General features: G+C 43.4%; 3 protein-coding genes across 6 annotated transcripts; all 3 read right to left on the bottom strand.

Moving 5' to 3' along the window:
* Positions 1 to 103,969: 103,969 nt before the first annotated feature.
* Positions 103,970 to 153,803, bottom strand: KCNK17 (potassium two pore domain channel subfamily K member 17). The gene is made up of 5 exons (XM_045010875.1): positions 153,569 to 153,803; positions 126,842 to 126,956; positions 110,400 to 110,566; positions 108,207 to 108,375; positions 103,970 to 105,188 (listed from the first exon to the last, which is right to left on the bottom strand). Exons 1-5 carry the CDS (start codon positions 153,797 to 153,799, stop codon positions 104,926 to 104,928), a joined length of 945 nt encoding a protein of 314 aa, XP_044866810.1. The 5' UTR covers positions 153,800 to 153,803; the 3' UTR covers positions 103,970 to 104,925.
* Positions 153,804 to 160,174: 6,371 nt separating this feature from the next.
* On the bottom strand, positions 160,175 to 171,289 carry KCNK16 (potassium two pore domain channel subfamily K member 16). Its single transcript, XM_045010876.1, has 5 exons — positions 171,077 to 171,289; positions 165,106 to 165,220; positions 164,368 to 164,534; positions 162,307 to 162,472; positions 160,175 to 160,392 (listed from the first exon to the last, which is right to left on the bottom strand). The coding sequence occupies exons 1-5, from the start codon at positions 171,287 to 171,289 to the stop codon at positions 160,175 to 160,177; spliced, it is 879 nt and encodes a 292-aa protein (XP_044866811.1).
* Positions 171,290 to 182,374: 11,085 nt separating this feature from the next.
* Positions 182,375 to 459,768, bottom strand: KIF6 (kinesin family member 6). 4 transcript variants are annotated; one of them, XM_045011991.1, is made up of 22 exons: positions 459,634 to 459,762; positions 458,257 to 458,366; positions 455,639 to 455,713; positions 424,314 to 424,461; positions 412,348 to 412,457; positions 400,434 to 400,563; positions 372,107 to 372,313; positions 364,104 to 364,247; positions 361,472 to 361,558; positions 348,570 to 348,673; positions 325,383 to 325,488; positions 324,322 to 324,463; positions 321,182 to 321,394; positions 262,135 to 262,243; positions 253,609 to 253,664; positions 225,668 to 225,718; positions 198,737 to 198,821; positions 198,045 to 198,180; positions 195,935 to 196,029; positions 188,808 to 188,897; positions 186,236 to 186,342; positions 182,376 to 183,587 (listed from the first exon to the last, which is right to left on the bottom strand). In XM_045011991.1, the coding sequence occupies exons 1-22, from the start codon at positions 459,709 to 459,711 to the stop codon at positions 183,571 to 183,573; spliced, it is 2,400 nt and encodes a 799-aa protein (XP_044867926.1). In that variant the 5' UTR covers positions 459,712 to 459,762; the 3' UTR covers positions 182,376 to 183,570. The 4 variants fall into 4 exon arrangements, with proteins under 4 accessions (XP_044867927.1, XP_044867926.1, XP_044867928.1 ...); XM_045011992.1 differs by lacking the exon at positions 188,808 to 188,897 and having other exon boundaries at positions 182,375 to 183,587; XM_045011994.1 differs by lacking the exon at positions 424,314 to 424,461 and having other exon boundaries at positions 182,377 to 183,587; positions 459,634 to 459,768.
* Positions 459,769 to 490,941: the final 31,173 nt, after the last annotated feature.

Consider the following 490,941-nt stretch of genomic DNA (forward strand, 5'->3'; position numbering starts at 1 on the left):
GGCACGGGACCTGGGTTCAGCCGCGCTTTGCCCGCCCCGCGGGGCTGCCCCCTCCCCCGGCAGACACGTGTGTGCGCTCCGCCGCGCAGCCCGCCACAGCGGCCCCACGAAGGGCGACGAGAGCCCCGGTAGAACGAGCTGGGAGGGAGCCCTGTGTGCGTGAGAGAGAGAGAGAGACACCCCCTCCGCCTGTACTATATGTGTGAGTCACCCCTCCGCCTGTACTGTGTGGAGAGTGGTGAGAGAGTCAGTCCTCTGCCTGTACTGAGGGGCGAGTGAGAGTCACCCTTTCGCCTGTACTGTGGGGGTGTGAGAGAGAGACACACCTCCACCTGTACTGTGTGGAGGGTGGTGAGAGAGTCAGTCCTCTGCCTGTACTGTGGGGGTGTGAGAGAGAGAGACACACACACACCCCTCTGCCTGTACTGTGGGGGGGTGTGAGGCACCCCACTGCCTGTACTGTGTGTGTAGGAGAGAGAGAGAGTCACCCCTTCGCCTGTACTGTGGGGGAGTGTGAGAGAGAGTGTTACCCCTCTGCCTGTACTGTGGGAGTGTGAGAGAGAGACACCCCTCCACCTGTACTGTGTTTGTGGGAGAAAGAGAGAGACATCCCTCCGCCTGTACTGTGGGGGTGTGAGAGAGAGAGAGCCACCCCTCTGCCTATACTGTGGGGGCATGAGAGTGTCACCCTTTCATCTGTACTGTGGGGGTGAGATGCCTGTATCCTGTGTGTGTGTCTGAGAGAGACCTCTGCCCTTACCCTCTCTCTGTGGGTGTGAGACACCTCTGCCTGTACTGTACATGTGTATTGTCATCTGTGACAGGGAAATGGGGATTTGAGCACAAACCTCTATTTAAAACTAGTAGTGTCGGGGTTAGAAGGGTGACCCATGTTACGGGAGATTGGGTGAATCTAGAAGATAACTGACATTTATGGTGCCTGGGGGCTCTACACACCTCCCCCATATATGTGAATGACCAGCCACATTAATGGGGTGTGAGATCTGATCCTTTTTTTTCCTGGAGCTGAGCAGGGGTAAGAGGATGCAGCTCTCATTTCTCCTGAGGAGGAATAGACTGTCACTAGACAAGTTTTTTGAATATGTCTCTAGTTTTCATCTGAGCTGGCCAAAGTGGCGAGGACCAATAACATGGGCAAGGGGCCAAAAAACAGGGAAAGGAGCCACGTGCAGCTTCCTTCACGCATTCCCTTGTCTGTTTAGATTGTAAGATCTTCAAGGAAGGAACCCTGTCCTCCTCTGTGGTGGTAAAACCCCTAGTACATTTCGTGCCTTTAATAAATAATGCATATGAGAGAGAGACCCCTGCCAGTGTTTTTCCATGACATTCAAAAACTCCCAGCTTGAGATAGTCCAGTGTGGCTTGTTCATAAAGCCTTGCCCAGGAATTGTATTGACCTTTACTTTTAAAAAAGGGGTTAAAGAGAGAGGAAAAGTTGCAGCACTGTGTTGGATGAGAGGAGTTGGAAATGTGAGACGGGGAGGGTGACATGTACTGAGAAAAAGGGTGGAGGGAGAGGAGAGAAGGGAAGCTGGAAAGAAGAGAGTGCAAGAAGGAAGAAAAACAGAGCAAAATGAGAAGAAAAAAGTGGAATAAGATAAAAATGAGAGAAATGTGAGGGAAAATCCTGCCGTAGGTATGCATGTTCATTTATTGGTGTGTAAAACACAAAGTGATGTCAAAGCAGTGCTCTTGTGAGACTGCTTATAGGAAACTAAATTGCTCCCTACATAGACAGCCTTCTCCAAAAATGTATACATTCATCACAGGCAACTATAACCTACAGTAGGTTCTTTTTTTTTCCAAGCTCAGCAGTTTAGTAGCAGGGTGAGAGAAACCACTAATGGGGAATAGGATAGAGGTCTATAATATCATTAATGCTGTGGAGAAAGTGAATAAGGAAGTGTTATTTACCCCTTCACATAACACAAGAACTAGGGGTCACACAGTGAAATTAATAGTCAGCAGGTTTAAAACAAACATAAGTACTTCTTTGCACAATGTACAGTCAGCCTGTTGAAATCGTTGCCAGGGGGTGTTGTGAAAGCCAAAAGTATAACTCATAAAAGAATTAGATAAGTTCATGGAGGATAGGTCCATCTCTGGCTATTAGGCAAGATGGTCAGGGATGCAACCCCATGCTCAGGGTGTCCCTAAATCTCTGACTGCCAGAAGCTAGGACTGGATGATGAGCAGGGCCATCCCTACCTATGGTGGTGCCCTACACAGCCTGAGCTCCTGCATCCCCCCTGCGCTTGGGGGAAGGGGTCAGGCCCACCCCCGCACTCACCAGCGGCAGTGGTGGGAAGTGGAGCAACGCGACTGGGAGCTGGCGGAGCAGAGCGGGCTGGGGCTGAGTCGCTCTGCTTCCCGCCGCTGCTGGTGAGTGCGGGGGCGGGCCCGACCTCTTCTGACAGCTCCAGTACCCCCGCTAATCCCACGGGCCGCATCGCTCAGGGGAGGGGGCTTGGGGGAAGAGGCAGGGCCACCCAGAGGATTCAGGGGGCCTGGGACAAAGCGGGGGAGCTGCGGCACTTGTACTCACCCGGCGGCGGTCTGGGTCTTCGGCAGCATTTTGGCGGCGGAGGGGCCTTCAGTCGCTCCGGGTCTTTGGCAGCACTGAATGGCCCCCCCACCGCCGAAATGCGCCAAAGACCCGGAGCGACTGAAGGGCCCCCCACCGTTGAAATGCTGCCGAAGACCCGGACCACCACCGGGCCAGGGCTTGCGGGGCATTTCGGCAGTGGGGGGCCCTTCAGTTGCTCCACGTCTTCGGCAGCACTGAAGGGCACCCCGCCACCGAAATGCCGCTGAAGACCCGGACCGCTGCCGAGCCAGGGCTCGCGGGGCTCCTGCAGGGCCGGGGCTTGGGGCAAATTGCCCCACTTGTCCCCCACTCTGGGCGGCCCTGGGAAGGGGTGGAATGGGGGCAGGGTGGGGGGGGGAGTGGTGGTGGGAAGAGGTGGGGCGGGGCAGGGATTTGGGGGAAGGGGTCGAATGGGGGCAGGGCGGGAATGGAGCAGGGAGGCTGGCCGGGGGATAGGACTGGCCATTGGAACCAGTGCCGCATATGCAGCATACAGCTGCCTAGGGCACCACAAAATTTAGTGCCCCAAATTACGTGGTGCAATAGGCAGCTGCCTATTTTGCATATGCCTAAGGATAGCCCTGATGACGAGGATGAATCACTCAATAAATTGCCCTATTTTTGTGTTCATTTCCTCTGAAGCATCTGGCACCAGCCATTGTCAGAAGACAGGATACTGGGCTAGATGGACCATAGGACTGACCCAGTATGAGAATTCTTATGTTCACTAAGAACATAAATCTGTCAATGTATTGATTGTTCAGTATCTCTGTCTTCTCTTGGGAATCTACAATTGTGTGCAGGCTTCTTCAAAAGGGGTGACAGAACCATGGAAAAACTTCCATATGAAGTGATATTAGAAATATTGTGTTTGTTTAGTTTAGAGATGAGACAAGAAGGGAGATGATAAACACAGTGGATGGGATAGAGAATGTAAATCAGGCAAGTTTATTTGTTTTCTCTCCGAAAGCTAGAACGAGAGTACATTTAATGAAATTGGAAAGCAGCAAATTTAAATCTGATAAAAGGGGGGAAAAAATTCACAATGCACATTTACCATGTGGAACTCTCTGCCATGTGTCATTTGGACCAAAAGCTTAGTATAATTTTAAAAAACACTGGATGTTGATGGATAATGAAAACATCCACTGTTACATTAAATTTGATTTTATTTTTAAATCTTATGTAAAGGAAGAATCTGGGCAAGTTACTGTATAGTTGCCTATTTGGGGAGGTTTGCAGCTTCCTCTGAATTATCTATGAGAGATTGCGCTAGATGGACCACTGCTCTGATCAGGTTATAGCAGTTTTGTGTTTATCGATTATAAAGCCAGAAGGTGATCATCTCATCTGACTTCCTGCATAAAACAGGCCATAGAACTTCCCTGAATTAATCTCTATTTGAACCTGAGCATATCTTTTAGACAAACATCCAATCTTGAGTTTAAAATTGCCAATGATTGAAAATCCACCACATGTTCCTATTTTCCTGTTCTTGTGCCTCTTTACCCTGGGGTTTTTGATATATGACTGCATTTTTGAAATTGTACCTCTTTTACTGACTACCTATAACTCTTTACATTGCTGAAACAACCATATTAAGGGAACAACATGAATATCCCAGAACATAGTGCAGATTTGCAGAACAAATAAAGCAGGAGTGAATGAAGTTTCAACACAGTTATGGAACATATGTTTAAGATTGGGTGGAATCTTTCTACTTTCCATCTCAAACTCTACCTCATCTATTCTGCTGAATCTTTCAGGAAATTGAGTCAGTTGACATTTTGAAATATTACTACACTTGTCAGACTGCCTCTTTGGATTTTAGAGAGGTAACCCACACGAGAAAACAGTTAACCACAATTCAGTGGGAAGCAAATTCTACCCTCTAGAAGCAGAAGTGATCTTATGAGTCTGTCAGTAAGTTCCTTTTGCTTGGATATTTCACTTCAATTTCTTTTGTCTGCAACAGAACAAAATACAAGGCACATTTTCATACTGCACTGAAAGTGAGTGTAGCAAGAAAGAATGTGTCTAAGTCATGGGTGGTTTTATTTGATACTTATAGTGCTGTGCTTTTTATAAGTGGTTTTCCATAGCTGGCACCTCTCTTTGTTGCTTTTCTTGCCCTCATAAAAGATCCAATCTCCTTTTATCCACAGCCCTTTTTTACTCCCTGTCTCCCTCAGATTAAATAGTGCCCCTATTGTTCACCCACAGCACCTGTCATATGGGCCCCACAGCTTCCCAGGCCAGTTGAGATAATGAAAAGGCTGGGATGGCTTACTCAAAGGCTGAAAAATTTCAGGGCTGAAACAGCAGATAGTACTATTGTGAGCAAAACCACAAGTATCAACCGTTTGCACTGTTTGCAAAAGTCATCATCATTTCAGGCTTTCCAGTCCAAAAAGGAAATCCCTTTCAGCCAAGCTGTATGTCTAAGACACATTTGCTGTACAGATGTTTCCTAGAACAACCCTGAAATGAATAAATAAATGTTAGAAAATGTTTTAGATTGAGCACATGAAAATATTTTATGGCAAAGGAAACCTGTTGCATAGTGACAAGTGCTGCAGATTTTACCGAGTATGAACTGTGAAAGGTGCAATTAGCTTCAGGCATCTGTCTTCTCATGCTGCAACACTTCTCACCTGGAAGTCCTTACTGTCCAATTGGCTCATGATCTCATTCCAGGTGATGTCCATCAACTCTGCATCTCTCACTCTTTTAACAAGCTTTGACCCATCTAGATTTGCTTCTCAGGTCTTATTACCAATCTTGTTTTACTTTTTTGTACATAGAGAGGTGGAGGGGGTTGTAATTTGTTGCTTTGCTGCCTAAACTCTCAGTTGCAGTTTCTTTTTTCAGTGGGGTAGTTTTTAATCTTCATGAGCAACTTCCTGATGAGGGAACCCAGATATATTATTTATTATCTGTGCATGTCATTGACTGTCTTACTCATCATCTATCTACAACAGAAATCTGACCTTCAACGTTGGTCAGTGTAGTCCTGTTTCTCTCAAACTATTGCATGAAGAAACTCTAAACTTCTTCCATCTCACTTCAACTCTTGCAGACAAATGTTCATAATACCAATTTCTTCTTATAACTCTTGATTTTAACATGCATATCAACCTGGAAAAATCTAAATCATCGCTATAAAAATCAGTCAGTTGCAGTATTTTCAGTCCTTGTATTCACTTTCTTTTATTAGTTCACCATCATAATACCCACAAAACTTTGGCAGTCAGGCCTCATGATCAGTTTTAGTGGGATGTTGTAGGAGAAAAATGGTGAAAATTGCCAAATATTCTGCTATTGTTTGTAATAATATAAAACATCTAACCTCCCAGTTGCAGATAAGAGCCCAGATAGGGACATGTATTCTGGAGATGAATGCATGACTGCACAGGTGGTGTCAAAAGGAGGGCTTTGGCTTCCTTGACCATAGGATGCTGTTCCAGGAAGAGATGGGGTCCACCTGACCAAGAAGTGGAAGAGCATCTTTACACACTGACTCACCAATCAGGGAGAAGAGCTTTAAACTAGGTTCACAAGGGTTAGGTGGAAAAGGCCCACAGGTAGGTATTAAAAAAAGTGACCTTAACAGAGGGCTCAGTGGGGGGAAATGGAAAATTACACTAGGATTACAGAAGCAATGAAAATGAGAACAATGGGAGAAACTGCTCAACATCTTAGATGTCACAAATGTAAGGAATCTGGGTATGGAAAATCCACAGGATAAGTTGGAAGTCTTAGTACACAAGCTAAATTATGCCTTTATCATCATCATTGAGCCTTGGTGGGATAACTCTCATGATTGAAATACAGGTGTATAGCTTGTTCAGGAAGAACAGACATGGAAAAAAGGGAGGAGGTGTTACATTGTATATCAAGAATATATACACTTGTTCAGAAGTCCAGAAGGAGGTGATAGGCAGACCAGTTGAAAGTCTGTGTGTGAAGATAAGAGGAGGAAAAATGGGCAATGTCATGGTAGGGTCTACTGCAGACCACCAAATCAGGAGGAGATGGTGAATGAGTCATTTTTAGAAAGTTGACTTTAACAAATATGGTGAATTTGTAGGTAAACTCCCAAGGGAAGAAAAGTCTAAGGGAAAAAGGAGTTCAGGAAAGCTGGCAGTTCCTCAAAGAGATAATATTAAAAGCACAACAGCAAACTATTGTGATGCAAAGGAAAGGTATGAGGAATAATAAGCTAATAATAAGTTATGGCACATAATGAGTACACTCAGCAAGGGATGTAAAAGTAATAAGATTCTGGAAATACATTGGGAGCAAGAGAAAGATGAAGGAAAAAGTGTAGGTCCTCTACTTAGCAGGGAAGAATAGCTATTAACGGGATGACATCAAGAAGGCTTAGGTGTTTAATGCCTGTTTTGCCTCAGTCTTCACTAAAAAGGATTAATGGTAATCAGATACTTAACTCAATTAATAACAACAACAAGGGGGAAGGAACACAAGCCAAAATAGGGGAAGAACAAGTTAAGGAATATTTAGATAAGTTGGATATCTTCAAGACAGCAGGGCCTGATTAAATTCACCCTAGGGTACTTAAGGAACTAGCTAAAGCAATCTTGGAACCATTAGCAATTATCCTTGAGAACTCCTGGAGGATAGGTGAGGTCCCAGAGGACTGGAGATGGGCAAATATAGTATCTATCTTCAAAAAGGGGAACAAAGAGGACCTCAGGAACTATAAACCAGTCAGCCTAACTTTGATACCTGAATGATACTGGAACAAATTATTAAACAATCAGTTCATAAGCTCCTAGAGGATAATCGAGTTATAAAGAAATAGACAACATGGATTTGTCAAGAACAAATCATGCCAGACCAACTTAATCTTCTTTCACAGGGTTGCTGGCCTAGTGGATAGAGGGGAAACTGCAGATGTGATATGTCTTGATTTTTTTATAAGGATTTTGAAACAGTTCCAAATTATATTCTCAGAAGCAAATTAGAGAAATGTCGACTAGATGAAATTACTATAAACTACATGCAAAACTGGTTGAAGACCATATGGAAAAGTAGTTATCTATGGTTTACTGTCAAACTGGGGGGACATAACTAGTGGGATCTTATAGGGATCAGTCCTGGGTCCCATACTATTCAATAATTTCATTAATGACGGAGTGTGGAATATGCTTTATAAAATTTGCAGATGGCACCAAGCTGAAAGGGGTTGCAAGCACTTTGGAGTACAGGATTAGAATTCAAAACAACTTCGACAAATTGGAGAATTGGTCTGAAATCAACAAGATGGAATTCAATAAAGATAAGTGCAAAGTGAGGAAGAAAAAAATCAAATGCTCAGATACAAAATAGGGAATAACTGGCTAGGCAGTAGTACTATAGAAAAAGGATCTGGGGGTTATAGAAAAAAGGATCTGGGGGTTATAGTGGATCACAAATTGAATATGAGTCAACAATGTGATGCAATTACAGAAAAGGTTATTAATAAATTAACTGCAGTGTAGTATGGAAGTCATGGGAGGTAATTGTTCCACTCTGCTTGCCATTTCGAGGCCTTAGCTGAAGTACTGTGTCCAGTACTGGGCACCACACTTTAAGAAAGATGTGGACAAACTGGAGAGAGTCTAGAGGAGAGTAACAAAAATGAAAAAAGATTTAGATCATGGGCGGTGGGTGAACACGCCCTGGGGGGAGGCTAGCCCTCGGCTCCTCCCCTTCCTGACTGGAGCCCAGAACACCACCAGCCCCAGTGCTGGGCAGGTGAGTGGGCAGGGTGGCCGGAGCATCCCCAGCCCCGGAGCGCTGGGCGGGCAGCGCAGTCTCAGTGCCAGACAGATGGGCAGCATGGCATGGCCCCAGCTCCAGGGTCTTGTGCGCACCACGGCCCCAGCCCACCTGCCCCAGACTCTCGGCCACACGAGGGAACAGCAGGCAGGAGGGGGTCTGGGAGTGGAGCATGGGCGGGCCACTCCAGGCTGTTTGGGGACGTACAGCCTTCCCCTGTCCATGCTACCCGCCACCCATGATTTAGAGAAACTGACCTGTGATGGAAGACTAAACAAAACTGGGCATGTTTAGACTTGTGAAAAGAAGACTGAGGGGGGACCTCATTGTAGTTTTCAAATGTGTTACGGTCTCTTATAAAAAGAGATGGTGATCAATTTGTTCTCCATGTCCACTCAGGTAGAAGAAGTAAGAAGCCTAATTTGCAGCAAAGGAGATTTAGGTTAGATATTAGGAAAATTTTTCTAATTATAAGGGGATAATTAATCTCTGGAAAGGCTTCCAAAACAAGTTGAAAATCTCCATCATTGGAGGTTTCTAAGAACAGGTTAGACAAACACCTGTCAGGAATGGTCTAGGTATATTTGGTTCTTCTTCAGTGCAGGGGGCTTGATTAGATGACCTCTCGAGGTCCCTTCCAGCCCTACATTTATATGATTCTATGATTGAGGAGTCTGTGTAATTAGTTTCCTAAGAAATTGTTAATTTCTGTTTGTTTCTAATAAACGGTATTACTGTAGTAAATATATAAATTTGCAAAAACTGTCAATAAATTCCATTGAGATTTTAATCCTCAACACTGCATAATTCTTCAGTTCGTTAACCTTATTTTACAAGCATGAAAAGGCTTGTCCAGTGGCAAAATGTCTGAGTGTTGTGTGCAGATTTTGGCTGCCCATAGGATTCCTTGCTATAGTAATAGCTCTCATTTTCCTCATAGAAGCAAATGCATCAGACTAATTCCTGCAGGAGAAAGGGAGACAAAGTTGGTAGCTTTTCCTCTTTACTGTTTCAGGTTAATTAAATCACTTTTATGTGGCCTTCTAAGGATGATCACCTTGTTGGAAAAAGAATGTTGGAGAAGAAGAACCCCCCAAAACAAACTAACAACAAAATCAGGTTTTCATCATCTCCTATTCCTTTGTCCCAAATCCTGCAGCAACATCTTGTGGAGCTGGTTCTGGTCTTATTTGAAAACAGAGTTAGCTCCATACAGTTTAGTAGGGCATAGTGTTTTACACCCTGATGATTTGTCATGATGTTGGAGATACAGTGAGATGAAGCAGCATCAAATTGTCATGATACAACACGAGTTATGATGCAAACATCAAGGAGCTGTGGCAAAATGAGGGTAGCGGGCATTGAGGATGCTTAGCACCTTGCAGAATAGAGTCCTATAATAAAGGATAGTAATTAGAAGGAGTAGGCTCTGTGACAAGTTGGAAGACCGGAAAGAACCCATAAGAACCATTGCTTCAGTTAAAGACTAGGCTTTTGCCACCACTATAAAGATCAAAGCTGCCTGGAAATGTTAATTGACCATGGGACCAAGTTTGCAGGGTGCTGAATGCTTTTGACTCCCATTGACTTTGGAAGAAGTTAAGGGGAGTCTATAAATTGCAGCATATTCAGTTGTGCAGCCTAGACCTGTTTGGAGGGGACTCTCCCTAGTGGTTTCTCCCCTTCTGCATAGAAGTTGTCAGCTGCTTCTTTAGCACCGTCTCCCACACATTCTCCAGACCTTGCAGAGGCCTGTCTGTGCCAGAGAAGGGAACAAAGACTGGGCGGGTTGGGGGTGAGTGGGTGTGGGCTGGGGCAGATATAAATAATTTATGTTCCTTCTGTGTTACTGCATAGCCCACACAAGTTCCACAGGGAATCCCTGGTTATAGAGTTGCAAGGTAGCCACAATGCCAGGGATGTGGTTGGGAAGAGGCCTGCCAGTGAGGAGCCAGAGCCAGGGCAGAGACACAGGATATCTGCATGAATAGCACTAGCCTCCCAAAAATACGTGGAGATCTGCCAGGTTTGGGATGGTCCTGGGGCTTTTTCTATGGGTGGAGAGTCCTCTCCCCAACAGGATGATGTAGCAGGAGTCTCTGTAAGGGAATTTTAACAGAGATTTCCTCCCTCAGGGTCCCCTTCCATCCAAGGTGGATGATTAGGGCCAGGATCAGGTCTGATGTATATATCATGCTAGCAATAAGGGTTATGAAAACTAATGATTAGCAGACTGTCAGCTATATCCAATAGAGATTTCACAATTTATTTCCTTAGAGCGTCAGGCTTTTCTGTTGCCAAATAGGAAAAAAAAAGAAAATAAAGCTATAAAAGGCATTTCATCTGTTTTAAGTGTCTGATCCAGTCGGGGACACCAATGAATTCAGTCTTGAAGATGGCACTGCTATTAGAACTGAAAATTAAATATTTTCTCTGAATGTGACTAAAATTCATTTGGTACAAAGATTCCCATAAAGATTATAGATCCAGTCTGCAAACTGTTGTTCGTGTCAGTAGCCTTACTCACATATGCAGGCCCATTGACTTCAGTGGGATACTTACAACAATAAAAACTCTTCATGTGAATGATGTTTTGAAGGATCTGTCTTTATGTCTTTTTTTCTGACTTTTGCAACTGGGTAACAATCAGAATTAGTAAAGGGTGTGTCTGTGGATCTGTAGTTCACTTTGCAACATCAGCCTTTGTGATGCAGTTTAAAGGCAAGGGAGGGGCTGCAAGATTTCATTTTACCCAAATGAGAGCTGCATTGGCAACATAACAAGAGCCTGAGGGCTGCACTCATCAAAGGAAACCGATTGCAGGTAGCAGCCCGTATCTGAATATGGAACTGTGTCCTGCAGATACTCCAGACCTCAGCATGCACCGTTTCATCTTGCTTCAAAGAGAGCTCTAAATTGAGAATTGCAGGCTGGGTGCTATAATCTTGCTATAATCTTGCATTGCTGCCATTGTATGTTATTTATGGGTAGCCTTGAGCTGTGTTGTAGAGCTTTCTGGGATGCATGGAGCATGCATCATCACCCACCCCTGCAACGGAGAAAATATCATCTCACTAATATGAAACGTGAAAATACTGATCTCGTTAAGCAGAAACTTGACAGGTAGTGTTACTGTGTTTTATGTTATTTGAATTTGTGCCTATATAAACAGATGACAATGAAACTTGCACTTTGAGTGAAGGTGCTGATAACTGATCTAGAGCTATAAAAACAATTAAATAAGTAATGTTTGTCAGTTCAATAAAAGAACTAAGACATGTACCTTTCACCTATTGCACTGTCTAGCTCAAGTAAAGCAACCTTTTCTTTGTAATATAAACCTAATTTCGGCTATGTTTACACTTAAAACGCTACAGCACTGCAGCTATGCCGTGATAGTACTTCAGCATAGACATTCACAACAGCAATGGGAAGGGTTCTCCCATCGCTTTAGTTGATCCACCTCCCCAGGAGATGATGTGTAGGGCAACAGAAGCATTCTTCCATCGACCTAGTGCTGTCTACACTACGGGTTAGGTCAGCATAGCTGTGTGCCCCCCAAGGGTGTGCAGAGGAACGTTCTGGGGGCTGCGCAAGCCCAGGCCAGCCACCATGGTGGGAGCGCCACCCAGCCCTGTTCCGGCCCCAGCCCCACCCCAGGCCACAGCTCTGGCTCCCGCCGCAGATCCCAACCTCAGCTCCCAGCCTGCAGATCCTGGCCCTCGGCTCCTGACTGCAGCTCCCAGGGGGGCACAAACAGATTCTATGATGGGTAGAGGGGTGGCGTGACAGAAAAGATTTGAGGACCATTGGTCTAAACAGTGTGGGAGAGCGGATATTGAAGTTTATTGACAGGGCAATGTTGGAAAACTGGCATTGGAGTCAAGTGGCTGGACAACATGAAAGAGATGGCATTAGAACCTACTGGTAGGGCTGTGTAGGCCAGTTGCAAGTCATCTGTAGCAAACTAAAGCATGTCTGATGAATAGATAAATATTGCCACTGTATTCCTTGCCAAAAAAGTTTCTTTTCTATTTGGAGTGGATTAGTGAATCTGACTTTCCTTAGTTTTATCTAAATGAAAATTCCCATCTGTCTCTGGATAGAGTCCCCAACATTTATGTATCCATTCAGATTCTAACCTGTCTTTTGCACAGTTGCCCACTGAATGGAAAACACCTGTGAATAAGTTAAGTGTGGGTGAGAGACTGTTAGCTAGGAAAAAACGAGGAGTCCTTGTGGTACCTTAGAGACTCTAAGGTGCCACAACGACTCCTCGTTGTTTTTGTTGATACAGACTAACATGGCTACCACTCTGAAACCTGTTAGCTTGGAAGTTTCTTGTGACATCTAACCAACAATTTTTCAGATCCCGGCATACTGGTGTGATCATGGCATAGACAGGCTGCCCAGAGATTTCAGGGGGCCTGGGGCAAAGCAATTTCGGGGGCCCCTTCCATAAAAAAAAGTTGCAATACTATAGAATACTATATTCTCATAGGGGCCTTTGCAGGGCCCGGGGCAAATTGCCCCACTTACACCCCCTCCCCCGGGCAGCCCTGGGCAGAGATTAGATATTTTTTAAAAAGCCATTCCTGCTTACAAAACAGAATCTAACACTTTCACACAGTAACATACTCAAAGTCCCTCCAAGCCAATGGCACATCAGGGTGATGTGGTTAAGACGTATCAGTTTCATAGCTAACAGAACACAAGGGAGTGATGTGACCAGCAACTTGTCCGACTGCCTTTGACTGTCCTAACATAACCATTATGCAGTTGTGGGTGAACTGTGGGAAATGAAGCAGTACTCCAACCCATAACCATCAGGATTGTAGTCAAGGGCCTTAACCACTCGGCCACCCTACCTCATAGTACTATACCCCTAATACACTACATAGTAGGGTAGAAAGAGAGAAAATAAAAAACACTGGACTATGTACTACATAGGGTACAGACTGTCATCGGCAGGGAGCAAGACTAGATGACCTAATAGGTCTTTTCCATTTATGACTTCTGTTCTTTCAAACCATCTTTTCATAATGGTTCAGTTTGCTAATCACAGCCATTGTGCAGGGATAAAGAATAGCTCATGGCCGATCCTTAAAATATGCCAAAGGATGCATCCCTCTGAGAGTCATTGGACTGAATTATGGTTTCACGTCTACCCAATAAAGTGAATAGCAAATAACTCCAGACTAAATAATTCCCTCCCCCCCACACACACTCCCGTCAAAAGAATATACTGTACCATGCAGTTAATGGGAGCATTTAAGTGTTTGAATAACAATGGAAACAATGATTCAGAGAATCAATCTGTGCTGAGCTAACTGCAAAGTGCATATCCAGCTCTCTGCCTTTTTTGGTTAGTATCTTTACATCATTTATCCCTATTTTTGAAATAGAGTAGATAGAACAATAGAACCCTGCACACCTGACCCAGTTTGTTTATTTTTCCACACTGAGATGCACAGAAAGAAAGACATTATGGGGTTCTTTCTATTTTCTGCTACAGCAAGGAGCTGTGGAATCTGTACTAATCTCCATGCATTTAAATTAACTCTGTCCAAATGTGATCACTGTGTGAATGCAGGTTCAAATGAAAGTGAAAGCTTAGAAATTAACTGGAGTGGAGGACACAGGGGGTCAGACCCGCCAGCTATGATATATATTGTCTTTGGACACTGGAGGCTACTTAACATTCCCCAGGCACCAAATCAGAGAACACAAATGCACTTGGAAGTGCTGTCAAAAGTACGCTGACACTGAAAGGTAAAATCCAATTCAGAATATTTGCATAAACCTGTAAAGTGCGTAATCTGTAAAGTGTAGTATCACCAGGTTTACAGATTATTACCAGGTTTATGCAAATATTCTGAAATTTAAATGCTCACATTCATATAGTGGAACTACAAAGGCCCCAGTATTATTGTTCTTTCTTGGGTGGAAATGGGGCAACATCTCACTCCCATGGAGCTCTGAAAAACTCCCATTCCCCCCATTCTCTATATAGCCAATCTTGCAGCCACTAGCTTTCCAGTTTAGTGTGCGGCTTCCATAGTGATCCCAACACTTGTTGGACCAAGTGGGGAGTTGATGCAACTGGAGATCTAGGACAGAGCATTAGCACTAGAGCGCTGGGCTGGCTGTCCCTTTTTCCATTTAACATTCTCTCTGAGTATGTTGTAGAGGGTGAAATTTACCCTATGCAGAGGGCCAGCACAAGGCCTGTGCAACACTTAAATCCTACTTAAGCCTCGAGAGGGACTTTCGAGCATAGCTCTTGTGTTGATCTTCTGCACAGGACAGGAGTGAATTTCATCCTGAAAGAAATTGCAGGTTTGTTCCTTGTGGCAGGGACTTTACTTTTGTGGCTGTAAACCACACAAGCCCTTGGGTCTGTAGAAAAATATACATAAAAAAGAATAAAGATTGCAAAAGAATAAAGCAGTGAGAACCCCTCCCACGCCATTTAGTTGATTATCTGCATGCTTTCCTAATGGTTGGAGTCCGCTTTCTATTCAGAAACGTTCCTGCTTGAGTGTCTGCGCCATAACATGCTTGATGATGATTAATAGAACATTGTGTCAGATTCTTTGCTGTGTACAGTACATTGTTTTCCCTCCGCAACCTACTATGCAAGAGCTCAGAATGCCATTAAAGACAGCGGCTGTGCTATCACAGTTCAAGGCTCCCAACTGCACTTGCCGAGGCAGGGACATGCCTGGCTTCTCCAAAAATAACGCCCCAGAATAGAACAGAAAGCCAAACGGAAAACAACAAGAGTTTCAATGTAAAAAAAACAAAATAAACTCAATGACCCAGGTTTTTCAGAAGTCTCCTCTCCTGGTAGATAGCTCCACACAAGAACCTGCTGCTTAATCCCTGAGGTTGAAATTCACTTTGTGCAGCCAATCAGCATGAGTCCTAAGTACCAATAAGCCCTGAGGGACTTCAGTGGTGGACAGGACTCCTGCTAGTCCTCTTCACAGGGGTGAATTTTACCCTTAATCCCAAACCAATTCAGCATACCCCACCCCAGGCAGTCCATGTCACTGGCCTCACAGCCACATCAATAATGCATCAGACTGAATGTTTCCCTTGTTTTTTTATGTAGGAATCTCATTTCATAACAAAAAGTCATTTCAGGCAGCATGTTTCTTGGGTATTATTTCACTTCCCAAGTGGTCAGAGTCACTTAGTTTTACAGCTTCAGGCCAAGACCCTTGGTAATCCCCCCAAAATTGTTCTGCCTTGTGTCTTATTGCTTAAATATTACTTTCTGTATGCTATGTTGGAAAAGGACCATGGGGACATGTTATCAAAATATTCGCTAAATCTCTGGTAATTTTCTTGTACAGTAGAATTCTGTTCTCATTTCCCTATGGAGTCCTATCCTGAAAACCTTTGCAAGTGCCAAGGGATAGGTATCTTTAAAAAAAACAAACAAATTAATTAATATTCTGCTGAGCAGTTCAGAGGACACACAATTTCCCTGGTTCCTGTATTCAGGGCTGACACCCTAGAAATGGTTCTAAACACTGTGTTAGATTCCTATACACAAATGAGAAGGCTTTCAGCACCGCCAGTGGCTAACCTAGAGTGAAACAGGAGTGGGAACTCTCATTGCACCAACCAAGAAGGTGGGGAAGCCGTGGGAGGAATGCTGCTTCCTTAAGTCAAGCAGAGATCCCCTCTGCTTTTAGCAGAATGAGAGAAGCTGTGCTCCTTCTTGATTCCCCCTTATTTTAATCTCTGCATGCCACAGAAAATAGGTGTCAGGGGGCCAAGGTGATGGTAGTGGAGGATTATTTATGCCACAGAACAATGGAAGGATGCCCTCGATATCTGAACCCAAAAAGAGACATTTAAAGAGATACACTTTGCAGGGTTATTGTGGACTCAAGGTGAGCTTCAAAGTCTGATTACTGGTTTGAACTTTCCCAGAGTTCAGGTGTGTTCAGAGCTGGGGGGTTGGTTCAGGTCTCTCTCTATTTTCAACCTTCTTAACCTCCATAGTCATGGAAAGTTCATTAAAGTGCAAGTTCACTGAGAGCAAGCTATCAATCAAGGTACAAATGCAGAAAAACAAGTTGTGAATTTATTAGCCATAAGTATTTCATTGTTTAAAACCCTTTATAACTCATTTGGTTTTGAAAGCCAGGGACAAATGTCAGCAAAGAGTTTTTTTTTCCATGTGGTGAACCTTAACCATTGTAAGTTTGTACAGGATGTATACACATACTCACATCACAAACACATCACACACCAAACAAATATTCCAAACCCTGCAGAAAAGTGAAAAGTTATCATATTAGAAATTCTTTAAAGCCCTTGTTCAAATTTGGCTCCAAAATGTATGTAGGTGGCGTAAAGCCAGAAGCTGATTGAACAGTCACTATATCAGTACTTTGCATTTACATAGCACCTTTCATGAAGGGTCTCAAATTGCTTTACAGACATTATTTAATCCTCACTACATCCCTGTGAGGCAGACGGGTATTTTCACAGGAGGGGAAAATGAGGTGTTGAGATGTTTAATGACAGGTTTCAGAATAGCAGCCGTCTTAGTCTGCTGGTCTGTCCTCACTTACAGCCAGCCCCCCAACCTGAACCAAATACTCACCAGCAACCACACAACAAAAACACTAACCCAGGAACCTATCCTTGCAACAAAGCCTGATGCCAACTCTGTCCACACATCTATTCAAGTGACACCATCATAGGACCTAATCACATCAGCCACACCATTGGGCTCATTCACCTGCACATCTACCAATGTGATATATGCCATCATGTGCCAGCAATGTCCCTCTACCATGTACATTGGCCAAAACAGACAGTGTCTATGCAAAAGAATAAATGGACACAAATCTGACATCAGGAATCATAACATTAAAAAACCAGTAGGAGAAGACTTCAACCTCTCTGGTCACTCAGTAACAGACTTAAAGGTGGCAATTTTGCAACAGAAAAGCTTCAAAAACAGACTCCAGCAAGAAACTGCTGAACTTGAATTAATAGGCAAACTAGGTACCATTAACTTTGGCTTGAATAGAGACTGGGAGTGGCTGGGTTATTACACACATTGAATCTATTTCCCCATGTTAAGTATCCTCACATCTTTTGTCAACTGTCTGAAATGGGCCATCTTGATTATCACTACAAAAGTTTTTTTTTCTCCTGCTGATAATTGCTCATCTTAATTAGTTAGCCTATTAGAGTTGGTATGGCAACTTCCATCTTTTCATGTTCTCTTTATGTGTATATATACCTTCTTACTATATGTTCCATTCTATGCATCTGATGAAGTGGACTGTAGCCCATGAAAGCTTATGCTCAAATAAATGTGTTAGTCTCTAAAGTGCCACAAGTACTCCTGTTCTTTTTGAGATGTTTAAGTGACTTGTCCAAGGCCACAAAGAAAATCAATGGCAGAGCCAGGAATAGAACCCAGGAATTTTGACTCCCAATACTCCTTCCAAACAAAACCATTCATATCAACCATCTCATCACCAAAATATTTGGCTATACATTATCATAAATCCTACTGGTATATGGTATTTTTGAGATGTATTCTTTTAGTTCTTGAATACGGTGGAACATATTACTTACCAGGAAAGATCAGGGTTAAATCATAGGGGGTCTAAATCTTTTCACACAGGCAGGACCACACTGTTATATATTTGTGAACCACATGTTTGTTACAGGACAATTCTTTACCATGGTTCGATATTGTAGACAAGCCCTTAGAAAAGGCTGGGTGACCATATATCTTAAGTATCCTAAGCGCTAGGCAGCTGTGTAATCTTTTAAATATATGTAACTATTGTAGCACATGGTTGAAATATAGCTGTAATACATGTTATGAGACAACTGCAGTGTAAAAGGGTGGTTTTATTTTAAATCGCTGGACTGGGGCTCAGGAAGCTGGGTTCAATTTGTGACTAGGCTGTAGATTTTGTGTGTGATCTTGAACAAGTCTCCTTCTCTCCGTGTACCTGAGTTTTCTATCTGTCTCATGGGAATGCTAATTCCCTAACTCATGTGGGTGCTGTGAAGATAAATACCTTAAAGTTTGTGGGATGCTGAGATATGATGGTGAGGGGGCCCTACAGGTAGATAGATAGTTCTATGGGAAATATATAATATAAAAATAAAAAAGAACAGCTATTTAGCAATGAGAATCTGGAGAGCTCTGCAAGTGAGAAAGGCTTTGGCCATATGAGCCAGGAAGACCTTTCTGGAGAACCAGTTCTTGTGAAAAAGCTGCTTATACAGTTTCCCCACCCAGTGTGGACTGGGCCAAAGTGTTTGCAGTTAGTTGGTAGAGAACCTATTTCTTGACATAAGCAGGCACTGATGTCAGGGTTCAGTGGCTAATGCTGATCTTGCCAGCATTTCTAGTTAATGTGTTTGTACTGCAGATACACCGATATGAACAAACTTGAGTCAATGTTTAACTCTACAGTTAAAAGCAAGGAGAATAGGAGGGGGGAGTTGATGGCTTAAAGGGGGCTTGATAGCCAAAGACTACTGTCCTTGCAAAATTGATAAATAACAGACAGTCCAAATTTTTGTAAGAGCTCCAAGGTTTCCTGCGGGATTCCTTTAGATAAGAATTTGAAGGGCGCTGGTCATTTCTGAAGGTACATTCCCCTCTCAAGGTCCAGCATACGAGAGGAAACAAAGCTCATTTAAAAAAAAAAACCAATAAAACAAACTATTTGTCCCTTGCTCTCAGAAGGATGGACTGTTTACAGGTTCTCTGCAGAAGCCTGCTGCTGATGGGTCACGCAATAGGAGAAAATTGTGGTGGGGAGTAGAAACATAAGGAGCAGCAGAACTTTAAAAACAATCCCCCCCAAAAAACCAAATAAAAAGCTAACCATATATTGCCCTTTAGATTAGCATCATGTCCTAAATATACAGTACTGCCTGAAAGAAGTGGGGCACATAACATTTATATTTCTAAATACCTGCTTAGCCCATATTTGTGAAATATTTCCCATTATGATGTAATATCCCTGTACTTGTACAGTATGTTACTTTGATGGAGAACTATGGGCCAGTCCCACAAGATACTGAGCTCATCACCTTACAGGAGGTGCCAAGATCCCACCAGGCTCAGGTCAATGAGTGCTGTAATGTTTATACTCAAATCAACCAAGTTCAGAGCAGTCTTGATGGATTATTTCATGGCTTTGTCTTCAGTCTTCGGGCTTTTCTACACTACAGCTGCACAGCTGTGGGACTGCCGCTGTGGCACTACAGTGTAGACACTTACTATAGTGATGGAAGAGTCCATCACTGTAGTTAATCCACCCCCATGAGACGTGGTAGCTAGGTTGATGGAAGAATTATTCTGTAGACTGAGTGGTGTCTATTCTGGGGTTTAGGGTGGCTTACCTATGTCTCTCATGGGTTTGAATCTTTCACATTCCTGAGCAACATAGGTAGGTCAACCTAAAATTTAGATGTAGACCAGGCTGTAGGATAATATTTTCAGTAGCATTCCTTAACTGTGCCCACACTGCCTGAAGGTGTATTTGAAAATAATCTCACACCTTATCATGCAAGTCTGGTAACTGCACTCAACTAATGCAATTTGACTGTGTAAATGAGTTTTGCATTCACAAATTGATCTAGGTATGTATTGTGGGCAATTAAGGGAGGTATCTGAAAAATCTGCTCTGTACCAAAGTGGTTCTCTCTCTCTCTCTCTCTCACACACACACACACACACACACACCTATTTGCTTTATAAAAGTTGAAATACAAGCAGTCACTTAGTTGTTCTAAATTAACTTCTGGATCTGTAATAGTACTAAAACTACACAGAACAGTACTATGGAATATTGCATTTGATATGCTGTGGTTGTCTCAGAGCTTGGGAAAATGAGGGAGAACCCAGCATTGCCAACCTATGATAGTTGTACTGGAGAGTCAAAATAGCTGATTTATCGCATTGGATGTTTGTATTTTAATTTGCACGTCACTGCAACTTTTACTAATACTTTAAATAGAAATTTTCAGTTTACATGACAAATATAAAACAATATTTAATCACTGCTGAAATTCTTTGAACACTTGAAAGGGAAATGTATTTCCTTATTAGTCCTATTCCCTCTGACCACTCGCATTTGCTGACTTGGCAGTGGAGAGTTACCCATGAGTGCTGAGTTGCTGGCACTGAATTTTTATTTTCTTTAGAAAACACAGATACAGGACTGGGATTTTATAAAAACAGATATAAGGACCTACGAAGTCTCTGTCATCTTTACTGCCAGTTTCCATAGCAGTGCTTCCCCTCCAACAGTATAGACACAGAAGCAAGTTCTTTTATACACATAGGCCAGAGAGAAAGCTGGAGGAGAGGCATCACCAGCACTTTCTTTGGACATGGAGAATTCAGCTTTCACAGGTTTCCTGGAAACTCAAGTCACCTTCTAAACCCAGAGGTAGCTCTGAGTTACAAATAGGTGCCAACTCCATGGGTGCTGTGGGGCTGGAGCACCCATGGGAAAAAAAATGGTGGGTGCTGAGCACCCACTGGCAGCCCCCCCGATTAGTGCCTCCTTCTCCCCCTAGTGCCTCCCACCCTCCAGCAGCCCCACCGATCAGCGCCTCCCCCTCCCTCCCAGTGCCTTCCGCCCATCACAATCAGCTGTTCTGTGGCATGCAGGAGGCACTGGGGGAGGGGGATGAGCGAGGGCAAGGCACGATCAGGGAAGGGATGGAATGGGGCAGGAAGAGGTGTGGCAGGGGTGCAGCGGGGCAGAGTGGGGGTGAGAAGAGGCGGGGAGGGGTCGGAAGAGGCAGGACTTTGGGGGGAAGGGGTGGAGTGGGAGCGGGGCCAGGGATAGAACAGAGGTCGAGCACCCCCTAGCACAATAGAAAGTCAGCATTTCTGGTTACAATACCCCATCACCCCACTCGCCCCCTTCAATATATGTTCTTGTTTCCAGAGCAGTTCTCCACTGTTTTGTAGCTTTTATTGAGCTAAGTGAGAATATATGACATCTCCCTGGAAAGGTCTTTCAATAGGACATCCTAAACCTGGTCTTTAAAGAGCAGACCAAAGCTCAGATAGTAGTAACAATGCCTCTGACCATCTATTCTTTTGCTAGCGGCTGCAGATTACTTTCCGGGTAGTGGCCATGAAACATACTGGGTGGGGCTGGATGCTTGTGGGTAGGGCTGGCAATATTCTACTTTTATTTTTTTATATAATTCTGATGTTTGTTTTTAAGATTTTTTTTTTAGATTTTTATTTTTACAGGTTCCAGAAATTATAGCGGAGAGGGGTGAGACAACTAAATAATGACAGTAGATGTTAAGGTTTAAAAAAATTAAAGCTTTATAAACTGTTAAAGCACAAATTGTGAACATGTCAAAATATACAAAGCAAATACCTATAGAGCAACAAATCATATCTGTTTTACTATTCATTTACTAGTCCATTTGTAACAAGCTGAATTCAAAAGTCTAAATCACTTAATTTTGATTCTAATAATTCCAAGCACAATTTTTCCTACTTTGCCCATCTGTAAATTTTGGTTATCATTGATGGAAATATTTTTTCATTGGTTTGTGTGTGTTCAGTGAAATCAGGGTTCACCGGTATTTACTGAGAAGAATCTACTTCTTCCAAGCCTACTTATGGGTAACAAGATTTGAGAACTCCCCATAAAACAGAAAAACCACCGTAAAGTGTTCTTCTTTCATATGGCTTGGGTAGGTAGCAACAACTACTAATTTATATCTAAGTTTGATAGCCAGCACATTGCCACTGCAGTGAAATGGTGAACACTTCAGGTCCCCAGCGAAAGAACGAAGGGGACATTCAGATATTATGTGCTCTATCATTTGTGTCTGGTGATCACAGTCGCATACAGGTGTTTGCCTCATTTTCCATTTAAAGAGAGTTTGTCCACATCTCCCAGGAGATGTCTTGATGTCAGTCTGCACCAGTCTCTTTCTGACATAAATCAAAACTCGATGGTTCCTCAACAGGATCAACGATGAGCTCTTTGTTTTCAGTGGTCGAAGTGCTCCATGTGACTCTTCATTGAGCCTCAGCATCAAAGTTGGGTGTAAGGATCTTGATACGGTTCCATAGAGGATTGCAGGATTTTAATCTCATCTTTGGCAGGTTCTGCAAGTCATGGTGCAGTGGGAACCTCATATTTGCATTGACTTGATTAAGAAAGTGAGATGTCTGAGCAGCTCTTCTAATCTGTGGAGGCTGGATGTGCGATAGGACTGGGAGCCAGTCAACTGGAGTAGATTTGAGCATGCCCAACACAGTGTGTATAGCATTATTGAGTTGAGTGTCAAGGAGTTTAGTGTGACTGCCATGAGACCACAGTGGTGCAAATATTCAGCTGCAGAATATACCTAAGCAATTGTTGCAGTTCATAAGGTCAGTGGACTGGAGCCCCATGATGTTCTGGCCAATTTTGTGATAAGTACGACATGAGACCTGACTTTATCGTGCTAGGAGGTCAAGTGGGAACTCCGCAGAAACCTTCAACAATGCCCAGAGGAATCCCCACTCTCTACCCCATATTCTGTCAAGGGGATCAATATTGCGCTGTTGGAAACCAAAAATCAGAAAGCTGCAGGGGCTGATGGCATTCCTCCAGAGTTTCTCAAGAATCTGGGGAGATGGGGACGGGAATGACTAGCAGTGCTTTTTACTGCCATGCATAGAACCGGAGAACTGGCCACAAGCTGGTAACAGGCAACAGGGAAACTGAAGCCTGGAAAACCCCCAGAGAATGCACCAGCTAACACCCCATTTCTCTCCTCTCAACCACCAGCAAGCTCATGGAAGGGGTGCTGCTCTATCGCCTGTCTGATATTATTGAAGACATCCTCCCAGTGGAGCAGGCAGGATTTCGCCCGAAGATGAACTGCTGTGACCAAGTAGCTTCACTCACCAGCCACATTGAGGCAGGATTACAATGTAAGTTGAAGACAGGAATCGCCCTTGTTGATCTGTCCTCGGCATGTAACACCATCTGGAGACAGGGCCTCCTCCTTAAGGTCTCCCGCATCATTCACTGCTGGTGAGTGATCTGCATCTTGGCAACAATGCCTGGGGACCGCCGTTTTAAGGTACACCTTAATGACCAGATCAGTAGATCAAGAACTCTTAACTTGGCCATCCCTCAGGGCTCTCTGTCCTGGCCCCAATACTCTTTAATCTATACACCGCGCCACACCACCGACAGAGTCAAGGAAATTCATGTATGCGGATGATATTGCCCTAGCGGTTCAGCACACAAACCTCCATAACATCAGCAACACCCTAACCCGAAATCTTAGCACAATGGCTGGTTATTTCCAATGCTGGAAACTTAGACCTAATTTAAAAAAAAAAAAAAAACCAAAACAACCAAAAAACAAACCATAGTAACTACTTTCCATCTGAACAATAAAATGGCTAATACCAAACTAGATGTGCAATTCTGCGGAGAGCGCATCGGCCATGAAGCTAATCCAAAGTATCTCGGTGTTACACTGGACTGGAGTTTGACCTTTTGACAACACCATAAAGTGTTAAGTTCATAAAAAGGTTTGTTAATAACTACTTCAAATCAGACTCAATTTTGAACTATATCTGGATTAACTAATCCTCACTTAACTCTACCCCCATTACCTGATGATCTTTCAAATGCAAATTATGATAAATTAACAAACACCTAAAAGGTGGTCTTCCTCTTTCATATCCCTCTCCCCACCCAATATTTTTGCTTTGTTTTTAAAAATTAGAAATTCAAGTTTTGTCTACACTGTTTTTCCTGAAAAATTATATTGACGAGTAAAGAACTGGCATCTGACTTTAGAGATACTCAGAAAAATGAAACTTGATTAACTGAGATGTGGAGTGATTTGCATTCACTGTTTCAAACTCTTTGCGTTTTGTTTGTTTCTGGTAATGTCTACTTACCACAAAATACCAGAGAAACACTTTAGGAGAAAATTAGTCTTTGTTAAAGATTCAACATTCTCCCTCTCATCTCTTCAATGAAAGGCTGATAAAGCTCACAATTCAAATCCAAATCCAAACCATCCAAGGAGTCTACAGCAAAACCAGAGAAGACCAGACTTGACATTCCTGATCAAAGTTAAAAAAAACAAAACAAAAACACACTCACATTTTAAAAAAACCACTGCCTTTCTGGACATCACAAAGGAGAAAGAGGGCACAAACTATTGTTTTCTCTCTGCAGATCACTTTAAGGCTGGGACAAATTCCATTGAAAGTTTCATCTTTAAATAAAGAAGATGTCAAAAATCCCATCCACTGATTATTCCAGAATACATGCTGTTATGGTACTCACTGTCCCTTTTTGTTACTTAGTTGTTGCCAGCTGCCCTTGCCTACTGTTGAAATATGGCCTTTATTTTATCATCTTACAGCGTTATACTGCAGTTTCCTACTTGTGTGCTCTTTTTTCAGCTCTTCACCTACTGCCTACAGTTTATTAGACCAGTATAGCTAAAGGAGTACAACTTGTGTGTGTAGATAAGGCCTACATGCTTCTCCTTCATGTTACCTTTTAAAAAACCTGAACGCCTTAGCTAGTGCGGAATAGAAGATATGAGCATATAGACACTTGCTCTCTGAACTAACTCTCAATTCTGAGTACAATTCACCGTATTTGTTACTACGTGTGAAGGTTTGAATGGTCTTTTCTTGATAGCTTGCCTCTGTCCTATTGTCTTGTCAATGCACTTTCGGTTTTTCTTGTCATTAGTATGATATTATTTATTATTGGTATTATCATAGTGCCTAGGTTAGTTCCTATAACATTTGGGGACAGGCCGAAGGGCACTCTTAATTAAGGGCCTTCATCCCAGCAACTAGCTCCCTCTGACTAAGCTATCCTCATGCACCAGAGGCAAGGAAAGTTAAAAAGGGAAGAATATTTTCCGACAACATTGCTTGATACATTGATCAAGAGTGGAATGAACATGGTGCTCCTATGCAGTGTTGTTGTAGCTGCATTGGTGTTAAAGACATGTTGAAGACATTTCCTCACCCTCCTTGTCACTCTAATCATGTGCCTATGACATGCAGTTTAACAAACACAACTTCCTGTCCTCTCCATCTGTTCTCTTTATATATTAATTGAATTCATTTAACAAAGGGAATTTTGTAATTTCTCCCTCCAGAGTTGGAGCCTCAATTATATCTTGTGACCCAGACTCCGATTGTGACGGTACCTCCCAGAAGGCTCTGTGGAAATATGCTTACAATGTGTTTTATGCTACATATGCCATGTAACATATCTACGTAAAGGTTATGATCTACTGAATCTATTAATCCTATTTGCATGCATGTATCATTTTTGTATTCGATGTTATGAATGTTATAAATGTTGGCTGTGTACAGGCTTGATTTCTAAATAACCTTAGTAGAGCATTTGGTCAGTTCCTGGAGAAAGGAATGTTGAAATTAAGTACCTAATCAAGAAACACTTAAAGGACAATGGATCTTGAAATGCTCCAGGCCACATAAGAAGTCTACTTGAGGACATTCAAAGTAGCATGTAAACAATGGATGCTACCTGTAAAAACTGTGAGTCATGCATGGACATGTGACTTGCCCAGGTGACTCCTAAACTCCATCTTGGAGCTGGACTTTGCATAGGAGTGAGGAGGGGGTCTCCACCCACAAGAGAAAGTCTATTTAACCCCCTGGGACACCCCTCCATTTGGTCTTCAGCTGGCTAGATAGAGGAGCCATCATGAAGAATCCCCTAGCTACCACCTGATCTGGAACAAGAGCTGTACCAGGGGAAAGAATTGTGCCCAGGCCTGGAAGGTGTCCAGTCTGAGGGTGGGGGGGAAAAACTTACTGAAGCATCTCTGAAGGTGAGATTATCTGTATTCAGTTTGATTAGACATAGATTTGCGCATTTTATTTTATTTTGCTTGATGACTTACTTTGTTCTGTCTGTTACTACTTGGAACCACTTAAATCCTATTTTCTGTATTTAATAAAATCACTTTTTGCTTATTAATTGACCCAGAGTATGTATTAATACCTGGGGGAGCAAACAACTGTGCATCTCTCTCTATCAGTGTTATAGAGGGCGAACAATTTATGAGTTTACCCTATATAAGCTTTATACAGGGTAAAATGGATTTATTTGGGTTTAGACCCCATTGGGAGTTGGGCATCTGAGTGTTAAAGACAGGAACACTTCTGTTAGCTGCTTTCAGGTAAACCTGCAGCTTTGGGGCAAGTAATTCAGACCCTGGGTCTTTGCTGTAGCAGACAGGAGTGTCTGGCTCAGCAAGACAGGGTGCTGGAGTCCCGAGCTGGCAGGGAAAGCAGGGGCAGAAGTAGTCTTGGCACATCAGGTGGCAGCTCCCAAGGGGGTTTCTGTGATCCAACCTGTCACAGTGGCACAGTCGAGCAGGATCTGTGCACAGCTGATTGCTTTGAGGTACTGATAGTGATTTTAAGTGAGTTTTAAGTGTGATAGCTGTAGAACAGACAAAGTGGTCACTGGTTCGTTATTTTCTGTTTGCTTATTTTGGGCAAGGGAAGTAGGGATAGAAAAGGAAGCAAAATAAATAAGATTGAAGATGAGAAGAAGCTAGAACTATACAAGTTGCAAAATTGCCTAGAAAGGCTGAACACTGGGCACTGGGAAAGTCTCTGTTAACTAAGAAGCCCCTGAACTGAGTGCATCTCAGTTTCAGTGAACTGCAGATGGGTGTGGCCCAACCTCTGTATTTGGCTCACCAAGACAGGATGCTGGAGTCCTGAGCTGACAGGGAAAGCAGGGGGTAGAAGTACTCTTGGCACATTGGGTGGTGGCTCCCAAGGGGGGGTTCTGTGTTTCAACCCGTCACACCGATCTGAATCTAAATCTTGAGTAAATCTATTGGAATTTAACTGGATTCACATCAGTGTGACAGTGATCAAGATGTTTGTACAGGACTTGACTCTAAAAGTTAGTAAATATTCAAACAACTGATGAATTACACATAGGGATTTATGAATTTAGATTTAGTCCTAAAAGTGGCACACAGAATCTGGTCCAAGAGGTGCATGCAGCTAAACCATATGGTAATAGTGACCATAATGTAATTCAATTGAACATCTTTGTAGGGTGGAAAATACCAAAGAAACCTACCACAACAACATTTTAACTTCCAAAAGGGAGATTTTGCAAAAATGAGGAGGCTGGTTAAATGGAAATTAAAAGGAACAGTCACAAGAGTGAAATGCCTGCAAGATGCATGAAAACTTTTCAAAACCACCGTTATAGAGGCTCAAACTATATGTATATCCCAAATTAAAAAAACAAACAACAAAACAGTAAGAGGACCAAAAAACTGCCATCACAGTTAAACATCAGAATAAAAGAGGCAGTTAGAAACAAAAAGGCAGCCTTTAAAAATTTGAAGTCAAATCCTACCAAGGAAAATTGAATGAAATATGAACTCTGGCAAGTCAAGTGTAAATATAGAATTAGGCAGGACAAAAAAAGACTTTGAAGAGCAACTGGCAGAAGACACAAAAACTAAAAACAATATTTTTTTAAGTACGTCATCAAAGCAGGAAGCCTGCCAAACAATCAGTGGAGCCAGTGGAAGATAGAAGTGCTAATGGAGCACTCAAGGAAGACAAGACCATTGTGGAGAAGCTAAATGAATTCTTTGTATCAGTCTTCACAGAAGAGTATGTGAGGGAGATTCCAACAGCCGAGCTATTCTTTTTAGGTGATAAATCTGAGGAGCTGTCCCAAATTGAAGTGTCAGTAGAAAAGGTTTTGGAACAAATTGATAAATTAACAGTAATAAGTCCCCAGGACCAGATGGTATCACCCAAGAATTCTGAAGGAACTCATATGAAATTGCAGAACTGCTAACTGTGGTATGTAACCTGTCACTTAAATCAGCCTCTGTACCAGATAACTGGTGAATAGCTAATGTGACACCAATTTTTAAAAAGGCTTCAGAGGTAATCTTGGCAATTAGAGGCCAGTAAACCCAACTTCAGTACCACACAAATTAGTTGAAACTACAGAAAAGAGCAGAATTATCAGAAATGTAGATGGACAAATTTTGTTGGGAAAGAATCAACATGGCTTTTGTAAAGAGAAATCATGCCTCATCAATCTATTAGAATTTTTTGAGGGAGTCAACAAATATGTGGACAAGGTTAATCCAGTAAATATAGTGTACTTGGACTTTCAGAAAGTCTTTGACAAGGTTCCTCATCAAAGGCTCTAAAACAAAGTAGGCAGTCATGGGATAAGAGGGAAGGTCCTTTAATGGATAAGTAACTGGTTAAAAGACAGGAAACAAAAGGGTAGTTTTCAGAGTGAAGAGAGGTAAATACCAGGATCCACCAAGGATCTGGATTGGGACCAGTGCTGTTCAACATTCATAAATGATCTGGAAAAAGAGGTAAACAGTCAGGTGGCAAAATTTGCAGATGATATAAAATTATTCCAGATAACTAAGTTCAAAGCAGACTGGAAAGAGTTACAAATGGATCTCACAAAACTGGATGACTGGGCAACAAAATGGCAGATGAAATTCAGTGTTGATAAATGCGAAGTAATGCACATTGGAAAACATAATCGTAAATACTAATACAAAATGAGGGGGTCTAAATTAGTTGGTACCACTCAAGAAACAGATCTTGGAGTCATCCTGTATAGTTCTCTGAAAACATCTGCTCAATGAGCAGTGGCAGTCAAAAAAGCAAACAGAATGTTAGGCTCCATTAGAAAAGAGATAGACGATAAGACAGAAAATATAATGCCACTGGTACGCCCATACCTTGAATACTATGTGCAGTTCTGGTGACCCCATCTCAAAAAAGATATATTAGAATTGGAAAAAAGTACAAAGAAGGGCAACAAAAATGAGTAAGAGTATGGAACAGCTTCCCTATGAGGAGAGTTTGGAAAGACTGGGACTGTTCAGTTTGGAAAAGAGATGGGGCTAATGGGAGATGTGATGAAGGTCTCTAAAATCATGAATGGTTTGGAGAAAGTCAATAAGGAAGTTTTATTTACCCCTTCACATAACACAAGAACCAGAAGTCACCCAATGAAATTAATAGACAGCGGGTTTAATAAGGAAGTACTTCTTCACACAATGCACGTTCAACCTGTGGAACTCATTGCCGGGGGATGTTGTAAAGACCAAAAGTATAACTGGGTTCAAAAAAGAATTAGATATGTTCATGGAGGATAGGTCCATCAATGGCTATTAGCCAAGAAAATCAGGGATGCAACTGCATCCTCTGGATGACCCTAAACTTCTGACTGCTAGAAGCTGAGACTGGCCAATAGGGGATGGATCACTCAAATTGTCTTGTTCTGTTCACTTCCTCTGAAGCATTTGTCACTGGCCACTGTCAGAAGACAGGATACTGGTCTAGATAGACCATTGGCCTGACCCAATATGGCCATTCTTATGTTGGGCTCCCCTGCTTGTCTCTTTCTGCATTATGAAGTCATCTTGGGTGCCAAGTGCCTGATACCAAAGAGTGGTGAGTGTTGCCAACTCTTGTAATTTTTAATATGATTCTCAGAATATTTGTCTTAAGGCGCCAACGTCCGGATTCATGTGATTACATGAGGTCAGCTGTCATTTAAAAAAAAAAGTTTCTAGTCCTCATGGTCTTTTGATGTTTGAATTCCCTTTCCCATCTCCAAATGCGTGTGACAGAGAATTAGTGTTGCCCACTGTCCCAAATGAACAGAATAACGTGATTTGTGCCAGAGCTGAGGGAGCTCTCACCAGCTGCCTAAGTGTACAGAGCTTCCAGCTTCTCCCTAAACCCCAACACTAATTAATTATGTGCCCCCCCAGCCCAGCAACTAATTATGTATGCCCAGTTCCCACATCAATTCTTAACCCCCCCCCCCTCCGCCCATCCTCACTTCTGATCCCCATGTAGCTCTAGGGGGGTTTTCATGCCCTGTCCCAGGCCTGGTGGGGGAAGCTGCAATGGGGTCCTGTGACAGGTCTGGCACCCCAGCACCCCCTTGTGGCAGGGGCGGGCTGGGGGCCTAGCGCCGCGCCACTCACTTGTCCTTCGGTCTGCCCCTGGTAGCCGGCGTATTACGGCCTAGCGGCCAGCGTCCCTAACCACCCCCTCCGGGGCGGGGTAGCACGGCCTAGCGGCCAGCGTCCCTAACCACCCCCTCCGGGGCGGGGTAGCACGGCCTAGCGGCCAGCGTCCCTAACCACCCCCTCCGGGGCGGGGTAGCACGGCCTAGCGGCCAGCGTCCCTAACCACCCCCTCCGGGGCGGGGTAGCACGGCCTAGCGGCCAGCGTCCCTAACCACCCCCTCCGGGGCGGGGTAGCACGGCCTAGCGGCCAGCGTCCCTAACCACCCCCTCCTCAGAGCGGGGTAGCACGGCCTAGCGGCCAGCGTCCCTAACCACCCCCTCCTCAGAGCGGGGTAGCACGGCCTAGCGGCCAGCGTCCCTAACCACCCCCTCCTCAGAGCGGGGTAGCACGGCCTAGCGGCCAGCGTCCCTAACCACCCCCTCCTCAGAGCGGGGTAGCACGGCCTAGCGGCCAGCGTCCCTAACCACCCCCTCCTCGGAGCGGGGTAGCACGGCCTAGCGGCCAGCGTCCCTAACCACCCCCTCCTCGGAGCGGGGTAGCACGGCCTAGCGGCCAGAGTCCATAAACACCCCCTTTGGGGCGGGGTAGCACGGCCTAGCGGCCAGAGTCCATAAACACCCCCTTTGGGGTGGGGTAGCACAGCCTAGCGGCCAGAGTCCAACAACCCCCTCCTCGGAGCGGGGTAGCACGGCCTAGTGGCCGGAGTCCATAACCACCCCCTTCGGGGCGGGGTAGCACAGCCTAGCGGCCAGAGTCCATAGACCCCCCTCCCCTCGGAGCAGGGTATTAAGGGGTGGGGTAGGGGGACTCGGGCCCGCCCTCTCCACCGAGCCCCGACCCAGGGCCCTGATTGTGGCAAGCTCTCCTTGCCGCCCGCTCGGCGGGGATCCGCCCGCAACACGCCGAGCAGTACTGCAGCTTTAAGGCTGTCAGTCTCGACAATCCCCCTGGGTCACTTCCTACCTTGTCTAGCCGGACGTCTGCGTTGTGGGAGCGGTTCCCCCGTAGGTCCCTCACGGCTGGCGTCCCTCCCCGGGGTCTCCAGGGCGGCCTCTGCTCGGCTGACGCCTCAGTCCAGGCTCACTGGCTCTCCTTCTGCAGGAGCTGACGGTCTGCGTCCTTCTCCCCCAGTGGCCAGCCCAGACTAAGCAGACCTGCAGGCTTTTATACCGGTCTGCCAGTTGGAGCATGCCCAGCAGAGCTTCCTGGGCGTGGCTTCCTCTGCTAGCAAAGAAGGGTTAACCCCTGCTGTACCAGTGCGGGGCTGTCCCGCCCCGTCACAGGTCCCCTTCTCCCCCTTCCTCAACCTGGGGGACAGCTCCAGGGGTTCTACCTCCCTCTCCCCAGGCCGGGTATTGCCAGGATTTCAGGATAGGTGGGCGCATGGTGACCCATTGTTCACAGGAGAGAGGTGGCAGAGCTGTCCTGAGGGCTGGGCTATTTCTTCTCTCATATCCTCTACCCAAAAAGTGCTCCTGGTTCTTGAGACCAGGGAAGGGTGGAGGAGGAGAGTTCTATCTGCCTCCTGCAGCAGACCTGGTTGGCTGCTCTTCCCCAAGAGGCAGACAAGTGAAGAAAGCAGCCACTCAGAGGGTGGTTTCTCCAGTGCAGAGCTGAAATTCATGAGAGGGCTGGAGCTTCTTGCATCATTGCAGGGTTGGCTCCAGCCCCTGACAAAAATCACATAACTCATGATGAAATCACAGGAGTTGGCAACGTTGGGGATGTAAAATAATAGTAATGAACATATCAAAATGCAGGAAGATCAGCGTGAGGTAGAATTTAATTTTACAAATCATCTCACTTCCCCAAATCATAATTTCTGATGTAAATTTACAAAAGTGAAACCTATCTCAGCTTTTGTTATAGGGCTCATCACCCTGATACTTAGACCAAGACACTCAAAGGTATTTAGGCACTTAGCTGCCACTGAGGATCTGGGCCTGATTACCTAGCTAATGCAAGATACCAGATGTAGGTGGAATGGAGGTAAATTTGAATCTTAAAATGAGGTGTGATGAGGGAGTGTTGATAGACACCAACATCCAGTCCTGGCCCATCTGCCAATCAGATTCTGATACCTTTAATCCTGGGGAGTGGTTGTTTATTCCAAGTAGTTGAATGGTTGTGCTCCTTTCACATCAGATCCTGTAGGAGTAACTTTCACAGCTAACTAAGGAGATGATGAGGACAAGGAATCTATTTTGAGGTAGTTTCCAGATGGATCCAGTATTTAAACTACATTCCTGAATCCACCATCAGCAGATGAAAGCCTGAAGTTTGTGACTCATGGGATGCCTGGTATTTATCCAGGTGTGATTAGTGCTGATAATAGTACAGCTCCAGTGGTAATGCCTTGTGGGCTAGCCATGCAAATCATCTACTTGCTTTGCTGATTGCTATGATTATACCCATTGATTTCTTCTTCTATTTAAAAGACAACAAAACAAAGACTCTCAAGACAATCATGATCTGACTTCCAGGAGGCCTGAGCTGGTTCAGGCAGGTTGTGGTAATTTGTTTGCTGACATTCTTCTGACAGACAAATGTGTCCATTATAAACTAGTTTATTGCCTCTTTTGCCTTAGTGGCTGCTAGCCAAGAGGGCGCACTGAGATTCTGGCTGTAAAAGTATGTGCTGCAGCTCCAGAGCTTCACTACTGCACAGAGCAGTTCCAAAAAGCTTGACAGAAAACTAATTGAACAACCAGCATATAGAATAGTACATGTTAGGAAGAGAAGTCACCAAAAGAATCCTGGGAATCAGTTGGGGAAGGGAAGGGGAGCACGGGGTGACACACCTTGGGATAAATTCACCCCTCTGTAAAAGGGCAACACAAGGTCTGTGCAGCATTTAATACCACATAAACTGAATGGGATTTATGTGGTCCGTAGGCTTTGGTGTTGATCTGCTGCAGAGGGGTGAACTTCAGCTCTAGAGCATTTTTTGAGGCCTCACCCTTATCTAATTGGAGACCAGACACTGTAAGGAGATTGTGACTACTCCTTGTCTTGGTCTGCCTGCAGCGTTAAAACTATCACACAGTTGCAGTACCCCTTTCATCTCAAAGGATCCCAAGATACAGACAGAGGAATCACGCCATCCACCACCGAGGCCTTGTTCAACTAAAATCAGTTTTTAAATCAATTTAGTTAAACCAGTTTAAGTGCCTATATGGTCACTTTTATAGCAGTTTACACCAAATTTATATCAATTTAGCTTCAACTGGTAATCAAGTTTTGTGTGCAGAGAAGGCCTCTAATGCAGCCACCAATCGTATGGAGTGCAGTAGCTGTTTAACAGCATGAAATCTTGCTATACAGTGGCTTGGGACTGGGAATGAAGAATTCCACAGCCAATTGAAACTAGCAGTGTAGTTAAGGCTGGCTGAATGTAGTCAGAGTTGGAACTGAATCAGAACATGGGAATGAACACTTAATTCTGATAAAAAGGGCCTTGGACATGGTCAGAACTTTTAGCACTTGGCTTTGCGTCTTATCCACAAGACCCCCAAAACCATGCTTGGGCTTTTAATATGTAGTAACACAAACAGAATGACGGCCTACTCACCAAAACCAGTATCTCTTCCTGCAGCATGTTGTGTTTTGTATTTTCCCTGGAGGCCTCTCATCCAAGCACTGGTCGGGTTCAACTTCATGCCTGTTTAGCTTGTGTGAGCCAACAGCATCCCAGGCTAAAAGTGGCATCTCTGAGAAAGAGTACTCTACATTATGCTATTTGGATTTTACTGACATATGCTAGACTAATATTGTATGCCTCTTGTCCCACTTCGCGAAAGGGAGATGTGACTAATGAGGCTATCCTAGTGAGCAACATTTTAAACGAATTGTTCCAAGATAGTCCATGGTTGCACTTGATGGGAATAGGACACAAGGCTGATTCTCTCACATACTAGTGTAACTCTATGTTAGTGCCACTGAAGCCAGTGGAGGTACCCTGATATAGAGTGTGCATAAATGAGATCAAAATCAGGCCCAAATTCTGAGGCATTATATCCTGTGTGATCCAGAAGTCTCACTGAGTTCAACAGGATATTTGAGTCCATAAGGAATATAATAAAGGTCCAGGATGTGTGTTTTGCTTCCGATTTTTTGCCAGTGAAATGAAGATGGTAGAAACTCTCTTAATACCAACCAAGTCTTCCCCTTTAAGTGGATGTCTCCCTGTGACTGGGTGTACCAGGCATTCACTGCCACCTGCCAGAGGCCCCACACTTTGGCACCCCATCCTTCCCAAGAAGGTGTCCTGCTGGAAGTGAAGAGACTGAGTTCAGCTCTGCAGGGGATGCCTAGAGAGGCCTCCCACAATCAGCTCTAAGTAGAACCAGTGACAACTGGTCCTCCAGCACCCTAGAAGGACTAGGAGCAGGCAGAGGCCAATCAGAGCCAAGTAGGCCAAATAAAAAAGAGCTGGCTCCTTTTACTAGGGCTGGGGTCAGTTCTGGGTGAAGCCAAGACAGAGAATGAAGGCTTTCCCTTACCTAACCCTAGTAACCTTGCCCAGTCAGGAGCCTCATGTTGCCAGCATTGGCTTTGCTTCTCCATGAAGGAATAATGTTTATTTTATAGACTTTAACACCCAGGAGGCTATTTTGAGTTGAGATTTAATTCGTCTTCTGTTAACTCTGGAAAGGAACTGGATGGAGAGCTGACCAGCTGGTGGGCTGGGCCATGGAAGTGGCAGACTGTTGTGGAACCAAGACACAAGGGGGGGGGGGCACAAAAGAGAGAGAACCCCAATGCTGGGTCTTGACATAAGGCATTGCTCTGGCAATAAGTGCATACTGTGACAGTCCTATATAAGGAATGCTTCTGCATCTCTTCCATGAAAGTAATACAATCTGCCTCTAGGCCTCTCTCACCATTACCAGGAAGCACTTGGCTCACACCCAGGATGTTATTTACTTTTTCAGTAAATAACATAACAATGAAACTTAGCACTTCAATAGCGCTTAACAAATATTAACTACTGAACCCAGTGCCCTGATGGCAGTCCAGCCAAAGCATGATGCCAGAGACTAACTAGCAGGAAAAGACAGAAAGGGTCTATAAAATTTCTCCCCGCCTTCTGGCTGAAATTTGGAAGCAGCTGCCCAGAAGAACTGGTTTTCTATCTAGGAATTTATTCACACATCAGCTTTTTAAAATCTATATTGATGACTTACAGAACTAACATTTCATTATGGTTTATGCTTGGGAAGTACCATGATGTTTGTGAATGTTCTATGTAATAATAAACAATAATTTTGTGAGAATCAGTAGTTATAACAAAGAAGGCACTTCCACATCTACAAATGTTCCCAAGGAAACAGTATACATGGGTACTTGCCCACAATGGTCATATCTACATTAATCTTTAAACCACATTAACATAGGCTGCTGTAACTTAGCCCTGGTCTACACACAGCCCCGGGGTCGAACTAGGGTACGCGAATTCAGGAGTCGACCGCGGCGCTTCCGGAGTTCGAACTATCGCGTCTAGATCAGACACGATAGTTCGAACTCCGAGAAGTCGAACTCGCCGCGTCGACCCGCGCGGTAAGTATAAACGTACCCTTAGAGAGGCCCCAGGGCTTTCTAAATTATGTGAGCGGCCTCTCAGCCCTTGAAGCAGCCCAGAATCTGTAGGAGGTAATAGTGACTTAAAACCACTTTAACCCCACCTCCCTCTGGGCTGTGAGATCTGTGTAGCTCCTCTCAGAGTTTTTCTTCACTGCAGGTATAGCTCAAGTATTGCCCCGAACCTGACTCCCAGCCGCATAAAAATCTCTAGCTCAAGTTAGGTGGTGCTGCAAACTTGAGCTAACTTGCCTGTCGGGGGCATGGGTTGAAGCTTGAGTGCTATTGACTCTTGAGTTAGTAAGTGCTGTGTGGACACCACTTAAGACCCCACTCCTATGCATGGAGTATGGCAGCTATTTTTTTTCCAATATTGCTGAAACCTGTTACACAGAAGAGACACACTGTGCTCTACCATGGAGACTTTACTTTTGTTCTTTCGTTTGTTTTCCTTAATCTAAAACAAAAGGAAATTCAGTCTGAAAGCCCACACTTTGCTCTCTGTGCATGAAGACACATATAAGGCCTTGACTTTTATTTACATTAGGTGCTTTAACAGCTACCTTTAGACTGAGTTTGAGGCACCTTTACATGGCAAGAGTCGTGTAAAGGGGTCTTAGCATAACTGAGAAGCAGGCCCATAAGAATGTATAGATTTGTCCGAATAAATGAATTCCTATGTTCGTTCTTGATTCTGGTAGCTATATGAATTAGGTATAAAACATCTTCCTGGCCCAGGAAAGACAAGAGGGAGTTCCATAATTATATGAATTGATTAGGATACCGTTAAACTGAAGGCCACAGGCAGTACTAAAAGCTTCTACATTTCAGCTGTGCAGAGCACTAAAACTGAAAGTTCTCTCCTGCCAGAAGTATGCAGGCATAGAAACTGGGAATGCACTGGTACCAGCCTCTAGAAAATGACATTTCCCACCTCCACTTCAAAGGGACATCCCTTGTCAACTAAGGGACTTGTTAAGTCAAGTTTAAATTGAAGAAATTGCACACACAAACAAATGGAGGAAACTGCTAAGACTGAGATCTCTGGGAAGGGGATCTAACAGGAAAGAGAGGAGGTTAAGATTTTGAAATACAAAGGCTACAGTTGCATAAACAAGGCAGAATAGAGAAGGCAAACTTTGTCTCATGTCTTACTACTGCCTTGTGGACCCCCTGGCAGGAGAACTCGGGGCATGTTGTCAAGACACCCAAGCATAAATAGCATAACGATCCTGAAGCCATGCCTTTGGTGCGCTGCTGCCTCATTCAGCAGACAAAAATAGACCAGACCATCACATGCATTCACGTGTAATGACGGTGATGAAAAATCCCAACACATTTTTTTTTTGTTTAAATTCAGATCCTAAACCAGTGGACCTTTCCTATTCTAAATACGCTGACATGCCACAGTCAAAGAGGGGAGGTTTCAACCATCCTCATTAGAAATAGAGGGATACCCAAAAACCTCCTTACAAACACATGCCAAAAGCTATTGTGGTCAAGCGCTTGCATGGACTCAGTGGATCCGTGATATCTTCATAAGATATTGAACGAGATGCATATTGCTTGGAAAATGGGATATCAACGGGGACCTGCCTGTCCTGGTTATACCAGTTATAGACTCACAGTGTGACGCAGTGCTGGATGTTCTGTGGTGACCACAGCTGACCAATAAATGAAATTCCCATTTTGCGAAAAATTCTGGGTTGCCCACATTTTGTTCTGGAGCAAAACGGCAACATTCTGGAACTCCTGGAGAAATGGAACAATCCATTTTGCCTACCCGTTGGGCAGCAAAGAAACCAGGCAGCCTACCTATTTGCCAGATGGGCAGCTGGCCACCTGGCTGAGCATGTCATAGAATCATAGAATAACAGGGTTGGAAGGGACCTCAGGAGGTCATCTAGTCTAACCCCCTGCTCAAAGCAGGACCAATCCCCAACTCAATCATACCAGCCAGGGCTTTGTCAAGCCTGCCTGTCTCCCTATCTAACAGGCAGCCCCTCTGCCTACTAGGTAGGCAGCTGGGGAGCTGGCAAGTTGACAAACCAGGCAGCCTGAGGTCTGCCTGGTTTCTACTGAAGGTTTGGATGGAATAGACAGCAAAAGATTTTTTTATTCTATTGAATCAGCATTTTTAAACTGTTCCATGTGAAATTTTTCGACAAGGTCTTAGGAGTGACTATCCGTGATATTTATGTCTCCTCGCTCCCACACCACCTTAGGAATTTTTGATTGTGGCTGGCTAAAAGGGTAGTACATACTGGAAATAGCATGAATTATATTCAGGGGCTAATGTGGGGGTGGGGTGAGAGAGGCAAGATGGGATACCATGCAAAAGTCTAGTCACAGATAGTAGTACTCCTAAGAGGCTTTAAACCTCTGAGGCAAGAATTTACTTTTCTGGTGAGATTCTGTAGTTTACGGGATTATGGTCCTACCTCCTCTCATCACTGCCTCCAAGTATGACGACAACAGGCAAGTAAACCTGGAGAAATTTGCATCCTCGTTTGCATTTTGGCAAATATATGGAAAAACTGGTTTTTCTGGATCTTCGTGAATAAAGCCGGGTGAAATTTTTTGAACAAATATTTTTTTTTCCACTGAAAAACACGGTTTTGGTTGACTGGAAACTATATTCTTGAATTTGACGTAAATTTGCCAAAAAGTTTAGCCAAACATTTTTTTTGTGAGGTGCTAGATTCACAAAGGAACTTTGGTGCCATTCAAAAAATGGTGGCAGTGAAAACAGAAGATGGTGGTGCCGCCCCATTCCCAGCATAACTTTTAGCCCAGTGCCTAGAGCATTCATCCAGGATGTGAGAGTCCCAGGTTCAAGTCCCCCCTCTGCCTGATGTAGACCAGGGATCAGAGTCCTACATGAGCACCCTAACCATAAGGCTCTAGGTTATCCTGAGTGGTTGTCACAATTACGCTTCAGACACTCCAAGTGGAGAAAAGGTGGTTTAAAATCCTCCAAATGAGTGGTTGAACCACCTGATTGCATACTGTTGGAAATGGGCCATCCTGATTATCACTACAAAAGTTTTTTCTCCTGCTGATAATAGCCCACCTTAATTGATTACTCTTGTTATAGTTAGTATGGCAATATCAATTTTTCATGTCCTCTGTGTATATATATCTTCCTACTGTATTTTCCACTGCATGCATCCGAAGAAGTGTGTTTTAGCCCAGGAAAGCTTATGCTCAAATAAATTTGTTAATCTCTAGGTGCCACAAGTACTCCTCATTCTTTGTATTATAAAAGTGTATTGAGTAAGGTCTTTTATAAAAGCTTTTGATGCTCTGAACTGGATGGTCATTATGAGGTACAGATTCATAATCATAACCTGAATACATGTATTTGTGTATAATAGAAAACTGTGCTCAGAATATCAACTACACCTCACAGCAAGGAGGGGCACAACCTAAGCCAGGTGTTCACACAAAACCAGCTCCAAGTATATATCCATTATGCAGCCCATGAAAAGACAATGGTGAACCATTGGAGAGACATTGAGACAACCTGAAACTGAAAAGAAAATTCCAGTCTTTGGAAACCAAGCAAGAAGGGAGTTTTCCCTACCATGAATATCGACAGCAACTGAAGTTCTCCCCCCTGCAAACTGCAAATCCTTTTATAATGGAAGGGGTTTGAAATGAAAGCCATTCAAGAAACTGAGGTCTGGCCTACACTAGAAAATTAGGTTGGCATAACTATATCGCTCAGGGGTGTGAAAAATCCACAGACCTGAGCAGAGCAGTGCAGTTAAGCTGACCTATGTCCCCATGTAGACAGTGCTAGGTCAATGGAAGAATTCTCTCCACCTACCTACCGCCAGTCAGGGAGGTGGATCTCCTATGCTGACAAGAGAATCCCTCCTGTCAGCTTAGGCAGGTAGTGTCTACATTGAAGCACTACAGCAGCACTGATTTAAATGTAGACAAGCCCTGAGGGGCACCTTCTAAGTGGGAAGATGTGAAATGCTGGATCTCTCCTAAGTGAGGGGGTACACGGGGCAACTGTTCAAATGAAATAGGTAACTCATATTAGCAAAAGAATTTTATCTAATACAGAAGTGTAACATTTGAAGTTGCGTCTTTATGTTTATTCACTGTGTAACCTGTATATGTTTGCTCATCTTTGAATCACTGGTTTTTCAATTCAATAAACCTTTATTTGTCTGCCCCCCCCCCCCCGCTCCCTCCCCTGGTCTCTGTTGTGCAAATAGTGTGGAATGTGCGTGCCAAAGAAAGCTGGTGCCTAGGGGGCTGGTTTCACACCTTTGAGGGTGGCAAACCAGAAGGGACGCATCTTCCACTGAAATTCCTTTCTTTGCCCGGAGAGAGGGAGAAAGAAGAAAGAACAAAACAGAAAACTGCCAGTTAGAATGGATAGGAAAGGTGATGTGCATTCACAGCAGCACAGAATGTCAGCATCATCCAGGGACTTGTGAACCAGGGTAGAAATCAGGCACTCGTGAATTCTAAGCCTGGCTCGGCCATGGATTCACTCTGTAGCGTTGGCCAAATTGCTTAATCTCCCTAAATCAGTCTCCACATCTGTAAAGTGGGGATAATAATACTTAGAAAACAGCCTACCTCACAGGTCTGCAGAGTCTGCAAAACACTTTGTCCTGGTCTACACTTAAAAATTAGGTCAGCCTAGCTACGTTGCTCATGGCTGTGAAAAATTTCATACCCTGAGCACCATAGTTAGCTCCATACTTCCACTCTATAATCTGGTCATAGCCACCAGTTTACTGTGACACAGCCATCCAGTCACCTGGAAGTTGCAGACACACCCATCTGTCAACTTTGGATGTTTCTGTAGATTTGGGAAGCTGGGCGGGAAATCAGATCAACATTAACAATGAAGATCATGGTCCAGATATTTCAATGGAGTTGACTTGCACCAGCTGTGGATCTGGTCCCTGTTTTGTTTTTACAGAACCTGCTTTAAAATAAAATAAAAATTCTCTTGTTTTCTTCTGTCTTTTTGGCATTAAAGATTGATTAATTCCACATTAAAATATTAGATAATTTCCCACTCTCTTTCATGTTACCTAGAAAGGAAAGGAGGGTGTCACCCAACACTGTAATTGTCTCCAGGATAATTTTGCTGTGGGCTCACTGTATAAGATAGTAATGGGGGGTAGCGAGTTTTCTGCCATGGGACTGGTATTAATATACATGTTTATAAACACCTACCTATCGAAAAGTTCAGGCACCAAGGGCCAGCAGCTAAATAGTATCTACAGTTATATATAGAATGGGATTCTGAAAATACTTGATTTGTATGTGTACTAGTGGTTAAATAATTAACTCTGATGTGAAATTGCAAAGAGCCCTTGAAACGTCGCCCTTTTGAAAAATCAGTCTCAAAAACTGGTCTCACCATGTGGCATCCCTTGCTATTCCTGTCCTGAGCCAAAGTGTGTAAGCCTTAAGTAACGTGCAAAGCACTGATTGCATAGTATATATGTACAGCAAACAGTCACCAGACTCATTTCACTTGTGACACTATTCCTTTTTCTAACACAGATCTCTTGAGCTGGCAATGTAGTTGTTTGATCTCCTGCGCCCGAGGCACCTGATACATCAGCCTGAAATTCTCTATAACTCTCTGCAGAATGGATCAGAGCTTTCAGAGGACAGTTATAACCAAAGCATTGGCCACAGCTGTCCCATCTTTCCACCAGGTTTGTATTTGGCCCTTCTCCCCAAACAGACACTTCTGATCACACCAACCCTCAGACTTCCTTCCTGTCCTGCTCAAATGCGTCCAATTAGCCTCTGGAATAATTTACCATGAGATTACCCCTGTAGAAGCAGTGCAGTTATAGCCTCACAGCACTCCTTTTCAGTGGGAAGAAACAACCAGCAGTGAGGTTATAATTATTCCGCAGAGACCCAGACTCAGGCTGGCTATCAAACACACTATATAAAGAGCCACTTTTATGATAGGGAAAGGAGACTGAGTGACTCCAAAGTGCTTCCTTTAAGAAAAGATTTTCAATCTTGTTTGGTTTTTCTAATCTGCAGCTGGCCCTCTTTCTTTCAGCTAATCCTGTCACCAGGTCCCTGGGGAATTTAGAAATAAGAAAAACCTTGATGAAAACAAACCCACTGTGTTCAGTTTCCTCTGACCAAGGGGAGCATCAACTGCTCTTTGACTTGGTGAGAGTTTTAAAGCAAATTTCCCTATGGAAAATCTCTCTACAAGGCACATCTCCATAGACAGCAGGGTTGACGCTGCACAAATAGGCCATTCCTGGTACACTGAAGTGAGAGGGTCAGCTTTATGCTATTAAACTTAGGGCACGGACTGTGTCTTCCTTCTGTTTCGTACAGCACTGAGCACAATGATGTCGGTGACATTATAAATCAGGGGCAGAAGAAATCAGCAGGGAATGAGGGCAAAATTGGCAGAGTATCCCCTGATTTGTAGGATTTCATCACGGATTTTAGCCAGGAATTTAGTTTTTTGGCTCTATTCCTCTATATTGGGGAGGGAAAACTTTTTGGCCTGAGGGCCACATCAGGTTTTGGAAATTGTATGGAGGGCCAGTTGGGGAGGCTGTGCCTCCCCAAACAAACAGCCAGGTGTGGCCTGGCCCCCGCCTTCTAGCCAACTGCTTCTTGTCCCCTGACAGCCCCCACAGGACTCCTGTCTCATCCAACCCCCCCTGCTCCCTGTCCCCTGCCCACCCCTGGAACCCCTGCCCGCCCGCCACTGCCCCATCCAACCACTCCTCTCATTCCTGACTGCCCCCCCCCAGACCTCCTGCCCCATCCAACCACCCCTTCTCCCTGTCTGCCCCCAGAACCCGTGCCCCTGACTGGCACCCACTACCCCATCCAACCCGCCCCTCCTTCCTGACTGCCCCCCAGGGACCTCTGCCCCCATTCAACACTCCTTTTCCCTGCCTTCTAACCGCCCCGACCCCTATCCACATCCTCGCCCCCTGACCACCACCCCTAACTCCCCTGCCCTCTATCCAACCTCCCCTGCTCCCTGCCCCCCTTATCGCGCTGCCTGGAGCACTGGTGGCTGGCGGCACTACAGCCTCGCCGCCCAGAGCACCAGGAGTCCAGGACAGGTGGCTTGAGCCAGCCATGCCACCACGCAGCACAGAGCACCGGGTCAGGCTGCGGCTCTGCAGCTGCGCTGCCCAGCAGGAGGTCACAGCCCCACCGCCCAGAGCATTATGTCGGCAGCGCAGTGAGCTGAGGCTGCGGGGGAGGGGGCTAGCCTCCCAGGCCAGGAGCTCAGGGGCCGGAGAGGAGGGTCCCGTGGGTCGGATGTGGCCTGCAGGCCGTAGTTTGCCCACCTCTGCTCTATATTAATTTCAGGTCTCACTGTTAAGAAACAAGGAGAGTCATCAAAAATGTTTATAAGTTATTATTATATTATTAAGTGATAAAATGTTTTAATTAGTAATATCCCCCCAAACCTGTTACTTTTGACATTCATAGCCATAAGGGAGAGTGATTTCCATATACTTACTTACTTTCTGAATGCCTCCATCAGAAGTAAATACATATACGTATCACTTCTTGTTGCAGTGAAGTAGCAGTTTTTCCTAGTGCAAACCGACTCAGATTTGATCATTCCCTTTTTAAAGTTACAAGCAGTGAGTCACTGTTCTGCTTAAGTGTGTACTGGAGAGGATGGTGAAACTACTCTCCAGCTCTAGAGAGGTAAATTGCTGCATAATTACACCACCTGGCAAGATTGTGCGTACCAGAAATATCAGCATTGAGGCCAAATTACTATGGAATCCCCTAGTTTCTATAACCCAGAAATCAAAATTTAGTAAGAGCTAGTTCCCCCCATTTTCCTCTCTGTAGAATAGGGATTATAATGTTTTTCATACCTAAAAAAGGGGAATTAATGTTTGTGATGTGCTTTGAGATCCTCATATGGAAGGACCAATAGATGGGCAAATTACTTGATGCATATTCCTGAGCTAATATTTTGAATCTTCAAAGAGCTTTACAAAAGGTAACAAACTGAGCCTTAGTCGATATCCTAAAATCCTTCTGCAACCAAAGGTCACTCTGTGGTGAGTCAACCAACCTGAATCTGGCTCCCTCAGTTCTGAGTCTTTCTTGAGCAGAGACTGTCAGGCATTCCCAATTATATCTATTTATGGACTGTTTTGAAATGTGGTTGAACCGAGACTAGGCTCTGAATAACAGATGCATGTTCACTTGCAGCCTTATCCAGCACTTGACTCCAGGTCTCCCAAAATGAAAGCTCTGGAGTAGTTTCATTACCATCAGTTATTTGTTTGGTGCCCCCAAAGTGTGATAGATGCTGCGCTGCTTCACAGAACAAATAGAAAAAAAAATTATCCTTGTCCTGAAGTACTTCCAACTTGGATGTTAGACAGGACACACTAAGCTCATCACCAGAAGCAAGCTCCCCAGAGACCAGGATGCACCAACTCAAAGCAGCACCAGACCCAGCCAGAACAATAGGCACAAAACCTGCAGACATAGCTCCACTGCTACAGTGATCAACACCCCCCACCACACACTTTTCAAAATCCCAGGGTCCTACACATGCCTATCACAATACGTGGTGTACCCCCTCCAGTGCTCTAACTGCCCCAACAACAACTCTGTGGGTGAAACCAGATAATCACTACACTCTCTAATGAACGCACACAGGAAAATCATACAGCAAAAACACCTTATCACCTGTGGGCGGACACTTTTCACAAAGTGATCACTCTATATCTGATCTATCAGTCCTCATCCTCAAAGGAAAGCTGCACACTTTCAAAAAACGAGCCTGAGAGCTTAAATTCATAACTTTGCTAGACACTAAAATCATGAACTGAATAGAGACACTGGATTTATGGCTTATTGCAACAACCCATAACTCACTAACCCCATATATATATATATATATTTGCAGTGTGCAGTGCAGCACACTTGAGAGTTTATCAGCATCTTGAAAGAGGTGTGGGCTTTAAGGACAGACTGGAAGTAAAGGGGTAAAGCACGTCATACCAGGTCAGGAAGTGAGCTGTGTGGAAGAAATCCAGAAGACAGAAATGGAAGGAGGACCTGAAGAATGGGAAGTCTAAGACTGGGCACATGTAATGCTATGAGACAGCCTGGCCTTAAAAGACAGACACAAGACATTGGATAGTTTGACTAAGCTTCAGGTGGACATGTGAGCTGGATGTTTATCTGAACTGAATCCTTGATACTCAAGGTGAGTTTTGCCTGACCTAGGGCAGATCTACACTTAAAACGCTGCATCAGCGCAACTGCACTGGTGCAACTGTGCCGCTGTAGCATGTAAGTGAAGATGCTTCTATATTGATGGGAAAGAGCTCTCCCATAAGCATAATTAATCCACCTCCACAAGAGGCAGTAGCCATGTTGACAGGAGAAGCTCTCCTGTCAACATAACGCTCTCTATAGGGGGGTTAAGATCGGTATAACTATGTTGCTCAGGGGTATGGATTTTTCAGACCCCTGAACAACATACACCACTACCCCGATATAATGTGGCCCGGTATAACATGAATTCGGATATAACGCAGTAAAGCAGCGCTCCAAGGGGGGGGAGGGTGTGGGGCTGCGCACTCTGGCAGATCAAAGCAAGTTCGTTATAACACGGTTTCACCTATAACGCAGTAAGATTTTTTGGCTCCCTGAGGACAGCGTTATATCAGGGTAGAGATGTAGTTATACCAACATAGGTCCGTAGTGTAATTCTGGCCTTAGCAACAAGTGCTCTAATCATGTAATCCACTCCCAACATGTAGACCTGAATGCCATGAGGAGCCCTACTAACTTCAGTAGAACTCTACATGGGTATAGGGGTCACCTGCATGGGTTGGATTGCTCGATTGAGTCTTTTAGCCAGTATAAAGCTGTGCCTGTTAAAATGAGGTTTAAATTTAAATCAGAGGGACCATATAATAGCTCCACATGAGACTTAGGTTCAATAAGGCTCACATATATTAAAATTAGGGTCTCAAAGAGAACAAAATACTATTGCCCAATTTTCATACCACCGAAATCATCATTATTATCTAATAACCAACAGTGTGCTCAGCCCCTTCAGGTTTGTAAGGAAGACACTAGAGCTGGGTGAATGCTCAGATAGACTGACACAATCTCAACGTATTTCAAATAAAACACTTTTTCTTTTAAAGTGAAATAAAAATAAAAATAAGAAATAAAAATATTTCTTTTCTCCATTGTACACCCTGCTCCTAAGCACATGATCGCTGTCCTGTCTACAGCAGTCTCAGACAGTACAGCTCAGACACAGATACGGTATGTTGTATTGGACAAACATTCCAGTGCTGAGAGCAGCTGGACAGAATTACTCCCATTTTTACAGATGTTAAAAATGAATCAGAAACATTCAAAATCTTGTCTGGTATCACAGCATCAAAGACTGGATTAGAACGCAGGCTAACATCATACACTTTTAATTAGCTCCACAAATCAATTCTAACCCACCTGGCTTGGGATCAGAAAGATCCCTTCATTAATATGGAAAGAGTTGACAATATGTTTAGAGAGTACAGAACCCTTTTCTCAACATTTGCCTACTTTGGACAGAACTTTAAGTTTCAGAAAAACATGATACGAAAATCACCAACATCAATATTTTTAGGTTTTTGTGACTAATTTAATAAATTACAAAATATGAAAGGGGCTAGAAAGTACCACCACTCACGACAGTCCTTGGCTGGCTTTTACTCTTTACTGAGCTGTTGCAGGCGTAGCTTTCAAACCACATGAATATTGGTTTTGGTTTTCTCTCCAGTACAATTGCATGCATTTTTAAAGTCTTGTGGGCTAAAGAAATTATAGGACAAACCAACATTTCAGGGCAATAAGTTCAGCATCTCACTCTGATGTGTTTTCCATTGCTCTCTGATTGCTGTGGGCCTCTGCCTTATGAGTCATTTGACCCAATGAATTATTTACCAGAGACCAGTTCATTTATAAGCAATGTAATGTAATTGTCTATTTGCAAAGCACCTGTATACATGATCTATAAATACCTGAGAAAACAATCATGTTTTTACTGTAACTCTGCCTATTATTTATTGTAGTAGCTGGTATTCCCCGGAAGAAAGAGAGCATCAACAGAATTCAGGCATGACTCATATTTCCATCAGCAATGTAACTAGGCAATACTGAGAAGTTTCTGCCAATTAAGTGCTTTAACTAGCATTAACATTGACTTTTCAAAGCTAAGTATATTATTTGTCAGCAATAGCTTTACCAAGCAAGAGTTATCTGTTACATTAGTACACAAGATAAAATTCAGGGGAATCGTAATTGGCTTTCCAGCTTTGTTGAATGTTTCAAGGAAAGTTAGAGGAAAACTAGGGGGGATAGGTTATAATTGCGATGCTGGCACATCAGATGCCAGCTTTTGCCAAGACTGCAGACATTAGCTGTGAACTAACAAACTCAGAGCTGGAGATCAGGCCAGTTCACCTGTGTGTTAGTTTTGCTCAAAATAGGTATTAGTCTTATAAGAATGTATTTAATGTTTAGACTCGCTGAAATGCTTATATGTTTCTGCATGCATTAAGCTCACTTGTAATGTCAGTATTCCAGGCAATCAGAAAATCTGTAATTTAACAATATTTGCTCTGAACTTGTGAACCCAGGCATGGGAATTGTCCCCCATGCCCAGCCAGGAGGACTATCAAAATTTAAGTCGGTCATTTATAAGACAAAAGCTTTGTTAATTGCCCCATTCACCCATGGAGAAGTACATGCAGATGGCTTGAGCCCATCGCTCTGAATGCTGGAAGTGGGAAATAAGAATAGCTGACATGAAGATTGTTCATCTCTTTGCTGTTTGAACTCTCACAGGGTCAGAAACACCAGACTGAAGCCAGAGATCCCCAGTGACTGTCTCCTGGGTCCCCTCTGAAAGACACTTTGAACTCACAGACACTACAACTCCGTCACTTTTAGGATTTAGATTGCAACTCATTTGTGCATATGTTTGCTTGCTTTAACCTGTAAATAACTCTCTGATTTCTCTTCCCTAGTTAATAAACTTTTAGGTAGTTTATTACAGGACCGGCTATAGGCATTGTCTTTGGTGTAAGATCAACGGTACGAGCTGATCCGGGGTAAGTGACTGGGCTCTTGAGACTAGAAGCAACCTGAACGTGATGTGACTTTTGGTGTAAGTGACCATTTATAATTAAGTCCAGTTTGTCTGGGTGGTAAGACAAAGTGGAGCGTCTAAGGGGACTGTCTGTGACTCCATGGACAGACTGGTGTAATGATACAGGAGTTCACATTTGTTACTGGCGTGGTAAAATCTAATTATAGAACATACCATCAATTTGAAACATTTGCCCTGTTTTTGACAGTCTGCCCTGAGCTAGGCACTCATGGTCGTGAGACACTCCAGATAGCGTGACAATAATATCTGAAGTGTGTATATAGTATTCAAAATGAGTTTCAGGTAGTAGGTTTGAAAAAAGGACTGGGAGTCAGAACACTTGGGTTCTACTCTCTCCTGTCACTGACTCGGTGCACCTTTGGGCATGCCACTGAAGCCCTAATGCTACAGTAAGCTCCAAGCAGGCAGATCCCTGCAACCACACAGAAGCCCAGTGACTTCAGCATGAATGCACCTGCACAATGCTCATTGCAGGACTGGGTCTTTCTATGCCTCAGGTTCTTTCCTTCCTCTGAGAAGTGAGAAAAACAACAAATTTACCTCACAGGGGAGTGTGAGGCTAGATTAATTAATCATCATAAAGCACTGTGAGATTTTCCCAAGGCTAAGGTATTATCACAATACAAATACCTGTGCAGGAAATTACCTAAAAGTCCAGTAGTTTGCTCATTCTTTCTTAACTGTGTCTACAGGCCTAAGAGGAAGAAAAAGGACCTAGCAAACAAACAGAACTTGTTAGTCACTAAAATCAGCAGATGTGCCTCTGAATACATACAGGGAGAGGATATAATAACATTTTTAAGGAGTCATCTCTCAGAGTAGAAACATACTTTAAGGCACTATTTAGGACAAAAATAAATAGCTCAGAGACCAATGATATAGCAGATGTTAGAACTGAAACTGTATTGATTATCCAACCACTGAAGATGACTATGGGCTTGATAGTCCCATGAAATCCCCAGTGAGCCCAAGACCATTGTTGACTTCCCTTTGTGAGTGCCTTGTTGTTGGAACTGGCTCTCATGGAAGCATACTCATAGGCTGGAGCTTTTATGCATGGGAAGGGGTGTGTTCTTTGATGCTGGGCCTGAGGTGTTCTGGGAAATGTAGTTTGAGTCAGGTGATCATTTTGTTTCTGATGTGTCTTTGCAGTTGATTACATATATATATTTTTTAAATGCGTTCATTCAAATGAGGTGATGAATCATTTGGCTAGTTTGCATCACACTGGAGTAGATGGGATGGGAGTGGTTTGAATGAACAGCCAGCTCTTAATGCCTTTAGGTGGGAGACTATGTGTAAGAGACTCCTATAAAGGGAGGTAACCTTCCTCACTTATTCTGGAGGGAACATGGGAGCAGGTAGAAGCCTGGCTCTGTCTTGGAGCTCTAGGCCAATGGTTCTTAACCAAGGGTATGTGTATCCCTGGGGGTATTCAGAAGTTTTCCAGGGGGTACATGAACTCATCTAGATACTTGCCTAGTTTTACAACAGGCTACATAAAAGCACTAGCAAAGTCAGTGCAAACTAAAATTTCATAGACAATGATTTATTTATACTGCTCTGTATATTATACATTGAAATGTAAGTACAATATTTATATTCTAGATTATTTTATAATAATATGGTAAAAATGAGAAAGTAAGCAATTTTTCAGTAATACTCTGCTGTGACACTTCTGTATTTTTATGTCTGATTTTGTAAGTTTTTAAGTGAGGTGAAACTTGGGGGGTACACAAGACAAATCAGACTCCTGAAAGGGATACAGTAGTCTGGAAAGGTTGAGAGCCACTGCTCTAGCTTATAAGCTTTTACATTGATTTTTATGTAACTTTGTTCTCTTCCTACTGTATTTTCCACTGGATGCCTCTGATGAAGTGAGCTATAGCCCACGAAAGCTTATGCTCAAATAAATTTGTTAGTCTCTAAGGTGCCACAAGTACTCCTGTTCTTTTTGATAGAGAACTGACATTGGGTTGGCATTGTTTGTGTTCTTTGTATTTGCCAAGTTTCTCCTTATATTCTTTATTTAAACAAAGAAATTTTACAGACGTTATCCCTGCTTCTTCATTGACAGACCTATCATAGTGCCTTAAGTTCGCTTTCAGGAAGCCTTTCCTGATACTCACTGTGGATTTCCTGTTCTTCATTTCATTCCAGGAGTCCTACTTGTACCTCCTTGCACCAACCCTAAATAATTCTCTCCTTCCTGGATTTGGACACCCTGCAGATAATTATAGATTGTCATGGTTCCAGTCCTTTTAGTTATCATTTATCCAGGATATACATGTTTAGCCTCCTAATAAATCAACCTTTCCAGCCCCCAATCACTTTCTAAAAGCCCTCCAATTTGTCAATAGTGTATCATGGTGCTTAGGACGGAACACAATATTCGGGTGTATTACTTCAGAGCCATGTAGAGGAGGATAATACAGTGAGGGGTACAGTATAACAACCTGAATAGACTAGAACAGAATGTCACCGTTCGATCTTCAGACATGGTGCCTCTGAACAAATGCTGGCCAAAGTTGCTTGGTCTTTTTTTTTTTTTTTGCAGCCACATTACATTGGAAATACCTTTCTAATTTGTGGCTTTATTATTTTCAGACCTAGACACTGTCTGGTCTGAAAGGTATAGGTGCAAAAACATTTGAGGAGGGGGAAAGCTAACTGAGCATTTCAGACCTTCCAAAAGGTTTGGGATTTGATCTGAAAATGGACAAAGTTGCAAGCTTTTTTATTTTTTCTAAACTGATCATAAAGCACGTTGAGATCTTCCCATGGAAATGGCTAGAGAAGAATAAGTACAGTCAGCCTAAGTAAAAATTACTTAGGCAAGTCTGCCATTTCTACTGTGTATATCTCTAGACATATCAATACTGCTCCAAGCATCATGGCATGCAGGAATAATTTATAGTTGTTACTGATTTGCTGGAGCGAATCAGGGACATGTGACCTGTTACAAGATGGAGAGGAATGGTTTGATTTGGTTCTGTCATCCCTCCTTCCCAACAAATATGTTGTTTACCTATTCAGTTTTGTCATTACCACATGGAGAATTATTCGCAGCCCAAACCTTCCCAGAACCTTCCACAAATGGCCTATGTGCTGGTGATCTTTGGGGGAAAAAATTAAGTTAACTATAGGCCATAATTTCTCTGTTTAGTGAGAGACACCTTAGGTCTCATTCTAAACTTGAGGGCACCTATTCTGCTGTAATTAGGCCTCAGGATTTTTAGAACTATAATGCATTGTTCCTTCATTTAGAACCCAATCCCAAGTGGCCACATGAGGCCAAACCCTGGCATAAATAATTCATTCACACTTTGGGTCTGTCCTGACTAGGATTTAAAGGTATGCTGTCAAAGTGTTAGCCACCACTTTCTACTACTTTAGTGTAGACAAGGCAGTGTGATGTAGACTAACATGCTAAATTGGTTAAGTTGAAGCCTAGGCATTTGCATGAGGTTCTATGGCCTGTATTATGTAGGACGTAAGACTAGAGGATCATAACAATCCCTTTTGGCCTTAAAATCTATTAAACCATGTTAGTTAAAATATGTTAGATGGTGTTATCCAACAACCCACCTTGAAATCCTAATCAAGACAAACTTTTGTATGAGCTGGGAAGGGTTCAGGAAGCAGAAAGGCCATGTCAGGGGACAATACTCTAGCCTGAATACTGTGGCACAGAGCTCCAGGACAGCTTTATGAACTGGAACAGAAGTTAGTAGGGACACGGAGGATGTGGCAGAGGTGCCCAGATCTATAAGGTCACAACCCCATGAATGGGAGAGGAAAGGAGAGGAGAGATGGTGTTCCCTCATATCCTGTAGTAACTGCCACAGCCTGGCTGGGTGCAGGTTACTGCACATTGGTATCAGTGACACTGTTCTGCAGCCCAAGGCCTTGTGTGCATCTCCGGTATGCACGGTTTACTTGGACTATGTGCCTGTTTCCAGGATTTGGTCCATCACATATAAAATGTTGACCCTCATAATCCTTTGGGAGGATTATCAGCCACATTTCAAGTCATATTTATTTCCCCTGGGAGGATGGGAAAAGGGACACACCTAAGAAAAATGGGTGCACACTGTAGGACTGATGCATGTTTTCAGTTACAAAAAAAGTCATTTTTGGTCAAAACTCAGAGCATTGACTTTGACCTCCATTCATTCCCCATGAATTCAAGTCCAACAGTGTCCTTCAGGAGCACTAGAAGTGTTTGCACTGCTGCCTTGGGTTCTGCAGCAGATTCTCTCTATTCCTGGCTTGATGGATCCACCAAATTTTATCTAACAAATTAATTTACCTCATTGCAGTGTATGCGGGGAGTGTCTCATGACAGCATGACAGATAACCTTCAGAGCCTGCATGTTGCAGGAGCGGGAGGTAGGCACCTACTCCTTGGATGATACTTAGCAGGCGATTGAGGGCTGTTACCTTCTAGCCTTCTGTAGATGCAAGATATGAGAATGCAGTGATCCAGCAAGCCACAGCTTGAAGGGCGGGAAGAGTAAACGGGCCAGACCTTTGTCCCTCACCAACAACAACCAAGGTACAAGCCTATAATTTGGAAAAACTGGCTGAGTGGGGGCATCATATGGATTTTCCAAATCATGAGAAAGGCTTTGTCCCTTTTCTAATACTAAAGTAGCATTAGGATGTGCCACTCTCAGTGCAGTGGCAGTACTTACAGCTAAGGGCTTGGCTACACTTGAAAGTTGCAGCGCTGGGAGTTACAGCGCTGGTCATGCAGCTGTGCAGGGCCAGCGCTGGTGTGTGGCCACACTCACAGCTACCAGCGCTGGTGTGTGGCCACATTTGCAGCATTTACAGCGCTGTTGGGAGTGCTGCATTATGGGCAGCTATCCCAGCATTCAAGTGGCAACAACGTGCTTTTCAAAACAGGGGGGTGGAGGGTGGTGTACTGTGACAGGGAGCGGGGAAGATAGAGAGAGTGGATTTTTGGAGCCAACACTGTGTGTTAGCTTCCTGGATTGAAAAATCACAAAATGTTCGCGAACCCTTAGTCTTAATTGCAAACAGCCTGCATCTAACGCTGTTTCTCTGTCAAGCAAACATTCACTCCCTGCCTCTCATTTGATCGTTCACAGCCAAGTACAGATAGCTCCTGTTTGCTGTGATCAGTGTTTGTTTTTTTAGATAAGCAGTTCAACGGAGCTCCGATCGGAGTTCACAACAAAACAAAGAGAGGCTGCATAACAAAACAAAGAGAGTAATTTAGTTAAAAGCATTCTGGGATATCTCCTTATTCCCTGGAGGCCAATAAAAGCGCTGGTGTGTGTCCACACTTGATGAGCAGCGCTGGATCACCAGCGCTGCAATCGCTACACCCCAACCTGACCAGGTGTACAGCCAGCGCTGCAGCCAGGGAGTTGCAGCGCTGGATGTGCCTTGCAGGTGTGGACGGTTACTAATTGCAGCGCTGGAAAGCCTCTACCAGCGCTGCAACTTGCAAGTGTAGCCAAGCCCTAAGACACTTGCTAACATAACAATTTGATCCCCTCACCCTAGGGGGGGTCAGAGGCCCCAGAACCACTGGGAGCCTTAGAAATGCTTCATAAATTCCCCATGCCCAGTCCTCAATGTATGTATGTTAATGAAGAGGCACTCCATCACCTGCAGTTCTTTGTGAAAGCCTGGGAGGAGGATTAATCACAGCCCTTAAAAGAATCCCAATGGCAGAGCATATGATGTTATGTTAAAAGTACTTCTGTGGATCTCAGGCTGCACTTGATACAACAGAGTTGATTCAGAATATATTGGACACCACAGAAGTTAAACAAGATGGCAGCTTTATCCTCTGGTGTGTGTTGGTGCTTGATGGAACAAAATAAAAAATAAAAGGCGGGACTCTGGTGAATATACTAAGGGACTGTCCAACAGTCAGGCAGCTGTGGAAAGAAATGGCCATAAGAGTTAAAACAGGGCTAAGCTTCAGCAGCCAAAACCTCAGCTAAAAATTATATCCTAGAGTATCTACCTGCTAAACTGGGTTTAACTCCACCACAGACTCAAGAGCTGCAGTGATCACCACATGCATGAATTTTACAAAAATGGAGGAGGACGAGGCTTCTTCCCAGAATAGAGCAGTAATATTTGGGCCTGTCTGAGTTAGCAGCCAAACAAAGATCTTATTGCCATAGGGAGTAATTATAGAAATGTGAAGAATTTTTATACCCCATTTTTAGATACATTTGGATAAAAATGTTGAGAAGACTCCAAGAATGCCAGACCTCCATTCCACCTAACTGCTCCTCTTATACCCCACCCTGCCCACCGGTCTCCTTTTCCCCCTCTCCCTATTAAAGCATGCCTTCTATTTTATCACAGTCCCCCCCCCCCCCGCCCCATGCATCCCAATATGCTGTGTCTATGTAGTGTTGTCTGATTTTCTATTGTCTGGGTTGTGCAGCTTTGACAAGTTATAAAATTGCATAATTCTATTGGAGAACCCATGAAGTGTGCAGTATTTGGAAACATATACAAGCTGTAAGTCATTTACCTTTTTGTACATTTCATTTTTTGTTTGTATCTGTATGCAAATCAATAAAAAGTAATCACAAAGACAACCAAGGTGATTGGTGGGCGAGGCTGGGGTTAAGATGCCTCCTCTGTTTAAGATGGTGTTTGTGCTGGAGGAACCTGGGGCTGTTGGAGAAGGGGAGTAACTTAGATTTTTGTACACAGAGGTCCAGTTATGGATCCCCAAATATAAATACAATCCATTCCTGAATTCTGGTATATTTCATCCATCACAGTTCCAAATCCTTGCACATTTTTTGTTTCCCTTTATTTCTGATGGGTAAGAGCAATACTTCCCCATCTTCACACCACAGACTTGTGGCTCTGACAGAGATAATGCTAGGATTTCCAGACCTACTTCACACATGTAGGATCCTGAGCCAATCAAATGTCTGGCAACAATAATTCGCTTTCATATTTCCATTTTCGTAATGCATTTCACACTGTACATTTAATTGCTTTGGTCTTCTCATTAAGTTTCTTCCAGCAAACAAAAACAAAGATATTTTCCATATGTCAAATGTCAAGTTCAAACTTTATGATTTGTTACCAGCCACATCTTGGGAATATTCAAAGAAATTTCTATTTCTTTTCCAACTAAGCTAAAATTGAAACATTCTGTTAATTATTTCAAGGATTAATTAATGTCTAATCATTCCCATCAATCTCTTTACTGAACCAATACATTATTGTAAATAACATATTTAATCATTTGTCTTTCTGTTTGAAAACTATCCATGAACAGATTGGTATTCCCATTTATTCATTATTCAAAATTTGCCAAATAATTTTGGGGAATAATTCTTGGTCTGAATCCCTTACTCCAGGTGTTTGTGGCAAGTATTTGACACTCAGTTCTCAAACTGATTTGGACTGGAGATATAGAATACCTGATATGTTTTTTCATTCCTTGACTGGAGAACCATAACTTGAGTGTGTGAGGTGGGTTTTTCATTTGCAATTTAATTTTCCCTCAATATTCTCCTATTTTTGCTGGAAATTCAACACATTTGAACGTGCTCATGAGAATATTCAAGGAAAGCAAACACCAAAAAGGTACAGAGTAAATTAGATTAAACATCCACATGAATATTTGTGGAACATTTTTTGGTTCTCTTCTTCCAGCCCTGGTCTTTGATACAAAATAGGCTATCCAGATAAAGAAACCAAATCTATTTCAGTTCTCAACAAGTGATCTAAATCTTTTTAGGACATCTTTTTAAATAATGGGAATTTTCTAATTGCAATGGTTCCTATATTAGCTAAGACACGTTAAATACTTTCCTCATATGACTTTTCAATGCAAATTATGCCACAGGGATGTTATGTGATTGCACATGGAGGAAGGTGGTCTGAGACATTCTTTCTCTGAATGTCTTGTGGACATGTCGCTCTCAATCTCTGTTAAGAAGCAGTCCACACCATGGAAAACTGGAGCCCCCCTAGATTAGATAGATAAAACTTCAATGGGAGACAAAAGTTCACAGCACCTCTTGTCCTGGTCTTCAGCTCCACAAACAGCTCTCATCACAGTACCTTATCTGGAATTGCAACTGACAACAAAAGAAACTAATCAAGCCTCCCAACCTCTCTTGGGTGTTATGAGTTAAGTTATTAGTGTTTACAAAGTGCTTTGAGAGCTGGAAATACAAAAAGGCCCCATAGAAGTGGAAAACAGAATCACACTGTAAATAAGGCCAGCCCCCTTCCTACAACCCACGGTGCCAGAATGGGAAGAGGTGCTCTGTGGGATAGCTGCCCATAATGCACCATTCCCAATGCCGCTGCAAATGTGGCCATGACAGCACTTTCCCTACTCAGCTGTACGAAGACAGGTTTAACTCCCAGCGCTGTACAGCTGCAAGTGTAGCCATACCCTCAGTGTTTGTTTCTATTGATCATTACTGGAGGAATGAGCCAGCGGCCAACAAAGTAAAAAAGATTATTCCTTAAGAAATAATGGGCTAGATCCTCAGCTCCTGTAAACTGGCAAAGTTTTATGGATTTCTAATAAGCTACACTGATCTACACCAGTGAGGATCTGGCCAAACATTCATTACAGAAATCCAAACTGCACAGTTTGGAGTTTAACAGAGTCTTCAAAGCCCAACCTTTCTAATGGCAATCTCTCGCCTCCTCTCCCAAAAACGTTGGCGAAATTTGCACCATTGTAACTGTATCAGTATACTTCTACCTGAACCAACCCCTAACTTGGATGTGCTGCATCAGTGTAAAATGGGAGTGACACCTATATGATTTACTCCGGTAATTTACTGGGTTAAATGATACTCAGTTAGGTCTATGCTAGAAAAGCTATACACTAGAAACATTGGGTAGGAGTGTGTATGATTTTTAACCAATGTAGTTATTCTGGAACAACCCCTAGTGTGGACAGTTATGCTTTATAAAGGTGCCTTATACCAATCAGTACAGCTTTGCTTCCTGAACCAGGATAAGCCTATGTGACGTTATTGATATAATCTGGCACCAAATCTGAGGGTCATATGAGGTGTCTAAAACCAGATTATGGGTGGCTGGTTAAAATTAGGGTGTCTATATGTATGTATCAATTTGTAAGCTCTATACTGTCTGTATTTTAAATTTTAAACTCGCTTCTGGGAAACATTCCAGACAAGTTGGTGTCAGCTCTGACTAGCTTGTTTGATGGCCCATTAAGGACCATCAGCGACACAATTAACCCATGGAGAGAAGGCAGATACGCCTTGTAACTCAGCAAAGTATGCAGGGAATTGCCCATGTGACTGCAGACTCCATTTTGCTGTAACTTTCCACAGTAAGGACAAAGAGGTTGTTACACCTGGAAAAGTCTATAAAAGGCTGATGCCTCATCTCCATCTTGTCTTCAATCCTGCTTCTTACCTCTGGAGGGACTTTGCTACAAGCTGAAACTCTACCCATCCCAGCTGGGGATGTACTCCAGAGACTTGATTTGAACCTGCAGTTTTCTCCATCACTGCTACAAGCCTGAACTAAGAACTTTGCCATTACTGTATGTAATTGATTCCATTTAACCAATTCTAGCTCTCATCTCTACCTTTTTCCCTTTATGAATAAACCTTTAGATTTTAGATTCTAAAGGATTGGCAACAGCGTGATTTGTGGGTAAGATCTGATGTGTATATTGACCTGGGTCTGGGGCTTGATTCTTTGGAATCGAGAGAACCGTTTTCTTTTATTGGGGGTGTTGGTTTTCATAACCATTCATCCCCAGGACAAGTGGGACTGGTGGTGATACTGGGAGACTGGAGTGCCTAAGGAAATTGCTTGTGTGACTTGTGGTTAGCCAGTGGGGTGAAACCAAAGTCCTTTTTGTCTGGCTGGTTTAGTTTGCCTTAGAGGTGGAAAAACCCCAGCCTTGGGCTGTGACTGCCCTGTTTGAGCAATTGGTCCTGAATTGGCACTCTCAGTTGGGTCCCACCAGAACTGCATCGTCACAGCCTATAAGCACTATAATAACAGTATAACTGCATCCCCTTGTCTGTTTGTGTAACTATACCAATATAACTAAAGCAGCAGAACTTTCTAGAGTAGACAAGCCCTTAGTATAAATCCTGTTTTTCATCAGTGCAGCATTTGTCCATTGAGGTAGCGCCCTTTCCCTGACCTCTGGGTGGAAGTTGCACTGCCTGCAGTTACTGACTGAGGACCACGGAAGCAGTGCCCCTACATTTTGGCCTGGTCCACACCTAAAATTTAGATAGATATAGCACCCATAGTGTAGACATGTCCTCTGATATTAACTTAATTTATTAGCAGCTAATTACAGCCATCAAAACTGGGGAAAGAAATAGATCTCTCTATCTACTAGTCAAGCAGTAACAAGCAAAGATGAGGAATGCTGTTTGTTTGGTACAATGTGAGAGAATGAAGATGACCGCCTTCCTTTATCCCTTTCTGGAATCCAGCCCATTGTTAGATAACAGAAAAATGATGCTAATAATTTTCCACTTAGGTGGGCAAGCATTTCAGTGCTACCATTCCAACTCAGGGCGAGCGGGGCAGTCAGCCAGGGTGCAAAGCTGGGGGTGGGGGGAAGGTGGAAGAAAAATGGGGGTGAAGGAAATGACAAAAAACACGGTAGGGGGCGCAAATACACTTGCTTGCGTCGAGTGTTAAAATGCTTAGTTACGTCTCTGTTGTGACTGGCTTATTTCATGCAGCCAAACTGCACGGGTGTAGGATACAGCCTGTTTAGTGATCCTAGTCTCTAGCATGACTAAGGCTATGTCTACACTAGAGAACTTCCAGCAGCACAGCTGTACCGACAGCTGTGCCACTGTAAATTCTCTCGTGTAGCTGCTCTGTGCTGACAGGAGAGAGCTTTCCTGTTGACATAATTAAATCACCCCCAATGAGCATTGGTAGCTGTCAGTGGGAGAAGCTCTCCTGCTGACATAGCGCTGTGCACTACCACCACTTATGCCAACAAAACTTACTTGGGGGTGTGTTTTTTCACACCCCTAAGCAACATAAGTGGTAGTGTAGACATGGCCTTACTTTCTGTACAAATGCCAGTGTTCCAAAGGGAATTCAGGAAGTCCTCAGAGTTAGGACAAAGATGTTCTGTTGCTGGGTCATTGTAGAGAGCTTTACACTACATATTTACACAGCAGAATGCAAAAAAAGCAGTAACCAGCCAAATGTGCTGATGAAGAATTTTCCTCTGGGTGGACAGACCCAGGAGCTAATCATGTGGGAGTGTGGTGGGCCTAGGTGAGCCCTTTAAATTTCCTGGCACCAAATCCACCTGGCCTGGCTACCAAAGTCTTTCAAAATTACTTTACATTCAAACCTTGATAACCAAAGACCTTCCTCTAGGGTTTCTTCTGAGTGGAGTGGTTTCTCACTCCTTTCCTCAGACAAAAACTTAGGCCTGGTCTACACTTAAAACATAGGTCATCATAACTACACTCCTGAGCACTGTAGCTATGTTGTCTTAACTCTCCGTATAGATGCAGCTAGGTCAATGAAAAAAAAATGCATCCATTGACCTACCATCACTCAGGAAAGTAGAGTTCTTACAGCAATAGAAAACTCCTTTCACATTGTAGTCCACGTCTACACTATGGCCAGGTCTACACTACAAAGTTAGATTGACATAAGTTGCCTTGCATTTGATTTTTCAGACCCCGCAGCAACTTAGCTGGCTTGACCAAACATTTCAGTATAGAACAGCCCAGAGTGATGTACTCTACAAGGTAATAGTGAGTGTAATGGTCTGCATTCCGGGTCTTGTTGGGGAGCTTGGCCTATTGGTCACAACCACAACCCCTGACTGCCAAAGGAGTAGTGGGGGCGGGAGCCCAAGCCCTCTCACTCCACCAGGCTCTGACCCAGGCCCCTTTGGGCTACCAGTGGTCTGGCAACCAAGGTTGCTTAAATCTGTCCTCCCAGGGTCACTTCCTATCATTCTCCTTCCCAGGTCAGCTTAGTCCAAGACTTTTCCTTGTTGGGGAAGTCCAAATCAAATAAGTAAGAGGGGGTTATTAATGTCCAGGGTCCACAGGCAGGGGAGAGGAGGATACTTCCCTCTCTGAGGTGAGTCCTCCCTTCCCTCAGGGGGACCCCTTTGGGAAGCTGTCTCAGAGCCTTTAGGCTTCCCTCTGTTCTGGGCTGCTGTGGCTGTGAGCTACAGGTCTGCTCACCTCCAGCACTGCCAACCAAATGAGCTAATTTCCAATCTTTTAATTCCTCCAACAGATGGAGCATTTGCAGCAGGTGTGGTGGGGAGGGGCTGGCTGAGCACAAAATAATCACTTAAGCTCTTGTTGCTCAGTGTGGGGTTTGTACGCCTGATCACAATGAGGATCTGCTTTCTGCAGAACAGTGATTCCCAAACCATGCTCTGTGGAGCACTTGCTGGTGGTCTGCAGGGAATTTCCTGGTCAAATGGTGCTTCTCATTTCCAGCCATTAAATCATGTTAAAAGCAGGTGAAAATACACTTTCCTAATATTACTTTTTCATTTGAACAGCTACAGTAGCGGCAAGCACAGTGACCTTCTGTGATTGTGGATGGGAGCTGGTCTGGATAAACTCAAAAAGGGGGGGAAATATCCACGAGCCAGTCTTTTATGTTGGCCACTTGATTTAAAAAAAAAAAAAGAGTCTGAAAACCCCTGCTGCAGAATAATGACTTTTTCTTTACCTGTTCAACAGTTTCTCAAATTCATTCAATTTCACTTTGTTTTGTCAGAAAAAGAAGTTAGTGCACGTTGCTGAGAGCCAGGACTCCAGGGTTCTATTACCAGCTCTGCCATTTCCTTTGTTTGACTTGGGGCAAGCAAGGGATTTAGCCGTTCTGTGTCTCAGTTTCCCCATTCTAACAAGTTCTCTTTATAAGAACATAAGAACGGCCATACTGGGTCTGACCAAAGATCCATCAAGCCCAGTATCCTCTCTTCTGACAGTGGCCAATGGCAGGTGCCCCAAAGAGAATGAACAGACAGGTTATCATCAAGTGATCCATGCCCTATCACCCAATCCCAGCTTCTGGCAAACAGAGGTTAGGGACACCATCCCTGCCCATCCTGGCTAATAGCTGTACACCATGGCTAGCCAGAACTTAATACTAATGGAACCCAGTTCCTCCTGTTCCAAAAAAAAATCATCAGTGCTAGCCAATTCTTCATTGCTGACCAGCCAGCCCTCTCCTTTGCTATGGAATGGGACATGGGGTCATCATTGCTAGATGGTTAGCTTGCTCTTGCCTTTGCTAAATAAAAGGGAAAGAGGAAGGAGGCAAGTGCTAACAATTGTCTCCAAAGCATTTAACACCTACTGAGAATAAGAGGCCAGATAAAGAGTATAGAATGAGGTGCTAAATCCTGTTAATTACTTATCCTGGCTATAATTACCTTCATTGCAATATGAGGGCTGCATCATTAAAAACAGAATGAAACCTCATTAACAGTTTGGGGATCGCATTCCACTTCATTGCAAGTGGAGTTTCACTCTGAGGCTATGTCTAAACCAACTGCCACACAGGTGTAGCATTTCAGTGTGTAGACAGATACTTATTACAGCGACGGTAAGGGTTCTTCATTGCTGTAGCAAGAATTCTTATGTCAAACTAGCTACTGCCTCTGAAGGGGACAGATTACCTACAGTGACGGGAGAACCCGTCTCGTCACTGTAGTGAGTGTCTACAATGAAGTGCTACAGCAACGCAGCTGCAGCTGTGCCGCTGTAGTGCTTTAAGTGTAGAAGCTTTGTTTCTAATATCCCAGGAACATTATTGGACAATGCAAACACCATATAATGAGACACAAACAGATCTGCTCCAGGCTTCGGAGATAGGCACTGTGAACAATCAGCACACCGGAGTATCATAGATTGAACTGAATAGCCTGTTTTGTACACTACAGGGACTATGCTGGCATGACCATGGCATTGTACTATGCCAGCATAACCCTGTAGTGTAGGCACAGACTACAACAATGGAAGGAGGTTTTCCTTCATTGAAGGAACACCATCTGGTCAAGCAACAGTAGCTAGGTTGACAGAACCATTTTTCCTTCAACCTATTTGTGTTTATACCATGAGCTAGGTCGGCAGAGCTATGGCACTCTTGGGTGTAGATTTTTTACACCCTAGGTGCAATAGCAATGCTGATCTATGTTTTAAAAGTAGATTAGTCCTAAGCTGCCTGTAGTTAGGTGGCCTGGCTCCCAGCCACCCCAGAGAGGGACGAGCCCCTCTGGATGCCAAAGTGGGCAGAGCCACTGGAGCCTGCACCTGCCCCCCAGAGGTCAAGGTGCAGGACAGGAAGTATAAAAGCCCAACCCCAGGGCTCAGAAGCTACCTGGCTGCCAGAGAGGCCTGATGCTGGTGCCCTAGCTCCTGCTGGGGAGACTCCTGCCGCCTGTGACTGCCCCGAGGACTGGCCATATCCATTGAGGCTGGATGCCGATCAGACGCCAGAGAAGCCAGTAAGCCTACCGGTGAGAAGGGAGCCAGAGGAGCTGCCCAGCTTACTGCTCGTGGAGTACCCCGAGGAGCCCATGGTGCTCGATGCCCTGGAGGATGCCGACCAGACGCAGGTACTGCTAGAGGGGGAGGTTGGAAGTAGCCCAGGGGCAGCTGACTCTAGTCTGGCTGTGGCACACCCAGAGCTGATATCAGTGTGTTGCGGCCAGGATCCCCACTGACACAGCAGCAGGTCGCCTGCCACTGTCAGGACCCTGGGCTGGGATGCAGTGGAGCGGGCAGGCCTGCGTGTCCCCCCCTGCCACCCTACTCATGGGTGGCAGCCTCCCCCTTGCCCTGACATTCAGGACTAGGAACCTGGGGTTTGCTCTTGAACTGTTTGTTTGCTGCCTCGTCCTGACCCAGGGCCTGGGCTTGTATTGAACTCTGTGCTCAGCCCCTGTCTGAGGGCCTGAGCCCTTGACTGTTTCCTGCCTCACCAAGCTAATTCCCCAACTCACCAAACTTGTGTAGTGAGGCGGCCTGGCTCCCAGCCGCCCCAGAGAGGGGCGACCCCAAGAGCACACGCCTACACTGCCCCTTCGTAATGTTGTAATGTTGAACTGATTGAGTTAAACTGGTGGAATATTGGGTGTGGACACTTACATTTGTTCAAACTGGGTTTATGATGAGTTTACACCATATAAACCAGATTTAAACTAATGTTTAGTGTCAACACATACATTTGTCCTGGTTTAACTCAGTCAGTCCAACCTCACACCTTAACTTAAAACACTACAACTTTAGATGTGGAGACAAGCTCTATTGCCAGACATATTTTGGCTTCCATCTACACTATTGGGAGCTACCATATTGTGGGATCTGGCTAGGTCTTAATGTGGTTTGGTCCTGCAGCATGGGTGAGTCGGAAGCCTGTTTGAATTGGGTCCCTACATCTTGGTACCAATCCTTGGCAAAAGCCACATCTGTAGCACAATGTAGAGACATAAAACATGGTTCAAGACCATCTATATTGCAAGTCTGAAATTGTGTTGTAATCACATTGGGTGCAATTGTGTGATAAGTGAATAATAATATATGGTAGATTTCTATGGCCTTTAATAAAACTCAAGAGAAGTGGGTGAGCAAACACTAGAAAGCATGGGAAGGAAGCAAGACGATGTTTTGCTTGGTGGTCAAATACAGACCAAAAGCCAGGGGTGAGCTGGAGCCGGTTCGCACAGGTTCGCGCAAACTCGTTGTTAAATTTAGAAGCGGTTTTAGAACCGCTTGTTAACTAGCTTCCCTGCGAGGGAAGCTTTGATGGGCTCTGCCTGGGAAGCCTGTAATTCCTCCTCCCGGCCGCCGGGGGGCGCTGCGCTGTGCTGCGAGAGCCATGTGAGCTGCCTCCTGGCCCTGTTGCTGCTCCTGCTCTTTGGACCTCTGGCCCTGGAGCTCCGGCTGCGTCCTGCTGCTCCCAGCCCCTCCCCCCCGTGTGAGTATCTGCGCCCCTCCCCCGCCTTCCCTGCCCCCAGCCAGCCCCTGCCTGCAGCCCCTGCCACAGCCACCCCCTGCCTGCAGCCAGCCTCTGCCCACAGCCACCCGCAGCCCGCCCGTCTGCATCACCTGCCCACAGCCAGCCCGTGTCACTCCCTGCCTCCAGCTAGCCCTGCCCCACGCCCCTATCTGCAGCCAGCCCCACATCCACTGGTGCCCTGCAGTTCCCAGGGCAGTAACCCTGCACACCTGCTTTAATGAGGGGGGGCAGGGAGCAGCTGGGACCCACACATGTGCACACCCTAGAGTGACCAGACAGCAAGTGTGAAAAATCGGGACGGGGGTGAGGGGTAATAGGAGCCTATATAAGAAAAAGACCCAAAAATTGAGACTGTCCCTGATCACCACCCACACATGTGAAACGGAGCTCATTTCTAGTTTAGCCCCATCTTTTTAAAAAAGAACTTTAGGTAGGGTTAAAATACATCTGTATTTTCCTGGACATGTCAGGCTTTTCGGTTCTTAATCACCTCCTGGGAAAATATGGACGTATGGTAACCCTATTGGTACAAAAAATACATGCTGTCGCACATCCCTTAAATCAGAACTTTTTATAGGGAACCCGTTGTTAAATCAGAACTTTTTATAGGGAACCCGTTGTTAAGATTTTGGCAGCTCATCACTGCCAAAAGCATTAGGCAAAATACACAGACTAAGAGTATGTCTACACTAGGGGATTATTTTGATTTTACAGAAACCGATTTTTGGAAACAGATTGTATAAAGTCGAGGGCATGCAGCCACACTAAGCACATTAATTCGGTGGTGTGCGTCCATGTACCAAGGCTAGCTTCGACTTCCGGAGCGTTGCACTGTGGGTAGCTATCCCATAGCTATCCCATAGTTCTTGCAGTCTCCCTTGCCCATTGGAATTCTGGGTTGAGATCCCAATGCCTGATGAGGCCAAAAATTTGTCGTGGATGGTTATGGGTAAATGTCGTCAGTCAATCCTCCCTCGGTGAAAGCAACGGCAGTCAATCATTTTGCGCCCTTTTCTCTGGATTGCCCGGGCAGACGCCATAGCACGGCAACCACGGAGCCTGTTCAGCCTTTTTTCACTGTCACCGTATGTCTACTGGATGCTGCTAACAGATGTAGTACTACACAGCAGCATCCCCTTGCCTTTGCAAGTTAGCAAAGACAGTTACCAGCTCTACTGTACCATCTGCTGCTTTGCAAGTTGACAAAGACAGTTACCAGTCATACTGTACCATCTGCTGCTGTCATGGGTGCTCTTGGCCGGCCTCGGTGAGGTCGGTCGGGGGCGCCTGGACAAAAATGGGAATGACTCCCCAGGTCATTCCTTCTTTAAGTTTTGTCTAATGGAGAGTCAGTCCTGCCTAGAATATCCGGCAAGCCTACTAAAGAACCAGAGAGGCAAATGGCCACTCCGGGTCAGAGCCCCAGACATCCTGCAGAAATGATGAGCTGCATGCCATTTTAGGGGGTGCCCCTGCCACAACCCCACCCGTTGCTTCCCTCTTCCCCCACCCCTCCTGGGCTACCATGGCAGTGTCCCCCCATTTGTGTGATGAAGTAATAAAGAACGCAGGAATAAGAAACACTGACTTTACTGCCTCTTGAAGCAGAGATCAAAGGGGGGAGGGGAGGGCGGTTGGCTTACAGCAAAGTAGGGTGAACCACCATTCTGCACTTGCTCAGCCTATAGCTGAAAATGGGAATCTGTGACAAGCACTAGGATAGAAGCACAGGCAGGACTGAATCTCCATTTGTGTGTGGGCCTTTGGTTGATACTGGTAAAATACAAAATGTCCCAGGATATGTATGTTGGGGGACAGTTCTAAACGGCAGCTTACATTTTTTTATTTGCAGCAAAATGTAGAGGTCTAAGTGTCTGATTGTGATCCCTGGTAGCAAGGGGTAGGCGCGACTGCATGGTGCTGCTGACTCGGAGAGCAGCCTGAGGCAGAAGCCTCCAGCTGCCATGATATTCCTGGCAGGACTGAATCTCCGTTAGACAAAACTTAAAGAAGAGAATGACCTGGAGTCATTCCCATTTTTGCCCAGGCGCCCCCAGCCGACCTCACCGAGGCCAGCCAGGAGCACCCATGGGACGATGACAACGGATACCAGTCCTACTGTACCGTCTGCCGTCTGCAAGGCAAGACGAGGATGCTGCTGTGTAGCGCTGCAGCACCACGTCTGCCAGCAGCATCCAGTAGACATACAGTGACATTGAAAAAAGGCGAAAAACAATTTTTTCCCTTTGCTTTAACTGTGGGGGACGGAGGGGGGTCTGATGACATATACCCCGAACCACCCGCGACAATGTTTTTGACCTTTCAGGCTTTGGGAGCTCAGCCAAGAATTCAAATGGTTTTTGGAGAGTGCGGGAACTGTGGAGATTTTTTCAAATGTTTTGGCATTTCGTCTATTGGAACAGAGTTCTGATAGAACAGATTCATCTCCCCATACAGAGATCAGATTCAGTATCTCCCGTATGGTCCATGCTGGAGCTCTTTTTTGATTCTGGGACTGCATGGTCACCTGTGCTGATCAGCTCTCCACACTTGGCAAACAGGAAATGAAATTCAAAAGTTCGCGAGGCTTTTCCTGTCTACCTGGCCAGTGCATCTGAGTTCAGATTGCTGTCCAGAGTGGTCACAATGGTGCACTGTGGGATAGCTCCCGGAGGCCAATACCGTCGAATTGCAGCCACACTAACCCTAATTCGAAATGGCAATACCGATTTCAGTGCTACTCCCCTTGTCGGGAAGGAGTACAGATATCGATATTAAGAGCCCTTTATATCGAAGTAAAGGGCTTCATTGTGTGGATGGTTGCAGGGTTAACTCGGTTTAACACTGCTAAATTCGAGATAAACTCGTAGTGTAGACCAGGCCTCAGCAGAAACTTCAGGCCTAATTAGGTGAAGTAATTAGGAGATGTCCAAATCTCCAGACACCTCTTGGATCCACGAGGGGTTCTGGATCCTCTGAGATAGGTTTAGTGCCAAAGAGGGTCTGTAGAAGAGAAACTCTGATACAGCACAGGTAGCAGTATGAGGAAATAGGAGAGAAAGCTGCAAAATTATTCTGCTTGGATGGTGGCCCTGAGATCAGAAAAGCTGGGTGGTCTCTGTCCACTTTACAGTCAGAGCCCAGAAAATCCTCCTCTGTATCCTGACACAGGTGGACCCAGATCAGCTGTTGGAATGCTAGAAACCCCTGAAATATGCAATATAGGAAGCTTACTTTGATTGAAAATACGTGTCAATACTTGTCAAGCATCCAGCATGTAATTGCAGTGTCTCTAGAGCTGAATTTGTTGATAGTGGAATTCACTGTAACTGGGACCCAAACCCTACTGTCTGTCTATCAAAGGCAGCCTCATGACAAGCCTTTCCTGTGATGTGGCTTTTCTCTGTGGAACTGCTGATCGTCAGCCCCTATTACATCGTCATATGGGGATAAATCAGCATCTGCTTGGAGGCAAAAGACAAGAAGCTGCCGTCAGAGCAAGAGAAGGGATTGCTTATTTAAGTGATGAAAGTGCTATTGAAGTTAATTATAATTATTTGTATTAACTATATTTATAAAGAGGTCCTTCTAGTCCCACATTCCCGGCACTGGGCAATGAAAAGTAAAATAAAATCACCATTTAAAATGTAAACAAGCAAGAGTGGTCAATGAAGAAAGGAGAAATGGGAGTATTTATGGAGCCATATTCCAACACATCTTGGGAAGCGATATTTGTAGAGGCTTTGTTTGTTAATAAAGTGGGAACAATGCCCTGAGACAAATCCCAGAGAAGAATGAGTGCTATACCCCAGGACCCACAACTTAAGATACAATAGTGTGATCCCTGCATAGCAGGTGGTGTTTGGGTGCAGATACCAGTCAGCACATGGTTCTTGGACCAGGTCTAGAACAAAACAAGGGGCTGCTTCATTAACAGAGTCAATCTGCAACTTTGTAGGGAGCCAATACAGAGATTGCAGGGCAGGTGTAAAAACTGTTGTGATCCCTCAAGCTGGTGAGCAAACATACTGCTGCATTCTGAACTTGTAGCAAGAGATGACAGTCTTTTGAAGAAGAAGTGACAATAACTCAGCCTCATGCTCACCAGCACTTCTGTTGCTCACAGATAGTTATGAGACAGAGAATGATGCAGGAGGTGCAAATTTCCAACAAGTGAGAGCTTTTTATGCAGTTACAAGTGCACCGATAATTCTTAACCTGACTCCCTCTTTCTGAAAAAATCCTCTCAACAAGTGGAGGCATGAAGGCCGAGCAACCCTGCTTGAGTCAATTATGTCTGTTCAACATTGCAAGACTTCTGTTTTCTCAGGGTTGAGGCTGGGATAGCTCCACACATCCAGCCAAGCCTTCAACCAGAGCAGAGAGCAAACCTGTAGCGTTCATAGGCAAAGAGATATACAGTGGTCTCATTCACATAGTGAATATTGTGGCAGCGAGAGCAGTGCCTTGAGGCATTCCAATTTAGATCCTGGAAGGGTGTCCCTCATAAATCCTAATGATGACACAAAATTGTCCATCAGCACTGACTAACTCATCTTTTATGTCTGACTGGAAACATAGGAGGGCAGCTCCTGGCACACTAGCAACAATTACTAAAAAACAACCACCTCTGCCTCTGCTCTGCCAATAAGGCCAGCCTGTGGCTATGTCTGCACTACAAACTAGGGTGTGATTCCACGGCTCATGTACACCTACTAGCAGCGCTAGCTCTCATTGAGCTAACACAAGTACATGTAGCAGTGTAGCCTCTGTAGCCCAGGCAGCAGCAGTGGAGGCCTGGTTGAGCCATGCTGAGCACATACCCACTGGTTTCAGGTGGAATCACACCCCTAGCTCGTAGCAATAGTCTATATTACCCAGTCATTTTCCTTCAAATAGCTTCAAATTGTTTCCCAGGGCAACCCGTATTCATGGGAGAAGCTGCCCATGCATATCTGCAAAGACACTGTGTTATTGTCTTTCTAAATGTCACCACCTTTGCAATGCTGACAAAACATCTGACTGAGGCTAAATAGTCTTGTGATGAGATGGCTGGTTATGACGACAGTCATCACTGTTTCTTTGGGCTTTCTGTTTGTTGTTTCCACCCAATGTCCAGTCAATGAAAAACCCATAGTCTGAGTTCCACTGAGCACGAGGGATTATTTTGCCATATTTAATGCTTGCTTTTATTCATACCTCTGAACGCTCAATGCTTGGTTTTTAAGTGGCGTTGTACACATGTATTTTATACTGCAGTGGTTTTCAAACTTTTTTTTCCTGGGGATCCAGTTGAAGAAAATTGTTGATGCCAGCGACCCAACGAAGCTGAGGATGAAGCATTTGGGGTGTGGAGGTGAGGACTGTGGCATGAGGCCAGGAATGTGGGGTTCAGGGTGTGGGAGGGGGCTCTGGGAGGGGGGTCAGGGCTCTGGGCAGGCTCAGGGCTGGGGCAGGGGATTGGGGCATGGGGCTGGGGCGCAGACTTACCTCCAGCGGTTCCCAGTCAGCGGCGCAGCTGGGGTGCAGAGGCAGACTTCCCGGCACCGTGGACCACGCTGTGCCTGAAGCGGCCGGCAGCAGGTCCAGCTCCTAGGCGGAGGTGCGCAAGTGGCTCCCGCCCGTGGGCACCGTTCCCCTCCCCTCCGGTGCTCAGGCAGCACACAGCGCCCTGTGGCCTAGAAGCCAGACCCGCTACTGGCCACTTCTGGGGCATAGCACGGTGTCAGAACAGGTAGGCACTAGCCTGCGTTAGCTGGGTAGCATTGCTGGTGGGACTTTTAACGTTCCGGTCGGCGGTGCTGACCAGAGTGGCCCAGTGCCTTACATGCCACAACCCAGTACTGGGTCTCGACCCGAACTTTGAAAAACACTGCTATACTGTACATGTTGATATTGTTTTAGGAATGCTGTGAAGTGGCTTGAAAGACAGATCACATGAAAGACACTGAACAAATCAACACTGTCTGCTGTTGTATTTTGTTAAAGGCCTCTGTGTTTAGATTGTTCCATGAAGTGACTTAGTCCTTGATAGAGTTGTTCATTTCTGGGAGGCCGTGCAACAAGCGAGGATGAAGGAATTTATACCAACAAAGGTCCTGATCTGCACAGGGCCGCCCAGAGGATTCCGGGGGCCCGGGGTCTTCGGCGGCGGGGGGCCCCCGCTTCGGCGGTAAGTCGGCGGCGGGGGGTCCTTCCGTTCCGGGACCCGCCGCCAAAGTGCCCCAAAGACCCACGGCGGGGACCCCCCCTCCGCCGAATTACCGCCGAAGCGGGACCCGCCCCCAAAGTGCAGCCCCCACCGCGGGTCTTCGGGGCACTTCGGCGGCGGGTCCCGGAACGGAAGGACCCCTCCCCCGGCCGCCGAATTACAGCCGAAGACCCGGCTGCACTCCGGCGGCGGGTCCCGCTCTGGCAATAATTCGGCGGCGGGGGGTCCTTCTGTCCCGGAGAGGAAGGACCGCCCCCCGCCAGCGAAGACCGTGAGCGAAGAAGCTCCGGGGGCCCGGGCCCAGCGAGAGTTTTCCGGTGCCCCCAGAGTGAGTGAAGGACACCAGTCCAGGGGCCCCGAAAAACTCTCGTGGGGGCCCCTGCTGGGCCCGGGGCCTGGGGTAAATTGCTCCACTTGCCCCCCCTCTCTGGGCAGCCCTGGATCTGCAATGTATTGTGCATGGGCTGACCTGGCTCTGCAGGGAGCCCTACTGAAACCAAGAAGGCTCCTCTGGGTGGGTGCAGGTTCCGCCTACATGAAAGGCAGTGCAGGATCTTCAGGGGCTAAATTATAAATAAGCCACTGGAGTGTGCATGACCCTGTCTTCACCTCCCAAGTAACAAAGCAGTAAGTAGCCTAGCAATGCATGCCCTGGTATGGCTTTGATGTTGGTATAGCTTTGATATTAGAGGATGGTTAGAAAACTACAAGAGAGTCTGGCGCATTAAGAATTTTTTTAGGAGGTGTGGGCAGAGTGAGGAAAATTCCCATGAAATTTTCCATGCAGCCTCAGGACAAAAGACATCGCTTCTGAAGAATGGGAACTTGTAAGACAATGTCAGTGTGCTTTCAAATAGGGGGAATCTACACCATGATCAGAGGTGCTAACAACATTACAGGTGTACTGTTAACTCTTCTTTGTGGTGCTAAGTGACACTACAGAAGGTGACCCCTGACATAGAATCATAGAATTCAAGATCAGAAGGGACCATTATGATCATCTAGTCTGACCTCCTGCAAGATGCCCCTCTCCTTCCCCCCACCTCCACTGTGACTTGGGATCTGGGTTGCTTTGTCCCTCTAAGTAGATCTGAGATCATCTTTGTACCCCTCCACCATCAATGTGACCCAGGATTTGGGAAAGCCCTGCCTCTCTGGGTGGGGAGCTTAGAACAGACTGCTAGGCGCATGCACCGAGAACACACTGCTGAGGCTATGGGCACATCGACACTTAAAACACAGCATTGGCACAACTGCAGCGATGTAGCTGCACCACTGTAGCACTTTAATAAAGACTCTCTAAGCCGATGGGAGATAGCGCTCCCTTTGGAGTAGTTAATACACCTCCCCAAGAGGCAGCAGGTATGTCAACAGGAGACCTTCTCCCACCAATATAGTGCTGTCTACACAGGGGTTTAGATTGGTATAACTATGTCACTCAGGGTATGGCTTTTTCACACCTCTGAGTGACATGGTTATACCGATATAGGTCTTAGTATAGACCAGACTTAAGTCTTCACTAGCACCATTACAGTGGCACAGTATAGTGCATCAGTGTAGACACTCACTATAGCAATGGGTGGGGTTCTCATCTTTCTGAGCCTGCAATTTTGAAGTTTGACATACACTCTTGGCAGAAACCTGAGAATGAACTGTAAACATTTGAGAAAAAAAAAAAGTCAGTCTTTGTCAAGGTGGGTTGTTGCTGATTTTGTTTTGTTTTGAAAAATGTAATCTGAGTACTGCAGAATAATCACAAGGTGCTGAAACCTTTTGAAAATAAAATAAAATTACATACGACTGCTCGTGGGAAGGGTGGGTTAGGAGCACAAGAGTAAGTGGTAATAGGGCTTTGGGTCTGCAGTGAGGGATGGGGGTATTATGGAGAGGAAGATAAATGAAGGGAAGACATGAGCGGTCTTAGGGAGAATATTAGGGGTAGCAGAGGAAGTTGTGGGTGGGGAGGGCCATCAGCTGGGATGCATGTGTATGCTAGAATCTAGGGGAGCCCTACCACTCTGCAGGGTTAGGAGCTCCAGTCCCAGCCTGCTGTGTGTTCTCAGATCTGGAGGAGCTTGCTCCTCTTGGCGTGTCTGAGCCCCTCTCCCTCCCTATCCCTTCATGTTAGCTGGGATCTGGGATGGGGGAACTGAAGGTAACATAAATTTAAACATTTGAAATCCAGAAATGAACACTTAAGATATACATCAACCTGGTTTGGAGAAGGGGGCAGACATGTTGCAGGGAATGGTGGGACAGGGATGGAAAAGGAGAGAGACCCACCACTTGTCTTTTACATACCAAAGTTACTGTAACAACCATGTAATAAAACTGCCAAGGTTTTGGGACATAGATCAAGGATGAGATTTCTCTCACCAGCCCTATTAACAGCTATACAGTGCAAACATTTCAATGCACGACCATTATCCTCATTGCATATAACAAAAAGTACAGGAGCGGGGGGGATGAGCACTGTAGAATCACATAGCAATGGTGAGGCCTAGCGTAAGTTCATTATACTGGGACTATTTCTAGCTATTTCTGCCACTAGCCAGCTGGGTGACCTTGGGCAAGTCACTTCCCTATCTGTGTCTATTTTCCCATCTGCAAAATGGGGATAATTATGTAAAGTTCTTTTTGATCTACTGATGAAACAACTATATAAAAGCTTGGACTTTTTATTCTTACCTAGCCACAGTAGCAGATTAACAGATCAAGTCTAGGGGAGACCTACACCTGCCTGAATGACCACTAACTCCTACCAGCAAACATTTCTCTCTTTAAAAACCACTTGGAAATGAAATGTCAAAAAACTTCATTAATACAGTCAAGGTTGTTTGGTGATAGCTCATGAGCTTCTACAGTGTCATGTTCAATCAGACTGAGACTTCTGAAAAACCAAGAAATACAGAGTTAAGGTAAATGCCCATACAAACTTAACTCCGCCCCCTTTGAGAGATGCCCCACTGTGCCTTTAAGACACATTTTCACTTTACCTTTTTACTTTGACTACATGCATCCGACGAAGTGGGTATTCACCCACGAAAGCTCAGTCTCCTATATGTCTGTTAGTCTAAGGTGCCACAAGACTCTCTTCTGCTTTTACCTTTTTACTGTAATGGACAGGTACTACCTGCACCTGCCCTGTGCTCAAACACTGAGACTACTTCCATGTCAGAGTATCACACTTATAAAATTTAACAACCACTTCATGCCCCTTTACAGTGTCTTCACGCTGGCACACATGATACCACCAAAACCTATACTTCCCCTACCCACCATTAAATCCAGACTTCTCTCACATCCCATTTCACTACTGACAGTACCCACAGCCAGAAGACCCCAATGCCCTGCTACTAACACAGCCTACACAATCCTGTATTGAAATGATGCAGACTGGATCCTCAAGGTACATATACACCTCTTTTCTCTGCTAACACACATGGTGGGGGGCCGGGAGGGAGAGGGAATTGAGACCCATATCTCCTCATATCACAGCCATTGCTCTTCCAAACTGCTTCAACTTACTCCTTTGCCATTCAGTACAGCTACACCTAACTCAGTGAATACAAGAGTGCATGCAGATAATTCCCAGGCTTAGTCCACATTTAAAATGTAGATCGCCTTAGCTATGTCTCTGAGGGGTGTGAAAAATTCACACAGCTAAGTAACGAAGTTAAAATGACAATCTCCTGGGGAATAATTCTTCTGTTGACCCTATCTCCTGCCTCTTGGAGAGGTGGATTAAGTGTAGTGACAGAAAAACTCCACCTGTCGCTGTAGGAAGTGTCTACAGTGACACAGCTGCTGTGTTGTCATAGCGCTGTAGACTAGACATAGCCCCAGTGGGGATAGAGTTAAGTTGTGAGGGCATTTGCCTTAACTCTATTTCTTGGTTTTCAGAAGTTTGAGATTTGCTGAATTTGACATTCTAGAAGGGCATGAGTTGTCACCAAGCAACCTTCACTCTGTGTAAATGAAGTATTTTGCCATTTAATATATCCTTTCAGTAACAAGGTCCCACCTGAGCAAGGCTTCAGTGTGGGGGGATGGAATAGAATAGATGACCTCTTGAGATCTCATCCAGCCGTACATTTTTGTGATTATGTGACAACGACCAGCCAATGAGCATAAGGACTGAACATTGTGATCTGAGATGTCACAGGTCCCGTGATTTGTATAATCCAAGCTGAGCAGCAGCCAGATGGGGAGGGAACTGGGCTCTATTCTCATACTGTGTTGCCAACTAGAGACGGACAAAGTCCTGAGCAGCTGCTGTTGTGCAAGACGTCTGTCTGGGATTCTGCAGCTTTATGTGCAGAAAATGTTTGTAGCTGTTTATGAGCCAAGCAATAAAGTGAACAACAGAACACAGGATTAACCTTTGATTAGAGAGAGAAATCATTATGAAGACAGGAGCTTGGTAGAGGGGTGTTCCTGGACCCCAACATTGCATATTATAGGGTGGAATAAGAGGTGTCATATCAGCCCCAATTCAGCTTAGCAAGAAGAAATGAGGGATGGTGTGTGCATGTGTTGCTGGGGATGGAGGAGGCCTGGTCTACACTTAAAATTTAGGTTAACATAGCTACATTAGTCATGGACGTGAAAATTCACACCCCTAACCAATGTAGCTATGCCAACCTCACCCCCCAGTGTAGCCATAGGCCACGTCTACACTACGGGGCTACAGCAGCATAGCTATAGCGCCATAGCTTTGCCGGCATAACCCTGTTGTGTAGACACAGCCTACACCACAGAATGGTTTTTCCCCATTACTGCAGGAACACCAGCTCCCTGAGCGATGGGAGCTAGGTTGACAAAAGCATTCTTCCATTGACCTAGCTGCTTCTACACTGGGGGTTAGGGCAACATAGCAATTGTTCTCCGGGCTGTGGATTTGTCAAACCCCATAGTGCCATAGCTATGTTGACCTAAGTTTTAAGTGTAACCCAGACTGCAACTACGGGGATAGAAGAATGCGCCTGTCGACCTAGCTAATGTCGTGCAGGGTGGTGGTTCTCCTTCTGTCGGCATAGGCTTCAACTGCACTTCAGGGTTATGCCAGCATAGCTGTGGTGATATAGCTATACCACTACAGTCCCTGTACTGTAGACACACTTGGAGCCTCTCGCTGGGAGTTGCATGGAGCCACATGCCCTTTAAATGACTGAGAATGTTTAAGAGTGACTTATTAACATTACAGGCAGCCCTCAGGAATTCTCATATGATGGAGAGAGGGATCTGGTGCCGGCCAGCCTGCAATGAATGCAGATTTGACCAGCCAGAAGGGTGTGAGAGATGGGAGGAGCCAAGACTAATGATGTTAGAAAGGAGCTCAGCTGGGCTGCCAGCTCTGAATACTTCGTGTGCTACAGCTCAGTGTGCCAGGGAAGGGCCTGGGTGCCCTTTGCAGAACTGATCACCTGTGAGATCTGCCTCTCCAAATAAGAGCAGCCATACTGGGTCAGAGCAAAGGTTAATCTAGCCCAGTATCCTGTCTTCTGACAGTGGCCAAGAAGCACTAGCTCATCAGTGCTCTGCAGGGTGTTGGCCAAAGGTGACCCAAGACATCTCTTTCCCCACTTCCCCTCAGATGCTGTGCATTGTCCCCCTACAGATCTCCCAGTCACTGCCGGGCTGCAGCATGAGCCCAAACTCATTAGTTAGGCAAAATCTCTCTTGCCAAGTGAAATAAGTTTTCCCCCAGTCAGATATTCAAGAGGCAATAAGGAATGGGGTTAGGCTCCAGTCACTTGGGCTGTATCTGAGACTTCGGGGACATACCCCCATTTTTGCATTAACACTGGTGCAAGCCTCAGCCTTGGACACCAGCACCCATACTTGGAAGCACATTATACTGTCACTACACAGGCTAGTCCAACCATCCTGATGGGTGAAGTTGATACTCTTACAGAAGTGCCAACATCATCCCCAATCATCCTAAGTAGAACATTTTACTCTCTGGGTTATAGATATAGGAATGAGTAGCTACAAGAATTACAGGAAGTTTCTGCTGCTCCTTGCAGAAGGGAAATTTGAAAGTGGTTTAGTTACTCTACTGTGCATGAAATTAATGGAAATATTTTACAACCAGAGTATTTTCCATAAACATTTGCAATACATTAGGATTGTTTTCACTGAATGAATATGACTGTTTTGCTGGCAAATGTCATTACCCAATTGATGCTGTAGAGTTTTTAATAAATAAAAGCAGCCTTTATTTCTTCCTCCCCACCCCCCACTCAAGCCTGTGACCACACAATCAGTCACTTTCACAGTGGAAAGATCAAAGCATCAAAGGAGGACGTCAGAAGAATCTTTTTATGTGGATTCTTGGGTTTTAGAGACACTTGCTAAGTTTTGGAGTTAAAAAAAAGAACAGCTCAACTTAATGATGCAGTGAAATGTTGGAACTGCACGATACAAGGAGCCCAGCAGAAGGCCAATGCACAGACGTGTGTCAGAGGATATTACATTCCACATATTAGAAATCATTACCTCCTCACTGGGCCAGCAGCAGCAACATTCCGGATATCCCTACATTTGGAAGCACTCAGACATACTTGGGACAAATTCAAGCCATTGGAATTATCACAGGGATAAATTTAGCCTGCTGTTAAAAAGCCACTGGATGCCTCATGGAGAACCATCTATTTTATAATGATACTTAGCACTTATATGACATTCATATTTGTAAACATCAACTAATCCTCACAACACCCCAGTGAGGGAGTTAAGAATTATTATTATTCCCATTCCATAGGTGGAGAAAGTGTCAGAGAGGTGAGGTGCCCAAGACCACATAACAAATCAATGGCAGAGTTAGGACTAGAACACAGGTGTCCCATCCCCCAGGCTTGTCTTCTAACCACTAACCAGTGCTGCCCCAGTTCAGAAACAAATGTGTTTGAATCACCATTTTGTTCTGTATTTCCCCTCAGTCACTCCTGACTGGTGAGGATATTTGTGTGGATGCAGCACTTATTCTCCCAGGAGTTCATCTTTTATTCTTGTAAGAGCTCATTTTACAGCCCTCTGCGGGCTCCCCAGGCTGTGAGTCTATGGGGCTACTCCTCCATTTAATCCCTTTCCAGAGCAGGTGGGGAATGGGTGAAGCTTAGCCCCATTCTTTACTCTCTCTGACTGGGGTAGCTGAGCCAGTGCCTGCAAGGCTGGTGAGGGGGGAGAAGAGAGAAGCAGGAGGAATTTACTGCTGGTATCAGGCAGCAGTAAATTACTACCTGCTTGGAGCAGAGAGAAAGCAGGAAGGGAAGTATCTCTCTGTTTATGTCTACACTGCAGCTGGAAGTGTCCCTCCCAGTCTGGGTAGACACACATACTAGCTCTGCTTGAGCTAGTGTGCTAAAAACAGCAGTGTGTGGATGTTGTGGCAAGGGGGTCATGCCCATGGGGCTCAGGCAGCTAGCACATGCTTCCACCTGCACTACAGTGTCCACACTGCTATTTTTAGTGTGCTCTCTTTCGCAGAGCTAGCATGTGTCTGTCTGGGATGGGTGGCATGCTCCCAGCTGCACTGTAGACATATCATCTGAGACACAATGTCTCCCAGGGTTACTCATGGGGTGGCACAGTTTATAGATCATGCCTCGCTCAAGACTGCCCCTAGTCACAATCCACTATTTCAGGGTAAGCTTAAGGTTGCTAAAATGCATCTCCCATCAATGCAATAAGTACAATCTAGGTAGAGTGACCAGATGTCCCATTTCTAAAGAGACAGTCCCATTTTTTGGGCCTTTTTCTTATATAGGTTCCTATTATCCTCCACCACCGTCCCATTTTTTTCCATAGTTGCTATCTGGTAATCCTAAATCTAGGAAACTGCTATTTCACAAGACATTAGCCTCCAACCACTCACAAGCTGCCTGTCTTCACAAGCATGCATAACTACACCCAGCCTCAGTCCTATCCCACAACAGGTTACCTCCCAGTACAGGCCTAAACCCACCCACAATGCACACATCCATGTACTCCCAAGCAAACATGTCACCTGGTGCTGCAAGGCTGGTGAAGATGTAATTGCACTGTCCTGGAAACTAAAGGGACTGGAATCCCACTTGGGGGGTGGGGGGCAGAGGGAGGGAGAGGTGGAGAGAAAGGTCAGCGCTTTTTGTGAGGGGTAAAAAAGTGAACATTAGAGTGGAATTAACCAGACGTGACCCTGGGAGGTGCTGAGCACCCTCAGCTCCCATTCACTTCAATGGAAGTTGCAGGTGCTCAGTGCGTCACAGGAGCAGACCAATAGGATACTTCTCTGACATAGCAGTTCAGAGACCCTAATAAGATTAGCTGTTGGGTTACTGGGCAATAAAATGGTTTACTCTGTGAAAATTGAGAAAATGAGCTGAAGTACAGAAATTCCAGTAATGGGCAGGACCCCGGGTGGTTTCACCTTTCCTTCATGGTTGCTTTAGTTTATCCAGGGAACCACATCACATCACAGCAATGCAATAAACAGTCTCCCTTTGAGACCAGGGAAATGGATCAGCCTTATCTCTTTAATGTGCTTTATCATGGTTTGTTCTACACATCAGCAAGGAGATATTTTCTACCCTTTTCAGGGCTACCAGCTCCACCATAGTATTTCTAGCACAGAATTTTCACTTGAGATTATTTGGGGGGGATGGAGAGAAGAAGTGGCAGGAAAACAACACAGTATATTTAGGAACTAGGAAGTATTGCACCACTGGGGACACAGCTTGCAATCAAAATGCCTGAGGTTTGCCCCTGGAAAAGGAGCAGGGGATTGAGGGTATGGCTACACTGGCGATTTGCAGCGCTGGAAAGCCTCTACCAGCGCTGCAATTAGTAAGTGGCCACACCTGCAGGGCACTTCCAGCGCTGCAACTCCCTGGCTGCAGCGCTGGCCGTATACCTCACTCAGCATGGGGAATAAGGATTCCAGCGCTGGTGCTGCAGCGCTGGTCATCAAGTGTGGCCACACACCAGCGCTGTGATTGGCCTCCAGGGTATAAGGTGTATCCCAGAATGCTTTTATAAATTACTCTCTTTGTTTTGTTATGCAGCCTCTCTTTGTTTTGTTGTGAACGAGCTCCGATCGGAGCTCCGAACAGAGCTCCTGTTTGCTGTGATCATCTGTACCTGGCTGTAAACAATCAAATGAGAGGCATGGAGAGTGAATGAAACAGAACCGATCGGAGCTCCGTTGAACTGCTAATCTAAAACAAACACTGATCACAGCAAACAGGAGCTATCTGTACCTGGCTGTGAACGATCAAATGAGAGGAAGGGGAAACAGCGTTGGATGCAGGGTTCGCAAACATTTTGTGATTTTTCCAATCTCTCTCTTCCCCGCTCCCTGTCACAGTACACCACAGGGAGTGAGTGAAACAGCGGGGAGTCCGTGTTGGAGGCAGGCTGTATGCAATTAAGAGTTAAGACTAAGGGCTCATGAACATTTTGTGATTTTTCCAATCCAGGAAGCTAACACACAACAGTGTTGGCTCCAAAAATCCACTCTATCTTCCCCGCTCCCTGTCACAGTACACCACCCTCCACCCCCCTGTTTTGAAAAGCACGTTGTTGCACTTGAATGCTGGGATAGCTGCCCATAATGCAGCACTCCCAACAGCGCTGCTAATACTGCAAATGTGGCCACACACCAGCGCTGGTAGCTGTGAGTGTGGCCACACACCAGCGCTGCTCCTACACAGCTGGATGACCAGCGCTGCAAACCGTAAGTGTAGCCATACCCTGAGAGAGATAGGGATGAATGGATTTGGTTCAACCAAAAATGAGTATTGTGTTCTAACTTACCGCTGAGAAGTTACCATGACAATGAGCATGACATTCATGCCCAGACGGACAGGTAGAAGAAAGGAGCCATTCCATAAACCACTGGGGAAGAATATTTATCTGTGAGGGGAGGGAAAATCAGCAAGGATGACTACACCTTAATCTCCATAAAGCAAGCTATGCATAGGATGCAGGCAGTGGGGGAGAGTGGTATTTAACTCACGAGGCTCAGCTGAGCTGAATGAAGATAGAACAGGTCTCCATGTGAGAATGAGAAGCAAGATCTGGAAAAAGGGGATACTCCTACCCACAAACTCTCCCCTTATCCTACAGGATCAGATATGGGGCTAGGAAGGCCTCACCTCTACCCGTAATTCTGTGCCCCTCCTGCACGGGTTGGTGAACTCTCACACCCCTCCCCAAGGAGATAGGTAGGAAAATAGCATCCCTTCCATTTTACAGAGGGGGTAACTGCATCACAGAGGCTTAGGCCCAGAACAGTAAAGATATCTAGGCATTGCTCCACTCACTGTTGCAAAGCCTAAGGGCCAGATATTGAAAGGGAGGCACTTAAAGATGCAGACAGGAGCATAAATGCTGCTTGATTTCAAATTAGGTACCTTGCCACTTTTGAAAACCCAACTAGGTACCTATCTGCATTTTTAGGTAGGTACCTACCTTAAATAATCTGGCCCTAGCTGACTTAGCTGGCTAAATCCCATTGAAAGCCAATGGGGCTGAGGCACCGAAGGGTCAGATTTTAAAAAGGTATTTAGATGCCTGAAGATGCAGACATGCACCTAACACTCATAGCCTGGGTGCTTTTGAAAACCCCCAATAAATGCCTTGGAAAAAAAAATCTGTCTTTAAGGGTCTGAAGCCCAGATAGTTAAAGGTATGTAGGCATTGCTGCACTCAGCTTATGCGTAGCTGATTTAGGAGCATAAAGTGCCTAAATCCCTTTTGAAAATGAAATTTAGTCTCCTTAGTCAGTCAGGGGTTGTGACGCTGAGCATAGCAACACCTAGATACCTTTACATAGTGGGGCCTTAAGCCTTGAAAAGCTGAGTGGAGCGCTTCCTAAATAGCGTTACACGTCTGGGCCTAACTCTCCTGCTTTGCAGAACACCCACAGCGCCCCACTGATTTCAGCTGGTGTCACAGTTGCTCAGCACTTCTGAAAAAAAATCATGTCCTAATCATGACTTACTCAAATCAAATGAGATAGGTGTGGTGGAGCTGGGAGGAGAACCCAGCCTGTTGTAACAGACTAACCCAGTGTTTCACAATTGAGGCCACCAGAAGCTTTTGTTGTGGCCACAGCCTTCTGGGCAGTGACTGGGGGAGAGGGGGAGCAGTGGACCCTCCCCTGGGGCCACAGCACAGGTTGGGCCCTGCCCCTCTCTGGAGCCACAAACACTGGAGGAGCAGGCAGCCAGTGAGTTCCCCACCTTCCCTGGGATGGTGAGGCTTGGGCTTCAGCCCTGGAGTCATGGGTGGCAGGCTCCGGTCATGAGGCTTTGAGTTCCGACCCTGGGCCCCAACCACTTGGCAGGGGGTGCCAGCCTTTGTTGGCTCACCTCCCCACATTGCCACTGGTCCCCACTGCCCCCATAAATCACCCCCATTACCCCTGCTATATCCCCATCCAGGGCTTAATTTGTCCCCTGGCTTGCCAGGGTTGAATAAAGCTTCTGTGAAAATTGATATTTGTATGTTTGATAATATCACTTTTCACAGCCTTCCAGCTTGCTAGTAAGTCTGCTGTGAAAAGTGATATTAACAAACTTATAAATATCAATTTTTGAGCAGCAGACTTATTAGCTAGCAAGTCTTTTAAAGAAAGCAACCAAAAGCAAAAGACACACCACCAACAAAAGACGAGAATGTGCAAAACACCTTATTTGTGTTTCTATTCTGTTTAGGTCCAGTAAAGAATAAAGACAGCTGTACATTATTTTAGTGATTGAGTTTGCCAAAAAAACCCAAACCCCTCTACATACATAAATTACAATGATTTGGACATGTATATGTGCATATTTGTTTTTCCTAAAGTTAATTAAGTATTTTAGGTAAAATTGTCAGAGCAGCCACCAGCAAGAGTTGGTGGCCACACTCTGAGGTCACCAAAATTTTTGTTGCAAAGCCCTGTACTAATGTCTCATCCACTAGACCACAGCTCCTCAGAAAAAGCTGCTTTGTATCTAAGAGCTTAGGGCTGGTCTACACTGGGGGTGGAGGTCGATTCAGCTACGAGAATAGCGTAGCTGAAGTCGATGTATCTTATTTCAACTTACCTCCCGTCCTCACGGCGCGGGATCGACGGCTGCGGCTCCCCCGTCGACTCCGCTTCTGCCTCTCGCCCTGGTGGAGTTCCGGAGTCAACGGGGAGCGCGGCAGGAATCGATTTATCATGTCTAGACAAGATGTGATAAATTGATCCCCAATAGATCGATCGCTACCCGCCGTGGACATACCCTTAGTTATGCTACTTGTAAAATGGGAGTCCCCAGCTCTTCCAGGCACTTTTAAGATCTAAAAGGGGTAAAAGTACCACAACAGGGTAAAATGCTATTACTAGCCCTCTTTTACAGAGCCAAAATCTTACACATAGGAGGGCTGATTAGCTAGCACTGTAGACTAGCAAGCTAAGCCTTTGCCCAGGAGCCAATAGACCTGGCTCTGACACTTTACGTTCAGGGTTTATCACATAAATCCTGTGTGCCCAGTGTATTAATCTCGTTGAAAACCCAAAGGATAAATACTTTCCAGTTGTTGAATGGAACAAGGGCACCTACAAACAGATGCTTTGTTGTATGGTAATTGCCTGTCTTTTAGAAATTGGACTACTGAGAAATAAAAGCGTTCAGCAAGGATTCCAAACTGGCATGGTTTTACTGAACAAGAAAACAGCTTGGCGCTGTTAAAATTATCTGCAGGTCGATCCTTCCTGAAGTTATTTTTAACATTTTGTTAAAAGGGGATAATGTGCAGCTAAGAATAAAGATTCTAGGGGTGGGAGCGTGTTAATTATCACCAGCCCCCTACCAGGATGGCAAGCACGTTACAAGTCTCCTTGTAATTAGCTTATAAAATTACCCAGCACTCATGAGTAACTGACTATTACAAACCAGAAGCCTTAATAGTCTCTTAACATCATTTCTTTGTATGGAAAAAAAACCACAGGTTTTGATCTGCATGTTGGTTTTCCTTATTATTTACATTACAGTAATGCCTAGGAACCCCAGTCAAGGATCAGGCCCTCGCTGTGCTATGCGGTATTGTAGACGAGTCAGAGTCATCCCTGCGGCGCCTCCTGCTGGTTATCCTGGGAATTAGCTCAATCCAGCCCGGAGTGCCCTCTGCAGGCTGGTGATCCACCTTCCAGCTACTGGCCCCCGTGTTCCTCCCCGGACCCCGGTGCACCTTTAACTGGGACTCCCCCTCCCAGAGGAACCCCCACCCCACTGTCCCCACTTTGCCTCAGTTTTGGCTACTGCCCAGTCTCCATCTAGCCCCTGTTCACTGGGGCAGACTGCAGTATCAGCCACACATCACAGGCAAAGGGGTTTGGACCTGCTGCCTTTGCCTACCCCTAGGCTGCCCCCTGCAACTCCCAGTACCTCTTGGCCTAATGTTAGGCCACAGCCTGGGGCTTTCCAGGCAGGAGCTCCTCTGCCTTTCCTCAGCCCTGCTGCACTCTAGGTACCTTGTCTAGCTCCCTGCAGCCAGGCCCTTCTTCCTCTACAGGCAGAGAGAGGCTCCTGGCTCCCAGCCTCTTTATAGGGCCAGCTGGTCTCTGATTGGGATCTGGCCACAGCTGAGCCTGCTTTCTCCCAATCAGCCCAGGCTTCTTGCCCCAGCTACAGCCCTCTCCTGGGCTGTTTTAAGCCCCAGAGGGCAGGAGCGGGTAACCACCCCGCTACAGGTATACAGACAAATAAGAATGGTGACAGAGAGTCTCTGCGCCAGATAGTTTACACTAGTCTACACTTAAAGTTTAGGTCGACTGAGCTACATCACTCAGGGTTGCGAAAAATTTCACGCCCTGAGCACCACAGTAAATTTAACCTCACCCCCAGTGTGGACGCAGAATCAGTCGACCTAGCTACTGCCCCTCGAAGAGGCAGATTATCTGTACTGACAGAAAAACCCCTTCCGCTGATGTAAGAAGCAACTACAGAAACACAGCTGCAGCGCCAAAGCTGTAGTGCAGACATATCCTTAATGTCTGATAGGATGCAAGAGGTGGAGATATTGCTTAGAGCTTTTCTGGCCTATTGGCTAATTTTATATCTAGGCGGGTACAAAAAGGGCTCTTTCAGTCTGCTAAAGTGACAATGCTTTACCTGGGTAGGTAAGGGGTTCTGTGCATACATACAGTGCAGATGCTGGACAAGATGGTTTAAATTATTGATTAACTACAAGCTATGTCTCTTCCAGTCAACTTATGCAACAGTAGGAAAGACTCATACGGCTATACAATGGTGGTTATTTTAATCCCCACTGCCATAGTCCAGGGGTTTCTCTCCTACCTAAAGAATTTGCATGACAGTCAGACATAGAAATCATTGTCTGGGAAGAGGTAGAGTTTGAACAGGGAGGAGGTGGTGGGAAGGAAATGGCAGCCCAAAACTCAAGGATCGAGGAGAACTCTGCAAACCCACCCCACTCATGTCGTCCCGTATCCTCAGAATGAGACTTGTTCATTGGATGGGGATGGAAAGCCTGCCTGCACCATGAAGAAAATCATATCCTCATACACTCCACAGACTCACTGTTTTCCTGTGACTGTGGTTTGGAGGGACTCCTAGGCCAGTGTTTCTCAAATGCAGCCACTGTGGCCGCATGAGGCCATCAGGGGCTTTTCTTGTGGCCACGGCCTCCTGGGTGGTGATCGTGGGGGCAAAGCAGCGGCCCCTCCATGGGGCTACCAGCAGTGGTAGGGCTTAAGCCTTGGGGTGGTGGGTGGCAGGCTCCACCCATGAGGCTTTGGGCTCCATCCCTGGGCCCTGTCCCCTGGGCATGGGGCTTTGGGCTCCATTCCCTGGCTGTGAGGTAACGGGCTCTGGCCCCGAACTCACCCTCCTCAATCATCCCTGGCCCCTGCTGCCTACCCCAGTGGCCAGTGCCCCATCACCCCGCTGCCTCCGTAACCACTTCCTCCTCCAGGGCTTAATTTGTCCCCAGGCTTGCTGGGACTGAGTAAATCTGCTGTGAAAAGTGATATTTGTATGTTTTTTAATATCACTTTTCACAGCAGACTTACTAGCTAGCAAGTCTTTTTTTTAAAAAGGCAAAAGAAACAGTAAGAAAAAAGACAAGAACGTACAAAGAACCTTCTTTGTGTTGCTATTCTGTTTAGGTCCAGTAAATAATAGCGACAACTGTACATTATTTTTATTACTCAGTCTGCAAAAAAGCCCTATATAAATAAATTACAGTGATTTGGACATGTGCATATTTATTTGCTTTTCCTAAAGTTAATTAAATATTTTAGGAAAAGATGAAGAAAATCGTCTAGGAAAAATTGTCAGGTTGCCACCAGCAAGAGTTGGTGGCTGCACTCTGAGGCCACCAAAAAATTCGTTGTGAGAACCCCTGTCATAGGTCCAGAGTATCAAGTGCAGCCACCTTGCCACCTCCCTGCAACTCTCATAGTCTGAGGGGATTGTCTACACTATAAGCATAGCTGCAGGCATGGCAGATGTGCTGCTGTAGGGTAGGCTCTTGCTACAGTGACAGAAGGGGATTTTCCATTGCTGTAGTAAATCCACCCCCTCAAAAGTCAGTAGCTAGGTAGAATTTTTCCGTCAACCTAGCTGCATCCCCAGTGAGGGTTAGGTCGATCTAACTACATTGAATAGAGTGCAAAATTTTTCACAGCTCTGAGAGATGGCTGGCTGTAGTGCTTCAGTGTAAACACTCACTCCAGCAACAAGAGGGGTGCTCCCATGGGTGTAGTTCATCCACCTCTCCAGGAGGTGGTAGCTAGGTAGGCAGAAGGATTCTTTCATTGACCTAGCGCTGTCTACACCAGGAGTTAGGTCGGCTTACCTGTGTCACTCAGAGGGGGTGGATTTAACTTTTGAGTGTAGACCTAGCTGTAGCTAGGTCAGTCTACGTTTTAGATGTAGACCATTCCTCATGCATTGCCACAAATTACATCCACTTGCCACAGTTTGGCAGTCTGATCAACATGCATTTCTCAGACAAAAGGGCTCCGTTTGGTGAGGGCAGTGCACAATCTAAGTCTTTGAGCTTTGCTCCTCTTATTAAAATGAGCCAACTCAGTGCATAACAAGACCCCACTTAGCCCAGGCTGTACTTTGCTTTGCTGGAAAATAATTTGTTAGTCTTGATGTTATCAGCATTTCCAGTGAAAGCTTCCTAGCTCACCTGTAATCAGGTGAAAAAATAACTGAGCTGTTCACTTCATATCAGGAAGCAGTAATCACTGTGGGCACCAGAACGTCTGACTGTGGGTTATGTAACTGATAGTTGTGAATGCAAGCAACAATCATTTGGGTTTGTTATGGGTTGTGCAGCTTCGGCAAATAACACTGCCTGATTGTGTCTTTATGATACATGAGAGCAGGTTTGTGGCACCAGAGCCCATTTTATAGAGCTCATCCTCCACCTTGGTGTTGGAACTCACCATGTTACTTACCCACGGAGGACCTTATGTGTTAACATTATCTGATAGGGACCTTCTTTCTATGCTCAATACATTACAGAGTGAGGATTGACTCCAAATGATATAATGAAGGCTGCATAACTGTTTCCAACCTAACTCCCTATTTTCAGTCACTAATAGCATTCTGAAACTTTTACCGTTCAGAATAAAATCATTCCGTTTTGATCTTTGCCCCAAAGTGACCTATTTTAATTTTTTTATTTTTTTGAAAATATGAGCAAAAAAGATAAGACGTTTTTGAGCACCGGGTGATTGGAAACCAGAAAAACTTCCTAGAATAAACAAAATCTTTAGTGGCAAACTTCTTGGGGATCAGCTCAGTAACTGAAATATTTGGGACTAGATAGTTGAAATTTAGCACGGTGCTAGCCCTCCTTGAGGTTATCTGACTTAAGAGCTTTGCAGTGTAATTTAGTTTACATTCAACCTAATTATGGCACTGTGAAAAATTTCATGCCACACGCATGCGCTTTGTATGGGGCTAAGGAAGACTGCACTGCACATGTACATGTGACCAATTTATTTGTGCAGTGGAAATATACTGATGTGTGAAGGCACAAAGGGTACAATTTTCAAAAACACCTAAGTGACTTAGGACAGTGGTTCTCAAAGTTGAGCCACCACTTTTTCAGAAAAAGCCCCTGGCGGGCTGGGCTGGTTTGTTTACCTGCCGCATCCGAACGTTCAGCAGATCGCGGCTCCCATTGGCCGTGGTTCGCCTCTCCAGGCCAATGGGGGCTGCGGGAAGCGGCGCGGGCTGAGGGATGTGCTGGACGCCGCTTCCCGCAGCCCCCATTGGCGTGGAGCGGTGAATCACGGCCAGTGGGAGCTGCAATCAGCCGAACCTGCGGACACGGCAGGTAAACAAACCATCCTGGCCAGCCAGGGGCTTTCCCTGAACAAGCAGCGGACTGGCTTTGAGAACCACTGACTTAGGAGACTGTGTCCCATAATGACTTAAGGTATTTAGGTGCCTAGCTGCCTCTAAGTTCCTAAGTCCACTATTTAGACACCTCTGACATTTTCACAACTGCCCATCTGCTGCTGCCTACTCCCATTGGTGTCGACATTTTTGCCAGCGGGCATGTGCACGGATGCTGAAGGCCACATCTATACTATGTGTGCTACAGCGCTATAGCCAAGCTGCTGTAGTGTAGATGCTTCCTACAGTGACAGAAGGGGCTTTTCTGTCACTGTGGGTAATCCACCTCTCCCAGCGGCAGTTGCTAGGTTGACAGAAGCTTTCTTCCATTGACCTAGCTGTGTCCACACCAGAGGTAAGGTCAGCTTAGCTACAAAGTAGCTATTTAAAAAAAAGTTATGTTGATCTACATTTTAAGTGTAGACCAGGCATAAATCCTGATGCCTTGCTGCAGCTAATGAGCTACTCAGAACTGTAGCTCAAGCTGTACCCAGCATGGCTCAGCTGTGCTACCTCTGCTGCTGCCCTTGCTACTGCAGCTATGCCACTATTTATACTTGAGGCAGCTCTCATCGAGTTACCATCATAGGCACTGGCTCTGTGGGTGCTCCAGGGCTGGAGCATCCACGGGAAAAAATTAGCGGATGCTTAACACCCCCCAGCAACCAAACTCCCCATGCCCCCTCCTTGCGTCCGCCTCTCCCGAGCGAACCACATCCCCGCTCCTCCCGCCTCCCTCCGGCTTCCCTCCGCCTCACCGCCTAACAGCTGTTTGGCGGCACTTTGGACTTTCTGGGAGGGAGCAGGAGCAGCAGGGATGTGGTATGCTCAAGGGAGGTGGTGGAGATGAGGCGGGGCAGGGGCGGGAACTTGGGGAAAGGGGTGGCATGGGGGCGGGGCACATGGCCGGCTCCAGGCACCAGCCAAGCAAGCTTGTGCTTGGGGCGGCAGATTCTAATGGGCGGCATTCCGCCCAATCCTAGGGTGGCACAGCCACCCTTTTTTTTTTCTTTTCTTTTTTTTTTGTTCGCTGCTCTGGCCGCCCTGTAGGGGTCGGTGGTGCGGAGGAGGGGAGCACCCTGCTGGGAGCCGGCTGCGCGCTCTGTTTGCCCCAGCTGGTGCCAGGTCTTCAGCAAGCCTGGCAGCCCGCGTCCTTCCCTCCCCACTGACCAGAGCGGCGCGGAGCCCTCCCGGCAGGCGGTGCGGGGGGAGGGGCCGAATGGTGAGCGCCCTGGCTGAAGGAAGTCCTGGCCGCCCCCCTTCTCTCTCTCCCCTCCACTCCCTCCCCCTTCCCCCCTGCTAGCCAGGGCGTGCATTCCACTGCCCAGGGCACGTATGCAGCACAGGGAGTCCCGCTAGCTGAAAGTTTGCACCCTGGCTCCGGCCGCCCCGCAGTTTTTTTGTTTGTTTGCTTCGCCGCTCCAGCTGCCCTGCTGGTTTTTTTTTTTTTTGCTTGGGGGCGGCAAAAAGGCCAGAGCTGGCCCTGCTGGGGCGAGGGTGGGGCAGGGGTGGGAAGAGGTGAGGAAAGGGTGGAGCCAGGGGCGGGTGTCGAGCACCCACTGGGCAAAGTGGAAGTGTGTGTACACAAGCCAGGAAATCACACTCCTAGCTCAGAGTATAGATGTAGCCTCAGTTACAAACCCTTTAGACCCAGACTAAGGAACTATACTCCCTTAATCAATCCTGTGGTATCTGTGGCCATGGCTGGGACATCCAGTTTCACAAGTAACGAACACAGCAGGAGAGTGCTGCCTCTTCACAGCAAGGAGTTAATTTCCTGGTTATACCAGGGAAGGTGGACCCATCTGTCAAGAACCCAACTTGTCTTTTGCAAGTGAGTCCTTTTATGCATCTTCCCTTTTTGCACAAATCTTCTATGTTTGTGACAGGTGTTAGCATCATAGAAGCTATGGGGATTGAATTCTCTGTAGAGAACACAAACAAAACCACAAAACCCACACCACCAGGGAACTTCCTGCATAACACCTGGAAAGGAATGAGGAAACATCACTTATTTTTCTTAACTCCCTGGACATCGTTTAGGTTCCTGATTCGTACTCAGGATATTGGTTAAATTATAATCCAGGGCAAATTACCTTGAAAACAATGATTGTCATACATACAGAGCTTTGATAGAGCTCTCCCTCTGGCTGGACACTCCACAGATTGTGTTTGGAGCCCACTTCTCTGGGCCCCAAGTGCTTGTTAAGCCACTGGAGCCTGAACTCCATTCCTGGCTGGGCGTTCTCTGGGCTCACTCTTGGGGTGCAGATCCTCTCTCTAGCACCCCCTTCTGAGAGCTGGGGCCTTGGGATCCTACAGTCTATCTCCTGGGACTAGTTCAGACAGCCCCAGAGCTTATAAAACACACCCTCCCCCAGAATTCCAACCACGTGGATGATTAGGAGTCATAGGTTAACTCTTCAGAGGCATATGACAGTGAATGCCAAGAGACAGACAGACTTTGCACAGGATCCCAAACACCATTACTGTTTATTTAGCAGCATGAGCGATACACAGATCTAGACAAAGTAATAAACATGCTCACCTGCTTTTTCCCTGCCTCAGGTTCCTCACTACTCTGGAGAGTTCACTGGGCTTGGACAGAGTCCTTTGAGGGGTCCAGGATCCTTCTCCTGCAGCTCATGGTTCCTCTTCCTAAACATGGAACTTCTGTAGGTCAACTAACTTTCTCTGACCTTGGCTAGTTCTGGAGTTAAATCAGGCCCCCTGGCTATACAAACCTGCCTGTCTCTTCCCCTGTCCCATCCAAAGTTTTCTGTGTGGCTCTGTGAGCTTTCCCCTGTGATTTTTCAAGGCTAGCATCAATACTTTCATTTCTTTGTGCTACTGCTAGAGATTTTCCATTCTCTGCTTTTGCAGCCCCCTGCAGAGAAACTTGGTCTAACTGGTTTCCTTAGGCCTCAGCCAGCTTATTGTCCCAAGATGCTTTCACCTGAATAGGTGACCATTTAAGGTACATCAGCTGATCTATATCTGATCTTGCAGAGATGTGCTACAGCCCTGGTCATCAAATGCTAGATTCCACATCCACAGAGAGACATGCCATGATCCAACAATTTAAGAACAACAACATAAATTGTACGTAGACAGATTCCCCAGATCATCAGTGAGTCATCCCTCCCACCCTTGTCTAAATAATAGAAATTTGTTTCCTGGGGCACAACATTACTCAGATTAATATGCAAAGTAGTTTGAATTTTTTAGGACCACATTTATGGTGCCAGGGAAACCACAATGTGTTGCCTTTAGTTAAAGGAACTTTGGCTGAGTTATGGAGAAGACAGTCCCTGAATGATTTCATCCTTCTACAATAATCTCAACACTAAACTTCCCAGAGCTTGACTCCTAACTGAGCAGCACACAGGCTTGGACCCTTCTGTGGAGTGGGGGCAGGAAGAGGTAGGGCGGGAACTTGGGAGAAGGGGTGGAGGGGGGTGGGGTAGGACCTGTGGCGGAGTGAGGATCCCTGAAGAAATTAGGAAGTCAGCACCTCTGCTGTTAACTCAGACAGATCTAAATATCACAGCTCTATGGTGCGCAGAGTTTTATAAAACCAGGCATTTGGTGATCACTGCAGCTCTCAAGATACAAAGACTTTGTGGTGGCGTTAAGCCCAGCGTAGCAGGTAACCAAGGACTTAATTTTCAGCTGAGGGTTTGGCTGCTGAAGCTGAGCCCTGTTTTAACTTTTGTGGCCACTTCTTTCCACAGCTGCCTGACTGTTGTGCATATGCACCAGGGTCCCTTTTTCTTTGTTCCATCCAGCACCAACACACACCAGAGGATAAGGCCACCATTGTGTTTAACGTCTGTGGTGTCCAACGCATTCTGAATCAACTCTGTTGGATCAAGTGCTGCCTGAGATCCACAAAAGCACTTTTAGCATAACATCATATGCTCTGCCATTGGGATTCTTTTAAGGGCTGTGCTTAATCCTCCTCCCAGGCTTTCACAAAGAACTGCAGGTGATGGAGTGCCTCTTCATTAACAAAGTATCTTTAGTGGCCACGGGCCTGGGCAGTTTAAAGCGAGAGAAAGGAAAGTGATTTTGAAAATGATGAACAACCTCTTCCAATGAACAGTGTTTTCTGTCCCTCGTTTCTCACGCTTTGGAATCCCTGGGGCCCGCAACAATAAGAAAGTGGGATAACGGCAGGCCCGGGTCTGACAGTGATGAACTAGGTGATGAGGAATGAGAGGTATGTTTATGGCATTTACTATGGGAACTGTTCAAAGGGGATCCAGGAATTTTGCTGGCTTTTGTCTTCAGCTGGACAATGTTGTCAGCCTTTTCCTTTCCCACTCAAATAACTTCTAAAGCTTTCAAGAGGTCAGAGTGAACCAGACCTAGCCAGTGCCTAATGAACTTTAATGAGCTCTGCTATAGTCCCGGCTTCACCTGCTTCCAACCTGATGGCTGTACAGCTAATGGCTTCACGCAAGGCAAAGCATCCTGCTCTTGTTCAGGAGATACGGGATGTGGAAGAACTGGATGCATCATGGCTTCAGCCAGGAAAGGGATGTTGTGGTGCTGACTCTTTGGCTGGGAGTACCCATTCTGAGGACAGAGAGGGGGTCTGCCCTTGCAAAATAGAATTTATGCTAGGGGTTGGAGGTTTTTAACAGGGATTTCCACCAACCACAGTTATAGGGAGGGGGCCAGGATCCACCAGGTAAAGGGGAAAAGGTGTCGGTAAGTTGAGCGGGAGGAGTCTAAGGTTTCAGGTGCCCCTCATCCAGTGGGTCCTTTGTATTTCTGCATATCTGTCACAGGTTCTATGGGCTTGGGTAGTCTCCAGTAAGTCAGTCACTTAAATGTAAATGCAGTGAATGTTGCGCAGCTGTCTGCATGCTCCTTGCCTCTTCCACCAGCTCAGTCATCCCCTTGCCCAGGTAGCCACCTATTCACTCAACTGGCCTCCCACCCCTCTGTTTCATCAACCTGTTCACTCACCCACCCAGTGACTTACATTAAACCAAAAAAGTCACTCTTAACCCAAAACCAGATTGTTTGCAAGGGTTTAAACACATCAGTTTAGATTCACACCTTGGGGCTGATTCTCACCTACACTAAGGCCGCTTGATGCTGCTGTGACAGTCTGAGAGAATCAGACGCTTCTAGTTAAACTGGTGCAAACCTGTGCATAGACAAATGCTTCATTAAGACTATTTTCTCCTGCACTGCCCTCCCTGGCACTTTTCACCAGCACTAGAGCTGTGTTGATAATATTGATACATTAGTCAACCAGCAAACCAAAGAGATTGGCTTATGCACTCTCCAGCCCCGCATATACTAGGGAAATGATTTGTTAATGATAGAGTTAAAAACAGTTTGGCTGCTAATAGGGGCAAAGCCATCATCATTATGGTTGACCTCTGGTAGACGGAAGTGTCCATATTCTGCATCTGAAGCTGCTATCTGAATACATTCTCTTTCCTCTATCTGCTACCATATCATGGAGTCATCATCAATGCATCCTCCTTAGCTACACAGAGAAATTCAAAGGCCCTCTTGTCCTCACTGAGGGTTTCCCTCTGTAAGATAAGCCTACATTTAAAAAAAAAAATAACAGTGGCAAAACTTTCCAGCAATTCTCACAAAGCACACACAAACCCCTTTCCACTCACAACCAATAACCAACCATCTTTTAGTTCCCAAAATCACAGCTCAGCTGTACAATAGCCTGGGTGAATGGGTATTTAGGTAATAGCATGCAAACAAGAATGCCTAAGATCTCATTTTGTTTCAAACTTCCCTTGTAACGCAGTCCAAGAAGAACCACAGCAGACAGTCACTGAACTGACAAACAGCTATGTGGTGTTTTCCCAGGAACTGTGATGATATCTAAAGCACATCTATGTACAGAAAGGCTGGGTTGAAGTTGAATGATATTGAAAATACTAGCTGAGGCTCTGGGCCACAGTAAGTGTAGGTGCAGCCTTCATCAGAGCAATTTACACCAGTTAAGGATCTGGCCTGTTCACTTCAATTGCACTACATGATTTACACAAACTGAGGATCTGGCTTGTATGTTTATCACTTTCCTATCTTAATCTATAGACCCTTTTTCCACAGTATGCAAATTCCACCTGTGAACTGCCTCACAGATAGATCTGGCTTGTTTAAGAGTTTTTAAATGGGGAAATGGTTACACTGATGTTTGACTTCCTGCTTTTTTCTTAAACTTAAGTATCAGAGGGGTAGCCGTGTTAGTCTGGTTCTGTAGAAGCAGCAAAGAATCCTGTGGCACCTTATAGACTAACAGACGTTTTGCAGCATGAGCTTTCCGAAGAAGTGGGTATTCACCCACGAAAGCTCATGCTTCTTAAACTTAGGCGTTGTTTATAGTCAATGCGGGATTTAAACTAGTCCCTGCTGATATCATCTCAAGAATGTAAGAAGCGCTTTGCCTTTAAAGTCACTTCAAAAGGACAGTGCTCCAAGTTGCAAGGCAATTGAGAGGTGTGATAACAGCATCAGACGAGCTCTATGTTGTCTGCTGATGCCTAAAGGATTGGGTTAGTGTATTTTAGTTCAAAAATTCCCAGATGAGCAGAAACCAAATAGAAAAACCATGAAAAAGTTCTGGGTTAAAAGTGGTAGGAAAGCGTTTTAATACATTAACATAGCTGAGGCCTGAAGTTTGCATTTTGGGGTGGGCCAAACAAAAGTTTTCCAACACTTATTATTAAACTATTGCTTTTGAGTGTTTAACATTTTGTAAAGAAAATAATGGGCTTGGCCTGAAGCCATCGCCTGGAGCATTTGCAAACTAAACATTGTGGCATTGGGCAAGTGCCTGAAAACCAAAACATGACACTGACCTAAAACAAAAGCGAAACTGACTGGTATATTTCCACTGATGTAGAAAGAAAAACAACATAACTGGTAAAAATAATAAGATGAAAGTGAGTTTTTTAATATTTCCAGGAACAATAAAAGCTCTGCTGATGGACAAATGTGAGCGGAAGCTGAATATGACTCTGTCTAGATCCCTGCTTGGTCACTGATAATGCTAGATGTTTATTTATGCATTATCTGCCACTGGTACTGTGTTGTTCCAATCTTTCGGACTCCCTATTTATGCATATGTAGACTAGATAGACCTTAACATGAGCTGCCTGCTGAAGTTTCAGGTGCACTCCTTTTTTTTTACAGGTTTCAGAGTGGTAGCTGTGTTAGTCTGTATCAGCAAAAACAATGAGGCGTCCTTGTGGCACCTTAGAGACTAACAAATTTATTTGGACATAAGCTTTCATGGGCCAAAACCCACGTCATCAGATGCATGGAGTGAAAAATACAGCAAGCAGTATATATATTACAGCACATGAAAAGATGGGCATTGCCTTACCAAGTGCGGGAGGTCAGTGCTAACGAAGCCAATTCAATTAAGGTGGAAGTGGCCTATTCTCAACAGTTGACAAGAAGGGGTGAGTATCAGCAGAGGGAAAAATACTTTTTGTAGCATTTACAGCATTGAAACAGGTGGAAACTAGATGATCATCTCAGACACTGACAACCGTGCAAATGTCTCTGTCTCTTCTCAGCAGCTGGTTGGCTACTGTAACAAGTAGGGGCCAATACTCCGCTTAATTGATTGTGTGGGAGTTTATGTTATGATAATACTTAGCAGCACTTAAATAGTGTTTTAGAGATTTCCCCCCTCCCACCCCAAAACTTAACTAATGAATCCCTAGAACTCCACCATTAGGTAGAGAAGTAAGAATTAACTCCATTTTACAAAATGGGAAGTTGGGACAGAGAGGTTAAGGGACTTGCCCAAGGCCATAAACTGAGGCCTGGTCTGAGGCTAGTCTTAAAAGTGTTTCAGGCAGGCATAGCTACATCAGTTAGTTCCATGAAAAAAATAATCACACCCCTAAGCAACATAGCTATGCCCACAAAACTCTCATGTAGATGTAGCATAGCTTACTTTGTTTAGCCACCTGGTACAAACTATCCTGGCAAAAGCATTCTGTTGCTGTATGAACAGTGTCTCCACTAGGAGGGTAGCTGGTATTGTATAGCAATACCTGTATTGCTAGATAGGCAAACCCTTTCTGGTGAAGATAAGCCCTGAGTCAGTGACAGAGCTGGGGTTGAAACACAGGGATTCCTAGCACATGGTCCTGAGTTCCATCTGCTGGACTTCCCTGTCTCCCTCATACATGATATGAATTGTATTTGAAATGGTGTGTAAATTTAGGTGGGATTTGCAAAGGTACTTAGGAGAAATCAATGGGTGTTAGGTGCCTACATATCTTTGTGAATCCAACCCTGTGTGTCTAATTATCATCTGTGTATAATTTCAAATAATACCCAGCATATGCCTGAAGAGAAACACTTCTCACTCACAAGAACTTCCAGAACACTACAGGGAGTAGGGTTGCTGCCTGTCCATGTTTTTGCAGGATCATCCCTTTTTCTGGGGTAGCTGTGCTCGGAAATCTGAGAGGGTGCTCAGCATGCACTGGCAGTTGGCCAGTTTTGTGGGTTCAGGATTATCCCAGATGTCCCCCTTTTTTGGTACTACAGAGGTGGCAACTCTAAAGTTTAAAAATGTGCTCTAAATAAAACAAATCTTATGTCTGGCAACGAGCGGACCTCGTGTTACTGACTTGAGGTCAGCAGGTGTGTCTGTTAGTGAGAGCAACGCAACACATCATCCCATGCTGTTCTTGTCTCAAACAGGTGTAAGGTCAGTAACCTCAGATTCTCCTGTTTAATCAGCTTGGCATTGCTGAGCATATGATAAGAGAGGGCAAGGCTATGAGACTCAGCGCCAATTGGTGCGTTCTGACAGCTCCCCTTTGACTGATGAGCAAACAATATAGAACAGGGGCAGGCAAACTTTTTGGCCTGAGGGCTGCATCGGGTTTTCGAAATTGTATGGAGGGCTGGTTAGGGGAAGGGGGGCATGGCTCGGCCCCCACCCCCTATTTGTCCCCTCTGCTTCTCGCCCCCTGATGGCCCCTCCCCGCTCCCTGTCCCCTGACCGCCCCCGGAACCCCCGCCCCTGACTGCCCCCTGCCGCCCCATCCAACCCCCCCTTCTTCCTGACTGCCCCCCCCGGGACCAGTGCCCCATCCAACCACCCCTTTTCCCTGTTCCCTGACTACCCCATGAACCCCTGCCCCTTACTGCCCCCAACCACCTATCCAACCCCCCCTCCTTCCTGAGTGCCCCCCCAGACCACTGCCCCCATTCCACCCCCGTTCCCTGCCCTTTGACCGCCCTGCTCCCTATCCACCGCCCCGCCCCCTGACCACCACCCCGAACTCCCCTGCCCTCTATCCAACTCCCCCCGCTCCCTGCCCCCTTACTGCGCTGCATGGAGCACCGGTGGCTGCCGGCGCTACAGACACGCACCATGCAGCACAGAGCACTGGGTCAAGCCGAGCTGTGCAGCGGCACTGCCCCAGGAGCTCACAGCCCTGCCGCCCAGAGAATTGCGCCAGCGGCAGGGCGAGCTGAGGCTGCGGGGCTGGGGGAACAGTGGGGAAGGGGCCAGGGGCTAGCCTCCCGGGGCAGGAGCTCAGGGGCCAAGCAGGAGGGTCCCACGGGCTGTAGTTTGCCCACCTCTGGTATAGAAGGATGCGGATAGGCAGACTTGCTTACCTAGCCACATAGTGCTCAACGTCACTACCCTCTGCTTTCCATTTGAGTCATGAGGGGCCAGCACAACTGTTTTAACTGGATGCTGGCAGTTAACTCCATTATGACTAGCCAGATTAATGTGTATTGTAACTACAGTGAGTGTACGCAGTGGAGTTACACCAAAGATGAATTTAGCCCACTGTGCCTTGGCAACAGTTCTATGTCTGTTAAAGTATTTGGGGTACTTCACTCCTAGTTCACCTGAATGACTCTTCCATCCATCCAAGGCTCTGAGATGGCCCTGTGACAGAAGGCACCCCATATTCACACCCTGTACACTGTTGTAATAATCTTTGTCCAAAATATGCCTTGTGGGGTGTCATTTGAGAACTAGTAACTTACTGGTCAAGAATCTGATGGTGAAATGTAAGTAGCACCGTTACATGCAAAGTTATGAAACCCCCCTGTATAGTATTATTAGCACATGTTCAAAACCACACAGCCCTGCCTAGGGAAAAGCTGTTAAATGGGTCTGTCCTAAACAAAGGAATGTGTGTTTACCTCAATTTACATATAAATAGTCAACAGGGTCCTTGGGACAGCAGGGGTAGGAGATAAAGCAAATGTGCATTTCAAGAAGCACAGGTGAGGAGAAAGAGCATGGAGCCTCCTTCATCACCAGACTCCATGTCTCCTACTTCAGTGTGTGAATAAACTTTGCTTTGAGGGGTAATCTTCAGAAGAATCCACTTCAAAGGTTCACTGGACTATAAAAGAAAGTTGCAGAAAACCCTAAATTCTCTGTCACCTGAGAAGACAAAGGCACCATCTCTGGGACAGATCCTGACCAAGGAAAGGGTCAGTCACCATCTTGCTGGAAGACTGGAGGTGAGAAAGTCCACCTTGAACAAAAGCCTTGAACCAGAACTTGCAAGATTAAGTTATAAACTTTTAGATGCATGTTTCCACATTTCTAACTTTATTTCTTACACTTGAATTCACTTAAAATCCTATTTTCTTTTGTAAATAAACGTCTTTTATTTTTAATCTAAACTCATCCAGTGCTGTGTTTAAACTGAACTGTATGGTAACTCCAGTTAAAGTAACAAACTGGAGACTATTGACTCCTTACAGGAGCAACAAACTGTCCAGGAGCAGGCTGGACATTGTACAACACACATTTTGGGGAACATGCAGGGTGACCCCAGGACACTCCCAGTCCTGAATGAAGTAACCAAAGCTGGTGGAAGCCAGAGTGTGACTGGAGTGTTGCTGATAGGCTGCTGAGGTCAGAGCTGCTGGACCAGGGCTGCAGCTATACCCGGACACTTGGCAGCAGGTGTGGTGATTGTTTGCCTTAGCACCACCTGACATGTAGCCAGTGTTACTACTGGAAGTGATGATGTTACCATAGCCACTTGAACTGATGAGCCATTCAGTGGTGGAAAAGACCTATTAGAGTATCAAACCTATCCCTCCCATCTGTCAGGGCAGGATGAAAGCCTTATACAGTTGTCACTTTAAGATCTTAGGACTTGAATACTCTGGGAATTTGCCTTGATTTCAGTCATCAGTACTAGAGACTGGTGTAGCTGCAGAGTGCAAACCCCTAGTGTCAACAAGGTAAACTGCAATAAGCTCTGCTTTGCATTGGTGAAGCTTACCCTGACTTGAAACCAGGATCGGGAGTCTGGCTGGAGTGCCGGAGACCCTTACTTGAAGGCAATCAGAAATGAGGTGCTGAGAAACCCTTGCTGGAGCTTCAATATACATACACAAAAATGGTGGGGGCAGATTCAATGGTACACTCACGCCATTAAACCAGGTTCAAGTCTGATTTACATCTCTGGAGCAGCACAAAGCAGTCAGCATATTGGTGAATGCGGCCCTACATATATTTGGTTGTACCCTCTCCAGACCACCTTTCATAGGTCACGCTTCTTGGATTGTGACCTTTCTGAGGAAGCGCTTGTGTTTGTACACTGCTTAGCACAGTGGGGCTCCGATCTTGATTGACATCTCTGGGCACTGATGTAGTATAACTAGTTCATTAATCACAATATAAATAATCTGGCCTTTATTTTCCCCAAAACACAGGGAGCCAGGAAAGAATAGGCTTGTGAATAACAATAGTGAAGCGCTAGGTTGAAATCACTAACGGAAACTGTACAATTATTTCGGCAAAGACTAGAATGTTAGATCCACCGGGACCTTTATGTAGAATTAAAAAAAAAAAAAAGGCAAAGAACATCTGTAATTTTCCAATGAAGATTATGGAATATCCCAAGTCAGCTGTGACAAGAGTGATGACAGCACAGTGGTTTTATTTTTTTTATTTACCCTTGAACAGATAACCTTCCAGATTTTGGTAGAGGAGTCTGTTTTCTTAGACACACTGGTGATGATGTTTTTCACTATGTTACAAAACTTTCCTCTCCCCCGCCTTCTTCTCTTCCGTCTAGGAACAAATTCATCCATGTCATTTGGCCAGAGCACAGATTCACAGCGAATCCTGCAAAGACCAAAGGCTTGGGATTTTGTAGGGGACTTTTCAGCTATGATGCTGGACTTCATCTGCATTGAAAGCTGTCTGAAGGACTGTCAACAAAGAATACTATTAAGTGACAATATGTTGAGTTGGGGGGATGAGATCTAATGGGGTGCTAAGGGGAAATCATCAGATATTATGTTGGTGGAGGGGAGCCACAGACATAGACCGTATTTGGTCCAGTGTTATTTCATATCTATATTAGTGATATTAGAAGAGCGATTCCAGGCACTTTGTCACTAGAAAGATATGGACACGTGGAGGGAGTTCAGAAAGACCAAGAAAGAGGAGCAGGAGGGGCGCATATGTGCGCGAGAGAGAATGATTTACAAAAATAAATTAAAATAGCGTTAAATATGAATAGCTTCACCTGGCTGCATGGTGAATAGGGATGTGTGTGTGCAGGGCATAATACAGTCCCAACAAGGTGGGATTTTTGAAAGTGCCTAAAGGAGTGAGGTGCCCAACTCTTATTGAAATTCAGTGAGATATGGGTGCCTAACTCTCTTAGGTGGTTTTGCAAGTATCACCCCCAGTTGGTTATTATTTGAAGGAGGGATTGGAAATATTTTGGGGTGTGTGTGTGAAGGAGGATAACTAGGAAAAATGGGATCAGACTTAGAAAAAAGGACGGTTAAAATGAATAGTAAGAAAATCCTCTTTAGACTGAGCTCTCTTAAGCTGTGGAATGGGGGTAAAGGTGGAAACCCCAGAGCCCGTGATCTTTCAAACTAGACTCAAGAAAGTGGTAGGACAGTGGTTCTTAACCTTTTCCATATGGGATCCCTCCCATTGTCTTCCACCCATCTGGCTTTAAAAACAGCAGTCAAATATATGGGGAGTTCTGCTCTTGGAAGAAGGGGAGATCACACTCTTTTACTGTTTAACATTCGGCCAATCCATTATAAACATTAATAAAAACCTCAACATCTGCCCACCAATGAAAAGATAAATAAATAAGATAAAATACATGAGCAACACAGAAAAAGTCAAACAGACAGCTTCAAAAGCCGCCAGATAATTAGCCAGTGGCCAATCAATTTGAACCCACTCACTCTACACCATATTTCCAACTATACATTGAGGTTTCTTATAGTCCCTCGTCTTGATACTCCTGCCTGTTAAAATAGTAGTCAGAGAACATTACCATGGAATCTCTGGACATCAACCTTCTGCCAAACAATCTAAGTTCAGCCTAAAAGATTCCTTTCCTGAAGTTCCTCATGACACTGGAGCCATCACATACCAGCACCTCTGACTGTCCTATTGTAATGCTGTCTATTCTGACACACAGAATAATAGAAACGTAGGGTTCGTAGGACCTTGAGATGTCATCTAGTCCATCCCGTGCTGAAGCAGGACCAAGTATAATTTAGACCATCCCTGACAGGTATTTGTCTAACCTGCTCTTAGAACCCTCCAGTGATGGGGATTCCACAACCTCCCTTGAAAGTCTATTCCAGAGCTTAATTACCTTATAGCTAAAAAGTATTTCCTAATATCTAACCTAAATCTCCCTTGCTACAGATTAAGCCCATTACTTCTTATCCTATCTTCAGTGGACACAGAGAATAATTGATCATTGTCTTCTTTATAACAGCCTTTAATAATATTTTAAGACTGTTCCCAGATCCTCCCTCAGCCTTCTTTTTTCAAGACTAAACACCCCCAGTTTTTTAATCTTTCCTCATATGTCAGGTTTTCTAAACCATTTATCATTTCTTCATTTTCTTCTGGACTCTCTCCAATTTGTTTGCATCTTTTTTAAAGTGTGGTGCCCAGAACTGGTCACACTTCTTTAGGTCAGACCTCAACAGTGCCAACTAGAGTGGTACAATTACTTCCCAGGTCTTACATAAGACACTCCCATTTACACACTCCAGTATTGGACCCAATTTATAGTAATTTCATCTAGACCACATTTCCCTAGTTTGCTTATGAGATTTTCATATGGAAGTATATCAAAAGCCTTACTAATATCAAGATATATCATATCTGCAGCTTCCCCCACATCCACTAGGCCAGTAACCTGGCCAAAAGAAGGAAATTAGGTTGGTTTGGCATGATTTGCTCTTGACAAATTGGCTATTACTTATTCTTCCAATATTCTCTAGGTGTTTACAAATTGATTGTTTAATAATTTGTTCCAGTATCTTTCCAGGTATCAAAGTTAGGCTGACTGGTCTATAATCCCTCACATCCTCTTTGTTCCCCTTTATAAAGATAAGTACTATGTTTCCTTTCTCCAGCCCTCTGGGATCTCAGCTGTCCTCCAGAAGTTCAAGGATAATCAATAACAGTTCCAAGATTGCATCAGTAATTTCCTTAAGTACCTTAGGGTGAATTTCATCAGGTATTGCTGACCTGAATATATCTAAGGTAACTTATCTAAATATTCTTTAACCTGTTCTTTCCCTATTCTAGCTTGTGTTCCTTCTCCCTTGTTAGTATTATGTTAACCATTTGGTAATAATTAACCTTTTTAGTGAAGAGTGAAGCAAAATAGGCATTAAATACTCCAGCTTGATTGCTGACATTCGTTATTAGTTCTCCTTCCACGCTAAGTAGCGAACCTACACTTTCCTTCATCTGTCTCTTGCTTCTTCAATGTATTTACAGAACCATTTCTTATAGCCTTTTATGTTCCTTTCTAGGTGTATCTCATTTTGTGCCTTAGCCTGATTTTGTCCCTGTATGCTTCTACTATTCTTTTGTAGTCATCCTTAGCAATTTGTCAGGGTTTCCACTAGGGCTGTCAATTAATGGCAGTTAACTCACGTGATTAACTCAAAAAATTAATTGTGATTAAAAAAATTACTCACAATTAATTGCCGTTTTAATCACACGGTTAAACAACAGAATACCAAATGAAATTTATTAAGCATTTTGGATGTTTTGCTACATTTTCAAATATATTGATGATGCTCATTAAAAAATATGTTAATTAAATTTGTGACTGAACTCCTTGGGTGAGAATTGTATGTCTCCTGCTCTGTGTTTTATCCACATGCTGCCATATATTTCATTTTACAGCAGTCTTGGATGATGACCCAGCATGTTGTTCGTTTTAAGAACACTTTCACTGCAGATTTGACAAAACGCAAAGAAGGTACCTATGTGAGATTTCTAAAGATAACTACAGCACTCAACCCAAGGTTTAAGAATCTGAAGTGCTTTCTAAAATCTGAGAGGGACTAGGGGTGGAGCATGCTTTCAAAAACCTTAAAAGAGCAACACACTGATGTGGAAACTACAGAACCAGAACCACCAACCTTCTGCTGGTGGCAGATGATTAAAATTAACATGCGGTGGACTGCACTGCTTTGGATTGTTATCGAGCAGAACCCATCATCAGCATGGACGCGTGTCCTCTGGAATGGTGGCTGAGGCATGAAGGGACATATGAATCTTTAGCGGATCTGGCACGTAAATACCTTGCAACACCGGCTACAACAGAGCCATGCAAATATCAGTTCTCCCTTTCAGGAGACATTGTAAACAAGAGGCGGGCAGCATTATCTCCTGCAAATATAAACAAACCTGTTTGTGTGAGCAATTGGCTGAACAAGAAGTAGGACTGAGTGGACTTGTAAGGTCTAAAGTTCTATATTGTTTTATTTTTGAATGCAGTTATTTTTTGTACATAATTCTACATTTGTAAGTTCAAATTTCATGATAAAGAGATTGCACTACAGTGCTTGTATTAGGTGAACTGAAAAATACTATTTCTTTTATTTTTACAGTTCAGATATTTATAATAAAAATAAATATAAAGTGAGCGCTGTACACTTTGTATTCTGCGTTATAACTGAAATCAATATATTTGAAAATGTGGAAAATATCCAAAAATATGTATATAAGTAGTATTCTATTATTGTTTAACAGAGCGTTAATTACGATTAATTTTTTTTAATCACGCGATTAATCACGATTAATTTTTTAAAATCGCTTGACAGCCATAGCTTCCACTTTTTGGGAACATTCCAGGACCTTTGACCCTGGGAGACTGTGAACAACTCAAATATCTGTATTGTCATGCTCCTGGCCCTCTATATTTCTAAATGCTGAACGCTCTACCGCAAAAGACTACCTTTTACATTCATCACATTGTCTTCTGCCCACTGCTTTTCTTGAACATGGGTAACATGCAGACAGTGGGTGACTCATCCAAAATCTCAAACCTGGCCTAAAAGACCAGATTTTCAAAATGCATGATTTAGGATGCTGGTAGCACAGCAGGAAAGACTGAATGAGAAGACTGGGAATGTGTATCCAAAAGGGTACCAGGCACTAGACTCCATAAGCTCTTTTTAAGCAGCACAAAGGATTTCTGGGGAGTTATTTCAACAGGAAACCCCTTGATCAGTCTCATGAGCTTGACAGAATGCCACATGAGCAGTTCTAGCATTCCATCCATCAGGAGGTACTAGTGCATATGCCAGTAGGCTAATAGGAACACACAGACCACTGTGGTCTTTATGCCATGAGAATCTCAACAATTTCTTTTTTCAGATTTTCCCATTTACAATCCAGTCTGTGTCCAGATCAAAAGCAGACTTTGTAATCATTGGGATGAAATAAGCCCTGGAGCCACTGGCACTAAAAAGTGCTTTTGGTTTTCCCTTCTCTCTCTCAAAATATGAAAATGCAACATTTTATTTCAATCACTTGATTCACAGTAGAGTCTCTCCAAACTCAATTCTGCTGTCTGGCTGAACTCTACGCCAAGCATTCTAAGCAGAACGGTGCTACAACTCCTGGCACACCAAAGAGGACTAGTCCATCAGATGTTCCTTCTGCAAAGTTCACATTGTCTCAGAGCGCTCTGTGCGTGCCATTCAGTTTGCGCCTTCAGGTTTTGTGTCCTTGCTGCTGCCATTCTCCACATCATCAGGCCTCGGGCTGCAATTTTTGTTGCAATCCATTAACTCCTGCTCCAGCCCTTTGCTCGTCTTCTTGCCGCACTGGCAGAGGTCACTAGAGTTCTCTAGCAAGGTGATGCACAGGTTGATGACCAGGGCCAGCCAGGCCATCCCAAAGAGGATCCACACAGATACCAGGTTCTTGTACCAGGAAGGGTAGGTGAGGTCTGGGTTCATCCCTGGAAGAAAAATACCCCAAACGTTTATAGCCATTGGGCCAAGAGTGCCGTAAGAGAAACTTTATGGCTAAAGCTAAAGGAGAGGTTTGGGTTGGGAAGGACTGTTGGTGTCTGCTCATCGGCAACCCTGGGCAAAGCCATGGACCCTTTACATCCCTCCAGCATGGCAAGCATAAGCGCCAACTTCATGGATGCTCCGGGCTGGAGCAACCATGGAGAAAAAAACGGTGGGTGCTGAGCACCCACTGGCAGCCCTATCATCTCCCCCCCGCAGCACCTCCTGCCCACCAGTGGGCCCCGTGGATCAGCACCTCCCCCGCCCTCCCAGTGCCTCCCGCCCACCGCAAAAGCTGTCTTGCAGCGTGTGGGAGGCTGAGGGGGAAGGGGGAGGAGAAAGGACGTGCCACACTTGAGGGAGGGGGTGGAACCGGGCAGAAAGAGGCGGGGCAGGGGTGGAGTGGGGGCAGGAAGAGACGAGGTGTGGGTGGGGCCTTCAGGGAAGGAGTGCAGTGGGGGCGGGGCCTGGGACGGAGCAGGGGGTCAAGCACCACCCGGCACTTTGAAAAGTCAGCGCCTGTGATGACAAGAGTGGTGTTCAGATACTACAGCGACAGGTGCAGTATAAAAACGTAATGGATTAGATCGAAATATGGGACAGCTATAACTCTCCATGCTGGCTGGTGTAGCCTGGTGGAAATATCACAGAATGGTACTGCTCCCTGTACAAACGTGAACATGCCAGCTATCTCACGGACAGGCAGGAACTATAAAACAGACCAATTTCATGGCTATGTCAGCAACAGCTCACAACTCACTGTGACTTGTAAATATGACTATAAAGAAGAAAAGCAAAACCAAAATTAGATCCACTTTCAAAATGAAATTGCTGACAGGCCCATGGATGTGGTTACATTTACGTAATCCCATTTGCCTCCGTTTTTTGTTAAGCACTAAAATACTGTCACAGCGTGACAACGTTTGCTTGAAATACCCTTCCCTATTAATAGGTGTTCCTGGCTGAGAGAAGGGTAAGAGGCTTCTGCTTGCTCACAGGTGCCGCGTTGAGCCACCTGGCATATGAATGAGGTGAGAGGGGGTATCTAAGGTAAGGGCTGAGCAGTCCTCTGGGAGAAACCCTAGGAGCAGACAAGCCTGGGGAGAAGGTTTGAACTGAACTTTATGTTACCTCTGGTTGATTTCTTGGTTACTTAGATTGTAAGCTCTTTGGGCAGATACCATCTGTTTGTCAAGGGCTCCTAGGTGCTATGGTAATATAATAAAGCCAAACCCCAGAAAGGGGGTGAGTTTGGTTTCTACCTCCTGCATGGACTGTGTTGAGAAAACAGTTTGGGAAAGGCATCTGCTCACAAACACAAATATACACTAGATTCAAATCACAAGGAGGAGATAAAGTGCTTGCATTCATGTTTTCTTTATCGCTGCTTGGCTCCTAGCATTCATTTTTAATGGGAAGGTTTGTCATTTTCACCACTGAAAACCCATGGGCTCTGGAAACATTACGGAAAAGGACACTAAATGGCAGAATTAAAAAAAACAAAACCATACCAGCACAACAAAGTTGCCAGGCAGCTCTCACCTGGTGCCAGGTCATTTATAATCATCTTATTTATTTAATGTTGAGTAATCTCCACTGGTTTGTAAATAGCCCAGTCCTGGTAATAAACAAGCCTGCCCCTTTGCCTACATTCTTCCCCATCTGTGCATAAAGGGCGCAATTCAGCCCTATGCAGAGATGAACACAAAACCTGTGCACCACCTGCTTCCCACTTAAGCATGGGGTTTAAGTAACCCATAGGCTTCGCACCAGCTTTCTGCACAAAGGTGAATTTCAGCCAGAGAGACTCTTGTAGGTTCCTTGGCTTCTCGATCAGGAACCTTTCACCAGTGCGAACTTCACCCTGAGGTTTAACAGCCATTAGCAAAATGGCATCTACAAAAAGAAGTGAAAATGGCAACGCGATGGACCATTCGATCCATGGGGAAAGTTTTCCCCTCCACAGGAGTTCACCTGATGGGCAAGGCATTTGGAACGATCCAATTAGACAGAGGATGTAAAGCAGGAGGGTTGACCGGGAAAGTAGAGTTATAGATTTTAAGGCCAGAAGGCACCATTATTATATAAGATAGGCCATAGAGTTTTATCAAGTTACTCCTGTATTGAGCCCAATATTCCTATCGTATTAGGCTGGTTATGGAAGGCAGCTTACAGAGCTCCTCAGCAATCAAGCCTCTGCATAAGATGAGGAGTAAAATCTGATTGCCTGTCTCTATGTCAAAGGTGCCCATCACTAAGGTAATTAAGCACCAAACAAGTGTTTTGAAGAAATGGGGTCGGAGGATGGGGGAAGAGTCTATAAAAAGGTGTTTTCCTCTCTCTCTTTCCCAGGCCTTCAGGGGTGTGTGTGTTTCTCTATATCGTGTTTTCAATGGGAAAAGCTTTATCAAAAAGGCGTGTGCTGTTTCAATCTGAACACAGTCAGGGTTGGGCTCAGTCTGTTTCCTCTGGCAAAGGGTTTTGGAAGCTGCGAACACTCTGCCACTGCTGCCTGACAGTCTAAACCTAGGCGTCCCTCTTGGATTTGACAGAGGAGAAGGTAGTGACAATCTGTTTGTAGAGTACGATCAGGACGAGACAAAATGCTCTAGGTGTTGAGGTTTTACATTGCAATACAGCACATTTTAATATCAGACCTCACGATGAAGGCTATAGTTCTCTGACTAGTTCTGATCTCACAAAGCGCAGAGTGGCTAGATGCAGAAGGACTTGAAGAGATTGCTTTCCACTTCCTGCCATACAGAGGAGTCACTATTACATGACCTGGCTATCTCAGAAACCATCTCCTCCTCTATGACCCCTCCAAGTCAGCCACCAATCAAAGTGCATTTGTCAGTCCTGGGAATCATTAAAGGGTTAAAATTGCCAAATGGGTCTCCAGTATGCCACACGCTGTTTACTGGCTTCCATTAGGTGAGAGTGATGAAATCCCAGCTACTTACCAATTACATAATCTCCAAAGCCTATTGTGCTGAGGGTAACGAAGGAATAGTAGAATCCTTCTGCATAGGTCCAGCCTTCTATCACAGAGAACAGAAATGGGGGTAGCAGGAGGAACAGCAACAAGCCAGTCACCAGCGCACAGGTCCTTGTCAGTATGGCTGCTGCCTCCTAGTCAAACAGAAAAGAAAAACCCACCAGATATAAGGCTGGAAGATTAGAGCAGACAGCAAACAGAAGGCTCAGCACGTTGCTGAAGTTGATAGAATATGTGTGTGGTCCAGACAAGATTGATGATCTAGCTCAGGCACTGCATCCAATGGCATGAGCGGAGTTGGCTGGGCCAGAACCAAACGTTTTTGTCTTGTCCAGGCCAGGCAAAGTTCACCCTGTGCAAAGGGACATCACAAACCCTTTGCCCACAAGTCTCAGTTAGAACCTCTCAGGGCAGGGGTCGGCAACCTACAGCACGCGTGCCAAAGGTGGCATGTGAGTTGATTTTTAGTGGCACTCTACTGCCAGCTGGGGTCCCGGCCGCCGGCCCCGCTCAGTCTGAGGCCTTCCTGGATGAACGGAACCCCGGGCAGGCAGCGGGCTGAGCAGGGCCGGCGGCTGGGACCCCGCCCGGCAGGAGCCAGCAGACGGAACCCCAGACACGGTAACAGGCTGAACGGCTCAGTCTGCCACCCCCACTGCCGGTCTGGGGTTCCGTCTGCCGGCCTCTGCCAGCTGGGGTCCTGGCCCCCGTAAATGTAAAATGTATGACTGGCATGCGGAACCTTAAATTACAGTAAATAAATGAAGACTTGGCACATCACTTCTCAAAGGCTGCCGACCCCTGTTTGAGTGCATTTTTCTCCTTTTATTTATAGGATGACAATGGCACCATTCACAGTGCTACAGAGCAGGGAGCTGCAAACATTCTCTCCTTGGAGACTAGTTGTTAATACAGAGATTAGCTTGTGGACACCGCCCTTCATGGTCACAGTCATGTGGACCACCTCCCACCCCATTTGTGATCAAACACGTGGGTGAAATCCTGACTCCACTGATCTCAAACCCCACATTGTCTTCAGTGGGATCAGGATTTCACCCAACATCTCTGTGGCAACTACCACTATTACATCCCATTACTATTATGGGAAATCAGAATTAGGGAAGTATTTAATGTATTACTAGCTTCTTTTATTGCAGCTGAAGACAAGGAGTGACAACCCAGGATAAACCAGTTTGCTGCGTATCACCAGATATCCCTTGATCGCCACTGGAAAACCTTTGCTGTAGAGAAGGCAGTATCAGCACTTCTGCTATCAGTCAGTTTTCAGGGTCTTGCAGCACAGCCTAAAGTTGAAATGCGTTAGTAGCATGTGCCTCCAACAGAAATTCTTTCCCACCTCCAAGAAAATACATGTTGTATATTTAATACGTCTGGATATGCAATGTATATTTCTGAGTTCCATGTCAGGGATTCAACAGGGTCCATGTCAGGGAGGAATGGCTCCTCTGAGATTAGCTAGTAAACAACAGAACAGAAACAGCAGAGGGAACTCTCTTGTGACAGAGAGAATCAGACTGTATTTGGAATTGCACATGCCGAACCCCTCCTGCACCCCAGCCTCCTGCCCTGAGCCTCCTCCGGCACTCCGCACCCCTCCCCGCACTCCAACCCCTGCCCTGAGCCCCCTCTCACACTGCCACACCCCTCCTGCACCCCAACCCCCTGCCCTGAGCCCCCTCTCCCACTGCCACACTCCTTCTGCACCTCATCCCCCTGCCCTGAGCCCCTTCCTGCACACTGCACCCCCTCTTGCACCCCAATCCCCTGCCCTGAGCCCCCAACCCCCTGCCCTGAGCCCCTTCCTGCACATCACACCACCTCCCACACCTCGCACCCCCTCCCCTCTGCCCCAGCCTTACATTCATGGCCCTGCATGCCATTTCCCCACCCAGATGTGGCCCTTGGGCTAAAAAGTATGCCCACCCCTGCTATAGGGGAAGCTGTTCATCAGAACGGTAAGTAAAGCTATCAATTAACTAACAGCTCCTTGTGATATCAGTACAGATGATTTGGCTCCTATAAACCAACGGTTAAGGCAGAGTAATCACTGCTTCCCTTATTGGGTAATTCACACCATCAACCAGACAACCCCTCCACCTTAATGTGTGGATCAGGCACTTATGGCCAGACTGCTTACCTGCCAGCGCAACTTCTCCCCCAGGCGCTTGGCACATCGCTGAACCCCAGACAGCATCAGCTGCCCAATCCGGTTCAGGAGGATGAGGTTCAAAGGAATCCCAAAGAGGGCAAAGAAGATGCAGAAGATCTGAGCACTCACAGTGCTGGGGCTCAGGTTCCCATAGCCTGGCAGGAAAGGAACAGAGCGGGGTAAATTCTGATGCACTCTCTGTCTGCCCTCCTCCCCCATAGATCTAGACCTCCATCTTCTACCCTAGGAATGGGAGGTCACTGCTCTAAAGGGACCATGCCAGCCCACTCCACCCCCATGTATAATATTTATTACTTCCCATTGTTTGTAACATCCTCTCAGAGGCTGGAAAATAAAATTTCTTTCCTTGCCAATTTTTTCCCTGTTTCCATTTGCCAGTCACTGAATTTCCTCCCCTTACCCACTGCCCACGCCAGGGATTTGACAGGAATATTTACTTCTTTGTTCTGGAGTGAGTATTACTGACGTCAGTGTGGCATTGGGAATAGGATTTCTTAGACAACTGCTGCTACATAGCCAGTATAAGACTATCTAGACCATTAAAACATTGCTTGTCTTTAGACATTACATACATTTTGGCCTCTTCTTTTGAAGCGTGACTCAGAAACAAACACAATTAGGCTTGTGCACTTTTTGCTTCATATACATTATAAGAATGAGGAATAAGAATTACACCCGATTTTTGTTTCTCTTTACAGGATGCCTTTAAGTGACGGGGTGACACAAGAGTAACATTTTCAAAAGTGCCCAAGTGGCTGATGAACCTATGTTCCATTTTCAAAAGTGGCCTCATCACTTAGAAACCTAAACTGCATTGAAAGTCTTTATCCCCCTGCAAAAGAACTAACATTCCCACCCACCCCCCCATCCCGATCTTCAGTATCTGGAGGACTTGCCCCTCTAGGGAGTAGTTTTAGGTGTGAGGATAGGTCTAGGCAGCAAATGAAGATGTGAATGTAGCACAGGTAAGCACACCCAGGCTGGCTTTAATCTAGCACCTGCAGGTAACAGCAGTAGTGAAGATATGGTGCCAACTGCTTCAGCCTGGGTTAGCAACCCAAGTCCATACCCAGGGTCCCCCACACCTTCCTTTGCTCTGTTGACCCTGAATCACTTGTCAGGACCAGCTTTTAACATACACGGCACTTAAGACCTTCTGATATTTCAGGTGAAGAACAGCTCTTCAAAGGGCTAGCTCTAAAGTTTCGGTCCCTTGAAGGAGGCAGGGGTCTTGGAGAAAAAACAGTATGTGATCATCTAATTAACAACTATCCCAATGCACACGCCCACGAGTGCTGCATTAAGGCTGCACAGGCGTTTCCTAATGTTTGGGTGCTTGACTTTGCAACCTTAATGTTCTTTTAACAGAGATTGTTTTAAATGCAATTGTCCATAGAGTCCCTTGCACAAGCTGTAGCTCTGTGCAGAGCAAAGGGAGTAAGAAGTTAAAGAGGTCCAGGCACGTGACAAAAGAGGGTGCTAGATGGTTTGGGCAGGGTAGGCTACCTATGAGGGAACATGTGGGGTGTTTCTATGGTAGGGTCTGTTCCTGGGTGTGCTGCAAATTCTGACTGTTTCCAGATTCTCTCCTGGACATTAGACCCAGGGCATTTCGCAGGTTCCTTTGGTCCTGAGGAGACAGAGCTGGGAGGTGTTTAACCAGGAAAGCTGAAACTCAAAACAGGAGTCATGCTGACCCAATGAGTATCTATATAACCAGCCAGCCCTGAGTTTCCTCTCCTACCCTGTTTAAAATTAACAAAGGTTGCATATTGGCTTGGGCGGCTCTTCCTTTTCCTCCCTGATTTCTCATTCTAGCACTAAAGCTTTCCACAGCCTTAGTGCTGTGTCGGAGGAAAAGCTAGCAAAGGTAGGAAGAAAGGACTATATTGTTAGGCTCACTTTGGGAAACAGCAACTCGAGAGGAGGCTGAACCTATCTCAGGGTAGGTCTATGGTACGAAATTAATTCGAAGTTATTTTATTCGAATTTCCTGAATCGAGTTTATACATTCGATGTTATGTGTCCCCACTAAAGTGCTTGAATTCGGTGGAGTGCATCCACAGTACCAAGGCTAGCATCGAATGGCGGAGCGTTGCACTGTGGTAGCAATCCCAGAGTTCCCGCAGCCTCTGCCGCCCATTGGAATTGTGGGTTAAGCTCCCAGTGCATGACGGGGCAAAAACATTCTCGCAGGTTTTTCTGGGTGTATGCCGTCACTCGCTCCTCCCTCTGTGAAAGTTATGGCAGACGCCATGCTTCCAGCAGATGGTGCAGCACGGTGCATCGCCTGTCTCCTGGTATGTTGAATCCACTTCGAATGTCCTCTGCTCTATCTACTCTTTCATCTAACCATTTCCCGCTGCTTCTCGGCCATCGTGAACAGAGCTTTTTCCACGTTGTCTGTCCTGGGCTCCCGTGGAAGCTACAGAAGGCAACAATTCCCTGCTATTTCTTGGCCATCATGAACAGAGCCGCACAGCTTCTGCCGCAAACTCCGCTCTCGCCGCTTTTTCCATGTTGTCGGTCCTGGGCTCCTGTTGAAACTACAGAAGGCAACAATTCCCTGCTGTTTCTCAGCCATCATGAACAGAGCCGCACAGACAATCTAGAGAAAGTGGCGAAAGCTGTCCTGGGCTCCCGTGGAAACTACAGAAGACAACCATTTACCACCTTTTATTGGCCATCTTGAACCGAACAGCTCATTTTGCACCCTTTTTCAAGGATTACCCATGCAGGCGCCATTGCACGGCAAACATGGAGCCCGCTCAGATCTCTGCTGCAGTTTTGACCATTGTAAATACCTCGCGCATTATCCAGCAGTATGTTCAGTACCTGCAAAACTGGGCAAGGAAGTGACAACAGTGCGATTACTATACTGATGAGGACATGACATGGACACAGACATTCCTAGAAGCACAGCATGTGGCGATTGGGAGATCATGGTGGCATTGGGCCAGGTTCATGCCGTGGAACGCCAATTCTGGGTCCGGGAAACAAGCACAGACTGCTGGGACCACATAGTGTTGCAGGTCTGGGATGATTCCCAGTGGCTGCGAAACTTTCATATGTGTAGGGCCACTTTCATGGAACTTTGTGACTTGCTGTCCCCTGCCCTGAAGCGCAAAGACACCAGAATGAGAGCAGCCCGCACAGTTGAGAAGCGAGTGGCCATAGCACTGTGGAAGCTTGCAACACCCGACAGCTACCGGTCAGTCAGGAATCAGTTTGGAGTGGGCAAATCTACTGTGGGGGCTGCTGTGCAGCAAGTAGCCAACACAATCATTGAACAACTGCTATCAAGAGTAGTGACTTTGGGAAATGTGCAGACCATTGTGGATGGCTTTAATGCACTGGGGTTCCCTAAGTGCGGTGGGGCGATAGACGGAACGCATATCCCCATCTTGGCCCCGGCACACCGTGGAGGCCAGTACATAAACCACAAGGGGTACTTTTCCATGGTTCTGCAAGCACTGATGGATCACAAGGGATGTTTCACTGACATCAACGTGGGATGTCCGGGAAAGGTGCATGACGCTCGCATCTTCAGGAACTCTGGTCTGTTTGAACAGCTGCAGGAAGGGACTTACTTCCCAGACCAGAAAATTACTGTTGGGGATGTTGAAATGCCTATGGTTATCCTCTGGGACCCAGCCTACCCCTTAATGCCATGGCTCACGAAGCCGTACACAGGCAGCCTGGACAGTAGTAAGGAGCAGTTCAACTACAGGCTGAGCAAGTGCAGAATGGTGGTGGAGTGTGCTTTTGGACATTTGAAAGGGCGCTGGCACAGTTTACTGACTCAGTTAGATCTCAGCACAACCAATATTCCAATTGTAATTGCTGCTTGTTGCGTGCTCCACAATATCTGTGAGAGTAAGGGGGAGACTTTTATGGCGGGGTGGGAGGTTAAGGCAACTTGCCTGGCTGCCATTTTCACACAGCCAGACAACAGGGCGATTAGAAGAGCGCAGCAGGATGCGCTGTGCATCAGAGAAGCTTTGAAAGCCAGTTTCATGATTGGCCAGGGTACGATGTGACAGTTGTGTTTGTTTCTCTTGAAGTTACCCGCACCCTGTATATATGAAAGGAAATAAAGTCAAAATTGTTTAAAAACTGTTCTTTATTATTTGTTGCACAATGCATTGAGAGCAATTATAAGGTAGACTGGGGGGGGGTGTTAGATGGGTGGAGGAGGAGGGAAGGACAAGTCCAGAAACCAAATCAAAAGTTCACATATCCCAGCTTTCTGGTGCTTGGGCGATCCTCTGGGGTTGAGTGTGTGGGTCCCCGTAGCCTCCCCACTTGTGTTCTTGGGCGTCTGGGTGAGGCGGCTATGGAACTTGGGGAGGAGGGAGGGCGGTTATACAGGGGCTGCAGCGGAAGTCTGTGGTCTTGCTGCCTTTCCCGCATTAGATCCACCATACAGTGGAGCATGTCAGTTTGCTCCCCCACGAGCTTGACCATAGCGTCCTGCCTGCTCTCATCACGCGCTTCCCTTCTCTCTTCGTGTTCCTGTAATGCTTTATGGGACTCCGCAATTGTTTGTCTCCATGCATTCAGCTGGGTCCTATCAGTGTGGGAGGACTGCATGAGCTCGGCAAACATGTCGTCCCGAGTTCGTTTTTTCTGCCTTCTAATCTGGACCAGCCCCTGGGACGGAGTAGATGGGGCCACGTTGAAACATTTGCACCTGAGGGAGGAGAAAAAGGGAGGGTAGTATTTTAAAAAGTACATTGCAGAGAACAAAGAGGGCACTTTGGTATGAGTAAGCCATCACACACGGCCGGGCAACAGAATTCATCTTGCAGGCAGCCCCTAGGGGCACGCAGGGTTCTGCTTCTTCTACATTCATTTCAATGCTTTCAAACTGCTGGGTCCCCTTTCCCACAACAAGCGATGCCTGGTGGGTTTGCTATATAAAAGGAGGGCCTGCGGGCTCTCTGGGATTATCACTGCACACAACAACCACCCCGCGTGGCTCCAATCAGGCTCAGAGCAGGGATGAGCCATTTACTGTAAACGCAAACAACCCAGTGCGGCTGGGTTCCCCACCACCTGTGTGGCTCCAATCAGGCTCTCACTCACCAGAAGTACCGTCTCCAGGGTCATGGAACAGGAGTCCGCCTTGGGAGTGAGGGGAAGCTATTGGATCCAGCATTAAGATTAGTTCCTGGCTAGGGAGGAAAATGGATTCCCCACTTGCTGCCTGTGCACTGTCCTCCTCCTCCTCCTTGTCTCTTCCTCCTCGCTCCGTGCAACTCTCCCCTTGCAGGTGTCCACAGACAGTGGTGGGGTAGTGGTGGCATCACCCCCCATAATTGCATGGAGCTCGCGGTAAAAGCAGAATGTATGGGGCTGTGACCCAGAGTGCCCATTTGCCTCCCTGGCTTTTTGGTACACTTGCCTGAGCTCCTTGATTTTTGTACGACACTGCTCTGTGTCCCTGGAGTAGCCTCTTTCCATCGTGGCCCTGGAGACTTTAGCGTAGGTATTTGCGTTCCTTTTTTTGGAACGTAGTTTTGCCATAACAGACTCATCTCCCTAGCATGCGATGAGATCCAGAACCTCCTGTTCAGACCATGCTGGGGCTCGTCTGCGAATCCGGGACTGTGTGATCTCCCGTGATGGTGGACTCTGCATGGTCGCCTGTGATGGTGGACTGTTCTGATGGTCACCTGTGCTGCTGGTGACCAAACAGGAAATGAAATTCAAAAGTTCCCGGGGCTTTTCCTGCCCACCTGGCTAGTGTATTGGAGTTGAGAGTGTTGACCAGAGCGGTCACAAGGGAGCATCCTGTGATAGCTCCAGGAGGCCAATAACGTGGATTTGCGTCCACAATACCTTTAACCTGGGATTGCAATCTCGATTTAAGCACTACTCCACTTGCCAAGGTGGAGTACAGATATCGGATTAAAGAGCCCTTTAAATCGAAAAAACTCGTTTGGTCATGTAGATGGAATCTTTTTTTTTTTTTAAATAACTTGGCTAATTCGGAAATAACAGGCTAGTGTAGACCAGGCCTCAGTGTTCGCAGAGATCAGACCCACCTTTCCCTTTGGGCTTGGCTATACTAGGCAAATTAGTACCAGTGTAAACACAGCCATGTAGTTATATGGTGAACACTGCACCAGTGCAAACTGGGACTGACACCAGTAAGTAGGCTGCATTAGTGCAAGCTCTGCCTTACACCAGAGCAGTGCATCTACATGGGGGTTGTACTGGCTCCAAAAACAGACCTAACTGCAATCTAGATAGGGCCTTTGTGCCAGCCAAACCTGATGCTGTCATCTCACTTAGGGCATGTGTTACATAATGATATTCAGGAAAGCTAAGTCGAATGAACCGAAGGTGTGCTGTGAAAGTGCCTATATTAAAACTCATTGATTTAATCCATGTGGAAGCTCTTCTTCAGAAGTGGCTTTAGCTTAACTCACTTAGTTCATTCCCTGAATTAAACTGAAGTGGTCTAAGGCCACTTCATTTCAGAGTGAGAGTGTCCACACAGAGGTTCAATGTGATCTAATCGATCTGTTTTAAATTCACATTTTCAGTTCATTCCGCTTAACTTTCCTGAGTGCCCTTCCCCCATTGACCTCAGAAATGCACGAGCACTGAGAGCTCCTTGGCAAGGGGAGACTGAAGTGTGGCCCCAGGAGCACTGCTGTGCGATCCCCTTATCTTCATTAGACAAAGCAGCTTGCCACGCCCCAGCTCAGTCAGGGTAGTGGCACCTCCACACTGAAGATGACAGGCGCTTCAGCTGGCTGTTTCTTGTAGTCTAGATGCAGCTCTCAGGCACCTAACAAGTTATCAGTGTGCCCAGTCTAGCCTGCATGCCTCCTTACAGACAATGGGGCCAATTTTCAAAGGCTCAAAGGGCAGTTAATTGTCCAACTGCCACCAAAATCCTAGGGGAGTTGGGTGCCTAACTCCCCTTTGTGCCTTTGAAATTCTGTCCCATTGTCAATCCCACTGTTTTTTCAAGCTTTCTGTGTGGCTTTTTGCCATGTGTCCATCTGTGCCAAGTCTGCAGTAACAGGAGCAGCAGTTAGCATGTAGATCTCAAAGTGTTTGCCAAAAGTGGAAAGTCAGGATTATCGCCCTTGTATAGGAATTGGTGGGGAATAAAGGCAGTGAAGTGACTTGACCAAGGTCGGCCAGGGAGCTAGTGGCAGACTGCTGATATGTACAATTAAGAAGATAGTACTGGATTTTTTAAACTCAGGGAAAGCTGACAGGTGCAAGGAGCACATGGTTTGGACAGGCACATTCCTTAGGGGAGGATTTATTAAAGGAGATACTCTATATCCTAGTAAGGAGAAGAAGAAAGAAGTTAATAAAGTCGAAGTAGGAGCTGAAGAGAAACAGTCAAATGAAACAGCCCCGTTCAGTTACATCACATGAAGGCAGACAACTAAATATTGACAAATTTTATAAGTGCTTGTATACAAATGCCAGAAGTCAAAACGAAGATGGGGGAACTTGAGTGCCTGGTATTAAATGAGCGTATTGATCTAATAGGCATCACAGAAACTTGGTGGAATGATGATAATCAATGGGAAATGGTAATTCCAGGGGACAAAGCCTACAGGAATGACAGAGTAGGCCACGCTGGTGGGAAGCAGCACTATATGTGAAAGAAAGCATAGAGTCAAATTCAGTAAAAATCTAAGTGAATCAAACAGTACCACAGAATATCTACGGACAGAAAATCCATGCTTGAATAATAAGAATATAGCAGCAGGAATATACTATTGACCACATGAGCAGGATGGTGACGGTCATTGTGAAATGCTCAGGGAGATTACAAAGGCTACTAAAACAGAAAACCTAATAATAATGGGGGATTTCAACTATTCTCATATTGACTGGGAACATGCCACCTCAGGATGGGATGCAGAGATAAAAGTTCCTAGACACCATTAATGACAGCTTCAAGGAGCAGCTAGTCCTGGAACCTCACAAGGATAGAGGCAATTCTTGATCTAGTCCCAAGTGGAGCACAGGATCTGGCCCAAGAGGTGACTATAGCTGACTCAATCAGTGTGTGTATGTGTGTGTGTGCGCGCGCGCGCCAAAGAACCCCACCACAGTAGCATTTGGCTTCAAAAAAAGGGAAACTTCACAAAAATAAGGGATCTACTTAAATGGAAAAGGAAAAGTCACAAGAGTTAAATGCCTACAAGATTCATGGAAACTTTTTAAAAATACCATAATAGAGGCTCAAACTATATGTATATCCCAAAATTTAAAAAACAACAAAAAAGACGCCATGGCCAAACAGAGTAAAAGAGGCAGTTAGAGACAAAAAGACATCTTTTAAAAATTGGAAATCAAATCCTACTGAGGAAAATAAAAAGAAGCATAAACTCTGGTAAGTCAGTATAAACGTATAATTAGGCAGGCCAAAAAAGAATTTGAAGAGCAACTAGCAAAAGACACTAAAACTAACAGCAATTTTTTTAAAGTAGATCAGAAGCAAGAAACCTGCCAAACAATCAGTAGGGTCACTGGATAATCAAGGTGTTAAAGTAGCACTCAAAGAAGTGCTGTGGTGCAGAAGCTGAATTAATTCTTTGCATCGATCTTCACAGCAGCGTATGTGGGGGAGATTCCCACACTTGAGCCATTCTTTTTGGGTGACAAATCTGAGGAACTGTCCCAGATTGAGATGTCAGTAGAGGAGCTTTTGCAACCAATTGATAAATTAAACAGTAATAAGTCACCAGAACTAGATGGTGTTCACTCAAGAGTTATGAAGGGACTCGAATATGGAATTGCAGAACTACTAACTGTGGTATGTAATCTATTGCTTAAATCACCTCTGTACCGGATGACTGGCAGATAGCTAATGTGACTCCAATTTTTAAAAATGCTCCAGACGAGATCCTGGCAATTACAGACCAGTAAGCCTAACTTCAGTACCAGGTAAATTGGTTGAAACTATAGTAAAGAACAAAATTATCAGACACACAGATGAACATGTTATATGGGGGAATAGTCAACATGGCTTTTGTAAAAGGAAATCATGCCTCAACAATCTATTAGAATTCTTTGAGGGGGTCAACAGGCATATCAACAAGGGTGATCCACTGGAAATAGTGCACTTGGACTTTCAGAAAGCCTTTGCTTAACAGCCTTGGTGAGGGACCTTGTCAAAGTAGGCACTCATTGGATAAAAGATAGGAAAAGATAGGTTACTAACCTCTCATAGGTTAAAAGATAGGGAAAAAAGGATAGGAATAAATGGTCAATTTTCACAGTGGAGAGAGGTAAATAGCGGGGCCCCCAAGGACCTGTACTGGTATCAGTGCTGTTCAACATATTAATATATGATATGGAAAAAGGAATAAACAGTGAGTATAAAGAAGGGCAACAAAAATGAGTAAGGGTATGGAACACCTTCCATATGAGGAGAGATTAAAAAGACTGGGACTGGACAGCTCAGAAAAGAGATGTCGGGGGATGGGGGTGGGTGGGGGGAGAGAGGTAAGACAGTGGTCTTTAAAATCATGAATGATGTGCAGAAAGTGAATAAGAGTGTTATTTACCCCTTCACATAATGCAAGAACCAGGGATCACTCAATTAACAGGCAGCAGGTTTAAAACAAATAAAAGGAAGTATTCTTCACACAAGGCACACTTAACCTGTGCCAGCGAATGTTGTGAAGGCCAAATGTACAACTGGGTTCAAAAAAGAATTAGATAAGCTAATGGAGGATAGGTCCATCAATGGCTATTAGCCAAGATGGTCAGGGACGTAACCTCATGCTCTGGGTGCCCCTAATCCTCTGACTGTCAGAAGCTAGGACTGGACAATAGGGGATGGATCACTTGATAAATTGCCCTGTTCTGTTCATTCCTCCTCAAGCATCTGGCACTGCCCACTCTTGGAAGATGGGATACTGGGCTAGATGGGCCATTGGTCTGACCCAGTTTGGCCATTCACATGGTCTTATGTTTCAGTTGATCCGAATCAGCCTCTTTCAGCCAAAAAATATTTTGTCCATAAAAAGGCCCAGCTCTAACTGGAATACTTCCGCTCACTGGGGAATTCCACTACCTGCTGGGAAGCCACAGGAAGACAGTCACACAGAGATAGACAAGCACAGAAAAGCACTTGCTTGGCACAGTGTTCCAGAGCTGCCAGGAATTTCATGATTCCACAGATCTGAGCTGGCCTTTGACAGTCCCACCGGGCTGTCTGTGGCAGAGCCATAAATACCATCTCTGACTGTCCTCTTCCTGCAGCCCGCTTCTTGCATCTGTGTCAATGAGCACTGGGAGGGGAGCAGGGGAGGACAGAAGGGATTTATTTTGATGTACATTTGCAGCTCTTTCCTCATGCCTGAGATGGAGGTGGGGAGAATGGACAAGGGGCACTTTCACTGCGTCCATCTTATGTTTAAAATGGTCTCACTGAAACTCCTGCATGACACAGCTTAGCTTTGTGACTAGAAAGTGTAAAGGAAGCCCTGGGTAAGTGCCTCCCTACGCTGAGTCCTAGGGCTCTGGGATCCAGAGGCACACTGCATTAAGTGAACAAGAGGTGCCACAAAGGCTGGCACCGATGCACCCCAAAATTCACTCTCTCCTCAAATCCCTTCACTGGCTTCCTTTGCTTCTTCTGCATCAAATTCAAGTTTCTCATCTTCACCTTGAACACACTTCCCCCATTCCGAACCTGCTTCAGTGTTTGTATACAGCCCATAGGTACAAGGTCCCTGCCCTGAAGAGCTGACAGTCTATACTGATCATGGCAAGAGAGGCCATGCTGGGAGCAGGTGTGGGTAACAAATGAGGGGGAGGATGCATCACACAGAGCAGGTTAGAGAGTTGTTTGGGGGATACGGTTTGCTGCATTAGTCCTTTTTGTATGATCACGTATTTATTGCTACGGTTTTTAAAGGGACCTAGAGAATTATTGTTGGAGGGCTTTGAGAAAGGGAGGGGAGGGTGTGCAAAAGGATTTGAAGGAAATGGAAGCTCTGTGGAAGATCAAGGAGGACATTCCAGATGTAAGGGACAGCAGGTGAAAAGGCCCAGAGGTACACAAAGAGAACTAAAGGATATGGGGAGAGGTGGAACTGGTAGAGTGACCAAACTCCCAACCACAAGCATTCAAAAAATCATGAGTCAGGCCCCATAAAAATAACAAGATTGGCCTAAAAACACAAGTTTCTAAACACGAAAAAATTGAGATTATTATCTCCCTTCTGGTCTTTGAGCTTTCAGGGATCATGCTTTCAAGCTTTTCTCAGCAGCTGTAAGGGCTAGAAACTTACTTTGTCTTTTTAAACAAAAGTTGAGAGCCTCATATTATCCCGTGACTCCAGGAGCTGAGACTTCAAGGAACTCACCAAATATCATAAGAACTGATAACACTGGCGTGCAGGGTCTGAACAGGAGATTGTTGGGCAACAGGGAGGAGAAGCAGAGGGTTCTGAGCTGGCAGAACTTTGAGCAAGGGGACATGGTGTTTGAAGTAGGTGCTGAAGATGATGCAGAGTCAGAGAAGGGATATGTGTGTGGGTGTGTGTGTGTGTGTGTGTGTGTGTGTGTGACAGAGAGAGAGAGAAATGAACAGAGCTGTGGGTGAGGGCAGTGGATTTGGCAGTGGCATTTTGCACAGACTGGAGGGGAGCCAGGAGCTGATGGGAAGGCCAGAAGGATTACAAGGTGGGAGACCATCAAGGCAAGGACAAGGGTGTGGGGAGCAAGGGCAGAATGTGAAGAAGCTGTGGAGGAAGAAGCAGGAGGAGTTAGCAACACCCTGAATGTGAGGGGTAAATTCCATCCAACTTCTCCTCTCACTCCATACCTAGGATTTCTTTCATACTGCCGCCTATGCTTGGGACAACCTCTCTCATCTTTCAAACCACTCCTAAACCCTTCTGCACTGATCTCCCATGACTGTGTCCCAGCATGGTCCTGCATCAGAACCATCACCCTGTACATCACATTTCTCTGAGCCAGACAGCAAGTTCTTTGAGAAGGGACCTTGTCTCTTTACATGCTTTGAAGAGTCTGTCTCATTCTTAGCTACACCTTGAGGTCTGGGACCATGCTTCCTTCCTAGTAACACCTTCTGATGTCTCCAGAACTTGCATAAACATGGACAGGGCTCTCCAACTAAAGTGACCAGATAGCAAGTGTGAAAAATCGGGATGGGATGGGGGTGGGGGGGTAATAGGAGCCTATATAAGAAAAAGACCCCAAAATCGGGACTGTCCCTATAAAATCGGGACATCTGGTCACCCTATCTCAAACATAGGGGCTCTATGACCAGCCACCTGTATTTTTCCCTTAGACACTATACTGCCATCTAGTGGGCATTACTATAATAAAATGTACAGTACCAACAGGATTCACAGAATTAAATGTCAAGAGCTTGATCCCGCAATCCCTACTTGTGTGAGTAACTTTTACAATCTTGCCATTCCTAAGCATTCAACAATCACAAGGTTGACTTAAAACTCATGAAATTTTGACTGAAAGGTCTCAAAATGTAACTAGAAATGGGGAATCGTGAAACAGGTGTGTTTCCAGTGGGACTGGTTCTTGGCCCTACACTACTTAACGTTTTTATCAGTTACCTGGAAGAAAACAGAAAATCAACACTGATAAAATTTGCAGATGACACAAAAGTTTGGGGATGGGTAAATAATGAAGAGGACAGGTCACTGTTACAGAGCAATCTGGATTGCTTGGGAAACTGGGTGCAAGCAAACAATATGAATTGTAATATGGCTAAATGTAAATGTATACATCTGGGGATAAAGAATGCAGGCCATACTAACAGGATGGGGGACTCTATTCTGGGGAGCAGTGACGCTGAAAAGGTTTTGGGAATGGTGAATAATCAGCTGAACATGAGGTGCCAGTGTGATGCTGTGGCCAAAAGAGCTCATGAAATCCTAGAACACATAAACAGGGGAATCTCAAGCAGGAATAGGGAGGTCAATTTACATCATATTGGGCACTGGTATGGGGTATTGGTATGACCACTGCTGGAATAGTGTGTCCACTTCTGGTGCCCACAAGTCAAGAAGGATGTTGATAAATTGGAAAGGGTTCAGAGAAGAGCCACGAGGATGATTGAAGGATTAGAAAACATGTCTTATGGTGACAGATTCAAATAGCTCGATCTATTTAGCTTAACAAAGGGAAGGGTAAGTGGTGACTTTTGATTACAGTCTACATGGGGAAAATATTTAATAATGGGCTCTTTAGTCAAGCAGAGAGAGGTGTAACATGATCCAATGGCTGGAAGTTGAAACTAGACAAATTCAGACTGGAAATAAGGTATAATTACTTTTCAGTGTTAACATTTTTACTATTGGACCAATTTACCAAGGGTTGTGATGGATTCTCCATCACTGGCAATTTTTTAACTCAAGACTGGATGTTTTTCTAAAAGATGGGATCTAGGAATTATTTTAGGGAAGTTCTATGACCTGTGCTATACGAGACGTCAGACTAAATGATCACAATGGTCCTTTCTGGCCTTGGAATCTACCTACACTTGCAATTAGAAATCATGGAAATCATAGAATCACAGAACTGGAAGGAACCTCGAGAAGTCATCTAGTCCAGTCCCCTGCACTCAAGGCAGGAATAAGTATTAGACACCTGCAGCTGGCCCATGCCAGGTGACTCAGGCTTGCAAGGCTCTGGCTAAGGGGTTCTTTAACTGCAGTGTAGATGTTTGGGCTCAGGGTACAGCCCGAGCTCTGGGACCCTCCTGCTTCACAGGGCCCTAGAGCCCAGGCTCTAGCCTGAGCCCAAATGTCTACACTGCATTTAAACAGCCCCTTAGCCCGAGTCCCATGAGCCTGCTGACATGGAACTTACTGAACCCTAATTCACATCCTGCCTTGCTTTCCTGCAATCATAGCTATGCCGGTAGATCGGTGCCCCCCAATTATCATAATATTGGCCATGCAAATGTACCTTTAATAAAAGGAGAAACACTCTGATACTGCTCAGTCCAAAATTCTGCATTATTAAGTCAAAAAGCTTAAAATACAGCAGAATTAGGACATTAAAGCAAAAAACCCATAGAAATAATTATAAAACCTTGCCCATGATTAATAATGACCAGCAGAACACCCCAGATTCATCCTGATTCTCCTGGGGCTTCTCCACACCATCAGGCCTCAGTCCCCAGTCAGGCTTTAGATGGGACATATCTTCTGTCATTCTACTCTCATTCATAAAAGGAGAATGGGCAGCAGATTTGGATTTGACTAGTATTTCTGTGCTTCAAACAGAATGTAATGTTACAAGACATTAGCCTCCTAAGAGGAGCCAGTTTAAACTAACTGGTTTTGGTCAGTCAGGTTAAAACAAATGTTAAAGGTTTGTTTTGGTTTTTTTAAAATTGTTAGCACATACCAAGCTCACCTGCCAAACTGCTTTGGTTTCTATTTAACAGTGGTCTACCCATGTTTTGTAAGTAGAAGAACTACACTGACGTGATCTATCTACCTACGGTACTAATATGCCTCCCCCATTGTCATAACATCTGAGCACCTCAAAATCTTTAATGCATTTACCCTCACAAGTCCCAGTGAGGTGGAGAAATGCTGTTGTCTCCATTTTACAGATGGTGAACTGAGGCAGCACGCGGCAAAGCAAGAGCTTGAAGAACCTAGACCTCCCAAGTCCTCGGGTACCACCCAAACCACCAGACCACTCTAAGCCTTGAGGAGTGTGTGTGGGGTAGGGAAAAGCCAGAGACAGACAGACACACACATGTAATAGCGTGCCCACTGCCACTGGCTTCATTGTGAAAAAAACAAAAAAGCACTCTGAAATCTGAGTCTACCCATGGGACTGCCATTATAAAAACATTCCAGCTAGCATGATTGTACCCCTCAGTGAAGCCAGGGCATAAGCCTTAAAAGCACTAGAGTCTAAAACCTTGTTTTACAAAAAAGACTTTGCTAGGAAATGACTTTTAAAAGACAAGTTAGTTTTGCCTGGAGTGTAGCTAAGCACAATGAGGCTAAAATGGCTTTGGGGGAACAGAGCCACTCCGGTTGGCTTGGAAAGGACGTATAACGAACTATGGGAGCAGGCAAATGTGCTCTGAGCAGGTAGTTTGGTTTTAAGTCAGAGTTCAGAGCACCTAAAGTGTCCAAACTTCTCTGTTCTGTTGGGATGACTGAGCACCTGTAGAATTTTCCATCTAGATTCTAGAATGAGGCTACACCGCCATCCTGTGGTTTATTCAGACACAAGTACATACAGCAGTTCTCAGCCTTCTCAGATTCAAAGCGCATGAAAAGGAAACTAGAGTGTCCAGGAAGAAGCCAGTAAAGTCATGTGGGTGTCTTTTCTCTTTCTCAGCTTGTAGAAAAGCAAACTATTATATTATTACTGCTATAATTCCTGATTTCCAGGGTCAGCATTTCTGATGGCAATGCATTTTCAGTACTAAGCAGAGCAGTAAAAACGATTCCCCGTCTGCAAGACATGTAGATAGATAAATTTGGGTCTGAAAAATGACTTGAAGATAAAAAAGGGCTGAAAGATACAATGTAAAGCTGGAAATCTAGAATGACCCCAAAGCAACTCCTTTGACATTCAGTGACTGATACTCTAAATCCCATGTCCGGGCTATTAATATATTGGCACATATACCAAGGACAAGATTTCAGAGCCACTGGCTAGACAATGGCTAGACAGGGGGCCACAGGTATTTATTAATATTATATAAATGAGCGAATCATGTAACCCCATGTGCTTTTCACTGTTGCCATTCTCTTCCTTCCATTCCCTTCATTTCTGTGGAGCATCCATTTGTTGCAGCTTGTCTTAATTAGGCTTAATTAATTCAGGATAAAGACCATCTTTTAGTAAGTATTTGTACAGCACCCAGCACAAAGGGGCCCCGGACCTCAGTGGAGCTTTTGGGCACTAACACAATATAAATAATCATTGGAATGCAGAGGAAGTCACGATAATTTTTACACACCAGCTCCAAAACGATTCGTTAAAATCTGGCTCCAAAAAAATCTCTCCCTGATTCCCTGCTACCCTAGCCCCTCATTTTTCCCCATTTCCTCATTAGTCCCACATTCACTCCATCCACAGCCCAGATACTCCACAGTATAGGGCTTAGAGATCAAACTCACTTCACCAATACCAAACCAGATGGGTCCTTGACTGCCACGCAGATGAGCAGGCCCTCCACAAAGCTCAGCTTGGGAGTCAGGCAAAAGCTCACGAGAGACAAATTGACTTGGAATCTGCATGCAGTTTGCTTCTGTTTGAACACTGGTGACTGAGAAAGCCAGTGTCTCACAGGGAGGGAGCAGGGTGTGTTCCTGTGATTATTTATTCCCATTCCATCCATGTTCCACCCAGGTTACCCACAACAAGCAGCAGAGATCTCCTACCGATGGTGGTTATCGCAGAGATGGAGAAGAAGAAAGAACCATCAAAGTCCCATCTCCCCAGACTGGTGGAGTTTCCCTGGAGGGTGAGGCCGCTCTTATAGGCCTTGATGATATCCTGCAAAGAGATGGCAGTGAATACAGGTGAGACCATCAGCCCACAAGGCGGTTCTTTGTGTAACTGGCCTTTGCAGTACTGTGTGACGAGAATTTAAATTATAACCCACACTCCTCCTGCTGCTTCTCTCTTAGGGCAGGTCTACACTAAGGGCGGGGGTCGAACTAGGATATGCAAGTTCAGCTACGTGAATAGCGTAGCTGAACTCGAAGTACCCTAGTTCGAACTACTTACCTGTCCAGATGCCGCGGGATCGAAGTCCGCGGCTCCAAGGTCGACTCCGCCACCGCCTTTTGCAGTGGTGGAGTACCGGAGTCGACCGCGGCGCTTCCGGAGTTCGAACTATCGCGTCTAGATCAGACGCGATAGTTCAAACTCCGAGAAGTCGAACTCACCGCGTCGACCCGGACGGTAAGTGTAGACTAGCCCTAAGATGTCGTCATCTGTGTGAGGTTAGGAGATCCAAGGGCTGAGAGGTCAAGGAGGCTAAGGCCATCACCTGTTTATCTTCTGGTACACCCTGACAACGGGCTCTGTGCTGTAAAAGCTGCAGGGACAGTCCCCGTCCCAAAGAGCTTGCAATCTAAGGACTGGGTTCTCCTGGTACATTGAATAGTACCGTAGGCCACGCTTATGCTTATGGGCGCGATAGCAGCATAGCTACAGCGCGGTAACCCTGCTACTGTAATCCCATGAAGTAGATGCAGACGACAGTGTTGGAAGTGGTTTTCCTGTTACTGTAGGAACTCCACCTCACTGAGTGATGGTAGCTAGGTCGACAGACACGTATATCCATAGACCTAGCTGCACTTACAGCAGGGGTTAGGTCAGCATAGCCATGCATAGCAGAGAGGTGGGTTTTTCACACCTCTGAGTCACCTAAGTTTATACTGTAGACCAGGCCTTACAGAAACTATGCTGACTGCAAGCCAAGGGAACCCAGAGAACAAAGGGTCTGGGGAAGGATTTTAGGGCCATTGGCATTCCATAAATCGGTCACAAGTTACCTAGACTGTGTGGGAGAGAAACAGGAAGATAGGAGGTTCCCAGACAAGAATCCAACAAGGGTTAACTCAAAGCAAAAGCTCCTGAAAGGGTTCTGCATATTGCAGGATCCATGAAGCAATAAGTAAGGCTTTACATGTGGATGATACATACCAGATCCCTTCCCCACACTTGGGAGGAATGCATGCAGTATAAGAAAGCTCTGTATAATTGCGAGGAGACATACTATATAGCAGGACCAGTCTAATAATACAGGGCAGTCACATCAGAAACCGAGCAATGCGCCAGATGTACAGACGCTGCCCCATCACTGTTGTTAAACTGGTCATATGCACAGAGACTTGGGGCCTGATTCTGCTCTCACTTACAACAATGTAAATCTGAAGTAACTATGCTGAAGTCAGTAGAATTACATTAAGTTGGGCCCTCGATGAGTTAACTGTGCCGACACCTGCGTGCCCTTTGTCATACCAATAAAGTTACTGATGTGGAAAAATTGATCTTAAAATAGCACTATCCCTAGTACATACATAAACCACTTTACAACCTTAACTAATCCTCCTGGCACCCCTGGGAGATGATTTATCCTGCAATGCAAAGCTGAATCAAGAGTACACTAAACCCATCACCTCTGAGCAAAGCCGAGCAGATATCTAGTAACACAAGCCCCTGCTTTGCTCATTCACTGTGCTAGTGATAATGCTCTCATCCTTCACAATAAGGGGAGTCACTTTCAGCTCGAATTTGCCCCCAAATCTGGGTTTTGTAAAGATAAGCTCTTTTAAACTAATAATCCATCGAGGTACTTCAGGGACCACCAGTACTGTAGGATCCAGGAACCTACCAACAGATTTAATGAGTGGGTGGTAAGGAAGTATTAGTGTCCCATTTTACAGATGAGGAAACGGAGGCACAGAGATGGGATATGACTTCTCCAAGGCCACAAAGGAAATCTGCAGCAGGGCTGTGACGTATACCCTGGTCTCCTGAGTCCCAGTACAGTACCTTAACCATGAGGTCTTCCTCCCTAACAACAACAGAAATGTTTATGAATTCTTTTTTAAATGACAAAAAGATTCCTTTTTCTCTCCTCCCCCCAGACAAATAAACATGGCTCCACATGATGCCATTGAACGAGCACCAAAAAGTGACATTAGGGAGAAAATAAAACATTGCAAATGACCAGCATGTGACCACTGTCATTCTAAGGAGAGAGCAATGCAAAAAAAGAAAACAAGGCAAACGGGTGGCGAACAGTAAATTCAGTGCTAAAAACTGCATTGATCTGGGAGCTGCTCTTTGTCTACAGTGTCAGAGCTAGTGTGGGTTTTTTTTCTGTCACTGTAGGACCGCCACCTCCCTGAGCAGTAGCCGCTAGGCCAACAGAAGCATTCTTCCATCCACCACGGGTTAGGTCAGCATAACTATAGCATTTTGCACAACCTTGAGTGCCACAGCTATGTCAACCTAAATTTTAAGTGTAGATTAGTCTTTACTCTGTGAGTAGTCCCATTAATTTCAATGGACAGCTCACAGAATAAAGTACTATTCAGCATGCGTAAGGTTGGTAGGCTCTGGCCTTATGAGAAGAAATGGAGAAAACAGGGCACAGTGGGGATAGGATTAACATTCCCTGTATCAATGTTGGGGTTTATCAGGCTGCAAGGGATCTAGGCTCTAATCTTTAATACGCCCAATGTACGGCCTCTTGAACTGCAGTTAAGGAAGGTGTGGACAGGGGCAGCTCCAGGCCCCAGCACACCAAGCACGAGCTTGGGGCGGCACGCCGCGGGGGGCGCTCTGCCGGTCGCCAGGAGGCTCTGGTGGACCTCCCGCAGGCGTGCCTGCGGAGGGTCCGCTGGTCCCGCGGCTCCGGTGGAGCATCCGCAGGCCCACCAGCGGGGGGGCCACCGGAGCCGCAGACCCTCCGCAGGCACGTCTGCGGGAGGTCCACCGGAGCCACGGGACCGGCGACCGGCAGAGCGCCCCCTGCGGCGTGCCGCCGTGCTTGGGGCGGCAAAATGGCTAGAGCCGCCCCTGGGTGTGGATAAGAAGCATTACTGGCAAAGGACTTGTAATGAGGTTAGCACCCACCTCTCATGAGTGTCCCCTTCTGATTGGGCATGTCTGTATTCTGTAGACCCCTTTCAGTGGTTCTCAGGCGGGTTTTCAGTGACTCAGCCATCCGGCTGAGTCACACTGTTTGCACATTAGCCAGAACAAACCCCTTCCGGGGTATATAGTCCACAGGAGCCTATCGCGGTACCCCTTTGGTGGTGTGTCTCTCTCTAGCCCTCCTTGGGCTTTAGTCTTTAAGTATTCCAGCCCTGGTATGGGGCTGTATCCCCAAGGCTTCCTCCCTGGAGACACTATCTTTCTGTAGCCCTCCACAGGCTCAGTCCTTACTCAGTCCCTAGCAGCCAGCCAGGAGCTTCTCATTCCCCAGGTCCCTGCCAGCAGGCTTAGCTCTCTATAGTCCTGCTACTCTTCCAGGCAGAAACACATGCCATTCTTCTTCTGCTCCATGCAACAACTAACTACTGCTCTGTTCTGCAGCTCCTTTTATAAGGCCCTCCTGGGTCCTGATTGGCCTCTTCCCCTGCAGCCGCTCTAGCCTGCTTGGAGGACCTCTCCACTGCTCCTTTCCTGGGATGGGTGTGGCAGAACCCTGAGGCCTCCAGCAGGGAGCCTTTGCGTCTAGTCCACCCCATTACCGGCCTACTAAAGAACCACAACCACCAAAGCAAATATTCTCTCTCCCCTGCCCCATGATCTGTTAGCTATGAGTTCTAAGTGGCTGATGTTTCTGTAACAATGGAGAAGTCTCTGAGTCGCTGTGCCACGAGGCCCATTCGTGCCAGCTGGCCAAAGGGTCACTACTCTGTGTCAGCAATTCCTGACAGGTCTGACAAACTCACTATGCCCAACACATGGCTGTCATAGTATTTATAAAGAATGTTGTGTGAGATATCAAATGAAAGCTGGTGACACATTGATCATTAAGATCATGCACAGATGATAGTTTACAAATTATGTGTTATATGCCACAAGTGAATCAAGGTCTGAGTCACCAGCAGAGACAGGTTTTCTCTCAGACCAGAAGTGTTTGTCCAGCTAGCTGACATGTGAATTAAGCATTGTAAGCAAACACAGTGGGAACTACAGCTGCATTCCAAATCAATATGATGCGAAATCAACCTGGGGGTCAGCACCCTGGAGAACAAGCAAGCGGGGAGAAGAGTTTTCCCTGGGGGTGCACTGCAAGGGAGTGTAATTTAAAGGTTTATTGGACAACAAGAGGAAGGCAAGAGGACTCCCCTTCATTCATCACTGAGGAAACACAAAAGGATGGTTTCACGTGTAACCAGTTGTTCTTACTATCCTTGCTCACTGTCTCCTGAAATCATAACCTTTGTTAATAAACCTATTTGTTTTCACTATAAATAAATGACAGCGTTGTGTTGTTAAAAAGGAGCTGACAGCTGACTCAAGCAAGCTTGTGTGTGTGTGTGTGTGTTGTCCTCCGGGGGACAACTTACCTGGTCATTTCTGTAAGTTGCTATGCCAGGGGCTAGATGTCACCGAGGGGGAGGCTGGCAGAGGGGCTCAGGGGTTGCCATTTGTCTGTCACTAGCCTGCACAGAGAGGGCGAGGTCTGCGGGGACCTGCAGGTAGGTGTTTGTCAGTGGCCTGAGGCTGTTGGTTTCAGAGAGCTGAGCTACAGCAGGCATCAGGAAAACTGCTTCATGCTAAGGGCAGGAGGTGGTGAGATGCCTCACAGCCCTGAGTCCACCAGAGGAGCATCACAGTCACTTTTCAAGCTGTGAAGTTTCCTCCTAGTATCAGCCTAGCCCAGAATTCTTAGGGTTTCCAGAGGGTTTTTTTGCTCAACGAAACTAAAAACACATAACTTCTCTGCATGCTGCACACCTGGTTCCTGTTCTCTGTTAAGCCTCACTTTGGTGTAAGTTCAGCTGTGGTCAAAATTGCACATGACACCAAGTTTTGAAAGCAGTAAACACTCAGGGGGACAGAACCACCCTGCAAAGAGCCCTGAAGAGACGAGAGCAGAGAAGGCTGCAAGCAACAAAGGGAAATTCAACACTAATAAATGGAAAGTGCTTCACTTAGGGAGAGGAAATAAACAGCTCAGATAGGACATGACGAGAACAAGCATAACGGATAATGATATGATGTTGTCCTTCCATTCTGCAAACACAGTCCAAAATATCTGCACTGGAGCATGCCTTTTCTCCATTCATCTCTGGGGCATGGAATTTCTAACCCAAATCCACCACTCAAAAGTAAGCATTGGGCCTGCTCATACATTGTGCCAAGTGCTCCTGCCTCCTGGGAGTTTAGCGTACTCAGCCCCCTTGCAGGAGGTGCTCAGCACCATTGATCATAGGGCCCAGGGTTAGCCACTTCCCTGTTGTGTCTTGTTATCAGAAGCCTCCAGATGACATGCCTCTACGGTATGCCCCATTGTACCAGTCCCAACCTGCTGTGGCATTCATGGGATAGACCAAAACGTTTCTGATAGACTATTTGGTTATTCAAATGGCAGGTGTTTGTGACTGCCCTTAAAACTACAGGGGAAAGTGGTATGCTTACTTTGTAGCCAATGTGTAGGATTCTTGTAGGCTAGAGATCAGAATATAGGAAGTTTTCTATCCAGATGCAGCCAGCGTTCATTGTAATACGTCAAAATCTATTTAATGAGATTGATTTATTGTATCTGCATATAAAACATAGGGACAAGGAGAACAGAAATTAGAAATAACCTCACCCAGTATCCACACACAGACATTCTACAGATTTAAAGAGAAAAGCCCAGAGCTTTGGCTAAGGATTCCTATTGCCCTCACTTAGAACAGGCAGTTATCAGATAGCTTTTTCAAGACCTGACGCAGTTATTCAGAGTCAAAGGCTGGTCCAAGAACTCAAACTGTGGACATCAGTCAGGCCCAGTCAATACCACCAATCGCTGGAGGGTAAGTTACTTGTAGAACACTTGAAATAAATATGGAGGCAAGGTGGGTGAGGTAATATCTTTTATTGAACCAACTTCTGTTGATGAGAGAGACGAGCTTTTGAGCCACGCAGAGCTCTTCTTTGAAAGCTTGTCTCTCTCACCGACAGAAGTTGGCCCAATAAAGGATATTACCTCACCCACCTTACCTCTCTCATATCCTGGGAACGGACATGGCTACAACTAGACTGCATGAAATAAAGACACTCAGTCATGAAATTGCTGTGCTTGGACCTGATATTTTGAGAGCTCGGAAAGGTCACATGTGTAAGTCAAAGGATAATATCAATCAAAAGAGGAAGTACAAAGAGAAAGCAGAACTTCGTGGTTAAACCAAGTCTGCTCCTGTCTCTGCTGAGCGACTTGCTATGTGATCCCAGGGAAGTCATTTCACTTCTCTTGTGCCTCATGTTCCCCACCTGCAGCAGCGGGATAAGAACCTTTCCCTAGCTCCTAGGGGAGCATTAATGTTTGTCAGTCACTCTAAGCTCTTCAGACAGACAGCTCTGTAGAAGTGCACAGTGGTTATTGTAAGATTCATCCAGTGGGACCTTTTGGATTTCCATGCCCTGATGTATCAAAATGTAACTTTATTTAGAAGTTGGCATTCTCCTCGCCATCTAGCCTCATCTGTTTCTGCGTGGCACCATCTGTGATGCAAATTCCACTTTTACATAGTCTTACAAAACCTACTGCGATGTCCCAATCCGGTTCTCTCCGATGAGGAAGGCGCAGGTGTGGCTTTCACAGTCAAATTGCTTTATCTAAAAGGAGCTTTCTGTCCTGTTGCCTTCCTGGCCTCACAAACACCATGTTGCCCAGCAGCACAAGCCCTGCCCTGTGAGGTGAGTGACCCTGGGGAGGGAACTGCATCATTTCGCTCAGCCTTGCAGCCAGAAATTTGCAAAGGGAACTGGTGCCCTTCGCAGCACTGGTGCTCCCTGCAGTCGGTTCATCAAAGCCAACTGTACTTCAAATCTTTATTTCCTGATACCAGTCACTGCCTAGTCTTGTGCCTCCTTCCACACATCACGGTCCACAGTATCACCTCCTTTAACTCCAGCCCACTGGCAGCTCATGGAGGGGTTGTGGTGTTCCTCAGCGCTCGCTCACGTAAAGAATACTTGGAGGGTACAGCCCCCATTTCTCTTGCCAATCACCACTAATGAGAACAGCCACCTGCTGTCTCTTACTGCTTAAGCTTCCAAACAAAGCAGCATTCTGGCTTCCTGTCCCTGCACAGCCACGTTCACTGCTCCAGTCTGACTTTCAGTCTGTCACACTTCTTAGAGTACCTCTACACTGCAGAGGGTACCTGGATCCAGGCTCCCGGGCAGGCGTACCTGAGCTGTCAAGCCACCTGTTAGTATCCATACTGCAGAGCCACATACAATCCATACCTGTGTAGCTGTATCCACACTGGCACTGTAGCTACCTGGGTTTGGTGCTGGGATTTTGAGGGGGGCAGACAGAGAAGTATCCCAGGGCTCCTTAATTTGAATCTCTGAAGAAATTGTTTTGATGTAGTGTGTTATGGCAGAATTTGTCTATTCTTCCCAGTCCCCCATGTGGAAGTGTTCTTAGCCTGCCGACACATTTAGCTGAGGCACTTCCAGCTCTGCATGTTTTTCACTTCCATGCCCTCCAGCCGGTGCCACGCCAGGGGTCCAGCACAGGTGGATGAGCTGTTCCTGCTTGGTGCTGAATTATTATCGCAGTAGGATAAACATAGAGGATATGGGAGATGGTGGAGGGCATTTCCGCAGCCGTTTCTGACCCTCAGAAGGCGGCAGTGGATCTTGGAGCTCAAACATGCTCGATGCTGACATGGCAGAGCAGAGACACATGCTGCAGCAGTTGCTATGTATCTCCCATATGTAGACCAGCACTTCTGGTGTAGGACAACTAGAACAGAGTGGTGGGATCACATCCTCATGCAGTTCTGGGGGGACCACCAGTAGCTTCAGAACTCCTGCATGAGGAAGGCCACTTTCATAGAGTTGTGTGAGGTGCTTCCCCTGATCCTACAGTGCCAGGTCATACAGCTGAGGGAGTCCAGAACAAGGCTGATATAGCCATCTAGACACTGGCTACCTGACACTGCAACAGGCTGGTGATTACCTCATTTGGGGTTGGCAAGTCAACTGTTGGCCATGAGGTTTGTGAGGCGTTTTTTGTTGTAGTTTCCCCATGAGTAGTGGACACGGCTTAGACTTCTGAAATAGCAGCTGGTGTGGAGAGAATGGGGGTCGCACGCTGCACTGGGCCACCGATGGCACTCATGTGCCCATAGTTTGCTCTCCACAAGGAGCATATGAAGGTGTCAACTGCAAAGGCTACCGCTCAAGCGTTGTGCTGGGGTAGGTCAACTGCAAAGGCAAGTTCATGAACACCAGTGTGGGATTCACTCACAAGGCACATGATGCTAGAGCACTGAGGAGATCTGGCTTTTACCCACTTAGACAAGCACGGACTTTATTCCCACTAAATAACATGGTTAACAATACGGGTGTTTGTGCCCACTGTTATTTTAGGAGACCCTGTGTAGCATCTACCGCACTGATATTTGAGCACTCAGCAGAACATTTAATTACACACATAGTGATTGTGGGATAGTGGTGGACTGTGCATGTGACCAGTGGAAGGCAAGATGGCTCTGCATTCAGAACCATCTGCATGCCAGTGTGGCCAATGCCACCCACATTATCGAGATGTGCTGTGCCCTGACCCATGCCTGCGAGGATAAGGGCGAAAATCTTGGACAAGGGTGAGTTCAAGCCACTGATAGTTTGCAGGCCTGGTAGAGGCAGCCACAGAGTGCATGTGGGACTGGGTGCAGGTGAGCAAGGGAAATAAGGGATGCCTTGTGTGCCCACACCCTATCACAACAGAGTGACAGGCAAGGGGGAATGTGATACTGTGTACCGCTGTGGTACACATATCTGTTTGTTTGCTATTGATTTTCTGTGATTATAAGGGTGTTGGGTACTTTATTAATATCTTTGGACACAACTTCCTGACTCTTCCTTCTTTTCTGAGCACTCACATAGCAATATACTGTACAACCAAACGAAAAAGTATTAAAATAAATTCTGATTTGAAAAGCAATGCAGGCATCCCAGCTGCCTGGAAACAAATAACAGTGAAAATAAAAAACGGGCAGGAGTATTCAAACCTGTGCCATTAAATAAAGTGCAAGCACTGCAGTCTCCCTGGTGGTGAACTGGATGTCAGAGGTGTATCTGTTCTCTCTCTCCCCGGTTGTACAGGCATAGAGTGAACAGGGAACTTCTGCCTATACCACGTCATGGAGTGGTTCATAACCTACCCAACTCTTGAATTGCCCAATGGCTGCACTGGCTACAGGATGTGGCAGCATAGAGGAGGGTTTGCCCACATTGGCGATGGTACTGGAGCAGGAACTGGGTACTAAAGGCTAGTAGCCACCAGGGTAAGCAGCTGCTCAACCATCGCCTTTTGCTGTGCTTGGTCCTGCTCCCTCATTCTCCAGTCATGCCAGAGGGAGTATGCGAGCATTCTCTCCTCCTCTGCTTTCTCCCTCTTTCTTTCCATATCCTGCTCCTCTTTCCCTCTCTGATTGGCCTGGTGTGTGACCCATATCCAAAGTCATGATGCATTTCATAGAACAGGGGTAGGCAACCTACGGCACACGTGCCAAAGGCGGCACGCAAGCTGATTTTCAGTGGCACTCACACTGCCTGGGTCCTGGCCATCAGTCCTGGGGGGCTCTGCATTTTAATTTAATTTTAAATGAATCTTCTTAAACATTTTAAAAACCCTATTTACTTTACATACAACAATAGTTTAGTTATATATTACAGACGTATAGAAAGAGACCTTCTAAAAACATTAAAATGTATTACTGGCACGCGAAACGTTAAACTAGAGTGAATAAATGAAGACTCGGCACACCACTCTGAAAGGTTGCCGACCCTGTCATAGAATCACAGAAATGAAAGGCTGAAAGGACCTCGAGAGCCCAGCCCCCTACACCTTGGCAGGAACAAGTATACCCAGACCATTCATAGTGGGTCTCCCCTGAGCCTTTTCCTTTTCCCAAGCTGGTTCAGGATCCTATTCCCAAGAAGCCTGGGTGGCTGCCTCAGTTCAGCAGAGGTGGAAGGTCCTGCCAAGGAAAGATGATATTTTTTGTACATGGGAAGAAAGAGGAGAATTCCCCCTTTTATGGTCTGTGTCACGGCAAGACAACAGTTTGACACTTTTATCTGCTTGGTATGACTTTATTTCACCGCTACACCTCAGCCAGTTCAGAAGCTCCTGCAGGCCAGGTTACCAGCCCACATACACACTATGGTAAGAATTCCAGATTTAATGCATTAAAAAGAAAAAAAAATTTTTTTTGGACCTGGTATGTATGTCTGTGGGGGGTGACAAGAGACCTGCTACTACTATTGCTTTTAACATTAATCCATGCTAGGGAAACCTTAGAGGATGTTAATCAGCTGGAGTTCCCTGAATGGAAGAGAGAGCAAATTCTCCAGGCTAGTGGTAGAATTCTCTCCATCTCCACAAAGGAGATTTTACATCACCTGCTGACTGAAAAGGAGTGGAGAGGGCTTATAAGCTATCGAGGCAGACATTGGAAGTTTGTCCTACCCGGGAATCTCACTAATCGTCTTGAGTTTATCCTGTATGAAAAATTCTCAAGCATCACCAGCCAGGAGCAGGGGAAAATTCAGGTGAACATTAACAGGAGGGTGAATCAGGATGCAGAGGCCTGCTAACAGTGGAACTGTTCCCCCCACCCTGGCCTGGAAAGTGTGCTGCAAATGGGAGCACCGGAAGGCCAAGTACTGCTGCATCAAGGAATTTTTTCAACTTAATATAGCCACTGAGATTTATAATCCAGAATGTCTGGGCCAATGCTGCAATACTGGTATTGCTATAATTGTACAACAGTCTCCTGGTGTGACAGAATTACTAAGAGCCATACATGCTGACATATGCACTCCTCTTGCTAAACCTGTACTCCCATCTTTGATATATATTTTAAATAATCAGCATACATTTAGCAAGAATGACTCACTAGTTGCATGTTTAATTGTTTTCCCCCTACTTGGGCTCCATCTTGAATCACACATGGTGGTTGGGGGCTTAGGGTGGAGGAAGGGGGCCAGGACAATGTCATGGCTTTTGCCCTCAGCTGAAGCTAAGGCCAACCTCTAGCACATAATATCCTTCATAGCAATAATCTTATTGGCCATGACCTAGAAATCCCTCCCACTCATGGTGCAATTTCTCCCCATAATAACAACAAAGATGGCGGCAGCCACTTATCCAGCTGTGGCTCCGGCTCCTACTCTAATGCCACTTCCTCTCCAGGCTGTTTGTTGGGTCAGTCCCCAAACAGGTCTTCAGAATATGGTCTCAAGACATCCCACATTCACGTGGCCTACTCCGGAGCTGCTCCAGAACCGTGGTCTGTTCCTGCTCTTCCGCCTCCACTGCCATTGGAGCCTTCTCCAGTACTATCCTGGTCCTCTCTGCCTCCAGTATAAAAATCATGCCAGCCCTGCTCAAAAGCCTGTCGTGCACAACTGGGAGCTCTGTACACCAGGTGAGGGTGAGCACCTGGTCCAAATCCTTGTAGCAGACAGAGAGTTGCCAGACCCTTTGTATTGCAGGAATCCTCTCTAGGATTTTAATACACTTTCAACGCTGTGCAGCCATATGTTTGATCCCCACCTCACCCAGCCTCTTCAAGATGTTATCATAACGGTACAGATTTCAGGTGCATCTCCCAAAATCATGTTCTTTTCTGCACTCATACCAGAGGTTAACCAGAAACCTGGTGGGGTCCTCTGTCCAGCTAGCAGCTTGCTGCGATGGCATCTTATAGGGTTGTCTGGCTGCAGTGAGCTACGTATTGCAGAAACAGAGCAGGCTGCGTGGAATGAAGAGTTAAACACCAACCAGGTGGATATAAACCAGCAGGTAGCATCTGGTGCATAGGAGGCAAGTGGGAAATGAGTTGGTAGAAGGGCTGTAAAATACAGGTCTGGGGAACTGTGGGATGACACAGGAGGACTGTCAAAAGCTGAGTTCCACTACCCAGTGTTAGCTACATCCTCACTGCAAAGAGGGCAGGTCAGAGCCCACCTTAAAGTGAAAGCTGGACTCTAACCTATATCTGCAGCAGGGCAAGCAAGCCTGGGTTCAACGCATATATAAACCAACCCAGGTAAAGACTACAACTGTGGGGAAAGGCTCTGGTAGCAGCAAAAGGGTCCAGCAGCGTCACGCTGCAGGGAAAGACTCCGGCAGCAGGGAAAGGCTTTGGCGGGGGCGGTGCAGAGAGGCAGTGGGGAAAGACTCTGGTGGAGGGGGCAACAGGGGACATTGCTCTCCCTGCTGCCTTGCCCCCACCAGAACCTTTCACTGACATGTATAGCTACACACTGAAGTGTGGATGGAACTAACTTTTCATGGCTGCGTGCAGCTACGCATAGCCTACACACTGCCACCAGCGGTAGGCAGTGTAGACGTAGCCTACGTATTTCTTAGTTCTAACTTCAGCCTCGGTTATCATTTCTGAGCATGCGGCAACTGCCAATTCTACAGCTCACCCCTTAGTCTCTCTTGTCATTTGTTTGCGCCTCAACCATCAGTTTCCAGCTTCACCACAACTTCCTATCGCTGAGAGCTACAAAGAGTCTTTACACTGCATCTTGGATTCTGTTTTCCCACTCTCTGAGCCCTTAAGTTCGCTCCCGAAGCCAGAATTACTTAGTTGTCACCTAGGGCTCTTCATCTGTAGACCTCAAAATGCGATACAAAGGAAAGTAAGTATAATGATCTCCCTTTTTCATAAATTCATAGAGTTTAAGGCAAGAATTTGGATCATCTAGTTTGACCTCCTGTGCATCACAGGGCACAGAATTTCACCCAGTTACCCCCGCAGCGAGCCCAGTAACTTGTGTTTGACTAAAGCGTATCTTCCAAAAAGGCACCCAGAAAGGCAAGACCAGAGTGTGTGCATGCGTATGACTAAGCTGAGATGCTGCCTTCCTTACAAGCATGACCTTATCAGGCAGCTGAGCTTCTACTTTCCTCTTCAACAGTGACAGGAAGGGACAAAGCACTTTGTATAAACAATGGATAATCGGAGTAGTTTCTTCTTCATTCATATCCACTTTTTCTCTAGTCCTGGGGAGAGGTGGAGGAATGAGGGACAGAGATTCTCACTAACTTCCACTGAGGAACCTAAATACCTTTGAGGATCTGGGCAAAAATGACTTTCCCGAGGTCACACAGCCGGTCACAGGAGACCTACTTCTGGTTCTTCCAAACTCCCATGCCAGCACCCCTTCCATTGCACTACACCTTAACAGTTTTTCGGCCACACTTCCAGAAAAGGACAATCATCCACCGGCACATGTTGGGAGATGGAAGTATTGTGGAAGATAACATGTAACGTCCCTCGATATACCCAAACTCTGGTCAGTTTTAGTATCCTGTGCTTGCTGATCATGGCATTTTAGCCAGTGCTATTTCACAGTGCTACTTCAACATGAAGTGTTGCTTCTCCCTGTAAAACTGAGTGTGTCTCAGAGAGGTCCTCAGGAAAGGCAAAAAGAATGAGTATAAAGACTGGATCGGAGAGGGGGAATCTCACTTCCCAGTTTGTTTGGTTGGCTTTCATGCATTCACATGAAATCAGCTTGTCCAGGAAACACAGACTTGTCCAGGAAACCAAGATTATGGTGACTGTTTACCTGGTCTCAGAAACTCCCATTCTTTCCCCAACTATCAGTGTGGGAGAGAGGCATTTCAAAAGGCACAGGACCTCTGATAAGGGATTAAAGTTTAAATGAGTTTCTCTCTGCTATATACTGGAAATTCTTAAGATTAATATGTACAATTGCACAGTTCTTACAGGATAACAGTAGCAATCAGATAACATTCACAAGGTTCACTCTCCTCTCAGATTAGGAAGACAAAGGTTAATTAGCTTCAGAACGAAAAAAGCTCTATAGGTCACACCACTGCTATTTATTGGCACTCAACCCCAGTTCTTGGCTGGAGGAGGCCCTGTATTTGAATTCTGACTAAAGCAGAGAAGATGTGGGATGGATTAGAAATTGGGTAGAAAACAGCTGCTGCCTCAAATTAGTACCACTGAAGAAACCAAGACCTGATGAATTGACTTTCCCACACCTTTAATAGCATACATTAGACCTAGTCTACACTAGAAAATGTTTGCCAGTATGGCTATATGTAGCTATAGCAGCAAACCCTCCTAGTGGAGACACTGGCCATACTGGCAACAACAATAACAAAAATGTGATTTTGCAGGTATAGTTTAAACCAGTTCCCTGAATGAAAAAACATTGTTATGTCAGTAGAACTGTGTCTACACAAGGGCTTTTGACCAGATCTGGATTAACCAACGTGCACTTGGTGCACTTGCACAGAGTCCCCGTCTCAGGGGCAGGCCAATCCACTGGAAAAAAAAACAAAAAACAAACCTGAGCAGGGCTGCAACCCTATGCAGCAGGTCACAATGCTACTCAATCAACATTGGCCCAGCTGCCCCTCTCATGACAGAGGGGTGGCCATGCCTAACCTGAGTGGTGCGGGGCCCTGTGAGTGCAGGGTGAGCGATGAAAGCAAGCAGAGCTGCACAGCCGAGATAGGAGGAGCTGCCCTAGCCTGGGAGGGGAGCGGAGCACTGTGCCAGCAGGCACCAGTGAGTGGCCAGGAAGATCCTGTAGGTGGTGGGCAAGGGGCTGTGGATGAGTGGTCAATGGGCTGTAGGGTAAGTGCGGAGTTTTGGGGGGCTGTGGGATGAGGGGTTAGGGGTCAGTGGAGGATGTTGGGAGCCAGTGGGATTGGGGGCCGGGATGTTGGGGGTGAGTGTGGCATGGCGGTGGTGGTGGGGTGAGTTGTAGGGGCTGTGCGGGGGAATGGGGAATGTTGAGGATGGTAGGGTTGGGGGCCAGGATGGTGGAGGTGAGTTGGGGATATTGGGGGGCTACTATTGCTACTGCAATTGAGGTGCTGGGGGCTGGTGAATGGGATGTGAGTCAGGGCTGCAGGGATGCATGGGAGGGCTGGTGGAGGGTTGCTGGGGTATATGTGTGGTGGGAGGGGCATTCAAAGGTCTGTGTATATGGTGGAGTATGTGTGGGGTGGGAGGGGCATTCTGGAGTCTGAGAGTGGGGTGAGGTGGAAGGGGCATTCTGGGCTCTATGTGGGGTGAGGTCTCTTTAAGGAAGGTGCCCCCCACAATTTTCATAGTGCACAGGCCCCAGGTTTCATACTTAACTGATTTTTACTAGATAGAAATATTGCCAAAAAAACCCAAAATCAAATAGCAGCCCTAATTAATGCAAAGGTTTCCAGTGTAGACCTGGCTTAACAGAGAATTACGTGTTCTTGTCCAGTTGTGTTTAATCATGGTATCCTAACCCATTAGTCATAGGTGGGGGGGGCCTAAGCTCTGCCCCCCCATCTATCTACCTATCAGCTCACCAGCTGCCCAGCTGCTACTCCTGTGCACATGCCTAGCTCCCCAGGCGAAGCATGACACACATCACGGGATGCTGTCATGATCTCCTCAATCCTCCTCCTAGCAGTAAGAGCCAGAGCAGCAAACCAGGCCCATGCCAGCACTGTGGTCCAGAACAGAGCCACCACAGCCTGGGTTCACTGTCTAACAACCCCTGTGCCCAGCCCAGGTTCAGAGAAGGGCAACTAAAATGATTAGGGGTTTGGAGAGGGTCCCATATGAGGAGAGATGAAAGAGGCCAGGACTCTTCAGCTTGGAAAAGAGGAGACTAAGGGGGGGATATACTAGAGCAGGGGTCCCCAACACGGTGCCCGCGGGTGCCATGGCGCCCGCGGGGGCATCTAAATGCACCCGCGTCCTGGCTGGCGGTGGAGCATCTGTAGAAATGACACCAAATTTCTACGGTGTTTAGGCGGCGACGCCTCTCGATGACATCACTTGTTGGTGGCATGTGACGTCATCGAGAGGCATCGCCGCCGAAACGCCGCAGAAATTTGGCAGTGACACCTCTCGATGACGCCACTTGCCGCTGACAATTTGGCGGCATTTCGGTGGGTGCTCCATCGCCACCCCGGTCCTTCGTCTGGCGCCTGCCAGACGAAAAGGTTGGGGACTACTGTGCTAGAGGTATATAAAAACATGAGTGATGTGGAGAAAGTACTTATTCCCATAATACAAAAACTAGGGGCCACCAAATGAACTTAATGGGCAGCAGGTTTAAAACAAATAAAAGGAAGTTCTTCTTCACACAGCGCACAGTCAACTTGTGGAACTCCTTACCTGAGGAGGTTGTGAAGGCTAGGACTATAACAGTGTTTAAAAGAGAACTGGATAAATTCATGGAAGTTAAGTCCATTAATGACAATTAGCCAGGATGGGTAAGGAATGGTGTCCCTAGCCTCTGTTTGTCGGAGGGTGGAGATGGATGGCAAGAGAGAGATCACTTGATCATTGCCTGTTGGGTTCACTCCCTCTGGGGCACCTGGCATTGGCCACTGTTGGTGGACAGGATACTGCACTAGATGGACCTTTGGTTTGACCCAGTACGGCCGTTCTTATGTTCTTATGACAGGAGCAGAGCCGCACTGCCTGGGATGAGTGTGGATGGGCTCGCTCGCTCGCATTCCTGCCCCCACCAGATCTCCTCTCTGCACCAGACTAGGGTAGAGCCAGACCCAGCTGCAAGAAACAACATTTTCACCTTCCACCAAGGCAGTTAGTGCTGCTACTGCAGACAGAGCTTACACAGCCTGGAAGACCATGCAGCCCCCTGACTCCAGGGCCATCTGCTCTGGCCAGTGGAACTGTTCCTAGGTCTGATAGGTGGGAGTAACCCCAGAGTGCCTGTGCCTGAACAGAGCTGAATATGCCCTACTGTAACAAACAGCATTTATTCATTTTTCAGACCAGAACAGTCGGGTTGGGTCGGAGCTGATCACTTTTATGATGTCAGTATGAAAACAGGAAGGGAGAAAAGTTTTCTTCCAGTTTTGCTTTCTGAGAGTGGGATGGGGAGTTGCCACCAATCATCTGTGAGAGGGACCTATGTCCTTCACAGCTGCTTAAAGACAATATAGAGATGGTAGGCCAGATTTTGACATGGATTAATGCCTTTTTCCAGGGTGTTCGGGGAAGCCACATCTAAACAAGGCCCTTGCTCAATAAACCATTTTGGGATATTAATTCCATCCTGTCTCAGACCTGCCTTTTGTTGGACAAGTTCTTGAGAAAGTGGGGATGAACCAACCCCTGCTTGCTCCACTGAGTTATTTGATCCCCATAGTTAGATTCAGATCTGAGTGCAGAACCGAGGCTACAATATCATCGGTGGTGGCTGATCTTGTAGTTAGACGTCAGCATAAGCGGTTTCCATGCTTACTCAATTAGAGTAATCAGCAGCTTTTAATACCACTGACCACAAGGTACAACGTAACTCATGCGTGGGATCTTATGGGCCAGAAGGAGTAGCCCACAGTGAGTCTGCTCCTTCTTTTCAGAAAGGTCCCACAAGGCTGTGCTAGACAATTGCTTGTCCTCCCTGAGGGACTTCGTAGGTAGGTTCCCACACATTTTTACTTCACCATATCTTCTCTTAAAGGTATAGGAGGCCACCACAGCAGAATTCCAGGTGCACTAGGCTGCATTCTCATTAATGTACAAATAATCCTCACTATTAATGAGCTTTTTAATGAACAGCTTCATTACTCTCCCAGTGCCAGACCAAGCCAGAGATCTGAATGACAGTGAATTGGCTGTAGCTCAGCCCAGAGAAGAAAGGGATGCTTGTTACTAAGAAGGAAGCACTGGAGGAATGGGCAGAGGTGGTGCTTGCACCAGCTCCTGTGAGTCTATGACTGCCTTTTCCAAACTCCCTTTCACAGATCCACAGTGCTCCGGTCTGGTGAGAGTCAAGGAAGGAGGCAAGATCTATTTATTTTATTTACGTCTTCTTTGATTTTCTCCTTCTCTATCATGGTTTGTGTAATTAACATGCTTCAAATAACACGGCGCTGCTGCAATGCTAGGGACTGGGCAGGCCAATCCAATAAATACAGGAAACAGCGGCAATAAGGTATTAGGGCTACATTGTAGGACATGAGAGGGGTGTGGAGCAAAGAGATGAGGGAGGGGGAGAAATGGGAATTATCCTAGTGACCCCACTAGGAAATCATACATTTACAACATTGGAGCAAGGCTGCAAACAAGGAAGCTCCAGGCCCCGTGGCTGGGATTCCAATTCATAGATTCTAAGGCCAGAAGGGACCATTGTGATCATCTAGTCTGACCTCCTGTATAGCATAGGCCATAGAACTTCCCCCCCCAAAATTCCTAGATCCCATCTTTTAGGAAAACATCCAGTCTTGATTTTTAAAATTGTCAGAGATGGAGAATCCACCACGACCCTTGGTAAAATGGTCCAATGGTTAATTACTCTGAGGGTTAAAAATTTACACCTTATTTCCAGTCTGAATTTGTCTGGCTTCAACTTCCAACCATTAGATCACGTTAGACCTTTCTCTGCTAACTGAAGAGCCCATTATTAAATATTTGTTCCCCATGTAGGTACTTATAGTCCCGGGGGGGGGGCAAACTATGGCCCAGGGGCCGCATCCGGCTTTTCAGACATTTTAATCTGGCCCTCGAGCACCCTCCGGGGAGCGGGGTCAGGGGCTTGCCCTGTTCCGTTTGTACCGTGGCTCTGCACGGCTCCTGGAAGCAGCAGCATGTCCCCTCTCTGTCTCCTACATGTAGGGGCAGCCAAGGGGCCCTGCACGCTGCCCCCCACCTCAAGTACCCCCCTGCTGCTCCCATTGGCCAGGAACCATGGCCAACGGGAGCTGCAGGGGCGGTGCCTGTGGATGGGGCAACATGCAGAACTGCCTGGCCATGTCACTGCATAGGAGCCAGAATGGGGACATGCCGCTGCTTCTGGAAGCTGCTTGAGGTAAGCGCTGCCCGGAGCCTGCACCCCTGACCCCCTCTCATGCCCCAACCCCCTGCCCTGATCCCCCTTCTGCCCAACAAACCCCTTGGTCCCAGCCCAGAGCACCCTGATGCACTCCAAACCCTCATCCCCGGAGCCTGCACCCCCAGCTGGAGCCCTTCCCCCTCCGCCCGTGCCCCAACCCCATGCCCCAGCCTGGAGCCTCTTCTTGCACACTGAGCTCCTCATTTCTGGACCCACCACAGAGCCTGCATCCCCAGCTGGAGCCCTCACCTCCTCCCACACCCAACCCCCAATTTCATAAGCATTCATGGCCCATCATACAATTTCCATACCCAGATGCGGCCCTCGGGCCATACAGTTTGCCTACTCCGGTTATAGACTATAATCAACTCACCGCTTAACCTTCTTTTTGTTAAGCTAAATAGATTGAGCACCTTCAGTCTATCACTGAATGGTTTCTAATTCTTTAATCATTCTTGAGGTTCTTTGCTGAACCTCTCCAATTTATCAACATCCTTCTTGTGGACACTAGAACTGGACACAGTATTCCAGCAGTGGCCACACCAGTGCCAAATACAGAGGTAAAATAACCTCTCTACTCCTACTTAAAGATTCCCCTGTTTATGCACCCAAAGATCATATTAATTCTTTTGACCACAGTGTCACACTGGGAGCTCACGTTCAGCTGATTATCCACCACAACCCCCAAATCTTTTTCAGAGTCACTTCTTCCCAGGACAGAGTCCTCCATCCTGTAACTATGGCCTCCATTCTTTGATCCTAGGTGTACACATTTACATTAAGCCATATTAAAATACATGTTTGCTTGCGCCCAGTTTACCAAATGATCCAGATCAGCCTGTATTAGTGACCTGCCTCTTCACTATTCACCACTCCACAATTTTTGTGTCATCTGCAAAATTCATTAGTTATTTTATGTTTTCTTCCAGGTCATTGATAAATATGTTAAATAGTGTAGGGCTAAGAACTGATCATTGCAGGCAGCGATTTGGAGAAATTAGATATTTAAATTGCTCCACTCCAGCTCCAGGCATAAAACCTACTGGTCCGCGCTGCAGCTCTGAGATCCGCTCCAAAGCCCTGATTGCAGGAACCCACTTGAAACACACCCACCCAATGACAATTATATTTTGAGACCCATCAGTTAGCCAGTTTTAAATCCATTTAATGTGCACCGTGTTTGTTTTATATCATTCTAGTTTTTTAATCAAAATGTCGTGTGGTACCAAGTCAAACGCCTGACAGAAGTCTAAGTATATTACATATTCCAGGGTCTTTGAAGAAGTTCAACAACTGTAGCTGCAGCGGAGTCCGCAATTCTGGCATACATCACAGCACAGGGAGTGAGAGAGTCTGGATAACCAGTTCAGCTCAGGCACAGCGACGCATCCAGCCTACGTGGCGAACAGCCGCTGAAGGATATATTTTCTTGTATACCACAAATGAAAGAAGGTTTGTTTCAGGTGTTCTTAAAGCCGGAAAGGAAACTAGGCTTCTTCAAAGTTCGGGATGTTTAGATCTGGAGCTTCGGGTTGAATAGCTCTTTACAGAAACCTTCCTCTTAGTTATGATGTCCCAGTCTTTAATAATTAAAACTGTCTGTCTGATCCATGTGTGTGTGATTGGCGTGGTGGGTAGTTGGGCGTGCATATGGAACAACTCTAGATCAGAAATAGACAACTGTGGGAGGTGCCTGGGTGGGCTCCAGGATTCTGATGTATTAGATCCAAAAACGCAACCCAGCTTCATTGCACCAGTGCTTGTCTTGTGCTGAGAAATGTAGTGCAGAAGAAGGGAGAGAAGGAGCCTGACGGGATTGGAAAAGGTGGTGAATACACTTTCAACAGAATGAAAACCATCAAGGGGACCGGAAAGCAAATAATAGTTTATATAACACCAGGCTTAGCCACCTAAGCCATCCTCTCCTGATTACAGAGCCTCTCTCATCTAAGCCATCTGTCTGAACCCATCAACCAAAGCTGTTACTATCTATTGGCTGATTGGTGCTTTGTGCAACATGAGCTGATGCTTTCAGTCCAGTTCCTTGTGACCAGCTGTCCACATCACACACAGCACCTTTGCTTATAGTCTCAGAAGTATGGCCAAGGATTAAAGAGACCAAGGACACTGCACTTGTTTCTCCCCCTGAGAGGTGGTCTCTCCAGGGTACAGCAGAGACACTTTGGAAGGGAGCAGCATGTGGACAAAGCCTGCTCTGCTGTTGTCCAAGCTGTACCTGTTCTGGGGATATGTAATAAACTTTAGCCTCGAGGGCTGTCAATCCAACACTACCTAGTTTATGAACGCTACCTAATTTATGAAACGGAATGGTTGCCATCAGACTGCTTCTGAACGTTCTTGCCCCTGTGTGCTTTGACTGTTTGCTCCAACCCTTCCTGCCCCTCCCTTCCTTTGTCCTTCTATCTAGCTCCTCCCATCATTCCACTGAACGATTTACATAACAAAATAAAAAAAAATTGCTGAACAAACATGACATTTGCAACCACCACACTGCATTGATCACTTTGCTTGTAGGTTACCTTTCCTCCCACCCTGCGTCTGTCTTGTCTGTTTAGACTAAGCTCATCAGAACAGGACTGTATTACTGTGTTTGTACAGTGCCTAGCACATGGGTCGGCAACCTTTCAGGAGTGGTATGCTGAGTCTTCATTTAGTCACTCTAATTTAAGGTTTCGTGTGCCAGTAATACATTTTAACGTTTTTAGAAGGTCTCTTTCTAGAAGTCTATAATATATAACTAAGCTATTGTTGTATGTAAAGTAAATAAGGTTTTTAACATGTTTAAGAAGCTTCATTTAAAATTAAATTAAAATGCAGAGCCCCCCGGACCGGTGGCCAGGACCTGGGCAGTGAGAGTGCCACTGAAAATCAGCTCACATGCCATAGGTTGTCTTCCCCTGGCCTAGCACAACAGAGCCCCAATCTTGGTCAGTTACAAGGCACAACCATAATAAATAGGATATGAAATTATATGTTTGTACAGTGTGTAGCAAAATGAGACTCCATCCGCTGTCAGCCCCAGGACTCTACCGTAATAAATGTGTTTGGAGGTAACCCTAACGAGAAAGCTTTGTATATAAACAATGCTAAAGAACTTCACAGACTGTGAAATATGTCAAAGTGATTAAAAAGCCCAGCCACTGCTTTTGCTTTTTCATAACCACTGTGTCCAGCTCTTTCCTAGTTTGCAAGTAATCAAATTATGTGTCTAGAATACCAACATGATGGTGAGATAGGACCGATCATGACTTTGCCAGGTAACCAGTGGGTGAACAGATGACTGAGGGAACAGGTCATTTTATTTGTTTGTTTTTTGTGTGCATGTACCACACACAGTATCCAAGCAATGCCACAAAGGAAATTGGAACAGGAACTGGACAAGAAGGGGGCTCTTGTGTGATTTGTTTGGGTTTTTCATTAAACTCATCATGAAAACCTATTAAACAAAAAATATATAGGGCTATTCAAGATCAGGCCAGGGTTTCATGTAGCAGGAAGTCCGGCCGGCACAAGAACCTTCTAATTTAATAACAAGAGTAAGAAAAAAACCCTTTAACTTCCTTCCCCATCTAGTTCCTTCACTGCATGTTGCGGCCAATCTCTAGTCAGGGAGGACAGAGCTGGCTTCAAAACTACCTTCAGCACCACAGCGAACAGTGAGAAGTCCGAGCTCAGAATAGAATGTGGGTCTCCCATTTTCACTGCACGTGGTAAAACAAATCAGCAAAAACACACTGGAAAGGCCTTTTGGTTCTCTGTGGCACTGTGACTAGCTTATCACTAATTCCTTTAACTGTAAACTTTGTCCTTCTTCTCCCATCCCCCATTACTGTTTGTTATTCTCCTTCACCTAAAAATTGCATGGTAAGCTCCTCAGAGCAAAGGCCATGCCTTTGTATTTATTCTGTAAAGCGCCCAGCACCCATTGTGGGATGTAGCAATTCTTCTCTTCTATATAACTGCTTATCTACACTGCATTCATCACCGTAGTACTGGAGCGCCATCCAGTCTTGAGCAAAGGGACTGACATCTGCCAGATGTTGCTTGTTCTCTCAAGGATAAGAGTGAGACTTTGAACTCGGGCATATGCTGTGAAATGCAAAACTGGACTCATCAGCTTTATTTCCTACTTCCTCTGGCTAATTAGCTCAACTCAAATGTTGCACTAGGTTGTTTGTACAGTTAGCACACAATGTGGATCATATCATTCATTCTATTATGGTAGAGCCTAGGGGCCAGAGTAGGTATCAGAGCCCCATTGTGCTACTCACTGTACTGCATATAATAAAAAGACAGTCCCTGCCCCAAAGAGCTTACAGTCTATCACTTCTGGGGGTGAGAGAACGGGACAATCAGCATAATAGTGTTTCACAGCATTTAAGGCCAGAAGGGACTATTGGATCATCTAGTCTGACCTCCTGTGTATCACAGGCTATTAAATATACCCTATATTGAGGCCAATACCTTGGATTAGACTAAAATATTTCGAGTCCTCAAGAGACGAAACTGTTGTGTGCCACAGGCATAGAGGCCAATGTAATTGATTGCATGAGATATGCCGAAATGATCCTAGACGATCCGTGCTGCATACTGTAGAGGAAAGAGAGAAAAAAACCCAAGGTCTCTGCCAATATCATTTCAGGGAAAATTCCTTCCTGACCCAAATCTGGCAATCAGTTTGACCCTGATCACGTGAGCAAGACTCGACACCAGCCAAGCATCTGAGAAAGCAGACTCTCTGCATCACCTCAGTGCACTTGTCCACCCCATCTGGTGTCCTGTGTACCGCAGTGGCCAATCCCCAATGCCTCAGAGGAAGGTGACACACCCCTCTATCCCTGCCAAGAATACATCTGGCCAACTGTGAATAGGGGTCAGCATTGTGAAATTCCTTCCAGACCCCTGCAGGTGACTGGCTGAAACCCTGAAGCACGATGTTTGGTTATGGTCATTGTCTTAATGCAGAGCTGCAAGTGTTATGAGCACGTTAAGGGCAATGTACAGCTTCCTGTTCCTGGCACATGGAGAGAGGGATGAACAGTTGGATTCATAGATTCACAGCTCCTAGGCCAGAGGGGATCATCATGACCAACTACCCCAACCTCCCCCCATCTCTCTGCTGCCCTTGGCTGTAGGATTTCTCTCAGAAAGCTATCTGATCTCACCTTAAAGACTACAAGCCATGGTGAGTCCACCATCTCCCCTGATGAGCTGTTCCAGTGTTGCTGCTTCTTCCTGCTACGAAATTGCATCTCATTTCAAGGCTGAATTTATCTAACTTCAACTTATAGCCACTGGATATTGTTAGATCTTAGTCAGTAAGGCTGAAAAGCTCCCCCCGCCCCATCGACTACCTTTTCCAAGTCAATCCTCACAATCTCTGCTAAGACTCTTAACAAAGCTCAATTGTGATGGTGGGTTTTTTGAACAGATGAAACAAAAATGCAAAGATTTACCCACACCCCACTGGGGTCAGGTTCGATGACACTACCATCCAAACCACCACAAGCATTTGGTTTGGCAAAACCCAAGTCACCTATCTGAAACAGAGATGGGCCCAAACAAGAACCACGTATTTAGTCTCTCGCACCCTCCTGAACCAGAGACGTTTAGGTCAAGTGGGCCTCGTATCCAAATCACTCCTGGGTTGGATTTTGGGTTTTCCAAACCAATACCTGCCTGATGCAGAGGTTCTGCAAAACCAAAACTGCCCCCATTTTGCCCATGTGTGGCCCCTAGGGGTGTCAGCAAGAATATATTTGTCCTATTTGGGCATTGCACAGTTGTCATGGAAATATCCTCAGCATCATTTAAAAGCATGTTTTTTGTACTGGCTTGTTTGACACTTGTTCTTTCAAATAATGAACAGAAAATTGGAAAAAAGTGATACTTGATGCCAATTAAACTCTCTGCAAAGAAGTTTCCGTATTAATTATTATACGACATTATCACTGGTAAGATAACGTACGCTGTAATGCATTCTGATTCACTGCTAAAATGAAGCAATACAACCTGCAATTAGCCCTTAGAAAACTGGCCAGGATCTTATTATGAAAAATTCTACCACTATCTCTATTCTACCAAGCCAGGTGGCTTAAAGACTGACAGTTTACTCAGGATAAATGAGGGGAGAAAGATATTTAGGAATCATCATAATAACGAAAATATGGCCAGAGATACCTGGAGAACAGACACGTTACAAACAATTGCAGAAAAATTACCGGGACAGAATGGCTAATTTTAAACATACTGGGGAAAATAAATGTTAAAGATTGGGGCAGCCCCACAATTCAAAGATTGTTCCTAAAAGTGTCACTGGAAATGTCAAAACCTCTACTTATTAATAACCATATTTTCAGCTGTCAGAAGCAAATGGGGGTTGGGGGAGCAAAATTAAGTAAAATGACACACCAGTCTAAGAAAAGGAGGGATGAAATGGCTACATTTTAAGAGACATAAAATGACTTTTAAATATGACAGACTCTGTACAGGTATAAAATGGAATACTGTTGCCTTGATGATTTGGGGAATACATAAGATATTACTAGCACTGGCCAGGTCTGCCTAATTCATGTGCAGATTTACAAATCTAGGGTCCAGCGGGGCTCCCTAAGGACACACCATCCATCGCAGGAATCCAGTGCTGGGACAAGCTCCCAGGTGAGGTGTGCGGGGGTGTGAGTTACACATTGGTAAGCAGATGGAAGGTGGTGAAAGATACACATTGAAACAGAAGGTGTGATTCACATCCCTTTAGTCCCACAGAATCAAGTACATGGCTAAACAAAACTGCCCCCTGCCAGGCCCTGCAGCAGGGGTAGTCAATAGGCAAACTGTGGGCCAAATCCAGATGGCCAGATGCTTTCGAAGAGACCCCGAAATCTTTTTATTTACTTATGATCATTATTGCTATTGCAGTGTGAAACACGGTTCACTGGAGTCCGGACCTTGACTACACCTTGAGCAAGAAATATGGACCTTGACCAAAAATAACTGATTACCCCGACTTTAAGGGCTAATTGCTCAGTGAAGCCAAACAGGCAGCAGGAGGCTAAGGAAAACGGGACACAGAAAGGAACCTTCAAGAAGCCGCTTTCCAAGAAAGGCTGATTGATAAGAAGATATCTGAGGGAAGAGCCTGCATCCTAAACAGGCGCCTGCCACCCAAGGGATGGACACGCTGATCTCTTCAAGCAGAGAGAGTCCCAAAGCCCCCTGAGTGCCAGCCATGCATTGGTACCGCTCCTGCTGGAGCTCCCCCAGGGAAGGGGCACCACTCACTCAACATCTCACCCAGCGCCCCCTACTCCTCAGTTGGGGATTGGCCCAGCTTTGAGCAGGGGGTTGGACTAGGTGACCTCCTGAGGTCCCTTCCAACCCTGATAGTCTATGATTCTACGACCACGTGCCCACCCAGGGGCTATGGCTACTTGCCCCTTCGGGGGGGGGGGGAGCGCACAGCCACTTCCCCTTGGGAGGGGATCGCCAGACCCTCCGCCCCAGCCTCCCGGGGGGAGTCCCCAGCCCCCTACCTGAATGAGGCGCTCCAGGGCCGGCCCCTTCAGGCACGTGTAATTGCCCAGCAGCTCCCACTTGCCCTGCAGCAGCTGCTGCGCCGAGTGGCGCTCGGCGGGCCCCTCCAGCGCCCAGAACGCCGTGCTGCCCAGCAGCAGGTAGCCCACGTAGGCCAGCAGCAGCAGCAGCGTCCCGGGCAGCCGCCACCCGCGCCGCCCGGCCACGGCGTCCCCCTGCGCCCTGCACATCGCACCGCGGCTCTCCGGACTCCGGGCGAGCACCGGCCGGGGCCGCAGGCAGGCAACGCGGGGGGCGGGGAAAGGGCGCCGGGGGCGGCTCTACTGTAGCCCAGGGCCTCTCCGCTCCAATGGGGCTGGGGAGAGAGGGGCCTCCCCGCCTCCAGCCCCCTGCAGCGGGGATCGGGGGGGCACCACCCCTCTCCCAGTGATGAGGGAGTCAGGAGCATCTGGCACCCCCGGAAGTGGTGGATCAGGGGCACTCAGACCCCCCTTCAGTCTCCATGTGTCCCCCCCCCGCCCCACTCTCTGGTACCACAGGGGCCTGACCCATGGGGATGTAGTTAGTTTGTCCTGTATAGGAGCAGCAGGTCTGGGGCACCCCCACAATTTCCCAGGGGCCAGATGGGAAAAGCTCCAGCTGATATTACCAGTCCCCTGAGCCATCCCCCACCCCCCCTGAGCCATCCCACTCCTGTGGCCCTTTTCTGGGCTGTGCCTCTGGGTTTCCTTTCGGAAGGACGGGGTCACCATGTGCTCCCCAGCTGCAGACTAACAGGCTCTTCAAGGGGGGTTCTGGTGGCCACTCAGACTTTCTGGTGCCTCTGTGCCTTGTTGCCCTCAACTAGTCATTTTGCTTCATGGTTCTCCATCCTTGTCCTACAGTGTGTACCGCAGAACCAGTATGCTTAATGTGCATCCCATCCCATCACAACTCCTGACCACCAATCTCGTTATTTCACAGATAGTCCCCTAATAGTGCCCACCTATCTAGGTCTTTATGTGTTTGATTCCATACATCTACTTTAGTTGTTGGGCAATCTAGTGTCATCCACAAGCCAGGCGCCCCTATTAGTGAAACCTCCCTCTGAGTCCTTTATACTTGGGAATGAAACCAGCAGGCCCCGTGCCATTTTCGGAGGGAGTCCACTCATCATCGTCTTCCATCGGGGAAACTGACCTTGATCATCTAACCCAGTGGCACATTCCCTGTGGTCTGAGAGGCACTTTATGGTGATCTGCAGAGAACTGGCTTTCCTCCTTGTTTCCTGCTGCTAAATCACATTAAAAGGCAGTTAAAATATTTTCTTAATATGACTTTTCCATGTAAGTGATTGATGAACTTGCCACAGGGCTGATAAGTGAAGGTGGGGGGGGGGAGGGGAAGGAGTCCATGAGGCATTCTCTCCATCAAGGTGTGATCCATTCTATGAAAAATATGAGACCTCCCGCCACCCTCATCTAACCTATTCCTTATCCATACAGGGCTGGTGCCTTCTATGCTGAATTTGCTAATTTGGTGGATTAGCCTGTTGTGCAGGACTGTGTCAAATGCTACCCTGAATTCAAGTAGAGTATATACAGTATGCCCCATCACCCCATCAGACCAATCTCTGTGGTCTCCACAAAACAAAGCAAAACAGTTTTTGGACACAAGCTTGACTAATTTAGGGACAGATTGTGACCATGCAGCGGAATAAGAGGAACCTCTTAAATCCCTGAGAAAGCTACCCAGACCTTGTGTCTGGTTAGACCCCAATGCTCAGAACAGCAGAAGTGGAGGAGGAGAGTGGAGGGATCCTTGGCTGCAACCATTTACCAGTACAGCTGAGCTGGCAAAGGGACTGTTGTAATTGCTGCTGGTACAGGGGGTGGAAAGGAGAGCTTCAGGGCTGTGCCTAAAGGTGCAATCTAACCCTTTACAGTTAAAGTTGCTCAGCTGCATTTTCTCCTAACACAAATATTACACATCAAAGGAATGAGTTAAGGCAACATCCACACTCAACATACAAGCAGCCTCCAAGCATTAAATCACTACCACAGTGATGTTCAACCGCACCAGCAGCATAGTAGTCTCTTTCACATGCTCACTTTCGGTTCAACAATAGTCACCTGCAATGCATGCGTCAAAGAACTGAAAATTGCATTGCAGAGCCTTACCTCTTACTTTCCAAAGTACTGTTATTTAATAATCGTATGTGAGTTATAATCTTAAAATTAGATGTCTCCGGATACCATATGTCAGAGGGATAAAGGAGGAAAAGATGGTTACAGTCTGCATTGCCTATCTCATAAAAAACACAGATACATTTCTACTATATTTTTACATTATGACCATATAAAAACCAGATGAGCTGCACAATGCATACTATGAAACATAATCATGTACAAAGATTACTGACATGTACTTACGCTATTTAATACATATATTAATGATAAGGTATATAAAATAACAGGTGAGAGTTCAGGTTTTCTGTCAAGAACTGAGCCCATTTTCAAATCTAAACCAGGAATTCCTTTGTTAGAAGGAACTAGGGGGAAGAAAAAGATTAGGCTCACCCCAAAAGCTCCTAAAGGGGGCCACTTAAAATACCAATAATTTATAAACTAATTAACAGATGAAAATGAAAATCCCCAGCAAATTCTTTCTGTACTCAAAGAGTAAGTGTCGTAAGTCTGGGGAGGATACACCGTATAAGGGATTTTCAACCTTCTTCTATTCAGGACCCAAAAAACACTTCCAGTTTCCTGTTAGGATCCACCTAACATCCCACAAGCCACAAGATTCTGAGACTGGGGCCATGGAAAAAATTGCATGTGGTATATTGGTGCTCGGGGACCTGTTGTGGTGGGATGGTGCAGAGGTTGCCAGACTGGGGGGAGATCTTTGGGATGGGTGTGCTGGTGGGCTTACTAGTTAGAGGCCTGGTGCCATCTTAGTGGCCTGGATGGGGATGGAGTGGCTGCTGCTGGTGATTCCCTGCTCATGTATCCACGCAGTGCCCAGCTCTGGGGCAATCCTGTTTACACAGGCTGCAATGCCAGCTCCACAACTTCAGGAGTGCTGCTTCCCCTGCACCAGAGCCGAGCACTTTACAGGAAGTTGAGAGAGCTCCACTCTGTACAGGAAGCAGAGATTGCTCTGTTAGCAACAGGAATAGGGTGGGGGCAAGATGCTCCTTTCCTATCCTCCCCTGGCTCCTTAGTGACCATACCATAATAATGCCTGGCCTAACTCTTATATAGTGTTCTTCAGCAGTAGATCTGCCATTTTATTTTCCTCAGCTGGTAGGTTGTGCCCCAGCACCCATCCCCTCAGAACTCACCCGAGGTTCAAATTGCACCCACTGAGAAACACTGCACTCTTATTCATGCATTAAAAAAGTATTTTGTCCCTGCTTTAAGCGCAAATCGCAATGTAACCTGAACAATGGAGCTCTTATGGCATCTCCATGATCTCTAGGCTCTTGTCCAAGGCTTGAAAAATCCACTGGACAGTGGTGAAAAATAAACTTTTCCCTCTGGTGAGTGTGAGGAACCTTAAATCATCGCCATCTGCAGCATTTAAGATTTTTCTTTTGTTTGTAATTTGTTTTCTAGGCGTTATGGTTGTTAAGAAAATCTTTCACGTGTGAGCTGATACAGCAGTAATGTATCTTCCTGAGTCTGCAGACAGACAACTCCAGAATCGCTGCAGCTACTTGGAGTATCGTCAAAAGCAGCAGCAGCAGCAGCACTGTGAACGTAACAAGTCTCTGGACGCTTTCACTTTTACTATTCAGAACTAGGGCCAGTGGGGATTTTTTTGATGAGTCGTGTGTGTGTGTAAAAATGCATCATCATCAAAACCAAAACTGTTTGTGAAGCAAGGTCGGTTCTGACGAATCTCCTGATTCAAAAAAATGTTGAAAAAAAAGTTTTGAAACTGTTGAAATGATTCTTTGATGTTTTCAAAACAAAGAATTCCAAGGTACTGGTTCGGAATTACTTTTTCATTCAAATTTTAAGCTATTTAGACTAAAAAGAGTTAATCAAAGGGGAAAAAGGGAAACAAAACATTTCAAAAATCATTGCAGCAAAATGTTTCAATTGACACAAACCAATTTGTTTTTTCCATTTCATGAATATTTTTGAGATTTTGTCCCAATTGGGGATGATACAGATTTTCAAATTCTTCAAAATAATTGTGGGATGGGAAAAGGGTTTGCTGCCCGGCTCTATTCAAAATCATGTGAGTGACACTGGAAACTGACAAAAATCATGTCAGTGTTGCTCTGCTGCTGTTTGGCAAAGCCAATGGCCAGCAGTGGAGCTATATACTGGTAGGAGGACTGGGCTGAGGAAGTGGAGATTCCAACTGCAAACTGCCAGGAGGTAGCATGTGTGTGTGTGTGAAAATAGAGTAGCAGCGAGATCCCCAACATGTAATGCACGTGTTGTATCCCTGGTCTCGTCATCTTTGCACATGTTTAGCACATTGTGTGGCAGGCAGCACAGTGAAAGGTAGTGTGTACACCTGCCTTTAGCCTATGGCCTGGCACACATGGTTTGTGTTGCCTAGATTGGATGAGGAAGGTGTGGAAGACAGGAGGGGTGGGATGGACTCTGGATCGTATGCACAAGTCAGTACTTTATTTGGTACCTGATCGTGTCGTTCATACAAATGGCAGCCCACAATGTTTCATAGAGCTAGATAATATAAGGCAGAATATAATATAAATTACAAAGACAGTGGTGTAAAGACAGCATCTAATGACTATATGTGAGCATTTGGTCTGAGGGAGGGAAAAGAGTGGATATAGGTAAGAGAGATTTTCACATGAGAGTTGCAAAAATATGGAGAGCTAGCTAACTCACAGAGATACAAGGCAGCTGTGCCAGATGGCAGAGGCTACAGAGCAGGCAGTTCTTGCTCTCATTTAGGAGATTGTGTGCTAGGAGAGTGGAGATAGACAAGCGCTGTAAAGTAGGTAGTAGATGAGAATGAGGTGTAGAATGGGGTGATGGTATCATGGGCCTTACTGAGCAAGCCCAATAACTGGAAGCTGTCCACTCTTATTTCCCAGCATTTCAGACTTGAGCACCCAGCCTGGAGTCTCCAGGTTCCAACCATCAGTGGGGAAAACAGGTACGAGGTAAGATGCAAGATCCAGCCTTTGTTGTGAATCTCCTCAGAATACAGAATCCAGCAGAGCAGATGTGTGGGATGAGTTTCACGCCTTGTGTACTCCTTCTCCAGGCAGCACAATTTGCTGCAGATTTTATAGACATCTCTCCCACAGTGAAATATCAAATTGCTAGTTGAGAGGCTGTCATGTGGTGAACTGTAATCAATCAATCATGGGCCACTGCTGGTTAACTCTGTCAGTCAGGTTGCATTTTGGGCACACTGTATATGAAGGTTCCATTGATAACAGGTTTATAAAGGGTTAATAAGTTATTAATATACGTTATTAGCATTGCACATACAGAAGAAGCATATGTCATAATGGTTACAAGCATATCTGTAGAAGACGTTATTGATTAACTCTTTATAAAGTTTGTTGTATGTGGGATCCATATTTCTACGGTTCAGCAACAGGATCGTTCCACACATGTGTGGCTTTTGTTTTGCTTTACCACCTCCTTGACTGATGTAAGAGCTGTTACTCTTGGTTGACAACAGTTGTGAGAAAATCAGACTCCTTGTTCTCACCAACTAATGCCATGCATGTAACAGAGAGCAGGATTTGGAATGGGAGGAGTCAGCCAGTTTTGCTTAGGGCTGAATGGACAGTACCGACTTCACAAAGTCCATGAGAGTTTCTTAACGAATGGGCCCAAAGCAGGTACCATACATTGGCAGAGGATTTCTAACTGGCAGAAAATAAGGAAGTCTGCTTGCATCAATAGTCACTGAGCAAGGGACTGGTATTATCAAGGGACTTGGGAGATCAGGATTTGGTATCAGATGCCTGTTTATTCCAGATGAAGTTCTTACAATGCAGACAGCTCTGGAATGGACACAGTGTTTCTAAGCAATTTTAAGGAGAAGCTTTTCAGCCCAGCTGGACAATGATAGAAATGTAACCACTGAACATATAGGACAAAGTCTGCCAAGAGGTTTCAGGAAAAGCTTCATTTGATGAATGTGGTTAAACAGGTGGCCAGGCCTGGTCCTGTTTTTCTCATTGTGTCTGCTTGGAAGTGAAATTCAGCTCAGTTCTCTTGATGTCAGGTATTCCCACCCTCGCTGTGAGGCAGTCGCTATGGATTTCTGAACGCCAGAGATCAACAGAATTCAATTCCAGGAGCTAAAGATCAAATCAGAGGGATGGTAATTAATTATTTCAGGGGAACTTGCACCAGGGGGTCGTTGTGTGGAAAGTGAGTGATGAATACTGGGATGTTTGTTTTACAGTTTCACTCCCTCAAAGGTTTTTATTCAGCTGCTGCCTTTACACTATGAAGGGCTTTCCTTTCTTCTGAAAATATCTTCTCCCTTGGAGATAGTCTGCAACCTGTGGTTTAGAGCCAGCAATCTCTTACCCAGAAAGCTTGCTTGGTGTGTATGAGGCAGGAGCAGGGGAGCCTTGCTCTTTCTAAAGTGCTCTCCATGAGCCTCTCTCAGCTCGGTATGTGGATTCTGGGTTGATCAGGGTCATCCTCCATCTTGGTAATGGCTTCTTCTGCTGTGCCAGGCTTGTGCCACTTTAGCTGAAGGAATTTTTCCATCAGGTCAGCTCCCAAGTTAAAGACCAGAGCAAGCCAGGCCAAGCCAAAAACAATCCAAATTGCTGCCAGGCTCCTGTACATCGAGATGTAGTGCTTGTTAGGATCTGTGCCTGAAAAAACCATGAAACTTAACATGTTAGACTGGACCCCTGGGACTGGCAAACAGGCCAACAGGATGCAAAACACACATAACCTCATGCAAAGATCTACTGCGAGGTCATGTGAGCTACACAGATCCCACACACAAAATCTACTGTGTGTGGGCATATGTCCTAGAACGATTCCTGTGTTTTCTTGCTCACGCCTGGCCTACACTAGAAAATTAACTCAGCATAACTATGTCGTTCAGGACTGTGGAAAAAATCCACACGTCGAGCAGTGTAGTTAAGCTGACCTAAATCCCCATGTATCCATCAGAAGAATTCTTCCATCGACCTACTACCACCTCTTGGGGAGGTGGATTACCTATGCTGATGGGAGAACCCCTCTTGTCGACATAGGTAGTGTCTACGCTGAAGCACTACAGCAACGCAGCTGTACCATTTTAAGTGTAGATATATCCCCAGTGTCTGAGGTTCGGTTTGGAATAGATGGAATCAAAATTGTAAGGCCCCATCTGCACACAGAACTGCAGCCTGGGAACTTGCTGCTTTATTTAACTGCATCACAACACAGTGAAGGGAAAACTCCCACTGACTAAACAAGAAGTAAGAGTGGCACGGAGCATGGCTCCACCCTAAACTACTCTGGGTAACCCATTTAACCCTATCATGACCACTTTACTATACCTGCTATACATCTAATAAATAGAACAAGAAAGCAATGTGACTGATTTACTCAATTTGTGGCATCTCCATGCAATCAAGCTGTTACTTTAATCAAACTTTAACTAATATGTGGTGTTTAACCTTAACCAGGGCTATGTAAAATTATTCATTCTAGCCTGTGTTGATGAGAAATGACCATGTTATAACCATATTAGAAAGGCATGTTTTATTCTACATCTGGTTCTCTAACATGTTAGAATATTATTTTAGCCACACCCATAGTTTATTACACCCATGTTTTTTTCTGTAGTATGCAGTATGCCTGAGTTCTGAACAGAGAGGATCAGATATTATTTGCTGAATACATTACCAAGCAAATAGTGCCATTTTGTATATGTGTGTGTATGGGTGTGTGTGTGTCACTGATACCCATATGGCAGTTCTAGTGAATGAATGGTCAGTGCATCAGCTAAGGACCAAATGCATCACTGATCTCCACAGTGTCACAGCCAGGCCTTAAGGCAAAGAGGCTCTCACAATGCACACACAAAACTTCTGGGAAGTGAGGGGAGGATAAACCCCAGAGACGGTGACAGAACCTATTGTTCTTTCTACACATGTGGACATTCTCTACCTCATATGTTAAGTGTATTGCTTAAGTGAGCTGGTGCAGAGAAAGGAGAAAGGCCTCCTCTCTGGCAGTGACTCTAGGGCACAGCCAATGCCCCTGGGGATTATATGATGCCGTTTGGTACATTTTCTTACAAGGGCCTCTGCTTGCTACTAGTATTCACCCTGTAATTATAATCCCTGACAGCTCAGTATTAGACATGGCTTGATTCCTAAAAACGTTTGCTAGAGTTTCTTGTCTAGTCCATACGTGGGTGACACTAATTGGGACTGGATGGCTCGGAGGATTAATAATGGGATATAGAGTCTTTCACCTCTATGTCTGTGGCTCACTCTAAACTGGGTTGGGAACAGTTACTATCTAATCAGTATTCAGTGGCCTGTGTGAAATGAATTTGGTGGGTCTTAGTCTAGTTCTCAGTGGCCAAGAATCCATACCCATCACCACAATTGGCAACACTTAACGGCCCTGTTGGCAGTCTTAGTAGAGACATAGGGCCAGATTCTCATCTACTTATGCCAAACTTGCACTGGTGTAACTCATTAACTTCTGCAGAGTTATTCCCAATTTACAGTGGCCTAAGAACACAGACCTATAAAGTTCATCCAACCCCACCCCTTCATTACCTACTACATAATCCCCAAATCCAATGGTGCTGAGGGTGATGAAGGTGAAGTAGAAGCCTTCTCCATAGCTCCAGCCTTCTACATAACTGAAGATCATAGGTGGGAATACTAGAAAAAGCAAGGTCCCGGCACTCAGAAAGAGGGACAATGCCAGCGTCTGCACTACCTGTAGGAGAGAAGGAAAATGGCAGCTCAGTGGCATTGAGTGTCTGTCACGGGGTGGTTGGTGGATTTTTTTTATTGTTGCTGGTTTGTAGAAAGTACAGTACCCCACAGAACCCAATTATTGTGGGTATCAGAGGACAAGATGGAAGGGAGAAATGCTCATCCCCTCTTATGAACTGCAATCTGACCTGGTTATATTCTCTCTCTACAGATACTGAAGCACTTCTAGTAATGGATTCATCAGCAGTATTGCTAGTGCCAATCATTCAAAAATCATGAGTCAGGCCTCAAAAAATCATGAAAGTTTTAAAAAATAATACATTAGGGGTTCTTTTTATTTGCCTTCTAGTTTCTGAGCCTTGGGTGAGCTGAGATCACATTTTCAAACATCTGTTTGCAACCAGGGCCGACTCCAAGTTTTTTGCTGCTCCAAGCAAAAAAATTTCCCCTTGCCACCCTGGCCCTGCCCGAACTCCGCCCCTTCCCTGCCCCACTCCAACCCCTTCCCAAAATCCCCAGCCCCGCCTCCTCCCCCGGGCACACAGCATTTCCCCTCCTACCCTACCTCCCTTCCACACTTTATCACACAAACCGATAGGGTGCGGGGAGATGACTAGCCAGGAATGGCTAGAAAAAATAATCAATTAATTTCCTAACACTAGTTTAGAGCTAACCTATTTTCCTGGACTGTGACTTTCTAAAGTGAATGAGCAGTTAAAGCAAGTCCTAGAGATGAGCGATCCAGAGAGACAGACAGACATAGAGACTCCACTTTGAGAAAACAGGGTGTGCCAGAATGGACCATAGATTTGCCAAAGGGCCATTCATAGATCAGGTATCTGAGTCTCTTCTCTAATCTCTCTTTTCTCTGATTTCAGGGGCCAGCCACAGAGCCTTTATAGAGAAATGTGGAGAACAGATTTTCTCCATTTACCTTGTTTTCCAAAATTTGGATTGACTCAGACTGGGTGACCTACTGACAGGTCTTACCCACAGAGTGAATATCTATCTTACTCTCTTTTTAAATTAACATAGGGAAAAGAATTAAGTGCAGAGTTGCTGGTCCAATTGGTGAAGGGAGTCAGATTAGAATGGACCAATAAAAAATGAAATTGTCTTGGCATACAGTAGAACCTTAGAGTTACGAACACCAGAATTATGAACTGACCGGTCAACCACACACCTCATTTGGAACCAGGAGTAAGCAATCAGGCAGCAGCAGCAGCAGCATTTAACTATGTTAAATGTAAACTACTAAATAAATAAAGGGAAAGCAGCATTTTTCTTCTGCATAGTAAAATTTTAAAGATGTATTGAGTGAATGTTCAGTTGTAAACTTTTAAAAGAAAACCACAACATTTTGTTTAAAGTTACAAACATTTCAGATATCAGAGGGGTAGCCGTGTTAGTCTGGATCTGTAAAAGCAGCAAAGAGTCCTGTGGCACCTTATAGACTAACAGACGTATTGGAGCATGAGCTTTCATGGGTGAATACCCACTTTGTCAGAGGTGTTTGTAACTCTCAGGTTCTACTGTAGTTTAAAACTACTACAGGCTGGGCACCGTAGGCCTGATTCAGTGCAGCACTTGTGTACATACTTGTAGTCCATCAAAGTCAATGGGACTTAGGCACATGCTCAAAGTTAAGACCATGCTAACGTGTTTTGGGGAATCAGGGCTTAAGACAGGCAAAGATCGTTTCCTTCAGACAAGAGCAAATTACTTCAAAGTCATCATCTATAAATGTGTTAACTTCCTGATATAGAAAGGACACATGATTATGATGTCCCAGGACATACACACAAACAGGCAGCAGCAAAGCCTGAGGTGCCACCTGTTTCAGAAAACCAATTAGCTTTAAAACAGAGGAAGACCAATGATAAATGGACACTGTACCCGAGCACGGCCCGGCTTGTGCACCCATCTCTCCAGAGTGATCAGGTGTGCGTTGAGTCCTTTCCCCAGCTGGTTGAGAAAGGCCAGGTTAAGCGGCACCCCAAACAAGGCATAAAACACACAGAACACCTGCCCAGCCACCGTACTGGGGGCCAAGTTACCGTAACCTGCAGTGAAGGAGAGAAAAAAGGGACAATTACATTAAAAGGCTCTAGAGTCGGAGTACTGCCCATGGAAGAACCTCCAAAGGTTTGGAAGGTCAATTTAGTTCAGTTCCATTGAGGCCCTGCTTATTCACACCTTTCCAGACAGAATTCTGGCTGGAGAAAACGGCACAGCCACTGATTGGGCCCCAAATCTTTGTCACTATCAAATGAACACGGGACATGAAAAATTTTGTGATGAACGCAACTAACTTGGTTTGCACAAGCAGATGCAGTACCTGTCTTGCACACACAGCACAGTCACCCAATCTGCATACGCAGATGAAGGCTTTGCAGTTGCAAAATGGGCATGTGCCCACTTTTGAAGGTGCAATAAGCTGGGTGTGCAAAATGAACATGCAGAATTGGAGGCTGGCTGAAAATGTGGCGCTTTAAATATGCCCCATACTGATACAGACTCTCCTGACAGGTCTAGTCTATCCAGCTGTCACTAGCAATTCAGTCTTTCACAGGACAGTTGGAGGAAGCATCTGTTGTCAGAGGAAGAGGTTAATAGGAAGAGAGGCTGCCTCACCTATAGTTGTGACAACGGTTCCTGCAAAAAAGAAAGAATTGCTGAAGTCCCAGTTGCTGGGGTTGGTAGAGTTTCCTTCTGGGTTAACCCCTTTCTCCCATGCTTCTAGGATGACCTGAAGCAGAAGAAAAGCACAAGACAGATAGGTGAGCAACATGTATAGGCTCATGATAAAGAGATCGTCAGGTAAAAGGATGGACAGGTGAGTGTTGATGGATGTCTCAAGCAAGCTTAGATGTGTAATAAGCAATGGAGTTTCTAGACAGGTTAGAGTTTGACCAAAAGGACCTGATATAGGTCTCTCAGTGGCTCAGCAAAGGCCTGAGGAGTAGAGCTGGCCAGAGGCCTGTGCCCTCCTTATAGGCGAACAGGAGCACCCAAGTATGAACATTTCAGTAACTTGCTGGAGGATGAAGGGACCGGAATGGAGGGGGCAACGAAAATGCTTGAATTAGGGAAACAAAGTGATGCTAAACCATAAAAACAAAGGTTGCTCCTCCTCCATCCCTCCCACTCTCCATCTCATCCCAGACTTATGTGTGACTCATGCATGTTTGTGGGTGGAGGGGGAGGAGTGGCTGGCTCACCTCTACATCATGAGGGTGAGTTCTGTTTTTAGCTATAGTTTCTCAGTATCTCCACCAATCATCTCCAGGCCTTTCCTTTCTGTCTGAGACCCTGGGGCTAATTAATGAGACATCCTCTGCTGCTCTAGACTGCTCTCACCTGCTGGGTGTTGAAGTGGGCTGAAGTCAACATGGGCAAAGGGAGTGCAGCTACCCAAATTCAGTTGTAATATGAAATATTTTACTTGTCTGTCAAAAATCATAGAATCCTAGGGCTGGAAGGGACCTCAAGAATTCATCTAGTCCATCCCCCTGCACTGCTCAGAACTAACTATACCTCAACCATTCTTGGCAGGTGTTTGTCTAAACTGTTATTAAAAACCTCTGATGATGGGGATTCCACAACCTCCCTTGGAAGCCTATTCCAGTTTCCTTATAGTTAGAAACATTTTCCTAATATCTAACCTAAATCTTCCTTGCTGCAGATTGAGCCCATTACTTCTTGGCCTACCTTCAGTGGACATGGAGAACAACTGATCACTGTCCTCTTTAGAACAGCCCTTAACATATTTGAAGACTGTTATCAGGTCCCCGCTGGGTCTTCTTTTCTCAAGATTAAACTTGCCCGTTTTTTTAACATTTCCTCATAGGCCAGGTTTTCTTTTATAATTTTTGTTGCTCTCTTCTGGACTCCCTCCAATTTGTCCACATTATTCCTAAAGTGCGGCACCCAGAATTGGATGCAGTACTCCAGCTGTGGCCTCACCAGTGCCGAGTAGTGTAGGACAGCTACCTCCAGTGTCTTACCTACAACACATACACTGCAGAATGATTTTAGCCTTTATTGCAACTGCATCACATTGTTGGCTCATATTCAATTTGTGATCCACTATAACCCCTAGATCCTTATATCCAACTGTAGGGGGTTCGGCCGGGGCTCGTCCCCCTCCAGGACGGCAGGGAACCAGGCCGCCTCACTACCTAGGTCAGGTGAGTCGGGGAATTAGCCTGGCTGGGCGGCAAACAGGCAGGGGCTCAGGCCCTCAAGCAGGGGCTGAGCAAACAGTTCAATAACTCAGGCCCTGGGGGCAGTAGAGAGTCTGTAGCTCAGGCCCTCAGGCAGGGGCTGAGCAGACAAATAGGTTTAGGAGGCCCAGGTCCTGGCGCTAAAGGACCTGGGAGAGGGGGAGCCTGACACTCGCACATTGGGTAGCAGAGGGGACGCAGGCCCTCCCACCCACTGCGTCCCAGCCCGGGGCCCTAGCAGCGGCAGAAGACCCGCTGCTGCGTCAGTGGGGATCCTGGCTGCAACACACTGACATCAGCTATGGGTGTGCTGCAGACAGACTAGGGTCGGCTGCCCCTGAGCTACTTCCTACCTCCCCCTCTAGAGATATCTGTGTCTGGACGGAGTCTTCCAAGGAATCAAGCACCATGGGCTCCTCTGGGTACCCGGTGAGCGGTAGGCTTGGCAGCTCCTCTGGGTAACTTGCCACAGGCAGGTTTACCAGCTTCTCCGGGGTCTGGTCAGCATCTGGCCAGTCCTCGGGTCAGTCACAAACTGCAGGAGTCTCCCAACTGGGAGCTAGGCCACAGGCGTCTGGCTTCTCCAGCAGCCGGGCCTCTAGTGAGCTCTGGGGTTGGGCTTTTGTACTTCCTGTCCTGCTCCCTGACCTCTGGGGGGCGGGTGCAAGCTCCACTGGCTCTGCCCACTTTGGCGTCTGGAAGGGCTCGTCCCCCTCCAGACCGGCAGGGAACCAGGCCGCCTCGCTACACCAACTAAATGCCGCTGGGTGAATAGAATGTTGCTTGGCTGCTGTAATATTCCCTCCACAGGGCGGTGGCATCTGTTGGAGTTGTGAGGATCTGTTCTATTTTCCTCTCACCACTTTTGAGCTCCAAGGTCCTGGCCCTCATCCTTCCATCAGGTGACTGAATGAACCCCATTTGTGCACCCACCACCCTGCTCCTTAATCAGCAGAAAGGGTTGCTTCTAGAGTGACACAAGACCTAGAGGAGCTGAGTGTGTGGCCCTGATAGCCATCTCAGCCTCAACGACCCAACAACCAGGAGATCAGTGCTAAAGGTTGGGGGATGCTCATTCAAAACCCAAACCCTTGACTGCTGCTGGGGCATTATCTCTGCAATGCCTCATTCCAGGGCAATGTGGATTGCACTGCTTCTGAAATGTTAGCTGATCTGATGCACACTGAATAACACAACTTTTGGTTGGTTGGAGTTTAATACCTTACATTATTCTTTCAGTAACAATTCCTACAACATCTGGGAATCTGCAAAGAGTGTGAAACCCATCAGTTAAGACTGTTGTGCATGTGGCCACATTCGATTCCGTTATAGTAGCGCCATTCACACTTCTCTCCCTTCTACTACCAAATAGCTTTGTTCTGGACATTAAAAACCTCTTCCGGGAGTTTGACAAATCAAACTATCCAAAATGACTGCTGTGGTTTTAAGTGAGAATGAGGAGAGAAGAATGAAATTTCAGACTGCACTGCGGTACAAATCTCAGTCCTTTGCCACTCAGAATGCCTAAAAGAACCTCAGCTCTAGTCCATGGCCCACAAGGAGCAACTCTCCGTTCTCTGCAGTTCAAAGTGCAAATGCTCAGAAGTATAATCTCCACTAAACTGCCCATGCCAAGTGCAGAAGGAAAATGTAATGCATTTTTAAAACACCTTTTAAATACTCCAGCCATAAACACCATCTCTGGACCGTCACATCCATATCCTGACACTGTGGGCCATATCTTCCAGTGTGGTCTGTCTGCTTTGTGACTCAACGCTAGCAGGATCTGGCTGTGCCACTGACATATCCAGTCCCAGGCAGATCATTCCAGCGTAAGAAGGATCCTCAGGGACAAAACGTTAGCAGAATGGCTTCTACCGCCTCCAACCCCTGATGCTGGTGTAGTGGGGTCTGGCTGGGGAAAAGGGGTAAAGCTGGTATGCTCCAATACTGCATCGCTGCCTTTTTGGTTCTCTTGGGACCATTAGCACCCAATGTAAATTAGAGCAGCCCTCCGCAAGGGGACCAGCCCTGCATAGAGCTATCACAGGAGCTGAAGAGAGCAAAGGTGAACTTTATACCACTTTTTATTCCTTCCTCCCCACATGCACTGCATTCTCCTTAGCCATCGCCAAGGGTTTGGCTCTGTGTTTCAGGATTGATGTTATCTGACAAATAGCTGGAAGCGTGGGCCTGGGCAGCAAAGTGACTGTAAAAAGGGCTCCTCTTTATGCAGCTATTCTGCTTCCTGTCTGTATCTAGGGTCAGCTCTACTTCATTTTCTGACACAAAATACGTTTTTACCAGAGATGGGCCCAGGTCACAAAGTTTTATGTGAATTTCCTGATGTTCCAGGCTGTTCAGATCAGGCCCATCTCAATGTTTCTCATTCTAGCCCTGCACCGCGAATGGAGATGGAACAACAGGAATCGGCTTCTTGAAGAATCAACTCAATTGCTAATGGAGGTCAAGTCCAAATGTGGTTACTGGAGATAATGTATGAGCCTGAAGCAACACTAACTTTTGACTCTCAGAACCCAGCGGGTGGAGTTGCAGGGCTGGGAGTCAGAAAGTCCAGTTTTTCAATTTAACTGAGCAAAGCTGACGCCGTGACACTGGCACACAATAAGCACAGAGCTGCAACAATGCCTTTTACACAGTCACTTTTCAGAGTAGCGCAACACTTCAGATTGGGTAGACGGGTGTCTCATGATTGAACAAGTATACAATAAAGACTACCGACAGGTGATGGTTTCTTAGCTGTGCTCTCAGAGCTAGGGATTCACTTTTGGAAGAGTTTTATTCCTTCTTATTAATAATAGCTGGAAATGTGTCTAAAAGGCATTGTGACGGATGACACACAGTTCTCTGCTTGTCCTTCACAGCTCTCCCTGTGATCTAGTGAGCTGTTTTTGAGTGTGAGTTGTTTCAAGTCTGATACATTATAGCTGATACTTTGGTGCCCTCTGCTGGTTCTTGCCAGAACAGCTAGCAGTTGAAACATTCTTTGTATTCAATACAACCAGAGGCTCAGCAAACTTCTTTCAATGACACCAGTGCAATCCCTTTCCTTTTAATATAGTTCTATTGGTGTAAGACAGGAGAATTTGGCACTCAGGAAGCTTCCTAGGTTATTAGGGACTGGACTAAATAACACATTAGCCCTATGAAGATATCCCAATTGGGCACAGAGCTGAGAGTCATCGTCTCTCCGTATCTGGACATCAGGGCTCTCTTCTCTGTCATATTCCGTGCAGTGCAAAGCACTCAACAAGTAATACATTGCAGTATTTGTAATTACCCAGTGACCCTAATGGACCAAGGTTCAGGCAGAATCATTCACTTCCTGCTACCTTTGTGATCTGTACTTCACTCTTCTATCAAGTTCATCTACTGTGCCTGCCGGGCTTTTTGTTGATCTGGAAATTGATCGGTGGAAACCCATCAGACCAAGAATACAGTGCAAATTGGCATCCTGTTTGGAGTAATTTAATGGCCTTACTGAAACGGTAGGAAGGAAAGGCTCCCAGTCTGCTGCTGGAGAAATTAGAAGCATGAAGAAGAGATCTGATTGATTCAAGGATTTCTTATTGCCCTGTCATTGCATACTACAACCAAGGAGCACAGCTTTCAGTAACCTCAGAGGGTATTGCAACTGGCCTTGAACCTGTTTTAAGTTTAAAACCCATTTATTTTGAGTGCACATTGGACCAGATGCAAGTACATGTTGTGTTGGTTCCTCTAAATGACAAAGTAAATGAGTTTAAAGATCTCACTGTACATGCTTTCACTTCTGCAGACCTGGTGTCAAATACTGCCTGAGGTAACAAATGAAATGGAGTTTACACATCTTAACCTGGTACCTTGTGGATGTTTACCTACTTGCCAAAACCACAGTACAACATGGCATAGCTCATGGCATTTGAAAGGGCTAGAGCTGGAATAGCAAGGGGTGCTGCTGGACAGGGTCCAGGCAGAGATGTGCAGAGACGATACAGGTCTGGGCTGAGGTGCACTGGCAGAGCTGCCTTTCTTTCTTAAGGTTTGCAATAGTGTTCATCAGTGCAGTACCAAAGGGCTGAGCTGGGCACAGGACTGGGAGAGGGGAATTACAGTGAGGCAGCCGTCAGTTGCAACAGTGGAAGTGTGCGTTTGGGGAGCCTCACTGTGGGAAAGGCAAGACGTGCTGTAGGTCAGGATTGAGGTGAAATGGCAGAACTGTGTGGAGGGAGCTTGCACAGCATCTGCCTTTCTTTAGACGGCTAGTTCTTTAATTGCACAGATGTTAAATCGACCTGCTCATTTTTAGTAAAAATGGATAAACCCTCCAGGACCAAACTAAGCCTTGAGCTCAGAGCTGGGCAGCCTGCTCCTCTTACCTGCACAAACTGCTCCAGGGCTTGCTTGTCCAAGCACGTGTAGTTCTGCAGGAACTTGAGTTTCTCCAGCTGGAATTGGTCCCGAGACTGGGCCTCTGCCTGCTTCTCCAGCAGCTGGAACACCATGGCCCCCAGGAGGAGATAAAAGAGATACCCCAGCACCAGCACCAGAGTCCAGTTGATCCGTCTGCCGCGCACCACGAGGTGGGACATGCTGCTGCTGTGAGGTGGCAGGCAGCTCTCCCTTCTGAGCACTCACTGGGTTAATGTGCCGCGAGGCGCCGAGGAATCACACGGTCACGTTTCCAACTATTGCTGAAGAGAGTCTGTTTAAACAGCTTAATGGCATCAGGCCTGTATGAAATGAAATGAGTGCAAACAGCGTTCATCTCCCTGCATCTTTTCTTCAGCCAGGAGTGAACTAACTGGCGAGCCCTTGTGAGGTAACATGAATGTTAATCAGAACGCTTTACCCTTATAAAGTATCTTTTCCTCCAAGAATCTCAACAGGCATTACAACTCTTGATGACTGAAGCCTCACAAAACCCCTGCACTCTCCTCATTTTCTAGAGCGGGGAACTGAGGCCAGAGGTGGTAAGTGACTTACCCAAAGTCACACAGTGAGTTGATGGCAGAGCCAGGAAGAGACTTTCAGAGTCTTGACTCCCAACAGCTGGCTCTAACCACTAGACTTCAGTACAAGGCAGCGCTATAATCTCTCTAGTTAGAAGAGACTCCCCAGAACAGAGAAGAGCATGGAGCTGAAGGCATTGAAAAGTCAGTAGCTGCAGGCTGCACCATACAAACATTGGTGGCATCACTGAACACAACAGGATGAATCTCAGAAACATCCTGAGTAAAGCTTGGTCACAAAGTGGAGCGTTGAGCAAGTTCAGTCCTCTCACTGCCTGGCTTGCTGGTTCCAAACTCTTTATCGGTGGACTCCACACCTGGAAAAAGCCCTTAGTCTGTAGCTTTAGGGAATGACGCACTCATCTTTGCTGCTGCTGCTCTCCAGGTTGCCCTTTTAATACAAATGCACGAGGGGAAGGAGGGCTAAAGGTTAATCGTTAGCTAAAACGGTCCCACAGACTCACTCACGGGTCTTAATGATTTTCATGCACTGGAAGGGAGCTGGAGTTTTGTATTTTACAGGAGGAAGAGCCAATGGCATCTTGGCCAAAACGTGGCTGAAAGAAAACGCAGCCAAGGCAAGGAAGCCACGTCTGGTGCTGTGGTTTTGTTACCAAATCTCCTTCCTTTTCAAATGCTTTGGATAATGGTTTCCTTCCTTTGCTTAGTGTTTAGGGTTTTTTCACCAGCCTTGAAATGGTGCTTGGGGAAGTAGACTAAAGGCTGTGATGGGTCATGTCCACTTCTGGGAGAACCTTTACATGCTCCATTTGAACTTTTGTTTGTAAGAGCCAAATCTTATTGTCCCATGTCGGAATGAGGGTTTGCTGACTGGCAACAGACTGGGTGTAGCTCAGCCGTGGAAGCACCTCTTGGACTTGGCTCAGAACATAGGTGGCTGCTCTGTTGTTGGATGGGTGGGAGAGGAGGAGGGGGCCTGGTAGAGAGGGTTAGAGTCTCAGTTCTCTGGTGATTCCTCAGCTGATGAGAGGGAGAGAGGAGCCAGAAGCTGAAGTGAGATTGATATTGCCAAAACACAACGAAACCTCCCAATGAAATGGTAAAGCAAACTGGTCTAGAGACACTGAACCGCTACCTTGCTCCACCGCTGGAGGCAGAACTTCTGGTGGCTACAGTGAGGGCCATGGCTTAGTCCTAGAACCCACAGCAACAACTGCTGTGTTTTATCTGCTTGCACAGGGGAGAGGTACAGCCCATTTGCTATGGATTGTGGGGGATGTTGTACTCACAAGGCCTGGGACCAGATTATGTGAGAGATTGCCTGTCAGAGTGGCTGCAAAGTACTTGCTACAGCAACTATGCAGTGTCTGATAACTGGGCTCTTTCACTTCAACAGTGCAGAAGCTGGGCTCTCTCACCGGAGGGGCCCTTGCCTCTGGGAATTCTTCCTCTTGGCAGAGCCATCCGAACCTGAAGTCAGGAGCGGCGCCAGGGTTTTTGGCGCCCTAGGCTGGGGTCCTTCCACGCTCCTGGTCATTGGCGGCAATTCTGCGGCGGGGGGTGTCCTTCCGCACTCCCGGTCTTCGGGGCAATTCGGCGGTGGGTCCCGGAGCGAGTGAAGGACCCACCGCAGAATTGCCGCCGAAGACCCGGAGGACGGAAGGACCCCCCACCGCCGAATTGCTGCCGAGGGCGGCAAAATGCCGCCCCCCACAAATCCTGGTGCCCTAGGCAACCGCCTAGGTCGCCTAAATGGAAGCGCCAGCCCTGCCTGAAGTTAGCAGCTTTCTGGGATTGCTGCAAATCCATTTATTTTGCTGAGCATTTGATGAACTGGGTTAACTTCCCACAATTGAAGGAGAAGTCATGGTGAAATGTGCTTCAGAAATTAGTTAAATGAATGACTAATGAAACAAATGGTCGACCCAACCTAGTCTAGAACCTTTCTTCGGTTAGAAAGAGTTCAGAGATGACAATGACCCATGTTCCCCTCCCAATCCCCAACAGGCCTCCACTTCTTTTCAACAAGGAGGCCCAATTATCAGACTTCGAAGCCTAAATCAATATGTCCTGGGAGAAACATCTGTCGATGCTGGTGGAGGAAAGATGGTCACATGAGAATGAAAAGTCCAAATAGGTTTGGCTATTATGGGTGAGAATCTTAAGTGTCTGGAGCTTTGATAAACTGAACCTCCAAATTTGTTGAGGTTTGTTCATCATAATACATGAAACACTTGTAGCTAAAGTGCCTTATGCATGCATCAGAGATGGACCCCATTTGGTTGGGCTGAATGAAATGATTTCTAATGGTCTTTCATAGGAGGCGGTATTATCTTTAATGGCAGGAATTAACTATTACTTAAAAAGCATTTCAAAAGAGTAGGCACCAAAAATCAATTAATGGAAAATAAAATATACCAAGCAGCTGTGGCAAAGTTGAAAAGAGACCTCGAACATATGATAAGAGATGTCCTGAGGATGAGGGTTTCAGTAGGGAAAAGAAAAAAGCTAATCGATTGCGTGTGCGAGAGAGAAAATGCAGAGTAAACACACAGCTGGGGATGAGGCGCTTTCTGGCTGAATGAGCTTGGAGATAAGTGCAAGGACAAAATCGCACAGCGTCCATTTAACAAAGTTATTTTCACACACACACACACAGCTCCATGCAAGTGAACAGAACAGTGTGTTCTGAAACTATCGAATAAAACACAAGAGAAAATAGTCACGCTGTGTCTGCCCCTGTCATATCCTCCCATGGGAAAATCACATTTCTGGTGAGGAATCGATTTGAGATCTGTCCCTAGTGTAGAGACAGTTGCAGGGCTTACGGAATGCCTCTTGGATTTTGTTACTTTTGCTCTAGAATCTGTAAATGTCAATGTATGTCTTCCCCCCCACTTGATCAACATCACCTCCCCAGTTCCTGACCAGTTGTTAGCACCGATGCATCGATTTTCAGTTTCAAAAGGTTTTAAAAAGACTAAAAATGGAGTGAGAAAACCTGTGATTTGAAACTTCTCCCATTATTAGAGACAAAGGATGGGAAAACTCAGTTGGGTTTATCATTTATTGGTTATAGTATCGTAGCATCTAGCAGCCCCGGTTATGGGCCAGGACACCACTGTGCTAGTTACTGTACAAACACACAACAAAAAGATGGTCCTTACTCTAGAGAGCTTAAATCTCTAAGTAAACCCTCTGGAACTTTTTTTTGTTTTCCAAGGGAAGCTCATGCAATGGAAACTGTAAAGAGTCTCACTGGAAAGGTCTTCTTGCCCTAGTTCTAGGTTACACGAGGGCAACCCAACCCAAACCAGAAGTCCCCAATCTGCAGCCCAGAACTCATGTTTTGCTAGACCCAAATGGAATTCAAACCTACAGTTTCGGAGTTTAAACTGAGAACTCATGATGTCTGAGTGAGTTCTGAGTTTGGATGAATGAGCTCCCTACCACCCTCTTGCCCCAAGTGAGACCAAAATATTGTAAGGCCTCCACATGACAAGAATTCAATAAAGGAATGTGCTAAAATAAGATTAGAAACCTCCTTCCGACAACTAGATGAAGTATAAGGTCTAATCCCACTTCTTTTGTTGTTCTTTGTGTACGGATTTTTTTTTAACCACAGCTAGCTGGGATGGGAACAGATTTACCTATCATTGGGCCCTCAGCAAACATACCCTTCTGGGCCTCCACCTTCTATTATGAATAACAACAAACAGTCGATACACTGAAAGAAAGGGGGAAAATACACTTCAGTGATGTTCCCTCCCATACATGCCATTGCAGTAAATTCCCATCCCAGACTGTCCACGTATTGCTGTTGGAGAAGGAAGTTGTTTCTTCATCCAGTGCCCTCCTTTCATCTTGGCTTTGATTGGAATAGCAAAATGAGTCTTAGCTTTGTGTGAGGACTACTTCTGTCAGCCAATCCACTGGTGTAGACTGAAAGAACTTCACTGTCTTGTGAGAGTGTCATTGCGACCTGGCACATGGGGTCACAATATGATGGAGGGGCAGCTGGGACAAATTTGAGTGTCAGGGGAAGTGCGACTCCGAGCACCAAGTCACAATGTCACTCATTCAAATTTGAGATGGCAGCCCTCCATCATGACAGAGAGGTGCCGGGGCCAAATTTGAGTGGTGGAGCGACCCTGTGTGCCAGGTCACAACACCACTCATTCCAGTGGGTGAAGTTCTTTCATTTTGCAAGCAAATCTGCATTGGTTAACCAAAACAAAATATACCCTTTTCTCACCCAACCCCACCCATGAATTTGGGCCCAAGGCATGTTCCTAGTAGCCTATGTACTAATCTGGCCCATGCATTAATCTGGTCCTGAGCTCGGAAAATTCTAGGGCTATACAAAAACATTTACAATAAAAACTGAAATTGGGAGGCTCCCAGCAGAAATCTCACGAGAACAGCTCATGCAATTTCAGACCTGTGGGACCAAACTTGAACCCAAGCATGGATTCAGTCTTGAATCTGAGCCCATAATCCTTGCCCAAATCTAACTTGGATCAAGATCTGAATGTTTCCTTCTTGGCTCATCTCAGCTACTATTAATAATAGATCTTTGCTGTTCTATTTGGGCGTGAAGGATTACTGACCCCGAAGTTGTCCAGCCTATGACACAGAGACCACGAGATCTTCTGCAATGCAAGGACACCTATATGATTTCTAGGATTGTGATCCACTTGACAAATCACGTTACACTAGCTACACTAAACAAAAGAAACCCCCAAATTCTCCAATTCTGTTAAGTCCATCTCTGGCATTGCTCTCAAAATACCAAGTCCTAAACATGGAACATGGGCTTTCAAAATATAGGTCAGGGGCAAAATAAAGGACACACCAAAAAAAATAGCCGAGGAAGCTTAAATTGATGTTTAATGTTAGTTTCTTTAAGGTAAATAACACTGCCATAACTTCAGTTTCCTGATTCTGCATTTCCAGTGCCAAAAGCAATACAGTACTGTAATGAAAAGTGAGTTAATAGCAGGTCTGTGTGGGACAGAGGTAGATTTGGGTCAAAAATGAGTAATGAGGTGCAGCTGACAATTATGTTGGCTGATCCTGTGTGGCTCAAATTTCGGATGTGACAATGCTTATGACTAGATTTCTGGCACAATTTTCTCTGAACAGAACACTAGGTGACAATCTGCATGCAAGGATACAGTGGTTCAGTGGGGTTTTGCTCCTGGCCAGAACAACTGTGCACATCTCGTTGTTGAATTGTTTCAAATTTCCTTTTATTCCCTAAGGTTTTGTCTACACTAGCAAGTGTTTGCTGGTACAGTGATACAGGTAGAGCTATACTGGCAAGCCCTCCTTGTGTAGATGCAGCTTATACCAGCAAAAAAACCTTTTTTGCTGCTATAGCTGAAACCAGTTCATCAAACAAGATAAGCTATAGTTGCAAAAGCACTGATTTCTTCACATCCCCAACCATAAGAACATAAGAACGGCCGTACCAGGTCAGACCAAAGGTCCATCTAGCCCAGTATCTGTCTACCGACAGTGTCCAATGCCAGGTGCCCCAGAGGGAGTGAACCTAACAGGCAATGATCAAGTGATCTCTCTCCTGCCATGCATCTCCATCCTCTGATGAACAGAGGCTAGGAACACCATTCTTTACCCATCCTGGCTAATAGCCATTTATGGACTTAGCCACCATGAATTTATCCAGTTCCCTTTTAAACACTGTTATAGTCCTAGCCTTCACAACCTTCTCAGGTAAGGAGTTCCACAAGTTGACTGTGCGCTGCGTGAAGAAGAACTTCCTTTTATTTGTTTTAAACCTGCTGCCTATTAATTTCATTTGGTGACCCCTTGTATTATGGGAATAAGTAAATAACTTTTCCTTATCCACTTTCTCAACATCACTCATGATTTTATATACCTCTATCATATCCCCCCTTAGTCTCCTCTTTTCCAAGCTGAAGAGTCCTAGCCTCTTTAATCTTTCCTCGTATGGGACCCTCTCCAAACCCCTAATCATTTTAGTTGCCCTTTTCTGAACCTTTTCTAGTGCTAGAATATCTTTTTTGAGGTGAGGAGACCACATCTGTACACAATATTCGAGATGTGGGCGTACCATGGATTTATATAAGGGCAATAATATATTCTCAGTCTTATTCTCTATCCCCTTTTTAATGATTCCTAACATCCTGTTTGCTTTTTTGACCGCCTCTGCACACTGCGTGGACATCTTCAGAGAACTATCCACGATGACTCCAAGATCTTTTAACTACCATGGCAAAACTCGACAAGGCTTAAGTTTCACAGCAGGAGTAGGAGAACCAGGGCTGGCTCTAGGCACCAGCAAACCAAGCACGTTGTTGGGGCGGCAGAATTCCAGGGGTGGCAAAAAACCTAGAGCCGGCCCTGAGGAGAACCGACAGAGCACTCCTTTGAGGTGCAAGAAATATGAATATCATGAACATACCATGATTCTTCATGCATGACACTGTCCTCTGGCAATTCTCAGGCCTGGATTTTGATCTCACATCAGTTTTATACTCATGAAATTTGATTTACTGACGTGTCAGTGAAGGTGTAGGGGGGAAGAGGATCCTCTCTTTTCGAAGAAATGGATGAAAGAAATGGCAAAGTTTTGATTATGCTTTTCTCACAAAATTTCTACAAACAAATACCTGTTTCATTAAATCTTACTGTTGCTCTGTCTCTGAACATTGGATCAGGTTGTTTCAATTCCTCACAGAGTATCTTCCTCAGGAAAGTATCTTCAATTCACGCAAGGCCAATATACAGCCCTAAGTGCAAGTATGCTCATTATAGCATTTGTGTTGAGTGAAGAACTTCAGATATTGAAGGACATGTCCAGAGGGCCATCTCAAGTGCACTGCTCCTAAGAACACAGAAAAGTAGAGGTAGACGTTAAGAATTCCTAGTTTTATTGTGCTGGCATCAGATAGAGTCATTGGTAATAACTGTTATTATAATTCTTTGTGATGCTGGCCATACTGGTGAGGTTCCATAACAAATATTAGAGGAAGTGAAATGGAAAAAATTGGAAAAAGACCATTTACAATTATTTAAACCCAAACAAAAAATTATTAATGTAAAATATTAAAAATAGAAATTGGATTTTTGTGGTTATTAATAAAATGAACATTGAAAAGAAATACATTCTATATAGAGACACCAAATGTGCCTCAGAGAACAAGTCACGCCTGGAGTTTCATCTCGTCAACATCCATATTCTCCAGTTGAGCAGATAGAACAATTAGCATTTACAAAAGCTTAACACTTTATCCGGCTGAGGCACATTCAGTTTATACTACTGACACTAAACACTTCCATTCTAAGATTGGCTAAACCAGAAGAAGAATAACAACTTTCAGAGAGACGCTACTACAATACACACTGGTGATGCCATATGTGTGAATCTCAGTGTTCGATTCCTAGGCCTATGTCATCATGGGTTCAATCCTCTTTACAGGAGTTGCTAAGCCTGCGGCTGAATCATCTTTTCCTCAGAGTTCCTGTAGCTATTGTAGCCAGGAAGCAGTGGAAGGGGGTTGACCAGGGGCAAGAGTTGGTGAGCACAAGGCATCCACATGGATGTCCCTGGCCTCTGTGTGGAGCCCTGGGGATTCACCAATGGGAGCAGGCTTTGTGGCCCTTTCCATGAATGTGTGGACACACTTTGGCCCTTCTAGAAGTGATGATGCTATTGGGGAGCTCAGTGAAGATCCATCTTCTCCTCTGGTAAAACCTGTGGAAGGGGATATGAGGATAGAAAATGTCTGTGTCATACCACAAGAGGGGATGATGTGGTCTCTGGTGCTTGGCACAAGGTCCTCCTGGGAACATCTGCATGGCACCCAGCACTGTACTGCTATTGCCCCAAGATATCTCTGCAATCAAGGTCTTTGGATTTAGAAGACAGCTTGCTCTGGTTGGAGACGTTAAGTAAACAGAATTTACTATATCTACAAGTTTGCATAACCACTGGCTAGATATATCACGGTCAATAGACAGTACTCAGTCATGCACAAAAACCTCTTTACTTAGAAAAACTGTTTTACAGGTGGCTAGGCAGGCTCAAATCCAAATATAAACGGATGCCACTGACTGTACCTTCCTCTTGGTAAACACCAGGGCCCTTTCCAGTGACTCAGGAGATTATCTGAAGAGGTTTCAGTGGTAGCCGTGTTAGTCTGTATCAGCAAAAAAATGAGGAATCCTTGTGGCACCTTAGAGACTAACAAATTTATTTGGGCATAAGCTTTCATGGTCCAGAACCCACTTCATCAGATGTATGAAGTAAAAATACAGGAGCAGGTATAAATACATGAAAGAACGGTGGTGCTTTACCTAGTGTTAGGTCAGTCTAATGAGATAAATCAATTAACAGCAGGATACCATGAGAGGAAAAATAACTTTTGAAGTGGTAAGAGAGTGGCTCATTACAGACAGTTGACAAGAAGGTGTGAGTAACAGTAGGGAGAAATTAGTATTGGGGAAATCAAGTTCAGGTTTTGTAATGACCCAACCACTCCCAGTCTTTATTCAAGCCTAATCTGATGGTATCTAGTTTGCAAATTAATTCCAGTTCTGCAGCTTCACATTGAAGTCTGTTTTTGAACTTTTTTTGTTGAAGAATTGCCACTTTGAGGTCTGTTATTGAGTGACCAGAGAGATTGAAGTGTTTTTGAATGTTATGATTTCTGATGTCAGATTTGTGTCCATTTATTCTTTTGCGTAGAGACTGTCCTGTTTGGCCAATGTACATGGGAGAGGGGCATTGCTGGCATATATCACATTGGTAGATGTCCAGGTGAACGATGGTGTGGCTGATGTGATTAGGTCCTATGATGGTGTCCCTTGAATAGATATGTGGACAGAGTTGGCACCAGGGTTTGTAGCAGGGTTTGGTTCCTGGGTTGGTGTTTTTGTTGTGTGGTGTGTAGTTGCTGGTGAGTATTTGCTTCTGAAAAGGGACTATCAAGACAGGTAGCATTAGTATGGTACAGTCAACCCAACTGTCATACAGAAATAGGAGCTATCTAGAAGGTGCAGTCCACCATTTTTTTAAAGACAAGTAATTTTGGATTAATGAGTAAGCACTTAAGATGTGCAACTTTTTGTGTCCCCAAAACCAGCTGTATTGTGGAAGTATCCAAAAAGGTGTGGCAGGCCAATTTTCAGCATTCCTATCTAGTTGTGTAGTTTCATGTTACCAGTTATATCCTCAGCCAGGCATATCATGAGCATATTGGCCTGATTCTGATCTCACACCATTCTGTAAATTGGGAGTAACTCTGCTGAAATCAATGGAGTCACACTGACATAAAACTTGTGCGAAATCAGAATCAGGACCATAGTATTTTGGATTGGGGAATTGCTAGATCTTTTTTCTATCTCTGATTTCTATGATTATATGGCAACATCAAAACACAATGTTACATATGAAATCAAGTGACAGTGTCACACAAGATCACATCAGGACAATTGAAGGCAATTGACAAATATATGTAAGTCTCAGAAGAAACGAACAATTTTCCTAATGCTTCTTTTCTGGTAACCTCCAACATTTAGTAATTGCAATGGGGATTTTACTAATAACGGGAAGAGATAGCCATGTAACTGAACAGCAGTACTAGACTTTCAACGTTGTCCTTCTGGTTCACTTCCTATGATCTTATAGATTCATAGACTCATAGACTTTAAGGTCAGAAGGGACCATTTTGATCATCTAGTCTGACCTCCTGCACAATGCAGGCCACAGAATCACACCCACCCACTCCTGAGTTACTGAAGTCCTCAAATCGTGGTTTAAAGACCTCAAGGTGCAGAGAATCCTCCAGCAAGTGACCCCTGCCCCACGCTGCAGAGGAAGGTGAAAAACCTCCAGGGCCTCTGCCAATCTTCCCTGGAGGAAAATTCCTTCCCGACCCCAAATATGGCAATCAGTTAAACCCCGAGCATGTGGGCAAGACTCACCAGCCAGCACCCAGGAAAGAATTCTCTGTGGTAACTCAGATCCCACCCCATCTAACATCCCATCACAGACCACTGGGCATATTTACCTGCTAATAATCAAAGATCAATTAATTGCCAAAATTAGGCTATCCCATCATGACCTCAGTTTGGTGGCACTGCTGGAGTCAAACATATAAACATTAATTCAGAATGACTGGCCCTCTCTGCTCAAGAGAAGCCCTGCAGAGGAATGGCTTGTGGAATGCATTCTCTAATATAGGGGTTCCCAAACTGTGATCTGTGGAGAACTGGCTGATCACAAGGTGCTGGCTCTTCTCCTTGTCTTCAGCTGCTACAGTGCATTAAACAGTTTTCTTCCCCAACGCCCCCAGGAACCAACGACAGGGGGTAGAGACCACACCCACTGCCAGCAGCCAGAATAGGGTGTTTTTGTGTGTAGAGTAACATTCCCAGGAAGATGAGGGATAAAGGCTTTTGCAGAAAAAGGAGTGTTTTGGGTCCTCCAGAACAGGAAGAACTATGTCCTTTCTGCTACAAAACCTCAACCCACTTGCTTCCTCACTGACGATGAATAACCATGGACTTGACCCCTGGTTCAGTTGATGCTTGCTAAATTCTGTACAAAACATACTGATTTCTGTGGCACTCATGTTGATTTTTTCAGTAAACTGAAATGCATGGAAATACACGGCTTTTTAAAATAACAGATTACATTATTGATCAGATTTTAATTATTTGATGAAAACCTGTGACTTTGAGTATTTTCCAATTTGTTGCATAATTTTCAGTTGCTGCAAAATTTAGTACCATTTGAAGTTGAAGATTATGCCCTAAAGAATACACGACTCCTACCAATCAAGTTATCTGTATTTTGTACATGAATAACAAAGAGCTTTCAGATTTCATCACTGCAAGTTGCTCAATAGCATGAAACGCGGTGGTTTCAGTCTGAAACTATGTACATTTTAGAAACTAAATTTTGCTTTTATGTTTTAGATTTGCTTGAATCTCAAACTGAAAGTGAGACATGGGGTTGCAGAATGGGGTTATACAAAGAACAGTATTTGCAACAAAACATTAAAACTTTACATTTACATTTTCATATTTTGTTTGGATTCTGCAAAAATTGCCTTGATTTTACATTACACCTGCAAGATATCACTGTTTTGGTTTTTTTTTAAAACCTGGACATTTTGGGGACGATACATTTTTACATGAAATTTAATGTATCCAAGTGAAAGACCTAAAATTTTTGGAAACTCTGATTTATGAAATTTCACTTCAATGTAGATCAGTTTTCATATTATAATACGTGATCTCAAAATTTCAGGCATTTTGTATGAAAACTGCCTTTCTCACGAAAAACAAAACAAAACAATAAAAGTAATGTGCTGGCATTAGTCAATGGTCCTGAATAAAACTGCTAAATTTCATGAACCAAATATTTACTATTTTTGCACAGCACAACTGTGAAACCCACCTGAATCAAACCCAACAATGTTTGTACAAACATCTGTGGACAAAACTATTGAATTTCATATAACTCTATTCATAGGCTTCCAAAATACAATCAGAAAAAGAGAAAAAAAATTGCATCAGTAGCAAAGCAATGTTTTACTTGTGATGGAAAAGTGGTTTTAAAAAGTGCTAGCTAATTGTGATGTTTTACAAAATAACCATAACATTCCCAATAAACAAATTTTTTCCCGTCTAGTTGCTTCAGTTGTGCTTTATCTTTGTCCATGCTGAAGATTTGATTGCACAGGTTTGACATACACAAGTCATTCATTTTTTCTCAGTCAAGCTGCAGACCCAAAGTGGTGAGTTGTTCCTGGTTCTTAAAGAGAGAAGGTGGGAGAAGAGGAGAGATTTTTGAATTGTCCATTTTTCTTCATTTACAGAGGGAGTATTGGAGTGCAACGAGAAATTCACTTGTTCCCCAAGCCTGAAAGGAGATAAGGACACTGTTAATCAGACTGTAGTTCAAGACACTGTCATCAATTTTAAATCAATGGCTACTCCACAGACAAAAACAGATGCAGGGCAAGAAGAGGGTTGAATCCAAGAGTTTTAGGCCAACATATCATTGACCTCCAACTGTTTTCACTTCGCTACTCCAAGAATGAAGGGTGAAACAAATGTTTATGCTCACAGAGCAGCCCTTTGTAAGTAACTTTACTAGCTGTGTTGCCACGTTTCAAGAATGATAATGTTAGCAACCCCAGCAAGCTACTCCAAGGCGGCTTGACGAACAGAGAGGTATCCAAACGAGCGTAAAATACTGCATGTGTGCCTGCTTTAATTAATGTCTGTTTGTAAAGCTCAGAGACATGAATGGCAATGATCTGTGAGTGCCTAACTAATCTCCCCCTGGGACCCCTTCAAAGAGGCCATTTTCCACTGTATTACTTTCATTAACGATGTTGTGCATTCCCACGCTGATGCTTTTTCTATTTATGAAACTTGTTTTCCACACCATTGGCCTCTGCACACATTTTATCCTTTCTTTTCAGCTAATACAAAGCAGAGCCTTTGATGTGTTTCTGGGCCATTGATATCATGGAGCAGTTTCAAGCATTGAAGGAAGGGAGAGGAAGTATGATGACATCTTCCACGCCTTAGCAGACTTTGGTTTGGCTCAGACAATGTTTTCTGCTGGAGTCACCTGAAGAAACCCAAGCGCCATGAGTGAAATGGAACAGCCTTGGAGAAAGCACCATTATGGAAAAGAGCTCAAATGTTTACAGAATGCATAAGCCTAAAAAGGTTTGGACTCTGGGTAGGCAGTATGGCTTAGTGGATAGAGCACTGGGCAGGGACTCAGAACACCTGGGTTCCATCTCTGATTCTGCCACTAGCCTGCTGGGTGATCGTGGGCAAGTCATTTCACCGCCCCGTGACTCAGTTGTCCCATTTCTAAATTGGGAATAATGATACTGATTTTCTTTGCCAAGTGTTTGAGATCTAAGAGCTAGTTATTATTATTGTCTGCTTTCCCAAAGCATCTACTTTGAGCAACTCCCTCTTCCTGCCCACTCAGCTTCCTCTGAACTTTACCTGAGATTTCTTTACCTAACGAGCACTGCTCAGGGCCCTCTTCTTTTCCTTTGCCCCGAGCCCAGCTGCTCTCAAAATCCTCTGTTAGTTAATCCATGAACAGTTACTGCAACAGTCACTACTATTGTCTACTGCCTTTAGCCTGAATGTATGTGTGATTAAGACTTCCTTTGCATTGGGAAGCACTGGTGGCTCTCAGAAAGTCTGGGGGTGTGTCTGAGGGATGCGGAGAACTGAAATAATTTAGGGCCAAATCCAATCCTGTGTACTAAGGGTGTGCTGGGCTTGGACGAGAAGTGAACAGAGGCCTCCACCTGGCTTTCGAAGGGCAGCTCAAAGAGGGACCCATCTACTGCACCTGGTGGACAATCTGCTGGCTAGGAACTTTGCTAGGCCCCAGTGCATATACTGTAATGTACAGTGCTTGGCAGGCTGTACACTTCTGTAAGTCACACTACACCTTCTAAGTCATCCTACACTGCACTGCCAGGCTGGCTGTGGTAAGCATCATGCACGTGGTACCACACTTAGCTCCACAGTGTTTATAACTGAACTTGAGCACAGTTTAAAATGTGTTGACCATCCTCTGTTCTGTAGGAGTCTCTTTCAGACACAGGTGGGCCTGAAACTGAAGTTTATCAGTTTTGGTAATGCCTAGCCTTCTTTGAGATCCACACATGATGCTACGTGATGGCCTATAAACAAATAACAAGAAGGTTAGGGAAGGCAGCTGACCGATTCAATCTTGATGGGCTTTCAGAAATAATTTCATGACAAATTGCGCCCTTGTAATTCAAAGTTCATTTTTTGTATGTTATAAATGGGATGAATCATGGACCTTCTAAAAGCCTTAGATGTTTGCTTTAAATGTTTCTTTTTTTCTGTAGCCTGGCTCGTAGGTGAGCTGTCTACAAATTCAACTTTAACGTCTCCAGAAGAAGCTTGACAACAGCCTTACTAAATTAAGACAAAAGGGGACCCAAAGCCTAAGTGTGCTGAGTGTTTGCTTTGGATGGGCATAAGGTGGCTGGATTTGCAGCCTGTGTGTATTTACCTGAGAGTTATTCCTGATAAGCAGAGTGATAGTAAAGCACCACTCTCTGATAACGCTAACACCATCTGCCAGGGGCTGATAGCTTGCAGAGTAATGCTGTCATCAGCACTTGAGTGGTGATGGAAAGTTATTGCTTCAGTAATCACTGATGCTTTCATCTTCTCTCTAATTTGCTACTGTCATTAAGAACTGTTGTAAAAAAACCAACAAACAGAGAAGAAACTTTTGTCTTTATTGTGATGAATTACTTCCAGGCCACCTCTGGGTGCCTCTGGGAGCCACTCCTGTGTGCCTTCTACCTACTGCCAGTTTTATTTACTCACACTGTAGACTGAAATTTACTGCTCACCTATGACTACTCTTACCCTCTGATTTAGTGACAAATACCCAAAGGGGATTTATATTAGCACTGATATATAGATATATGCGTTACTGCTGTATCAAAGAGCTCCGTTTGGCCTAGTACGTTTAGCAGGGTTTACCTTTCTTCTGCAGGAGATTCTGTCTGGCTTTAATGAAAGCCAGAATGTCAGCATCAGTCTGGCTGTCTCCAGTGAGTGGGATAGATGAACTTGAACTCTGGGGGATCCTGAAATAAGCAGGTATATTCAGATGAGTAAACAGATTGATTCTATGTTCTCTATTCCCGTCTCCTTTTTTTTCTGTTTGAAAAAACGATAGATTTAAGGGCTTTCTCCTGAGGTTATGTTGGCAGAAGCCAGCCTAAGTTAGGGCAGAATCAAGCCCACGGCTTTTTAACTTTCTGATCTGTATATGCTTTTAAAATACACCTGGATTCCCATAATTCTAACATATTGCAGCCTGTTTAGTTATTACATGCCTTCCCCTCACACACACAGGGTTAAAAAATATTTTAATGTCAACCCACAGAAAATTACTGTCAAGCAGAATTAAATAATGCAATGAGGTTACTAGAGAAATGATGGGTTTATCTGTGCAATGCGACTCTTTGCTACAGAACTGTTGCTGCTATTAGCATGGGACAAATCTAGAGGCAAGCTGAGTGAGCATTCCATGGAATAGCATGTCAACATGGATGTACATGTAGAACTAGATTGTGGATCATATGATGTTCATGACATTTGCCAGAAGTCACTGCAACCAGGACAAGTCTAGGGGATAAACAGCAGCTTACTGCAATATCTTTTTGCCTGTTTAAGTCCCAATCCTGCATTGAGTCCCTGTGCCCATGTGGTTAAGCCAGGGCCTTACATTATAAATTCTTTGACACAAAGATCATAGATCAGATCTTCAGCTAGGATAAAATGGCATAGCTCCACTGATGTAAATTTACACCAGCTGACGATTTGGCCCTATGCCTTCACATTGGTTTATAGATGAACTAATCCACAACTGGTACCATAATAAATTACTACTACCACTACTAACATTTTCCAAATAGAAACTATCATAATCAAAGCACAATAAAAATATGGAGAGGAATCATGATTATAGAGACATTCTACTTTTTAAAAAACTCTTTTCTAATTTTGGTTTTCTCTACAGCACTTAAGTAACTATGATGCAGAATATAATCTTGGCTGATATAGAACAGATGTCTGATATGCATGTCCATGTGCTGCTAATTAAATCTCTACTTGGTAAGAAGTAGTCTGCTGGCACAGAACCAAAATGGCAACTGTACAGAAATTGTTACAAACTCCACAAAATGTCTATTTTTATCTAATTAACAAGGATATTCTAAAACTCCAACAGAGCATTATTTCTTAGGATGATCTTTCTAGTAGCTATTAGTGGAGACATCTCTATAAAAACTGTAAGGATTGAGTAAAAACTGAGGACCTTAGGGGAGAGTCAGATATTCTCAGTTAAGGAAGCAGATTACAACACACTTTGTCACATGAAAGTCAACGTCCTCCTTTATGACCTGGAATTACTGTTGTGCAGCATCTCACGGGGTCAGACGCAGGCCATAAAGCAGCCATTATCAAGAAATTATTCAGCACAGTATAGTAACTAATTCATACAAAAGTTAACTTTTCTGTACCTTCTGCTGAATTTTGATTAGCAGCAGTGTTAACAGTGAAAAATGTACAGTACATAAGAGCAGGTGATGCCTAACTTCCTTTTTAACCTGTTTTCCCTTTCTGTCTTTCTCACACACCCACAACCACATTTCTGAAACACTGATCTTTTGGGAAGAAATTTTCCATGCTTTGCCTCTGTCCCAAAAGTGGATTATTTTGGAAAATTTGAGGAAAATACCTTCTGCTCTTTTTCCTGTTGCAAATAAATAAATAAAAATAAATGCTAACCACATCTTCTTAGATATGGCTATAAGTGTAAAAATGGCTTAAATGTTAAACTTGAAGCACAGCAGGGTTATGTCTAGTTTTTTTGGGGGGGGGGTGGAGGGTGGGGAGTGAACATAAACAAAAGTGATTCCAAAAAAATCACAGTAGCCTCTGCCAACAAATTCGTTGAGCATAAGGCAGCTATGCCTCCTTTGAGAAAACAATACAAATATTCATTATCCAGCCTGACAGACACCGGGGTTGTTGTTCTCACTTGTTACTGGCATAATTTGCACAACGGAGATTGTGAATGTCTTAAGGAAATACACACAGCAATATTCTACTAAAAATCCTGCTTTAACATCCACACCAGGGGAAAATCATGGTGGTGAAAAATATTATGGATCTCTTGATTTTAGGGTCTCTGCATCCTACATTGGTCTACAAATTCTAAGATCCCCATTTAAAAACAAAAGAATATAAAAAGGGCCTTTTATGTTGTTATGGTATAGGTTTCACAATATGAACCAGCAGAAAACTGCCTCCAGTCAAACAGGAAGTGCACGAAAGGTGGGGAGTCACCTCTCAATATGGGTGCACGGGGTATAAGTGAGGACATAGACTCGCCTTTAATTATAAAGTCAGATTCAAAACGAGCAGCTTCAGTATGTTATTAAGAGACACAGAGAGATGACAACGGATTGTTCAGGATTCTAATGAACTGGAGACAAAATGCCAGCCTGCCTTACCCTCTGAATGGCACCAACATGCTCCCTACCTTGTATCTGAAGTTGAGTTGCTGAGCCTGCTCAGGTTGTTTTTCCTACCATGATCTTCATTGGGGTTGACTCTACTGGTATCTGAACAACTAGAGGTGGAAAATGGAGGGATAATTAAGTGTTAGTCTGGAGGAAACGTCTGGATACATCTGAAATGACTACAATGAAGCTGGTTTTTAGAATGTATTTGTTTTAACTACTAAAAACATCTTTTGCTTTCAGGAAGAAGGAAATTCTCTATCCAACTTATGTGATGATGGCACTTGCATAGTGAATATGACCACAAAAAGGCACTCTTAGGACCTACTGTTTTAGAGTGGCAAATAAGGTGGTAAAGAATCAGAGGACAATGCACCATTTCACTTTCTATGCGGGAGTTTTAATTTCACGATGGAGCATTTTGGTGTATTTTAGAAATACATTTTGTGAACTTTTTTAATCTCTAAATTAATACTGAGCCAAATGCTGAGGCTTCAACTCAGTTTTTACTCAGCCTTTACTCAGGCAAAATTATTACTGAAATCAAAGGGAGACTGGATAAAAACAGAGTGAGGACTTACAGATCTGGCTTGTTGATCATAGCTATGCTTATTGCAAAAGGAGAGATGCCATTATCAAGGAATCTCTCAATTAGGAAGGCAGATTTCTGTCATGGGATGTCAATTTCCCCTTGTTCAGCAGCTTTCCTGTGTCTATGGGTAAGTATATGCAGCAGTATTTCTTATGCCAATACTAAGAGAGAATTACAACATGGTGTTATTCAGGAGCAGTGTGTTTCCGCTAGGTGGTGGGCTTGGTGTATTCCCGCTTTTTTAACCCTGCAATAGTTCATTCACATTGGCTTATGAATTGATGTTTCTGGCAGAGAACTTGAAAAAGGAAAGAAATTTATTACTAATATTTTATTGTGTTACATCGTGCCAGGTTCAGTTTTGCAGAATATACTGTGCCCAAGAGTGTAAGTTATATTCAAATGAGAAGCTCATAGATTATGGGGTTGAACATTTCCCTTTAACTCCTGACGTCCTATACCATTGGTATCTGCCTACTGCATTGAAATGACACTCACTTTAAATTAATTAAATACAAAATGCAGCTTTCACTAAATGTTTAATACTTCATGCTTAGCTCACCTCATTGTGTCTGGGTGTTAGAAGGGCCTCAAGAGAATGGGTAATGTGTGATGTATTATTACTGTGATGCAATAACTAGGCACAAAGGAGTTCCACTTTTCTTGAACATTATCAGATCAGTACAGGACTTCAGACCTTGAGTAAAATTTTCAAAAACATCTCAGTGACTTAGAGGTGAAGTCCCAATTTCAGCTGTGACTTAGGCACTTAGGAGTCTTCTCTTTGACTTCCAACTAGAATTAGGCTCCTAAATTCCTAAGTCACTTTTGAAAATGGAACTTAGGCTCCTATATCAGTTAGGTGCTTTTGAAAGTTGTTCCCTACAGTTTTCACTCTAAACACACCTGAGGTTTATTTGGGTTGCATTAGAAAACTATCAGCTTCCTTTCTGACAGGGTCTTGGATGGCCCAGACAGGTCAAGCTGCCGATTTCAAATCTTGTAGGTTACAGGGTTTCTGTGGAGTTGAAAGGTGCAAGGTATTCTGTGTAGAGGGGGAAAATCTTTGCAGCAAGATTCAAACAGCTTGAAATTTGAGCATTTTTAGTGACTTCAGTTTTGTGCGTGGTCTTTTTCCCCAAACTTTTAGAGCTCAAATGGAAATTCACCAACCAAGGATTTTTTCCTCAAAGACAAGGTGGGTAAGGTAACATTTTTTATTGGCCCAACTTCTGTTGGCGAGACAGACAAGCTTTTGAGCTACACAGAGCTCTTCTTCCGCAGACACATTATAATCTCCACAAATGTTCAGAAATGTGACATTTCAAGAGCATGAAAAATGGGCAAAATGGAAAACGCTACAAAAATGTCATGAAAATATTTCCCCAGTTTCACACAATACCTATACAGCAAGTGACTCCTGCAACCCAGGGAACGAAATGTGAAGACAACAGCAGGCAAGAAGTCATCAGAAAACGCACAGGACCTGGGATTATCTCCTGTGGAATGTAAATTGAGAGTAGGGGGCCTCAAGGACAAAGCTGGAGAATTAAAGGGTTTGTTGAGGTCAAGGAGAAAGATTTGGATGTCCATGGAGTCTGTTGGAGTTGGAGAAAGGGAGTTGGGTGAAGCAAAAGGGATTGGATAAGGTTAAGAGACAAAGATCTGATTGAGTTGGAAACAGAAACAGAGACAGAAATGGGAGAAGGGAAACCTCCAGAGCTTCTGAGAAGATCTGTATAAGAACCAAAATTTTCTAGACTCAGTGCGAATGCAACATGTGAACAGTTCCATCCTTCACTAGCAGTTAATCTAAATATCCAGTGAGTAAAGTTGAAAATACAAGAATCTGATAAACTTCCTAAATAAAAACCAATGTGAGAGAGGAATCGGGGAATGCCCATCCACCAGGATGAACTGAATACTATCCTTGTGTTCTGGAGTGGAGCAGCCAAGGAGTACTGAGCCAGAAATGTACAAATTAAGATGTTTTACAGAGTTTGTAGGATGCCACAGACAGATAGACAGACCCACCCACACAATTGCAATTAACTCACAGCTTTATGCTGGCAACAGTGTGGATAAGTTAGTGCATTCTTTTTCTGATGCTTTGGGAATTTCATCAGGTATATTTTTTAGTAAAATAGTCTCTTGTATTCTGTATTTCATATTGCTCTCCCCTTTCCACTATATTTTCACTCTGGGTTTGTTGAGATATTCATAGACCTTTTTCACTCTGAAATGGAGAGATGATCAGCCTTTCTCTGTTTTCTCCCCATTGCAGAGTTTTTCATCATTGTGACTAAATTAATTTTCTTTGAATGGATTGGATTTGCTGCTTTTAACAGCCTCATATGACACTTGTTAGGAGCTGTTCACATGTTGCATTTGCACTAAGTCTAGAAATTCTGGATATATGAGATGATAAATTTAATTTAGATTTGGAAACTTTTATTAGAAGATCTAGGAGGATTTATAATGAATGTTGATGTGTCTCAGTATCACTTCATATGTACTCTAAAGATCTTATCTGATGCCTATATGCAGCTTATGATCTTATTAGGTAGCATTTTTTGTTCTTATTTGTATGCATGGATATTTTCATTATACTTCATTAAAGCTTACACAAAACCTAAGAAAATGGAACAAAAATTTATAAGTATTTTTGATGTCTCTGGCTGTTCTAACTCATCAGATGTTGTTGACCTCTTTCTTAATAGGTTGTCCCTACACCCCCATCGCTACCAAGAATTGCAATCACTGTATGAAATCTCTTTTGGCACTTATGCTTTCTGAACATTTCAGATTACTGTTTGCGATCAGAGAAGGTTATAAAATATTCAAAACTACCTAGTGTGAAGACTTGTCCCAAGAATGGCAGAGCAAGCAAGTCTGGATTTGAAATGAATATTTCTGGTTAAGCCTCTAGAAAATGCATGGTATACATTTCAGCTATCTGAAATACATCAGATATGATAACATGAGTAAGGCAACACTAGCTTACCTGTGTAACACAGCATTTTTCCTATAGGAAGGTTAATCTCATGTAGAATACATTGAGGATGGCTTGTGTGTTAAGTGTGTATATATATTAAGCAAACCCAAGGTACTAAATTCAATTCTGCTGCCACTGAAATCAATGGGATTTTTGCCATTCCCTTCAGTGGAAGAAAGATCAAGCCAGTGGTTTTGGGTCTTTAAGGCCTGATCATGTGAGGTTCTATGTGCCCGTGCTCAGCACTTCACAGAACTGAGCCCTTAGTAACACAGACTAGTTTTGGTTGAGTTGCTAAGGGCTGAAACACTGTTTTATTTAAAGGAAGATAAATATTTGGCCACAAACTTGTTAATTTTGTCCATTTAAACCTAACAAGGATTACCAAACTCTTCTTGACCTGATACATTATCATGTATTATTTGGGGATACCTCTTCTCTTTCTGCAACCTGATCATCTCTGCTACCTCTAATTAATGACATTCCCAACTGCCAGAATAGCCATTGCACAAATTAAGTATTTTATTATTCTAAAATGTTTGTGAAGCGCCCCATAAACCATAATAGTCAACGTAAACTGTGCATTACAGACTTGTGAGATGACCAAAGGATTTTCTTAGAATGAATATATAGAGTTTGAAAAAGGTTACCGTAGCCAAATCCCTGAGTTGTATCCTGGGATTGTTAAATGTGCCAAGACAGAGATCTCATTACTTCTAATCCTGAAGTCTGCATTTGCCTCTGTTCACACCAAGGAGCTAGTTTGAATGGTTTTAGTGCATGCTTATTCTGTCAGCGATAGTCTTACATTTCTGACAGGGAGCCCACTAAGTGTTAGATTTTATGTCCATTCAACACATCTTCTAACTGAATTCCCTCTTGGATATGGCTCTCTATTTCCACTGATCTATATACAACATTACATGGTATATAATTTATATCAGCTTCCACTATTGTGACCAGTCTGCCTGATGGGTGATGGTGGTAGTATCAATTTATATGAACGTATTACTAGTTTCTTGGTGGACTGGGTAACAAAGGGCCATTTGTGAACCAGGACTATGTAACAGAGAGGGGAAGTTATAGCCAAGGTCTCATCCTACATAATGATGGGAATTAATAAGTAATGTTACCGAGTCTACTGGGTACAAGGGAATCCTTGGGCAATGAGCATTCTGCTATTCTATATTCTGAAACAGTGTGAAACTGGAAACTTTCCCTTCAAAATGTTAAAGCCTCAACCAGGTTCCAAAGAGCAAGAGTACATTTTCATGCACAGTGGGCTACTAAGTCTGCAGCTCCTCCTCACAATAAAAGAGCCGTGTTTCTAATTATGCGTGTATACACTGAAAATGTACCTGTGTGAAATTGGTTTAAAGAGCTTATCTTAAAATAAGATTAACTCTCCATGAAACTATGAGAAAAGAAGAACAGTGGACTTCAAAAGGTCTCTACAAAAGTAACATCAAAGGTGAAATTAGATACGGGAAAACAAAATTACAACCACACTGGCTCCTCATAGAACATCACATCAGTTCAAGGTCTCTGTCCTTACATTCAAGGTGCTTAATGATCTCGGCCTAGGATACATAAAAATCACCTAAAACTCCAGGACTAGGACCATGGTAAATAGCTAAACCCTGCAGTCACAATGGAACTGTCTAGTGTAAGGGTAAAGTTTGTGCAGGAGAAATCATGTTTTCCCTAGTGTTTTTCTTCAGTTTGTTCATTTCAGCAGCCCTTTTTCTTTACCCCCAAGACAAAATGCTGTAAGCAGACTGTGATAAATTGGTTGGGGGGCGGGGGAAGGAGTAGCTCCCTTTGATGGAAACCAAGCCAGCCAGTTAGCTGTAAAATCCCTCTTGGTCTGTTCCCTGCTTGCTTTACCTGTAAAGGGTTAACAAGCCCACAGGTAAAAGGAAAGGAGTGGCCACCTGACCAAAAGAGCCAATGGGAAGGCTAGAACTGTTTAAAATTGGAAAAGGAACTTTCCCTATGTCTCTTGTTCTCTGGGATGCAGGGACATGGAGCACTAATGCTATAAGCAGTTTTAAGCCAGGTATGATTATAGATTATCAATTCATACCTCGAACCTACTTATCTGGAGCCTCAAATATGTAAGTAAAATTAGGGACTGTCTAAAAAGATACGATTAGGGTTATTTCTTTTATTTCTTATTGGCTTGTGGACTCCTCTGTACTAACCCCAGATGCTTTTGTTTGCTTGCAACCTTTAAGCTGAACCCTCCCAATAAAGCTATTTTGGGTGCTTGATTTTTGGAATTGCTCTTTTAAAATCTAGCAAAAGCCTAAATTCCAGGTGTATTTTTTTTCTTTTTGTTTTAAATAAAATTTACCTTTTTTAAGAACAGGATTGGATCTTTGGTGTCCTAAGAGGTTTGTGCATGTTGTTTGATTAGCTGGTAGCCACAGCTAATTTCCTTTGTTTTCTTTCTCAGCTCTTCCCTGGAGGGGGTGGTGGTGAAAGGGCTTGAGGGTACCAAGGTCATAGAAAAGCTGTAACCTTGGGAATGTAATACAAGCCTGGAGTGGCAAGTATTAATTTTTAAAATCTTTGCTGGCCCCCACTTTCTGCACTTGGAATGACAGAGTGGGGATTCAGCCTTGACACAGACATACACTGATCACTTACACCAGTTAAATTAACTGTGGTATTTGTAACATTCCCTGTTCTAAATACTGCCAATACCATGATAAATGTATTACTACAGTACAATATATGCTAAGATTTTACTGGCACCCACTGCAGGTAGCTGTAATAATGCCATAATGCAAATTAACTTGTCTCACAGCCATGGACATACCACAATACTAAATACTTAATAGCACACGTGAGGTAATTTGGGTGGTTCCAAAGCCAAGTACATTGTTGACGTACAGTATCTTTATAAACCAGGAAATCAGGCCATCCTCAGCGGGGAATAAGAGAAGGGGCCGAACTCCACTAGAAATAGGTAAATCCTATTCATTGGTTTAATCTTGGAGCATGTAAACTGGTAAATTCATGAGTGAACTAAGCCTCTGTCTATATATGTGCAATGATATCACTCCATAAAATGGATGGATGTGAGAGATTTACCTTTTTATCCTAAAATTGTAGGCTGTGAAATCAGAAGTGACAGATGCCAGGGTGGGGAAGATGGCTGCCTTTTTTAGATACAGGGAATGCTTCCCTATTCTCAGATATCAAATTTGCTATCAAAATCAAGTGAAGAATAATAACTATAGCAACAGGGGATTTTTCACAGTAAAACAAGGTTTCACAGTACAACTAGCCACCCTAAGTACTACTGCAAATAATAAGTGAAAGATAAAAATATTTCTTTTGTATCTATTTGTCCATCAGTCCATGTCATGTCCAGCACTGTGGTACCTCAGCAATATATAATTACCCAGCTGCAATACAATTTTTACAAAGCTGTTTTCCATAGAAAATGTTTGCAACCTACAGAACTGCTGACAGTCAACAAGCTCCAATTAATGCTGTTATCAGCTGCATAGATGGTGGCTGAGTAAGAGGAAGAAAAACATTCAGCTTACCTGTTAGTATACAGATGTTGCTGGGATTCAAGAGATGGGAGGGAAGCCCTCAAGGCACTTGCTGAATTGCTCATTGGTACTTTCTCTTGCTGGTCCTAGAGAAACAGAAACGTGCAGGGCAGGATTTTTAAAAGCACTCAATATCGGCCTAATTCTGCTCCCATGAAAATTAATGGGACTTTTATTATTGACTGCAATGGTAACAGAGCTAGGCCAATCCTCAGTGCCTTTGAGAATCACAGCCAAAGCCTTGAATCCAAACAATGCTTTCCAGTTTAGCTGCATCCTCCTGCTGATCTTATCATTGGCACAAGAACTCCTGTAGGCATTACAAGAAAGTGTTTAGGAGTGGTTTAAGAATTTCTTAGCTCAAGTTTCAGGTTTTCAAAATGTCTCAGCAGCAGGTGTTGGCTGACTTGAGTTACTTAGGGTGTTTAGATCTATAGATAGGTCAAGGTTCAAGGTATCAAAGTCATTGTTTAGTCCAGATTTCTAAATCTTCCATTGATGAATCATGAGAGGCTGATCTTGGGCCTCTCCTGTGGACAGACACACAAGACATCATCCAGTAGGTACAGGGATTATACTTCACAGCTCTCTGAAAGGCTGTGTTTGCAGATAGCAAGGCCATTAATTCCCTCCCCATTGCCACCCACAGAGTTACAATGTTTTGACTTTTGCTACCAAAACTTCCATTTAAGCTAGTTAAGTTGCCTGATGCCATATCAAGATAACAAGTTCATGAAAGTTAACTGTATGTTCAATACATTTCTTTGTACTGTTTTCATAAAACTACAGTTTAGTTATTAATATAGATTTTTTTTGGAACAAAAAGAAATATTAGCTGAACATGTTAAAATTTTATTTACTAATAATTTTTTACCCAAGGAGTCAATATTCTCTTCACATGGTCACATAATACATGGATTCCTCGGATTCTGCATCCTTTTTAATTTAGGCTCACATGTTATCATTAGTTACGCCATGCAGACATGATCTCAAATGTTTGGGAATGATCTTCTACTAGCAGACATAATGGGGCTCCTTTCCAACATGTTATTGCCACCACAATCTATATCTTAGTGAAATCTTGCCAGGAAAGACTTCTAGAGAGGTGACAATGAGAAAGCCCATGAGAATGATATCTCTTGTGATGTTTTTTGCTTTTGTGATATCTCTTGTGATTGTGAAGCCCTGTATCTTAGCTTGTTTCACTATGGTACAAACTTTTTACATACTTATTTTAAAATAAACCTATTTAGTTTGTTATAACTTCAATTATTAAATCGGGGACTTCTGCTTCTGTGGATTTCCTAAAGTTGGCTACAGTATCAGTTGTGGAAGTTGGCTGGCAAGCCAGGAGCTGTGCTGGCATTCTGAGCTGAGAATAGATGAACCACAGGGGAGCTTAAAAGTTCTGTAGGGCTACAGGAGTCATCAAAACCAGGGGAAGTTGGAAATCAGTTGCCTGTGTTGGCTTTCGTGGATGTGCTATTGGTGGTGTCTGCCATCTTCCAAACACCACGTAAATCGTAGAGCAGCATAGTTTTGGTGAGCAGTAAGAGATAATCTGGCCCTAAGTCTCTCCTAGTCACTTTACATTCTTTAAAATTCATTGGAATCGAATGGATCATTCCAATGTACTCAGTATCCAATGAACAACTTCCTGAGCAAGCTTTTCCCCATCTCAGAACAGGCCAGGTGCAATAATAGATGTCACCAAGATCTTTCAATTCCATTTGGAATTCCACAGACAAGTGTTTCTGAAGTAAAACATTTAAAAAAAAGTTAAAAGAAATTGAAAACATGATTAACGTGTATTGTTTCTGAGTTAGGTTTTATGTGAAAATGACTTCTTTGGAAGATGTTTAAGAGGGTGCCAAACTAGGGCACACAGTGGGGAAAAAGAGCTTGATAGTTCTTTCACTTGCACTAGTTTTACACTAGTGTAACTATCAAGTTCTGATTTACACCATACTAAGAGTGAGGAGAATCAGGACCAAAGTTTCACCCATAATAGTCCCATTCCTATCTAATCAATGGTTTCTTCAGGCAACAAGTGCAGATTTAATTTTATATTTGCATACAGTTGAAGTAGACATTCTGATACCTGCAGATTCGATGCCTCCTCAGACCACCAGACTTCAAAGTCTTTTTGCAGCTTCACCTTGGCTTTTTCCATAAGAAGTTGCAAGTGTTCAATCTCTATCTTCAACCCTTTCAAGCGATTGAACATTGTTTTATAACTGCAGTGAGAAAGGAGAAGAGGGTTTGTTCAGAACAGAGAAGTTTTGTCTTTGGCTCTGGGAGAACATGCTGACAGATCATTAATGTAGTTGTATGCTACCCAGGGCAGTTACCAAACCTGAACTTCAAAACAACTTCTCAAAGCCAGGAATGGGGGAGCATCTCATATTTTATTAGCACTTCTATGGGCAGCAGATACAAAAACCTGACCCTAGAAAATCATTTATTGCTCCTGAAACAGCCATGGGAGCAAACAACAGATGTTGTCTTGGTAGCACCCCTGCCAACTTAGGACCAAAGAGCAAATTTCTAACTGATCCCAGTGAACAAGTTGCTAACTCTGATCCTCAGTACAGTAACATACTGCACTATTTTTAGGCTTATAGGAAACTAGCTGACATTTAATAGTGAACCAGAAAGATGGCATTTTTGTAATAATGTCAAAGCAAAGCAGAGGTTAGCTGTGAGTACTGAAGTCTTATTGGGACATGCTGCACATATCCAGATGTCATTTTAATTTGATATTTGAAGTATGTGATGAGGCAGAAACAACACCTTTTTTTCTCTTCTTCAATTTGTGCTCGAAGACTCTCTTCCACGGGATCAGATTCATTTAGCTCTTCAGAAGGACTGGCAACACCTACAAGTAGAAGTTGTCAGGGGTTAGCGATGATCATATGGAGCAGGGACGAAAGAGAAATGCACTTTAATTAGACTAAGAACAGCTTGAAAAGTGCTAAGTAGTACTATGGGGTAGTGCATTAGTCTTTCCCTTCTGGGGATCTGGGTTCCAAATCCTAACTTAGGCCTTGTTCTGATTTTGCTCACACCAGTGTAACTCCAGTGACATCAGTGGAGTTAATCTGGAGTTATACGAATGCAAGATCAGAATCAGGCCCTTACTGTAAATTACACACAAAAATTAGCTTGGCTGTCTCTGCATAGTCACCTGTAGATGTTTGTCTACATTTTAAAACTAACTCAAAGTTGATACAACTGGCTGTCTCTGCTAACAGAGGTGAGGACTGAAATCGCAGAGGTGCTGCAAGTTAGGACTGAGGTACAGTGGCAGAGGTGGAGGTGCCTGGCACTGGAATAGCAAAAAGGAGTATTGAGGTACAAACTGTGGGGAAGATTAACTTTGAGATGCACTAAATTCAACTACTGAATATAAACAAGGGGAACTGCTTGAAAGTTGATGTGCTGCAAGAGGTTAGATGAGGCAAAAAGAAATGTGAGGGGAAATACTGCCATAAAATAGAGTCTAAAATGCATGGAAAGCAACTTAGGATCTTTTTATTCTTCACTTAACTTTGTTAACCTGATCCTTGCTGCTGGACAGTATGTTTGCGCTTCAGCAGCAGTTTTCTCAACATTTGCTGAAAATCAGGCGGTAGAAGATACATTAGGTCAGACTGGAGGCATAAGTTCCTGGATGGTTTCTACATCACAATGCCAGAGTGTGTCTAATCAGTGTGATGCTGGCAGACTAGATGCCAGCTCATGCCAAGGCCCTAGGTCTCTACTGAACACATAGCTGGAACCAGTCCCTAGGCCTCAATTGAACACATAGCTGGAACCAGTCTAGCTCACCTGGCTGTTAGTACTGTTAAAATAGGTATTAGAATTATAAGAATGTGTTCAGCATTTAAAGTTTATGAAATGGTTGTAAATTGCTGCATGCAAATATCTGTACGACATGTTATAAGGTAATATTTAAGTGTTTGCTTTTTAACTGGAAATCACCAGACAGGAGAGAAGTATTAATGAGTGTGAAATACTAGTTTCCAACAGTAGGTGCAACTCTTGCCTGACAAAGGAGGCCTATTAACACCAGATGAACTATTGGGGAAAATCAGGGGACACAGGACTTCATTGATTGCTCCTCTCCTCCCCATGAAGAGATGTGCAAGTGAATTTGTCCCAACAGCAGAATTTGCAACTTGAAGCAAAAGTGGGGAAGGAATAAAAAGCCCTAACAAGGAGGAACTGTATCTCTTTGCTGCTTGGACTCTTGGGGGGCAAGATTCCTAGGCATAAGCAAGGGATTCCTCAGTGCTTAGCCTGGGTTAGCCTGAAGGGACGTCTAGATCTGGCTTATTATAGAAGCATCTATTACGTTTTGAAACTTAAGATGAGAACTCATTTGTGGGTATGTTTACTTGCTTTAACCTTGTAAATAACTCTCTTATTTCCGTTTCCTAGTTAATAAACCTTTATATAGTTTATTATAGGATTGATTACAAGTGTTGTCTTTGGTGTGAGATCTAAGGTGCAATTGACCTGAGGTAAGTGACTGATTCTTTGGGACTGGGGATAGCCTGAATACTGCTGTGATCTTTGATGTAATGGACCATCTATCACAAAGGTAAGCTTACCTGGGTGGTAAGATAGATTGGAGTTCCCAAGGGAACTGTCTGTAACTCCATGTTAAGGTTGATATAGTGCTTGAGGAGTTTACACTAGATAATTGGATGGTGAAATCTAAATATAGCCAATTTGGGGTTTGTGCCCTGCTTCTTAACAGTCTGCCCTAAGGTTGGTATTCCTGTTCTTGAGCTATTGCAGGACAGCTTGACAATCAGGATGCGCCTTAGAACTGAACTTCCACACTCACTACAATATTTTCTCGTTCTGGGAGACAGCCTTCCCAACAACGATTAAAGTAACTGGGCTCAGAAATGTCAAGTTACCTACTAAAAAAGCACAACTATTACAAAACCACTTTCTATTTCTAGGGAGTGTCTTAAGGTTCACAATAAAACAAGTTTTGCCTTTTTAACTGAAGAAAAATGCAAGGAACAAAAGATTTGCTGTACAATACACTTTGGTTTCCATCTCAATTATTATTTCAGCCAAGAAAATAAATTATATGTCAACCTTTCATTAGGCCTAAGGAGTGTACCCTAGCTTCAAGGAATGGAATTCTGGCTGGAACACGAGGGCAGTAATGACCTCTCTTTGCCTGTCAGTGCTCCAGCTAAAACCATTATTCTTTTGTTGTTATACCCTGTAGCTTAATCAAAAATGAGACTGAAACATATTTAATTTCACCAAAAGTACGTAAGGTCAAGAGTGTTAATACAGACTAAAAGCCAAGGTGAACAAAAACTACACACACAACTTTCATTCCATATACGCAGACTATAAGAGCAGAGTAGGGCTGAGTGGGGCATTCTGTGGTGGAGTGGGTGCTCTTAACACATTAAGAAATGAAACTCTTTTGGGTGTTAAAGCAAATAACATATGAGTCAAAAGAAGTGTCGGATTCATGGCAGAAGAGGTGTCAAAAATTAGTGGTGTTATATGAATGCACTACAATAAAACACAATAGATAATGACAAAGCTTTAGTGATCTTGAGTGAAGTCCTGGCCCCATTGAAGTAAATAGTAAAACACCCATTGGTTTCAGTGGGATCAGGATTGCAACCCTAGTCTCCTCCCTTATCCATCCATCCATATCTCCAATGGTAGTTATGTCAAAATACTATAGGGAGAACAAAACTAGTGGGTCAGATTGCTTCATTAAGGCACAGGTATACATTGGAGAAAGTGCAGCAAAGGACTCCTGATGCTCTTGAGGTGCAGGGTGAGTGTTCCCTGTGCACCCCTCCCCTAGGAATCTGTAGCATTCAGTCAACTCCATTGTCAGCCAGTTCTGCTGATCATGGTGCAGTGAATCAAAGAATTCATGGAGAAACTGATAATACCTACCTACCTTTGTGAAGCACTGCGATAAGCATGGATGAAAAGCACTATTTTCAGTAAGTGATACATACTGTTATCATCAGTGTTACCACGGCAGACTTTGTAGTCAACTAACTTGAAAAATTCTGGCTTATTTTTGTCCACAGTCAAACCGAAGATCAATTTGGTAAAGAAACTCTGTGACTCTGAACTTTAATCTCCCTAGGGAGCCCATATATTACTGGCCCTGAATTTGTTCTAGGAGTCAAACATTCTAGAGATTTATTGTCCTAGTACCTCAATTAACATTATGTCCTGCCCTTCAGCTGTACCTTTGCAGTCAAAGGTTTTCATTTCAGCATCAGACAATCTTGTATTTAACTACTTAAATTTATAGTCACTTGAAATAATCACAGTTAGAGCTGTCTTCAGTGTCCAATTAATCTTTGTATTGCTTTTATTTATCCATTCTGCTACTCTTGGCAAACTCAGTCCTGAGGTTGTTGTGCTATTAAGCTGGAGCCTACAATGCTGTTTGGGTTGGTTTAAAAAGAACCCCCCTTTCTTTTTGTTTGTAGGGGAAGTGGAGTTACTTAGGCTTTCTCCTTATATTTTGATTCCTCCCCTAGGCCAGTTCAACCTGTCTCGTTTGATTGAGGAGTGGATATGACTTTCTCCAGGATGGCAGGCATTATGGACACATTTTATATAAAAATAGAGATGGACATGAACTGCAAAATTCAGATCTAGATTCAAACTTTCCAAAAGGTTGAAGTATTTGGATTGAGGGTTTTGAATCAACTGTACCTCTAATTATTTTCTAATATGGTGTTTAAAATATTCTACCAGGTGGTAAGTTCTATGCTTTAAAATAAAACAATAGTCTCATCTTCAACCTTTGAAAACATTACATTTATGGTTTTTTTTTAAAAAAGCCACACCCATTATGTTGTCTTATTTTGAATTTTAGCACAGCTGCCAGTAAGGCCATCCATCATTGTGTTGCTTTGCTCTGTATGATTTTATCACTGGCCTCACATCTTGTGTAACTTGTGTCCAGTGTAGCATGATACCTGGAATACATGGTCTAGCTTCGGTGTCTCTGCTATGAGTTCTTCTGGTTAAATACAGATTTCTATTTTTGTTTTCCACTCATTGAAGCCTTGTTTGAAACATGTCATCATATTGGTTTGCTCCTTAAAATACCTGGCACATGGAACAAAAAGTGTTTCCAATTCAGCTGTACTCAAGCCACAGGAATTTCTGAAACCAATGTGACTAAAACTTTGCCAATGGTTTCCAAATGTACAAGTAGTAAATACTGAAAAATGCAGGTGAATAGGTTCAAATTTAATGTGTTCCACACATGGCAGTCTATCTAGTGGAATAATATAACACCTGGGCCCTGGTCAGAAAACACCCACTGATCTAGAACCTTGACTAAGTTTACTAACTGAATATTGCCACTAGATTACATAAGGTTTTTGTCATCAGTTATCTTGCCCATTTTATTACCCAGAGCCATACTTGACAGTTCAATTATGGTATTTTCTCTATTATTCTCTAGATCCATAAAATGAAGATTCCTATACTGCCCTTCACAGTAACATCTAAGCACTTCCATGAAAAAGTCTCTTTGCTAAATTTGGAATAAACATTTTCAATACAAAAATAAAGTGATAGAAATTACTTTTGAGCCTTCTCATTTGCTTGTTAGTAGAGTGAGATGTTTGAACTGCAGTGCCATCAGGATGCAAATGACAGCTAGATCCAAATGGTTCAGTGTTTCCCGCACCCCCGGTGCCTGGTCAAAGTAGGAGCTTGGATGACAGGAAGGTGACAGAAGTTCAGTCAGGGTGAGACAGAGATGATGTGGCTGGGCTGGTTGGAAACATTCAGAGAAAAAGACCACGGTATCTGCTTCCTCTTTTGATGGGATATGCCTGCTTGTCTCTGTGAACTTCATAATGTGGCCTTCTTGGATGCCCAGCTGGATGAGGCAGCAGTAAATAATAAAGTTTTTTCCATGTATGTCTAGATAGGACATTGTAACCTTTCCTCTTGGATGCAATCTATATAGCCCTAAATGGTTGGATCCCGACTACCATAGAGGCCACCTCTCTCCAAGTGCACTTTTTGGACAGTTGAGACAGCAGGGGCACTCTCATCAACAGCTCCTAGAACTTAATGTTTTGAGGCTTGATGCAGGGTGTTCTCAGTGGAAGAGGGAATGTTTGGCTCTGGAATCTGCTTCCATCCATAATCCGGCAAAGTGTGAGGTTATCCTGCTGATTGAGGAGAAGATTTCCCATGCTGTGAAAGTTTTTGAGAATTCAAAAAAATCCCATTATGAACCTGAGTCTTGCTGAAGTTTTTTGACAGGTGGCAGAGGGCAAAGGGAGAGAACATCGGACCACAGACAGGGCCTGCTCCAGGGGTTTTGCCACCCCAAACAGCCCCCCCCCCAAAGCCGCGATTGCGATCTGCGGCAATTCAGCGGGAGGTCTTTCACTCTGAGGGGGAGCGAGGGACCCACTGCCGAATACCTGGACGTGCCACCCCTCTCTGGAGTGGCCGCCCCAAGCACCTGCTTGCTAAGCTGATGCCTGGAGCCGGCCCGAACCACAGAACAGCCAATAGTTCAGAGGTTAGAGTACTCTGCTGGGCTGTAGGTGACCCATATTAGAATTCTTGCTCTGCTTGATTTAGAACAGTGACCTAAAGCTGGGAAGTAGGAGGACTTGGTTCAAATGCCTGATTTGGAGTTGGGTCTCCCCCATTCCAGGCAAATACCCTAACCACTGGGCTATTGAGTTTTTTGCAATCTCTCTTGTCGGTGCTGTTACACTTTGTATAAATAAGTAAATATTGAGTGTGTGAAAGATTGACTTTATGGCATAGTAAGTATAGCACTCAGCTGGGATGTGGGAGTTGCAGGTTCAAATCCCCTCTTCTCACGGAAACAATTGTTTATACAAAGAGCATCATCTCTGTCAGGGGAGACTGAGACAGACACATGCAAGAGTAACCAATAAACCGGTTAATTAGAGTGAAATCAAGATTAGGCTCCCTTCACTGATATGTAGGTCAGACCCAGATATCTGTGCTCAATGGCAAGGGTATAGGATTAAGCTGGAGTGGTGTCTCCCAAAGCAGGAAAGTAAGACTTATTACATTTGGGGGAATAACTGTCAATTGGGCTTGTTTGAGGTAGGGAACCTGCATTATAGAGTAACATTGTAGTCAGCCCTGGGGAGTCCTTATTTGGGCAGTCAACTGTGGCAGCCCTTCAATGGCTACCTAAGGGTGTCTGAGATGGCTGAACAATATTGTCTCATGCTGGAACTGTAGAGATCTGGCAGGGTGTTTGGTTGTGTGGGTGTGGATCCCTTGATGTCGGTGGTAGTAGGCAAGGGGAGACAAGAAAGGAAAGGATTTGAAGTAAAGCATAATCCAAAATCAAGATTGTTTAGTCTCAATTCCATTGGTTTCACACTTAATTAGCTATCAGAAGATTGGGATACCACTGAACAAGTTTCTGGGCCTTCACTTCATGCTGACCAATGCAAAGCTAGTGATTAATAAAGCAACAACTGTCTATAATTTGCAAGACATGTGCTGACCAAGTTTTGGTGCAGGTGACTCTAGCCATATACTCAGTTCAGTATGAATCAAAAGGAAATGGGTGAGGATGTCTGGCAATGCTGTTTGTATCCTGCCTGTAATGCAGATCTTCCACCCCAAAACTAGACTAAATACAGTGGGTGAAATTCAGGCCCTAATGAAGTCAATGGCTAAATTGACATTGACTTCAACACAGCCAGGAATTCACTCAGTGTGCCCATCTTGTCTGAAAGTCCTGGTATGTCGTTAAGACAGGACTCTCAACTTTTCTGTAGCACTGCAAAGTCACTGCATGAAGTATCGAGATTCCTTCTAGGAGGAACCAAGGCTGAGAGTACTCAGTGACTTTAACATCTATGTTGATGACAATTCTTTTGAGGCAACCCAGGATTTCACAATTACCATGATGTCCACTGGTTGCTACCTCAATTCATACAGCTGGCCAGATTTTTTATCTGTGTTTGGGTTGTGACAAGAGGTGGGCTAATTGCGCATCTGCCCAGGTCATGGACTAACACTGCCTGATATATGAAGTTGAGATGAAAGACCTGTTTGATTTCTGTCCTCAGAGATTAATGGAACCTGAGCATTTCTGGAGGATTAGGAGGGAGAGTATTGTTTCTTCAACAGACTACTCAATCAAGGGATTGGTAGGACTTTATTTTTCTGTCCTCAATCATCAATGAAGTGGCCCATATCAGTGAAGTGATATTTGCTTTCCCAACTTCATCCTGACAGGTCATCGTGGTTTACAGATTATCTGAGACAAGTGAAGGGGGAAGGAAGACAGTTAGAGCCCTGGCAGTATAAATCTCGCACTGATTCTGACAAAATGCATCATAAAGATTTCTTGAAATGTCATGTGGTGCCTGCGTGGGTGGCAAAGAAAAGTTCCCTTTCTCCCCAACAGAATCTTTAAGTCTTGATCAGCAGATTTATTTCAAACCTGTCTTCATCTGATGGCTGATTAGAGACTCATTCCTCTTGTAGAGGACATTCAACATCATTATGTAGATAAGATCAAGTAGGTTTGGACTGAACTGTCTGCATCCCTAGGTGAACGGCAATATCTTAAGGAGACAGATGCCAGGTCTTCTCTGCTTGACTTTAGGTCAATATTGGTGAAAACATTCTCAGTATACCTGGTTACTTCAGATTGCCTTGATTCTTGTCATTCTGAGTATGGCCCTAGGTACTGCACAGAGCTGCAGAGAAAGCTTTTGTAGCTGCCTTCCTCCTTGACCATGTATCCCTGCTGCTATTGTTAGCTTTATCAGTTGTCTTCAATACCATTGATTATGAGGTGGAGTTAGTTCATCTGCTAATGCTAACACAAACAAATGATGCAGCCTTTTGGCGGCTTTGCTCTTATCTCTTGGAGAGATTCCAGAGGGTACTTTGGGGCAATTGTTCTTCTGCCCTGAGGTGCTTTCAAGAGATGTTCTGCAGGGATCCAAATTGTCCGCTCTCTCATTTAATGTGTATATGGGATCTTTGAATGGGATAGTGAGGAAGAATGGGACATGATTTTTTCAGAGAGCCAGTGAAACCCAGATCTATTTCTCTCCCTCATATAATCCAGCCAGTACTATCAAATGTTTTACCCCATGTTTGGGTGAGAATGGGGAGTGGATGAGACCTTGGTGGCTGAATTTCAATCTTGGTAATATGAGAATCTTCACAGGCTGGGAAAAGTAACTGGAAGATGTGGTGAGGTTTTATCTGACCCTTTAACTGAGGTAATATAGACATTTGTAGCTTTTTTTTCTTCACTAGAGCTTACAATCTGGAGGTGTTGTTGGTCCTACAGCTGCTGCTGGATGAAGCTGTAACAACAGTGTTGAGGAAGGCTCCAATTCCCCTACCACTCTGAAAGTTCACTGCTTATGCTGAGCACTCCCCAGAAAAGAAATGTCCAAAAGGGATGACAACCTTGTCTGATCCAAAATTGCTCCCTCTGAACAAATTTCTGATTACCTGTATATGCGCACTTCTTATTTTAAGAACACAATGATCTGTTGCTATAATAATTTGGTAACCTCACCAGAAGCCTTGGAAAGTGCAATCAACAGTTCTTTTAGTTCAAACTCATTTTACATCATTTTGTTGACTAGCATTGATAAATTGTACAGATTTTGACTAAGGAAATCAGGAATGCAAGTTATTTTGCCGTTCGCATTAATACCACTTAAGCTATAAATAAAACTGGTCAATCTCTCAATTATCCAGTATGTTCAAATGAATGGTGATATGAATGAAGTGCTTAGAGGTTTACATGTAGAAAAGACAGTAAAACACTGGCCAAATTGCTGTTTTCTTGCCTCCATGAAAATGCTCTGGATGTCAGTAAAATTAGTGAAGTTCTGGAGCAGCCTTCAAAGGGGAGTTGTGGGGGCAAAAAAACCTAACTGGCTTCCAGACTGTGCTTGATAAGTTTATGGAGGGGGTGGTGTGATGAGATTTCCTACAATGGCATGTGGCCCATCAGTAACTGCCAGTACCAAAAATCCCCAATGGCTGGAGATGGGACACTAGATGGGGAGGGTTCTGAATTATTACAGAGAATTCTTTCCCACCCACATGCTCAAGGTTTAACTGATCACCATATTTGGGGTCGGGAAGGGATTTTTCCCCCTGGTCAAATTGACAGAGATCCTGGTTGGGTTTTTTTTGCCTTCCTCTGCACCATGGGTCACTTGCAGGTTTAAACTACTGTAAATGGTGGGTTTTCTGTAACTTGAAGTCTTTAAACCATGATTTGAGGACTTCAGTAACTCAGCCAGAGGTTAGGGGTCTATTTCAGGAGTGGTGGGTGAGGTTCTGTGGCCTGCAATATGCAGGAGGTCAGGCTAGATCAGGGGTTGGCAACCGGTGGCTCGCGGCTCGCCAGGGAAAGCACCCTGGCGGACCGGCCCGGTTTGTTTATCTGCCGCGTCGGCAAGTTCGGCCGATTGCGGCTCCCATTGGCCGCGGTTCACGGTCCCAGGCCAATGCAGGAGGCAGGAAGCCGCGGCCAGAACATCCCTCGGCTCGCGCCGCTTCCTGCCTCCCGCATTGGCCTGGGACCACAAACCGCGGCCAGTGGGAGCCGCGATCGGCCGAACTTGCCGACGCGGCAGATAAACAAACCGGGTCGGCCCGCCAGGATGCTTACCCTGGCGAGCCGCGAGCCACCGGTTGCCGACCCCTGGGCTAGATGATCACAATGGTCCCTTCTGACCTTAAAGTCTACGAGTCTAAATTAGAGGCCAGGATTAGGATGGGTGCAATATCAGTGCAAATAATCATATAAATGCACAAGATAGTTTATTTTGTGCTCTATATTAAATGTATGGTGAAGTTAGCTGAAAGAATATTAAATAAAACACCCATGCTTGCAGCTTCTTTGGTATTATGAGTCAACTGCACACACTTTTAGAGGGTTAATGTAACTTCTGTAAGGTCTTTCAGGCCATGCAAAAGGAGTTGAAACAAGAGCTGAATACTTCCAAATTTGAAAATCATTTGAGTAACAGAAGTGCATTTGGAGTCAGATCATGCCTAAGCAGCATCAGCCAAAGTGCTGGTTGGGGCTGCCAGCTGTAATGTATTAATGGAGAGTCCTCCATCTGCAAAAGAGAAGTGAAGAAGATGGTGGGAGAGGGAAGATTGACAAAAGTATTGCTAGTATTGCAGCATCCTCGACGAAGTCAATAGATTTTGAATTTGGGGTTGCACTGTGTGTGACATCCAAATCTGCTCAGTGAAGAGCAGATGGCTTCCAGACACTTGCAGAATGAGAAAAGTGAGAAAATGAATATGGCAACAGCATCGGAAGCAACAGACGCTGTGCTGGAAGGGATCCGAACAAAGTGTTAGGAAGACAATTTTATAGCTTCTTTCCAAAAGGTCTGAAAACTATCAAATTCAGTTGAGGTTGACTATGTGGAACCACATTGTTTCTAGACATGGAATCACACTGAGCTAACAAGACAATACAAACTGGGAAACATCCTGTGGAAATAACCTTTGACTATTCTTGTCTCAGACTGACAATAAGCACACTCTCACATTGTCAATGACTGACAATTCTATTTACTACGACAACAGGCACTTTAGAAAAGCAGATGATCAGATAATCAGACATTTCCAGTTGCTCTAATGCAATGTTTCTCAATCTTTAGAAAGCTAAGCCCTCTTTTAGGGGAATGAAACCGATTGCATAGCCCCTGCAAATCAGCCATGTGTTGTTAAAGGCCTACACATCTTAATTTATACACCTTCTGTGTGCCCTGGTTAATCCTTCAGGGTGCCTACTTCAGGAAACATTGGTATAGATCTTAAAATAATAGAATCACAGAAATGTAGGACTGAAAGGGATCTTGGTTGGTCATTTAGTCCAGACCCTGGAACTGAGTTAGGACAAAGTATTATCTAGATCATCTCTGACAGGTGTTTGTCTAAGTGGTTCTTAAAAACCTCCAATGATGGAGATTCCACATCTCCTGAAATAATTTGTTCCAGTGCTTAACTACCATTCAAGTCAGGAAGTTTTTTTTTAATGTGTAGCCTAAATTTCCCTTGCTGCGATTTAAGCTCATTACTACTTATCTTGTTCTCAGTGGATACAGAGAACAATTTAGCACCACCCTCTTTATAACAATCTTGTACGCACTTGAAGATTGTTATCAGGTCCCCGCAGTCTTCTCTTCTCCAGACTAAACAAATCCAATTTTTTCAGCCTTTCCTCATAGGTCATATTTTCTAGACCTTTAATCAAGTTTGTTGCTCTCCTCTGGACTTTCTCAAATTGGCCACATCTTTCCTGAAGTCTGGTGCCAAGAACTGGACACAATACTCCAGTTGAGACCTTATCAGTGCTGAGTAGAGTAAAAGAATTACTTCTCGTGTCTTGCTTACAACTTTCCTGCTAATACACCTCAGAACAAGGTTTGCTTTTTTTGGCAACAGTATTACATTGAAGACTCGTATTTAATTTGTGATCCACTATAACCCTCCAGATCCTTTGCTGCAGTATTCCTTCCTAGGCAGTCATTTCCCACTTTTTTGTTCAACTGATTATTGCTTCCTAAGTGTAGTATTTTGTATTTTCCCTTACTGAATTTCATCCTATTTATTTCAGACCATTTCTTCAGTTTGTCAAGATTGTTTTGAATTCTTATCCTGTCCTCCAATGTGCTTGCAACCCCTTCCAGTTTGCTATCATCTGCAAACTTTATAAGTGTACTCTATATGCCATTATCCAAATCATTTACGAAGACATTGAATAGAACTGGACCTAGGACAGATCCTTGAGGGACCTCACTTGATATGATCTTCCAGTTTGACTGTGAAACATTGTTAACTATTCTCTAAGTACAGTTTTCCAACCAGTTATGCACCTGTAGGATGGGGAGATTTTTGATAGCCCAGAATACAGTAACATGCTTAGACCATTGCCAGCAGCAGGAATACCAATTGTTATGCTTAGTGCTGAAAGCAGCTAAAAGGAGGCCTTTCTGAAACCTTAGCACAGACCAGGAGTGGAGCAGGGAAGTGAGTGACTATGAGTAGTAAACATGACCCTGTGCCCTCCTGACTTGAGCTTTTTGCCAAAGCATGCGGGCTTGCAAGATGGAAAGTCTGGCAATAGTTAACTATTACTATGTGAAATACAGCTGGTTAACTGAGGGAAAATTCCCTGCCTGACAGGCTGGAAAACGCCACACTTATCTTCTGCTCAGCAGTTTTTTTGATGAACAAGCTATGTAATACTAACACATTGGGTATAAAAAGAGGAAGAAACCTGAGCTCAGTGGACACTTGAACACCTTCAAGTTCCACTGCTGATGGAAGGCTGACCACTGAACATCTACAGAAATCCACTTAAGACTTTCTTCAGACCTTGGGTAAATACTAATCTGGGGTTCATTTGGGGTGCTCTACTAACCTGCGTGGATGTGTGTACGTGCTGGAGACTAAATAAAATAGAAGCTTTGAGTGAAAGCATTTTTGTTTGCCTGCTTGCTCCCAATGATTTATTTCCTGCCACTGCCTTGCAAAGATTAAAGTTAACAAGAGCTTTGGGTTCTGCAAAACCCCTAGTAACAGACCCACTTTATATTGTGTTCGTCTAGGCTATATTTCGTTTGGTTTCTTATAAAAAGGTCATGTGAGACAGTATCAAAAGCTTTACTAAAGTCAAGATATATCACATCTTCTACTTCCCCCATCCACAAATTCTTGACAAATCCATGGTGACTGTTACTTATCACTTTATTATCTTCTAGGTGCTTACAAATTGATTTGTTTGATTATTTGTTCCATTGTCTTTTTGGGGATGGAAGTTAAGCTGACTGGTCTAAAATTCCCTGTGTTGTCTTTATTCCCCTTTTTACAGATAGGTATTATATAGGCTCTTTTTCAGTGCTCTGGGATCTCTTTCATCCCCCATGAATTCTCAAAGATAATCGCTAATGGCTAGGGCCCTACTAAATTCAGTCCATTTTGGTCAATTTCATGGTCACAGGATTTTAAAATTAGTCAATTTCATGGTTTCAGATGTTTACACCTGAAATTTCAGGTGTTGTAACCGTGGAGGTCCTGACCCAAAAGGGGATCCTGGGGGGTTGCAAAGTTGTTGTGTGTGGGGGGGTCACAGGATTACTATCTTTGCTTCTGCGCTAACTTCAGAGTTGGGCTCTGAAGGCAGCAGCCATGGAGCTTGCTTCAGCCACTGGAGGTGGGTTTGATTTCTCTCTCCCCCGCGAGAGCGGCTGTGCAGGGGAAGAGGAAGTCCTGTCCCTCCCCAGCCCTGCCTGGACTAGTAGTTGGAGCCTGGTGCATGCCCAGCCCTCCCCTCTGCCCTTCCAATAGTTAGATTTCACGGTGGGAGATCTGTGACGCATTTTTTTCATGGCCATGAATACGGTAGGGCCCTACTAATGGCTCAGAGATCTCTTACGTATTCTAGGATGTATTTCATTAGGACCAGTTGACCTGAAGACATCTAACTAGTCTAAGTAATTCTTAACGTGTTCTTTCCCAATTTTAGCCTCAGATCCTTTCCCACTTATACTGATGTTCACTATGTTAGTCGTCCAATCATTGCTAACTTATTTGCTGCATTTTCTGTTATTGTCTCTCTCTCCTCATCCAGTAATGGGTCTACTCTGTCCTTGGCCTTCCTCTTGCTTCTAATGTATTTGTAAAAAAAAATTTTTGTTACCCTTTATGTGCCTAAATGGTTTGATCTTCTTTTGTGCCTTGGCCTTTCAAATTTTGGCCCTACATGCTTTTGTTATTTTATATTCACCCTTTGACCTAGTTTCCACTTTTTGTATGATTTTGTTGAGCTTTAGGTCTTTGAAGATCTCCTGGTTAAGCCAGGGTGGCCTCTTACCATACTTACTATCTTTCCTATGCATTGGGATAGTTTGCTTTTGTGCTCTTAATAATGTCTCTTTGAATTCTTCTTTTCCCTTAGACTTGCTTCTCATGGATCTTACCTACCAATCTCTGAGTTTGCTAACATCTGTCTTCTTGAAGTCCATTGTCTTTATTCTGCTGTTTTCCCTCCTATCATTCCTTACAATCATGAACTCTACCATTTCATGATCACTTTTGCCCACGCTGCCTTCCCCCTTCATATTCTCAACCAGTTCCTCCCTATGTCAGAATCAAATCTAAAACAGCCTCTCCACCAATCACACTTTCCACCTTCTGTAATAAAAAGTTGACTTCAATGCATTCCATGAACTTGTTGGACAATCTGTACCCTGTTGTATTACTTTCCCAATAGATATCTGAGTAGTTGAAGTCCCCCATCACCACCAAGTCCTGCAATACTTCCTCTTTTTAACTTACGTGCTTTGAAGAGAAGTGATGTGGTTAGCAACATGTAAAGTATGACCATGGGCACCTGCGTTAGCATCCATTGCAGTGAATGGGGGCTGTTCATACCTCTTGCTTCAGGCTTTCTGCTGACTCAGGGAAACAATGCTTCATGGGTCACATTTGGATCATGTTCTGAAGGTTTTCTTCACAACCATAGCAAGTAAAGACGTGAAGCTGAGACTCTAGAGAACAACTGAGAGCTCTGTCTGTCCAAAGTGGAATAAGGGCAATTACAGTGATGGAAGAAGAAGGGAGCTATTGGCTTTTTATGCCCCAAAACAATCAAGATACATTTTCTGTTATGTTATGGACCCTTTGCACTGCTCTGTGCATGCAAAGGGTCTGTACAGTCATCTTAACCATCTACCTGGTACACTGGCTGTGATGAGGGATCATCTCCTTAGACCATGTCGCCTATTGATAGGAGCACTGGCTAGCCCTGCTACGTAGTGGTGAAGTTCAGGGTTGGCTGAAGCACCTAGTCTATCAAGTCCAGGGCGGTTGGCAGTAGTGCCTAGTGGTGCAAGTCCAGGGGTTTGGTGGTAGGAGAACTGTAGACGGGCCGGACTCACCCCTGCGGCGCCTCCTGCTGGTGACTCCGGGAATTAGCTCGTTCCAGCATCCAGAGCGCCCTCTGCAGGCCGGTGATCCGCCTGTCCTCTGGCCCCCCGTGTCCCTCCCTGGACCCGGTGCCCTTTTACATGGGGGCGCTGCCCCCTGGCAGTAACCCCTTCCTCTTAGGGTCTCCCCTCCTCAGGGAACCCCACCCTCTATCCCCACCTTACCTCAGTGTATGGCTACTGCCAGTCATTGTCTAGCCCCACGTCCTGGGGCAGACTGCAGTATCAGCCTACTCATCACTGGCAAGGAGGGTTTGGACCTGCTGCTTTGGCCTACCCCTGGGCTGCCCTCTGCAACCCCCAGTACCTGTTAGCCCAATGCTAGGCTGCAGCCTGGGGCTTTCCAGACTGGAGCTCCCCAGCTCCTCAGCCTGTCCCCAGCCCTGCTCCACTCAGGTATCCCGTCTCAAGCTCCCTGCAGCTAGGCCCTTCCCTCTCTGAAGGCAGAGAGAGACTGTCCTTCTGGCTTCCCAGGCCTTCTTATAAGGCCCTGTTGCCTGATTGGGGCATGGCCCCAGCTGCAGCCACTTCCCCAATCAGCCCAGCCTTTAGAGCAGCAGCTCCCAAGCCCTGCCAGGCCGCTTTAAACCCCTCAGGGCAGGAGCAGGGGTCCACCCTGCTACAGAACCTAGGCCCTCCTGCTGTTCCAGGATCCAACTCAGGGTCCTGGGGCAGGCAGTTCAGATGTGAAACCTGGGCTAGGGTATCATCCAGCCTACTCCCTGGGTTACTTCCTACTACATCCCAGCCTCTTCAGAGGCATAGTGAAGGTCTGGCTTGTGACCCAGAAAGAATCCCCCCAGAAGGCGGTCAGGAGATTCCTTTTCCCAATCACAAGCAGCTACTCCACTGTCTCTTCTGCAGGGGGTTGCAGCTCTGAGTTGAGGTTGGCTGCTGTGTGGGGCTCCTGCTGGATTCCTGCAGGAGCTACCAATGCAGGTCTATTCCTTCACACTGAACACCCTGACTGAGCTGTGCTGTGCCCTTTAAAATCCATCTCCACTGACAGCACACCCAGCAGACAAGGTTGAGTGGAGCCTCCTATGATCAGAGCTGCTCCTTAAACCCCTGTTTCTCAGCCTGGGGTTCATACGCCCATCACACTGTCATGGGGGAAATCCTTCAGTGGTATAGAGCCAGCAGAGTAGCTGTGCACACCCACCACTTATGGCCTCTAGTGGAGAGGGTGAAGTCTACGGAGAATGGGATACAGTTGGAGCACCCCTGTACTTCAGCTATTCCTGGCTACTTTTACAGCTCCTCAGGGCTACGGGCAGAGGCTACTCTGATTTAAACTGGGGCCAATGCAGACCTGCCCAGCCCCAGAATCAGTGAGCTGCTAAGATGCCAACAAGCCACGTTTATTTCCACTCTGCAGCTCAAACCCTGCACAGCTTGACTGGACTTAAGAATCAGCGTCTCTAACTCCAGAATCTACCAATGCTACTTAACAGTCATCCCGGGGAGTCGCTGAATAATGAGGCAATCCGCACTGAACGTCCTATTTCTGTACTATTTCAAAAGAAATGTCTATTTCAAGGAAGCTCATGGACACTGCAGGTCACTGCAAAGACAGTGAAATGCTGCTGGATGCCAGCACAGTTGAGCTGCACAAAAATAGGCAGTTGTGATATCAAGATGTTTAACAGGCAACAGCTCAGAGTTTTAACCATAAGCCATTCTAAATTGAAACACTAAGTAGTTTGTGGATCCAACAGGGTGGGTCTGTTACAATGTGCAACTTTACAATTGTCTAATATTCAGGGGCCAAATTCTGGTCTCTCTTACAGTAGGGCAAACCTGGAGTAACTCCACTGACTTCAGTGTATGTTAGGTACTACAATGATGAGAGAAGTATAAAACACAAACACACAGTATTTGCAGAGGAAATGTGTGTGTGTGTGTGTGAGAGAGAGAAAAATTCACCTTCCATGAATATTTCTAATATCTGTTCAAAAGTTGCTGTTTCTGCAAACATTCCTGCCAGTAAGCTAATTTGCTACAACAGCCAAGGAAAGTGAATGCCAAAGGACCGTGAACACAGCCAACATAAATTCCATTTTTTTATCCAAGCGAATATTCATGGAATGTTTTTTGAGGTGTTCGCCCAGCTTTACTATTCATATCCTTGTGCTAGGATTAGTGGAAAATGGATGCTTTTAAACAAACATAACCTGATCCACCTCCTTTCAATCTTAGAATTCCAAAAACAGCCCTCAAGGCTAAGCATTACCAATTGTTTTCCATGGATCTAATGAAACCCTGGAGAAATGAAATCTAGCCATAAGAGAAGTGGCTTTAACGCCACTAGAGGTCACTCTAAGAATTAGGTCAGTACACTGCATGCTGCTAGTAGTAACTGTGAACTCTTACAAAAATAGATTGTTGTTGCTTCAACTTTCAAACAAAATATCCAGAGGAACAGAACATACTGTAATATTGTAGCATAATCAAAATTGTGCAATATTAAGAGAAATTGCTCTTCTGTACCATTTCCATTCATGCCATCATCCCTAGGTCACTCGGTAGCATTACACACTGACTGAGCAGACTGCTTCTGTTTTGCTTAAAAATTAGTGAACTTTAAAGACTGAAAAACTCAAATATATGCACACACATATACAAATATATAGGAGGTACCAAATTACAAGGCCTTCTTCTGACACCTAGCTGCACAGAGCAGACTTTTTTTTGGGTTATCTTCTGCCACTGAGGAGAAAATAATACTTACAACTTTTGGACTGTTTAGTAGACAATAGTTGGATTGTTCCTGTAGGAGCCTTTAAATAGTTTATTCATAAGACATTGACTTTCAGAGCCAGAAATGATTATGTTAAATCAGATCATTTTAATTTCAATTAAAGCTGTTATCCTCTATGGACTGCATTGGATCTGTGTGGGAAAACTCAGACTACCACTTTTCTCAGCTTCTGCCATTTTGTGATTGAAAACACTTGTGTGTCATTCTGTCATGGCATTAGTACAGAAAGAGAACTTGTTTCTTCACATGAGCAATTTAAAATGGTTTCTCAGTTATGAAAAATAAGGCGATGGAAGAAACCAAGCTCAGGTTAGATTGGGGGAATAAGCATGAGGTAAACCAGTGTTTCCCAAAGTGTGGAGTGTCCTTTCCCCACAGGAGTATGGGAAGAACTAGTTGAGAGAGTCACGGACAGACCTTTCAACTGTTCTCCAGAGTATTTAAAAACCAAGTATATCTCTAGTTGCTATAGCTGCAGCGAAAACTTCAAAACATGACCTAAGTATAACGATGCAGCAACCTCGGCCTGAGTTTGCAGAGACCTTGAAACAATAGCTCTGAGGTGTGAACTGTCCTATTCATTTCAATGGATGCTAATTACAGCTGAGTATAACTCATATGGTTCACGGGTAATTCCTAAAACAAAACAAGCAAGCAAGCCAACAAAATCTAAATAATATTACCACAGCAACCAAGCAATCACAAACATACAACCCAAAAAAACAAAACCAAATTTTTAAAAGAAATTGGCAAATCAAAAAGTTGGAAAATAAAGGTGGGGGTCAAATGAAATGTTTTGTTTATATTTTGACCCTTTCAAATATTTTTGGTTGTTCCATAAATCAAATTATTTTTTTTGTTTCAAAATTTCCTTTATGTTGAACCTAAAAAAAGGTAAAAATATTTAGTTTAAAAAATGTCATAATGAAACATCTGGAATTTTTAAAGTCATTTTTGAACAAAACAATTTGGTGAAATCAACACAAATTTGCAAAATATTTCTGGGTTGCAAAATCTGTATTTTTCACCCCCCAAAAAAAAAAGCTTTATGTGAAAAATTTCACCCAGCTCTAGTGCTAAACTCAGATGCCAATGATAGTACTTTAAATGTCTGCACTCTATATTATTTCACGGTCTATCAAAACATTTAAGAAAGGACAAGCAGCTTCATAATATGAAGCTCTAAAATATATAGAGGCCTTAAGCATTACATGGAAGGACAAAAGCAGCGATGCAATTGGTTTCATTTTCTTAAAGGGGTGTTCAGTTTTCAAAAGTCCAGGAAAAATGATGTAAGCAAAGCTACAGAGAGTTATGGCAAAGGCCACATACTCCAACCTGCATGATCATGTCCCATCTTAATCAAATGTAAACTGCACTAAAGATTCCTGCTAACAACCTATGCCAGAGTTGAGAGCTCAGAATCAGACATAGGAGATGGCAATTGACATCTGGTTGTGCTTGTGGGGACCCAAGGAAATCAACAGACAATGGGAAATTAGTTAACCATCTCTGACTCCCCCAGTCATTTCACATAGGGTGGGGAGTGGGGTTCTTAAAAAAAAAAAGTTTTGCTCAGCTGCTCAATGGGATTGGAGAGTGCCCCCTTCAAGACTAGAGCACGAACACCACGTTTCTCAACAAACCTAGTTTCAACAGCTAAGTTATAAATCCTGGCAAAACAGAGTTTTGTAATAAAAACGCTCACAAAACAAGACACTCTTTGACTCTGAAATTGAAGATAGATTCCTCCCTGATAGCCAAATCTGCCACCCTTACTCAAATTAAATTGTACCTTGCTCCGCAAACAGCCCTATTAAAAATAATGGTATCACTCACAGAGATATATACTACATAATGGCCATAAAGGTGGTGGAAGTGGGCCCTAAATGAGTATCTCTGGAAGCAGCAGCATTTCTCATTCACTGACTAGTGTTGCTATTTCCTAATGTGTTCAACGAGCTCTTTTAACAGGTAGGAGGGATTTAAAAACATATATAAAAAAGGAAGGTAGAAAATTGGGATGAAGAATGGGAGAAGAGAGAAGGTGAGTGAAAAAAGAGAGCAAATGGAGCTGGTTGAAGCTAATGAGGATGCACAGAACTTGTCAACTCTTTTATTGTACATGCCAGTATTGCAGGGAGAGAAATAAATAGGTTCCAGGTTAGCTGAGCAAGTGAGTTAGCTGCTCTAGGTGTGTTTCTTTGTTAAGAGGACATCTAAGCACTATCAGTGGGCCATGTCACTCCAAAACCTTTGAAACCCTAAACTCAAAATATGCCTTTGACTGCAATCTAGCGAGAACATTTAAAAAAGCATTTGTATGTGTGAGACACTCTATAGGGAAAGCTGGATGGGACTGGTGGAAGGTGTGATATATATGACAATATCCTGGACAAACCTTAGTGAATTAAGTCAAAGTATCTTAGGAGGGCATTGTATTAAAAATGCAAATATTTATGTATTATTGTGGAATGGTATGTAATGTCTTTTAAGGGAGAGACAAGACTACTGTAAACACTGCAAAGTATTATGTGCTTCAAAGAACTCTTTTGAAACAATGGGCCAGACAAAAATTGAGCTTTTAGCTGAGTGGGAGTTCATAGGAAATATTAGGAAGAAGAGAATGAAAATTACTCACTTTGAGAGATATTCACCTGAAGCTACACCTTGAAGAGAACTCACTGTATGGCTGATTACCTATTCATGGCCTCTTCAAAGCCCAAACTGGATAAACTCACTAACTCACTGGGATGGTGGTTCTGAGCTGAGGGGTTTGAAGGGTTAAATCCCCCTTGGTGGAGTTGGGGGTGATCTCTGGTAAGCTTATTAGTATGTCTGTTGGTTGTTTTATAGTTTTTAATATGTTTTCTCTGCAATGCTTTCACATTAAGACGAGGTGCCAGAACTGGGGCGGGGAAGGGAGCTGAGTGGGGGATCATAGCCCCTCCACTTTTAAAAGTGAGAAGGCCATGACTGCCCACTATTTAAAATGGGCACAGTTTGGGGGGCTGTGCTTTGCAGCAGGGTATCCGCTGCGAACACAACCCCTGCCAGTGGTGCCAGCCTCTTCCTGGTGGAGGGGGGGCAAGGTTGTTCTTAGATGCACCTTGCCACAAGGCCTGGCCCCTCTGTGGCCCTGCCCCTGCTCCTTCTCTTCCCCCTGAGGCCCCACCTCTGGCCAGGCTAAAAGCCAGAGCCGGGCCATGGTAAGAGCCACCTAGGGAGTCCGGGCCACTATGGGCAGCCCCGGACTCTCCACCTGCCCTGGAAATCACACTCCAGGGGCAGGGACATAGGCTGGTGCTGCCCTCAGGCTCCCTGCCCAGGACAGGTGGAGGGTCAGGGGCTCCCCAGAGTGGCCTGGGATCCTTGGGTGGCTCTTACCATGGCCCGGCTCTGGCTTCCGACCTGGCCGAGGGGTGGAGTTTCAGGGGGGAAGAGGAGGACCAGGGAGTGAGGCCACAGAGAGGAGCAGGACCTCATGGCCCTCCCACGTCTACCAAGGTTCCAGTGCTCCCGCCTTAAGAATAAATGTACTTGCTTGTACTTGCTGTATGGTAAATTAACTGTGGCAATTATGCTGTGTCCTATCTCTGAGGAAAGAAGTGAAGAAGGCCTGCATAGGCACTCTGTCTTTTGCTGTGGAGATCACAGTATAGTCGAGGAACTGTTCAGCCTTGAAATACCCCAGTCAGACAGGAAAGAGATTAGTATCTCCTCCCAAAGAGGCAATGGCTGGGGAGCTGGAAGCTGAGAGTGGGTGCTCTTGCTGAACCACAGGGGGGAATACAGGTGCAGCTACCCTGAACTGTGATAGAAAGCACTAGGAAACCGGAGTTTTTACTAATGTAATTTGTACCAAGCCTTAAAAAAAAATAAGGAAATTTACGCGCAGAAAAGGTCAGGCTAGACAACAGCACTTATTTCATAGCTCCTGTGCATTAACTGACGTTGCTCGCTATTTATAATTGTTTCACCTGCAACATCTTGGATAAACAGACTAAAAGATTATCTAGTTTCACTGTAGCTTTTATTAGTCACTATGGGCTTGAATCTCTGTGTTACTCCAGCTTTATGTAAATGCAACTCCAACGGTTTTATTGACTTCAAGGGAGTTACAGCTATATAAAACCGGAGTAACATAGTGGAGAATGAGACTCTATATTTTACTGGAATTTCATCTGATAGCATCTTGTAATACTACTGCCCACTGAATCACATCAGATGTACCTATGCCTTCTACAGCACAGCAAACTCAGGGGAATGCTTTTCCTTTTTCTGTAGTAATAGAAGCATACTACTGTCCCATACTAGGTTGTGCTACCTTAGGACTGTAATCCTGTGTACGCCCATACAAAGGCACCCACGTATAAGAGAGAGATCTAAAAATAGAGATTTAACATGAAACAGAGAGTGAAAAAGTAGAGCAGAGAAAGACAGTAGAAAGCTTGAGAGATAGAAAATACAAGAGCAAAAGGGTGGTGAAAAGAAAGACAGGGAAAAAAGAGAATAGGAGGGGGGAAAGGAGTCCTCTGAGGCTAAGTTTACATTCCAGCTTCTGTGGGCAAAATTTATGTCGCTCAGGGTGTGAATATTCCACCCCACTGAGTGACACGAGTTACACCGACATAAGTGTTGGTGTGCACAGCACTGTGTCAGTGGGAGAGTTTTTCTCGCCGACATAGCTTATGCTGCTTGCAAAGGTAGTTTTTTATGTGGATGAGAGAGGTGGAAAGGGAAAAAGGAAAGCAGGAAGAATGGAAGAAGAGAAAAAAATATGTTAATCTGGTCATTTTGTACTTGATTCTGCCACCCTTTGTCATGTTTAGTTATACCCTACTCTGAGTGTTCCTATTGAAAAGAATGGGATTATTTGCATGATAAAGTCCTACTGAGTATTAGTAAGGATGGCAGAATTAGGCCCTTTTGCAATTTTATGCAGTTTCTTCTTTACAGAACCAGAAGATCAGAACAATCTGATGTTCTTTGCCTCCACTGAAACTCCCCATCTGACTCCTCGAGTGCTTTGTCAATATGCAGACAATGGTGATGTAAAAGATGAGACAGCTAAGAACAATTGGCTGAGCAGAGAGGTTTCCTTCAATGAGAAATCCACATCTAAAGTGAGCCTATTAGGGAAAACAGATCATCAGTGTTTAAAATCCACCCAAGAGAGCTCCTTAAAGAGTTCTGATCATAAAAGTGCTTTAAGTAAAAAATAAAATAAAATAGAAGAGGCAGCTGGAAGATGTTAACACTTGGATTCGAATTCAAGTGGTATGTATTATTTTATATAGGGATTTCTACCAACTCTTAATGAGGCTTCCTACCAAGCAGTTTTCCTTCAAAAAACTCTTGGTGGATTTATGGTCATCAAGAAAGATTCTAGGAGAGTTGAGACCTGCTATTCTCTGGAAGAATATATGTGGAATAAGATAAGCAGGCAAATGAGGTGCCCCAATTAACAGAATAAACATTAGGTCAAAATACATAGAATATTTAAAAGGCTCAATGAATGAAGGAAAAAAAGTCTGGAAAATATTTTGTGTGGTCCAGATTTAGTGATGATAAGCATGCAGCAATGTTCAAAACAAAAGCCAAAACACACTGGCTGCACATTACATTGAGGAAAATTGATGGAATAGTCACAATGCTATGTGTAGCTGGCAGAGTCGGTGCTGTGCTTTTTCCCTGGGGCCTTTAAAAAAAGTCCATACTTACCTTTTTTATGAAAATCAGTTAAATAGTTATTTAAAACAGGGCCGCCCAGAGGGCAATTTGCCCCGGGCCCCGGGCTCCGCAGGGGCCCCCAAGAGAAGAGCGGAGGCTCCCGCCTCCGCCCCTCTCCTGGAGCCTCAGCGCATCAACCGCCGAGTCTCCGGCCGAGCCCCTGAGCCCCGCCCCGATCCGAGTCGCGTGGTCAGGGGGCGGGGCTGGGAGCTCCAATGGGGCCTGAGCCCCGCCCCGCTCAGAGCGGCGTGGGGAGGGGGCGGGGCAGCTGCCTCCGCTCGGCGTGGAGCTCACAGCTCCGCCCCCTCACCACGCGGCTCTGAGCGGGACGGAGCTCAGGCCCCGCCAGAGACGCGCTCGGGTAAGAGGCTGAGGCTGAGGCTGAGGCTGGGGCCGGGTGGGGGGGGGAAGCGGGACCCGCCGCCGCCGCCGCCAAAGCGCAGCCTGGTCTTCGGCGGCGGGGGGCCCCTTCTGTTCCGGGACCCGCCGCCGAAGTGCCCCGAAGGCCCGCGGCGGGGACCCCCCCCGCCACCGAATTACCGCCGAAGACCGGGCTGCGCTTCGGTGGCGGGTCCCGCTTCGGCGGTAATTCGGCGGCTGGGGGGGCCCCGCCGCGGGTCTTCGGGGCACTTTGGCGGCAGGTCCCGGAACGGAAGGGCCCCCCGCCGCTGAAGACCCCGGGCCCCCGGAATCCTCTGGGCGGCCCTGATTTAAAAGAGCATTTTCCCCATTATTTTCTATGTACAATAAGGAGCCATTAAATGTTTGAGACAAGGCCAGATGTTACAATGCACACTGGAACACACAGTTGGAGTGTATACGTTTTTTATTTCTTTGAAACACTGCATAAGGAATTCTCATGGACAGCAGTGTCATGGGTTACCTTGGAACAACTTTAAATGCAACATATTGAGTCAGATGCTCAGGTAGTTCTACTGAAATCAATGGAGCTATGTCAATGTACATCACCTGAAGATTTGACCCAGTGAATCTACTTTGATTTTTACCAGCTGAGGATCTGGTTCATTGTGTCTTACACACTTGAGTAGTTTCACATGGCAGAAGAGTACCAAGTATTTACTTGACAAACCAACCAGCATAATAGATTCATATTATCGCCTCCTTTGAATTTTCTAGAGTTTTCTCCTCTTCTCTGTGTCTGATCTTCAGAATGTAAATTCTTTAGAGCAGGGCATGTCTTTAATTTTTATATTGTATAGATCTGGGCACAATTAAAATACGTAAAAGTCTATTTGGATTGCATTAAAGAAACAAATCAGAATTTAGACTGATGATACCATCCTTAGCTTGCATTCCAGGCATTGACCAGGGCAAGTTGAGGGAGAGTGGGCCTTAGTCTGGCATTTTTTAGCTTTTAATGATTTGTTCTACAGCATAGATTTTCTGGAAAAAATATTTTTGCATTTAATTTATTTTTATAAAAAGGGGAAAAAAATAGGAAAGGATATGAGGTGGAATATTGCCAATAGAGAGTACCTTACGGTACCTCAGTCACAACCCCCTGGAAAGCTGTGACTGTTGGTTCCATGCACATGCTCCCTTATGAAAATGGACATTTAGTATGAAGTTATATAAGGAATTACAGTCCCACTCTCCTCAGCTCCTTTTAACTTCAGCAGGCAAAGAGGGCAGAGCTCACTATCACTCCCCTTGTCACTTTGGCAGATGCACTGGTGTATTATTTTGCAAATAGTTTATTAATATTTGTCTAGCTTTATTTTAAAATATGAACAGCAGGGTAGCATTAAGTGAAACTGTATCACTGTATTAGCGTAAATATCAGTCCATCAGCTGGTTGGCTTCTGATAGGGGCCATTTGAATCTGGGAAGAAAACCAGATTCAAGTGCTGTCTATCTTACATGAGCGAGATATTAGTTATTGACCTGCACAGCCACTGCCTTAAGTATGTGGGAAAGGGGCATTTAACAAGATACAGCACAGTCTGGCACTGGCTCTGCTCCCCATTGCAAGGAAGGACAGAGTTTCAGTTCTGAACCTCTCTCTGAATGAAGAGGCTTTGAAGGTATCACAGGCTGACTCTGGAAGTGTGGCTAAACTTATGCCCAGTCTCAAAACAAACTGAAGTCCAGAACCAATTGAAATTCAGATCTAAGAGGGGCCCAGAAGGCACAAGGTCTAAGGTCTGAGAAAGTTTGGATCTGTTTGCTCCTGCTTTAGCACCAGTAAAACTACTGGTTAATATTTTAGGAGAAATGATTTACAAGGTTCTTGCATCATTTCCCTCACCCCATATAAAGTCAGTTGCCGTGTTGGTAAAAGCTTTGGCAATGTTCATGGATGCCATGAAAATCGAATGTGTGGCCTTTACACAGTATATGAGCCAGGAGAATAATGGATTTTTCAGTTTGCTGGCAGTTCCGAAAAATAAAAATAAATTGTTTTGGGTTGAACCGAATATGAAAATTCTGAAAGAATGAAAGTCAGTTTCAGACTGAATGAAACATGTAGTTTGCCCCAAAACATTTTGTTTCCAGATGTTTTAAAATGGCTAGATTCACAAAACAGGAGGAAGTGGTAGTGCCACTGGTGTCCCTCTTACAACTTTTAGCTCAGTGGTTAGGGCACTCATCCGGGGTGTGGAAGACCCAGGTTGAACCCACATCACTCTCCTTCCAGGTGAGTGCCCCAACAATAGGCTATTCTTAGGTGGGTCTCTCTCCGTCTCTTCTGTTGAAACTGTTCCACTTTTTGTATAAAATATTATAAAAGTCATTGAGCAAGAGACAAAGCGAGAATGACTCTATAGCTACTTGGTTAGGGCATTCACTTAGGATATCGGATACTCAAGTTCCTGCTCCACAGCCCAAGTGAGTGCCCTAACTATTTGGCCAAAAGTTATGACAGGGCACCACCACCACTACTACTTCCTCCCCTTATTTTGTGAATCAAGCTCCCCTGCCATTTTTTTATTTTTTTTTATTTTTGGGTTTACTAAACCTGAAAATTTTTGCATATTTCTACACAATATGAAAAAAAGCATCAATTATTGCAGAAAATTCATAATCCAAAAACTAAAAAAAAATCATAATGTTTTGTTTGGCCTCAGTTGCATGTATTATGTTCACACTCCGTGTAAACACTGGGAAGTCCCCTCTCTTCCAAATGCATTATTTATTATTCATACAAGAATATTCTGCTCTTACCTAGAGCTGCCCTTTGCATGTGCCGCTGAGTTATCTCTCCTTTCAGATGGTCTGTAAAAGAAACAAAGTGCAAATGGTTAAAGAGCTTTCAAAATCTCAGAGATTAATGAAGTCATACTTGCCTCTCACCATTTGAAATTTCCCACGAGGCCAGCCAAATTACATTGTTCCACAGGATAGGAAGTGCCCTGCCTACCCTTCCCCAACTTATCTACTGTAGCTAAACTGGAGCCGGTATATTTCGATCCCATATATCCTAAAACGTAACTTTGATCAATGAGAAACACAGGAACTTAAGCTATCTTCTGTCAATGAAGTCAAGCACTGTCACAGGATAATGGTCTCCTGCTACTAAATACAAGAGAAGACCTAAGAAGGCAGATAGAGAATTCCAAGTATTCACCCAAATATTCTTAGAGATGCTAGAGAGCACTTAGGTCAGTCCATCTCTCTTTCAGTGCAGAACTGGTTCCTCATTGGTTTTCTCATGTTTTGTTTGGACCAAGTTTAAATGTCCCATTAATAATTTTAATTAATAATTGGAGATATACCTATCTCCTAGAACTGGAAGGGACCCTGAATGGTCATTGAGTCCATCCCCCTGCCTTCACTAGCAGGACCAAGTACTGATTTTTGCCCCCTCAAGGATTGAACTCACAACCCTGGGTTTAGCAGGCTATCCCTCCCCCCCATGTGATAAAGTTTCCATAACTTCCACCCCTTGATACATTGTACTATCAAGATGTCACATATTCACAGTTAGAGTTTTCCCTTTCTTAATTTCATTATCTCATTACCCCTAACTATGTTCCCATGCCCTATACAATTCCCCTTCACAATTTTGTTATCAGGTGCCCTTTTATCCTGTGACACTGGTTTAGTGCAATAATTATTTCAAACCATAATTAGATTGCTGGATGAATAACCATTATTCATTGATAAAAGTTTAACCAATTAAAAAAATGCAACTTCAGCCAGTATGTGTGTTTTGAGAATAGGAGGGATTTTCTGTTTTCCCAAGATTTCAAATTAAAACAATTTCTAGGCAGAGATTTGAACATGTACTTTACTGAGCTGTACCTCTGGATACTGGGAAAAGTAAAATTCAAACTTGAGGATGGATTTAGCTTTTTCACGCTGACCATAATGTCTAGTATGAGTGCATTTATGTCAAGATAAAATTTATCTTTAAAATTTAAAAGCAATTCTTTGTAAATGTGCACATATACGCTATGCTAATCTCTGCAAATTAAGCCATTAAAGATGTCATGTGTATAAGAGGAGTGTTTTAGAGAAAGAGAAAAACCTAAAACATCAAAGATCTTTAGCACCAGGTAGCTCCATTGCCTGGGAATCAGTCAACCATAAGAAGTTAAATGTCTCAGAGAGTTACCATAATAATTCTTAAGCATTTAATAGTCTTATTACAGTATACACCATATGCAATATTTTAGATTATAATAGCCAAACTATAACATATATTCTGTGGGTATGTCAAAGGGTTTGATTGCAGCTTGTGTAGACATAGCCAAGCTAGCTTTAATCTAGCTAGTTCGGATACCAAAACAGTGAAGCCACGGCAGCATGGGTTTCAGAGTGGACTGCACTAACCTCCCAGAACCCTGGGTAATTACTCAGGTGGCCACGCAGGAGTCCATGCTGCCACAGCTTCACTGCTCTGAGACCCAAGCTAACTAAATTAACGCTAGTGTGTATGTCTTCACAAGCTGCAATCATGGATGTGGTTGCAGTGTAGACATACCCTATACGTTTCTTGGGATTTCAAATACATCTTTCCATCCCTTGTGTGAACAAGACAGAACATGAAGTCAGACTCCTACGTTGTTGTACAGTGTAAAGCTTTACTTTTTTCAGTGTTTTCTAACCAATCTATAACCAGAAAGGTTATCAATCCACAAGGAGCCAACGTGTGGTGATTCCAGGGAAGGGAGTAGTTAAAAAAAGATATTTTAACATTTATTTAGAAAGGAAGAATGGTAGCTAGAAGTACTCCACTCCCATCATCAACTGATCAGAATGATAAAAGTTTGTAGTTCATCTGATTGTATAATACGTAATGGATACTTTGAATAAGTTTTAAAGATGCTAATAACACTTTTGAACTAAGCATCAACTTTTGAAATTTTTGTTGAAAAATACAAATTGCTGACTTGTCCCAGAGCTGAACAGAAAGGACTGTTTATGTTAGTTGGGTTTGGTCTACATTTAATAGTTTTACTGGTATAACTGTTGGTAAAAGCTTTTTTTCCCACTGAAATACTTATACAAGTATAGCTAGGGCTTTTACTGGTATTAACATGACTTAGACAAGGTCAACATTACAAACTTCTGCCTGGATAGCTATTTCAGTGAGGGGTGTGATGTGGGTATGATTTGTGACAGGTAGATTTGCACCAGCAAAAGCCCATAGTGTAGACACATTTATCCCCGCAAAACTGTGCATTTGTTGGTATAGCTTGTTTCACTCAGGAGGGGTCTGGAAAGTGCATTTTCGCTTGTGTAGGCACATCCACATAAGGAGGCTTTGCCAGTATATTATACCAGTATAGCGATACAGGAAAAGCCTTTCAAGAGTAGACCTGGTCTTCTACTAATATAGATATTCCCCTTCTCATATGGGAATAACTATATTAATATAAAGCACCTTTATAACTGCATTCACTCTGAAGAGGTTGTACCACATTAACTGTACTGGTATAGGTAAAGTAGAACAACTCTCCAATGTAGATAAGCCCTCAGGCAGTTAGTAGCACTTGGGACAGATTGTCTGTTTCTTGTGAGCCCAAAACTCCACATGAAGCCGCTGGGGGAAAGAGAGCCCACACTGTGATGTTCAGTGCCAATGGAAGTTTTCAGTACACAAAGGATATTGGATTGGTCCCTTTTTTGCAAGTGTCTTTCCAAATTTCACAAGGGCTCCAGGCTCTTCCTGTACTAAATACTCTTCTTAAAATTACCAGACAAATATAGATCTTTGAGTATTGAGAAGCAGATTAATTGAAAGAAATGCAAAAACCACCAAAACAACCCTCCCCCCCGAAACCCAAACCCTCAATCAAATAAGCTGCTATTTTCAGTACTGATTTTACTAGAGAGAGCAAATCACAGTGAACCTGGTTGTTATGGATAAAGATTCAGTTAAATGATTGTTCAAGACAAATGTCTTTTGTGCTTTGAAATCCTTAAAATACAACTCCATTGGAGACACTTCTCAATGAAATGTGATTAAACAAATAATTGCTTTTAAAAATTAATTTTTACTGCTTTGAATATTTAACTACTCATATGCTCTGTACTGTGTCCCATTGATCACACTGAGCCAGGCAGTACATATACAACAATTTATAATACGATCTGACTAACGTGTTATAACGTGATTAACGCAAAGCAATGCCTTAAATCCAAATGTTTCTGGAAGCCAACTGTGGATGTGTATAGATTTAATTGCTGTCCTGATGTAATCTGAAGAGCCTAGGGTGACCAGATAGTGAGTGTGAAAAATCAAAATGGGGGTAGGGCGTAATAGGCATCTATGTAAGACAAAGCCCTGAATATTGGGACTATCCCTAGAAAATCGGGACATCTGGTCACCCTAGAAGAGCCCTATGTATTCCTTTCTCATGAGTAACTCATAGATTAGGAATGATTATTCCATTGTCACAACATGAACAAGGTCTTCTAAAACTATCTGAATATACTGCTCATCAGCAAAAATAAAAAGTCCTGCTGATAATGGGGATTAAAGAGGAAACAAACTCCCATGTCTGATTTGTGGTTTTAGCACAGTAATGACTCTCTGACTTCGCTGAAAACAGACTACAGAGATTCAAAGTGCTGTGCACTACCTTAAAGAGCCACCAAGGGAGGTCAATTGAAAAAGTGAGACAAACAAGCAAGCAAATCAATGAAGAAGAGATCAAATTGGCAGAAGACAGCCTGAAATCAATACAAATAAATGCAAGTACAAGACATCAGAGAATGGGTTTTTGAATTGCAGCCAAGGGGCTCAATTCTTAGGTGTCTTGAGTTTACTTTCAGCACTGCTGGGCGAGGATGGTACAGGGCCTGAGGTGGATTTAAACCACCTTGCTGCGTCACCAATCTTGAGTTGGCCAGAGGCTGAAGAGGCTCTCTGTCTAAGAGTATGTCTACACAACAGCCAAGAGATGTGATTTCCAGCACAAATAGATGCACATGTGCTAGCTTTGCTGAAGCTAATGCCTAAAACTAGCAGTGTAGTCACAGCTGCATTGGCAGCAGCTCAGGCTAGCTGCCCGAGTTCAATCCCTCCCAACCCCCTGGATATGTACTCCAGTGGCTAGCCCAAGCCTCCACTGTCACACTGCTATTTTTAGCATGCTAGCACGATAGGGTGACCATATTTCCCAAAGGAGAAACGGGACATCGTGTGGGGCTGGGCCAAGCCCCTCCTCTCTGGGGCTAGTGCCAGTGCCGCCTCTCCACCCCCCCAGGGGCTGGCCCCAGCCTCCCACCCCCGCGGGGCTGGCCCCAGCTGCTGGCCCCCCACTCATGGCTGTCAGTGGTCATTCGAACCCTGCTGGGCTCCCGCCTCAAGGCTGTCACTGGTCACTTGTGCCCTGCTGCCCCCCCTCACACCCCACACCTCGAGGCTGTCACTACTCAAGGGTCACTCAAACCCTGCCAGGCCCCCACTCAAGGTTGTTGCTGGTTGCTCAAACCCTGCCAGACCCCCACACACTGTAACCCTTCCTTACACCCCTTCCAGCCCAGCCTCCCACCTGCACAAGGCTGGCATCTCCCTTCACAGCTCCCTCCCCCCGCATGTTCCTCCACACAACACCCCACTTTTTTGGCAAAAGTGGGCATTTGCCCCATTTACTCTTGCCAGTTGGCTCTGGATCAGTTGGCAAGACCAAATGGGACAAATGCCCACTTTTGTCAAAAAAGTCAGGAAGGCAGGGACAAGGTTTAAAAAAGGGAGTGTCCCGGCCAAAATGAGATGTATGGTCACCCTATAGCACAAGCAGAGCGAGTGTGTGCATAAGTCTATCTAAACTGAGAATTACACATCGCAGCTGCTGTGTAGGCATACCCTAACTTAGAGCAGCCTTACAGTTGCTCTAAGTTATTCTGGCTGCAACCATCTCTTGTGTCAGCCACGGATCTGGCAGAGTGCCATATGCTTTGCCTCACTCCCTCCCAACCGTAGTACACCCTTTGTCCACCTTTGACATGACCCCCGCATGGAAGTCTGGGGTGAGGTGGTGCAGTGATGTCTACATCAACTTCAAAACATACAATGATTCCTATGTTAAGGGGAATCTTTTGCTACTTCTTTATGGCAGCTTTCTAGCAACACAGAGCAGGGTGGAACAGCAGCCAAGGACTGAGCCCAAGAGCTTTAATTATAAATATTGTTATATAAGTCCTTGCATTTTTCCTGTTTCCTGGGGGGAGGGATAGCTCAGTGGTTTGAGCATTGGCCTGTTAAACCCAGGGTTGTGAGTTCAATCCTTGAGGAGGCCACTTAGGGATCTGGGGCAAAAATTGGTCCTGCTAGTGAAGGCAGGGGGCTGGACTCAATGACCTTTCAAGTTCCCTTCCAGTTCTAGGAGATTGGTATATCTCCAATTATTACCTTTATCCATGTCCTGGAGCTCGACAGACCCAGAGACAGGTGTTTAAAAGACTATCAGGGATTAACAATGGAGGAGCAGGATGCATAGTTTACATTCACTCAGGCATGCCAGTTTGAAGATTAGATTTTCTAACCAATAAAAAAGAGGCACAGTTTGGGGAATGAAACTGGGGAAAGAAACTCTTGCCACCACTTTATTATTGTATTACTTGTATTAAAGTAGTACCCAGAGACCCCAATCGGTTGAGGTCTATGCTGTGCCAAGCACTGTAGAACACCTATTCCTTAACTTACTGTACCTTTTCGTTTAGTTAAACATGAGTTACCAAATTCATCTCTTTCTGTCCCAACCTGCTTGTTTCACTTTTTCTGGTGCCAAAAGCACCCATCTTGGCCTCCTGCTTCTTTTTTCCACCTGGCAGTGTTCCCTCCCGCCTTGACTGTCATAATCATCAAGGCAAATCCCAAAGAGATGTAGACTCCTTCCAGATCAAGCACCATGTGGACTGATCTCTAGTTAGGTCCTTAAGGTGGTCTGTCTGGTTATTCAGTCTATGTCCAACACGCGTGATCTTATCACACCACTGAAGCTTTTGGCAATCACTTGCCATTTAATAGCATTCTTTGGTAAACAGGCATAATATGTTGGTCTTTCATCCTAATAATATGTCAGTACCAAGAAAGCTTCCAAAACTGATACAGTTCTGATTGGGAATGGTTGGTGGGTTTGGTTATGGACATTATTATTGCTGATTTTGTCCTGCCACTTATATGGAATAGCTGACAAAGATGGCAAGCTGGTGAGAATTGAAAATTTCCATCTATTGTTCTTCAGTCTTCCTCCAGGCTCACATTTCACTCCCATTCAATAAAGTTGGCATAACCTTGGTGTGATGTTGCACCCCAAAATGCTTTATAGAAATATGCTTATAAGTGTAAATATGACATAACTGGAATATGTTTTATGCTAGATATGCCATGTAACATATCTTTGCAAAGGCTATGTTCTTCTGCATGTATTCATCCTATTCGTATGCATGTATCATTTTTATATCTGAGGTTATGAGTGTTGGCTCTATGCTTGTATTTAAAGTGTTTGCTGTAGAAAGCACCTAAGGCAGATTTGGCCAACATAGTGTGAAGGGGTTATTCAAGTAATTGGGAGTACTTGGCTAACAAAGAACCTTGATAGACGCCAATCCACATCTGCGCTTTCCTTGGAACGTCCTGTAGAAAACTGAGTCATGCATGGACATGTGACTTGCCCATGTGACTCCAAAACTCCATTTTGTAGCTGGATTCTACACAGGGGGAGAAAGGGGTTACCACCCACAAGAGAGAGACTATATCTGCCCCTGGGAAAACCCCATCCATTTTGTCTTCAGCTGGCACAAAAGATAGCCTCTGCACCCCAAGGAGATGCCTGAAAGAAACTGGAACAAAGGACAGTAACTACAGGGCTGTGAGCGATTGCTGGACCCCCACTAGGAGGAAGTCTAGTCTGTAAAAGAGGCTTATTGGAACATCTCTGAGGGTGAGATTTACCAGCATTTAATTTTTACTGTATTAGGCTTAGACTTGCATGTTTTATTTTATTTTGTCGGGTAATTTACTTTGTTCTGTCTCTTATTACTTGAAACCACTTAAATCCTACTTTTTGTATTTAATAAAATCACTTTTTACTTATTAATTAACCCAGAGTGTGTATTAATACCTGGGGAGGATGAACAGCTGTGCATGTCTCTCTATCAGTGTTATAGAGGGTGAACAATATATAAGTTTATGGATTTATTTGGGGTTTGGACCCCATTGGGAGTTGGGTATCTGAGTGCTGGAGACAGGAGCACTTCTTAAGCTGTTTTCAGTTAAGCCTGCAGCTTGTGGGGGACATGGTTCAGACCTGGGTCTGTGTTTGTAGCAGGCTAGCGTGTCTGGCACAACCAGGCAGGGCACTGAAGTCCCAAGCTGCCAGGGAAAACGGGCTTAGAGGTAGTCTCAGCACATCAGGTGGCAGTCCCAAGTGGGTTTCTGTGATCCAACCCATCACACTTGGTTCTTTAGATTAAGAGCCTCATAGCAAGCCATTTTCTCAAAAAGCTATCTCCAGGTAAAGAGCTGGTTGGCAGTGGAATGAGCCGGTCTAAAGCCATGCTAAGTATCCAGTCTTTACCACAAAGTGCATCGCTGATTCGAGTAATTTACATGGAATCAAAGGCTTTCCCTGGGACTGACATCAGTACAATACCTCTACAGTTGTTACACACAGCGTTATTGCCCTTTCTGAAAAGAAGCAGAACACCCCCCTTCTTCCAGTCATCAGGGATGACGTTAGTCTGCTAGATAGTCTGGAACAGCCTATGCAGCCATGGTACTACAGTACTCTCACCTCTCTGCAGCAACTCAGGGGTGATATTACAACCTCCTGGTGCCTTCCCGGACTTCAGTTTAGGGACTGCAATCCAGATCTCTTGTTGGTTGTAGGAAGGTGGCTCTCTCTGAATTTCCTGCCCCACTTCAAGCAGAAAAGGGGCAAGAGGCAGTGGACAATTGAGGAGTGTCTTCAGATGACCTTCTAATTGATACAACTGATCTTGCAGACTCTGCCATCCTGATTCTGTACTGGACAAGCTGGTGCTACCTTTCGCCACACACCGTGAACAGTTGCATAGAGGCTGCAGAGATCATGCCTGGTGGCAGGCTGTTTGAAACTGGGTTGCCAAAATTTCATTTGTTTCCCTCTCATTTGGCCTGAGCATAGGGCTGTGCTAAATGTTCAACTCTAGCTGCAAAATAGTTCAAAATCAACCTGGGTTTGAATATGACCTGTCATTGCCAACCAGGTGTGATTTGTTAAAACATGTTTTGTGTTGGTGAATCATCCATCAAGGCTTTGGGTGAACTTTCCTACTGTATCTGAATATCAGTGTATGTTCTCAGGCTGCCTTTTACTGTTGAATGTAGAGTCTGAACCATATCTGCCAGGTAAATCTCACAGGGTAAGTCACAGGGTATTTTCCAGTATGGCCAAAAGTCAAACTACAGTTTCAGCAAACCTATAAAATCATCTAAAACTAAACCTTGCCTATGGATTTACAACATTTGAGCATAAGAAAGGCTGGTTTGTTCAAACTCAATCCTTTTCAAAAGTCAGGGCCTGAGAATGGTGAGTGTATTTGATTTTCAGACACTCAAAACTTTACGAATCTTTTCAAATTATTTTCAAAGGGTTCAAACAGTTCCAGCCATAGTTGTGGTAACACTTACTTTGCTCTCTCCTTTCCATCAAGGTAGTAGAAAAGGACACTTAATTAGGGCAGGTCCCCTAATGGTCTGATTTGATCTTCATTTCTGTAATAATAATGATAGCATCCTCTTCATTCTCCTAGGAGACACAGGAGTTTTCATTCTCTTCTATGGCTCATTGACAGCAAGAGGAAGAGTGGAATTCGTTTGGTTCCAGGGACCCAAAACAATATGTGACTTCTCAAATAGCAAAAGTTTAACTTATCTCCAACCAGGAGAAAATTTTGAGGGGAGATTGTAGTGTATCCTGGGAGATGTAGTCTGGCCAGGGAGCCTTGCCTGTAGGGAAAAATGGTGGCATTAGGCACCCAAAGTTAAATTCCCATGAGGCACTGCAATGGCTCAGGCGGACATGGTTTAATGTTGAGCTGATCTGAAATAAAACATTTTGATTTGGTTTGACAAACTGAAATATTTCAGTTTGGATCAATCTGAGCAAAAACTAGATATTTTGTTTTGATTTTCCCAAAATAAACCTTTGCGTTTCAAGTGAGAATTCTTGGTTTTTGATACAAAGTTGAAATTTTGTGTGGAAAAGTTTTGATGAAAACGAGCTCTCTTTTGTTTTCATTTACATTTTCAGTGAAAAAAAAAATCTGACCATTTCTACTTATAACTGCCCTAGAACACAGGTTATCCTAAGGCAAGTCTGAAAGTTCATTAGTGACAGAATTAGGGGACAATTCCAGTACTGTTGCCTGTACAAACCCTTTCCTATAAATAAACAGAAGATTTCAACCTCTAGTACTGCCAGTTCTATAACCATCACAAACACAAATATTTACCCGAAGAACAATGAAGAATCACATGCTCACACAGAAACACGTCTCCTGATCCCAATAATATAAACTTGCAGACAAGGTAGCTTTTAAATGTGGTTTGCAAAAATTGAATTTAAGACTTGGCGAGCATCTCTCTCCATATGGCTAATTATGTTTTCTGAAGTCTCACCAAACAAGCAGCTAAAAATAGCCCTGCAGCTGATACCAAATCATTTTTTCCAGTGGAGTCATTCTTCATTTGGAGATAACAGTCCCAATAAAATGTTGAATGCTGCAACTCCACATGTTTTGGCAAAAAAGTAGTTTTAGGGAATTTAAGAATTCACTCAGCATGCAGCTCGCTGTCATTAGGGCTGAGATAAATCTGTTGGTTTTGGCCTCTGTTTTTGGACACATGTACCATCCTGAGGTATGGAAAAGGGATGGAACAGTAACAGAAAACTCCAGCCTTGTGACAGGACTCAAAAGGCATGGAGGGGAATGGAGACGACAAACAGAAAAATAAAAGCCAAATGAAGAAGAATAATCTGAAGCAGGGGAAAAGCTTCTTGCATGAGAATGCTGCTAATTAAACATATTCAGTGATTTAAGGGGTATAGATCTCTTCTCAAATTACATGTAATTAACTAGCAACTAGTGTGAAAACAAAGTACTCTGCCAAGTTTTCTTTCAGCTTCCATTTTGAGCAGGCCAATTATTAAATGCTTGCATAACTCAATAATGCAGTCAGAGAGCCCCTCACGGAGGAAGGTGCTATTAAATGGGAATGTTTTCAGCATGGATGGGTAGTAGTTTAAATACAATACCAAACTTGTACAATCTCAACTGAATTACAGTGCTATGTACTCCTCTTGCCATCTTCTACAGCTAGGATCTGGAACCTCTTTCAGAATTTCCCTTCTAATGGAGGATAATATTTATCCAAGGTGAAAATCTACTGTAACATTTTTTGTCTTTAATAATGTTCCTCCAGATCCTTCCAGAAATCTGAAGGGAGCTGTGTTCCAAAATATCACAGACAAATAAAGCTTGAACTTACCATACACACCACCAGATCAATAAAGAAATGAGCACTCTGTAATTTTAGAAATATTGGGGGGAAAGGCTTTTTTTTTTTGGCTTCTTTTGAATCTTTATTGCAACATTTGAAGTTTCTCTTATGTTTAGTCAGACAGTCCATAAAAAGACTACATTAGAGAATGTGAAGATTGCAGGCTTCAGCATGAAAAGTCTGGAAATGTTGAACTCGAAATTGCACATGTAACCGGAGCTGATCCAAATTGGAATTTCTGTTTTTCAAGAAATTTTGACATTTCAAAATTTGTTTTTGTTCTGGGAGCATGCAATGGAATTTCTAAAAAGTTTTACTTTTGGAATAGTTTTGTTTTGTAATTTTAAAATTTTGTGTTGGAATTTCAAAATGTTGCAGAATTTTATTTTGTTTTGTGCATTTTTCATTGTTATATTCATTTTTATTATTCTTACATTATTTCATGACATGTCCATAGTAGCATTGCATTATACAAGAACAGCAGCTGGGGCCAGATTTCTGAAACCTCCCAGCTCTCATTAGATCCCTATACATGGGGCAGATTTTGAAAACTGCTCAGCATTCAGTAACTCTCAGTGTGACTCTTCTGGTCAGATTTGCAAAAGAGCTGACACAATTTGCTGTGATGTTTTTTGATTTTTCTTTTAAATCTGGCCTCAGTTATGGCTCACAGTAAATAAGTGTCAAACTCAGAATGAAAACCAAGGTCTCTGGGTCATAGACTAAAATCTAACTCAACAGCCCATAATGTGGATCAGGTAAGTCATTCTGCCTTTCTATAACTCAGATTTTCTGGTTCAGATCCTTGACCCCATATATTCCATTTGCACTGCCATTGTGGTAGCAAAGGGGCACAAAATGGAAAAACCATTTCTAAGAGGAGTCCCTCTGTAGTGAGAATTCTCTTGACGACATAGAGTTGGTGTAGTGCCGCAACACCACTTCTGCTTGGCCAAAGCACCCCTATACTCTGGTAATCCCCAACTCTCAGAACAGCCCCTTGGGGCTGTGGGCAACTGAGTACAACTTAAAGAAGTCCCTTGGAGGCTCCTCCATAGGATTGACCGTGACCAACTAACACATTTTTAAAGATGTTAAACCCTGCCCACACTGGTCTTTAAAAATGTGTTAGTTAACATGCTTTAACTAACACATTTTAACATATGACCTCTTTTCTTAGTCTAGACAGGACCTAAATGAACACTCAGATTTTGAAGCGCAATCCTATTACAAATGGTGAATTCCACAGCAAATTCCATGGCTGCAGAGTCACGGAATAAATGAGGCACTGAGCATAACTAATCACAGAGATTTCAGGCGCCTTATTAACTGTACTAGTTTCCCAGTGCCCTCTGAACTCCCACTCCAGCTTAGAGATGTTAACAAACAGAGACCTTTTTTGGTGTCCAAATTTGAAAGTGTGCTTTCTAGAGTGCAAGAAAATGCATATTTTGAGGTTATTGTTTTACAAGTGTCTTGTGGGAGCATGCCCTTGGACCTCACTTGCTGTCTTAATACAGATTGGGGTCTCACCCTGCCACCTCAAAGCCCTAAATTACTTTGCATGCTCAAACTGTAAGCGTACCTATCTTCCTCTCATATGTTGGAGGGTAAGCAGGGAACTGATGCACATCTGGAAGTTGTTGCTCAGTTGTTTATCGCATCTATTTGTCCATGAATTAAATAAAGAGCTGGCCCATTACTGTAGTTGCAAACCAATGCCATATGGATACCCTATAAACCAATCCCATCTTAATGCTGATACTGCAGGGTAGTCTTTAATGTGCTGGATGCTTCTAGACATGACCAAATGCAGTTTGCGTCTTCACTAATTCTTAGGAATTAATGTAAGGAGGTACAGTAAGGAAATAAATTAAGAGTAACTGGTAGAGGTTTGTGCTTCTCATTTTTTCAAATGGCCATAACTGAAAAGGCACCATACATACATGAATAGGGCAGCAATTCATAGACAGGTTAATATAAAGGTATTTTCTTTTTCTGACCAAATTTCTGGTAATCTTATATTGATCTCAATTCATATTCTGAGTTGACTGTAACCACATACAAAACCAAACCAGACAGAAAGACAAGTTTTTGTTAAAACACTGCATGTGGGGTTTTGTGCCATTATTTTATCTGTGTACTTGCTTGCAGTCTAGATTCATCTTGAGCTGTCATTTCTGGCCAGTAGCTGCCCAGTAGAAAATTACTAAAACGTTCCAGACCCTTATTGCAATACATTTCACTTTCAACTAACTTGATCAAAAATTGTAGGAGGCACATGACTCTACATATCTCTCCCCCCCCGACGCACCCCCAGTATATTTGGGAGACTAATCCAGGTAGGATTAAAGGCGCGAGGGTGGCATGCTTTTCTATTCCTGCACTTTTCCCATTTACTGTACAACCTCAGAGTTACGAACACCTCGGGAATGGAGGTTGTTCGTAACTCTGAAATTTTCGTAACTCTGAACAAAACGTTATGGTGGTTCTTTCAAATGTTTACAACTGAACATTGACTTAATACTGCTTTGAAACTTTACTGGGCAGAAGAAAAATGCTGCTTTTAACCATCTTAATTTAAATGATACAAGCACAGAAACAGTTTCCTTACTCTGTCAAATCTTCTTTTTAAAACTTTCCCTTTATTTTTTTAGTAGGTTACATTTAACACAATACTGTACTGTATTTGCTTTTTTTTTTTTGGTCTCTGCTGCTGCCTGATTGTGTACTTCTGGTTTCAAATGAGGCTTTGGTTGACGGATCAGTTTGTAACTCTGGTGTTCGTAATTCTGAGGTTCTACTGTACCACATACACACTGAACCCTTGAGAAGTGTCTTTTTGAGGGTTACATGCATATTAGCATCCTGGTGAAAACTGAAACAGGGTCCTTTGAAAAGTAGATACATGACATATACTTTGTCAAATAGGGTATCTGCTAAGTCTACCCTGGCTCCCCAGGCAGCACAGCAATTTTCAAGCCAATCTGACTATGCATATGGATTTGAGGGCACTTTGATTTGATCAGCTCTAAGCAGAAAGCTCTACTCAACCTTAAATATACAGCAGTAAGGAGTGCCCCTAATACAGTAGATAGTTCACTCTTGTAGACTGCTCTACTGCTGTAACATACAAAAACAGCTGGGTGGACACCACTAATCCTACCTGATTAAAAAAGTAATCAAATTAGAAAATGGACAATGTTATATTTTACTACAACAGTTGTGTGAATGCTGCCAGGTCAGCAAATGAGTCACATGACTCTATAAGACTTTTTTTTATGTGCATGATAGGGAACAATCCATCTCTGACAGAGAGAGAGAGACAGGGAGCTAACATCTCCAATGTCTGTGGGCTGGATTCCACACTCTTGAAGTCTCACTGGTGAAACGAGTTACATTAGTGCAAAGCTGGTGTAAATGAGGTGGAGAATCAAGCCCTATGATTTATGCTAGGCCCGGAACTAAGACAAAAATAATCAATGTAAGCTGTCCAGCTCTCAGTAAAGGCATGCAAAAAATGGAAAAAGGAAAAATTCCTGTGTAAGACACTGTTGCAGATTTTAAAAAACAAACACAATGTAAATTAACCTATTGAAATGTGATAGATCCTTTGCTGTGCCTCCCATTTTGTTAGCTCTTAATCATCACTTAGCATCTTCCCCCCAAGAGAAAAATTTACTAGATTGAACACACAAGAACTTGATTTTAACCTGAAAAAGCAGCAAAACACAGTGATAAAATGCACAAAGGACTTCACTTTTTCCGTTTGCAGCATTGTAGTCATGTTGGTTCCAGGATATTAGAGAGAAAAGGTGAGTGAGATAATATCTTTTACAGGACCAGCATCTGTTGGAGAAAGAGATGAGCTTTCAAGCTACATAGAGCTCAACCCTGAAGAAGAGCTTGTCTATTTCACCACCAGAAGTTGGTCCAATAAAAGATATTACCTCACCCACCTTGTCTTCACTTTTCTTGTCTTTTATTCTGCAGCTAGCCTGTGAACAGAAAATTTTCCATTACTAAAAGGTCTTGGTCCAAGTTCATTGTTACTCCAATGATGTTGGTAAAGTCACCTTGGTTTACACTAGTATAACTAAAAGCAAAATTTATTCACTGTTGTTTCTACTGAGCCTATTTTTTCCCCAAAAAACATTTTTGTTTGCAAGACTGGATAATCATTTGTAATAAAAAGGAAGCAAAGATGCTTCTTTTTTATTAGATTGTAGCTCAGACCTGAAGTGACATTCTAACTCAAATCTGAAACAAACACTAAAAATCTTAGGCTGGGATTGGAAATTCAATTCAATGCACTATTAAGTTAATAAAGGTCCTCTTTAAAGTACAGTAGAGCTAGTTGGATACATTAATTTTGCTATTTTTGGCTGAATAATTTATCTGACAAATAATTTCTTCTAATTAAAAGATTGCATACAGCACGCATGCTGTCCCCAACATGAGTCGCCATTTCTATAAATGTCAGAAAGAAGTTGTAAAAGTCTGTATTTTTAAGTTACTTTACTGTAAGCTATCATCAACCAACAGACCACATTTTGCCTCAGCACAGAGAGGTACATCTCCCACTGAAATCTGGAGGACTCACACTGGCCAAAGCAGGGCCAAATATTCTAGACTTTCTGTAAGCTGCTCTTAAGACATTCCACACCAGGCCAGATTTGCTACTGCATCCAGCTTCCATTAGGAGCAGCAGAAATGGGGAAAGGGCTGTCAGAAAGCCTGTTATGGGTCACTGATTCTGTAACCAGCCCCAGCCCTGGGTGTGGGCTAGAATAATGGACCATATGCCAGCTGGAGACTGATGGAGCACATTGCACCCAGACTTCTCCTTCTATTTGCTCTGACACCCCCTCAAAACATGCCCTGTGCAACCATGCAAGGTAGGAGGCATGGAAAGAGATGCCCATACTGGGGGAATCCCCAGGTTGGGGCTTGAGGTCAATATGCTTCCCTTTGCATCACCTGAATGGCACAATGGGGCACAGCAGAGTCAAGAATCTGGCCCACAATGTGTATGGTAATTAAAAGAAGCAAGAACAGGTGCTGAAGTTCTCTTCTGGTTTGAAAAGGGTGGAACAGTACTTTACACACTGACAGAGTCTATTTTCTTGTTGTTCTGCTTACTATTAACTAACTAACACGGCTACCCCTCTGATGCTTACTATTAGTTTTCTAAATATAGCCATTTATCTGAGGAGAGCAACATTATTTTATTATATTAGCCCCACTGGTTGCTAAGAATGAAAATGCTAATTGGGTGTAACCTCACAATTTCAGCACTGTTCCCACATGTAATACTGCTTTTGAGCTACTTTGCAATGTACTTTACATGGAATTCTAGGCATAAATTCCCACATAGTGAGATGAATATAACTAAAAAACAAACAAAACAACTCCCCCAAACCCAGGAGTGTTGGTTGATTAAAAACAACTCTGCACGCTGGAAATGTACAATAAATGTATTATTATGACACTTGCATTGAATCACCAGGGAGTGTGAGCTGGTAGTAACCAAAGGCTGCTGACTTACATGAAATAAATTGGTAGTATCAAGCCTGTTGTGGGCCACACCACCTGAATAAGAAGAGATCATTTCAAAAGCTCTGGGGTCAATTTGGAGCTTTTCCATATGGTGCTCCTCAGGCCTCTAGAGAGGTTTTACTTAAGTTCTGCCTCAAAAAATCACAACTGGAACATCATTAGGAACAGAAAGAAACTCTCTAATAGAACAGGTTATGGTGAATGATGAGTGATACTCCCCTTATGGAAAGAGAGATACACAAAGGGGAGAATAAATTAAAATTTAAAGAGTAGTAAAAAATTGAAAAATAGTTAGTATCCTGCAATGTGAAGAAATTTAGATTTCTAATGAATAGCAAACTTCAGCTAATGACAAGGTGATTAAGAAATAAAATCAGCAGAAATTCAGGGCTTGTTTACATGGCGAAGGCTATAGTGGCATAGCTATGGTACAATAGCTTTGCTGCTATAACCCTGTAACAGGAATGCAGACTTCAATAAAAGAAGGGGTTTTTCTGTAACTGTAGGAACTCCAACTCCCCAAGCAACTGTAGCTATGAGAAAGCATTCTTCATGTCGACCTAGAGATCAGAAACAGACTGGGGCTTCCTGGCACTAGGCCATGTTGAATAAACTCCCAGGTGAGAAATTACATCTGGGACTATTTGCCCCCGTAGCCTATTGGTCTCTTTTGTTTTTCTCAGATAGTAGCAGATTTCTCAGGGATACTATGCTTGATTATGTTAGTCAAAAGTGACTGTCCAGAAGAGCAAACAGCACATTGCTTATCTCAGATTATGTATGGTAACATATGCTATCATTGCCCCTTCCTTCTGACACCAGTATTCTGTTCTGACACCAGTGTCACCCCTCTGTCACGCAGTAGCAGACATCTGGGACCTTTCAGGTTAGCTTCCCCAGTGGAGAGACATCAGTGATGCACAGTCTGGGTATACTCCAAGTGTAACTTGCTTTATTTATGCATACACACTAGTCCTCAAACAGAGCTGGTCAAACAGCATGCAAGCAATCTCTTCTTTCAAGAATCTCAGTTCTACAGTAATGCCAGGTTCCCAGAGAGCCATTCCATATCAAGGACTGAGTCTAACCAGAGACCAAAGCAGACAGCAAACTCCCCTGATGCTCACACAGCTCCTTCTCCAAGGACCACTGCCTCTACATAGAACACTGCAGAACAACGCCCAGTAACAACATGGCATGTCTTCCTATGGCTGAAAATTTGCTTGCATGCTAGGGAAAAGACCACCACCATGAGGGAAAACCTGCCTTACCATTAGCGAGTACCAACTTTGCTGAATCTGGTGTATTAGGAAGTCTCTGGAAAATACTGATCTTATAACTCAGAAACTTCGGTTTTCCACCTTTACCATAGGACTCTCTGTCCTGTATCCTTCTCATCAATAAGGTCACTGACCCAATGGCCCCTCCTATATATAAATTAGAAATTAATAGTTTTAACCCCCAGCCCATAAAAGGACAGTTTTTACCTTCTGGTGTTTTGACTCTGCATGATTACGAAGGCCATTTATAGTAGTACTGGAAGTTTGCTAACTAGAACCACGTTTAGATTGCCCTGCTGTATGGCATAATTTTGTAAGCAAGTTTATTCACTGTTCACTCCTGCCTTTGCTGCACAGTGAAACCATGGTACTGTTATTACTTGTCTGTATTACTAGAGCCCACCAGTCAGAATGAGAGCCTTATTGTGCTAGATGCTGTACAAACACAAAGGAAGAGACAACCATTTCCTGGAAGAGTTTACAATCGAAATGGACAAGGCAGACAAAGTGTAGAAGAAAGGAAGGATTATTATTCTCATTTTACGGATGGAAACTGAGGCACAGAGAGATCAAGGGACTTGCCCAAAATCATGTATCAAGTCTGTGGCTGAGCTAGGAGTTGAACCTAGACTCCCAGTCTATAGTCCTAACCTTCCTCTCTTTCATTATGGCTCTGGATAACGGAATTAGTGCAAGAGTATATATGGTGTTAGATAAAGGGCCTAACATGACGACGAATCTGCTGTACATGTGATCAAAATACTGACATAGTTGTTTTACCCTAGAAATGCAAATTTAATCTCACACTAGAAAGCTGATCTAGGTGACCTTTTAATGATCAGTCTTTTCTGATCAGTTTTAAAAGACCAAGGATAGACATATTTCATATTAAATAAATGAAAGACAAAAAAGGAAGAGGGGATCTGGCCTTATTTATGATATTTATCACCAGAGTATCTAAGGTCCCAGTCCAATGGTCCTCAACTGGGGAAGACATGCAGATAGACTGCAGGTATCAGAATGCAAATTCAGTACAATATGTATGTTTCACAAAATAAGTTTTTAATTTTTTGTTGTTGTATTAATAAACCTAATATTTGCTGCTCATTACCAATTAAAATAGCAATCATGGGGCCAAATGCAGAAGTCTTTTCAGAGTTTTTATTCAATTCTTAATTAAGCAGAACTCCTGCCAACCTCAATGGCTGTTTTGCTTGAGTAAGAACTTCAGGATTTGTTCCATGGAATTTACAATTCTCAGCTAGAGATAACAATTCATACTATGCTACCTGAAGGAGGAAACACTGTGCAGTGGTATTTTTAGTGGAGTTATCTGTTCATTAAATCTTCATACTGGATTCATTTACTTGTGAATTGCTTGCTTCTTATTTGATCTAGGTTTGCCTCTGGAATGTAACATTTTTTTTCCTCTTTGAGTTTTCCAGTACCCTTTTAATCCTAATTTTACAATTTTTGTTATGCACTAGTCACTTCCAATAAAATTCATTGAACATATACATCAGATATAAGACTGGAAAAGTACTTGAGACTTTCTGGAAGCAAACTAGAACAGCGAATTACACTAATCAGCAGCTATGAAGTTTCAATGTTTATTTCATTAAAACAAAATGCATTTCAGAATCCTGTGCTAGAGACTGGATATGCATTCCAAAACTGGACAATTCTTTCTTGCTTGCATTCTCACTTCTTAAATGGCTGGAACAATTTATGTCCAGTAAGCTAGTGTTTTGACTCAGAACTTTTACATTACCAGGCAATCAATAAATAATAATATTAATAATGAGCTTCTAGAAAGCAGTAAGGCACTATGGGTGAAATTCATTCCCATGTAGAAAGCCAGTGCAAGACTACACTCTAAATCCCACTTAATGTCAGGAGTTAAATGGTGCATAGGCATTGTATTGTCCCTTAACAGAGGGTGAATTTCACCCTTTGTGAATTTATATGCCCTTCCACTATAAAGTTAAAAATGCTTTTGGCTCACACATAATTTTCCGCAATTATTTAAATCCATATAATATTGACATAGCCATTCATACAACATTCCTACAATCTTCTTTGGGATTCTGTTGCCTAAGTAATTAGTTTTCCTTTCTCAAAGTGTGTAATTTATACTGGCAAGTGAGGTTAAAAAACCCTCAAAATTGATTTCTTCAACTGTAACTCCACACATTGCCTCAGTGGTATTTCACAACATCTCTGTCTTGAGAAATCTGACTGTTTTAATATTAGTTTAATATTAGCTTCCTTATCTACACAGGAAAATGTTATCAGTTATACCAATAGAGTTATACAGGTATAATAACTATACCTATAGAGGTATAGTTATATCAGCATACCACCCTTCCCTTCTTCCCACCTCCAGTGGACAGTTATTCTGGTACGTGCGTAGGGTTTTTATTTTTTTTGACACATCTAGGGTGACATACGGTGAATATATGCAGGAAAATCCTCTTCTCTACCTTGATGCTCCCACAAGAAAGCTGCATGAATACAGCAAGATTAGAATAGGACCTTTAGGCATTTTGGACTGGATTCCCATTAACTCTTACAGGACCAGGATTTGATTCTGATTCTCCCTTCATGAAGCACCACATGCATCGTAACACAGTTTTTCATGTCACCCCTCTGTTGTGATAACTATGCCAGCCTCAAAGGCATATTTGCCTGTTCTCCCACACGTTTCCATGCTTTCTTCCACAACTTCCATGAGCAAAACTTTAAGACCACTATTCTATCACCCTTCAAAGACTTACTTCTCTTGTGACATCTACAAAAACTCAGCCATACAATAATGGCTAGGTTAACGTGGCAGTTAGGATTATCTGATTTTATTAAGTTTTTTAAAAGGGGAGATGATTTGGTACCATCACACAGCACTTAGCTGTGCAATCACGCAGCTGTATAAGCTTATTTTCATTATGCTCAACTTCTTTCTTGCTTTTCATTTGTTTTTGTCACATTTACTTGCTGTGTCTTGATTAAGTTGCCCTTCAGACACTATTACTAACCAGAGATTAATAAAAAAAAAAGATTTTCTTCAGATGTTTCATGTGCCAGGTGGATGAAAAGAGACTGTAGTCTCGGCAATCCCCAAACAGGATATTAATAGCAGATGAGGACACCTGGGATTCATTCTTTAGGTGTCCTTGACTTATAAAGCACCATCTTCTCTTTGAGTGAGAGTATGTGTGTGCATATGCATATGTGTGCAGTGGCAGGGAGAAGGGAGAAAATGAAAATGCTGATGGACCTCAGGCTAAGAAACAGGAGTTCCAAAAATAAAAATACAATATACTTAATATAGTGTTTGAAATCAAGCCATTAAAACCAACAACATAAAATTTCTGAGTTATGCTATTACTCCATCCCTAACTCAGACACAGTACTGCATCTGCTATGGGATGCAGGAGTTCTCCTGCCAGATGAGACTATGTATTGCAATACCCAGGAACGAGGGTAATCTGACTGGAATACTAGCCTTAACCTTCAATGTTGTTTCTTTGCGGGTCTAAGCCTTACTATTAGTTGAATAAAGCTTTTTCTAAGCAATAGTTCTGATTTTCCATTGTCTTGCAACTTCTGTCACCATTTACATCAGTGCAAAGAGGGTATAAAACCCTGCCACTGGTGTGAGTGGAGAGTTCTGAGACGATAGTGTTTTACACCCACTTGGTACTCACATAAAAGGCTGCGTAAAATGTAAGGCAGTGGACAATCTTGACCAATATTTTATTCTTTGCCTCCTCTTATTGTTAGCCTTTCACACTTCTTCTTGTGCTACTGCCCCCACAACAACTCTCACTGCCTTAGTCTATTGTTGGCAGTATTACAATGTATTGTGAAAATGATATAAGTGCTATGTATAAAAATTAGACTGTAATCTCATTTTCTAATAGTAGCACTTTAGCCTCACCGAAGAGTATGATTGCCTTGGATATCATACGATCTCATGCATTAATCAGCCTCACCATAACGTTTCAGAGAAGGCAGACCAATGAAACATCACAACATTCCTGGGGGTACGGTTGCACAGTCAACATCACATGCACATAATCCACCCACCTAGCCTTTTTCATTACTAGAGGGCCTGTTGTTTGCTTGCACAGCTATTACTCCCACATGAGTTTGCCTTTCCTCAAACAGCTTCAATTATAGCGTTAGCTGATTTCTGGACAGACTAAAAGGAACAGCTGCCTCCCTTTGGGCTTTCAAATACCATTTGGTCTAATTTTTTCCTGAGGAAAAATTAGACCAAATAGTGGTATAAACATCCCAAGTAAAACAGACATTTATAGTGAAGCACTGGAAATCTTTACTAATCATATATATGCATCTACTGTACATGTGCCTATTGCATGCTTGCGTGTGAGCAGCCCTTTTAATCACTAAACTCAGCAAGAATAGACCAGCTTAATTTTCCTTGTAAGAGCATATTTTCTAAAGTCTCGTCAATGGGCCAAATTCTTCTCTGTTCTAATTCCACTGAAGTAGTGCTGCAGGCCTCTTTAATACCACCTGATTGGGGATGCTGACCAGCAGTTTGTGCAGTTGCAGACCCTCTTGCCCTGCCCCCCAAAATCTTTCACAGAAGAGTGGGAGAGAACTGTTGTGCAGCACTATTTTTCAGTGTGCTGGGAAAAGAGAATTCCTGCTGCGGGGATTCTCTGTGGATAGGATCCCCTGGGGAGTGGAGTTGTGATAGTATCACAGCCTTTGAGGCCTTCTAGTAGGCTTCAAGACTTGACCTGGAGGATACTCCCTCCCTCCTGAAACTATACTATAGGTGCCCATCCTGTGCCCTGAACACTGCACCCATAAGTTAAAAATCAGAACAAACAAGGAACTGCACATAACTATATCCTCCTCAGATCAGCCTCTCCTCGACAATCTTGGAGAGGAGAGAAAATCAATGGCCCTTGCAGCATGCACAGAAGGTTAATAATGCTGGCCTCTGGCAGACCAAGTGGGGAGCAGGTTCCAAAGCTGAGGACCCCTTATGGACAGTACCCTGCCAGCAGCTCCTTCTCATTTATATTAAAGTAGCTCCAGCTCAAATACCTCTCTTCATCTCATTTGTTGTAGCATACCATAGGCACAGAGGCAATCTCTCAGGTGACCAGATCCCAAACCATTTAGTGCTTTATGAGTTAAAAAACCCAACATGTTGAAGTCCACCCAGAAGCTTATTGCAAAACCAGTGCAGATCATGGAGTAGTAGGAGAACAAAAGGTTAGAAGTTTATAGAGATTCTTGCACTCAGAGGTTTGGACTATGTGACCATACCCTACAGTTTTATTATTATTATTATTATTATTCATGATAGTCCAGATTCTGCCTCCTTTCCTCATGTTGAGTACTACCCTGCAATCAGTGGAACTACTCACAGAGTAAGATACTATTCAAAATAAATAAGGGTGGCAGGATTTGATTCTCTGTGGTGCAACTGCAGAGACGAATTAAAATAGAGGAATGCTAGCTGCAGTATCTTATTACTGATATTATAGTCGTTCTGCAGTTAAACTCCCACTGACTCCTAGGATGTTTTTCCTTTATCTTTTTCTGAAATCAACAACAGCAACCACAGAAGCCTACCAGAAAAAATCACATTGTGAATTTCTTTGCTCAGTTCCAAGTGTCTTATGTGTTTTTCAAAATGCTGATGTATTTGGGAAGTGGTTGCAGTATTTTGCATAACTTCTATTGCAAAATACTGCAATACTTCCAAAAGAAAGTCGGAATGAGAGGGTAGTTATGACACACAGGATACAAATTTAGGTTACAGCCAACTACTGTCAATATCACTGTATATAATCAGATCATGTGAAATGGGTTCTACATTGCACCAAGTGGCTTACCAGGAGGTTCCCCCAATGACCTCTGTGGTGCATAGTTTTATATTATTAAGTGTAACTTGGAAATAGAAGAAACTGATATTGATGGGATCTGTTCTTGATTTTGTACATCAACTCAGCCAGGAATGTTTTAAGGAAACCAAAACAACAATAAAAGTGAATTAAAGACCTAGCTGCAGGCCCAGATGACTATTATTGCCCCTATCAGGTTTTTCAGTATAATTTTGGCAGGTTAGTAACCTTACGTGGCATCATTAATGTTGCTCTGTCTGAATACGCAAACTATAAATGAGCCAGGCTTAACTGGAAAATTGTTTCAGACTGAAAACTGTTTAACTATGTAAACTGGCCTAATTGCTCTGGTTTAGCTACAGAAACCAGAAAGTAACTTTCTTGACCCTAGGGATTTAATAATTGTCTGAGAGGTGCTAATAGGCAGGTTTATTAATAGAGGTGATCTGAAAAGGCCCTGATAGGCCGAAGGAATAGCTCAATATAACCTACATTATAATATCACAGTACTAGATTTCATATGCCCAGCATATAGTTATTAAAAAAAAATCCTTCTGGGAAAGTGGTTTTGCTCTATGATCTCTTTCTTAATCCTCTGGCATTTTATTAATATTTTAAAACTATTAACAAAGTAGCCTATGTTACAGCCTGTGACCCTGAGATTTTGAAGTGATCCATGAAGGTGGACGCTCCCATCAGCGCTGATGGGAGCGTCCACCTTCATGGATCACTTCAAAATAATAACAAAAACAGTAACAACAACAGTAACAATAATAATAATACTATCTTGGACTTTCATTCAAGGATCTCAAAAAACTCTACAAAGATGGATATTATTCCCATTTTACAGATGGGGAAATTGAGGTGAGAAGTTAAATGTCTTGACCAAAGTGAGTGAGACTGCAGTAGAATCAGGAAGAGAAACATCCCAGAGAAACATCTCAAGCTCCTTCATCCCAGTCATCCACTCTAACCACTAGAAGAGCAACATTTTCACAGTAATCAAACTTTAGGCAACTAAGTTTGTTTAAAGCGACAAAGAGTCCTGCAGCACCTTATAGACTAACAGAAGTATTGGAGCATAAGCTTTCGTGGGTGAATACCCACTTCGTCAAATGCATGTGGTGGAAATTTCCAGAGGCAGGTGTATCTAAACTGATTCTTGCCTGCATATTTATACCTGCCTCTGTAAATTTTCACCACATGCGTCTGACGAACTGGGTATTCACCCACGAAAGCTTATGCTCCAATACTTCTGTTAGTCTATAAGGTGCCACAGGACTCTTAGTCTGGATCGGTAAAAAGCAACAAACACGGCTACCCCTCTGATGCTTAAGTTTGTTTAGATGACTGTACTTTTTAGTAATGGCAGTAACCTTGCTTTAGAAAAAATTAAAGCTTTTAGAAAAGGGTTTTTTTAATGAAGAAATCTGCAATCTGTATGTTTAAATCATGTCGTGTCACAGGAAATTTAAAGCAAACAATAACAAACAAACAAGTAAAGTCTTCTAAAGGGTGTCCTTAGAAACAGGTAGAGGGAAAAGGGATTTCTGTTCTGATTTTTGAAAGGAGCCTTTTGGCATCTTTATGGATGGTTATTATCAGAATTTCCTGCAGATGGCAGGTATCTTGAAGTTCAGCACAGCTCTACTAATCTGTGCATAGTGGCAGCCAATGATCGAAGGGCTAGCTATTTTCTGCTACTGATCCATTCACTTCTATGCTTTATACATGATAACGGACACCACGTGATGGTGACATTCTTCAGTGTTAATATTGAAACAGTAAATAAAACCAGTTTTGATTATCTCAATACAGGGTTTGATGAGAAAAACTATTTAACTATTGGAGCTGAGACAAGCGTACCAGAAAGCCACAGAATCAAATGGACGCTCACAGAAGGGAGGGGCGACTGACGACTGTAGCTATCCCACAGTTCCCACACTCTCCGAAAACCATTTGAATTCTGGGCTGAGCTCCGAAAGCTTGAAGGGTCAAAAACATTGTCAGGGTGGTTCAGGGTATATATCGTCAGCCTGCCCTCCCCCCCAGTTAAAGCAAAGGGAAAAAAATCATTTCTCGCCTTTTTTCAATGTCACTGTATGTCTACTGGATGCTGCTGGCAGACGCGGTGCTGCAGCGCTACACGGAAGCATCCTCTTGTCTTGCCTTGCCGACGGTACAGTAGGACTGGTATCCGTCATCATCATTTCGTGGGTGCTCCTAGCTGGCCTCAGTGAGGTCGCCTGGGGGTGCCTGGGCAAAAATGGGAATGACTCCAGGTCATTCTCTTCTTTAAGTTTTGTCTAATGGAGATTCAGTCCTGCCTGGAATATCATGGCAGCTGGAGGCTTCTGCCTCAGGCTGCTCTCCCCAGCCAGCAGCACCGCACGGTCGCGCCTATCCTAGCCTACTCCTTGCTACCAGGGCTCACAATCAGATACTTGGACCTCTACATTTTGCTGCAAATAAAAAAATTAAGCTGCCGTTTAGAACTGTCCCCCAACATACATATCCTGGGACATTTTGTATTTTACCAGTGTCAACCAAAGGCCCACACACAAATGGAGATTCAGTCCTGCCTGTGCTTCTATCCTAGTGCTTGTCACAGATTCCCATTTTCAGCTATAGGCTGAGCAAGTGCAGAATGGTGGTTCACTCTACTTCTCTGTAAGCCAACCGCCCTCCCCTCCCCCCTTTGATCTCTGCTTGCAGAGGCAATAAAGTCAGTGTTTCTTATTCATGCATTCTATATTACTTCATCACACAAATGGGGGGACAACTGCCACGGTAGCCCAGGAGGGGTGGGGGAGCAGGGAAGCAACAGGTGGGGTTGTTGCAGGGGCACCCCCTAGAATGGCATGCAGCTCATCATTTCTGCGGAATGTCTGGGGCTCTGACCCAGAGCGGCTGTTTGCCTCTCTGGTTCTTTAGTAGGCTTGCCTGATATTCTAGGCAGGACTGACTCTCCATTAGACAAAACTTAAAGAAGAGAATGACCTGGGGAGTCATTCCCATTTTTGTCCAGGCGCCCCCAACCGACCTCACCGAGCACCCATGACAGCAGCAGACGGTACAGTATGACTGGTAACCGTCTTTGTCAACTTGCAAAGCAGCAGACGGTACAGTAGGGCTGGTAACCGTCTTTGCTAACTTGCAAAAGGCAAGGGGATGCTGCTGTGTAGCACTGCAGCACTGCGTCTGTCAGCAGCATCCAATAGACATACGGTAATAGTGAAAAAAGACTGAATGGGCTCCATGGTTGCCGTGCTATGGCGTCTGCCCGGGCAATCCAGGGAAAAGGGTGCGAAATGATTGTCTGCCGTTGCTTTCACGGAGGGAGGATTGACTGACGACATTTACCCAGAACCATGTGTGACAAATTTTTGGCCCCACCAGGCATTGGGATCTCAACCCAGAATTCCAATGGGCGGGGGAGACTGCGGGAACTATGGGATAGCTACCCACAGTGCAATGCTCCGGAAGTTGACGCTAGCCTCGATACATGGACGCACACCGCCGAATTAATGTGCTTAGTGTGGCCGCGTGCACTCAACTTTATACAATCTGTTTCCAAAAATTGATTTCTGTAAAATTGGAATAATCCCGTAGTGTAGACATACCCTTAGTCTGCAAGTGGGGGTTCTACCAAAGCTCTGAAGCTTACAGCTATGGTAATGCTCTAAGTGATTATATTGCCAGTCTGTGGAAAAGGATTCTTTCTCTCAGGACCAGTAAAGATTTCCCCAGTATATAGCTTGGCTGTTTGGGCTAAGAACTAGAGAAAGCATTTGGCCCCCAGGAATATTAAAATCCTACAGTGTTGTTTCTTCTGAAAAGAACTAGATAAAAAGGTGTTTTCCTCCTGGTGCAGAGGGATTTCTCTTGAAACTCTGAGATCTTCTAATTTTTTTCTTTTGTTTAAACACTCACCCTTCCCATAGGAGTCTCACATTCCTACTTATTAATTGTATAACGGTGGTGCACAAAGGCCCAATCAGTACTGGGGCCCTGTTGTGCTAGGTTCTTTACAAACACACAGGTAGTGCAATCCCTGACCCACACAGTTTACAATCTTTCTAAACCACACAGTATGTGGATATTTTCCACATCAGATTCTTGATTGCAAATGCAAAACACCTTTCAACAGGGTTGCGTTCCACTTCAGAAAAGTGACAGCTATTATCTAAAGCCCCAAGTGAAGAATATATTTGGCTTTCACATTATGGAATTTCTAATAATCAAAGTTTGTACTTGAAATGACCACATCTCCTGTCATCAGCTGGGAACTAGTCTTAAAGAGACTTTTATTAGTAATGAGTTGGCTAATTTTCATCAGAAAACAGACTCTGGTTACATGTCCCTGGTGTGTTATGAATGTATGTTAAAACCAACAATTATTTAGATAGATAAGGAAATTAAAACAAATCTACTTACTTATTTTATTTCTTACTTCATTTACTTTTTCTCCTAGGGATTTTGCTTCAGCAAACCTAATGACAGAAAACAGAGTAACAGGTGGAGTTACTCAAAGCTACAGCTAGAGCTATTTGTTGAGAATAAATTTTATAACAAATCAAGACTGTATTTCTGTTTGCAAATTATCTGCAAACTCATTATTGTGAACGACTTGTTATCTGTAAGTAGCATTGGTCACATTTTTTTAGACGGAATACATTTCCATTGGAAAAGGCAATTTTGTTCAACCTAAATGTGTCAATTTTGACAAAATTTTTGACCGAAAAAATTCTAAATTAATCATTATGACTTTCTTGTTTTGTTTTGATAGTGTCAAAAAGTTTCATTTAATTTTGTTTTGACTTTTATATTATATGAAAATATTACTTTTAATATTACATGCAATTTTTAATATAGTAATATAACATAAGTCAAAACAAAATGAACTGAAACGTCAAACTGAACTGTTTTTACCTATTGAAACAACATGCTTTTTACTTTATCAAAACTAAAATGATTCAATGGTCCCAAAGTGAAATTTTGTGGCTTGTTTGTTTCATGAGAAGTTTTGAAATTGCAGCTTTTCATTCCAATTCAGAATAATTAAAAAAAAACTTACCTAGAATGTCAGAATATCTTAGGGAACAGAAATTCCAATTTCTATTTACAAAGGCTCACAGAATAGTTTGGATGAAAAATTTTCAGCTTCTGAGCTGTATGCAAACTGCTCACATCACTATTCATTATTTGTGATGTGTAACTGGTCACCCAAGTCACATAGTAAGGCTCCTTAACAAAATTTTAGACAGGAGAATAAGAAATGATGAATAGTGGAAATTATTAATACTCATTTGTCCACAGATACCCTTCTTTGCATGCAAATGCAGGTATTCAAACAAAAAAAACCCATATTCCAAACATTTTTTGAACTGAAACCCTTCCATATGAAAGCTTTCAAACAGCAAATGAAAAGGAGCCTGAACATGATGGAACTGAATCAATGACTTCAAAATTCAAATCAGTGTATGGAAACATTAATTTTGTAGCATTCAACGAGCTCTATGCATAGCTGGAAAAGAGGTTTTAAATATGTGACATTTTCCTCAGTTTATTTCATACTCTGTAGAGGATTATAACTGATAAACACCCATAAATTAAATACCTTTTCTTTCAAGGACATTTTTGTCCTTAATTTTCTTTTGCACTGTTCCAGTAATATGACATTTTCCTTTTACTTAATACCGCCCATTTGTACCCTCCTTATACTGGCACAGATTGAGGTCTTATAGTCTTACCATCTTGGGATAGTGGTTTGACGGAAAAATTGACCTTGGTCAATACTTGGATAGGAGACCAAGGACAACCCAGCCAGCTGCAGGAAGTGGTGTCGGTGATTCAGTAAATGGCTTTTCCTTCTGTTTTTGTACTGAACTAATTAACCCTCATGTTTCTAGGGAGTGTTGAAAAAGAAAACTGAGGCTTTGACCACTTGTGATAATTAAAGATCCCAGGGAACTTTTTGCAAGAGTATGGATGTTAACCCTGGTGGCCTGGCCAAGTTCTAGTTCTGGTAATAACATTCCTACTGCAAGTTTCAATTATTTTTAACCTTAAGTCCTAAACTGTTGTGTGGTGTTTCTGTGTCTGCTTAAATTGTCACTTTATTCTATCATGAAGATGACTGCATTTCAGTGGCAGGTGAGTGATTCCTGCGTGTGTAACATATATACAGCTATTTTGGGCCCTTCTGGATGTGAGATCATAACACAACGAATAACACTTTTAGTGCTGTACATTTCCAAAGCACTGTACAAACATTAACTAAACAAACCCTATAACACCCTTTGGAGGAAGGTATTGGCAACCCAATTTTAAAGGTGGGGAAACTGAGGCACAGAGCAGTTATGTAACTTGCCCTAAGCCACACAACGAGTGTACTGCAATTAATAAGTTCCTTGCAAATGTACAATGGTAGTAGTTTAAGTCATGTAAACAATGGTAAAAATAGTTGCTGGTTGGAGTGACAGGTGAGTCTGTAAACTCATTGAGGCAGGGGATATCTTTTTGTTTTCTGTTTGCAATGCTTAGCACAATGGGTTTCTGGTCCACGACTAGGGCCTCTAGATAATTACTATGGTGACACAAACAAACAATTTCCTTATTTCTTATTTCATAAAAGATGACTGCAATGCTTAATTAATAACACTAACAATGTTTCTAAATTAACTAACTTGAAAACTTCCTTGTTATCCTCTAAGGATCACATCTTCATGTATTATTCAAAATAATCTGCAATGATTGGTTTCTGCAATCTGCAGTGGTTTCTGTTCAGCTGGAAATGTGATGTAAGGCAGTATTCCTTTCTCAAAATACTGACAATTAGCACTCTCAGCAAACTTGCTTCATCTATATTCTTACAAGGTACCCATCACCATGGTATCTGAGCACCTTCCAAAAAAAGCAAGCAAAAGATAGGATCCAGTAAGTGGACTAAATTTCTCCAACTTCCCTAGGAGGCTGCTAGAATTTTCCTCCCCCTGCTTCCTTTGCCCTTTCTGTTAAACAGGTTGCAGTATCCCAGGCTGTTTGTGCTATTACTGCATCAGCTGACAGAATCACTAGCCTGCCAGTATCTAACTCAGTCATTTGTAAAGCTATTTAGGGTACATGGTATACAAAATACACTTTGTAACACCAAATGTATTCTATTTTAATGGTAAAGGAAATTAACTCTATATATAATGGCAACAGTTGAAAAAGTCCTGAGGGATCTGAGGTATATTACCAGAAAACTCCACTGTAATAATTGAAGGAAATAAATTCCAGAGGGGTGATATGCTGTATCAAGGTTCTTGTGGTGGGGCAGTAGCCTTGTTGCGAAATTTTGAATGGTTACTTAGATGTGTATAGTCATTCCATGCAGGGTTTGGAGGCAAAACTACTGTACTTGACAGCTAACGGAGCTTTCTGCTGATCTGGATGAGCCAAGCTCTAGCAGAACCTGCTGGGGAAACCCACAAGTTGTATTTCGGTCTAGCTCAAACAGCAGTGGTGTAGAGTTAAGAAATATTGCTTTCCCACTAGGGAGATGTGGTTTGGGTAACTGCCCCATCTTAATTAGTCAGTTTCCCCCTCAGACTAGGTATTTTGGACCACCACATCCACATTTGCTCATGCTCACTTACTGCTAAAGCTGAATTCAGCATGGATAAGTAGCCTCTACAAAAAGGTTCCTTGACACTTGCTATTTATGACACAAGTAGAGAGAAGCCTTAGAAACATTCATTTGCCATCTTTTGTTTTTATAAGCTACTGTATTTCCATGAGTATTGATTTAATATAGCCAAAGGGATCTCCTGCAGTCTGGGCAGAGATCTAAAGAGAAACCTCCAAATGGCCTCTTTCTCTTTCTCCTCCCAACCCTTGGGCCAAATCCTGAATTCCTTACTCACTGTTTCTTAGTCAGTACTCAGGTAAAACGCCTATGATTGAGTAAAACCAAAACAAACATTTCTGGGTTCAACCTGCTCACTGAATTATGGGAAAAGGTGTAGTTTCTGATACTTTTCCAAGAAGAAAACTAGCATAAGAGTGCTCTCAAGGGAGACTGATCATCAGTACGTGAACATTAATGCTTCTGGTCAGTTAAGCAACTGTATTCGTGCAGTCCATAGGACATTCACATGTAGCCTGAGTGAGTCTATAGTTCCCTCAAGAAGACTGTTGTTGCTGAGACATGGATTTTAGTTGCCATCATAAGTAAAACTCATAGGGTGAAATCCTTGTCCCATTGAAATGAATGGTAGTTTGGCCACTGACTTCAATGGTGCAAAGATTTCATCCTTAAAATGCAAATATGACATATCCAAAATAATTTTTTTTGAAATATATGTCTCTGTTTATTCAGTCAGCATAAAAGCTGACTTTCTTAGAGGCCATCAAATGAGAGAACCAACATCAGTTTAGCACTCATTTATTACAGACTATTAGGTGGCACAGCTTGATTCCATTAAGGATTATTGCAGACTCAATCACCTTGGGCCAAATTCATCCCTTGGTAACTACTGACCACAACAGTTAAACCAGGAGTGAATTGGACACTGTGGTATCAAAGTGTATTAACAAAAACTTGTGAGTAGAAGAGAAAAAGCAAAAATGGCCTAAGCTGGCAGGTTGGACAGTTGAGACTTAAAGAGGAAAATAAGTGGAAAATCTGATGTAGGAGAACAAAGAAACTGAGAGCTTGTCTACATAGTGCGTTTCAAATGGGACCACCAGCAGGGTCCATACAGGCCAGACAGTGCACGGCACGCTGGTGTGTGCTAGAATTTACACCTCTGTGGCACATATTAATGCACCATGTGGACAAGCCTTCAGACCAGCTTTACATTACACCTCTACGGTACAGTGAGATCTTGTAATTGGAAACATAAACTGGGGCTGGGTTTAGAATGTCTGGTGCAGCACAGAATCATAGAATCTCAGGGTTGGAAGGGACCTCAGGAGATCATCTAGTCCAACCCCCTGCTCATGGGAGGCTAGATTGTAGTGGCTCGACTGGGACAAGTTTTCACACACGTTTCACTGGAAAATGAGATTTAAGATTAATCTTCACTTCAAGGAACGGATGCTAAGAGAATCCTCTCCTCTCCTCTCCTCTCCTCTCCTCAATGCCTTGGCAGGCACAGACATATTAAGCTTTTTGGAGATCTAGTGTAGGAAGTCAAAGGCCTGGAACTCTGCCTCTGTGTGGTTACAAATATAGGCATTTAGGCAGTGCCAGTGGGCAGCAGCAGCAGTTTTCACTGTAGAGGACAGAAATGAATAGCAACTGTTTTGTGCCAGATGCATACATGTCTGCAGGAGTGGCCCTTCTACCTCATGAGGCCACTTGTTTAGTGTTCCCCAAGGCCAGCTGAAGTAAAGGGGAAGCTAAAGTCTATTGAGACGAAGAAACCCTACATTTTGTTTCTCACTTGAGTAATGACTCATTCACTGTATGACCTTCATCAAGAAACTAATCCTTAATGTACCTCAGTTTCCCCATCTGTAAAAAACGGGGAAAGAAATATTGACACATCTTTGGAAAGTGCTTTGTGGCTTACAGATAAAAAGCATTATTTACAAAGTTTAAAATACATATTTCTCTTATGCACATTGTTTTAAAGGAGCACCTGCTGTCTTTTTTTCCCCAATTTTTATTTTAAATCAAATTTAATTCAAGATTTTCATTGTATTTCAGTTATACAAAGGCATCTACAGAAAGCATCTATATAGCTGGCTCCTAGTGCTCAAGACATTTGAATTGTTATAGTTGTTAGCATTACAGTCAAGCTTTCAATTTTATGTTAAACTCACAACCAACACAAACAATATAACTAACATGGAAATAAAAAGAAAAGAAAATTCACCCAAAATAAGGTAAAAGAGGGGAAAAACCAAGAGAAAAAACAGAAGAAAAGAGCAATTAAAATATAAGTAAATTGAATCAAATGCTGTCATGATATGATAGAAGTGGTTATGCTACTGTACACAAAAATATTAGCACGAGAGGCTTGCATATACGGGAAAGGTATGGTAACCTTTAAATATGTGTTGCGCATAAGCTCTTCACTGTGCAATTTGCAACTGGTGGTTCAGCAGCTGCATTCCAAATTACAGACTTGAGATTAATCCATTTTTAACAAACATAATAAACTTTGAGTTGCAAATCTCCTTTGCTAAAGTCCATTGCAAAATTTGAATCTGGTACCAAGCTTTGTGGTTTGGGCCCATCTCTACTATATATTCAGAATATAAAAGGAAATATGCATTTTCCTTCACAATGCTTTGTGTCAGAGAAATTGATAAAAACATGCATTAAGTCCAAGAAATGATGGCCCTGATTCACCACTGTGCTACTCCAATTTTCTGTTGATGTAATGCCACTGAAATCTTTATTTATAAACTGTTTTATCAGTTCTTGAAAGGAAGAGATGTAAGAAATGATCGCATTAAGTTACTCATGAATCATTTGATCTATTAATCATCAGAATATAGACATTTCTAAACAGGACAGTTCAATATGGATACTTTACAATTGCAAATAAATACTTATCTACTTCTTACACTCCCATCATCTTGGTACCTGGGTGTCAGAGAATGGAAGATGTAGACATAAGAACGAAGTTTTGCAGTTCAGAGAAGGTGAACACAGGGGCAGCTCCAGGCACCAGCGCTCCAAGCGCGTGCCTGGGGCGGCAAGCCGTGGGGGGCGCTCTGCCAGTCACCGCTAGGGCGGCAGGCAGGGTGCCTTCGGCGGCTTGCCCGCGGAGGGTCCACTGGTCCCGTAGCTTCGGTGGACCTCCTGCAGGCGTCCTTATAATCTAGCCCAGGGGTTGGCACCTACGGCATGTGTGCCACCTTTGGCACGCGAGCCGATTTTGCCTGGCACGCGGCTGCCAGCCTGGGTCCCGGTCACCGGCCCCGCTCAGCGTGCAGCCGGCTGAGTGAACGGAACCCCAGGCCGGCAGAAGGCTGAGCGGGGCCAGCGTCTGGGACCCCAGACCAGCGTCTGGGACCCCAGACCAGCAGCAGGCGCGCCCCCCGGCTCCCCCCTCACCGCGCTCAGGTTCTGCGGCTCCCGGGAGTGTGAGCCACCAGGGCGCGGGGCCCTGAGCCTGCTGCAGGAGGGGCGGCAGCAGCAACTCACACTCCCGGGAGCCGCAGAGCCCGAGCGCGGAGATGGGGGGACCGGGGGGGCGCACGGGGACTGCCACCCACATGCATCCACTGCAGGAGCCCCCCGGGGGTGGCACCGGGCTGCAGCCCGGGCAGGCGTGCCCCCCAGTTCCCCACTCACCGCGCTCGGGTTCTGCGGCTCCCGGAAGTGTGAGCCACTGCCGCCGCTGCCCCTCCTGCAGCTCCCCTCCTCCCACTGCCTCAGTGCTCCACGTGGAGTTTTGCCTCCATATGGAGCCAGCGTCTGATTGGCATTGGCATGGTAAGGGGAGTCCCGGGGCGCAGTCAGGGAGCAGGGGAAGGGTTGGATGGGTCGGGAGTTCTGAGGGTCCTGTCAGGGGGCAGGGAGTGGTTGGATGGGGTGTGGGAGTGCCGGGGGGTCTGTCTGGGGGCGGCGGTGTGGATAAGGGTTGGGGCAGTCAGGGGACAGGTAGGGGGTAGAGTCCTAGGGGGGCAGTTAGGGTGGGGGGGGTCTCAGGAGGGGGCAGTCAGGGGACAAGGGGCAGGGAGGCTTAGGTAGGCGGTGGGGTTCTGGGGGACAGTGAGGGGCAGGGGTCCCAGGAGGGGGAAGTCATAGGACAAGGAGCAGGGGGGTTGGTTCTGACCGGGGCAACCGGGGTGGGAAGTGGGAGGAAGTGGATGGGGGCGGGGCTAGGGCAGGGCTCTCCCCTCTTTTTTGATTGTTGAAATATGGTAACCCTAGGCGAGGGGGGGGCGCCCGCATACATCCACTACAGCCTGCAGGAGCCCGTGTAGAGGGTGCCAGGCCGCAGCCTGGGCGGGGGGGGGGCGCAGCTGCTCCTCACTAGTGGCGCCTCCGTCATTGCAGGGCTGCTGCCCCCCTGCACCACGCCTGCATCCGTTCCTTGAAGTGAAGATTAATCTAAAATCTCATTTTCCAGTGAAACGTGTGTGAAAACTTGTCCCAGTCGAGCCCCCACTACAATCTAGCCTCCCATGCTGCACCAGACATTCTAAACCCAGCCCCAGTTTGTTTCCAATTACAAGTTCTCTGTAACGTAGAAGTGTAATGTAAAGCTGGTCTGAAGGCTTGTCCACATGGTGCATTAATATGTGCCACAGAGGTGTAAATTCTAGTGCACACCAGTGTGCTGTGCACTGTCTGGCCTGTATGGACCCTGGGTGGGGTGGGGAGGGCTCACGGGGGGGCTGTGCACCCTCCAGGGGAGTTCAGAGGGTGAGGAGGGGGGAACCTGGTCTGGGGAGCAGCCCCTGGGGATGACTGGCCCCTGGGGTCTATAAAGGCTCGTTGGGATTTGCCCCTCAATGAACTGATGTGCAAGGGAGTGTGTGTGTGCAAGGTGGAAGTGTCGCCTAGGGCTTAAAATATCCTTGCACCAGCCCTGCCCCAGGGGGTGCGTGCACCCCAGGTTAAGAACCACTGCACTAAATTGATAAGATCTGCATTTTAATTTAATTTTAAATGAAGCTTCTTAAACATTTTAAAAAACTTGTTTACTTTATATACAACAATAGTTTATAGACTTATAGAGACCTTCTAAAAACGTTAAACTGTATTACTGGCACGCAAAACCTTAAATTAGAATGAATAAATGAAGACTCGACACACCACTTCTGAAAGGTTGCCGACCCTTGATCTAGTCTATTCAGGTTTTTATATAATGCCCCCAAGCACCTGATGGGCAATAAATCTTTCCCGCAGGCACAGCTTGCTGCTGCCCCAAGTTTAAGTTTGAAGCTTGAAACATGGTTCACAAGAGTCACTGAGAGCCCTGGCTGTAGCTCAATGTGACACTCACTCACCTCTTTTTAAGAAGCTGTTTGTTGTCCTCAATGGTTACGCTGTCCACATAATCCCTCTTGAAAATTTCAAAAGCCTCCTGATGTCCAAGTGACATTTCTCTTCCTGATCCTGCCCACAAAATAAATCAGAACTGGCTCAGTGGCAGCAGAAGATAGTTCACCTTTGCTTTATTACTGTTGCAGACAAATATTACAGCAAGCCAGCATACAAGTCCTTTAGCAATAAGCAGTCACTAACACAACGACTCCAGCTTGTTACACTAATAAAATAATACCAACAGGATCTTATAAGAGGGATAAGGAAAAATCCCAGGTTTATTGTAAATACAGAGAAAGAGCCAGAAATCAGGATATGCAGTTTAATATTATTTCACTACTATTCCTTATTCATTCACACACTTATTCATACAAGTTCTGCAGTTGTTATAGTTACCAGCTTAGATGTTGCTCATGGCAGAGTACTGGCCAGGTAGCCTACACATGAGATGGGGAGCAGAGTCCTTGTCAGATATGCATCTGACGCTCCTGGAGGATGGTTGCAGAACCGGACTCCAAGTTCCTTAGTTTTTGGTTCTGTTCTTATAGGATGTTGTCCTTATACAAGTCTATGGAAATTGCTTCATCCTGCTGATGTTTGTTTGAGGTGATTATGAAACAGCAGGTGGTACATCCCTGATGACTGAATGTCTGAGGCCTTGGCTACACTGACGTTTTACAGCGCTGCAACTTTCTCACTCAGGGGTGTGAAAAAACACCCCCCTGAGCGCAGCAAGTTACAGCGCTGTAAAGCGCCAGTGTGAGCATGGCTCCCAGCGCTGTAAGTTAATCCCCTCGGGGAGGTGGAGTACCTGCAGCGCTGGGAGAGCTCTCTCCCAGCACTGGCACCGTGACCACACTCGCACTTCAAAGCGCTGCCGCGGGAGCGCTCCCGCAGCAGCGCTTTGGAGTTTCGAGTGTAGCCAAGCCTGAGTGTTATCTTGTTCTTTGGAGTCTTCAGCCCTCCATGGGAGGGTGAGGGGGGAGGGGCACTTGGGTGGATTCCAATTCCAGTTTGCCCTCCGGGAGTCATCTGGTTGTTCCCACTTGACGCCGCCTTCCTGCGATGGATACTGCATTCCTAGGCTGGCACCTCTCTGATCATTCATGTAAACCAAGCATTCATTCACATATATTCCTTTTTAATCACATTAACATACATAGCAAACAAGTTAAAAGCTGTGTTCTGTTTGGAAGAACAATTACAGTTCTTTTTGAGAACAGACTTTCTGTCTCAAGATGTGTTAACATAATTAGCAGTTTGGTCTTGCATGTTTCTTACAGAGAGGGAGAGACACAGAAACAGAAAAACAAGAGGCCTAAGCTGTGGGGAGTTCAATTGAATTCAATTTTACCCCTTGTCTCTTTTGGCCTCGGACTGGTTATACACATACACTTTATGGTACACAAATTCCCTGATATGGTCCAACAAGCTTCCCCCAAGAGGAAAAGGCATTTTTGGGAGCAGGCAAATTTTTTACTGATAGATTTCACTGGTTCACTTCACTTGGGCATCTTCAAACCTGAATTCTTAATTTTTCAAAATAACTTTAATGCTTCCTTAAATAAAACCAGAGTTAAAAAAAAAATCTAAGCATGGCAAACAATGGCAAGTGAAAACACTGGTATTTTCATAATGGCAAATTGCACATTTTTCTGTATTCCTCTTTCATTCCCCATTGCTGGTTTCCAGTTACCATCACTATGCAATGGCACAGAGCATGTTATATCACATTTTAGCCCAAAGACCACACACTGAATATTTTCAGTTCACATGTGGAGAGAGACTTTGGGCTTTGTTTAACCGTGCATAAATGTTAACTTCCTCCAGTGACAGGTCAGGTACTGAACACACAGAAATGGGCTGAATCCTGCACAGCACAGTTGCACTGTTGAGTAGGAAAAGAGAGGAGGACACAAAACACCAGAACACTATGCATGATCGGGTGATGCCTTGTTTCTGCAGACATGCCCATTCTCTGCCTTTGCTCTAACACTTTGTACCCCTTTTTTTGTGAATGTCCTATGCTTTTATGAATAAGAAAGCAGAAACACAAGGGGGTTGAGACTTATTACACTACTTGCCACACAGTACTTGCCCCTATGCATAGTCTCCAGTCACACCTGTATCTGAATACAATAACCGTCCTCCCCTGTCTTTCCATCAGAGGGATCAATACGAATTTAGCCTCCAAAGTTGATTTCTTTATAACCAATATGGAAAAGTCTCATTTACGAGACCTGCTATCTCACTTTCTATAGTGCAAATGTGCCCGGCTATTACTCATTAGCTCTTAGTGCTAATTGGCCCACAGCTCCCTATAAGCAGTTACTGAGCTTGGTATCACCTATTTACATAGAAATTCAAAGTTTTAAGGTGATTCCAAGCTGACAGAATTATCTTATGTTTACTTATGTGTCAATAAAAACTGATGAAAACAGGGTGAGATTCCCCGGGAAGTGCATGAGAACTGTCCAGGGAATGGAGGTGAAGTGGAGGGGAATCTAGCACCCACGCTATGGGAAAGGCACAGATTAGCTAAGCAGCCTCTACATAGCTACTAATCCATCCTCTAGGTAGGAACAGGGGCTACAAGCCATATACATTCCCTATGGGGAGGTTTGTAGCCACTTGATACTCTTCACTTGTGTCTTTCCTCTGGCCCATCCTCAATTGCTCCTCCTTAGTGGGTCATACAGAGCTAGCATGAAGCCCAACTCTATTACGTATAGAAGATGTGGAGCCTTCTGGAATGCTTGCTCCAAACACCATCCACTGAAGTATGAAAGTTCTGCTGCACAGCAGTCTTCCAGAACACCCACGCTACTGGGTTAACATCACCTGTTATATATACACATGCAAAATATCATGGCTGCATGCTTTGTTACTTTGATTTAAATGTAAGGGAGAGGGATATCAGTGAAACTTAAGTCTGAACAGATCTTGAGACAAGCTGAATTAAGTGTATTTGAACCCAGCCCAGCTTGTATGGAAAACCTTTGAATTAAAATTACCTGGCCCTTATTCTGATACCCCTAATCATGCCGTGTATGCCTTATTCCATGATTACTGCCTGTAGACCGAGGCACTATTCAGCATGAGAGAAGGTAACAGCATCTACCTCTCAGAGATAAACAACCGTGACTAGGGTGACCAAATGTCCTGATTTTATAGGGACAGTCCTGATATTTGGGGCTTTGTCTTATAAAGGTGCCTATTGCCCCCTGTCCTGATTTAGCACACTTCCTGTCTGGTCCTCCTAACCAGGACAACAAACAAAAAAATAAAATTTTAACTAAAAGTATACTCCAATATATTGTCCTTAGTTTTAACCAACATTAACAGCACATCTGCTGCTAATTTAATAATTTGCCTTGAAAAAATAGCCCCAGAAGGAACGTCTGAATGGCAAAGCATGCAGAAATGCACCACCTTTTTCAAATAGAGAAGTTAAAATGGAGAAACTCAGTGCAATCTACACATCTGTACAGCCCAAGTGAGCAGAAGGGGGTACGAAGGGATATTTTGTATGATAGTGACCTGAAATGATTGTTCTTTCATATCTGCTTTGAAGCAGCAGTTTAGTTTTACAAGTGGGATTTTATATCATTTTCTTCCCATCAACGGCACTAAATCTAACGTGCAACCTGAACTGGATGCTAGATCCACTGTTTTTTTGGGGGTTTTTTGTTTTTTTTTGCAGAGCTTCAATGTGCTTGAGTTAGGCACAGCAAGCCTCCATGACACTCACAGCTGAGTCCAAGAAAAACAATGCCACACCCTTATTGTTGGGTAGTGCTGCAACCTAAGGACCTCAGTCCCTCTTGCAACACCCCCATCATTGCTCCGAATTGTATACCCACCCCATCACTGTCAAACTCACATGAAAAGAATCAGCATGGTCATCTGGATTCTTAAACAGAGCTGATTAGCAGGAAAACTGTCTTGCCAGACAATCCCTTTTATATGTTTTATAAATGTTTTAGATTTCAGGAATGGGAAAATAGAAGCTTTCTGATCTGTGGTTTCCCCTCAAATTAACAATCAATGTACAGAAGAGTGTAGAGGTGGCTTTGGAAGACAACATTATTTTAATAATTATTGGTTCTGTCTGGTAGAAATTTAACAGTTAAAAATAAAGATTATCTGCTAATTATTTTCAACGATTACATTCAGGAACAGCAGATCTTATACAGCTGTGTAAAGCACAGAGAAAATTAGTTGCCCACAATTCTTGGGAAGATCAAACTTTCTGGTTTATTGATTATTCTGCCATAATAAAATAGAGAAATATATGCAACTGTAAATAATTGTATTCTGAAAATGGTGTCCAAAGAGAACTATTAGGAGATGGGAAAAGACATTAAGGCTTGGAAAGAAAAACTAGGAGCGTAGGAAATAAATGTCTAGACATAATGCAAGCAGAAGACAGTCTGCAGAAGAATGCTGGGGCCTGAGGAGAATGATGGAAAGATTTTGGGAGGCAGGGAAGTGAGGGAAATACAGCAGAGTCCGCAGAAGAAATCAGGAAACTGCAAAGAACATGGGGAGCTTGATGGAGTGGTAGAAAGATATTATTCCCTCATGGCTGAGCTTTTGTTCCATTCAGTAATGAAGATGAATATGGTTTGCAAGTGGACTCCTTCTCCCACTTCTGATTTTGTGCCTTCTTCCATGCTACCTGTGATACTCGGAATGAACTTCAATTTCACTAAGCAGTCTCCCACTCTACTTTCACCTCCATGAGGAAAAGAACCCGATCATTGCTGGTACTGTATCTGTACGATCCCTGTTTGAGCTTGCAGACTGCATAAGGCATTGCTTTCTGTTTTGTAGATTTTTTTCCTGATGTAAAGTGGTATGTACAGCTATAGCACTATGCTTGCAATATTGTTGTAGCCATGTTGGTTCCATGATATTAAAGAGACAAGGTGGGTGAGGTAATCTTTTTTATTGGACCAACTTCTGTTGGCAAAAAAGACAAGCTTTTGAGCTACAAAGAGCTTAGTGTAGCTCATAAGCTTGTTTCTTTCACCAAGAGAAGTTGATCCAATAAAAAATATTCCCTCACCCACCTTGTCTCTCTATAGCACTATGCATAATAACAATACTAATAAAAACATAATTGGGAGAAAAAGCAGTCCATAATGGTAAGCGATTGCTGACAAGTTAACTAAACTGCTCAGTTGTAACTACCGATGATGTGGAAAGCAATTTCTTTTACTGTTGCTAGACCAGTTGTTCTCAACTTTTTTTCATACTGTGACCTCATATTTTCCCTCATAACTATAAAGAAAGGGAGGGTGGTCACAACCCACAGGTTGAGAATCTCTGTACCTATGTTGCTTAAGTCATTACAATGCCAATGGGAGTTATGCAACGAAAGCAACAAAAGCAGGGGTTGAGATCATCCCACAAGGGTCTAAAATTTTCCCTTAGGCCTGGTCTACACTAGGACTTTAATTCGAATTTAGCAGCGTTAATTCGAACTAACCGCTCAACCGTCCACACCAGGAAGCCATTTAATTCGAACTAGAGGGCTCTTTAGTTCGAATTCGGTACTCCACCCCGACAGGTGGAGTAACGCTAAATTCGACATGGCTAGCTCGAATTAGGCTAGGTGTGGATGCAAATCGAACTTAGTAGCTCCGGGAGCTATCCCACAGTGCACCACTCTGTTGACGCTCTGGGCAGCAGTCCGAGCTTCGATGCTCTGAGCAGCCACACAGGAAACGACCCGGGAAAATTTGAATTCATTTTCCTGTCTGGGCACTTTGAATCTGACGTCCTGGCTGGACATCGGGGCGAGCTCCGCAGCACCTGCAACGATGCAGAGCTCTCCAGCAGAGGAGTTCATGTTATCTGTGAATAGAAAGAGGGACCCAGCATAGACTGACTGGGAACTCTTCGATCTGATCGGTGTGTGGGGCGAGGAGTCTGTGCTTTTGGAGCTGCGCTCCAAAACACGGAATGCGAAGACCTACGAGAAGGTCTCCAAAGCCAGGAGAGACAGAGGATACAGGCGGGATGCAACGCAGCGCCGCGTGAAAATCAAGGACCCCAGACAAGGCTACCAAAAATTCAAAGCGGCAAACGGACGCTACGGAGCCTGCCACCACTGCCCCACCAGTGACCGTGGACTCTGATGATGGGACAGTGTCGACGGACAGTTCCTCGACGATGTTCACGGACGGGGAAGATGAGGAAGTGTTTGTGGAGGACGAGGCAGGCGAGAGCGCTTACAACGCTGGTTTCCCCGACAGCCAGGATCTATTCATCACCGTCACAGAGATCCCCTACCAACCCTCCCCGGCCATGAACCCGGATCCTGAATCAGGGGAAGGAGCAGTCGGTAAGTGCTTTAACCATGTTAACTTTTATTCTTAATATAACAGGAATCTGAAGTGTGTGAGAAGGAGGTCTCTCTATATATGGTGATAGAACAGAAATCCTCCTGGGAGATCTCCACAAAGCTCTCCTTCCGTTAATCGATAAGCATCAGCAGGAGGTTCCTGGGGAGAGCTGCCTTATTGGGTGCTCCGTGATAGCACCCTTTTCCGCGCGAGGCTTTCATGCGGTATTCAGGGAGCATTGCCTCCCCGAGCACGGCTGCATAGGTCCGTGGTTCGTGATAGATTTCACGCAGCATGCGCTCTCTATCTCCTTCAGTGCCCGTCCTCACGGTGATCTCGCTAGGAGACTCATGCATCTAAGTAGTGGAATTACTGTTATAGTGCGCCTGGTCCAAAGTATTTTTAATAAATCCACGGACAGACGGCATAGCACAGACTCAGCACGCAGCTGCGTGACGAGCGTAACGGAAAGCCAAAGAATCAAATGGACGCTCATGGAGGGAGAGGGGAATGAGGACGCAAGGTATCCCACAGTTCCTGCTGTCTCCGAAAATCATTTGCATTCTTGGATGAGCTCCAAATGCTTCTAGGGTCAAACACAGTGTCTGCGGTGGGTCAGGGCATAGTTCGGCAATTTGCGCACACACCCCACCCACCACCAGAAGTGAAAACAATCCTCTGTTGACTCTTTTACATGTCACCCTATCTTTACTGAATGCTGCAGATAGACGCGATGGTGCAGCACTCAACACCAACATCCTTGCTCCCCCCACGCTATGGATGGCTGATGGTACAAAAAGATGGGTATCCGTCCTCATCATTAGCCTATTGGCACATGGGGCAGTGCAAAAGGGCTGGTAACCATGCCGACTAGCATCAGTAAGGTCGATCAAGGGCGCCTGTCCCTAATTTTTCATGGCAGATGGTGCAATATGGCTGGTAACCGTCCTCATCATTGCAACAGGGGGCTGAGCTCCATCAGCCCCCACCCTTCATTGTAAATAAAAGATTCAATTGCCCCTGGACTAGCAGAGGGATGATGGGCTCCTTCATCCACAGTCCTTAATGTCCTGCCTAGACTATCATTGCAGCTGGAGGCTTCCTTCCACTCATTTCTCACAAACAAGTCACTGTGTCTTATTCCTGCATTCTTTATTACTTCATCACACAAGTGTTGGGACAATGGTATGGTAGCCCAGGAAGGCTGGGGTAAGAACGGAATGAACAGGTGGTGTTGTTGCAGGAGCACCCCCTGTGAATAGCATACAGCTCATAATTTATGCAGGATCGGACACAGAGCAGCTGTGCTCTCTGGTTCTATGATACAGTGGTTCTCTAGTACACTTGCCCATAATCTAGGCAGGACTGATTCTATTTTTAGATACCAAAAAGGAGGGATTGTCTCAGGGTCATTCCCAATTTTTGCTTTTGCGCCCCTGGCTGCTTGGCCAGGGGCACTTATGACAGCACCAAATGGGGCAGTGCAAAAGGACAGGTAACCATGCCCATCTTATTACCATCTTATTACCAATTTATGGTATGGTAGATGGTACAATATGGCTGGTAACCATCTCTGCTGTCATGCAAAAGCAAAAGCATGCTGCTGTGTAGCGCTGCTGGACCGCCTCTGTCAGCGGCATCTAGTACACATACGGTGACATACACAAAAGGCAAAACAGTGTCCATGGTTGCCACGCTATGGCGTATGCCAGGGCAATTCTGGGAAAACGGGCTTGAAATGATTGTCTGCCGTTGCTTTCCCGGAGGAAGGAATGACTGGCGACATTTACCCAGAATCCACCGCGAAAATGATTTGTGCCCCAGCAGGCACAGGGGTCTCAACCCAGAATTCACAGAGACAGCCTAGACTCAGTTAATTGTTCGCAAAAATGTATCTTTGCAAGGAATTCACTCCCTGTTTCCCATCTCACAGCTTCCACTGTCTCCAGACCTGCCACAGCATCCCCCTCGCAGAGGCTGGCAAAGATTAGGCGGCGAAAGAAAAAGACAAGGGACAAGATGTTCGAGGAACGTATGGGCTGCTACCTAGCAGAGGCGGACCAGCAGAGCCAGTGGAGGGAGACCGTCTCTCTGTGCCAGCACTCACACAGCGAACGGGAGGAGAGGTGGCGTGAGGAAGACAAGCAGGCGACTGAAACGCTGCTTGGACTAGTGAGGGAGCAAACGGACACGCTCAGGCGCCTTGTGGATGTTCTGCAGGACCGCAGGAGGACAGAGACACCCTGGTCCCATCCCCTAACTGTCTACTTAATTAATAAAAATGCTTTGCTGTTAATTACTGTTTCCGTTATGTTTTTTCAAAGAAGACTGTGAATTCGAAATAGTCTTGTAGTGTAGACAAGGCCTTAGATACATCCATGTCATTCCTCTGAGAAGGTTCCATTGACTAAGGACAGAATTTGGTTCAATGTGTTTTTACATAAACCATCAATACTAATCTGATGATTTAGACTTGATGTTTTACACTTGCAGATGGGCCTAAGCCTTATATATAAGGTTCATGGCTCAAACATGTTTTTATTAGCAACAATAATCATACATTCCTCTGAACTTTGGGGAAGTTTAGACTTGGGTCCAGATTTCAAATTCCCAAGATTGGGGGTGTACGAGTCCAGGGTTTTGGTTCAGCTCATTACTGTTCCAGATCTGGAATTTGGATTTGGGGTATTGGTTCTGGTCCACCTCCATTTCTGATGCAATCTAATTACATGTTTGGTACATAAATACAAATTCTTTCAGCCAAAGGGGTTCCCCTCCTTAAGAGTGCAACATGAAACAAGAACTGAAATTAGCAAGAACTGAAAAGTTTGCTGCATGCTAGTTCATCCTGGGACAAATCCTTGAAGTCAATGGTAATTCTGCCTCAAAACAGACTGAATAAAATTGAGTAAGGCCTCAGGAGTTGGTTCATTATCTCTTGAAGTGATGCCAAACAATAAAAATGGTTCCAGCACTCAGCCACATGTCTATATAGGTCAGCGTTCTACATATACTGTTAGTCAATAAAGCCTTATTCAGATGACATAAATCCAGTTTTGCCAATCAGGAAACTGATTTAAAGGTCAACGTTTCTTTATGCTATGCTGGCATATATACAAATGCTACTCACAGCAATACTAAACAGCAAGTATTTGGCACCGTGGTCAAATAAAATATGTATCACAACCTCCAGTGGGGGAAATGTTTTAAAATAATGTGCAAGTCATCATCAGTGCTAATACCAAAGGGATACAGCCTCCTTGCAAATCGAGCACCGTCCAGATCAATCTCTGGCAAGGTGATTAAGGTTGTCTGGTTGTAAATTCAGTTTATGTTTATCGCTGGCAATCTTCTTGTGTCACCAAAGCTTTTGATGCCTACCTAATCACTGGCCATGTACTGGCATTCCTTGGTACACATGCTTCAGAATTTGTTAGTTTTCTGTTCTAATAATGTCCAGACCAAGAAAGCAGCTGAAATTGAACCAGTGCAGATGGAGATGGTTTCTGGGTTCAGCTTCGTAAATCCTCATTTCTGATCTTGTCCTGCCACTTGATATGGAGCAGTTGATGAAGACTGTCTACGAGAACTGAAAGTGTCAATCCAGTATTCTTCAGTCTGCTTCCATGCCCACAGTGACATAAACGGTGCTGGAGGATGTTCAAGACGTGGATGCTTGTATAGCAGCAGCAGCTGCCATGTCTTGGGCTGTTCAGTGGTCTCCAGCTTGTTGTGAAGCAGTGGATCTACAGAACCAGTGTTACTCCAACTTTGTAAATGTGGGCATTCTGGTGCCCATGTGCTAATAGAGAAATGAGCTGCCAGTCTTATTCACATTGACTAGTATCCATTGTGACTATTCAAAGAGTAAGTGTGAGTAGGTGTGTGAGTAAAGTTGACAGAGTTGAATGCTTAGTTAATGGCCAAAATTTAGGCTTCTAAATCTATATTTAGGGACCTAAATAAGCAGCCTGACTTGCAAAAGTGCTAAACACGGATAAATCCTTTTGAAGCCAGTTTTAGGGGCACAGGAAAAAGCAGGTTTGAAATGTTTAACTTCTTTCAGTGTTGCCTTATAGGACTTTAAAGATTGTCAGAATTAGGAAGGCAACTTCAAGAAGCAACAGAGAAGCACATTAGGGTGCTGAGTCATATCCACCAGCTTTAAAACGAAAAGGAGAAGTTTATTTTCTGTAATCAGAACAGAAGGAGCTTCATAAAACTGAATTTGTGAATTCAACAGAAAACATTTACAGGCCCCTGTAGCTAATTTGGAAGGTTTGCTAAATGACAACATGGATAGATGTTGTGGAATTGAGTGAATGAAATGCAATGGAATTATCTATTGCCCCAGGGAAGCCTGCTTTAAAATCTAGTACAACAATCGAAAAAAGTTTTCAATTTAGATACTAAATAATGTGCCTTCATCATATGCTTAAACAACAGTTTACAGTTTTAAGCGCTCTCTCCCAGGCTGCAAACAAAATAAATGAGAAAAACAAAAAACCAAAACACTCACCCCAATTAAACAACAAAAACCCTACCACCAAACAAGACAAAGAAAAAACCCCAACAGGCTCTTCCCCAGTGCTATCACATGTAATATCTTATGGTGTAACAGGATATCCATATTTTTTACTTACAAGTTAAAATTAATGATTCTACTTCCATATTTCTACAGCACCTACTATGATGGCATGTTGGTCCATGATTAGGGCTCCTAGGTGCTACAGCAATACAAATAATATAGTAATGGAAATAAAAATAATAAGAATAATAAAAGTGATTTCAATTTAATTTTCAGGTCATAGGCAGGAGAAAATAAATTAGAGTGGATTTCCTCCACTGCTTTTGCATTATGCTACATAACAGAATGGCAGTGTTGGTTTGAAACCTCCCACCTGGTCATCAGGTGTTAATTGTGCTAGGAGAAACTGAAGTGGGTTCTGCAGACTCTCTGAATCAGGTTGCTTGTTATCCAACCTGGATATGAAGGAGATGGAAGTGATTCTCTAGGGAGAGAGGTTCTTGGGTGTAGGGTGAGCCATCCTGAGGGAGGAACCCTAAGAGCAGCCAAGACTGGGGAGAAAGTTTGAATTTATGTTGTTGTTAATTTACTTGTTAAGAAAGCTAAACTCCAGGAAGAGGGTGAGTTTCTGATTCTTCATATGCATCTACTGTGGACTTTGGTTTAGAGAAGGTTGAGAAAGGCATCTGCTTATGCATCCCTTTTGGAAATTGGGTAAAAAGTATATTTTGAGCCTAAATCTTGCCGTTCTTACCTATTGCCCAATCCTTGAAGTCAATGATTGCCAAAGTTTTCACTGAGATTAATAAAACCAGAATTTGCCTTTGATTCAGGCAAAACACTCATTGTAGGGAACGTGGGGGCTCTCTGAGTAAGGGTTACAGAAAGGGGCCCACTTCAAATCATTAAACTTCCTTCTGGAGACAGTTCAAGTGATGGATCTGTTCTTGCCATTACACATTCCACATTTCCACTTATCGAATACCAACAAAGGAACTATGGCCACTTTTCAAATTATGCTGAAGACAATTTGAAACGTCTTTTGTGGTCAAACAGAAAGTGTTAGACATGTTTGCATGTAAGCAGAATTCATTACATCTCCACAAGGATCCCTTGGATATTATCATGTCCATCTGCTTAGCATGCAAAATAGTAAATGTTTTACTCAGCTGGAGAACAATGAACCAATAACAAATAAATACTTTATAAGACAATAACGGAGAAATATTCCCCTGCTGTAAATCTCAGCTTGCTTCTGCATGAAGAGCATGTGTAATACATCTGGTTACCTTCACTGGGCTACACATCAAAAACGGGAAAGACATAAACCATGGTACCCCTGCAGTGGTATACAGCAGAATATGGAGTCTTTACGAAAGTTAAAAGCCTCAAAGGACAGTGCCCAGACTCAATGGGCTGAATGAAACTCGGGCACAATCTAATTTCACTGACACCATTGGCATTTAATCTGCTCATTTGTGATGATAATTTCAGAGCGGGGGAAAAAAGATCAGCTTCTTTAGATGGTAATCACATATATTCTGGTATAGCAGCTTTGATGCAAATGGCTCCAAAGCACTTCACAAATGGATGAAAGTCTTCCCTTTGCAGAGGGCCAGCACAAGGCCTATGCATAACTGAAATCCAACTTAATCCCTCAGAATAGGCCTTCAGTGGGATGTAAGTGGTGCATAGGCCTTTGCACTGGGGTGCATTACACTCAGACAAAACTGACTGTACAATCCAAAGTACTTAGTATATATAAGAATCATTAAACCCACCATCAAAGTGAAGCCACCTCAGCGTGAAACACTGCAGCTTTTTGCCAGCAGACGACACTAAAGTATATAACATTCAAGAAGTAAAGAATAATACAATTTCCAATGGAAATTTTTTGATAAACAGCATGTGATTACCCAAACTGGAATCTGGCCAAGGTTACCAGGATTAAAGGGACACCAGTTAAATGTGCAACAAAAATTAGATTTTGTAAAAGACCAATGGAAATGCTTCCATGAAAATTGTTTATAAAAATTCCAGCAGAAACATTTTTTAAAAAAACAATGAGTATTCCTTCAGAGGGGTCGTAATCCAAATAGTGTAGTGATTATGAACTTGAAAGTTGAGGTGACCACAAACTGACTTTAAAGTAAAGCAAAACTGACTAACCTCTTTTAATTGTCCAAGATGAGAGTGTTGTAAAAAAAGTAAACAACCAGCATTCACAGTGAAGAGCGTATTTGATCTTTTTAAAATTCCTTCAGTTTTATTAATGTAAGTCACCGCTAATGGAATTTATTTTAGAAACTAATCTGACAATAACTCTTTAACATCCTAACACAACTCTTGCAACAAAGGTCACATAATTCTTAATGTCCACAGAGGGCCAGGACTTCAGTTTTATGTATCATCTAAATGCTGGCACCTCTACTAGCACAGAGCTCCTTAACATCACCCCAAGACAGTATCAGCCCTGCAAGACAAGTGTTGTGAAGACAATTAATCTCTTTGCCTCAGTTTCCCCACCTGGAAAATGGGCATATTAGTTTGTCTACCTCACAGATGTATTGTTAAAATTAATTAGTTTTCAAAGCATAATAATAGAAGTCCTATATACATGTTAAGTGTTTTTAACAACTAATGAATCATCAAAACCACTTCCTGGCAGAACCCTACATTTTCCCCTAGGGGTCTTTGATCTATGGACTACCTTGGTCTGACTGTGATTAGCTTATGTGATCTGTCAAGTTCACAGTTTGAAATGGTATGGCTGCAAGATGCTACTGAATATCTGTTCTAACATCAAGGATTTACAGTGCGGCTACAGTTAATATATAATGTTGCCTAGTTATGCTTTCATGTTTTCTTTAAAGAGCCAAGGGATAGCACAGCTCCCAAATTTGAGGTGGGGGTGGAGGGACAGTAAGGACACAGAATCTGAGAATCAAAAAACCACTTACCATAAAAAAAATGTTTGCAGATGTCAGCAGTGAAGTAGGGTATTTGTTGGTACACACAAGTTTGGCCAAACCAAGTTTCTTACGTTCTGATATAACCATTACTAAGGAAACATTTTACATCTCATGCATCAGAGTTTGCATGGTTCAAAGGAGTTAAATGAATGACTCAGACTAAGCCCTTCATCTATTATCTGCTGATCAATTACTTGACCAAGGCTGCCTATGAGTTTACACACTTGCCTTTACATCTCTGTCTCTATATATCTATATCTACACACACACACACACACACCACATACACATACTAAAAGACAGCCCTTAATTAGTAGGTACACAAAGAAAGATGGAGTTGGGCTAAAGCATGGCAGGCTTGGCAGAAGCTCAGGGGAGTGCATACAAAGGAAAATCTGAAGTCAAACCCACAAGAACTTTAGGAGACCCACCCAATGGTGCTACCACATCTAAATAAATAAAAAGGATTCATGTTTGCCTGTGCCAGAAATCACACATTTCACATAGCTTCAGACAAACAGGATCTATATCACACACCACGTTGCTCAGTTTATATTAAGAGTTGGGCATTAAAAACAGGTTGTGTTTTTTCCTTCTTAGTAACAGAGTCTAAGTCTGCTTTGCTCCACTGTTGATGCTGTTGCAAGGTTTTTGCTGGAGCAGGATAAGAGAGAGCTAATGTATAAGCCCAGTGTATTCAGACCCAGTGAAACTAATCCTTATGTGCAGTCAGTTGCAGGTGCTCTTAAAGCTATGGTAGCGACGTGAGTTATTTTCCAAATTGTCTTGCAAGACTTTGCAACGTAAATCAATCTTATTCAATGGTGTTACTATGTAAATTCTCAGGAGTTATTGCACCCCAACTCAGAAATTAGCTTGCACAATATTTGTATTTGGTGGTAGGGTCAGATTCAGGGCTCCTTGACTACAGTTCAGGTAGTGTAGCATCATCAAGTCAAAAAAAGTTTGTGTCGTAATGTAAACCTCATTTTGAGGGCTTGCTGATTATCGTCCGTTAAAAATAATGATTTAATATTTACATTATGGCATCCCCAGAGATTCCAATAAAGACTGAAGCCCCACTCTCCATCCTGTGAAGAGCTTTCAGTCTTAAGAAACATGGTGCAACTGAAAAAGATGAGAACTCATGGAAATCCCATCCTCATTATTACACTGGCTTATACAGTCTCTAGTGCAAGAGGGAACTGATCACCTATCTAGGGGGATCTTTTGTTACTCAGATAAGAGACACAGTACATGGAAAAAGTAGTTGTATGTCTACTGTTCTGGCAAAAGAACAACATATTCCACTCAAAAGGAATAAAAGAAGGAAGACACATAAAATTAATTCCTACTTAGATGTCTATTCCTTGAACAATGAGCTGGCAGACAGTGTTCCACACCACTGAAGACCAACACCATGCCTCAGCTAGTGAGAGGAACAATAGTGTATCACGGTCAATTTTTCCAAAGGCAAATTGAATCTTCCACCTCATCTGCCTCTTTGAAACTAAGTCTAACATCAGCCGTACATGTACTTTTCCAATGAGACTCAGAAAAGGTTAAAGCTGGATCTCTTCTCATATCATCTCAGTTTATTCTGACCTGGTTCCATTCAAATATATTTTTGGGCTTTAATGTTCAAACTACATCATAACTGCTGACCTGACACATTCATCTTTTGCATGGTACTGGGCCTATTCAATACTGGATCTTCTTGCTTAACTTCCAAGAATGCCAATCAGAGATGCATGTGGGTGTGGCTTTATATCATCTGGATGTAAGACTCTTTCTTCTCTATTAGCTGAGCTATACTTAAATCTATATTGCACCTGATGTAGATGAACACTGCGGTTTTATCTTAACATGGCAATGATGGGATTTTTACTATTACAACTGCAGCTGAAAGGCTTAATTTGAGTTTGCACCTGACCTCTCAGTACCATGAACAGGAGAATTGCAGAAAATATCACACAAGGGAAATGCTGTGCTTCACAAAATAGGTGACTGCTGAAGTAGTTTAAGACTGTTTAAGACTCAGAATACAATTAACATTCATTTAAAAGAAGGTGGTCAGCTGGACCATCTATCACCTTATATTAGACGACACGGCTGAGATGAAGAATGGAAGACAGCAAAGCAGTACAATACAAGTTTAAAATTCCTATAATCAATTAAATAAATATAGACTTTTTGACATTCTGCATATATTTTGTCATGTTTAAGTAATGAACACTGCCTTTAAATACTTGCATGACAAATGGAGCTAATCTCCCGTCTTTCCACATAATATCTCTCTGGATCCCTGGAAGATTACTCTGAATGATGGGGTAAGAGTATTTCAAAAGCCCTACAAAATGACTGCCTGTATCAATGAAGTCATGACAGGTTGGATCAGAGACAAGTTAAGTTTTTCCCCAGAGACATCTGCATGAATCTGCATGTATTTTTGGGGCCCGGAGAGCCGGCTTCAACACCAGTCTTGCCGGTAACACTAGAAACCACAGAAAGGCGTATTTAGTTTTCAGAGAAGTTTGGAGTCCAACAGAGGAAAAATGGCTTGTTATAAATATGTATTTGGGTTTGGAAACTCACTGTACTTTAAATTCCAAATTATTTCTATTCTCACAATTTTGCTTTGCAACAGCTCTTTTCTTTATTAAGGTAATTGAGATTTTCTGCAGTTAAAGGCTATATGTCCTACACCTCAGGTGGACAAGTAAAGACAGCTTAGAGGACATATATGTGTTGACAGCTGCACATAAAGCTTTCTGCAGGAGATTTTACTGTCTCTGCGGAGTTAAGAGTAGATGTAGAAAATACAGACATGAGATACCACATTTTTGTGTGGGAGCAGGAAACAAGAGGCCAAATCAGCCTGGAAAGAACTCGATGCACCCATTGAGGCCAATAGAAATCTCATCTCCTTATGCTATGGCTGAACATGACCAAAAGTTGCCATGAGTGAGTCTTCAGTTGTATGCAAGAAGACATGTAGGTCAAATTCAGCCTAGGTGTGAATGATAAATTCACTGACTTCAAAGATTTACTGCCCACTTACAGGTAGGCTGAATTAGTCCTGCTTCCTTTTGGCTGTGGAAAAACAATGGTCAAGAGACTAGGAAAACCCAATGCCAGAGAATTAACTTTGGCCCTTGGTTTGTTGAAGCATTATAGGAGTTAGTCTCTGAGAAGACAGTTGATTACCTATTAATACAAACATCAGAAGGCCTGCTTTTCAGAGGCTCCAGCCACCTCCGGATCCAGCTGAAGTCAATGGGAGCAATAGGTGCTTAATAATTCTGAAAAGCAGACCTACCACCGCCAGAGGCTTAATCCTGCAAGGTGCTGAGTGCCCACTGCTTGGCACTGAGCATTCTCTGTTGCCATTGAAATAAATGGGGGTTAAGTGCACTGAGGGACTTAGGTGTGGCAATGTTTAGTGTAACTTTTAGGTGCCCTGTCACCCAATGGAATCCTCAGCCCCAAACTGGGTATCCAGGCTTCCTCTACAATGCCTGAGGAGAGTTAGGCACCTAAGAAAGGGATTCACAGAAACCAGCAAGTTGAGTGGGGAGCTGCCTAAGCCAAGGAAAGAGGTGTGGCCTAAGTTGCACTCTGCAAATATACCTTACTCCTGATGGAGCTTAGCCGTGAACTCAGGGGCTGAGCTGCTTGGTTTCATCAAGACATAAGTGGCTTTGTGAATGCCCACCAGCAGAAACTAAGGAGCCTTGGGAATTTAGGCACGTCCAGGGTTAGGGGGCTTTTGAGGATCTTGGTACCTCCTAAATGTTGGACTTTGACAGCTAAAGTGGCAGTAAGCCCATCCCTTTGTGGATGTAGCCCTTAGTGCCTCATAGAATGTGCTCAGCACCTTGCATTTTCAAGTTTTATCAGTAGTTGGAAAGCAACCACATACTTGGCTCTTCTATCTAAAAAGACTATGAAATGGGAGCTATAATAAAAAAAGGGGACAAGATGACAACAGATCAACAAAATGAACATGGATTGTACCTTTGACTGTGTAAAAGAAGTATCCAAACTGGCTAACTGCTGTCCTGAATTTGCACTGACAGCTATATCAAATCCCAGTCTAACTATTCTTATGCAACTTTTAGCTGTCTTCCCTTCTTGGCATAGGCCTCCCTCAGCTGCTCAAGAACTTTCCATCCTTCTTTTTTTACCCTCTTTTGGCCAACTATCTTGAAAGCAGTAATCTGTTCCCCTGACAAAAGGAATTTTAAAGAGAACGCAAGAGACTTTGGTATGTTGTCAAAAATAAATGGATTCTGAATGTTATAGATATCTCTTTTATCCCTCATTTTCCCCCTGTTGCTAACAACCTATTCTTGAACAAGTGTGCTTTGTACACAGCCACATATAATTAGGAGTCATGGTGCTCTCACCATCTGGCAGAAGCCAGCTGAACTTTAAGCAGTCATTTTTAATTTGTTAGCAAACTGTTTGATGAACCCTGACACACCTCCTTTTTTTTTTAAATAACATCTTTATTAAAAGAACACAATTTGCTAAAAGAGAACAGGATGAACTATTCTTTCCAGAACATATGGATAAAAATGTAATCCAATCCTACTTACAGCCAAGAAAAAATGGTATCTACATATTACATTTTAAATATGGGATTACAAAACACATCAAAACACTGTACTTTTATATTATACAAATAAAATCTTCAGATCTATAGAATTCTGCAGCTAAAAATTAATTTTAATTTGAACATACTGAAGATGCTATAGAAGGTTCAATTCAGGTACTTGGCTTTGAGTCACGACCATGAGTAACCCTTCTTTCTAGCATAAGAAGTTCCAACTCCATGGCAATAATTTCTGATTGATCAAAATGTAAAGTGTTTTAAATAGTAACAACCCTTGTGATCAACAAAACACAAAATGGCTGGTCAAATGTCTTGCATAGCTTTCAGTAATTTGTAGACCTTTGGGGTGCATCTGAAAACTGTGACTTAAAGGAAGTTGCAAATTATTCCTATTCACAGTTGCTTCATTGTTCTTTGGGAAGGAGAGAATGAAGTCGTTTTTCCCTTTCTTTTTTATTATTTTAAGACCTTTTCCCCACCCCTGGACTGAAAGCATTATTTTGCATTAAGTAAACATTTTCATTTAACTTATCATCTACCATGTGTTTTGTGTCTTCAGAGTGTTGCACTGCAGTAATGAACTATGTAAATTAATACATATAAAGTAGCAGTTTGATAAATGATAAACGAATGTGATTATCTTTCAAACAGGTAAAACAACTTCCTAATTTGGATTAGGGAAAAAAGTTCTTTACAAAAATTGTTTAGCAATCTAGGAACTGATCCTGCAATCAGATCTGCCTTCAATGGGTCTCCCCATGTGCATGGGGGTCCATAGTAGCAAATCTGATACAGAATCCGGGCCTTACTTGTCATGTCCCATACACTCTATGGAACTTCAGAATGCAGCACCGAGACTTATGAAATGGGTTCCACTGAAACCAACACCCCCCAACGCAATGAAAAAGACCATGTTTATGGCAGATATTATTTTGGGTGTATTCTCCCTAAGATACATGCTTGCAAGTCTTACTCAAGATTTTTGGAGTCACACAGATAGATGTATGACTGTAACCAGTGTGATGCCAGCGTTTCTTAGAGCAGGGGACCGAGAGTCCAGAGACCCGAGTTCTACTATTGATTCATTGTGTAACCCATGGCAAGTAGTTTAATCTTTCTATGCTTTAGTTTCTACATCTGTAAAAAAGGAATAATAATTCACTTGTCAGTTGTTTGGATCTAACAAATGATATAAGTGCAAAGTATTGTTAGTATTAATAGGATGCCTTAAAGGGGGAGTCTTAAAGTCACCACACTCCTTAAAGGACTAGTAGCTTTCCTGTCTATTTTGGGAACTCTTCAAACTTGGAGTATAGCCTAGATACAATCAAGGATAAATATTCAGCTTTCTCTTGGTCCTGTGTTATCCTGGAAGTTTAATAAAACTTAGTAGGATTTTTGTTGAGGAAAGCAAGCATAAAGTGCTTTTTTATATAGTGGTAATGGGAAAATAAAATATTCGTTACATCTATTAAAGAGATTGTCTATCAGACAATTTTAGAGCATCTGCATTTCCAGTATGAATTTAAAACACATTTACTTTGGCTGTACTTCATCTGAGAGATAATGGGATTTGTGTGCATATGTAACTCTGAGCCATCACTTGGAAAAAATGACCCCAAGAAGTCTCCTATCTGCTTCAGATTAGCTAATGTGTTATAGTATATATAAACTGTACAATAACTTAAGGCTTTCAGACATGATTTTCAACTGTTCCTTAGTTTAGAACAAAATTTAACTCCTTATGTGGATCCCTTTTTGATTACTACAAATTATTTACATTTGAGATGCTGACTTGGGAAACAGGAGATCAGTGAAAATCCATTATGGAGAAGAAATGCATCCCACAGAATTTAAAGCTGCTTTGTGCACAATTTTTTTCCACACTATGGTTTTGTTTTAGTCTTTAGTAGTCACAGTACTCTGACCTGAGATATGAAAGTGAAAGTTTGCCTCTCTCTATGATCCAAAGCATTGCCAAAGGATATAGTTACTCTAGTGGAGGAGAGAAAATAGGGCCCAATGGTTAGTGCAGTAGCCTGGCTCTGCTCTGCCACAGACTTCCTGTGTGATCTTGGGCAACTAAGTTAGTCTTTCTATGCCTCATATGTAAAAATGTAACATAAGGTAATAGCACTTCCCTACCTCTAGGAGTTTTGTGAAGATCAATACACTGAATGTTGTGAGATGCTCAGATGGTATGATGATGGGGGACATAAAAGTACCCAAGATAGCTAGACAGCTGTACAGATCAATCATTTTACTTGAACCTCTTCCAAACTGCATTTCTCTTGTAGATACAATGCATAAAAAACTATCCCCAAAACGTGAAGGTGCAACAGTGTTTGGTTCAGAAAGATCTTGGTAGATGTTAAAGGCCTACTTTAGCTGTTTATAATGCTTACCACTAAACTTTGTCTAATCTTTGCATTTATAGTTTGTCACCGAGTTAATACATTTTTATTGTCTTCGTTTTAAAAATAGTTTTAAAACAAAAAGTCCTGGACATACATAACTTAGAGGAAGAAGGCGGAGGGGGCATGGAGTGGGCAGATCAAAGGCTCCATATTCCCTCCCACTCCCCAATATGCTGGACACAGTTGGGCCAGTATGAGGGGGAAGTAGATTTTAGCCTTTTCAGCTGCAGTCAGTTACTTCCCCCTAGGAGCAGAAGGGGAGCAAGGAGCAAACTGGAACAATCTGAGTGACAGTTCCATCCTGGGGTTTCTCCCGAAGTGGCACTGTGCCCTTCCCTTTATTCAGACATCAATTCAAACACGAGAGCTCAAGAACAGAGCCGTACTTGGCTCTGTTTTGTTGATTAATATTTCAAAGATAGAAGCACATCCCTAAATGCAACATACTAAACTATGAACATTTAAGTGGGAAGGAAAATGAAAGATTTTAGGGCTAAAGAAATACTATGGCAAAATTATGGCTCCCTGAACAAAGGCATTAGGGGCTTGATGCAAGATCAAGCTGTAGAGGAGGGAGAAGATGCAAGGAATCCCTTTTCCTCCACTGATAGAAAGCTTCAAAGCACCACAAGCAGGGAGGCGGGGAAGCATTTTCTGCACTGTTCTAGGCCCCAGAGGGGGCATGGTCAGGTGTAGCAGGCACTAACCCCAGCTGTTCACCCTGTTAACAAACCAGCAGATGCAGAGTTGTGCCGGAAAGAAAGAAAGAAAGAAAGAAAGAAAGAACGAACGAACAGACCCAGGCCAAAGTAGCTGCAGCCCAGCGGTTAGGGCACACATCTGTAATGTGGAAAACACATCCTTGGATCTCCCACAGCTTTGGTGAGTGCCCTACCCACTGGATCATAGCACCAGTCTCTCTGGTCCATCAACATTTTATTATTTATACCAAGTGGAACAGCTACAATGGAAGAAAGGGCAAAAAACCCTCTGGAAGAGTCAATAGCATCGTGGTCAGGTGTCTCACCTGGGACTCAGGTTTAAATCCCTGCTCCAAATCAGCTAGGTCAGGGACTTGAACTTGCATTGCCCACATTCCAAGTGAGTAGCCTGCCTAACTGCCCATTCTGGGTTGGGTCTCTCTCTCTGACCAGAAATTCCATCATGGAGCTGAGAAACTTTCCTACAACAGTTGCATTGAAAGCCATATATTCCCTTAAAAAGTTTCAGTTTCAACAAATTGGTACAATTTTGTTAAAAAATTCCTGACCAATTCTGCTCCTGACAGCATCATGCCTACCCCTGGCTGCTGCTAGCATAGTGATTGCAGGGGCCCTAACATGAAGAGTATGCTTCATCTCCCACGCTTCCAACATGGCACCAGCTCAAGGAGCCTTAACTTTTCTTATATAATAGTTCATTCAGAATCCCTCAAGCTTACAAATACATCATGTGACAAAAGGTACTAGAATGTATTGTCAGACTCTACGTATCCATCAGACTATGCAGATAAATGGCCACGTATGCTGATTTCGGATACTGGCTCACAACAAAAATCAAACTTTTCCAATTAAAATATTTTTCTGTTCCAATATTTTAATAAACTTTCTCATGCAATGGCCTAAAAGGCCTGCCTCAGTAAGAGATCCCATCTATCTCACAGTGCTCCACTACTCCACTTGGGGGCAGCAGAACTATTCAAGCTGGAGCCAGTTTAAAGGAAAGGGGGCTGCTATCAGGATGCATATCAAAAGGGGCCCTTGACTTTGGAATTCACTCTTTTCTAGGGCCAAAATTGCTTGAATCAGTTGACCTTCCAAACATGCTCCATAAATTTTGGGGATGAAAGGGTGACATATGCACAGCTATTTCTGGGCGGGGTAGGTTAGGTTAGGCTATTATTTGGCTGTGTTCTGAGGGGGGTGGTGGTTTCAGTTGATATTTCCTGGGTATAGAATGAGGGGATGCTGCTGATTTTATTGTTTTATAAGTCTATATTCAAAGATGTGTCAAAGGCATCTAAGGCCCTACACAGGTGCTCTTTCTTTTCTGGTGATATTATGAATCAGTAAGAAATGCTGACAAATAAGGTGCTGTTGTCATCATGAATAAGTTGGAATATGAACAAGAGGCTGCTAGGCAGCTCTCTAACTCCACATTCTACAGGCCATTATCCTCTGATCCCACTGAGGATTACCAAAAGAAACTACACCACCTGCTCAAGAAACTCCCTGAAAAAACACAGGAACAGATCTCTACAGACACATGTCTAGAACCCCGACCAAGGGTATTCTATTTGCTACCCAAGATCCATAAACCTGGAAATCCTGGATGCCCCATCATCTCAGGCATTGGCACCCTAACAGCAGGATTGTCTGGTTATGTGGACTCTCTCCTCAGGCCCTACACTACCAGCACTCCCAGCTATCTTTGAGACACCACTGACTTCCTGAGGAAATGACAATCCATTGGTGATCTTCCAGAAGACACTATTCTGGCCACTATATATGTAGAAGCCCTCTACACCAATATTCCACACAAAGACAGACTACAAGCTATCAGAAACAGTATCCCCGATAATATCACGGCTAACTTGGTGGCTGAACTTTGTGACTTTGTCCTCACCCACAACTATTTCACATTTGGGGACAATATATACCTTCAAGTCAGCAGCACTGCTATGGATACCCGCATGGCCCCACAGTATGCCAAATTTTTTATGGCTGACTTATAACAATGCTTCCCTTAGCTCTCATCCCCTAACGATCCTACTCTACTTGCGCTACATTGATGGCATCTTCATCATCTGGACCCATGGAAACGAAGCCCTTGAAGAATTCCACCATGATTTCAACAATTTCCATCCCACCATCAACCTCAGCCTAGACCAATCCATACAAGAGGTCCATTTCCTGGACACTACTGTGCTAATAAGTGATGGTCACATAAATACCCCCCTATACCAGAAACCTACTGACCGCTATACTTACCTACATGCCTCCAGCTTCCATCCAGGACACACCATACGATCCATTGTCTACAGCCAAGCTCTAAGATACAACCGCATTTGCTCCAATCCCTCAGGCAGAGACAAGCACCTACAAGATCTCTATCAAGCATTCTTAAAACTACAATACCCACGTGCTGAAGTGAAAAAACAGATTGACAGAGCCAGAAGAGTACCCAGAAGTCACCCACTACAGGACAGGCCCAACAAAGAACATAACAGAACGCCACTAGCTGTCATCTTCAGCCCCCAACTAAAACCTCTCCAGCACATTGTCAAAGACCTGCAACCTATCCTGAAAGATGATCCCTCACTCTCACAGATCTTGGGAGACAGACCTGTCCTCGCTTACAGATAGCCTCCCAACCTGAAGCAAATACTCACCAGCAACCACACACCACACAACAAAAACACTAACCCAGGAACCTATCCTTGCAACAAAGCCCGATGTCAACTCTGTCCACATATCTATTCAAGTTACATCATCATAGGACCTAATCACATCAGCCACACCATCAGGGGCTCGTTCACCTGCACATCTACCAATGTGATATATGCCATCATGTGCCAGCAATGCCCCTCTGCCATGTACATTGGCCAAACTGGACCGTCTCTATGCAAAAGAATAAATGGACACAAATCTGACATCAGGAATCATAACATTCAAAAACCAGTAGAAGAACACTTCAACCTCTCTGGTCACTCAGTAACAGACTTAACAGTGGCGATTTTGCAACAGAAAAGCTTCAAAAACAGACTCCAACAAGAAACTGCTGAACTTGAATTAATATGCAAACTAGATACCATCAATTTAGGCTTGAATAGAGACTGGGAATGGCTGAGCCATTACACACATTGAATCTATTTCCCCATGTTAAGTATCCTCACACTTTCTTGTCAAACTGTCTGAAATGGGTCATCTTGATTATCATGACAAACTTTTTTTTTCCTGCTAATTGCTCATCTTAATTAATTGCCTCTTAGAGTTGGTAGGGCAATTCCCATGTTCTCTGTATGTGTATGTATATCTCCTTACTATATGTTCCAGTCTATGCATCCGATTAAGTGGACTGTAGCCCACGAAAGCTTATGCTCAAATAAATTTGTTAGTGTCTAAGGTGCTACAAGTACTCCTGTTCTTTTTGCGGATACAGACTAACACGGCTGCTACTCTGAAACCTAAGAAAGGAATGGAAACTACAGGATACCCACTTACATGCTTCACAATTCCTTATATGTTAGAAGAACTTCTATTGGCTTAGTTCTATCTGCAGCTGAATTATCAACTGATTCACCTCTTTGGTGCTTCTGCTTGGTACTGTTGTATTTTGCCATTGCAAATTCAATCAACAAAGACTAAACAATAACCAAAAAACAAAACAAACAAAAAACCAGCAAACAGACAAACAAACAAAAAACCACCTTCACAAATCTAAAGCAAAACTGCAGTTGAAAATTTTCTGTATGGAATGTCACCAGTGTAGATCAAGTGCTGAACTACTTTCAGATAACTAGGCTGTGTGGATGCATGGCTGGGGAAAGGTAATATTCAATATGTGTCAAGTATCAGAGGGGTAGCCGTGTTAGTCTGGTTCTTTGCTGCTTCAATATGTGTGAAACTCAATCCTGTGCAGAGTGTCCATACAATCCTGTGCACCAATTAAATCCTGTTTAAGACCTATATAGCTTTATGTGGGATTTAGCTGATGTGTAGGCCTGGTGTTTGCCCTCTGCATAGGGGGGGAATTTCACTCTGTGTGAATTAAATCATGTAAAACGGACACAAGCAAGAAGTCTTCTTGCTCATCTTGAGACTAAAAATAATAAAAAGAGTTTGTGCTCATGTAACATCCTTGGTTTAGACTGTTCAAATGAAACAATCGAAGCTTTTGTGAAATGTCATGAACGTCCACAAATATTCCTGGTATTCCATTAACTGTCCCAGTTTATTCCTCTTGGGCAAAAGCACTCATCACAGAGGACCTAGAAATATTTGGGAAAAAACCCAACTAACAGGACTATAGCAATTAATCCATATTTTAAACCAGTATTTCAAATCCTCTGAAGCTTAAAATGGGACCTTTAATCCAGTTCAGGGATCTTAATATCCCCAACATGCACTGTCAATGAGTTTGGAAATGTGATCTTAATTTAAACTCAGTGCAATTTCTATATATCATTTTTCATGACATTTCATTGCTGTGAATTTCCAAGTGTCTATTGATATAAAACAGCAGTGAGAGGGGGACTGCCATTTTAAAAAGGCTCAATATGATCTCGAAGATGCTTGTTTCATTTTACATTTTAACTGTGTCCAATTCTAGCACAGAGTCACCTCAACATGTAGAACTGAGAAATGAGGGTGAAAAGCTGACCAGACTGAAAATAATGGCAAAACTCTTTGATTTCAATAGGGCCAGGATTTCATCTGGAGAGTCTAAAAAACAGAATGGAAAACTGAAATAGAATCCTTTATTTATAAATATTAGTGTGCAAGCATTCTCTTAAATGAACACATGATCAGGGCCAATCAGAGGCCTCAAGCTCAAAGGGGGACTCAAATTTAGACACTTGTTAATTTTTTGGCATTTGGTAAGTTTCGCAACTTGTTTTTATGTGCATCCCTATCAGACCAAAATGTGATGCACTCTCAGCTTAGAGCTGCAAATTTAAGCGAATAAGAGATGTGATTTGGTAAAAGACAATTTTTTATGTTAACTGATACAGATTTTGTCATATAAAAGTTAAAAATGTTCATAAATATTAATAAAAATATATCGGTTCTGATGGCACAAAATTAGACCATGATGAACGTGTCCTCTCAGATCAGCTGATTATATAGACAAACCACTACTAGTGGCTGGTGCTGGATCAAATGCGTGTTGAAAGGTAGAGAATTGTTACAATTTAATGTCTTTATAGTTTTACATCTAGTTGACTAAGGAATTATTTATGTGTGAGAATTCCTCATTATTATCTTCATATAGTAGCTAAAAGAGGTGACTGGTTGGTTGGTTGTGCCCTAGCTTGGTAGCTTGGCCATCACCATAGATTTTTGTAGTCTATAGGCCCAGATTCAAGGTGAAAATTTGTGAGGACAATCTTGTACAGTGAGTTTCATGAGGACACACGTTTGAAATTTTTGGACTTTATCCCTCTGTCTGTATCTGTGTCTGTGTTTATTATATATATGTCATCCCTTTGTCTTCAGCTCAGCCTGTTATATTATACCTTGCATGCTTGAGTTTTGATTCAGTGATAAGGATAATAACCTGTCTGACTGTTTCATTTTGTGTTCTTAATTAGTATTCCTTTGTTTTAAGTCTTTTCAGCATTTGGTTACCATTCAGCATTTGTGTACATGTTTATAGTAGAAGATTTCAAGGGTAGATAAGGTACTTATTTGCAACAGAATATTTCAAGTGTGGATAGGTTACATATTGAGCAGATACATCACTATGAAGAGGAGATTTGAAAGTGGGGCAAGCAAGAGATGGCAAAAACAACTGAGTGAAGCAGCAGCTAAGAGCTCAAAGCCAATAACTTCATTTCTCAAACCACTGGAAAACACACCTTACCCAACAAACAATGCTCTAGATAATGAAAACTCCGCAACTGCAACAGGTGATATTTCAGTGCCAATAAGAGACTAGTTATGCTGGAGCACGGAAAAACAACCTCTGTACTGTGTACCCTGCTTCATATTGAACAAAAGTGCTGCAAATGCATCAGTACTCTCTGATCAATCAGGATGGAGCATCCACAGAGGTTGGAGGAAGTTGAAAGTCCGAATACCATCACATGAGAGTTCAATCTCACACAAAGAAATCTATGTTGCATGGAAATCAGCCAGTAGGGCAGCATCAGCTAAAAGTTCAGTTGAGAATTTACTCTTGACTGAACTCTCTACAGAAACTAATAACCGGAAGAAACTTCTTGAGTACATCCTGAATGTCATCCTTTTTCTTTCTGAGTGGGGATTGGCTTTCTTTGGTCCAGTCAACGTATTGGTGATCATGCAAATAGAAACTTTCTAGACATAGTTGAGTTCCTCAGCAAATATGATCCACTTTTATCAGAGCATGATAAACATGTTCAAGAATCACAAGAGAGTGAAAAGCACATGCAAGTCCATTATCTCTCCACACGGATACAAAACAAGTTTATCGAGCTATGTGGGTCATTCAAACAAACAATTCTTGATGAGATTCGAAATGCCAAGTATTTTTCAATCATTATTGATGACACTCCAGATTGTTCTCACAAGGAACAGACTATTATGGTTATTCGATATGTTAAGATTCTAGGCAGCTCAAAAATTTCAACTGAAGAAAGGTTTATTTTGTTTGATCATTTCACAAGAAAAACTGGAAAAGAAATTGCTGCTCGAGTACTAGCAATTCTAGAAGGTTTTAAGTTAGATATTCAAGTCTGCATTGATCAAGCCTATGACAATGGATCTAATATGGCTGGGAAGTACAAAGGTATACATGCAGTTCTGCTTGAGCATATTTCAAACTGTATTTTCTCCAGCTGTGGAAACCACACACTAAACCTTGTAGGTGTTGACTGTGCAGAATCATGCAAGGAGGCAATTACTTACTTTGGATCTGTTCAGCAAATGTACAATCTCTTCAGTAGCAGTCCAAAAAGATGGGAAATTCTGAAGCAATATCTTCCTGTTTCACTGCATAGGATGTCCAAAACTAGATGGTCTGTACAGATTGATGGTGTTCAACCAGTTGCGCAGCATTTGAATTGAGTGAAAAAGGCTTTAAATGAGCTGGAATCTCTCAATCTCACTGCACAGACTTGAACTGAACTTCAGTCTATTCAGAAGCACATGTCCAAATTTGAATGCATTCTGATGTCATCTTTGTGGATGAAGCTACTAATCTGGTAATTGAAGCACGCAATGCTACACTTGATGTTGAGAGGGATAACATTGAAAATCTTATCAATTACATTCAACAGATTCATGAACAATGGGATGAGATCCTGAATAAGTCCAAATTAGTAGCACAGAATATTGGCATTTCATCTGAGTTCTCCACCAATCGCAATTTACCTACTGAATCCGATGCCGAGCAGCATTATAGGGTCAATGTCTTCCTTGTCATCATTGACTCTATTCAATCAAGTCTTACAGGTCGATCTGAGTCACTGCAACTAATTTGTACCCTTTTTGGGTTTCTTTGGCAGTTCAACAGACTGAGTAATGAAGATCTACTTTCTGCAGCTGAACAATTTCAGCAACAGTACAACAAAGAACCCTCAAAAGATCTCAGTGACGAGGTCATCTTCCTCAAACAAATATATTCCACGAACTTTAACTTGGATTGCAAGCCAAAGAGATTGCTTCAACAAATACTTGAACTTGGACTCTCTGGGGTGTTTCCTAATATCACAATTGCATTGCGTATTTTTGTCAGTTTGCCTTCTTCAGTGGCTTCAGGTGAATGCACCTTCACGTGTTGAATCAGGTAAAGAACTATCACCATTCAACTATGGAACAAGAGCGTTTGAATGGGCTTGCCATGCTCAATATCAATTGTGACATTGCACAAAAGCTAGATTTTTCCTCAATAATTAGTGTATTTGCACAGAAAAAGGCTAGAAAAGCATTTGTTAAATAAAAAATATTCAAATTATGTCTCACTCTTTTTTTGGTGCCTTATTTTGTTTTCATGTGTCGTCATTTTTTATTTTTATTATGGCTAGGGGCCTCAAAAGCTGGAAGTGGCCTAGGCCTCTCTGGACCTCTGAGAAGGCCTGCACATGATAAGGGTCAAAATAATGACTTCTTCTCCCTCCTGATGTAAATTTTTAGATCCCTCTCTAAGAAGTCAAAAATGAGGCTCTCCTTGCTACACAATGCAACATCAGTCACTCTGTGTAACTAGGTTCTGAAGATTCCACACCTTGTAATGGGAACTCCCAGAAACTCGTTTCCCCTTGTACAACCACTGCTAGGATTCCCATCATCCATTCTAGGATAATGACTGAGCAGCATTTTCCATGGCTAACTACTGCACTGCTCCATGAATTAATCATAAGAAGGAACATATATATTAAAAAATCATCTCCCTCTCATCTTCAGGCCAAGTGCCTCAGCTCTGCAACATCCTTCAACTCTACTGGTCCATGCCACAGAGGTCTGAGGCCAGCAACGAACATATATCCTACATTATATTAATTATTACTGCTGCTGAACAACTGGATGAAATATGATTTTTTCCATCTGCATCTTATTATAGAATAGATGCAAACTTCGGAGGGGGGGAGGGGGAGAGAAGGGGGATGGATAAACTATGTTTTGAATTACAAAAGGTTTTGAAAGCAAACAACATAAGCATTCTACACTACTGGGAAAAATACTCCCAGTAGAGCTTCTATGCTCTAAGGGTAAAATTCATCCCTGTCCAGTGGGCCACGACAAGGGCTATGCACCACTAAAGCCATGTTTAGTGTTTCAAAGACCTTCTGCTAGTCCTGTCCCATCCAAGACTCAATGAAGTGACAGAGCTGGCTAACATTTTTTCAGAGATGCTGCTGAATTGACAAAAAGGTCTGTGGTATTTAAAGACTGAAATCTCTCTTATTTGGGCATGAACATTTTCAGATTATGTGCTCAGAGCTAATACTAAAGATAATCATATTTTGGGGTCTATAAATGTCATTTCCAAATAAAAATGCTCATGTTACCACTGAGGTTAATCCATGAAATGATGGCAGGGTAAAATTAATTCAACTTTGTGATAAGGTTTCCAGTTTAAATTGATATTAGTGGTAGGAAGCATCTTCTATCCTGTAGTTATGGGCTTGTGAAGTCTTTCCCATTAACACTGTGTCTTGCTGCCATAATGATAAATATCCACACACAGCAAAATAATCACTCTGCTTTTTCATGTGTAGCACCCTTCCCCCACAAAATAGAGCCAGTAAGCAATCTGATATACCCACAATGTGGTAAAATAAAGTCTGGGGCTTGGCAGCATCCATTTGTTCATCAAAACATGAAGGATGTTTGTTGCCTAATAAAATATTAGCATATCTTTGCGGGTTTTTTAGCACTGGTCCCTAGTTGCTGCACCAATATCAGGGAATTCTGCTCTTAACAAGATTAGCTTTCATCACCTCAGCTGAGTTATTTGAGTTAAATCAGATGATATATGGACACAGTGTCCCAGGAAAAAAGCTCAGTTTCCTCAATTCCTTTTTAGTCAAAACTTGATCCCAGTTTAACTAAATTATATAAGAAATGTCCAGCAAAGATCAGAGGATGATATTCATATCTATAGTCTTTGTGGCTTTTTGTCTATGTCAGGACACTGAATTAGGAGTGTTTTCTCCTCTGCAAGTGAGTGTCAGAATTAACTTTCTAAGCAATAACTGAATATCACCGTTAAAAATAGCATAACTCTTCCTGAACACCCAAGACACTCTGTTTTGTTTGATGGTTTTAAATTCTGTTTGTTTTTCGTAAGATCAAAACTGGATGACACATTCTGGAAATTGCTTGTCATACAATCCTATTTCCACATGCAATGTACTGTGCTGTGTCCTACAGCTATGAGCACTTTTGTACCAGGATCTAATTAATTAAGTAAGTCTGCTTGGAAACAAAAGGATATCTGTATGGAAAACCCCAGCTCCGACATTGTTTCCCAGTATTTCCATATGTAAAGACTTATTAGCACTCCCAATATGAACTTGAGACATTCCACTTCTGTTTTTCAATTGTGACACTTTGTACTTAGAGTTAATTTTGATTAGCAATGTCTCTGAAGATTTTATTCCTGGAAAAGCCTTCTTTAAAGACATTTCCTCATACGTTTCAGTATTCAGAATGGTTTCTCCCCAGAATAACTAGCCTGGCCTCCAGGGGATAGGCAAGCTGTGGAGACCATACCAAGCTCTACAGCATCCACCCCAAATCTGCCTACTTATGAGCATAAAAATCATTTGATGGCCTGATGAGGCCGTTGTGCCTCTTTTTGTTTGGTGGCTTGTTTTTTGTTCTTTCTAGATAGCCTGGCTGAAGTTCATCTGAAATGAAAAACCAAAGCCTCAAACAACTTGGGCAGATACTGCAGGCAAAAAGGTACACCAGAAAAACAGAATCATGCTCACACTCAGCTTATTGCTGTCTTGCTTTGCCTACCTGACATCCCTGTTTCTACAAGTGGCCTATAAAGTTTATTGTTCCCGGCTTGCTTCTGGAACCAAAAATAAACAATCAACATATTTCTCTTTCTGGACTATGAGGTTTTGATCAAGGACCAAAGCAGTCCACTCACCACAATACTGAATTTCAACCAGTTAGAATAACACACAGCTTTTCAACCAGGGTCCACCAACAACAGGGACATATTAAACACTGGCAAAGGTAAATGAAAGCAAGAAGAATAATGTCTAGTGGTTAGGGCTGGGAATGACAGCCAAGACCTTCTAGATTCTATTCCGGGCTCTGCCACTGACTCATGGTGTGAACACCAAATCACAAAGTGCTTTAGAAAGACTGAATACTCTAATTTATTTATTTTACAGATGGGTAAACTGGTGCAGAAAGGTGAGGGGACTTGCACAAGTTCACATAGTGAGTAAATGGCAGACAGAGGGATAAAACCCAGGCAACTTGAATCCATTGGACCAGACTGCCTCCTGAATACAATGCAGTTCAGGTATTGTGGGGGTTATTTCATGTGGGAAAGTACTTTGAATCTTCAAAGCAAAGGGCAATTATTTTAGGAATAATTTAGACTAGCATCAGAGTGAAAAGAGTGGAAATCACGGAGTGACAATAGGGAACAATAGTGGAAATCAAAGAGGGAATATGACAAACATAACAAAAAGCAATTTCTAACGAGTTAGTGCATCCTTCCACTAATGTCATAATTCAGGGACACTATATTATAAATATTCAGTAAAAACTCATAACCAATCAAAATCATCATGGGACAAGTGCTAAGAGAAGTTGAGCACCTGCAATGCAGTGGTGGTTGTGGTGTTCAGCAGGCGCTTGGCTGCTAGAGGTCAAACCCATAAAGGAGTTCTAGCCTCAGTCAGTGTGCAGTTCTCATGCCCCAAGGATTCCCACTGAGAGGAAGTTTTGTCTGTGGCAAAAGTTCTGGCACAACGGTATGTCACAATATTTTTTAAAAGTCAGAAGATCTGACACCAAACTAGACACCAGTATTGAGGTCCTCCAAAAAGAAATGACAAAACTCAAAACAGGTCACCAAAAAGAAAGCAAATAAAGTCTTCACTGAACACTGGAGGATGAAAAGTGAAGCACAAAAACAAATTCATAGCTGGTGTAGAGAAGAAACAGCAAACAAAGAGGCAAAAGACAGAAGATGAGACCTTCACCTAACAGCAGACTGATAGCATAGCAGCAGCTGTTTGTGACTTAATATGGAGAGTCTTTGCCAACTGGGAGAGGTGCATAAAATGATTGCCTGTGTTTATTCTTGCCTTAATTATTGCTTAGAAGAATCCCTGTTTCCAAGATATTTTTTCTTGTCTACAGTACAACTATTAAAAGCAAGACAGAGTTTAAATGTCCTGAAAAAGATTCGAGAGAAAACTATAAATACTCAGACTAAACAATTTGGTAATGTTCTATTCTTTCAGTAACAGTGACTTCTCATCAGGTAGCACCAGAATTCATTTTTTCATTTGTCCATTACCTGTGAACTTTATTTCATTTTTACATACAAGACTTTTTCTGCATTCAAAAGCATTTACTTTCTTCTCTAAAACTTCTGGTTTCTGCAGACAAATTTATAAGGAAACAGTACTTTTTCAATTTTTTCCACCTGATGTGCCACACTGTGGCTCATTTCATGGGGTTAGTTCTTTGTTCAATCCCAGTTTTTCTCTTCTAGCATTTTTAAAACAGGCTTTCACTTGCAATAACCCTTTAAAGTCAACTGATGTAAAACAGCTTTCCAACCAGCACATTTCAGGCATCTGATAAAGATTTAGGATTTGACCTTAAGATTAAGGGCACAAGCACATAAAGGCTCTGATGATATTATAGGCAATTACCCAGCACTGTAAGGAAAGTTTCAGAGGATGTTATTGTAATATCCAGGATATTAGCCTTAAAAGGGGGTGGGGAGCGAGAAAGTGAAGAAGAAAAAGAAAGAAACAAACAAACAACAAACCAACAACTGATTTGAAAACAAGATGTTAGACTGGAAAAAGCTTCATTGTAAAGGAACAACAACAACAACAACAACGACATCTTATTCTAGAGGTTGTGGGATCCTTTTAATTTAAATTATTTAAAAAGCCTGATGAAATTCTGATAGTATTATTAAAAGGCATTTAAAGCAAAAAATTACTGTTTGTCCCTGCTGAATCAAAATTATTGCTGATGCTATTTATTCTCTTTCCATTTTCCTTGTCTCTTATCTGTAAATAAAAAAGAGTGTAAGGCCCAAGTCATAGGCCTGTACAACCTATGTAGTCATACAGGTTGACCCCTTGTATCCACAATTTTGGTAATAAATATATTGCTTACTGGTTGCCATACCAATAAACAAACTTTTCTCTTTTCCAGCCTCAAAATCTCCATACATTATCTAACAAATTTTAAGATGGAACCTGGTTAAGACAATAATGGCAACGGGCAAGCACCAAGTATTCTCAAAAGGTTTTTTGTTGTGGGGTGTTTGTTTTTTTTTGAGGAATCTACAAACTAGAAAAATGAACAATATTATGTTATCTTGATTAAGTCTTAGGAAATAGATTAAGTTGGTGTCAAACTGTTTTCATGCACTTTTTGCGCATGATTCTTCCTCTCTCCCCCCTTTAACATCCCCTTTACTGTTTTCTTTCCTACAATACACATTTGCAAGAATCAGATTCCAGAAGATGAAATTACTTCTTTAGATACCAATGCCAAAGCCACTTCCTGTGCTCACTTGGCAGAAATGTATAGGTAAAAAGTCCTTATGACAATTTTCAGTCCAACCAAAATGAGAATTCCATTCAGCAGCACAAAAACTCAATTTATCCTCCTATCTGTACGCCAGAGTTATATATTTGAATGCTCAATGTATTGCAGTCCTGTAATAATAAAGTCAATTTTACGTGTTAGGTAAAATAGCAATCAAAAGTTCCAAACAGCAAATGCACTGACTGATGCTTTTTTTTTTTGATCTTGTGTTAGATATTACTCCAATTCAGTATTTCACTTCTTTCTTTCTTTTTCTTTCAGTAAGGCAAATCATGTGCATGCTCTGGAAAAAGTAACTTATAAAAGGACTCTAAAGAGATCTTTGATTGGAACATGGCAGACACTAACATAGTCATGATTATATCTGCCACATAAACAGGTAGAAAAAACACCAGAACTTGTATGACAGAAAAGTGTGAAATACCAGATATCTGTAAAATGGATCAATGCGCAAGCTGGCAGCAAGCAAGTGTATTTCAAAGTGTTGGATTATAATGCTTTGTGTTTCACAGTGAGTCTTTATCACAAGATTTTGCCCTGAACAATTTCTATATTCACAAAAGTATCTAGCTTACCACAAAATGTATATACAATCTGGCTATAAAGTACCTGGAAGGAAACTTGTTTTCAGTTATTCTGGCCACTCTGCCATGGACCTTTAGTGTCCAACCTTTTCATCTTACAGACCAAAAATATTATTTCAAATTGTCAAGGGGCTACAATCAGTAGAGGTGGGACTTTTTCTCCTCCAGCCCCCTCTCTCTAAATTCTTAAGAAACTGAATTGGGAGCCTGAAACACCACATCGGGTACGTAAAACATTGAGTACCTGACACCAAACTAAGGTTCAATAGCCTTTTCAGAGTACCAGTTGGGTTTAGATAGGGAAGTGGTGCCTTCATTTTTTAACTCCTGTTTTTATTTTATTGCCTTTGCAATTCAGAAACATTCCATCTCTACCTCTTTCCTCAAACCATCCCTTGTGAAAGCACACTCTGTGTTCCCAGTCCCTGAAGAGAACATGTTTCCTTCCCCAGGAACTCTCAGCCTTGCTTTCTTCCAACCAGCTCCCAGGAACTAGGTCCATCTCTTCCTGCCCTTTCCCCCCAGTATTTTCAGGAACACACCCTAATCCTCAAACCTTTCCCTCCTTTCCCATCATGCTGCACAGGAATGTCTCTGGTCTCACCAAATCCTTCCCTTCTGCCCCAAACCAAACCAATTCCACCCCTCAATGAATGAATTAATTATTGAGACCCCCCAAGTCTTCTTAAAATCAGTTATGCCACCCTCTACTTGTTTTTGTGGAACACCTGTTGCTGCTGCTACTCTTGCTAGTGCTCTTTTTCCTATGAGCAGCAGCTTCTCTTTCACCAACCACCTGCTGTGCTTGTTTACTGTCCTCTTCATGTGAATACTATATGGCTCCAGTCATCTGCTCTCTCAATATCTGCTCCCCTCTACTGAAAGCAACAGCAGTTTAGAGGCCGCAGTGCTTCAATCCCTCTCCCCTACTGAAAGAAAGCTATTGGAGAATACATTTGCAATTTGTAATCAAATGTAAACTTTCTTCTTAATACAGATGCCATTGAGGGATCCTAGCCTCTAGACCTGGTGATATGAAAAGATGCAAAGAGGCAGTGAATCAGGAAGAAACTAAGTCTAATACCTTTTTTTTAAAGTTTCTTCTATTTTCCACTGCTCTATGCACTGTCACAAAAATGAAAACACATACTATAAAATACAAAAATCAAACTACACAAAAGACCTCTACCATTTTTAGATATTAATAAATTCAATATTATTATAATCATATTGCCAATCCTAATTATGTCCTCCCATATCCCTCACCTCTCAAACTGAATCTCTGAATGCCTGGGAAAAAGATGAATTTTGCAACGTCTGCAAGGTTAACAAATCTGAGCTTTGGTGGCTCAAGGGCAGAAGCAAGTTGCAAGACCGAGGACCCTTCACAAACAATGGCCTGGCTGCAACCTCTTCTCACTTGTGACAGAGACTCCAGTTCTAGTGTGGTTTCTCAAATAGGCAGGCCACAAACTATTTGGGAATTTATAGCCTAAGACCAATACCTTTAGTTCTACTCAGAAACCGAGAGGCAGCCATTGAGGACCATGGAACACTCATGTCACGTCTTCAAAGCAAACAGTTCAATTTAATACACAGGCAGCTGCATTCTACACTAGCTTCACTTTCCAAATACTTTCAAGATGTAGCCCAATACAGAGCGCATTACTGTAATCTAACCTGAAGGGAAGAAAGGCATGGAACACTGTAGCAAAGTCCTACATCTGAAAGAAAGGATCACACTCATCTTGCCAAACGCAGACAATATATAATATTTTCAGTAACAGCTACAACCTAAGCAAACAGGAACAACTTGGGATCTAATAAATCCCCAAATTGTGAACCTATGTTACGAACTATGGGTTCACTTTCTCAGACAAGGATGTTGCCATAAATCCTCCCCAGTTCTCTGAGTTCAGTGGTTCTCAAACTTTTGTATTGGTGACCCCTTTCACACAGCAAGCCTATGTGTGTGATACCCCTTAAATATAAAAAAGTGTTTTTAATTTATAACACTATTATAAATACTGGAGGCAAAGCGGGCTTTGGGGGTGGAGGCTGACAGTTCGTGACCCCCCCACATAATAACCTCGTGACCCAGTTTGAGAACCCCATTCTAGTTGCTTCCCCCAACATACCAACATTATCTTAGATTTATCTGAATTGAGTTTCTGCAAATTAGCCCTCAACCCTCATCTAAAACCCAATCTCAACTCAAAGGGCCATACTATGAACACTTTAATCAAAACAGTGAACAGTTACTCACATGAGTAGTTCTACTGAAATCAATCTAGTGACTTCTGTAAGAAACTGCTTATCAATGGCAGTGAGGGGTTTAAGCCTACATCAGGGGAGAAAGGCAGGTTTTCTTTTTTCCTGGTAGGGAACTCAAAGTTTTGGCAGATTCAGGCTCTATTTAATCCTAATTTGCTCACAGACAGGTAGATAGATAGCATGATGGCCCCTTAGGGCTGAGTCCTGCAACCTATGTCGATGGAGTTCTGCCTGAGTAATGACTGCAGAAGCCGGGTTCTATTATTGTAGGATCAAGTATTGCCCTCATATCTATGTACAGCTCTCAGTGTGATGAGCCAAGTTAATTGAAGAATTTGGCTTTCAGCATCTTTTGAAAGGTATTAATTATATAAGACAAATCAACAGGCTAACGTAGGACTGTGCACCATGTTAACTCAAGGGATAGCCCACTTCTCATCATTTGTAATATTCTCCCTCCACACCAACCTCAGTAAATCTGTGTGCTTTCTCTATTGAGCCCATGTTCTACTGTAGGTACATCCTTACTGAAATGCTAATATTGACTTAAAAGAATGCTGCTGTGCTCTGCTGCACAACAGTGGCCACAAATGAACACAACAGCAGAACCGTTAAAAAAGACACTTCCTATATAAAATCCTAGAAGGAAAATTGTAGTGAATGAACTACAAAAGGTTTGACTTAACTGGAAGAAGCACACAAGAGTTCAAGGGTCAAATTCTCTCCTGATATAAATGGCCATGGCTCCATTTACACCAGCAGAGAATTTGACCCCAAATATTTGCCTAAAGCTTATCTAGCCTGCTTGGTTTGTAAATTACATCAGAAAGTGAATAAAATCAGGTTTTCAGGGGAAATTTCCCATAATTTATAGTTTAGGCTTATATTGAAATACACCGAGACTAGCTTCTCACGTGACTTCTGCTTTTGGACCTGCTCAAAACCTGGAAGCGAAAAGCCATTTCCAAGGGTACAGGCAATAACATAATGAGTTAACCAAAAAGCTTCTGAATCTTCCATTACTTTACAGCATTAGTGCTCTGCTCAGAAAGATCTGAAGAGTGACCTAATAGGAGAGTGGGGGCTAATAATAATAATCCTCCATATTATCTACACACACAGACAGAGGGCACTAAATGGCGCTACAAGAAGGTACTGCTGTCTCTTTGGCAGATGCTTATGTAACAGCAATATGGAAAAAGTTTCACAGATGCCTGTGCCAAATCTGACTGTCAATATATAACAGAATTTAATCACCCCTTAAGCAAGCACAAACTTCCAGAATATCAAGAAATGCAAGGCTTCTTTCACTCACAGAAAAGGAAAATGATCTCAAGGGAGTTAGTATACAGAATCCATCAGCTACTTAAGATCTCCAAAGTATGGTTAATGAATCAGGAAGCCAGGAAGATCTGAAACAGTACAGAATTCACAGGAAACACGAGGTTACAATTCAGCAGGCTAATCTGGATAAGAAAAGAGTAAACTAGCACAAAAGAACTGGAAAGATTTCCCATTTAAACTGACTCAAAAGTAAGGCAGCGAAAACTGCCAAAACCATCTTTAACAAGCTTCCAAACATACGTTACGCATCAGAAGAGACTCCCAGCTGAGAAGTAGAGAGGAGGACATGATGGCCATCTCAGACAAGCCAAAAAGCTTTTGCAAAACTAAACAAATGTGGAATAAAAGCTGCTGATTGCCATTTAAGAAATAAGTGGTTTTGCACAACAACATTTTTAATACATGAGATAATTGAGTTTCAACATCTCTGAAAAATTAATGAAGTAGTGTAATGCTATTTTTTCCCCAGCAAACCCTTCTAAACTACAAAACTAGCCTTTGATGTTGCAAATATAGGTCTAGCTCCAAAAGGCACGATCTGGGCTGCATCTCCTTAAAATAGCCTTATGTCCATATTTATAGAATCTTAGTTAAAACAGTAAAAAGTTCTTTCAGAGGGCTACCTCTTAAAACGCTGATTCCAAGAGCACTTACCTTTAAAACTTGGATGCAGTACACGTCCATATGTTAATATATTTTTCCTAATAAAAATATGAACAGTTGTTCTGTAGTTTCTTTAGATGGATTTTCCTATCCAATTTTAAGCTTCTCAGGACATTAACTTTTTCCGATTTTCATAAATCGCAATGGGTTCAATCCAAAGTCCTTATACATGCAAAACTCCCACTGAGGTCAATGGGAGTTACCTAAGTAAAGACTTTGGATTGGGCCCAAAGTGAAAAATAAGTTATAAATAGCACCCACAAGAAATGAGGACGAATAAAAAGAGCAGGCTGATCTCAGTGGGGAGTTCAGTTTAAAAACTGGCAGCAGGATATGCCTCCAGATAATTATTAAAGCCAACATGCAATTAAAAAAACATCCGTATCAGAGATGGTGAAGTTCTAAGACGAGTTTCCTTCCTCCTTGTACCTTTTACTAAGGGAATGTCTGCACTGCAATCGTAGGTGTGAGTGCAGCATGTGCAGACATATGAAGACATAATCAAGTTAGCTTTAATCTAGTTAGTGTGAGTACCAAGAGTAGAGAAGACACATGGCATGGACTTCAGCATGGGTAAGACAAGCCTGACCGAAACCCTGTGTACTTACTTGGGTGGCTAGCCCAAGTTGAAGCCTGTGCTGCTGCGGCTTCACTGTGAGAGGTACTTGTATTAGTTAGATTAAAGCTAGTTTGGGTTTGTCTACAAGTGCTGCCATCACAGCTCTGATTGCAGTGTAGACATACCCTGAATCTCTGCCCATTTTACTTTGATTTTCAGATGGTTACAAACAGGAAACAAAGCAAGCAATCATTAAGCCAGTTGGAGCTATTGCTAGGATTCACAGATCTCCCTGAAAAGGTTCTTTATACTTTCTTTTTATTGCTGTCATGAGACTACATACTGTACGGTGTAGTAAACAGTTTGCTAGCTATAAAGATATAACTCTGTATCAAAGGGGACCCAGGGCCCATTTTTCTTTTTGTCAATAATACACAATATAAAAAATGAACACAAGTGATATTAAATTAAAATAAACAAACATAAGGCAGAAAAGGTGTATCAGTGACTTTACAGCACCCAAGCATGTGCTACACTGAAGAAGTGTAAATTTGCAGGTTTCCTTTGGATGACAGATACTTGTATTGTATTAGCAATTGCACATCTATTATATGGGGCAAAAGGGTACAAGAATATATTCAATTCTAAGACTATCTGCAAAGTTTGCATGCTTAAGTGACTATTATGGGTGGGGCTAGTAGCTCTTCCAATAACTAAGGTTGTCACTGACACTTTCCATTATAAGACCATGTTTTAAGTTGTTTATAACTTTACTGAACTTTAACTGTTTAGGTGGAAATTTCCCATGTCAAGTGCCAGGCTGATTTTTTTCTGAGAAATGTTCAGCCAAATTGGCTCAGCCATTTTGGAGAACAAGTCAAGGGGAAAATATGCTGTTTTACCCATGTTAAAAAATTCTGGAGACCTTTTCTTTCAACTGTTTTAGCACCCCCATGCTTTGTAGCGGGGATTTGAAATTTGGCAGAGGGGTGGTCTATATGTCAGAAAAATGCCTTTTGCTATCCCTATGCAAATCTGCCCCAGGTGATAAGCCTTTGAGAAAATCGCAGTTTGCACATGCTCAGTAGAGACATTTGGTTATAGCAGCTAAATTCCACAAAGATTCTGTACTCAGGGAGCACACTCCATCCCCTCACAGCCTCTATATGTGACCAGCCTGTGAAGGTGCCACCCCCACAGAATTACTGAGCATGTTCCAGCCCAGGGCTACAAGGGCAAAGCAAGACTTCCCCAGTAACGCCTGCTCCCAGCTGCTTGGTGTCAGGGTGGTGCCAGGCACTGGAACTGAGAACAAAGAGCCTGTTTCTTCGGTGTTCTCAATGATCCCTCTGCTGGTACCTGGGCACTGTGGAGGAGGAAACTGTCTGATCTGAATGCAGAGCATACAAAAGCCAGACCAGGAGGAGTGAAAGGAGTAGTTAAAGACAAGGAGTCCTGAAGGGTGAGAGGGAGAGAATCTGTCAGGGTACAGAGAGTAGGACTGTGAGTCGGGGAAGGGGAAGCTGGGACTGGGAGTTGGGGAGGAGGGGAGAATTGAACTGGTTTGGCAAGGAGACTGGGACCAGAGGGAGGGGAGGCTGGGATTGGGAGCCAGTTGGCTGGGATAAAAACACTGAGATTAGATAAGGATCTCAGGGAAGACTGGGACAAAGAACCAATTGCTGTTCCAGGAAGAAGGATTGCTAGGAAGAAATGGGATCCACCTAATGAAGAGAGGGAAGAACATCTTTGCAGGCAGGCTTGCTAACCTGGTGAGGAGTGCTTTAAACTAGGTTCGCCGGGGGATGGTGACCTAAACCCGGAGGTAAGTGGGGATGTGGGATACTGGGAGGAAGCACAAGGAGGAGGGTGCAACAAGGGAGGCCTCCTGATTCATACTGAGAAAGTAGGGCAATTGGCTAGTTATCTTAGGTACCTGTACACGAACGCAAGAAGCCTGGGAAACAAGCAAAAGAACTGGAAGTCCTGGCACAGTCAAGAAACTATGATTGGAATAACAGACTTGGTGGGGTAACTGACATGACTGGAGCACTGTCTTGGATGGGTATAAACTGTTCAGGAAGGACAGGCAGTGGAGAAAAGGTGGAGGAGTTGAACTATATGTATGAGAGCAGTATGATTGCTCAGAGCTCCAGTATGAAACTGGAGAAAAGCCTGTTGAGAGTCTTTGGATTAAGTTTAGAGGCTAGAGCAACAAGGGTGATTTCATGGTGGGCATCTGCTGTAGACCACCAGACCAGGAGGATGAAGTGGACAAGGCTTTCTTCAGACAACTACCAGAAGTTTCCAGATTACAGGCCCTGGTTCTCATGGGGGACTTCAATCACCCTGACATCTGCTGGGAGAGCAATACAGCAGTGCACAGACAATCCAGGAAGTTTTTGGAGAATGTTGGGGACAACTTCCTGGTGCAAGTGCTGGAGGAATCAACTAGGGGCCGTGCTCCTCTTGACCTGCTGCTCCCAAATAGGGAAGAATTGGTAGGGGAAGTAGAAGTGGAGGGCAACCTGGGAAGCAGTGACCATGAGATAGTTGAGTTCAGGATCCTGACAAAAGCAGAATTCGGACCCTGGACTTCAGAAAAGCAGACTTTGACTCCCTCAGGGAACTGATGAGCAGGATCCTCTGGGAGGCTAATATGAGGGGGAAAAGGAGTCCAGGACAGTGGGCTGTATTTTAAAGAAGCCTTATTGAGGGCACAGGAACAAATCATGTGCAAAAAGAATATCATATATGGCAAGCGACTAGCTTGATTTAACAGAGAAATATTTGGTGAACTTAAACACAAAAAGGAAGCTTACAAGAGGTGGAAACTTGGACAGATGACGAGAGAGGAGTATAAAAATATTGCTTGAGCATCCAGGGGTGTAATCAGGAAGGCCAAAACACAATTGGAGTTGCAGCTAGTAAGGGATGTGAAGGGTAACAAAAAGGTATGTTTCTACAGGTATGTTAGCAACAAGAAGGAGGTCAGGGAAAGTGTGAGACCCTTACTGAATGGGGGAGGCAACTTAGTGACAGATGATGTGGAAAAAGCTGAAGTACTCAACGCTTTTTTTGCCTCAGTCTTCACAAACAAGGTCAGCTCCCAGACTGCTGCACTGGGCAGCACAGTATAGGGAGGAGATGAGCAGTCCTCTGTGGTGAAAGAAAAGGTTAAGGACTATTTAGAAAAGCTGGACAGGCATAACTCCATGGGTCCAGATCTAATGCATCTGAGGGTGCTGAGGGAGTTGGCTGATGTGATTTCAGAGCCATTGGCCATTATCTCGTGGCAATCGGGGAGGAGGGAGTCCTGGATAATTGGGAAAAGGCAAATATAGTGCCCATCTTTAAAAAAGGGAAGGAGAATCCGGGGAACTACAGATGAGTCAGCCTCACCTTAGTCCCTGGAAAAATCATGGAGCGGGTCCTCAAGGAATCCATTTTGAAGCACTTGGAGGAGAGGAAGGTGATCAGGAACACTTAACATGGATTCACCAGGGCAAGTCATGCCTGACCAACCTGACTGCCTTCTTTGATGAGATAACTGGCTCTGTGAATATGGGGAAAGCAGTGTACATGATATATCTTGCCTTTAACAAAGCTTTTGATACGGTCTCCCACAGTATTCTTGCCAGCAAGTTAAAAAAGTATGGATTGGATGAATGGACTATAAGGTGGATAGAAAGCTGGCTAGATCGTTGGGCTCAATGTAGTGATCAATGGCTCAATATCTAGCTGGCAGCCGATATCAAGCGGAGTGCCCTAGGGGTCAGTCCTGGGGCCGGTTTTGTTCAACATCTTCATTAATGATCTGGATGATGGGATGGATTGCACCCTCAGAAAGTTCACAGATGACACTAAGTTGGGGGGAAAGGTAGATACGCTGGAGGATAGGGATATGGTCCAGAGTGACCGAGACAAATTGGAGGATTGAGCCAAAAGAAATCTGATGAGGTTCAACAAGGATAAGTGCAGCGTCCTGCACTTAGGATGGAAGAATCCCATGCACTGCTACAGGCTGGGGACCTGCTGGCTAAGCGGCAGTTCTGGAGAAAAGGACCTGGGGATTATAGTAGATGAGAAGCTGGATATGAGTCAACAGAGTGCCCTGGTTGCCAAGAAGGTTAACAGCATATTGGGCTGCATTAGTAGGAGCACTGCCAGCAGATCGAGGGAAGTGATTATTCCCCTCTATTCACCACTGGTGAGGCCACATCTTGAGTACTGCATCCAGTTTTGGGCCCCCCACTACAGAAAGGATGTGGACAAATTGGAGACAGTCCAGCGGAGGGCAATGAAAATGATTAGGGTGTTGGGGCACATGGCTTACGAGGAAAGGCGGCGGGAACTGGTATTATTTAGTCTGCAGAAGAGAAGGGTGTGGAGGTTGATAGCAGCCCTCAACTACCTGAAGTTGGGTTCCAAAGAGGATGGAGCTTGGCTGTTTTCAGTGGTGGCAGATGACAGAACAAGAAGCAATGATCTCAAGTTGCAGTGGGGGAGGTCTAGGTAGGATATTAGAAAAAACTATTTCACTAGGATGGTGGTGAAGCACTGGAATGCTTTACCTAGGGAGGTGGTGGAATCTCCATCCTTAGAGGTTTTTAAGGACTGGCTTGACAAAGTCCTGGCTGAGATGATTTAGTTGGGGTTGGTCCTGCTTTGAGCAGGGGGTTGGACTAGATGACCTCCTGAAGTCTCTTCCAACCCTAATATTCTATGATTCTATGATTCAATGTGGAAATGAATGGGGAAGAGGAGAGAGATGTAGGCCTCAGTTCAGAAAGTTACTTAAGCATGTGCATAACTTTAAGCACATAATTAGTTCCACTAAATCAATGGTACTACCCACATGCTTAAAATTAGACATATGCTTAACTACCTTTCAGAACTAGCGCCTTAGAGGTAATTTTTTTTATCCAGTGCTCTCAGATACCAGAAAAAGACTTTGTAAAGTCTGTCAAAAATGCAGTCCAATTAAATAGGAGCAAAACATTTAGACCTGTCAATAGTTGCTTGATTTATTTTGAAGGGCATTCCTGAAGAGCAGTATATAGAGCAGTAGAGAGTCTGGTAATTTCCATTTGGTCCATAAACAACCGCAGAAACTCAGTAGAAGCAAATAATTGATTGTAGTACTCAATACTGTAGCAAATTCAAGTTACTCAGAATTGATAGTACCAAACAAATAGTTTCCATTTATGTTAGTTACAAAAGATAACAGAGAAAATAAAATGTTCGTTGTACCCTACTAAGCATTGAGAGAAGTTCAGATGGAGTCTGAATTTGATGTAAACCTTCTTCTGGACCTGGAATTGAGAATGTGGCTCATGTACTTTCACTTTCTTCTTGTAGTAATGCTACGCAAAATCTAGTAAAGATCAATGCCCTAAATCCCCAAGAAGTTTTTTTCATCGGACCCAATAAAATGGCTATCTTTGGTTGATGATAAGTCTTGAGCATGGTGACTGAAGCATCCAGAAATAACACACATTGGAGAGCCTTGTGCATGCCATGTTCCTCTACACAACCCAGAGGTATTAACTACTGAAGGGAGTCTCTCAGATCTGTGGAACCCTTTTTATGGGAGGGTCCTGGAGAAGCTGTGGGCACAGAAACTCTTGATTTTTGTGGAACTAGATTGTTAGAGAGCAAGGATGAGCTGTAGGCCCAAGATATGGTGCAGAGGTATGTTCCACATAGCTCTCAAGGAACATATGTGGTTTGGCTGGTGAACCCCTGATTTTTCCAGTTGGTGGCTGCAAACCCACATTATCTGAATGGAAAAAAGTAGACTAAATAATGCTGCAAACTTGAAAGAATTTTCTTTGCCCTAGGGGACCTTCCTGTGCATTCTTCCTCAGGAGAAGGAAATCTCTCCCCCAAGTTATTACAGTAATGGATTAAATAAGCCAAGAGAAACATTAAAACTAAGTCTTCTGAAAAGACGAGTACAGTTAGAGCAAATAGCAGCTGGTGTACTATGACCACTGCTTATCATTCGGTTAATCATGTTGCTACCTTGTGCTTCTCCCATCTGTTTCCTGTACCCATCGGTTGTCTTTCATCTCATACTTAGATTGTAAGCTCTTTAGGGCAGGGGCCATCATCTTCTTATGTGTTTGTAACAGCACTAAGCATGATGGGGCCCTTATCCCTGACCTGGATGTGTGGTAGGCAGGCTGTCTGTGAAACTCTTTTTTTAAGAACAGCCTTATTCTAAAAAAAGCATTGATGAAACAGGAAACTTAGACAAAAAGTGACCCTAAGAAGGTCTTTTGTGTGAGCAGAGCAATCTATCCCAAACAGATTAACACATTCAACCATTTGAATGTGCTAATCTATTTGGGTTTAGCTTCCCAGTCCAACGTCAAAATGTTTACACTATTTTCTGGTAATCAGATTGTTTACTTTTTAATGGGAAAGCAAATCCAGCAGGAAAAAAAGCCATCATACAACAATCAAAATGACAGAATTATGGTGCAAACAAGCAGTAGTCTGGTTTCCCTCAAAAGGAGGATATAATAAACATTGTTCTTATATAATAAAATTCAAATTCAACTCAATATCACTTACTATAGTGACATGCATAATGAACTCTAACTTTTCCTCTACTCTTCCCATGTTTTTTCATGGCTCCATCTCCTCTAAAACTACCAAACCATACTGATGCTCCCATTCAATGAGAATTGTTCTATGCAGCTCTATATTTAAATAAGATCTTCATATACAAGAAATCTATCAGCAATAAAATATAAATATAGCTAAAGCTGTACAATAGGCTTTAAACTGTGCTAATTTATTGTCTGATTTAAAATAAAAAGTTGAAGGCTATGTAAATCTCAATTTATGTCTGTAATGTATCTTTGCGTTTTATGGATTGTTCATCTGAAACATAAATTAAGTTTGTAGCCAAAAGGTGTATTTCAGATTTATTAAAGATATTACAATGCAATAAATAACAGTAGACACCCAGTACAGCTGTTGAATGTGATCAAGTGTTATGTTCACCCCTCTGTGTCTTCATGTTTTTACAGATTTATGATTTAGAGTGTGCTGTATTTAGAGTAGGTATCATATAGTAAACTCAACCTCTTCAATAGTAAAATAGTTGGACTAATCTAAAAGTTTTAGTGTGCTCACTCTAAACTGACTCTCTTATGCAATCTGTAAACGTTCCTCAGTGACAGCAGCCAGCCTGCCAAAATGTCAGCTGCAGGACAAGTTCCAATATAAACAGACAACATTGTGCTGCTGACTTACTGAATTAGAGTTAGAATGATACCCACCATTCCCTCCTAAAAGGGGACTCTTGAGATCCAAGAATAACAGATCTGTCAGCACATAAATTGGTATAATTTTCAACTAGAGACGCCAACGCCGTTTAACCCTATTGTCATTAGCCATGTCTAACTAGGACATTACAGTTGTGTATTTCTCAGCTACATCCTTTCTTTGGGTTCTCCAGCATAGCTGTGGACACTATGACTAGGGATCCTAAGTGCTACAATAATACAAATAATAATAATAATAATAATAATAAGTAGAAAACTGGAGTAGATTGTAAAATATGTAGAATACCACAATATGAAGGATGGTAACAGAGTCTATGTGTTCAGTTACAAGCTTGCTTATATGGTGTAACTCCATTGATAGTGGATTGTTAATAGAGTTACTCCTGATTTAGGGCCTATTCAGGAAAACAATTAAGCATGTACGTTAGCCTCTCTCTGGTTAGGAAAGCACTTAAGCTCTGACTCAATAGCAGTTTATTACTATTACTGCCAATCCCCCAGTTAGGATTGGGGATCCATTGTGCTAGGTGCTGTGCAAACCTAAAAAAGAAATGATCCCATACAAACTCAGCTCAGCATGGCATAGTGACTAAGGCAAACAGACAGTGAGGGGAGGGATAAGGACAGGTGCTACCACAAAGAGTTACATACTTTGTTACATACACCCGCATGCATGTGTTGCCTTTCTTTCCTCTCACTGTCCATAGATTTCACAATAGAAAATGAGATTTTTCTGAGGGATTTGAAGGTGTCTGAATATTATTTATTACTTGCATTACCGTAGTGCCTATGAGCCCTAGTTATGGTCCGGGTCATCACTTTACCAGGTACTGTACGAAAAGTACAAAAAGATTGTAACCTTTTTGGGACAGGAACAATCTCAGTAGGTTTGGTGAAGGTTTTACAAAATGAGAGCTTATCAAATCAAGAATCAAAAATAGGAGAATAAAGTTATTATACCCTCTATGGCTGCACAGAAAAGGTCTGCTTCAGAACAAACATAATACACAGCATATCCACTGTATAAAAAATGTAAAGTAGTAAGTTCAATTAATATCCCATATGAAGCCAAGTATCAGCTACAGCTATGTCTACTCTTGTAGAGGCCTGTCAAATACAGGAACTATGTGTGTAGCCACTGCTCCTGTGTTGGAGGCAATGCTTGGGAATGTAGAGAGCCATGTAGGGTACATACTCTGGGGGTATTCTACTCGCCTAAGCAGCGTCTCACCATCTACACTGCTATTTATATCCATGCTAGCTGAGCATGCAGTGTCTGTACACACAGCGAAAGTGTAGATGTAGCCTTAGATCTCTCACAAATGTGCAACCAAACTGAAGATTTTTTTTCCATATACCTTTTCCCTGATGGTTTAGTTTAATTGTTTTCAGGCTAAGGCAATGGGATAGGTGAATGGAACACATAATGCATTCATCTGCACATCAAAATTAGATTAATGTTGGCAAATAAACTTAATTTTAATCAAATTTATTCACAAAGCAGCAATGTTTAAAGTGAACAAACTTTGTAAAGGTTTAAACAATGTCATTTTGTGTTGCATTAAAACAAGGCCAATTATGCAGTTGAGACTATGCAAATCTCAGTTAAAAATGAAACCAACTACATTGTTAAAACTATTACAGTGCATGTGAAATCAAGTGAGTACTGTAAATTTAAATAATCATAAACTGAGTGAGGGTATGGAAAATGTTTAAATGGTGAAGTGTGGCTTTCACAGCACACTAAAGGCTCTACTTGGGAGTTCTATATTATTGGCTCCAACATAAGGTCTTTCTCACACCTTTATCAAACCCATAAAATATATAGACAAGGAGACATATGTGTATATATATATATATATATATATAGTTCAGAAAGAATTTAAAGAAAGGATTAGATAGCTTTCTATCAATATTATTTGCAGCTAGAAGATTTACACAAAATGAGCCTTTGTGCTGCAAAGGCACACACTCTTTCTCTACCACCTCCCCCATGATATATCACTGCACAATTGACCAGGTGAAACATAGGTCCCTCACCAATTTTCCTGTGAAGCATCAGGCCTTTGCCACTGCTCAAGGCAGGTTATCAGTTGGATGCCTGGCCAGCAGCCACTGCTCTCTAGCCACCCAGCTCTGAAGGCCGAGCAGAAGTAAGGGTGGCAATACCATGACTCCCCCTAAAATAACCTTTTGACCCCCCTGCAACTCACTTTTGGGTCAGGATTCCCAATTTGAGAATTCTGGTCTCCCCTGTGAAATTTGCGTCATGCATCTGACAAAGTGGGCATTCACCCATGAAAGCTCATGCTCCAATACTTCTGTTAGTCTATAAGGTGCCACAGGACTCTTTGTTGCTTTTTACAGATCCAGAGTAACACTGCTACCCCTCTGATACCTGTGAAATTTGTATAGCATAGGGTAAAAGCATACAAAAGACCAGATTTCACAGTTTATGATGCATTTTTCATGGCTGTGAATTTGGTAGGGCCCTACCCATGACAGTGACCAATACTATTGTCGAAGAAAAACTAAGTTCTCGCTTTTATTGTTTGGGTGCAGCAAAATCAAATTCTTTAATTTCTCCAGTAATTACCATGGAGGGAGAGAGTGCCATAGGACACAGGGTCACCCCAGTCCTGGACAGGTCTCTCAACTGGTAAACAATCACAGCAAGCCTTTATACCTTTTACAGACAATTTCTAACAATAATACAGACAGTAAAAAGCAACAACTACATTTTGTTTATACATAGCAAAAAGGCTTATCTTATTTGTCTCAATCCTAGAAAAAGCAAGCCTGCATTTTGGTTAGTGATTGCAAGGTCGTAATAACTTTGTACACAGTTCCTGTCCTGTCGCCTCGCACTATCTTTGCTCCTACAAGTCTTACGTCATTAAGGTTACAGTATGGCCTGACTCTTGCTAACTAACATTCATTAAGATCTCTTCAAATCCTTGTTAATTATTTACTGGCTTCCACACTATTCAGCATTCCAGATGAGGCTACATCACTGATTTATATAAAGATGTTATAATATATTTTGTATTATTCACCATCTCATTCTATATGCATATTAATATCTTGTTAGCTTTATTTGACTGCAACTGTGCACTGAGTAGTGGTCTGTACTGAGCTGTCTATAGTGATGCCCAGATACCTTTATTAAGGTGACTCAGATAATTTAGACTCTTGTAAGATGTACAAATAGTTAATATTTTTCCTTTCGATGTTCACTATGCTGCATTTACCAACACTGGATTTTATTTGCCATTGTTGCTCATTCACCTAGTTATTAAGGTGTCTCTGAAGTTCTTCACAGTCCTCTCTGGTCTTGACTCCGCTTAACAACTTTGCGTCATCTGCACATTTTGCTGTCTCACTATTCACCCTCCTTTCTAGATCATTAATAAATATATTAAACAACAGGGGGCCTAGAACAGACCCTTAAGGTACACTGCTATTAACTTTTGCCTCAATGAAATTTGACCATTTAATCCTTCTCTTTGCTTCCTGCCTCTTAGCCAGTGTTTGATCCATGACTAAAAATGGAAGTGAGAGCAACTGTGGCACAGGCTATCACATGGGCTGCGCAAGCAATTGCCTACGTGGTGGGGTGAGGCATCAGGCTTGTGCAGTCCACGCTGCGGCCTATGCCAGAGCATCCCCATGGCCATTTTTAGTCAGCTAATTAGAGTACAGCTAGTGCAGATTGGATACATCTACAGGAGTTGTCATTTGCACCCCCTATTGCAATGTAGACATACCCTAAGAGAGTGTATGTGGCAAGTCAAAGAGAAGAGTGTTGCATTTTACTTCTAACAGTAGTGAGGTCATGGTAATTATTAACTCTTGCAGGAGTAAGTTCCATAGCGTAGGTCCAGCTCCCACGAAAGTTCTTTCTTTTTTGATCATAAGCCGTCCCTGTCATTTTACAGTTTCATGATTCCATTGGATTGTAGCTATTACAGAATCATAGAATATCAGGGTTGGAAGGGACCTCAGGAGGTCATCTAGTCCAACCCCCTCTCAAAGCAGGACCAACCCCAACTAAATCATCCCAGCCAGGGCTGTGTCAAGCTTGACCTTAAAAACCTCTAAGGAAGGAGATTCCACCATCTCCCTAGGTAACCCATTCCAGTGCTTCACCACCCTCCTAGTAAAAAAGTTTTTCCTAATATCCAACCTAAACCTCCCACACTGCAACTTTGGACCATTACTCCTTGTTCTGTCATCTGGTACCACTGAGAACAGTCTAGATCCATCCTCTTTGGAACCCCCTTTCAGGTAGTTGAAAGCAGCTATCAAATCCCCCCTCATTCTTCTCTTCTGCAGACTAAACAATCCCAGTTCCCTCAGCCTCTCCTCATAAGTCATGTGCTCCAGCCCTCTAATCATTTTTGTTTGCACTCTGCTGGACTCTTTCCAATTTTTCCACATCCTTCTTGTAGTGTGGGGCCCAAAACTGGAAACAGTACTCCAGATGAGGCCTCAATGCTGAATAGTGGGGAATGATCATGTCCCTCGATCTGCTGGCAATGCCCATACTTATACAGCCCAAAATGCCGTTAGCCTTCTTGGCAACAATGGCACACTGTTGATTCATATCCAGCTTCTCATGCACTGTAACCCCTAGGTCCTTTTCTGCAGAACTGCTGCCTAGCCATTCGGTCCCTAGTCTGTAGCAGTGCATGGGATTCTTCTGTCCTAAATGCATTCCTCTGGACTTGTCCTTGTTGAACCTCATCAGGTTTCTTTTGGCCCAGTCCTCTAATTTGTCTAGGTTCCTCTGTATCCTATCCCTACCCTCCAGCGTATCTACTACTCCTCCCAGTTTAGTGTCATCTGCCAACATGCTGAGAGTGCAGTCCACCAGATCATTAATGAAGATATTGAACAAAACCGGCCCCAGGACCGACCCTTGGGGCACTCCGCTTGATACTGGCTGCCAACTAGACATGGAAGACATACTCATGGGGAGAGAGGCAATCTCCTTGATAGGTAGGACCAATCCCATCCAGGGCTCTGATTGCAGGACAGAGAGCTTAAATTAGACTATATATTTGGAGGGGAACAAAGTACTAGGCTGGTGTACTCATGGCCACCTGTTTTGCTAAGCAGGTTGGCTACTATGTTCTATACCCACTGGAGCTTTTTCAGGGTGAGTTGCTTCATTCCTAGACATAATGAGTTGGAATAATCAAGCCTGGAGGGTAAAAATAAGGCAGGATCACTGTGTCCAGGTCTGAGTCCAACAGGAAAGGGAGCCATCTCCTAGCTACTAGCAGATGGAATTGGGTGTTTATTACTGCCATGGAATGCACAAACATCTCTTTGCATTATTACACTTGAATAATAAAGTAATATACTACTACTCCTAATTTGAACTTGTATAGATCTTTGCAGCCAAGGATCTCAAAACACTTCATAAACATTAATTAATTCAAATAACTTCCCTCTGAAGAAGGTGGGCTGACTTATAAATGTGGGTACATTCTTTCTGCTCATGTGACATCCACCCAACCATACTGTAATTTGTAGTCTTATTGTTCTCATATTCTCTGGCAGGGATTACTTGTCTTGGTGCCGGCTTTCTCTGTGCTGCTTATGACCCTAGGGAACCTTTTCTTCTAGACAGCCCTCTCTGGCCCTCACTGGAAACTACCACTGCCTATTCTTAAATAGCTGTTTTCTTTCCACCAAGCTCTGGATCAGCATCTGTTATCCATTTGTTTTTTATTTTCTTCTTAAATCTCAAATTGTATCTTAAATAATCTTAAAGAACAAAAAAAAAGCTGTAACAAAAATCTCTCGGCAGTCTAGTACAATTTTATTTAATTTTAGCATTAGAAGGCTTATCTTATAACAGAACTATATATATAAGACCTGCTGGTTTTATATGCACTGTATACAACCACACAGACAGATCCTGATCAGCACCCACTTATGAAACCTTTGGGCACATTTTCAAAGTGGTATATGGGGGAATTTTGCTAAACCACTTTTCCTGACCTAAGCTGTAATCCAACAGTGAAATCTCTATGGTCTGATTTGAAAAAAACATACCATACATAGGCTATTCTCCTTAGTCCCCTTTAATATAAGTATAATACAGAGCCAAATACTGAAGTTCCTTAGAAAGAGACCCTTCAGAATCCACACAAAAGAAAGTAAAAGCAAAATACTATGATAATTCACTTAAGAAAACAACATTGGCATTCTCTGTAGAGAGGTCAAGGAATGAAACAGCATGGATACTCAGGAATACTCTTGTGTTCAGTGGACCCTCCAAGTCAGGGTTGAGGCATATTGGCAAGGCAGTATAGACAGTATAGACAAACCATGCTGCCCCTGTTAACTCCTGAGAGCTGTCAATCTGGCACATTTCTGAAGCACAATATTTACACACAAACTTCTTAAAACAAAACCACTATAAGATATTATTATCATAACTGTTGTACATAGCAGGAGAGTAGAAGTCCAAATGCTGCCAACATTACTATCTGGGCAGGACATGTGAGAGAAAGTCTGACCACTTTAGGGAGAGTGCAAACTAAAATATAGAGCACAACATTCCCCACAATCTCTCTCTCCCCAATCCCCACAGCAAGATGGTCAAGATTTTCAGAAATGGGTGCCTACATTTAGGCTTCTACATTCATATTTAAGCACTGTGGCTTTCTAAGACTTCATGATTGACACTGTGATATGAACTATAACTACATGGAACTTCCCAGAAGCATGGGAGATTGAACTAGATCTGCCTGCTTCAAAAGCCCATGGGTGATACCTTCCAAAACAAGTTGGGGGGCTAGCCACATAATTCTCATTGAAATTATTGGGAGTTATGTGGCTAAGTCCCCTAGTTGGCTTTGAAAATCTCGACACAGGTCCCCACCACTTGAGTTAAAGGAGAATCTCTTTTGGCTGATATTAGTATAGGACAGTGACTGGGTATATCTGGTCTTTGAGGCTACTTAGGACACTCCACGGTCCAAGTACATCCTGCCTCAGGAAGCAGCAAAGTCTGCAGTAACAAGTATGTCACTGCTGTGTCTAGAGTCCCTAGATTGGAACCCAGACTATGGGTGGGCCTAGGTTCCCCTTCTGGCTTCGGGTAAAGTGGTATAACCACAAGAAGGGGGCAGGCCTTCTTTGGAAGTCAGAACAAAGGCCTGAATTTAAAAGGACCAAAGCTGGGGCTGAAGACTCTACGGAGAGGAAACAGACTTCTTATTTGTTGGACTCTTTAATACCCTGCAAGGGGTTCAGTTGTTCTTTGTGACTCAGTCAGATGGCCAGCCTTGGAAGACTTGCCAAGTCAGCCGGCAGGGGACACCAGAGGTGAAAAAAGGACTACAATACTTGACCCTGTCACTTGGAGGCGCTCCAGAGGTGAGTGCCCCATTACAAGGACCTACGGAACTGTTTAGCACTTCTGACACCAACTAGGAGAGGGTAGTGGCTCACCTGATCATTAGTCAGTTCATTACAATACAAAACAAAAATAGCTAATGAAGCAAACTAATGAAACTTGTCTTATTAAATTTACAAAAGATTTTTCCCATTAACCTTTAAAGACCAGACATTGAAATGGATCAGCCTAAGAAACCAAACCAGTTCCAGGGCACTAGTAATCTTTTAATGCAACATTAAAAGATTAGGCAGGTTCAGTTCATGTGGTCTAAATCAGTGGTTCTCAAAGCCAGTCCGCCACGTGTTCAGGGAAAGCCCCTGCCAGGCCGGTTTGTTTACCTGCCACGTCCGCAGGATCGGCCAATTGCTGCTCCCACTGGCCGCGGTTCGCCGCTCCAGGCCAATGGGGGCTGTGGGAAGCAGCGCAGGCCGAGGGATGTGCTGGCCGCCCTTCCCACAGCCCCCATTGGCCTGGAATGGTGAACCGTGGCCAGTAGGAGCCGCAATCGGCCGAACCTGCGGATCTAGCAGGTAAAAAAACCAGCCCAGCCTGGCAGGGGCTTTCCCTGAACAAGTGGCGAACTGGCTTTGAGAACCACTGATTTAGACCACATGAACTGAACCTGCCTAATCTTTTAATGTTGCATTAAAAGATTACTAGTGCCCTGGAACTGGTTTGGTTTCTTAGGCTGATCCATTTTAATGTCTGGCAGACTGGCTTTGAGAACCACTGGCCTAAATGGCAGAACATCTTTAAGTGCTTCATACTGTAAAGTAGATTAGTGAAGGTCACAAGGAAATAATTCCATCAAAGTTTTGATGACACCATAAATCATTTTAGAGTGCCATTATATTACAGCTGATTCAAACTATTCAAACTATTAACATAAATTCTATTAAAATAAAATTGAAGATTTTAGTCACTCAGTCACTATATTAATTAAGGTAATTGAGGGCCAGTTTTACAAATTTAGGTACTTGCATTGTACTCAAATTTCACCGCATATGCAAAAATACCCAATGCTGTATTTAGAAACCTAGTTCACCACGTGTATACACAAATTCCTGTACTGAGTGCAGACTGGAAATCTGAATAAATTGGGTGCATGCAGGAGGTAAATGTATGCATGCAGTTATGCACACCTAACTTTAAAAAGCTGGTCTTTAAATCAGAATTACTATACTGTGTATTCAAATATTATTAATACTAATGTTATATTAAAAGATTCTCATTTTCTGATCACACATGATTAAACTTTTTAGATGTCTTAAATACAATTATTGAAATCAGCCATGAGGTACATTATAATACAACCCCATCCCTTCTGAGACATACATTTTTCTATGCCAAATAATTATTTTTGTTGCTAGTAGAAACCTTAAAGTTTAAAATGAAAGTGCTGATAGAACCATAACAGCAGTGTAACAACTGTAACAGCAGGATACAATATGACCATTGTTTCTTAACACATGATGGAGTCCAGATACACTATATTCACGATACTTGCAGTTTTCAACATTTTGAGATAGTAGACTAAGTATTTTGCTTAGATCACAGCCTAATCACCAGTAAAGGAATCCCCTGGACCTAACTTTATTCCTATAATTCTTTATTAATCTTCCTCCACAAATTATCCTTAATCCACATGTGTACACACATTTCTTCATACTACTATAAAAATGGTTGCAGCATTAATCCCTCAGTTAATTTCCAAAGTGAAGCGACTTTAGAGGAACCATTAATTATCATTTACACAACAAGCATCACAATGGCGTGGGTATTTTTATGAAAGCTTCCAACTCTGACACAGTTTCAGCTCATAATGTACTTTTAAAAACTGCTTTGACATCACTTCGGAGGATGGTTTGGTTTTGTTAGAATCTCAAACAGTTAAAGGATGCAGTGAGTCATCTGGGGACTTCTGGAAAGCTGAATAGTTCCAGGTGACTATTTGGAACACACACTCAAGAAACATAAAAACACTAAGACCATTGCTATGTTAAAGAGAACAATATGGCCCCTTTCAGCATTAGAATCGAACATGCAGGCTTTCTCATTATTTCAATAAAACAAAAACAGACGTTTAGCCAAAAAACAAAACAAAAAAATCCCTAACCTTTCTCTGGCTTGGTCGAATGTTTTAAAGAGCCTAGGCACTACGCAAATTCTCTAGTGAGCCATGAATTCCATTTCATTTTGCTTTTTCAACAGGAATAGGTTGAAAGAAGATATGTTAACCAGAAAAAGAGCTTTTTAAAATCCCAAGTAATATAGTGACTAGTTTCTAGGTGAAAGAAGGATAAAATACTCATCATCCTATGCAAACATTGGAGATATTTTCTCTCCTTTAGGTAACTTATAGCAGCATGCAATGCTGGGATAAAATAGTAATATTTTCTAAACTCACACTGACCATTTTGTTGCATGAAATATTATTGACATTATTTTGCTGGTTCTAAAGTAGTTTATAAACTTAAAGAAACACTGAAATTTAAACTTTTGCTTTTCCAATTGTTCCTCCAATACTCTAACCACTATTAAAATAGTAATATTGTAATTTTAAAAAAAATGCTTTACATCCAGATTGCTGTTTCTCTTTGGTCTGAGGAAGAGTGGAAAGAAAGAACCAGGCTCAAAACCATTTGTGGGAGGAGAAAAAAGTGTTTAGATGGTGCAATTTATATTCTTGTACCAAAGCCCCTATGCCAAACCACTACCCTCTCCTCAGGCATTTGCTCCCTTAAGACTCATTCTTCCATGACACTCACAAAAAGTGAGTCAACAATTTTATTTATTTTTCTTAATTAAAAAAACCCAAGACATTAGTCCATCATGACAGGCACATGCACTAACTAAATGTCATCCTTCTAGCTCCAGTAAAACAATATTTTGTTTTAAAAAGTAATTGCCTTTGGTGTGATTATATCCAAGGGAAACACATTAAGATGTGAGCTTATAAAGACTCCTTAGGAAAACTTCCTCACCAGAAGAAAGTATGGAAATAACTGAATTAGCTTCACTAAGAAGGGTTTGAACTCTATATAAGTGCAGATGGACAGAAACTGCCCTTCTCCTGAAAATGACATTATCTATCACATGTGTAAATTATATTTAGTGTACAGCCTATGTTAACCAAATACAGTATTTGTGAATTCAGCCGTTTCCTAATCTCCTTTGGCAAGAACTGCATTCTTGAACACTCCTCCTTCCCCATGATGATTTAAAAGCTTTTTCATAGAAAGTTCCAACATATGAAAATATAAGCATTCTGGTTTTGTTCTTACAAACCAATGTCCCAGTTCAGCAAGGTTGTTAAGACTTCAGTGGAACTACTCACATGCTTCAAGTTAGTTCCCTGCTGAATTAACTTGCTAAACAGAGGTCCAAGTTTGATTCCATTAACACTGTAATGATAAAAATCATTACAATGGTTCATTAAAAATGTCAAATAAAACCATGCATATTCTATATAATGTGGAACACTGAAGAGATTTACTTTTAAAGGTTAAACACTGAATCTTGTGTGGTGCTATATAGCTGGAGACAGAACTAATCAACCTTCTTTTCACCTGAAGAGAGGATTACTTTTCTATTTTGAAGGACAAAATGAGAGAGAATTTGAAACCTACTTTCTGGCCCTTGCCATTAATCATATCTGAATGAACCTTCTTCCAATATTAACTGTTTATCCTGTTTTAGTTAAATCAGTAGTTTGAGCTTCGATGGGAAGGATGTCATCTCCTGGATTATATTACAAATGAAGTCCTCAACATTCATTTACGTTTCCAACATTTGAGTCCTATTCGCATATTAAGTTACCTGTGCATTGAGGTGGCCTGAAATCAAGCTAATTATATTTGTGAAGTGAAGGACAAAAGCAAATGAGCACAAGAATGCTGATGCTGAAAGTAAAACTCCCCTCTCCTAGTCCACACCTAAGAATGATACATTTAAAGTCACAATGTGAGAACTGGATACTTGCACATATAATTCATGTCACTAACCTGTTTTCCTGGGAAGAAAAGCAGATCTTTGTACTGAGGAGCTGAAATCTTGTGTATCTTTCACATTAACACAGGCAGATGGCCTCTGACCTTCTTCCAAGCTTATAGAAAGGGAACTTTCCGAGACTGCAAGACCACTAGACCCAGCGCTGAGCTGAAAGAGGGCATCCTGTGCTTTCTTTTTTTCTTTCTTTAACATACTTACTAGAATATCTGAAGAACATTTTAAGGAAATTAGCTAGGATCTCCTTTCCATAAATAATAATCCACTCTCTCTGTAGGCCACTTGCTCATACATGTAGTCTTGTAGAACTGAATTGAACTAGTCACATATGGAAGGCCTATTCATGTGAATATGGATTGCAAGGTTAGGCCCATACGTTATGTCTATGCATTCACACTTATCTTTCCAAATAACCAATTCAATTTGTCCTGAGCACTAGTAAGATGACATTAGTGAGTGGTATAAATGGCTATGGCCACGTTTGGATAAAAGCAATAAATACTGTAAGGTTCTGTACAAAAATAGAAATATTAAGTTCTAGTTACTCTTTCAAAATGGGTGACATTCCATTTATTAAGTTGGGTAACATTGCAACATCAATTAGACCCTGCACATTTCCCCAGTCAAATTTAAATCATATAAGCCAGAAATCTTAAACTTTATAGGAAGACTGTCAAGCACACCACAATAGAAAGGATTATAAAAACACAAAACAGGGTTTTAAAGAAATTCCTGCCAATTACATACATATTCTTTAGAAAGACCTTTGACATAAAAACACTTTAAATGAAGGAATGCAGGAGTTTTCTGATGGAATTCACTACACATTTAGCAAAAACAAAGAGGTAACATGAATCCCTATAAAGATGATGAGATACTTTCTATATGTTTTTTATTTTGTGTCTAATTTATCTGATAAATAAATGGAAAAAATCTCGGCAAGGTGTGAGGAATTAGAATTATCAAGTTGATTAGGTGACAAAAATTATTTGTCTTACAAATTGGTTCTTATCGTAGCTCTTATAGTGTGCATAAAGACAAAAAGGATCTCTTACAGTTTATGGCAGGAGAGCCTCCAAGTCCTCAGTAGTTTTGTTGCACCAATCATGATGTTAATTTTTAAAAGTAAATTGTAAAATTATTTAGTCTTCAAAATCCACTTACAGTTCCTTGCATGCTAGTTCTGATTTTAACTTTTAATATTTCAATACCCCGTATACAGCTCTAATTAAAATTGATGGATGCAATGAATGCCTTCCTTGTACTTTCATAAACAAAGCCACATATGCATAAGAACATAAGAACGGCCGTACCGGGTCAGACCAAAGGTCCATCTAGCCCAGTATGTGTCTACCGACAGTGGCCAATGCCAGATGCCCCAGAGGGAGTGAACCTAACAAGCAATGATCAAATGATCTCTCTCCTGCCATCCATCTCCATCCTCTGACAAACAGAGGCTAGGGACACCATTCTTTACCCATCCTGGCTAATAGCCATTTATGAACTTAGCCACCATGAATTTATCCAGTTCCCTTTTAAACATTGTTATAGTCCTAGCCTTCACAACCTCCTCAGGTAAGGAGTTCCACAAGTTGACTGTGCGCTGCGTGAAGAAGAACTTCCTTTTATTTGTTTTAAACCTGCTGCCTATTAATTTCATTTGGTGACCCCTAGTTCTTGTATTATGGGAATAAGTAAATAACTTTTCCTTATCCACTTTCTCAACATCACTCATGATTTTATATACCTCTATCATATCCCCCTTAGTCTCCTCTTTTCCAAGCTGAAGAGTCCTAGCCTCTTTAATCTTTCCTCGTATGGGACCCTCTCCAAACCTCTAATCATTTTAGTTGCCCTTTTCTGAACCTTTTCTAGTGCTAGAATATCTTTTTTGAGGTGAGGAGACCACATCTGTACACAGTATTCGAGATGTGGGCGTACCATGGATTTATATAAGGACAATAATATATTCTCAGTCTTATTCTCTATCCCCTTTTTAATGATTCCTAACATCCTGTTTGCTTTTTTGACCGCCTCTGCGAGTGCATCTGACTCTATTAATTGTGTATTTTGTTGTTTTATTACAAATATTTTATCAATTTAATGATTTATTTCAAGAAGACTCTCTTCTGAGGGATCCAGAGGTTGAGCTAAAATAAGAAACTTTTAAAAGGTGTTATAAGTCAATTTTATAGTCAAATTAACTAGACAGTGTTTCTTTCAAAATAAACATTTTGGCTCTTGTGAAGGAGGCAGCAGACTAAAAGGCTTCCCTACCATTTGATTTCATCAGGGTATAGCAAGCTACCAGTCTGAAATACAACCCATTCACACTTGATATACCACAAAGAATGCAGTTAATCTTGTTTTTAATAATGTTAAAGAATCTATGCTTGCTATAAACTTGAAAGCTATTTGTCAATTTTCTGCCATTGTTCAAGTTTTGTCCACAGATCAGCCACAAACTCAGGGACATGGTGACGCTGTGGTCTGCCTGCAGTTTTATCAGCCAGCTAAAAATAACTGCCCTTTCTTCATCTTGCTAAGCTACAGCTACTCATATGTTTCCCATGAGGCAGTAAAGTGGACACAGCACATATGAGTAGTTTAATTTTTGTTATACATACACAATATAAAGGCTCAGCTTTAATTTAAATGTTAAAGTTGGATGTAAAAAGCACACATTTTACATTTAATCTAAAAGAAGAGAGTCCAGTAGTCCCTGAAGCAGCATTTCATTTGGCTAAAAATAACAATACAGGAAATTCTATTCTTTGTAAGGTAATAAATTGTTCTTTATATAGCATCACAGTTTTCTTTGCTAGACTGGAAGAGAGTTTACTAGACATGAGCCTGAACCACAACTTTTGGATCTGGATCAGAATTTCCCCAAACCCCAGGGTATATGGATACAGGATTTTGGTTCAGTTCATAACAGAAACAAGGACCAAGTGCAACAATGGGATTCTGATAAAGAGTGGTAGGAGACTCTTAGATTATGAATGTGGATTGATACATCAATCTGAAAGGGAAGAAATTCTTTACAGATCACCATCTCCCATTTCATATACACCCACACCTCAGATTGCAGCCAGATTAGTTTAAAGCCAAATAAATCCTGTTTCATAAAGGATACTGATTTCATTATCTCTTTGGTGCAGAAGGTCTCTCAACTTCTTTAACTCCTCTTTTTTCTCTGGGGTATTAGTATCCTCATCTCCAGTGATGTCTGGGGAGAGCAGACTTCTGTCAGGAATGTTTGTACGATTTATCAGTTGCTATGAAATAAAATAAAAATAGTTCTGGGTTCTTGTCACTCTATCCTCATCCCATTCATTTCCCCTATGCCTGTGTGACTGTTTACCTATGCTAGCTGATTTTGAGAGCATCTTCAGGATTTCTGAAAAGCAAAATCCCACCACTGGTAGACTGCAAAGCAATAAGTACTGAGTTAGCTATGAGATATTTCCTAATTTCCACTGAGCAGTTTTCCTCAATAAAAATATCTAAGCCTTACACATCTCTCACTGGAAAAGAACTCCCACTGTAATAAGGAAAAAAGCAACATCAAATGGGTACTAATTCCTCCTCATCTAGAAATCAAATTCAAGGACAGTGTTTTATACTTTACTATATTAGAAAATTGTGGAAGCTTTTATTGCAGAGCATAAACAAAAACAAAAAATATACCCCATGTTCAATTTCTTCCCTTGCTACTCCTCACCCTGTATATATCTTGTGTGCAGTATATCCCAGGATAGCATATAACCAGCACAGTTGATGCAGCTGGTTCAGTGACACAAACCCTCTTTTCTGATATCTCCCTGGGAGTAACTAGTCTAACGTAAAGCTCCTTATTAGCTGCGTATACACCAGGATATACTCTCTATCCATTTACAGATTACTTCAGCACAGCAATTCCTGTAAATCCCAGTCCTCTCTATCACTCCCTCCACCTCTAATACCCTTTGGTCTTTCCTTTTAGCTCCTTCAGATTCTTGTTGCGTATTTTCCGTTTATTATTCCAATCCATTCCAGTTCTTCAAGCATTTCTCAGACCTGCTGAGGCCCTGCATACACTCCCTTATTCTCCATAGCTTCATGGTTGCTTTTCAGCTCTCTCTCCCCTGTGTCCTCTAATATTTCCTGTTCATTCTTAGGGCTCTCTGCACTTCCTTGTATGTGTATAGAATATACCTTAATGTAATTGAAGCAGTGCTTGATCTTGCGCATATCAGCTCCAACATCCAGCGTGCTCTCAGGATCAGGATCTTCCAGAAATGCTTTAATTATCTCATCCAGCCTGAAAGCACATAATAGGCAAAAATAAGAAATATAATCTTTGAGGGAACTTAAAAATTCTTATAAGAACAGGCAACATGGACTCAAGCTAGGAATGTGTTTCAGAGTTGCTAAGTTTACTGCTTTTCCCAGTAGACTCTTGGTTTGGGGGTCCATTCTATTAGTCTACTTGAAATCACAAGCAATCAACTTCTTTTTTTTTGGTGCTAGACTCTGAGCTTAACATGAGAGGGATCACAAATGATTCAGATAATGATTTATGTATGCTAATAAATAGTTTTGGGACTAAAACGTTTAAAAGTAATCTATTTTCCTGATTTCTCTCATAATTTAAATTTCCCATAATCAGTTTCCCTATGCTCTCTCACAAGACATAATTCTAAGACTTATGCTTTGGATGCTTTGTGCCTGTATTTTTGCTAGGAAGTATATGAAACTTAATAATTTAGGTTGCATTCGTTAAATTCTCAGCCCCCACCATCATGTAGGGCAATGTCATTTTTTGGATCTCAGTTTCTCTATATACCCCAAAGACCCATTGTTTCTCTTCCTATTGCTGAAATGTATTAAACATTTTATTCATTTATTGATAGGGGGCTGAGCCTGCAGTCTTTAGGCAAGAAAAATACCCACTGAAGTCAGTGTGTGTGTTGCCTACATAAGGACTGCAGGACCAGGACCATTAAGAAAATCATCTGATACACAGAAACATGTCATTGCTCTTTTAGAGACAAATTATAAGCTATGGCAGGGAAAACCAGCATATGGACCATGAAACTCTGTGACTTACAAGTCTTGGAATTTCTATAATATCCATGCATCAGCAGATAAGCTTTAAAACCTCTCCCCACTCCTATAGATCAGGCAGTGCCTGAGACCCATATTTCTGTGTGTGTCCCTAGGTAGACAGGATTTCTGTGTGGAATCTTCAGAAGACTGAAGAGCACAAGAATCTTAGCATGGACACCCAGTGCTTCTGCCTGGACTACTGCCCTAGAATCTCTCTCTCCATACAGGAGCACAGCTTTAGAGCAGCCATGGTTTCCTGCTGGTGGCTGATCGAGAGCCCCCTCTGAGGAAAGGGGGTTCAAAACACATTCAAGAACAGGTTCAGCATTAGCTTCAGCAGTAAATGCCTGAATGTTTGCAGGGTGTGGAGAGAGTGTGAGAGTTGAGGAAGATACCACAGACAGTTACTGTCACCTAGCTCCACCTCTTCCTGACTCCTCAATAGTAGCAAAGCCTCAAACCTGCGGAGGGAGCAGAAGGGTTTTTATGGGGTCTGCAGAAATAGGGCAACATGCTCTAAAGCCACAGCTCCCAACACTTACGTGAGCCTGGTCAGTTTCAGCTAGCTTTTTCTTTCCTGTTTACATTCTCAAAGGAGAATATATGGGCAAAATATTTAGTGTATATCATTCATTATATACATGGACACCGACACCAAATGCTTGGCAAATGGACCTCTACAAATTCAAGAAGAGTTCTCTTGTTAGCTTAATTCTCAACCCTTACCAAATTACCATAGCCAACAGAGCCTCAAAACTGCAGGCAAGAGCTACTTTCTCTTCTAAATTCATGCATGTTTGAAATTTTTCTAATTCCTCTGCTCATCCATAAAATTAAGCAACCATGTTACTGGAATTAGAGTTTGTGCCCTGAAAAAGAACAGTTTATTGATAACAAATACATGCTGAGACACAGTAAGGCACACTCTTAGATCCCATTAAACCAAAATGTGGGCAGGATCCTGAAAGTTCATAGAGCACCCACTGAAGTCAGGGTGAATTGTATGTGCAAAGGGCTTAAAGGATTGGGCCATTTAAAAACTCTATTTAAATTAGTTAGAAACAAATTGTCCCCAGAATTACAGGTACTTGTTTCTCAAGCTGAAGCAGAGCAGAGATTATAGGGTAATAAAGACCAGAATATTAATTATTGTTACTTTTATCGGTCTCTATGAATAAGCATCCAATCCCACAAGTGGGAACCTTACTGGTAATTTCAGCAGATAGGCCAAGGAATAAATGGGCATGGGAACTATCCCCTCACATCTACAAGTGGCCTCTGTGTGTCATGATTGGAAAACGTGGAGAAGTCTGTATTGCAACTGCCACTGCTATACTAGTCTATGGATAAACAAAGGCATTCAGTATCTAGCACTAAGTCTGGCAGTATACTGAGCACTACATTAACCACATTTAATAAGAGAAAAATTCTAAAACTATTTTCTCCTAATTTTAAGCACTAGGGTCAGATCCTCAATGTGAGGTCATTTTACGCTACTACAACATGGCAGTAACCTTGAACTGTAAATAAAAGAATAGGCATTTCAGCTATACCCTGATTGCCTCAGTTGACAGAGACTTAGGCTATGGGAATCAATCCAGAAAGTTTGTCAGCTAGAAGCTTGCAACAAGATCATCAAGTTAACATTGCAGGGAGTTACTAAGAGTATTTTAGGAGAAAAGAGAACAGTAAGGCAAGGGAGAAGAGAGAGCATGAATGTGTCCCAAGTGACTGTTCTGTCTAATTTAGTTTCCTATTTACAAATTAGGTGAGTAGTAAATATGAATGTGAGTTGGTATTTTCTCCCTCCTCCATTACCTGTCACCCACTTGAGATTTCCAGCATTTTGAAAAACCGCAACTGCTCAATTCACTTTTTGTGGCTTGAAGACCACACATTGACTGGAGCCAAAGTGGATTTTAGTGCCAGATGGACTGATTCAACTTTGCTGTAGCAGAACCTAGATTAGAAGTGGTTAACCAACTAAGCCTTTTTGCCACTTCTAAAGAACAGTACTTCTTCAGTGTGTTTTAATATAGACCTTTATGCCAAAGAGGAAGAATTTCCTGAACCAAAACTGAAATGGAAATTTTTTGCCAATAGGGAAAAGGAATGGAAAAGGCCCTCAAAACTCACAATTAAGCACAAGAACTAAAACAAGCTTTCAGATTTATATTCTGACTCTTAAAGACAAACAACATCATGAATATTAATTTCTGTGCACACAGCACAGACACCTTTTAACAGGAGAGACCAACCTTCTTAGGTAAACATATAGCCAGATGACAAAAAGGATTGAAATCAGAACATACTGGGAGTTCTGCCAGTGGATTAAATTATTAAACAAAGGTAAAAATAAATTGATGATGCGATGCAGATGCAGTCTGAGGTTTCTCTTCCTGCCGAACATATCTTAAGTCCACTGAGCTAAATTTTCAGAAGGATTTATCAATGAAGGGACCATGGAAATAATTTAAACATTCTAATACTAGTTATATCATGCCATGATTTAAGGCTTTACAGGAGACAACAAAGCTATTCCTCCCCGCCCCAAAGCACTCACAGTTTAAATGAGAAAGATAACACAAATAATGACAACAGAGCACAGGACAACAGGAGGGAAGAGAAGAGACAAGAGTAAATAAGAAGAGAGAGTGGGATACTGACCTTAGACCAACAAACTTTTGTACATTAAATTTCTTTTTTTAAAAAAAGATATACATGTATGTGTTTAAATTGTCAGGTAAGAGCAGGAAGGTAACTCTTGTCAAGGGGATCCCCAAACAGATGGCTCAGAAGAGGTGGATAAGTTATGGCACAAAGACTTCAACTTTATTTAATAAACAATAAAAATGTAAATAAATGAATGAAGGGAATGAATATGGTTTTTGCAACAAAGAGCAGTGGTAGCTGCTCAGTTCAACCATGAGCCACGACTTATCTGGCCACCCAGTCAAAGACATTCTCTTGCCCACCCTAGGCCTGGATATGTCTCTGCTAGAGCATCTCTCAGCCCCAGCTACATACCAAAGCCTACAATTTTAGGAGCTATATGCCCTCCCTATGGCCTAGTCCCAACAGCTGAATAATTTTATCCTCCTCCAAAGATGGCCAGTCCACAAAGCTATGATGCAACATGGAACTTGTGAACATGATTCTGGCTTGACCCAAGCAGAAATGAAAATGCAATGTTTAGTTAACATAACATACAAGTGACAGTTACACACCCATATGTTATCTCCATGCAAAACACCACTTACTCCCCTAGCACAGAGGTAGATGGGTGGGAGGGGAAAACCTTGCTGCAGCAGGAGAGTGGGTATTGCTTTTTGGTCCTCCAAAGCTCATTCTTGACAGGGGGCTGGTACTAGCTGCCCTCTGATCATAAAGAAGGCTCCTTAGGGCTAGAAGAGTGACCAAAGGCAGACAGTGAGGAAGGATGGTCCAGTGGCTAGGGAGCTAGCCTGAGAATTAGCTATAGACTTTGTGTAACCTTGAGCAACTCACTTAACCGCTGTGCCGCAGTTCCCCAGGGCTAAAATGGGCATAATAGCACCATCCTAGTTCACAGAATTGTGAAGGATCACTACATGAAAAGATTCGGAGGCCTCCCGATATTATGGTAATGGAGGCCCTATGAGTATGACAGACAGATAGATAAAATGGCTCAGTCCAACACAAAGCTGGGCCATGGTGTGTCAGGAGGGAAAGGATCCCCTAGCATCCAAGCAGGAAAACCCCCAGCAAATCCAGCCTAGCTGGCCACTGACACATAAGGTAGGTGACTGAGCTGAATTAGCACAGAAAGCAAAAGGAAAGCCACCCCTGTCCCTTTTCTAAGGGAAAAGTGATCTCAGTCAGTTAATTATAGTTAACAAAACATCAGAATATAACAGAGAACAAAGTTTCTCAGCTCAGGGTTTCTAATTCAGCACTGGGCTTAGAGACCAGCCTTCTCCTAGGCAGTCTCTGTCCTCTTGTTCCTGGAGCAGCTAACTTTTACAGTCCCTCTGTGGAGCACCTGAGTGAGCCTAATTATTATTAACTTCTTGTTTGCTCAGATCAGGGTAGTGTCTGCAAACTGCCCCAGACAACAGAAAGTGTCAGAATAAGGATTAGTGGTGAAAAGCTAGACAAAGGAAGAGAGTTTTGAGACTATATTTGAAGGTGGAGTGAGGTTGCTTGGCATATAACACATTTTAAATAAAAAGTACATTTTGAAACTGAGCTGTTCTGTTTTACAACATCTGATCCACTGCTGTGTCCCCTCCAACAGCTCCTTTAGTCTTTGTGCAATCTCTCTTCTGGTCAATTCATCAATACTCCGGGGAAGAGGTTGTGCTTTTAAATATATGACATAAAACTGATCAAATCAGGCAAAAGGTACTGCTAGCACTGTCAGAACATTATTTTTTTCCAGGAATAACATTGTTGCTGACTTCTTCTGCACAGGAGTCATCCAGAATGAGATTTTTCTTCTATACTTGACTTGTATTTATCAAGATACCATTGAGGAGTACAGGACTTTAATGTTTCCTATCTTTCTAAGAGACTGATTTGGCAGAAACTCCTGCTTTTTTCCATATTTTCTTTCTTTATTATTTTTTTTAAATGAGCCAATCACAAATTTCTGGGCACTTTTCCATCAATGATAAAAAAAAGTACCTAATCAATTGACCTGCATTAACTAAAATTAAAGAGAATCAACCCCAAAAGACTAATACAATAATAAAATAATTACAACAATAATAAGTTCTTACTCTGATCCCCATTCAGGCAAAAGTCTGAGGTCAGAGATAGGCTCTCTCTACTGTCCCCTGAAAGCCAAGGAATTGAGGAGTGCTCATATTAAGAGGGGAAGTCAATTCCAGAGTGGAGAGTCCTCCACTGAAAATGCCTTGCCCATAGCCTGCCTGGTGTTCAAATTTAGGATGCTCAAGTATATCAGCTGCTCTCAATTCCCATGGCAAAGCAAGGATAAGGAAAGACACTCTCAGGTAACTGTGACTCAATTTGTATCAGGGCTTGTCTGGAATCAAAATACCTAGATTAGTTGTACTTCCCACCCTTAGTTATTTCGATCCAAGTTGGTGTGTCAACACTTATTTCAGAATCAAAGTGCCCTATTCCAACATGACTTGTCAGTAAAAAAAAGTGACCAAGTTATATCAAAACAGGACACTTAGAACACACATATTCTGAAATAAGTGTCCTATTTTTATATAATTTGGTCATCTTTCTTACTGATAAGTTTTGTTGGAATGGGGCAATCTTATTCTGAAATAATAGTGTCCACCCAGATTTGCACTGAAAAAAACTTAAAAGCATGAGTTACAATCAATTTAGTTATTTATTATGTAAGATTCTTTTCTCTGGTCTTCACAAACACAGTCTTGCCTTGCTGATATTCACTGAGAATGCTGCAGCTAAGATTATATTCCTAGCCTGTCACTTTGACCATGTCGGCACTCTCCGCATCCCTCCACTGGCTCCCCTTTCTCTAACGTATCAAACGTAAGCTACTGGTCTTTACTTTCAAGGCCTTTCATGGCCTATCCTCCCCCTACCTATCATCTCTCATTCAGTACTGAAAGGTCAACTCCTGGCTGTGACTGACCCATGATGCCAGTCTCTATTGCCCACTTGTTAAATTTTCAAACACACACCTATGTGCTTTCTCCCATGCTGCCCCTCACACCTGGGAGAAGCTCCCTGTAAATATCAGCCAATCTTACTCAATATCCTCCTTCAAAACCCTCCTTAGGGCTCTCCTTTGCCATGAGGCCTATAAAAAACTTGAAAATGGCTAGGCTACTGGTGTGCTGAGACCGCTACCTGTCATGCTGACCAATACTGTCCCATTTTTTCCCTTGTACTTCCCCGTCTCTTTGTCTGTATCTCTCAGTTGTCTCTTGTATTATAGTCATATTGTAAGCTCTTTGGGGCTCTTCCAACAGCCTCCAGAATAAAAAGGGACCTGGTCCATGATTGGAGCTTCTAGGCCTTATGATAATACAAATATTATTATTTCAGTTCCAGTCTCTTACAAGCTCTTAAGTTTTAAAGGTCAATATCAACACACACTGAATTGCACCAGGAAACGAACAGGGAGCTAGTGCAATCTTTAAAATGTAGGTAATAGATTCCCTATAGTTAATACAATAAGCAAGTAGGCTGCCACATTCTTCATTAGCTGTAGCTTCTAAGTGGTCTTCAGGGGTATCCATGCAGACACATTATAGTGAAGCCACCTGTAAATCCAGAAGTGCCCCTTATGTATTTTTTCCCATTTGTTGTTGAGTAAAGGGATTGTCAACTATTAAAGCTCGACCAGTTACTGCTAACCTAGCAGCTGTGGCCAGCTCCAAAAGGAGATTTCCAAATCACGGCACTCTTCCCCTCAGGACTTTTGGGTTCTGTCCTAACTGCAGCAGGCCTGGCTCACAGTGTTGGAAGCTAGAGTGTGCTGAAGTCAGTTGCCAGAACCCTGCTGCCTCAGGAAGAATAGTTTTCCCCAATAGAAGCTCCCTGGAGGAGGAAGAAAAAATAGTAGCACACAAAGGCCTTTTTCTTTATGAAAAACAGCAGTAAACAAGAGTTTCTCTTGCTTAATGATCATCCAAGAAAAGTGAACAGAGAACTCATGTGAGTAAGAATCCCCCCACTCTTCTCAATCATCACTTTCTAAACACTCAGCAGTGATTAAGTTTAGGGCCAATTCATAAAATTCATTTAAAGTTGGTCCAGTTACAAGATAGCATACATGGAATGAAGCACAGGAATGTGGCATTAAGTGTTTAACACGGCAAAAAACAACAGCAGCAGCAACAACAAAAAGTAGGTTATACTTTACTGAGACAACAGCTTGTCTATAAGGTGAACTGCAAAACAAAAAATAAACAAAATATTCCTCCTGCCTGGTGTATAAAGAGGTTCTGGGTTGGTTTTTATATCTGGGTTTGTTTTTTGAGTTTAGTATCAAGAATATCCAGTCTTTGCTTTTCACTTTGGCCTTTTTTTTTTTTTTAATAAATTTCTCACTGTTGCTAAACAGTATTTCTCCTGGTATTAGTAGCATTATGTAGATGACTGATTTAGCATTGTGTCAAGCACTGAGCAGTATTAGGAATGTATACACAGCAAATGAGGGTGTGATTGTAGCACAGGTAGATATACCTGCACTAGTGTTAATCTAACAATAGTGGTGTTAAAATTGTAGTGTAGGCCAGGCAAGTTGCAGTTCTAACATGAGTTAGCTGGTGGAGGTAAACCCTAGGATAGACCCCTACCAGCTAATATGTGTTAAAATACAAATTTCTCTGTCTACAGTAGGGTTTTAGCAGGTGCTACCCAACACGATTCCCAGTGTACACATAGCCAGAAGGTGGAGAGGATGCTGAATCGTAGTCTCGGGAGAGCTGCAGCTCTCATGTGAGGGGATCACTGAGGTCTTCCAAAAATATTCCAAAAGGCCTTGTCCTCACACTAAAATAAATAAAAATATAAAGAAGATTGGATCTGATATTCAGAATGTACAAATAAAGCTGAAAGTTCATTTTGGATTTTTGTGTGTGAAGAAAAAACAACAAAATATGTTATGAGACTGTCTTTATATATCATAAAGGAACATCACAGGGACAGTCTTTTTTTCCTCTTTTCTTCTTTTCAGTTTGATTTCAAAGGATTTGAATTGTTTCTCATGATAACTAGAGTGACAACACTAAAGTGAAAGTTTTGACAGAAACAGAAAGTCCTTTCTAATGACTTCACCTTTTCCCCCTTGTCTTGTTTTTCTTTTGCCTTTCCCCCCATCTTATGCCATTCCTAATATCCCATATTTTTTACAAGTAGTAAGTAACTCTTTGGTCTTTTATTACCCTCTTCTTTATAATGCTCTTATGTTGTAATGCAGACATTTCTAAGCACCCAGCAGTCACAGACAGTTTTACAATATCAGCTTTACCTCTGTTCTACCACCGTCCATGTTCTCATGAGTTCTTCCTTCATTAAGCCTGCCTATCAACACCTTAGTCATATCACACACAAAACCACAAAAGCTGCCTATTCATATTACCTCAGATGGGAGGCAGATTCTACGATAGTCCAACTGAAAGACGATCAGCTGATATCTGCTATACTGCAGTGTTATCCTCTTTAACAACTGACGTTTACCTCTTTAAACAACATTCAATATGCATTTCCAGTTCTGAACCAGTCAGGCATGTTTTTATGAACCAGGATGCAAATAACACAGCTGAAATACATCAGAGAAAGCACCATCAGCCAGTTTTTACATGATTTTTTAAAGTTTAGAGCTTTCAATAATATGTAGCATGCAGGGTCTCAAAACACAGGGGCAAGAATTCAAGACTTCTAGGGATTTTGGAAGCCCTCGTTTTGCCCTTGCCTTGTGTGCGATGATTCATTTGTGGGAGCTCTCGCCTTTTAACCACAGACCACTGGTACCGTATATCACATATAAAAGTGGAGTTCAGTTAAAGAACAATGAATTCACAATTTAGTGTCAGCTGTGGATTCTATGACATGTGAACCTGAAATCCAAGACTATGAAAAATAGGCTCTAAACAAAAGAAGCTACTGAAACATTTTTGAGGTCATTAGATGGGTTATTTTCACAAAATCTGCTAAGACGAGTAGGCAGACATTCAGTTTGTTCACTATAAACTTTTCAGTAGGGTCTCTGGCCCGCTATTGTTAACTCATACCATGCCCTTCTAGTCCACTATGGCAGAGAATTCTTTTTGAAAAATGTTTTAACTGTTATAATGATCCTAATGCATAAAGGAACCAAGAATTCAAGTCTAACCATGCAATTTAGTTTGTGATTGAACTAAACACTAAACACATTCGCTAAAAGCTAGGGATCTATTTATCCATTGGTACATGAGAGACTGAAACGTAACTGCCATCATAGCTAATAGGAGCTATCCATGTAAGTTCTCTATGCATCAATAGGAGAATAAAACCCCCAGGGTCTCTAACCAGCTAATTAACTGATGTTCTTATGAAAGACTAGTGAGAAAATGGAAAATACTTCCAGGCATTCTTGCTAACATTACAACAAAGGAGATAAAATGTATAGGATACAAGTCAGCTTACGCTGGAAAGAGCTGCAAAATGCCACTATCTATACCAAAAGATCCCTTTATGACTAAGCTGCAGAACAAAAGGCACTCATGCAACGCAGTCTAGTCTTAATATTAAACAATACAATGGAGATTAATAAGCTGTGAGCCTGATTTAACCCCATTTTAGTCCACGTGAGTCTTGCATTGACTTTAATGGGAGCTGGATCAGGCTCTATGTATAAGAGTTTATATTGTTATTCATAACCTTTAGTGTGCTCTGGTTTCAGATGAAATGTCTCAGCATGTTTTTTTGCAAAAGATATTTTTTACCTTGTAGTCTAAAAGCATTTAGGGGTCATCTACACTTGACTATTTTTGGGAGGGAGTCTTCCAACTTTGCACTAGCGCGAAGCACTAGTGTAAATGGCAGCAGTTCTGTGTCGTCCAGATTTGTTCTGAGAAGAGTTAGACCACACGGTGGTAAAAATGCCAATGTGCTGTATACACTGGCATTCTCACCTTGCTACCACCACTGGAGCTGCAACAGTGGTGAAGCAGCCTAAGTAGGGACTTTTGCACTGGGAGACAGAATAAAATGGGGCCTAGCTGGGGCCACCCCTGCTGCTAAAACCTTCTGACCCAGAACTGTGCAGGGGAAACTGCCCCATTCTGGGGGCACTAGGATCCAGACAGTGCCTTCCCTTCCCCCACCAATGTGATCTTGGGGGAGGACTACAGAAAGCAGCCAGCCAGAAACTCCAGCTGAGAGGAACAGAACCAGCCAAGGCAGAGACCTTTGGACATTCCAGTCAAAAGCATAGACCGTTCTGACTGCCTCTGCCTTGTGCTGATTCTTTGTATGTACCAACCATCCCCTTTCTCCTCGAACCCCCTCAGAGTCTCTTCACCACAGCTTCACAGCATACTTGCCCCTTTTACCCTCTCCTCCCCCTGACCTGTTCCCTTCACCCCCCTGCCCTTCCATTCCCTTTCCATTTAGCTGATCCTCTCCTAAATTAACCCACCGAATACCAAGCAAATAAATAAATCATGGAACATGACGTTTTTCACCATCACATTGTTCACCCTGCTTGTGTGTTCTATCCGTCCCACTACCATGTGTCTGTCTTGTCAATGTAGACAATATTGTCTCACTGTTTCCTTGTACATTCCTATCCGTCTGGATGCATTTGTTGTCTCTTCTCTTACACTCAGTTTGAAAGCTCTTCGGGGTAGAGGCTGTCTTTTTTGTTCTGTATTTGTACAGTGCCTAGCTCAGTCGGGGTCCTGGTCTATGATTGGGGTGCCTAGGTACTACAGTCATACTACCTCTTAAACAAACAATAATAAGAATAAGACATTTCCTAAAAGAGGCTAATGTAAAAATAGCTTCCTGGTTCAAATATTGCTTGGCTTACTGAGGCAAGTACATGATTCCTTTTTAGGTAACCAGGATTTGGCCCTTACTGTAATGGAAAACTGTAGATTCTAATTACTACATATACTGACACATGCTTTTTTTAGCCACCTTAGATAACTGTATTATGTCCTGAGTTCTCAAATGCTTCAATAAAAAAATAAAATATAATCAATAAAAGCTGTAGACCCCATTCCAGTATCAGTTTTAATGTTTTCATAGAAATACTTGGCTCTGACATGGACAAAACAAACAAACCCAGCATTGGTAAACTATCTATCATAAATTGTTGCTGAGGTCCAATTGCTTGTAAAGTGAAAATGAGTGAGACGTGAGCTGGTGAATTATCATGTTTCATTCAATTACCGCATTACGCTAACACAGCCATTGCTAGATTTAAAAAGAGTAATGTGGGTGAAATCCTGGCCTCATTGAAGTCAATGGCAAAACTCCAGTGGCTTTAATGGGGTCAGGATTTCACCCTTCTATGTTTATCGAGTAAATGGATACACAGCACAAAGTCTTGCTCCAATACAATGTTAACACATTAGAAAGAAATATTCAAGCTCTGTTAAAGGTCTTGTGACTTTATATTCTTTAAAAGGTAGACTAGTTAGGTTTTCTAGAGAGCACAGAAAATCCTCAATTTGCATCCAGAAGCGCCAACATTTTTAAGCTAGCAATGCTACAAACATTGGGTCTGATCCTTTGAAGTGTGGAGCCCCTTCAACTTTCAATGAAGCCAAATGGAGTTGAAGAGGCTCAGTCCTTTCAGGTTCAGGCCAATTGCTATTGTCTTAATTTTTAAGTAAAGCAACAAATGCCTCCAAATTTTCCAAATTGAAATAATATTTGATTATTTTCATATTCACTGCCTGTGGTGTTGTTCCCAAAGTAAGTTAATTCCAAATGAAGGAAACTGTGACTGATGAGTCCAGTCACAATAGACAAGGGTATTAGCTGGATATTTTTAGTATGCTAATCATTTTGAGCAGAATGGCAAACTCCTATTGACCTTAATCAGCAGTGCCAAAGCTAACAATGTGACTCTTAAGCAACTATAATTAGGCTTTAGAATTAACATCCAATTAAGATGAATGGTGGAAGTGTGGCACTTTACTAGACTAGAAACTTAAACCAAAGTTTTGAAACTTGGATGTCTAAAATTAGGAACCAAAATGCTTATTTAGGAACCTAAATATGCAGAGCCCTGCAAATCTGCGGGTATCCACTTTATATCCATGGACCATTTCTGCAGATAGCAGCGCGGATGCGTATACAAATTTTGTATCCTCGCAGGACTCTGACAATAAGAGCCAAGCGGGCAGCTGTGAGGAACCATGACACAGACCCTTCACCTACCCTGGGCAGGGGACCTGAGGGGCAGGGACACTGGGTCGGGGCTGCTCGGGCCCCACGCCCGGGGCAGGTGGAGGGTCCACTGCAGCTCTCCACAGCTGTCTGCCTGGCTCTTACCATGGCCGGGCTGCGGCTCTGAGCCACTCCCCCCCCACTGGAGCTGGGTTGGGGGAGCCGTGCTAGCAGCTGTGGGGAGCCTGAGTCCCTCCACTTTTCCTGGGAGGAAGGGCTGGTGGGCAGAGACACTGGGCGGGGGTACTGGGGAATAGGGACACTGAGTGAGGAGACTGGGACATTTCATGGGGAGGCTGGGGGGAAGGGACACTGAGTGGGGGTCTGGGATATTTGGCAGCGGAGGGCAGGGACACTGGGTGGGAGGAGGAGCTGACAGTGCGGCTCTCCCCCACCTGGCTCTGGCCGGGGAGGGGGGTGGCTTGGAGCCGCAGCCTGGCCACGATAAGAGCCGGGTGGGCAGCTGTGCAGAGCCACGGTGGACCCTACATCTGCCTCGGGCGGGGGGCCCAAGCAGCCCCCAAATAGCTGCACAGGTCTCCCTCCTCTCGCCAGGCCAGCAGCGGACCCTCCACCTGCCCACGGTGCAAGGGAGGATGGGGGAAGGGGCTGAGAGCAGCCGCTGGCTGCGTCCCCGCCCCCCAGGCTCCTTGCCTGACCGAGGACAAGTGGGGTGTCCACAACTCCATGCGGGTTCCCCACAGCTGCCCCTGGCTCTCCCCAACCATGCGGGGGGGGGGAGGCGGAATGCCTCCGAGCCTCAGCCCAGCCCCCAATGTAGAGCTCAGCAAATCCACGGATAATTTTTGCGGATAGCAGATCGGATGCAGATACACATTTGTGTATCTGCATAGGGCTCTATAAATGTGTGCTCTGATTTTGAGAGGGGCTGAGCACCTGTATTTCCCATGATTTCAGTGGGAGTTATGGGTGCTCAGCACTTCTGCAAATAAGAGATACATTTTCAGAAGTCCTTAAATGACTTAGGAGCCTAAGTCAATAAAACTACAATGAAAGTCAGTGAAAATTAGGCCCAGATTTTAAAAGGTATTTGGCATTGCTTTGCTCAGTATTGCAATACCTAACTGATTTAGGAGCTTTAACATCATTTTCAAAAGTGATTTAAGCACTTAAGTGTCTAAATCCCATCAACTGTCAACAGCATGTTGCACTTATGCACCTAAATCCCTTATGAAAATGTGATTTAGGCTCTTAAATCAGTTAGGCTTTGCAACACTGTTTCAGAAATGCCTAAATACCTTTAAACATCTGGCTCTTAAATGCCTACGTCACTTTTGAAAATGAGACTTGGTGCTTTTGAAAATTTTACTCCAGGTCACATCTTTGGAGCTTTCTTTAAAGTATACAAGTGTGACTATTTCAGTCTTAGGGTATGTCTACACTACCCGCTGGCGGGCAGCGATCAATCCAGCTGGCAGAGTCGATGGGGGCGCGGCAGCAGTTGACTCACCACAGTGAAGACACTGCGGTGAGTAGGTCTAAGTATGTCGACTTCAGCTATATGAACTTAGATCGATTCCCCCCCGCCCTTCTAGTGTAGACCAGGCCTTAGATGCTACAGAAAGAAGTAAAGCCTACAAGACTTCTAGCAGAAGATTCTAAATCCTTGCAATTTTCTGGTTTCTCTTGATCCTAGTCATGCTGCAAAAAACTGATTAGACTGACATTTGTGAATAAGATTTAAATAATGCTGCCAATACAGTAAAGTCTCCTTACAATAAAAATAGTCATAATATCTTGCAACTAGTAAGCCAAAAATACAATTTTAGAAAAATTATTCAAAGGGCCATAGAGTTGGTCCAAAACTGGAATATTGGAATGTGCAATATCAGTTCAAGAAGGAGATGGACAGTTTTGAGAAGAAAAAGGAGAATACTGGTATAGCCCCTATATCTTGTTTGTGGCACTAAGTTGATTATCATAAATGTTGTAGGTTGACTGGTGTAGACCGAGTTAGGTCGATGGAAGAATTCCATTGACTTAACTGCTGTGTCCCAGGGAGGTGGATTTACTACAGCGATAGAAGAACCCCTTCCATTGCTGTAGTAGGTGTCTACACTAAAGCACTACAGCAGCACAGCTGCAGCGATGCAGCATTTCAAGTGTAGACATACTCCCTGATTCTAGAGAGCTAACAGGAGTAAAAATCAGAGTCACTGAAGCAACAGATTTGACCCATAAACCCAGTGAGTGGAACTGATAAGTAAAAATGGCATTTTCTTACACAATTGCTGTTCAGAGTAGAACCATCATTTAAAAGAAATAACAGATGCCCAAATCCCACAACTGGACAATCCAACAGGCACCTTGATGTGTAAATTCTAATTTAAGCATCTGAATTTCTCCATTCTTCTTAGATGTCCATATCTGAAAAACTAACTACTCTTTTATTGCTTACACTTTTAAAATAAAACCAAGCATATTTTTAATCTACAGAAATTAAGCAGAACTCAGGTTTTTGCCCTGCTGATCATATGAGAAATAAGTTACATGATTAAAAACAGTTCTTTAGTCCATTTTGTACCAAGCTCACATATTGTTTGAAGCTGCTTTGAAAACAGTCATTTCAGAAATGTCAGCATTTCAGTGAAAACACAGTAGTAACACTTTCTTCACTAACATGCGTTCCAACACTCTTTAAACAGTCAGTTCACCATAAAAGAAAAGCTTTCACTTTTCTGAAGTGTTTTTCCCTCTGAAAAGACACACACCTCAATGATTAAAATTTTCTGTTACCACTGAAGAAAGAGATCTTGGAGTCATTATGGATAGTTCTCTAAACATCCACTCGATGTGCAGCATCAGTCAAAAAAGTGAACAGAATTTAGGAGCCATTAGGAAAAGGATAGATAATAAAACAGAAAATATAATAACGCAATCCCTGGTAAACCCATATCTTGAATACTGTGTATAGCGCTGGCCACCCTATCTCAAAAAAGATATATTAGCGTTGAAAAAGGTACAGAGAAGGGCAACAAAAATGATTAGAGGTATGGAACAGCTTTCATATGAGGAGAGATTAAAAAGACTGGGACAGTTCACCCTGGAAAAGAGAAGAGTAAGGGGGATATGATGGAGGTCTAAAAAATCAGAAATGGTGTGGAGAAAGTGAATAAGGAAGTGTTATTTACCCCTTCACATAACACAAGAACCTGGGGTCACCTAATGAAATTAATAGACAACAGGTTTAAAACAAACAAAAGGAAGTACCACTTAACACAATGCATAGACAGCCTGTGGATCTCATTGCCAGGGGATGTTCTGAAGGCCAAAAGTATAACTGGGTTCAAAAAAGAATTAGATAGGTTCATGGAGGATAGGTCCATCAATGGCTATTAGCCAAGATGGTCAGGGATGCAACCTCATGCTCTGGGTATCCTAAGCCTCTAGCTGCCAGAAACTAGGAGTGGATGACAGGGATGGATCACTCGATAACTGCCCTGTTCTGTTTATTTCCTCTGAAACAGCTGTTGGAAGACAGGCTACTGGGGTAGATGGACCATTGGTCTGATCCAGAATGATCATATTTCTATTCTTATGTACTGGCCATTTTAAATGTAGGTGCTCAGATACCATGTGAAGGGCTGCAGTATGAAACTCTAATATAAATTAATCTGTCCATCAAACTGATGCAGCTTACAAGGATAATTTTGTGGAAGTACAGAGCTGGAGGATTCTCTGCAGCTTGAGGTCTACAAACCACAATTTGAGGACTTCAATAACTCAGGCATAGATTAGGGGTTTGTTATAGAAGTGGGTGGGTGAGATTCTGTGGCCTGCATTGTGCAGGAGGTCAGACTAGATGATCATAATGGTCCCTTCTAACCTTAAGTTTATGAGTCTATGAGCTCCTGCACACCTAGAGCTATGTCACCAACCTGTAGTGTATTCAGTTACAGTCAGGGGAAAATATGGTATTTTTTTTGCACATTGTTATTCTGACCTTTCATAGATGTCTTGATATGAGACAAGGTAATTATATCCTTTGTCCCCTCCACCTCACAGTTGATATGGACTCGATATCAGCCAATATGAGCTCTTGATCTCCATTCCCCTTTTTGTAAATGAAAATACTATCTGCATTGTTTGTATAGTGGTTTATGCTTTGTGTGACTGTTAAAGCTCCATGTTTTATCACACAGTGCAATATTGTTAGTACTGTGCCAGCATAAAGATGTGAAAATGTTGAATTGGGAAAATAAAAGCCAGAAGGGACTGATGACAAGTCCAGCACGTGAAAAAGATGAACCATAATTGATTAAGTTAAAAATAAAAAGGTCTTGCAATAGTGTGTGTACCTGAAAGAAGTAAGTTAAAGTTATTAATAGACTGAAGTGCTAAGCCAGCATTTCCAGTCCTGGGTTTAGAGAGTTCCAACTGGCATGGATTCTGGAAGCGTGGGTGCTATGGAACACAAACGTTTTGATTTGAAATCCTGATTTTCTGGGCATAAAGCTTAGGTTGCTAGTGAGCTCATTCGGAGAAAGAAATTATACCAACATCATTCAAACAAAAAGGCCTCTCCCTTTTATTTCTGGCATGCTACTTACAAAAAAAAGGAGAACGATTCCATTTAAATGCAACTTTTTTTAAATTTTAAATTATAATACACTGTGAGTATACAATTACCTTCCAGTGGGTGTACTCATGCTGCTATTTTATACATGTTTTTTCAAGAGTGCAAAGGGTTCCAAAATTTTGTTCTAAACAAGGAACTAATTCTTTAGCTCCAAGAAACATTTAAGGATCAGCCCATTATAGTTAAGGAAGCGGACAGTGAGACTCAAAGAAAGTAACACCTATTTTGACAGCATTTTATGAACTCCATTCTGAACCATGCAGTCTAGCAGAAGATAATATTATATATTTAAATAAACTAAATGAGAGCAGCAGAACTCTTACATGTTTAACCAAGTATAAAAATAACACAACCCTAAATATAAAGAAATAAGGTAAACGCTACCTACAGAAGATAGAATTTAAGGTTAGAATTCCAGAGGCAGTTGTAGCTTTATTCTTAAGACTTGTGCTGTGTAATAATGTACTATACACTAGAAGAGTCAAGCACATTTGTTTTTCATTTTGTTTTGAATGTTGTAAAAAACAATGCGACAATGTAGCGTTATGTGGTCTCCCTGAGAGATATTTTTTCCTTCCCACTAATTAAAAAAACAACTGGAAGATCCTCCCTCTATTTGAATAAAAAAAGTAAATGAAAGAACGAGCTACAGAAACATTTTCACGTACTGGGCCAAACACTACTCATTTTACTCCGGTGAATAGTCCATTGACTTCAGTTGGGACTACTGGAGTAAGACAAATGGGATGTAGCCCATTATGCAAGATGCACTTGGCAGAAAGTAATGAATCAAGTAATTTGAAATATAATACTTTTATTGCTAATTATATGTTCAGAGCACTCAAACATTAACTAATTAATTCCTACAGGAAACCTAGGAGACAACAGTCAGAAGTATCACTATGCCCATTTTACTGATTAGTCTTGAGAAGAGGGAAGAAGTAAGGAAGTAGAGAAGCAGTATCACCACTTTCCATGTGCACCCAATTAATGAGAAAGAGACAGAATACAATCTTTCTGATTATTTGGATGCTTATTTAATTTTGTTAGTGCTAAGATACATGGTCGTGGACACATTATAAATTTGATTAGATTAGAAAACGATTCCTCGCCCTGAGCTCCATTGCTTATGCACAGGCCCTCGCTACATTTTTGTATCCCTCCTCTACTGAAAAGACCCGCCTACCTGAAATAAACAATTATACAAAGATAATAAATGAAGTACTTGCTTAGTGCTTGAAAGATTTTAGCTCAGGTGTTTTGTACTTGAATGTTTCTTTTGGGTATCTGTATCAACATCAAACAGATGATAAACTGATTACACCACATAATACAGAATGCCTTGAAAAGTCTAATTTTATTTTGGTCTTCCCAAAATTTAGGCGAAGGAACACAATGAAACTGCTAAAATATGAAGGTACAAATTTGTCCTGGACATATTTAGTATTCATTTCTCTAGTTAATTACCTGCTCCTGATTTATAATATACTACATAAACCTTAAGGAAAGACCACAGAAAGACTTCAATTAAAGTTTAAGAATTTTGAAGCAAAAGAACTACAAATACCCTGAATATTTCAAAGTATATAGTTTAGGTACAGATCATTTAAGGTCAACGGAAGATTTGTTAACACACAAATAGTATCTGAACTCCACAGTTGATGTTAGTTATAATTTCCTTTGATAGGATAAGTAGCAACATCTAACATGAAATGCTAATCTGGCAGAGATTCCTAACATTTTAGGCCAAGCAGGCTGCCGCTATTCTAAAAGAATTATTCACTGTGCCTCTGAGAGCCATTCTTGTAAGTGAACTTTATGGGCAACTCAGCATGCTGTATCAGCCTATATACAGCATTTCTTCTCTTCTACTGTATGTCATAACCATCTGCCCCATTCCTAACCTATTAAGTAATTCTGTTTAGATTAAAATGTATGAGAACCTGATGCAAATTTACAACATAGAGGTTTCACAGTCACACACTCAATAGCAGATCATCATGCTGCCACCTCCATACAGGACTGTCCACTTATATTTGTTCCCTAGTTTACGGTTGTTCCTGCAAACTATCACTCATGTGAGCAATCCATTCTCATGTGGACAATCTCAATAAATGGGATTAATCCTGTGAGTAGAGGTTTGCAGTATTGGGTTGATAGACACTAAATGAGGTTTGTCCTCTCAAATGCCACCTCTTGGTGTTCATGTATCTGCAGATATAGTTACACTCATGACTGGCCATGCAAATATATATTCTGCAAACACAATTCAGTTGCATCTTTTTCACAATATATGTTTTTAAAGAATTTTATTTCCTACAGTATAAATATATTAAATAGTCTTCAACTATCTACACACTTATTATTTTATCAGAACAAACAGAAGAAATGTGTAGAAGTTCAAACAAATACAGAAAGTCATTTTCATTAAAACACAAGCTTTATAAACTTTCATTTGGTTGTTTAGTTCACCTCCAGCTGTTTTTCTAGAGAGTCTATGTGCAAAAACACACAAACTAAACAAATAACTAGATCCTGACATTAGAAACTTTCCCTACTTTAATCATCCAAACTTGGGTTTATTATCATTATAAACTGAATGGAACGCTGAGATTCAAGCAATTTGACTTGCTTGTGTACAGGGCATCAATTCTCTAGCAATGCCTTCTACATACCCTTTGAAACTACAATAACCATTTAAAAAACCCATATAGGTCTATTTTTGTTTGCCATTTTTGGTCTGCAATAGCAGTAATGACCTTGGAACAAGGCAATTTTGGGGGGTTAATGTCTGGCTGGGGTTAATGGCCAGAGGCATTCCTTGTTGATTATTAACCTCCAGGAAATGTCTTGTATCTCAATCATTGGTACTTAAGTTTGGCTCTCTATCTTAATTACAGAGCTATTCATTCCAGCAAAGAATAATTTTTGAAAAGGCAAATATCCACATTGCACAATTCTGAACTAATTGTAACTAAAAGACCAAGTTAAGAGAACGTAGAATTTTATGGTCTATATTCCAAAAATGGTTGTCTTAACACAAGTAAGGTCCTGCTAAGCAGTTTTGCTTTATGCCACTCAGTGTTCATTAAAGGCAGACAATCATCTCCCTACTTTGCTCTGAAAGGATTAGAATGAGAAATTCCGTGCCAGTCCTTTCAGAGGCAGCCATGTTACCTTTTCTGAGAAGTCCGAATGGAGTGCTTTTGTATACCTTATAGCAGTGTTTCTTAAACTGGGGTCGCCACTGGTGTAGGGAAAGCCCCTGGCGGGCCAGGCCGGTTTGTTTACCTGCCCCGTCCGCAGGTCCAGCCGATCGTGGCTCCCACTGGCCGCGGTTCGCTGCTCCAGGCCAATGGGAGCTGCTGGAAGTGGTGCGGGCCGAGGGACTTACTGGCCGCCGCTTCCAGCAGCTCCCATTGGCCTGCAGAGGCGAAACGCGATCAGTGGGAGCCACTATCGGCTGGAGCTGCGGACAGGGCAGGTAAACAAACCGGCCCGGCCCGCCAGGGGCTTTCCCTAAACAAGCGGCGACCCCAGTTTGAGAAACACTGCCTTATAGGGTAATTAAGACAAAAAGCAATGACATAATAGAACACTTACTTTCTTTCAATTCATGCCCTTCAAAACTTGTGCATTTGTAGTCACACGTTGCTTAAAGTAGGTTTTCCAGATGCACACAACTACCATGTTGTACCACCATACCTGCCTGTCAACCTTGGGGAAGAGAATAGCAAAGGCAGGAAATCTCAATAAGTGAGATTAGTGATCATGACCTCAAAAACAATGAAAAGAACCAGCGTCACATAACATGACAAAAACCCTGTAGCAGACAAGCCCAGAGTGAAAAATGGATGTAATGCATGTAACATTTCACGTGTCTACTTGATAACAAAATGTTGCCAAACAAAGAACATTTTGATGTTTTCTCACACAAGTCATATTCTACCAAATGTCAAAAACCATAAACTAATGAGGAATCTAAAAATAAATCCCAAAGACAAAAGTGAGAAAATTAAAGTCTTTAAAGTCAACATGTACACAAGATGACTCCTCATTCAACTTTTTCAAGACTCACTTCTGTGATGCCAACAAGACATTAGCCAACAAAGAAATTCCTTTCTTCTATTAACAAACAAAAAATTATTTACTCCACTATGCTGGCCATTAGCACTTTTTGAAGAACCACAGTATCCAACACATGTTAACTCTGTCTTTCAACCCTACTATCTTATTACTCCCTCATGTCATATCTGATATTAGCTTCAAAGATATTTGGGACACAGATCGTGTTGGGAGAGGGATACCTCCCAATTTTTTGGCAGAATGATAAACGAACAATCTAGTAAAAATGTAGAGACATTTTAAGTAGGCAGAATATAATTACCCATGTTGGGAATGGTTCAGATCTATTTTGCAAGATTTAACATTTACAGATTTCTGTCTGGTTCCACATCTTCAATACACACACCGATTGTTTTTTTTGTAATCCAGAAACTACAACACACTAACCCAACTACAAAATGCACATTAATGTTTCTGGTGAGGGTTCAAGCCACTAAAATTTGCCATTTCTCCTGAATGGAGACTGTTAGTACTGCTAGTCCTCCTTTGGATGAGTTTAGTACTAATTACATTTTAATAGTAATAAATATTTAGCATTTAATATCAAATCACTTAACTGTTAAATAATTAATTAATCCTCTCAACACTTTGTTAAACGGGTATTCATTTCTTTTTACAGATGAGGCATAGAGAAATTAAGTGAGTTGCCCAAAGCCACATAGATAGTCATTATCAAAGCTGGGAATAGAGCAATGGTTCTCAACATTTCCAGACTACTGTACCCCTTTCAGGAGTCTGAATTGTCTTGCGTACCCCCTAGGTTTCACCTGACTTAAAAACTACTCGCTTACAAAATCAGACATATGAATACAAAAGTATCACAGCACACTATTACTGAAAAATTGCTTAATTGCTCATTTTTACCATATAAATATGAATCAATTGGAATATAAGCATTATACTTACATTTCAGTGTACAGTATATATAGCAGTATAAACAAGTCATAATCTATAAAATTTTAGTTTGTACTGACTTTTCTAGTGCTTTTTATCTAGCCTGTTGTAAAAGTAGGCAAATATGTAGGTGAGCTGATGCATCTCCTGGAAGACCTCTGCATACCTCCCAGGGTATGCGTACTCTTGGTTGAGAACAAATGGAATAGAATATAGCGGCTCCAGACTACATTTCTAGACCAGGCACAGCACTACCTTACATTATGTCCTACAGTTTTATTACAGCAAAGTTATATGCTCCCAAAACACTTATATGTATTAAACATGCTCTTTGAATACTATGCTTGATAAAATTCTAAATGTTTGGCTTTTAAGGCACGGCTGTACCATGTATTAGTAGTGCAAGTTTTCTTTGATACGGGACTGCAGCAAGATACGTCTCAACACAAAGGATGGTTCTTGAATTCTTTTCAGATCTTACATCCAGTATTGAGAGTGTTTGGGGTTTTTTTACTTTGCATTATTATACAACACTCCTCAGCTGGGATCTGATGGATATTCCCATCCTTCACATTCTCTTTTCTTTACTTCCTCAAAGCTGAGGCTATGAAAACACTGCCAGCAGCCTAGTACAGCTTTTCATGGAAAGTTGCCACTCTAACCTGGCGCCTAACTGCACTTTATTATTGTCTCTGGGGAATTTAATGCTTTGAGGTCACTTGGACTTCATTATGCCAACAGAGAAGGTAACAAAAACTTTCACTGTGAATGTAGAAAAAGAAACTATGAAGCATTACTGAAGTAGCTCTTCTTGTGTGAGTTCTTCTGTTCTTTGCTCCCCAGTCACCAGGGCCAGCTCATCCTTCAGTTCCTGGATCACCTTCTTCAGCTGGGTAATCATCTACAAATGGCAAGGCAATAAAACAAGCATCACCTTCTGATTAACGGCTAGACCATGATCTTTGCATTAGAAACTTGAGATCAATAGAGCATTACACTGTGTGTGTTTCTTTCACTCTCATTTTACAATTTCCCTTTTTTCACATAGGCCAAAATGACTAAATATATTCCACTTTTTTTGTCTTTTCCATTTATAAAAATGGAAAAAGCCTTCCAAATTCAGTAAATTGTATGTGTTAGAAGACATGGATGTACAGTATGATTTTAAAAGATTACATATACGAAAAATCATTTGTCATTGGAGTGGAAGAGAATTTTACGACATTACTTTTGCTTGTTATTGTATCTTTGTCAAAAAGAGTAAAAGATTAGACAACCACACCCCAAAGCTGGATTATTCTTTTCTTCTTTAGTAAGAGAAGTTTCTAAATGTAAACTAAATTTTTAATTTAGAAGTTTTTTTAAATATAAAAATCAATATTCTCCAGTATAAACTTACACTGTGCCTTATTCATATACAGCCAACAACCAGCAAGTATTATGAATCAACATAATGAGAAGTAATTAAACCACATTAATAAGTAGAAGTAATTGAGGAGGTGATTTGAATATCTATATTGTGTTTCCTAATATTGTAATTATTGAAACCTGGATCTCATTGCTCTAAAACAGAAAGTTTGTATGAGGAGACATCTGGTAACACGATATCCTCCTAGGAATAAATCCTGTGAGGTGTTGACCTCCTGCAACTCCCCTTGACTGAAATATGAACAGCAGGTACTTGGCACCTCTCAGGATTTTGCCCTTTTAATGAATTAACATCTTATGATGGATTAGAGAAATATCAAAAGTACATTATTTTTCAAAACCCTTAATAAATACAAAGGCCTTGATTCCAGATACAATAGCTTCCAAATGTTACATGGCATAGATTTCGGGCAAAATTAAACATCTGATTGTATATGCTCTCTAAAGCTAAGATTCTTTGGGTGTCCTAATCATGCATTAAAATCCTTTCAAATATATGGATTTCTTCACCATAAATTTAACTGTAACTTTGAATTTCCTGCATTTCTGAGTTTTTAAAAAATAACTAAAATGCTGTTGAAAGTTTTTTTTAATGTTGAAGTAACTAGGACCATATGTACTTTGAAAGTTTTACTCCAACGCAACAAAGCATTTTACATGGGAATTAAATATGTTGGTGAATGTCTCATTACAAACTCTCTGATTAACACCATAAATGTGCTGTATTCCCATTGGTATGTCAGGGATTTTTAATCTGATATTAGGACTGGTTACTCTACTGTTACTCTCTGATACTGACCCAGTATTTGGTACAGACTTTAAAGTGAAAATTTGGGCTGGAAGTATAAAAAGGCAATGCACACAACCGACCCTTCACCTTTAGATAGTGATTTCAAATGTTACGATGATTAAAATGTATCTGATCTATATTTGAAATGCAATCTACAGGGTAGGGGTAACATGTTGATTTTTTTAAACAGCGTTAAAAATAAGCTCATAACCATAATTATAAAATACTATTTGTAACACTCGGTATCTCAGGGGAACCCCCTGAACCTCCATGTTCATCCTTATAATACGATTGTGTGGTATCCAATGCAAAGTTTGTCATGTCAGGTGTCTTTGGAAGGCTCATGATGCACTGAGCATTGTTGTTATAGTGATGTTATAGGTTGTAATTTCATGTATATAGTTATGAGGCTGAAAAATGTGTCCTAATGGCTTAAAACAAACCCAGGCAAAACTCTCCAGGAACACAAGGGCATTTCACACCTCACCAGGGCATGTATGGGACAAACCCAGCCCAGCCTCACAGGAACAAAGGATACTGGCCTAGGCAGCAACAAAGGATCTAATGGATTCTCCAGTGAGTCACCCCCCTTCCTTTGGTCAGTCAGGGACTACGATGAGGTAATGCTCACCTGACCCTGAAGGGGGGAGGCAAAGCCAAGAGGGAAGAAAAGACATGATAAAAGGGAGACACGTTTACCATGCTCTTCCCATCTCTTCCACCTCCATCTATAGACATCACCACCAAGCAACTGAAGCGCTGACCAAAGGGGAGAACTTGGCTGAAGGGCAACCAGCCAGCCTGTGGTGAGAAGCATCTAAGTTTGTCAGGGCACTGAAAATGTTAAGATCACCTTAGAATGCGTTTTGCATTCTAAGGTGATTTGACCAAATCCGAATTGTGGTGCTTTGACTTATAATCACTCAAAATCTATCTTTTGTAGTTAATACATTTGTTTGTTTATTCTACCTGAAGCAGTGCATTTGGTTTGAAGCGCGTCAGAGACTCCCTTTGGGATAACAAGCCTGGTGCATATCAATTTCTTTATTAAATTGATGAACTCATATAAGCTTGCAGCGTCCAGCAGGCATAACTGGACACTGCAAGACAGAGGTTCCTAGGGTTGTGTCTGGGACCAGAGATATTGTTTAGTGTCATTCGGTTGCACAGTCCAAGCAGCGGCTGGCCAAAAGTGCTCACTCATGTAGCTGGGAGCAGCTTACACGCTAGAGGCTGTGCATGAACAGCCCAGGAGTTGGGGTTCTCACAGCAGAGCAGGGTAAGGCTGGCTCCTAGAGCCAAGGATTGGAATGACCTAGCAGATCACTGGTCCAGATAACACCAGGGGAACGTCACACTATTATTTTACTTTTTGATTAGTGCCAACAGTATACTAGATTCAACTGAGGCTCAGCGTTTGGTTTTTGGATTGAACTAAATCTTGCTTTTGTTTGGAAACAGGTAATTAAAGCTAAACTGCTTTAAAGAAGAAGAGAAGAAAATGGTCAGTTTAGCTGAGATACACAGTGAAAAACATACAGTAACTCTCCATAATGAGGGATAAAATACATATCAGAGTCAAACTTACCTTAATAGCATTAAGGTGTTACGCACACCCTTTGTATGACCCGCACTTACAGTAAAGATGATGAATCGTGAAACTAGTATGGTGCTCAATTTTATGTACCAAATCATAAGCCCAGCACACACAGCTGTGCACTGGGAAGAGAACTGTGGTAGTGATGAAGGACAAGGATTCCCCTTAGACCACAGTGTGGTCATGGAACCATGTAGCCTCTGTGGTTCTTGTGCTTTATCCCCTTACTTCATGGGAGGGAATGGCCAAGAGATTCATAAAATCGCAGATCCACTAACTCCATTTCTAACCCTCCCTAGTCCAACTATGCTTTGCTCCCCAAACACCACCTTGCAGACCGCAGCACACTGAACATGTGAAGAAAAGCTCTGCAGTATGTAGTAAATGTTGGGGGCCCTGCATGTGTTCCACTGTAATTAAGACTTCTGTGGCCATGAAAAGGGTGTAGCAGGATTTAACCCTATATGGTAAAAAAAGTCTCATGCAATGTTAAACTTCTTCTATTATGCTTCATTTTGCCTCTCATTTTAAGTTTTTTTAATAGCTAGAGTTGTGGGAGAAAGAATTTATAGCAACGTGTGAGAAGACCCAGCAAGGATCACTTGTATCCCCTCTGAACTTTCAGAACAAGTTAAAATAAACACAGAGCCATTAACAGTGGTGGCTGAAATGTGTTAGATAACAGTAAATGTCAGTCACAGTTAGGATACTCATTAATCAAAAGAAAAAAACATGCCTGAGAAATCAACTGCCTCCTATGTCATATAAAACCCTTTCTTCATTATTTTTTTTAATTAACCAATTATGGGTCCACAGAAATACAAAATATACAATTAAAAATTAACTGTGTAAGACTTCAGAAATAATAATGGATTATTTTAGAGTATTAAAAAGAACTGATTATGGAAGTTATGCTGAACAAAAAAGGGACCAAAAATAGTTTCAACTAGAATCATTCAAATTCTGTGTTCTTCAAAGATGAAAAGCAATGGTCCAGTTTTTAAAGACAGTGGACATAAAATTGCAGAAATGGAGGCTAAGAATTATGGGTTCCAATACTAGTAGTTGGATATCAACAAAATAATATAATGAGATTTTATCTTGAACTTATATTCCTTCTGAGATCTTTGTTGTTCTCTATATACTGCAACTCATCTATCACTCTTTCCTCACTGCATCCAAGCTTCCCCCTCTGGAGAAATTTATGTAACATTACCCAAATGTTGCATTGTGTCAGAAGAGACTATCTTTTGATCTTCAATATGCAGCCCACTTGCTGAGACAGCTATCATTATGTGCTGTAGTGTACTGAACTGGTCATTCCTTAAAATGATGCTCTCTGAGTTTTCAAAGGAAACAAGTTATTGGTTCTGTAACCAGTACAGAAAATTACTTTTTATTTTACTTCCTAATATACCAAGTTTCAGGAGTTCAAACCTTCTCATGAAATGAAGTTAATATGCAATGAATCTGGGTGTTGCATATAGCATCTTTTAATGGAAATAGTAGCCACAAGCCAAATAGACAAATGTGTATATTCTAATTCTGTTACATACATCAAAGAAAGCAGTTTGTCCCTTTTTTTGTGGCAAACTTTCCCTTTACGAGTGTGGATTATTACCCATCTCCTCTTCTGGAACTTCCTTCTCTATCCCCTGCTCTCTTCCTCAATCCCCCCTGCTTCCCTCAGGAGCTGAACAAGGACTACTGCTTAACATTTTATCATAGAAATCCCATTTCTATTCCTGATTTATTCTTCCTCCTCCTTCCTTAATGGCGACTGGAGCAATGGAACCTCTTTTCCTGGATAGAGTGAAGTACAGCAGACCTTTGTGAAGATAGCTCCAAAGAACAGTTCCAAGCCTTACATCATACTATGCGCTGGATTAAGCATGCAACCTCAGTAGCGTACCTTATTTCTCCAGACCTATGAAGCTGTAACTATTTTATCACTAAGATGGCTATTGACACCCTCTTTCCCTCCCATTTCTGCTGAATGCTTCTAAGTTTTAAATAGCCATCTAAATAAACATGGATCAATAATCATTGTTACAGAAAACACAAGATTAAAGGAAGCCAAATGTAAGCTTGGAAACAATAGTTAATTTCTAAAACTCAGTAAAAGTTCTCATCTCTGCGCACCCTAAGTACAGTGAGTTCAACCTTGTATTGCTATCTCTCCCAGTGCAAGGACCAAGGGTTTGTAAGAAACAAGACAAATGTAGATGGCACTCCCACTGTTCTTTCTCCTGAGATCCAGTGAATCGCTTCTATAACAGAAAAGTGGAGAACTAACTCTGAAATTCTTATTTCAGACAGCTGGAGAAAACTTGACTTATACTTAAACTTCTAATATGCTAGTAAAAAAAAACAATAATGGATTATAAAGAAATAATTAAAGCTTACAGCCAAGATTTAAAAATGAATGGTGACAATTAGATTTCTAAATCCTTACTTACATGTATAAGTGCCCTAATTTTCAAAAGTGCTGAGCACCTAGCAGAGCCCACTGAAGTTACCAGAAGGTGCTGGATGCTCAGGACTTCTGATTTTTCAGATTATTTTACTGTGCAAGGGGCTATAAGAACCCTCACTTCTCTATGTTAGGAGTTTTGTATAGCACTAACTGTAGCATAGAAAAGTAAATTCTATTTTGTAGTATTTATCTAACTGAACTTCTAAAGGATCAAACCTGTATACATGGCTTAAATGCAAAGTTTCAGCATTAACAGAAACCATAAAGAAACCCATTGTGTCTAAAAAAATTAAATAAAAATGATAAGATGGTAATGCCAAGGGAAAATATGTCTGCATTAAGATGTTTTTCTCAGCTAAAATGTCAGGATGCTTGTGGTACTAAATGTGGTATACCATCTTCCTACTAGATTATGCCATTACTAATCAGGGAAGGCATATGATGATATATACATGAGGATTACATTTAGAACTCTCTGATCTCAAGCCATCAATATGAAACAATAAAGTATCCACTGACACAAATCCCATCAATGTTCTTGTGTCTACCAGATGTTATTTTTTTCCTCCCTTTTTTCTTCTTCCTGACCATCTTTAATAAGAAAATTATTACTTATGGATGAAAACAAAATTAGAATAAAAAGAAATATAAAATAGACAAGCATTCACACATACTGACTTTGTGAACAGTAAAGAAGCAATAGCACATGGCAAGCAGTACATAGGCAACTGCAGCATGCTTGGGAAAGGCAAGGTAGAGAAAAGCATGGGTTTGAAAGTTAAATTACTTTAGCTACACAGGAAGTGCAATATGCACAGTGAAACACGTCACAAGAAGTACTATGTGCTATTGTGGAAAGGAATTTTGGCAATGAAATATGGAAAGTAAACCAATCAGGCTGGAGTATTTACTGGACATCATAGACTTGGCTGCCACTGATGTAGTAGCCATTTGGAAAACTCCAGTAGAAGCAACACTTGTAAAGCCATTTCATGTTAATTCTAAACATTGTTCTGGCAGTTGGACTCTCTTTGCAATTAACTTTTGTCTCAGTTTTTGTTAATGAAATCTTATGCAGTCAGGAACCTGCTACTGTCTATATTACACACACAAGACTACTCTGCTAAAAAAAACATTAAGTTTACAAAGGCAAAGACTCAAAAGTTAGTAAATGTCAGAATTAAAGTTGCCTGTGCAAACTTAATTCAGCCCTCTCTGTGTATGAACTGTGATACACTCTTGAATTACTTGATCACATACCGTTTTTTTCACAAGAGCCCTGTTGCATTCAGGGCACAGGATGGACAGTGATCACTTAATGACCAGCTATTCAATATTTTATTTTCTACTAACTGATCGATGTGTGGCCTATGCCTTACTTACTGCACACTATTCAAACCCTCCTCTGAAGACAGAATTATTAATTTTCTAATCAGCTTTTCTATCATGTTAATTATAGTACAGTATCTGAACTCCCAGTCTCAATTTTCCTCTTCCCACATCCAACAACTTCCTGTCCTACTTTCAACTTCCCTTCCCCTAATGCTCCTTGTCCCAATCTACTCCCTCTGTTACCCCCACCCTGCACTTCCAGCTCTTGTCCCCTCTACATTCAAATCAGGCAGCTTCTTCCTTCACATTGCCTAGACACAATAGAGGGTCACTGAGAATACAGGAAAAACAGGCTCCCTGCTCCTCAGTTCAGGTTTCCAGATCTAGCAGGGCACCACAGCAGCCCAGAGCTGCAATTGACTAGAAAGTCCTGCTGAGCCCTGGGCTGGAGCATGCTTAATGTGAGTGAAATCTTCAGGGCATTTAGCTGATAAAATCTAAGTGGTCTCTACTGAGCATATGGAAACTGATTTTTTCAAAGGCTTACAACTTGGCCACATGTGGGAGTATTTTCAGAGAGATGAGATATCCCTGACACAAAGTCTGCCCCTCTGCCAAATTTCAAGTCCCTGCCCCCAAAGCATGGGTGCACTAGAACTGTACAAATAAAAGGTCACAAAATAAAACAACCTTTTTCCATAGCCATATTCTTCTCAGAATCAGCAACACAATTTTGGCTGAAATTTTCAAACAAACAAACAAATTCAGCCCGTGGCAGACATCTTGAATGGAAAATTTCAGCCCTAAGATTTGGCAAAGTTATTAGCAACTGAACTCTTATAATCGGAAGTGTCAAGCAACCTTCATAATAGGCAGTGAAAACAGCCCCTACTCAAATCCTCAAAAAGATTCAAACAAACAAAGGAGTTTGCTGCCCTCATATAAATGTCACATTGTAAAGAGACTCCCTGGAATGTATGTTTATTCTATACCATAACTGAGAAGCAGAAATATTATCAGCAGAAAAGGAGAGAATATCTTATAGGTCAAATAGTAGATTCAAAAATATAATTCACTAACAGATTTGTCATTGGCTGATACTACTAAATCTAAATCTTACAGAATGCAATATTTCATTGTGTACTTACTATATTTGATCTGTGCTGAAAGTTTAGTTTGATTTTGATTTCTAATATATTTATGGTCTATGTATAAAAAAGTGTCAGAGTTAAGCTGAGTCATCTTCAGGAGTGAATTCTCCATTGTACAGTAGGGTTATCAACGATAATTTTACAGAGTGAACAGTTCTCAGAAGTTTTAATTTCAAAAGCAAATAGTTAAAATATATATGGTCTTCCTTTTGAGAATTAACCAGTCTTCATTCTGCACTAACAGAGAAGTGGCCCCACTCTAGAATAACAGTTTCAGACTCACTTCATCTCAGTGTTTTTAGCTCAAGCACAAAGTTCCTTAGTTTTACCAACCGTTAGACTGCATATTTGTCAGTGATCTGGCTCATATGGCATGGTAATGAGTCTTCCTTGGAAATAATGTACGGAACACCAGTCACTGCTGCTGTGGACTTCACCATGAGATAATTTACAGTGACATAAAATAGACATTTTAAGTCAACTATTTGGAAATAACAAATAAGGGGATCTGAGATCAGAATCAGTCCCTATCAACATTATTTAATCATCATTAATAATAATTAATTTCAAAGTCACCATTCACAAACTTCAATGGTCAGCTCATGTTACTCATAATACACCTCTACCCTGTCGAAGAAAAACTCAGTTCTCGCTTTTTGTTTGGGTGCAGCAAAATCAAATACTTTATTATTTCTCCAGTAATTACAATGGAGGGAGAGAGTGCCATAGGACACAGGGTCGCCCCAGTCCTGGACAGGTCTCTCAACTGGTAAACAATTACATCAAGCCTTTATACCTTTGTTACAGACAATTTCTAACAATCATGGAGACAGTAAAAAGCAACAAATACATTTTGTTTATACATAGCAGAAAGGCTTATCTTATTTGTCTCTCTCTTAAGAAAAGCAAGCCTGCATTTTGGTTAGTGATTGAAAGGTCGTAATAACTTTGTACACAGTTCTTGTCCTGTCGCCTCGCACTATCTTTGCTCCTACAAGTCTCACGTCATTAGGGTTACAGTATGGCCTGACTCTTGCTAATTGACTGACACGCATTAAAATCCGCTTCAAATCCTTATTGAAGCTTTCCCTGCTTCCACACTCCCCCCTTTTGTACTTCTAGTACAACAAATATTTTCAAATCTCCATTTGCATTAATCCATGGATTTCAGATTCTACAACAGATATGTCAACCTTAGGGGTTTTCATGGGATGTAATGACAATGCATGATTAGTATGAACATGAAAGGTATTATTACTATCATTACGTCTTTTACAACAACAACATAATCCTAAACTAACTAACAACACTACAAACAATAACATTCCCATAGGAATAAAATAATGGGGTTGTTGTACAGTTTTGGTCACAAAGCACAATACATCATACTTAATACATAAAGTAGACTCTCTATAAGCTGTATGAAAGGCATTCTGTTCAGCATGATATATATATTCCGAAGCATATGAATTTGCCCTTGCAATTCAGAGATTCTTCGAACCTCTGGTAATAATGAAAGCAAATTTTGAAACCGATCAGGCACTACTCTAGTCCAATTAAAATATACCTGAAATCTGAGAGCTACTTGCAACATTCTAGCTGCAGGCCAGGAAATGATATGATTGCCTGCAGCAGTGGTAAGATCAATATGTATATCTTGTAAAATGGTGGCATTAACGTACACACAGCTATCATTAGCTTGAAAAAGTGGGTGTCCCGTCAGGGTAGTTCCTTGACCTCCACCCTCTCAACAAATATTGTCATAAACAGTGACAACTTCCCCTGGCTTCAGTTTATAGATACACTGAGCTGTGGTGGTTCTAACAGCCAAAATGTCCATTGACTCTCTATTCTTATCCAAAATGTCAGGTGTTCAGACTGACACTGCATATAATCAAATTTTAAAGCTTCATTAAAAATAATAAAACAACAATGGAGAGTGTTGGGAATGCTCCCACCTCACACAGGAAAAATATGAATGCCCCAAGCCTTAAGCCACTTTAATACTCACACATGTCCCACTGGAAAGTTAAGCTTTGCAAATATAATTCCAATTCTGCAACTTGTACTGCCTTTGGTTTGCCTCTGTCTCTATTTTCCACAAGCAGCTGGGGCTGAAAGCAGTTTTTCTTTGCATTTAGCATAGTCCGCACTGATTCTTGACCTTGAACACAAAACAACTTCTCCTATCTCTGGGCGAAGCCGAATTTCAAATTAACCCGTTCCTAGACAAATTGCTCACACTGTGTCAGAGGCTTTTCTCTGGTGATTAAAAGCTCCTCTGAGATATATGATCTTATCTAGATTGAAGGTACCTTCTAATGGGCATTGTTTAAATGAATTTTCACGCGTGTGAAGATTCCAATTCGCTAAATACCTGCAGGTTTTAGGAGCATAATGTACGTACATGTAATATGCTGGGGTACCCTTAGGGGGTAAGGTGGAATGTTTAGACTGTCCCTTACCCATTTTCCCCTTACACACAGAGAGAGGGTGCCCTGTCCGCGCTAGCGGCTCAGAAACTAAGGATCTTTCCCTACAGGGCACTCACACAGGAGAGACTCACAAGGAAGACTACGACTCTCCTACACCTCCCTTCAGCAAAGAGCGTCGGCTAGTCTCTGGGAGACGGCGCCGCGTACTCTAATTGCATCCAGTGAGACGAACAGATTGTCAGTAGCCCACACAGAAGGGAAAGGGGAGGGAAGATGGGTTCACACACTCCTAGACCCAGGCAGCTTCCTCGCCGGACTATGCCAGGCTGAGTCAGCCCACCGTGGGTCGGATCTCCTAAAGATCCACTAGTTACCGGGCTTGCGTTAGAGCAGTCCTGATCATTAGCTTCCGCTTCACAGGGTACTCTGGGCGTCTTCCGATAACGATCACTCACACTGGTGTACACACACACATACACCAAGGCCTCTTTTCTTCCTTTTTAACCCTTTTTTAACCTTTTTATCTCTTTTTAAATTTTTTTTTTTTTTACCTGGACCGGACCAATACCATGAGGCGGTATGACAACCCCTCTTGAGGCGGTAAAAACCCCTCAGCACCGGTGCATTCTAATGCATTTACCTATGCATTACCTTATGCATTACCTTATGCATTTCCTTGGCCAAGTCAGCAGTTCCCAGTACTGCTATAAACTAACCTTATTGGGGCCTCTCCCCAATACCACTTTGCATCTGATCCTGCTGCACAGTCAATAAGTTCAGATGGCGTGAGCCCAACAGAGACAGACGTCCTCACGGAAAGTCCTCCTCCGATACCCCAATAGAGATTTCAAAAGGTCTCATACCTCTCATGTGGCGCCATGGGGTTCGAAGGGGAATGATCCGTAGTAGCCGTCTGTGGGTCCGTGGGCGTTGCCATCCCGGACGAGCCCCCAAATTGTCGAAGAAAAACTCAGTTCTCGCTTTTTGTTTGGGTGTAGCAAAATCAAATACTTTATTATTTCTCCAGTAATTACAATGGAGGGAGAGAGTGCCATAGGACACAGGGTCGCCCCAGTCCTGGACAGGTCTCTCAACTGGTAAACAATTACATCAAGCCTTTATACCTTTGTTACAGATAATTTCTAGCAATCATGGAGACAGTAAAAAGCAACAAATACATTTTGTTTATACATAGCAGAAAGGATTATCTTATTTGTCTCTCTCTTAAGAAAAGCAAGCCTGCATTTTGGTTAGTGATTGAAAGGTCGTAATAACTTTGTACACAGTTCTTGTCCTGTCGCCTCGCACTATCTTTGCTCCTACAAGTCTCACGTCATTAGGGTTACAGTATGGCCTGACTCTTGCTAACTGACTGACACGCATTAAAATCCGCTTCAAATCCTTATTGAAGCTTTCCCTGCTTCCACAACCCCAATATAACGTGACCTGATATAGCATGAATTTGAATATAATGCGATAAAGTACTGCTCGGGGGGGGGAGGAGGGGGGCTGCACACTCCGGCAGATCAAAGCAAGTTTGATATAATGCGATATGATTTTTTGGCTCCTGAGGACAGCGTTATATAGGGGTAGAGGTATATCTAATATTTATTTGTACTGATATTAGGTAGGATTATCTGAAGTGCTCAGCACTGGCCTATCTACTCCTATTGGAGTCAATGGTAAAACCTCCATTGATTCCATGGGACCTCTGTTAGCACGTACTGAGTATTACTGATCTAGATGGTATATAAAGCCGGATGCCCCTTCATAGCTGGTAGTCAGTCACTTCTTCATAAGATAAGAAATCCCTGTAATGAAATCCTTAGAACATGATAGCAAACTTTTTCCTAATACAGACCGCATCTTAACATAGACCTCTTCTGGACCATCTGCCCTTTCATTTGCTATTTCATGGTCCAATTCTCCACTCAGGGGTTCATCTTGCTCCCATTGAAGTCAATGGGGAAATTCCTATCAACTTCAATGGAGCAGGATGAAACCCTAAGTTCCCATCACCTAATATCTCTTGTGGCAATTGTAAGCAATTGTTTATATGAAAAAGTAATATTAGGAAAATGGTTAATGTATGCTTTACTGTTTTTCATACAATACAGCAGGTGGAAGAATAGAAAAAGGCCACCATCAACCAACCAGAGCCCTGTAGGCTACTGGTGGTCTGTGGACCACAGTTTGGGGAACAACTGCGCTGGAGGAAGCACAAGGATTGTTATGAAAAGTATGGTTCCTTTTTAATGACTGTAGGAGTTTCCCATGCCATTAGGAGCTTTTTAAAAAGGTCAGTTTTATTGTAATTATCCTCAGATGGCAAAATAAAAACAACAGCAGCAGCAATTTTACAGCAAAAGCTGGAATTTGTATCTAAACATGACTGATTGGGATCATGAAATCTTCAACATGTATGTGGCTGTACCTTTTTACTAAAACAAAACAAAACGAAAAAATACCACCACCCAAAACCCCTCTTACCAGTCTAGGGTCAATTTCTTCATTAAGAACTGCCTCATTCTTAATAAGTGCAACTCGCTGTGCAAATCTGCATGTTGATATAGATTCCTGGAAGGAAAAAAAAAAACCCTTTAGCATGCACTGATGTAAATGGTTTTGCTAAATTCAACTCTTAGTGCTAACTATTTTAAGGAGGATTTTTTTTTATTGATTTTACATTTTACAGTACCAATCTCACACTCCTGGCACTTCAAATCTCTAAAAAAAACCAAACTTCAGTGCAACTATTCTAACTATTAACATATTAACCTGCGTGATAAAACTCTCAAATAAAGGCACCCATATCCAACTCATCAACCCATTTTATCACCAATGCTCACAAAAAAGAGGTAGGATTTGCAGCAAAAAGTTAACAAATCCAGACTTTGGTGAGCTAAGGGGAAAATAAGTTGCAAAATCAAAGGACTTTCAAAGAGAATACCATATCAGTATCCCCTATCCCCACACCATTCACTGGATCTAGTTCTCTAAATAAAAGGGAACATCAGTAGAACAGAAAGCAGTTACAGGATAAACAACTTCTAATACATTCTGTGGCATTTTTCAAAAATAAATGTTGAGGCAAAGCCAAAGCATTCCCTTTCAAGACAGGAATCCTAAAAAATGTCCTATCACAATGATTTCATATTTAATTATTAAATTACATATTATAGACTGGGCTAGCAGCACCACCTATTCTTGTCGTCCAACACTTCTTACTACAATTGATCCTATTTTAAGTTTTACATAACGTTGCCAAACTATTCATTTGGGTTGAAATTTTATTGTTGTACATCTGCCTCAGACTAATTTTTTTTGGAAAATTTCAGCCCAAATGAATAAAGTGTAATATCTGGTAGATATTGCAGCAAGAAAGTGAAGACTTTCACTGTACCATTATTAGCTGGCTCATTCTGGCTGATTTAGTGATTAGATCAACTATTTCTAAACAGGAGCCTAAATTCCAATACAAAATAGACTTACCAGAGTACAAATTGGTGACTGGATGTACAAAATGGATGACAGCAGCACACAACACAGGTAATCGCATAGACAGAATTATGTAGTTTGCATGTGCAGCTACAAGTTATGCCTGCACAATTACCTGTTCACAACTCTTAAGTGCATTAGAAATGTATCCGCTCTTGTGCTTCAGCTAGTAAAAGATCATCTTATTTCCTTTTTACAGGTGTAGTCCTTTCCACTATACGTCGAAGAATAACTTGTTTTTTGTTCATTTTAAAATGTTCTGATTTTATGGAAAGTTAGGATTTAACTATATTATAGCTCCCCCAGGCACAACCTGCAAAATACCTAGAACAGTGGTTCTCAATCCTCGGGCCACATGCGGCCCAATTAGCACACAACTGCAGCCTGGTCAGGCTCTGGGATCAGGACTGCTGCCCAGCCCCACACACTGGGGTCCAGGGTCGGGGCTGGGGCTGCTGCCCTGCCCCGCACGGCAGAGTCCTGAGTTGGGGCTGGGGCTGCTTCACGGCGGGGTCGGGGCTGGGGCTGGGGCTTGGTGGGGTTTGGGTCCGCCACCTGGCCTTGCACAGCAGGGTCCAGGGTCGGGGCTGCTGCCCGGCCCCCACATGCTGGGGTCCAGGGTCAGGGCTGCCGCATAGTGGGGTCCGGGGTCGGGGCTACCACACGGCCCAGCATGGTGGGGTCTGGGGTCCCTGACGCCCACCCCACGCCCCCACTCTGTAGAGGTGTCTCTGGGCGGGGGAAGAGAGGGGCGCTGGGCATAGGGGTCTGTGGGAAGGTTGGGGGAGCACTGTGGTTCTCAATCTGCAGTCTAGGTAACATTGTTGGCCACATATGCAGCCCACAATGATAAATAGGTTGAGAACCACTGACCTAGAACTTGTCTAAATTTAAAAAAAAGATAGGAGAGACAGGTAGATAAACCAACTTGATCCACAGAAAGGCCAACAAACCAAAACATGTGCACACACTCCTGCCAGCACCCCAATCAACCCAACCCTCCCATAACCCTCCCCCAATACCCAAGAGTGAAATCCTGGCCTCACTGAAGTCTATGGGAGTGCTGATATGGACTTCAGGGGGGCAGGACTGCACCAGCATTCCTTATCAACATGCCCTTGGGAAAATTCCTTGCCAAACCTTACTCACAATTCACACATTTCTTCATCATCAAGAAGTTGGTTTTAGTGTTCACCTATTCATCACTAGGCATATCTTCCCCTCATCTGAAGGGAAGATATGCCTAGGGAAGGTTACTTAAAGAATAACACAATTCACAAAGGACACATTAGAGCCTGATTCTGAACCCAGCTAATGTTTAATACTGGTGCATATCTTGTAAGATCTGTCAGGGTACTATAATATTATAAACAGAGATTATATTCATCCACATAATTGATCAGAATTTGGCTTTGAAATGTGAAGTCAGTTACACATAGATCCCTTATGTAGTGGACATAAGTGCTGATTTTAGTCTATCATTCTGCAATTTCCACTGACAGGACTGCACCTTGGAGGCAGTGGCAAGAAAGATTTTTAAAACTTCTGTGTGTCAGAAATTTAAGCATACACACGTGAAAAACAAACATTAACAAATTCACAAGTTCAGAAAGGGATGACATACATCTATGTTTCTTTTGTCTAAAGAGAGTGTTGCAATCATGGTGGTCATGCAGTTTCCTCCCAGGCTGTCTCTAAGCACCGAAGTCATCATAGAGTTCCTGTAGGGAATGTGAGATCGATGTTTCTCTGCTAGGGCAATTATTACCTGAAATAAGAGCAGCAATACATGAGAATTAAATCTGCACATGTATGTACCATATGCACAAGAAGAGGAAATGCCTACTCTGCAATCTGAGGCCCTGATGTTGCAAAGACTTATGCACATGTTTAACTTTAAGCACAAGTAGCTATTACGCATACACACATGTATGTCTTAGAAGGGCAAACAAAAGTGGATTTCATTGTGTTCTAGCTTTGCTTTGCAATTTCTCAGCAAAAAGGAAATTAGGACACATGATAAACTTATAATCTTAGGATTCACTAATATGACAGCAACTTTCATGAAAAACTAAAATGTTCTCTCCATTGGGCTTGTTCATGTATTTTTTGTAAACTCTCTTGAAACTTTGTGCATGTGAAAAAAACCCTCCAAGGCCAGATACTATTTAATGTACTGCTGAAAAGATATACAATAAGACATAGTTCAGTTTAAATACAGATACATAGCCAAAAAGGAAACGATTCACCTACCATTCTTGATTCTCTTGTCAGATATTTACATTAAAAGATTTAATTATTACAAAGTAGCAAAGATTCCATGATGGTGTGTAGGGGTATAAAGGCTTTTTTTGGTAAAAATTTGACATAGGTCTATCCCCACAAGTCGTGAAGCCAGGAGTCATTATGCAGATGACAACACAAAATTGAATAAATACCATTCGCCATCACATATTTTGTTTATGACACATTTTAGAAAAAAGGTAATTTTAAAATTTTGGAGTGTTGATTTTTTAATTAATTATTATTATTAATATTGTCACTATATTCTCTATTATCTCTGCCCAAGAAGCCCAGGCTCCTTATTACCATTAGTTTTATGGTAGCAGCCTTAGATGGGCAAAAAAACAGTTTTCATTTTAATACTTTCAAAAACTATCTTAAATAGCTTTTTAGATGTTAAGATTAAGTATCTTGCAATCTAATAGAAGCAAATCATTTTATTATTAATATGACAGAAGTTCTGAGAGCCTCCATTTTGTTAGGCAGTGGCTGCGCATATACACATAATAACAAACAGTCCCTGCTGCAAACAGCTTATGCTCTGAACAGGCAAGTCAGAAAAAAGGTAAGAGGAAGGAAGTACAGGCAAGTCACATCTTAGGTGCATTTAACATGCGCGAATTCAGCTTTGTGTGGTCGGCAAAAACAGGGAAAAAAAAAGAAAAACAACAATATAAAAACTGCATCTGTAGTGCGGGTGATTCCGCCTGCCATTCAACTCAATGAGTGTTCCACTATACGTGGTTTTCGCTTTATGCGCTAACCGCAGAACAGAACCCCCGCGTAAGATGAGACTTGCCTGTATTATCCCCATTTTATAGATGGGGAACCAAGGTTCAGAGAAATTAAATAGCTTGCTGAAGTTCACAGAGGAAGTCTGTGACAGAGCTGGTAACTGAACCCAATTCTCCTAACTCCCAATGTAATACTTTAACCACAAGATCATCCTCCTTCAGTGAGTTCTAAGAGACTTTTGAGTATAAATAGGACAATCTGGAGGGCAGAGAAATTAAGGGCTTATCTACAAAAACAATCATTTTGCAGCAAGCTGAGGTGGGAATCTATTCTGCAGTAGTTTGCCAACTAAACTATCTGTGTGAACCCTGCTGATGCACATTAACATTTTCTTAGTTCACTTTGATCTAGTCCTCTTTGAAATGGGACTAGACCAAAATGAACTAATGATCAGTTAAAACATGACAGCAAGGATCATATGGACAGTTAGTGCATGGCAGGGTGGTGCGGGGTAGATTCACATCCCATCTTGTTGCAAACTAAATGTTCATCTAGACAAGTCCAAGTGACTTTTAGAAGGTCACACAAGATGTCTTTGGAAAAGCCAGGAACTGAACCCAGGTCTTTTAAGGTGCAGTCTTATGCATTAACCACAAAATCATCCTTCTCTTTACACCATTATAAAGAGGGCATTTCCATCTCTTCAGTAATAATGCAAATGTTTTTAGTGCTCGTAATTCACAAAGTAATAGACCTTCTTAAATACCACTAATCCAGGATTGCAATTTGTCAGCTTGGATCACTGTAATTTAAGGGAGAACCTTTGCATATTTGAGGAGAAAGAAACATTTTGACACTTAAAAAAAATTTTTTTTTAAAACATGCCAGCCGTCTAAAACAGTGTTTCTCAAACTGGGGTGATGACATCCATTATGATGAAGCTTCTTGACCAGTGTTTCTCAAACTGGGGTCACCGCTTGTGTAGGGAAAGCCCCTGGCGGGCTGGGCCGGCTTGTTTACCTGCCCCATCCACAGGTCTGGCTGATCATGGCTCCTACTGGCTGCGGTTCACCGCTGCAGGCCAATGGGAGCTGCTGGAAGCAGCGGCCAGTAAGTCCCTCGGCCCGCGCTGCTTCCAGGAGCTCCCATTGGCCTGCAGCAGCGAACCGCGGCCAGTGGGAGCCACGATCGGCCGGACCTGCGGACAGAGCAGGTAAACAAACTGGCCCGGCCCGCCAGGGGCTTTCCCTACACAAGCGGCGACCCCAGTTTGAGAAACACTGACATAAGAAGACTCCTTTATCATTCAGATTTTAAAAAATGATTTCTATGAAAAATATTATCTGCTTGGCTGAAAAATCTTCCATACCATGTAATTATTACCTTATGACTGCATACTTTGGGACTATACAGTATGGTAACCAACTACTTCAGTATGTCACGCCACATCCAAAATACTCTATCTTTACAAGCATGATTTTAAAAACTATATTTTAATTTTACATTATTTTATTATATGAAACCTTTGGATGTGACATACATTGATTTGACTAAAAGAACAGGAGTACTTATGGCACCTTAGAGACTAACAAATTTATTTCAGCATAAGCTTTCGTGAGCTACAGCTCACTTCTTCGGATGCATAGAATGAAACACACAGATATCTCCTGTGCATCCGAAGAAGTGAGCTGTAGCTCACGAAAGCTTATGCTGAAATAAATTTGTTAGTCTCTAAGGTGCCACAAGTACTCCTGTTCTTTTTGCGGATACAGACTAACACGGCTGCTACTCTGAAACCATTGATTTGACTGCAAACTTAATTTGAGTATGAGAATAAAGCTGAACTCTTTCAGGCTCGTGCATTAGAACCATCAGTAAAAGCTTTTGCAGTCAAAATCCAGGCAGAATTTGAGCCTGCAATAAGATCTGTGTGTGCACTTATGTAGAGCTCACTGCAAAATCAGGGCTCTCGGGTCCAATTCTCATTGAACCTAATAGGAATCTTTGCACTACATTAAATGGGATTTAGATCAGTCCCTTAATAACCATTTCTATTAATGATGTATGATCCATAACAGAGTGCAGCTTGCCCACCCAAAACTGTCTTTATTCTGCAGTGCTAGCAGGAGTAAAAAGTAATAAAATAATAACAATGATAATCATATTTTGCCCTTATATAGAAACTTCAATCTGAACATCTCAGAGTGTTTTCTATACATTAACAAATTTAACCTCACAAAAACTCATGTAAGATAGAAATGATGAGTAGGCAAAACTTATTTTTGTCAGAAAAATAAATAGATATTACTCTGAATACACACATGGAGCAGTTTCGTTGCCCTAGAGGAAACCTGCTTTTGCATCGTCACTTATCTAATCATGACCATAATTAAAAGGTAGTTTTTCTTCTTTAAGTCAAATTTAAACTGATATGGATTAAAAAAAAAATCTGTTCTCAATTTTAGTGTTGTCTGCTGTCAAGCTTTGCTGTCACCTGTACCATAGCAGACAGAAAGACATATTAAGGGCTATTTAAAGTCTAGCCCAAGCTTTCCAAGGATCTGGGAGTGTGAGAAAGAACCTTAAACAGCGCAGATTAGAGGAAAATGGAATAAATTGAGAGTAGGCAGTTTTTCTCAAGATGCCTTAGATTTCCACATATTGTCTGATGAATATATACCGGCTCATGAATTTCCTTACTTATGAAAAAGCTTTCAGATTCTCGACAGACTGTGTTTTCTGACTGGCTACCTGTGGTACTAAATCCATATTTAGAACGTACAGTAAATAGACATATCTGATTGGTTTTTTTAGATCACATACAAATTCAATTTATACCACCAATAAGAATGTGATGGCTATACACTTTTAAAGGGATTTCTGCAATCCTTGGTTGGTTAGAATCAGTATATATTCACCTTGTGCCTTAATAGTAGAGATAAGTAAACCCTAGAGTATAGTATTAAGTTGTCTTGAAAGGATGTAGCTCTCCCTCTGTTCCTGAAAGTATTTCTGATGTATTTAAATTAAATAAATCATAAAACAGAATCCAGTGAATCTACAGGAAGGATTTTGATTGCTCTGTATTTCATAATATCACAATTCCAAGCAGAGGAGGCCAGAATGCAGGAAGGTGGAAAAGAGCCAGTAGTATCAACAGCATCATTTTTACGAGCTAGCTAGCTACTTTAATGGCCTTCATGTGTGCCTCTCACTGCAAGTTAAACAGAGTATAAGACCTTTGTTTAAAAAAAAAATAAATCCAACACCACCACCCCTCCCCAATCTCCTCACTGATTAGTGGAATAACTGGTTGATATTTCCCAACTTCAGAAAAACAAAATAGCCTGTTTTCAAGAGGTTTTTTGTCACTTGGCCTTTTTGCCGAATGCTGTATGCAGTGGGATAAATCCCAATGCATTACAGGGAAATATCTCACGAGGTACAAAGTTGTACAGTATGCTCTGCTCATTTCTTCATTCTTTTTACCATTTGTCTCACTGAATGTCAGCCTCATGGGCCAAGATGTACCCTGTTATTGCGGCATATACATGTTTTAAATGAAACTTTTGGAAAAAGTACTGTATTCACTAGCAGAAATCCAAAACCAACAAAAGTTTGGCAACAGGCATAGTGTTTACTGGACTATGGAAACAATACTATGTATTAAAATTCAAAAAGAACTTCAGTCCTCCAGCAGGTGTGAGGGCTTGCATCTACAGTCAAATGGGCCTTTGAAAGACAATCCAAACTATAATTATTCCAACTTATTAACACAGCAACAACAAAACATATATACAGCAATAGTAATTTATTGATCAGTATGTTATTTTGCTGATTCTTTTACCCTTGGTGGGAGTTTTGGATTGTCCAAAGTGGATAAAAGGTAAAAACTCAGGGAGACATGTAGAAATAGTATGTAACAATGGTTTACAAAAGAAGCATTAACTGAAGCTGAAAAGCTCCTGGTGGGTCACAACATGTTAAGATGAGAGGAAGTGTCTATAAATGGAACCACCAGATCCTTATTTGGTGAGAGGAGAGTCTCTTTCAAAACACTGTTGTTCTGGGGAACATAAGATAATTATGTAAGCTTTCTGGAAGGAGGGAACAAGAGGAGGAAGAAGAAAGGTACCTGTGACATACTGTACCTCAAAATAGTATCCTGTAACCCCTATATTCACTACTTGTATATAGTTATGATATTTTGTTCAAAGAATGCCTTGTAAGGTATTATATGAAAGGTCATGATTTGCTGAAACTCATTGTTCTGTCAAAATATGTATATCATCATTGTATATGGAGTTATGAGATTTTCCTATATGATTGTTATTGAAATATTTTGAGAGTCTGGAAGATGCCACAACTAGTGCTCCAGTGGCAACAAAGGAGTGACCCACAGCCAGATGGGTGTTAAGAGACCATCACCAGTTATTAACCAGCAGGGGAATTATAAACAAGAGATTTAAAATTCAATAAGAGACAGTTGCTTGAGCTCCACACAATGGGGACTGCTTAACTCCATGACTTAGCAAGGCCTCAGGACATGTGATACTTGACTTCATGTTTGAGCCAGTATTTTTACAGGCACATGAGCTGAGGGTATAAAATAAGGGACAGTGGCATCATGAGATCAGCCCTCTCTCCTCTCCCACTTATTCTGAAGGCAACAAGAACGTTTGGGAAGAAAAAGACTTTGAACTGGGGAGATTGGTCCCAGAATGAGAAAGGAATTCAGCCTGTGTACTAAGAATTGCCAGCTTGTGAGAAAAGCTGCTTGATTCAAATTTACTTGGTCTGATAAAATTTAGGATTTAGAACACGTGTTTACTTTTTATTTCTTAGATAACTATTCCTGACCTCTATGCCTACCACTTATAATCACTCGAAATCTATTTTTCTGTGGCTAATAAACTTATTTTAATATTTAATCTTAACCAGTAAATTTGTCCTGAGTGCTTGGGGGATCTGATCAGATTACTAAAGCTGGTGCATGTCCACTATCCTTTGGTGAAGTGGCAAACCAATTAATGAGTTTGCATTGTTCAAGAGGAGGTCTTGAGCTGTGCAAGATGGTACATTTCTGGGGTGCAAGACTGGGCCTGAGGGGAGTTTGCTGGTGTCTCCCCGTGCATAGTTCATGGGAGGCTGAGAAAGCATGCATATAACTTTGGGTGTGCCTTCACATGTTAGAGCAAAGCCTGAAGGGGCTGCTTGTCACTAGCAGAGCAGGGTGAGAGGTACCCTGATCCAGAGAGTAAAAGGGGACACAATGGGCCCACAGTTCACGTTATATCCCAGAGGTCTGTCATAAGACCATTGAATGTCAAGAACAGTGTTTCTCAAACTGGGGTTGCCGCCTGTGTAGGGAAAGCCCCTGGCGGGCCAGGCCGGTTTATTTACCTCCCCCGTCCGCAGGTTTGGTTGATCACGGCTCCCACTGGCCGCAGTTCGCTGCTCCAGGCCAATGGGAGCTGCTGGAAGCAGCGCGGGCCGAGGGACTTACTGGCCGCTGCTTCCAGCAGCTCCCATTGGCCTGCAGCGGTGAACCGCAGCCAGTAGGAGCCATGATCAGCCAGACCTGTGGATGGGGCAGGTAAACAAGCCGGCCCAGCCCGCCAGGGGCTTTCCCTACACAAGCGGCGACCCCAGTTTGAGAAACACTGGTCAAGAAGCTTCATCATAATGGATGTCATCACCCCTTCCCCCCCAGCCTGTTGAGACCCTGACATTTACCATCACATCATTTTTCTGATCCTGAAAGAGATCCTGACCAAATCAGCTGAGAAAAGGAAATCAAATGACAGCACCAATTTAACAGGATCAGCTGAATCACGAGTGATAGCTAGGATGTGAACCAAAGGTTCTTATTATTACTCCTCTCCCTAATTTGCAGGTTTCCATCACCAGCTAATTCCTTTCTGTCTCTCTTTTTTATCTTCTATCTAATAAAAACTCAGTTAGGCCAGCTAGGATGAAACTACCCTTGAACTCATTTGCTATAATCAACAAGGGATGCTAAAAACAATGCCTGAGTAACCTAGCAAAGGTCTATCCAGACTCAGAGTGGCTAATAAAACCAAATGCTATGCCTGTAATTTTCCAGCAACTATGTTGCTAGTTAAAAAAAAAAAAGACAGATACAGAATCTACATCTTCTCTCCTCTGCTATTCTTTTCTTTCTTCCTGTGAGTTTGTATTTTTTAAGACAAAACAACAGTGCTGAACTTCAGCAACTTAAGAAATATCACCTATTTCCCAACAAAGGTTTGTAATATCATCTGAAAAAGTATCAAGCACTGTCTTTTCCCCTTAAAAGAGTCTCTATAGCAAAAGGAAATACAAATAAATTATACAGGGCTTAGCATTGTTAGCACAGATACATTTTGTAGTCTTACTTTTAACGTAAATGTGAAGTGGGGGGGAAGGATTTGAAAATTTTGAATTTGAATAAGAAGTTAACAACCTAAAAAGGTTGAGAAACAGTGCAATAATATGTGGTCCTGAAACTAAATGAGATCAGTATCAAGATTTCAAAAGCAACATACGTGACTAAAAATAAATAAATAAATAAGTAAAAGACAGAGTTTCACACTCTGTTAATTTTACCTGTTCCAAGTAGTGTAATGACAGATTGATATATTTGGCCTCTGTCAGGAGTTGGCCTCCAACTCCAGTCTTTGCAACACGCTCTGAACCAGCCAGGTCTACTAAGTGTAGCTTGGAGCGTCGGATGGTTGCAGATCCTGGTTCCTTGCTTGAGATGTGAATGGTGAAGATGCAGTGGGAACGAGTTGAGGCTTGATTCATTGGAGTCTGTGACAAAAAGGTTACTAAATTTTGACTAAAAAAAATTGCAAAAAAATAACTGCCAGAACACCAGGACGGACTAAACCATATTTATTTAGCTTATAAATCACTACACTGAGATCACTGCAAAGAAAGGCCCAGATTGTACGCACCCCCCCCTTCCCCTCACCCTCCCTCTCCCCCTCCCCCCCAGCTCCTCTTGGTAAACTGTTAACACACATGAAAATTCCCACTGAAGTCACTGGGACTACTTATGCAAGTGGCTGCTCACCAATGGAAGTAAGATGCTCACAATCTGGTGTAAAATTTGGATAGTTATAACTGAAGCACTTACTTTAGTACCAAGATAAGTTTCATTAATAGTTTCATTAGCCATGATCTACAGTTAGCACATTCTAATTGAGAGAGAAAGACGACTATGATTATACAATCACTTGGAAGGCTAATGAACCTAATTAACACATTTTGGAGGTCACAATAACCACAGCTGATCTTACTTCTAAATGCTTCCTTTTATCAAAATCTTTGGAATGTAAAACTCTCCAAAGCTTCACAGAATACTCCATTTAATTTGGTTCTTTAGTATCCAATTTCTGAATTGGAGATTAAAGAAACTAACACTTAGAAATGGAGTACTAACAATTCTAGTAGAAGCAGAAGGTAAGAGGTTAGCCCTCACCATGAATGTGGGTAGGGTGTGTCACATTATAATGAAAAACAATTTCTACCAATGATACAATTAATTTTTTAAAAGACAGGTCCTGGACTAAGCAAATTTGTATGTTTTCAATATACATGGAGCTGATGAATATAAGCAAGAAGAAAAATTACAGACTAAAGAAATGTTGAAAAATATCAGCCTCTAACTGCACTTCATATAATCTTGTGGTACTATGATCAGCAGGGATAGAAAACTTGGAATACATTCTCTCTTTACTACTGTACTTAAGCATCCCATTCTGTATAGTATGGTTTGTTTTGTTCTCTTATTTTATAAACTATGTCTGCTTATGAAGCACATTGTGTTGTGCAGGATGTCTTCAGTATTGATTTTTAAAGTGTGTGGAGATGGAGAAAAGGCAGATCAAGTTTATATACTTTTTTTAAATCTGTAATAGAAGAAAGGATAACAAGAGTTTTAATTTTAATTAATTCATATGGCTGTAAAGTCATATGGGATAGAAAGTGTAGTTTTCTACACATATGAATTTTTAAAGCACTGGGGAATGAGTATTATGACTTAATTAATACACAGAAGTATAGAACCAGTTCAATTTCCTGACAACACAATAACTCAGGCACTGCTTGACACAGAAACTTGGCTGTGTTTTCCAGTACAATTACCACAACTAGCCCGTTTGTGACATGCTCGATTTCAGTAAGCCATTCGATACGGTTCCACATGGAGAATTATTAGCTAAATTGGAAAAGATGGGGATCAATCTGAAAATTGAAAGGTGGACAAGGAACTCGTTAAAGGGGAGACTACAACAAGTCGTGCTGAAAGGTGAACTGTCAAGCTGGAGGGAGGTTACTAGTGGAGTTCCTCAGGGATCGGTTTTGGGACCAATCTTATTTAATCTTTTTATTACTGACCTTGGCACAAAAAGTGGAAATGTGCTAATAAAGTTTGTGTATGACACAAAGCTGGGAGGTATTGCCAATACAGAGAAGGACCGGGATATCATACAGGAAGATCTGGATGACCTCGTAAACTGGAGTAATAGTAATAGGATGAAATTTAATAGTGAAAAGTGCAAGGTCATGCATTTACAGATTAATAACAAGAATTATTGTTATAAGCTGGGGACGCATCAGTTGGTAGTAACAGAGGAGGAGAAGGACCTCGGAGTATTGGTTGATTACAGGATGACTATTAGCCGCCAATGTGATGTGGCCATGAAAAAAGCTAATGTGGTCTTGGGATGCATCAGGCGAGGTATTTCCAGTAGCGATAAGGAGGTGTTAGTACCATTATACAAGGCACTGGTGAGACCTCATCTGGAATACTGTGTGCAGTTCTGGTCTCCCATGTTTAAGAAGGATGAATTCAAACTGGAACAGGTACAGAGAAGGGCTACTAGGATGATCTGAGGAATGGAAAACCTGTTTTATGAAAGGAGACTCAAAGAGCTTGGCTTGTTTAACCTAACCAAAAGAAGGCTGAGGGGGGATATGATTGCTCTCTACAAATATATCTGAGGAATAAATACCAGGGAGGGAGAGGAATTATTTAAGCTCAGTACCAATGTGGACACAAGAACAAATGGATATAAACTGGCCACCAGGAAGTTTAGACTTGAAAATAGACAAAGGTTTCTAACCATTAGAGGAGTGAAGTTCTGGAACAGCCTTCCAAGGGGAGTAGTGGGGGCAAAAGACACATCTGGCTTAAAGACTAAGCTTGATAAGCTTATGGAGGGGATGGTATAATGAGATTGGTCTTTGACTATTAGCGGTAAATATGCCCAATGGCTTGTGATGGGATGGGATCTGAGTTACTACAGAGAATTCTTTCCTGGGTGTCTGGCTGGTGAGTCTTGCCCACATGCTCAGGGTTTAGCTGATCGCCATATTTGAGGTCAGGAAGGAATTTTCCTCCAGGGCAGATTGGCAGAGGCCCTGGGTTTTTTTTGTCTTCCTCTGCAGCATGGGGCACAGGTCACTTGCTGTAAGATTCTTTGCACCTTGAAGTCTTTAAGCCATGATTTGAGGACTTCAATGACTCAGACACAGGTCTGATACAGGAGAGGGTGGGTGAGATTCTGTAGCCTGCATTGTGCAGGAGGTCAGACTAGAAGATCATAATGGTCCCTTCTGACCTTAAAGTCTATGATTCTATGCTTCTGGCTAGTGTGACGGACTCAGGCCAGAGGGATATAAGAGGGTAGTGGACGGCAAGTATATCAGCCTCAGAATGAGCAGAGCCCTGTTCCCTGGATAGCCAAACAAGGGCTACTCCAGGCCAATCAAGACACCTGACCTCAATTAACTGAGAAAGGGTCAGTTTAGGCTGATAGGCTAATGGAGACAGCGGGAACCAATTATACTGCTTTAAAAGCTCTCCTTGCCAGTTCTCTCAAGAGGAGCCCAGGGGAAAGGAGCTGGAGGAGAGGAAGCAGTACTGAACCCTGAGGTAAGGGTGAAGCGTGGGAAAAGGGAAGCACGGGGAAGTGGCCCAGGGAAGCAAAGTAGCGTCACTGGAGGAGGGAAACTGCAAACAGCTGCTGCCATTAGGGTCCCTGGGCTGGAACCCGGAGTAGAGGGCGGGCCCGGGTTCCCCACTTTCTTCTCCCCCCGCATGATCTACAGAGATCCCTCTGAAAGAAGAAACAGACTTTTGTCCAGGCAGGAGACCAGGCGGTACCTAAGGAGCTCTAAGGAGCAACAAAGACTGTGGGTATTTCACCTTCCCACCTCCCATACTGGCCTGTGATGAAAATAGTTCAGTAAGTGGTAACCTCTGCCATCATACTGGGAAAGAGAGCTCATCCCGAGCTTCTGAGACCACTATATCTGCCAGGAAGCGCAGGACCCACAAATACAGGCTCAGAGCTTTGCCGCACTAGGTACTTAATCTGAAGCTTGAAAAAAGGTGTTTCTATAAACATTACCTATCGAACGGTTATATTTTCAATACTCTTAGTTACCAAAAGTGTCCGACTTGGCAGATTCAGACAGCACTATAATTTGGACAAATCATTTCACAAAGGATGCAACTTCATAACTTAATATTTGGTATGGTGGTTGTAATCATTTCCCAACTACTGGTACACTGACATGCGGAAATGTATGGCCTGATTTGCAGAGGAGCTGACGCCTGACTTTAATGGAGTTACAGCTGCTCAGTACCTCTGAAAATCACGACAGAAAACCTTATAACTAGAAATTTGACTATTGCTTACCCTTCCAAATGGTAAAATACCACTATCTGATGTTTGTTTTCTTATTGTATATTCACTAATATCATTTTACATCTAAAAACACCTTCAAAGCTATTATTACAAACAGTAAGACTCACAAAATCATTGTCAAGAAGTATTATTATCTCCAATTTATAGAATGTTAGTGAGACTAAAGTTCTGATATTTAAATAGGCTTTCATTTGGTGTCACCTGCAAATCATTGTAGGTGCAACTAAGTGCACATTGGCATATAACTATCGGATTTGTAGGCACAATAAGGTAGTTAAACATAAAATTGCCTTTATTTGAGCTTGCAAGCTAAATCCACCCTCAATTATTTGTGACTGTGAAAAGGGAGGCCAAAACATTCCTGTGCTTTAATCCCGGGACTATGCTAACTGTCTTTGTTACAACTGGATGTTTATATTAAGAATTTAAAAAAATTCAAGGTAATTGTCTTTGTGTATTGTTAAATTAACTGTAACAGAGTGGCATTATTCTCCTTTGGTCCCACCTTTTAACAGGTGTTGACCCTGCTGGGAGATTTTAAATGAGTCTTGCTTGTTGCTGGTGTAGCTTGTTCACTCCACTGAGGACAAGGAGAGTGGGCATGGCTCTGAACAGAGAGACAATCTAGGCTGAACGCTCCTGTAAGTGGAACCATAGAAGCAGCCAGGCCTTGCAATAAGTCTTAGGCTGGATTTTGTTTTATTCTGTTACTTAGGCCCAGATCCACAAAGGGACTTAGGTGTCTAAAGCACAGATTTCTGCCTCAGGCAGATGTCTGGACACTATATAATGTCATATTTTTACTTAATTCAACTTAATAAAGTCCAGTGGTGTTTAGCGTGTTATAAACAGATGGACATATAATCTCAATAATTTTTCTAAAAGGCGTGACTACAATGTGAAAAGTGAATATGTTAAATTGCACCTTCTTTACTTCACCAATTCTGTTTCTATGAAAACTGAAGAGTCAGATTCATTTATTTCAGTGAAAACAGTATGATTTTACTACTCACAGATCTGGGAGTGAAGTGGATATTTTTCTGGCTCATACATTATCAACAGAATTATTAAGTAAGTTTAATTTGAGGGGTCACCACTAGAACCCTACTGTTTTCAAATTATACTCTCAATAACACCTGTTTACCCCTTTGAAGGCAATAGGGTTACAGAGGTATAACTAAGGGCATAATTTCAAGAGTATAGGATAGCACAGGTATAGCTAGGGCAGAATTTGTCCTACAGAGTCCCTATTGTTGATGGTGATGCAAAAGCCACAAAGAAAAGAGCTTGACTTTCCATATCCCACGCAGACTCTGTGAAGCTGGCAACCAGAACTCCCCTCACAGTCTACTTACATATAAAGTGAGCAAATCTGATCTGGAAATCATTGACACTGTACATGTGGAACCACCGAATGCAATTTTTACAAAGTCACTTTTCAGAGTAGAACGATGTTTTAACTAATATCGTCACTTTATAATCTGATTATATTTCTACTTTGCAGTTCATATATACTCAGCTAAAGTGTTCCCACATACTGAAAACTCCAGCAGAGCTAGAGTAGGAAGTGTAAGCCAATAAAAATTTAAACTGTTAAATGGGATGTGATTATGGAATGTTAATTGCAACCATAATCCCCCTCCTCCTCTTCACTCTCCTACTTGTACCACACACATAGATGCAGGGCACAAAGCAAGAGAAACAAAAATGTACTTGTCAACAACACCGGCCAAACAATAAGGCCCCTGTTCCTTTTTTTTTGCATCTTACACACAAAACTTCACTGAGTATTCAGCGTGCAGCTGTTCTGACAACTTGAAATGAAAAAAAAAATATTTTAGACAGGGTCTCAATGCCTACTACAAAGATTCTGCTGGTGGCTTTCAAAGTTGGTCTTGGTTTTGTTGGCAGCACTCCTTCCATATGTCTATGAAGTCATTCTTTCAGATTAACTTAAAGTGAAGAAGAGGAAAATATGGGAGGCGCCTGGCTCAAAGCAGATGGTTGCTATTGTGAAAGCTATATATAGAATAATAGATGAGCTACATGACTTGCAAAGAAGTAATTCCTTCCAGGAATTCTGTGACGACATAAGCCACAAAAGTGGAGCTCAAGTCCTCTATGATGTCATGTGAAAATACACAGGAATTAATTGCAGGTCAAATGCTGATATCCAGCTGTGGCACTGTAGTGTAGGGATCCAATAATGTTTATATCTTGTAAAAACATTTTTTAGTAATGCATCAGCTTCTGGTCTGATGTTAGAAAATGGATACAAGAGATATTTCAGACACACATCCCCCAAATTCCTATTACTATAGTGGTAGGAAAAATGTCTAACATTGTTTAAATTAAAACAAACCTGTTTGGAATTTTTGTGACTGTAACCACTAAGTGTATTTCATCATTATGGTTGCAGGAACAAATACCATCTATAGAAATGTGGTTGACCAGAATAAAAGAATTAGAAGAAATGGAATGATGTATTGCCTGTATTAAATTAACAACAGAACTATTTGAGAAAAGATGGGCTATATGCAATGAATGGGTAAACAGAAATTATTGATGTAATGTTTATACCATTCTGTATACATACTGAAGTGTTTGCCAAACTTTTTAAAACTGAGTCCCCCTTCAGGAAATCAATTGTGTCCCCCTGCAAATCCACCATGTGTTGTTAAAGGCTTACCCATCTTAATTTATACATCTGCCATCTACCCCTCCACACCAACTAGTCGTTTGTGCCCTCTCGCCCTGAAGGAGCACTCCACACTTTGGGAGATGGTGACCTACTATAACTTGTCACTTACTCAATAAAATACATATTTAAAAGGAATTAAGATTAATTAAATGTGACATTCCCCACACTGTAAATCCCCCAAAGCAAGAAAAGGTCTAGTCAGAGTATGATTAAAAGGTGTCCTATAGTACGCATGTAACATATTTACATTGCCCATGACAGACTCTACATCTTCCCAAAACACTTCTTTCTACTTCCAACTTAATTTCCTTCACAGTTTAATGCAAAAGAGTTGGTCACTTACCTTATAGTAACTATGGTTCTTCAAGATGTGCTGTCCATCTATAGTCCACTCTTAGTGCACATGCACCCCATGTGCTTGAGATTGGAATCTTCTGGCCAGCGATGTTCCTTGGGGCTGTGCCTATTCACTAAGTGTCCTTGTGTCCTTCATCAACATCATGAAGGGTGGTGCTGCATCAACCACCACTTATTTCCTTAGTTCCATTTAGAATCCAGGTGTTACAGGGCCCCAAAGTAGTATGGAATGAGGCCAGCTCAAGGAATATATATGGACAACACATCTCAAAGAACCACAGTTGCTATCAGGTAAGTAACTGTTTCTTCTTCTTCAACTGTTTGTGCAAATATATTCCACTCTCAATGACTCACAAGCAGTCACCTGATGTAAAGAAGTAGATGCTCAGAGTCTACTTAAAGATTGAAGTACAGCTCTATCAAAAGAGGCATCAGATATAATGACTTACCACAGATAAAAGTGTCTCATGAATGTATAGACTGCATATTTCTGAGATGGGCATGTTTCTCAACAAAGGTGCAGAAACTACCTGAGTCCTAGTGGAGTGGATCCTAATCTGCACTGAAGGATCTAAACTAGCTAGAACGTAACAAGTCTTGATGCAGCTAAACACCCATTCTGGAAGCCTCTGGGTAGAAATAACTTGGCTCTTTGATCTGTCTGCAAACTAAACAAAAGAGTTTTGAGGAGAGTCTAAATGCTTTGGTCTTATGTAGACAGAATGATAACACACTAAGGACACCCAGAGTATGTAACCTAGACTTCCCTTGGTTAGAATGTGGTTCCAGGAAGAAAACTGGTAAATGGAACATTTTATTCAAATGATAGCTGAGGCAAGAATTTGGTATTAGGAAGTAATTGGAATAAAAACATTTTCCTGTGTATTGCAGTGGAACTTCTTCTACAGCTCTGAGAGAAAGAAGTGAGTCCAATTCTTGGTATCACACTTTTTCATGAGAGGGATGGGGAAGAGGAATGAGGTACAGAATAGTTGAGAGTATCCCACTGAGATTACTTCTAGAATGCAGTGGTCTGATGTTATCAGGTTCCATGACTCCCTCCACTCCCCAAAAATAAAAGCAGCTCTCAACTCTCCCATTAATATGACTGTCTCAAGATAGTTGCAGCATGGTATGAATATGATGTAAAAGCAAAAGGTCACCCCTCCAACCCTTGCTTCCTTGGTGGTTCCAAGACTCTTTGGTGGAAAAAGACACTCAGTGTCTGTCTATCTCTGTCTAGTAAAAGATGTAGTCTTCCTTACTTTCATCTAGGAGCTGGTGTATATACTCCAAGAAAATGAAGGGTGGCTAGGGAGTCCTTCAATGAATTAAGAGCCTCATCTGTCTTTCCACTAAAGAGATCTGGGCCCAAAAAATGGAAGTTCCTCCATCATCATCTGCACTCTCCTCCCTCACCTGAACATTGGAGACAAGATGCTCTTCTCATGACAATGTAACTTGCAAGGGATGGGATCCAGTCTCAGGGGCATCTAGTGTTGCATGGAGGGATATTCTTGCTATCAATTGTCCCTCAGAAACCAAAGATTTAAATTTCTCCCTGTTCTCTTGCAGGAGTTTATTGATAAACTCTGAAAACTCATGGTTATTCAGAAAAAGCCTGGTAGTTAATAATTTGAAATTGCAGGCTGGCTGATGCTTAGTTCTGCTGAATAAATCAAGATACATTTCCTCTTGTCTTTCACCATAATTTTTGTCTGTTTTGTGTTAATTTCAGTAGCTGCTGCCACTAACAGAAAGTCACATACTGAATGAGTATGTAGATACTTAAGAGTTGATGGATGGTACATGGAACCTCTTATACACCTTCTCAGAAATCAGTGTCACTGTCATTGGAGTCTGCCAGATAAACGGGGCTTTGTTAGAGCTAGCAAAACTTAAGAGTAAAGCCAGACAACTAGGTATGATGGTGTGGAGTACTGTTGAAGAGCCTCTTGGATCACCTCCACCAGGATTTCTAGAGAATCAGCTATAGGTCTGTGCACATCTAGAACTCTTGTGATCTTCCAAGTGATATGGTGTAGATGGAGCCACTGCCTTGTCTAGTGACGATGATGAGATAGCAACCCGCTTGAGCTGTTCTTCTGTTTGAGGTTGCTCCTCGTTAGATAATTCCTTAGGTTGTTCAAACTGATGGATTGCAACCTTAGACTCCCTAGCCTTCTGGGAGGATGCACGGGAGGGTGAGTCCTCATCCTAGAAGGTGACACAGATGTAGTTTGTCTTGTGTGGGGCAAACCCCCTGGGTTCCACAAGGGCCATGACTAAATGCTACATGTAAGGAAGCGGGGAAGGAGAGGGTACCAGAACATCTTCCTATCTCTATATCCCATAGATGAATTAGGTCTGTAAGATGCCCATGATGCCTTTTTAGTGGTCACCCTTGTGGAATATATAAGTGATCCCTCTTTGCTTTGTTAGGAATGATATGAAAAGAAAGAGCACTTTTCCTCTAATGGAGATGTTATCCTAATAGGAGTACTTAGAATTAATCATAGAATATTAAGGACCTCAGGAGATCATCTAGTCCAACCCCCTGCTCAAAGCAGGACCAATCCCCAGACAGATTTTTGCCCCAGATCCCTAAATGACCCCCTCCAGGATTGAACTCACAACCCTGGGTTTAGCAGGCCAATGCTCAAACCACTGAGCTATCCCTCCCCCTGTGACCCTGTTCTGACAACAAAAATTGCTACATGACCCCAGGAGGGGGGAACCAAAGCCGGAGCCTACCCAAGCCCTGCCATGCTGGGTGGGAGGGCCAAAATCAAAGCCCCACTGCCCAGGGTGGGGAGGAGCCAACGTCCAAGGGCTTCAGCCCCAGGGCAGGGGGCCTGTAATCTGAGCGCTACTGCTCAAGATTGAAGCCCACAGGCTTTGGCCCCAGACAGTGGGGCTTGGGTTTTGGCTTTGGCCCCTGGCCCCAGCAAATCTAACACCAGCCCTGGTGACTCCATTAAAATGGGGTTGCAACCCACTTTGGGGTCCCGATTCACAGTTTGAGAACTGCTGGAGTAGGGGATACATGGCACCATTAAATTAGCTTTGATCGGCATCCAACAGGGACTTGGCACTGCAGCAGTAGGCAATGTGGTAGAAATGTTCAGCACCATAGATAGCAGTGGAGACTATGCCTTTTGTGTCTCCTGTAGCTCGCTCAGTACCATATACATTCTCACTATGGAGGACAGTGCTGCCATAAACCTCCTTGAATGAGTTGACAGTACCATTGAGGATGGTGCCCAGGTAATCAGTATAGACACCGTTGGTGTCAAGGAAGGCAGTACCGTAGAGATTAATACCAAAGGAATCAGTGCTGAAGAAGTCAGTACTGAAGTACCTGGTGTCAAGGTAGACATTGATATCCTGGCTTTGGTACTGGAGGCAGTTAGTCTCGATTCTCAAGATGATGCTGAAGGTTCAGTTCCATACTCCTTCTCAAAGGACTACAGTGATACCCAATTTGGGTCATGAAGCCCCTAAATTGGGAGTGATGAAGTGATTTCAATCTCTTTTTGCTGGGAACTCCAGACCACCATTTACTTCATCTAAAGTCATGCTCTGGTGGTCTAAAAGCTGTTGTGTTATATTATAGGAGAGCAACATATTTGAATTTTGCTGTCCTAATACAAATCAACAGCTTTTGCAATTGTAAAATCAGCTCTGGGCATGTGCTCTTCATATAAAAGAAAACTGTTGAACTGGATTTCTCACACACCTTGTATAATCCAGAAAAAACTTGCTCTTTATACTTATACTTGCCGTAATATACTTACAAAATGAATTATCACTGAAATAAGGTATCTGATTCACTGATGAAGGTTGGGACTGCACAGACTGCGATGTCTTACCATTCTTCAAATCATTATGCCAACCATAAGGCAAAAAGTGACTCCAGACCCTAGGGCAGTGGTTCTCAAACTAGGGCCGCCGCTTGTTCAGGGAAAGCCCCTGGTGGACTGGGCCGGTTTGTTTACTTGCCACGCTACAGGTTCGGCCAATCACGGTTCCCACTGGCCACGGTTCACTACTCCAGGCCAATGGGAGCTGCTGGAAGCAGCGCGGGCCAAGGGACTTACTGGCCGTCACTTCCCACAGCTTCCATTGGCCTGGAGCGGCGAACCGTGGCCAGTGGGAGCCGCGATCGGCCGAACCTGCGGACACGGCAGGTAAACAAACTGGCCCGGCCCGCCAGGGGCTTTCCCTGAACAAGCGGTGGCCCTAGTTTGAGAACCACTGATCTAGGGACCTAATTTACATTTTCACTAAGGCTACTATACACCACTCTGTCAGTGCAAAAGAACCTTAAAGTGGATTTAAATATGACTTTGGTATAAATCAGAAATAGATTTTATGGGTAAAATTCTGGGTCTATTGAAGCAATGAGAGTTTTGTCATTGACTTCAATGGACCCAGGATTTCACACTAGGAATGTGTTTTTCATCATCAAGAAATTGTTATTTTCTCCACAGTTAAAATAGGAAAGAAACCCATTTTATGCGGCAGCAACATATGGCAAGGTATGCAGTTATTCTGGCAATAGTGGTCTGAAACAGTTGAAGGTATAATTGCAACCTTGCAATGAATTATTGTGAACAAATATAAGTAAATCTAGGCTACATGTTCATCAGTCTGGGTAATGTCACTTATTTACCATTAAATATAGGAGATATATTTGAAGCTGCAAACTGAAAAGGGTCTTTCTAGGTATCTGACATGAAGATATCAAGAGACCAAATACATTTTTCACTTGTTTTTGATTTTTAAAGCAAGCTCTCACTTTGCTTTAAAAAAATTACCTTATCATACTTAATGTATTAGTGTCCTCATTCAGAATAAGACCTTGATGCAAAATCTTTATTATTCCACTCAGAGACTATTATTCAACTTTACATTTATACAGCGCTCTTTATCCATAAAAATCATAAAACACTTTAAAGATTGTTCAATACAGTATGTATGTGACAGTAATTGTTCTACTACTCGTTGAAATGAAGTCATGGCTGCTTGACATATGAATGCCATTCCGTGCCAGCCAAAGAGGAATTTAGGGAGGCAGAAAGTCATAACTCAGTTTGGAATGTGGCCAGTACAGGGATAACATGCCAATTCTTGCCAAAAGTGCCCTTTAATCTCAACTGATCATAAAGTGTCAGGGTCCAGTATTTATGTCTCACCCAAAAGATGGTGCTCCCAACAGTGTAGTGGCCCAGAGGAGAGTATTAATTGACAATACAATTAGCTAGAAGAGGAATAAGTCTAACACGGATGTCACAAGTAAGTCCCCACAGCCATCTTTAAATGTTTAAAAGCTTTATTTTCTATTGAAACAACATATCTGAACATTGCCCAACCCGCTGCTGTTTACACCTCTTGCATGGGTGCCTCAAACATGTTAAGTGATGGAACATACTTTGTAAGTACTGTCTTCCAAATTCAAACAACCGAGAGTTAGTCTCATAAAACCATGTATTGAAACATCTCTTTCCTCATTAAAGTGGACTAACTTTTCATTCGAGAAAAACAAATGCTGGGCTTATTTGTAATTGCAGTGTTTAGGCATATTGATCTAACTTAACAAAATAAGATTTGAGATTTCTAAAACTTGTGCATGCTCTTGGGAGGTTACTGACTTTATCTTATGTCGCAATCCGTTGCACAGTTATGGCTATGTATGGCCGCTTGTCGGTCCACGGCCATCTTGTCCTGTTAAAAGGACAAGGCAGCCTCCATCTTGGACCAAGTTCTTGTTGTATAGGAGAGGGCAGAGACTCAATCCTGCCCAGCAACACTGGCTGTGTATGCTCTCCTGGGTTTTTGTTTTTTTTCTCTCCTGCTGGGCCATCTAAAGGTCAGGCTAGTTCTGTGTGTGAAGGCCTGATTCTGCCCAGCAACCTGTTTTTTTTTGGGTCGGTCGTCTGGAGGTCAGGTTAATTCTGCCCAGAGACTCACTTTCCCGCTCTTTTTGGACCCAGTCATCTAAGGGTCAAGTTTGTTTACTTGTCAACTCCAGTGTGCCGTGTGCAAATCCTTCCGACGTGGGGTGGCAACAGCTCGAAGCCTGAAGGGAGGAGGGACCAGGGAGCCAATCAGATGCTGACACGAGGGAGTGAGACCCTTCTATAAAACTAGGTTTCCCCCCAAAATTTGTGTGGAGCATCCGCGTGTTAGCTGAAGGACCTGATCACTCTTTCGGCCAGGGTCTCCTCCCGGTAAAAGCGCGCTTGTGTCGTATCGTTTGGATTCGTTGTTGTTTGGACCCGATCCCTGTCAGCTCGTCATGCTTCTGGTGTCTGTTCTGCTGGTCAGCTGCGCCTGGAGTGCGGTATTTGCTTTTTGATATCTGACAGTTTAGCTTATTTAGCCTCTTACTTTTCCCCTCCCTAACTTGGTACCAAATATCTACTCAGGATATCAGGATTGTATTAGTGAGCTCAGAATTGCACAATTGTTTAGCTAGCTTGTATAATAGTTCTAGTTGTTATTAAATTGTTAATTGCAAACTGTTTATGTGAATGAATCACTGCTCTGTCTGTGTCCAGTGTGTGTGTGTTTAAACTTGGGAGCTGCCTCTACTTAGAGAGTAGCTGACCAAGGGGGTCCAGTCCCCGCGGTCTGAGTGAGTGGAATCTGCCCAGCTGCAGCCGCACCACACTCTGGATTTATCCTCTGTGTGAACGCAAGGGTGGCTGAGGCAGTGGCCCGTGGGTCTCTTTTCTGTGTTGCACCGGGCATCGCCCTGACGAACCCGATTCCTACCTTGAGAGATTGGTGTGCCTGTCTATTTGGTGGTGTGGCGAGCAGTATACAGTACATTGTTATTGGTTTGAATTTGCTTGCATTGTTTATCTGAGTCCCAGTTGGAAATTGCCTCCTCCCCCGGCCCAAGGTGTAAAGAAATCCCTAAATAAACGCAGCCACTTGGCTTTTCAGTGTTACCCTGGTCCTGCCTGTCTTTTCCTCACTCAATACCAAGCTTGAACGAACCCCCAGCTAATTCAGACATCTTAGTCTTTTTAAGTTTAGAGAAACACAAAATCCAATAAAGATCTACATAGACCAGTTGTGTCTAAACCAGGGGTCAGCAACCTTTCAGAAGTGCTGTGCCGAGTCTTCATTTATTCACTCTAATTTAAAGTTTCGTGTGCCAGTAATACATTTTAACGTTTTTTGGAAGGTCTCTTCTTCTTCGAGTGATTGCTCCTATGCATTCCAGTCAGGTGTGCGCGCCGCGCGTGCACGGCTCTTCGGAACATTTTTACCCTAGCAACTCCGGCAGGCCGGCTGGCGCCCCCTGGAGTGGCGCCGCTATGGCTCCTGTTATATACCCCAGCCGGCCCGTCCGCTCCTCAGTTCCTTCTTACCGCCCGTGACGGCCAGTTGGAACTGTGGAGTGCTCTCTGTCCTCCACAACCCTAGCTCTCGCTACTTTTTCGTCTATATAGTTCATTTAGTGATTAGTATAGATAGTTTCTGTTAGTTAGATAGTTAGTTTTTAGGATAAGGTTAAGGAGGGTTTCCCCTCCCTTTCCTCCCCCGGTGCGGGCTCATGCCCAAGGCACCGGGCTTTAAGCCCTGTGCATCTTGCCAGCGGCCTATGCCAGTAGGGGATCCGCACGACTCCTGCCTCCGTTGCCTCGGTGAGAGTCACAGGACAGATAAGTGCCCTATCTGTTCCGCTTTCAAACCCCGGACGCGTAAGGAGCGGGACATAAGATTAAAGCAGCTCCTCATGGAAGCTTCGCTCCACCCCCCGGCACCGTCCGCGCCGGCGCCGAAGGCTTCATCGGTATGGAGCGCACCGCCGGCCCCGGGCCGTTCCGGCACCGAGACTCCGTGACCTCAGCCACCGGCACCGAAGGCCCGGCACCGCTCCCTGTCACCATCAAAGAAGTGCAAGCCGGCGAAAGCGGGTGCCAAGTCCCACGCTGAGGGCCCAGCAGCCAAGACAATTGCGCCACCTGCGGTCCCCACTGTGGCTGTGCACAGGACGTGCACCGGGCCGTTGACTCCGGCGCCGCAAGGGCCGTCGAGTCCGGCACCGCCATGCTCCCCGGCACCGACCGCGGTTGAGCTCCGGCTGCCATCGACGCCAGAGACTTTCTCCACGGCGCGCGAGCTCATAGAGCTCACAGAGGCACCGAGCCTCCGGCCCGCCGGTGCGGGCTGTTGTTTCGGCGGGAAAGCCGGCAATGATGATACGGCTCCCCTCTCCGGACAGACGGCACGGATGACGCTCCCGGTCCCGGTCACGTTCCCGGTCCCGCCGCAGGTCACCGTCCCGTCGCTCAAGATCTCGGCACCGCTCGCCATCGCGGTACCGGTCGCCGTCCCGATGCCGGTCGCAGTCCCGGTACCGTTCGACATCGCGGTACCGGTCGCACTCCCAGCGTCGCTCTAGGTCCCGATCGCCTTCGCGTCGGCACCGACGGAGGTCTGCTTCCCGGCACCGTTCCCGGCACCGCGACTCGCGTAGCCGCTCCCGGTGCCGCAGGTCCGGATCCCGGTCGAGCTCCCGGCACCGGTCGAGCTCCCGGCACCGCAGCGGACGTTGGTCTTGGTCACCATCCCAGTACCGTGCAGACCGGCACCGATCCTCGGCACCGTCCGGGGACAGACTGCCTCATTCGACAGCGCAATCCGTCAGCGCCTCGGCACCTCCATGGCCATCACGCCCCGCGTCGGTTGCTTCCGGGGCAGACAGCAACGGGCACCTGCCACCTACCCCACAAGGCCAACCTCAGGGGGCACAGCAGTGGGGCTTCTGGGTTCCCTGGAGCCAGTTTGAGACTCAGGGGGTGCCCTTCCCTCCAAGAGCCCCTGCCTCCGAGCGCAGGGTCCCAGAGGCGACCATCAGCCGACCGCCCCCTTCGCCACCGGGCGCGATTTCCATACCGCCTGACCCCCAGAGGCACACACAGCCCGACCCAGCCGACGAGCAGTCAGCAGGTCCATCGACGGAGGCTGTCGTCCAGGGCTTGTCCTCGTCGTCCTCACCTGACGAGGCGGTGGCCGGAGCATCTGCCATGGATCCTCCGCCGTTAGACCTAAGGGCGCACCAAGACCTGCTTCGCCGCGTGGCAACGGCCATGGCTCTCCCCGTGGCGGAGGTCCAGGAGGACGAGGACCCCATAACAAATGTCATTGGAGCGGAGGCTCCAGTGCGCGTGGCATTACCGTTCGTTCGGACGATACAAAAGAACGCCACCACACGCTGGCAGACGCCTGCGTCCATCCCTCCTACGGCCCGTGGGGTTGAGCGCAAGTACTCAGCCCCCCCCCCATGGGCTACGAGTATCTGTATACTCACCCGACCCCGGACTCGTTGGTCGTTCAGTCGGTCAACGACAGGGAGAGGCATGGTCAACCTGCCCCTGCGCCAAAGTCAAAGGACGCGCGGCGAATGGACCTGTTAGGCCGCAAGGTCTACTCGGCTGGCGGCCTGCAACTTCGCATCGCCAACCAGATGGTCCTCCTCGCCAGATACGTGTATGACATCATGGCGTCCCTGGCGAAATTTACAGAGCTCCTACCAACAGCCTCCCGCCAGGAGTTCTCCGCGTTGTTGGAGGAGGGGAAGAAATCGTCCAGGTCCTCCATCCAGGCCGCCCTTGACTCTGCGGACTCGGGAGCTCGGACCTTGGCCTCAGGGGTGACGATGCGGCGCATCTCCTGGCTGCAGTCCTCCACCCTGCCACCGGAGGTGCAGTATACGTTGCAGGACCTGCCCTTTGACACCCAGGGTCTTTTCTCCGAGAAAACTGATTCCCGGATCCAGACCCTGAAGGACAGTCGCATCGCCATCCGCACCCTCGGGATGCACACACCGGCTCTGCAGCGCAGGTCCTTCCGGCAACAACCCTCCCGGTCTTTCCCTCAACAACGGTACCACCCGTACAACAGCAGGCGACCAGGCCCGAATCGCCGTCGACCATCCGGCAACAGGCGCAACCAGGCCCAGGCCCCTTCCAAGGCCCCTCAGGGGTCCAAGCAGGCCTTTTGATGGGACGCCTGAGGACGGCCCATCACTCTCCCTACCGGATCCTACCCTTCTCTTCTACAACCGCCTCTCCTATTTCTTTTCGGCGTGGTCCCAAATAACAACAGACAACTGGGTGCTTCAAACAGTCCAGTCGGGATACCGCCTTCACTTTGTTTCGCCCCCACCTTCCCACCCACCCTCCCTGTCCCTCTTCAGGGACCCCTCTCACGAGCAATTCCTCTTACAAGAGGTCCAGACTCTGAGCGTGGGTGCCATAGAGGCAGTGCCTCAAGACAGGCGGGGCAGGGGATTCTATTCCCGTTATTTTCTCATCCCCAAAGCGAAAGGAGGGCTACGTCCTATCCTGGACCTTCGCGAGCTCAACAAATACCTGCTCAAGCCCAAGTTTCGCATGGTCACCCTGGGGACCATCATTCCCTCTCTGGATCCGGGAGACTGGTTTGCCGCCCTCGACATGAAGGACACCTACTTCCATGTCGCGATCTATCCTCCTCATCGACGTTACCTCCGTTTTGTGGTCAACAACACCCACTTCCAGTTCGCCGTGTTACCATTCGGGCTCTCCACCGCACCGAGGGTATTTACCAAATGCATGGCAGTGGTTGCCGCAGCCCTCCACCGTCGTCACATACACGTTTACCCATATCTCGACGACTGGCTGGTTCGCGGAAAGTCTCGGCGGCTGGTAATGGGCCAGTTGACAGAAATCCTGTCCCTCTTTCAGCGACTCGGTCTTCTCATCAATGCCGAGAAGTCCACCTTGATTCCGTCGCAGCGGGTGGAGTTCATTGGAGCGGTCCTCGACTCCTCGTTGGCCCGCGCCTGCCTACCACGATCTCGGCACCAGACGATGGTCTCCATCATCCGGGACCTCGTCACCTTCCCGACCACGACGGTGCGATCCTGCCTCCGCCTCCTGGGCCACATGGCATCGTGTACGTATGTCACCGCGTACGCGCGGCTCCACCTACGCCCGTTCCAGTCTTGGCTCGCGTCGGTGTACCGGCCGCATCGAGATCCCATCGACATGGTGGTCACGATCACCAAGCCGACCCTCGAGTCCCTCCGCTGGTGGCTCGACCCGGAGGTCGTGTGTGCGGGAGTCCCGTTCCACCCTCCTCGTCCATCCGCCACTCTGACCACGGATGCCTCAGCGCTCGGTTGGGGAGCTCACCTGGGCGACCTTCACACCCAAGGCCTTTGGTCGCCCCAAGAGCTCGCTCTGCACATCTATATCTGCGAGCTGCGAGCGATCCGTTTGGCGTGTCACACCTTCCGCACCCGCCTGCAAGGCCGCTGTGTGACAGTGTTCACGGACAACACCACGGCAATGTTCTACGTGAACAAGCAGGGCGGAGCCCGCTCCTCCCTCCTCTGCAAAGAAGCGATGCTCCTGTGGGACTTCTGCGTAACCCACTTGATTCACCTGGAAGCATCCTTTCTTCCGGGAGTGCAGAACATGCTGGCCGACCATCTCAGCAGGTCGTTCCTCTCCCACGAGTGGTCTCTCCGTCCCGACGTCGTGCACACAATCTTCCGGAGGTGGGGGTTTCCCCGGATAGACCTATTCGCCTCCAAGGCGAACAGGAAGTGCCACCTGTTTTGCTCGTTCCGGGGTCACTCGCCGGGCTCCCTGTCGGACGCCTTCCTGTTTTCCTGGAAGGATCACCTCCTCTACGCCTTCCCTCCGTTCCCGCTCGTGCACCGAGTGCTACAGAAGCTTCGGAGGGACAGAGCCAGCGTCATACTCGTGGCTCCGGCCTGGCCGAGGCAACATTGGTACACCCTGCTGCTCGAGCTCTCCGTTCGGGATTCTATCCCCCTTCCGTTATGGCCGGACCTCATCACCCAGGACTTCGGCAGACTCCGCCATCCGAACCTGCAGTCCCTCCATCTTACAGCTTGGTACCTGCGTGGTTGACCCACACAGAGAGGGACTGTTCGGAGGCAGTGCAGCAAGTCCTGCTAGAGAGCAGAAAGCCTTCCACTCGCTCCACCTATCTGGCGAAATGGAAGCGTTTCGCGCTCTGGTGTGATGAACGAGGCCTCAATCCCTTCGTAGTCCCTGTCCCTACCATCCTGGACTACCTCTGGTATCTTAAGGAGCAAGGTCTGGCGGTCTCCTCCTTGAAGGTGCACCTGGCAACCGTGTCCGCCTTTCGTCCATCTGTGGAAGGTCGGTCCATCTTCTCCAACCAGATGGTTTCCCGCTTCCTTAAAGGCCTGGACCGCTTGTACCCACCGGTGCGGCGTCCTGCTCCAACCTGGGATTTGATCCTCGTGCTGGCCAAGCTGATGGGTCCCCCCTTCGAGCCCTTGGCCACGTGCTCCCTGCTCTACCTCTCCTGGAAGACAGCCTTCCTAGTCGCCATTACATCAGCGAGACGAGTCTCTGAGCTCTGTGCTCTAACGGTGGGTCCACCATACACCATCTTCCACGGAGACAAGGTGCAGCTTCGACCACATCCAGCCTTCCTCCCTAAGGTGGTGTCGGCCTTCCACCTCAACCAGGAGATCTTCCTCCCGGTCTTCTTCCCGAAGCCGCATGCCTCGCCTCGGGAGCAACAGCTTCACACCCTCGACGTCCGCAGGGCGCTTGCTTTTTACATCGAGCGGACGAAGCCCTTCCGGCGTTCGCCCCAGCTGTTCGTAGCGGTTGCTGACTGCATGAGAGGCGAGCCGGTCTCCTCCCAACGGATTTCCTCCTGGGTCACAGCATGTATCCGGACCTGCTACGAGCTTGCTCGCGTGCCACCATGCCGCCTCACCGCTCACTCCACGAGAGCACAAGCCTCGTTGGCCGCCTTCCTGGCCCATGTCCCCATCCAGGACATCTGTAGAGCTGCCACCTGGTCTTCTGTACACACCTTCGCTTCCCACTACGCGTTGGTGCAGCAGTCTCGAGACGTCGCAGCCTTCGGCTCCGTGGTATTACACTCCGCCACGTCTCACTCCGACCCCACCGCCTAGGTAAGGCTTGGGAATCACCTGACTGGAATGCATAGGAGCAATCACTCGAAGAAGAAGAGACGGTTATTCACCGTAGTAACTGTTGTTCTTCGAGATGTGTTGCTCCTATCCATTCCAGACCCGCCCTCCTTCCCCACTGTCGGAGTAGCCGGCAAGAAGGAACTGAGGAGCGGACGGGCCGGCTGGGGTATATAACAGGCGCCATAGCGGCGCCACTCCAGGGGGCGCCAGCCGGCCCGCCGGAGTTGCTAGGGTAAAAATGTTCCGAAGAGCCGTGCACGCACGGCGCGCACACCTGACTGGAATGGATAGGAGCAACACATCTCGAAGAACAACAGTTACTACGGTGAGTAACCGTCTCTTTCTATAAGTCTATAATATATAACTAAACTATTGTTGCATGTAAAGTAAATAAGGTTGTTAAACTGTTTAAGAAGCTTCATTTAAAATGAAATTAAAATGCAGAGGCTCCCCCCCCGGACCGGTGGCCAGGACCCGGGCAGTGTCAGTGCCACCGAAAATCAGCTTGCGTGCCGCCTTCGGCATGCGTGCCATAGGTTGCCTACCCCTAGTCTAAACTTTTCAGCCTGAGGGCCACATATATTATTTCAAAAAAGTCTAAGAACAGCAATCAAGGAACAGCCGACCTTAAGAGTTTAGAAATTATTCAGCCACCTCACCCCCCACCAAGATCATGATATTGACTTAACTAAGAGTTTTAAAAATAAAAATAATGGATTTTTTTTTGCTTTTATATACTTTTATTTATCTTTTTTAAACCTTCATGTCATATTTAGGACATATTTTCAATTTTTCTTCTACAACCACATGGACTAGAAACTTTCATTTAAAAAAGGTAAGGTGAGATTCTCATATATTTTAATGACTTGAGGAGCTAGGGCTTTAAGAAAAACACCAAATATCACAAGACTTGTGTGATGAAGTGGGAATTTTTTGTAATCTTTTTATGAATCATATGCATGCCTGAGTTTCCCCCTACATTTTGCATTGCTCCCCAGTGGGGGAAACAGCATTAAGTTAGCTTTCAGGGCAGGCTAAGAGACATAAGTGTGTGTGTGTCACCTAGCTGTCTGAGAGGACTGAATGGGTCATTAAAAAGGACTGGCTGAGGCCAACTCATATCAATGGAATATATGAGAAAAGACAATGGAAAGCCCAATCACCAGGACACTGAAACCTAGCAACCAATTACCCAAAGGGAGGAGGGATGCAGAGCAGAGACCCCAGCTTGAGAACAAAGGACTGAGAGGTGTGAGATGGGGGGATAAGAGTTGGCTTCTGGAAGAAGCTGGGGGCTCACTCACCTGGGAACTAAGGAAGGAAGTCAGAGAGACAGGCTGAGAGCCTGAAAAAAGAGTTCACTACTGCTTGGCCGGTGGACTGCTCTGGAATGGTCTATGTTTTAACCTCCAGCTCTCCATGCTAAACTAAGGACTTCCTATGCATAGAGATGGCATAAATGGTTCCTCCATTTCCCTCCCCACAGCTCTGGGTGCAGAGGGTGTCTAGCAGTAAGTAGGCGGAATGGCTGGAGCATGTTGTGCTATGGCTATTACTTTGGAGACCATATACCAAGCTGGCACACGTTAGAGAAGCTCATAGGTTGCGCTAACCTAGACTATGACAGAGAATCAGAGAATCATAACTGGTTGCACTGGTTCTAGCTTCTTCCCTTCTCATGGCTGCACCCTGGGTTGCTGTGTGTGAGAAGAGAGCCATCCTTTGTCAGATACTGCCCTAGACTCTGGCAGAGACAGTCAAGCTCTTCTGCTCTTCCTAGGGATTACACAGATTGTCAGGGAAGCAGGCACTCCTCTTCTCTCTATCTTGGTGCTGCAGCAGGCCTTAAAGAGAGCTGTTGGGCAGCTGCAGTAGACAAGGGACAGCACCTGTCCAGCATTCTCCTGGCTCATATCAGACAGAGTTGCTCGTGGGAATGTAGGAGAAGTAATACGAGGGCAGCTGAGAAGATGGGACTGATTCAAACACTTCAATTAAAAAATGTCATGGCACCACTCAGGGACCATAATTTGAATTCATAATCAAATATAAATTTTCTTCTCTTTGCAACCACTGGTGAGGGAGCTCTGGGACCTCCTTATCCTGCAGGGTCCTAGAGCTTGGAAGACCACACAGCCAATGAAATAGCCCCGCAGCCAGAGCCCCATGAGTCTGAATTGACTGGCATGGGCCAATCGCAGGTTTTTCTTTGTTGTGTAGACATACCCATAATTAAGATACTGGTACTCCATCCTCGGGTGCACCTTCAAAAGTTTTGCTTGGGCCCCGATGATTCTGGGGGGCCCAGATTCTGGCCTGGTTGAGGACCAGATTGTCTCCTCTTATTACCACGGCCACGCCTTCTAGCGAAGTCTTGCCGCAGTCGAGGGTTAGGGTAGGTGCGCTGTGGTTGGGGCCGGAAGGGGCTACATTGCATCACCGGGGTATGCATGCCCAATGAGCGCTTGATGACCCAGTTGTCCTTCAGACTCTGAAGTCTGGGATCAGTTTTATCTGAGAATAGCCCCTGTCCATCAAAGGGCAGGTCTTGAATAGTCTGCTGCAGCTCCGGTGGAAGACCGGACACTTTTAGCCATGAAATGCGGCGCATAGCCACGCCCAAGGCTAGCGGCCTAGCCGCCGACTCCACAGCATCTAAAGATGCCTGCAGGGATGTCCTCACCACTTTCTTGCCCTCTTCTAGCAAGGCCACAAACTCCTCCCTGGACTCCTGGGGAACCAACTCCTTGAACTTCCCTATCGAGCTCCAGGAGTTATAATTATAACGGCTCAGTAGGGCCTGCTGGTTAGCTATCCTGAGCTGTAGGCCACCAGCTGAATAAATCTTGCGCCCGAATAAATCCAGGTGCCTAGCGTCCTTGGACTTAGGGGCAGGCACTTGCTGGCCGTGTCTCTCCCTCTCGTTCACAGACTGTACCACGACAGAGCAAGGTTGGGGGTGAACATACAAATATTCATAGTCCTTAGAAGGCACTATGCATTTCCTCTCCACCCCTCTGGCCGTCGGAGGAATAGACGCTGGGGATTGCCAGATCATATTGGCATTAGCCTGGATGGTCTGAATGAAAGGTAGGGCTACATGTGTGGGGGCATCGGCCAATAAAATGTCCACCACCGGACCCTCAACTTCCATCACCTCCTCCACCTGGAGGTTCATGTTCTGTGCCACTGTATGTAGCAATTCCTGCTGTGCACGAAGATCTATAGGCGGTGGGCCAGAGAAGGACATGCCTGCTACGGCCTCATCAGGCGAGGATGAGGAGGACATCCCCAGGACTAGAAGATCCTGGGGAAGGTCTGGTTGAGGAGGGTCCGGTTGCTCTAGGTCCCGCACACTAGTGGCATGGACCTGATCTGGTGGCAGGGCAGTCGCCTACGAGGCTACCGGGGGAGGGCGGGTCACAGTGGCCTCAGGCATCCGAGGCTCCGAATGGGCAGATCGAGAAGCGTCTGAGGAGGCACCTTGGGCTTGGTGGTATGCCCAAGGAGTCCAGAAGGACCATTGTGGGGGTCCCTGGTCAGGATCCTGTCCTTCATCTTGCCCCTGGCTAGCACCATCAGCGTCATGGCCCTGGATGTGGTAGCCACTCCCTGCTTGGGACGACGTCGAATTCGGTCATGAAGGCCAAGGTGCGGCCAAACACATATGCAGCGTTGCACCGTCCCACTCTGTCGCTCTGCGCCTGGGAGCTGGAGACCGGTGCTGCGATCTCAGGCGGTACCGTGACCGGGATCGGGACCAACATTCCTAACGGTGTTGGGAGGCCGATCTACATCTCGACGAGGACCTATGGCCCGGGCGGTGCCGGGATCGGCTGCGAGACGATCGGTGCTGGGACTGGTGCTGGGAGCTGGATCAGTACCGATCATACTGGGAGGGAAACCTACATGAGGTGGAGCGGCGCCGCGAGTATGACCGGTGCTGAGATGGGGATCGGTGCCGGGACTGCCAGCGGTGCCGAGTCCGGAACCATCGGTGGGATCAGGACCGCAACCTGGACCGGGACCGAGATTGGTGCCGAGCTGTCTCATTCTGTGAGGAAGGTTGCATGAAGGTGGGTTTCCCTATGGATGGAACAGTCCGCACCAGCAGTGCCGGAGGGTGAGACGGTCCAGGCTCAGTGAGCGCGATCAGGTTGCGAGCGGTGGAAAAGAACTCCGAAGTGGATGGAAGGCCGAGCTCAGCCACAGTGTGCACCAGGGAGCTTGTATGCACCGGACTCAATGGCCCGTGCAGTGCCGGAATCCACAGTGCTGGAGTTGGAGCCTTCGCGGGGCAGTCCAGCCTGGGCTGTTGCTCCAATGAGGGCACAGGCGGCGCCTGCAACTGCACAGGAGCAGCAGGTGGTTTGTGCTGCTTCTTGGGCCACGGAGACAGAGAGCGATGTCACGTCTGTACCAGTGCTGGAGACATCCGGTGCCGAGAGTCTTTGCTGGTGCTGAGTCGTTCTGGTGCTGGAGGCGTGCTTGGGACCGACGGCGCCTGGTCTGTGCGTGGTACTCAAGGCACCGGGATAAGTGCTGCTTCCATTAGGAGCTGTTTTAAATGAAAGTCCCGCTCCTTTTTTGTTCGAGGCTTGAAAGCCTTAGAGATGTGACACTTATCTGGTTGATGGGCTTCCCCCAGGCACTTCAAGCAGGAGTCATGGGGGTCTCCCGTAGGCATCGGCTTGAGACAGGCCGAGCAAGGCTTGAAACCCGGAGACCTGGGCATGGGCCCTGGTACCAGGGAGGAGGGAAGGGGATAAACCCCATTTCCTCCAAGTACTATCTACACTATGTACAAAACTTACTATTAACTACACTATAACTGTTAGAACTATTAACAACTACACTAAACAACTACCTACAGTACAATGAATAAAGAGCTAGGGAGGTGGAGATCAGCTATGCTGCACTCCACAGTTCCAACGACCGTCACGGGCGGTAAGAAGGAACTGAGGGGGCGCTGGGTCGTCAGGGGCATATATCTGGCGCCATAAGGGCGCCACTCCAGGGGGCGCCTCAGCCGATCCACCGAGTGTTGCTAGGGTAAAAATCTTCCGACGATCGTGCATGCAGCGCACGCACACCTAATTGGAATCGATATGAGCAAGCACTCGAAGAATATACCCTTCTCTCATTTCCATCCGCACTACTAACAGCCTTAACCACGCCTTGATTAATTCTCTGACCTTGATTACTATAAGTTCTCCTTCTAGACCAGGGGTCGGCAACCGGTGGCTCGCGGCTCGCCAGGGTAAGCACCCTGGCGGGCCGACCCGGTTTGTTTATCTGCCGTGTCGGCAAGTTCGGCCGATCGCGGCTCCCACTGGCCGCGGTTCGCGGTCCCAGGCCAATGCGGGAGGCAGGAAGCGGCGCGAGCCGAGGGATGTTCTGGCCGCGGCTTCCTGCCTCCCGCATTGGCCTGGGACCGCGAACTGCGGCCAGTGGGAGCCGCGATGGCCCAACTTGCCGACGCGGCAGATAAACAAACCGGGCCGGCCCGCCAGGGTGCTTACCCTGGCGAGCCGCAAGCCACCGGTTGCCGACCCCTGTTCTAGACTCTCAAAATACCACTACTAAAGTCATTTCCCCCTCCCACCACTAAGAACAAGTTATCCTTCTCTTTGAACACCTTTACTAGTTTCCAGTCTCTTACTCTATCAAATTAGAGTTCTGTCCTCACAATCAGAGTTGTACACAATCTTGCTCATGCCTACCTCTCTGTTTTGATTTCCTTTTATTCTTTTTTCTCATTCCTGTGCAACTCTCATTCTTCTCCTCTGAGCTTCCAGCTGCCCTTACACTTGGAGCACTTTACCACAACCTTTCCATGAAGCATCCTCTCTTTTCTTCAAACTCTTCCAGAGAACCAGTTCTTCCATGAATCCTTCCTATCTTGTTCAATTCACAAATAATTTCCACACAGGCTCTATTCCCTGAACTGCTGCCCAGAGTCTTGTCTTGATCAGACTGTAAGCATACTGGGGTAGGGAACATGTCTTATACTGTTTGTAAAGCAGTGTATAAATTTCACAGTGATGAATGAAAGATTTGGAATAAACAAATAAGTCAATCAAACTACCCCTTTAAAATTAAAGAGTAAGCAACACAGTTTATTACATCAAGTAACATAGACAGCCTGATTTCCAAACCTGGGTTCCTTAACAGGTTAACAAAATCTTGCATTTAGACATGAAGATCATCATTTAGGTGCAAGTAAATCGTCCTTGATATATCTAAGTGTGGATAAAAAGAAGCCACTGAAAGAGGTGGACATCTTATTAAGGAACTCAAGTTTGAAAATTGTGCTTCCCATATGTAATACGGCAAGTAACATGAAGATACTTACTGTAATTTCAACCAGCAGAGGGTTCAGTCACAGCTGGCATTTTTCCAAGTAATTCTGAGCAGTTCATCTTTTTCATTTAAAATTATGAAATCAAGAACACTAATTAACATGCAGTTCTCATTACTAGCTTTAAGAAAACACTAAGTTGTATGAAGGATATCTGTAGATGTTTTAGGATTGTTTTTAATGTTCTGGACTAACAAGTATGTGTCTTTTTTTAATAACTTTTCCTGAAAATGCTGGCTACAACTGGAGTACATGAAAAGAAACCTTAAGGAAAACTTGATTTTGTACACCAGGTCTTGGGACTATGTTTTGCAAATGTTTTCTGGTTACCATAGTAGCTTCTGAATTTTCTCTGTAAATGTGAAATTAGTAATCACTTTTTAAAACTAGGTTACCAAGTCCTTTCTCCTTCCCGCAGTAAGCTCTCCCTTCTAGAAATTTAATTCTGACAGTCAGGTAAAAACCCATGCACACACGCACGCACACACAGACACTCTTAAAATGGAAAGGGCATAATGTTATACAGAGGCAAAATATGTGATAAAAAACCTGCCCAAATATCTTGCTTTTCAGGTGCCAAAAAACTAGAAGCCTTATTTGCCATTATTATGAAGACAGATCCTCCTATGTTTTTTAATGTTATAACAAATTCCAGAACTAGGGTATTCTCACTGCTGTAGTCAAAAGTGTCAGTTTCTTGAATGAACACATTATGGATTTACGTGTTCCTTTCTAAGTCTGTGGGTACGTATATATCAGTCAATGGGGGCCAAGGGCTACCTTGTATTTTTTTCATATATTTGAAAGGTTTCCTGATGTGAAACACGTTCTCACTATTTTTCTCCTTGCTAACTTACTGTGTATCTTTCTGACATTCTAAGATGTCTTTTCAGAACAGACCCCTTGAATAAATTACAAACTTCTAAGATGCAAATAGCTGTGTTAAGCATGCTGCTAGGAAGCAGAGAAGACATCTTGTAATTTCATGGGTTGACAATGCCCTGCTAATAATGTGCCTTTTATGTCAACATTTCATTTTCAACTACTGAATACGAAAGAAAAACTGAAGGTTTCTGAGCTCAGAATAGCCACAATATATACACAAATATCTTACGCTACATGAATTTTGCAGAATCAATTAAAGCAACCTCATCTTAGCAGATCTACTAATGTTCATTTTAAACATAGGGTGTTTGGTTCTTTTCCCATGTAATATACACCACACATGCATATTATTTGGGGAAAAAATACAGGGACTGTTAGCTGTTACTGTAACCACTTCAAATGCAAGCCATTATGTCTGGAAGAAATTTTAACAATGCCATATAAAATGATGATTGTTCAGATCTTTTTATGTGCATACATGTGGGACACACATAATATCCAAAAGTCAGTCTATGTGCTTTTATTAAAAAAGGCTGCATTTATGTTTTAATTGCAATGATAAATTATTACATAGCTGACAACCAATCAGAGTCACATATTTACTGGACAGTGAGGTACCAACTGCACAAAGACAGTATTATGATATTTCTGAAACAGTGAAACGAATAAATATTCTTTAGAAAAACAAAGTACAAATATTTGAAAGCTCTTCACAAAGTGAAAATTATAAGTGCAGAAAATGGAAACATGCTTATTCCATTTTCACAATGGACATCTATTCAGAAAGAAGCCATCATTTCATGTCAGCCCCCTGCACTGGTTAAGCAGTTGTTATATGAGAATATTTATAACTATTTTAAGATAAAATTTGTACCAGTAAACTTGATTCTTACCTCTGCAATCATCCTATTAGTGTCTCCCAAAAAAAGAAGGTTCAGTGCTTCCTCCTCATTGGTTGCTTGCTGAAGAGACAGGTTTTTCAGATGAATGTTCTGATCGGGGTCTTCCATTATTGTCACTTTTCTGCAAAAAAAATATAAGGACAGAATAAGAGAATACTAGAGCTGCTTGCAAGTGATCCTTGTTTTAATATTTTCATTAACATTTCAAATAAAATAGTGGGTATTTGAACAGGCCTGGCACAGTAAAAAATAAGCATTGAAGATCTGAAGTATTAAAACAATACTAACATTATAATAAATACCAAATAAGTACTTTTTATTCCCTGCAACCTCCTGACTTCTCATCCTTACTCTTGAGACTTTGATCTCCTTTAGATCATTCCTATCACAAATTAAACATGTTTATCTCACCATGTTCAGAAAAAACAAAACACATATTTTGACCCCAATTATCTCTAAGACAGTAGTTCTCAACCTGTAGCCCAATCAGCACACAGCTGTAGCCCATGTGACATCCTCAAGGCCATACAGTTAGTATCTATATTGTGTGGATGCGGCCCACATAACACGGAGAGAACTGCATATGCAGCCCACAATGGTAAATAGGTTGAGAACCACTCCGCTATGACGACTGCCCTATTGACCTTCATCCCCTCATTTTCAAAGCCACTGAATGCACCATCTCTTCCTAACCCATATTAGAACCATTCCAACCTGGTTTGTCCCCCACTCTCTTCTGCACTGGACATTGTTCTAATTAAAGTATTTAAAAAAACTTTGTGGCAAAGTCTCAGGGCCTCTATTGTATCTTTGTTCTCCTGGACCTCTCCGCTGCTTTTGACACAATAGTATTCTCTGTCTCAACATCTTGTCCTTCCACAGCTTTTGTAACTCTGTCTTCTTCTGGTTCTCTGGTCGTTTCTTCAATGTCTCTTTTGATGGATCCTCCTCCACCCACCCCTCTCAGTAAAGATCCCAACAGAATTCCATCCTTGCCTCCTCTTCTACCTTTGCTCCCTCTGGCTGATCTTTCTGTGATTTGCTCACAAGGCATCAATTACAATATTTAGGTAGATGATTCACAAATCTTTATTTATGTTCCTGATCTGACCCCATCAATTTGACCTCGTATCTCAACCTGTCTCTCTGACATTTCCTCCTGGATGTCTTGCCATCCATTTAAACTAAACATGAATCCACAGTGAACTTTTGCTCTTACCTCCAAATTCCTCACCATCCCTACATTCTCTGTTGTTACCACTATATCACTGTATCAGATCTCATTAGCCTGGGAGTAATCTTCCAAGCCCTTTCTCTTGACTAGGGCTTAAAATGGAAAGTAAAATGTAGTGGTACTCTAATCTCTTCTCACTTGAAATGCTACTCACTGTAGTTTGTCCAGATATTCAAAATATTATCATGTGTTCTGCTGGATTCTGATTGTCTTCTCAAGATTGTCTCCCTATAAATGGAATTTGAGATGCCCAGAGGAAAGCCCAGATTATCGCATAGACACAATAAGCACATGATTAAGTCCCTGGCTCCCAGAGTTACGTGATGGCATCAAACTATCAGCTTTCATTTTTAAAATACATATATATTTCTAGCCTTCATGATAGTGGAGAAAAACTTAAAAGCTTGACTTACAGTGTTAACAATACATGATGTTTGCCCAAATCTGTAGACAGCCTCCACAAAAGTGAGGAGCAGCAGCCAGAAGAGCCAGGGAGGAAGCTACCTAGCCCCATACTCACTACCACAGGAGCAAAGGCCCCTGCTGATCTAGAAAAGGGAGGCAATATGTTGTTGGGATTGGAACAGGGCTTGGCTGTCCTACCGGGCTCTGCACAGTTGGCTTACCTTCAGTGGGACTCAAGATACTCCCTTGGGGTATGCTCCTCCTTTCTTGCCTTTTGGTTCCAGGAGTGAGATTAGAGGAAAAAAGTGGTGAAACTCTCGCAAGTGCCATCCATTTGTGGCATCAAACTGAGACGCCATTCACAGCAGATTGTGCAGATCTTTATAATATAATAATTCCATTCTTTTTCTCTTTCTCTCTCTTTTATTTTTTAATATGTTTTGATTAGCAATGGAATAGCTAATTTAAATTTTCATCATAGGACATCTGAGTCATCACAGCAAAGAAACGAATGGATCAGTTCATACTTCTCAGAGCTGTTGTTTCAGAGTGTCGACTGCATTGGTTACACACAGATCACATTTTGAAGATTTATTTTCATAATTATAATGCTGAGAGACTTAGGAATTGTCTACATTAACATCTAATTCTTCATGGCTAGTTGTGGGGTGAATTTATCCCACAATCGCCTGCTGCACACTACCTGTGTGAACCCTGCTGATACTCATTAACAATTAATTAGCATGCTTTGATCTAGTCCTGTTTCAAAGTGAACTAAGTGTTCATGTGGACAAGCCCTTATTTATATTTTTAAATGAAAACTGAGATTATGCAGGAAAAATGCCAGAATCTAAAATTTAAAAAAAGAGTGTTAGCTCATTGACCTGGCCAAATTGGATCCCTGTCCTTGACCCACACATCAAGATAAAAAATTGTCCAAAAATGCTGCTCCATACACCACAGCGTTTCTGAGAGCCAATCTTTTCTTTCTATCAAACTAGCTAAAACATGTTAAAGGTCCTTATCTCCAATCTTGATTTCTATTATCTTCCCTTCTCTGGCTTCACTGACACTTTCTCTGGCTTCACTGACACTGACAGTACATTGAATAATCTCTTAAATGTATTCAAAACACAGCTACTAAGATCAATTTCCTTCTCCTCTTTCTGATTGTGTTCCCTCTTCCCCTGTCCAACATCCTCCAAATCCTTCCAACCTTTTCCATAACATCAAGATCAATCTCTTGTCCTCTACTTCCAGGCTCTTCAGAATTCTCAGCAAGAAATAGAAGATACATAAAAATGGTAAGTCACCTCTTACTTTCTGCACTTTACCAATAAGACTCGCCTTGACCACCTACTTATTAATTACTCCCATTACTATTTCCATACTTTATTCCATACTCCCCCCTACAAATGGAATACACTACTTCAAACTGATCAGTACCATTTATCCCCAATATCATTTCCTGTCTTGCTCTTTCTATTAGCATCCAGAAAAACATGGATTATCAAACCTAGATATCTTGTTAACCTTTGGTGTGCAGTAGTAATAGACATTCATGGTGTAAACTAAAACATACATTGAGCACTCTTCATTCCAAAGAGATGAACTTTCTCATGAAAGGCCTGACCTAATATTGTGAACCTCAGGAATTTTCAGTGTACTAAGAATTACTGGTATGTAAAAATATGGGTCTTGTATATCTATGGATGGTAACCAGTCTCCAGATTATATAGCTTGTATAACCACTGAGGGAGGGAATGGCTGACGCACACATTGTTTAGCCTAGAATCAGGAGATAGCCTGTTGGTTTCTTTGCATTATAAACCAGATGGAAGAAAAACTGTCATTTACCCTGCGTGTAGAATTTTTTTTCCCTGTGGCTTCCTTTGTTAAGTGATCTATGAGTTCTTCTTATAATATTTGGTTTAGTTTTGTGTGTCAGCAGTCTGGTGAACCCTTAAACCTTTGGAGGGCAGTAGAGAAATAAACAGGATTGGGAACTCTTTTGAAGTAATTTCCAGTACTCAGTGATTATGAAAAATATTTTTCAAGACAAAAAATACTCTAGATTCCCCTAATGGAGCCTAGTGCCTAAATTCTGTACATTGGCTATGTGATGAGACAGGTAGTCATTACAGAAGTTTTGGGCAGTTACATCTTTTACTCTTAGTCTTTAGCCTTTCCCTTGTTACGGAATTTAGGGATTAAAAGAGTAGTTTATTCTGATCTATGGTTTAAGCAACCATGGCCTTCCTTGGAGGATTATGGGTTGCGGGAGCAGGGAGCTGTTCCCCTACGGGAGAATGTAATTTTTTTTCAAATGCCCCATTATCATAGTAGATCTTATATACACTCTTGCCATCTACCAGGGGGAATCTAAGACCTTTTCTAAGTCACAGATAATTTAAATGTCAGCCAGTAAATTCTTTGGATGGTAGCCGTTTGCAATTATTATTTTAGTTGTATAACAACACTAAGTGTCAGGTTTAAATGTAGAAAAAAGAGGAAATGATAAATCAAGACAGGAGTAACATACATGTTAGCATACCAAGCAAAGTCAATTTTGTACCTAGCATCTCCTTTTATCACTTTCTATCAGGTCTTCTTTAATATATTTTGGTCAAAACCGGAATTCTTTTCTTCACATTCATTAGAGGCTGCCCTAACATTTAGCTTTTCAAGCACTATCAGTGAGACAATTGTGCACTTTCCATGGTTTGTTTTTATTATGTTAAACTGAATGATCTTACATGTCATGATTCTGTGGTTATTCCTTGTGTTGAACTGGAGAGTGGCATAATGTCATGAATAATATATGACTTGTTAGAATAAAGTCAGTCTTTTTCTTTGGTTCACAATGGTTCACTTTCTTCTTTAAGAATCTGTTTGTTAATACTACTTTCAAAACAAATGACATATTTTACCAGCTTATCTGATTCTTTGCTTCCTGTTAAAAAATGACATTTGTTATATCCTTGGGGCAGCCGGTGTAGGAAGCAATCACTTGAGGCCAGAGAGCAGACAGCTAACCAAAACCTCCATTTTATTTACAGATATACAGAGAGCTCACTCAGCCGGTTGAAACCGGCTGAGCTATCCCTTAATAGTCTAACTCAGTTGCCATAGTAACAAAACCCATGACAACCAAATACACAACATATTCCTCCCCCCGTAATAAGAACATCCCCTAAATAAAACACACACTAAACTAGAGAAGGAGGGTAGACTGCCTCCATTCCCGGCTAAACCCTGGGGATTATTTTGCCCCATACCCGTGGGTTCGCCCTAACTAAAGATCCAGCCGATGAGGAGGCCTTCTGTCTCTAGGTGGATTACGGCGAACTTCTGGTGTTGTTGCACCCGAAAGTACTAGGGGCTCAAGGTCCGCAGCACGAATAGGTGAGGAGGTAGTATCAGCTCGTGCTGGGCAAAGGGGTATCTCAGCTGCCGGCAGTAATGGAGGAGAACAGTCAGGAACAGGTGCCTCATGATTCGGTGTCTCACCAGGAGGGGTGAAGTCAGACCCCTCAACTGCAGATGGGTCCTGAAGACTGGCATAACCTGGCAACAGCTGATCTACATGTCGCCGCCAGGTAAGATTCTCTGCAGTCCGGACTGTATAGGAAACAGGTCCTGTTTGAGTGATGACTGTGGCCGGGACCCATTTAGCTCTGGAAGTATAATTCCGAGCCAAAACTGGCTGTCCTGGGCTAAAGGTTCAGTCTTTTGCTCTGGGTGCCCGTCTGATGACTTGATATTGCTGCTGACGTTGCACAGTTTGTCTGGGTTCAGAAGGTTTCAGCAGATCAAAGCAAGTGCGCAGCTGTCGTCCCATCATTAGAAAGGCTGGGGAAGCCTGGGTCGTAGCATGAGGTGTGTTTCTATAGGAAAGTAAGAAGGTATCCAGACGCTTTTGAATGGAGTGTTGTCCCTTTGCTGATTTCAAAGCGTTTTTCATTGTCTGCACAAATCTTTCAGCTAATCCGTTGGTGGACGGATGATATGGTGCTGACGTGATGTGGTGTATCCCATTTGCCTTCATAAAATTTTGAAACTCCTGAGAGACGAACTGCGGTCCGTTGTCGCTCACAAGTTGTTCTGGCAGACCAAAACGACTAAAGAGTCCTCGTAGTTTTTGGATAGTACTCTCTGCAGTAGTGGACTGCATTATAGAGACTTGTGGCCATTTAGAATGGGCATCTACTGCCACCAAGAACATGCTTCCTTCAAGGGGGCCAGCAAAGTCAACGTGAATACGTTGCCACGGGTTTTCAGGCCAGTCCCATGGGTGTAGGGGTGCCCACTGGGGTGCATTTCTTACATCCTGACATGACATACAAGCTTTTGCCTTCTCTTCAATAGCACTGTCCAATCTAGTCCACCAAAAATAGCTTCGTGCAATTTCCTTCATGCGCACTATTCCACACTGACCGGAATGTAGCTGTTCTAACATCTGTGATCTCAGGGGTGGTGGAATAATGACACGCCTCCCCCACAACAAACAACCAGATTGGACCGATAACTCCGTCCGCCTGGACATGTAGGGAACAAGGTCGGGTGAGACCGGAGAGGTTTGTCGAGATTTTCCATGCATCACCAGGTCCATAACGTGGGACAATACTGGGTCAACGCGGGTTGCCTTCTTTATCTGAGTAGCAGTGATGGGTGTATTCTCTACCTGTTCAAAGTAGAAGATTTCCTTTTGGGCACTATCTTGATGTTTGACCGGTAAAGGCAACCTTGAGAGGCCATCTGCATTGCCGTGCAGAGTGGATTTCCGATATTTGATTTCATATGTGTGTGCAGAAAGTATCAATGCCCAACGTTGCATACGACTAGCAGCTAATGGGGGAATGCCTGTGTAGGGTCCAAAAATTGATGTCAGAGGTCGATGGTCTGTAAGAAGAGTAAACTTTCGCCCAAACAGGTACTGATGAAACTTCCTAATTCCAAAAACAATTCCTAATGCCTCACGTTCGATTTGGGTGTAGTTAGTTTCTGCTTTGCTTAGAGTGCGTGAAGCAAAAGCAATAGGTCTTTCTTCTCCCGAAGGCATAATGTGTGACACGACCGCTCCCACTCCATAAGGGGAAGCATCGCAGGCCAATTGCAGGGGTAAGGATGGATCAAAGTGCGTTAGAACTTCAGAATTTAACAATGCATCCTTAGCTTTGTTAAATGCAACATCACAGGCTTCAGTCCACTTCCAGGCCTTGTTCTGCCCAAGGAGCTCATGAAGTGGTTTTAGCAGTGTAGCTAACTGTGAGATGAACTTCCCGTAATAGTTCAGTAGTCCTAGAAATGAGCGCAGCTGGCTTACATTTCGAGGTGGGGGAGCCTCCACAATAGCTTTAACTTTTGCAGGGGCCTTATGAAGACCTGCAGAATCGATGATGTGTCCCAAATATTCAACAGAGGGCTTGAAGAATTCACACTTGTTTTTGCGAACTCGTAGGCCATACTCTTCCAGTCTTTGTAGGGTAGCCTCTAAATTCTTTAAGTGATCCTCTTCATTTCTTCCAGTGACCAGGATATCATCCAGATAGCACTGAACTCCTGACAAGCCACACAAGATCTGGTCCATAGCCCTCTGGAACAGGGCGGGAGCCGATGTGATTCCGAAGGGTAGGCGACAGTATCGATAAAGCCCCTTATGAGTCACAATAGTCAACAGCTCTTGGGACTTTTCATCGACGTGCATCTGTAAATATGCTTGACTCAGATCAATCTTACTGAACTTTTGTCCCCCAGCCAGGCCTGCGAAGAGGTCATCGATGCGGGGAAGCGGGTATTGCTCTGCACACAACACTGGGTTGACAGTGACTTTAAAATCACCGCAAATCCGGAGAGAGCCATCTTTCTTCACTATTGGAACGACAGGAGTGGCCCATGAGCTATGGGTAACTGGTATTAGGACTCCATTGGTGACCAGGCGCTCCAGGTCTGCTTCAACTTTTGGCCTGATGGCATATGGCACAGTTCGGGCTTTCAGATATTTTGGTGGACTGCCAGGTTTAATGTTCAATGTCACAGTGATTCCCTTCATACTTCCCAAATCATCCCCAAAACCAGCAGCATGTTTCCTTAGTATAGGGGTTAGACTGGTTTCTTCTTTAGTCATCCGGTGCACTTCTGCCCAGTTCAGCTGAATCTTCCCAAGCCAAGACCTACCCATTAAGGCTGGGTAGTCACCTCTCACCACAAACAGTGGCAATTTAGCCGCCTGTCCATTGAGCTCCACCTTAACATCAATAGTGCCCAACATGGGCACAGCTTCACCTGTATACGTCTTCAGAACAGTTTTTGTTGCCTTAAGCGGAAGATGCTGTAGCTTTTCCTTATACACAGTCTCAGGAACCAGCGAGACAGCTGCACCGGTGTCTAGTTCCATGCGTATAGGTTTGCCCTCCAATAAGGGGGTTACCCAGTATTCATGTGAGCCCGCTGCCAAAGACAAAACATGCAGTGGCACTTCCTCTTGTGAGGAGGTGTCACCTTGATCATCCTGGGTCTGCTCTAGGGTATGCAAGGTTCCTCTTTGTGTCGGCCAGACCACAGGCCTCTTTTTCTTTTGTTTACAGGCATACTCAATGTGTCCCTTTTTGCCACAGTGTCGACACACCAGGTCCTTACACCAGCATTCTGATGCCTGGTGACCCAGCTTACCACAGCGGTAACATTCTTGACTCTGCACCGTTTTGTGGGTCAGTTCTTGTGACACTTTTTGCACCCTAGGGGATACACCGATGTATTGTGCCTCCCTTGTAGCCAGTTCCATGGAGACAGCAATATCAACAGCCTTCTGTAATGTAAGCTGAGCCTCTGTCAGTAGGCGCTTCCGTATAGCTTCACTGCAGAGGCCATACACTAACCTGTCACGCAGGGCATCATTTAACATCTCTTTAAATTCAGTGTTCTGCTAGCTTTTTTAAAATGGCTACAAATTGTACAACTGTTTCATCTTCCTTTTGGTCTCTTTTGTGGAACCTATATCTTTCAGCAATTACCAGTGGTTTTGGGGAGAAATGAGACCCCAGGATTTCCACAATGTCACTGTAAGATTTAGTCTCAGGCTTAACAGGGTGTAGTAAGCTGCGTAGCAGAGAGTAGGTTTTAGCCCCTACAACAGTTAAGAATATTGGCACCTTCTTCGCTTCTGTAATGTCATTTGCAATACCAAAAAGCTCAAAACGCTCAGTATACACATGCCACTGCTCTGTATTCTCATCAAAAGGCTCCAGGGGCCTGGTCAGAGTAGCCATGATTTTTAGTTTCACTTTCACAGTCAGTGCAAACAAGCAGCTTTTTTTCTTTGTTTGGTCTTTACGTTGACTTCTACTTCCTTCTGTTACTGGAGCAGCACCGGAATCCCATCCTCGTCGCCAGTGTTATATCCTTGGGGCAGCCGGTGTAGGAAGCAATCACTTGAGGCCAGAGAGCAGGCAGCTAACCAAAACCTCCATTTTATTTACAGATATACAGAGAGCTCACTCAGCCGGTTGAAACCGGCTGAGCTATCCTTTAATAGTCTAACTCAGTTGCCATAGTAACAAAACCCATGACAACCAAATACACAACAATATTTCTTCAGCTCTTTTATTCTTGCTCACATGTGTGAATTTCACCCAAGTGCAGAGAGCCTGTGCAAGGCTCTATATGACACCTAAACTCCACATCAAGGGCTTACATAGGGTTTAACTGATGTGTTAGGCATTGCATGATACTTATGAACAGGGATGAACATCACCTTTCAGTTCTGAAGTTCCTCATTGGATACATTTTTTCTATGACACTTGAATAGGTTTGTCTAGGATTTTTCTCTTCTCTAAATATTTGCTTATTATTGATCAGCTCCATAAATGTGCGGAACAACTATAACTCTGAGAAAGTGAGAGAAGTCACAAATGCTGAACATATCGCAGATTTTACAAAAACTGCATCTAAATTCCACACACATAAGGGGTAATTACTTGTGCAATGGCAAACTATACAGAATAATCATTTCCATGTGCAATGAATATTTATGCACAATTTATACTCCTTTTTAGCCCTTAAAATGTAAGTATATATATATATTTTTAAAAATTATGAAAGCCTCGATAAGTTTGAAATAGCTCCTTCCATGTTGATGTGATCATTAGGTGAGTCTACCGTTAAGATTTTTTTTTAAAAATAAAAGATTCTTGATACAAAGATTCTTGAACCAATGAAGGGCTTTAAAAGTGTTGTCAAGTCTATTGCATAAATACTACTTTTTGGCCAATGTAATACGCAAAACATGTTTAATAAATATGTAAATAGTAAAATAGTTACTAATCTATCTTTGAAAAGTAGTTACTGTACAGCAAATAATTTGACTCTCTATATATTACTCATACTGACATAAACTACTGTATATGGCTTACTGGGTAACTCCATTATCAATCCCAGTACCTTTCAGCCTTAATTCCACAATCAAATCTCCTTGTAATTTTAACTTTCTAACAATACCCTAACACCAGCCACAAGAGATTCTCTACTCTAGCTTAATCAAGATGCAAAATAGAAACCAGTTTTGATATTGTACAATTCATTATATTAATAAACATTGAGAACTCAGTTTTTAATAGCGAACTCTCTTTTTCCAAGCACACCCTAGGCAGGCTACAAATAACTGTGCCCACTATTCAAGGTACTGGATAGCTGTATGATAGCATTTGCACCCCCCAACTAATTGCAGGCACAGATATTTTACACCTGCAAGAATGGACATTAGAATGAGGTTCTTTTCAAAATTAGACTCTGATTTGTCTGCAGAGTTTAAGAGACTGCAAATATATAACATGTCCCAGAGGTTTGCCCCCGATGACTACATACAGAACTCAAAGCACTGTACAATGACAGGTAAGTATAATTATACCCATATTCGAGAAGAGGAAAGTGAGACACAGAGAGGTTAAGAGGCTTAACTACCTACACATCAAATCAGTCGCCTGACTCCACTATCTGCTGGACCATGCTGCCTCATAATGGAGGTAATCCAGTCATAGCAATGGCTTTTTAAAAGGTTCATATTTTATATGACTGATGAGGAACAACTCTAGTCTTTGCAGGGTGCACTTTGTCCAAGGACCTATGCACGGTGTGGCAAATTGAATCTAAATTCTGCAGCAAAATCTCTAGATTCTGTGGCACTGGTAGAAATTTTAGAGCAGTTTTACATACATTTTAAAAAATGATTTATTTGTGTGTTAATATGAAAACAGGTAATTAATTTTGATATTGAATTGAATTTATGATGTTGCCAGATCTTCACGTTTCAATATGCCACGCATTTTTACTGACAGCACCTAAGTTCTCCTATATCAGAGCCAATATTTCACTGAGATGTATGAGGCAGTTTACACTTTTCAGAGCTATTATTTCAGGCTAGCCGCAAATTCAGGAACTCAACAGTGCATTAGTTTACACATGACTACCATATTCAAGGCTACCTTCACAACCACTATAAATTCCACAATCACATAAATGAAGAATATATGAGAGCTGTGACAATGACACACAAAAAAAATCAGTACTTCATGTAGCCTCCATATGCTCTTCAATACTGGCATAAACCAATTATCAAAATTGGTTACTCTTCAAATGTTGCAGAATGGTGTTTGAATGGGTTTTGCTAAACTGAGTTTAGGGTCTGTACTCAGCTCAGGCAAATGTTAATAATGTATTAAATATTTCATAAGCAGAAACGGTACTTTGATGATAATTTGTTCTGAAAAATTGTACTGTGTTTTGGAATTCCTCTTGGCCTTTATCTCCTTTACTATCACATTACATTCCACAAGGTCCAGCATTTAAAAAATAATTACTCCTGAAGGAAAAAGTGCATAACTGAAATAGGTTTCTGTGTGCTAATTTCGAGGAATGCTGCCCTGTTCTATATGTCTTGTCACTCCTACAGCACAGGGTGAAGTGGATGAATTGTCACGAGGAAGAACAATTACTCCCTTCTCTTTTCTTGTACTGGCTCCTGTGAACCTTTCCCCCCAATAATATCAATCTCGTACACCTTCACCTTCAATTATTCTTATCCACTTTTCACAATGTCTATACATACAAAATATAATAATGGAAGCTTTTGAAAAAGTTGAGAAAAATGAACTATTTTGCGTTAATTAAGTTGGAGGTCAGTATCATACAGTTTCAAAGGAAATCAAGGAAACAGGGCATCTGAAAGTGATTTTTTTATCCCTGCTGATTCTTTGTAGTTTTGTTACTCACGGCAAATCTTCCAATCTGGAGGCTTCATGTCTTGGGTCCAACAGATCATAACCACATTCATTGTAGATTTCCAAGTAGGAAACATGGGTTGTGTACACTTTGCTGCTGTCCTGAATAGGAAAGAAAATTTAAAAAGGGCTATAAATAGCAGCCAAAGCCCTAGGGCAGATGGACAAATTTATCACTATAGCTTCCATGCTGCTTCCTCACCCTCTCTCTTATTCTTTTGCTGGATATGTTTTACATTTTCAATTCGTGACACTTTCAAGTCTGTCCATTGCCATATGCATGAAGACTTAAAAAAAATAAAAAAGACCTATGCCCATGATTAGAAGCAAGTTCAGTCTGTTGTTTTTTTTATTGGTTCCATATATCTAAAAAAGTCTGCATACACTTAGAATGCGGCAACTTGGTTACAGAATTGTGTAACATACCATTTTTCACTTCTCTGACAAAAAACCATGTTACTATAAGGAGGTATATACCTTCATATTGTGGATAAAGAGATGATCCCGAAAAAAAAAATGAAGATTTACTTCATTTTAGAAACTCCCGTGGCACATTGCTTTCCATGTTCTTTACCAAAATACCTAAACACTGCGTATGCTGTCTGCTATCCTTTGTAGCCCTACTTTCTTTCTGTATTGCCGGAATGTAAAATAATCCAACTGGTCTCTGCAGACAGAATTCTCTCCTCCCCCAAAGCCAAAGCCAAACAATGTAAACCTCAAAATAATGAACTGCAATTTCCAAAGTAAAAGTGAATTACAGTTGAACCCTGTTATGTCGCCGGCCTAGGGGTTTGCCAAAAATAGTCCAGATAACCAATGATCGAGATAAACCCCTATCCACCCCCCCACCCCTGAACTCCCCTGCCCTCTCTCCAACACCCCCTCCCTGCCCCCTTACCGCGGTGCCTGCACGTGGCTGGATCCGGCGAAGCGGGACGGGGACCTGGAGCCGGGCAGCCAAAGAAGCGGGACCCGGTAAGCGGGCCGGGCGGCAGGCGAAGCGGGACCGGGTAAGCGGGGTGGGCGGGCGGGCGGCAGGCGAAGCGGGGACCGAGTAAGCGCGGCCGGGTGGGTGGGCGGGGACAGGCAGGGACCGGGTATGCGGGCTGGGCGGCGGGGACGGGCAGGGACCGGGTATGCGGGGCCGGGCGGGCGGGCGGTGACGGGCAGGGACCGGGTATGCGGGGCCGGGCGGGCGGCGAAGAGGTGCCGGGTGGACGGGCGGGCGGCGAAGCGGGGACCGGCGAAGCGGAGCCGGGCGGGCGGGCGAAGCGGGGACCAGGTATGCGGGGACGGGCGGGGACGGGCAGGGACCGGGTATGCGGGGCCGGGCGGGCGGGCGGGGACGGGCAGGGACCGGGTATGCGGGGCCGGGCGGGCGGGCGGGGCCGGGCAGGGACCGGGTATGCGGGGCCGGGCGGGCGGCGAAGCGGGGACCGGCGAAGCGGAGCCGGGCGGGCGGCAGGCGAAGCGGGGACCAGGTATGCGGGGCCGGGCGGGGCCAGGCAGGGACCGGGTATGCGGGGCCGGGCGGGCAGGGACCGGGTATGCGGGGCCGGGCGGGCGGGCGGGGACGGGCAGGGACCGGGTATGCGGGGACGGGCGGCGGGGACGGGCGGGGACCGGGTATGCGGGGACGGGCGGGCGGGCGGGGACGGGCAGGGACCGGGTATGCGGGGCCGGGCGGCGGGGCCGGGCAGGGACCGGGTATGCGGGGCCGGGCGGGCGGGCGGCGAAGCGGGGCCGGGCGGGTGGGCGGCAGGCGAAGCGGGGACCGGCGACGCGGAGCCGGGCGGGCGGGCGGCAGGCAAAGCGGGGACCAGGTATGCGGGGCTGGGCGGGCGGGCGGGGACGGGCAGGGACCGGGTATGCCGGGGCGGGCGGGCGGCGAAGCGGAGCCGGGCGGACGGGCGGGCGGCGGCGAAGCGGAGCCGGGTGGGCGGGCGGCAGGCGAAGCGGGGACCAGGTATGCGGGGCCGGGCGGGGCCGGGCAGGGACCGGGTATGCGGGGCCGGGCGGCTGGGGACAGGGTGGGTCGGGGACGCGGGGAGCCGGGCGGCTGGGGACGCGGGGAGCAGGCGGCTGGGGAACTGCGCGGCTGGAGAGCCGGGGAGCGGGCGGCTGGGGACACGGTGCGTCAGGGACGCGGGGAGCCGGGCTTGAGATATTAGGGTTCGGGGAATCGACATAAGGGATGAGAAACCCATAAGACAAAGAGGGAGTTTGGCGGTTCCACTTGTAAAACGTCGACTTAATAGGGTTGGCAAGTTAACCGAGGTCGAGATAAATGGGTTCGACTGTAATTTATTTCATTGGATGAAATCACTGGGAAAGCATTCATTATCACACTTACAGAGGCAGTTTTCTAATACAATGTGCTAATTTTATTTCAAAGGCTATCGTGAGACATGAACCTTTCATTGTCACTGCATAAAATATTTCCAGGATGAGATTTTTATTGATCATGACAGAACAGTGTTTCAGAGAAAACTGTTTTAAAACACACATTATGGGTAGATGAAAAAAAATCTGTATTATGTAATCATGGAGCTATGTAGCTTGTAAGGGGAATTTCTGAATAAGAAAGTAAAAGGAGAAGCTATTAGAAATTGAGAGATCAATTTCCTACTCGGTCTATTCATAAGGAGCCTGTTGTGCCATTATGGGCCTGAGCTGCCCAGAGACCAGTGCAAGTTAGAGATGCAAGTTAAGAGCAGCTCTAACTTACATCACTGGAGTAAGATTCCCTGAGCACAAAGTCACTCTGCTCTATCATGCCCCCTAGCTTTCTTAAACTTAAGGTGAGAAGAGGTGCTGCTGGTTTAAGAAGCAGTTATGACACCTCTGCCAGCTTTACAGCAACAGAGGATTCTTCTACAAAGGATGAATTCTCCTCTGACCATCAGAAGGTACTTTAAGGCAATTTTGGACCATTTACACAGTGCAAATGGACTTAGCACCCTGGCAAATCTGGCTTTGAATGATTAAAATGGTCCTGTTTTTGTCTTTTCACTTAATTTTTTTCTTTTTTAATATTGTTATTTTTCAGTGATGTTTTACTAGCATGAAAAATGAGACAGAGATTGGGATTGAGATTCCAATTTACCCAGGTAATAAATCTCCCCCAAGAGAGGTAATTTACATCATGGAAAGAATGGACGGTAAAGCAAATGTCACTTTCTATGGGTGTAATTCACTTGCATCCAGGGGCCTGTGAAAACCCTTTATGTCAGTTGAGTGCCCACCATTTGAGCTTAGGTGTGTGTGGATGGAACTCACCTGCCATCATGAAAGGGGCACCTGTGCCTCTGGTGCACCATAGATGGTTTTTGGGGGCATGCTGGGAAGAGACCACTAGACAGGCACTTACGTGAATTTAATGGAAGAATCAACACATAGCTACAGGCACAGCAGCAACTCTTTCAACCCACGGATCTGCAGGCCTTTGCTGCATAGTGCTGTAGCCATATGGTTTATCACTTGGTTCAGTGTATTAACATTATCCTCCCTATTCCTCCTGAACCACTACCTAGATCCACACACAAGCCCATTTACTCAAGCTTTGAATGTGGAGACGTGAATTTCACCCTGTATTAATGAGATCCTTCACTACAGAGTCAACTGTATCCCTATTTGAAAAGCTAATTGCTCTTTGCAGATGTCTGCATACCAATACCTGTTTTACAAAGAAACCGCCTTAACAGAAACATGCCATGCACTGCTAAACACTTATGATGCCTCTGGGCCTCAACAGGAACCCTGGAGGTTTTAAAGAACAGGTTGAACAAACATCTGTCAGGGATGGTCCAGGTTTACATGGTCCTGCCTCAGAGCAGGGGGCTGAACTTGATGATTTCTCAACATCACTTCCAGCCCTACACTTCTAGATTCTGTCTCCACCATCTCCAGTCCTGCTAAACTACATTTCCTCTAATGATACTTCACCTTGCTTCTGAGTCTACCTCATGAACCAAGAGGGAAGTTGACATTTCACCACAAACATAGTAAAGAAACAATAACAAAGATATTTGTATAATATATTTTAAATATATTTAAATATACTTTCGACTAGTGCATGAATATATGGAAATTTCCCCCATGTCAGCTTTTTTGAAAGGGCCCACTATAAAAGACAAGAGGAAATAAGAGAAGAGGAAGTTATGGAAAGAGACAAAGATGAAAGGAAGAAGAAACAAGAAGAGATAAGGGAGGAAAGTAAAACACACACACAAAAAGTAAAAGTGGCCAATCTGAGAGCAGAGAGGGAGCAGTGTCCCTAAATGTGCGGCTATTTAATACTACGAAGCGCCAGTCACTTTAAATGCCAGAAACAAGTCTGAAAAATCAAATGTTCCTGCATGCACTCTTGATAGAACTAAATATGCAAATACTACAAATCAGATGGTTATTTCTTCATCCTACATTATTATTTAATCAGCACAGTACCAGACAGAGGAAGACAAAGTCCTAGTCTCAAGGAGTTATTCTAGGGGCTCCATCTTATACACCCTTACTCATGTAGGTGTTCGTGTGACTAAAATCTTCTCTTATGAATAAAGATTGGTAGGTACAGCTCTAAATACAGTACAAACATAACATGGAATGGCTGACCAGATGATAACCAGGACACGACAGTAAGCTATTTGATCAGCTTACCTATTTTCACATATATTTCATTTTCACATTCGCACAAAGTTGCTAAATTAAAGAAATAAAGTTTAATTCAGTCATGGACCTTATGGAGTAAAGAGGGACAAAGAACACATGAAGTCAGACAGACAATACACAACTTTTATTTTCTTGGCTTTGCCTCACATGGTTGATGGAGTGGCAGAATGAATGACTTATATTGGTCCAGAATTAATATTACAGCATATAAACAAAATTTAATTTCTCTTTTGGAGAACACTGATATAAAATTGCCAAGAATATTTAATTTATTTTTCTCTTGTACAGATGTAATGAGTGACTATCAACGTCACTCTCTGTCACAACCTCTTAGAAACCTGACAGTAATATTTATCTCCTCACTGATTTTGTTTCTGTCCAATGAGAAAGTAGATCATTTTTCTGTGTTTTGGTTGAAGTGAAAACTAACTTTTAGCAGAAGTTCTTACACTTTTGATGTCAAGGACCACTTCATAAGATCCTTCGATGGCCTCCCCACAATCCCCTACCTTATCCACGGCAACAGTGCTTGCTTCTCAAACTTTTTCCCCTTCTGTGGGTCACCAAAAATAATTCCTATTTAAGAGTCACTGACTTAAAAATGACTTGGAACATATAATTTTAATTTCTTATCTAAACCATATAATAACTTTTCCAACTAAATCATTTTAGTTAAGATGGGAGAATGAAAAAGCAAGTTTTACACCACTCAAGATTTTTCTAGACTGTTTGTGCATGTCTAATGACGCGCACAGGTGTTGGGACACTAATCTCCTTTTTTAAGGAGAAAAAATTCACCCAGATGAATAGGGTCCATACAATGCCCACTGCAACACTTAAGTCCCACAATGGCCCTCATCTGTGAGAGGGGGAGGAACAGGCTGAGCAGCCATGCAGGACTGGAGGGGCACTGTACTCTTTGCTTCTCACAGAGTGAGGCTTTATGCCAGGCCCAAGTAGGCTAGCACAGTTGGGGGAGGAGCTATTGAATCAACATTTATGAGGTTACATGGGTCCTGTGAGAGGGTGCTGACCAGGATCTGCTGAGCAAGCCCTCTGTCACTCTAGCTCCAGGTAAGGGAGGTGAATTGGAGCTGACTAGAGGAACCTGAGACTGACTGGCAGAGCTGGAACAGCTGCCAGCCTGATTAGCCTGGGGCTATATACAGGCACAGAGGAAGGAAGGAAGCAAGCAAGCAAGGGGAGGGGAGAAGCCAGAGAGTGGAAGGAGAGGGGTAGCTCTCCCCTCCTGGCTGCAAGAATGAGATGCCCCTAAGGCTAGGACCCCCAGCAATATGTGGTGAGAGGTGGTGGGTTTGCACTGTGTAAATAAACTGCACTGGTGATTGCTGAGCCAGGTCGTCTCTGAGTGATTTTTGGAACAGAGCAGAGGCAGGACTGAGGAGGGCCCTGCTACACCCTGTTACACGTGGGGGTTTGTCCAGGATCCTGAGCCAGAGCAAGAGTTTGGCAGCCCAGAGATGGAGGAGACCCTACAGTGGTTGGTAAAGCAGCAGGAAAAAATGCAGAAGACTACGCAAGGTTTTCAGCAAGCCCACCAAGTAGAGAGGCAGGCCTTGCTTACCTGGCATGCTGAGCAGCAAAGGAGCCTGCAGGACTTTATACGGGAACAAACCAGCATCCAACAGCAGCTCCTGCAGAGGATTGTGAGCCCTACTCGAGGGGGATGGCCCATTGGCACCTGGCCAAGGACTATGTAAAATGAGCCCTGCAGATGACCCACCTGCGTTCCTCTGCACGTTTGAGCGGATAGCCATGGGGGCTGGAGGGGATAGGGCAACCTGGGCCCTGAGACTGGCTCCCTACCTTGCTGAAGAAGCTCAAGTAGCCTACATGGCCCTCAGTGAAGAGCAGGCCAGGAACTACAATGTGGTTCAGGAGGCCGTCCTAGATCGGGTGGGGCTGTCTTCAGAGAAATATCAGCAGAAGTTCCATTCAGCAAGGTGAACAGGAGGTTTGTGGCCCCGGGTGTTTGCCCAGAGGTTGATGGACTGGGCACCCACTGGGTGAGACAGTGGGGGAGATAATGGATGTGTTGGTCCTAGAAAAGTTTTTTACAGAGCCTCCCTGAGAACATACAGGAATGGGTTAGGCATCATCAACCAAACACGGTGGAGGGGGACCATGAAACTGACTGAGGAATACGTGGAGGCTGACTTCCCCAGGAAAGAGGGGTGGCCCTACAAGGACAGAGTCTGGGAGAAAGCCCAGAAAACCCCTGGCCAGAAAGGGCCTGGAGCGGAAGAGGCCTGAAGGGCTCCTCCGGGGGCCTGACCAATGACTTGTTGGCAGTGCGGGCAACCAGGACATAAAAAAGGGAACTGCCCATACAGGGAGTGTGAGTTCTGCAGCTGGACTGACGCTGGAGGAAAGGGGAAGGGGGAGAAACTCCCCACCATACCTGTGATGATGGGGAGGGTACCCCGGGAGGTGCTTGGTAGATATGGCCTCAGCCTGCTTGCTTATCCAGCGGCGGCTAGTAAAGCCACACTGGCTGATTCCCAGAGCCAGGATGGACCTTGAGTGTGTCCCTGGGGATACAAGACTGTGCCCTATTGCCCAGGTGCCCCTCAAGGTCCAGGACAAGTTTCAGTGGAAATGGGTCGGGGTAGTCGAAGGGCTGCTTTACCCAGAGGTGGTGGGCACAGATTGGGAACCCTTCCCAGGAGGGACAGGAGGTGGTGGGAGGAAGCCCACAGTGGGGAAAAGGGGAGGTCCCCCGAAGAAGGGGGTGGAACTATCCAAGCCACAAAGCCTTGGTAAGGAGGGAGACTAATTTCATCCTGAGAATGAGGTACAAACTCTTAAACAACAAAGCCTGAGGGGGAAAGGGAACAGGGAAGGAGAAGCATCCAGCCCAGGACCCTTACCAGAGGAGAAAGGCCCAATGGAGCTCCCTTCAAGGCGACCCAAGAAGAAGGGACACAGGCCCCATGTTCTGGGCTTGCAGAACTGGAGGCCCTGGGTGTCCAGGGTGAGATAAAGATCAACCCTGAAACCCTGCCAGAAGGGAAAGAGGAAAAAGAGGGGGGGACACCCATGGGGGTGTGAATGGTGTGAAGACCTGTGGGTAGCGGTAGACCTATGGGGGCATCAACCAATGTAACTTCTGCAGGTGGGGGATACGGGAACCCCACAAGGAAGACCCCAAGGGTCACCAGAAGGTGGAAGGAGCTCTCTCCCACACTGCCCCATCCGGTAGAGAGAAGAGGGGATGGGCACGGATGAACTTGGCAGTTCAGTAAGGGGCGGGGGGGGAGGGGGGGAGAGGAGGTGTGTGACAGGTGCTGACCAGGAACTGCTGAGCCAGCCTTCGTGACTCCAGCTCCAAGTAAGGGAGGTGAATTGGAGCTAACTAGAGGAACCTGAGACTGATTGGCAGAGCTGGAATAGCTGCCAGCCTGATTACCCTGGTGCTATATACAGGCACAGAGGAAGGAAGGAAGCAAAGGGGGTGAGAGGAGAAACCAGAGAGTGGAAGGAGAGGGGTAGCTCTCCCCTCTGGGCTACAAGAAAGAGAAGCCCCTAAGGTTGGGACCTCCAGCAATATGTAGTGAGAGGTGGTGGGTTTGCACTGTGTAAATAAACTGCACTGGTGACTGCTGAGCCAGAAGGTCTCTGAGTGATTGCTGGAACGGAGCAGAGCAGAGGCAGGACCAAGGGGGGCCCTGATACGCCCTGTTACAGGTCCAAAAGTCATCCTAGCCTGGAATAGTAGCAACTCCACAGCAAGCCTGCAAATTGGAGGAATTGGCCCACTAGCAGGGTCTTGGAATCTATTTCCACCAACACATGCTTAGTTCCCTGCAAAAAGACTGAATATTCATACTTTGTGAAGAGAGGTATGAATTTCATACTAAAAAAATTAGGAAAAGCCCCCTTCAGAACTGCCACAGGGAGACTCAAGAGCGTCAGGCATTATTGACATCATTCATGTTCCTCAGTTAATCAGTGAGCATTTCCGTTATACTATATACATAGCATTTCAAATTTTAACTCCTCTGTAAAAATGTATGCAAGGCTGATCTATGGCATAAAAGGTCAGGCAAGATTTAAAAAAGAAAATACCAAAATTAACAAGAATTAAATTTGGCAACTTTTTCTTATTAAAATACAAACAGGTGGCATAATGCCTTTGGCTATGGAGGCAAGCTTCCAACTTTCTTTGGTCACAAGTGAAATATATTGCAAGGTTTCCAACCTAGTGATTTCCCACAAACCCACCATTAACAAACGGAGTATCTTGCATAATTCATAAGTGCCTGTGTTTCCTCATCTGTAACATGCAGAAAATGGTGCTTAACCTCCTTTGTAAAGCAGTTTAAGATCTAGGGATGAAAAGTAGTATAGAAGAACTAAATATTGGCATGAATTATTAGACATATCAATTGTACTCCATAATTAAGACTGAGTAGTGTTTTTGCATTTAAAAGCAACGACTCCAGCTCTATGTATGAAAAATACAGCATTAGGCCCCCTCAAAATTACAGCACTTACTTTTTAAATATAGAATGATATTTCTATGAATTTACAAGTAAATCACTTAAATAATTTAGGAATTAAAATTAATTTTAATATGGCTTCTTTAAAACAAAGTAGACATTACTGTCAGACTGTTGTTGTTGTTGTTATTGTCCTGAATGAACTTAACAACAGAACAATGCAGATGCATCAAACCTCCTATGTCGTATAAACTCACTCAAATCTTGTGCATACACTACAATGGAAGATTTTTAATTATGGGCAGATGAATGAGCCTATTATTCTTCATAAATGAATGTTTCTTCTTCAGCAGAGGATGAAGAATAATGCTCTTTTACAGAGCATTCCACAAGAACTGTCCACATGCATGTGCAGGGGAAAGCTGGGAGTGAAGGAGGCAGAGGAAAACCAGGGTATACACTCCAGCTTCTTTGTGATGCACTAGGAAAAACAAAGCAGCTGTAAACCCAGCTGGATGGGCAAGTATGCTGTCGCTGCCATGCACTGCTCCCTTGTGCATAAGTAGCCAAGTGTACTGGTGAAACTGGCCATAAAATTTAAATTTTAAAAAAATTGTTTAAGGTTAAGATCTTAAAATAATTGAAAACATCACTTGGTAACATTCTTTGCATTTCTTGTTTAGTGATCCTATATGAAATTTTAAATTTAGGAACCCATGTATACTACTAGAAAATACTACATTAAGATTAAATGACAGTTGAAAGTACATATCATTTATAGAGTATATTCACTGTGATTGTAAACTCCTCAGGGTGTGGGCTGCCCTTGTGTTATGGTTGTACAGAGCCTAGTAGAGTGGGAGTCTGCTACCTGATTGAGAACTCTAGTTGCTACCACAATACAAATAATAAATAACAATATAAATAGTTTACATTGACACATTACATGGATGTTGTACTTAATCCCAAAAGAACATATTATAAACCCAGGAAATTCAGTTAAGGTTAAACTTAAAAGAAATCCAAACAGAAATGCACAGTTAGGGCACCCAAACAACCTTAACTTCACTCTGCAGCGACACCATGCAAAACCATATGATTCAGTTTTTGTGACTGCAGATTATATTATGCTGATTTTTAAAGACATATTAGATTGCTTCTTTTTGTCCCTTCATGTTGTCTCTATGGGGCTAAGGTAAAGTTACTTGGGTGGCCCAACCAATTTTCAATAACTTGACATGGCTAGATTTCTTTTAAATTTAACCTTAACTCTGAATTAACTGGATTTATAAACACTAAGTTTTCAAATAACTACAACATTTCTGTAATGTATTTTACCTTAACTATTTAATATGTGCTCTCAGATGTAACTCCATCTTAATGTAGTTTTTGTCTGAGAATTATTGTGCTGAGGGGCAGCCTCTGCTCAGGAAAAACTCAGAAATGGGGTAACAGGTAAGGTTAGAAAAAGGAGTAGAGTAGGAGTGGTGAGTCAGAAGGAGACTCCAAAATAAGGGCACAGGGAAGAGATGGAGAAATTGTGTAAACCTTTCATTATTTAATATTAACCACTTTTTGTCTTACACTGAAACCAAATCCATGGTCTCTTCACACAAAGAACTTCCACTAGCTTCAATAGAAGTGCTACATGTGGAACATCTGCAAAACTGGCTCTATAAGAACAATTTACTACCTTTGAAAGTATTCTACAGACAATTTTTAACTAGTCTTTTAGGTCTAGATACCTTTTAAAGCAGATCTAAAGACACTATTAAAAAGTTAAATATGTAACAGATGGCATACAAGTGCATCATGAGAAAAACGCATTATGGTCAAAAACTTTCATCACATCTTTTTACTATTTACAGCTTTACTTGTTCATGTGGCATACATGTGTAGCTATGCCGAGAAACTTGCATAATGTCTGCCCACTCTATGCCAGACTTCAGTCAGTGAATGAACCTCTTACTCATATTAGCATGTATAAGTATATTACATATATATTTAAAGTTAAAGAAGAGACACACATACAAAAAGGATTATTGTGGTTTGGATGTCTTTGCTTTTGAAAAATTAAACTGGCTGAGATATTGAAATTTGAAACTATTTTCCCACAATATTTTATTAAATAGTTGTGATTATGGATCTGTGATATTTAAGTGGTCATACTATACTGTGACCATGCAATTAACATGGATTAGTACAATCTAGTAAAATAATCTTAAGTAACCTGATTTTTTTTAAAGACCGTCAATAAAGTTTATCCAGGAAAATCAAGTTGTATTATGAATTTTACAAATACTGTACTGCATAAAGTTAATATTATGAGCTTCACTCAAACATACAAAAAACAAGGTAGTTCAAATGATGGGTGAAAATACTGGTTGATGGTCAATCTTTTATTTGGTCTTCTTGGCCTAATGTTATATAGGATTATGAATTTTCATACTTCATCTGTGCATTGCAACTCTTATCATAGGCATAATACAGTTGCTGTCACAGCCAAATATTTGATCAAACACCACCCTGGGTGAGCCTGAATGTGATACTCTCAAAAAATAAGAAATTGGAATAATTCCAATAGTGTCCACTATTTTTCAGTGCCTGGCAACAACCTCGTCATCCACCACTCATGCTGACTTTATGGTAAGGCTAGTGTCAGACTAGATTTTACCGCTAATATGCATTTCTTTTGTTTGGTGGGTTTAAGTCAGGACTTATTGTAGCATTACCACTAAGATTGCTTCCTGTGATTCAATGCAGTATTAGTAAATCAGACTTTTTTTTTTTTTATTAAAGAAAATGAAAGGACAAAGATCTGTACCTTCTCCAATTGCTGAAAAATGTAAGATAGAGTCCTGGGAATGATGCCCCGATCACTATAACGCTCTGCTCCCCCAGTGATGGTAAAAGTCTTGCCACTGCCCGTCTGTCCATATGCAAAGATAGTGCCATTATATCCTGCTAGAGCACTAAAAAATGAAGGAATAGATAACACATGTTGCATGCAGTACCTTTTCCATGGTTATCTCTTATAGCTTCATCAAGATCATGATCCAATGCCCATTGTAGTCAATGGGAATGTATCAACTGTCTTCGTGAGCATTTGGATCAGGCTCTAACAAATTTATTTTAGATCAGATGGAGTTTCAAGATTTTCATGACCTGAATAGAAAGCAATCATGTTCTGACTCATTCCATAATTAAATATCAGAGTTACCATTAGATTCTAACAAAGTTTATTATTATGTACATACTTTTAGTGTGCCTATCACCATAGTATATAAGTGCAAATGAAAACTTGGTAATGGGCTATAGAGAATCTTTAATCTCTAATCCAACCCATCCTGAATCCAGTCGCTTGGTGGTGACTAAAATAGGCAGCACATGATAGCCATTAAATAGCCTATGTGAAGTGAGTTTGATGGTCCCAGTCCAGTTTCTAGTGGAAAAGTGCAAATCACAAAAAAATCACAACCATCCCTGCTAATCTTGTTGACGGTCTCAGCAGAGAAGCCAAAAAGTCAATTGTCCTCTTCTCCTTAGACGGGGTCCCACAAAATCAGGGCTAAAGCACATTGAGGTGCCAATGTGTTTAAAGATCCCATTGCTGTTGTCCGTACTGTGCTTTATATGTGCTATGTGCATAAATAAGAAACATAAGCCTCCGGAAATATCAATCTGCACTTTTAATGAGTGCTTACCACAGAGACTGGTCTTTTTAAAAAAAATATTGGAAGGTTATCAGAAGAATTAAATTCATGATCTGGTAGCCCAGTAGCATAGCATCAGTTTGGGAGCAAGCTAGATGCCTTGCTGGCTATACTGTGAGGCAGTTAAGACAGTTTTGCTGCCCTGGAAGGGAAGAGAACCCATGAAATAATGTGGAGGCACTGAAGTGTCCCACTCATTAATATTTCTAATAATGCTCATCATTATGGTATCTCCCCATATACAGCACAAGATGATACTTTGTTTTTACAAGCAGCAAAGAGTCCTGTGGCACCTTATAGACTAACAGACGTTTTGCAGCATGAGCTTTCGTGGGTGAATACCCACTTCTTCAGATGCAAGTGAAGAAGTGGGTATTCACCCACGAAAGCTCATGCTGCAAAACGTCTGTTAGTCTATAAGGTGCCACAGGACTCTTTGCTGCTTCTACAGAACCAGACTAACACGGCTACCCCTCTGATATACTTGTTTTTACAAGTTTCTCTTGGGCAAACTAATCTAGATGTAAAAGCAGATCCAGTGACACATATGGACACTCTCTTAGGGAAAGTAAGTATGTCCAAAACTTTGGGGAAACAGTAACGGATCGGAAAACAGTTAATAGATTCTATTCTACTCAGGTTCTTATACTGTGTCATTCACCAAGGTATCTTAGAACCTTCCAGAAGTGCATTGTGACATGACTAGCAGTAGTCATGTGTCGGTATCTCTTTTTCCCCTCCTTTCCCCAGGGAGGAAACTGTGTGGATTTTTTAAAAAAATTGCTTATGTTATTTATTTTTCTGAGTGAAGAGTAGGTCAAGTTTGCAACTGGAATGAAAAGTGATGAGTGTTGTGGTGGTTCATGGATCCTAAGGGAGTTCTTTCCACGGTCTTGGACTGGCTACAAAGAAGGCTCTTGTCTCCTAAATAAATGAAAGTTACCATTATGAGAGACCAGGGGTAGGCAATCTATGGCAAGCTGATTTTCAGTGGCACTCACGCTGCCTGCGTCCTGGCCACCGGTCCTGGGGGGCTCTGCATTTTAATTTAATTATAAATGAAGCTTCTTAAACATTTTTAAAACGTTACTTACTTTACATACAACAACATTTTTTTATATATTATAGACTTATAGAAAGAGACCTTCTAAAAATGTTAAATTGTATTACTGGCATGCAAAACCTTAAATTAGAGTGAATAAATGAAGACTCGGCACAACACTCTAAAAGGTTGTGATAGACAGTTTTATTGGGCCAGAGGAGCAGACTTCTTGATGATGGTCCTCATTCTGGAACTTTAGGCAATCTTTAAGGTAAGCCTGGGCTCAGACCCTTAAAAATCTTGAAGATAAGGACTGAAACTTGAATTTGACATAGTATTTTAGGGGGACTCAGTGTAGTGAGATGACAGTGGACCTTACATACTTCCAGAACCCTGTGTTGCTGTGGAGGTGCACTGCTGAACTCTGTACTAATTGTAATTTACCCTGGAATTACTGTTTCATGCTCAGGTAGACTGCACTGCTGTTGTCCCACTAAGAGGTAGTCAAGGCACATATTAATAAGGCTGGATCACCTTTTGAAAAGTTAGGATGCACTCTCCTAGGTAAATGTAGATGACAGAATGTGAACACTGCTATGTAAGAGTTTATGTCAGTGATGAATCCAAGAGCCCAATGATGGCACACAGTCTCCTAGTTAGCTGTCAATGGCAGAACACATCACTCATGAATCCAGGAACATTCCCAAATTGCAAAATGATTTGACCGGGAGACTGCACCGTGGCTGGAAACTCATCTGCCAATCACAATAACCTCTGTCATATTTGACTATAACTTCAACCAACTGTTCTTCATCCATAAATTGATTTTGATCAAGCACTGGACAATCATGAGGACAGTGATATTGCTGTATATTGTGAAGGACAGATGGAGCTATGTGTCATCCCACTTCCGTGATCAACTGAGACATTTTTTATTAATGAATTTAGATCATTTACATGATATGAGAGTATGTATTTGAAGGTTTCTTGTCTTGGTTTTGTTTGCAGAGAGAGATAGTTTTAATGCAACGAACAAAGAGCATTCCCTTTAACTATGGTAGTCTGGATTTCATTACTGATAAGGTGCTATAGTTTGATGGAACTATTTGTATATGAAAATATGGCTAATGGTTTTTTTATTAATACATGGCAAACATTCCTTCACTACTTACCAGCAGAGATTCATACTTTTTGTTAAATAAGACCTTGAGGAGGGAATGTCTGAGATATAAATACAAGTTTTGGTTATTTGCCTAGACCTCCCTGAGATAATATATACGTAGGTATATAGATGTATGTATTATGCTTTTCTTTTCTTAATTTCATGTATACATTTTTAAAGTCTGCATTGATTTTACTGGGTATATTAGTTATATGTTTTATTTGTCCAAGTTTACCTTGGGGGTAAAGACTTAAGGCTATTTTTGCCATTTTTAACTTCATTTCAGATTAATTATGGTAAACCGCCCCAGAATATTCCTGGAAAACAAGTACTTTGCTACCTGCTGTATATCAGCTCCTATATTCTATGGTGATAAGATATAAATACCCAAGGCAGAAATTATTGTCATTACTTTATATTTTCACTTTTCTGTAAAACAGATAATTGGAAACAATCACCCAAAAGTAGTTAAAAATAGAAACTGAGTAAGTATTCAGCCTACTTTTTACTACAATATTCATATGGCCAATTGAACTAGGACTCGACATTTGACAGGACAGATTATAAAATCTCTGGATTCAGGAATACCAAATTCCTCTTTTTCCTTTCAGCAACTGTAGTTTATAAAGACTTGCCCTAGATTTATACATCTCATAAACTGTTTTTCCACAATTCAAACTCCTCTTACAATAAATTCAAAGGGAGCAATAAAAGGGATAAATTAATTAGGGAAGAATTATCCTCCTGATAAGATTTATCAGACCCCAAAAGTAGATTTAATTTATTTAATCTAAAGACCCTACCAACCTCGCATAAAGGAAAAAGGGCAAAAATATTCATGTGCATTTTTTGTTTACAGATAAAGTGATAAGCCAAGACAAGAAAAATGTTTCTTTTTAAGAGGAAGGGACCATGTATAGATAGGCTGCTGGTCTGGCACCATGAGAGATGCAAAGGGTCTCCAACTTAATGAAGCTTATTTGAAAACCTGAGAGGTTGCCAAATTGCTCAGTTTAATCCACTACACTAGGATATCAAAGAAAAACAAACAGAAGTATATTGACAGCAACTACAGCCAACATCTGCTCCTAATGACCAAAAATACCCCATGAAGTCAGAGAATAGCTGGATTTTAGCTTCCAGATGTTAAAAAGCCAATACAAACAGCATCAAGGTTAGAAAACGCCTGATCCATCTACTCTAAGAATTTGCAGAGTACCTATCAACACAGTATCTGAGTGCACAATACAATAATGGTGAATCACAGAGCTGCCCTTAAGTGAATCTGCTTCTTGCCTCTTCTAGGTTTGGGATCTTACTGATCTTCCTTCCTTTCCTGTTCTTCTTCACAGTTGTTGTAGTTCCATAACTTCCGTTATTGTGCTGAGGCGTCTGCAAAAAGGTGTAGTTTGCAGTGTATTCTGAATATGGTCACACTTAGCCTTATAGTATTATCTTCCCCTGGTGTCTTTTTTACTCCTGGGGAATTCGGCACCACTGCACATGCACAGAATTTATGTACGCCACAGATTTCTTTGCTTCCCCACAGAAAAATGCCTTTCTGATGGGGAAGCAAAGGGAAGCCACAAGAGCAGTCATACGACCTTCCCCAACAGTATGTTTTGGGTGCCCAGGGCAGCCGGCAGAGAGGTAAATCACTGTGGGGCAGGGGGCAGAACTGAGGAAGACCCAGCTGGTGGCTCCTACCCTGTGCCGGACTCAGCTGCTAGTCCCAGCTGGGCGGGAGAGGACGGGACGTCCTCTTCTTTCCCTGCATGGCATGTCAGACCCATCCCCAGATTTCTCCCCCAGCTGTAGAAAGCTCTGCAAACTTCCCGCCCCCCCACTCGCGCTTTCTGCACCCATCACTCCTCAGCTGCAGAGGGAGGGATCACTTTACAGGGAGCTGCTCCCCCATCTGCCCAACCCCCATGCATTCAGAGCCCCTCATACCCAGACACTCCCGCTGAGCCTCACGCCCCCCCCACCCAGAACCCACCTGACGAGCCCCACTCCCTCTGCATCTGGACCACACCGACGAGCACCTGTATCCCCACCCCACCGAGCCCCAACCAGATGAACCTGGATCCCCATCCCACTGAGCCCCACTCCCCCAGCATCTGGATCCCTCCCACTGATCTCCCCAGAAATCCCTGGCTGAGCTCTATCCCCCCACACTCAGACCCGCCCGCTGAGCCTCAACCACCTTTCACCTGAACCCCCAGGCAGAGTCCCATTATCTGTTGCACCCAGAATCTCCCAACAAGCCCCTGTGCATCCAGGTCCCCCCTGCACCTGGAAGTGATAATGTGCATACAAAACCTTGGTACACTCAAATGTGTGAGTAACAGTCAAGGACACTTTTGAAAATGTGGCCAATTATTTCTCTGCATTATTTAAGATCTATAAGAAACTATAGGATATAGGTCTAATCTTGCTAACCCATACTCCTGCTAAATAAGGACTATTGAAATCTATGAGACTGCAGTGTAATTTGGCAATGAATCTGACCTAGTAATTGTTAACATAATAAATGCTACTTAGGGATCAAACTTGATCTTTGTTCATTTAAAAACGCTGTATCTTCATTTTCAAAGTAAAAATCAATTCCCAAATTGCTTACTTAACCTGCATCTTGTTTTAGTTTGTTCTTCAGAGAGCAAATTCTAAATTTAAACTGTAGCTGTATAAGCTTGTATATGGGCACTTAGAAGATGGGCAAAATAAATGGTTATTTGCTGAACATGGAATACTTGAAAAGTCCAAGGTATGAAATTTATTTTTTCAACATTAAGGTACACAATTTATTTAGTTAAAGAAAAATAGGTAAGAGGGAGAATGCTTCTCTAAACATTTCAGCAGTACTAAAGAAAAGAAGGCCACACTTAGTGTTAGTGCAGGTGAAAGGTCTTTATATGTAAACAATGCACTCTAGGCCCATGCTCTGACTCAGGTCTGAGCCCAAACCCCCTTGTGTCCACACAAAAATCAGTTTGACTCAGATCAGCAAGCACTCAGAATCCAGGTCCTAGGACCTACTAATGGTGCTGGGTCAGAGCGTGAGTCCTGCTGGAACTCTGAATTAAGTCCTGTCATTTTAGCAGTGTGGATACAGGTCAGAAGGTCTGCGTACTGCAGTATGAACATGTTAACTTGGGTCTGTGGATGCTACTGGGTGGCAAGGCACCTAAAAGTTAGGTGTTGAAATATTTAGTCCTTTTGTGGGTCTATCCCTAAAAAGTAACCGCAACATCTCATTCAATTTCAAAGGTGGTGGCTGTAGATGGACTCTGCAACCCAAAAATGTGATAGTGCTATTTGGGAAGGGGGCACAGCCAAGACAGATTTCCTTAGAAGCTTCCACCAGAGGGACTCCTGAAGACCTCAGCCACAAACTAAAGCTGTCTCCAAAAGAAGTAGAAACATCAAGGGAAAACAGTAGGGAAACACCAAAAGACCTCCCTTGGAGCGAATAGCCGATTTTGCAGGAAGCTAGGCTAGCACAGGGATGTGTAATGTGCATCTCCTTGCATTAACTTCAATTATTCTAGCCCCCAAAGCTTTGTCTAGATAATTAATCCTGAACTAGATAGACTGGCCTGGTTATCAATTGAAATTTCACTTAGATTTTGAAATATTCATATGTGGACAACAGACATAAGTAGTATTTCTTCACAGTTACACCCACACCTTCTAAATTTTAAAGTGGCATCAGAATCATCAGAAAACCCTGCATGTTTTTCTCTTGGGCAGTTGATCTTTGGCATGGTTAAAAAGATGCTTTGTTCAATGAATTGTCTCTTAACTACTTCAAACAAAACACATCAAAGACACATTATCCAAGAGATGAGGTCTTGCTGAAATGATCTTTAGTGAGTTTGTGAAATGTTGCATGACTTCATGTTCAGAAGCTCATGGACTAATTCCAGGCAGATTGGCTGGGATGTTGCTGAAGAGATCTGTCTCCAGTATACTTTAACAAAATTACTTATGTTTATGATTTTCCAAGTTTTTGGAGGGACATCTCTCCTTAATAATAAATATCAAGTTCAGAACAACAAAGTCTACAGAAAATGAAAAATATTGTAAAATGGGATGACCTAAATACGTCTACATTTGTAAATTTCTCTATTCCCAAGCAGTCTTTTTTTATAAGATAAATTTTACTTGCAGGCTAAAATGTAATAGCATTTATTTGTAGAATTGAGAGATACATTTCTTTTGATTTATATAAGAACAGAAAACACCGTTTTATTCACCAAAGACCAAATCCTGCAGTCCTCACTCAAGCAAAGTTCCCACTGATTTCAATGGGAATTTTATCTGTGTAAGGTTTTGGCCCCTATTTAATTCAACTAAACAAATGCAGACAGTGGCCATGACAAAGGACTTTATAACAATTACTCAGCAAATAAATGAAGCATTAATTTGATTAATTCTATTGCTAAACACAAACCACTTAAATTTCTCTTTTGTAATCTCATTTAGAATATGGAACAGTATTCATTTCTTGTCATTATTCTAGATTGAGCAGTCTGGGGCAAGGACTTTCTTATTTATGTATAGATTCATATGCCAGAAGGGAGCACTGTGATAATCCAATCTGATCTCCTATATAACACAGGCCATAGAACGTCCACAAAATATTTCCCAGAGAATATATTTTAGAAAAACATCCAATATGTTTGTAAAAGGCTATCCCAATGTGGTCCTAATCTTTAAATGGGCCTCTACATCAGTGATGCCCACTCTCATAATTTTATGGGGAGTCTCTCATGATTGGTGTTTTCCTTGAAGCCCTAGTTCCAAGAATACAGTGACTATATGAGACTATCAGCTTTAATTAAAAAAAGTTTCTAGGCCTCATGGTTACAGAGAAAAGCTTGGAAATGTGACCTAAGTGCCTCCTAAAGACTCAGAACCAAAAGAAATCAAAATGTATTTTTCTTTAATATGTCATGATTTTTAAATGTTTGGGTTTGGCAACAGTAAAAATAATAATTTTGTTTGCCAGTGCTGTATAACAATTAATTTTGCATCACAGAATATACATTTAATTTACATTGAAAATCTATTTAGTCCGGGGGTAGGACCCCGGGCCCACGGGCCGTTTTAAGCCGGACCATGAGCCGCACCATGCGGCTCGGCCCCACTTCGGCCGTGGCACTGGGTCGGGGGCAGCATCAGTGGCTCAGCCCCACTCTGCCCGGGGCACTGGGTCAGGGCTGTACCACATGGCTTGGCCCCGCTCCAGCCGTGGCACTGGGTCAGGGGCAGCATCAGCAGCTCATCCCCGCTCTGGCCAGGGCGCTGGGTCGGGGCTGTACCACGTGGCTCGACTCCGCTCTGGCCGAGGCGCTGGGTTGGGGCTGGACCACGCGGCTTGGCCCCGCTCCGGCTGGGGCACTGGGTCAGGGGCCGGATCACGCAGCTCAGCCCTGCTACAGCGCTCCAGCCGGGATGCAGGATCAGGGTCCACACCACGTGGCTTCTGAAAGCTGCGGCATGGCCAAAGGGAGCTGCAGGGCAGTGCTTGCGGATGGGGCAGCGCGCAGAGACGCCTGGCTGCACCTCCGCATAGGAGCTGGAGAAGGGACATGCCACTGCCTCTGGAAGCCGCTTGAGGTAAGCGCCGCTTGGAGCCTGCACCCCCTGAGCCTCTCCCCATGCCCCAACCCTGATCCCCCTCCCGTTCTCCAAACCCCTATATCCCAGCCCGGAGCACCCTCCTGCACCCCAAACCTCTCATCCCCAGTCCCACCCCAGAGCCCTCACCCCCAGCTGGAACCTGCACCCCTTCCCACACTCCCGCCCCAGCCCTGACCCCTCTCCCTCCCTCCAAACCCCTTGGTCCCAGCCCAGAGCACCCTTCTACACCCCAAACTCCTCATCCTCAGACCCACCCCAGAACCCGCACCCCCTCCCGCACCCAACCCCAATTTTGTGAGCATTCATGGCCTGCCATACACTTTCTATTCCCCGATGTGGCCCTCGGGCCAAAAAGTTTGCCCACCCCAACTTAATCACATGATACGATGTGAACCCATACTATAGGGATGTATTTAATACAAAAAAAAAAGTGCCACCAACACTTTTTGTTTCATGGTTCCTACATAAATTATTTGAAATGTTATATATAATATGTGTGTGTGTGTGTGTGTGTGTATATGTGTACATATATATATATATTTCTTATATATAAACACACACAATACTGTGTTTGGTTTTGATAATTTAAGATTGCTTGTTTTTATCAGATTAGGAGGAAAGGCCATTATAAAGCAAATCACTGGCTCGAGGAACCATCATGGTTATCCAATGAACACTTTAAAGAGTTAAATAAATGTTTATGAACTAAGCAGCTCAGCTGTAAAGAGTTCATACCATCCAACAATCCAAAGTTGCAGAAAATAATAACAAATATTCATCATGGATATAAGACTTTGGAAAAAAAATAGTACCAATAAAGCAATTCAGGAGGGGGCATTGTTAGCATGAATACACCCATTTTATTGGATTAGCAGCCTGAGTTTCAGCCAAATAACTTCCTAATCCCCAGTAATTATTTTATCATAGGCACATGTCTATGTTGTCCTATTAACTCAGTTTATTAAGTCACAGGAATGTGTGATACCATTTCTAGGCTAATGACTTACCTCTTTATAAATGAATCTATTTTTCTTGTTACATTTTAACAATGGAATGACATCCTTGCCTTCTGATTAACTGTATAAGCCACTACAGCTGACTTTTGGAATCCTAGCAATTCTTATTTGACTTGACAAAATTGAGTCAGCAACGTTTTTCAGTATAAAAAGGGTAGACTGCCTTCACTGTACTGTGCACAATTGAAGTAACAGTTTTTCCAAGGTATGTGACAAATTATGCACACATACATGGGATCGGCATCAAAATTAATGAAATTAACATAGTCATATTGATGTTTATACTCATTCAGGTCCCAGGAAGCCTGGAAGCATTGACTAGTGACCTGAAGACAGGACCAGAAGCCAGGAGTTCATGAGTTTTAGTCCCAGCTCGGACAAAGACTCTCTCCATGGCTATGGATAAATCTCCATCTCTGACTCAGCAGTGAGTAATTGAGATATTACTTACAATATTTGCCACAAAACGGTGTTCAGGTAATCAGCCACAGTCTGGAAAATGCTTTGAGGAAGAAAATCACTAAACTCCTAATTATCATTAAACAAGAGTCTGAGTCAAAGCTCATTAAACTCAATGGAAGTCTTTTCAGTGACTTCCTTGGGGTTTGGATAAAGTCAAAAATGTATGAGGTATAAGAATGCACTAGACACTTTGATAGTCAAGTATTTTAACCATACTACAGTAATTAAACATATCTGTATATCAGAAGTTCTTTTGTTATATTTACAGCACTACTAATACATATCCTCATGATACATTTTGAGTATCAACTACTAATTTGAAAAACCATGTAGAATTAAAAACCTACTTTTTTCTGAGGATGAGATACAAGATACAGGCAGCAGGGTTTTTTTAGTTCTAACTAAATTGAATTACATTTTCAAATACATATTCTACTTTAAACATAAAATTAGTAAGTTTTTACCTGTGTACATTATCAGATGAAGAAAAATGTACTGTACTGGCAAGTTTCTACATTTGGTGAATTTCATCTTTAAAATATAATGGAATGACAACTTGTATTTAATTTTATATGCAGAACTGTAGAACATGAAAAATAGATTGCAACATTTATAAAGTAAATGATCCTCAGCTAAACCAACTGTTCACACATTTCATTCAACTTTTGGCAAGTAACCTGAATACGGCTAGTTGCTGTGCATTGTATATGTATTTTCTCTAAAATAGAAACTTTTGACTTGAAAAAAAATGAGCTACAATATCCTAACTTTTCTGATTTTTAGTTCATAAGAGTTGTTGTAAAAACACATTTTTGAGAAAACATTTTTATGGGAACAAAGGTTTAATATTTTAAAAATCACTTACCAATTATAGAGTAGCTACTATTTAAAAAAAAAAATCTCTGTTGAGAAAAATTAAGCAATTGTTGACACCAAAAGATCAGTACAAAATTACCAATACCGGAAGATTAAAATAAATGCTGTGCATACAATAGCATATTGATTTATGAAAGTACGAAAACTATCCTCTCCAGTTAGGGACTAATCTGAATAATTTATTCAAAGATCGGCAAGATTGTGTATAAATTTTTTTTCTTTTACAATGTTTTCCAAATCTTATATAAACCCTTTATCAATTTATTTTCTTTTCTTAGTGTCTTGATATTACGGTGATGGGTTATAATACTAATTAGCAATAATAATGACTATTTCTTACCATACATACTTCTAAATTATTTCATTAAAGGTCTCAATTTAGATACCTGTGTAGAAAATAGCTGTCACACATATTACTGTATTTGTATTTTTGGTAGATCAACTGATTAATCTCATCCCCACCTTGAGTCCCTTTATTTGGGAAATATGCCCAACAAATGTTTTCAAATGTTTAGGATGACTCAAGTTAAACAGCTATACAGAGTAGACAATTTCTGGAGGTATTCTAGAATATAGCTCAGTAACTTCCTCTTCAAAATTTAAAGGGTTAGTATAAAGAGCAGTTTAGAATCCAATAACAGCTAACAGTAAAAATACAGTTTCTCTTTCTTGAAAGCAGAATGAGGTTGTTTTATTGTGGCTGTTTTTAAGACTACATTTTGTTCTAATTTATGACGAGGATTTTCTCTATCCTAAGTTTAAGGACACAGAAATTTTTGCTTCTTATGCTCATTGTTAGAGAGAGTGCAGGGACTCTTGTGCTTGAACTCTGAAGAGAGCATTCTGAGCTAGCTCTGCTGTTAGATTTAACTTTGTTGAGGAATACAACAAACTGGCTCTCCGAACTGCAATATTTCAACTATAAGATGTCTCAGATTCTTCTGTGAAAACGAACAAACAAAAAAACCAAACTCCGCCCCCCCCCAGTCTTGAGAAGTGATGAGTAAAGTCTTCTCCTATTAACTTAAATTTTCTTTTGTTTGACTTCAGTAGGAGGTGGGAGTGACTGGCAACTCTATCCAATTGAGCCCTTGAAGAGGATTTTTTCAGGCAGTACTCTTCCAAGAATAAAGATGGCATCATTCTTCAAAAGTAGAGGTCTATGGGCACAAAATTCACTGTATCATATAGGACTTTAAAAGGCTGTATCGTGAAGTCTAGAACCGGTGCATGTATGTTTAGATTAGTAAAGAATGTAGGAATTGGTTACTATTGAAAGACCACAGCAGAGTTTATTGTGAAAGTGAAAATCCATGTAATTGATACTGAACACAATGTTGCAAGCTCACATAGAGATGATTACAGAAATATTGATCATAAAGACCTAGTAATAGGATCAGTGAGTTTGATTTGAACATAAGGCTTATTGATCTTACAGCATTTTGTGTTTGTTAGTTTACAGAAATACTGGCTCTCCCAGATGCTTTTGTTGGTAAGGATCACAGGAGCCTGAAGATACTCAAAAATTGCAAGAAAATAAAAGCACCCATGCATAATAAATATATTCTTAATTTTTGTAACATTAGATTCTAAGAGTAAGATCCTTAAAACCAGCAGAATTTCAGGTCCCTTGGAAACTTAAGGGGTGGGGAGGAAGCAATGTTACCTGATTATACCTTAGTTCTTCTGTAACAAATTTTAAGTGAAGCAGGTGTTCAGTCCCACGGGAGTTTCTGGCTAGACTCTCCTTTAAATGGGGAGGACAAGGTTATATCTTTTAGATTTTTGAAGCAGTGACGGCATTTCCTAACATCAAGAAAATTAAGGGTATGGCTACACTTACAAATCTGCAGCGCTGGTCGTCCAGCTGTGCAGGACTAGCGCTGGTGTGTGGCCACACTCACAGCTACCAGCGCTGCAGTGTGGCCACATTTGCAGCGCTGTTGGGAGTGATGAATTATGGGCAGCTATCCCAGCATTCAAGTGGCAGCAACGTGCTTTTCAAAAGAGGGGGGTGTTGGGCAGTGTGACAGGGACCGGGGGGGTGGGGGGGGAAGAGAGAGTGGATTTTTGGAACTGACACTGTGCAAAATCAGAAAATTTTCCCACCCCCTTACTGTTAACTGCAAACAGCCTGCATCCAACATACTCTCTTTCCCCCCTCTGCCTCCTCCCCCCGTTTCTCTCAAGCAAAGCAAACACTCAACCCCTGTGAATGACTCCTTTTCTCGCTGCTGGTCAAGCAAAAAACAAACACTCAACCCCTGTGAATCACGCAGGGAGGAGGATCTCATTTGATTGTTCACAGATTGATCACAGCAAACAGGAGCTGATAAGCAGCTCCGGTAGCAACGGAGCTCCGGAGGTTCACAACAAAACAAAGAGAGGCTGCATAACAAAACAAAGGGAGTAATTTAGTTAAAAGCATTCTGGGATACACCCTTATACCCTGGAGGCCAATAACAGCACTGGTGTGTGGCCACACTTGATGACCAGCGCTGCAGCACCAGCGCTGCAATCCTTATTCCCCATGCTGAGTGAGGTGTACGGCCAGCGCTGCAGCCAGGGAGTTGCAGCGCTGGAAGTGCCCTGCAGGTGTGGCCACTTACTAATTGCAGCACTGGAAAGCCTCCACTAGCGCTGCAACTCGCAAGTGTAGCCATACCCTGAGGTAAGGAGACAAAGTGCTGTGGGAAGACTGAAAGCCCTGATGGATAATAGTAGGTGTGTTGGTGTACCCCATAAGGCTTCATGGGAATATGCTTATGAATGTATATATGATACAACTCAAATATATTTTATGCTACATATGCCATGTAACATATCTATGTAAAGGTTATGATCTACTGAATACATTCCTCCTATTTGTATGCATGTGTTCTTTTTGTACTTAAAGTTAGGAATATTGGCTGTATACTTGCTTGATTTCTAAGTAGCCTGAGTAAAGCATTTGGTCAGCTTCTTGAGAAAGGAACGTGCAAATTAAGTGCCCAAACAAGAACCAGTTAAGCCAACAATGAACTCGAAGATGCCAATCCACATTGGAGCTTTCCCAGGAATGTGGCTTGGCTGATAAGAAACTCAGTCATGCAGGGACATGTGACTTGCCCATGTGACTTCAAAACTCCATCTTGGAGCTGGACTTTACATAGGAGAGAGGAAAGAGTCTCCACCCACAAGAGAAAGTCTACTTAAACCCCTGGGAGACCTCTCCTTTTTATCTTCAGCTGGATCAAGAGATAGCCTCTCCACCCCCAAGGATATCTGAAAGAAATTGGAACAAAGGACAGTAAATACAAGGGGTGTGAGTGACTGCTGGATCCAGACTAGAAGGAGACTAGTCTGTAAAAGGAAGCTTACTGGAATTCCTCTAAGGGTGAGGTTTTTGTCTGTACTCAGTTTTCTTACTGTATTAGACTCAGACTTGTGTGTTTTATTTTATTTTACTTGGTAATTCACTTTGTTCTGTCTGTCACTACTTGGAACCACTTAAATCCTACTTTCTGTATTTAATAAAATCACTTTTTACTTATTAATTAACCCAGAGTATGTATTAATACTTGGAGGGGAGCAAATACTGTGCATATCTCTCTATCAGTGTTATAGAGGGTGAACAGAAGGCAAGTGGTGGAGTTGGGGTTGAACCAGGGTCAGGAGCCAGAGTCTGAGATTCACAGCAAGGCAAGGACTGGAGCAGAAGCAAGCAGTCAATCTGTGTCGTTGCTCAGACAGCTCCCTGTGATGGATTATTTGTTTATATACTGGCATGGGCCGATCAGTAGGCTGTGAGGAGCCACCACTGCAGCCTCCCTTGGCAATACTTCCTGCAGTATCAAGCTTTACAGGGTCCCCCAGTGGAAAGCCAGCCTGCGCTTCTGGTGGTGATGCGGAAGTGTCAGCAGCCTGGAACTCCCATGATCTGAAGTTTTAGTCACGCAGATTCTTATATCGCCCCTCACCCCGTCCCTCAGGGTGTTGCTGGTCCAGTCTTGTCAGTGTGACCCCAACAGAGGTTGGTCGATTTGTTGGAAGCAAGATTTCTGGCAATATTCAGAGAAGATAATGTTCCTCCACCACCAGGAGATACACAGGTCATGCCACTCCAACCAAGGAATGCCCATTACTGGGAAGAATGAAGAGCAGATCACATCAGAGTATATTATTTCCCAGTACGCTTCCACTATGGACTCTAGGGAGATGGTCTCTTGAGTCACCAGTCCTGATGATAGGAGCCACCCATCTATCGTCTCAGCCAGGTATGGTGTGGGTTTTGCCAAGAGAAGGATCTGGAATGTTTGGGCTGCCTTAACTTCTATAAAGTTGGCAGCAGCTCCAGTGTCTATCATCATCAACTGCAGAGGAATCTGTTTTACCTCCCCCAAGATCTGCAATTGCAGAAGCAATTGGAAATGCTGGGAGACCCCATCGTTCCCAGGTAAGGTTCTTCTCAAGAGTTAGGGGGTGGTTCCAGAGCATGGCACTCTGATGATGCCCAGGCTGTACCCTCAAACTGAGCGTGGGCTGGTCCATTTCCCAAGCTCTTTCAATCTGGACAGGAGGCAAGTGCATGTCCTAGCTCCCCAAAGTAAAAACAGAGGTTCAACTGCAATCAATGTTCTTTCTCCTCCAGAGTCAGGCATCAGTAATCCAGCTTGACCTACACTGACTCGGTTGCAGGACTCGGTGTTACAGACTTGGTGTAGCAGGCGTATGTGGGAGTATCAGGCTGCCACTTCTTTACTCCTTCTGCTCGCGCAGCCAAGACTCGATGAAATGGGGAGATCAATAAATGCCTCTAGGGGTGTAGGGTTTTCAACGTGGGCTAGATCATCTTTTACATCCACACTGAGTCCTCACCAGAGTTGGTGTAGTTGGGCTGTCTCATTCCATTTGACATCAGCTGCAAGCTATCGGAAATGAGGGTCCTTGCCCCTAATGAAATTTCTGGAGGGCAGCCTCTGCAGAGCAGACACGATGTGGGTCATCAAAGAAGGCTTGTAGGAAGGCATCCCTGTCAGAGAGCACTGGGCTGTTCTACTCTAATGGGGGGAAGCACAGTTGAGTGCTTTGCTGGTGAGGAAGCTAACTGCTAGCCCCACTTCATTTTGTCTGTGGGGTACATTTTGGGGCGGGGCAGGAAGATCAGCCTGCATTGGTTCAGAACCATTCAGGCAGCAGCAATGTGGGAGCCTGTTCGGGAGGTGGAAGCCTGTTCAGGAAGTGGGTAGTCTGCTGAGACAGGTAGTGTAGCTGCATCTCCTGTAAGATGATAGCTGTTCACATAGGGTCTGTGCTTTGGCAGTGAGCTGCATCACCTGGACATGCAACTGGACTAAATGCTCATGCAAGTTCTGTGATTGGGCTGCAAATGGCATAGTTTGGGTCTGTAGCACAAGGTTCTTCCATTGCAGAAGGGTGACTTGGTTCTGCAGGTCCCAGGCCCTCGGGAAACTGCTGGTTGGAGAATTGTCCTCCCTTCCATCTTCTATGGAGGGGTTGGATGGGACCACTGGAGACAGTCTCAGCAAACTGTTGGGACCGGTGTCAGGACTGGGCTGTGAGTGGCCTGTGTGCACAGGCTGGATACCAAGTTGCCGTCAGGAGACAAGTAGCAAAGTCAGGGGCCAAGCCAGGTCAGGATGCCAGAAGTCAGGGCAGGTGCCAAGTTGCAGACAAGATGCAAGTATCCGAGCTGGGGTCAGGCAAGGATCAGAAGCCGGAGTCTGGGGTTCACAGCAAGGCATGGACTGGTGCAGAAGCAAGCAGGAGGTCTCCATCGTTGCTCAGAAAGCTCCCTGTGATGGCTTCCTGATTTATGCATCAGCATGGCCCAATCAGTAGGCTGTCACTCAGGCTCTGCTGGGTGGCACTTCCTGCAGTGTACAGCTTCACAGGTCCCCCAGCAGAAACCTGGCCTGAGTTTCCAGTGGTAATAGAGAAGTGTTGACAGCATGGAGCAAACATGGTGTCAGAAACTGGTACGTGGATGAGTAGGCCTAGTGGTTGGAACAGCGGCAGTCAGCCCTAGTGCTCAGGCCAGGGACCAGAGCCAGGTCAGAGAAGGAATCAGGAACCAAGAGTAGGGTTGGAATATGGCTGTAGCGGGCACAGATTAGGCCTGGAACAGGAGCAGGAGCAAGCATGAACAGGGGCACAGGCAGTTAGAATCAACAAGCAGTGGGGGATACGGCTGGTGAGATAGTAACATTGAGTAGACTGGAGTAGTTGCTTTCATTGGGAGCCTATATCCCTGGCCTTGGTGGCCCTTAGTTAGATCTTCATCTCCAGATTACTTGAGGGCTCCATGACAATCAACCTGGACTCAGCCAATTAGGCTCAGGGAGAAGAACATAAGAATGGTCATACTGGGACAGACCAGTGGTCCGTCTAGCCCATTATCCGGTCTTCCAACAGTGGTTGGTACCAGATGGTTCACAGGGAATTAACAGAACAGGACAATTATTGAGTGACACATCCCTGGTCGCACAGCCCCCACTTATGGCAGTGAGAGGTTTAAGGACACCCAAAGAGTGGAGCTGCATCCCTGACCATCTTAGCTATTAGCCATTGATGGACCTATCCTCCATGAACTTATCTAATCCTTTTTGAACCCATTTATACTTTTGGCCTTCACAACATCTCCTGGCAATGAGTTCCACAGCTTGACTGAGCATTATGTGAAGAAGTGATTCCTTATGTTAGGCAACAGGTTTAAAACTATTAATTTCATTGGGTGAACCCTGGTTATTGTGTTATGTGAAAGAGTAAATGACACTTCCCTATTCACTTTTTCTACATCATTCATGATTTTATAGACCTCTATCACATCCCCCTTTAGTCGTCTCTTTTCTAAACTGAACAGTTCCAGTCTTTTTAATCTCTCCTCATATAGAAAGCGTAACATACCCCTAACCATTTTTGTTGCCTTTCTCTGTACCTTTTCCATTTCTAATGTATCTTTTTTGAGATGGGGCAACCAGAACTACACACAGTATTCAAGGTGTGGGCATACCATGGATTTATATAATGGCATTATGATATTTTCTATCTTATTATCTCTCACTTTCCTAATGGTTCCTAACATTACCTTTTTTGACTGCCACTGTACATTGAGCAGATGTTTTCAGAGAACTATCCAGGATGACTCCAAGATCTCTTTCCTGAGTGGTAATAGCTAAATTAGATCCCAGCATTTTGTATGTACAATTGGGATTATGTTTTCCAATGTGCATTATTTTGCACTTATCAACACTGAATTTCATCTGCCATTTTGTTGCCCAGTCACCCAGTTTTGTGAGATCCTTTTGTAACTCTTCACAGTTAGCTTTGGACATAACTATCTTGATTAATTTTGTTTTATCTGCAAACTTTGCCATCACACTTTTACCCCTTTTTGCAGATCACTTATGAATGTTGAACAGCACTGGTTCCAGCCCAGATCCTTGGAGGACCTAGGGTGACCAGACAGCAAGTGTGAAAAATCGGGACGGGGGTGGGAAGTAATAGGGGCCTATATAAGAAAAAGACCCAAAAATTGGGACTGTCCCTATAAAATTAGGACATCTGGTCATCCTAGGAGGACCCTGCTATTTACCGCTCTCCACTGTGAAAATTGATCATTTATTTGTACCGTTTGTTTCCTATCTTATCCATGAGAGGACCTTCTCTCATCCCATGACTGTGTACTTTGTTTAAGAGCCTTTGGTGTGGGGTCTTGTCAAAGGCTTTCTGAAAGTCCAAGTACACTATATCAGCTGTCTCAGGCTGAGGGTTGACTCATCAGGCTCAACAGCACTTATCAGGCTCAGGCTCAAAAAGCACTCATCAGGCTCAGCTATGACTCATTACATTATCACTCCCCCTTTAAAAGACGCCTACCAAATGTCTTCAGGCCAGATATATCAAGATGTGACTGATAAAATTGTTGATTCAGGTCATCTGCTTGCATGTTTTTGGCTGGCTCTCATGAACAATCAGCTGGACCATAACCAGAGCTATCCTCTGAGAATTTTGGAGTCCAAGATCTGCTTCACAAGGTATTCCTCATGCCCCTGGACCTGACAGGTGGCAGTAGTGATTGTATTCATCCAAGGAAGTAGTTGGTGAGCTTTTTCAGCAAGAATACATGGAATACTGGGTGCATTTTCATCACCCTATGCAGTTGGAGTTTAAAGGCCACATGGTTGATCTATTGGATGACCCGGAATGGATCAAGATATAGGTAAATCAACTTCTTGAAGCCAGGTAGAGTCATGGGAGCTATCCAGACTAACACGGCTACCCTTCTGATACTTGATATGTGATCTGAGGGGTTGCTTGCTGACAAAGGTTAGAGTAATGCTTGTAATCTCTTTTGGATGACTTTAGGTAGCGTTGGGATTCCCTCCAAGACCTTTTCCACTCGGCTTATCCAGAACACCTTGTCAAGTTCTGGGAGAACACTTCATCCAGTTCATTTTGACTCTGAATTTTGTCACTCAAGTTGCTTTATTTGGCATACAGCAAAGCTATGCTGAATTGATCAGACTCAAGCATAGGCGGTGGGTATAGGGCATACCACACATCCAAAGTTACACAGACATCCTCTTTTTTTATATACATTTACACATTACATTGCATTTGCTATACATTAAATCACACATTTTTGGATTGACTGGATGTGGGCACATCTTACAAGTGGAAATATGCAGAGACCACAATGTAGGAAATTTCTGTTCACGAACTCCAAGGGCATACTTTTTTGTTACGTAGTCTATGACAGACCACATGACCTTTTTCTATTCACATAAGTAGATCAAAGACATCAGAGCAAACTCAGCCATAGCCAGGCTAGAATGGTAAATTTACCAACTTTCTCTGATCCTTAGGTGTAGCTGGAGTTGGTTTACCTTTACCTTCTCAATCTCTCCCAGAAAGAGAGTGTTTTAAACAGGTCAAAATATTAGGGAGGTGGCAAATGTTAAGAGAGAGTTTCTTGAACAAAGGCCTGACTATTAGTTGTGTTAGGATAGCAGACATCCTCACAAAGATAATAATTAACATATCCAAGAAATAAGAGACACAGGGTGAGATTCTATACTGTGCCTCTAAGAAGTGCAATACAGAATTCGCAGCATGGCGTTAAGCCACCTTTATGCCTTCCTGATCCTGAACTGCTCCATGTATTGGAGAGGCCTCCAGTGTAATTACAATACTTAGTCCTTCCATGAGTGCAGGGAACTGGACTAGATGATCTCTCAAGTTCCCTTCCAGTCCTATGAGTCTATGTCTGGAGGAATCAGCTTTGCTACTTATTCATTGCTGTGGGTAAAATGTGTGCAGTAAGTTTCTTTTCCCCTAAATCTTCTCACACACCCAGAATAATTCTGCACTCCCCTAGGGGTATCCATCCCCCCATCTGAGAACCTCTGATCTATGCCAGAGCTTATGATGGGGTTCTCAGAAGGCAGCCTTATGGCAGTTTTCCACAGTGTCGCTGCCCAGGAAATCCTTCCAATGCCAGATACAGGACTTTTAGCTCCCCTTTATGCCATGCCTATCCTTTTACCCAGTATAAAGGATCCAAAACTGGCATGAAACTCTTATTCTCAAATTCTCATCACTAGTATTTACTAGTGATGAAGGGATATGGCCCACTTTACAAATGATTAAGTGAAGCCTACCCATGATCAGTAAAATTACTTATGAAACTGGCACAGACATTTCACCATATCTTGCTCTGACTCTGCATCCATGGTTCTAGACATACTGTTCAGTCGTTTAAAAGATTAAAAAGAAAAATAAATCTTGCAGGAAGGCATATATTTAGTGCCCTTCAAAAACTCTCAGAAGTTCAGAAACTCCATCCTTTAACTAAGTATACTGCGTGTAAGCACCATACTCCAGCAAACCACATGCTAATACCTACGAACAAAGGAACTGATTAAGGAATAAGTTCTGTCCATGGATGCGCATGTGCAGCGAAGAGAAGTATTTGGCACTAAGGAAAAATTTTAGCTAACTCTAAATTACCTTACTTTATTAGTTTATGTCACTTATTATTCTAACATGGGTTCTGATGGCTTCATTTTAAATTACTGGTCACCTAAATGTAGCTGGTCATTCAACAGCTATGCAAATACTAAACTAATGAAGAAAGTAGAAAACTTCAGTATCTTTGATCTTTTGATAACATCTCATCTCTCCTCATTTCAAATCCCACTACCTTTGATTATTTTCCTGATGTCCCTGCACTTTCCCTCTCCCTATTTCAGAAGCCCTTAATCCATAGTCAACTCACAATAAAAATTCAACGCACTCCTGGCAAATCCAACTCTCAGGGTATTTGTTTATGATTAAGAGACTTGTGAACTTTATTTTATTTTTAAACTCTGAGAAAGTAATTTTGAAGGAGGATTTGCTTTTGGAGAATCTCAGTACTTAAATATCCCTTCTCGTTTGGAGCACAGATAAAAGTTCCTTTTAATTAAAATGAACAAAATATCTCAACATGACATCATCTTTTTATATCTTTGTCAGAATTGTGGTATAAATCTAATTTGGTGAGATCTCACATTTCATAGATATGTCCAAGTCCCAAACATACATATAACAGCACTGTTTTGTTTTGTTTTTCAAGAGCTTACTGCACAGATCAGTTTCTTTAGAAATTGATAACAATTTTCCTGAAAAAGGAGGTGCAACATTATTTCCTGCATTACTCCAACAAGTTCTCTAAAATATGCAAGTTCAGCCATGAACATTGCATTAAAAATGGTATTTTATTGAAAAAGATGCTCTCTGTACCCACCCAAACAGTCACACTGTAACCTATAATAAGCAGATTTCTTTAACAGTTTGAAAATCTGCAATTTGTGTCAGAATAAATCTTACAAATACTGTGCCCTATAATAGTGGTTTGATGAAATGTTAATGAATCCTTGCACTTCATATGGCCCCATGGTTGCAACCATTTCAAGAAGAGACATTAATCATTATTGTCTGATTCTCCAATTTAGCACAATTTTTAAACTGGATTGTGTCAAACTGGCATTCAAAAGGAAAGTGATCCCATAGCCCTTTTGTGCCAAAGCCACCCACATTAATAATAAGAAAGCTATGATGGAAGTTTATCGAGAGCAGAGCTCAGCCATTGCTCACCACACTGACTCAGGAATATAAACTGCTCAGGAATGAACAATCATTCATTCGAGTCTACCATTTAGAGCCATGAATAATCATGACAGATGTTTACACCTTAATTTCTAGAATTCCAGAGAGAACAAACTGTGTAATAAACATAGCTACTGCGGTTATGTGTTCTTTAACTTAGCCATATTACCATAAAACTCAAGGAACCATTTATGAAGCTCTGTGCCAATGACTCATTATTAATATATCATATCACATCAATGAGACCTAGAAGCTTCCAGGACCCATTTCGCTAGGCGCTGTACAAATGTTAAATGATACTCCCTGTCCCAAGGATCGTACAATCTAAAAGACAGGGTTTATTCATAATTTGTAACGAGATTGCTGACTATACTTTATTTTCAGAATCCCAGTAGCATAAATATATAAGAAAGACTTTCCTTTATGAGGCCACTGTGTTGGAAACAATTCTGTCTGTCAGTTAAATCATCCAGCAACCTACTGTACCAACCAATACTACCTATAAGTCCAGAATCAACATGCTGCAGCTGCACCCAGCAGTGCCACAAAACAAGACCAAGAAGATGGAAAATGTGTTATGTTACACCTCAGCTGAGTGATGGGGACAATGAACAAGGAATAATGGGCAATTTTTTTTTGCGAGAGAGGGAAGGGGAGAGAGAGTCCCCTACGTAACTTGAAGAACAAAAAAATGACAAATTCATAGAGCATTATGCACAAAAAATGTACAATACACAAACATTCAGCAATTGTCTCGTACTTGCAAAAATTAATATGAGCCCTTGAGGATATGACACTGTTTTAAGGACAGTTGGAATTGCAGAAAGATTTCTCATTTTTAGATCTGTTTTTCTCAGTGCATGTGTATCTTCTAATATCTATTCTTTGGGTCCTTCATTTCTCTAACATTAACATTAATTTTTACCTATGGTGAAAAATAGATGTTTAAGCATTTAGACAACTTAAGAGAAAATGAAAGGGACAATGAATGGTCAGCTGTAGTTTGGTTAATATAGTAGCTATATAGCAGCTTCTGCATTAAGAGATTAGCAAAATTGCAAGTATTTCCTCTTTGGGAGGAAATCCCCCTGCATCACTATCTGTTAACATTTAATCAATCTTCATATAGGCAGGAAGACATTTCCAATACCTTAACTGGATTTTGGCACACAGTTGAATTTATCTAGATCAAAATAGACTGTCTCATTGACTGACTGCAGTTTGTGCCTGGGTGAATAACAGGTATACTTATTTCTGAGTTCTGGAGAAAGTTAGCAAAACATCTACATAAAATTTCATTTTGTCATTTCCTGCTCCCTGCCTTTGTTCCAGTCATGGTGCACAAGTATCTGACTCTGTGTGTTCTCCTCCTATTCACTCCCATACCTTCTTCCATGCACCCCAATATGCCTCCTGAACCCCACTCCTGACCTGGCCTGCCCCATCTCCATCCAAGCCTCTCCTTAAACCACACTTCAGGAAGCCTATGAACTCAAGTTCCCCCTCCCCCCCACACCTCCTTCCCCATAAAACAAGAATTAACTAAACTGGCAATAAGGGAGGGAAGAATACAAGAAAGGGAATAGGAAAAGTTCTTTAAAAATAATTGTGAAACTGGTGATATGCATATGAACCATGATGTCTGATTGCCAGGTAAATGGCTACCCATGATCACTGATTATATATAAAGGAGACATTAATGTTAAGATTCAAATCTGCAAAGTATGCACATATCCATTGTACATAACCACACGTTCCTGCCTCTGTTGACTTCACCCTCTTTCTCCCATTTCCTCCTTGGTTTGTTACACCCACTTATTTTGTCTAGTCTTATTTTAGGTCCAGATTGTGACTCAAGCTAATATAAGGAAGGGAAGGAAGATCCTCCCACCCTCCTGCACTGGTGTATTAGTGGTTCTTGCATCATGGCTTTAGGGTGCATGAGGGGAAGGCAGGGGCTGCAAGTCTCAAAACAGGTGGGTGGGATGGAGATGTAGAGTTATGGGGAATAGGTGGAACTACATTTCTACCCATTGCTTTGTGCCAGCCAGTGGAAATGATACCACCTTCTGAAGGCATGCAATTAGTTACTGCCCCACGGAAGCAAACCTGGGAGAAGGGAGGGAATTGGGACACTGAGTAATAATTCCTTTCCAGAGCAACTCCTGGGCCAGTGCAACAGTGAACTGCCCCTTACAAAAGGATGAGCCTAAAGGCTCAATTTAGCCTTTTAAATCATAAGTTCCTCAGGACAGGAGATGTCTTTTTAAAGGTTTTTGTCCAGCATCCAGCACAATGGATATCCAATGTGCCTGTGGTTTCTGGGTGATACAAACATCAACCACATTTGCCTGCTGATTTCCTGTAACCCTGTTCTATATATGCATTGTCTATATTTTAACATCTTCATACTCAGCTGTGACGCAGCTAGTTCACTGTTTATTCCACATAAATAGTTTTTTAAATACATGAAGTGTTACAGATTCATGGAACTGTATAGTCAGTCATTGTTATTAAGTACTGAAAACAAGATATTTTATTTCAGATTATGAAGAAAAGTAAAATGATGTAAATAAGAAACACTTGGAGATACAATAATGATTTTTTCCTCAGAAGATGTGCCTCAGGCAGAGAATAAGAGGGACTGAGGTGCGCTAATGCCTGAGGCCCCTGCAACAGCAGGGAATTGATTAAGTGAGATATACCTAGATGATCCTGGCAAGTGATGGGGGTGGTAATCGCAGCCATGGCTGAGGATTCTGCGGACGGGGAAGATGAGGAAGAAGAGCTTGTAGAGAGCACACAGCACTCCGTTCTCCCCAACAGCCAGGAGCTTTTTCTCACCCTGACGGAATTCCCTCCCAGCCCTCCCAAGCAACTATCCCAGACAATGAAGCCATGGAAGGGACCTCTGGTGAGTGTACCTTGTAAATATAAGACATGGTTTAAAAGCAAGCGTTTTTTAATGATTAATTTGACCTGAGGACTTGGGATGCATTCGCGGCCAGTACAGTTACTGGAAAAGTCTGTTAACATGTCTGGGGATGGAGTGGAAATCCTCCAGGGACATCTCCATGAAGCTCTCCTGGAGGTACTCCAAAAGCCTTTGCAGAAGGTTTCTGGGCAGCGCTGCTTTATTCTGTCCTCCATGGTAGGACACTTGACCACGCCATGCATGTAGCAAGTAATCTGGTATCATTGCATGACAAAGCCTAGCTGCGTATGGTCCCGGTGATTGCTGGCATTCAAGCAACATCTGTTCTTTATCTCACTGTGTTATCCTCGGGAGAGTGATATCGTTCACAGTAACCTGGTTGAAATTCAGGAATTTAAGTAAGGGAACAGAGATGGCCATTCCTACTGGGCTGTTTGCCTGTTGCTTAAAATAAATCCTTCCCTGCAGGTAGCCAAGTGGGGGGAAGGGGGCGCGATTGGCGCTGCGCTTTTCCGCGTTTGGCTAGCAGGGATCTTTCCTGCTACCAGCCACGCGGTTGGGGGGGGTGGAAAGCGGGGTGTTTAGCAGTGATCTTCCATGATACCAGCCACGGGGTGGTTTCTGCTGCTGCACGTTAACAGGAAAGAAGCAGCACTCAATGGGCTTTGCTTGCTATTTGGGAAAGGAGGGCGCTGGATAGATGAAGGCTGCAGAAGACGAAAGACAATGGCTTACCATGGCCGCATGCAAGCAGAATTCTGATGCCCAGACCTGCATCTGTGATCTGTAACACCAAAGCCGCAGGCACTCAATATTAAGAAGCAAAATACGACCTTGTAGTGAAAACACATGTGCTATGTAAGGTGAATAGTGTTGTTCACCGTGAAAGAGTATGACCATTGTTCTCTAAAATGTATCTTTTTAAATACTTCTCTCCCTTTTTTCCCTCCCTCATGCAGCTGCAAATTTTTCATGCATCCCTACTCCGTCCCGAAGGCTATCTCAGATAAGGCGGCGGAAAAAAAAGACGCGAGAAGAAATGTTTTCGGAAATCATGGAAGTGACCCGCAATGAAAGAGCGCATCTGAATGAGTGGAAGGACGTGGTAGCAAAGTACAGGAAAGATGCCAGTGACCGTGAGGACAGGAGGGACCAACGTGAGGATAGGAGGGACCAACGTGAGGACAGGATGGACCCTTGAGATGAGAGGAGAGATGCTCGAGATGAGAGGGGCGGCAGGAAGATCAGCAGTGGCGGGATGCAACTCTGGGGCTGCTGCGTGATCAAACTGACATGCTCCGGCATATGGTGGAGCTTCAGGAACGGCAGCAGGATCACAGAGTGCCGCTGCTGCCCCTGTATAACCACCCTCCCCCCTCACCATGTTTCTTAGCCTCCTCACCCGCCAGATGAGTAAGAACTCGTGGGAGTAGGCTCCGTGCACCCGCCCACTCCACCCCAGTGGACAGCCCAACCAAAAGGCTCTCATTATTATGAAATTATGAAATTTTTATAGTGGCCTTTTACTTCCCTACTATTCTCCTCCGAAACCCCACCCAGGCTACCTTGTCAGTTCTCTCCCTCTTTTTATAATTAAGTAATAAAGAATACATGATTTTTAAACGAGAGTGACTTTATTTCCTTAGAAAGCAAGCTGTGATCGAAGGGGGGGTGGGTGGCTTACAGTGAATGAGTCAATCAAGGGGGAGAGGGTTTCATCAAGGAGAAAGAAACACAACAGTCAGACTGTACCCTGGCCAGTGATGAAACTGGTTTTCAAAGCTTCTCTAATGCACACCGCTTCCTGGTGTGCTCTTCTAATCTCCCTGGTGTCTGGCTGTGCGTAATCAGCGGCCAGGTGATTTGCCTCAGCCTCCCACCCCGCCATAAAGGTCTCCCCCTTACTCTCACAGAGATTGTGGAGCACACAGCAAGCAGCAATAACAATGGGGACATTGGTTTGGCTGAGGTCTGAGCGAGTCAGTAATGTGCGCCAGCGCGCCTTTAAACAGCCAAATGCACTTTCTACCACCATTCTGCACTTGCTCAGCATGTAGTTGAACAGCTCCTGACTACTGTCCAGGCTGCCTGTATATGGCTTCATGAGCCATGGCATCAAGGGGTAGGCTGGGTCCCCCAGGATAACGACAGGCATTTCAACTTCTCCAACTGTTATTTTCTGGTCTGGGAAGTAATTCCCTTGCTGCAGCCATTTAAACAGAGTAATGTTCCTGAAGACACGAGCGTCATGAACCCTTCCTGGCCATCCCACGTGGATGTTGGTGAAACGTCCCTTGTGATCCACCAGTGCTTGCAGCACCATTGAAAAGTACCCTTGCGGTTTATGTAGTGGGTGCCCTGGTGCTCCGGTGCCAATATAGGGATATAGGTTCCATCTATCGCCCCACCAGTTAGGGAATCCCATTGCAGCAAAGCCATCCACTATGACCTGCACATTTCCCAGAGTCACTACATTTTGTAGCAGCAGCTTAGTGATTGCTCTGGCTACTTGCATCACAGCAGCCCCTACAGTAGATTTGCCCACTCCAAATTGATTCCCGACTGACCGGTAGCTGTCTGGCGTTGCAAGCTTCCAGAGGGCTATTGCCACTCGCTTCTCAACTGTGAGGGCTGCTCTCATCTTTGTATTCTGGCGCTTCAGGGCAGGGGAAAGCAAGTCACAAAGTTCCATGTAAGTGCCCTTCTGCATGCGAAAGTTTCGCAGCCACTGTGAATCGTCCCACACCACAAAACTATGCAGTCCCACCAGTCTGTGCTTGTTTCCCAGGCCCAAAATCGGCGTTCAGTGGCTAGAACCTGCCCCATTACCAACAGGATCTCCAAAGCGCAGGGGCCCACAGTTTGACAGAATTCTGTGTCCATGTTCTCATCACTCTCGTCGCCGCGCTGCCGTAGCCGCCGCCTCCTCGCCTGGCTTTGCAGGTCCCAGTTCAGCATTGAGTGCACGAGAATGCGCGAGGTGTTTAAAACGTCCATGATTGCTGTCTTGAGCTGAGCAGGGTCCATTCTTGCTGTGCTATGGCGTCTGCACAGTTCACCCAGGAAAAAAGGCGCGAAACGGTTGGCTGCTGCTGCTTTCACGGAGGGAGGGATGAGGCACCCGCGAAGCACCCGCAACAATGTTTTTTGCCCCATCAGGCACTGGGATCTCCACCCAGAATTCCAATGGGCGCGGGAGACTGCGGGAACTATGGGATAGCTACCCACAGTGCAACGCTCCGGAAATTGACGCTAGCCTCGGTACATGGATGCACACCACCGAATTAATGTGCTTAGTGTGGCTGCATGCACTCGACTTTATACAATCTGTTTTAAAAAACCGGTTTATGTAAAATCGGAATAATCCTGTAGTGTAGACGTACCCTGAGATACTGCTCAGTGTTACCTCAGAGCACCAGCTCACCCTGCCCATTGTCTCATCTCCAGCTGTGGCCATCTCTGATGTTTCAAAGGAAGGAGACTTCCATCTGTCTCTAATGGGAATGGAAAATTTTAAAACTGGTGCAGTGCTTTGAAAGTTTAGAAATAAGAATATACAGAATTTGGGAATATGTCATGTATCCTTTATCTTCTAATCATTCAGAAACAGAGTTCATAATTTCCTTATTTGGCACCACCACCGTGTTCGGTTCTGCACCAAACAAAGAGTAACACAGGCTCCCTGCTTCAAGGAATTGATCATCTATAGACCTGATGCTGATTACCCAACAGGAATTAAGGGTACCTGTCAGGCACAGACTCTAAGAGTACAAAGACAGGACCCCATTGACTCAGATGGGTGCTGGATCATGCTCTTAATATAACTAATACATCTTCATTAGTTTGGTGATGTCTCAAACTGCTAGAGGGCTATATTCTTTTCTTGGTTAGACAGTAACACACACAAGCCCAAACCCCTAAGTTTTTAGGAGATAAAATATATCCTCTAAGTAGTTTCACTATTACTAAAGGAATGGGATAGAAAATTGACCATTTACATTGAAATAAAAAAAGACAGAAATAAAACTAGAGAATGCTCACTGCATTCATGTAATCATATACATTAGGGATGGAAATGTCCTGTTAGGTCATTTAGTCTATCCGCCACCAGTGCAGAGCTGTTCCCTGTGGTACACTTCCAATGCTTTGTATTATAACAAAGGATTTAGCAAATATTTTTTCCAGCCATTTTAGATTACTAGTGAAACCTCTCTCTCTAAAATTGTTTATCTATACATTTCACTGTATTCTTGCTGCTTCAGACATTGTAACATATAGTCAATAATGGACAACATTCTGGGGAATACCTGGAGGTGATTTCTCTTATGAAACAGAACCGAGCCATATTTGATTGTTATTAGAAAGTCTGTTCTCTCTTGGCTCCATCCATAGCTCACTGAAGTCAGCAGAAAAATTCCTATTGATTTCAACGGGCTTTGGATCAGGCCCTTTACGAACAGCCCCCGCCCTCGCTCCCAAGCCTTTAAACCATCAAAAGAAAGATTACAGGTTCTCAAGAGTGTCCTCAAAAGGAAACATTTGATATGTGCCCTATTTCATTTTATATTTTGTTAAGGCAGAAACAGTCCTACTATTTGTTCTGTTTTGGAACAAACCAATTGGCTCATCAAACCAATTGGCTCAGCATAAGACAAAGCAAACTCCATCATCCACAATAAACATAACTCTTCACAAGAAGAAAAACACTTACCATCTTAATTAAAAACATCAAATGATACAGGTTTGCTACTATATTTATTAACCTATTTTTCTGAAAGAGGATCTATACAGTAAATCTCTTAAATGTTAGACTCCAAATAGAAAATGCTTGAAATCAGCCCTGACATGAGATCAATCTGCAATCTGCAAACAGACTTGGAAGGTTTTGGATTGTTCTATTAAGAACATAGCTCCGTCAGCATATGGGAGTCAACAGACCTCAGTGATTGGTGTGTGTTTCACAATATATTACTTTCAGTATATTTTAATATGGTTCATAAAGAAAATTTTCAGTGAAGTGGCCCATTATTTCAATTTCTTGACCAGATTATCATGTAGTATTTATTTAGTGAGTCAAGCAAGAGGTAGATTTTTATAAAATATCTGCTTTAAAAACAGCCATTCAACAGACTCTCCTATTTAAACCAAATCCATTTCTCAAGGATTTTACACCCTCACAGCTATACAATCTAATTGCAGGGACTCACATCAGCACAGGTTCAAATAAAAAAAGAAAAAGGGTGTAGATTCCCACAGCTCAGAAGCACTGCATAGGTGAGCTATTGAACACACCCAGCTGGTCCTCACATCTTCCAGCAAACTCCCTGTGTAGCCCCACTCTCTTAAAAAAAAAAATAGATGCATTGTTGCCAATTAGCTTTAGTAACTTGAGTTTCCTAAGAATGCTGATAATCCAAGTTCTGGCACGCTCAAGACAGGGTTTTAACTCTCTACTTGCCAGGCACAGCACAGGTTCATCTATCCTATCAAAGTCTTTTGTTGAAGATATCAATACAAACCAGTAAAATTTAAAAACAAAGTCTTAATTTTAATTATAAATGAAGGAATCAGACATCTGAGAGCTTCATTCTACAACATTAACATTCTTTAGTTATTATAATGAGTCAAGATATAGTGCCACCAACACCATCATGAGTATGTACATTAAGCAGAAAGCAGTAAGGGCAAAATTGGAGGCCCATTCATAATTGTCCTTAAATCATATTAAAGTTAATAAAAACTAAACAGGGAGATTAGATTTCCTCATGCATAACCCTTTTCCTTAGAGTTGCATAGTGCGAGGGCTATGAAATTAACTTTTCTGAAGGACCAATGGAGATTAATCAGTGGAATAAGAAGAACTAAGCTAATACGAATTCCTCTGGTTTCCCATATAACATCAATAAAACAGGAAATCATAGCAATGCTAAGTTAGGGGCTGATGATGGAGCCTTTCTATAAGCAGAACATCCATGGAATTCTTGCATGCCTATTGATTCAGATGGACCAGCATTTAGAGAATAAAAGCACAATCCATTTTTAAATCACCATGGCAAATGATTATCAGATTGTCTTCAAATGGTATAATGAAAGTTACCGGTGACCCCATGTAACTGCTGATTATTTACAAGATTAACACCTACCATTCCGCAACTGGTTTGGCAATGCTTTCAAAAACTGGATCTTGTTTTGCCTCCTGATCAAAAATTTTCTGAAATCTGAAAATAATAAACAAATAATCATGCAGTATCTTAAAACACTACTTGATTCATAATTTTTGTTTTTCTGTTTGTAACTAGTCCATGTTTACATCATTGGGCTTACATAACCTAGTACAATGTTTTCCCTGTAGCCTTAACCACAGTGTACTGTTGTGCTATTGTATACAAATAGATTGTAAACAGTACTGCTTTGACAAGATCTGTACAATAAAACCCTCTAATAAAATGAGGTAGTTTAGAGAAAAAAACCCGTATTTTACAGCTATCAAGGGGATCAGTGTTTGCAACTGGCATCACAGTGAAAACTGGATAAATTAATTATCCTATAACCAAGCAGCACATATAAACAGAACAGCCAGGCTCCCAATGTTTAGACTACAATGAAATGTAGCAACTAGGAAACACTGTAATCAATAGATGAACATCAAATAAAAAAAATCTAAGCTTCTACCACTTACTATAAGTCCACGCAGTGTGCAGAGGCGGTCAAAAAAGCAAACAGGATGTTAGGAATCATTAAAAAGGGGATAGAGAATAAGACTGAGAATATATTATTGCCCTTATATAAATCCATGGTACGCTCACATCTCGAATACTGTGTACAGATGTGGTCTCCTCAAAAAAGATACTCTAGCACTAGAAAAGGTTCAGAAAAGGGCAACTAAAATGATTAGGGGTTTGGAGAGGGTCCCATACGAGGAAAGATTAAAGAGGCTAGGACTCTTCAGCTTGGAAAAGAGGAGACTAAGGGGGGATATGATAGAGGTATATAAAATCATGAGTGATGTGGAGAAAGTGGATAAGGAAAAGTTATTTACTTATTCCCATAATACAAGAACTAGGGGTCACCAAATGAAATTAATAGGCAGCAGGTTTAAAACAAATAAAAGGAAGTTCTTCTTCACGCAGTGCACAGTCAACTTGTGGAACTCCTTACCTGAGGAGGTTGTGAAGGCTAGGACTATAACAGTGTTTAAAAGAGAACTGGATAAATTCATGGTGGTTAAGTCCATAAATGGCTATTAGCCAGGATGGGTAAAGAATGGTGTCCCTAGCCTCTGTTCGTCAGAGGATGGAGATGGATGGCAGGAGAGAGATCACTTGATCATTGTCTGTTAGATTCACTCCCTCTGGGGCACCTGGCTTTGGCCACTGTCGATAGACAGATACTGGGCTAGATGGACCTTTAGTCTGACCCGGTACGGCCATTCTTATGTTCTAACATCTGCAGTTGTTCTGTTTGGCACTATAAGTTTACATAGTTCTTACTTCACAGAGCATGTAAAAAACATGGTCTGGGTCTCAAAGGGTTTACAGTGTACAGTTAATCAGGCAAATGCAATACATGGGGAAATATTCAGTGCATGAGGTATGGAGACATAGGTCCCTATCTTGCAAACCTTTATTCAGATGAGTAGTTGTACTGAATTTGTTTGATCTTGATGACACTGCGCACAGGAATACAGAAAATTGCAGGATCAGGCCCATAGTTGGTGAGATGACCAGTGTAGGAAGACTTCAACAAAAAATAGTGAGTTTTAGGGAGGAAAGAAAAAGTGTTTGGCATGTACTATTCCTTTTGTATGTATGGCTTTATGATAAAAACATTGAAAACAAAGAGCATTTCCTTAAGGATCACAATGCTCAGTATTTCTCAGAATTCATTTGCACGACTCCCGACAGGAACAATAAAGACACAGAGAATGTCAGCATCCATTAAGCTGACAGGAGCATCTACACCTAAACTGGTGTTGCATAGAGCCTGTCCAGTGACATCAGCATGAGTTACAGATGTTTGTTTGGTGTCCTACTCTACTGCAGATTTTAGATTTTCTTCAGCATCAAATTTCAATTGATATGAAATTTCATACAAAATGTTGCATCCAAATTTGACAAACTATAATTTTCTTCACTGTGTTTTGGTTAGGCCTGAAATCAGCAAATTCCTGTTAGAAAGAGCTTTTTGTCAATAAATCTTTGGCTAAAGTCATTATCCACCCTACACTGGCTCATTAACTTCTGCAGGAACATAAGGTCCCTCCCTCACTCTGGCCTTGTCTATACTAAAACTTTATAGCCAGTTGCACGGGTGCAGGCCTGTAAACAGGACTCAGGCATTTTTACCACAATGTCATGTAACAGTCTGATGAAGCATACAAGTTCAGGTATTAAACGTTTCTAGTTTTATCATGTCTTGCCCTGAAATCATGATAGAGTATAATGTACTGTAGCACTGAAAGATTCCTCTTGTTAAAAAGTCTTTTTAAAAATCTTACCAAGTATACCAAAAACTATATTGTGTGGATCAGAGATTAATAAGAAACTTTTACTGACTCTCCACAGGACTGGCACACTGAACCTAGTGGCTGATCCTTACCCAATAATCTTCTCTGTAGGTAATGGTGACACTGAATATAGAAAATGGACTATCTTTAACAGGAAGAAAAATAATAAGCTTGGCTATAACACAGATATGATAATGTTGAAAGTGATCATATTATAAATTGCATGAGGAAAAAATCAGAGTAAAATAAACTTACTTAAACTTGTAGCTTTCTCGTTTATTATTAACAAATCCATCTGCCAAGTCACGTGGCACAGTAATCTCTAAACTGGAGGCTGACTTTTCATCTTCACCAACTGAATAAATCTGCAAAACAAAATGACTTCAGCAATAGAACAGTAGTTTGTACCATGGCCCTATCATCTTGATGTGTTTAACTGCATCATCTCATTAAGATCATATACAGGAATGTAGACTAATGAGAATTCCATGGTGACAGATGGGAGAAAGCCCAGTTTGCCCTCCTTCAAAAATATAGTCCTTGCCATTTGAGCTACAGGGGATTCTGCATTACACAGTAGAGAACTGTCTCTCTTTCGCCCACCCACCCCAGAATAAGATTTCAAAATATCTAAATGCAATTAGACACCAAGTCCCTTGATAAAATTTGCTTAATAAAACCATTTTCAAATATCTGACCAAAGATTTATTTAAAAAGAATCCGAATAAGTGTTTATTGTGTGAGATTAATAAGGCACTCATCAGGTAGTTTTTGGACAACAATTTAAGGAGCTTGGGGGGTTTTTGGGGTTGGAGTGTTTTTTTAAAGAGATATATGGCAAAACCTACATACCATTTATGAAAATGTTTTCATTAAACTTTTTATTTTTCATTTCAAATAAGATGAAATATTTTAACTCAAGAATTCACTTCCAATATCCACACTGATGGTTTCATTAAACAAGCTTTCTGTAAGTATGTAGAACAGGGGTAGGCAACCTATGGCACATGTACCAAAGGCAGCATGCGAGCTGATTTACAGTGGCACTCACACTGCCCGGGTCCTGGACACCGGTCTGGGGGACTCTGCATTTTAATTTAATTTAAAATGTATTACTGGCACACGAAACCTTAAATTAGAGTGAATAAATGAAGACTCAGCACACCGCTTCTGAAAGGTTGCCAACCCCTGACGTAGAAAATCAGTTTCTTGCGCCCAAAGGTCACAAGCTTTACGAGAGCACAATTTAGTTTTTTAAGGCTCCCTTTAACAGCCAATGTCTAGGGCTTTCTACTCTGCACCGGGCCACTTAAAATCACCCCGGCGCTGCAACACGTCCCCCTCTTCAGCAGTAAGTACATCACCGCTCGGCGCCGGGGGGAACTCAAGGCTGGCAACCAGCCTCATAATCTAGGAATAGTGAAGGGGGACCTCAAACAGCTCATATCAACCCCCTCCCCCACCCGGGGCGTCCCGGGCTGCCCCCTGGGTGCCCGCCCCCACCCACCTCGGGCTGCCCCCTACCCCAGGCACTCCCGTCCGCCGCCTGCCCAGGGCACCCCCCGCTGCCCCTCGACACCATGTGCTCCCCAGACTGGCTGCAGCCCGGCTACTTTCCCCGCGGGCACTTACCCCCGCTTGCTGCCGCCTGGCCAGGGGCTTCACCCGGGCATAGATCTGGATCGTTTGCTTCACCATCTCTCCGCTCATAGAGGGGCGGGGGAAGGGGAGACTAGGCCCTGCATAGCAACGGTAACCAAGGAACACTACCCAGCATGCTCTGCGCCGGGGGTGAAAGAGGGCGGTGCCGGTGCGCCAGCAAGCTACGCATGCGCATCCCGGAGAGACGGCAGTGGCTGCCTGCCGCCGGTGCCCGATTTAGTCCGACTTCCCCTGCTCCAATCAGCGAGCGGCGTTTCTTCTCTGGGGCTCCACCCACCCAGTCCCAGTGCCGGACGCGCTGGTGCTCCCAGGTCCGCACGGAGGCGGGGAGCCACCCCTCCCCCTTTGGTCGTACAGGGGGCAGGAGTCCCGCCTCACCCGCACAGCAGAGTTGCATGTTTGATGACTGTGTACAGTGGTGTTGGAGCTCTGTTGGTCCCAGGGTATTAGAGAGACAAGGTGGGTGAAGTAATATCCTTTACTGGACCAACTTTTGTTGGTGAGCGAGACCAGATTTTGAGTTTACACAGAGCTTTTCTCCAGGTCTGGGAAAACCTTGTCTCTCTAATTCAAATTACTGAACTGAAACATCAGAAATGTTTGCCTTGAAAATAGTAATCTCACATAGGCCTCACATTCCCTCTTTAGCTTTATGACAGGCTTTATATTGATATCTGCTGTAGGTGGTTTGACTAGGCAGATGGTGTCATGATATAATATGTAACAGATCTAGCAACCATCATTCATAGATTTCAAAGCCAGAAGGGACTATTGTGATCATCCATCTGACCTGTATAGCACAGACCACAGAACTTCCCCAAAATAATTCCTAGAGCAGATCTTTTACAAAAACATCTAGTCCTGGATTTTAAAATTGTCTGTAAAACTGGCACACCCCAGAAGACCCTTTTAAAATTTGGGGGTGGGGGGCATAGTGGTATGTTCTATGTGTACCCACAGTATCTGGATAGAGAAACAGCCACACAGCTAAATTCAGACAGTGCTCAAAAGGGAAAAGTAACTTGTGGAGGAAGACTATGAAGCCCCCACCATATTGCCTACTGATTTAGGTCATTTAAATGACTTTGTTCTAAATCAGGTATCTTTTCCCCTTACTTTCATAGAATCTTAGGGTTGGAAGGGACCTCAGGAGGTCATCTAGTCCAAAGCATCATTCTTGTTTCTCTTGTGCTTAGAAACAGGCATTCCTCATGACAACATTAAGTGATTCAAAAAGCCTTAGACCCAATTTCATGATTGGATTTTTTTTTTTCAAAAGATATGCTGTAGTTCAACCAGAAATTATCCATTTGTACGAATTGCTGGACAAAATTCTATGTCTGGTATTATTCAGATCAGACTAGATAATCACAGTGGTCCCTCTTGACCTTAACATCTATGATTCTTCACTTTCTTGCACTCTTGTATCATCACTAACACTTGTTCAAATGTTTAACAACTCAGACTGATAGCATTTTACGCTCACTTTGTATGATGTATCTGACAACCCCAAGGTTCAAGGCAATGGAGAATCAGGCCGTTTCCTGGTAAATAGAACCATGGCATAGATCCCTATTATTTAAGTTTTTTTGTAACTATTGAGAAGCTAACATTCATGAACAAAGAACTTTGTAAGTTAGCAGTGTTTCTCAACCTTTTTGATACAAGGGACCTTGCTGCCTTCCTAAACTGTGTCAGGGAGATTTCAGGGGCTGGTGCTGGTCTACGGACCAGTCGTTGAAAAACACTGAGTTAGAGAACACCCACCTTTTGAGGTCCAGCATCTCAAGAGCTCCATGGGCTGGAAATACTTTGGCAGAGACATACACGTGTTTGTAGGAGCAGTAAACTTCCTCAAGCACTAGCCCTGGAGCAGTAAGCAAGAATCTATTTCTCTTCATAGTGTTCCTTTGAAAGGAGTTGTGCATAGGGTCAGATGGGACACCTGTAATAGTAAATAATACGTTGAAGAAGCAGCCCATTATCAAAGCCATTTTAAACACCCTCTTAGGAAAAAACAAAACTCTTATTTCTGAGAAATGCTATGTAAAATTTGTACATAGCATTATGTTTATGTTTAGCACATTATTGAGAATAAATGTACATTCCCTGTGTAAAACTGTTTCGGTCTAAGCTCAGTCCAAAAAGATAAAGCTCCATGGAATAGGACACATCAGGCAGCAGGGGATTGGGGGCAAGAGAGGAGAAATAAATTCCCATTACAACTGCATCATCAAGTGATAAAAAATGAGTTAGATTCTTCCTTAAATTACACCCCTACAACCTCACTGACTTTAATAAAAGTGCATAGATGCACATGAGGACAGAACTGGTCCTGTACTTTTAATAGCTAGTTAAAGGAATTCTTTTCTTTGAAGTTGCAAAAGCAGGTCTCATAGTAAAGAAGCAACAGACACTCCTGTCTCCTTCATTAGAGAAAAAACAGTTATGTCTAACCCAGCCTCCTGAAAAAGCTTTTAGAATACACTACTTGATATAACCCTCTCCCAATAGCTTTTATCCTCTCAATAAGAAATTATCCCCAGGTGGAACCTCATTCTTTTCATTGTAGAAGAGCAAGGCACCTCTTTAGGAGGAGGAATTAACCCCTTCACTTTCCCCATGGAGCTGAGTCTGCACACCTCATCATGCTACCAATTTATCATATCAGTGGCAGGATTCACACACTTGAATTCAGTGGGGAACTTAAAAATATCTGCAGCTATATGTACAATTTTGGGGAGGGAACAGCAGATTTTCAACTTTTAAAATTACATGAGGCAGAATGGTGAAAAAGAGAAAACTGCGACAAGTCTGCTGAGCAGCAGATTCACTACTTTTCTCCCTCCATCACTACAAGGTCATAGGTCAACAAGAGTGGGAAAGAATAGGTCCAACCCTCAATCCTGGACAAGAAGATGAGGGGATTGGAATGGAAACCCAGAGTCTGTCGAGAGAAGTGATCTGACTCTCTGGTGATGCAATAGGAGGAAGTAGTATTAGAGTTGGAAGAGGAGCCTGCTGCTAGATACAGGTACACAAAGCCTTTGGGGAAACTGCAGGGACGCTGAGGTGGGGCTTGTGCCCTAATTGTGACTATATGGAAAAAAGCTTTTTCAGCATCAGGATGACAGTGTAGAGCAGTGATTCTCAAAGCCGGTCTGCCGCTTGTTCAGGGTAAGCGCCCTGGCAGGCCAGGCCGGTTTGTTTACCTGCTGCATCCGCAGGTTCGGCTGATCGCGGCTCCCACTGGCCGCGGTTTGCTGCTCCAAGCCAATGGGGGCTGCGGGAAGTGGCGCGGGCTGAGGGATGTGCTGGCCGCCCTTTCCAGCCCCCATTGACCTGGAGCGGCGAACTGCAATCGGAGTGGGAGCTGCAATCGGCTGAACCTGCGGAGGCGGCCAGTAAACAAACCAGCCCGGCCCGCCAGGGGCTTTCCCTAACAAGTGGCGGACCAGCTTTGAGAACCACTGATGTAGAGAGTTCCAATGATCCAACAGACTATGAAACTGAATCTTGCCCAGTGGAACCTGTAGGTGATACCTGATTTTCCTCAAAATAATTTTCCTCAACTAGCTGCAGCACACTGGACAGTAGGTCCAAGAAGACCTAGCTCTCCTGTGGACTGACCCTAACTTAGTGTTTAGGGGAATTTAGGGCTTTCTTTTCTGTCAGCTGTAGTAAATCAGCCTTTTGAGGTATGTGCTAGACTGCTTATTGGGAATGTACCAGATGACTAAGCCTAGTAGCTGAAGAGCCTTCAGCTCTTGTCTATGAGTTTGGGTACACCTATCATACTATCAGCTACTGTTTTTGAAAAAGTTCACTATACTACAGTATTCCAACAACTCTATCAAATGAGGATATTGTAGGGTTGCAGCTTATATGTAAGTTCCAATTTCTGGTAATTTTATGTTAAAAAATTGCCTATAGAATTTTGAATGAGTAGTTTAAATATTATAACTAATCTTCCCTTTGGCTCCTCTATTTTTCATCTGATTAAAAAGTAATCTGGATCACAATATATACTGGAAACTGGAAGTTCAGGGATGATATTCCATGATGTCACCTAGCAACCTAATGTGCCTCCAAATAAACAGCCTTGTAAGTTTCATAGTAGCCCAAACTTTTATTTTTATTTTTTGTAAGTTTTACATTTCACAGGCTTTACTTATTCTTGGCAGCTACCATGGCTCTTTGGCTGGGATGATGATTAGAAGCTAGAACACTAAAATCTTTCCATGGATCAGATGGATGGATGCAGGGCCAAAGCTCTTCTGTCAAAGACTAATTTGTCTCATCATCCAACTCCTGGGAAACCTGGTGTTATCTGTAGGTCTTCCACAGGGCCAGACAACCTCTTGTCCCTTTTTAAATGAACAATATTTCAAAGTTCAAATGCAACAAGTTTAGCATCTAATACAAACTCTACCGGGGACTACAATCTGTATTCATAGAAGATACTTGAAAATTTGGGGTTGGGAGCAGGTGTAGGGTGAAGTAGTACTGATACTCCACACAAGCTCTACTCATGATCCCAAACTCCACCCACCATCCCAGAATATATAGGTGTTTTATCCTAAATGTTCATCAGTGAAATAGTTAACAGCATTGACATTTAAATTGTCAGCACCAGTCTGGTATTAACAGCCCACTGAGAGGAAATGGAATAGTCCACTCCCCTTGTCAAACTATTGTTACATTCTCTCTCCTTGAAGACAAAGCTACATCTCTGCACGTGTAATGGTTAAGCTTGGCAAGTGTCTTGAAATATTCCTCCTCTTTTGTCCATTTCATGGCATTCTTACCAAACAGATTTATATTTTTCTAAAAATTTATGTATTGTTAGACAAAGCCAAGACTGGGAAAATCTTAAAATACCCTCCTAAGTGCTTTTTTGTTTTTATTCATTTTGGAATTTTTATAAAGCAAATGAAAAACATATGAAAGAATATGGAGCAAAATAAGGGACTCCTAGGACTGCTTCAGCAGCCAATAAAATTTTTGGCTGAAGATTTTTTTTTCTAAATGATCAACTGAGTCCCCTGTTGGAAACTACATTGATAGTAGGCTTAAATTAACACACTTTTAGTGCAGTGCTGATGGTATCTGAATTGATTCCTCAACTCAAGCTCTCTACCCCATGCACATTTCTAACAGTAACAGAGAGTCCTGTGGCACCTTTAAGACTAACAGATGTATTGGAGCATAAGCTTTTGTGGGTGAATACCCACTTCGTCAGACGCATGCGAAGTGGGTATTCACCCACAAAAGCTTATGCTCCAATACATCTGTTAGTCTTAAAGGTGCCACAGGACTCTCTACTGCTTTTTACAGATCCAGACTAACACGGCTACCCCTCTGATACATTTCTAACAGTGGTTCTCAGCTATTTCATAATGAGGCAAATTTCTAAAATCAATATCTCTTTGTGAACCTTCCCATTCCAATCTCCAGTCCTGAACCTTCTCCTTCCTTGGGGCAACTCTAGTGTGGGGTGACCCTGGGCAGTAAAGGCTATATTTGTCAGTCTGAGAACCAAAGAGACCTGCAAGTTTCTGTCTGTGTCCACTGGCCTCCATAAATAATCCATTTTCTATTCATTACAAGACAAATCTATCTCTTCTATTCCATGAAAAAGACACTCTATCAGCCTCAGCAAAGGACTGAGCAATGTTGTTATTTTGTATTTATTATTTTGAATATCATAGCACCTAGGAGCCTTAGGTAGTGGTGGTGTCCGCAGTGATCAAAAACAGTAGTAGTGGGGAGTGCCTGCTGGAGAGAAGATTAGGAACTCTATTTAGCCATGTTGTGCTTGAGCTAATGGCTAGACATCCCTGGGCAGATGTTAGAGCAGGGGTAGGCAACTGATGGCACGCTGCCAAAGGCGGCACGCGAGCTGATTTTCTGTGGCACTCACGCTGCCCGGGTCCTGGACACCGGTCCGGGGGGCTCTGCATTTTAATTTAATTTTAAATGAAGTTTCTTAAACATTTTAAAAACCTTATTTACTTTACATACAACAATAGTTTAGTTATATATCATACACTTATAGAAAGAGACCTTCTAAAAACGTTAAAATGTATTACTGGCATTTGAAACCTTAAATTAGAGTGAATAAATGAAGACTCGGCACAGCACTTCTGAAAGGTTGCTGACTCCTGTGTTAGAGCTTAAGATTGTAGTTTGGACAGAAGGAGGCAGCTATGGAGTGGAGAGGTAGATTGATGAGTCATCAGCACAGAGACAGTAGTTGAATTTTTGTTTGTCAATGAGATTATCCAGAGATAAGGTGTAAAAGGAGACAAGAAGGCGACCATGGACAGAGCCCTGTGGAACCTTCACAGAAAGTTAGAGGAGTATGAGGAGGATCCTCCGAAGGACATGCTGAAGGAGTGATTAAAGAGATGGGAGAATCAGGAGAGAATAGAATCATGGAAGCCAAGGGGAGGACAAGATTTCAGGAAGAAGAGCATGATCAATGGTGTCAAAGGCGGTGGACAGGTCAAGGAGGGTGAGGTTGGAGTACTAGTTCTGAACTTTGTCTAAGAAAAGGTCATTAGCAATATAGCTTATAGGTAAGGAATAGGCATAAGTTAAGGCAGTAATGCAATGAGCTTACAATCTTTGACGTCTGTAATACAATAGCTTAGCTAAACTAATCAAGGCAGAAGACCCCAAAAACCTTACCATAAGTAGTCAATCAGGAGTAACTCTAGATCATAAGGTATCACAAAAGAGAATGTTGTAGTAACTAAACTGCTGACAGGACACCACAAGATGCTAGATTATACCAGTTTGGTATATTTTAAAGTTAGGAACATCTGTAGATGTCGGACCATAAGAGTATCGTGGTAACTGAACTGACCTGACATATATGCTAATAAGCTGGAGGTAAATGGACTGGTAACCTCTGGGAGAAGGGCACCCCAATATTAGTAGGGTTAGGAAATACAAATAAGTAAAAGGGGATGAACCCCCCCTATTGAATATGCAATAAGCATAGTGGTGTCACTATAACACATTATAAAAGCTGTATCCCTGCTTGTTTGCTTTGGAAGTTGTAGCTGATGGGAGATGCCAGGATGATGACCACTGGTGATGGTGAGGAGTAAGATGCTGATGATGGAGAATATAATGCTAACACTTCAGATTGTTCTGTAAGGGATATTGCAAGTATACAGATGCTCAGGTGCACATTTTGAATTATCTTTATCTGCCTTGATCGCTTGGAGTGTTTATAACTTTGTTAACTGTATTAATAAAACTATTACAAGCATAGAAGGTTTTTCCTAAGTATGAGCGTTGCAATCATGCATGTCGGTCTTCCCAATTTAACAGTAATTCTAATAATCCTGGGCCTGATCTTGGGACAAGAACCTATGAAAACTCAGAGTATTAACTAGAAATTCTTAAGTAATCAATATAATTAGTACACAGTTCCTAGATCAGGCAACAGAGATTTTAGCGAGTGTGGTTTCAGTGGAGTGAAAGGGGTGGAATCCAGATTGGAGAGGGTCTAGGATGAAATTGGAGGAGAATTCCAGACAGCAGTTGTAGACAGTGCCTTCAACAAGCTTAGAGATGAGCGGGAGAAGGCCTGGTTGCTGGAGAAGCAAAAGATGGGAGAGACTAGAGCAAGTTTGTAATGTAAGGGGAAAGAGCCAGAGGGGAGAGAGAGGGTAAGCAAAAGAGCAAGGGAGAGGACTGAGACTGGGTGCAAGAGAGTGCAGGAGATGGGATGGGGTGAGTAGGGCAAATGGAACGGTTAGAGGAGAGCAGGTAAGAAACTTCAGCATCTGTGACAGTGGAGAAGGAGGAGAGAGTTGTAGGAGAGGAAGGGAAGGCACACTGAGGGGCAGAGGAAGGTTACGTATTTGCCAGTTTTCTCTTGGAAGAACTTGGTGGCATGCTGTGCTGGGAAAAATGTGGAGGGAGGAGGAGGGGAGAGTTTGAGTCAAAGGCAGCTGGGATCGTGGGCATGGTATTCAGTTAAGTTGCAGAAGCAGAGTTGTTGCACTAAGAAGATGGTAGAACTGAAGGAGGATATATTCAGAAATGTCCCTGCTATAAGAGCACAATTGAAACTAAGGAGAGATATAGCACCCACTTAAAATTTGACCTAGAGCATCAGTTGCAATGAAAACATGAGTATACATGTAAGTTTGTTGGGGCCATTGCATGGATATAATAATAGCTTCTTGTACATCTCTAGTGCCTTCCATCCTGGATGTCAAACATTAACAAATTAGCCTCACAGAGGGTGCTTACCCCTATTGCAAAGAGGAGGAAACAGAGGTATTCTAAGGGGTAACTGGGTTTTCTTAAGCCAGAGTGTGGCTTTAATTTATTTCATAATTCTGTGAGTGTGTATGACACATACATTCTGTTACTGAAGCACACAGAGTCTTAACGGCTCCTGAAAATAATTCTTACCATACTCTAAAACAGACCGAGGGGAACATCAGCGTAAAAGAAATGTGCAAATTAGAAACGTTCTCAGACTCTTTGAAACAAAATAGAAGACTTTTTATTAAGGCACTTTCCAACAGTGTTTATGCAATCTAATTTTTTTTACAAGGCTACATATTTTAAAATAATGAGGAAAAAAGAATTAGGTTTTCAGATTTGTTTATTTGGCAGCTTCCAACTTTTCATTTAAAATAAACCAACTAATGTAGCTCATTCAGGCCCCAAGTGCCAAGTATATTCAGTGCTGAGTGATTTTGTCATATGCTAGTACTGTGTGCCCAGTCTGGTAGTTGAGAAATCCTATAAATGGGTAACAGCGGCTGCAGACATCATTTGCTCGCCACTGTGCAGAGGCAGACTTTCTGTCTGATTCACCAGTAGTCAAAAAGGCTTCTTTAAAAAAATGTTCATTTATTTACCTAACTTTGACTTTGCATCTCTATCCTGACCACTAACTTTCCTTCAGAAAGACAGCAGGAGGGTGCCCAACTGCACACCCAGTCACTGCTAAGAACTCTCACTCCTGGGGGCATTCTTCACCAAAAAATTAAAAATTCTGCGACAAAAAATTGAAAATTCTGCACACAATATTTTCAAATTCTGCAAAATTCTGCAAATTTTATTTGTCAAAATAACACTACATAATCATGCCAGTTTCAATTATTTTGGTAATTTATTTCAAAATACCTGTCAGCAAGTATGTCTGTAACAATACAGACACACACAAAAATTCCCCCAGGAGTAGAGAGTTAAAGAAACTCCTATGACAACCCAGTTCCTGTTTCTCTGCCCCCTTCCCCACCCGCAGAGCCCAGCTGCGGGGCTCCCCCCAGCCAAAACACCCCAACCCCCTCATTCCCAGAGCCGCACCGAGGGGCCTTCCCAACCCAGATATCCACACCCTTCCCCTGCCCCCGAGCCCAGCTGCAGGGCCCCCTCTTGCCCAGACACCTGTCCCCCTCATGCCCCAGAGATCCAGAGGGAGAAACAGCCTGATGCTCGGTCCCAGGCTTGCATGGAGTTTCCTGCGTGCCGCCCTCTCCTTCCCTCAGGGCATGCTGGGAACTACAGCTGCCAGGAACCCTCTAGCTCCCTCTCCTTCCGCCCAGAAGTGTCTTCTATGTGCAAGCTGGCCTCTGCTGAGTCCAGTGGCCCCGAGTGACGGCTAGGAGCACTGCAGCCCATTCCTGTGGGGGAAACGAAATTCGGCGCGCACAACGTTAATTTCTGCAAAATTCTGCATTGCACAGTGGTGCAGAATTCCCCCAGGAGTAAACTCTGTTTGTTGTCCAGGGTGCTTATACTGTATGAGAGTCATTAGGCCAAGGGTTGTAAAGGTATCTTATGATGCTGCATTCAGCGTCGCAACACTTAACTGCCTTAGAGCCTAAAGCTCATTTTCAAAAGGGATTTGGGTTCTTGGGAAAAAAAAAGAGATGTAGACTCCTAAATGAATTCGGCATTGTGATGCTGAGCACAGCCACACCTAAATACCTTTAAAAATCTGGGCTTTAGTGCATTCATTCTAAATACTATCACTGATTTAGTATTTAATATAATATAACTGATCACATATTTAATAATGACCTGTGCTTACATAGTACCTCTTTTCAGGGATCCCAAAGCACTTTCCAAATTGGTCAGTTTTAGTCCTAGTGTAAGTGGAATTACATCCCTTCCATTTTAGGGCTGTATTTGGCCCACTAGGCTTTGAAGCATCCCAGAGAAGTACATTAGATATGTATTGTTATAGCTATTTATTTGATATATGAGTAAACTGAAGAATGCAGAGGTGAAGTAATCTTGCTCAAGACCACTTGACATCTTAATAGTAGAGTGGAGAGCAGAACATACAAACTCTCCCTCCCAGTGCTTTATCAGGTTTTCCTTACCTGGGGAAGTGGCACTGGCAGGGCAGTGAACCAGAAGATTTCAGGAGTGACTGGGTCATGGCACTGGGCCCGAGGACCGCCGAATGTCCCTTGAAGAGAAGAGACTTTGAAGGACTCTACCTTAGGAAGGGAAACCACTGAGTGACCTGGCCAGAGGGCAGAGTCACAATGAGCCTGCAGCAGCTCCTGGAGCGAAAGAAAGGCTACAGACTGAGACAGTGAGATGGAATACAACTGCAGGGAAGGGCATCCGCCGTGCAGAGCCAATCCCCAGGAACCACCAGGAGGAGGCGCTGTCCAGCAATGAGTAGAACACCACATCATATGCCCTTTTGTTAATGTTGAACATAAATGTTCTCCATAAATACAAATATGTAGAGTAGGCTTTAATGCTTTTTTACAAGGTAGACTGCACTAGTGTAGTAGGCACTGTCACCTTAAAGAGAATGATCACTTCTATAATCCTCTCTTTAGGTGAATTATATGCATAGTTGAACAAAACAAAATGTTATAAGGCAAACATTCCTGAAGTCACAGTGTTTAAGTGGATATCTTTTCTTTTAAATAGATCCATTTAGTAATAAATACATGTGGTTGAACTAATGTCAGCTTTCTATATAGAGGAAACCTGCACCAGTGTCATTGATATAGTTAAACACATGCAAATCCCAGTGTGTACATTTTTTCTTCGGTTTAAGAGTGGCTTTTTCAGGCTTAGCTCAAGTTAATTAGGAACAAGTTAAACTGGCTTAACCTTACTGGTTTCAATTATTGTTATTGTTGTTGCCTGATTAGTAATTATCTTTCTCCTGCAGTTGGGTAACCTTTGCACACCCCAATTCCCGGGGAGAACACTTTCCAGGCCCTGGCATAAGTTACAGCAGCCTCAGGGCTGCTCTAATTTACATTCTGCTCCCCAAGGTCCCTAGGAATTAGAGAACACTGTGTAGAGAATAATTAGAGATGATGTTCCCATCATCAAATAAAGACATTCTCTTTCTGGTCCCTCTGACCAAGCAAGTGGGAAAGCAAAGAAGTTGGATAATCCAGAACAGGTTAAAAGGAGAAGAGTCATTAGCATACTGGTGCTACTGTAGCCCAAAGTACCTTTGCAATTTCCCTTAGCAGTGTCATATACACGTTGAGGGTGATGACTGATTGAATGAGACCCTGTGGGAATCGACAAGAGAGGATCCTTGGTGTGGTTGAACATTTGCTCACGATCACCCTCTGAGATTTCTACAGAGAGGAGGGAATAGAGCCATTGAAGAACAAACATCAACATATGTCCAGTGCGCCCTGGCCCAAAACTGTATGGGAGTATCCCCCTTTCTTCTGCCAGAGCGAGCCAACTAGAGACTGAAGCCAGCTAGAGACTGAAGCCAGCAGAGCAGAAGTACCTTAAGCAAAGGCTGATACTGATTATATTTTCCACCATTTTGACTGTGCTGTCTCTGCCCTGTGCTGATTGTCTGTTTTCTCCAACCCTGTCCCGTCCCCATCTCATAGACTGTTCACCTCAGCCCCACCCCGCTCCTACTCCTCCTGACTTCCACCTCTCCCCTGCTTTCTCCCTCCCTTTGTCTTACTATTTAGCAGCTAATCCCCATTCCCCCAACTAAATCCAACTAAAATAAATAAATAAAAATAATGGAACTAACAGATTTGTTGGTCACCAGTCATATCGATCACTGTGCCCTTTGCCTTACCCATTGTCTTGTCTATTTACACTAAGTTCTTTAGTACAGTGCCTAGGACAATGGGGCCTTGATCTTAGAATCTTAGAACCATGATTCGGCATGGCTGGTCCCTGGCACTACTCTAATAAACAATGGCTCGTGAAGTAGCCAGGGATAACAAGTGCAAGATGTGATTAAAAATGAAGTGACTTTGGGGCAAAATATTGCAGATGCATTATTGCATGAGCCAAACCTTTATGTCCATTCATGGCCTAGAGCAGAGCTGTCATGTTTTCCCTATAAAACATTTCCCCTAAAAGACAAGTTGATGGGGAAAATGATCCAGAAGAAGATGGTGAAGAGTATAATGTAGTGAGTGAAGATAAAAGGGGAGGCCAAGGAAATGTCATTTGGGTCCAGTACATAAGCAATAGGGGCAGTAGTTCAGTAGCTGTGGGCAGTTGTTAATGTGCGTAGGGCTTGATCCTGCACCATAGCAATCAGTGGGAATTTCACCATTGACCCTAAATAGCAGGATCAGGCCCTTAATAACATACAGTGACAAACAATGGTAGAAGGGGCTGCCTAGCATCTTGGAAGAGGATTAGACTAGATCATTATTCACTGTGCACATTATGGAATGAAGCTCTAGAACAGGGGTGGGCAAATTTTTGGCCTGAGGGCCTCATCTGGGTATGGAAATTGTATGGTGGGCCATGAATGCTCACGAAATTAGGGTTGAGGTGCAGGAGTGGGTGAGGGCTCCATCTGGGAGTGAAGGCTCTGCGGTGGGGCTGGGGATGAGGGGTTGGGGTGCAGGAGGGTGCTTCCGGCTGGGACTGAGGGGTTCGGAGGGCAGGAGGGGGATCAGGGCTGGAGCAGGGGGTTGGGGCATGGGAGGGGGTTGGGGTGGAGGTTCCGGGCCGCGGTTTACCTCAAGCAGCTTCCGGAAGCAGCAGCATGTCCCCCGCTCCAGCTTCTACACGGAGGCATGGCCAGGCATCTCTGTGTGCTGACCCGTCCACAGGCACCGCCGCTGCAGCTCCCATTGGCCGCAGTTCCTGGCCAATGGCAGCTGCAGAGGCAGCTCTTGAGGCAGGGGCAGCATGTGGAGTGGGCCCTCTGGCTGCCCCTACGAGTAGGAGTAAAACCTCAAACAGGTTTACATGAAAATAAGCTACAAAATTCCAGCTCTTTTTCGTGGATATTGGTTACCTGCTTCTTACAAAAGAGGGGTGGGGGGGTGAGCTATGGCTTTCTGAATATTTACAAAACAGGAAATTATAGCTATGAGCACAATTAAAAAAATATGTCATTCAGAAGTTACAGTAAAACTGAATTTGTTGCCCCACCATTTCCACAGTGTGTCTACAACCTCCCTGCACTGAAGTCGACCAAGGAGACCCTCCACAGACCATTACTCAAAAGTATGCAGGGGATTGCAAAGTCAACCTGCATGGGCTGTCCACAGCCTGGTACTCCCCCTCTTTCCACAGCAAAAAAGTGGCCTTTCTGTAGTTTGTATCCAAGGGGGGTGCCTGGAAAGATTTCACCTTCTATGGATAACAGCACGGAAATTCAGACGTCTTTGAGATGGAGGGCAGCAGCCAGGTGGATGGGAGGATTAGACATTTAGGTCAGGGACATTAAGGAAAAAAACTACTCCTCTTATAAGAGTTGTATCTCAGTGTACCGTACCTCTCTTATAAGAAAGTGCCATGCGTGGTATTCTTTCCCTCTTACCTTGTCCTACACATAGATGCTGTGACGGGGTGTACCAACCCCATACTAGTGAGGCGAGGGTTACGGAGCTGCTCTGGGCCTAAGAGGCAACACTCCCTTGCCTCTGCTGGGCATGCTCCCAATGGAAGGAGCATTTAAAAGGGAATGACTCAGCTGGTCTGGGTGAACCAGGGAGGAGAGCAGTTGAGTGCAGCAGACTCCTGCTGGGAAGCTGCCAGGGTTCCACGTTGCTAGGACTGAGCCTCATAGCAAAGCCTCTGGGAGCCAGCTGACCACAAGCGTCAAGGGTGATGACTATCCAGAGCCAGTGGGAGAGAATGCAGAGACATACTGGAGGGAAACACAGGAGGGATCCCACGTTCAGCCCATGATGCTGCTGCAGGGACTGGAACAAGTGTAGGAAGTGACCTAGAGAGTGGGTTTTGGGGTATCAGGCCCTGACCCTTCTATGAAGGCAACTGTTTTCAAGGGCCCTGGGTCAGAACCCAGTGGAGTAGGGTGGGCCTGGGTTCCCCTATTCCTCCCTACTCTTGCCAGGAGGCAACGCTACCCCTGAACTGTAGCAGCTAGGTGGAACAGCCTTTGGACTCTTGCCAGTGGGCAGTGCTACCTTTGGCTGTAACAGCCAGATAAATCAACCCTGGATCTCTCACCATTAGGTGTTATGCCTCAGAGTACACAGCCAATCCTTGACAGATGACTTATTGGTGTCATTATGAGTTTCATGCAAAGTCCTTTAAACAGCAACGTATATGGCTATTTATAAAATAGTCCAAGGAAGGTCCCATATTTAATCTGAATACTAGTTCTACAATTAATTTAAATTGTCAAGACTGACTTTAAAAATGTAGTAATTTATTTACTCTTGTCAACTTTTTTCTGTATTAAAACTAGGGTGACCAGATGTCCCGATTTTATAGGGACAGTCCCGATTTTTGGGTCTTTTTCTTATATAGGCTCGTATTATCTCCTGCTCTCTGTCCTGATTTTTCACACTTGCTGTCTGGTCACCCTAGTTAAAACCTCCTGTTCCTTCAGAGTTGGAATATCCTGGGGGCTTGCAGTTATTACCTTCTGTGCATGTGTTCTTGGTATTTTCCTAAACAAATCTAATTCCTGGAAATCAACATTTTATTCTTGCCTTGTCTGCTTTGACTACTCTGGCCTTCACTGACCTTTCCCCTGTGCACACATCAATGTTATTCTGAAAACCAACAGAATCAGCATCCCAAAACAGAACAGAGTGGAGAGACGTGCACAATTGAACATGTTGCTAATGTTTGGAGTGATATAAGTGATCCCCCTTTTCTATAAACTAACGTGAGGTACTGTGAGTTAGTTAAGCTTCTGGTTTTCTAGTGACGTGCACAGAGAAAGGTATTTGCACAGACTCTAGCTATTTCTTTAGATTACTGAATGGTTTATACGATCAAGATGTTAATGAAGGCAAAGGAGAGTAACAAATGATTACTTGGTTGTTGTTGGCTTTGGCCCATTAGAAACAAACTGTCTGAAACCCTGTAAAATAGGGTAATTTGGAAACATGCACAGAGGGAGGAGACTTGCTATAAGTTTACTTTTTTAACTTCTCAACAGTATACATGTATTTTATTAGTGATTTTGTAAATTTTAGGCTTAGTTCAGACAAGCAAAGCACCCCAAAGCTTAAGTATTAAGAGTAATTTGCTGTCTTCTAGCACCTTCAATCTGTGGATATCAGAGAACTTTACCAACATTAATGAATTTATCCTCACAACACCCTTGTTGAGTAGGTTAATGTTGTTGTCCCTATTTTGCACATGAAGAAACTGAGGCACAGAGAGGTTAAGTGGCCTGCCCAAAAACACAGTAACTCCATGGCAGAACCAATTTATCCTAATCCTGTGCTTTGGCCACTATACCAAATTCATCTCAAGTTTAATTATACTGCTTGAACCTCCTGAATTCACAAAATTGGTCTGGATAAATTGTGGGAACCAACCTACCAAATTTCTGGATCTTCCTGTCTGGCCATTTGGTCAGGCTAGAAACCCTCTAAGAACCCTGTTTCATAATATTTCAGCACTCCCCGCTTCCCATCTCAGCAGGAAACAGTGCAAGGAAATCCGGGAAGAGTTAACTAACCATATTTGACCCTGAGAAGATGGATGCATGATTGTAGTGAAAATGTTTGGGATGACTCTTTATATTTTACCTGACTGAGTGCACCCATCCCTCACTTTTTATAGGTGTCTCTGGTTCTGCTGGAAACTGCAACATTAGCACAAAAGAGCCTGATTCATAAGCACAATTGAAAATATATTAGGGATTGATCTTAGGAGGTGCTAAGTGCACCAACTCCTATTGACTTCAGCCTCTCTCAGTGGATGCTCAGGATCTCACAGGAGCAGACCCTAAGACCCAAGGGGTCCACCATCAGGCTTAGGTTAATGAAATTGAATAATAATAAATACAGTTTGTCAAAACATTTTTGAACCTGCACAAGGACCCAGTCCAGGTTAAGGTATAGATTTAGATATGTTCTTTTTCAAACCAGTTTGAATAAATGCATACATATACCCATACTCACTCTGGAATATGTCTCTTGCTCTTCCTGCTGCAGTCAGGTTTTAAAACCTCTCTTGTTCCCTCTCTTTCAGTTCCTTAAGCCAGGATACATTGCACCAACTGCTGGCTAAAGAAAATGTGATCAGTGGGGCCAAATTCAGACCTGATGTAAATGGATACCATTCTACTGAAGTCAATGGGCATTACACCCACTTACTGATTCTGAATTTAACCCATGAACTTTTACGCTTTTTTTCTTGGTGTCTCCAGGAAGGCTTGTAGCACATACTTGTAACTACCTGTGATACATTTTTCAGCAGTTGTCTCACTCTTTCTTCAGGAAGCTATGAACACGTGCTCATTCTTGTCCCCCGGGAGGCTCAAGTCTTGCAGCTGTGCAGTCCCAGTACAAAGTGGTAATAACAGTTTAATGATATCATTAGCCTCCCTGGGAGTCCTATCACAACCTGCTGTGCAGTGACATTTTTTCCCTTCTGTCTGCTAGGTAATAATCAGGGCTAGCCTTAAATATAAGAGACCTGACTCAGTGAAGTCCTGAGCATACTCAAAGATAATAGAAGTCAATAGGAGTTGAAAGTGCTCAGAACATCTGTGGTTTGAGCCTTAATGTACACTTTTAGATCTGTTATTCTTGTCTCTCCTCTCCAGTGGTCTGATGGTGCTGATCCCAGGTACTTGCTTCCCCAGGAGTCCAGAATCCAAACTTGTATTCTGCAAGTTCTTACCCTACTGCCAAAGCCTCAACCATCCATTTACCTTGTAGGCCTGGTTTTCATCCACCTGAAGAGACAAATATCCCAGAGTTCAAAGGCTTTAAGGTTGAACCTTAAATCATGTGAGTAGATTATTGGGCAAATGGCAGATGAGGAGGTTAAAGATACACGATTAGGGCTCCGTGTTTGTCATGGAGGTTGCAGAAGTCATGGATTCCGTGACTTCCTGCGATCTCCATGACTTCTGCAGCAGCCGGTGTGGCTGGCAGCCACACCGTCCGCTGCTGGAGCAGCTCTGCAGCCAGCCACACCAGCTGCTGCTCTGGCAGCCCCCGGCAGCCGGCTCCAGGGACCCCCTGACCAGCGGTCAATGCGCTGGCCCCAGGAACCAACCTGAGCAGCGGTCCCAGGGTGCCAGGAGCAGCTGCAGCTCAGCAGCTCCCAGCAGTAGTCCCTAGGTGTCCAGAGCAGCAGCTGTCCCCCTGGGGCTCCCTGCTCCCTCATTGGCCAGGGCAGCCGCTGGTCCCCCGGAGCTCACCGCCTCCGGCAGCAGCTGGAGCAGCCGCTGGCCCCCTGGGGCTCCCCCTGGCAGCGGGCCCACTAGGGCTTCCCTCCTGCAACTGGTGCTGTGGGTCCTCCGAGGCTCTCCCCCCCGCCCCCGGCACCCTCCATAAGATTCAATCACGGGTATTTATGGTATAAGTCATGGACAGTTTACAGACCGTGATTTTTTGTTTCTTGCCCATGACCTGTCCATGACTTTTACTAAAAATACCCATGATTAAATCGAAGCCTTATACATGACAAATACATTTATGGATATCACTTCTTCACATGTGATATGTAATAGGAGTGTTGGGCTGGGAGCAAGGAGGCCCTGATATCATATCTCACTTCTTCTACTGACTGGTGTTTGTAAATGTTGTGACATGCACAGAATTAATATTGATCAAGGTCTCATGCTCCTGTCATCGTAGGCAGACAAGTATAATTGCCCCACTTTGCAGATGGAGTAACTAAGATTTCACAAATTCAGTGTTGGCAGACCTGGTAATTAAACCTAAATCTCTAATATGGCAGAGTCAAGTCTGATTCAGTTAGTTGCACTGCCTTTCAGAATGGATAAGCCAAATATATGTGATTGGCTATGCTGACTGTAACCACTAGACCACACTCTCCTGCACAGCCAGAAATAGAACCCAGAAATCCTGATTCCCAATGTTCTTATGTTGTCTAGCGAATAGTTCGAAAACACATTGCCAAAGGGTATGTCACATCACTGTGTAATGGCTGATCCACATAGAGCATAGCAGCCTCCTATTGCTAGCCATTGCTCCTTTTGTTCAAATGGGAAAAGGTGGTGTGGTGAATCTAGAGGTCCTGGGGCTGATGACCAATAAGTGGGGTTTTTTGATTGCACATGATAGAATTTTGATAGTGGGTCTGTTTTCTTTTTAAAAAGCCTATCAAATTCCATACACAACACTATGGTAAAAGAACACGAAGGGTGTTTAGCCAAGTACTCAAGAGTATAGACATGCCAGAATTAAAGTTGCCCACACAACTTTAACGCTGCCCCCTTGCATTATAGCACAGTCTCAGGTTGATCACATATCATTTTTTCTACAGAAGTCCTGCCTCATTTAGTGCACAGGATGAATATCAAACGTGGCAAAAGGCTGCAAGGAGCAAAAGGGTTGGTTTGTGATTAAAGCCTTGGCCTGACACCGAGAGCTGCATTCTATGCTTGACTCTGTTGAGTCTGCTACAGGCTTCCTACATGGTGCTGGATAAAACTGTATCATAATGAGGCTGACCTAAGTTTGCATGGGCAGCTATAAATCTGAGATCTAATTTTTCAATCGTTGACTTTGCAACCTTGATTTTTTATGTGGGTTTTGTGTGTGTATAATATAACTAGTTATCAACAGATACTCCTTTCAGGTATGTTGATGCAGCTCCACGGACTATAGATATACTCCGACCTATGCTCACAGACGAGGTTGTCTTAAAAGTTGTATTAGACTATTGTAGGAAGTGACTCAGGATAATAGCTAGTCTAAGAAGCTGTGCTGGCTTCCTGGAGTCTTTTGGAAATAAATCCTTTGCAAGAAGAAAGTCAAGAGAAGAGACAAAAAAAGACACTGTGCAGTTGAGAATAATTAAATCTGATATGCTCCAAAGGATTCAAATTCTCCATCCAACCCTAGCTCCTCTGATATTGTGAAACATATAATGAACATAGTTAACTTGGAATGTCAATGATGGCACCTATATCTGCCTGGTTTTCCTGCATGATTTTTCTTAAGCCAGTTCTCTGGCATGTTAACATCTTTGCTTTGAGAGTACTTAATTCAGTCTGTGTGCAACGGAAGCCAAGAGGTGGAGTCCCACAAAGCTCTCATAGGACCCTGGCCACTCTGAATTCAAACTCTCTAGTTTTCTGTGGAAAATCACATGAACCTCAGTTAACTCGAGGAATAACTGGATGAATTGGGATGTATTACAAAAATGCTGTTTAGTTCTGATATTATATGTGCAGGATAATTTTAATTTGTAGTGGAACACAGGGATCCAGATTCTCTGAGCCACTTGGTTCCCTTTGCACTGCTCAAGCGAGGCAAAGGAATCAGAGCCCAGCTACAACTCCCTAGCAGGGACAGAGCTGACAGCTGGCTGCTACGCCGCCTACCTGCCGTGTAGGGGGAATGACTGGACTGTGCTGTACTCTGGCTCTCCTCAGGCTGCTCTTAAAAGCGGTTCTCAAACTAGGGGTCGGGACCCCAAAGTGGATCATGACCCCATTTTAATGGGGTTACCAGGGCTGGCGTTAGACTTGCTGGGGCCCGGGGCCAAAGCCAAAGTCCGAGCCCCACAGCCCAAGGGCTTCAGCCCTGGGCAGCAGGGCTTAGGTTCCAGGCTCCCTGCCTGGGGCTGAAGCCACTGGGCTTTGACTTTGGCCTCCCCACCCAGGACAGTGGGGCTCAGGCTTTGGCTACACCACCTGGGACAGCAGGGCTTGAGCAGTCCCCTCCCTCACCCCCCCCAGTGGGGTCATGTAGTAATTTTTGTTGCCAGAAGGGGGTCGTGGTGCAATGAAGTTTGAGAACCCCCGCCTTAATTCAACCAGCACTGGGAATGGTACAAAGTTGGCCTCGCAGTCAGGGAGCTGTAGCCAGTTACCTGACATTGCCCCACCCCCTCCTGCTGAGCCCAGCTTTTGCTAGGTGTGGCAGAGACTGTGGCCTCACTTATACCAATGTTAATCAGAAATAACTCCATTCAAGTCAATGGGTCTCTCCACTTTCACCTTTTGCTGACATTTACACCTGAGCAAAGTGTGTATAAAACTCTACCATTCCGATTCCTTTTGCACCCATTTTGCCCAGGTATAAATGGTAACACAAGGTGCAGGACAGTGGAGAATCAGACTTTGGCGGTTGAAGATGCAACGGGGGAAGCCTTCTGTGCCTCTGGCTTGCAAAGCTAAGAACCTGGTGCATCGGAGACTCTGTTTACCCTGGAGCTGGAGACAGTGCGCTAAAAACAGAAGTGTAGCCACAGCAACATGAGCAGGGGACACGCTAGCTACCCGAGTAAAATCCCATCTGAGAAACTAGATGTACTCAAGATGGCTAGCTCCTCCTGCTGCTCCTACCACCATGGGACACTTCTATTTTTAGCTCAATCAGAGCTAGCATAAGCTGGAATTTCCACCTTCCGGCTCCAGTATATACATTCAACCATGGCCAACACCTTGTGCTTCTGAGAATAAATGGAAAGCTCTGTGCAGGCTTTTGAGTGCCCAATGCTCACTACCATATGCCATAACTCTGCATTTCCTGACTTATGTGGATTTGAGTGAAACCTGGTAGGTTTCCAAACTGAATTATATACAGAAATAACATCCATAGCTATGTCAGCTAGAGCAAGAAACCCAGCATCTCAAACCTCATGCTTCAGGGTGTAAACTGATCAACTGGTGTGGGGAGGAAATAATTCCTCCCCCTTTTCTCTATATAATATTCCATCCCACAACTGCCAGGTTCATTGTGTTCTCCATTCTCCTTGCTCTGAATCACCAGGTATTTAACCACTGCTGGAGGCAGCATACCAGACAAGGGAGGCCAATGATGCTCCACTATGGCAGCACCGATAATATTTGAAAGTAGGCTTTGTGGTTTAATTTCCTTTGTTTCCTCCCCCCCCCTTGTTCTGTAGCACCAAAAGGCCGACACAATAAAACCCTGCAGCCAATCATGTGTTTGCATATTGAGGCAGACTTTAAAATGCATAACACATGCCCCTGATGGAATTGCTGTGGACTGTTTACATGCCCATTTGCACAACTTTATCTGCAAGGAAAATAAAAAGCGTTTTTACAGTCATGATGCTGTTGAAGAGAGACTATATTTACTCCTTGGGGAGCTGTCAGGATGTCAATGCAGAGGTGAGCCTTGTTTTGAAACTTGCTGTGTAGGCCAAGTAGCCAATATTTCAATAGCAATATCTAGATATATGGTAGTTTTTTCTGTTTTAGTTTAAAAAAAACCAACCCTGCTGTACATTATGGTCTGAGAGTCTGCAAAATAAACTGCAGAAGGGATGACATCATGTGTGAGTATTCACCAGTGGTGAAATTCACCCCGTGCAGAGTGCCAGCTTGAGGCCTGTGCACCAGCCAAGCCTCGCTTAAGCTCTATTTTTGAGAGTATAAGTGATGCATCAGTGTTAGGGACTGAGACATGGGTGGTCTGGCCTAGTAGCCAGAGAAGGAAACAGAACTGAGGGTCAGAATCAGAGCCAGGGGTCAAGCCAGAGCCAGAATTAGGAATCTGAACCAAGGGTCAGAGGCAGGGAAGGCAGGAGTAGAGCTGGGTCCAAAGCAGGAACTAACATAACCTCAGGCACACACTTTCAACAGCCAGTAGCCTGCTGTTGGTGTTAAGAGCAGGTCTGCTGATCCCCTCAGCCAGTTGGGTGGTTGGGCCAATCATGCAGCTAAATTGGGCCCAGTTGTACTCATTAGACCAGGGGTCGGCAACCTTTCAGAAGTGGTGTGCCGAGTCTTCATTTATTCACTCTAATTTAAGGTTTCGCGTGCCAGTAATACATTTTAACATTTTTAGAAGGTCTCTTTCTAGAAGTCTATAATATATAACTAAACTATTGTTGTATGTAAAGTAAATAAGGTTTTTTAAATGTTTAAGAAGCTTCATTTAAAACTAAATTAAAATGCAGAGCCCCCTGGACCAGTGGCCAGGACCTGGGCAGTGTGAGTGCCACTGAAAATCAGCTCGCGTGCCGTCTTTGGCACCCATGCCATAGGTTGCCTACCCCTGCATTAGACTGTCTATGCTGGTGTTAAGGTGAGCTTGCAGGTAAGCAAGCTAGCTGCGAGCACTTACTCCTGGCAATGGGCCTTGTGTTGGCCTTCTGCATAGGAATGAACTTCTCCTCAAAAGCTCATGCACTCAGTACACCTCTGGGTAGGTTGTACTGTTATAATGTAAGTCTGTTTGGAAAAGGGAAAATTCCTGCTCCCTCCCCACCCCACCACCTCAGGCAGAGAGGACACCAGTTCCATTGTGTTAGGAACAAGACTATGGGAGGTCTCAAACAGAGTCTGTATCCTGTGGAATTGTACTCTGCAATGCATAAAGCAAAGGGGGGTGGGGCCTGTGGATCTGCAACAATGTAGATCAGCCAACCATTCTTCCTATGTTGTTCCTCCTGGCTCCCTGTAAGGGGGAGTGCAGCAAATTCAGGCACTACTGCAGATGCTGTTGCCATAACACTTCAGCAATGGCAGTAAAGTAGTACCACAGCCTGGAGGTATGTGTCTGTCATGGGACACCTAGGTACCAATTCCACTTTATCACACTTGGCATAAGGAATGGGATTTGTCTGTTCATTTACATCTTAAGTATTTTAAGAGACTCCTAGCTATTTATTTTAAATGTAAAGTTCAATCTACATTTTTTGGTACACTTTCCTGCTGAAAATAGAATTTATAACTAACATGGCCTGAAATAAAAGCACTTAATATAGAGTTTTATAAGGATGCAAATCCATCAAACATTCATGCAGTTTTCCATAGTGAATATGGGTCACCTTCTCAGCTTGATAGGACAGAAACAATTTCTGAGGTGCGGTGGATGGCCAAGGGTCATAGTAATGGTCTGAAAGCTGGAATCTTTTATTTTTAGGACACCCGTTGAATCCAGCCTAGATTTATAGGATCTGATAGGCTTTACTTTCTAAGTTTGCGACCTATGTGAACTGAGAGTCATATCAGTCCGGTTCCGTATGAGTAGGTGCCTATCTACTAGCAAACTCAGCAAAGATAGACTGGGGATAGACTGGATCCCAGAGACCAAACTTGTACTCCTAGAGGTGGTCCTTTCAAGATGGAGTTGAGGTGCATCAGTGGTGCAGTGTGTTGCATCTAGTGACACTGCCCTGGCCAATGCTTTTCCTTTTCTCTGGATAAACAGAGGATTTTGGTCTCTAGGTCTTTTCATTCAACATCAAAATCACTTTTAAAAAAAGGAAATGATATTTGCAACAAGATCATGTGCAAATGGTTGCACTCATTAATGTATCATTTTCTTCTGATTTTCAAGATTTCCATCTTTCCCCCTGCTCTGGAATGGACCTTAGTGAGGTTTTAGAAATTAATCTGAGGGACAGCATGAGTCACTGTACACAGCTCTCTCATTTCCAGCACACAACAGCAGCTTTCATTTGGTTTTTAACATGGTGAATTGGTTCAGGGCAGGCCATTGGAAAGCAAGACTCCTCATAGGGACATGCTTGTGAGAGCTGTCAGAGAATGCCTGAAATATGCAGTAAAACCCATAGTTCCCTGCAGAGAGGCTGTGCTGCAGGCTTCAGAGGCCCTGTCTGATTCCCAGGAGGCAGCAAGTGAGCTCCAGGCTTAGCTCTCCTGCAGATGCACAAGCTGGAGTAAGGCTGGAGGACTGAAGAGCCAAACTGACACTTAGAATAAACCTAGAGAACCCTACAAAACTGACATTCTGGGGGTCAGAGGGAGAGAGGCCTCTGAGGAAGTTCCAGTTGTTAGAGAGCTGGATTGTATAGTGTAAACTGAGCTCTTTCTATTCATATGAAAACGTTTTTGGTTCTTTAGCCCAGTGGTTCTCAACCAAGGGTACACATACCCCTGGGGGTTACAGATGTCTTCCAGGGGTACATCAACTCATCTAGATATTTGCCTAGTTCTACAACAGGCTACGTAAAAAGCACTAGTGAAGTCAGTACAAACTACAATTTCATACACACAATGACGTGTTTATGCTGCTCTATATACTATTCACTGAAATGTAAGTACAATATTTATATTCCAATTGAAATTTATTTTATAATTATATGGTAACAATGAGAAAGTAGGCGTTTTTTCAGTAATAGTGTGCTGTGACACTTTTGTAATTTTATGTCTAATTTTGTAAGCAGGTAGTTTTTAAGTGAGGTGAAACGTGGGGGTATGCAAGACAAATCAGACTCCTGAAAGGGGTACAGTAGTCTGGAAAGATTGAGAGCCACTGCTTTAGCCCTAAACAGGAAAGTGTTGGGGAGAAAAGCTGTCTGGCCGAAAGCATTTTCTTTTTGCTGGACCTGCAGGATTCACAGAATCTCACTGAAACAGGTGGTAGAAGTCCCTTTCTGAGTGCCTAGCACTTATCTTCTGCATTTTCTCTCAAGGCCTGTGGTTGTGAGGGTAACATTTCAGTGTATTAGGCTAATTCACATTATGAAATGATCAGAAAGGGCTTGATCCAAAATACACTGATGTTAATTGATACTTACTGGCTTTGGTTCGGGCCCAGCATTTAATGGTGGTGGCAGAGCAGAGAGATAATAAGGGATTATGAAATTTACCCGCACAAAGGACCAGTCTGTAAATTTGCACCTTCAGCAATTTACACTGGCAAAAACCTAGCTTCGCGCCTGCAAACAGCACTTGCACATCCAAAACTAGTAGTAAGACATCAACCTCTTGGCTTTGCCTGAGCAAGTGCTGTTTACACATGAAGATTTGCAGGGATGTGCATACAAATAACTGTGCATGGATAAATAACAGGCGCTAATTTGTGAGCTGTTTGAACAATGTCCACTCCTATGCAGATGTAAAGTACATTGGCATCCTTTGAGATGAAAAGCACTATAAGAAGTAAGTATGGTATTTACACCCCTTCTGACACAGCACCCTTACCTCTGATCTATTTAACCTCATCTACCTGGGCTTTTATACTGTGCCCATAACTATATCTGGGGCCTGAGGTAGATTAGTCTATAACTCATTGTAATATTTCTTTCTGAGTTAATAATCTCTGCATTGTTGCATCTGAATTTACTGGCTCTACATTTATTTTAAGAAGCGAGCACCACTGCTTTTGTGGAATATCCTCTCTTCTCCCCGCCACTCCCCCTGGCACACTCATGACTACCTCCCTCCCTGTGAACGCTGCAAGGACAGGTTTTGTCCTGTAATTCCGGTTTTGTTCTGGTCTGAAATGGGGAAGGAAAACCTGCTTCATGGTTGGTTGATGCAACATCCCACATGGAACTAGGAAGCACAGAAGGAGTTTGAAAATTTTGAATCTCTCAGTAGGTATTGGAGCTCACTTTCAATCTGGAGTCTTAGGCCTTGTCTACACTACAAGACTATTTCGAATCTACTTAAGTTGAATTTGTGGATTCGACCTTATGAAGTCGAATTTGTGTATCCACAGTAAATACACTAATTCGAATTTCTGAGTCCACAGTAACGGGGCTGGCGTCGACTTTGGAAGCGGTGCACTGTGGGAAGCTATCCCACAGTTCCCGCAGTCCCCGCTGCCCATTGGAATGCTGGGTAGAGCTCCCAATGCCTCCTGGGGGAAAAATGTGTCGAGGGTGCTTTTGGGTAACTGTTGTCATTGAACCGTCAATCACGCCCTCCCTCCCTGAAAGCTCCGGCGGGAAATCTGTTCGCGCCCTTCTCTTGCCAGTTACAGCGCGTACGCCACAGCACTGCGAGCATGGAGCCCGCTGCGATCATCGCTGCACTTATGGCCGTTGTCAACTCCTCGCACCTTATCGTCCACCTCTTCCACAGTCAGCTGCTGAGAAATCGGGCGAGGAGGCTCCGGCAGCGCGGTGAGGAGAGTGGCGCAGACCTCTCACAAAGCAGGGTACGCAGCGCCGTGGAGATCATGGTGGCAATGGGTCAAGTTCATGGTGTGGAACGGCGATTCTGGGCCCGGGAAACAAGCACGGACTGGTGGGACCGCATAGTGCTGCAGGTCTGGGATGAATCACAGTGGCTGCGAAACTTCAGGATGCGTAAGGGCACTTTCCTTGAACTCTGTGACTTGCTGTCCCCTGCCCTGAAGCGCCAGGACACCCGGATGCGAGCAGCCCTGAGTGTGCAGAAGCGAGTGGCCATAGCCCTCTGGAAACTTGCAACGCCAGACAGCTACCGGTCAGTAGCGAACCACTTTGGCGTGGGCAAATCTACCGTGGGGGTTGCTGTGATTGAAGTAGCCCACGCAATCGTTGAGCAACTGCTCTCAAAGGTAGTGACTCTCGAAAACGTCCAGGACATCATAGATGGCTTCGCCGCGATGGGATTCCCAAACTGCGGTGGGGCTATAGATGGGACTCACATCCCTATCCTGGCACCAGCCCACCAGGCCAGCGAGTACATTAACCGAAAGGGCTACTTTTCAATGGTGCTGCAAGCACTGGTAGACCATAGGGGACGGTTTACCAACATCTTCGTTGGGTGGGCGGGCAAGGTTCATGACGCGCGTGTGTTCAGGAACTCTGGTCTGTTTAAACGCCTCCAGGCAGGTACTTTCTTCCTGGAACACAAACTAACGGTTGGGGATGTGCAGATGCCTACAGTGATCCTCGGGGACCCAGCCTACCCGCTAATGCCCTGGCTCAAGAAGCCCTATACAGGCGCCTTGGACAGAGAGAAGGAACTCTTCAACTACCGGCTGAGCAAGTGCAGAATGGTGGTGGAGTGTGCTTTCGGACGTCTCAAGGGGAGATGGCGGAGCTTACTGACTCGCTCGGACATCAGCGAAAAGAATATCCCCGTAGTTATTGCTGCTTGCTGTGTGCTACACAATCTCTGTGAGAGCAAGGGCGAGACCTTTTTGTCCGGATGGGAGGTTGAGGCAAATCACCTGGCTGCAGTTTACGCTCAGCCAGACACCCGTGCCGAGAGAATATCCCAGCGGGAAGCGCTGTGTATCTGGGAGGCTTTGAAAGCAAGTTTCCTCGGAGAGCAGGGTAACCTATGACTCTCCACTTGCTTTCAAGAGAAACTGACCCTGGGCCTGTGTCTCTATGTGTTGAGTGAGATCTGCGGTTACATACCCCGTTCTCCAAGTTTCCCCCACTTCCAAAGCACGTTTTAAAGCAAATTAATTGTTACACTCATTATTAATAAATGTTTGTTTTACTTTGCATTTCTGTTCAGGTGTTGAAACATGGACGCATACTGTGCTGGGCACGGTGTGCATTGATGTACAGACCGCTTGTTCCATAGAGGAATGACATCCTCCTGCTCCTACATAGGTCTCTGGGGTGGGGGACGGTTGCAAGTGGTTGTGCATGGAGGGGAGGGATTGCAGGAAGGGGTGGGTTTGCAGGAAGGGGCGAGTGGTGCCTTCTTTGGATAGGGGTTTGGATGACGGCAGTGGGCTGCGGGTTTGGGCGTAGGAAGGGGTGAGGGGTGTGGGGGAAGGGTGAGTATCTGTCCGTGGATGAGGGCTCTTGTTGGGGCTCAGGGCAGCGGAGAGGCTCGTTGCTACGGTGGAAGTGCATGGTAAGGGCAGCGTGCCTTAACATTAAGGGGGTGGCAGGCGCTAGGACCCTGGACAAGCATACACATCACAGAATGACATGGGGCAGCATACACCACGCAGAGTGACCCTGGTGCCTACTGACTGCAGTGTGTGTGTGCACTGCAGTTGATCATGCCCCCAAGTCTGTACCCCGGTAATGTAGGCTATACCGTGCAATTATAAATCCCCTCCCCCCCCCATACACAAAAAAATCCTCTGACACGAAAGACGTGACCGAAACAGTGAATAACAGCAAACAGCTTTTAATAATCTAATACACAGTGGGGGGATGAAACTTGGATTTGGGACTGGGTGAGCCTGTAAGGGAAGCACTTCTACAAATGTACAGCGTGAGAGGTGTGTGGTACATTAGCGCTATGCAGTGGTGCAGTGACAGTTCTCACGGCCTCTACCGCCCCTCCGTCTTGTACTTTTGGGTGAGGGGGGGGCAGGACTTCTTGGCGGGGGAGGGCGGTTGCAGATACACAGCAGGGGGGCTCTGTCCTCCTGCCTGCGGTCCTGCAGAACATCAACAAGGCGCCGGAGCGTGTCCGTTTGCTCCCTCATTAGCCCAAGCAGCGTTTGAGTCGCCTGCTGGTCTTCCTGCCACCACCTGTCCTCCCGTTCGATGTGTGTGCGATGCTGTTGACATAGGGTCTCCCTCCACTGTCTCTGCTCTGCCGCCTCGGCTCTGGAGCAGGCCATCAGTTCCGCGAACATCTCGTCCCTAGTCTTTTTCTTTCGCCGCCTAATCTGCGCCAGCCTCTGCGAGGGGGATGCCGGGGCAGTCCAGGAAAGAGCCGAAGCTGTGTGATGGGAAAAGTAACTGATTTCCTTGAACAGATACATGTTTGCGAACAGTGAACACAGTCTAGTCAGTTTCTCTGAACAAGACCATACAGGGCAACAAGTCTCACGAGATCTCAGGCCAAGTTCGAGATTTCGGAATACGCTCTCATTGGCTGCGGCATTGCACAGGAGAGCGGACAAGTGGGGAGAGACAGCTGAATCCGTCTAGCAGACAGTCCTGGTAAGCCTTACAGTACATTCTGCTTATCAGTTAATGGATAGCTGTGCCCTCCCGCTAAAGGCAATCTGGAAATCATATACTCTGACCCTTTTCCAGCCACTCCCGCCAGTGCACGGGAAAGATCAATGTATGCTTTTCCTATGTGGCCTGCAACACGTGGCTGTTAAGCGAGGGTCATTGTTATGCAAAGTAAAAGTCAACCATTCACAACAGTAACAATACACTAATTGCCCTAATTAGATGCAGCATTTCATGAACGAGATCACCCTGATGCGGGTCCCTCGGAGTCACAAAGAGCGGATGCTAAGGGAAGCCCTGCAGAGACCAGGACCATATGCGGCCATGCTTGTGGAGGCGATGATTCCCATCTACATAAGGATGTCCTGGCGCGGAAGAGTGTGCTTCCACGGAGCACCCAACAAGGCACCTCTCCCCAGGAACCTCCTGCGGAGGCTTTTCGAGGACCTAAATGAGACCTTTCTTGAATTGTCCCTGGAGGATTATTGTTCAATCCCTATATGTGTGGACCTACTTTTCATATAGTTTTTCATTGAAAATTTTATATATAGTATTTCTATTTTTTTATACCTGTTTTATAAAAAATAAATGTTTACATGTTTAGAGCACTTACCGCCTGATCCTTCCCCTGATTCAGAGTCCGGGTTAACGGCCGGGGAGGGTTGGTAGGGGATCTCTGTGAGGGTGATGAAGAGATCCTGGCTGTCAGGGAAAGCGGTTTTGTGTTCGCTGTTGCCTGCGCCGTCCTCCACAGACCCTTCCTCATCTTCCCCATCGGCGAACATCAAGGAGGAACTGTCCAGGTTCACTATGCCATCCACTGAGTCCACGGTCACTGGTGGAGCAGTGGTGGCAGACCCACCTAGAATGGCATGCAGTGCCTCGTAGAAGCGGCATGTCTGGGGCTGGGCTCCGGAGCGTCCGTTTGCCGCTCTGACTTTTTGGTAGCCTTGTCTCAGGTCCTTGATTTTCACGCGGCACTGCATTGCATCCCGGCTGTATCCTTTCTCTATCATTGCTTTGGAGACCTTTGCATTCCGCTTGCTGGAGCGCAGCTCCGACAGCACAGACTCCTCGCCCCACACACCGATCAGATCCAGGACTTCCCGGTCTGTCCATGCTGGGGACCTCTTTCTATTCTTGGATTGGCCGGACTCCTCTGCTGGAGAGCTCTGCATCGTTGCAGGTGCTGCGGAGCTCGCCCCGATGTCCAGCCAGGACGTCAGATTCAAAGTGCCCAGACAGGAAAATGAATTCAAATTTTCCCGGGTCATTTCCTGTGTGGCTGGTCAGAGAATCCAAGCTCGGACTGCTGTCCAGAGCGTCAACAGAGTGGTGCACTGTGGGATAGCTCCCGGAGCTACTAAGTTCGATTTGCATCCACACCTAGCCTAATTCGAGCTAGCCATGTCGAATTTAGCGTTACTCCACCTGTTGGGGTGGAGTACCAAATTCGAACTAAAGAGCCCTCTAGTTCGAATTAAATTAAATGGTGTGGACGGTTGAGCGGTTAGTTCGAATTAACGCTGCTAAATTCGAATTAAAGTCCTAGTGTAGACCAGGCCTTACACAGGCACACTTAGTGGGTTTGGACAAATTTGGGCCTCAGTTTCCTCATCTGTACAACAGGGCTAATGATACTTACTGACCTCACAGCATGGATCTGAGGATTAATTAGTTAATGTCTATATAGTGCTTTAAGGTTCTGGGGCCAAATTCATCCTTGGTGTAACTCCATTTACCTCAATAGGATTACATCGGGAGTAAATTTAGCTCTTCAAGTCCAATTGTATATTAATGCTTCTTCTTAAGAGCAGATTGGTTCTAATTCTTTTGCTTCTTTATATAGCCTCATAAGTATACACCCTGCACAGCAGGTAAACTGTGCCACACTGTGCAATATGTGAGCTGTGCTGAGGAAATACCAGGTCCCTGCTTCAAAAAGAGAGCTCTGCCTAGGTAAAATACAATACAGAGCAAACGCAGAGTGAGGGATTGCCACTTGCACTAGAATGTTCTGTGGGATATGGGGTTTCAGCCATATTCTGAAGGAAGACAGAGAGTGAGCTGGGCATACGTTCATGAGGAGGCTTTTCCAGACATAAGGGGCAGACAGTTGGAAGGGGTTGTGGGAAAGGCAAAAGGAACAGTCTGAGAGAAGCTTGGGAAGGACTGATTCATTCATCCCTAACTTAAATCCTGTCACAGGCGTGAAGCAGCAGAGGGATAGTCCAGTGGCATAGGGTGTGGTATGCGAAAGAAGCCCTCTTTGCCAAATGCAACAGGCCCATATAGCAT

The sequence above is a fragment of the Mauremys mutica genome, chromosome 3, assembly GCF_020497125.1.
Source record: "Mauremys mutica isolate MM-2020 ecotype Southern chromosome 3, ASM2049712v1, whole genome shotgun sequence".
Taxonomy (NCBI): domain Eukaryota; kingdom Metazoa; phylum Chordata; order Testudines; family Geoemydidae; genus Mauremys; species Mauremys mutica.

What these genes read in the sequence shown, in the direction of transcription:
- KCNK17 (XM_045010875.1), bottom strand. Translation starts at nt 153,799, where the DNA reads ATGTGCAGGGCGCAGGGGGACGCCGTGGCCGGGCGGCGCGGGTGGCGG. An exon ending in CCCTGGAGCGCCTCATTCAG is followed by an intron (nt 126,957 to 153,568) that starts GTAGGGGGCTGG and finishes ATCTCTTTGCAG; the next exon opens with GATATCATCAAGGCCTATAA. An exon ending in CTCTGCGATAACCACCATCG is followed by an intron (nt 110,567 to 126,841) that starts GTAGGAGATCTC and finishes CTTTCCTGCCAG; the next exon opens with GCTATGGGAACCTGAGCCCC.
- KCNK16 (XM_045010876.1), bottom strand. Translation starts at nt 171,289, where the DNA reads ATGTCCCACCTCGTGGTGCGCGGCAGACGGATCAACTGGACTCTGGTG. An exon ending in CCCTGGAGCAGTTTGTGCAG is followed by an intron (nt 165,221 to 171,076) that starts GTAAGAGGAGCA and finishes CTTCTGCTTCAG; the next exon opens with GTCATCCTAGAAGCATGGGA. An exon ending in AACCGTTGTCACAACTATAG is followed by an intron (nt 164,535 to 165,105) that starts GTGAGGCAGCCT and finishes CCTTCACTGCAG; the next exon opens with GTTACGGTAACTTGGCCCCC.
- KIF6 (XM_045011991.1), bottom strand. Translation starts at nt 459,711, where the DNA reads ATGAGCGGAGAGATGGTGAAGCAAACGATCCAGATCTATGCCCGGGTG. An exon ending in AAGAAATTGACCCTAGACTG is followed by an intron (nt 348,674 to 361,471) that starts GTAAGAGGGGTT and finishes TGCCATTTGTAG; the next exon opens with ATGATTACCCAGCTGAAGAA. An exon ending in ACACAAGAAGAGCTACTTCA is followed by an intron (nt 325,489 to 348,569) that starts GTAATGCTTCAT and finishes ATGTGCTTTCAG; the next exon opens with GCTGGATGAGATAATTAAAG.